At 44.1% G+C, this 576,716-nt stretch overlaps 2 protein-coding genes and 1 pseudogene across 4 annotated transcripts in view; 1 reads left to right on the top strand and 2 right to left on the bottom strand.

Annotated features, from left to right (window-relative positions):
• The first annotated feature begins 34,756 nt into the window (after positions 1–34,756).
• On the top strand, positions 34,757–88,093 carry LOC144791880 (uncharacterized; annotated as a pseudogene). The gene is made up of 6 exons (XR_013602488.1): positions 34,757–34,952; positions 68,005–68,098; positions 69,436–69,554; positions 74,617–74,759; positions 85,758–85,955; positions 87,864–88,093. The product of XR_013602488.1 is annotated as an uncharacterized LOC144791880 (transcript).
• Positions 88,094–96,877: 8,784 nt separating this feature from the next.
• On the bottom strand, positions 96,878–424,622 carry LOC144791221 (transient receptor potential cation channel subfamily V member 6-like). The gene is made up of 17 exons (XM_078665874.1): positions 424,557–424,622; positions 371,569–371,685; positions 367,105–367,157; positions 344,462–344,547; positions 343,441–343,563; positions 333,432–333,569; positions 302,278–302,376; positions 296,105–296,277; positions 293,305–293,451; positions 213,777–213,983; positions 202,658–202,744; positions 202,479–202,555; positions 170,156–170,321; positions 145,076–145,142; positions 117,439–117,707; positions 111,087–111,196; positions 96,878–100,947 (listed from the first exon to the last, which is right to left on the bottom strand). Exons 3-17 carry the CDS (start codon positions 367,116–367,118, stop codon positions 100,809–100,811), a joined length of 1,902 nt encoding a protein of 633 aa, XP_078522000.1. The 5' UTR covers positions 367,119–367,157; positions 371,569–371,685; positions 424,557–424,622; the 3' UTR covers positions 96,878–100,808.
• A 66,636-nt stretch (positions 424,623–491,258) lies between these two features.
• Positions 491,259–576,716, bottom strand: part of GOLIM4 (golgi integral membrane protein 4) — a 327,568-nt gene continuing 242,110 nt past the window's right edge. For both annotated transcript variants that reach the window (XM_078665887.1, XM_078665888.1), the window contains 5 exons: positions 555,197–555,306; positions 516,864–517,031; positions 513,031–513,099; positions 512,012–512,092; positions 491,259–496,180 (listed from right to left, as the gene is read on the bottom strand). In XM_078665887.1, coding sequence (XP_078522013.1) covers positions 496,037–496,180; positions 512,012–512,092; positions 513,031–513,099; positions 516,864–517,031; positions 555,197–555,306 — 572 coding nt within the window. In that variant the 3' untranslated portion in view covers positions 491,259–496,036. The remainder of the gene's footprint in view (positions 496,181–512,011; positions 512,093–513,030; positions 513,100–516,863; positions 517,032–555,196; positions 555,307–576,716) is intronic.

Genomic DNA, 576,716 nt, shown 5'->3' on the forward strand with positions numbered 1-576,716 from the left:
ACTCAATAAGTCCCTGCTCCTGCCAATCAAAATTTCACAGTACTTTTTGTTGGAATTTCTAATCACATTCTTAGAGGGTCATTAGGATGACGGGCGGTCTTAGTCCGCCCGCCATCCTATCGGAAATCGGGACCGCCCACCATAAGGGCGGGGGTCCCGTGGGGGGGTATTAGGATGCGCCCGCCACTGTGGCGGGGGGAATTCTGGAGAGGATGTCGGGCGGATTGCCCCCGCCAGGCCGGCGGTGGCTACCGCCAGCCTGGCGGGGGCAATCGGCCTAACATCATAATGGGCCCCTTAGACACTGCTTCATATAATTCCTTATTGTTAAGCTGACGCATCCCCTCCTTCAGATAATCTTCTGCAGATGGAACCACAACACTGCCACCCTTGTCAGACTGATGGATGACAATGTGGTGGTCCTCCTGCAATGTTCTTATTCGTAATCTTTCATTCTTGGCCAGATTATCTGATTTCCATCTAATTTTTCAATCTAAAGTTGGTGATAACCTATGTTTTGAAAGTGTCATTTGCATCCAGGGGAAGGGTAGGATTAAAGTTAGACTTGGGTTAACACTTACTTGGACAATTATCACCCTATTCAATGCCCATGGACTCAAGGTTGAGGAATTTGTCACCTATGAAGTCTTGATCTGTATCCAGTTCAGCAAGGGTAAAAAGGGTATCTATCCTAATGTCAAATTACTCTATTGAGGTATCCTCACAGGGGGTATCTTTATGGAGCTTGAGTTTCTGTACAAAGTAGAAAAAGTCTATTTAAGAAATTCATAGGACAAATGGAAAAACACAGCATTAGTAGTCAGATCTCCGTAGATGTAAGACGGCGAGTAGATATGTTACCACATTGTTGGCCAAATTCATCGCCCCATCTTCTTTCCCGTTGTTTTTATTCCCATGGGGGTTGCTACCATGTTTGTACCATTTGCCTCTTGTGGTCTTTTTGTTGTTGCTTTTCCTTTGACTTTGCCTCTGCCTCTTCCTCCTCTTCCTCTTCCCCTGCCATGGCCACAATCTTTCTGCCAATTTAGTTGTGTCTTTCCTTGGTTCAAGAGGTGGAACTCCTCCCAAACATTTCCAGGTTTAAGCAATCTGTTCTCTGTATAGCCACTCATGCCATCCTAGGAGATGTCACTCTCGCTGCAATTACTAGCTGACCCCATTATTTCAGGACCATAATTGGTCAATAAAGATGCCAAATTGTATGAGGTCTGGATGTTTCTCCTCAAATAATTAAATCTGAAACTGAAGGTCAGTATGCTGGCCTCCTGATAGTCCCACTGGTCCCTCGTGAATTTCCTTTGTTTTTTAAGAACAATTTCCTTTTCATGTTTTGTAAGTATTTTCAATATCTCATTCATTTTCTTGTCAAAGACTTCTTTATTCTCATCACTTGATAATTCATGTTTATGACTGGCAAATTTCTTTCAATAATGATTTGCATTCTTTCCATTTAATCAGAATAATCATCATGTGCTTAGAGCATTAGATAAGGTTACCGGCCCACTCTTTTATCATTTCCGAGTCAGATTTCTCATAAGAAGGGGCAATCAAAATTCTCAAGGCCCTTGGTACACGCTCATGTTCAAGATATTTTTTCAGTGTTATGGCTTACCACCATTTGGTAATCTCTTATCCAGTTTGTAATATTTTTAATTAACAGATATTATTGTTCCCTCAACTTCATTGGTATATGTTGGAGTACCTGTATTTGTAAATAATTAATTTGCCTTTTGTCTCCTCCATGTATCACCATTTATTTCCATATTTTAGCAGGTTTGATCATTTGATCCACCTCGTGTCTTGCCCAGGGTCTTGACCAGTACCGAAATGGTCTTGATATGAAATAGAATTTTAAAAAACCCTTTGAAACTCACTGAAAAAAATCAAAGGTTACAGGAACGTTATAGTTTGTAAATGGAACTAAAAAAACTCTTAAAAAACATGGGTCATGAAGACGTTATTGTTAAGCTCAGAATTCACTTGTACAAAACCATAGAACTCCAGCAGTATAGTTACCTGAGCTAACTATAACGTACGCCCCCACATTGCACTGCTTATGGCCTCACCTATTACATCACTGATGACATGCTCAGTGACATCACTGATGACATCTGAAATGATATCACTGATGATATCATCAACTAAGTGTAAGCGTTTTCTAAGAGTTTATGAGTGTAACACCTATAAACTAACTTACTACAAAAATTAGATTAGTATACTAGGTGCATTACTATTTTTTTTAAACTTTATTTATTAAGTTTGACGTTATTCATCTCCAGTACTACTAGGTGCATTACTAATGAGTGAAACTATTTCTAGCATTCAAAATCTGAGTGACTGTGTGACTGTCTCTATTAGTGTGTTACTGGGTGCTGAGCAGCTGTCTGGGTGTGTGAGTGGGTGCATGAGTGGCTGTGTGGGTGAGGGAGTGGGTTTCTGACTAGTGTGGGAGTATGTGTGAGTGAATGGTTGTATAGGTATATGAGTGGGTGTGTAAGTCGTTATGTGGGTGTGAGTGGGTGTGTGTGGTAGTATGGGTGCATGAATGGTTGTGTAAGTGGCTGTTTGAGTGTGTGACTAGGTGTGTGAGTGGGTTTATAGATATGTGAGTGGGTGTGTGAGTGGTGGTGGGTGTGTGGGTGTTGAATTGGTGTGTGACAGGGTGTGTGTGTGTTTGTATGGATGTGTGAGTGGTTGTGGGGGTATGAGTGGGTGTGTGAGTTATTGCATGAGTGTGTGAGTATGTGAGTATATGAGCTGGTATGTGTGGTTGTGTGGATGTATGAGTGGATGTTTGAGAAATTGTATGGGCTTGTAATTGGTTGTGTGAGTGTAGGTCAGTGAGTGGGTGTGTGAGTACATGTATGGATGAGCGAATGTGTGAGTCAGTGACTATATGGGTGAGAGAGTGCATGTGTGAGTGCCTGTATAGGTGAGTGAATGCATGAGTGGGTGTGTGAGGGGCTGTGTGACTGGGGATTGTGAGTGGATGTATAGGTGAGTGGGGGTGTGTGAGTGACTGTATGGATGACTGAGTGGGTACATGAGTAGTTGTATGGGTCTGTAAATAGGTATCTTAGTGCTTGTGTATACAAATGAGAGGGTGTATGAGAGGCTGCATGGGGTGTCAGTAGGTGTGTGAGGGGTTCTCTGGATGATGTAATCAGTGAGTGATGTAATTTGAGATGTCATCAGTGATGTCACTGGCCATCTCATGAGTGATGTTATACGTGAGGTTATAAGCAGTACATTGCAAGGGCATAGGTTATAGTTAACTCATGTAACTATAACTGTTACTTTTCTATGGTTTTGTATGCGTGAAATCGGAGCCTAACTATAACGTTCCTATAACCAGGGCCACAAGAATTATTTAATTGCGTGGCCGTGGCAATTTGCACATAATTAGGGATTTTGTGGAGAAGTGTGGCTCACTGGTTAAAGCGGCAGACTCTGATGCAGAGGTCTGGCCTTGGACCAGGGTTCAATTCCCGTCGCGGCACGGTCTTGGATCAATGTCCTCGGACCCGATAATTCTCTCGCCTCGGTGCCTACTCTAATCATGGGTCCCACTCTGCAACTCTGGGCAATAGCTTGCTTAATCTCCACACCGGCCCTAACGCTAGGATGCCTGGCTTCACCTTGGGGTGCCCAGGAGTGGGCACCTCACAGGAACAGGCCAGGATGGGTTCCTCAGCGGCACAGCGCGGGGTCACACTGGCTAAGTGTAACCAGGCGCTTTATAAACTCAGGATTATTATTATTATTATTTGCTACATTTGCCACATAATCCATCATCTGCCGCATAATCTGCAGATTTTAACAAAAAATATTATTTCTAGCTCAAACGGTTCAACGTTAGTAAAAATGCAGTGAAACATGTTGCCACGCAGTGGAAGGCCCTTTGGAAAGGTTGACTTGTCCCATTTCTGTAGTTTATTGCTATATTTGGGAGTTAATCTGACACTAATGCGGTGCAACTAAAGCCCAAATAGTGCTACAAAGTGTTAAAATGACAAAATAATGAAGTAATACAATAAACAAATGTGCCAAATAATGCAGCATAATTTGTCTTTTCTTACTGCATAATTTACTCAACCCTGCCACATAATTTAGCCCTTCCCTACCCTATGATTCCCTATAACCTTTTTTTTTTTAGTGAAATTTGATAGCTTTTTAAATTCTATTTCCTAACTATAATGTCCCTGTAACCTTTGGCCTTTTCAGTGAATTCCACTTTTTTTTGTTTTGTTTCCTAACTGTGACTTGTAAACTTTGAGAATGGGTATGTGAGTGGCTGCATAGGTTGGTGAGTGGGTGTTTGTGTGGCTGTATGGATCTGTGATTGGGTGTGCAAGTGGCTGTATGAGTCTGTGAGTGGGTGTGTGAGTGCCTGGGTGGGTCTGTGACTGTGTCTGTGAGTGGTGCTATAGGTGTGTGGGTAGGTGTGTGAGTGGGTGTGTGAATGGCTGTGTGGGTCTGTGAGTGGGTGTGTGAGTACCTGTGTGTTTCTGTGAGTGGGAGTGTAAGTGGTTCTATTGGTCTGTTCGTGGGTGTGTGAGTGTCTGTGTGGGTCTGTGGGTGTGTGTGTGTGCCTGTGTGGATCTGTGACTGGGTTTGTGAGTATGTTAAATATTAGATTATGATGTGAACATTACCGGTGCCATCTTGTCCCACTTAGGTCTTTGCGAGCGCGTAGGCGGCAGCCATTTTAGACACTGTGGCCAGTTTGTAACATTACCGATCGCCTGCGCGTCTCCCCGACCCCGCAATCACCCCCCTCGTGCTGTCAGACCCCAAGCACACATGCCGGAATCATAAAAAACCCTCAGCATGACCCTGCCCCGGAGCCGCTTCCCATGCCGAGCCCACATACCCTTTCATCCATTGCGCACGAACAGGCCCTTCAATAATCTCCTCCCCTGCACCTGGTTGCTCGATCCGATCCCAGGCCATAACCAACCCCTGTGGATACAGTTTATTGCCCCGTACAGTAGGATTCCGCCTCTCATCAAAGGAGCCGGAATTAATCAATGCCCCAACCCCATGAGATCCGACCGATTGCGGGTATTTCAGCTCCTGCCGGAATGCCCAGCTGCGCGATAGCAATCACCTACTGAGACCGGGGGTGGGATACAGTATTGTTGATATGTGTGGGAACGGGCCTGAAGCGGGGATTACAAAGATGGTTTACAATGCATCAAAGTAATGCCAGGAATGTGTTACACTGCAATAAAACATTTCAAAAACTGTATAAGAGGCCAGGCCTCCGAGAGGCAGTTAGAGCACCTCGAAACGACGCCCTGTCCGTTTGTCCTGACGTGTTCTCCTTCGCAGAATAAATCAGTTTCTTGCTTTCCAATTTCCAGAGCTCGCCTCTTTATTTGATAACCACGATTGAACTAGAGGCGACTAACGCCAAGCAGTGCTTGATGATATCTGGGGAAAATCTGCTTCGTTCTTACAATTGGCGTCCCAACGCGGGGCCCATCAGTGACACGTGGGTCCAGTGAGAGAGGTCCTAACGACGGAGTGAACACCTGCACCGATCGGGAAAGAGCTCCTGCCCGATAGACCCTCGTCTGGCAGCCGATCATCCAACCTTCACTGATTCTGAACGGACCTCTCTCGAGCGATCTACGGTCCTGACTGGGATCCCACAGGAGTGCCGCGGCAACAACGGAGAATAGAGGACGATCGGGCGCTGGAAGTGGAAGACGAGAAACAGTCCATACGGTCCGGGTAAGGTCGTGCAGAACGATTGTTTTGATTGATTGATTGTTTGGAAAATACTAGTATTACTTATATTTATTGGTTCGTTTAGCCTTCGTTGCTACTCGACATATTGGTTCTCTTGAGATAATCTCTGTTTGCAAACAACGAAGAATAGAAATATTCTGTCTAGTCTTTGCAGGTAGTGAAAGGATAGGTAGTGCGGACCTTTATCCAACATTATTTGAGATCTTCACTTGTCCGATATACGTCATGCCTATCTTCTCCCCACTGATTGGAAATCGGTTCAACCCGGACCGTTTATTAGAGGTAGATCATCCAGCTCCACTAGAAGGCACCCCTAATAAGGACATGTATGTTAGATATGGACTAGTCGCTGTAGCTTACAGTAAACTATGGCATAAGAATACTAAAAAGGATCGAGAAAGTCAGTGGCCACTGATAGGATCTTTTGACCTCACAAAAATTGAAGCGCTAGAAATAGCCCTTCGCAAAAATAGAACCACGCCAACCATGCTTGATAGTCTCGGCATGTGGCGCAAAGAAGCAACGCAACGTAAAAAGAGAGACGAAGCAAAAAGTGAGAAAGAACTACGAAAATCAGCTCACTTAGCTGGTAAAAAGTTGGAAGAGGAAGTGAAGGAAAGAGAGAACGCAAAGAGAGAACGAGAATCAGAAACCTCAGGCCAATGCCCTGTTAGAACATCCTCAGCGCTTTGCCCTAAACTACCATCAAAGCAAAGGACGGACGATTATTTACTCCTAGGTCCCCCAATCTTCTACATGCCTTCTCCTTATGCCCCTACCCACCCCTTAGTACAGCACCTAGAACCCAAGAACTTAACTGAAGGCAGTGCCAGGGCCTCGGTACCCACGGCCTCCGCGCCGACCGAGCCTCTCGTACTAAGGACCTCAGAAAAGATTGAAACCCAAGAGAAAGAACCGGCGAGAATCCCCCGTTTGAGCACAACTGAGCGGGCCGGCATCGATAGAGTAGTAAAGACCTTAGTCGATAGGAAGGAAACCGAAGAGCATATCACAGACACATGTAGCTCGTACGTTGGCAATTACAAATGACATTTGGTCGTGCATTTTTGTTATCACGCCCTCACAGCGTACAAAGCAAAAATATAAGGAAACAGGACCTGACTGTCTCATGGCTCTTTATAGGAAGGTGGACACAGGGGATGAGAGTGAATGTAATATAACTGAACTCTTCTCCTACACTTTAGAAGTCTTCCGCCATCTCGTAGAACAGGGACGAATAGTTAAGAGCGTCACGCCTGAGATAACTGAACCCCCGATAGAAAGATTTGACAATATGATGCCCATAAAAGAAGCTGCCCCCTACTGGGTTCCCCCAAGAGGATCGGGAACTAATGGCGACATAAATCACCAGGACCCAAAAGGAAGAGTAGTTTACAACTGGGTGTATCAGCCGTGGGATAGACAGGACATCATGACATTCCGCAAATCCCTGCCGGACTTGCGAAATAATCCCACCGCGTTCTATACGGAACTAGGTACCGCTTTGGGATCAACGATCATGACCCTTGCCGATATTGACTTGTTCTTTGGGCTATGTCTGCCAGCTGACGTGTGGAAGCAAATCCGGAAAGTCGACCACACTGATCTGTTCGGACATACTTGGGAACAATTCGGCAACCTAGTTAAACAACGAAACCCTGGACAGAAACCCCTAAAAGCATTATTAGACCTCCCAGATAAAATTGTACAGAAGGTAAAGACTCTAATCCCCGAGAAAAAGGTAGACTGGTCTATAGTGACAGCTTGCCGCCAAAAACCCCAAGAAGATGTCTCCGAATACTTCTCCCGGTTCGAAACAGTGTTTTCCGATTACAGTGGACAGGACATGACCACTGCGATCGGACATCACTTGTTCGTACAAAATTATGTTAAAGGTCTGTTACCGGAAGTTTCGCAGAAATTGCAAACTAGTGAAAGCAGTTGGGCTGCCTCGAAACCCGCGGCTATCCTCCAAATGGCTCAGTATTATGAGCACCAAAAGAATGAAAGCGACAGAGCTTCCGAAAGGAAAAAGAAGGATTTAAAAGAACGGGTTATGATAGCCCAATTACAAGGCGTGAGTATAGGGAAAGAACAGTACCAGGGAGGTCATCAACAGAATACCCCTAGAATTCCACTGCCCCGAAGCAATGCACACGCACCCTACGCTGGACGTAGAGACTTAGGCGAGAACCAATGTGCTTTTTGTAAAGAGTACAGGCATTAGAAGTCTCAATGTCCGGTCCTGTTAGAAATGAATAGGAACAAAGAAGCAAGAGAACTAGCGAATGGACCGAGAAATAGAGGACGTGGACGAGGGTATACAAACGACACTAGTGACGAAAGGCCAGGTAGAACGAATACATTTGACCGTCCCCGACAGAATCAGTGCCAACAGTCTGACTGCGACAACGCATACGACTACTCATAGGACTGCCAAGGGCAAGGGAGGGACCCAGTAGAGCTCTATGTTGACCAGCAAGGCCCTTATGTTACCGCAAAGGTCCTAGGCACGAAGTCTCCATTTCTGGTAGACACAGGAGCAACACGTAGTGCATTATCCAAACGACTGATTCCAAGGGCACCCTTGTCTGGCTCACACATGACATCAATAGGATTTGATGGTACGCCCCCCACCAACCCCTTGTTCAAACCAATCCCTTTTGATCTTGAAGACAATATCATTGACATGACATTTCTCCTCTCCTCCAATACCCCGGATGCCATTATGGGTCTTGACTTGCTGAAGTATTTTCGAGCAACTATTAGAAGCTCGCCCGACAGAGTCCGAGTCCTTCTATATGACAACCCTGGCCTAATCAGATCTTGCTCTCCACGACGCATGTACCCCATTGCTGACGCAGACATATCCCTACTTGATACCTTGCCATCGCATTTATGGGCGAAAGCTGACTCAGACGTAGGACGAATGATGATAGACCCAGTGCATGTGACTGTACGACAGGACGCAACCCTTCCGAAAGTACCTCAGCACAAGATAACACCAGGGGGCGAGAAAGCACTAATTGAAATAATACAGTCGCTAGTAGATGCAGGAGTAGGAGAAGAAGTAGTTAGCAACATCTGCAACAGCCCAATTCTACCGATCATCAAAAGACAGGGAGAGGGAGACGAGAAAGCGTACCACTTCATTATCGACCTACGAGAGGTCAACAAGATAGTTGTGCCACTGTACCCTGTAGTCTCTGACATCACCACCATCCTGACCCTGATCCCTTCCACTGCCACCATCTTCACTGTCATCGACCTCAAAAACGCCTTCTTCTCCATACCCATTCACCCAGACAGTCGCTACCTCTTCGGATTTACCCTAAGATCCCGCTCGTATAGATTCTGTCGAGCACCCCAGGGGTACACCGAAAGTCCGAGTATCTATAGCCAGGCACTCAAGAGACAGTTAGACGCAGTGCAGTTACCGGACGGAGTGGTGTTGATACAGTATGTCAATGATATCCTTTTAGCAGCCGACACCACTCCACTTGCAGTCACAGCCACCATCCAGCTCCTACACTTCCTTGAAGAGAATGGTCACAAAGTTTCCCGAAAGAAGCTGCAGTTTTGTAAATCCCAAGTGACATATCTAGGACACCTCTTATCAAAGGAAGGAAGGAAACTCACAACTGACAGAATCCAGACTATCCTAGATACTCCCGTACCTAAAAACCAGAAGTAAGTCCGCTCTCTGGTAGGCCTCACCTCATTCTGTCGACAGTGGTTGCCGAACTTTAGTCTCATTGTTAAGCCCTTACTTTCCCTCCTAGTCAAAGATGTTCCCTTTCCCCTCCCTTGGACCCCTGAATGCCAGACCGCATTCAAAGAATTACGAGACGCCCTTTGTTCCGCACCCGTTCTAGGAACCCCAAACTACTCCAAACCATTCTCCCTTTTCACACACGAAAGAGAGGGATGTACATTATCTGTCCTGACCCAGTCGATTGGCCCCAAACAGCGCCCTTGCGCCTATTTCTCAGCCACTCTTGACCCCGTAGCCAGAGCATTACCAGCTTGCCTACGAGCTGTCGCAGCCGCAGCAGTCTCGATACGACAGAGTGAAGGAATTGTGCTTTCCAGCTCCCTTACAATGTTAGTACACCATGTTGTTGACACCCTCCTGAACCAAACCAAGACCCAACACCTGACTAGTGCACGGCTGACCGGGTATGAGCTGACCCTATTGGCACCACACATTACTCTGAAACGATGCACCACTCTGAACCCAGCAACCTTTTTACCACTGCCTGAAAACGACCCTAATGTAACTCCCCTACATGACTGTGCGACCCTCACCGACGAACAGACAAAGAGTAGAGTAGACCTCCGAGACACTGCCTTCCCAGAACCTGACGGAGAACTATGGGTAGATGGCTCGTGCATCAAACTCCCTGATGGCACCACCTCAGCCGTCACCACAGCCCGAACCATTATTGAAACAGCCCGAATTGCCCAGCGATCCGCACAGGCGGCAGAACTGATTGTCATCACACGAGCGTGTATCTTAGCAGCAGGGACGACAGTAAACATTTACACGGACAGCCAGTATGCCTTCGGGGTAGTTCACCATTTCGGACTCCTTTGGAGGGAGAGAGGATTCCTGACCTCACATGGCACACCGATCTTACACAGAGATCCAGTCTCCGTCCTGACCGAAGCAGTCCTCCTCCCCAAACAACTAGCAGTAATTAAATGCCAAGCACATAAGAAAGTAACAGACATTGTAGGACAGGGAAATGCACTAGCTGACGTTACTGCCCGAGCCACAGCTGAAAACAGAACAATGACACGGATGTATGTGACCAGGTCACAAGCAGAGAAATGGACAGATGCTAGGACCACTATTAAGGATATCCAACTGACGAGTACACCACACCAACTGACTGAATGGGATTGTGTGGGACTAAAAGACGATGAAGGCTGCTGGAGGGCAAAGGACAAAGATAAATGGCTGTTACCCAATGCATATCTGATCCCCATATTGACTATGGCACACTTACCGGCACACATAGGTTCCGCTCCCATGACCGAACTGATTACTAGAGTATGGCATAATGACAGGATAGCAGACTCAGCGAAACGCCTAGTTCAGCAATGCATGATATGCCTGCAGCACAATTCAGGGAAAGGGACAGTAGTACCACGGGGAGGGTTTGGAGTCCTCGACCATCCGTTTGAAGTCCTCCAAATGGATTACATACAGTTAGAAAGATGCCATGGGCTGAAATACGTCCTAGTTATTGTATGTGCATTCAGCAAATGGGTAGAAGCTTACCCCACCCGCGACGACACCGCCACCACTACTGCAAAGGTGTTGTTAAAAGAGTTTTTCCCGCGCTATGGCCTTTGCCGAATTTTATGGAGCGGCAATGGCCCCCACTTCGTAGCCAAAGTTATCCAACTCATATTGAAAGGGTTGGGAGTAAGACAAAAGTTCCACGCAGTTTTCCACCCCCAATCTGCAGGCCTGGTAGAAAGGCACAACGCCACACTAAAGCTGATGCTAGCAAAGATAGTTGCCACCACAGGACTGAAATGGCCTGACGCCCTCCCACTGGCATTGCTATCAATGCGTTCCACCCCAACCAGACACCACTTGACTCCGTACGAGGTTGTCTTTGGCCGGCCAATGAACATTTGGGCCGCGCCGAAGCCTACCTCCATCCACGATGTCCCGGACATCCTAATGTCTGATTACTTACATAACCTTACCAAAGAACTAACTGTTATCCACCAACAGGTGCAGCAAACCATACCGGACGCATCCAGGGGTCCCGGACACAACATCAAACCTGGGGACTACATCCTGATAAAGAACTTTCAAAGATCGAAAAGTCTGGAACCCAGGTGGACGGGCCCCTGGCAAGTCCTGATCACCACCCGGACTGCACTTCGAGTGAAAGGGAAAAAGAATTGGCTACACGCTCACCATTGTAGAAGAATATCACTCACCCTGGCAGCAAACGAAAATGTGGACACCCAAGAAGAGCTCCTGAACAAAGACAGACCAGCCCTGAGTTGTTACCCAGAATCAGAGACACTTGAATTGGCAGAATTTCCCGATCCCACTGTACCATCCAGAAAAGGGTACAACTTGCGACGAAAGGAGAGTGTCTTGACAAAGCAGACCACTAACTGAGTCAAAAATCTCAGAGCGGTAGCTAACACTACAAAGGCTACCAGGAGAGACGCCAGACAAAGTATGTGGTCCTGCCAGTCACCGAGCCTCTTGAAGGTGATGGAAGATCCCGGACGACCGAAGAACCACCGCAAAGACCCCAAGACTGCCAAACTGCATAGCACAAAGACAATTGTACTTTTCATCATATCCCTCATCTGCCTCTTGCTAATGGTCACAGTCTGGATCATAGAAGAGAGCACTCCTGCTCACTAGACAATTTCACCCACTATGCAGCCCACCACCAAGAAAGAACATTATCTGGTCTCACTATCACCCCATCTACGAGAAAGACGCAAAGAATTTTGGAACAACTCCTTTGTACAACTGCTGCATCAACACAACCTTGCTGCCAATACCACAAACTGTTGGATCTGTGGGCTGCTACCACATGCCACCGAACATTCCATTCCCTTCATCCCTTCACCCTTCTCTGTTCATGGGTCCTGCCTTATCTGGCTAATGCTCCTGCAAGAGAGCTACAAGGACAATGCTACCTCCGACGGAACAATCACACAGTTCTACAACGAGTTCTGGCTGAACAGAACTGGACGAACCTCTGCTCCCTTTTGCCCTCTGACCTCAAACAGTACCTTTCAAATGAACATTCCGGAAAAAGAACGACTCGAAATGCAAGTGTTCAACAACCCAGCCAGACCCACCTTCTCATACCTACGAAAACGGACTGCTGCAACTTTCACTGTGGCCCTATCTGTGGTGAATGTCTCAGGCCTTATTTGCATTGAGAGCCGTGGGACGAAAAACGTGGGCCACAGCTCCTGCCCGATCAAAAGGACTCTGAACACTGCCGATCCCCCTTCATTTGTTGCATCACCAAATATGTATTTTGTCTGCGGCACAAAGGCCTACACCTGACTCCCAAAGGGCTAGGGGGGCACATGCTACATCGGTTTTGTCCTTCCTCCAACATATGTGGCACCAGCAGCCTATCACAGACAGAAACGATCGAAGGACACAGTGCAAGCAGACTCCACCTCATCGCAGTTCCTCGATGCTGCAAAAGGACTCATCCCTTTCTGGGGTCCGATGTCAAACAGTCGAGCCATCCGTCATCTGACCCAAGCAGTCGAAACAGCTTTGAACATCACGGCTGGCATCCTCACTAACAACACAGCTGAGCTGCAGGCGGTCCGCCTTGTGGCTTTGCAGAACCGCCTTGTGCTCGACGTGGTACTGGCGGATCGTGGAGGAGCATGCCGCATCATCGGTGCCAGCTGTTGCACCTTCATCCCAGACTATTCACCTTTCGTCTACAAAGCAATAGAACACCTTCATAAGCTATCGTCAGAGATCCACCAGGAACAAGAAGGCTGGACACTTGGAGGCTGGTTTTGGAACATTTTGAAAGACTGGGATTGGAAACTGTTGATGATAATATTGGTGCCAGTTTTTGTAATATGTGGGTGCTGCCTGGGGATACAATGCATACCGCCCTTGTGCTCTCTTTTTGTGAATTTGATATGCCCTAGGACTTTGGACAGTAAATTTGAAAATATGAAAGCATTGTACGACAGAGAAATACGCAGTATTAGGAACATTGACATCGACTGACAAGATGTCGTGTCATGTTCAAAGGAAGGACTGTTAAATATTAGATTACGATGTGAACATTACCGGTGCCATCTTGTTCCACTTAGGCCTTTGCGAGCGCGTAAGCGGCAGCCATTTTAGACACTGTAGCCAGTTTGTAACATTACCGATCACCTGCGTGTCTCCCCGACCCTGCAATCATCCCCCACGCGCTGGTAGCCCCCCAGCACACATGCCGGAATCATAAAACACCCTCAGCGCGACCCTGCCCCGGAGCCGCTTCCCGTGCCGAGCCCACATACCCTTTCATCCCTTGCGCACAAACAGGCCCTTCAATAATCTCCTCCCCTGCACCTGGTTGCTCGATCCGATCCCAGGCCATAACCAACCCCTGCAGACACAGTTTATTGCCCCGTACAGTAGGATTCCGCCTCTCATCAAAGGAGCCGGAATTAATCAATGCCCCAACCCCATGAGATCCGACCGATTGTGCGTATTTCAGCTCCTGCCGGAATGCCCAGCTGCACGATAGCAATCACCTACTGAGACCGGGGGTGAGATACAGTACTGTTGATATGTGTGGGAACGGGCCTGAAGCGGGGATTCCAAAGATGGTTTACAATGCATCAAAGTAATGCCAGGAATGTGTTACACTGCAATAAAACATTTCGAAAACTGTATAAGAGGCCAGGCTTCCGAGAGGCAGTTAGAGCACCTCGAAATGACGCCCTGTTCGTTGGTCCTGACGTGTTCTCCTTCGAAGAATAAATCCGTTTCTTGCTTTCCAATTTCCAGCGCTCGCCTCTTTATTTGATAACCACGATTGAACTAGGGGCGACTAACGCCAAGCAGTGCTTAAGGATATCTGGGGGAAATCTGCTTCGTTCTTACAATTAGTGCTATGGATTTTGGGAATTTGCCTACTTAGGGTATTTAAAATGGAGAACCATGGACGTTGCTATCACTAGGAGATGACAATAAAGAAACTTCTTGTCACAGTCATTACAGATCAGATTGTGCTCCATTAGGTAAATGATGCATTCACTTCCATTAAGGATTTCAGATTGTTTTTCAACTTCTAATACGAGACGAAAAACATTTGATTTGTCTTTGCCAAGCCCAAGAAGTTATGAATGTTTGTGCTTTACCCAAGTGGAGCATCGGCTGGGAAAGTGCTTCCTTATGAGGTTTAATTTCTGTGAAATGCACCTCAAAGCCAGGCTGGAAACTCATTATTTCCCCTCATTTTTTTCGAGAAGAGTCACCAGTTTTGCAGAAAGCATCAACCTAACTGATGTACTTTAATCTGGTTAATTAGTAAGTGCTACCTCATTGAGTAAATGTCTTTTGCATATTCTGCACTACAGCTGCATAAAAGACTATGAGGTATTGTTTCCAGTGACCTTGTGTGAATGATATAATGGGGGAGGGGCCGGTAAACCCCCTCCCTGGGACGGTTTCAGCCCTGGGGACCCCATCCCCCATTATTTCATGTTATTGTTATATTCTTGTATTATGCCGGGTGCCCTGATGCTCACTCAGGGCACTCAGTCTGCACTGTTGGGGACCATGGGTGGAGCCTGAATGCTCCTGCGGTCCCTGGCAGCACTCCTCTTCCAGCAGGAGCTGGCATTGCTCTGACACACAGGAAGCTGCTAAATGGCAGATTGCTCTGTGTGGGAGCAATGTTTTCATCTGTTTCTCTGCCTGTATGACAGTGGGCAGGGAAACAGATGAAATCTCTGCTCTCACCAAGTGGGAGCGGTCTGACAGCTCCTGCTTGCTGGGAGTGGAGCTAGTGTTTACTCTGACTTAGCAGGAGCTGTCAAGGCTCCTGCCAAGTCAGAGCAAACAGCTATTCCCGGGTGTGGGCACCCCAGAACATAGGAGTTGCCTTTCCCAGGGCCATTAATGGTTCCATGAAGGGGTCCATGTGGCCCACCTCCTTCTGTGTTCATGGGCTGGCACGATGGCGGTCGTGGTCCCCAGGACAGTATATGGCCTGGGAGGGGGGGCACATGGACCCCCTCCCAGTATTATATATTTCATAGGCCCAGGGGTTGGTCATGCCCCCTTCGCCTGGGGATCTCTATGGCCCCCCTTTAAATGTTAAATGTATGCCATCGGGAAGTGGTGGTCCATGGGGCTTCTATGAAGCCCAGGAGTGGGCCCGCGTGGCACCCTTCATTTATAAAAATAAAGCCACAGGGAGGTGGTGGTCCCCTGGCTCAAAGAGCCTTACGCTTTTGGTGACTTTTTTCTTTAAATACTATTTAGCCCTGGTGGGGGGGATCCCAGCTCTGGAGCTAAGGGGTGAGCATATTCCTAACATGCACCCTTATCTTTTTTTGTATGTGTTGACAGCCAATCAGATTGCAGCACTGGGACTGTTCGAATCTCGGAGGTTCTGCGTCCCTAGAAATACAGTTTTTTTTATGTTTATATCTCGTAAACTACTGAACAGATTTACACCAATTCACAAAAAGTTCGCTTTCTGGACCAAGAGCTACTTTTCTACCACATTTGGTGTAATTCAGTCCAGCGGTTCAGGTTGTAGTTGTGTCTAAAATTCCTATGGGAATTAACATGGAAAACACACCATTTTTTTACCCCCCTTTTCTGTCCTGAAGGCATATGTGCACTCATATTTTTGGACATCAACAGCGGGCAGAATTTAGTTTTACGCTAGCTTACACTGTACACACTGATATTGGGCTATTATTTTACCAAGCAATTTTCCAATGACATTGGGAATTGTTTTTCTAACTTATTTGCTAGGCCTCAATTTAGGCCTGAGTGCCATGTTTCTTTAAAATGGATGTCTTTCTGTCTTGCCTGCACATTTCACTGCTCATTCATGTTTGTTTAATTCTGTTATAATTGTTCTTCTTGTTTTGGAATATTCCTAGCCTAATCACAAAACTGTATTTTATGTCGAGAGCCTTCTGTTGGCACACTGTGCCCTATCATTCTTAAAAGTGTGCTGTTGTTCATGTATCTAGTTTGTTTTACAATCTACAGGTAACATTAGCAGAGAAACTTGCTTTAAACACAGAAAGAGAAAGACTGCTACAAAATGGTCTAAGATAAAACAATGCTTCCAAAATGTACACGGTCCTTTTTAGGGCTCGCCTGCTGGGCGCATGCGCCTAGCTGGCGAAGCTCTATAGGGGCCTAAACAGACTTTACCCAACTTGGCGATTTGGTGCTGTGCCCGTGGCTTTTAGGTCAATGCGCTTGCGCATTGACCTAAAATGCGCGTGCACATCACCAAATCGCCGTCTGTCCCTCTGCCGCACTCCTCCCACACCTTTGAAGTGAAGTTTCACTTCAAAGGCCCCTGCTGCTTAACACCCTCTCCCCGCTCCGCCCCTGCTAACTGCGTGTGTTTGAGTAAATGTCACCGAAGGCTTATTGCAATCCGTTTGGCGTTTAGGACTGAGGGAGTGAAACCGTGATTATGCAAGTCTGAATGGAATGCATTATCGCCGTCAGGTTTTGTATGGTGATGCTTCACAAACGGTGCTTGTTTCCCACGCTGTAGCCTGTGTCTGTAACAAGAGACTTTCGTGGACTCTGGCTAGTTTTCTCTTATCTTTACTTTCACAATGTCTTGCTCGGCTTGTTTACGCTTCATTAGCGTGTGCTGGAATCCTTTCTGAAGTGTAGAATTTTACACCGAAACTTACACTACAGCAGACTTTGAGCCTGCTCTCTTCCCCATAACATATGTTTATGTATTTTATGTAATTAACACAGTTACAAACCTCGTGAAAGCAATTTTGTAAACAAAAAAAAACGAAGTTTTAAGTTTAATTTAACAAATTGATTCTGTTTCAATTTAAAGCTACAAACATTGTTGGTGTGTAGCTGCAAACATGTAGGTATAGCCGTTTTGGTACTGGTTAATTTGTAACTTGCGTTACACAGAGTTGATCATCTGAATTTTAATAGGGCCTCCGCTACTGCCGCTTTAACACTTTAATTTCTAAGAGAAGAGATGCATGCGTTTTAATTATGCGGTAGCTTCACACAGGGTGTTTTCTGTTTAGCTTTCACAACATAAAGCATATACTGTAGAAATAAGGGTGGGATGTTGTTAAAGGGTCAAAGTGGCACGTACGAGTTTGGCAAATATTTTTTATTGTTTAGTTGTAGTTATTCATCTTTTATTGTGGACGAAGTACTGTTAATTTTGATACATGTAATAAATACATTTGAACGCAAGTGGTGCTATGCTATGAAATTATTTTGTATGTAGATGGGAATAATTAGCTATTGCCGCCCTGTTAGTGCTTGTGAATGGTTTATGCACAACTTATACTTTGAAAACGATATGTGTTTACGGGTTTTGCATTGCGATCTTTAGCATACAGACAAGGCACCGTAAATTTGTCATTTTTAATGTGCATAATTTAGTCAACCCGACCATATATTTGGGTGGTCGTCAGCCATATAATTTCAGTGGCTTTACAGATATATTGATGTTTGGAATATACACAAATGGACATCAGGATTTATGTTGCAAAGCTACTGTTACAGGTAAGTAATGTGCTTTTGAAGACAGGCATGTGGAGTAGTTAATGAAGGAGGAGTGCAATGGTGCTAGTGACCCGGTCCCCCCACCGCATTAACCGTGTACAGAGTTTTCTCCAACAACCTTTTGGTCAGATGCTAGTCGTGCTGTATGTACACACCCTGCCTAAAGCTCGCCATCCCAGAAACAGACCACAGTCCTTGTATTTGCTTTCTATTCAGCGGCTGTACTTTGTGCTTCCTTGTGGTGCCCACAGGGCTTATGCTGTGGAGATATAAGGGTAATAGGGCTTGCCATGTACACCTAACAGCCTACTGCATCCTAAAGTGGGGAGGCCAAACATGTACTTTTCTTTGCTATATGTGAGTTTTTTTTGTCTTATATGTGCTTTATGCTCACCATTTGTGCTTTTAAAGTGCTTCTTGTGCATTCTTTGGAATCCGAATGTGTCCTTTTCAGGCCACACAAACCTTCTTTACCTATATACGAGTCTTTTGGACGTAACGTTTGGCTTTTACACTTCACTGTGTATTGTGCCTTTGTTCACGATATCTGCTTTTAATGTTTTAGGCGTGCCCTTTAAACTTGATATGTGGCTTTTAGTTTCGTAAACCTTTTAGTTACATTGCTCAGTAAACACGTAGCTACTGCTGCCTTCGTAATGCTTAATTTGCAAATAATGAAGTGGCGGTGTTTCATGAGGCAGCAGCTTCACAATATGATTTTTTGGGGGGGAGGGGGAATGTACCTGAAAGAAGAGTATATGGACTAAACTTTAATAGGATTTTAGAGGCAGCTGTTTTCAGTAAATTTGACTTTTTGGGGCACATAATTTCGTCAACCCAGCAACATTTTTGGGTGCTCTCCGGACACACAATGCCACATAGATTTACATGTGAATGTAAATATAGATTTATGGGGCAGGTTACAGGTAAGTAATATGTTTATGAAGACAGGCATGTGTAGTAGTTAATAAAGGACTGCAGTGGTGCTAGTGACCCAGTTCCCCCACCAAATTATCAATTTCTGTTTTTAAAACTATATCCTTTTGGGCAAGCGTTACTCTCGCTGTATGAACACACCGGTTTTAACGCTCACCATGCCACTAACAGAACACAGTTGTATCCGCGGTTTGCGGTGCTTCTCTGTGGTGCCCACACAGGCTTATGCTGTGGAAATATAAGGCAATAGTGCTGCCATCTACATATAACCGCCTACAGCATCCTTCCTAAGGTGGTGTTGGGGAGGCGGGGAGGAAACAGGTACATTTGTTCGCTCAATGTGACTTTTATTTTCTTAGTCCTGCCTTTTGCTCACGGTTTGTGTCTTTACAGAATTTCTTGTGTGGCCTTTGGAATTGGTGCTGCTTTCCTAGTGCTTAATTTGTGACAAACAGATTCACTCTATCTATCTACCGCCCTCACTCCATCTATCTATCTACCTCCCTCACTCCATCTATCCATCTACCTCCCTCACTCCATCTATCCATCTACCTCCCTCACTCCATCTATCCATCTACCGCCCTCACTCCATCTATCCATCTACCGCCCTCACTCCATCTATCCATCTACCGCCCTGACTCCATCTATCCATCTACCGCCCTGACTCCATCTATCCATCTACAGCCCTGACTCCATCTATCCATCTACCGCCCTCACTCCATCTATCCATCTACCGCCCTCACTCCATCTATCCATCTACCACCCTCACTCCATCTATCCATCTACCGCCCTCACTCCATCTATCCATCTACCATCCTCACTCCATCTACCGTCCTCACTCCATCTACCGTCCTCACTCCATCTACCGTCCTCACTCCATCTACCGTCCTCACTCCATCTACCGTCCTCACTCCATCTACCGTCCTCACTCCATCTACCGTCCTCACTCCATCTACCGTCCTCACTCCATCTACCGTCCTCACTCCATCTACCGTCCTCGCTCCATCTACCGTCCTCGCTCCATCTACCGTCCTCGCTCCATCTACCGTCCTCGCTCCATCTACCGTCCTCGCTCCATCTACCGTCCTCGCTCTGGCTATCGCCCTCGCTCTAGCTATCGCCCTCGCTCTAGCTATCGCCCTCGCTCTAGCTATCGCCCTCGCTCTAGCTATCGCCCTCGCCCTATCTATCACCCTCGCCCTATCTATCGTCCTCGCCCTATCTATCGTCCTTGCCCTATCTATCGTCCTCGCCCTATCTATCGTCCTTGCCCTATCTATCGTCCTCACTCTAGCTATCGCCCTATCTATCGTCCTCGCCCTATCTATCGTCCTCGCCCTATCTATCGTCCTCGCCCTATCTATCGTCCTCGCCCTATCTATCGTCCTCGCCCTATCTATCGTCCTCACTCTTGCTATCGCCCTATCTATCGCCCTCGCCCTATCTATCGCCCTCGCCCTATCTATCGCCCTCGCCCTATTTATCGCCCTTGCCCTAATTATCGCCCTCGCCCTAATTATCGCCCTCGCTCTATCAATCGCCCTATCTATCGTCCTCGCCCTATCTCTCGTCCTCGCCCTATCTATCGTCCTCGCCCTATCTATCGTCCTCACCCTATCTATCGTCCTCACTCTAGCTATCGCCCTATCTATCGCCCTCGCCCTATCTATCGCCCTCGCCCTATCTATCGCCCTCGCCCTATTTATCGCCCTTGCCCTAATTATCGCCCTCGCCCTAATTATCGCCCTCGCTCTATCAATCGCCCTATCTATCGTCCTCGCCCTATCTATCGTCCTCGCCCTATCTATCGTCCTCGCCCTATCTATCGTCCTCGCCCTATCTATCGCCCTATCTATCGTCCTCGCCCTATCTATCGTCCTCGCCCTATCTATCGTCCTCGCCCTATCTATCGTCCTCGCCCTATCTATCGTCCTCGCCCTATCTATCGTCCTCACTCTAGCTATCGCCCTATCTATCGCCCTCGCCCTATCTATCGCCCTCGCCCTATCTATCGCCCTCGCCCTATCTATCGCCCTCGCTTTATCTATCGCCCTCGCTCTATCGCCCTCGCCCTATCTATCGCCCTCGCCCTATCTATCGCCCTCGCTCTATCTATCGCCCTCACTCTATCTATCGCCCTCACTTCACAAAACTTATTTACAAAAGTTTAAGCTCTTGCCATTATAAATTACAATAACTTTCATTTAAGTATTAATTATTTAAAAAAAATAAAAGCCATTGTTATTTGTAAGATCAATACACCTAAGTCACGTAAATACAACACATATTGCATTACAAATGCTATAGGTGTCACATTTGAGAAAGTTGAACATATTGGCATTGTAAATGACAAAGCTATTAATTTCGCTATTTTCAAAACCAACACATAAATTAAAAAGTTGTCATTTACAATACCAATAGCTCAAACTTTCCTAATGCGAGACCTATTGCATTGCAAATGCTTGTTGGGCTTATACCCCTCTCTTCCTAATCTGGTTCTTGTGTATAATGCTGCATTTGTCTCATAGCTCTCCTTCCTTGTACCTCCTGCTGCTCTGCAGTTCCTCTTCTGTTGCCTTGGCTGCTCTACTCCAGTTTTGGTTTTGCTTACTTGCCCCCTCCCACCCCCTCCTTCCTAACTTCTGCTCAGAGACGGCTTTAGGGCAGTGCAATTGGTGCAGCCACACTGGGCGCTGGCCTGTGGAGGGGGCGATTACCTTAGGTGGGGAAGCTGAGTTTAGCAATAATTTGTGATTGGAAAGATGAGGGACACTTTTGCCCGGTGAAAGTGAGGGAATCGGAGGAGGCAGTCATGGGGTGTGGGGGCAACAACAAATTACTGTTGCACTGGGCACCACCAGCGCTAAAGCCGGCACTGCTTCTGCTCACTCTTTGATAATCCCTTCCCTCAGTTAGCGTCTACTTTTTAGCCCCAGCCGAGCTTCTTACTTTTGTGCCATTGCCCTCTTCCCCTGCTCGTCTAGTGTGCTGCTGCATAATTGTTGAGCCTGTCTTGTTCTTATCTGGAACAATGATGCTGCATTGTGTGGTTACTCCTTTCATCCATTTTTCCAGTGTGTGGTCTGTTCATCTTTGGCTGTTCACTGTGCTTTCTTGGGTTTATACCGGTCTCTATGTACTCTGATTCTTGTGTATAGTGCTGCATTTCTCTCATTGGTCTGCTTCATTGTACCTCCTGCTGCTCTTCTCCTCACTCTCCTTCCTGATACCTCACTCTGCTCTTCTTATCACTCTCTGTTATTGTGCTTCATGCTGCTCTTCTCACTCTCCTTCCTTGTGCCTTACGCTCCTATCCTCCTCACTCTCCTTCCTTGTGCCTCACACTGCTCTTCTCCTCCTCACTCTCCTTCCTTGTGCCTCACACTGCTCTTCTCCCCCTCACTCTCTGTGCTTGTGCCTCATGCTGCTCTTCTCACTCCTTCCATGTGCATATTGCTGCCCTTCTTCTCACTCTCCTTCCTTGTGCCTTAGGCTGCTCTTTTCCTCCTCACTCTCTGTTATTGTGCCTCACGCTTCTCTTCTCACTCTCCTTCCTTGTGTCTCATGCTCCTATCCTCCTCACTCCTTCTTGTGCCTCGCGCTGCTCTTCTCCTCACTGTCCATCTTTGTGTCTCATGCTGTGCTTCTCCTCACTGTCCATCCTTGTGTTTCACACTGCTCTTTTCCTCATTCTCCTTCATTGTGCCTCATGCTTCTCTTCTCCTCCTCACTTTCTGTCCTTGTGCCTTAGGCTGCTCTTTTCCTCCTCACTCTCTGTTATTGTGCCTCACACTTCTCTTCTCACTCTCCTTCCTTGTGTCTCATGCTCCTATCCTACTCACTCCTTCTTGTGCCTCGCGCTGCTCTTCTCCTTACTGTTAGTCCTTGTGCCTCACGCTGCTCTTCTCCTCACTGTCCATCTTTGTGTCTCATGCTGCGCTTCTCCTCACTGTCCATCCTTGTGTTTCACACCGTTCTTTTCCTCATTCTCCTTCATTGTGCCTCATGCTGCTCTTCTCCTCCTCACTTTCTGTCCTTGTGCCTTATGCTGTTCTTCTCCTCACTCTCCTTCCTTCTGCTTCATGCTGCTCTTTTCCTCCTCACTCTCCTTCCTTGTGCCTCACAATGCTCTTCTCATCACTCTCTGTTACTGTGCCTCACACTGCTCTTCTCACTCTCCTTCCTTGTGCCTCACGCTGCTCTTCTCCTCACTGTCCATCCTTGCGTCTCACACTGCTCTTCTCCTCACTGTCCTTCATTGTGCCTCATGCTGCTCTTCTCCTCCTCACTCTCCTTCCTGATGCCTCACACTGCTCTTCTCACTCTCCTTCCTTGTGCCTCACGCTCCTATCCTCCTCACTCTCCTTCCTTGTGTCTCACGCTGCTCTTCTCCTCCTCACTCTCCTTTCTTGTGCTTCACACTGCTCTTCTCCTCCTCACTCTCCTTTCTTGTGCCTCACACTGCTCTTCTACTCACTTGCCTTCCTTGTACCTCATGCTGCTCTTCTACCCCTCACTTGCTGTCCTTGTGCCTCATGCTGCTCTTCTCCTCACTCCCCTTCCTTGTGCCTCACGCTGCTCTTCTACCTACTGTCCATCCTTGCGTCTCACACTGCTCTTCTCACTCCCCTTCCTTGTGCCTCACGCTCCTATCCTCCGCACTCTCCTTCCTTGTGCCTCACGCTGCTCTTCTACTCACTCGCCTTCCTTGTACCTCCTGCTGCTCTTCTCCTCACTCCGTCCTTGTGCATCATGCTTCCCTTCTTCTCACTCTCCTTCCTTGTGCCTCACACTGCTCTTCTCCTCACTGTCCATCCTTGTGTCTCACCCTGCTCTTCTCCTCCTCACTCTCCTTCCTGATGCCTCAAGCTGCTCTTCTCATCACTCTCTGTTATTGTGCCTCACACTGCTCTTCTCACTCTCCTACCTTGTGCCTCACCCTCCTATCCTCCTCACTTCTCCTTCCTTGTGCCTCGCACTGCTGTCCGTCCTTGTGCCTCATGCTGCTCTTCTCCTACTCACTCTACTTTCTGATGCCTCACGCTGCTAGTCTCCTCACTGTCCATCTTTGTGTCACACGCTGCTCTTCTCCTCACTCTCCTTCATTATGCCTCACACTGCTCTTCTCCTCCTCACTTTCTGTCCTTGTGCCTTATGCTGTTCTTCTCCTCACTCTCCTTCCTTCTGCTTCACGCTGCTCTTCTCCTCCTCACTCCCCTTTTTTGTGCCTCACACTGCTCTTCTTCTCACTGTCTATCTTTGCGTCTCACGCTGCACTTCTCCTCACTCTCCTTCATTGTGCCTCACACTGCTGTCCTCACTCTCTGTCTTTGTGCCTCACACTGCTCTTCTCCTCACTCTCCTTCCTTCTGCCCCATGCTGCTCTTCTCCTCCTCACTCTCCTTCCTTGTGCCTCACACTGCTGTCCTCACTCTCTGTCTTTGTGCCTCACACTGCTCTTCTCCTCACTCTCCTTCCTTCTGCCCGATGCTGCTCTTCTCCTCCTCACTCCCCTTCTTTGTGCCTCACGCTGCTCTTCTCCTCACTGTCCATCTTTGTGTCTCACGCTGCTCTTCTCCTCACTTTCCTTCCTCGTACCTCACGCTACTCTTCTCCTCCTCACTCTCTGTCCTTGTGCATCACGCTCCTCTGCTCCTCACTCCGTCCTTGTGCATCACGCTGCTCTTCTCCTCACTCTCCTTCCTTGTGCCTCACGCTGCTCTTCTCCTCACTCTCCTTCCTTGTGCCTCACGCTGCTCTTCTCCGCGCTCTTCTTCCTTGTGCCTCATGCTGCTCTTCTCCTCACTGTCCATCTTTGTGTCTCACGCTGCTCTTCTCCTCACTTTCCTTCCTCGTACCTCACGCTACTCTTCTCCTCCTCACTCTCTGTCCTTGTGCATCACGCTGCTCTGCTCCTCACTCCGTCCTTGTGCATCACGCTGCTCTGCTCCTCACTCCGTCCTTGTGCATCACGCTGCTCTTCTCCTCACTCTCCTTCCTTGTGCCTCACGCTGCTCTTCTCCGCGCTCTTCTTCCTTGTGCCTCATGCTGCTCTTCTCCTCCACACTCTCCGTCCTTGTGCCTCAAACTGCTCTTCTCCTCACTCTCCCTCCTTATGCTTCATGCTTCTCCACAACTCTCAATTCCAGTCTAACCCACATAATTCCACTACACACATGGGTTAAAGACATTGCCATTTACAAGGCCAAAAGTTTGCATTCAAACAAATGCGAGACTTATTGCATTCCAATGCTTGTTTTAAGGTTGGTTCCAGCAATCCCACAAGGCAAGGATGAGTGGCTGCTGCGAAGTCTCGAATTTAACGCCAGGATAAACATCAAATTTAATGATATGTCGTTCTACCGAGAGAAACAAATATCACATTATGTGCAATATTTCTATACAGAAGTATTTCGCAAAAATAACTGTTTATAGAACGTAATGCTGCCATTAAAAACCTTATTGCATCCTAAAGAATACTAAACAAAATTAATTTTATATTTGACATTTCCTTTATTACACATTCTCTCAATCAAGCGTGCAGACGAGTCGAGGCTTAGTTTATGTGCTCCGCTGCTGCTCTGTGAAGTGAAGCCTGAACCGGAAGTGACGGTCGGTTGCCAGGTAAAGCCGTGTAGTTCTCGGGATGAAAGTTGATGCTTTGAGTTCATTATTTGACCTGATGAGAAGGAGGAGGGGCGGACCGGACGCAGGAGTCTACTCTGTGGACAATGTGGACACTGTAATTGGTTCCTGGGTAAACATGGCGAGTTTGCGACGAGGGAGATAACTTAATGTGCAGCTTAAGGAGAAGCAACAGAAAGACATGTCAGAAAGGTAAGAAAATAGACGAGGAAAGCGAGGTGCAATTTCAGTGACGTAGCAATGGTGCCGTGGGACACATAAGGGCCTTTGTGCCGTTGTGTGGTCTAAGCCATAACTTGGGGTCTGTCTGTGAGCCCCTCACAGTCTTGGGTCCCAGTGTCACTGCACCTGCTGCACCCGTGATAGCTAGGCCCGATAAACTTTAGAACACAGATGGCCTGCTCGAAAATCGATATTATATTACAGGATTAGGTGACTTCTTTCAAATTGGGAAAGCAGAAATAGTGGCACATTTAAAAAAAAATGTAATGTTTGGAGCTTTATCAGTGCTGCATTTACTTGCCCAGATGATGAGCTGTATATGGGGTATTGATAGCTTTACGTAGGGTCTTTGGGGGTAGGCTTCCTCTATTTTCATCCCTGTTTTCTTCGTTTGTCGGAGTTTCCTGTCTTACGTCTCTTTCTTTTTCATTTGCTGTCTCTCTTTTGTGCTGTCACAAAGCCTGATGGTGAATTTAATGTATCCCTGATAAATAGGTTTTACCTTCAAACTTTATTATATATTATTTATATCTGATGGGTGTTACTATTTCAGTGAATATTCTTCTGCAATCATTCCAGGCAATTTCGTCATTTCAATTGTTTATTTCTACTTCACCCAGTGGTCGTACATGAATCCGATTCAGAAAACATTGAATAATCTGAAAATATCCTATCACCGCAACGATCTTACTTTTGGGAGCTTTATTTATAAACAGGTTAATATTCTGTGGGTCATATTTTTTACTGTATCCTTATTCAAAGATCACAGCCCCGATATATGTACACGAATTAACAAATGTATATGTCTCATTTGTTTTTGTCACTGTATTTCATACCTTTTAATTTTCGTCAATTCATGTAAGCCTGTCTTTAAGAACCTAATATTGTATGTATTACTTCCAATGATAAACATATATTTTCTAACTCAATCAGTACTTTAGAGGATATTATTTCCAGTTTATTAATCCAATATGACTCCTTTTGGCCCGAATGGCTGTCCCCACTTCTTAATAAATGAGCCACTTCATTCACTATTTGAAAATGTATTTTCAGTGAAGTGGGATATTCAGTGCCCAGCCCCAATGTGTTCTCTTCTTGCATATTGTGTGCACACAGGGTGTAACCCTGTTGCAAACCGGTGGGCGGTTCCTGGCCAGTGGAAAGATTAATGCCAACAGGTGAGCCAAGGACAAGGACATATTTGGATTGTGGGCATCTGTTATTATGTATATCTAAATAAGTCAGTGGAAAAGGCCTTTGGTCCAAAGTCACAACAATACACTCTTCCAAATTACTTTATTTTCAATCATCCTCACTCCAGTGTCATTTTACTACTCCTTTTGTACTTAATTACGAACTAATTATATGAATACACTTAATGTGTTTCATGCCATGCTCGTCATCAGGAGCCAAATTCAAGAAGTCTGTAAACAAAATATTATACTATATGTTATGTGTATTTGTATAGCACCAGACTCACCTGGGTGGGTATCTTAGAGCTAAGCAAAACCAAAGGGGATGATGGACGGAGTGTTGAGCATTGCAAGCACTCACCCCCAGTCAACTGAGCGGGGTTTAATCCATCATCATTCTTTAGCTCATTCAACCACCCCAGTTCAGACATGGCCATATGCAAATTAGTCTGACCCTGTTCATTATGGGAACAGTCCAGCCCGAACTGCCGAGCCATGTCTACCCTGGACCGGTAAACAAGGAACGGTTTCTGGCTAATCAGCCGTCATCAGCCAGGCTAGCTTGAATCCAGTGGCAAAGTAAGCAGGGAACCCACGTCTGGGCATACCCTGCCAATTTAGGGTGAACAAAGCAAAACCAAAGGGGATGATGAACAGAGTGTTGAACATTGCAAACACTCACCCCCAGTCAACTGATCTGGGTTTAATCCATCATCATTCTTTAGCTCACTCCACCACCCCAGTTCAGATATGGCCATATGCAAGTCAGTCTGACCCTGTGCCTCATGGGAACAGTCCAGCCCGAACTGGCAAGCCATATCTTCCCTGGACCAAAAACAAGCATCCCGGGACCGGTTTCTGGCGAATCAGCCGTCATCCAGCAGGCTAGCTTGAATCGAGTGGCAAAGTGAGCAAGGGAACCACATCTGGGCATACCCTGCCAACTTAGAGCTAAAGCAGGAGATGTATGGGCCGAGCCAGGGCCGGTGCTAGGTGCAGGGCCGGGTTTTCAGTTTATTGCGGAAAACTGAGGAGGAAGCAGCTCTGATGGGCAGGGACAGGTAAATCCAGGCTTTAGGAGCGAGGTAGGAGAAGGCACTACTGCTGGATCTGGTTCTGCATATGCAGGGAGTGGAGTGGAGTATGAGTTCGACTGAGCATAGGTTTGTGGATGTTTATACAGTTATTGAGGTACATGGAGCCAGTGGGGCCAGTGTTGTGAAAGGCTTTATATGTGAGCGTGATTAGTTTGAAGAGTGCTCGTTTGTGGATTGGGAGCCAGTGGAGCTCTTTGATGTGTGGGGTGATGTGAGTGTGGGGCTGGAGGTTGATGAGCCTAGCAACTGAGTTTGATATAAAAATTCCACTTTATTCACTGAATTAATAATGATTGAAGATGCAATAATTTGGTGTTAATTTGGAAGACCTAGCTGATATGTAGTCAGTGAGTTTTAACAATACATTTCCCGCCAGTTGGGTTACATTTAATTAGGCCCTGGACCAAAAGGCACAAAAAGTGAATGAGAAGTATATGGAATTAGTAAAAAAAATCAATTAATTAAGAATTGAAGAGTTAGGGCAAACAGTATAACGTCTAACCCCCATTTGCTGTACACAATAATAGTGCTAAAGAATGGGTGTATGCATTCTTCAGTGTCTTCGATTGCCCTGTCCAAGCCTTGCACTGTCTTGCAAAATTGAACACAAGTGGGCCACTGTCAAAGAATGAAACCTGATGACAAGTTGAATCTCTGGTACCCAAAATTCAATCATACACAAGACAGGAGACACAATTTCATGGCCAGAACCAGCACCCATCCTTCACAGAGTGCTGTGGCGGAAAAAATCCTATTGCACATAATTTAACCCAATGAAGCACAGGACATAAATAATGTGTACGTATAGTACCTTTTACCACTCACTTGGATGAAAAACCTAGTAACAAAGCGATGTGGCATGTTTAGTGCTCTGCATGTATCCCGCAGAGGAAAGATACATCCAAACTAAGATCCTTTTCAGAAGTTTCAAAAGATCCAAATATGACATCGGGAACACAAATAAATCAGTGCACCAGAAATTACTCTGAAAATGTTAGACAATGTATTGGTAAGATGAAGATCACCATCAATCAGACTGCAGCCTTTTTAATGTAAAGAGATGAAAGAGTGAATCACAGCTGGAAAATAATACTGCACGGAGTAAGAGAAAATGGACAGAAAGAAAACTATTGCGCTACCCGAGGGCAACGACTAACCCACAGACAAGAAAGTGCATTATCAGCTCAGTATTCTGGTCTACTTCTAGTTCAAGTTAGACTTCCTGAGGTAGGGTATTTGAGTATAGGAGAAATTCTATGAGGCTGAGAGACTATATCATACTTACTAAATTTAAAGGAACAGTGAGATACTTCCAACAATACAAGTCTTGTAATGAAGGAACACAAATCGAATTACTGTAATAAAGGAGAAAGGGAGGAGTATAACATATCCCATGCCCCAAGAGAAATGCAGAATAACCTCTCTTCCTACCAAAATGCTTACTACATTCCAGGGCAGGAATCAGAGGGGCTTTCTTTTCCATGTGGCGCTCCTTGCAAGAAGAGAGATCTACAAACGTTGGCTAGATGCAGCAACTCCTGTCCCGTAGGATTGGCTTAAACCTGTGTGCTGGTCTTGCCGGATGGATTTGGGCTCCAGACACTATCTGACAGACTTTCTAAGGTGGAGTGGTAGGTTGAATTCGGAGAACAGAGCGGTCTTATGACTGCATCCAAGCACCACAAAATAAGGGTGTTTAACCAAATGGGTGCTCATGACGAGCTCAGCTCGTCATGAGGCACGGTGGCCGTGTGCTCATGACGAGCTGAGCTAGTCATAACGGCCGCAACGCTCGCACGCGGGGCTTATTCCCCCGCTGTGCGAGCGTGGTGACGAGCTGAGCTCGTCATGAGCACCGGGGCGTTGTGTGTGCCCCCCCTCCCCCCAGCACAGTGAGGGAATTATCCCCGCTGCGAAGGGGTTAAGTCCAAGTTGGTGGGGCTGGGACGCTGTCTGTGCAGAAGGTGGGAGGTAGGTTCCATGGGGCCAGCTGAGACTGCAACAGGTGGGGTGATATGACGACACAAACCCCAAAAATGCTTACTGAATTCCAACCAAACAGTCCTATATGAGTTCCCGTGGCCTGTGTTTTGAAATAAGTCTGTATGTCACAAGCAAACATATATTAAACCGCTTCAGTCAAATATTCAATCTTCCTATAGAATAGGGTGCAGCAGTATAGGAATGGAGGGTTTCTCCGCTGCTTATCTGGATGACATTGCTGTCTTCAGTAGCAGTTGGGAGGACCATTTGCAACATTTGCAAGCAGTTCTCCAGGCCCTGAAACAAGCTGGATTGACCATCAAGGCCAGCAAATATCAGTTTGGGCAGGGGTCGGTTGTGTACCTTGGACACTTGGTGGGTAGGGGAACAGTGCAGCCCCTACAGGCAAAGATTGAGGCAATTATGGCCTGGGAACCCCCCAAGACACAGACTGAGGTCCGATCTTTCCTGGGCCTCACAGGCTACTACCGTAGCTTTGTGAAGGGGTATGGCACTATTGTAGCGCCCCTCACAGAGCTCACCTCAAAGAAACAACCTCGACGGGTAGTTTGGACAGAGGCTTGTCAGCAAGCCTTTGTAAAACTTAAGCAGGCAATGTGTGCAGCACCGGTCCTGAGGGCCCCAGACTTCTCCAAGGAGTTCATTGTCCAGACAGATGCATCAGAACATGGCATTGGGGCAGTGTTATCGCAACTGAATGAAGAGGGCCTGGATCAGCCTGTGGTTTTCCTATCCAGGAGACTGCTTCCCCGGGAACAGAAGTGGAGTGCAATTGAGAGGGAAGCCTTTGCGGTGGTGTGGGCTCTGAAGAAGCTGTGGCCATATCTATTTGGCTCGCACTTCCTCGTTCAGACTGACCACCGACCCCTTCGTTGGCTAATGCAGATGAAGGGGGAAAATCCCAAGTTGCTGAGATGGTCCATCTCCCTACAGGGAATGGACTTCCGGGTGGAACATCGGCCTGGAGTGGACCACGCCAATGCAGACGGTCTCTCTAGGTCTTTCCGCCTTAGTGATGAGGACTCCCAAGGGGTTGGGTAGCTCTCCCCACTTTCAGCTGGGGGGACGCGTGTTAGACCTGTCTGGCCCTTTGCGTAGTCCCTCCTATTATTTATTTATTTTGTCCCCTTCTTGCCCCTCATGCCTTTATTTATTTTTGTGTCCACTAGGTTTTTATGGTGTTGGTCTGGGGGATAGGTGTTTTTTCGCCCTCATAGTTCTTCACCTCAGGCCTAGAGGCCTTTCCTGACAGGAATTCCCTTGGAGTCACAAAATGGTGGCTACCAACTGTCACAACTGTCATACCTGGGACCTGTCCCATAGGATAGAGTAGGGCATTCCAGAACCTTCTGGTCCCTTCTGGACCTCTGAGGGTCAGCCTATATAAGGCGGAATGCTGGTCAGCCATTTTGTCTTACCAGAGAGAGTCAGCTGGAGGACAGGCTGTAGCAGAAGGTGGGAGTAGGATAGTCAAAGGGTTGACCTCCCAGTCTAAGGACACTGCCTTATTGATTCACCACCCTTCCTCCCTTGGGTTACTTGTCTTGTCCCCGCTGCGTGGGATCACTGGAGACCCTGGGCGCCTGACCAACCCCTAGCCTGGAAGAAAGGGGTGTGAGTGGGTGAAGGAGACTGCGGCGCTGTGGAGCGCAGTCCTCTGCCTAGTTGGAAAGACTTTAGAAAGACTCTGGCAAAGTGTTGCTAAGAAGAAGAGAGGATTAAGGCTAAGGGGTTATTCTTTGCGGCCCCCTCGATTAGCCCCTCAAATGAATTCGGCTCATGGTTGCCCTTGACTTCCCCTGGCGACATAACTGAACGGAAGCCCTCCTCCTACCTGTAGCGGCAGACTGCTAGCTGAGAAGAGCAGCTGTCTGAGTGGGGAAGACGGGGTCCGTGTGTTTGGAGCAGCGGTCGTTGTGGAAGCAGAGGGCCTATTCCTGGGCCAGCGTGAGGTGAATAGCGCCGGCCTGGTAGCGTGGCCGCCGGTCCTGAAGTGGGAGGAGCGGAGGAGGCAGAACCGTCAGCGCTGGGCAGGCTCGGGTGTAGAGCCACTTCACCTCCGCGCATGCCCGGTTGAGCCGTCTGACTCTGTGAGGCGGAGCCGGCCGGAGAAGCGGAAGCGGATCGGAAGCGGTGGTGAGCCTTGTCCGCGCCAGCTCCGAAATTGTGTGGCAGGTTAGGCGGAAGAGCCAACAGCAGTTCCTGAAGAGGGGAGAGACATTCCCCGATCCTCCCCGCGCCAGCACTGAGATCGAGTGGCTGGCTGGGCGGGAGGAAGCGGATCAAGCAGCTGCCGGCTGGAACTTCTGTAGAGCCGCCTGTCAGCTCAGTCACTTGGAGACTTGGACATTGCAGTCTCCGCTGTACAGTAAGGAGAGTGTGGGAAGGGGGGAAGACTGAACCCCAGGGATTAATCACCTCAAGGGGCTGAGGAGTGGTGTTTCTTAAAAGGTCTTTCCGTGTGGGGAAAAATTAGTCATTGTGCAAGTAACCATATTCAAGACACACTGTTCGTTTTTCCCCCTACTGTGTCCTGGTAGGTGGAAATTAGCATGATGATGTAATCCTCATTGATTTCAGGTCCAGGGAAGAACGGCCAATGAACCAGAAGCTGGGGGTAGAACCAACTGTCAAAGTAGTGCTAAAAGTACCCTCTGACTAGGAAGAGTGTAAAGTCCTCATAGGGGTTGCAAGCGCATCTGTAAAACTAGTGTAACCACTGACAGTCTTCGCTGATTGTGTACATTTTTGGTAGAAGGTGGGGTGAGATTGGTATTGTATTCTGATGTAAATGTATTGAGCAGGAAAAGTTGAAGTTATAAAGTGTAATACGTTTCTTGGAGTAAAACTATCGAATAAGGAGAAGTACTGATGTAAAGGTGATAAAGAGGAACAAACTTATTTTTATAAAACAATTCGTATTTTTCCACAAACATTGGTGTAGTGTCATTTTTGGGTGTTATAGCATTAAATTACTGCTGGGTGGTTTGCAACCTTTACACATGTGCCTTAGATAGAGATTGTCTTACCCTAGGCCAGGCTACCCTTGGTGACCTGACAACATTAGGTTCCAACACAGCTTATCTGACTTTGAGGTACCCTCAGTGCCCATAGACTTGGACCTTTCCCCTTTGGAAGATTCTGACTTATATTTCAGAGATTACTCAAGAAGGTAAAAAGTTTGACTGGGATGACCTGATTGGTGAATCTGACCTCCGCTCCATCATGGTCCACCTGAAATCTCTGGAATTTGGCTGAGAGTAAATGTGTTTTACTCTTGTAGTACTCCTGGCTTACTCCTTGAATTCAAAAGTAAGTCAAGAGAACTCCTGTCTTGCTGAAGGCGTAGTCCTGGAATTCAGGAGTACTGCAGGAGCTCTACATGAGTTACGGAGACCTCCTGACAGTCAATCTTGGAAAATCAGGCCAATTGTGATTGATTAAACATTTTTAAATGTATCAAAGCTATGACAAATATTTCTCTTTTTTTCTTAATATTGAAATAACCATATAGAATATGCAGTATTTCTCATACAGCTGTTCTTTACCATTTAGAAATGATAAAAATATTTCTGCCAAATTTACAAAAGGTTTTGGAACAAATATTTCTAGATTGAGGTTGCAATAAAATACATTTATGCTTAAAAAAATCACATCCTGATCCGCAGTTTTGATCAATTAAATTCCAACTCAAAGTACAAAGTACAATTATAACCATGGAATATCTGCCAGTGTTGCTTCTTGTCTACCGTTATATCTTTAGGTTTGGAACAGGAAAAAGTGTGCCAAGGAGAGGGAGGCAGGTAAAATGCATTAGGCACTCAAAGACTCCGAAGTTGGTGAATGATCGCAAAACATTTTTGCCTTATTCACAAACATTTTAGCTGTGACAAGGTTTAGCTTACTCCTTGAAGAATCCCGGCTTACACCTGGATTCCAGAAATAAACTAGATGTACTCATTTCTGACTCCTGGCATTCAGTTGTGATCTCGGAGTACTTCAGGAGTAAGTCTCAGCAACTTCTTTGTGCTTTGAGTCATTTGATGGTAATATCCTGTCCAGGAAATGGACAACATCTAAACATTTCAAAGGGAAGCTCAGGTACCTTTGCAGAGAAAAATATTTTGTTTATGGAGTAAAAAACGTACTTGTGGAATTGCCACATTTTTGATGCACTTTGTAAAAGTAAAAGCTAACCACACCTGAGTCTGTGAGTCAGGATGTGGAATTTGTGAGCCCAATTCACAAAGCTTTTGCAATGACTAGGTATGACTTACTATTGTAGTATTTCTGATTTACTCGTGGATTCTTGACGTAAGCAAGTAGCACTTCTGATTTGCTCCCGGAATTCAGAGTAAAAGTTTAGTACAAGAGTAAGCCATGGCAAAAATCAGAATGACCGAATAGGGCCCTGTGTTGCAAATTTGCTGTCTACGCGCAAATAAGTGCATCGCACCTGGGCTTGTAATAGCCTTTGTGAATAAATGCCATAGTAAATTTAAAAATAGAAATGCACTCGAAATTTAGTACAATACCTATGAGCATTAATCACATTTTGTTGCTGCTTGTTTGCTTCTTAACTAAGCCTTTCTTAGAGCATGCAATCATGTAAATGTGAATTTTATGTCTTTTTATGTTTCTAGCTCCTCAGGGGTGAATATAAGTAGTGAAATCTATTCTAAATCTTCTTCATCCGACAACTGGGATTTGTGCAATACAAACACAGAAGTTTCGTTATTGTCAAGTTACAAAGGAGTACTGCAGGAGGGCTGCGATTCTGGAATCGCTTCACCGGTAAGTTAGTTACTACCAGATGCAAGCTTCTTCATGGCACTTTTGCCTCAACACGTGGGATTGATTCACAAAGATTTTGCTGTGACTAGGTGCGGCTTACTCTTGTATTCCACAGTGTTTTAAATATAGGTTTTTATGGTTGTTGAAAGGAAACATGAGATGAACTGATGAAACCTGATAGATGAGACGCCTGCTCACCTCTTCGATTTCCAAATTAGAAAATAGACCCATCCAAGTGTATGAATGCATTGGTAAGGGCAATGGAAAATTATTTGCTGATATATTTTAACTTAAACATAACCAGCACCAGATAACATTTTCCACTGCAACATGGTGAAGTTTGCAGCCTAATCCCAGAACATGCACTCAGAATTGGGCAATTATAACTGGTGAATTTCAGTGGTTTTTAGAGTTTAAAACATGGCCCTGATTACGATGTCGAGCGAACACCGTTGCCGTGAAAGGCGGTTCCTACAACTCAATTAGGATGCGACATCAGTGATGTCATTTGAGATGTCATCAGTGATGTCACTAACCATGTCATGATTGACGTAATATGTGAGGTCATAAGCAGTGCCTTGCAGGGGTGCAAGTTATAGTTAACTCAGATAACCATAATGGTTGAATTTCTCATGTTTTGTATGAGTAAAATGTCAGCCTAACTATAACGTCTCTGAAACTTTTGGCTTTTTCTGTCAATTTCTAAGATTTTTTAAAATTCTATTTCCTAACTCTACCGTCCCTGAAACCTGTGTTTTTTTCAGTGAATTTGTATGTTTTTTTAAATTCAATTTCCTAACTATAACGTCCCTGTAACCTCTGCTTTGTTGTGTGAATTTCTAAGGTTTTTTAACAAGCAGTCACATTTGCAGAGTAGTGGAGAAAGGGGGCTGGGCCTCCGACCAGCTCTCAGGAATTCAGGTGCGTAGGACTTACAGGAGGTACCAGGAGGGCTTCTTGGCCCCCAAGGTCCCTCAGAGGTAAAGTAGACTTTATCCCACAGCCAACAGTGCACCAGTAGGCGCGTTTTCAGAGTGGTGGAGAAAGGGGGCGTGGCCTCCGAAGACCTCTTAGCATTCCAAATGTGTGGTACTTACTGGAGGTAACAGGAGGCGTAGTTGGTCCCCAAGGACGTCCTTGGGGGCCAACTACCCCTCCCATTAACTCCAGTAGGTCCCACACAGCAGGATTGCTGAGTTCTGATACCGGGCCACGCCCCCTTTCACTACCATTCTGCAAACTCGCCTCCTGGCGTGCTCTTGGTTAGGGGATGAAGCCCCCTTTACTCCTGAGTTTTCTTAGGGGCCAACTAGCCCTCCTGTTACCTCCAGTAAGCCCCACACAGCTGGATTGCTGAGAAATGGTCAGAGGCCACGTCTGCCTTATGTGGCTGGCATGCTGCTCTCTATGGTAGTCATATCGGGCGAGAGACGAACAGCGAGTGCCAAGAACGTGTGTGTTCTGGAGGAAGAGTGTGGTTGGGCAATGGTGTTTGGCAAAGTGGAGGGCCACTGTCCATTTAATACAGTTAAGAATGCTAATATTCCAGGTCATTAACTTAATGAACACCATGGAGCTATGGCTGCCACAGAGAGGCTGGTATATGGGAGATGGGAGGCCCTGATGGGATAGCGATAGATCGCGTGGACGGCTAAGAATGACAAGTCTGAGCCATAGTAGAAAATGTAGAATTGTGTACCGTGCGGACAGTGAAAGAAGAAAGAAGAAAAAGCACAGCGAAACCATTGAAACAAACCACGAGTTCACCCTCCAACTCCCACCACCCTAGGCTTTTACCCATAAGTATCTGTCAGCCAAACTCTCTTGTGAGAACAAACATAAAGAGAATAGAAAGAAAGGAAGAAAGGGGGCGTGAATCGGTTGCTGCCACCTCACCCGCACCAATATATGGGAAAGGAAAGGAGAATATGCTGCTAGGCAAGCAGACTTCTAGATAGAAAATATTTTGTGACAGGAAACATTGGTCAATTGGTGCAGAGAAGTAAGGTGTTGCCTTAGAGGCCCAAGTTCTGAGTCATTCCATTTTTGCAGGCTGAGTCACCCCACGGTCTGGCAACAAAGGCCCATGGTGGGCCACTCCACGTCTTGGTATAAGTTCTCATGGTAGATACTTTCACCATCAGACAAGCTCCGGCCACCTGCAATCGCACCCGTCAGCCTCTCAATTTATCCTTACCTTGTGCATCCGATCCCCGAAAGGAAGGAGGCGTATGAGGCCTAAGATCCTTGTGTCCGGCTGCCGAGTCTCATCCCTCCACTGGAGTCTCAAAGAAGTAGAAATGGGATTTATGTAGGATCTTCAGTTTGGCTGGAAAGAGAAGGGCGTAGGATAAGTTCATTACCCGGAGTTTTTCCCTGACTGAGTTGAAGGCCTTGCATTGTAGTCCAGCCTGGAAGAGTATGGGTCTGTGTGTTTTTGTCCCTCAGAGTATGGCATTCTTGTCTTTGTAATTGAGGACACTGGCAATCAGGGGGAGCTTCCAGCAGGGTTCCCTGTGCCGGGGACCTGTGGGCCCATTCCAAGGCAAAGCAGAGTGTCCTGCTGGAGCCAGGATTTGATCCAGTCCTCCAAAAAATGTTCATGGTACGTACCATGCACCCCCTCAAAGTGGGGGGTTTCCTATGCACATGGTTCTTAGTATCCTCCACATGTTCCCCTAGTAGTTTGGTGGAGTTGGATAAACAGTGGATAGTGGAGCAGATTTCCCGAACTATGTTTTCGAGCTCCGAGATGTAGCCCCCGCATCAGACACTGTGTCCACCACATTATGGAGTTCTTGGCGTAGTAAAGCCACGTCCACCCCCACCATGCCTACACTGGTCTTGAGGACAGCACTGGTAGCCTGTATGGCTTGAAGGATCGACACGACACCTGCGGCATCCATGGCCATTGAGGTCAGCGGGGATCCCTAGTAGGGCTGAGGGCCCAAAACGCAGGAGTGCTTAATCTTTCTCATTTTTATCTGTGCCTGAGCAGCAGGAGGGTGATCCTCATCCATGCCGAGGAGCAGACACCAAGACCAACCTGCAGCCTCGGGTGATTTTACCATGCCCCTCAATCCAATTTACCACAGGGCGTAGTGGACAGCACAAGCAGCCTTTTGCCTCGCCGCCTCCAACATTGACGCCTTAAGGAAGGAGAAAGCAGAGGTCTCAGGGAGTCAGGCAGCCCACCGCGTCCAGGCTCCAGGAAACATGCCAAGAGTCAGGACACTCCCCCCATACAGGTCAGTGGGGGTTGCAGGTGCAGTGTCGCTCAGGGTCTCCCCAATCAATGAGAGCAGCGGGAGGGGTCTCCTAGTCCTGGTCTACTGAGGTAATAGAGGCCAATTGCCTTGGCACAGGCACAGGAGGAGCATTGAGGTCCAGAGTCCCATGCACCAGGGCCCTTGCAGAGCGCCAGTCTGTATTGAGCTGCTGTCCCAGAGCGCATCAGAGAAGAGAGCACAGGGAAGAGCCTGCCCCTTATGTCCCTGGGAGTGGCTTCCTTGCCTTCACCACACCAACTTCGTCCACAGTCCAAACACAGGTTCTCTCCTATGCTTTCCTCTGGGGATAGAGCTGCAACACCAGTCAATGCAAGACACACAAGAACTACCCTGCCCAAACACACTAGCAAAGTGGAATATCTGACCTTTATCTGGGATAATCATTCCCCCTCCTTGACCAAGCAAATCATATAGACAAAATACATCAATCCAAGTTTAAATACATTTAATAAGGAAATATCTACAAAAAGCATTCAAGTTACATATACATACAATGTCAATCTGAAATTAAGTAGATTATTATTTGTACTTTACTTTTTTCAACACAACATTAAACAACAAAAAAAGGAGACTCAAATCTATATCTCACACCCTCCTTCATGCACTAATCAAAGAATCCTCATCCATTTGTATCCACAATCACTCAGAACATACACATACTTCTATCATCCAACAGACCAAATAGATGTGAAAGCTTGCATATACAGGAACAAAAAACAACACCTGGAATTTGAACATAGAGTAGTACAATTTCAGAATGCATATGTTATATGATTTAAGAGACAATTTCTTCAAATGTATAGCAAGCGAAAAACTACATCACCTTCAATTAGATAGAAGATGCAAAGCTAATTAATGGCTATCAATATAGCTTGATTCCAGTATTGTGTATCCTTAAATCATTTCATCCATCTATGCATAATATCCTAATGTTCCTGCTGTAACCAGTGCCAACGCGCATTTCGGTTACCACTAAAATATAGGTAACACCTTCTTCAGGGCGCTAAAGTAAGATGTTATAGATATGATAATAAATAAGCATACAGTCAAATGGAGATCATATTACACAACTGAAATATAGGACCGATCTCTATATCTCAAATCCCGTGTCCAACGATAGCCAAAGAATTAAGGGTGAAGAAATGACAGGAATAAACAAAAAGTATAGAGAATCTAAACCAGACAAATATGCCAGACCGAAAGTCAGTGATAAAGCAGCCCAACACCCCAGATTAAACAAGAGTACATAACAAGTGAATATAACTTAAACCAAGTGAGCATGCAACACTATCCAAAGTGGTAGATTGCCCCATATATACCACACAAATGAATGCAAAAACCCACAGGAAATTCATTGCTTACATGTTTCTCTATCTAGAGGGGTTATGCATCAATATAAATACCATATGACAAAATTACTAGATGCCTATTCCAAGAGGCACCCATTCAATCAAGGTTCCTCAGTCCTAGGGTAACAGAGGGTGAAAACACAAACGATCAAGACCCAATTCTGCTTAAGCTCCTGATCTTCTGAAGTTTAGTGCTAAGGGAGGAACCCTACCTACAACAGTCAACCCCGATTGGGTGTCATGGCAGGATCCTGGAGTGCCACAGGTCTCACCCTCCCATAAAGGCTGGTAGTGCTGGCCCCAGGACTGTACGTTCACCACCCCTGGGGCCGCAGCCACCACTTTGTACTTCGTGGCCGGGCCATGGCTCAGCAGGATCAGTGAGGGGAGCTGTGCCAACAGACACCCCCAGTCAGGTGCTGCAGCGTGATCTGGGTGTGCCACGGCCTGCACCAGCCACCCGGTAGCTAGCAGTGCCGGCCTGACGATGGTCCAGTCATCTCCCCCGGGGGCCGTGGTCACTATCGCGCGATTCACGACAGGCCCACAGCTTTGCAGGATTGGAAGTGTGACTGCCATGGCCGGCGGCCAGAATGCAACAGAGGGGGTTCCAAAGAGTCCAGGGAGTCCGCTGTACAGCAGATCGAGGCAGCCAGGATCTACGCCAATACTGGAGAAGGCTTTTGAGCTCTTCAAGGAGCGTCCACCGTAGTTGGTGTTCAAGCCACGGACCCTGTCTGTAATAGAATGAAGTGTAGTTTAAGGGCTGTGAAGTAATGGGTGTATATTGTACATTTTAATTTGCTCTAATGTTAATTCATTCAGTTGGAGGGATATTTCCTTGTAAGTTTCCAGGGCGGGTTCTATGACATTGAAAGGAAAATGTCTAGTGAGGAAGGATAATTGTGAATTATTGGAGCTAGCTCAATAAGACTTCAGGAAACAGAAGAATTAGACAAGAAGAGAATAGGAGGAAGTGATGCCAGAATTTCAGAGTCCAGCTGTTCTCAGAAGCTCCCAATGATAATGCGGCCGTGATAACAGGATTACAGGACCCCCGGAGAGAGTGGTTTCCCTTTTTCATAAGAATTAAGCTGTGTATAATGGATACAACCACACTTTATTCACTTCTGCAGGGTAATTTGTCCACTCCAACGCTAAAAAACAAAAGAAGACCAATTAGTGTTTTTCAGATAATATGAGACTTTATTGGACCGAGACTAGTACATTTGAAATAACTGGGGGACAGGGACCTTAGAAAGATGAAACACCTGGGTCTGAAATAGAAATGAAGAAGTTATAAGCAATAAATTGTAAAAGGTAAGGAGGTTTGTTTTTCCAAAGAAATAGAGAAGGCGAATAACTCACTAACAAACTCTTATACACTTTAAAGGACTTTGCAGATTTTATTGTCAAACACAGGCTTCCTAATGTGCTGAGAGATTGGTGTAAAAGCACAGAGGGATACTTTATAAAGAAAGTGGGGCATATTAGATTGATTATTCCTCCTTCAACAAAAATACAAAGGATGGCTCCTAGGAACATTGCCAAATGTTTTCTTCTAGGAACATCTCCCTGGAAGAAATTATTGATGGATAAACACTCTTGATCCCACAATTTCACCTGTAACCCTTGTCCGTTTGAAATCATCAATAAAAATTAGGATGAGTTGCCCCCATATAATGTGAATATCACAAACAAGCTCAAGGGAGTTCTGTTTTTAATGAGCTAAAACAAATGTGAGTTGCACAAGTGCTTAATGAGACCACCTTAGATTCTCTTGACCACAAGAACTATAGAGCAAAATTGAACATTCCCTTACTGGAAGATCTTCGACAAAGCAACAATTATGTAACACAGTAAACTGCTGGGGTTGTTTGAGATCCCAGTGGATGAACAATCTGAGTTTTGTCTGGATGGGAGCTTGGAAACTGCCTGTCTTGCCAGTCAATCAGCCCTTCACAAAATGTTGGATTCTGGGGATCCTGCACTGTAAATGCTGCTGGACATGTCTGCAGAGTTTGGCACCAATAAACAGACAACCCTGTGGAAAGAGTGAATGGAGAGAGTAGATAAAGGGTGATGCTCACTTTGAAAAGATGGCTGTAATAATTTAATAGATCGAATGCCCAGGGAGATTATTTGATAAAAGAAAGCACATTAGAAAACCATTAGTTATGACATCCCTCAAAGCCTATGAATTTATTTTATACTTCTTTAATTTCCATTTACCACCCCCTACAATCTCTTGATGGATCTTCAGTTAGATTTTCTAAGTTATGTGGATGGTACCAAAGTAGTTTTCTATCTAATGTACAATCCATAGTATGCTAAAGACAGTGGGAAGGAGCTGAGAGGAATTTTCCTCAATCCAAGCAAGGACAGATATCAGTTAGATAAGTGTGAATCAAGCTAAAATGCTGTTTCTTTTTGTGTGTCCTGACATTCAGCTCAAAAAGGGAAGCTTGTTGCTTGGCTGCTTTACAGTGGGTCAAACTTTATTTTGATAAAACACCATTGAAGATCTTCATAATAAGTGGCCTTTTTTTGGTGTAATAAGTATCACATTACATCAATCAAATCGGCCACTAAGAATTTATGGCATAAGATAATTACTCATGTTTAGAGTTTTGAAATGGGGCATAATATGCAGACATTGTTGATTACTGATCCAAAATCTTTATCTTCCAGTAATAATAAGGCATTTCTCCCTTTAAATTCCAGCAGTCTTGGCCTGCCAAAATTTAACAGGGGATGCAAAACCCATAATTATGATATGGGCATTAACAGTAGTTACCGCACATATCCGTTTTCAGTTCTTTAATAACAAGGCCCTAAATTAATATTTAACTCCCACCTTTCCACTAATGGCCAAATGAAAAGCATCATTTAATCTTTGTATTACCACTTTTAACTGCTGAGGAGACTGAAGTTTCTGTTGGAGTAGAATAATAAAATAAAAATAGGGCGACCATAGGAGCAATATTGGATTATGGAAATTCCTTGTTGTCAGATGCTTCCAAGTTTATCACAAACAGACTGAAGATTGTTGGGCAATAGTAAATCTACCTAAGAGTGCTCATATCTCCAAAACATTCAGGTCTTAACTAGATCCCATGTTAAAAACGTAACTATTGATCATAAGTCAGACTACAGCAAGTTCACGATTACTTAAAAGAACAATTTTAAATCTATCAGCATGTGGCATCCTTAAGATCCTCAAATATCAAACAAATAATTCAGCTAAAAAGCGCAAGAAAAAAAGTAGGTGTAGCTAGTGTACCGGCATTATGTAAGGTTATCTTGGATAAGTAAACATAACAGAGCAACTCTTCCCATTAAGGAAGCTCCTTTCCTGAAGGTAGTCTTTTTGCTGTGCATTGTCGGCAGCACTTACTCGCCTCATCAGGTAAACAAATCAAAATATATTTCTTCGTGGTGAGGGTGGGGGCCACCACTGTAACAGTATATTGCAACACATAATTTATCTGTCTCTTGCAATTTCTCTGCCTTTTGTAATAAGGGCTCTCAGCTACTTGAGCTTTTAGTGGTCTCAAAGCCTGTAAAACACGTTTCACACCTGTAGAATATGTTTTCATAACATACAAAACCCATTTCATGCATTGGAAAAGCCTTCTGATTCGTAAAAGGGCTTTTGGTAGCAGCGTCTCCACCGCTAGGAGTGTCGCCCTCCCTGCCAGCAGCCAAAAATTGAAAAATAAACCGATAATAAACCCTTGTTTATTATCGTTTCATTTTTTCTCTTGGAGAAAAGACTTGAGGGTGGGACCAGGGTGATGACAGGCTGATGGAGGAATGTTTTGCATTGGTATTCAGTGCGCATGACGGTTCGGCCAGCCGTCTCAAGCCGGACAAACCGTCAAGCGCATTTAAGCTCCCTCCAACCTGAGCTGCGTTGCCGAGTTGGAGAGACCAGGCACAGGCTCCCAGTATAATTGGGAGTGCAAATCATTGGTGCTCAGGCCAATCCTGACGCTGCTTTTAGCAGAATGAAAGCAGCGTCAGGATTGACCTCAGTGCACACCTGGAGTCTATGCGTGCAGAATAGAGGGGTGCTATGCGGCAGCCAGGTTACTGTTTTAAAAAAAATGATATCTGAACCCCACTGCCCCCCCCCCCCGTTCCCTTGATACCCTCCTCCACTGCTCCGCCACTCAATCCACACACTGGCCACTACTGGCTTTTGGGGCCTTTTCCAAATCGTAAAATGGAAGAGATGTGAAACAGGCATTATCCTACTCTTTGGGATCCGCACAGGAATGTCTCAATGGTTTGTTACCTCAATTGCGGCCTTAAATCATTGAAAATTTACCACCTCTCGATTTGGAGAGGTAATTGATTGGCCCAAAAAATGTCCCTGCTACACACAGCTTCCAATTTGAGATCATGTTGGACGGCTGCTGGCGGGCAGGCCGGGGTCTAGGGGATGATTGCAAGGTCCCTCCCACGTATCCTCTCCAAACTGGAAACCTTTCTTTTCAGAGGAGCGCGTCTCTTTGTAATGGACGCGGGTTGCTAAAAAACAAAAAAAAATTCGACTATGAGGGAAATCAACTGCAAGGATAATGGCCTGCTGCTCCTTGCATGACACCATTACCACATTCGCAGCCATTCCCTGCTACAATTCCTTGTTTACAATTTGCAGGTTGCTAGTGATAGCGCAGCATGTCCCTAAACCTCAGTGGAAACTGAGCTCTGGGAAACTACTTATCTTTCCTCTCATAAGCTATATTTTTAAGTTAGAAAAATTTGTTTTCAAATTTGGAGTGATTTATCCAGCTGTGAACACACAGTACAATGATACAGCTAATGATGGGGGCCTCTGTGACAGCAATAAAAAGGGGAGGATCAGGCTGGCCTGCAGATAGGCAGAGCGACCCAGGTGCTCGAACCCTTGCCCAAGAGACATGCGAATGGGTCTGGGGAGAACAGTATCATGTTTTCTTCACTGCTCTTTTAAAAAGCGACACAAACCCGGGAGGGTGGCCTCTGAGGACACTGACCATTTACAATGAACTTTGAAAATGTCCTATAGTAGCATACTATGATGTTAATAGTGGAGGGGGCTGGCAGGAAGGTACAGTAATTTTATGCTGAAATGGAAGGGACTGGGGCTCGCAGTAGAAACATCAGCCTACAGGAAATCCAAAAATCCAGGATATACCCTTAGGGCCTTATTTATGAGCCCTTGCGTCACTTTTGCGCCACCAGTGCATCACTTTTTGTGACGCACAAGCGGCGTAAAAAATTTGCCTTTGTTGCACCATATTTACAAAGTGACGCAGCTAGGTAGTTGCGTCACTTTGAAAACCCCTGCGCCACATTATACCTGCGCCAGGTATAATGTATGCAGGGGGGGGGGGCGTTCCGATGCAAGAAAGGGTCGTAGAAGTGACGCAGTCAAAACTATAAGATTTTACTGTGCCACTTCTAGGACCTCTAGGACACAAAAGCGTCAATATCTTACACCTGCCTCATTGCAGGCGTAAGACTGACGCAAGCACAATTAACACTTGCCCATGTGGAATGACCCATTGCTGGAGTTGCGTCACTTTTGTGACACACTCCAGCAATGCGTCATTTTGCGGCTACAGATACGACAGAAATACTGATGTATCTGTAACTCCTTGCGACATGATGCGTCATAATGTAAATATGAGACATCATTGGTGTCGCAAGGAAGGTGCAATGAAAAGTGACGCATCACTGTTTTCTCACAGCTATGCGTCACTTTTCATAAATTAGGCCCTTAGCACTAAGCAGGATGGATTTCTTACAGCTTTTTAGGAAATAATGACTACTAAGTCGCACATATAACTCTGTAAGCAACACAAACATCTTGATGTTGATTGACGACCGGCAAGGCAGTTCCGACTTTTCATTGTCTACAAGTTATTTTTGTTCACTTAAACCCAGCGTTTTCCTTTGTTATTAGTGCAAATAAACCTGTGTTTTGGCTCACCAGCAGCAGTGGTAAAACCACATTTTCTGCTGCCTTTCATTAGATTTTGAGTTGACAGTAAAGAATCACACATTTTTATGACCTTGAAAAGCTACTAAGATGAGACTGCTTATAAAATCTACACACGATCTATTGATAAAACTGCTGATAGTGTGGAACAGGAACCAAAATTACACAAATAATACAGTGTTTTATGGGAATTTGGAAAATGCCAGGTGTCATTTAGGAAGTGCCAATGTATATCACTTCATCAATGAAAAAAATGTGGCTATCTTCTGGAAAAAAATGCAAGTCGTTCTTCAGTACAAGTTGCATCTCCATTTATCCAAGAGGATCATGAAGTGTAACTCACTTTTTATTTTTTATTTAGGCATTGTGATGTCTAACTTGCTTAAACCTTGGTGACGTTGTCCCCATGCGTGTAGAGAGCAGGGTGGGGCGAGGCTAAATCGGTAACCGAAGTGGATGCAGGACAGAGGACTCTTTCAAAGAAGGTGATGGAGTCAATCTTGATAAACTGGATGAAAGGCATTCATTTTCTATATAAATGAAATCTTGTTCAGTATGGAGATGGAGGTGGGGGGGGGCAGAGGTTGGAGCCATGTGTGCGGCTCGATCTTCTCCCTAAATATTTGTAGCTTGTTGGATGTAGGGGTGGCTATTAGGCGTCCTGTAAATTGCCAAGAACAGATAATCTGTTGCATGACCATGAAGTGCTGGGTGATTTAAGATCAAACATTATCCAGCACAGTTGAATCATTCGGGGGTGGTTTAGCTGGATCTCTTCAGTCCAATGATCAGAAAGGTGAACGGTTACTATACTCTACATCTTAGTTATAATCTTGGCTGGAAGCGCCATACTGAGAGCGTCTCTGAAGACAACGTGGGAGATTCCTCCTTTTAGGACCAGTGCAGTTCAATGTAGTATGAGCAGTAGAAGGAGAATCCCACAAAGGAGGTGCAGAAAGCATTGGTTGTTGCTATGTTGACTTACAGGAAGAGGGATACAGTACTGTTGAATTAAACTTTTAAAGTATGATTGTTGTGCTTGAAGGTCACTGTGGGACTCTGGTTAACCAACAGAGTGGATGGGTTACTATATTGATGCAGTATATTGTATGGCAATACTATCTAATCCACTACTTCAACGGACCACTACTTCTCAAGTTAAGTATATAATTGCTATTTTTAATTCCATATATACTTACTGTTGGACTTGGCCCTTTTTGCAGGGTCATCCCTGAACTTTTAGCCTTACTCCTGTATTTTGTCTGACCTTTTCTGTTGGTTTTATGACTCTGGGCACTTTACCACTGCTGATCAGTGCTAAAGTGCATATGCTTTCCCCATGGTAAATTGATGTATGAATTAGTGATTCCAGGATTGGCTGATTTGGTTTACTGGTCAGACCCTAGTACAGTGCACTGAGTGTGCCCAGGGCGTGTAAACCAAATGTTGCTAGTGGGATTGCAGCACTGGTTGTGCCACCCACAGAAGCAGCCTGTAAAAGTGTGTCTAAGGCCTGCCATTGCAGAGCCTGTGTTCAGTCTGGTACTGCCATGCTGACTGGGCAAGTGCACCCACTTGCCAATCCCTAGACCTTCCCTTTTCTTCATATCAGACACCCCTATGGTAGGCCCAAGGGCAGGGTGCATGGTAAGTATAAGGTAGACATGCCCTGGTGTGTGTGGCATGTCCAAATAGTGAATTACAGCCATTTTCGTTTTTCACTATTGCAAGGCTACCCGTTCTCCATAGGCCAGAATGGGCAGTTAGATTATTACATTTTATAATCCTAACTGACTCAGGGAACACTGTCGAAATTCGAGTTTAGTATGCCTGAACTCAGAATGATACAATACATCTTTTAGTGAAGTTGATTTTAACATTCTGTGCTTGAAAATACCACTTTTAGAAAGTAGGTATTTTCTTGTCTAACTATCCAAGCCTGCCTCTGCTAGGTTGTGTATTACTTGTCTGGAGTTTGAGTGACTGGGCTGGGGGATTCCAGGAGACAGGGTGAGTCGCCCAGTGGTGAATAGAGAGATCTGCATCTAGATGGGAGGGAGGAGTTGCACCTGGGACCTGAATAGGGCTGTGCCTTCACTCCACAATGCTGTCTCCACCTCCTGTCATGCGTCTGATGTCTCTGCCCTGCACTGTGTAAGGAGAGAAGGAGTCATATCAACAGAGTGCTCCAGGGCTGTGCCTTTCCTCCACAATGCTGGCTCCACCTCCTGTGGGGCGTCTGATGTTTCTGCCCTGCACTGTGAAAGGAAAGAAGGAGTCATGTAAACAGAGTGCCCCAGAACTGCTTTGGACTGAGCAAAGGCCCCTCTGCCCTCAGAGGACAAAGGATAAGTATTCGGACCCTGATCCCAAGAATTTAGATCACTTTTGGACAACAAGAAGAAACCTTTGCTGAGGAGAGGAACCTGAATAAACTGAGGAGAGACTATTCCCTAAGCTGAAGTGCTGCTTGGGGCATTGGCCTGCTGTGGTTGCCTGACAGCCAGAGAAAGGTCTTTGTGTGCTTTATTCAACTTGTAAGGATCTTCAAGGGCTTGAGAGAAGAGCATGCCTCCTGCTGAAGTCTCAGGAACAACAGGCTTCAACCCCCAGCTCCCCAAAAGTTCTTTGGAAGTGCCTGCTGCTGTTTTGGGCCTTCTGATGGACTCCATGTCGCAAGGAGTTGGAAGCGCGACTCAAGAGGGAGAAGCGTGCTGCCGTCACAGCCGCTGCCATCGCATCTCTGAACAAGGGTGTCGCCGCTGTAGCTGATGCATTGCACCGCATCTCAAGAAACGTCCCGCAACCCTGAACAAGCTTTTCGCCATCGCAGCAGCTGCCGTCGCATCGTGGATGGCGCCGCTGTAGCTGACGCATTGCACCACATCAAGAGAAGCGTCTTGCCATGAGGAAGAAGCGTGTCGCAGCCGCTGCCGTCGCATCGTGGATGTCGCCGCTGAAGCTGTTGCATTGCACCGCATCAAGAAAAGCGCCTTGCATCCACGGAGAATCGTGCCACCATCGGAGCTGCTGTCATTGTATCACTGAACAAAGGTGTCGCCACTGCAGTTGTTGCATCGAGCGGAAGCATCTCGCATCATCGGAGAAGAGTGCCGCCGCCAAAGCCACTGTCGTTGCATCTCTGAACAAGGGTGTCGCCGCTGCAGCTGACGCATTGAGCCGAGACTTCTCGCAACATCGGAGAAGCGTGCCGCATCAGGAAGAACTTGACGTCTTTATTTCTTTACACCGGATTTTTGCTGCATTTCCATCTCTGCAACACTTTCGTTGTGGAAGCGTGACGCATCGTAAGGTACATTGACTCAAAGTGTCGTATTTTTAAGATCTAAAGAGAACTAAGCTAAACCTACCATTTCAAGTACAGTATTGTGGATTTTTGTCATTTGTGGTCTTGTGTTAAATCTATATAAAGAATACTTATATTTAATGTAAAACCTTTGTGGTGTCCATCTGTAGTGTTGTCACTTGATTACTGTATTTGTTCACAAATGCTTTACACACGGCCTCTGAGATAAGCCTATCTGCTCGTGCCAAGCTACCAAGGGGGTGAGCAGGGGTTATTTTAGGAGTGTACCCCCTTACCCCGACTAAAAGCAAGGGTCCCTATTTGTCTTAAGTACCTACCTGGGCCAACTAGAGACCTCCAAATCTAATACTTACCTCCAAGACAATATTACCTATTTTGAAGTAAGATCATCCTCATTGGCTCCATCCTCTGCCACAATCTCCCCACACAACCTATATTTCCATACAGAACAATTCTTTTCAAAGGTAAGTGAAGGTGGAGTTAAGAATAGCAATTACATACTTGCCTTAAAATTCAGTGGTTGTTGAAGCAGACTAGGATTCAATATTATTGGAGGTCAAAATTCTTCACCTTGGTATAGTATAATACAGTTGTTGAAAGGCACAGCTCAGGGCTTATCTGGGCCAATGAACATGGCTTCAGTAGTGGCAGCATTTATTCAGAGTCCGTTTTATTGCATCTAGCTCAGACTTGCTGTAGCTATTCAAAATAATTTGCTAATTGATTCAGGTTCATCTATTTAGACTATATTTGTTTGTCAACAGCATAAGTTCTGTAGGTATATCAGCACTATTGTGAGTGGTACAAAATATACATTGAAAAGTATATGGAAAAGTGCCAATAACTTTCAGAAGTTCTAAGGCGTTGTTTTCAGTTTAACCTCAGGATAAAAATGTATATAAAAGCATCTCAAACAGACTTCGATTTTTATATTACAACCTATAGGATTCTGCAATCCCAGCATAAAAACCCCCTTCTCTAACTTTTTTTTATAATTGACGACTTGTGACGCATCGAGTACCTAATTAAAAAGAACTTAACTGTAGTAACTTATTACAGCTGAGTAATAACATCTAATTGCCTGCTGCCAGAGCCAGCAGCCAAGAAAAAAGGCAGGTCAGGTCACAAAGCATAATTAAAGCAGCTACTTAAATGATAAAAAACAAAGTATTGCTTTTCTTTCTGCGCTCTTTTTCTAGCTGTATATTGACAAGAAGAAAGTAGATATTTATGACAAAATGTTTATTTTTTGTTCCCCGTGGGTAATCATAAAAAGTTACAATCTTTATATGTTCCTAATGCACCTTTATAAAAAAAAAACTTGTATTAAACTGAATCTAATATCTTCTTGCCACAACTATCAAACAGCTTTTCTGATGTGTTTAATTTTGCACTAGAAATTCTATTTTAATCTTCATGTTTGCAAGCATGCTGTCTCTTTCATAAGATTCAGTTAAGTGAGTTGGTTTAAATATGACCGTTTATATCAGCGGCATATTCTGTTGCATGCATTTGTTTACAGGCGATAGAAAAAATAATATTATGTTATGTGCTCAATATTAGGGAGATTGAATATGAACCAATGATTTCATTTTTTGAAATTGAGAAAGCCTGTTCTGAATACTGTTTGGTAACCAACCCATTCAGGGTAGGATTATGTTCGCCATGTATTTATTTTATAACGTTTGCACTGCTGTCACTAGGCTATGAAATAGGATCAAGATGGCGGCACTTTTAGCGATGTCATATTTCACCCGGTCCTTGTGGGTAGTCCTTTCTTTATGTTGCCACCTGGAAATGTTAGGTCAATGATGTTTAAATATGATGGTTTTGGCATTTTCTGGCTAACATCGACAAAGGCGGATGCCGAAACAAGACTGTGCCTGTGGTCCGTCAAATAAACTTCGGAACCTGCCCCCATGAGTGCTATCTTCATTGGGTAACTTTGCTCATTTAGGAGGAATTTGGAGCGGTTATATATCAGTGAAAAACCAAAGGTTAAACTAGATGGTCCAGTTGAAGGCGGAGAGCCGAAACGTGTAGACCTTCCATGCTCTGCACAATGGTGTATCAATAAAGCACTTTCTTGGTAATTACCTGTGGATATCAGCTACTTGATGCTGTGGAACTCTCGCCGTGTGGAGCTTGCAGAAAATATATATATATATATATATCACTGAAAAAACCGAAGGTTAAACTAACGTCATACTTAGTTGAATCTGCTAATGACAACATTTAAGCTTTAAACTAAAAAAACCACAGAAATTCACCTTTTATAGGTAACAACGTTAACTATAATTTGCGTCCCCAACATGCACTCCTTATGATCTCACATATGCCATTGCTCATGACAGTTCTATGACATCATTTATGACAACACTGATGACATCTTAAATAGTATAATTGATGACATCACCGATGATATCAGCCAATAAATCAGTTTGTTTGTTTTAGAGTTTACATATTGGCAAGTAAGTACCATATTACTTCTCTACATACTTTCCTAGATCTTGGGTCCAGCTAATGGGTGTAAGTGTTTACAAAACACATGTGCTCCTAACGCACCATAGGTGTGTAGAGGAATAGAACATGTTATACACTTTTGAAGCTCTCAACCTGCTGGGAGTGAACTTGGTGTTTGCTCCCGCTTGGCGTGAATTTTGAAAATCCCCCCACCAAGTGAGAACAAAACTGGTTTCCTTACCTGCACCAGTCCGGGCAGAGAAAACACTATGTCCCAGGAGTGGGCTCCCAGAGACATAGCATCTGAGTCAGCCTGGGGGATGGAGTCCCAGAGGCTATTAATGGCTCAGGGAGGGGGCCTGCAGGCCCCCCCATCATAATGTAATCGGCCTCGAGGTGGGCTACACAGGCCTGTAGAGGCTTGGCAAGGGGCAGGCTGTGCGCCTGTGCCATTTTGATCATTTTTGGCTCCGAGGTTGGGTTTCCAGGGCCTTTAGAGGCTCTGAGAAGGGGGGACGTTTGGTTTTAGAGTGTGTTCCCTGGGGCCTGCAATGGCTCAGGGGCCATGTGGGCCCCTCTCATTACAAAGTACATAAGGCCCCAGGGGTGGGCTCCCTTGGGTCAAGGTTGGGCTTATTTTATTTTTCTTGGTATTCCCTTAACTATTCTCTTATGATGGGGTCACCCAATGTTTAGCCCTTGTTCCTGAGATATAAATCATATTTTTATGAATAAAACAAGACCAAAATGACAAAACCAAATAAGTAGAACCAGGATTATAAATTTTTCAAAGAATAAACCAAAAACAGTGCTTAGAAGTCACTACCGCTATAAGGTTACGTTAGGCCATGCTAGACTGGGGTAAATCCAAAGTTCGCGCTGACCGCTATAGAGTGCAATTAGGAATCAGTGCTGAACTGGTCCCACTGAAGTTTTACCTTCTGAAGCTGAGCGAAATACCCCGTGCGAGGGGAGACGGGAGCAGGTAGATCATCGCTAGCAATGATCCTGCAAGAGCTAAGAGTTGTCTGGGCATTGCAGACCTGACATTGTGTTCGCTTACGTTGCTGCTCACTGTTTGAGGAAATAATGCTGCGGCGGCTTGCGCTGATCCTTTGAGTGAGCAGGCGCAGTCCCAGTCCAAGCGGGCCCATTAGTGGTCGCAAAGAGCCCAGAAGCTTCATTTCAGGGGCCCAGGAACTGTACATGTTGAAAGCAGCTGCAGACCCAACTTCTGAGGCCCAGAACTTGGAGCGGGCATCTCAGGCAAGGGCATGACTCACAGCGGAGTCCAGCAGCACCAACAGAATTGTAGGAAGTCTATTGTGTCCCTTAGACTTTAGAAGAACAGAAGGCAAGCCAGCACGCCCTTGGAGATCACTTGGAGGGAAGGCAGAGTCCTGCTCTCCTTCCAGCTGAGCCAGGGAGCAGCAGGCAGCAGGATAACAAGCAGAATAGCAGTCCAGTTGAGACCTTTGAGCAGCTCAGCAGTCCTTCTGACAGAGGTTCAGTTCAAGATCCAGAAGTGTCTGATTTTAGGGGATCGGAGACCCAGTACTTATACCCAAAAGTACCTTTGATAAATGGGTAGCTTCTGATGTACTCTTTGAAGGGCAGAATGATCAGTTTCAACCCAGGCCTGTCTGCCAGGCAAAACATGGGGGGAGGGGGGTGGTTAAAACATTGTTTTGGGTGTGGACAGGACACTACCTATTGAAGTGCTGAGAGTCAGCCCCTCCCATTCCTCTTTGCCCATGAAGACCCACCAGAATGCAGGTGAATGCAGATGAGTTCTCAGAATGCAGACTAGTCTCACCTTCCTGTGTTTGTGGCTTTCTAGAGGGTTTGCTCAAAGTATAGCTGTCACCCAGCCCAGACATGTAGTGCAGACAGGTTGCAAAGCACAGAGAGTTATCAGCACAGAGAAATGTCCACTAAGGAGTATTTGTCATTACCATTCCAAACATATGAAACATGAAAAAGCTACTCCTCTTTGATCAGGAATTACAGTTTGAAACCTAAATGGGATCTCTGGTTGGCTAAGGCTTGCGCCAAAGCCAGGCAGAGACCACCACTCTAGTCAGGGAAAGGGAGTTACACCCTGCTCACCCCCTCAGTAGTTTGGCACGAGCAGTCAGGCTTATCCTGGTGGCGATGTGTAAAGCATTTGCGCAACACACACAGCAACAACATACTAGGCACACCACAAAATGAACTCCACACAAGGTTATACATAAAAATAGCCTTTGTATTATCATAAAACACATTAGATGGTAATCACATAATATACACTGAGCCAACTGGCGCTGGGCAATATTTACAAGGGGATTATATACACATGACAGGGCCACGTGGGTCACTGTCAGAATCATCACTTGGTAAAAATAGTAAAAGTAAGAACATATCATAAACGTAGAGCACAACCAGTAATTACTGGCACACTATACTCAGCATTATCCTGTAACATAAATCATATCTTGCACAGTATTACATCAGGCGAGAAATATATTCTCTGCCAACCTCATAAGCCTAAACATAGAAGACCATAACCTCCTAAACATAACTTGCATTAGGAAATAAACGTACTAACATGAACCGCAGTAGGGAATAACTTACACCTAAACCACAGTAGAGAATAACTAGAACAGAACACAGTATGCAAAACCTCATAATCATTAAGTCACATCTAGAGGTGTAAATCACTGTGCATAAAACATACTGTGTAAATTACATTTCCTAGCACTACATAAATCACACTAGGGCCTGGCACCCTACAAACCTAATAGTCACCATGGCCATCTGGCCATCTCTAAGGGGCTCAAATGCCCTATGTCCAAAAGTCAGGGCGCGCTGCCTATGCAGCGAAAGTCAAGAGTGTGCACTCTGCGTAGGCCCAAACGCAGCAGCTGGCACTAAGTGCTGAGCAGCTGTGAATGGATTTGGGCGAAGGAGTGCATCTCACTCCTAGCTTAGAAGACATGTCCCCCAAAGAAAGAATAACCCTAACGGTGCCGCTGCCCACTACTGGCTGGGCAGCTGGAAATATTAAAATGTGGCATGGGCTCTCAATGGCCCTTAAAACAAATGTGTCCCCTGCGTAGGAGCCACACGGGGCTCTGAAAGTAATTATATCAAACGTTGGAGCCACACAGGGCTCTGAAAGTAATTATACAAAACATTGGAGCCACACAGGGCTCTGTAAACAACTAATGCCCCCAAGCCCCCAAGGGGACTTTAAAATCAAATGGTGTCCACGTTGGAGCGGCCCTCTAGCAAGCGGGCCGCTCAGGGGACCAAAGCACCGACAGGGCACAGAGGCGGGCACCGAGAATATGCCCTGACAGCACCCCCCCAACCACCGTAGGATTCAGCCCGTACTCACCAGGCTGCTCTCTGCGCAGGCGCCGTCTCCTCTTTGGGAACTGTGGGCGGGACTCAGTCTCCGGGGCTCCCCTCACTCATGGGAGCCCCCCCACACAATGCTTCGCTTCAGGTTGAGGTGTATCTTCACCTGGTGCCCCTTCTCGACACCGGGACTTGGAGATGGAATCTGCGAGGCCCTCGTCTTCCTGTTTCCGGCCGCAGGCTCCGCCCAGGCCAGGCAGACGTGCCTGGCTTCCTGGTCGCGCTGCTGTGGCCGGGAGAAGATTCCTTCGGCGGCCCAGGCCACAATGATGAAACTCGGGGTGGGCACCCACGGAAATAATAACAGGAGAGCGGGGTGGGCACCGGCTATCTCAATAAAAGCAAAGACGCGGGGTGGGCCCCTGCGCATTAATTAAAATTAAAAGTGAAGATGCAGGGTGGGCACCTGCTCGATTAAATAAAGAAAAATAAGCGGGGTGGGCACCGCGTTCAGAATTAAAGTAGCAGCGGCATAACAGTGGGGTGGGCACCCGTGAAATAACGAAAAATGCGTGGTGGGCACCCGCCGCTGTAGGAATCACGAGGGGAATCCCTATGGTGGGGATTCCCTACTAAAGGGGCTGTAGCGCAGCGCTGCGCAGCCCCCAGGCTCTCCTCCTCGGGGGGGGGGGGGAGTAAATTAAAGCACGCCCAGTGCGCTGAAAGGCTGCATAAAAAGTCCTGTAGATCATGGGATGAAAAGCAAAGCAGAAGGCTCCCAAAGAGTCTTTAGGGCATCCAGGGGCAAGGCAGGGCCCAGGCAGGTAAACCCTCATGGCAGCCCCCCTGGGCCCCAGCAGCAGCACGCCCCAGCAGGAACAGCATCCAAGAACTGAACATCTTCATGGGGTCACAGCCCCTATATTTATACCATTAAATCCATTTGTGTAAGAGTGCAGGGCATGGGAGAACCAGATGCAACTGGTGCAGGGGAGCTTTGGAGCAGTTTGTTCTGCTTAGCTCCTCGCACCTTTGTCAGGTGGGGGCTCAGGGATCAGACGCACCACAGGGGGTGGATCCAGCATTGTGGAGTGAAGGCACAATCCTATTCAGTTTACAAGATTGCCCTCCGAGCACTCAATCAGTAAACACTGTATTGCAAATTTATTCTTTAGAAATCAAGTGTCCCACTTCTTGTTCCAATGTAGACCACTTCAGATCAGTTCATAAGTGTTCCATTTATTGTTCCAACGTATACAGCTCCATTTTAGAAAATCAAGCAGCCAACACGTGCTTCGTCTTGCCCCTTATTTGGCAATTGACTTCTTCAGGGCTTATCTGTTATTCTTGCATCCACATAATGTTACATCACATTGCATAGAAAATTCCAACTCTCAATAGAAATTAGACGTAAAAAAACAGTAAAAAATCCCTACTAAGTCTGTTCCAGTTCACTCTTATTTAGCGCTTCTAGAAAACCCAGCCATTTGTTATCCCACGTAGAGTAGGTTCCTCAATAAAGTATCATACTCCTGTCTGTTTAGTTATCCAATGTCTTCAACACACCACTTGTAAGCTTGCTACCTTCACCACAAATTCCACATGTCTATCTTGTAATCTCCCACATAGTTCTATTATCAGAGTGTTCTCCAATACCTTCACGAGTTCGTGACATGTAACGTCGGTGAATTATGCCCCTATTCAGGTCCCAGCTGCAACTCCTCCCTCCCATCTGCATGCAGATCTCTCTATTCACCACTGGGCAGACCCCCCTGGCTCCTGGAGCCACCCACACCTCACAGCTCCTGTCACTCACAAGCCAGACATGCAATTCACATCATGCAGGCAGACACAGAGAACACAGAAATGCCAACTTCTAAAAGTGGCATTTCTAAAATAACCACAATAAATCTGCACACAATAGTGCGCAGCATTTATTCACACGATTTCAGATATACCAGAGTTGACCACATAGCTCCTCTCATAACAGGAATTACCACTGACACACACTGATCAGGGAATCCCCATGCATTCCTGTGGAAGGGCATGCCAACCTTCCAAATGTACCACAGAGTGAGCACGCACTTTACACTGGGCTAAAATCACTACCACCATGTCAGAGCTTAGGGTAAAAAGTTCAGGGGTGAACCTGCCAAAAAGGACCAAGTCCAACTCTACTCCTCTTTGGTCAGGATTTACAATTTAAAATCTAAAAGTATATTAAGAAATTCCTAATGCTGGCCTATGAGATGGGTGTGCATCACAGTAGGTAAAAACAAAACAGACTGTTTGTCACTACCAGGACATGCAAAACATAAACGCACATGTCCTACCCTTCACTTACATAGATCCCTGTCCTTTGGGCTACCTAGGGCCTACCTTAGGGGGGAGTTATATGTAATAAAAGAAGAGTTTATGACTTGGCAAGTAGTTTTAAATGCAAAGTCAAAGTGGCAGTAAACTGCACACCGGCATTGCAGTAGCAGTCTTCAGAAAGGTTTGAAATGCTACTTCTGTGGGTGGCACAATTGGGGCTGTAGGCCCACTAGTAGCATTTACAGTATATGGTATACCACTTTACAAACGACTTACAAGTATATCAAATATGCCAACCAGGTCTAAACCAATTATACCATGTTTAGAGGAGGGAGCATGTGGACATTAGCATTGGTCAGCAGTGGTAAAGTGCCCAGAGTCCTAAAGCAAACAAAACAAAGGTCAGAAAATGAAGAGGAAGAAGGCAAAAAGTTTGGAGTGACCCTTCAAAGAAGGCTATTTTCCAACATAAGGCCTGATTTATATTTTGGTGGTAGGCCATTGTTCCGCCAAGGCAATAGAGTAAATACTTCTGTCATCTTATTGGAGGTCCTGACCTCCCAATTTATAAATGACCTCTAAACTGCTGGCAGTCTTTATAAAGCATTGGCAGGAACTGCCAACACAGCGGTTCCTTCAATTCTATTTGGTGCTGGTTTACATCAATAAGACACAATTCCGCACCAAACAGTTTTATTTTTTTTTATTTAGAAAAAAATATCCCAAAATGGAATGTTCTTTCTCAAACTGAAAAAAATAAGGCTCCCTTTGCCATGGAAGTTATTTCCCATGGCGAGACGAGCATTATTACAATTTTACTGTCTCTCTGCGTTAGGATTTACCTCGTGGTGGAGGACAATAAAAAAAATGTTTACATTTCTGCCCATCTAAATTGGGCGGGCAGATGTAATGTTAAGTGCTTCAGTAATGTACTGAACTGATCCCACTTTATAGTAATTGTCAGATTTTGATGACACCTTTGTAGAAGTATTTGATTGAGGCACTACAACATAGGTAATTGTGTACTTAGTTTGCCACAGGGAGAATAATCAACATCAAAATCTCTAGAAAATAGAAAATAATCAAATACCTTCCTACATACACCACCTACCATATGAGACAAAACACATGAAGGATGACAGCCACAGAGATGCACATATAAATGGGTTTATCTCTACATTTGTTGCAACTTGTGTATGCATCGTGTAACAGAGACATTAGTTCAAGAGACAATGATAATAATTTGCACTGATAATAGACAAAGACAATGGGTCTCTTAATGTATGGGTTTGAGTGACTCAACAGTTTTTATTATATGAAAAATGAAAAAGCAACATTTATATTTGAGTTACAGTATTTTCATTTTTGTTTATAACAATGATAGGTGCCACATTGAAGTCTAATATTAAGTTGACGCTTGTGTGGCTTGTTGGTGTTGTAAGAGTTATACCCCATGCAATTTTCTCTCTCTACTGGGTAGAATGTGCTAAATGTGTTAATAATATCATTATCATCATGTATATGCTAGCAAGATGGCTCAGTGGGTTAAGATATTCGCACTGACATCTAATGTGACATGCAAGTCACAAGAAACAATTTATGCCTAAGTGGATAAATAAAGTATCAGTAAATTGAGTAAAAAGTATACCTGCTTTGCAAAAGTGTAGCCTGGAACATTTTTATAACACAAGTTACTATTATAGTGTAACATTGTTTTTGTTCAATGCAGTGACGCAACCAAATAGAACCTTTCCTGCATGAAAGGTTCTATTTGTTTGTAGTGACAGAGTAAAAGGGCTGTTTGGCACAACTTTACTTCTTGTTTGGGTAGATATGTTAATAATATGTACTTTAATGGCTGCAATGCATACAAAAAACAACATCAGTATCTTTCCCTCAGTGTGCCTCTTTACATTTAATTGGTGTAATATGACTGCATTGTGGCTATGGAGGATTGTTCCTGTAAAACGACTAAGACCGGATGTGGCAAGAAAATTAGGGTTCGAGCTGTAGAAACATTTACCACCTTTTGTAAAATGTGACTAATTGTTTGGTTGACATGTCAACAGGGCTAACTAATATATATATATATTCTACTGGAGCAGATGATTTGTGCTCTAGACTAGAGACCATCGTACTGCAGCACTTTGTGTAATCCAGCAGCCTTTACACTGTACACAGACGCTAACCACACATGCCGCATAAATGATAAATTCAGTGCCCCCAGTTATGGGGACTGAACAACATTTTACGACGGAGTGCCTCTAGGTGACACCCCACAGATGTACAGGTTAAATGACCTATGCCCATGGCAATGAAATACACTCTGCTACCATTTGCCTTCGCCCAGGCTGGTTATATCTGTGTGGTGTATTTTTGTGTGGTGTATTCACTGTGTTACTGTGTGTGAATGTTGCACAAATACTTTACACATTGCCTTTGTCGATAAGCCTGACTGCTCTATGCCAAGCTACCAGAGGGTGATCGCAGGTTATCATGTTGTGTATCTAGCTTACCCTGAATAGAGTGGTAGTACCTGCCTGGCTTGGGTGCATACCTCAGCCAACCAGGAATACCATTTCTAACACCCTATGTCTCTCCATGTGATGGGTGAGCATGGGAGAGCAAGCTACTAGAGTCTGTGAAGAAGAGAATTAGAATGAAGACACACAGCTCTTCCTCTATCAAGCAAAACTAACTGGAGCTTTTCTACCAGTTCTTTAACCATGCGCTCTGTCTCTGGTAGAGTTCTACCACCCTTGAAGGCTCTCCGTTCTCCGAGTTTTTTCGTTTTCAAAGAGACCAATAGTCAGAAGTGACTTTCAAAGCACAACAGAGCAAAACTTTGTGGTACAATCAACTAGCCTCCACCCTGGATTGCAGAAGCTACATTACCATTCTAATAATGGAATTTCCAGTATTGGAATGAAGTTAACTACTTTAGCTATTTTATATATTTAACAAATACTCAGAAAACAATTACGGTATGCTGTAGGGGTAGATGATCCTGACAGAGAAGAGTGTGGTAACAGGATATCCACCAAAAAGACAATAGGTCTGTGTTCTTCTCAGTGCAACAGAATGTGTTGTTCCTGATGGTAGGGCCTCTGTAGACTACACCACATGGAACAGCCATTATGGCAGCCTGCTGGATATCATGTTTCTTCTGTGTATACCTACTGTTGAAACTGTGATGGTCTCAAATAGAAATCTGTGAAAGTGACCCTACACCACTCTTCCATGTTGATTCTTCTCTCTCTTCTGGTCTCAGCCCCCCAGTATCTCCAAGTAATGATGAATGTCTCTGTCAACATGTGCCTGGCATTCCTTCATTTTGCCTTTGTCCCCAAAGATCCAACTGTTATTATTGCTTTTTAGCAATTGTTTGTGAGGCCTTGCATCTCATAAATGTATATTGGTGCTCCTTGTGTTCACCTGTTGGGCGCGCCCTCAAAGGGTAGATCTTCATTAGTCTCCCCAAACCTATTCCAAAGGGGGTGGTACCCTATAGTGCCCTGGACGAAGCCCTAGTTGGTGAAAGCTGAAGTCCTGCATGGACCTTTTTTGGTGAAGGTGTACTCTAGAGTGTGAAGGCAACAAGCAGCCCAATGGAGTGGTAGCAGGGGTGGAGGAGCGTCACTCCACTACTTTCTTGCAGTGCAAGAAGGAGAAACATAAAATGGTATTTTAAATACCATTTTATGCTTCTGCTTCTCGCACTGCGAGAAAGCAGAAGGGGATGCCTGGTAAGGGGGGCGTGTGGGCAGGTCGGGTGGAGTGCCCGATGCTGTGCACCCTGACTGTTTGGTCGGCCCTCTGGGCTGACCAAACCAGTCATGTGCACTCTGCCTTTTCTCTATGTAGGATGCATGCAGCCTACATAGGGAAAATGGCCTCTCCATAGGTCCCCGGCTGTGCGCCGTCCCCACCAATTACAATGCTGCCATTGCAGCATTGTGATTGGCTTAGGGGAGGGGAGGGAGGTTGCCTGTGGCTGCTTCCTGTTTAGGACTCGGAGAGCAGCAGGAAAACGCGGGACCCGGCCAGGAGCTAAGTCGGTGTGGATCCGGTAAGGTATGTTTGAATTTTTTTTAACTAACTAACCCCCTGCATAGCCGCGTGAGCCTACCACCCGCAAATCATGCCGGCTGCAACTGAGAGGTAGCTTTGAATCCATGCCCTGCTGACCTTCCCTCACTGAAGCCTGCAGCCAGCACAGGGTGTTATGTTTTGCTGAAAAGGGCATGTGCCCTGTCTGCCCCTAAACACGATACTGAAGCAGGTTTCTTGTGATTAAAAAAAAAAAATGCATGCAAGCATTGAGTAAACCACTTGTACCACATATTAGCAACAAAGGTGGGTTCCCCCAGACATAGACTGCAACCAGTGAGTGAAAGTGAGACAGTAATGACTCAGTGGGATAAGTGCATGCCTCTTATCATCATTTTTTTTTTGCCCCCTTCTCCTTGCTAAGCACCTCCCTAATGTTCACAAGGCCGCACAAAATCCAAGACTCACATCACTTTTCTTGCATTTGCTCTAGACAGTTGTAAGTGCCATTGTGTTTTCCCTCGTTTTTTGTTGCTTTAGATGTTTACAACTATTGAGGGCAGCAAACCTTAGCTATTACCATTTAGAACTGCACTAGCAAGAATATCCAGATTTTGTTACCACGCCCAGTATTTCGGAGGTGATGCTATTACATCACAGGCATTTTGCAGAAGACTGCCAAACTTTAAATCGGCCCCAGTGGGGCCTATTTATGAAAAGTCACACTGTGCAGCATGCAGCACAGCAAGTCACCTTGCTGTGCTGCACTACGTGACATGGAAAGGGCTTGAATTTGCAGTATTTAAGGCAGTACAGCATATTCTTGCGTTTCCCCCTGAGCTGGCGCCCTTTTGGCAGCCTCGTGCCAATGTAGGCACCCTTGCACTATGGTCCAAGTGTGCCTGCAGGATTGTTTGTGTGCAGGAATGGGCAACTTCCTGCACAAAAACAATCCTAAGAGGCATTTTCCTCTTTCTATGCAGCACACATAGAAATAGGAAGTAACGAGGAGAAATGCAAATATTTCTCCTCCTTACTCCTCTCCAGGGAAGGCGTATCTTTTTGGTGCATTCCCAGGTCTACCAGTTCTGTTGAATCTGGGAATGCATCAAAAGCCATAGGAGGTGTGTGGGAATACCCACACATTGCCCATTGAATGCCTTTGCAGGGCAGAGTAAGACAACACAGCGATTTGTGCTACGTTGCCTTGCTCCAGATTTATGGAGGCACCCAGGGCCACGCAAAGTGCCCTTGCATGACTTCATAAATCTTACTAGCAAGACAAATAGTATGCAGTTCCTAAGGGGGAGTATATGTCTACCAGGAAGGGGGGTTCTCCTTTTAGGAGCATCGGCCCTCATACACCCCAAGGATGTCATGCTTCATCATCGGGCAGCTCTACGTTGGGCCGGTGCTGCAGGGAGGCTCTTTGCGTGAGTTCTTTTTTTTGCTGATGTGAGTTATGAGGTGTGGTGGTGGTGGGGCATGTAGTGGTTGAATCTGAGTAGAAGTGGAAAGGGTGTATCAATAAAAATAAGTAAAGGAATTCAAAAGACTCTTTATTCACCGTATTCCATTGTTATGATTAAAAAACAAAAGTCAAGGTGAGCGCAGGATATGATGAACCTCTCAAGCGCTAGTTACTTCCTGTATCAGCAGGATGAGGGGTAGGTCGGCGAGTCAAAGAGCACCACCAACTGACCTTCGGAATGCCAGTGAGCGTCCGTCCTGGCCCATTCGACTGGGGCCCTTATTCCTCACAATTAGGTCTCCCCCAGAAGGTATACTATACATAACCCTGACTTAAAGTATGGTATTATCCCCATGCACCAATCTATCATCCCTATATGAGTAGATAAGGATTCTTTGGTCCTGATGAAATGCTATGCTCCTCTGGACAATAATAGGCATGAAACATGTTGGCCCCCATTCTTTTCACACACATTAACTAGGGCTTGAGAGGTTCATCATATCCTGCTCTCTCCTGGACTTTTGGATTTTAATCATAACAAAGGAACCCAGTGAGTAAAGAATCTTTTGGATTCCTTTAGTTATTTTTATTGACACACCTTTTGCCATTTCTACTCCGATTCAACCACTACACGCCCCACCACACCTCTTAACTCACATCGGCAAAAAGAAAAGAACTCCAGCTAAGAGCTCCCCTGTGGGACCCATGGGTCACTGCAGCCTCAGTTCACCTGGCACTTTCATTGGAAACACAAAAAGCCCCCGACCTGGACAAAATAAAAACCAAGGCAGTCAACTCTTGTTTACAACCGACCTCAATTGGAAGTCAATTCAGCGCACAATCATCACTACGACTGCAGACAACTGACAAAAAGAGCAAACTTTCTCCAATTCCTCAGCGAGGCGCAGGGATATAAGAATCTGTTCCTGGAATATCAATGGTCTACAAAGCAAAAGGAACGACCCTGAATTTCTACAATATCTAGTCACATTTGACCTCCTATTATTACAAGAAACCTGGGAAGACAAAACATTCGACCTCCAGGGGTTCACGTCTTGCTTCATCCGGCAAAAAAAAATTAAATCTTTGGACGTAGATCAGGAGGGCTGACGCTCCTCGCCTCTATATCGACAATAGGCAAAATCGAGGCAATGGATTTTCATATATCTCCACCAAGTGTCATCCAGGTGGTAAAGCTCTCACTTGGGCTAAAAATGCAGCCCCAGGAAGCAATTATAATCAACACGTATATTCACCCCAAACAGAAACACAAGGCGGTAGAAGAGCTCCCCAGTAGCCACTTTCCACACTAACTCACAAACCTCGCACCTCGACTACATGTTCGTATCTCTGAATATGTTTTGTTGGGTTTCTTCATTCAAAATAGAAGCGAGCGACTTCAGTGATCACTTGCCTCTAGTGGCCGAAATAAGATCCAACTCGAAACTGGCAATTGAGCCCCTCACTGGCCCAGACACAGAAGTCAGTTCTAATTTAAAGCGACTACGGTGTAACTCCGGCAACATTTATCCCATCAGCCTCACTGCGAAAACCCTTTTTTCCCAAGTCTCTGGGTCTTCAACTAAGCTGTCGGACGTCTGGCAAAACTTCACCGATGCCATGATGGCGAACATGAGATGCACGATGTCCAAAAATTCCGGCCAAACAAAGGGGACTTCAGCTTGGAAACATTTACCCCCGGACATGAAAATACAAAAACGAATAATAAACCAAACCTTGAGACTTATGCGAAAGGACCAGGCAAAACGCAGCCTGCAAACAGTTCTGCGGGAAGCAAAAAAACAGCTCAAATGGATGAAATGGGAAAGCCAAAAGCAAAGAAAGGACGATTTTTGGGTAAAACTTGTCCACGAGGGGAAGCAGAAAAACAGCTCCAGGTGCTGGCAAATGGTAAAAAGGTTACAGAACCCTGACCATTTAGGGTAAAACTCATATATATATGAGGAAGTATGGTCAAAATACCTATTATCACACTTCAACGATGATGACATCACAGGTGACACGGTAATAATGTCTCCTGGCACAAAAACCTCAAAGCCTGGAAACGAGGAACAACTCAATCATCACAAGGTCGTAAGCATACAAAAAACACGGGAGTGTGATGGAATAAGGCCAACGAAACCTGACCATCCTAAAAAGGAAGATAGACCTACAAAGGATGTCGAGTAAGGTCCAATGAAAATTATCCCAGCAGACATCAGACGGAAAATAACAAAAGGGAGACCCAATGGAGCGCCAGGGCTGAATGGAATACCATCTATGCTGTACAAATCAGATGCAGATTTCTGGAGTGTATCTCTGGCACCAATATTTAACAACATAAGTTTAACTCTGACGCTTCCTGATTCATGGCATGGGTCCGTCATAAGTCCGATTTATAAACATGGGAACAAGAGTCATCCAAATAGTTACCGTCTTATTGCTTTGCTAGACGTAGAAGCAAAATACTTTGCAGTATTATCCTGGAGGAACTATCATCATGGGCATCCGAAAATGCTATCATCCCTCTTAACCAAACGGGCTTCTGTAAAGGCCAAGGGACCACTACTAACATCATGGCTCTGTCCCTCCTGATGGGTGCAGCAAAAGCAACCAAGTCACCCTTATTCCTTACGTTCATTGATTATACTGCCGCCTTCGATCACGTGGATCGTAACAAACTTTGGCAGAAACTATACAATTGGGGTATTCCGTAGCGCCTCCTAGACGTCCTAATACTGCTCCACTCCAATACCTGGATCAAAATCAAGCTTCGGGCAGGCACACACCTCTCAAGGCCAATTAGGACGACAAATGGATTAAAACAGGGTTGCCTACTAGCGCCCATCTTATTTAATCTTTTTCTAGCGGATCTGCCTGCAGAACTTGACAAATGCCGCAATCATGCACCCAAGTTAGGGAAAATTACCCTTTCAAATCTGTTATACGCGGACGATCTAGTGCTGATAAGCCGTTCCCAAATAGGCCTTCAGCACCTCCTGAACGCAACTTACGCCTTTTCAGCAAAGAACGCCCTCCAAATAAACCTTCACAAGTCAAAGTCCATGACGGTTAATTACAGTAAAAAAAGGAATCCTTGTTGATACCTGAATGGAGAAAAACTTGACAGGGTAGCCTCATACAAATATCTGGGTGTCCTCTTGGACTCAAACAACAACTCTAGGCCTCAACTCCACTCCATCCGAGGGAAAGCCACAATGACTTATCTAGCATTAAAATCATTAAAGGCAAAACTCCCCGATCTTACACTTAAACCATTCCTTGAAATCCTGCTTCCGAAACTACAGCCAACGCTCACGTGTGGGAGTGAATCACTTCACGGGAAGGATCCCGTACTGCTGGACACAGTCATAGCCAACTCTTATAGGGCTATTTTTAACCTTCCTACATACGTCTCCCCCTGCCCAGATTCGTTTGGAATATGGGATTGTCAAACAAACTTTAGAAAGGCGGAGTGCGTACGTAGCAAGCTGGCGCAAGATCCGCAATGCAGAGGCCGACTCCCTAAATGCCAACGTATAGGAAGAGTTATTACGGCATCGCACCTCGTTGCCTAGAGTCTATCTTTTTGAATCAATTGAAGTCCTAGGTTTTCTGACACCTGGGAAACGTCTATAGATCTCCAGTCCTTTAAAAAACTGGCTAAAAACTCAGCACGCATTATCTCAGTGATCGAAGATAAGAAAGACTTAGCAAACAGAGCGCACGGATGGACAACCCTGGGTGATTGTGGTAAAATACAGCCACAAGCATACCTTAACATCGGGATGAAAATACAAGTCGAAGAAAAGCTTCTAAAATTACGCCTTGGCGTAATCCCGATACTGCCGCACCTGCCCCCCTGGGAGAGAACACCCGCCTCGCAACAGTGTCGCCTGTGTAAGTCCGGCAAAGAGGACATTGTCCACGTGATTTGTATATGCCCTAGACTGAGGGACTTGAGGCGCAACCTTCTGCTTCCATCCTTTAAGTCATATGCTGTTCGGACCTGCAGGCAGGCAGTCAAACTATGCTTTACCTCTAGTGACACAAAATTTAACTGCCAGGTCGTGATGTTCTTTGACTCAATAAGAAAAAGACTTGATATCGTTTGAATTTTTTCATTAGTACCTGAGGACAACCTTGATCTGACCACTGCAAACTTTGTTCTTTTTAAATTTTAACTACAAATTGGTTTTAATGTCTCCATTGGTGTTTTATATTTTTGTAAAGATTTTAATTAATCGTGTACAAATAAATATATATATATATATTCTCACTGCAGCCTCCGCCCAACAAGGTGCTGCCTGATAATGAAGCATGCTAAGAAGAGTGCAGATAAAAGCAAGATTTATGACTGACCCAATTTCAAGTACATCTTCCTCCTGGCCCAATTGGCTGATTTATCGCTTTTTGGGCTACTTACTTCAGCAATATAGGTCACAGGACCCCTCCCAACGCAGTATACAGACCAGCTGGAGCTTCCCTGACCATTGCAGATCCATTGACAGCCTTCACTCTGAGAGGGACGCCCTAAGGGAGCCAACCCCCATGCTGGGCTGTCATCCCTCATTTTTGTCCTGAAGAAGACCCGCCATGACAATTTATCAAAGCCTTGTCAGGGTCAAAACGTCGACGATAATACAAGGTTCAGCCTCACCAAATCTCTTGGTCCAAATTATTTAGCAAATGTGCTAGTCACCAGAGACATTGTTTTTCCTTGTTTTTCTAACCATCTCCTAATCTCTTCAATTTCACCTTGTACATATGCACTGCACAACTATCACTGAGCACCAAATATCACCATATCTCTTGCCACTTCAATTGTTGTATCTCGCTTTGACAGCTATGTAAATACTTATAAATATTCATGAGCTTCGATTTATTTAATATAATACTTTTGCAAGCATCTACTAGTGAGTGCTGTGTAATTTTGTGTTCCAACATCATTGAACTTACATGCTATTCTTCAATTGAAATAATTGCCATATTTGTGTTATGTATTAAGCAACCATTCTTTGATTAATTATACCTTTAAGTAGATAATAAAGCATGGCATCCATTGGGGTGTGTGAGGGCCCTTGATCCTAAAAGGAGAAACCCTAATTTCTGCGGACGTAGACTCCCTCTAGGAACTGCATACTCCTTGTCTTGCTAGCCTAACATATGGACACATATGCAGGACCTTGTTCAAACCCCAGCTCCAAGGTTTTTGTGTTCTTAAATCTTACTTAAGGTTTGGGGTGCTCATGTACCATGCTGTGTGGTGGAAAGGCAATGCAAACCATCTCGTAAATAGGCTCCATAATCTCCTAAACATATTTTGTGTTACATTGTTTTCCTGAACCGTAGGCATATATTTTCCACTTTCTAAGTTTTAATATTGCATTCTGACTGTTGTTGGTATGTGTCTGAATTAAAAAAAAATCTTCTTGGTATTGCTTTCAGCTTCCTTGCGATACATTCAAATATGTCACCTGGCACAAATTAAAGGAACATGATGTACAAGGAACTCAGCTTCGTTGCCCAAGAGTCAGAGAAGGTAAAATTAAAAGCATTCCTATTTTAGAACATGGATATTTCATAATGGTTGCCTTTTTTAATTTTACTTCTCTTTCCTTTAATTCAAGAAGGTTCCTTCTCAGTAGCAGTGCAACCTTGGCCATGGGGCACAATAGATTCAGAACACATGTTTTAAGCTAAAAGGGCAAATCTATCCACTACAAAATAAATGTTTCACAAAGTTATGGGACTTTACAAATGATACAACACATTTTTTCCCCATTGCCACAAGTCTTCTATTAGGCCTCAGCATGTATAGATTTTTAGATGGATACGTTAAATGTATGGGTGAACAGGATGTTATATTTTGGAAAGGACAACAAGTTGGCCATCACGTTGCGTTTTTAAGCAAATGTTTTGGCCATCTTGCAGGTATTAAAAAAACAGTGGACGCTGGCTGGATGCTGGTATTGGCTTTTCCTATGCTTTTGATGAAAATCTATGGGCATTGTCAAGTCAATACTTAGAGCAAACAAGCATTGGCAAAAAGGCCTTTTGTCTTTGCCAATGCTTGGCATATAAATGGTGCCTGAGATCCGCGAAGTGCAATTTGATCCTCCTAGATTTGTAAGCAAGCATGAAGGTGGTGTATAGGCGAGTCAGGCAAGGGAAAGGCCTAAACGTCAACGCAAGCATTGCCAGTCTGGGTCTGCATGCATGAGAAACTCAATGATTGGGACCCAATACTTTGGTATTGATTGAACCCCATGAGACACCTGGGGGGAAAATGCAGGTACCTGCTGACTTCAACATGGCCTCGGCCATCAACCCATGTACTTCTGGCATCATTGACGGGCATTAAAAGGTCTTCTGAGGAAATATATAGGAAGTATATGACTAAATAACATAAAATCAATTGTCATCACTAATTTAGGGGTAGGACTGATCACGCTATCATCGGAGCCCTGCATGGAAGTTGTTGAATACGGTTACTCAGTCTATGCGGAGAACCTATTTGTTCCCTGTCTACATTGTACCTACCTCTGAATTGGTTCAGGGCCATGCCCAGACGTGTGATGTGGCAGGAAGAGTGATGGCGAGTGCAGCGCCCAGCGTATCTCTTTTGGGCGTCAGACTGGCCTTGTTCTGCTCTTGCCGCATCCAAAGGTCCATCTCTGTGGTGACCAAAGAGATGGATCTTTGGATGTTGTTTGCATGGCTGTATATGTGTATGCAGTTTATTTCGCACACACCCATCAAATTACACTGTGTGTAGAATGTGTTTTTACAATCTGTCCTCATGTCTATTGGAAAATAAAGATTTGACTGGAGCAAACATTGGTTCTTGTCCTTTAACTATCTTCATTGGTTTAATAGGGCCTTCAGATGATGAACTGTTTCTGAGGGGAGAAGAACAGACATCGAAAAGAAAAAGAAAGTTAACAGAACAAGAAATATGGCAACAGAGACTACAGGAAAACTGGGAGAACTGCGTGGTGAGCATTTAAACTCATGCAGTAGTAAACCCAATCAGGAAGAAGGCGACCCTACCCTGGACGGATCTATCTAATCTCCGACCTATCTCTCTCTTGCCATACATCGGCAAGTTAACAGAGAAGCACGTGAACACCCACTTTTCAAACTATATCGAGACAGCGGATGGCCTAGATCCCTCACAATCTGGTTTTAGGCCCAACCATAGCACCGAATCCGCCCTACTGGCTGTCACCAATAACATCAGGATGACGCTTGACAGTGGAGGGTCGATGATTCTGGTGCTATTGGACTTATCCGCTGCCTTCGAAACGGTGTCTCACGATTTGCTTCTCTGCCGTCTGAGAGAGATAGGATTGGGAGGTACGGCCCTGTCCTGGATGGAGAGCTTTCTTTCGGGTCGCTCTCAAGAAGTCAGATTGGGCTCCCATAAATCCATCGCCAGGGAGCTCACCAGGGGTGTGCCACAGGGCTCATGCCTAAGCCCCACATTGTTTAATGTGTATGTGGCCCCCCTGGCTGACTTAGTGAGATCCTTTGGGTTTATACCGGTGTCCTACGCCGATGACACCCAACTTCTGTTCCCCTTTAAGACCTTCTCTCCTGCTTTACAAAGAACTTTTGCAGAAGGTATGAGGGCAGTTTCCAAATGGATGGCCAACAACTGCTTACAGTGCAACGTGACCAAAACAGAGGTTGTACTTTATGGGGAAGCAGTAACATTATGGTCCAATGAGTGGTGGCCTCTTGAACTAGGACCTGCCCCTATCCCTAAACAGACCATAAGAAATCTGGGAGTGCTATTTGATCAGTCACTGACCTTCAAAGATCATGTCAACCAGGTTGCTGGTACCTGTTTCGGGGTTATTTCTCTGCTGAGAAGGGTGTTTCCTTTCCTCCCAGATCACCACAGAAAGACATTGGTCCAGGCTCTGGTCGTCAGTAGACTGGACTACTGTAATGGCCTTCTTTTGTCAGCTAATGAAGGCCAATTTAACAAACTACAGGTGGTCCAGAATACGGCCGCGAGGTTAGTCATGAATGCTCCATCCAGGACTCCCTGTCATGCACGCACCTGTTATGTCTCGGAAGTGCCCTGGATCCACGATGCTATTCACCCTGCCTTCCCCCTGTCACCTTCCGGGTGCCAGGAAGTAACACTAACACCCAAAAAGTAACTAAGAGGAACACAGGGGAACAAAACAAGGGTAGGAGGGGGAGGAAAAGACAGACACTCCACAGTCTTCTTCCACGCTGGGGTATATGGTGTCTTCTGTATAACACTGCAAGGATATATAAGAAACAATCATGAGAAGAAACCCCTCCCTGTGTCTTCCCTGTAATGTTATGTAATGCGTGTCTAATGTACCTTATGGACTGTGTAATGCCCCACGAATCCAAAGGAATATAAATTTAACGACAGGAACTCTAGTGAACTCTGGAACGGACTGTGTACGAAATGTCTGTACCCTTAAACACAACAACACTTATTACATGTCAGTTTTCTCCACATTAACCAAATCAAACTTCTTAACAGAAAGTGCACAGACACTCACCCTGCACACCTTCAAGGTGCGCCTCAATATATCCACGAAATGCCCTCCACAGAGGGGTCTGACCACACACGCTGTAACGAGCATGTAAACTAAAAGTAAACCTCCAACTCCTTGAGGCAAAAAACCGGAAACAACTGAAAGATACCACCGCACACCGCGGTAAACAGAAGACAAAAGGGATAAGGCAAAACAAAGACACTCTTCCTGAAGCAAGCCGCTTTACGGAAGAACGAATGCACCTACGAGTACTTGCACGCCAACCTTCTCTTAGCTCCTCGGACGCCGAAGTGAAACCCGGAACGGAAATGACACTCTCTAACTGAACGCGAAGCGCTTCCTGTATGTCGGGGCGGGCTTATCACTCGAATACTGCTCAGTTGCGCATGCGTGGTGCTAACGCATGCGCACTCGTCTCTCAAACGCTTCTTGCCAACCAAGCCAACCATAAATAACCTGCCTGAACCGCGGAACTACTCTAATGCGCCTCGCCGATCGTACTGCAGGCATGACACTCCCTCCCGGCCACTACTGATGGAACTTCACTGGTTGCCAGTGCGACTGCGGACCAAATTTAAAATCTTGTGTACAATTCACAAGTGCCTGATGGGGAAAGGCCCGAAATTTCTCACCACAGCCTTCCTTCCTTATGTTCCTGGCCGCTCACTACGATCGAGCAATCTCCAGCTCCTTAAGGTTCCAAAAATTAAAAAAACTCGCCAAGGAGGCAAGGCTTTGGCATATACAGGGCCTGTTCTGTGGAACACCCTCCCCCTCTCACTAAAGCTTAGTACTGACCACCTGTCTTTTCGAAAAACCCTGAAAACTTACCTTTTTTCTAGCATTTAATTCATTCCCCCCCCACCACCCACTAGTACTGTCCGGGCATAGTAGCTGGTTCTTCTATATGGCAAAGCGCAGAGATACCCCTTCGGGGGTCTATTCAGGCGCTATAGAAGCATATAAATAAAAATAAAAATAAATGCACATTAAACTTCCCTCTTGAAAGTGGTTTATCCACAGCCACATAATAGGAAAACAATATATATTGTTCTCTAAAGCATGTCCAGGAAGTAATACTTTATTTGTGTTAGTTAAAAAAAAAAAGCCATAAAGTGTGACCGAGACCGAGCAAAGCATGAGTTATGTGGTCTATAATTTGTGGTAGTAACTGGTAAGTTTAAGCCTTTCTTTAACCCTTTTACCCAATGTGTGACCTTGGTCTATACACCTTTTAATCATGCCTTAGTTTTGTCAATTGAAATGTTTCCATGTGCCTTTTAAGAATGCCTCAAGGAAACAATTGGGACTTGTAATAGTTGTTTTTTCTCTCACCTCCTTGGATCTGTGTTTGTACATAACAACACTTCAGGTATCTAGTTCGCTTGTGTACCATGTGTACCATTTCTTAGAATTAAAATGCGGCAAAAACAGACCATATTCACCTGGCTCCATTTTTTGTTGCAAACATTGGCCTAACACAGGGGTCTCCAACCAGTAGCTCTTGAGCTACTGTAGCGCTTCCGCTACCTCTGAGTAGCTCACCTGTGTACAGCCGAGCCTATTAAATTAGAAAGCATAACATTTTTTAGATTATACAACACTAATAATATTATTAGCTCTCAATGCGTTTCATTGAACATAAGTCGCTCTCAATACAGAAAAGGTTGGAGTCCCCACGTTGTTGTGTGATATGCAACTCCCTTCTACACAGTTAAAAAGAGTAGTGCAGAAAGGCAAAAGATGGTTTGTTGATTGTTCCCAAAGTTCAAAGTTGATGTGATCTGTTCTGGATCAGAAATTCATTAGGTCTAGAGATGTTGTAAATTAACATAGACCACCCACTCCCTTTATGTCAACTGTACCTGCAAGAATATATGAGCTACACCTTTTTAATCTTCTATTTTCAGCTCCATTTGACAGGCCAGTCATGTTTTGGGATGCTTAATGGGGATTATGTGTGTCCCCAATCCCAGTCTATTCCCTGCATATTTGAACTGTGTCTGGAATGCTGAGAGTGAATGGTGTAACAGAATGTTGTAATCACAAAAGGAGTAGGGTGCACACCGCCTGGCATACCAACACACAATCAGCCCAGATGCATTGTGGTAAATGCAGTGCGTGATGACACTCACTTTAGTTGAAAGTTTTTAGTAGTCACCATTGTTGGTGCAGCCAGTGCTGTGTATTTCTAGATATGTGTTTCAGGATTGTTGTTCTTCTTCAGTAGAGAGTAACAAGTAGAATTTGGGGGAGCTGCTAATGCTGTTCACTGTCTTCTCATGTACTGTACCACTCGCAGAGCACAGGTGCATCCCAGAGCTCATCAACTCAATAACTCATCAAGGAGCCAATCACAACAGGAGGGAGCACATGGCCTGGCATACAAGTAGCCCAGGTTCATTGTTGTAAATGCAGTGCATGATGACACTCACTTAGTTGAAAGTCTTTAGTATTCACCATTGTTGGTGCAGCCACTGCTGTCTATCTCTAGACACGTGTATCAGGATTGTTGTCCTTAGAGTTATCATGCACTGCATTTTCAACGAGCTCCGGGACGCACCTGCACTATGGGCTTGGCACAGAAACCTGAGAAGACTGTGAGGAGCATTGCCAGCACCAGTTGTATGTCAATACAACGCGGGGATTACAACGAAAGTCGTTACAACGGCTTTCGCTGGAGGACGCTGGATAGTGGAATAGTTTAATTTTCCATTCCAACTCCAGCCCACGTTGACAGTAGGGAAGGTGTTGGATAGAAAATTAAACTATTCCCTATCCAACAGCGCCCTCCAGCGAAAGTCGTTGTAACAACTTTAGTTGTAATCCCCGCGTTGTAATGGCAGTGCGAGGTAATCCCAGCTTTGGTTTGGCTGTTCTCCCCAGCACCCCCAAGTTTCACTTGTTAATCTCTACTGAAGAAGAACAACAATCCTAATACAGGCAGGGAGTTCAAACCCACCAGTTGTAACAGAATATTGCTGTCTGGCCTGGAGTGGAAGCTAAGAGGCAGGGACCGTGGGAGGCTAGTGGAGACCTGGCTGGACCTATCAGGTTGTTTCTGTGACCTGAGGGTGTAACTTGAAATTTAGAACGTGCCTCCAACCTGAGTGGCTCTAAACTCTTGTATGGGGGCCCAGGCTCCCAGCTACATCTCTGCATTCTTTTAGATGTCTTAGTCATCGAAGCACTACTTTGCTATAGTGCACGATACAACATGACACTCAGACCTTGGATGAGATGAGCAGTCCATTACCAATAATCAGAGCTTTCAGTAGTGCATCAGGTGCAGTGGCACTGCGCCCCAATGTTGTGAGGAGCCCACTGTACCCCAGTTATAGCATTGTTTTTGTAGCCAACCAAGGGATGGGGGCATTTCATTGCTCGCATCAGGGTCCGTGGGACTTGTTTTCAGTTATGATTATTTATTGCTGCAGGTGACGGAGAAAGCTTGCTTTAGTGAGTAAATGCATCCCAAATTACATTTATTTTGTTTTCCGTTTCCTTTTAGAATGTGAACCTTTCATTTCAGGACTTAGGGGATCTTTATCAGCAAAAAAACTTTTACCGCATACTTCGCAGATTAATTCGAGTGGAAAGACTTTGGCTCGTAGACAATTCCTTGACAGACTTGAGTGCCATACGATTGCCAAGGTAGGTTTTATAACTGTGTTTCTATGAAGAAGACTCAGTATTTTCATTTGTATTTCTTTTTGGGTCATCTACAAGAAAAACTGTACATATAGATTCAAACCCTCAATACAGTGAATTGAAAGTTGTGGGGTGATCTTGAATAGGTGGTCATTGAATGCCATTAATATGAGTGTGAAGACAGTGGACAACAAGTCAGGGCTTGCATAACTTGCGGGTGGGGGGTTCGCGTGGGTTTTTGGGTGCGGGGGGATTAAAAATTAATAAAAAAACGTAACTTACCGGGTCGCGCGACTCCTCCGCTCCTGGCCGGGTCTCACGTCAGGAAGCAGGCATCCTCCCTCCCCTCCCCGAAGCCAAACACAATACTGCAGTGGCAGCGTTGTGATTGGTGCAGACGGCGCCCAGCCAGGCACCTGTAGTGAGGCCATTTTCCCTATTTAGGCTGCATGCGCATGTCTGGTTTGGTCTTTCCATCAAGGTGTTTATCTAGGTCTCCAGAGCTTCGCACGTCCCTCATATTTTCAATTGTTTTTTTCAGAATTGGCAAAGTGTGCCCTCATTTCGAGGATCATGGATTCAATCAGTTTTTTGTGCCTCTTTGTTCTTGCACTTCTGGGGGATTTAGACCCCCCCCATGTGCCCCTCTGCTTGTAGATCACCCTGGGGCATTGCTTGAGCTTGTTGGTGTGGAGGCATGCCTTCGATATCTGTTTCCCCTACTGTCCCCTCTACAGCCATGACTTGATATCTGTTGTTACAGGGACTTGATCCCTTCCCCTCTAATTCTCTTGCCAACCTTGTATGTAGAATCTAGCTTTCCTTCCCATATGCCTGCTATTGAATTAGGAATGTCCTGCGTGGCTTGTACTTTAAAAAAGGAGCATAGTGAGGGGGTAATTTTTACCCTAGACCCTTTAAGTATACCTCATAGTGACGTGGGGGGGGGCAGAGTCTTGAGTTAATGTGGCTTGTCTCCCCTTCTTATTAATTGTTGTAGATGCTAAGACTGTATTTTCTTCACCAGGTCAGTGAGGATGTGGACCACTAAACACATATTTCTTAAGCAATAACTTATCCCCCTTATTTGGAACAGATCTTGGTCTTTCTTCTTTGCAAGGGAGTGTTTTTTACCCCCTTTCTTGCCCTCAATTGAGGCTACTGTACCGGGGTCCTGTGCTGTCCTGCTCCCCCCACCTTGGTCCCTTAACGCTTTCATACGCTCTATAAGCTCCCTCGCTGATGCCATAGGCTTCTTATGCTCTTTTTGCGGTGTTAATTGTCTCAGTGGTACCGTTGCCGTACTGCTGAGACGAGCACACTTCATCGCAGTCCCGCGAACTTCCGAGAGAACTGAGGTATTTAGCAGCATGTCTTGCTTAATAGAAATTTGGGATTTCCCTGTATGTGTAGGAACATTGTGGAAGCATTATTTCTAAATCTAGCATGGAGAGCATTGGCGTTCCCTACCGGGCTCTTCAGCCAGCCACCACATTCTCCCCCCACTGGCTCGATGTCAATCCCAGAGTTGGCTTTTGTTACTGAAACCTGGGCAAATGCAGCTTCAGACCCAGATATTAATTGTACCACTCCGTCTGGATATGCCATTTTTAGGCTTGACAGGATTGGAAAAAGAGGCAGAGGTATAGCGATTTTTTTTATCGGGACCACTTCAGGGTATCGTTTGTGCCACTGTCCGTGACCCCAGACTGCAAAGCACTTCCATTTAAAATATCACTGACCCACCAGTACTCCTTCAATTGAGTTCTGATTTACAGGCCTCCGTACCACAGATCATCTTTCATGGATAATGGCTATCAGTTCGGGGGTAGTTATTATTAATTAATAATAACCACTCTGATTTCACCATTCTTGGTGATTTTAATTTTCAGCTTGAGAATCAAATAAAGATACTTCTCAGCTCTTGGACCTTATGTCTAGCTTAGGCCTTTCGTAACTGGTCAACATGCCCACGCATATAGCTGGCCATTCTTTAGATTGGATTCTTCTGACAATCCTTTACTCCAAGCGACATTGCTCTGGTCTGACCAGTATGCGGTTATGTTTTGACTGAAACTGGAAGAAAAAGATCCCTTTATTCACCAGAAACAGGGTCAGCCTCTTTCCGTCCCTGGCATAAAATCAACTCAGATGCATTTAATTTATGTTTAGAGAGACCTTGATCAGCCTACCGCAATTTATCATAGGTGGTTTAACTCCAGCATTTCATTGCTGGCTCCAACTAAAATAAATAAAAACTGCAAAAACTCCCTCTCTGAACCTTGGTTTCATAAACAAGCCTGTGGAAGGCTTAAACAGAAATGGCACTCTAATTACGAGCTTAGTGATGTGGTAGCTTATAAACAGGCTCGAGGGACTTACAAAAACTTGATTTCCAAAGCCAAATCCAGCTATTTTATGATGAAAATTAAATCCTCTTTCAATTTTTCAAAGGAACCTTTTGCTACAGTACAAAAATTAAGTAAGGTTCCAGAACCTAAAAATGAGCCAGCCAGCCAAGCATACTGTAACACATTTTCCATCTTCTTTCAAAATAAAGTAAATGCTGTCTACAACGCGTTCTCGGCCGTTCAATCTGTCCATGCACTGCCCGCAGAAATCGATAAGATAACATTGAATCAATAGATGAGGTCCTTTGGGCTTTCCTGACTCGACGGTAATCTCGCCCGATTTATCTACCATTTCACAGGATGTCTCTCCCTCAGATCTCACTAGAAAATCTCTTCTGATTTCCTTTTCTCCTCTATCTGAGGAATCTCTCAGTCCATGACGGGCCACACCAAGTGTGGCTCCCCACTGTACCCCTGCCCTCCTCTGATTCTTCAGCTAGCGCCAACAGTCATTTATAAGTATGTTACAGTCATCTTTAACAGGATCTTAATGCTGGGTTCCTTTCCAAAGGAATGAAAAAGGGCTTCTATTCCGCCTCTTTTTAAAAAAAGCTAACTTAGATAGCAACCACCCCAACAAGTATAGGCCAATTTCTCACCTTCCTTTTCCTTCTAAGATCTTCAAAAAAGCTATCAAACAGGAGTTATCAGTTTCTTACCAATAAATCACTTCTTGACGCCACACAGTTTGGTTTTAGAAGCCAACCTAGCACTGAACTAGCATTGATTACTGCCTCTGAGCAAATTAGGCAAAGCATGGACAATGAAGGTAATGCTGCTCTGATTTTATTAGGCCTCTCGTGAGCATTTGACAGTGTTAACCCCTGACTCATCATTGATTGTCTCTTCACCATTGACATCAGAGGCAAGGCTCTTGAGCTCCTCAAATCGTTTCTCTCAGAAAGAGAACAGTTCGTAGAGCTCAATGGTTTCAAATCTCCCTCCTTCTCTTTGCTTTGAGGGTTTCCGTCAGTGATTGTCTTTGAGCCCGACCCTTTTAAAATTGTATGCGACTCCCTTGGCTAACCTCATGCGATTGTTTGGTTTTGCAGTAGTGTCCTATGCCGACAACACCCAAATCGTGGTGTCTGTAGCTAGCAATCCTGACAATACAGCCTCAAGATTCCATGACTGCATGCTCCAAATTGGGAAATGGATGGATAGCAATTGTCTAAAATTACATTAGGAAAAAACTGATCTTTGGGTCTAATACATCCTTCGTGTCTTCGAGTGGTGGCCGCAAGAATTGGGGCATATGCCTACCCTAGTTTCTAAAGTAAAAAATTTGATTATTGCATTGCACTCTTCACCAATATTCAGAAAAGATTTTTAAACAAACTGCAGATCTTACAAATTGCGGCTGTCCGGGAGCTTTTGGCTATTCACAAACACCATTCTGTATCTTATGCTCTTCCACTTCTACGTTGGCTACCAGTTAAGAGAAGAATTGAATTTAGAGCTCTCTGTATTTCTTCCAAAGCCCTACATGACTCGGAACCTCACTACTTGAAACAAAGTTTTCAACGATATGTCCCTAGCAGATCTCGAAGTTCCTCCAAAGCATTCAATCTTGTTATCGCCACGGTCGGGCGAGCTAACTGGGGAGGAATACATTACCTCGCCTGATTGGCTTGACTGTGTATACTTTCCTCCCATTAAGCCCTCAAAACCAGGCTTTTCAATCTATGATTCTCTTTGTAGTTGATCTGATTTGTTCTGCTTAGGTTTTCCTTTCCTCTCCCCGTTGAGCAACAGCGCCTAGACACCCTAGGATAGAGTGGAGTCAATGAGAAACCCTAGGGGGCAGATTTACAAGAGACTCAGTGCAGAACGCAAGCCTTTTGGCTGCGCTGCACTGAGTCACTTTCAAAGCACAGGGATGCAACATATTTACATCAATATGTCGCATCTCTGTGCTTCACCCTGTGCTGGCGCCCAAACTGCTGCCATGCGCCGGCACAGGCACCCTTGCACCATCGTGCAAGGATGCCTGCGTCGTGGGGAGATTGTTTTTGTTCAGGAAGGGTTCCCTTCCTGCACAAAACCAATCTGAAATGCCTTTTTTCAACTTCTATGTGTGCTGCACTAGCACACATAGAAGTTGAAAAACGTCATTGGTTCAATGATTGTTTATGCGCCGGAAGGGAACCCTTCCTGTACATAAACAATCATTAGAGGTGATTTCCTCTTTCTATGTGTAATGCAGCTCGCATAGAAAGAGGAAAAGAAAGCGAGGAGAAATTAATACATTTCTCCTCGTTGTGCCTCCCTACGCCTCCTCTGGGGAAGAGTAGCATTCACATGCATTTCCAGATTTATGATCCCTCGTAAATCTGGAAATGTGTCTGGTTCCATGGTTGTTGCGTGGGAACACCCACAACAACACCCATGGAACACCCCTTTCACTCAAAGTGCTGCGTGCAAAGGGGCTATAATTACAAGGACAGGAAAAATCACCCAGGTGGCTTTTCCTGTCCTTGTAATTATGGGGCAGTAAAATATGCCACCTGTACGACACAAAAAGTGATGCACTGGTGGCGCAAGGGGCTTGTAAATCTGCCCCTAGTTGTTTTAGCAAGTGCAGTCGGGGAAGGGGAGGTGTAGTAAAGGTGGCCGGCCAGGCCCCTGACCAGCCGGGTAGAGGGTTGTTCCCAAATAGCAGAATCTCTGTTTTTATCAGGGTTGCTTTGCAGGGAGTTGGCCTTCAACCAGCTTACCCAAAAGTCTTACATGCTGCACATTTTACTTTGGCCTCTGCCTCATGGATGTTATAGGTCAGCAGGAGTTGCATGTCACTGGCATATGAGACTATCTGAATCCATTAGGTAAGCCAGGGTTGGCATATATACATTAAAAAGTGTGGGGCTCAGGGCTGAGCCCTGAGGCACTCCGTGCTTAAGCGTTTTGGTGCCCGAGAAGTGGGTTTTGAGCCAGATTGCTTGTTTCCTGTCCTCCAAAAAAACCATAGCCAGGCCAAGGCCTTTCCTTCCACTCCAATGTGAGTGAGTCAGCCTAACAGGGTTTCGAGAAAGTGCGTCAAACGCCGCAGAGAGGTCTAATAAAATTAGAGCGGTATTATGGCCTGCATCTAGCGTGAATTTAATGGAATTAGTAATTTCTATAAGTGCTGTGTCAGTGCTGTATCGAGCTCTGAAACCCGATTGTGAAGGATGTAGCAGATTGCATTTTCCAGGAAGTGAGTTTGTTGACCTTTGACAATGTTTCAGTTGAGCTTAAAGGTTACGGGAAGCCAGGAAATCGGTTTAAAATTCGAAAGGGTTTTGAGATCCGCATTAGGTTTTTTCACAAGGGGGATTACATTGACCTCTTTCCCGAAAGGGAGTACTATCCCAGAGCACAAGGGGGTGGTGAAGAGATCATGAAACGTGGGAGAAAAGCAAACCCCCAATAGTCTCATAACTTGTGAGGGAGGAGGTTCTGCCAGTGAGCCTGATTTACTTTTTTTGGTGAAGAGGCTGTCCAGCTCTTCCATTGTAGGAGGGGTAATCATCTCTAGTTTGTCCTTAGCCTGGGGAAGACAGTGGTCTACCTCATTTGGATGTTAGTTGGCTTGTATTTTTGCACGGTTGTCATTTATTTTTTTAATTTTAGCTTCAAAGAAGTTACTCAACTGGGCACACAAGAAGGCACTGGTCTCAAGGGGGGAGCAGTGCTTTTAGGCTCAGTGATATTGGAGACAATTTTGAAAATATCCTTAGCATTAGAGTTGGCCTTCTCAATGATGTTAGAGTAAAACATGTGGCAAGTTAATTTCAGGTTAGCGTGGTAAGTGCTGAGTGCCTCTAAAATCAGTATATTCGAAAGTACTTAAGGTATTCTAGAGTTCTTGGTGTCTAAATTCAGAGGAAAAATATACTTTTATTTTTTTTCTTATTGAGTGTGGGGACCATTTATTGACTCTATGTGTACAGCAAGTGCTTAACACTCCTCTGTGACAAGTTTAAGCTGCTCTACCGCACTACCACAAATAGCGCACTTGGGATTATTGAAGTAAGCCCTGTTAACCGCATGAGGGTTGTCTGGACTTTTTGCATGGTGTGCCCTTACATTGGCAGCATAAAAAAACAGCTTCCTCCATGAACTAGCTGACAATATTGCTGGGTTTACGGGAAGAGTAAAAGGATGTCAGTGATTTTTCACACCTGAAACAGCATTTAAACACCTGTAAAGGAACTGTACAAATATTTCTAAATGCCATTTGTTAGGAAAGCTCAAATAAATACACACAATGTTTACAATGCTGAAGTGTGATGGATCAATATTTAAATAGGATCAAAACAAATCAAGACACTACTTGGTGATGTGCAAATGATAAATTCTTATTGAAACAATTTTCACCCATTATTTGTGCGCTATTTAGTTTTTTTTTTATCAGTAACGCTGCATTTCAGTACAAATTGTGTGGACATTTAAATGAAAAGTGTGCTGCCTGTAAATCACAGTATTCTACCAGACCATGCCCAAGTAGTATATTTGTGACAGTGTGCTCCTAAATTCACCACCGGCTACATACCAAATCCTTAGCAGTTCCCTGTTGAATGGACGTTGCTCATTTGCTATACTTGTTTTGTGTGTGACACTTGGATTTTTCACAATCCCTATAGTCCAGTCATGTAACATTGATGTCAGCAGCCCCACTCTCTTCCACCAACGCTGCTACATGAACTTAAAAGAGGGGCAGGAGCTTCCCTGTGAAACCTGTTATGTCTTTAATCTCCACACTTGTCAGTCCTTTAGAGCTTGCACAAAACTATATGGGGTACATTTACAAGAATAGCCGCTAACCAGATTTTGCATTAGTTAGCAGCAATTTTCTTAATGCTGTCTATCACCAAAAACTACCGCCCTGTTACCGACTTATTTACAATACGCCACTACATGGCTAGCCGCAGCGAAAACTGCCTCTAACACTAGCGTCAAAGTGAGAAAAAATTGATGTTAGCGAGGGAAAAGGGACAAAAGGGCAACTTAGTGACAAAAAAAGAATTCACGTTAGTCATCCCAACGTCACTTTTCAGCCTGTAGAGGCAAAAATAGCCTATAAATACACCTCTAATGAAAATATAAAATAAAAACAATGGAATGCAGAATGGAACTGCCAGGGTCAAGTTCAGCACAGGTCAACAAAACCCCCCTATAAATCCGCCAACAGCCAGGATCACCAACCAGAGTCCCAGGGGAAGCGGAAATACAGAATCCGGGCCTCATTTATGAAACGTGGTGCAAATCTGATGAAAATCAGTGGTGCAGCACTTTTCACAGCGCCATCCTTGCGAAACCATGGCATCCGATGCCTGGAAGTACAGATACTCTCCAAGGCCCGGAGACCTCGCTGGGCCTGCGTCTGAGACCCGGAGTGGGAGGCGGCGGGGCAATGGAGTCACTGTGGCCTGATGGTGGAGGTTGGGCTCACCGGGCCCAAGCCTGCGTGCCGTGGTGGGCGACATTGAGGCGTTGGTGATCGCCCTTACCTGGTGCAAAGTCTGGCAGGTCGCATGGAGACACATTGCTGACCTGTGTGAGAAGACCGACTGGCACACCTTGGAGCTGTGATCGGTATAGGTGCTCCTGCTCACCAACGTAGGGAGGTCTACATAACACGTGCCACCCCCACATGGGAGTGCATGGAGGAGATTGCCAATGTGGGCCACGCCTCTCTGCATCACAGGCCAGAGGATGTGGCACTGCTCGGATGCTGTGGAGTGGGAGGCCCCTGAGCTGGGCTGAACTTGTGTGGAGGGAGCACTGCAACTTCACGCCTAAGGGGGCCCTGTTGCATCACCTGCATTTGGAGGTTCCCCAGTGGACTTGGTGGCAACTGCTGTACCCCAGCTTGTGAAACCAGGCCTGGCTGAGGCTCCTGCTGGCTGAGTCACAGATTCAGAGTGAGCACGGCAGATTGAGCCCCGGTTCTGATGTAAGGGTGAGGAGAAGGTGGGACGTGGAGCGGAGGAAGCTGGCGGGTCGTGTCAGACCCAGGCCCTTGGGCATGCAGCTTGATCCACCGTCACTTACTGGGGCACTGGGAAACATGGACTCTGGTTGCCACTGTTAGACTGGAGGAGGCGACCAGGTGGTGCTGCCTTTCCTCACCCCCTGGTAGTGAGCTCTTGGGTATAAGGGGGATTACCATTGTTGCCTCCCAAATGAAGGTTCCTGGCTAGCATACACCTGACTGGAGGAGAGGGGCCAGCTGGCCACACTGCACTGCGCCGCATGTCAAACATAGTGCCTGTGCGTCTGCCACAATGATCGAATGCCTGTAGCCGGGGCGTCGTCGACATTTGGCTTCTCCTCTGTGTTGGTGAACCGAGAGGCTGGGGATTGCTGGCCGCTGGGGCAGGTGCCAGTGGACAGACTGGACTCCAAACTAGACTCTGTACTTGCAGTGGGTACCTCCCTCGAACAAACGGACACTTACTTTGAGGGCAGCATAGACAAAGTCACAGTCAACTTCACCCTGGAGCTTGCAGATCATCACAAGCTGAATTACAATGTACACGTAATTGAGCAAGAACTGGGTAAAGTCCCCCAAGTTTCCTGAGTGCAATGTTGGAGGTGTAGCAGCTAATGGCACATGTGAAGCATCTGGCAAGAACAGCAGAGGATGCAGAGGGCCGCTCCCAGTGTAACAACATTAGGGTGTTGGGTCTGCCTGAGGGAGCAGAAGGGGCTGATGCAGTGGCATATACTGAGACATGGTTGTGTGACCTACTGCCAGCAGGTGCACTTTCTCCTTTCTTTTTTGTGGAGCAGGCCCATCAAGTGCCGGTGAACCGCCCGCTGCAGGGGACAGGTCCTAGACCCTTTTATCTTACACCTCCTACTGGGAATGTGGTATTGTCCTGAGGGAGGTACACAAGATGGGAGAGGTGAAAGTAGATAATGCCACAGTTATTTTCTTCCCTGACTACGCAAATGGGGTGCAGAGGGGTTGTTTTCTAGTGGTTAAGAAATGCCTCCAAGACTTGGGCATCAAATACTCCCTCCTCTACCTGTAAAGGCTGCTAGTGATCTCAGATGTTGACATGCAAATCATTGATGTCGCTGAACAGGTCTGGACCTGGCTGCAATCCACTGGTTGTCAGGTGCTGCGGATAGCGAGGTAAGGGTCTGCGCAACAAGCTGTCATCGTGCAGCCAGTCATATTGGGAGGCATAGGAAGAGCACTCATCCTCGCCACAACTACAAACTACCCCTAATCTGCAGTGGCGAAAGGAGCTACATCTAGTGTCGATGATGTGCAGTCGCACTCAGAGACAGGAGTAACACTTCCCCTGATTGCTCCCCCAGTGAGGTGATCTCCACTGCGATATGGCCATCTGGTGCGCAGTCTGTGCAGCCCCCAGATGTGACTCCTCAGACGGCAGATAACCTGATTTAATGTTGACTGGTTGGCCGTCTCTCCTTCCGTGTTACAGACAACTCCGGGGAGTCTCTGGCTTTCTGCCGTTCCTGGTCTCCAGCTTCTTGTTGCTTAAGCACCAAGCTACTGAGGTCAGCACTTAGAGGGGATCAGGTCCAGTCGTCACCCAAAGTGTTCAGGTGAGCGAGGCATGTCAGGGGTGGTGGTGCTCTCCTTGGTGCTCCTAGCTGCAATGTTAGGAGGTCCATAGCGTTGTTGACCTTGCCAGGGATGAATTGTGGGAGCTCTTCTATTAGCCAAGGGACTCATTTATGAGGCCTTAGTGGCACTCTTGCAATGCTGTAACAGCACTTGTTTGATATTTTGGTGGCACAATATGCCACAGCATGTTAACAAGGCCACATAAAGCTACTTTACATTGCCTTGTAAATATGTGCCCCTTTCACACATTAAACAGTGTAAAAGGGGAGTTCAATTGGTGTTGCTGTGGACGTACACAAGCCAAACTAATGGAATCTGAAACATTTGCAGGATTACAAGGAATCGTCAGCCTTCGACATGCGACAGAATCTAACACCACCCCAAGGGTGGCGTATGGGAGGCGCTACAAGGATAAATGTTCTATGTGTGCAGCATTCTGCAGCATACACCCTTGCACCATGTGTGCCAAAGTTTGAACAAGACAGGGGGATTATTCATGAGCCCCTTGCGACAGCTTAACGCCACCACTGCATCATTTTCTTGACGTACTTGCAGCGTGAATTTTGCACCTTGTTGTGCCGTATTTACAAAGTGACGCATCTAGGCATATGCTTGACCTTGTGAAGACATGTGCCAACTTATACCTGCATCAGGTATGGTGTATGCAGGGTGGGCGTTCCCACGCAACAAAACCTCGTACGAGTGGCGCAGTGAAATCTATGAGATTTCACTGCGACAATTGTAGGACGGCACTGCGTCAAAACCTTACGCAATTTCTTATGTTACTAAGAGTCAATTTAACACTATTCGGTATAACAACCCAAGAAGAATGAAAGGATGAGTTGGCTGGAACGGTAATCAAACTCGCAACATGGAGGTCACAGAGATTTCAGGGACAAGCCCTCCGTTTGTTTGCTCATCCTGTAAACTATACATACCTTCTAAATACTTTGACATCCAAATTTTTGTATGTTATTTTTGACATCTCTTTAAACTTTACAGATGCAGAGAATTAAACATCAGCAAAAACCACTTCACGTCCTTTAAACAGCTGCCAAAGATGCCACACATACAACACCTTTCATTGGCAGAAAATAACATTGAGACACTGAATGGAATTTCAGACTTGAGGTGCACAGGCCTGGAATCCCTTGTACTGAAAACCAATCCATGTGAGTTTCAAGAAAACTACAGATCACAGTAAGTCCTGATGTTTCAGTCGGTATTGATTACAAAAATCCTGCGTTTTGACTTGGGTGGTATCCAGATTGTCCCCAGAAGCATGAAATATGATAATATTGAAAAAAAAGAGGATCTGCACTAAGCCACATTGCTTAAATTGGTAAAAACTCTAGCTTCAAATAGAACGTACCCAAAGAAGACAACACCTTAAGGGGGCATACTCAAAGTGAACCTTCTGTGTATTTGTTATTATAGTATATAAACCTCTTTTGCTACACCGGAGCCAAACAGACATTGTCAAATCTATTTGGTCCTGCTGTAATGCCATTCACATTCGTATGTCCTTCAAAAACAGCATTCGGTACTTTATTGATGGAGTCTAGACTATCTCAGGTCATTACTAGAGGTCCCTTAGGGGGTATACATGTATTTTTGCAGCATGTTGCAATACTTTGTGCCACCACAAGAGGAACCATCAGTTACCAAGAATTTAAAAAAAACAGCCAGGTGTGGGTCAAAGTCATTCTTTGAGGACATGGATAAAATACAATACTTTTCAGCAGGATCAAGATGTAGGTTATTTGTGTTGATTTTATATGCTGTATTAATATGTTGGTTATTCATGTTTGTGGTTGACAAATTACCCTTTAAAATGCCACTGCCTTTTTTGATCTCCTGTGACTGTTCATACTGGGAGAGGCAGGATGTACTTATTAACTCTAAATGCACTTTAGCTGCTTGGTGTCTGCACACACATCAGTCTATATTTGAAGCACACTTACCTGCAATTGATAAAGCCAATAAAACTGGCTCATTAAATTGAAAAATGTCCATCCATGGAGTAAGTCAAAGATTTGTCCATGTACTCTATGACTCATCCTTACACTGATTTATCAATCTATCCACATATTGACCCAATCCTAAATTAATCTTCTTAACCACCCACAATACCACACACACGCATGCACACGCACACTACCTCAAATATTCAGTTATAAGCCAGACCAACTGGCTTTGTGGCCAGGCCTTACAATGATTTGGGAGGAGACAAACATTTTCTTTCTCAGCTCGAGACAACCAACAGTAGCATGTTGTATTTCTGCATGATGGTAAATCTATTTAAAGGGACGTGTTACAGGTGATGCAGGCTGAGGTGGCTGTCCCAATTGCTGAACACCCACAAACAAGGGGTTATCAAGGTTGGTAAGTCCTTATTGAGGGCAGGTGTGTGGATGAAAATTATTCTTGGTATTTGCAACTGGCAGAGATTACTGGGAGGAGTGCTGTAATCCCTTGTGATTTCCATCACAGTGAGAAAGCTATTTCAGACAGGCACGAGTCAATCAGAGTAAATTTCTGGCTATCTTTGGAAATTGACACCCGAGACCACCTGTGCACTGGTGTCTGGCGTAGGTACCATATGCATTACACACACGTATGCCCATACACATTAACTCTGCCTAACCCCCTGTCCAAATTTGAGAAGGATAATAACATTAAAATTGAGCGGTGCACTGCTCACTTTATTTGAATAGCAAAAAATAAAAATGTTTACGTGTCACAGTGAACAAATACGCAAATTAACATACATAAGCAAAGGCATTAACCAGGAAAACAAAATTGCTACATAAAGACCAAATGATAGGAATACACGAAAAGAAAGCACTCATTTTCATAATGTTTAATAGTATTGTCAATGCAAATATTAATTTTTTTTTCTTTCAAAATAGCCTTAAATTTAGCAAAATCTTATTTTTAGATGCAGAATCATAATTAGCATTAAGGACTGTTTTGATTGGTGGTGCGTACTGTAGGAAACCTTGTTTATTAAATACACAAAGATATCTAGAACATACCTATTAAAACAGATCAATAAACAAGTTTAAATGGGGCATACTTAATAATGATTATCTTGTTTCTTTCCAGAGTGTTCTCCAGTTTGCCAAGTTTAAAGATTTTGGATGGGATTCCAAAATTGCCCGAGGATTGGTCACCAACGCAAAAAAGTTTTTTCTCTAACATGTGCACAATACTATGAAATAGACTTATGTACCCTGTACTGCATCAGTGCACCAGTACTGTGTTCTACTGTGTAAGAGGCAGTGCTAAGCATGTCCTAAATGAGACATGGATTTGTTCTGTTATCTGTTCAATAAATAATGTTTTATGACAATACTGTTTATCAGAATTTAATTAGAAAAAACATGTGGAATGATGGTGGCCTACTGATGCTGAAGCTTACTACTAATTCTGATATATCCTTTGTCTATGACTTTCATTGCCCTTTTCTGGTGGCCAGAAAGTTCAGTGAGGGTGTGAAAAAGGTGAGTTGGATGCAATGGGTGAATTAGCTGTAATGCAAGTATGTGGCAGAGTCCCAGTGAGAACTGGCTCCATATCCGCAGGTGCATGCTCTTGTGCATAGGGCGAGTGGTGCTCCCAAGCCTCTATGTTAGCATTGCCCTGAAGTAATGTTCACAGCTTTGGCTTGGTTAGTGATGTCCCCTGACTTGCTGCTGCTCTCCATTTCTATGCCTGTGATGGAGTAGAAGCACGCACCTCAACAACTTGGGATCTTCCTGGAAGATTTGCACCCAGCAACCGGGAGACTTCTAAATTGCAGAGCAGAAATGGTCTAAGTTAAGTGTAGAATTATACTATCAAGTTGACAGAATTAGATATCAATCACAATGAACGTTTCCCAGTGCAAGGTGCCACACACTGTGGTGGAACATGGGGGGATCTACGTTTCTTGTAGTATATGTTTGTGGTGGTGCCAAAATCTTTGGTGTAAAGCAAGCTACCACTCTCTGCTAATGGTACATATACAGGGACTAAGGCAGGCGTTTCCCAGTCATGGGTGAATTTTGCTTATGTGAAGGGATTTATATCAGAGAAGCAGCGGCGGCTCCTCCTCTAAGGTGGAGGTGCGTCACCCCACTGCTTTGCAGCAGTGAAATAAAGGAAACATAAAATGATAATAACTCAAGGTTATTATCATGTTATGTTTTCTTGCTGCAGCAGGATTGTGGGTGGGCGGGGCTGCTCTGATGACAGAGGAGCAGGGGGAGAAGTGGTTTGACCACTCCAAGTGCGGCCAGCCACCTCGGGCTGGCCAAACCAATATGTGCACTTTGCATGTTCTCCACACAGGATGCTTTAAAGCCTGCGTGGAGAACATGCCCAGGCTCCTATTCCGTGGCTGAGTGCCGAACCACGTTGCTCAGACCAATCACAACACTGCATTTCAACGTTCTATTTGTTTTTCATAGGGGTGCAATTAGGAAAGTGTCTTGCTACCGTGTGCTTAATGTAAAGGCCTGTGAAATGGTTGCAGAATGGTCTACACGTGTTTTTACCTAGAGGGCAGTTTGGAAGCTAACATTGATCGTCTGCTTTACAAACTAGAAATGGTCAATTAGAATAGAAATGTTTCTATATATACATTGGGAAAATTAAAGCTGTAAAGGCACTATCGCCTGCAGGTAATAATACAGGGTGAAAACTGGCAAGGCAATGTTTCCATAACATGTATGAATATTGCCAAAAAATAAATAGGTAATCTAGCATGTGAAAAAGCAAAATATGTTTTTATACATACGCAGCAATGCCAAAATAAAGCAATCTGTGATTTATTTTGTCTGTCTGGGCATTGTGAAAATTAGCATGGACATTTGTGCATCACTTATGTTAGGAATACGACCATTGTCATAGTAATGTGTCTTTACATACTGGGCAGAGTATGAAATGGCATGGCAGTTTGTTTTACATATAAAGGTTATAAAGAAAATGCCTTAGCAATATGTCGTTTTCCAAGGATTTTTTGCATACTGTGCGATATGCGCAGATTGGCAAGGCGTGTTTTATAAAATGAGGAAATATGAAACATGGTATGGCAGTGAACAGTATACTTTCATTAGCTTGTAGCCGAGTCTCAGTCCGATAGTTGTGCATACGCCTTCTGCAGGTTTTGCTTGGTTGTCCATACACTGGTTCACTTCACAAATTACACACACGTACACATACAAATTTAACACACGATGTGGCTGACACAACCTAAAGATTCCTTGACTTTTCCTTACAAATAAAACATTTTCGACAATCAAATTCCTTTTCTTCATCTAACAGGGTCATGGTACTGAGATATCAGCATTCATGGCCAATGCCAAACTTTGGTTCTTTACGTGTGTCTTGACTTGGAACGTCACTGGAGTTACAAGGCAAGTAGTAACAACAACAAAGTTACATCTTATGAAGACATATGTCCTTTTTACATTTACTTTGGGTCACAATGAATTGTTAAATCCATAATTTGGGTACAATCCATAGGAGCACTAATAGCCTCAGGAGCAAAAGCAAACATGGATAGCTGCCTAGGAGAGTAAATTCTGCCACATTCATTTATTAGCCTTTGCAAATTAGAGAAAGGGATTAGTCAGATATGCTGCTTTGTTAGTTTCCCTCATCTGCTTTGTTTAGCCAAACCAGCTCCCCATATACACTCATGTTCCATATGCTAATGAGGGACACTTGGGCCTATATTAGTAATAGTGCGCACTGCCTTTGTTTGTGCCACAGCGCTCCTTTAAACAAGTGTGCTGGGTGCAAACAGGGGCAATGCACTCTATTGCAATAAATGCGCCGCCCCCAGGGCAGTGCATTCAGTAGAATACAGAGCAGCTGTTTCAAAAGCAGCTCCATGTTTCACTGTGCAGCCGACATCCCACTTGAACTTTGAAGAGGAGAGAGAGATCCCCTTGCAGGAAGATGCAGTGAGTAACTACACAAGCCCAGAGGAGGATAAAAAATTTGCTAACATTCGTGCCAAGAATTTTCAATTCTATTAAGGACACGGAGGCGAGGATTATGCTTCTCAATCTTTTACTGTAACTCACAGCAGCCAATGAAAACACGTATTTTTCATTATAAAACAGTAAACAACTACATATCCCATCATGACATGTACTTAGGCACGCCACCTTAGTCCATAAGAGCTCCTTGCATGCAGCCATCTTCCTCTTTCTTTGAGGCGAACAAGTCCCAATAACTTGAAAACTTCACAAATCCTCCAACGTGGAAGAATAACAACGTCTCAGGATGCATTTCCTGGCAATCTTCTACGATCAGTCTCCTTTTTTGTCTGATCCTGAAATAAAGGAAATGAAACCGTAACCACCGAAATCAACTGGGTGGGCAAGCAGGTATACACATAACCTTGCCGGGTGGGATAATCCTCGCCTCCGTGTCCTTAATAGAATTGAAAATTCTTGGCACGGATGTTAGCAAATTTTTTATTCTATTACAGGACCGGAGGCTTCAGATTATGCTAGTTTAACGCTTATTAAAAACAACAGAGGTAATATCCCCCACCGGCTTATAGTAGTACGTCCTAAACGTGGACTCTGAGGACCAATCTGCGCTATGCATGTCCTGGATGCTGGAACCCAACATGAATGACTTTGAGGCCATAGCGCCTCTAACAGAATGAGCACCAAATATGGTAATGTCAATGCCAGCTTCTTTCATGATATAACGAAGCCATCTGGCAATGGTGGCAGCCGCCACAGCTTTAAAAGGTTTTTGCAAAGCAATTAACAATTGTGAACAGCCCTGAGGCCTAATGGCCTTTGTGCATTCCTCATATGTCTTTAAACATTGAACTACACACAACTTTTCATTATCATGAAATGCATTGTAAGTAATATGACGTGACATTGTCTTTGTGCGTCCTGTAATTGTAAAGGAAACTCCCTCTGGAGTAAATACTCTACCTGTTACGTAGACGTCCGACGATCTTCTACATGCTGAGAGGCAAAGTAACATGGCTAGCTTTGCCGATAGTTGCTTCCTGGTTAACAGCGAATTGACTGGCCATTTGTCAAGTAGTGCCAGAACTAAAGACATATCCCACAACCCTGTGTATTTGGGTTTTGGGGGATTAGACACTCTAATGCCTTTGAGTAATTTGCAAACTACCGGGTGCATGCCCACCGGTTTCCCGTCTATTTGTGCATGCCCCGCTGATATGGCAGACCGGAAGTTATTAACCGATCTATAAGCTAAACCGTCCGCTGCCTTATCCGACAGGAAATTTAACACATGGGGAAGTTCTGCCCCCACGGGATCCAGGTGTCGTTCCATGCACCAATCCACCCAGTTTTTCCAGGCTGAGGAGTACCGTTTCCTTGTGGATGGTGCCCAAGCCTGCTTGATAAACTCGGAAGTCCTGCTTGAAACCCCTGGCAACTGCCACTGCTCCCTGAAAGCCTCCAGGCCATCAGCAGTAGTCTGCCCTCCATTATCAATGGGTGTTGCTCTTGATGAGGGCCCTGCAACAGCAGGTCCGACTCCGGCAGAAGTCTGGGGAGATCGCAACTCCACTGTAATAACTTGGGAAACCACGCCTGGGATGTCCACCACGGCGTCACCATGACTATCTCCGCCCTCTGTCTGATCACCTGAGACATTACTCTGGGTATCAACATGAAGGGGGGAAAGGCATACTGAATTCCCTTCGACCAGTCCTGGAGAAGAGCATCGGTCGCTTTTGCCAAAGGGTCCGGCCTCCAACTGAAGGACTGGGGTATCTGGTAGGTCAGTCTGGAGGCAAAGAGATCCGTCTGGAATGGACCCCAAATGTTCTGTAGCCATTGAAAGACCTCCGGGAGCAACTTCCAGTCGCTGTAGTCCCTGAGGTATCTCGAATTCCAATCTGCCACTTGATTGTCCTGGCCTGGAAGATATTCCGCTATTATTGATATCTGATTCGCCAGGCAATAGTGCCAAAAATCCTTGGCTATTTGAACAAGTAGCGACGACCTCGTGCCGCCCAACTTGTTGATGTACCTCACCGCTGACACGTTGTCCATGCGAAGGAGGATACAACAAGAGATCTGCCTCTGGAACAAAGTCCGCACGGCGAACGACCCTGCTAGTAGCTCTAAGCAATTTATATGTAGAGCAAGCTCCTGAGGAGACCACCTGCCGCCTGTGGAAATGTCTCCGCAGCGCGCTCCCCAGCCCCAGCGGCTGGCGTCTGATTCGATTATGATCTCTGGCTGCGAGCCGAATATTGTCCGTCCGTTCCAGGCGTCTACATGGCCTAGCCACCATTGTAGCTCGGTTCTCACCTCTTGTGAAAGAGGGACGACGTCCGAATACGACATTCCTTTCTGCAGGTGTCTTATCTTTAACTGTTGTAGGGCCCTGTAGTGCAGAGGGCCCGGGAATATCGCTTGGACCGATGAGGCCAAAATTCCCACTACTCTGGCAATCGCCCTGAGAGTGACCGTCTGATTGCTCAGTAACTTCCGGATCTCCTTCTTTAGATCCTTCAGTTTCTCCTTTGGGAGGCACAGCTGTGCCGCCATTGAGTCTATCGTGAACCCCAGGAAATCTATTACCTGGGTGGGGACCATCACAGATTTCTTCGAATTGATGACAAACCCCAAATTTTGAAGCAGCGTTGTCGTCCGCTCGAGATGCTGCTGAAGGATCCTTTGATCCTGTGCCATGATCAGGATGTCGTCCAGGTATATTATGAGACGAATCCCCCTCTCTCTGAGATAAGCCACGACTGGCTTCATTATCTTGGTGAAACACCAAGGAGCTGAGGAGAGCCCGAAAGGCAGAGCCAAATATTCGTACCATCGGCCCTCCCACCTGAACTGGAGGTACCTGCGATGTGGAGGGAAGATAGGGACGGAAAGATAGGCGTCTTTGAGGTCCAATCGGACCATCCAGTCCCCTTCTTGCAGTAAGTCTGTTAAGAGATGGATGCCCTCCATCTTGAAATGATTGTAAGTGATAAACTGGTTGAATTCCCTTAGGTTCAGGACCAATCTGTGTCCGCCTCCCTTCTTCTGAACAACGAATATATTGCTGCAAAAGCCGTGAGGCCCCTGATCGGCCGGTGCTATCGCGTGCTTTTGCAGCAATCCCTCGATCTCCTCTTCTATAAAACTGAGATCTAGTTGGGAAAAATGGAGACTTGCAGGGAAACCTGACTGAACAGGACGAGAATAAAACTCCAAGTGAAAGCCCTGTACTGTCTTTAACACCCAGGCGTCCTGTGTACGTTTTTGGCACTGCCGGAGGCAGTGACGCGTCCGACCCCCCAAAGGAAGAAGAGAAAGATCTGCCACTCTCACCTGTGTTCTGCTGGCTTTTGAAGCTTCCTCTATTGTTGTTCGACTGGAATCGATTCTTGTTGAACCTCCTGCGAGAGGGATAGAAGGTCCCTCCTCTGGTCGAGTCATAGTCGCTCCTGCCACGACCGTAATCGCCTCTCTGGGAGCCTTGGGGACCACCACGGCCCGACGAGCGATCCCCGCCTCGTCCGGCCCTGTTAAAAACACCCTGGCTCAGGGATCTTTTGATGCCTGACTGAGCCTTGTCAAGTGCCGTGAAAGTTCCGACATATTTTGACACGTCCTTCACAAACTTAACCCCGAAGAGCTGGCCTGCTGCTAGGGGTCCCGGTTCCGCGTCTGCCAATTCGGTTAGGTTGCCGTCCATTTTCATCAGGAGAGATTTGCGCCGTTCCACAGAGATGGCGCAATTCGCATTGCCAATGAGGCATATGGCCCTCTGGGTCCATCCTGCCAGTACGTCTGGATCCACGGGCGTAGAGGATTCCTTGGCCGCTAGAGCTATGGCTAGGATCTTGCCCAACGGGCCTACAGCATCCAACATCTTGTCTTGGCATCCCCTCCATGCCCGATCAAGACCACGCTTGGGGTCTTTTGAGAACTTCTTGAGAAAGGTCAAGAGGCTTGCGTCTATCTCCGGCGTTTCCGCCACTTTATCCGGGAGATCGGGCCGAGGGCACTCGGACCTGAGGCGATTACGCACCTCCCTCGTGAAACTTTTCCGAATTATCTCATGGAGGTATGTTGTGACCGCGGCTGGTGGCACCCAGTCTGAGGACCTGGGGTGCACGATATCCGACGGGTCGAATGTGAAAGGGGTATTTACCGGAGTCACCCCCGCCGGCTGTGGCACCTTTGCTTTCTTTGACGGAGGCTCCTCCGAGGTGCCGTGTCCGTGTCAGTGTTAGTGGTGCTCGTGTCTGTATCCGCGTCTGGATATGATTTGCGCTTGTATTTAGCCTTGCCTTCTGAGTAGGAATGATCCACCGTCCCTCCTGCGGGCAACGAGGATAAGGCTTGCGCATGTGGCCATTTAGCGGAATCAGCTGCTGGCTGACCTGACGTAGATGCCTCTACCTTCTTCTTTTGCGGCTTGTCGTAGCAGTGCCTCTTGGCAAAGCCTCCTCCTCAGCATACTCCTCATAGTAATGCTCTCCTTCTGACATCTTTATAGAGGTGGCTTACTTATTTCCACTCTAGGGAAGTATAGCACACTGCGTTGACAGACTGTCACAAGCCACAAGGAGGGTAGGGGGGGGGGGGTCAGCCCACTTTGCACACCAATGATTAACTTTGAAAAAAAAACCTCAGCAAAGCTGTAGTCAGTAGGGCCAGGGACCCAGGCCAAAGATAGATACCAAGAGTGTGTGCTCACTCCAAATGAAGGCCTCGATTTTTACAACCTTTTGGGCGATTTATAGGGCAGAGCGACCACCGATGCAAAACTATGCTCAGGCTCGAGCAACTGTCAGTAGGAAATTCGCGCCGCAGCGCGCTGCCCAAAACGCGACTGAAATCCTACTAGAACAAAGCCCAAATTTCAGCGTGTTGGGGAGCGCGCTGCTGCCGAGAGCCACCCGGTCTCTACAGCGTCATCGGGCTGATGAGGGAAGCCCTGCGCTCGCGCAATAGACGCGCCCACACACACACAGGGAAAAAAATGCTCCGGGTAATAACGAAGGCTCCGTGAGGAGAAACGGTGCCGGTCTGCCCCCGGTCAGCGACCGGAATGATCTAAACGCTCAGACGAGCTTATACCAGCCACAGGAATGCCAAATACGGGGAGAAAAACGGCAATGTAAACATTCGTACTCCCACCAGTGCACCAAAGCTTGTCACCCTGACCAACACACAATAGAAGGGTAAGTCTCAAGCGTAGTCACGCTAAACAAACGTTATAACGTTCTATATATACTCTCAATATTCAAATAATCAATTTCATACAACCATCCATGCCAACAGCAGAGGGAGGAAACAAAGTGCACTTATCTCTTGCTGTGAGCAGCAAAGAAAGAGGAAGATGGCTGCATGCAAGGAGCTCTTATGGACTAAGGGGGCGTGCCTAAGTACATGTCATGATGGGATATGTAGTTGTTTACTGTTTTATAATGAAAAATACGTGTTTTCATTGGCTGCTGTGAGTTACAGTAAAAGATTGAGAAGCATAATCTGAAGCCTCCGGTCCTGTAATAGAATTTCTGGGGTGGGTCCACCTTTTTGTGGCACACTCTCAGTGCACCTCCTAAGGGCATGTTTGCCTCTATGATCCCGTCAATAATATAGCCCAAGGGCAGAGTCAAAGTGATTCCCAAATTTTCTTGGGGCTACGCCCCCTTGCAAATGACTGAAATACCTCTGAAGCTAATGCTGGCACTATATGCGCTCGAGCCCTATCAGTATTACAGAAGGGGGAGAGGAAGCACCTGCAGCCCCATCTGAAATCCCACAGTACCAGCCCCCCAGTGTAAAAAGCCTGTGGCACTATCTCTTTTGTGGCCCCTGTATGGCTCATCACTTTTAGCGCCTACTTCATCTCTCGTAATTACACCTCCCCTATGTGTAAATAGCATAAGTGTGGCACAGGCATTTACATCACAGTTCAGTACAAAAAGATGACATATATGTGAACGTGGCCCAATTCCTTAGCTGAACAAACATACACTTGCATAGAAAATATAAACAAATCTTTTCACACAACTACAAATCATCACAATATGAGCATTCATCCTTTTCTGGCTCCAGAAGTCCCCACTTATTTAAAAAATGAAACTGTTAAACATAAAGGTTTTGAAATATTTTTACTGAGGACATAGTCATACACAATTAGATCATATATTCGCTCATATAAATATTGCATTAAACAAGACATTGTTTGCATCAAAGAAAAGAAAGACTCCTTTAAGAACCACACTGAATGATAAACATTATCATATAAAATGCAAGCTCATGTAACACAACAGACCTAAAGCTTAATCTAATGGTGGCATCAAGTGGAAATAGAGGTTTCCTGTCTCGAGTGGGGCTTCTTAACCCTTACATAACCCTAATCTACATTTAACCCTTGTGCTACGTATCAAAGGTTTGTTTCTGACCATTGCCAAATGGACGCCACTCATTTTTTTTCATTTTTACATTTTACGGCGCATCAAATTCCTTTATATTTGATTGACAGCGTGATCGGTGTTGTTCATCTCATATTATCGCACATGTGAGATTTTGTTTCCGCTTCTATTGTAGTCTTCTATAAGCATAAAACTTCAGTTTTTGTTCGGATTTTCCATAATATGCTCAAATTTCATGAGTTAAACCTTCAGTCGCTGCAACATCAGTCGGAGATCATGTTTTTTATGAAGCTCGGCCTAGTTTAGAATTCAGAATACAACGTGCACGCAGCGCGGGCTCTTGGGCACAAGGAGGCGCATGCGCACTCGCTCAGTTTGATGGTGCCTTTGGCAAAGAAGACAACGCGGGAACGTTCCAGGTTCTTTCCACTTGATGGCTCGAATAAGCCACTCGCCATTGAATGAGAATGATTTCCAGGTCTTTTGTATAATTCATTTCCTTTTTTTTATAAAGAGAACTGAAAAATTGTCTCAATTTATGTCGACACCATAACTGAATGTATTTTTTTTAACCTGAAAGGTAACACTTTTCATGCAATACCCTCATCCGGTTATCATCAATTGTATTCAAGCTATTCGCAAATACATTTTTTTATACATTGAAAACAATTTTCGATGCGTCGGCTCTAAATCATATCTTTTAGATAGCTCAAAATCTTCGTTGCCTTGGGGAAAGACATTACTAATTTGTATTCGTGATGATAGAAACCCTGTTGGAAAGCGTGTTTGGGGGCCCCTAGCACGGCCCTCTTTCCTGTGCGGCCTCTGGTTGGGGGCTGAGGAACCCGGTACCTTGTGGCAGGCACCCTGAGGTGCCTGCCTAGGGTGCAGGGATTAACACAACCTCACATTTCCCTATAGGAGCATGTACTATGGCCGGTTTATGGCAGTAACACATGCTCTCATAGGGAAATGTGGGGATGCAACCGCAAAGGTGCATTCACATCATAATTAGGTGGTCGGGACCGCCAACCGGAGGTTGGTCGGTCCCGTTTCTGCCAAGGTGTGGGTCGGAGGAAACTCCGACCGACATCGTAATAGGCCCCTTAATATGCTCACTAAAGGCATCATAGCCTGAATTAGCATTGTGGTAAGAGCTTAAACAAAGGAATTGTTTAAGCAGCCAATAGTTTTATTCTTCTAACGATTCACACCTGCACCTTTACATTTGTTTCACTGATCACATGCACTGTGCTGTCACATGGACCACCTGCTTGTTCAATTCTAAAACTGGAAAATATAAAATACAATTACATTTGTTTTCAAAATCTATTACATAGCTACGGGGGGCGGAGGTTTTGCAAGAATAGGCACATTCTAAGTCGATATAAGACTTTTTTGCTTTAAACAAATCCGGCGGAACCACTGTAAACATTTACTAGAAATAATGTTCTTGGCAGAACACAAAATAAAAGCCAGGGAAGTGTATATTTTTTATATCGCATGATATGGTGAAGAATACCTGAGATCATAAAAGTAGCATATAAAATACTGCTTTTACATTGTGCTTCCTACCACTTTTCTGTAGTGTCTAATGCCCTAATTACCAGGTGCATGGAACTGGTGGGGTGCAAACTCCACACAATAAATTAACATGACGTTGTTAAAAACTGCCAGTATCGTGCATTTATGAGTTCTTCCACCAGAATGCTAAATACCTGTGCCTATCCAGTTTTACAAGGTGGAATTCAGCAGTCTTCCCTGTTCCGGGGGGGGGGGGGGGGGGTTGTGATCAAGTGCTAAATATGAGCTGGGAGGCAGTGTTGGGCGAGAGTCAACAGAGGGCGGTTGAGAGCTTACGGTAGAAAAGGGGATACAGGTGCCACTGCAAAGAGGAGCATTACATGTTCCCACCATGCTAAAAACACACACAGAGGCACAGAGGAGGATAGAGGCTTGATTGCTGCTGCAGGCAAAGCCTCATGTGATTTTACAATCAAATTCATTAATATTGGGTCTGGTGTTTCTGTTTCCACATCCTGGAACGTCCGTTACAGGAGCATCATCACACCAGGAGGTATCGTACCCAGGGGCGGCTCCTCCATTAGGGCGGAGGACTGTCAACCCACTGCTTTCTCGTAGTACAAGAAGCATAAACAGAAAATGTTTTTGCTTCTCGGGCTGGTCTGCTGTAGGGCAGGGGAGGAGTGGCTTGCCCACAGCTGAGGGCGCTGACTGTTTGGTCGGCCCTCTGGGGCCGACCAAACCAGTCATGCGCACTACTCTGCCTTTTCTCCATATAGGCTGGCCTCGCCACTTGATTTAATGGTACTAAGTTTACTGCCTTCAGAAGAATGAAAATTTAAGCTGTCCATGCCGAGACATCTTACCAAAGGTGAAAATAAGAAATACTCCCTTGAGTGACAATTTGGAGTAAGATTCCTCACCCAGTTTGTTTTTTACAACAGTGATGGTGGCCAATACTTGTTCTACTGGTGTAGGTGAGGATGCCATGACCATAAGGCCCTGTGAATTATGTCTTTCTCCTGGTTACATTATAGTTTTTGAAGCACATGGATGTGCCTGTTGCAGTGAGGCAAATGTTGAAAATAACCTACACTTATACCCAGACCTCCTCTATGTGATTTTGAGGAGGATCTGCAAGTCGGTTCCCAAACTTGTGTCCAGTGCATTACAAACCTTTTGGGATGTCCCTGGAACACTTAGTGGACGTTGACTAAATGGGCAATGCCATTCCAGGGTTACACATGCTTTATTTGAGACGCTTTCCAGGAGCAAGTGACACATACTCCTGAATTTTATTTTGTGATTTTGTGATATTTATCTATACTGTTCCCTGAACATGATAGATTCTGATATTAGATATATATATATATACATAACAGTTAACATAACCAGTTTAACAGGATACCATATATGTATACATTTTGACACAATGTATATTCACTGTGAAACAAATTAATAGAAACTCATTTTTGAGAACCCAGAAAATTTAACGGAGAAATGCAATGACCGGAGAAATTGTGGACCTCAGAGCAAATTCCCATTATGGGAACATTATTAATAATAAAGTGGGAAAAAAGACAAATGTATACATAGGCCGCAAAGAGAATAGGCTAAGAAAACAAATGAGGGTATGGAAGGGCCTCTTCAAAAATTTCGAAAATGCGTAAGCGCAAAATAAACAAAATTTACAACTGAGTGAAATATAGGGATGAGGCATGATTTACAAAACGGGGGAATGAAGGGATAGGTTTGAGGTAGAAGAAGCATGAGTTTGAAAAAGCAATTTAAAAAAGAATAGTGAAATGCCACCAAAGGACAACACATTGAAAGTTACAGGGTAAAGGGATAAAATATTAATGTAAACCTTGTGGAGAAACCAACAGAGTGAGCCCATGGATGGGCATTTCAACATATAGAAAGACATTATAGATATTGATATAGTTAATGGTAAATGCCAATCATCTTGAATAAATTTTATTAAACAGTTGGGACAAAATTGTTTCTCATTACTGGAATTCTATGAGTTTGTTTTTCACACACAACCACTTATTTCACATGGTTAGGGTATGACATTACACACGCGGTAATATAGTAGAAAAAGAAAACGGATGTATAGAGTCATTACAATAAGCCTATAAAGATGTCGATTCGTCCACATCATTGAGGCGTGCAATCTTTGCTATATTTTTTCTGATAATATTCCAGCACACAGCGGATCGTGATGCTCCCACTCCGGAAGTTAGAGACAATTCGCTGCTAATTTCTTCAACACTGAAAATTTTAATGAAATTGAAGATATGTCACATGGTGTTCACTTTGACCGGAAACAATCAGATAGGCTTACTTAGCCACCATGCCTGGAGCAATCTGCTTTAATTCTAAAAAAGGTAATTTAGAATGCAAAATCTCCAGGGCAATATGTTATCTTCAGCATAAGACTTAATTAAGTTTTGAATCACCACAAAAAATGTTTGTGCCTAAAAGGAATACTGCACAATATAAATACAGCAATGAAATCTCTAAATGTATTTAGTTTGTAAAATTACACCAGACTTTTTTACTGTATTCACAGTCTGCATACTACCGGTACAAAATATGTAAATTAAATATAAGAATAGCTACACGTAATTGTCATAGTTGTAATAAATGTGTCCTAAATCACTGACAAATTTAATTGAAACAAAAAATTGTCGCAATCAAATACTTACATGTTTGATACTGTAGTGAGTGCCAGTTTTGTAATTCATGTAACAATGAACATGCCTAAACTTACCCACCTGTTCAAACACTCACTTAGACAATACAGAGATGAGCGAATACCCCTCTGCTGGGGAGACCCAAGTTCAAAAAACACAGGCCATCGTGGGTCATGGCTACTTAAAGAGCAACATAGCCACATTCTTGCCAAACTGCATGCTTGTGTTGCGTAATCTGGGGAAACATACTTTTATGTAGAGTCGGGGCTGCTGTATGGAATGGTAGGAGATTCGTCAGACAGAGAGAAGACAAGATGGTTATGTCACTCTGCCCCTAGGAGGACTTTTTGGCAAATAAGGGATGCCTCCTCTGGTCTCCTGCATGTCTGCTTGCACATGCAAGAACGCCTACCAGAGAACGATAAGCAGATTGCAATGCAAGTGTGTGGAATCTCCTGATGCAGCCAGGGCCGGACTGGCTACCGGGCAGTTGTGTGTACTGCCGAGCAGGGGGATAATTTCGTAGATGGGGACCTGTGTGTGCAAAACGAAATTCGTTTTGCTTTTTTTATTTCAAAGCGCACGCAGGTCCCCATCAACGAAATAAGCTCACACCACGGAGAAATCCTCCCCCTGCTCGGCAGCACACACAACTGCCCGGTAGCCAGTCCGGCCCTGGATGCAGCTGTCTGAGGGGTCTGAGAGCAGTTGAGTTGAAGGATGTGGAAGCGGGGTCATGGAGATCTGGTAAGCGGCAGGCCTATGGTCCAGAAGCATAGGAGGGACCTAATTGCAGGGGCTGGTTTGTGATCCCAGTCTGGCCCTGGTGAGACCCCAGTTATGTAGAAGAAAATGTAGGTTGCAGAAAGTAGATCTAAGAGCAATAAAGTTCACTTTTTTGGAATTTCAAAAAATGTGGAAGATCCATCTAGTAGGAGCATTAGGGCATTTATCCCTTTCAACTGAAAGGAGCTCAAACTCCATGGAGGGCACATTATCCATAATGGAGAATCCTTGCAGCTTCTGTTGAAGGCAAGCTGGGTGCAGTCACATTATAATTTTGATCCACCCCTGGTGGTTTCATGGCTAGCAGTTCATTCTTTGTTTATCCGGTTGCATGGCAGCAGTGGTATGGGTTGTTGTGCCACGAACAAAAATGCCCCCCTACTGAAAAATGACCATAGTTTGAATGCAGAGGGTCCCGGTGCTACTGTACCTGCTGCCCTAATGATAGCTGTGCCCCTATTTATTTTCCTGTTCATATTTTCTTTGATGCTATGTCATATCTTTTTACAGATATTTTCATAGGTCTGCAATTATAATGTAGGCCAAATGTATCATGGAGGTCTGTGAGCTGAAACAGTACTCTTTACCTGCATCCAGACCTGCACTGTCCATCAGGTGACGGGCTCCAGAAGACATGGGCCTATTCTATATGATTATTCGAAGGTGACTATGTCCTGGAATTTACACAAGCAGTCCAAAAGCGCAGCATTGATATTTCTTGCGACATTGAGACTAGTTAGGTACGTAGATACTGGAGGGTCGACATTAACCATGTTGTTAATGCCCAAGGAATGTGGAATAACTGTGTGGACCCAGTTTGTCCTCATGGAATTCCCAATTCCATGGGGATTAACACACACATTTACCACCGTTTTTAAACATATGAAAATTGTGAGCAGCGGTGCCACTGTGGGCTTCGGGGTCAGTGATGGGGACTAGAGGATGGTGTGGGAGGGTTGCAGTGGGAAGGATGTTACCTGGCAGTGTTCCCTCCAGGCCTTAGAGGGAGTTCGGTGGCAGCCAGGGCTGGACTACGGTTGCAGCCCAATCCCAGAGCGACATTACCAGCTGAATTTTCCGGCTAGTAAAATTGTGTCTGGTGATCCTGCACCTGGACAATCTGGGTACCAGAACACTGGCACCACACACAAAAGATAAGGGGTAGTAGGAAATATCTCCCAAAACATACCAGGGTGTTAAAACTGCCCTCACACACAGAAATCTGTATCATGCGTTACCATAGGGCTGCTAACACATCTCCGCGCAGACCAACGCCGAAGGTGGAGCAATAGGGAGGGGGAAGACAATACTACATGCAAAGATAAACAATATGGGATCATAAGTGAAAAATGGTGCAAAAATAACAATTTAAAACTGGCCACATGTATTCCGAATCCAACTTTAATACTGGATTCCATGACCAGAGTAAAAAGGTCACTAGCAGACAAGTGGATGGTGGTATGGTAGACTATAATGAGTCCCCTACCCCTCCACTCTGCAAAAACCTCAACATGTTTTAGCCGTTACCTAAAATACCCTGGCTTTCATCAGGATTCACAAAGGAAAGATCCCATGGGTACTAAGCCTACCTCCCTGTTCCAAGGGTAGAGGAAAGACACCCTTCTGAGTAAATGCTCAGAGAAAGTATGGCAGAGTAATTTGCTCTCAGAAGGAAACCTGTAACAAAGTCAATAAAACAAATATCAAAAATACAGTGCAGTGCCCTCTGTGAATAAAACACACACAAATAAAGTGATAATCACCACCCCGATCATAACAACGATTCCTTATAGGCGTTGCAAACCGACTCAGGCCATAAGTGCAATTAATAAAGCCCAGCAGCACATAAATTGAGGATGGACGTCCCATTCGAGCGCACAATCCGCACTCAGTAGTACATTAAAATTACCCAAGGTAAACAAAGGCGTCAGCGCTAGGAGAGAGATGCACGACCATTCACTCGGTAAATCTTACAGAATTTATTCAAATCAAAGCTTGAACTGGCGTAGGAGCAAGGACAGCTCCCTATAGTCACACTCTGTGGGATACTGAGATAGAAAATTAAATTATAAAATGATAAATCATGAGGCATAGCAATTATAGTGTAAGCCATTGTAAAGAAAGCGGACCAACTCGGGCTTGCCACGAGTGACATGCTCAGCTGAGAGCCGGTCACCGAGTAGGTAATGGGGCTTGGTCCATCCGCTAGGGTAAAAGACTCCACAGAGCCTCCTCCGACCACCTTGGAGGAATTTGTGGCGCCCAAAACTTACTTTGTCAAGGTGAGCTGTGTCGGATGAATTGTCCCTCCCAGCACTCTGCAGTTTCAATGAACAGCATGATTGAAACTGAAGTTATCCGTCCCTGCCCCGTCCTACGTCAACGAGTATGTGATGTACATGGCTGGGGGAGGAGGAGCGTCTGCCAGAAAACTGGAACGCTGACTTGCTACCCCATCTCCCATACGCAGATGCGTCTTTGCGCATGTGGGGGATGGACACTCCCTCCAGATCGGAAGGAGTTGTCCTCCTTCCAGCCTCTTTGCTTTAATATAGGGGCAGAAAAACAGAGAGACGGATATAGAAAGCGGTGTGATCACAGCGCCAATATTGGGATACCAACTTATTCATTTTTTGTTTTTAGCAGAGGGAGGAGAGTAAGTGCTAAATTATGGATGTACAGTCTAAAGGTGGGGACCTAGTATTTGTTGCTCCTAAACCTCTTTACTGATGTCCAGTACACCTGCCTCTTGTCTTTATATTACTATTGACCAAGGGCCCCAATGCACCGCTGATATCTATCTACATATGTTGGCATTATGTGAATATCTTCCTGCACAGCCAAACCAGGGTGCCTGTATGTAAGTTCTTTGCTAGTAAGGGGAGCACGAGACAAAAGCCTGTAGACACTACGCTCAATACCATCTCGTATTGAGTGAAACATGGACTAATGAGGGCATATATACTATAAAAATAGATATAAATACTACCACAGCACAACCCAGAACATAGATCAAATGGACAACGTGTTGTAGATGGTGTCCATAAAGTACCTGGTCCCTCGGGATAGTACCGGGGAGGAACACTGAAAGCATTCCAGGGAATGTCATCATTCAGACCATCAACATGGCTACGGACCTTGTATATCTATTTCTGCTCCCTGATGAAAATAGCATTTTCTGGGTTACGGGTTGTGGCAGTGATATTGGGTTTGTCCAGGACCGTCCCGAACATGTCCTCGGACTAATGCTTCTTCTCTTTATAGTGGGTCATCAGGCGGGTTGTCGTCCTTTGGCATCTGATGGTAGATCTATGCTCCATCATCCTGACTTTAACCCTCCGTGTGGTTATTCCGATGTAGGCAGGACCGTATGAGCATTTAAGCATGTATATTACATTGGTAGAGTTGCAGTTGGTATGCCTCCATTGCTCCCACGGATGGGTGAGCCCGATGTCCACGGTCTTAGTATTTGCAGTTAAGTGGCAAACTTCACATGTCTCACGCCTCGTGTGTCCCGTCATTCTCCAGGACCCATGCATTCTCCTGGCCTGGGATCAATGTAGATTATGCTGATTTGTTCCTAGGTCCAGTATGGACTAACAAATCCCTTATGTTTTGGCTTCTTTTGAAGAAAAACAAGGGTTTTTCTAGGTGAAGACATTGGAATTAAGGATTCTCCAGTTGGGGAAGAACGATCCTCTTGATGTTATTTGATGCAGTGTTAAATGTGGTCACACAAATAGTTTTGTCAGTCGGAGGTTTCTCCACGGTTTCCAAAAGTGCCTCTCGGTTGCAGTTAACTGCTCTCTTCCGAGCTCTTTTCACAGTCCTGCGGGGGTATTTCCTCTGCAGTAGTTTGTCCGACAGGGTGTGGACTTCTGATCTGAAGTCACTGGTGCTGGAACTGTCCCACCTGGAGGTTCTGCCTTAAAGACTTTTGGTGGAAGCTCTCGAAGAGTAGGAGACTGTTCCTGTCCGTAGGATTGTGGAACACCCTGGTCTGTAGACATCCTTCGCTGGGGGATATGACCAGGTCCAGGAAGGGTAAACTCTCCATAGTGATGGTTGATGTAAAGTGTAGCAGGGGGTTCCTGCTATTCAACCACTCCAAAAAATCTTGAATGGATCAAAAGAACTTCATCAATATAGTGCCCCCACACCTTGATGTTGTTTCTGCAGAGGGTCGAAAATGTTTTGGTCCTCGAAGGCTGCCACATTATGCTCCTCTAGACTAGGGGCAAAAGCGCACCCCATGGACTTCCCATGAGCTTGGAGAAAGTAGGTACCCTTGAACTCAAAAAAGTTTTTAGTCAGCTCTATTTCTGCTAGGTGTAAAATGAATGGTCTCCGGATCCAGAACTCCCAGTCCAAGGTAAATAGAATCTCATCAACTACACTTTGGGGTATGTTAGTGTATAGTGATGCTACATCCAGACTCACCAGGAACTCTTTCTCTGGATCAAAATTCAGGTCCTTTAGTAGATGTAGTACATCAGTGGTATATTTTAGGTAGGCTGTTCTGTGTTTTGTACCACTGGTTTCAGGAAGAAGTCACAAAATTGTGAAAGGATTTCCAGGAGCAAACCTTTGCCCGACACTATGGGTCTGCCTGGGGGAGGTCTTGTCATCCTGTGCACCTTGGGAAGGGTGTAAAAGTATGTTGTCACCGAATCTTCTTGGCATAAGAAACTGCCCTCTTTTTCAGTGATCCATCCATTATTTACTGCTTCCTCTACCATGGAAGCTATCTCTTTTTTGATTTCCGCAGTAGGATCACCTCTCAGCACCCTATAGTTCCTCCGGTCGGAGAGGAGCCTCAGGCATTCTGTCTCATAAGAAATTTTCTTCTGGACCACGATGGCTCGCCCGTCGTCTGCCGGTTTGATCACGATGTCTGCATTATTCCTGAGTTACTATATGGACACCATCCACAACACGTTGTTCATTTGAGCTATGTTCTGGGTTTTGCTGTGGTAGTATTTATATCTATTTTTATAGTACATATGACCTCATTAGTCCATGCTTCACTAAGGATGAGATGGTATTGAACGTAGTGTCTACAGGCTTTTGTCTCATGCTCCCCTTACTAGCAAAGAACTTACATACAGGCACCCTGGTTTGGCCATGTAGGGAGATATTCACATAATGCCAACATATGTAGATAGATATCAGTGGTGCATTGGGGCTCTGGCTCAATCGTTATATAAAGACATGAGGCAGGTGTACTGAACTTCAGTAAAGAGGTTTAGGAGCAATAATTACCAGTTTCACACCTTTAGACTGTACATTCATCATTTAGTACTTACTCTCCTCCCTCTGCTAAAAACAAAAAATGTATAATTTGGTATCCCAATATTGGCGCTGTGATCACACCGCTTTCTTTATCAATCTTTCTGTTTTTCTGCCCCTCTAGTCAAGCAAAGAGGCCGGAAGGAGGACACCTCCTTCTGATCTGGAGGGAGTGTCCGTCCTGTGCATGTGCAGACGCATCTGCGTACCGGAGATGGGGAAGTAAGTCAGCGTTCCAGTTTTCTGGCAGACGCTCGTCCTCCCCCAGCCACGTACGTTGCATACGCGATAACGTAGACTAGGGCAGGGACGGATAACTTCAGTTTCAACTGCGCTGTTCAATGAAACTGCACGGCGCTGGGAGGGACAATTTGTCCAACACAGTTCACCTTAACAAGGTACGTTTTGGGCACCACAAACACCTCCACGGAGGTCAGAGGAGGCTCTGTGGTGTCTTTTACCCTAGCGGACGGACCGTGCCCCATTACCTACTTGGTGACCTGCTCTCAGCTGAGCATGTCACTCGTGGCAAGCCTGAGTCAGGTCCGCTTTCTTTAAGATCGCTTACACTATAATTGCTATGCCTCATGATTTATCATTTTATCATTTCATTTTCTATCTCTTTATCCCACAGAGTATAACTATAGAGACCTGTCCTTGCTCCTACGCCAGTTCAAGCTTTGATTTTAAGATTTGACAAGTAAATGGTCAAGCGTCTCTCTCCTAGCACTGACGCCTTTGTTTACCTTGGGTAATTTTAATGAACTATTGAGTGCGGATTGTGCGCTTGAATGGGAAGTCTATCCTCAATTTATGTGCCGCTGAGCCTTATTAATTGCACTGATGGCCTCAGTCGGTTTGCGACGCCCATAAGGAATTGCTGTTATGATCGGGGTGGTGATTACCACTGTGTGTGTGTGTGTGTGTGTGTGTTTTTTATTCACAGAGGGCACTGCACTGTATTTTTGATATTTGTTTTTATTGACTTTGTTACAGGTTTCCCTCAGAGAGCAAGTTACTCTGCCATACTTTCTAGGCACATTTACTCAGAAGGGTGTCTTCCCTCTACCCTTGGAACATGGATGTAGGGTTAGTACCCATGGGATCTTTCCTTTGTGAGTCCTGATGAAAGCGGGGGTATTTTAGGTAGCTGGCTGAAACATGTCAACATTTTTGCAGAGTGGAGGAGTAGGGGACTCATTATAGCCTACCATCCACTGGTTTTCTAGTGACCTTTTTACTCTGGTCAGGGAATCCAATATTAAAGTTGGATTTGGAATTCCCATGGCCAGTTTTAAATTGTTATTTCTGCACCATTTTTCACTTGTGATCCCATATTGTTTCTCTTTGCGTGTTGTATTGTCCTCCCCATCCCTATTGCTCCACCTCCAGCGTTGGTCTGCGCTGAGGTGTGTTAGCAGCACTATGATGAAGCATGGCACAGAAGTCTGTGTGTGAGGGCCTTTTAACACCCTGGTGTGTTTTCCCACCCATAGATCACAGCGATTACAAGCACAAAGCCCCCCTTCTACTTGTGTGTGTAAGTTACCAGAACACTGGGAAACTTATAATTAAATTAACAACATTCCTGTTTAGGGCCTGGACCACACTGAATGTAATTAAAGCCAAGGCACAAAATAAATGCAGGACCAAGAGGGTGGCAATTTTATTAACAGGTTTATACCACCGGTGAATGATAAGACTTGAACAGTCGCGGAGCAATGACAGGTACATTGATGATAGCACGGTATCTGCCTCCTAGACTACAACATTGGGCTTTAGGTAAAGTGGATGTACACAAAGCTGGAGTTGCCAGTTGAAATGTTTATTTATTTGTCCCCAGAATGGTGGTCTCTTGATGAACTGATGCCTTTCTAGAAGCATATGAGACCATGCTCTGCTACTAGTAACATTAGGGGACCAAAGTGAGTCAGGTGTGCAAGTATGCAAGTTAAAATGTAGTGGAACCATTGTTTGGACAAATGTTAAAGGATTATACTGACTGAAAAAAAGAATCTCCCTCATTGGGTAAAGTCTACAGATGCCCCAGATCAATGCTGGGTTAAGAGGGAGTCCCGCCTTCTGCATCGTAAACTAATGTTGTTAAACTGAACATTTTAAAACCAATGGGCCATGAACTACCCTCTGTTTCACTGCAGGCTCTCATCAGACTATAATGCAACTGCTGCCTTTGGCGTGTCATTTTGTAAATTGCAACCCCCGTGTCCATACCTGCGGCGATTGGGCTCAGAAAGAAAGAAAACCAACATTGGCAAAGCAAATGGGTCTCGACTACAAGAGAAGAGCTATTAGCTTTGTCAATGTTTAACAATGTTGTACAGAGGTGCAGCTGCGGTGCAGCATGGCTTAAACAAAAAAGCATTGGCAAAGCCACTAGATCTCGTTTTCGATAGCTAGCGGCTTTGGCTATGTTTTTAGCCATGTTGTACAGCTGCCCAGCTGCTTTGCTCCATGGCTGAGAGTAAAAGAAAAAAGTGCTATGATGTGGCCAGGGCTCCATGTGATTTCTTTACAGAGAAACTATTTTAATGGAATACCCTTACTGATAAATTAATTTCATGCTTTCTACCCCAAAAATCCACCCTCCCTGAACCATAAAATCACTCACTACCCCTAACTCCACCCATTCTTGGACCCTAAAAACCCCTGTCTATGCCAAAAGCCCATCCATCACATACCCTTTAAAACACCTCAGCACACCCAAACTCCATTCATTCCTGAACACAAAAAACCCTCACAGCCCTTGAACAACAGTCATTCATGACCCATAAGAACTCCTCATCACCTAAACTACTCAGCCCTGGCCCCATAAAATGCCTCACCACCCTATACTCCACCACATCCTAAACCCTAAAAACTCTTCACCACTCCAGCTGCAACCCATAAATGAATCTTAAAAAGCCTCACAAGCCCTTAACTCCACCCGTCCATGAAACCTAAAACCCCTCAACACCCTTACACCTCCACCCATCCCTAAAACCTAAAAAGGCCTCACACACCTAAACACCATTCATCCATGAACCCTAAAATAGCCTTACCACTTTTGCACTCCACCCACCTCTGAACCCTAAACCCCCTTTTCAATGCTCAAACTCTAGTTATTCCTGATCCGTAAAATCCCTTCATCTCCCTAAATATTACCCATCCATGAGCCCAAGAAACCCACAGTATTCCTCAATTTTAAACTTTCAGCCACGTTGCAGAGCAGCCATGCTGCTGTACTACATGAATAGAAACATGGACAAAGAAAGACACACCAGCACTGGTGGCATTATAGTACTTTTTTTGTTTTTACTTTCAGGCAGGCTGCGCTGCTGTACAAAATATCAAAAAACGTTGACAAAGTCAATAGCTCTCCTAGACAAGACCTATTGGCTTTGCCAATGCTTTATTCTTAAAAAATATATACATATATATTGTTTTTGAAAACTGCCCTGTTGTATAGGACGACTAAACAGTGACAAAGCAAATAGCTCTTGTTTTGTCTGTAAGACCTATTGGCTTTGCCACTGCATGTAATGTTTCTGAAAGTCTTTGGTAGATTAGCATGCCCAGACCATTATCCATAGAGTTAGAGATAAATAGGAGGTAAATAATTTTGGAGTCAGATATTCTTACCCAAAGTACCACTTCTTGTCATCGAAACCCAAGGATTTTCCAGAAATTCCAGACTGTTTTTTCAAGAATTTGGGAAGTCGCCGTTCCAGCAAAAGAATTGTAGCAGCAATCTGCACCATAAAATAGAACATGCATGTATTCAAGGCTGCTTCAGAAACATTTTTAGGTAACTTTCAGTCATAAATCTCTGAGTAATATAAGGGGTTTTAGGCAGAATATTCATTGGCTATCATTAACAAAGATTTTCTAGGAAAGAAGTAGTATCAGGCCAAAAAAAAGTTTTTAATGTATCATAAAAATATAGGTATTATGTAAGAGAATATTTGCTGGGGCCCAACGTTTTGTTCAAATGTCCACAGTCAGTGCTTTGGAATGTCAGAGTGACGAATACCAAGGCTGCTTACTCTTGATTCCACCTCATGTCTCTTTCTTACCCCACCAGACAGTCCCTTCCCCTTTATCACATTCTTGTAGGTGTTTTCAATCCTGGTTTCTTGCTGGCAACGAGAAAGGAAGAGGAGTACTAGAAAAACAACAGGAGACCATGTCACCTTCAAAATGGCACTCAACCAGTACCACTGCCTCCTGAGAGAAACAAAGAAGAATGCTGCAGCAGACCGCATAGAAGCAAGCACAAACCAGCACAAACCACAGCAAGGAACTCTTCGTCATCATGAAGGAATTCTCTAGCCCTGCAGCCTCGGAGAATGACAGTCGCCTGTCCCAAGAATTGTGTGACACCTTGGTGGGGAGAACCCTCTCTAGATTCCGAGCCAATCATAGCACAGAGACATCCTTGATCGCAGCCACCGATGACATCAGGGCCCTCCTGGACCGTAGCAAAACTGCAGCCCTCATACTACTTGACCTGTCAGCCATCCTTCGCGATTGTCGCCCACCACATCTTGATCAACGGACACAACCAAATCAGAATCCAGGGAAACACCCTTAAATGGACCGCCTCATACCTCACCTTAAGAACCCAAAGAATCCATGTCCCACAATTCACCTCGGAACCCAAGAAGATCATCTGTGGCATCTCACAAGGGTAATCCCTCAGTCCCACCCTCTACAAAACACGTTCATGACTTACCTCGCCAGCACCATTAGATCACACAGACTCAACATCATCTCCTATGCTGATGACATCCAGCTCATCCTCTCGCTGTAAAAAGACCCCAGAGCCAACTTCCACAGATGTACGATGAGAGTCGTCAACTGGATGAAAGACAAGTGTCTTAAGCTCAACACAGACAAGACGGAAGTCCTCATCTTTGGGAAAATCACCTTGCCGCGGATCGACATTTGGTGAACTACTGAACTTGGCCCTTCCCCTTCCCCTGCCCCACCAGACCAGGCCCGCAACCTCAGCATTAGCTTAGACATAAACTTATCTGTGCTGAAACAGATAAATGCAGTCTCGTCCACCTGCTTCCACAGCCTACGCTTGTGCTGTAATATTTTTAGGTGGTTCCCAATCCACACCAGAAGGACCGTCACTCAGGCTCCTTAAGAGACTACAGACAATACAAAACTCACCGGCAAGACTCATCCTTCACATCCCCAGATGGACTCTCCTCACCCCACACCTCAAGAACCTACACTGGCTCCCGATCCATTAGAGATGCCAGTTCAAGATGCTGACCCATGCATACAAAGCTGTACACAATGACGGACCAGCATACATCAAAAAACTAATGACCTTCCACCAACCGACCAGACACCTGTGATCCACCTCCCTTTTCCCCATAGACACATGAGACCCACCTCCCTCTTCTTTCTCATAGACACCCCCCAGATCTGCTGAGCCAACAACAGAAGATGCGCATTCTCTCACTTTGAAGCCAAAGCCATTGCAGTCCACTATGAAATGGTATAGAATATAGGTCGGTTCTTAAAATACCATTAGACTCGCTAAATGTCTGTGTGCAAATTGCGACCACTTTTAAAGAATACAATGTCAGTACATCTGGCCCCTAGTCCCTTAGTGTTGGGCAGGGGGAGCAACATGATTGGAGTCCCACTGTACATCACCACACAAACTGTTAAATGATTCTGACAAAGCTCTCCGTACAGTCCCCCGGGTCGGGAAATCCCATTCAGGAAGTAGATCCATCTCATACCTTTCCCCCTTGTGTTAGAACTAGCTACCCACACACATATGGAAATGTATTGATCACCTTAAATTCTGACAACTTCTGAAAACTGTGCTGTTCTGGTCTAAGCGTCCAAACTTTGCTTGAGTCGTGTGCTGCGCCGATATACCACTCCTGGGGTGATTTGTGCGCCTTACAAGTTAAATTAACATAACATTCAACAAAACCATGTTATTTAATACCTCATCACTGATCCATCTTTCTTTACCTCACGCCAATAGCATGAAACAGAGTGCCGAAAGTATCTTCAACTGGGAGGAGATAAGCCACCACCGTGTACTTTGAGTATGACATTTAACTTTGTTGTCTACTGAAGTGCATCAATATGTCTAGGAGGTATCAGTGGCTTTTATCTGTTGGGTTTCCCTGGGCAACATCTCCATGGTCCAGAGTCAGAGGGAGCACGCCTCTCCTTATCTTAGATGCAGAGGAAGTCACACCTTTCCCTGCCCACAGTGCTGTCCTGGAGGTCAACAGTCATGAGATTCCCTGCCGGTCTAGTAGCTGCACTGAAGACGAGGCCAGATGTTATCAGGTGAGTCAAAATGCCAGCAGTGTTCCTAGAGGAGCATTCTCTTTTTTTTAACAAACGTTATTGATTTTGTGATTTATACATTCCATACAGATGCGTCATTTATACCACTTTGGACATTGTTACGCTCTTAAGGTTACAACGACTGTATATTGCAGAGTGGGATCACTGGGTATACATAAGAGCAGATGAAAGCTTGTGTGACGCATCATGAAGTATTTGTGGCTTAAGATAGTACATCAAATAATTCCCCATCCCTTCCCCCGCTTGCCTCACCACATTAGTACTTACGAGACTGTAGTTAATTTGATATCCATTGGGAATCAGTACCTGGTCCACCAGCTCCAAAGCCTATGTGTCTATAACTGTTGGCAGACTCAGGTTTGCATTGTATTAGCTGGCTCCCAGAGTAGCAAGGCAATACAGTTGGTCTATATAGTGATATTGTGTCTGAAGGTCAGTAGTCTTGAAGGCTTCCAACATCATGTACCAGTCCATTGAGATTGGTGTTTTTCTCAGACCTCTATTCTCTTTCCTCCGTATTGCCACGATATCCACTTTCCCCCAGCAGATTACCTCCTCGTGCCAGTTTAATATGCTAGGTGGCAAAGCTGATTTCCATCTCATAGTTATGGATCTCTTTTCAATAAGTAAGGTCAAGTCTGCAAATCTCGCTTGTACTTTTTTGTTCTTGGAACGACAGTGACAGCACACTATACAGCTTTCTGCTGTGTTCCAGTGTTGGGTTATTTTCCTGTGTGTCAGGGTACATTTTGTTTAGTCGATGGGGCATGAGGTAGGCCTTATGTACTATCATGTACTGTATAAATTAAAATTTTGCATTGCGTGATACTTTTTTGGGGTGTTCCAATAGAGAATCCCAAACCCCATCTTGCAGTTTCCTTCTTAAGTCTCTGTCCCATTCTCCTTCAGTCGAACAAGAGATGTTGCGAAATGTGTGCAGATGCCACGATAGAGCCATCCGATCAGATGACGGGCATTGCCCATTAGATATAGGGAGTGAAGGAATTTATGTGTGGGGGGTTTAGTGTTAGCACAGGACCAGTGTTTTTTGATGAATCTAGAAATATTTGCATGCAGAAGGAATAGTGACCCTGGAACTCCTTCTTCATGAGCAAAGTCCTCGTGATTTAGCAATGCTCCATCAGCAAACAATTCCCCCACTCTTGTCACCCCCTCCCTTTCACATATGTGTATACAGCGTTCTGTTACTATCACTGTGGGGTGGGAAGACCCAATAGTGGGATGTTTGGGGTGTATGGGACCACTCGCTTTGTGTATTGCAGAGCTCTCCTCCAGAAGCCAAGGACTACTTTTAGTAATAGTGGAGCTGTTGGTGGGGCCTTGCTATGGGGCAGTAGTAATGTGTGTTGAGTTCTTTGGGACAAGGCATCTGGCGCAAAATCCTAGTTTGTGTGAGTTGCGTCCAACAAGCCAGTATGCAAGCCATTGCAACTGGCTTGCTAAGCAATTTGCTTGCAAGTCCGAAGCTACCATGCCCCCTTTGTCCATCCCTAATTCCAGCTTGGGAAGACCTTCCCGTAGGCGGCCTTTACCTCATATTAACTCAGATAGTAGGGTGTTTAGGACTGTAAAATATGCAACTGGAATCACTATTGGGAGGTTGGTAAAATAATAAAGTAGTCGTGGGAGCATGACCATTTTGGAGATTGCTATATGGCCGACTACTGAATGGGGGAGGAATATTCAGAAGTTCACTTGGGTACGGAGGGCGGAGACTGCTGTTTGGAGATTACCTTCCTATTGATCTTGTGGTGTCCTATATATTTGGATGTTTAGGTATTTGAAGGTGGTAGGTACGACCTGGGAGCATAGAGCCCAAATGGTATTGTTGTTGGCTGTATATTGTTTTTGTCAGAATAGCATTCTCATTCATGCTAGGAATAGCATCTTGTATTTTAGCCCTGTCTCTCAGTTCATTCTTGACCACATTGAATGTGCATCTTTGCTTCTTACTGCTGGTTAAAATCAGGGAAAAAACAGAATCTTAGCTTTTTCACGGGATAGGGATAGGAGTGATCTTGAAGCCTGCAGGATTTCATCCATATCGATGTAGTTTAGGAGTCATGTCATTATCGTGCTGGGGAATCTCCAGGTTTTGTCAAAGGGGACAGTGTCCTGTGATTCTCTTCCACAGAGAAAAAGGCAGAGTGGCCTTTGTGTTTGAGTACATGGAGTATCAATTCTTCAGCAGAAATATTTGTGCTTGGACCTTTTTGTTACTCTGGGACACCTACTAAGCGTGCTTTATTGCTCCAAGAGTGGCCTTCTTCATCTTCAAGTTTAGCTGCTAGGAATCTGGACTCACCTGGCCAGCACATGGGAGCATTTTTGACAGTTGAATCATATCATCTGATAATGGTTGTGCTTTTCTTTCCCACTGTGCCTACGCATTAATACAACTCTTGAAGTCTGCTTGTTACAGATTTATGTCTATGGCTACAGTGCCCACCTATTGTTCTGGGGCTGTCCTTGTATCTCGTGCTTCTAATAATGATTCAAGTAGTGAGGGTTCCGATGCAGAGCTGCCCATTTTTCTGCCCACCTTTTGGTATGTGAAACTTATGAACACAGCCTAGTTCAGTGGGTGAACTACTTTTGAATCTGTTGGTATGTCACTGGTTTGGAGACACCATTTGCCATACCCCCCTAAAAGCCAATCAACAATTGATGTAGCACAAAATGGTGCAGACAAATGCAGAAGAAGAAATAGGCACAACAGCCTTTTTGGATACAACGTATCTACAGGGAATCCTCTACCGGAAGTGGGTTCTGCTTTGGCTAGGTGCACTGTCCACCTAGCAGGGTGGCAGATTTTTCCCAGGTGCTTTGCTAAGTCCACAGTAGTTGGTACAGTACTGCAATATGTGGGCCATCCCTGGGTACATCGCAAGTCCTGAATCCAAATAGGGCCAAAGTGGCCATCAGGCAATTTCCCCCAGGCCCACAAGACCAACCGGATCATCTGCGGCCTTTCCCTTCAGCCCACCAGAGGAGGCCAATACCAGCAGGCACAACACCTCTCTTTCCCAGCGCTGTCTACAAGTCAGGTCACTCTAGAGCCAAGGATCTGGACTCATCAATTGGCCCTGAAAAATATCTCCCAGCCAGGACCTGAGGCTACATCATCAGTCAAGTGGCCTCCTCTAGTCCAGCCATGGGTCGGGCTCACCCTATTAGCAAGCACCGGTGTGAGTTTGCATTGAGAGGCGGGGAAGAGGGCAGCACTATCTTAGGCATCACTGATCTGTGCCCCAGTAGTCTGCATGTTTCCCCTGATCTCCTGGGGGGCAAAGAGTGGCAGGATAATAGAGATTGTCATGGCCCAGTCTGGCGAAGGCCCCCGTACAATGGCTCCATCACTCTCAGCATTCAAGCATTGCCCCTGTTGCCATGCCTTTGTGATCTAGTTTCTATTTTGCTTCTACTGAGCAACCTAAAACTTTAAGAACAAGCTCCACCCCTAAAAAGGGCACCTTCTTGTTTTCTTGCCTGGGTTTTTGGGTTTCCAATTATTGCTCTTGTCTTAGTAGAAATTAGCTTAAATAGTAAAAAAAAATTCTCACGGCTGTTCTTTACTATGAAAAAATACATCAGTGTTCTAGTACCAGGCCTTTCGTACCTGAGTTTTCCATAACTCCTCCCTTTCTTCCGCCACTCTCCAGTATGTGTCGTCCATCATTGCAATGAGGATGTTTAGTAGCAGCAGGTAGACTAGTATCATGTAGAGGCTGTACACGATGTAGGTAATGGTCGGGGAAGCGACGTCACTGGGCACAGGCAGATCAATCAGCCCCATCATCAGTTCAACCACAGTGTACAGCGTCATAGAGTAGTTCTCAAAGTACAAGTACTGCGATTGGTCCAGTGTCTGAAATATCATATAAAATGCTGTTGGGAGGAAAGAAAGAAATAAACAAGATGGAAAGAGCAAATAAACAAAATAACCCCTGCTAAGCACTGACTTAAAAAAAATCAGATAGTCAACATCCTCAAAAGTAGCAAAAACAAGTACTCCATTATATGTGTTTCCTTTCTTCTCCATTATTTCTATTGGTTGCAAATGTTCCCCTTCAAGTCCCTATCCAGCTAGCTTGTCCTTACACGGTAATAATTACAGAGTATTATAGAAGTGCATGCGATTACTGATTGATTGATTGATAGCTTTATTTCGATATGCGTATATCATAAAAGCATTACACAATAATATAAAAACAACATATCGGAAACTCAAGACTGTACTTAATACATCAAATGTTAAAAGCAGAATAAATAAGTTATTATTTTTTAAAAGAAGCATTAAATCGATAAAGACAGTCTTTTGAGACGTATCAACCAGGCCCATTTTAAAAATTTAGACACAGCACAAACAGTAGGGGGGGCAGTATTGGTCAATAAAATGCGAAGAGCCACAGAATGTTGGCGGATACCCATCTCATTACAAAGCGGTTTGAGCCAAAAGGATCTCGGGCGCGCATAGTCTGGACAGTCAAGAAGAAAATGCGCCACTGTTTCGCAGCAATCAGAACAAAGGGCACAGAAGCGTGATACCTGCTTATTCGAATTCCATCTGGAAAGAAGGTCGGCTAGGGGTAGAGTTCCTAGTCTGAACTTGATGTACAAAGCCCGGTCCATTGGAATGGAGATAATATCCAAGAAGGGTTCAAAGGCAGTAACATCTTTGATCCTCAAATATGCTGCGGTGGAGTTGCAGTGATGTTGATTACTCATGAGTTTTGAGGACACCCAACCCCAATATATTTTTTTCAAGATCTCCTTTGGGGGTGCTGGATGAGTAAGCCAGCAGGAGCCCAGGCCTAGTTCCTCGAGCAGGAGTTTAATGTCCCTAAGCCACTTGATCCTTTGCCAGCCAGCCGAATGCATTACCTCTGCCAGCCCGTCTGCATAGGATTTTAGATCCGGGACCCTCCACAGTCGGGCCCACAATAGGAGGGGCCAGAGGCGGGCCAGATCTTTAATTGGTTTGCAGCCCGCATCCATAAGCATTGGGACAGTCGGGGTGCTCATCGGGACTGCCAATAGATCTTTGATGAACTTGTTCTCTGCTTTGGACAGGGACTCCATGCCACCCAGACCCCATAACTCTGCTCCATAAAGTGATGCCGGTACCGCTCTGGCCTTGTATATATCAATGATTGGGGATACACAATGTTTCGATGATGAGTTGTACTCCTTTAACAAGGCTCCCCCCACTCTTTTGTGAACCAATGTCATTTTGGTGGTATGGGGTACCCAACTCATGCTGTCACTCAGCCGAATTCCCAGGTAGTCAAATTCTGCAACTTTTTCTAGGGGAATAGAGTTCAGGATAGGAGGGCGGCCCAGTTTTTTAGGCGGGTGCATTACTAGATATTTGGTTTTTTGTACGTTTATAACAAGACCTCTCATTACACAAAAATCCTGAAACCGGTTCAGGAGTTTTTGGAGGCCCTGGGGAGTTTTTGAGATGAGAAGGGTGTCGTCAGCAAACAACAAAGTTGGAATCTTAACGTTGCAGAGTGTAGGGGCGTCTGCTGGTTCTTCGAGCAGGTAATCTACCACCCCGTTCACGTAAAGCGAGAACAGGGTGGGTGCTAAGACGCAACCCTGCCGAACACCCCTCTCTACCTTGATCTTGTCAGTCTTCTCCCCATTCAAGCCCCACCTAACCTGAGCGTAGTTCGCTTTGTGCAATTTCATTAAGAGGTCCACTATGTATGGAGGCATCCCAAGGCCGTACAGCACCCTCCAGAGTTCCTCCCTGGGAACAAGGTCAAAGGCAGTCTTCAGGTCTATAAAGGCCAAATAAAGACTGCCCTTGCCCAATACCACCACCTTCCAATACAGTAACAGGAGTCTGAAAACTTGTTCAATTGTTCCTGTACCTGTACGGAACCCGGCCTGCATCTCGGATAGTATGTGATTTTCGTCTACCCAAGAAAGGATCCTTCCCAAAATTGCTTTTCCTGCCACCTTCTGGGTCGAGTCTATCAGGCTTATGGGCCTATAGTTTCCCGGGAGATCACGGTTTCCCTTTTTAAATATTGGGACTACCTCGGCCCCTTTCCAGGACTCTGGGACAGACCCTCCCTCCATGATGGCATTAAGGAGAGCGGATATCAACACCCCCCAGTCACCTGGTTGTGCGCGAAGAAGATCCCCTGGTAGCCCATCCGGGCCTGCTGCTTTTAATGGAGTAAGGGTTTTAATTAATTTCGTAACCTCTTGGGCAGAAAAAAGAACCATATCTCTGTCCAAAGAATAGGGGGGGAGAGTAAATTGATCGTTAAGTGGGCCTTCAATAGCACAATAAAGACCCAGAAAATGATCAAACCAAACCTTAGCTGTGATAGTGCACGTCCTCAAGGTGTCATCAGGGCGCTTCCTACTACCCACCAAGTTCCAGAAACTTCTGGCGTCTCTCCCTCGACTGGCCGTCAGGAGTTCCTGCCAGAAGTTATCTTCCCACTCCTTCTTAGCAATTCTTTGGCAAGATGAATACGACCTTCTAGCCTCCCTGATCCTTATTTGGGATTTTGATTTTACTGCGTCAATTAGCAGAGTCTTCGCCTCTCTGCACGTACGATTAAACCAACCTTGTCTAGCCCTAGAAGCTGGTCTCTTTCCATTTGTGCTACCTGGGACAATAAAAAGGTCACTGAGAGCCAATGTTAGTTTGCAAAATCTTGCAGATACTTCCCCCGCCCCGCTCCCCAGATGATCAAGATTGCCTACAGCTGCCGCTAACATCTGCGATATAGAAAGTAGTTTCTCAGTTGAAAGTGACAGCTTGGCCCATTTTAGCCGACGACCACAGTTCGAAACTACTGACATATCCGGGACTGGGGGGCACATATTTTTTCTGCCTGAATCATCTAAACACCTGTTGAACATGGTGAGTGAGAGGAGGTTGTGATCACTTTCTACGGTAGGTGTAATAACCATATCCTTAACCATATTCCATAGGTGGATGTTAAGAAAAATATAATCTATTCTGGAGGAATGCGTGGGCCTGTTATAAGTATGAGCTCCCTTTTTATCCGAGTTAGTCCTACCATTAAGAGCCCTTAGGTCAAACTCGGATGTTATAGAGTTGACCTGGAGCACCACTTCCGACCATTTCTTAATTGGAGTAAGCTCTAAAGCCGGTATACCCCACCTATTATCAACGACCTCTTGATCCTCTAGAACTTCTGGTCCGAGGGGCTCAAAAGTACAATTGAGGTCGCCTCCAACCAGGGTGCAATGCTTGTGTGGCGAGGATCGAAGCAAAGCTTCCAACCGTGCTATGACGGGAGATTCTCTGCCTCTCTTTACCCCTCTGGCATAGATATTGAAAACATTTAGAATAACCTGGCCCTTATGATTTTTTAATGTGATGTTAAGAAGGTCGGGACATTGGGTATCGTGCTCGTCCACCCTACAGTTGAGTGCTGTAGCTACCCATATGAGGAGGCCTCCCGAAGGACGGCCTCGACCACCCTCAGTTTGTACAGCTGATATGTGGTGAGACGAATATCCCGCCTTATGAGAAGGCTCCCTGCACCAGGTTTCCTGGAACAAACATATGGAGTATTCCTCCACCAGGATGTTCCAATCGGGCAGGGTCAATTTCCTCTCTAGACCGGCCACATTCCAACTGAGAACCCTAAAGTGTGGGTCCGTCACAGTCGGGATGCTACCAGCCTCGATGGTATTCACCAGGTCTATATCTCCCGCCAGAGGACAAGCATTCGTGAACTCACTATGGATCGGCACTATCCCTAGTTCCCTTATGCCACCTAATACCCTATGCTCCCTTGGGGCGGGCAGTGAGTTGGTTTCTGCAAACAAATTTAAGTTTCCGCAGTTAGGGCTACCAGTCGCTCTGTTGGCAATTGGACTCCTGTTCTCTTCCTGGCAATCAAGGGATTGTCACCGTCCCCACCCTAAGCCATTCCACCCGCCCGAAACAGGAATGAGCAGGATGGTAGTATGTATAAGATTCTGTGAAGGTGGGGCTGGTATCCCTGGCCACGGACAATTTCCGGGGCCATTAGCCTCATCGATCAGGGAGGTTAAAACACTAGAGGGGCGTGGGTAGAAAAATGTTAGGTCAACAATACCAATACCACCCTTGCCCGTACACCAACCCTGTCTCGTTATCCATCCCACCACCCTTGGATCTTGGAAATTGACCACAATACAGTCCCCCCCCAGGTTTTTAATGGTGGAGCCTATCCAATCTATTCGCCTCACTCCCAGTATGAGTCCATCCACTTCCCCAGGTAGGGGCCGATTCGCCCTTAACCAATGCATAGCTTTGTTTTTAAGCATTTGGAAGGTCTCTCTCTGTCCCGATGGAAGTGGTGGGACGTTAATCAAGACCGCTACATAGGGGAAGGAGTCAGGAGTGAGGTTCATGGGGGGTTTCTTATATGGGGGCCTTTTCAAGGGAGGTAAGGACGGACTAGGGACAGAAGAGGCAGGGCGGGGTATCAATTTGTTCGATGTTGACTGGTTTCCTACTGCCGGGGCAGGTAATATGGCAGCACCCTTCTTAGCACCCTCCAGTCCTCCTCCCACTGCAATACCCAATGGATTAATACTAGACGTCGACTGTTGCACGACAGGCTGACCATTTGATGCAGTGATGGGGGTGTTTAAAACAATCCCTAATGGTGCCGAGTTAAGCGGCTTCGGTGGTCTCTTTACCGCTCCATTGTTGGTTTTTACAGACAAGGGGGAGTTGGGATGTTCCCTTTGTCCCTTAACGTGTGATGGGGCTTGAGCAGTGGTCTGGCAGTTGCTGTGGCCATCCTGCCGTGAGTGACTTTTTATTAATGCCTTGGTAGAATAGAAGTTGTCCAGAGTAGCCTGCTCGAAGTGGTTTAGGCGGTCAGCAAGCTTAGTAAGGCGTTCCTCTAGTGCAGTGGTTCCCAAACTTTTTTGACCCGTGGCTCCCTTGACCTAATTGGCAAGTGGCTGTGGCTCCCCACCATTTTTTTACCCGCGCGCCGGGGTGCCGCGGCGCACCCTTTGGGAACCACCTTTCTCCCCTCTGCCTTGCACCCTTCTCCCCTCTGCCTTGCACCCTTCTCCCCTCTGCCTTGCACCCTTCTCCCCTCTGCCTTGCACCCTTCTGCCCTCTGCCTTGCACCCTTCTGCCCTCTGCCTTGCACCCTTCTCCTCTCTGCCTTGCACCCTTCTCCCCTCTGCCTAGCACCCTTCTCCCCTCTGCCTTGCACCCTTCTCCTCTCTACCATGCACCCTTCTCCTCTCTACTATGCACCCTTCTCTACCTTGCACCTTTCTCCCCTCTGCCGTGCACCCTTCTCCCCTCTGCCTTGCACCCTTCTCCCCTCTGCCTTGCACCCTTCTCCTCTCTGCCTTGCACCCTTCTCCCCTCTGCCTAGCACCCTTCTCCCCTCTGCCTTGCACCCTTCTCCTCTCTACCATGCACCCTTCTCCTCTCTACTATGCACCCTTCTCTACCTTGCACCCTTCTCCCCTCTTCCTTGCACCCTTCTCCCCTCTTCCTTGCACCCTTCTCTACCATGCACCCTTCTCCTCTCTACCATGCACCCTTCTCCTCTCTGCCTTGCACCCTTTTCCCCTCTGCCTTGCACCCTTCTTGGCCACCCCCTTGCACCCTTCCCACCCAATGGAGGGGGCTGCCACCTGGAACAATGGCACCATTTCAAAAGCATGATGGTCTCCCCATGCCTAAAAATGAATGTGTCCATCTGCAACGCGACTGGTGCTAATGTAAAGCGCTCTGATGCCTTCGGGTGGAGTTTGCGCCATATAAAACTGCAAAAAAATACTTGGTAGGGGGCCTTGTGCTGCTTTTGGGGAGCATTGAATCAGATGACGTAGTAAACGCCCGTAACCCTGCCCCCACCCACCCAACGCTCTCCACCAAGACCAAGACCCTGCACCCACCCACCCAAAGCTCCCCACAGGCCTCTCACCCTGCACCCACCCACCCAACGCTCTCCACCAGGCTCCTTACCCTGCACCCACCCACCCAATGCTCTCCACCAGGACCTGACCATGCACCCACCCACCTAACGCTCTCCACCAGGCCCCTGACCCTGCAGACACCCACCCACCCAAAGCTCTCCACCAGGACCTGACCCTGCCCCCACCCACCCAACGCTCTCCACCAGGACCCTGACCCTGCCCCCACCCACCCAACGCTCTCCACCAGGACCCTGACCCTGCACCCACCCACCCAAAGCTCCCCACCAGGCCTCTCACCCTGCACCCACCCACCCAACGCTCTCCACCAGGCTCCTTACCCTGCACCCACCCAATGCTCTCCACCAAGACCTGACCATGCACCCACCCACCTAACGCTCTCCACCAGGCCCCTGACCCTGCACCCACCCCCCCACCCAAAGCTCTCCACCAGGACCTGACCCTGCACCCACCCACCCAACGCTCTCCACCAGGCTCCTTACCCTGCACCCACCCACCCAATGCTCTCCACCAACACCTGACCATGCACCCACCCACCTAACGCTCTCCACCAGGCCCCTGACCCTGCACCCACCCACCCACCCAAAGCTCTCCACCAGGACCTGACCCTGCACCCACCCACCCAACGCTCTCCACCAGGCTCCTTACCCTGCACCCACCCACCCAATGCTCTCCACCAGGCCCCTGACCATGCACCCACCCACCTAACGCTCTCCACCAGGCCCCTCACCCTGCACCCACCCACCCAATGCTCTCCACCAGGCCCCTGACCATGCACCCACCCACCTAACGCTCTCCACCAGGCCCCTCACCCTGCACCCACCCACCCAATGCTCTCCACCAGGACCTGACCCTGCACCCACCCACCTAACGCTCTCCACCAGGCCCCTGACCCTGCACCCACCCACCCAATGCTCTCCACCAGGCCCCTGACCATGCACCCACCCAACGCTCTCGACCAGGCCCCTCACCCTGCACCCACCCACCCAATGCTCTCCACCAGGACCTGACCCTGCACCCACCCACCTAACGCTCTCCACCAGGCCCCTGACCCTGCACCCACCCACCCAATGCTCTCCACCAGGACCTGACCATGCACCCACCCACCTAACGCTCTCCACCAGGCCCCTGACCCTGCACCCACCCACCCACCCAAAGCTCTCCACCAGGACCTGACCCTGCCCCCACCCACTCAACGCTCTCCACCAGGCCCCTGACCCTGCACCCACCCACCCACCCAAAGCTCTCCACCAGGACCTGACCCTGCACCCACCCACCCACCCAAAGCTCTCCACCAGGCCCCTGACCCTGCACCCACCCACCCACCCAAAGCTCTCCACCAGGACCTGACCATGCACCCACCCACCTAACGCTCTCCACCAGGCCCCTGACCCTGCACCCACCCACCCACCCAAAGCTCTCCACCAGGACCTGACCCTGCCCCCACCCACTCAATGCTCTCCACCAGGACCCTGACCCTGCCCCCACCCACTCAACGCTCTCCACCAGGACCTGACCCTGCCCCCACCCACTCAACGCTCTCCACCAGGCCCCTGACCATGCACTCACCCAGCGCTCTCCACCAGGCCCCTCACCCTGCACCCACAGTACCAAAAGTTATTTTCTAAAGGCATATGTTTCTCTTACTTGGCATCTATCTAGGTGTTGGTTTTTTAAAGAACCTACGATTCTCTCTCCAACCCCTAGGTCGCTCTCACTCTTTCTCTGTCACTCTGTTACTCTCACTCCCATCTCACTCCCATCTACTCATATGGTGGCCTTTGCACAGAAGCCGGATGGAAAACAATGTCCTGCCATCTGTGGAAAAGTAAATTTTGCCATGTTCTGTGTCCCTACGCGTCCTCCATCATATGTTATCTGTGCATGATTAATATGCATATGTTATTCCCCATGTTCGATTAAAGACGCAATTATAGTTGTGTCCACCTTTAGTATGTCAGTTTCCAGTTCTCGTGAATACTACGAATATCAGGCCTATGTAAAGCTACGTTGCCACGTTTCTCAGTGTGCACGTTATTCCATTGTAAAATCTCCGTTTCTAGGCCTCAAAAGGGCCTGGACACCAGATTCAGCTCCTGTCCCCTGAAGCCTCGCTGAGGAGCGATACAGCCCCCGCCTGTATCCTCGACCCTTCACTTACTTCCTGTCTCGCAGTGCCCGGTTCAGCCTGGCTCTGCCTCTGAGTCTGCCAAGAGTATGTTATGATTCCAGTTATCAGTACAGCCCTCCTTCTCTGCATTCCTAAAGCTACTGAATCGCATCAATAGTTTCCGTCATTGTCTAGCCTCTACGTCTCCATGTAAGAGAAATACTGCATTTAATGATCATTTAATATTCTTCATCACGCACTACATGTAGAATAATGCATGCTCCAGTCTTAGAGTCTGTTAGCTTTTCCCCTCCTGACTTCTAGTTTATATCAACATGTTCTCTAAACATCAGATACTAGATACTGCTTAGGTACATGTCGCCCTGACTCTCCAGACTTCAGTCTCTGCTCCTAGCACAGAGTTCATAGCCCCCAGCTTCTCCTAGTAACACGTCATTGCCAGTTTGCGCGCACCATCAGGTTAGAGGTCCCGGCTCCTTAGGTAGCCCCCTCCATGGTTTCCACCCCATTCATGACATATTCTGTTACGTTTGCATCACATGTCTATGTATACGCCCTGTTACACCTCTTTTCACTCTTATCTTTCGCGACTGCTACGCGTCACGCCTATTGCTCCACCCATTGCTACGCCTATTGCAATGTAATGCTATGTGTTTGCGTTATGTATATATGCTCATGTATCTGTTATTAAATACCACGCTAGCCTTCTTGTCCAGATCCTGACCCCGGCAGCGCTGCCAGGGCTGCCATCCTAGTCCTGTGCAGGTTGTCCCGTCCCTGTCTTTATGCTGTATTAAACCTGCAAAACTCCTACTACCTCGAATCTTGACTCTTATTTATTGAGCTATCTGCTATTCATTTATGCATTCAAAAAAGAGAGGTATTATTTATTTATTTACCACATAATGGCGCCCGAACAGGGACTTGCCCTTTCCCCACGCGCCGGTGAAGCCACGCCGGCCCCCTGACCCTCTGCAGCCGTGACGGAACCATACCCTGCACGTGCAGATATTTCTGCTTCAAGTATCCCTCAGGCCCACGGAGGAGACGGAGGAGGCGGTCCAGCATCCAGACGAGGCGGTGGAGGAACGCGGCGAGTCCCGACCAGAGCCCAAGCAGCCGAGAGTCCAAGGTCCGAGGTATCCGGAGGTCCACCCGTAACTGAAGTCCGAAGTTCGTCGTCCGTCGTCGTAGCAGTCCAGTCCAGTCCGAGGCCTTCCGTTCTTGCTGCCCGGTGAGTACCGTTACTGGGGTAGTATCTAGACAGGGTCAATTTAATTGACTCTGGTCCGTGGGTTGGTGGTACACAGACCCACAAACGAAGTATCCACTTCGGTGGATACGGGTCCTGACGTGTCTCTGTATGAGACCGGTAAGTTTCGTACTGTTTCAGCAGTGCATCTAGTTTCTGTTCTAGTCAGTTCTGTCCTCGAGAAAATTCAGGTATTCTGTGTCCTGTATTCCAGGTTGTATTCTGTTCGAACTGTTATTCTAAATGTTCTTCATGTATTTTGATGTTGTGGTATGAGTGTGAAGTAGTTTTCGTGTTTATTGTGTAATTACGTATTGTGTCTCAGTTACAGTTCAGTCATGCCCTTGTTTTCTAAGTTACGTCAGTTAAAAACTAGAAAGGGTCTGCTGGAAGCAGCAGTTCCTGTCCCGCCTAGGGACAGTCCAGGTCATTTTATGTATCAGAAGCATGGCATAAGTGCCATATTATATCTAGATTTATGGGTAGAGTATACCAAAGAGTTAGAGGAAAAGTATAGATGGCCTGTGTCAGGCACATGGGATGCCGAGTGCATCATGAGAGTAGAAGAAGCATTATGGAAAAAGAAAGCCAGACAGTCACAGAAAGATGCCATCGAGTTATGGCGCAAAGAATCTCATAAAAGAACCGAAAAAGAAATCAGAAAGTCAGAATTAAGTAGAGAATCCTTGGACCGAGCCCAAGAAAGGGAATTAATCGAGATTGGTGAACGAGTTAAAACCGAACAGTCAGACAGACAGAGGCATGCTCTTATTAAGGGTATGTATCCTCTTCTTGCCGAGGGCCTGCCAAAAGCGACCCCGGAGGCATCCAGTAACTTTCCGCCACCATTAGTTCCGACCAAGCTACGTCACAAACCGACCGCAGCTGATATTTTCATTTCGTCCTATTTGGACGACACAGTCCCAGAATATGCAAATCCTGTTCGCGCTCCGCCAGTCCCTGTAAATCAGGCACTCCCCGTTTCTCCAGACACCGGGGTACCCCTTGCAGTACCTGTTACGGTCCCCCCGGTCCAGCCCGCCATACCAGTTCAGCCCGCATTTCAATTTCCTGCCACACTAGTACGAAGAGGATCAGTCGACGATTCTAGTTTAGGGGCCGCAGGAGGAGGTCCTCCTCAGACCCCGCCGCCACATAAGCGTTTAACGTCAGCCGAATTACATGCACAAGCGTCACAGCGTACGCCCAGACATCAGTCTGTAGCAGAAATAAGAAAAGCCCTTAATGAATGCGGCTATGATCCAGTCCCAGGCGAGGATAATATGGTTTTATATTCATTACGCGTAAGAAAGGTGGCCGAGTATCTAGTCACCCTACCGAATATGAAAGAAGATCTAGACAGAATATATCGTTTCATCCGTACAGGGGATGATCCAGAAAGCATTGGCGAAGTCATGTCTCAAAGGAAAGCCGAGATCCAGCTCATGATACTAAAGTTTTTGATTAATTGTTTAATAAGAGAACAAGATTACCCGTCCAAAGATCAAGGCGAAATGAGAACCCTGACAAAGTGGAGTGATAATATAGCCGAGGGTAAGCACAGGACCATCAGTGCTATGGAAAGTATGTACAAGAAAATCCGTAAAGAAATAATAAAGTTACACGAACAGCGTAAAGCAGCACAAGTAAGCGAGAAAGAAAGTAACTCTGATACTGAAGAGGTAGACGACGAGAATCCCGCCAGAATAGCGTATGTAGGAAAATCTAGATTTCCAGATCGCCATTTACGCCTAGAACACAAGTCAACTTTCCATCATCCAGCACCAGAACAAGGTTCTCTAGAACAAGTGTTTCAAGCTACCGATCACATTCTGAAATCACGAATCGGTTACAGTGAGTTAAGTACTATGCATGAACAAGAACTAGCCCGATCAGCAGTCCGATGGACTACTGATTCTACCACTTTTCCAGACGAAATAGTGGCACACATGTTTCTGAAAATGCCCCCAGCCGAGCAACGACTGGCGGGTATGTATATGATTCAGCACCTCATTACATTGTATGAGGGTCAGCACTCTGATCCAGGCCCGTTACATGATATCCTGAACGAGTTACTCCAGTATAGATGGAAAGGTTTAGGTACCGATTTAATTAGTGTCATTCTAGAACAGCGTCACAAATATAGAACGTTTTTGAACCCGCATTTTGTTCATGTCTCACCCCCAGAAAGTAAACCATTTTACATGGAGAGACAGAATCCGTTACGAGAAGTCCACCCAGTTAGAGGAACGGGTGGCGAACTAGAACGAGTGTTTGTTTACACCCCGATCACAAAGATGGAACTCTTAGAGATGAAAAAAATTAATTCCCTGTCATGATAAAGATCCAGCAGGGTTCCATCGAGAATTAAAAGACATGCTCCGTATGGGAGAATACACGTATCCAGATATAATTAAAATGTTAAAGGTTCTGCTGCCCGCAGGGGTGTATGAAAAGCTCAAGGAAAAAGAATGGGAGGTGGGAGAGAAAAAGATCGATTGGGCAGTTCTAGAAGCTGAAGATAAGGCACGAGTACCAGGTACCGGTCTTGGAGCGAAATGTAAAGAATTACCTGAATTATTGATTCAAGTTTTACCCAGATTGTTAACAACGAAAAAGGAAGACTGGGATGCAATCTCAGCCTGTAAACAGAAACAAGACGAAGACATTAGTGATTTTTATTCTAGATTTGAGAAATGTTTTAGCATCAACAGTGGCCTCAAGACAAGTAGTGAGTCATACCCTCACCTTTTTGTTACTAAATTAGTCGAGAATTCAAGTCCACAAATTAAGAATCGAGTTTTGAAAGTCGAAAGTACCTGGCAAGCTAATACCCCGTCCCAGATGTTACAGATGCTCCAATACCACCAGAATAGAATCAGAGAAGAGCAAGAACACGAGAGAAAACGTATGAAAGACACGAAAATGAAAGTACTAGTTGCACAATCTGTTCCTCAAGACAGTCAGAAGAGGGGTCCGAATCAAGCCAGTCATCCTGCAGCTCCCGTTAAAGGGAACTGCAATTATTGTAAACAGCCAGGTCATTTTATAAACGAGTGTGCAGTTCTGAAACACAACATAGCTACTGGTAAGACTAAAGAAAGACCACGTCCACCTAGACAAGAACAAGTTTCACAGACTCCTCAGCCACAGAATGCACCACAGACAGTTACAGCACCGCAGCCCATCGCTGCAACACAGCACGTTACACAGCAGATGTACCAGTATGCACAGTCTGAGTATCCAGAGTATCAGCCATATTCATGAAACAGCCTAGAGAGGGAGGTAGGATTGCCTCTCATCGAGATACCTGTAGATCAAGAAGGTCCCTATGTTCACAGTCAAGTATTAGGGAAAGACAGAAAGTTTTTGATTGATACAGGGGCAAGTAGGACCACAATTAGCCACGCCGAAGTTCCAGGGGCTCCGCTCTCAGGCTCAAGAAATGTTTCCCTTGGATTTTCAGGAAAACCCATTGTAAATGAAATATCAAAGCCAGTTACTCTAGAAGTAGGTCCATTGTCTCGTACTACTGATCTGTTACTTACTAAGTCATGTCCAGAGAATCTATTAGGTATTAAAACACTGAAAGAGTTAGGTGCAGTTATATGCTGTTCCCCAGAGGGAATACGTCTGTTCCTGCGTGACTTTAAGGGTCACTATGTATTACGAGATTTTGATCCCAGATTGTCCAATGTTCCGCAGCATCTATGGGCGCAAGGTCCAACTGATGTTGGTTATATGCAAATCACACCCCATCGTGTGACTCTCAAGCCAGGTGTAGTGTTACCACGAATCAGACAGTATAGATTGCCACCGGAGGCTGTAGCAGCCTTATCCAAAATTATTGACGAGCTCATCGCTCAAGGAGTAGTTGTAGAAACTGACTCCAATGTATGCAATTCTCCGATCATTCCAGTCATGAAACGTACTGATCCAAATGCACCCCCAGTATATCGATTAGTGATTGACCTACGAGAACTTAATAAATGTATTATTCCTCAGTACCCAGTTGTCCCAGATATCTCTTCCCTTTTGACAGCCATTGATTCTGAAGCCACGTTCTTTACTGTAATCGACCTCAAGAACGCATTTTTTAGTGTTCCCATTCATCCAGACAGCCAGTTCCTTTTCGGATTTTGTTTAAATGGAAGGAGCTATATGTTCACACGAGCTCCTCAAGGTTTCACAGAAAGTCCTAGTATTTACAGTCAAGCACTTAAGAGACAACTAGACAACATTCACATGCCAACTGACACTGCCCTGCTCCAGTATGTCGATGATCTACTGGTCACAGCCCGTTCTGAACGTGATTGCGAGCGAGCATCCCTCACAGTTCTGTATTTCCTAGCCGAGATGGGGCACAAGGTGTCCCCTTCGAAGCTTCAATTCTGTGTCCAGCAAGTGGTATACTTAGGACACTTACTGTCCAAGAGGGGTAGGCAGTTGACACCTGACCGTATCCAGTTAATAGCGAGTCTTCCTCAGCCCAAGACCCAGAAGGAGGTACGTGCTTTTATCGGCCTCACTTCTTACTGCCGACAATGGATTCCTCAGTATGCATTTCTAGCCAAGCCACTGATACAGTTAACGACACAGGAGACAGCCGTATCGACTGTCCTCCCTTGGACATCTGAACATACACTCAGTTTCAATGAGTTAAAGAAAGCTTTATGTCAAGCTCCAGTTCTAGCCACACCAAGCTACAGTAAGCCTTTTACACTTTTCGTCACAGAACGCGAAGGTACAGCATTATCTGTTCTCACACAAGATCAAGCAGGACAATACAAGCCTTGTGCTTATTTTTCGAGCACATTAGATCCTGTAGCCCAGGCTCTGCCTGCGTGCCTCAAGTCAGTTGCAGCCACAGCACTAGCTATCAGACAAAGTGATTCCATAGTATTAGGACACTCCCTGACAGTACAAGTTCCACACTCCGTGGAAGTTCTTTTAAACCGAACACAGACTCAGCACTTGACAATTGCACGTTTAACAGGTTATGAATTGACACTGTTTCAGCCACACATAGAAATCAGACGCTGCAACATCCTGAACCCTGCTACACTGTTACCATCAGTTACTTTAAGTCCGGACACACACGACTGTGTGGAAGTAGTTAATATTACGACAAAGCCAAGACAAGATCTGACAGATATTCCATTACCAGATCCCGACCTGACACTTTATGTGGATGGTTCATGTATGAGAACAAGTACAGGAGAACTAGTCGCCGCGTATGCAGTGACTACCGACACCGAAGTTATTTAGACACACCGTATTGACACCCTGTCCGCTCAAGCAGCAGAGCTAGTTGCTCTGACACAAGCCTGCATACACGCTAAGAACCGGAAAGTTAATGTTTACACAGATTCACGCTACGCATTTGGAGTCGTACACGACTTTGGAGTGCTCTGGCAGGAGAGAGGTTTCATGACTTCTCATGGAACCAAGATTCAGCATGGTCTCCTTATTCAAGCTCTGTTAGATGCAATACATTTACCGACATCCATTGCTATCATGAAATGCAAGGCACACACGAAAGTTACTGACATTATTTCCCAGGGTAACGATCTAGCAGATCGCACAGCCAAGCTTACAGCACAGACTCCAGACATTCCAGTTAACATGACACACACTCCAGATCCGACTACATGTATGACAGTTAAGGACCCTACTCAAGATGTCATAGATATCCAGTTACATGCTACTCCCGAAGAAATCAAGAAATGGTCCGAACAAGGAGGGGTCCAGACAGATCAAGGATGGTTAACGAAAGGAAAAGCCACTTGGTTTCTCCCCGACTCTATGGTTCAAGTCATTATCAATACTGCACATAGTCCAGCACATTTAGGAGAAAAAGCTATGTTAGACAGTATCCAGAACATTTGGTTCAACAAGCATTTACGAGCTGCAGCCAAGCAGAAAGTCCGTACCTGTATGATATGTTGTCAGTTTAATCCAGGTAAAAGTGTCCCGGTGGAACAAGGGGGATTCCAACCTCCTGACCACCCTTTTGAAGTCCTCCAGATGGATTATATTCAGATGGAGCGATGTCGAGGTTTCAAGTATGTCCTTGTAGTTGTATGCGCTTTGTCCAGGTGGACAGAAGCATATCCAGTCCCAGATTACACAGCCGCGACCACTGCCAAGCAGTTGGTTCGTGAGTTCTTCCCCCGTTATGGACTCCCTAGGGTCGTATATTCTGATAACGGCCAGCCATTCTCCTCAGAGTTAATGAAGCATGTTTCCCTTTTGTTAGGGTACCAGTGGAAGTTCCATTGTGTACGCCATCCTGAAGCAGCAGGTCTCGTAGAGAGACATAACCAGACTCTGAAAATCCGCATCGCCAAAGTATGTAAAGAGAAAGGTGTGGACTGGCTAGTAGCTCTGCCAGTCGCTTTGTTCTATATGCGCATGGTCGCACATTCCAGATCAGGTCTGTCCCCGTATGAGGTCGTTTTCGGCCGCCCCCCTAACATGTGGGGTACACCCAGACCCCGAAGTATTACCGATGTTTCAAGTAATATGCTGACAGATTACCTAGCTTCCTTGATGTCTGCCCTCAACTCTTGTCGTTCACAGGTTGCCGCCGCATTTCCAGACAATACCGAGGTGGCACCGCATGAAATCGTTCCAGGATCCATGGTCCTGGTGCGAAATTTTGACCGCTCAAGTCCGCTAGAGCCTCGCTGGAAGGAGCCCCGACAGGTCCTCCTCGCCACCCGTACAGCCGTGAAGTTGGAGGGACGCAAAGGCTGGGTGCATCTTTCGCACGTAAAGAAATTTTATGGACTGAAACCCGTCTCAAAGAACATTTCCCAGGATTTGAAGGATTACCAAAGTACTATTCTTAAGGACTGTCCCGCAAAGAACAATGATACTGCACCCTCCCCGTTAGAGAAAACTCCGCAGCAGGAGTATAAGTTGAAACTCCGGTCTAGTAAAATAAGTCAGCCAGTTTGATTGTCTAAGTCCTCCCCTAGGTGAAACGGTTAGACTGTTTCTGACATGTATAAAATAGACCCCCATAGTGAGAGAGTTAGTCAAAACTCAATCCGATGTATCGTTTTTCTATGTTTCATATTATTTCTCAGCATTATGATTTCCTGCACCAGTTATGCATTTTACCTGTATTTTCCAGTTTCTCATGTAAATAAGTCTGCTAATGTTACGGTGGAGCACACGTTTAGTGATCTGCCTCCTCATGAACTCTCTTACCGCCTCGCTATGCGAAATAATTCTTTCATCCGCATGTTACATTATTCACACCAGACCAGCAATGCCACTAATTGTTGGGTGTGTGGTCGACTCCCCCCTTTCCAGACACCGAAGGGAGTTCTGCCACTCTTTCCTTATCCTTTTTCACATAATGGTTCGTGTGGAGCATGGTCCACGTTAACGTCATCCTCAACAGATATGTCTTTTCTTAACAGTACATGTTTTCCAGACAAGCAAGGTCTCCCCCACAGAACCGGGTTAGATCTAGAAAATGAAGTGTATAATTTAGGTAATTATTCTTCGAATTTCATGGTCCTGAATGTTCAGTCTAATACTACTCCAGACTTACCTGCAATTTCAGTACTACCAGTCAAAGGCGAATTATGTGTCCGAAATAATGGTTCTACACACGTAGGACATAGTGATTGTACTACTATTGTCAAGTATAGTGACAGTGGGAAATCTATTTTCAAAGCTTCACGTCATTCTTATTTTATTTGTGGTCAGACCGCATATGTTCGTCTGCCCCTCGATTGGGAGGGAACCTGTTACATTGCCTTCCTACTGCCACCTGTTTTTCTAGCCCCACCCGACTACCATAGGAATTCCCACCTAGTACATACAAGACACAAGAGAAACCTCCCGATTGTCGATTATACTGAAACTGCTCTAGAACAATATATAGATATCAATAAAGGTGTCTTCCCTTATTTAGGTACAGTTGTGAATAGTAAACTGATACGTAGGTTAACCAGAACCCTTGAAGCAGTAGTAATTGAGACTACTTCTGCTCTAAGTAATTTAACCGAAGAACAATCCTTTATGAGAATTGTCGTGCTCCAGAATCGTCTCGTCCTTGACGTCATATTGGCCGATAGGGGCGGGGCCTGTAGAGTCATCGGATCTAGTTGCTGCATTTTCATTCCAAATAACGCGCCGTCTGTTTATTCAGCTATAACCAGACTCCATAAAATTGCCCATCTGTTACACCAAGATCCAGGCACCTGGACATGGTCCGGTTGGTTCTGGAATATAATTTCCGCCTGGGGATGGAAAGTCTTGTCCTTTCTAGGTATTGCAGTAGCGATCATATTTAGCTGCTGCCTCTGTATACAATGTGGCCCTGCGATTTGCGGCATCTGTGCTACCTCTTGTATTCCTAGTCCCAAGCCCCATTCTAAAACCCGTTCCAAGAAAATTCGAGACGAGCAAATGATACTGTATGAAATGATAGATGGTATCATGAATATTGATGTTTCCTGATGGAAACGTAGTGACAAGGAGGGAATGTGGAAAAGTAAATTTTGCCATGTTCTGTGTCCCTACGCGTCCTCCATCATATGTTATCTGTGCATGATTAATATGCATATGTTATTCCCCATGTTCGATTAAAGACGCAATTATAGTTGTGTCCACCTTTAGTATGTCAGTTTCCAGTTCTCGTGAATACTACGAATATCAGGCCTATGTAAAGCTACGTTGCCACGTTTCTCAGTGTGCACGTTATTCCATTGTAAAATCTCCGTTTCTAGGCCTCAAAAGGGCCTGGACACCAGATTCAGCTCCTGTCCCCTGAAGCCTCGCTGAGGAGCGATACAGCCCCCGCCTGTATCCTCGACCCTTCACTTACTTCCTGTCTCGCAGTGCCCGGTTCAGCCTGGCTCTGCCTCTGAGTCTGCCAAGAGTATGTTATGATTCCAGTTATCAGTACAGCCCTCCTTCTCTGCATTCCTAAAGCTACTGAATCGCATCAATAGTTTCCGTCATTGTCTAGCCTCTACGTCTCCATGTAAGAGAAATACTGCATTTAATGATCATTTAATATTCTTCATCACGCACTACATGTAGAATAATGCATGCTCCAGTCTTAGAGTCTGTTAGCTTTTCCCCTCCTGACTTCTAGTTTATATCAACATGTTCTCTAAACATCAGATACTAGATACTGCTTAGGTACATGTCGCCCTGACTCTCCAGACTTCAGTCTCTGCTCCTAGCACAGAGTTCATAGCCCCCAGCTTCTCCTAGTAACACGTCATTGCCAGTTTGCGCGCACCATCAGGTTAGAGGTCCCGGCTCCTTAGGTAGCCCCCTCCATGGTTTCCACCCCATTCATGACATATTCTGTTACGTTTGCATCACATGTCTATGTATACGCCCTGTTACACCTCTTTTCACTCTTATCTTTCGCGACTGCTACGCGTCACGCCTATTGCTCCACCCACTGCTACGCCTATTGCAATGTAATGCTATGTGTTTGCGTTATGTATATATGCTCATGTATCTGTTATTAAATACCACGCTAGCCTTCTTGTCCAGATCCTGACCCCGGCAGCGCTGCCAGGGCTGCCATCCTAGTCCTGTGCAGGTTGTCCCGTCCCTGTCTTTATGCTGTATTAAACCTGCAAAACTCCTACTACCTCGAATCTTGACTCTTATTTATTGAGCTATCTGCTATTCATTTATGCATTCAAAAAAGAGAGGTATTATTTATTTATTTACCACACATCTACATAGCACTTAACCCTAATATCCATCTACCCTGCACTGCACCTTTCAGGTCTTTCACCTTTCCTTATTCATTTATGTCAAACTTTTTTCTCTCTCCCCTTGTGCCCTACTTTTCCCTCATCAATCTTTCCTTTTCACTCGAGTCGGGAGAGGCGATCGACGCAATAATAAAGAAGAGCAGAGGTGCGGTGCAGTACAACAGAGAACCACACCTTTGCTAACAAGCAAGAGTAGGGCACGGAGGGACAGAGACGGCATGTGGTGGAGAGGGCGGAGGACGGTGTGTGTGATGAGAGGGCAGAGGACAGGGTGTGATGGAGAGGGACAGAGACGGCGTGTGGTGGAGAGGGACAGAGACGGCAGGTCTCCCCAAGGTAATGCAATCCTGCCGTGCGCGCGCTAGGCTTCTGTAACTGCAGTATGGCCCATTGTCATTCTGTGTGAGAGAATCGCCACAGACAGAATGACAATGGGGCTAATTGACAGACTGCAGGTCTGGGAGGAGCTGTTGAAGCCTCTTCAGCACTTCAAAGAAATGTGAGATGGCCTCCAACAGCGAGTGCTGCTGACGGCATTTCTCCCCAGTATGTAGCGCTGCCCTGCACTTTCCCACATCGTGCCGCGGCGCCCCTGGCTCCTCATAACGGCGCACCAGGGCGCCGCGGCGCACAGTTTGGGAATCGCTGCTCTAGTGGAAGCAATAGGGACCGTAGTATCCGTTCCACTTCAGGAAGCAAACTAGTCAGCCACGGCTGTGTATCGACCGTCATCGTCCCTGTGTCTATAGAGGTGAGAGGGCTGGGGTCTGTGTTGCCAGAAGGTGTAATTGCCCCCACTTGCTTAGAAACACCCCCTCGACTCTCTACAGTGTCTGCCTTGCTAGAATACATGCTTTTATTGACTTTCCTAAATTTGTGGGGTGGTTTAGGAGGAAGGTTTTTCCTAGATGTGCTATTGCTTTTCCTTTTGAGACCCAGTTTAGATTTGGTCAATGGAGCACACACCACAGGTAGGGGGGTTATAGTTTCAATAGGGCTTACACGGGGGAGGATCGAATCACCCACAACACCATGATTGGCCCTATTCATACTTACATCATGACCCAAATTGCAAAAGTCAGGTAGTTGGAGTGAGGACAATGGGGTTACTAAGGCAGGAAAGATTTGACCAGGGCGCTTATCCCCTGAGTTCTTTAGCAGTTCAATTGATAATCTGCGCTCAGCGCGCCTCTCAGCAAGCGATTGCTCCTTGTCAATTGGGTGGACGGGGCGATTAAAAAACGTATCCAAAGGACCTACAACAGATTGGCCGACCTCGGCCGTTGGAGACCTCGAGACAGGTTTGTTGGGTGGGTCCGGCATTCTGAAGCGTTGGGAACCCCCTTGGCTGCTAACTTGTAGATTGGTCCAAATGTCAGCGGAATGGCCCAGCCCGGCCTCCAGCGGCCCCGGACGGCCACAGACGGTCCCGCCTTTGTCCCGGGCTTCTCCCGGCGCGCTCCCGCACGCTCCCGCGTAGCGGAAGCTCTACGGACCTGAGTACACAGGTCCTGTTTGATCGTTGGCTGATAGGCAAGGGGGCGTGGCCAGCGGGGAGAGCAGCCCAGGTGTTGCTGGTTGGGCGCGCAGGGACTCCTGGACACTGGAGTCCCTGCTTAGCAACTCGCAGCCCCGCTGGTCCCAACACCACTCCCACACACCTCCCAATCAGTCACCTGCAGCCTGCAGCCAACAGCCTCCTCCAACGCAGGCGCGCTGCGGGACCCGCGAAGCGGGTCCGGCGAGTCGTCAGGGAAGCCGCTTCCGCCCAGCAGCAGAGGCACACCAGGTCACAGTGTGCAACGTAGAATCCGTAGAATCCGGTAAGAGCAAGCAAGGATTTCAACAGGGGTCCCAGCTAGGTGAGGGAGAATGCCGCTTTTCACTTCCTCGGCAGGGGGGCGTGGCCAGCGGGGAGAGCAGCCCAGGTGTTGCTGGTTGGGCACGCAGGGACTCCTGAACACTGGAGTCCCTGCTTAGCAACTCGCAGCCCCGCTGGTCCCAACACCACTCCCACGCACCTCCCAATCAGTCACCTGCAGCCTGCAGCCAACAGCCTCCTCCAACGCAGGCGCGCTGCGGGACCCGCGAAGCGGGTCCGGCGAGTCGTCAGGGAAGCCGCTTCCGCCCAGCAGCAGAGGCACACCAGGTCACAGTGTGCAACGTAGAATCCGTAGAATCCGGTAAGAGCAAGCAAGGATTTCAACAGGGGTCCCAGCTAGGTGAGGGAGAATGCCGCTTTTCACTTCCTCGGCAGGGGGGCGTGGCCAGCGGGGAGAGCAGCCCAGGTGTTGCTGGTTGGGCGCGCAGGGACTCCTGGACACTGGAGTCCCTGCTTAGCAACTCGCAGCCCCGCTGGTCCCAACACCACTCCCACGCACCTCCCAATCAGTCACCTGCAGCCTGCAGCCAACAGCCTCCTCCAACGTAGGCGCGCTGTCCGGCGAGTCGTCAGGGAAGCCGCTTCCGCCCAGCAGCAGAGGCACACCAGGTCACAGTGTGAAACGTAGAATCCGTAGAATCCGGTAAGAGCAAGCAAGGATTTCAACAGGGGTCATGCGATTACTAACACCCTTTCATTTCTATTAATCTCCATAAATTCACATTCAAGGACAGGCATTCAGTATGTTACAAGTCATTTAAAAGTGAAAGGAGCACACTTGAATTAGCTCCATCACAAAATGCTGGTAATTGACGCATTCCTTTAAAGTGATAGAGGCAGGATCTGTTTTGCATAGTTCATTGAAAAGTTTTTTTTGAGCGCCAGGATTCATTCATGGAAAGGAGGATGGGCACTTTCACGTTCTGTCCACTTGTTTATAGAGGACAGAGCACAAAGTGAGAGCTCTTCCTAGGTTAGTTCATTAGCTTAAAATGTAGGGAACACTTGTGCGTTCATTTGTTCTTTCCTTCAAATACATAAAGTGATAAAAAATATTTGTTGCTGCCACAATCAAAAACAAGCATTGGTAAAGCCAGCCTTTTGGTTTCAATGCTTGTATTACATGGTCAGGTTTTTACAAAACGTTATTTTTGGGAAAAACTAAAAAAAACTGCCTCAAAAAATATACAGCTAGATTCATCAAAGTCCCGTTTTGCGAGTCTGTAATAGCGATTCATAAGGAATCGCTATTAAGGACTTGCAAAACGGGATTCATGTAGGAATTGCATAAAGAAATGCGATTCCTACATCTTCCTTATTTGCGATTAGCAAATTGCTAATCGCAAATAAGGAATAAGTCCCCATTTATTTCTATGGGCCCATAGGATTGAATGGGGAGTCATTCTTTATTTGCGATTAGCAATTTGCTAATCGCAAATAAGGATGCGATTTCAAGGGTGCAGGGGTGTCCAAAGGACACCCTGTAGCACCCTGAAATGAAAATGTACACATGTGTTGCGCACACACATGTCCAAAGGACATGTGTGTGTGTAACATGCAACTTAGAAAAATGCACTGAAGTGCATTTTTCTAAGTTTTTGCTATTTACCACGAAGTTTCAATTCGTGGTAAATAGCGGCCAAAAATTGCGAATTCGCAAATTAAAAATGATTAATGAATTGCATTTAAGGAATCTCAAATAGAGATTCCTTAAATGCAATTCCTCGCAAAAATGCGAATTCTATAATAACGATTTTTGCATTTGGGACGATGAATCCCAAATGCAAAAATTGCGCTCGCAAAGGGCCAGATTCTCAGAATCCGGCCCTTTGCGAGCCGATTTCACGTTGATGAATCTAGCTGATAATTTTTTATCTTGAAAAGCCCCCATTGCCATAGCAGTCCCTGGCATCAAAGGGAACTACTTTGTGTGTGGAAGTGCTTCTTGTGAAAGTTCAGTATGCCCTCACTCACAATCAAGTTAGTCAGTGGTTGATTGGGATTTACCTTTTGCCCACACTGTATAGTGTATAGTGTGGGGAAGAAAAATGTGAATGACACAATAACAGACCAATGGATGAAGAGTGCTGGTTGGAAGCCGCTCTAGGCAAGTAAATTGTACATATATGTTTAGTAAAATCAAAAGATCATGGCTAACGCCAGATCAAAAATACCTTGGCTTTTTGAGAAAAGCAAACATCAGACACAGACTATTCTCACTCACGAATACTTAGGCAGTTAGGGTATGCTATTTTTCTATAAAGCACTTTACACCCAGGTGGGTTTCATGGCGCTGATAGACAATAAGAGTAATAAGAATCCGAAACAGGCAAAAAATGATTGCAATAGAGGTCAAATGAAAAGTTTATAGGCCTAAGTGAGATGGTAGGTCAGGCAAATTGTTCCAGATACCGAAGACAAGCACAAGGAAAGCTACCACATCCATCCGAGTGTTCTTAAACCACAGATCCCACACATTTGCAATGCAATCGGTCTCAGCTTTGGGAACTTATATGTATTTAACCATGCAGCACATTAGACTGGGTGCTGAAACAACTACTGTTCTTTAACTTGGAGGGAAAGTAAGCAACAAAGTGCGTGACATGCCAGGTATGAGAACACATGGAGAGAAATATTGCCTTTCATCTGGAAATGGTATAGTCCAAAGCCCTGTTTTTAATATAAAATCCGGGCCTTCAGTGGTCATATCACTGAAAATACAAGATTTAAAAAAAATATTATTGTCTATGGGTGCTCATGGAAGGCAATTTCTTTGGACTGGAATCTAGAGAATGCTAAAGTGATTCTGGTATTTTACTGACCTCTGTGGTCGTTTTTTATCTATAAAGTTAAATAGAGGCAGTTGCCAGAAAAATTTAAAAAAGAAAGTCCCTCAGCAGAAAGTAATTCTTGTATTTTACTGACCTCTACTGGTCGTTTTCTATCAAGACAGTTAAATATAGGCAGTTAAACAAGCAGAAATCAATTCTGGTATTTTGCTGCCCTCTACTGGTCGCTTTCTATCAAGACAGTTAAATAGAGGCAGTTGAACAAGAAAAAGTCCTTAAGCGGAAGCAGACAAGTCCTAGGTTTGATCTCCTGAGCCCATAAAGTACATACATATATAAGTATATACTAAAGTATATACAAGAGGTCTCGAATGCCCGACCTAACCAGAGCCCACAAAGTACATACATATATAAGTTCATACTAAAGTACATACAAGAGGTCTTGAATGCTCAACCTAAAAACTGAGTTATGTGGGCTGCTGAGCAAGGGCACACCAAGGACGATAGGTGTGGCACCAAAAAGTCAGAAAGGCTGGGATTACACTGAATACTGACCACTGGGGGAAGCATTTTGCTTTCCAGTGACGTGAAAAGAACAGTTGTCTTTACACAGTCTGAGATGTCCAACAATAAGCAATACTGAATGTTTCTTTGTTTATGATGACAACTTGGGTTTTGAGATGTATTGTGACATCATTCACCGAATGGTCCCTTTAAATGTCACACAGGCAATTAGATAACCCTAAAAAAAGGTGCGTTTTTATCATCTAGTCCCATATCCGACAGTGCATAACTCCTCAGAATTTTTCCTTCTATGTTAAAGGCCAGGTAAATGTTGAAAAATAAACTCTGAGGTGAACATGGTGTAGGACAGTGTTTACATTGTGCTCCGTTAGTGTTCCATGTTATACAAAGTTTAGTTAGAATACATACTAGAGGGTGACTCAGCAATCTTTAAAGAAGGTGGCCTGAACATGTGCAAGGTCTCTCGAGAGACACACTGAGAATAGGGCTGCATAAAGTCCAGAGAGGACGTGGTAGCTTGAGGCACACAAGTAAGTCCACAGATGATTGCAGTATTGACTCAATGTTTATGTCCAAGCTGTTCCTTTGATTGTTTACCAAACTGTCTCATGTGTTTGATATGTAAATAACTAATATAAAGTATTTGAACTAAAAATAAATATTTGACAGCAGGTTGTAGCTATGCTGCTTCTTCCATTTTCACCCTCAAAAATGATTTTTGGGCATAAAACAGTGCTCAGCCCCTTTGCTGCTTATTAAAACATTACCTACACAAATGTCATTAGCACAGCCCACCCGGCGCTCATGATGGAACCGCTCCGTCATGAGCACCGAAGGGGTTAAAACCTTCAAGAGAAGTGCACTGTACATGGCCTTCCCACATTGGGCAGAAGGGATGATTGCACAATATCTATCAAGTATACAAGAAAACTAGGCCAGTGGTATGTTTTAGGTTTTTAAGGCGCCAGTCAGAATATCACACTCATGTAGAAAATTAAGTGTTGAAAATGGTGCTATAGGGTAAAGAGAACCACAACCCTCTTTAAATCTGGCAAAGGCCTACACATAAGCAAAAACGCTCCCTAGCACACGTAGAATATCAAAGTCTCTTTTCAGTATTTCAGAGTTATACATTCATCAATCTTGCATTCAGAAATGACTCTTGTTCATAAGATCCGGTGATTTCTTATGTACTTTATTCTTGGACTTTCACAGCCAACACGTGTTTCGTCGTATTGGGAATGTAACCCACGACTTTCTCAAGGCTCTTTCTTTAATAATGCGGTCGTATTTATTTTGCGGTGATAATTCCAACCCGCAGTGAGTTTCTGATGGGGACGATCTTAGCGTCGCAATTAAGTTTGTAAGGAAGCCAGGGTGTGTAGCTTCCTGGTTCTTTTATTTCTTTAAGATGGCTTTCGCCACTCGATTGTTATTCTCCCTCGTCCCCGGTCCTCCAATTAGACAAACCGGAGTCTTATTGGAGGACCGGGGACGAGGGAGAATAACAATCGAGTGGCGAAAGTCATCTTAAAGAAATAAAAGAACCAGGAAGCTACACACCTTGGCTTCCTTACAAACTTAATTGTGACGCTAAGATCGTCCCCATCCGAAACCCACTGCGGGTTGGAATTATCACCGCAAAATAAATACGACCGCATTATTAAAGAAAGAGCCTTGAGAAAGTCGTGGGTTACATTCCCAATACAACGAAACACGTGTTGGCTGTGAAAGTCCAGGAATAACCTACATAAGAAATCACCGGATCCTATGAACAAGAGTCATTTCTGAATGCAAGATTGATGAATGTATAACTCTGAAATACTGAAAAGAGACTTTGATATTCTACGTGTGCTAGGGAGCGTTTTTGTCTATCAAGTATACACCTTGCAAATGGAGAAGGTGCTGCCTAACTGTTAAGTTTGAAACTGGGGAACTAGGTTTGAGTCCCTGCATTGGCTCAATATACTATGATATTTAACAAATCACCTAGGGACAGATTTATCAAGGTTTTGCATCTCCCTTGCGCCGCTCTAAGGGGACGCAAAACCTAAGTGAGATTTATCAAGCCACGCAAGGCCACCTTGAGTGGCCCTGCATGGCTTGATAAATCTGGGTTAACGCTAGGCCAAGCAAATCGCTGCCTTGCGTTTCTCTGCCAAAAGAACACGTTCCATGGATGGATCATGAGTGTTAACAGGCACCCACTCACGGGTTTTGGCGCATTCACAGATTTACAATTAGTGGTAGACATTGGAATACGCCAAAATGCTATGCCTCCCCATCTGAGGCTTACAATGAGAAATATCTTTATTTCTCCTTGTTTTTCCTTTTTCTACAGGTGCTGCATTCACAGCACACATAGAAAGAGGAAAACGCCTCCCACGTGTCCCTTCCTGCACAAAAACAATTCTGCCTACAAGCAGGCACCCTTGAAGCATGACTCAAGGGTGCATGCTCTTGGCTTTATTGTGGCTTGCTTTACCCTTTTAAATGAGGTATTTCCATATGAATATTATATACATTTAAGTCACACAATTGATAATGATTTAACAAAAGACACCATTAAGTAACCATTATTAGTATCACTAAAAGCAGGAGTTCTACTTGTCCTTACAGAAAATATTCACAATAAATAAAGATCGAAGCATAAAAAGTAGACAACTAACATACACCTAGATAGGCATTGCACAATTCTATGCTGAAACCGCAAGTCTTTTTCATTTGATGAGCTGAGCACCACGCTAGTGCCCTTGAAAGAACACCAATAATCTTTTTAGAAAACATTAATTCAGTGGATTACACGTCTTTACAATGGCAAAAGAGAGGAACCTTTAAGTTAAAGATTTTTATTTTTGTTTGCTATTTTTTTTTCTTTAAATTGTTTTGTTATAATAGTTTGGGAGTTGTTTTAGACCAACAAAATACATCTTTAATTGAACATAACACTTACCAGACGCAAAACCAATGACGCATATGAACACTAAAATACACCATTGCAAAAGATCAGCAAAGATGATCTATGGAGAGTAGGAAAATAAAAAAATGTATAGATTAGTTGTATTCTGTCAAATAATCAATTATATTCAGAGGCCACTTACAAGCAAGTAGTCCTGAAAAGTGCATTCCACTTGAGCAAGTGCACTTAAAACATTTCCCAGCACAGAGACATCATCAAGGATTGGTAAAACAATAGGCCATGCATTCATATGAGTTAAATGACTTGGTAATTGATGGGTGAGATTTTGTGTGTTTGTGTGAGGCTTAATGGTTGTACGATTCACTGAATGCTGGTGGTTTGTGAGTTGGTACATGTGGGTGATGGTGAATACACGGAGAGAGAAGCATTGCTCATTGATTCATAGTGTATACTCAGGGCTTGACTGGGATCGCAAACCAGCCCTGGCAACTATGACTGTTGCTGTGCTTTGGTTGCAAGGGACCGCTTTTGTAGCACTGCTGCAAAGCTGGTTCCCAGCAACAAAAAACAGACACCACCTGGTACAAAACCGGCCCCCACCCTTCCGGCCCACCGGGGAAATGCCTGGTGCCCGCTACGGCCAGTCCAGCCCTGTGTATGCTGTCTGCAACTCATCTAAAACTCATGTTTTAGCTGACAGGAACAAGTAGAAAAAAGGGTTAATAGCTTCATTCTGGACCTCTTGGTGCTTTCAGGGTCATCATCATGAATGGGTGGGTAGGAGGTCAAGGGCAGACCTGTGCCTCTGTCCCTAAGACACTGAACTGTTTAAAAGGTACACACTTAACTCTGCACAGGACTGTATTCATGAATCATAATACAAGCATTAACAATGGCAATAGGTTTTGCTTTGAATGTATGGTAATGTGAAGCGTTACAAGTAGATAGTATGGGAATGGATATGTATGTGTATGGAAGTAAATAACTGCAAAATAATATTGGTGTAGGTTAAAAGGTCAAAGGACAATTGCATTATCAAGGCAGACCTAAAAATTCTGTAAGGTAATGACTGTCCTCCTTCTCTCTGAGCTGCTGCCATCGAAAACTACCATGAATGACCTAGTTTTTATAAGACACTTTAACAGCATTACAGTGTCTAATGTATGGCCCTGAAAGTTCAAGTTCAGGCAGCTTGATAAATAAATAATATAATCACACCTATGTGGAGGTAAGCACGTTTTTTTGTGGAAGTGCACAACTTCTGCTTAATCAAAACATGTGCTCCTGGCTCCCAACATGTGGGCAGAGCCATTTCTCCTCTCCTGGTGATTCTGACAGTACTGTCTAGCAACAGCTGCTTTGTCAGGCCAGACCATAAAAATGTCAATGGCCTATTGGTCCTTTTGGGTAGGGAATCTAGTGAGCCAGCCCATTGATAACGCTGAACATTTTAGACAATATTAACCTCAAACGTATGTTAAAATGTACCTTAAGAATAGCACAGAGCATGCTTAAAAAATAAATCGTAGGAATATGTGCATTTCTTAAATATATATAAACAAACGTGCAGCTTTTTATTCAGCAGAAAGCTCACATTTTCATTGTGCTTACATGACTAGGCCTCATTTTGTCTTTGCTTCTCCTTCTTTCTCTCGCTTCTCATTCCCTTTATTAAAATAACTCCTTTGGGAATTACTGATTTATTCTAATATTTAACTGTTGTACGTGTCATTGTCAGTAAATGTGCTCTTTCAGGAAAATGTATTTCTTCCTTTCCCCACACCATATTATTTAATCGTATTAAATCAAGTTAACTGCTAATGGGCTATAATAAATACAAATGTTTAATAGCATTAAGACTTGTTGAAGAAAACTTTTCATATGATCTAACCAGGACATTGCAAATAGAAAATGTGGGACGTTGAATAACTAACTTTGCCACTGGATTCAAGCAAGCCTGACTGAAGACGGCTGAAATGCCAGAAACTGGTCCTAGGAAGCTTGTTTCCGGTACAGGGAAGGCATGGCTTGGCAGTTCGGGCTGGACTGTTCCCATGAGGCACAGGGTCAGACTGATTTGCATATGGCCATGTCTGAACTCGGGTGGCAGAGTGGGCTAAAGAACGGTGATGGATTAAACCCAGATCTGTTGACTGGGTGTGAGTGTTTGATTGGTTCAGATGCTCAGTCCATCACCACCCCCTTTTGTACCGCGTTGAATAACTAACAGCATGGGCTTATTGAAGGTTCTCGTGAGACGCTTCTCCAAAAGTATCTACAGTGTAAAGCTTTAAGCAGTCACTAGATAACTTTACATCAACTTGCATGCTTTCAGTTGGAACTGAGAGAAGAGGCAACGGACCATCGGAAGATCCTTCTTCATTGGCTTGAAATGACTTCAGCACCCATTTTTGCAACATATGTTTTGTGCTTTTTATATAGTATGTGTTCCTAGCTAGAAAGTCAAGGTATTCTGTGCACACCGACCCTGCCATGCACTTTAGCACCTTGTTGTGCTTTCCGAAATTACTGTAAGCTACTGCTAACAGTGATTTTCTTGTGTTCCTTACCCTTCGTGAGGAGTCTTTCTATCTTTATGCTAATTCATAGCTACTGCTGTGATTAATTTCCTATTAACTTGGATCAACGGTTACTACTGCAACTGTTGGGGAACTCTGATGAGTTTTCCAGAACTGTTCTTAATGAGGAGTTTGCTGTTGTGCAACTATTAGCTTGATTCTCAAACACCCTTGATCTTTTCCAAGTAACCTCTAACCAAATTTTTCTTGATATTTCTGTAACTGGATATATCAGACTAATCTGAATAAAAGATAAGAACTATTGCTAACCCCTTCATATTAATTAACACTTTTAAAACCTTACCTCTAAACTGCTGTAAGATGATGAATTTTGATTTGTGCTCCATTCTAACACATTGGCAAAGATTTATCGACCAAGGGAGAGAGTTAGCGCGGAATTGGAGATCTCTGTCGTAAGTTAAGAGTTAAACAGTTTATACATTTCCAAGCTATCACCATCAATTACCTTAGCCAAGATTGGTAATGGGACTTGACTCTGGGTCCAGGCTAAGACTCTTTACTTCAAACTTCGATCTACTGTTTTCTGAATGTAAAAAACTGTAGTCACTTGAAAGAAATTGTACTAGTGGTGGGGGGGGGGGTCAATACTTAAGCAGCAACCTCAATCCATGTCAGGGTGAAGTCACAAGCAAACCCCAAATTAACTTCTGTTGAACACTTTGGTAGATTGACACAGAGCAGTCAGGCTTAACGTAGAGGCAATGTGTACAGTATTTATGCAGCACTTCAAACAGTAATACATTAACAACACAGCACACAAGAATTCCCACACCAACTTAGAAACCTAGATTAAAAATGTAATAAGTAAATCAAGACCAAAACAACAAAAATCCAATTAGTAGAACAGGTGATATGCAAGTTGAAAGATTTCTGTGAAAAAGCCCAAAAGCACCAAGCGCTGCAATCCTGGTTGTGAAAAGATGCAGACTCACAGGTTGTAGATGCGTTCCGCAGCAGCGGAGATGAGAGTTCTGGGCGAAGAGATGTGTTGTGCAGCGGCGGTTTTGGGGAGCTGCAAAGTGGGATGCAATGTCCTTGTATGGCGATGCACTGCCCAGCTGGGTTTCTGGTGGCTGCTTCAGGTGAGGCGAAGTCCTTGTGTGGAGATGCGTTGCACAGTGGTGATTACGATGGGCTGCAATGGGTGATGTGAAGTCCTTGCATCAGGGAAGTTCACGTAGCTGAGGCGATGCGTCGTTTCCCAGTATGATGTATCGAGCAACACAGGCGGTGTGCAGTTTCCGTGGGAGATGCATTGGTTCTGCTGAATCTACAGACAGACTGGCAGAGCACCTTCAGGCCCACTTTCATAGTTCCAGAACTGGGTGGCACCACTTGGGAGGGCAGGACTCTCAGATGGCTGAGTCTAGATGCTGGGTTCAAGGTTCTTGGAAGCCTGATCTGTCCCTGACACTTCTAATCAGGTTTGCCATCCAACTAGCCATTGAAGTCACTCTGGGGTCCTGGATTTAGAGATGCAGGCCCATTCCTTCTCATCCAGGAAAGAGGGAAGCAGATCAGCACAGCAGGGCGGCAGTCCAGCCGAGTGCAGTTCTTTCAGCAGCACAGCAGTCCTCCTTCCTGTCAGAGTCCACAGGTCCAGAAGTGTACTGAAGAGTTGGGGTCTGAAGTCCAATATCTATACGTGGTGCACACTTTGATGCAGAAAAAATGTATAGAGGTTTCCAAGCCCCAGAGGTGCTTGGAATTTTTTGGGCGCCCTGCAATGGCTCCAGATTGTCTGGGGTCACAATAGAATATTGTCAACCCCCTTTGTGACAGTGCTCAGGTATGGCCTTTCTGATGTGCAAGTGTGGTAGGTGACAGCTCCTTCCCCTCGCTACCCAGGGTGGCTCATCCTGCGAACATCAAGCTTCCCTTTGTCTCACTGTCTGGGAGTAATACAGAAGGGCTGACTGCCAGCTACACCTAGTCATGTGACCCAGGATACAGGAAGTAGACACCAAATGGTTGGGATAGGTAAATGCCAACTTATTAAAGGTGGCCTTGTCGTAATTTTTATAAAAAATCCAACTTTACCATTAAAGAGGGCTTTCAAATACAATTCCAATGTCACCAAACTCACTATTTCTACCTGCTCCCAATCGAAAGTTATCCCTTAATAAATGTAATAAGGAACCCCAATGTTATCCTATCTGAGGGGTAGACCTTGCAGTAGTGAAAAAAGAATGTACGAGATTTTCACTACTAGGACATGTAAAATGAAGAAGTTCATGTCCAGCTTTTGAAATACACTGTATTCTGCCTTCTGAGGTGCCCAGGGCTTAACCTAGGGGTGGGTGACTCATATGTATTAAAAAGGAAGGTTTTGGCTTGGAAAAAGGTTGCTTTTCCCGGGTTGAAATGGAAGTTTAAATCTGCAAACACAGGTTGCAATAGCAGGCCTAAGATATGTTTGCAGGGCTACTTAAGTGGCTGGCAGAGTCAATGCCGCAGGCCCACTAATAGCATTTAATTTACAGGCCCTGTGTGCATGTAGTATCACTTTGCAAGAGATTTACAAGCAAATTAAATGTATCAATTGGGTGTAAGCCAATTTTACCATGTTTAAAGGGAAGATCACATGCACTTTTCACTAGTTAGCACTGGTAAATTGTATGGAGTCCTAAAAGCCAACTGAAATGGATTCAGAAAACAGGAAGGTGAAAGCAAAATGTCTGGGGATGACACTGCTGACATGGCAAAGTCCAACATCACCTAACTTGTAGAGAAACAGAATGAAGGAGAGGATGTGGTGCAAAGGCCAGAATTGTCGACTTTGGAGGTGAGGAACCAAGTTTTAATCTTGGCGCCAGCTCAACATCCTGTGCACTGGGTAAATAATGTAATCTCCTCATGCCTAAAGAATTTACCCTGAGTTTTTGTAAAGTAACTGGTGCTCATGGAAAGCACTCCAATGCATGTGGCCCGAGTTTGCGCTATATAAAACTGACAAAAAGATGCATGGATGTGGCACCTGCTTCTGTAAACTGGATTTGTTGTACACATGTTTCTTTAGACATCTCTGTGTTTGATGAAATGCACATAATTTACATTTCAATTGTTCTAATCAGGTTTCATGAAGGCGATGATGCATTTCCAATCATCAATAACTAGTACTTGTTCTAGGATCACTGTTAATTGGTTGATCAAAGTACCTTTATACTTTATAAACAGAAATATCTATGAGTAACACATTTTCACACTGTGAGCCCAATGGCAGGAACCCTGGATCTCCGGTCACTTGCAGCTACACCAGCGCCAAGCTCGTAACCCTGGACTCCAGACTCCGCAACAACAACTTCTGCTGCACCTCTCCATGACCATCAGTAGGACCTTTCTCTTGCCACCACTGTCTCTTCTCCTGCAATGCCAGAGCATCCACACATGCATTTGCAACCCCCATGCCAACCATGACTGCGCTTGGCCAGCTCCACTACCTCCTGCTCAACACCTGATCAAGCTGCAAACACGCCTCCAAGATTTACAACACCATCACCACCCTCACCCCCAACATGATCTTCCTCACTGAGACCTGGCTCAACTCACCATCTGCGCCTGACATCACAATGGTCGCGCCCAATGGCTACAAGATAGCACACCAAGGGCCGTATTATGAATAGGGTGCATTTTCCCTGTTTGCATCATAACCCACCTTAATACAAGTACATGGACGCAAACAGGGAAAGTGCGCCCTATTACCTTGAATGCTCTGCCCCCAGGTTAGCCATGAACTTGGCTGCCTGGGGGCAGTGCATTCAAGTGAAAAAAGGAGTGGCTTTGAAGCAGCCACTCCGTGTTTAACAGTGCAGGTGGCAACCAGTCTGCACTTTTAGAGAGGCGAGAGATCCTCTTGCAGGCAGGTGCAGTCAGTGACTGCACTTGCCTGCAAGGGGATGTATGGGGTGTCCATAGGACCCCCTTTGCACTGTCCAGAGGGCTGCCATCACAGCTTCTTTGTCTCTCCACCTACATCTGTAGTACGGTGCAGGTGCAGGCGCAGAGGCAAATATGTGCACCTGTGCTGTCTGTATTACAGAAGGTGCTGCACAAGCATCTGCAAACCCTTCTGTAATACCACAGTGCCCCGGGGGCACGTAAAGTGAGTTCTAACCCCCATTGTGCCCCCGTGGCACTTCCGTAATTCAGCCCCTGGACTACATCAGCAAACACGGAGGTGGAATCACCATCATCCATAAAGAAACCATGCTGCACCGCCACCGCAGACTACACCACCCTGCTCATCGAACACCTCAACTTCCAACTATAAAAAGATGGCAATACCACCATCAGAGGCACCCTAATCTCCAGATCTCCAGGACCACATCCCGATTTCTGCAACGCAATCCCCAAATTCATTGTACTACAAGCCATCAACACCAAACACTTTCTCCTAAGAGACCTCAATTTTTACCTCAAAGACCCAAACAATCCAAACTCAGCCAACCTCCTTGAAAGCATGAACAACATTGGCCTCACCCAACTGGTCAATAACCCCACACACAACGTAGGACACACGCTCGACCGAATCTTCCCAGCCAGCGACGGAGTCAAGTACAGCCATGTCACCAAAATTACCATGACGGACCCTGCAATCATCCACTTCACCCTCACTGGAGTCCTAAGTACCTCCACCAAGCCACCCAGAACTCCACACACAGCTGGAACAAATTATCCAAATGTCAATGGACTGATACCCTTAACACCTCCTACCAGGGAACCTCTACTAACCTTCAACAGGCTGTCAAGAACTTTACAGCATGGATCACTGACTGCTCCAACAAGGTTATCCCCTTCAAATCCACCAAACAAGCCAATTGGTATACCTCGGAACCGAGAACGAGGAAACACAACTGCAAGCAACTAGAAAGCAACAGCAAGGAGCCAACAGACTACACCACCTTCAAGACTTCATTCAACCACTACCTCCAACTCCTAAAAGGGACGAAAAAGAATCCCCTAGCCAAGTGCATCGAAGCCAGCTCCAACCACAGCAAAGAACTTTTCTGCATCATCAAGGAGTTCTCCAATCCTTCAGCAACTGAAAACATCATCACCCCTTCCTAAGAACTTTGCAACACCCTTACAAGACATGATCTCCACCATCTACAAACACTTCAAACCCCAACCTGCCTCCGACATCCATAGCCTCCAGGCTCCCACAGACACAAACTCCAACCAATGAATCAACACCTGGGACCAACTCACCAGTCTAACCACCACAGCCATTATACACTTTGTCCTCTCAGGAGCACCCATTGACCACTATCCCTATAACATGTTCACCCTCAGAAGCAGAACGATCAGCAATGAGCCCACTGCCATCTTCAACACATCTGTCACTTTGACCACCTTACCAGAAGAATAGAAATATGCTGCAGTCAAATCCCTCATCAAGAAACTATCCCCTGACCCCAAGGAGCGCAGGAACTACCAGCACATCTCTATGCTCCCCTTCCTTGCAAAAGTCCTTGAAAAGACCATCAAACACCAACTTACAGAATACCTGGAAAACAACGATCTTCTGAACTCATCCCAATCCAGATTCTGTACAAACCACAGCACAGAAACTGCCCTGATTGCAGCCACTGATGACATCAGAAACCTCCTAGACTGGGGTGAGAGGGCGCCATGATCCTCCTTGACCTCTCAGCGGCCTTCAACACTGTGCCCATCACACCCTGATCAAGAGGCTGGGTTAGATCATAATCTAGGAGGATGCCCTCAAATGAATTGCATCCTTCCTTACCAGAAAAACCCAGAGAACCCACCTACCACCTTTCACCTCAGAAGCCAAGAACATCATCAGTGGTGTCCTTCAAGGTTCATCCCTCAGCCCTACTCTGTTCAGTGCCTACATGACCCCCCGGGACAACATCATCAGAACCCACAGACTGAACATCATATCCTACGCAGATGACCCCAACTCATCCTCTCTCTATCGGAAGACCCGTCCACCATGAGGGCCAACTTCCACCTGTGCATACCATTGTCGCCAACTGGATGCAAAACAACTGCCTCAAACTCAACACAGACAAAACAAAAATACTGATCTTCAGGAACAACACCTTCCCGTAAAAGGACTCCTAGTGGTCTGTCGAACTAGGACTCTCACCCACTCTCACAGGCAATGCCCGGAACATCTGCATCATCCTGGACAGCAAACTTACCATGAAAATCCAGTCTCCTCCCCCTACTTCCTCACTCTTTGCAAACTCCGGAAGATCTTCAAATTGCTTCAAGTCAGCACCAGATGTAGCGTCACGTATGCCCTCGTCACTAGCCACTTGGAGTAAGGCAACACACTCTACAGAGGAATTACCACACACTTCCTGAAGAGATTGCAGACCACCCAGAGCTCAGCAGCCAGACTCATTCTCGACTTCCCCAGATGGACCCACATCACCCCACACCTCAAGAAGCTCTAATGACACTCTGTCCATAAGAGATGTCAATTCAAGATGCTGATTCAAGCCTACAGAGCCTTACACAATCAAGGACCAGCATGCATCAACCACCACATGAGCTTCAACCAGCCCTTCAGTACTTGCGCTCCACCTCCCTCTAATTCGCCCGCACCTCTCATCCGCTCAAGCAACAGTGGAGGACGATCCTTCGCCTACCTTGCAGCAAAGTCCTGGAACTGCCTTCCCCTCTACTTCCAGACCTCACCCTTTCTTCAGGAATTCAGGAAGGGACTCAAGGGCTGGCTGTTAAATTGAATCCACCCAAGCAGCATGGCTCTCAGCATCTGGATACCCTAACGGGTGATTAGCAGTGCTTTATAAATCCCATTTGATTGATTGGTTGAGCTTGGCATATTGTTAAAAAAAAAGAAAAGGTTTTCCATTTATTTTTTCAAATATTGGTGATTTGCAAAGTATTTTGCATAACACATTCCGTATACAAATAATCCCAACAATGCAGATGTACTGGCATCCAGCAGGGTTGAGTCTGTCCTTTGTTCCTCTGAAGTTGATACACTGAGTGGCAAAGATTTGTTTAACAGTAATATCTATTCTTGTATTTTAAGTAGGGAAAACCTGGTATAAAAGTGATATTATTTCTATATTAGAGTTCGCCGTGACTGTTCTTAAAACAAGCAGTTTACAGTGTAAATAAGATCCCTACAATTCTGACTGTGCTTTTTAAACTTTTTTTTAAAAAACCTTTGTTTAACTTTTTGTAAAAACTTTTTAAAAAACTTTTTTAACATTTTTTAACTTTTTTATCTATTTGTAACGGTAATTCCAGATGACAGTTAGCTGAACTTCAATTCTATTTTTATTTTGTATATACTGTGTACTTTTATGAGGTATCTTTTTCATCGAATAAATAATTACTGAACTCAACTCAAGTGACTGTGCTGTCAAGAAATACTATTTTCTATTCTTTAAATATATCACTTCTATTTTTTTTTTAACTCTGATTCAAATTCCTGATACATTTCAAAGTTAGTCTTGCAAGACACAATTATAGGGTGCTTATGCACAAAACCACAATGAAAAATCATGTTGTTGCTCCTATTTGATTAGTACTATCCTTGAAGTTAATTTCTGAATTTTTGGAAGCCCTTAAGAATTCCAGGAATATATGAAAATCTATGGTAGAGATAGAGTTCCTGGATTACTCATACGCATAAAACATGAACTTAAGAAATTGTAAATAGACGCACAACTCTGCATGATTTTTAGCTGTTCTGTGCTCAATGTGAGGATGGTCCAGCCCCACTTCCTCCTTGGAAATGCAATTACTCCTGCTCTTCGCATAAGTAGTTATACAGGCGTATTCAGAGTGGCAAAATATCTGCAAAACAATTGTGAGATCCACAATTTGTGAGTTTGTACATATTCACTCAATTTATCAGGGTTGCATGGCTGGTCCCTCACAAAAAGCCCACTTTCGCATACCTAATTCTAAATGTGCAACTGTGGACTATCCGTGTTACTGGCAGATTTTTCACTTTCAAAACTGCACTGTAGAATTCAAATTTCCAGACAACCTGATTCTATGCATCTGGTTGTGGAAGATCTCTTTTGTGTATCAATATTCACTACAAGAAGGCGAAAGCCATTGCAGATCCACCTCTGATGTGAAACCGTTTAGTACCAAAAAGTGCCTAATGCAGCTGCTGTACAGCATTTTACAAGATAGGTTTTTGAACATAGTTTAGAGGGACCTAAAAATAGAGGTACACCTGGGGGGTAGGGGGGTGATGCCCCTCCACAGTATACAATAGGTCATCCATCCCCCCCCAGTGTACAATAGGTCATCCACTCACTAGACAATATCTTTGTGTGTGAGTGAATAGCCACTATTATGTATTTTATAATGAGTTTGCTCTGTCTTGTTATACTCTTGTTGTTACCTCTGCCCTAATCCTGAATTCAAAGAGTAAGGCAAGGACACTTATGACTTACCACTAGAATGTATAAGCCAGGAGTACTGCAAGAGAAAGGGCCACATGTACAAAGGGTTTTAGAGTTCACAAACTATCCAAATGCTTAATCAGAAGGTGTGTGACTGTTAATCCCTATTTCATATGTACTAAATGCATTTACCATTCACAAAAGCGTTTATGAAGCGCTAAACGTGTTTAGTAATGGATACCGATTCGGTATTTAGGAGGGGTGTGTTGTTGGCGTCCCTTGCAAATACTGAATCAGTATGCTATGAGTCAATGTTTTGCAACCGTAATGCTACCTGACTGTTTTTCTACTGGCACCGCTGCTATTTTGATGTATTTGTTCTAGAGAGGTGTTACTGATCCATGGCTAATAATTAATGTAAACAAAGGAAGAAAAGTCATGTTACAAATGAGTACACACAATTTTAATTTGTCATGTTTAGTATCACGTCCTGTCCTCAGACTCCTAAAACCACAGCAAACACCGTTGTTTTCTCTTGGAAAGGCAGTAACCCTAAATGAAACGAAATCCTCTTGCAAAACATTGATATTTCACCAACACCTCAAAGGAGGCAGTAACCAAATCGCAAAGGGGATGAGGTCCTTTCGGGACCCCTTCCCCACTGGAAATGTACAAAAAATGCTGTTGAAAAATATGAAGTCACCCAGGGAATTACTACCAACTATTTGATAACCTTAAGAAAAAAAATCCTTCTTAAAAGCAGCCCGTTTCCTTTGATAAAAATTGACTGCATTTAATAAGAAAGTTTTGCTTTATTTAACAGAAATCAGACATGTTGGTCTGCTGACACAAATTCAATTTTTAAGAATCCACCTATTAGTACATAGGTTGTTCTTAAAAATCTTTACCAGTTGTAAAAATACTTTGCAAGCAGATATTATTACAGCGGCCAGGCTGGTTTTGAATATACGCCCGCCAGATCATCTTCGCTACCACTACTGAGAAGGCTGCACTGGCTGCCTGTAAAGCAAAGATCCATCTTTAAAGTCTGCTGTCTGACATTTAACGCCCTACAGGGTCAAGGCCCTAAATACTTGCAAAACAAGTTGGTAAAACATATTCCGAGCCGAACACTCAGATCTAGCTCACAATTGCTACTACATGTACCCCAAATCAGACATTACAGGTCAGGAGGAATGGCTTTCTCCTACCTGGCTCCTAAATATTGGAACAGTCTTCCTATCTCCTTGCGAGAAATTTCATTATTTCAAATTTTTAGGAAACACCTAAAAGCTTTTCTGTACTAGGGCCCCCTCCTCTCTGCTCTTTTTTTTCCTTGGGTTATGCTCTGAGTAAGCGCCGAGATGCCTCATGGTGAGTCGTTGCACTATACAAGAAGGTATAACATAACATAACATAATATTCATACATCTAGCCCCTATGTCACACCAATCCAAAGCAGGCAGGATAATGCGCCAAAGAGATGGGCTTGGTTGCCCCATCTGGTACCAATCTCTAAGCAGCTATTCATGTTACAGGGTTTGGGTGAAAGAGGGTATCTGTGTGTGCATATAATCTAAGCAGAACCGGTGCTTAATTTGAGCCGTCGGCTTCTGGTGCTCAGCACCTGAACCTAATTGTCAGTCCCGGCGATTCACAGTCTAGCACGGTCTTGCTAATTTAGAGATGACACAACAACAGTTATTTATTAACTCAATATACGTTAAAAAATAATATTACCTGCCGCCCAAGCCATTCTTATAGCTTTGGGGGCCTGAAATAGTCCGAATTGTCACACTTGTAGGAGTATGAAGGTTAGTAGTTGTGTTGTTACTGTTATCATTGGCAGGACTGGCAGGGGCAATTTTTGGCACAAGGTGCAGTGGCCTACTGATGAGAGCCCTGGCACTTAGGTTTTTGCAAATGAAGCACTGTGCAGAACATGAGGAAAAACAACAGAGACTAAATGAAGCCCCTGGGGCATCAGTAGGCAGGAAAACGGGGAGATGTGGTTAGTCTGGTGTTCTTGTCTTCCTCCAACAACTATTTCTGTCTCTATATATGATATAATCAATGTGTGCCATCAAAGACAGATATAGACAGTGTGGGGCAGACCTACAAAATCCATGGATATCTATGCAGGCATAAGAGGATGCCTAGGGACAGGGGGCATGTCTGGATCTGGAGAATACATTGTAATCTCAAATATGCTTCTGGACATTAAAGAATTTCGAAGATTTGCAGGTGTATGTATCTTTACCCTACTGGTATGCTTCCAGATTTACTGTTAAGATGAAAATTTGTTGAGAAGTGTTGGTGGAAATGTGCACAGCGCCATTATTTCGATTGCCCATTTTCCATCAGATGAAAAGTACTTTTCTATGCGAATTAATGTCATTCCATATGCCAACTACAAAAAGTGTTTGTAGCACTTACCTACGCTAAGTGCACCACTTTCATGTTTAAAAGTACCTTTGGTTTCTCTTCAAAACGAAAAAATCTTTCGCCCGTTTAAAAGTACTTTGTGGAAGAATTATGAATGGAAATGCTCTTGATTACTTTTAAAGATTAAAATATGTGAGCCATCGCTATTTATATATTTATGAACCATCAGACCAAATGATAAAGACTTTGACTGTATTTTCTATGCCTTGCTTGCTCCAGTATAAAACCACGAATGCTCCTAAATTACTCTTAGAATTCAGTGGTAAGTTGTGAGTACTACAAGATTGAGAAAACACCTATGCATAGCCACCTTTGTGAGTCAGATCCTGACACTCATCTAGGATGAGACACATCTCCCCCCTACATCATTCTAATAACTGCTGACAATCTGGAACTTCAAATGGACTCTCTGCAGACATGTTTGGAATTTACTAGAGCAAACACTGCAAATCCTGATTAGTTGAATCTGAAAGTAGGAATTTTATGTTAAATCCCATCTTTTCTGTGCTCATACCTTTCACATATCTGTGCCAATCATTGTAGGCCAGATTCACAAACTGCATTTTGTAGTACATAAATGTTCTGTTAAATGCATTTTAACAAGTTAAGCAACCAAATATAGCAATACATATATGTTAACATAGGCCTATATTTAGGAAAATCTCAACCAGTTTTTTAACTGCCCATGCTGTCCGTCTGCTCAGCTGTGGTCCAGGAAAGCATGAAAGACAGCATCGAGAGTCACCCACAACAAGCAACATTTTCTGTATTTTTCCACTTTTAAAAATAAATATAGACAGAAAACACATTGTGTCCTGTCTGTGTTTATTTGTAAAATTCAGTAAAAACTGAAAACTGAGAGCCTTATACATAGAGAAGCACAACAGTAGTACAACTTATGTGCTACACATAATGCAATTCATAAACCCATTGCCAGAGTCCTCTGCTTCTCTTCTGTGAGAAAATCTCCACCTCAGTGGCGGAGATCTCTGCACATGTAAGTATACTACTTAGCATTATTCATGAGAAGGAAGGGGGAGTGGTGGGAAAAGATGGAATAAGTACTCAAAAACGGGTTTTATTAAGGGAAATTTACAGAGGATGTTTGGAAGGGACATGCTCATATAAAACACATAACCAGAAAAGAGTAAGATTGTTCCAATTAAAAAACATACACTTCGATAGTTACTATAGCCCTAAAAGTGGACAAAACAGGCTTACATATCTCCAGCGTTGGAGCAGGGGGCTTACGAGGCAGTGGAAAGAGAAGAATGTTAGGGGCTCTTACAAAAACAATAGTTTTCAAACTAAACAAGTTTTAAGGCAGAGACGAGAGAGAGCGCTTGTGTAATTGTCCCTGTGGGCATGTAAAAATCCAGGGTGAAATCCAACAGATGCTTCACCATACCCGACTGAAAGCACCTGTACCCAACTATATACTGCAGAATAAATTTTTCAGGGGGGTGTAGCACCCAAAACACCCCTCCTGAAGCTAGGCCCCAGTATGGCACAATGCCCGTTACACTAACTACTGCTGCTTATCTTTAACTATTGCTAATATCCCTTCATCATTGTAAAGTTTAAGGTGTCCAATAAATAATTTGTTTTAGATCAGATTTAGGTTTAAAAGAAAGTTCTGCCAAAGGATTTATCAAACGCAGAATTATCTCCCGCAGTTATTTGCACAAACCCAGTGGCATAACAAAACTTGAGAGGGCCCCCCTGCAAAGCACATGGATGCCCCCCCCCCCCTCCTGGCGGTGCAGCCCACCATCTACCACTTTGCCCTACCACCCAGAAATGGAGCATATTTTGATTTGAAACCTCCAATATTTAAATGAAATGCCTCTATATTGTCTTTCTCTAAGTTCTAATGAGAAAGTGGGAAACACTCTTAACATACAAGCTATGCCATTTGTAACAATACTGTCAAAAGGAGATTATTTAATTGAGGCAGCAATCAGAACAATTCCAAAGAGTAATCCTATTGTCTCAGGAACTGCCTATGGCTGAAGAACAAAGAACAACTATGAAGGGTCTGAAATCGAATTGACAATACCTTGATACTTTGAAAGACCAACCCAAACATGCAATTCCATAAAAACTCGACTGACAATATACATGAGAAGTACACAAGCTATAACTCAGTATCCTGCGAAAGTCAAGAGAAATAGACTAGTGAATTATCTGCATGCCACACACTAGCGGCAGTCAAGGGTTGTGCATGATAATAACGTGAACTGAGGAAGCAATTTCAATCATAATGTCTTATTAGTAAGCACAGCAAAATAGGCAGGCAAACAAGGCTGAGGAAGAAAACTGTTTGGATGCTTCAGAACATTGATGCAGATGATTGTCTGTTTTAATTTATCATTTCTGTAGTGTAAACAATGCTAAATACAAGATTTAAGGTGCACGTATTATAGACAAGTGCAAGCAACACCATAAATAACACTGCATGTAGAATAAAAACAAACCATATCAGCAAGTACCTAAAGACAATCTATACAAACTGTAGTTGGTGAAGGAAAAGCAAAATAAAGCAATCACCCGTCCAGCAATTTACAAAAATCAAGCATGTTTTGTAAAACAATCCAACTTTCTTCTTGCATCAAGGTGAAAATACTTTCAAAGTGCATGGTAAAAACAAGTCCAGCAGCTTCCCTCACAAGGACTGACCTGAATCCCCAGACTGGGCCTTACTTCATAACAAACAGAGGCCTCAGACCTCAGTGTGTCAACACTGGTGGTATTTACAATTTACTATATAGACACGCCTGCTAAATTACAGATTCACCATTGCCTCCAAATGGCTCTATTGTCACGTGTGACACCACCAGCCAGGCCTGGATTTTAAGCCAACAGCCCCTTGCATTTTGGGAGTTGTGCTGTGACCATCTAAGTAAGGGGTTAAACATTCCAGCATGCAAAGTGTTGTTGGATAAAAGCTAGGAATGGACAGGACATGGTGCCAATGCCACTTGGAAGCTATGTTTTATACAAGCACAAGGGGATGTTTAATATCCTCAACACAAGCTGCAGAAGTCTGGCGTCAAATACCAAACGTGTAGTGCGGAGAACCCAGGCATGTGCTGTGTTTAGCCACCATGTATGGATCTGAGGTGTCATTCTCTAAGAGACCCAGTGGTAAAAGCCCACAGTTGTCTCTAATGCATGTTAGTGCCAGCCAGTGGTCGAAGTGGGGGAAAAAAAGTAGGGGAACTGTGGGAGGAGAATCAAAGGGCGGGAATAACCAATGGATTGGGTCAGTGGGCGGAATGAGAGGTGTGGCAGAAAGAGCAAAATATCCCAATTTTTTGTATTGGTTTCCCATTTCACTAACTGGTTACAGTTTATTACATCATTTAATTTAACCAATTGATACACATGTTTATTTAAGGTTAAATATGTGTTATTGGCATTAAAATACATTCACAAAGTGGGATACGTTTGCAATCACAGAATGTCCCAAACATCCTTAAAAGTGGAATCGCAAGCCATTTGTCTCCCAGCCATGGAGTTTCTGTCATCAGAACTTCTCCTCCCTTTTTCCACAAGAGCAGTTCAAACATGAATGGCAAAATATCCTAGTTTGCAAATGTTTTCCACATAACTATGGCTTTGACATATTTGCCACACAATACATCATCTGCTGCATAATCTGACGATTTTAACTAATACATTGTTTATAGCTCAAACACATCAAAAGTTACTGAAAAATGTGACTTGTGCTGCTGTGAAGTGGAGTGCCAGTTGCAAAGATTGACTGGTCTCCTTTCTCATTGCTGCAGTTGTAAGTTCCACTAGTACTAAAAATATCAGAAAATGTACAGCACCACTAATACCAGTGTAGGGTGTCAGAGCACTTTACATTACACATATTACACAGAGACATTCATTCATATGTGTGTACATCACTGTGTAGGAAATGTTACATAAGACAAAGGACTACAAGGTGTAGGAGTCACATGCCAACCATAATAGTAGGCAGCATCGTTTAATAGTGATTGGTCTGCAGAAACACAAACTCAGAATTAAAAACATAATACCATGGTTGGGAGTTCTCTTTAATAATCAGAATTAATTTCTACTCAAATTAACCCTTTTTTGCAACATTAGGATAATCGAAGACTGGGGAAAAAAACATAACGCTATAATTTATACCTTGGAGTTTGCATGCAGCTCTTACATGACAGTTAATAGCTCACTGTTCTAAGTTAGGATTAAAACGTATTAACTGCAAGTAACAATAGGGTCTCTCTGACAAAAGCAGTAACCCACTGACCTATTCACATTATGTGCACTTTGTGATCTGCATGGCACATGTTCTTAGCAGCATGCAAATTACACCTCTGCCATTCCTTTTCATTAGTCAAACCTTCCACTAGCCAAAACACCATCTCTCTCTACTAAGAACATTAATCACTGGAGTTATCAAGACATTTTTATTGTTGCCCAAAAATGTTGGGGGCCTGGAAGGAGGCAGCAAGTGCTTTTAAAACCATATTATACTTACAAACACGACCCCCCCACCTGAAGTTAGCGCCCGGTGAGGTCGCACTGCCCTAGAGCCACCCTGCTCAAGGGTCCTGTGACCTCAGTGACAGAGTCACTGGCACTCTATGGTGTGCTGCTTCATAGGTCTGTCCCCAAGACTGGAGTTGAACTTCATGGATAGTGGTGGACAGGCCTTCAAGGTTAATCCACACTTGCCACTGCTAGGGTCCACCTACTGGTGCTAAGACACCAGGGCTTTTAAGATCTTGCGGCGCCTTCTAAGGTGTAGCACAGGAATGTGCTTCCTCAGGAGAGTGGTCTGGGAGCCTGGTCATTAAGGCTGAACCTGGTTCACCAGTTCCACTTCAGCAGCTCTGACCATAGCGCTACATCCTCTCCCCCACTGAACACCATACTGCCCCACTTAGAGAAACTTTCACTGCACTGACCCGCTATAAACACCTGGATGTGACTCAATTCTATTTACGCACTAGACAAGAGCGATATGGTGCCTAAAAGAATTAACAACATCCTAGAAAAAAGCAAACACTCATAGGGAATGCAAGATTAAGTAAGGCATGTGAAATGTAATCAAGAACAACATGGTTACCTTTTTCCTTTTACGCTCATTATTCAGAAATTAGTGAGTGCTTTTGCATGTAAAGGTAAGGCCATGACTACAGGGCCCGGAAGGGACCCGTTTCAGTGCCCATTGCTTATATCCTTTCAAAAACATAGGCAGTATGGTTTAAAAAGACCACATTCGTAAACACACAGTCACTGTACACATTTTGTTTTCCAATTCACCCATCAAGCAGGTATTTCAGTACCTTCAGGCAAGGTGCACTTTCCCACACAGGGAAAACAATGTTGCTCAAAGAGAGAGGAGAAAACAAAAGTATCACTTCACTGGCAAACACTGTAAAGTGGCACTAATGTGTTTAGGTGCAAATAAATCAATCTGGCCACCTTGCATCCACTCTGCCTTTCTTTAATTAGTTATTTATTTTTCACATTTGGAATGTTTTATTTCTCTCCATCCCGAGGCTGCACTTTTGTCAGAAAAAGACAACGTTTCCAGCAAAAAGGTTTTTCTTTTTTGGATCCATTTCACAGGGGAGCAAATAAACGAACGGAGGAAAGAGAGGGTAATTACCCGTTTCTTGAAGTCTCGGTTTTCACTGAGGAGCAAGACAGAAAGAGAGGGAAGACTCGGAGGTTTAGAGGCCTTCTGTGGTATTGGTAGTGTATGTAATGTTGTGCGCGTGGCTTGTCTCGTGTATGTGTTAGCGCGTGTATGTGTGTGCGTGCGTGGAATGTATGGAATGTGGGAGTAGAGAATGCGGAGAGAGGTGAAGAGACTGGAGAAGAAGGGTGGAGGTTGCTGTTGTGTCGGTGCCGCTGTTATCTTGTACTTGATTCAATAAAAGAAGAATTGTGGAATTGAACTGGCCTACGAGTATCCTTGCAACATATGGCGACGAGAGGGATTGAAACTACCTTCCAGCGGCACTGAGCACAGAAAAAAAAAAAATAAAGGATGAAAAGAAAATGTAACGGACGGATCTGTGAGGATTTATGAGGATTACCGGCATTCAACCAACGGGACGAAATGACGATTTATGAAGATTTATGAGGATTGCCGGCATTCAACCAACGGAACGAAATTTTTTTGGGTAAATTAAATTACATTTTCCAATAGCGCCCACCTCTTACAGGATCCGCCGTTGGTGAGCATTCTTCAAGCCTGCATTTTTCAAGCAGCCCGCGAGTAAACAACTCGGAGCGCTCCATTGATGCTGCTTCCTCGGAGCGTTCCATAGACGCAACTTGCTGTGTGACGTCGAGACTCTGAGGACGTTCCACAAAAGCGGCTTTGAGCTTCCGTAGCATTCATCGTCATTACGTATGACTACACGACGTGGCAGCCATTTTGTTAGTCGTATCCTAGCACCGTCGCACACACCGAGTACTGAATTCGACGCAGCTAGTTTCTCATAAATTTACACGACTGGTGTTCTTCGTGTGGCTAATTCAAAAAGAACTCTCAGTAAGCTGTCAACTATGATACATTATTCATGACTACTTTCATATCTTTGATTTTTATTAACCAGCCGACCAAAAATTAATTTAATTTCATAAACAACCATCCAATATTAACATTGAACTATGGTGAACAATTTGCCCAAGTAATCCAAGTACATTCATATTGTGTGAACATTGGTGAACTTTTTGCACAAGCATCAACTCTATTTGGATTATACTCTCTATTTTTCTCAATAATTAATTACTTTCACTGACCAAAATGTCCTCAATTCTCCCACCACCATTTTTCTTAGCGGAATCGGGCGAACCTCCCATAGCATGGGATTTATGGCTCGATATGTTTGAAGCATATGTTGAAGTTTTAGCGGAGGAAGAATCTTCTCAAGAACGAATGGTATCTTTACTTAAACACAGACTTGGTGCAGTGGGGTTAAGGGAATTTAAAAATGTACCTAAAATTGATAATGCTGGGGACATGGGTGTTTATCAATGTGCGGTCAAACAAATGCAGGAAAGATTTGGGAGAAAAATTAATGTAGTAATGGAAAGATTTAAGTTTTATTCGAGGGCCCAGAAAGCGGATGAGTCGATTGACCAGTATGTTTCAGCGCTAAGAGGTTTGGCTGTTACGTGTGAGTTTGAAAGCATGACTTATGACCAAGTTTTACGTGACCAAATTCTTATGAAAACAAAATCAAAAAAAATTCAAGAAAAATTATGGTCATCAAGTGGTACTTCATTAAAAAATGCTATTGAAGTAGCTAGGGGTGTGGAGACTTCGGACCAGTGTATTCGTGAAGTCAGAAATGAGAAAAATGATCTTGCATCTGGTTCAGTTAATGAGATAAATAAGGGTGATAAACCTAAACCAAAAAATGAGAATAAGTCATTTACGAACTATAATAATAAGAAAAGCTATGAGAAAAGCAATGAGCAAAGGAAGTTTTTATGTTATAGGTGTGGATCGTCCAACCATTTAGCAAACTATAAATGGTGTCCCGCTATTGACAAAATCTGCACGAATTGTAAAAAGAAAGGTCATTTCACTAGAGTGTGCCACAATTTCAAGGCCAAAGTTAATTGTATCCAAGAGGATGATCTGGATGATATAAATTATATCCAAGATAGTGATGCCTCTCATGTTGTGGGTGAGATTTACAGTGTACACGATGAATTAGTTAAGGTGAAGGGTAGAGTTAAAGAACTGCCATCTACTATCGTTAATATTGATGGTTTAGAGGTTAAGATAATGGTAGACTCTTGTGCGTGGTACACCATCATGGGTATGGACCAATTTAAATCACTTTGGCCGAACAGATCGTTATTAGTTCAAGATGTACATCCTGGGGGTTATACTGGACATAAGATACCTCTGGAAGGATTCATATTAGCCAAAATTAGTTTTGGACACAATTCATGCCATGGTAAAATATATATATCTAGCAAAGGAGCAACCATTCTAGGATGGCCGCACATGTTTGATTTAGGCATGAAAATTGATCCTCGTTTAGAGTGTCCTGTTTATTCCATTCAGGATGATTGTCGTGAAGTGAATGATTATTCATTTTTAAAAGAAAAATTCCCTGATGTTTTTTCCAATAATATTGGCAAAATGATTGGATTTAAACATAAAATTATTTTAAGGGAGGGCACATATCCTGTGAAGCAAAAACTTAGAAATGTACCTATCAGTTATAGAGGAAAACTGGATGAAATACTTAAAAAATTGTGCAAAGATGAAATTATTGAACCAGTTGAGAGCTCAGATTGGGTTTCGCCAGTCGTGATTTCCCTTAAATCCAATGGCGATTTACGTCTATGTGTTGACTTAAGATGTTTGAATGAAGCTATTTGGGTTGACACATTTCCACTTCCAAATTTGCAAGAACTTACATCTTCCGTTGGTGGGTCTTCTTGGTTTTCCAAGATAGACTTAAAAAGTGCTTATCACCAAATTGTTCTTGATGATAATTCAACACATTGTACTGCATTCATCACCACTGAAGGGATGTTTAGATATAAACGCATGCCATTCGGTTTGGCAAGTGCGTCTGCAGTATTTCAAAGGGAGATGTGCAGAGTCTTGAAAGGTATAAAAAATGCTAAAGTATTTCAGGACGATATTTTAATATATGGAAATAACAAGGAGTGTCATGATGAAAGTTTATATGCTGTTCTGGATGCCCTGAAGAACAGTGGACTAGCCATCAAAAATGAGAAATGCATGTTTGGTAAATCTGAAGTGGAGTATTTAGGACACATTATATCTAAAGATGGTATTCGACCTAAGATTAGTCATGTTGATGCTATCTTAGCTGTTCCTGAACCTGCAAATAAGGAGCAATTAATGTCGTTCTTGGGGTTAACGGAATTTTATTCACGCTTTATTGAAAATTATGCTGTAAAAGTTGAACCATTGAGACTCTTGCTAAAGAGGAATGCTGTTTTCACATGAGGCGAGCATCAAAAAATATGTTTTGAAAAACTTAAGAAAGAAATAGTTACTACACCATGTTTAAAACCATTTTTACCAAATGCTAAATGTATATTATCTGTGGATGCGTCTGGTCATGGCATAGGTGCAGTTTTTTCTCAATGTGTTAAGTCAGAAAAATGGGTAGTAGCATATGCTTCTCGCACATTAACAAAATCGGAACGAAATTACTCTGTAATAGAGAAAGAATTATTGGCGGCTTCATGGGCAGCTGAAAGATTTAGGATGTATGTTTGGGGAAAGAAATTCAAAATTTTTACTGACCACAAACCATTGGTTAACATTTTGAGACCGGAAGGAGGGAAGAATTTAACTCCTAGGTTAGCGCGTTTGGCGTCAAAACTACAGATGTTTAGTTTCGACATTGAATACATTCCCGGTAAAGACAATGTGGTTGCTGATGGTCTTTCAAGATTACCAAATGTGGATTCAGTAGGAAGTGAGACGAATACGGATGGCGAAATAGCTTTTACCATCAAGGATGTATTTTTGATAAATGAAATGAAGGCTGATAATATTATTTCTGAGGCATCTTGGATGTGCGAGATGGACAAGGATGTAGTATTGAAGGAGATCAAAAGATTCATAGTGAATGGGTGGCCAAGGGAATCCAGTTTACGTGGTGAGAGTGTTGCGTTTTCAAAGATTAGAGAGGAGTTATGTATTATTAATGACATTGTTCTAAGAGGTGACAGAATTGTGCCTCCAGAAGGATTGAGAGAAAGTATTGTTGAGAAGAGTCACATGGGGCATGGTGGTATGTCCAGTACTAAAAGAAGAGTTAAAGAGTAGTTTTGGTGGCCAGGGGTTGATCCTATGGTAGATAGATTGGTGAGGGATTGCAAGATTTGTGGAACTAGTGATAAAGTAGCAAAACCATTAAGAGTGCCTTTAACTATGGTGGAATTACCCGAGTATCCATGGCAAAAGGTGGCAATTGATTTCATGGGGCCATTTTCGGCTGTATCTGCAAAAGACTGTTATGCTATAGTGTTGGTCGATTATTATTCGAAATGGCCCGAGGTGAGAATGGTAAGTGGAATGACCACGGAGGTAGTCATTGAATTTTTAGAGGATGTGTTTTCAAGGGAAGGTGTTCCAGAAATATTAGTTTCGGATAATGGCCCTCAATTTGTATCGCAGAAGATGGAGGAGTTCTTGGCAATAATGGGTATTAAGCACATAAAATCATCTTTATATCATCCCGAAAGTAATGGTCAAGTTGAGCGCTTCAACAGAGTAGTTAAGGAGGTAATTGAATTGGCATTGAGCGCAGGCTTGCCCTGGAGGAAAGCACTACTAGAAAGGTTAACTGCATATCGTGTGACTCCACATTCTGCCACAGGAAAGACGCCTTTTGAGAATTTGAGAGGTAGGAAACCATTTACTGGGTTAGTTCCTTGGTGGTTGAGGAAAAGAAATGAGAAGATACAGTGCAGTAATAAAGACATAGATAAGGAAGTTAGGTCTGAAGTCAAGAATTATCAGGATCGTAGCCAGAGGTATCAGGGAGGTAAATGTAATTGGCCTTCGGTAAGGATTGGTCAAATGGTTCGGGTGAAGAATCCTAGGATTGTGTTGAAGGGTGAAAGTGTATGGTCCAGACCCTTGAGAGTAGTGAAGGTGTTTAGTGGTGCAGTAGAATTAGAAGATGGTAAGAGGTGGAATTTTCGACAATTGAGTTTTTGTAATGAGAGGGGTGGTGTGGTAGGTTCGTTGTCTAGTTCTGATTCTAGTAGAGTTGATGAGGGGTCGTGTAGTGGATATATGTTAAGTGATGATTTTGGTATAAATAAAAATGACACGTCAAATAGTAGCATGATTAGTTATGATGTTAGATGTGATGCTAGATGTGATACAAGAAATGATGTTAGAGACATCGTTAACGATGTTCCATCTTATTCTAACATTAGAGTTGAGGGTAGCAATTTACGTCGTGGCAATAGAACAAGGAAATTACCTGCCCGATTTTCTGATTTCAAGTTAGGGTAATCTTTGTGGTAAGTGTCTTTAATTGTTAAGGAGGAGGGTGTGTGGTATTGGTAGTGTATGTAATGTTGTGCGCGTGGCTTGTCTCGTGTATGTGTTAGCGCGTGTATGTGTGTGCGTGCGTGGAATGTATGGAATGTGGGAGTAGAGAATGCGGAGAGAGGTGAAGAGACTGGAGAAGAAGGGTGGAGGTTGCTGTTGTGTCGGTGCCGCTGTTATCTTGTACTTGATTCAATAAAAGAAGAATTGTGGAATTGAACTGGCCTACGAGTATCCTTGCAACACCTTCGCCATGGCGTGTGCGCACAGTTTAGGTGCGCGAAGGAGCACCATTTTATTTGCGAAGACTTAAGAGGCTTGCTTGCAGGCGCAGCTGTCTCCCTCCGGTGAGAGTGAGGGGGCCACTGGAGCGGGGGGGGGACCCCCCCACCCCCGACCCCCCACCCCCTTGGGGGCTGTGGGGGCCTGTGTTACGCCCCTCCACGAACCCCAAAAAGAGGTATTCTTTTGTGAAGTTGAATGATTTCGCAGCATTTTTATCATCCCACTTACAGCACTGTTTCCAAGTTTCCATGTGGCAGCCTTCTCTTCCAAAGCAGCAGTCTAGAAAAGTGATTGAGACCCCCACAGATTTGTTGTGTGTTCTATGGAGAGCATGCAACATGACACTCACCTTTTGTATCATGATTGAAAACTGGCCTAGCATCCTGAACCCTCTGGCGAAATAAATGCAGTTGCACCACCCTATAATCAAGGCGATGGAAAGCGGGATATCTACTGCTTCACACTGAATGCACCGCATTATCACAACGGAGAAGATCAATATAGAATACAGCACCCTGGAGAAGTAAAGATAGAATTCAGTCAACATTTACATTTCGTTTTTCAACAATGCGTACATGAGTTAAAAAAAAAAGACAAAAAGCCCAGAATTTTCAGGTTCTCAGAATGCATGAGTGCACTAGATGTGTCATATGGGAAACAACTTTTAGGACGCAGCCCCAACCACACTGTGTCTTCACAGCGCCAGAAACAGAACGAACGTGCCTTAAGCACACATTCATTCTGCACGAAAGTCGTAAGAATGAACTCCTGGGGGGGGGGCATTATTGGTGGTATGGTGTTGGAATGAAAGTCAAACACCTTCCCTGCTGTGGGGCAAAACAAGAGTTGGAATGGTAAATTAAACTATTCCAAAACCCAGCACCACCCTAAGGCAAGTCGTTATAACGACTTGCGTACAGAACCAATGCGTGCTAAAGACGCGTTCGTTCTATTGACGATGTTACCAAGGCATGCTAGATAAACGCATTCGGAATACCGTCATACATTTGTGTCTGCTTGCATTATAGGCAGGGCCACTGCACTTTCCATGTTCTTATTGATTTGTTTTCCTTACCACATAATTCACAATCTGCTACATAACTTTCAGATTTCAACCAAAAATGATTTTACGTCAAACAAAAAATTATCCTGGGTTAATAACAACATGGCATAAAAAACCCAACACAGCTCCTAACATTTTGCAACAGTTAACTGATGAACTTCTATTTGTTCAATATTTTATGCATGAACTAAATATGGGGTGATATTGCCCAGATGGTGTTATTAGTACTGTTAGTGAATGATCCAGTTATCCGGTAGATGATTTAGGGACAGATGTAGGTCGGCAAATACCGGTCGGTAACGGCCGATTTGCAAATGGAGATGTAGGGGCCATCATATTTACAGATTCGGTATATTTACCGATTCGGTAAATTTACCGATTCTGTAAAATACCGAATCGGTAAATCCAGATGTAGGTGGCACCTCAAACAGTGCCACAGGCCATTACCGATTCGTTATTTACCATGTAATACAATTGCATGGTAAATAACGAATACCTGTGTACATGCACATCTGTGCCTGTACACCTGTGCCATGTGGCACACATACATGCCCTAAGGGCATGTATGTGTGTCCCATGGCACACAAGCCAAAATCAGGGGTGCAACAGGGTGTCAAAGTGACACCCTGTTCCCCTTGCAAAATCGGTAATTTTACCGAACTGGTATTTATCGATTCGGTAATTGACATTGATTCCTATGGGCCTGTAGTAATTACCGAATCATACAGATCCGGTAAAAATTACCGATTTTTTACCTACATCTGATTTACCGAATCTAGAATACCGAATCGGTAAAATTCGGTATTCTAGAGTCGGTAAATCAGATTTACCTACATCTGGGCCTTAGTGCTGCCCCATATTTACCAGATGGGTGGAATATATAGCACACTTTTAGCTGGAGGTTGCCTCATTGATGTTATCACTTATAACATGAACCCTCTGTCAGAACAAAAAACACATGTTGTTTTTGAGCATACTCCACCCCCAGTCACTGCACTGTGAATTAAAGCCAAATGCAGTGACTAATATGACAGTGTTTATGTACTGGTGAATGTGCAAGATCTAGATTGTGTACAGTGCTGAAACAGGTTGGTCAGTCTTTATTGGTGTATAAAAGGTTTTAAATTTGGGATTTGAAATGCATGCATGCTTTCTTTAATTATATTTGCCTATTTTTACTCAATCATAATTGCACTTTGTTTTTATTTGTCCCCTTTTGTAGGGAAGTGCCCTTTTTTGGAATGGTCACCCCCACACATTGCTCTCCAATGCTGATGGTTATGACTATGAAAGTGCACTGGAGCCTGCTTGCCAGGCCAAAAGGGTCAAGGCTTCCTCCTTGAAATGAATACATGTTAATGGGAATCCTCAATTGGCAAATACTTTAACCCCCTAATAAGTTCCTGGTAAGTGGTATGAATCGACTACCCAGAGCATGGGAGTAAAGGGTCACCAGGGCCTGAAGCACTGATTGTGACCCAAGTAAACGTGGACAGCATTGCAGACTACAGGAGCAAGGCAAACAGCTCCAACTCGACTTAGATCTCACTATGAGTGCCAAGGTCCGTGCACTATTATTAATAAATGTAAGTCAACCCTAAGGTAGGCCTCTTGAGCCCAGGAGGCAGGGTGTATTATTTTAAAGTTGTGGACATATAAGTGCCGGCTTATCTATCCCTATAGTAGCCTCTTTCTATTAAGGCCTACTGTAAGTGGTCAGGGGGCAACAGGCTAACATGGACCAGTACCTTGGCATCCAAGGCTGCTAGTTTCAGTATGGTCCCACTGACATATGTAACCTTTGGTATCAAACAACATGCACCCACGTGGCTACCTTCGAGGTTGCCAACCTGGTTGCCCCAACTTTCCTGTGCCTTGGTTGACAACCTACAGCTGCTGCCACAAAGACAGCAATCTGACCCACCTGCCAGGAAGTGTGAAGGCTCCCAGGAGTCAGAAACATAGGCCTGGACGGGAAGGAGTTGACACTTCCTCCTTGACAGGATGGCTAGTGAAGTGTCACATCAAGGCTGTGAGCTTCAAAGCTTTCACCGACTCTGATATGCATCCAGGCTGTGCCCCAGATGAGGAAAGAGCCACCTCCCTGGTACCAGGCACATTTGTTCCTGGACAGGAGTGAAAATTAGTTAGTCAGGAGGTGTACTGCCCCAGAAGGCTAGCCACACCATTAGGATGGGGTACCTGGTCTGTCCAGCCAAGAAAGTATTTTGCCATCTTCAAAAGTGGTAGAATAACGGGTTCTGGGTAGACAAGATGACATCTCTCCCTCCCAGAAGTGGTCACCTCAGGGGCAGATTTGCCGATCTGGCTAGTAGCCCACTGATTACAAGCAAAAACACCCATGATGCCCCACAATCTATGATTGAAGATGCACCGCTGGCAGCAGAACCTCAGATCTGAATCAACTTACAACAGAGGCAAGAGACAAGACTAGAGTCTGTGACTTCAGAAACTGCACAAAGAAAGAGCGCACATTTCTGCACCTGTAGCAACCACCCTTCAACTGCAACTTATTCCGGACCAGAAACCTGTTTCCACAGCGCTAGGAACTTCTCTGGGAGCCAAAGGCAACTCCCGAACTCCCTTGGACTAGCGGTACTAGTCTCCTGCAGCCCGCAGGCACCAGCCACTCCAGAAACCAAAGATTCACTGGCCATCAGGCCCACTGAGAGATCACCCAAAAGCAAAAGGTCTAGAAGATTTTGAGAAACATAGTCCTGACTTTCAGCAAGTTCTGGGTGGCTACCGCTTTCCCCCAACTCCAGGATGTCGAATAACTTCAAGCTGAGCTTGCTGCTGCCAAGGCTTATTGGTGGCCAGTCTGGCTACCACTACCTTTGTTTGATGCTGCACCAAGAAGGAACTCGGCAGCACCTTCAACTCACCACCTCAGTGGCTCCATTGTTAAATGTTGGCTTCTGGTTCCTCAACAGCACTGTCTAAGAGTTAAAACCAGCTTTCCGGCGGATCGCGCTTCAGCACCAGGGACAGCCAGCGCCCTTTTGTACCTGGGCCCTATGAGCCAGGTATAATTTGACTGACATGTGATGCCTGGTTCTGCGACTCGCATCACCTTAGCCCCCTGTAGATTCCACTGGACTCGACTGGCAAGGGACAGATTGCCACTAGTACTTTTCGCCATTGACCGCAACGTTAATGTTTTGTTGAATTGTACTGATTTATTTTTCCTTCTAAAATGCATTACTACGGTTATATTAATCCGATCGTGTTCTTTTTGGTGTCTAAATGTATATATTAAAATTTGCTTTATTTTTGTAAATTGGTGTCAGATTTTTTTTGAGTCGTGTCAATGACATATTGTCCATGTTGGGACTCGGAAATTCTTAACACGTTCCTCTAGTGAAGCCTGACTGCTCTATGTCAAGGAATTAATCTAGGGTTTCTGGAGAAAGGCGGTTCCCAAGGGTAACCAACTTTACTGGTAGGACAGCTAGGGGCACCTTAATTGTTCTCATCACTGTCACAGATTGTGGCTCAAAATAGGACCATGATTGCCATCTGTCTGGACTTAAGGGTCTCAATCAATAGTTGATTTGCCTTTTGGGTAGAGTTGTTTATTTCACCATGGTATTTTATCTCTGCATCCGGTCTTGTAGACTTAAAAGGAACTAGCCCTGTTTGGCACTTAGGGGTCTATTATGGTTTGTGCGCACTGTCTTGCCACACATGGAGAATGAGTCCAATTTTGCTATTGCCACTAACATACAGGCAATGAGGGCACTGTGGTAGCAAGGACCATCACTCCTCCAGGAGCTAACCATGTCAGATACAAAAATATGCAATACTCTACATAGTTGTCACTCTTTTACATGATATGCACAGCATAATTGCATTTTTACACATTGTTAAACATGAAAGACTAGCAAACAGATACCAAGGTAAGGTCATGGATGGTTGTCAGGTAAATATTCAACTGAACTATGGCATGTATCAACAATCTTTGCAGAAACTCAGATAGCCACATTTCAGTGTGAATGTCACCCAGCCAATGAGCTTCACTCCAGATATGCATACCACACTACATACTGACAATTCTTTCAACACACCATATTGTTGTGCAACAGTCCCCTTTCAGACAGTTAGCACATTGTAATCTTCCTCAAATGTCTTAATAAACCACGGATCAGTGTAAAATTTCAAAGGCAGTCTGATCTGCACAGTATTTGCCAACATGGAAATGCTCCATGTCTTAAATTGGATGTAGAGCCATATGATGCAGTACTCATCCGCAAAGCCGAGAGGCAGAGATCAGTGGCTGCTGGATGCCGCCGTGTGAGTATTTTCATCTGAGTTTGTAGGTATGCATGCTTCCTTGAGTATTGGAATGTGGGTTGAGATTGATTATTCTCTCTTAATGCAGGCTGATTAATTGTGTTAATTGATTGAATTGTGTGTGTGTGAAGGCACCCTGTATGGCGAAAAACCGGGGGAAAACCGGGGCGCGCCTAAGGCAGGCCCGTCTGCGCCCGTCCGCGCCCGACTGGGCCAAGGGCCACAGACCTCTGGCCTTTTCACTAAGAAACCTATAATATACTCCTCACTGGCGTTGCACGCGCTTCGAAAACAAGCAAACGGGAAGTGCACTGTTTTTGAAAATGAACGTCTTAATATTGCTATATGCCCCACATGTAACCTCAAACTTGATGCGCCTCAGTTATGTAAACAGACTATGCCAAGCAATAACAATAAGCAGACTTGGAAGCTTGCGAGTTTAAATTGCCGCTCACTTTGCAAACATAAACTGAATATTCATGACCTTCTCTTAGACAATACACTGGATGCTCTGTTTCTCACAGATACATGGCTGAATGACAGCTCAGGTCCGGATGTTGCACAAGCACTTCCTCCAAGCTATGTTATACTCAGACTTGACAGGCCTAAGAGATCAGGGGGAGGAATAGCTATCATTTATAAAAAATCTTATAAATGCTATCTTGAACCCCTATCCTTGAATGCCTGTGAGATAGCTTGTTTTAAACTGTCATTGCTTCCAACCTTTACACTAACCGGCCTACTGGTATACCGACCACCCGGTTCGGCAACAACCTGGACATCTCAGTTCTCTGACTTAGTAGGCTCTCTTCTGATTGACACAAGCACTTTCTTGGTTGTAGGGGACCTAAATATTCACCTAAATGACTCTGAAAATACGGCTGCCAATAATCTGATCAATGACTTGGCGGCCATGCACATTATGCTTCATAATCAGGGGGCCACTCATAGAGATGGCCACTTACTCGACCCTATATTTGGCAACCTTCCTCAGATCCAATGCCTTCCTGCCTTGCCCCTTCAATGGTCAGATCACTTTCTTACATACTTTACTATCCCTGGCGGGGGAGCCTCGTCCCCTCCCTACATATCATCCCTCTATGGTCACAGAAAATGGAAGAAACTTGATCTGGCCCAACTGAATTCAGCGTTAGACTCTGTCCCTGAGGATCTTCTGAGTGACAAAATTAACATGGAGGCCATAGCTGCTTCAACAGACAGGTGGCTCCTGGGAGCCATTGACATCTGCCTGCCGCTTACTAATAAGAGAATTAAACCTCACAACACTCCAGCGCCATGGTTTAACGACGCACTCAAGGCAGCTAAATCCAAATGTAAACGCTACGAGGGTCTTTGGAGGAAAGACTATTCTCATATTTCTGGGGAAACCTACAAAAAGGAACTCAAGCAATACCATAGGGAGTGTGCTGCAGCTCGTGCAGCCTATGTCACCCAGACTATCTCAGCTGCATCTAACAAATCGAGGACATTATTTAACTTAGTTAAAGAATTGGCAGGATCAAAGTCCACGGCTGATCCCCCCTCTTTGAATAATGCTCAATGTGACGAACTGGCTCAGTTTTTTACAAACAAAATTGAAAGAATCTATGATGATATTTCTAAGCAGCAACCGAAAGAAACAAATAACAATACTGCCAATAATAATCAGCAAATACAATCTGCGCTAACATATCACCCTCTAATTTGCTGGCCTGAGATTACTATTCAAAATCTACAAGAAATTGTTAGAAAATTAAAATCGGGCTCCCCGGTAGATCCTCTCCCTGTGTCAATACTTAAGAAACTTGTCACCAGGCATTTGTCATTGATCTGTAAAATCCTAAACCATTCCCTCGTCTCTGCCACTGTCCCTATACCATGGAAACATGCTAAGGTCACACCATTGTTAAAAAAACCTACGTCTGACCCCAAAGTTCTGGGTAACTTTCGCCCGATCTCCCTGTTACCCGCATTTCCAAACTTTTGGAAAAACACGTTCATAACCATCTGGCCCACTACTTAGAGATAAATGACATCTTCCACTCCTCTCAGTCTGGCTTCCGACCCGGTTACTCAACCGAGACTACCCTTCTGGGGGTCGTAGAACATCTGCGGAGCCTAGTTGACAAGGGACTTTCTGCTGCACTGATATTACTTGATCTCAGTGCAGCATTCGACACCATCTCTCACAGTATCCTGCTCGACTCCCTTTCTGATGTTGGCATAAGGGGAATTGCTCTTGACTGGCTAACCTCTTTCTTAGATCAGCGCTCTTTCCAAATTAATTCCAACACAGGCACCTCCGGTGTCTATCAGTCCCCTTATGGTGTCCCCCAGGGCTCGGTGCTCAGCCCCCTGCTTTTTAACTTATACGTGGCCCCTCTTGCCCGTCGCGGAAAATGAAGGCCTAACCATGTTTAGTTACGCTGACGATTCTCAAATAATCTTCTCACTGTCTAGTACAGACAAGGACTCACCTTCGCCCCTGAAATCTGGCCTTGCCAAAATCGCAACCTGGATGCGGACCAATCTGTTGAAACTTAACGGAGAAAAAACAGAGGTTCTAATCTTTGGTCCCAGCCTTGATCTATGGAATGCCTCCCACTGGCCATATAACATGGGCCCTCTTCCCATCCCATGTGACCAAGTCCGTAACCTAGGTATAACTATCGACAAAGGACTTACGATGCAGTCTCAAGTCGGGAAACTCACTGCCATGTGTTTTATAATCCTGAGATGGCTCCGTAAGATAATATGGATGCTCCCGGAAGACACCAAGAAATCTGTAGTCAATGCCCTAATCACCTCAAGGCTTGACTACGGGAATGTCCTTTACCTAGGGGCAACCCAAGCTGTAATGAAACGACTGCAGCGTATACAATATGCTGCGGCCCGTCTGTTGCGCAAGTGCCACAGAAGAGAACACGTCGGAACACCTAAAAATTTTGCACTGGCTTAAAATTGAGAGCAGAGTAAAATTTAATACTCTTTGCTTTATGCACAAGATCAAATTTGGTTCTGTCCCAAGATACCTAAAATCCCTGGTTCATGCCTATCTTCCCACTCGGCATCTTAGATCTTTTTCCTAGGGCCTTTTTAGTGTGCCAAAAGTCCGGCTTTCCAGAATGGGAGGCAGATCTTTTTCCTACCTATGTCCTAAGTTATGGAATTCCCTCCCCCTAAAAATGTGCACTGAAACCAATCTCGTCACTTTCCGTAGATCCCTGAAAACCTGGCCGTTTAACCAGTAGACCTGGCCTGGCTAAGTCTCCCTCCCTTCCTTTCCCGCACTCAATCTTTCTACCAGCGCCGGGAAACCCTTTTTGGGTAGCTGTAGCGCTTTACAAATCAAATAAATAAATAAATTAAATAAATCTTTTCTACTTGTGGACTTCAATCACAGCATTCAGCTGCTGCAATGCTCTCTATATCGGTGTTTCGTTGTGGGTGTTTCAGTGTTATGGTTGTGCGTTTGCTACCTCCTGCCACAAAAGTAGAGGACTTCCTTTTGGATTTTTAGCATTATGATTTTTTTACCTTCACTTCACGTTCATAGCAACATCTCTTCACCTATCCACAGATCAGATCGGCCTTTTGTGATGCGCTCTTACCTTAAATTCTAAAGATCTTGCTCCGGTGGGTCATCGCCATGTGCCTGTCTTCATCTACGTTAATGATGCTGTTTTAATGGCTCGCACCCCACTTCGGATGCAGTCAGGGCCAGACTGGCCGTAGCAGGCACTGGGCGTTTCCCCGGTGGGCCGCTTGGGAGGGGGCTGATTTTGGGCCCAATAGGCTGTCATAGTGAGCATTTTTTCTCAGATAAACACTCTTCGGTGTTACAAAATGTCTATGGGTGGCTAGTAATCTAGATTAAATGAGTCTTTGATTCATCATGAGAGCATGTCTAGTTATTATGACATTGCAGCTGCATGCAATAGTAGAGCCGTTTTATGGCATGGGCAAAGTTAAATTGTCCAGGGCGACAATACCCCTCACAATGTATTGTATTCTTTGCTCATCCTTTCATTCTCTGTTTCAGCTTCCCTTCCTCTCTATTCATGACACTCTTTAATTCAGCCTCTTTACATCTACCCCAACCCCACAATTCCCTGCCTTTATATACATCTTTATCTCCTTCCCTATCTATTGCTTTATCATCTCTCCCGATTATCACCCTATGTACTTCTCTGTCTACCTGCCTAAAATTTACTTTTGGTAGTTGTTTTGCTTGTGCAAAACATTGTTATAGGGCACATAAATCTGGATACTAAAAAAAGAAAGGTGGGAGGTTTAGTTTACCAACCCTGACATCTCAAAACCCTAATCTATATCTAACAAGAATAACAGGAGATGTCTGGTCATAATGATAGATGTGTGCTGTACTGAAGCTAAAGACACAAAGAGATCATGTTGTGATGTATTCCTATAGGTTCTGTATCGATCCCCCTATTCCTGACCCTATTCTGGTTAGCAAACTAACAAGTTAACTAGCAGCCATCCCATGAGGCAGAAAACCCCCATGATGCAGGAACCGTTATCTGATAAAGCCACACTACGGCACAGGAACGTGTTATCTGATTAGGTCATAACGCTTGCCATCTAATTAGACAAGCGATATTCCTCCAGCCCCTGATAAGGCATACGGAGTTCTCAAAACAAATCAAACCTATGACAGACCTGGGAAAAACCCTGCGGCCATTGTTTCGATTTCACCGAGAACTTCAGCAAAAGAATGTGCTAACGACCAGGTCGTATGACATCTTTATTGACGTATCTATGTCCATCCTTACGTCAATCTCGGCACCTTAAAGGTATAAATATTACCGATATTGCCCTATGCAAACACACGCGGTGGTGACGAGGACGGAGCAGCCAGACTTGCCGAAGCCCAGAGCAGAGCAGACCCCGCTGGCGCAGCCCCGCCTTCTTGACGCGCTGAGAACGAGCAGCTGCCTATTTCTCCTGCCGAGAAATCCAGCTCCGGCGCTTCCGGGTAGCCCTCGCAGGCAGCCTGGAATATCGAGACCAGAGACGAGAGATACCATCCCTCATCCATCCTAGATTCCAGGTACAGAACTGAATAACCCCTCGCAGAGAATTCTTTGGTCAGTCACTTGGCAAAACAAACTTAACTTAAACTGTAACTTTCTATTCCCGCCCACGTATTAGTCTTAGGTCAGGTACACGGGGTAGGCGTAGCTAGAAACACCAGTTGAGTACGATTTAGTCAAATGTATATGTGTATGTAATATATTTTATTCATTTTAAACCTTCATATGGCTTAGAAACCATATCAATGTTTTACAGTATTATTTTATACTTCTGCTTTTAATGTATGCACTTTACTTAACTATAAGTATTGCAATAATATCGATCCATTTCTCTTGTATGAGAAAAGAGACTGATCAATAAATAACATCTTTTATTGAACACGCCCGTCTCTTCCTTTTCTCTACAATCTGATGAGACTAAGAATGCACGTACTGACTGAGTAAAATAAATTGCCTTTTGTTCACACGACTCTCGAGATACACTCTTGATTAGGGGAGAGCAAAGTTGTCATGTTCTATGGTTGTCAGAAACTAAATCCCTTCTTGTCTATCCAGGGAGGTTCAACTCCTCCTTGCCTATTCGAGAAAGTTTCTAGTGAACTCTGAGCTAGCTGGCAAACCCAAAACTTTAAGTCTAATATCGACAGTAGTAGACCTAGTTAACGTCTGGTCTAGGCCTATACTATTGAAGGTATTATTCCAATGCGCAGAGCCTATTGGGATAATAGGAACTACACTACATGGCGCCCAACTCGTTTGGAAGGGCGATAAAACTAACGTAAGACATTTAGAGTAACTCAGTCGTGCTTTCTCACTCAGACCCCCTTTTCCCCATAATACTCCAAAGACGTCTGGAGTGGGTAAAAGGTAATATCCGCCAAAGCCTCGCAGGAGGAAACTCCTATGTATGGTACTTGATTTAGTCAACGTTGAAGGATAAAACCGTTCCAAAATATTGTGCATCTAATCTTTGTTTCCATAAGAAACCTGATCTGCAAACAAACAAAGTAACCATCCTGTCGGTAAAATGGTAGACAGTGATGATGAAAGAGAGGCAGTTAGATTAGCAGCTGAAATAGCAGAAGCTGATACTGCACTACAAGAAGCTGACCAGGATATAATACTCATCCCGGTCATTAAAAGGAAATCTATAACCTTAAAACTTATAGAAAATGGACTGACACCTAGAGGTGGCACAGTCATATTCGTAATTGAGGCACACGAATATCGGCAGACAGAGGTATACTATTCATGGATAAATTTTCCAGCAGCAAATGCTGTAACAAAGTACTTCCACTATTCCAAAATAGAGGAACCTCCTGAAATGTACACTCCTTTCGAGGAGGTGGAAGTACCACTTAAATTTCAAGAGCATTTGCTCTTATTTAATGGCGCCCTAAAACACAATAATCACATCACCAGGCTCGGTCCTTTAGGTAGACCAGGAGCAACGTGGCCGGTCCTAGCCGGATACACACCACATCCAGACATCAATGGGATGTCTGTAGCAGAGCTGTTAACACAGCTAAAACAATTAATAAAAATACATAGACAATTAGTCCAATATGTGATGCGGACTTCAACAATTCAGCCAGCAATTAAAATTCCACAGCTGACCCCTCACCAGGGGAACACAAATAAAATTACACCACAAAACATACAATCCTGCCTAGGTAAAGTACCGGCTAAACGGGAACAAATACCATTCTGGCTAGCACAGAAAATCACCCAAATAGAGGCGGTGTTTCCTGACACCACCCCGTTAGAAAAACACAGGATTCTGACTATCTGTCTTCCAATGGGAATCGCACCACACATTGAGGACTGTGACACTTGGGGTACAGTCTTTGCTTCCATCTACACAAAAACGCACGGTGTTCCATCCATTTCGGTAATACCAGATGTGCTAAAACAAATTCAAGATGAATACGGTCCAGAACCCGCTTTAACTCTTGGTATGAAATTACTAAAAGACTTCAAGCAGGTCTCGGCTATATTATTAGCCAACATAAAGGGAGAAGCAGCAAACGTGGCGATCCGCCAGAGGTTAAAGGAGACAGATATAGCAGACCAACCAGCTGAAATTGCCAGAATCATAGAAAAATCCCATGAGGAACTAGGTAGAGATAGTTTAGGTGGAATACCAGTAAAACCACAACTGATTGAAAGTCCTGAAAAAATATTTTTTAACAATAATTCAACATCACAGAAAAAGAGCTGGGATGGAAACAAACAATCCAATCCTAAAGAAAAGAAATTCCAGTCCAGAGGAAGGTCTCCTAGGCGAAGAGAAAAATCTCCGAACCAAAGACACAGGTCACCCCAGAGTGACCCCTCTGGGAAAAGATATAACCTTAGAAATAGGGATAATATAAAAAAGCCTGATAGATATCAAGACATTGATACACGTCCCTCTCAATCTTTTCAGACTTCCTCGCAGAAATCGGAAAGAAGAGGACGATCAGACCAAAGAGAAGAGCACGCCAAGTCCAAAGACAAGGAACCTGCTCAGCTAAAAAAGAAATTACAATTTCCAAAAAAGAAGGTAGCCAGTATCAAGGTAGTTAACAATGCCGAGAATACTGAGGACACAACTGAAAAACGGAGAATGGGCTCAGACAATGCTAGACAGCGCAGCAGAAGTGAGCATAGCTCGCAAAGTCCTTATGAATCATCTGGAGACAGTGGACACGAATGAATATCTTCAAGTGGAAACTGCAGACACCAGAGTTAGCAAACCTCACAAAATATATGAAATAACATTACGTATAGAGGGGGATAAGACTAGGAAAATAAGGGGACTATTTTGGGATAATCTCTCCAAGGGCTATGACATCCTTCTAGCTGAAAAAGACTGGCCACCAGAGTTTGTCAGGGAGTGCCCTCATGGCGAAGAAATAATTATGCCTGCCTTCTCAAATCACATCCCAATTCATAAAATATATACACTTGCTAGAAAGTGGGCAGTAGCTCTAGCTCCTGCTTTATATAAAAATCACGTAGGATGGGATGAGGACTCTCCTCCTCACAAAATCCAGTTAAAATCACAACCTACTGCACAGAGACAGTACCCAATTAAGCAAGAAGCTAAAAAACAGGTAAAAGAAATCCTAGATCAGCTAGAATACCAGGGGGTGATTGAAACTTGCACCTCACAAACGAACAACCCTTTGTTTCCGGTCTCCAAACCAGACAATTCATACCGTCTAGTTTTGGATTACCGACACCTTAACTCATGTTGCAAAACTTTTGCAGTGCAAAATTCGCATAGTGCTGCACTAATGAATAACATAGTGCGCAAAAAATACAAAACAACCTTAGACATCTCTAATGGATTCTTTTGTCAAAACATAGCACCAGAGAGCAGATATTTGTCTGCATTCTCAATAAATGGCACTCAAAAACAATTCTGTCGGTTAGCCCAGGGGTACAAGAACAGCCCGGGAGTATTCTCAGCGAGAGTAACAGAATTACTACAAACATATGATGACGAAGCATTATCGTATGTCGACGACATATACTTTGATGACTTGGAGACTCACTTGAAGAGAGTGAACACCATAATACTTGGGTTCGCAGCAGAGGGTTTCAAATTCAACTTTAAAAAATCCAGAATTGCCCATCTGACAGTCCTGTTCTTAGGATATGAATTATCAAGTGTAGCCTGGCTGACAATTTTCTAGAAAAATGTGCCGTACTCCAAGCACCTAGAACACTAAAAAACCTACAGTCAATTCTAGGCTTCCTAAATTTCGGAAGAACATACATTGCAAATTACGCAGAAAGGGTCAAACCCCTTTATGATCTAATAAAACCAGATTTTAAAAGAACCAATTGGACTCAAATACACACAGAGATTTTGAGATCCTTACAAACAGACATGTTAATTAAAACAAAATTAGAAACACGTGATAACACACGCAATCTTGTGATTCGAGTCATCCCAGGAAGATGCGGATTCACATACCTGACCTCTAATGAGGGAGAAAAGGTACCAATTGCATTCAAATCACACTTGTACACAGAAGCTGAACAGAAATTCAGCATTAAAGAAAAAATTGTTCATGCAGTTCAAACCGCAATACCTAGAGAAAAAGATCAAGCTGACGGTAGACATATCACAGTCAGAACAGCAGAACCAGCCTTTGAGGCATTAACAACACCGTGTAATTTACCAACAACAACATTGAATTCGGAATGGATACAATGGGTGAATTCAATTACAACGGACAAAGTATACTACTACTTTGATCCAGAACTAGAAGAATTAAAAAATCTAGAATATGAAAGAACATTCCCTCTGCCAATCAACATTCTGCCCTTACGACAATACGCTTGTGTAATCTATACAGACGGACATGCTCAACCCTCCGTTTGGGGAGAACAAGCATACAACCCCACATGTGAGATTACAAAAGAAGTGTGGCGCGGAGGTAAACTAAGACCTCTATTAACAAAAACACACTCAGTAGAAACTAATTCAGAACAACAGACTGAAATAATAGCATTGAAAATGGCGCTAGATAATGTGGATCGCGAATTCCCGACACTTATAGTGTCCGATTCATATTACTGCGTCAAATCATATAACAACGATTTGCAGACATGGATTCAAAACGGTTACAAAGATAACACAGATGCAACAATAAAGCAGAAACTGCTCTGGGAACAAATAGCTCTTTTACAAAAAGAACTACCAAAGACTCACGTGACACACTCACTGAGTCATCAGCGTGATGGCGTTCACGTTGCAGGGAATTCATTGGCTGAGACAGCCACAGCGGTAGCAACTAAATCGGCTTCCGTAGTTCGAAAAAAGCGTACAGTGAAGTATATTGACGGGGAAACAGTGCTGGCGGTGAAAACGTCATTAAAAGGCGACTGCTCAGCGCTACCGATCAACTATCCACTCAATTATACATACATAATCGATGCAAACTCCGTCCCTTTTGCTCGAATCCCTGGAGTGGGGGATAGAGTGATTCCAAACATGGACAGGAGAAACTTGTTAATCGCAGACGCACATATGGGCGAGGGTCTCAGACACCTCAAACTAAAAGATTCTCTGGAAGAATTACAATCAAGGTACTGGTGGCCAGGCATGAGCCTGCATCACACCATGTTTGTAAAAAACTGCCCAAACTGCAACAGGAATCGCAGTGGTGAGAGAAACGGTGTAATACCGTGTCGTTTCACTCCAGAAAAAAACAACCGTAAAAAGCAAGGCTTGCGATTAACATATACAGGCTAGTTTCCACTTATAATGTAGATCACCAGCACTCGGCTGACGTCTGGACTGTTATACAAAGATTTGCGAGTCTAAATGGCATATACGCTAAGAGCATGCTACGTTTGACCATGGTTTTCACTCTAGCCCTCCAGCCTGAGGGGAAACACGACCAAATGAGCATAGCACAGCGGGAATCTTCTCACTTCCTTCCTGAGGGATACGGGATGGTGTAAAGAAAAAACCAAGGCATAAAGCAATCTATAACGGAAAGGATATTAGGTTCGGGAGCTGGGTGGGTCAAACATCTAATAAGTGTCCAACGTAGTCTAAATAACTTGCCAAGAAATTCTCTGAAGGGATTCAGTCCGTACGAATTATTATTTGGAACTAGGATGTTAATCTCTGACCTTGACAGTCAAACTTCAGTGGTGAAGGAAAAAAGCTTTGATATCAAAGACCGTTTGGCTATTTTGCAGGACTTAAATGAAACAAGAAAAGACCTGAGCAACATAAAGTTGAAACAACAGCCAACAACCACTGAAGAACCACCACCTGTCCCAGCAAGACCTGTCTGGATTCCAAAAGTCGGGGATCTAGTCAGAGAAAAGATCGCGGTAAAGAAGGAATTTGGGCCTTCTTACAGAAAAGCAGTTCCTGTCTTGTCTATCAACGGGACAAGATCAGTTGTACTACCGCCGCTTGCTGGTAAAAAGGAGAACCGAGTTGTATCCATCGACCTGGTAAAACCACAATCATGTGGCCGATAACAAATAGTAGGCCAAGTGGACTCCCCATAAGTAGCAGAACACCAAGGTTTGCTACCAGTACAGAGGTCCTAACAAAGAGGCTAATCACATTCGAAACGCCTACAGAAGAACAACAAGGACTATGCAACAATGCAATGGAACTTAGACCTCTGAAAACCCAAATAAAAACATTTAGCAGAGACACACCAATCTACAATGAAGTACCAAATGATAATGCAAGGAACATTAATCCTGAAGCAATTGGAACAATTGACAGAACTGCATCCGGCTACTTCATAAACTTCGATGATTCCTCTGAAGGCTTCAGTGAATCAAAGACACAGCCATCATCAAAAACCTTTAAAGATAAAGCTAAAGAACTTTTGAAACAACTGAAAGAAACATATCTGATTTCTCCATGGATCGAATTTTGGGTGGGTTTTGGTGCATTTATCCTCATACTTTGGCTCATCATGATACTAACATTGGGACGCTTCATTGAGGGAAAATATGCTAAAATGGACACAGCAAGTCAGAAAATCAACTTGATCCTCAAACCACACACATCTTCACACATCGAGAAAAGAGAACTTTCTTCAGTCAACTTCACAGCCAATCCTATACCAGGTGGGGTAGCATGGGACAACACTGACTACGAAATCTATGGTCCGGTTGAAATCCTGAAATATCCACACCAAATTAAGATCTCATTGAGTGACTTTGTAACACCGAGCTCATTTGCTGATGATTGGGACTTCGAAAGTATAAATAACATGATGTCTGACTTAGTAATGTCTGCTAAATTTACCAAACATGATTATTTGCAGGGTTCTACAAATTATGATAGTATGTATTGCTACAACCACTATGGTAACCATTTTTTACATAGATCTGCACAACCTAGAAATGTTTTAAATTATAATCAATGGGAACATTGTGCAACCCCTCCAAAAGGAAGCTCAAGAACCGTTTACGACAAATATTCATACTTTTCAGGTTTTAACATAAGTAATGCTGAAACATTTTATTTCAAATTGTCAAATAAGACAGGGACGAAGACCATGATAACAAACACGAAATTGATATTTTCAGACTCATTCTTTGAACAAATGAATACTTTTGGTTTTGATTATTGGGACAAAAATGTTGAATTGAAAAGTGTTTGGGGCACAAAAGAATGGCAAGTACAGGGTATAGAATCTTTGTTTAGAGCCTGCATGATCCCAGAACAAATTATATTTTTAAATGACACTGTTCAACAAACCACCTGTCTTGGCCTAGCCAAAATCAAAGACTTAAATAAACCGTCTATTCCAAAACCAACAATGAACAGCAATAGCTCTACAGATGAAGAGATAGACGTAAATTATGTATTAAACCAAAACAGAACACATCCAGATTGGAAACAGTGGTTGATCTGGTCCACAGATACTAATAACTGTCAAGACAGATTCCTGAACCAAACACAGGGGTTCAAAATGACCAGGCCAGACCCTAGATATCCCCAAAGACATCACCCAGGGATAATAACCACCTACAGTGTGGGCAAATTATGCCTTCAATGGCTACAAACTTCCACACTGGCAGAAATTAAGCAACACCTAACTTTACTTACTGATGGTGCTGACTTGCGTGATTTCACTATGGGACCACGCAAACAGCGTCAAAAGCGTTTCATAGCAGCCTCTGTATATGCAGCATACAATGAGGCCTGGAAGGTTACTCAAATTGAGACAGCAGAAAGGATACGGGAAATTGACCGTATTAATTTGGAAAAATCACTTTCTGTAGTGGACAATGGGTTAATGACTCTGTCCTCCAGAATTTTTTCTCTGGACAGCATTGTGTCTTCAGCAATCGACATATTATCGCAAGACTTACTGTTATTACAACACGGTCAGTCCCAATTGCGTTCTATTGTACAGCTTGGCTGGACGTTACAAAATCTGCGTTCAGGCTATGTGCCTTGGCGTTTAATCAACACAACGTCACTATTCCATATCTTTAACCTTACTGATAGACAAATCAGTATGGCCCAGAAGGGTGCTGATTATACAATCCTGAGCATTGAGAAACTTGAGAGATTACCAGTGACAATGTCAGAACGACCTGTCAGTGAATGGATAATACATGGGATTATTAATATTCCAATATCAACCTTCAGGTTTCAATACTGCCAAAAATATATACAGGCTGGCATGTATGAAAAATTAGGAAAAGGGTACATTAAAACAACATGGAACTTGCCCTATTCACATGCATGTGTCAGTAATAAAGGACAGAAAGTGTTTCTTAGTGGCAATAATTGTGCAATGTCACTAAGCGGTACACTTCTGTGTAACGGAATTCGTTTGCATGGAGCCTGTGAAGGGAACTCAAATAACCTTTCATGTCACCAGCAAGGCGCACCTGCAACAGAGATTGAACCATTCTTTCAAAGACTCTATAATGGGAGTTACATTCTAATTGTAGATCGCAGATGTTGTAGTCTTATGCCCGGGACTCCTTATCTCGTAACTACGACTGCGAAGGTCAAGTGCTGTGGACACTCATTGTTCCCCAGCTCCTTTCCAGACAGGGAGGCAAGGGCATGGCCCTACTTGAAAATTACTTCTATTCGAATAGATACTTTAAGCAGAATGAAAACAGTGCTTCTTCAGACGCCGACAAGGCTCACGTCATCAAAAGAAACGTATGATCTCCAAGTCGCAAGGACAACTGCAGAGATACATTCATTGTTATCAACTAATTCCCCCATACATTTCGCAGAAATCCTGAATGAAATCTTAAATATTTCTGATACCAGTGGAGTCTCAAGAGTATTTAAGACAGTATTTTCGATGGCATTAACACCATTCAAAGCCATACTGGGTATTTTTCCAGATTTCGTCCATTCGATTTTTGGCGGACTTCCCCTCATTTTGGGACTAATTGCAGGAATCCTATTCTTAGTCCTTATATTTCGTTATGGCAAACCATGTCACAGACAGAACACCTGCGACAAGGGAAGAAACAATCCTAGCCATTGGATACCGGGACCGGATATCAAAAATCCTGGGACTATCCCGGCTTAGAGACCTGAACATGACTTGGTTTCTATCATTTCGACCAATGTGGCAGCGATGTGTTTTACCTGTATTAACGTGCCTGCTATGCGGAGAAGAATGCGTGTTAGACACCTGTCTGACGCTACAATCAGATGCGCCAATGGATGCAGAAACATTGTTGAGTCCAACAAAGGCTCATGCTTTGTGCTGCCCTCAACGGCTACCAATCCTGATGACGGAATTCGTGGAAGCTTCACCACTACGATTAAGGGGTAGTGAAGTTCAAGATGAAAGCAGCATCGATCAGGTACGACCTTCTGTCAGCAATCCAAATCATAATGTCAATGGAGACAATCATGCGCACGAATGCATGGTTACACCTATTTCCGAGTTAGTGGAACTCTCCCAGGAAGCTGTTGACAACTTTTTCGAAAGTCTAAATGATATGATGTTCTCACCAGAGCAGAAATAGAGACTTTTGAGCAAGCTCGTACACGGCGTTCCCTGAATTTGACCTTCGACTAGAAAAGCAAAATACCATGAACAATTTTCCCTCCAGTTCACGGACAGCAATTTTTTCAGCAGCCCCAAAATATTTTTGCATATTTTTCGGGACACTATCTTCTGCTTAAAGTAAGAACTATTCTTAGAGAACTAAAATTTCTAATTTTAGATAGCTTATAGACATTAGCTGCCCGCTGGTATGTTCATAAATATTTTATTCTGTGATGGAATGGTCTCGAACTTTTTTTCTGTATTAAGAGCCATTTCATGTGTAAGTTTTCATATACGAAATAGCAATAATGTATACAAATGCGTGATTACTTTAGCATTATTCTACAGCTTGAGTGCATACTATACATATGACTGCATTCTTCCGTATATTTGATAGTTTCAAAATGCATTTATGTATTTTGGGGTGGTAAGGTATACACGATACTCTACAGTATGTTTTACTATGCATAGATTAGTAAATATGTCCATAGTTAGCGTGGAGTGGGTGTGATGTATTCCTATAGGTTCTGTATCGATCCCCCTATTCCTGACCCTATTCTGGTTAGCAAACTAACAAGTTAACTAGCAGCCATCCCATGAGGCAGAAAACCCCCATGATGCAGGAACCGTTATCTGATAAAGCCACACTACGGCACAGGAACGTGTTATCTGATTAGGTCATAACGCTTGCCATCTAATTAGACAAGCGATATTCCTCCAGCCCCTGATAAGGCATACGGAGTTCTCAAAACAAATCAAACCTATGACAGACCTGGGAAAAACCCTGCGGCCATTGTTTTGATTTCACCGAGAACTTCAGCAAAAGAATGTGCTAACGACCTGGTCGTATGACATCTTTATTGACGTATCTAAGTCCATCCTTACGTCAATCTCGGCACCTTAAAGGTATAAATATTACCGATATTGCCCTATGCAAACACACGCGGTGGTGACGAGGACGGAGCAGCCAGACTTGCCGAAGCCCAGAGCAGAGCAGACCCCGCTGGCGCAGCCCCGCCTTCTTGACGCGCTGAGAACGAGCAGCTGCCTATTTCTCCTGCCGAGAAATCCAGCTCCGGCGCTTCCGGGTAGCCCTCGCAGGCAGCCTGGAATATCGAGACCAGAGACGAGAGATACCATCCCTCATCCATCCTAGATTCCAGGTACAGAACTGAATAACCCCTCGCAGAGAATTCTTTGGTCAGTCACTTGGCAAAACAAACTTAACTTAAACTGTAACTTTCTGTTCCCGCCCACGTATTAGGCTTAGGTCAGGTACACGGGGTAGGCGTAGCTAGAAACACCAGTTGAGTACGATTTAGTCAAATGTATATGTGTATGTAATATATTTTATTCATTTTAAACCTTCATATGGCTTAGAAACCATATCAATGTTTTTACAGTATTATTTTATACTTCTGCTTTTAATGTATGCACTTTACTTAACTATAAGTATTGCAATAATATCGATCCATTTCTCTTGTATGAGAAAAGAGACTGATCAATAAATAACATCTTTTCTCTACAATCTGATGAGACTAAGAATGCACGTACTGACTGAGTAAAATAAATTGCCTTTTGTTCACACGACTCTCGAGATACACTCTTGATTAGGGGAGAGCAAAGTTGTCATGTTCTATGGTTGTCAGAAACTAAATCCCTTCTTGTCTATCCAGGGAGGTTCAACTCCTCCTTGCCTATTCGAGAAAGTTTCTAGTGAACTCTGAGCTAGCTGGCAAACCCAAAACTTTAAGTCTAATATCGACAGTAGTAGACCTAGTTAACGTCTGGTCTAGGCCTATACTATTGAAGGTATTATTCCAATGCGCAGAGCCTATTGGGATAATAGGAACTACACTACAATGTAACATCAACATGAAATTACACTGGGCTGAAAAACTCCCATCAGCCCACCCTTATGGCGGAGTATCATCACGTGGGATACGAATAATGGATCTAAATCTCGCCCAACCCATCATGTGATGGTGCAGAGATGGACTCTCGAGATAGACCTCTAGCCACAGTGTATTCCAAGTGGTGCTGATAGTGTGCAGTGCTGTGAAAAAAGTGAGTGAAAAAATCTAAAATTGGCTACTAGGGCAGAAAATATGTTTAATGGGCACTGTCCTAGTGTCAAAATTAAAATGACGCCTAATAGTTGGAAATATAATTATATAATGGCGCAGTGCTTTGGGGTCAATCCCTGACCAGTCATCTATGAAAAATCGAGACCAAAAAGCCACAATGAGTGCCCGTGTCAGTTACAATCCGTCTAACCTCTACCATCACCAACACCGCATGTGAGAGGGTGGGCGGATATATGGAAAAAGTAAATAACTACCACTCACGTAATCCTACATCACAATGCGACCTGTGAAATACAATAGCACACCATAAGTTTACAGAACCAATATAGCGACTTTTCTGGCAGCATTAAAGACGTTGTGAGTGTGTGCTAAAACCTCATATTACAATTCTAACGGCACACCACTCGGGTATACCTGCACTATTTTACAACCTAAAACGAGAACATTTTTTACTTAACGTAGAATGGCTTGCAGAGCTAGGCTAGCAAACTTTCTTAAACCAACTCGATACATGAGCCGGTAAAGGCACTAACAGGATTCTTATACAAGCCCGAATTGTGTGGTGTGGGCTCTGCTCTTCCCCAGCAGCACGGGGGAATCCCTCATGCCTGGATACCCTCGTAATCACCACACAGCACAGCGCTGCAAGGAACCGGCGCTCCTCATGAGGCGCTAAGTCCAAGTCCTGAAAGTAAAAGGGGACAAAGGCTGGGCCCAGGCAGGCCAGCACAAAGGGCCCTCCAGCAGGGAAGCAGTCCCTCATGGCAGTTCCTCCTGGAGCCCAGCAACAGCAACAAGCCCCAGTGACAAGAACAACACAACTTCCATGGGGTCACAGCCCCTGTATTTATATTACATTTCTCCTTTGTATGCGCTGGCACAGGACTAGGGGGAACCAGTCCTAACTGGTTCTGGGGGGTTTTGGAGCACTTTGTTGACAAGGCTCCTCTTCCCCTTTGTCAGGTGGTGGTTCGTCATCAAACACACCACAGGAGGGCAGAGCCAGCATTCACATAGGCAGGCACAGCTTTATTCAGGGTAAGGGACAACTACTCCCACTACTCCAAATGCAGATGCCCTATTCAGCCTAGAGCTGACTCACTCTGCCCCTCCTGGAGCCATACACACCTCACCAGCCCCTGTGACTTCAAAGCCAGACATGCAATCCACATCAGGCAGGCAGACACATAGCACACAGAAATGCCAACTTCTAAAAGTGGCATTTCTAAAATAGTTATAATAAATCTGCGCAAAGCATTGCATAGCATTTATTATTACTATACCAACCATACTAAACTTAACCACGCTGCTCCTGTCATATCAGGAATTACCTCTGAAACACTTATCAGGGAATCCCCAATGCATTCTAATGGGAGGGCAGGCTCCCAGTAGTGAGAAATCAAAATGACTGTTTTTCACTACCAGGACATGCCACACACTTGAGGTACATGTCCTACCTTTCACCTATAATGCACCTTGCCCATAGGGATAGCTAAGGCCTACCTTAGGAGTGACTGACATGTAGTAAAAGGGGGATCACAGACATGCCACACACTTTAGGTGCCACGTCACAGCGGCAGTAACACTGGGCGCACAGGCCCTGCAATGGCAGAGGCCTGGGATAGGTCTGAAAGGCTACTTTGGTGCGTGGCGCAATCAGCGCTGCAAGCCCACCAGTAGCATTTAATTTACCAGACCTGGGTAAATGAGATACCACTTTACAAGGGACTGACAGGTGAATTAAATAGGCCAAACAGGTGTAAACCAATCTTACCATGTTTATCACAGAGAGCACACGCACTTTACACTAGACAGCAGTGCCCAGAGTTCTAAAACCACCAACACCATGTCAGAAATAATTCTAGGAGAAAGGCAAAAAGTTTAGGGATGACCCTGCAAAAAGGGTCAAGTCCAACAATCACAATGTAGGAGTGGATAGGGTATTTATCAATGGCAATAAAATACCAGTCCACTGGGCATGTAGCATGAAAGGTTCAGCAATGAGTCGCCTGTGGCTACCATTCCAAACAGCCTCCATTGAACAGTAATTGGATCAAACATATGCATCAGTGAGGGAATTAGAAGCAAGAGATAATAACAGGCGCAGAAAAAAGACTATAACAATAGAATGAGAAATGGAGCAGAAGACATTATAACGCTCTGGGGACCTGTGTAATTAGAGTGACAGACTTGTAGCCCCTAACTAAGGGATGCTGCAAGAATAAGGCATTTTTTAATAAATAAGATGATTCACTGGTTAAGTGAGGTCAAGTAATGTGGCTCAGTGATGAGAGATGATATCCTTTTTGTTATTATAGTTTTACTTATAAAGCGCTCAAACACAACTGGGGTGTCCTGGAGCTAGATGAGCAAAAAGAAGCCACAGAAGGACAACAGAATTATAAAATAATAACGTCTTGATTGCTTTACGTATTTGTAGAAATAATAGTGTCTAGGATAGATGGCATAGACAGAAGTTTTATGGGATTTGATGCTATAACTTTGGCACATCAGAAGAAATTATAAGACATTATTGGTACAGGATTCTGAGAACCCCACATGGAGTGACTAGGGCCACTTAATAATAGCAATTGATTTTAATGTAGACCTCCAACATAAATTACATCATGATGAGAGTCTTAAGCTTGGAGATGAAGCATGGAATATACCCACAAATGGAGACCCTGTACTCGAAGAGGAAAGTGGCAAGCAAAAGACTAGTAAAGTTGACAATGTCAAAGGGTAGAGGCCATGCAGAAATCTATTTGATCATGACTAGCTAGGTATACCTGCTTTCTATACCTACCTTCGTAGTAGCCAGATAAACTATGTAATAGTCAATTTAGCATTATGGGCCATGGTGGACTACTTCGGGTCTTGTCTTGCTGGTAAATGACTGGCTCTAGAAATGTTAACATATGCACAAAATCACATCTGAGCAAGCATTGAAGGTTCTATAATGAGCCATAAAATAGCTAACATCCAAAGATCTATCAGGTGAGCCTGGATGTGGAACAATCGATTCCAGTAGTTCTAAATGATTTTCCGAATTTGTTGGAACATCTAAGACCTATGAGCTCTTTGATAATAAGGTTATCTTAGCCACCCATGTGTAGAGGTGGGGAAATCTGGTCCATCAAAAGTATGGCAGTAACACTAGTATTCTTTATGGAAAAATAATTCTAATTTTAGGCTTCAGCTGCTTAGTCAAACTGATAGCAACCCAAATATTTCTAGTTTTCTCTTAGGTTCCCTGGGTTCCTCCTGGGGCTACATAAATAATGCTGTATTCTCTCTTTTGTTGTAGAACTTCTGTTAGCGGCTAATACGTCTTTCCTGTGGATGCCAACCTCTGCTACCACAGCACAAAAGTAAGGATAAGGCTAAAAATCATGTCCATTAAACTCCCTTTGTTTTAGTTTTTAGAGACCTAGGGCCAGATGTAGGTAGTCCAAATTTACCGATTCTAAAATACAGAATTTTACCGATTCGGTATTTTAGAATGGGTCAATGCTATGTATAAAAAAAAATTGATAAGTATTACCGAATCGGTACGATTCGGTATTTACCAAATCGATTTCCATTCATTCCTAGGGGCCTGGAGGCCCATAGGAATGAATGTGAATTACCGAATCGGTAAATACCGATTCGGTAAAATAGGGAAACATTCAAGGGTGGCATGGTGTCATATTGACACCCTGTTGCACCCCTGAATAGTGCTTGTGTGCACATGTGGCACACATACATGCCCTAAGGGCATGTATGTCTGTCACATGGCACTGTTGAAAATGCACAGATTTGCATTTTCAAAGGAAGTCGGTATTTACCACCAACTAATAGTTGGTGGTAAATAATGAATCCTTAAAGCACATAAGCACTCTTAAAAGTGCTTCCTACATGCCATTTACCGATTCGGTAAATACCAAATCGGTAAATAATGATTCGGTAAATACAGAATCGGTAAATACCGATTCCGTATTTACCGAATCATCCCCCACATCTGAAATGGCTCAATACCGGTCGGTAAGCCTGAAATTTACTGAATTTCGGGATTACCGACTGGTATTGGGCCACCTACATCGGCCCCTAGTTTCCTAAATGTTTGATGTCTCTTACCCCTTCTTCTTAATCGCAGGTGGGCCGCTGATCCCCTTCTTTCACCTGAATACTTTTCTCTCTCCCCTCAGTACTTGCAAGGCTTATTAAGGTTTCTTCCCTCCTTTCAAGTTGGTCCCTTGCCCCAGGTTGTGTTTGAGAGCCCCATCCCTCCCATCACCCCCTTTTATTTGTGGTCCTGTTACACACCAGGGTAGCCATGACCCTCCATAAAGGGACTGAGACATCAAAAAGTGGGACCGTAACTCCTTCCTCGCCTTGGTTGTTAACATTTGGATCACCAGGTTCCTTCCTCAAGAGTGTATCCGTCTCTGGAGTTGGAGGCCGTCTTTTGGTGGGTTGCACCTATGCTACAGCTTCTGGCTTGTTGACAGCATTCTCCTCTGCCTCTTCTGGATTCACCTCCTGTTCTCATAGAAATGGTTTTTCATAGCCTTTGTTCTGTGTTTGTTCATCCACTCTTAGTCCTTCACTCTTTTTCCATTGTTTCCTCTTAGTAATGTTTTTCCCATTTTGAGACGCTGACTTCTTTCCTGTTTTCAGGTGACGGTCTGCAGAGGAAGGCAGAACAGTGTCTTGGGACTTCACGTATTCAGGTAAGTCTTTGTCAAACCACATTATTATTGTTGTGACTTTAAGCCTGAATCTATCCAAACCAGTGAGGAGTGTCTTGGAATCTAGATGCAAAATTAGCATCTGATGTAATAAGCAAGCCAAATGCGTAATCTTTGAGTCCTTAAGGAGAAGTACAAGGATCCAAACATTGTAACAGCAGCAATGATGCGTCAGTGCTGATCGTAGAAAAATGTGAGGCTCTAAGGTAGTTAGAGTGCTGTAAAGAGTCAAATATCTAGCAGGTGAACTCAAAGGAGAGAAGGATTAGTGTCTACCAGTAATCTATATTTGCACTTTAGAAGGAGGCAGTAACACCAGAAAGTGCCTCACACAGTGGGTACCACAATTAGAAAGGGAAGAGCGAGAAAGCGCAGAGTGCCTTTCCTGCCTTGGTAAAGTGGTTGCAGAAACAAGTCACAGAATAATGCAAAAACATCTCAGTTATGTCATTCAGATCTATATAGAGCCACACTCCTTAGCTGGGAGACCTTTCAAGAACATCTAACAAGTCCACCAATTCGACTGGAGGAGCCATTTTTGATAAATTGTGCTGCTTTGTTGGTGTTTAGTTGCGAGGGTCTAGAACAACATTTTAAGTGTTATGATTCAAAGTGGTTTGTGGGAGTTAATGAGGAATAAAGTTGATCCAATGTAGGTTACTTGTGTATGGGTGTTATGAGGAGATCTTGTCCCACGTATCTTGAGGCTACCACATGCATCCTGGACCCCAAATCTAACCCAGTAGCAAAGTCCATGAATGGGGCAGACCATTGTCCTAATCCAGTGGTTCCCAAACTGTGCACCATGACTCCCCTGGGGAGCCGTCAAACCTAGCCAAGGGAGACGCACACCAAGCACTTTAATGCATTTAATGTTGATGGGTCTGTTGGCTTCAGTTAAAATAATTAGACTTAAACGCATGATGTCGATGATTTGTAAATGACATACCTAAAGCTGTAAACGTAGTGCTTAATCAATGGCATGTCGAGGGAGATTACCTCCATTTTCACTGGATCCCCATGTTCCAACACTCCCAAAGTAAGCGGAAGATGCTTGATTTATTTTGTTAGACTTGTTAATAATTTCTTTTTTCCAGATGCATTTTACACCAATGCAAGTTATCAGGAAAGTACAGTTGTCCTGTCTATTAAACACACTAAGTATTATAAAGTATTGACATTTGTACTTGCATTACAGGTACTTCCAGTACACACACATTTCCAGACAGGCCTGCTCTCTCCTTGAGCACAAGGGAAGTAACACACCATATACAGCATAATGCCAACATTTGGAAGAAAGAAAGAAGGGCGTTTAAAAAAAAAAAAAATCAGAGGAATGTATTTTACTTGCATTGATTTGGAGGCAGCAATTTTAGGGAGGAGACAGCAAAAAATAAAACTGTATGTGGTTTAAAAAACTCGTGAGTCACCCTGCTAAGACGTGTGTTGGCACATATCACATGGGTAGAAATGTGCATGCAAATATTCTTCAAGCGCAGAAACACTTTGGCAATAGGGCCTACATGCATAAGGGTGCTATCTACCACTGTAAGGATAAAAAGGTTTGAGAGGCTACTCTAAAAAAGGCATGGGCAAAGAAGTGTAACTAGGAATATTTTATTAGAGGTGCCTCCTTAGTAATACGAAACATCCTCTGTATATGATTATAATACCTCCATCAGCTTCATCCCAATTATTTTCAGGGAGAAAATGCAAGTACTCACGAGACTGGGATGACATCCACCCCCAACCTCCCAAAAAAGTAACAGTGGGGAGCCATGGGCAATGGATAATGGGTCGAGGGAGCTGCGGGTCGAAAAAATGTGGGAACCACTGTCCTAATCTATAAAAAAAGGCAATAGATCAGTCAGTCATCAATCAGCCTCTATATTTTATTTAGTTGTCAAAACATTTTGCAAGCATTTACTCAACTGTTTTGAATGGTGGACTGGGGAATATGGAACTGTATTGCTTCCTCAGGCAGGATGCACTAATGTGGTAGGGACTATTGATTAAATCTTTAAGATTATAACAGAACCTGGTGAATGAAATATATTTAGGGGAGGGCATGGGGGTTTGTTACATTTCCAGTGTTGTAGCAAATATGCCATGGGTCCCAAAGCAAGCATGAAAAATAGGCCCCAATCTCTTGGTTTGGTGGCAATAAATCACCTATTGTTTGGGTGCAGTGGACCCCTCACTCCCTAGGCATGGGGGCACTATGCTTGCTGCACTCTAGTTAGCCAATGCCCCTGATAATGTCCTAATTCTTGGGATAATCAAGGCTTTGTACTCTAAGAATAATGCCACTGAATGCTGCGGTCACTAAGGTGAGGTCACCCAAAGCTTCTCTCAGTAGTCTAAGGTGTCAGGCAAGGCTGTGTCCTGACACTGAAACACTTTAACATCTTTATAAATTGTGCATAGGAAAAACATTTCAACATATAACTTGATGCTATACCGCTAGCGCAGAAGCCAAACTCCATTTTGTTTTTTACCAATGAGGTTGTTAGGTTGTCAGGAAAATTATTTTTCAGAATTCTGCAATTCAAAAGAGTAGACAATCAATTCAATAAAAAATGACACTAAGTGCCAGCACAAATCATAAACCGTCAAGTGCTGACAGAGAAGTGAAATTAGAAAGGGTCCTGCATTATGATCATTTAGGTGTCTGATTTAATTGAAAAGGAGGATGAAAGTGAAAAAAATAAGAGTACACACTTGGGTTCAGAGGTAGTGCTCTCTTACAGTTAAGTAGGACAAAGGGCAGAATGGTAGGGTGATCCACTTCAGGAGGCTATGAAGTGTAATGTAGGACAAAAGTGTGAAGGCATGAAAGTGCGACTTGCAGCCAAATGGGCAGGGACATTCTAAGGTGTGGGCAATTGCCCATGTCCCCCACCTTTCAAAGTACCCCTGGGAAAGTTAACAGGAAATTCAATATTGTTTTTATTCATGGGGCTTGAATTAGAAGAAATTGGGTAAAATAATTGAAGCTTTTTAGGAGCAAGGGCTGCCAAAATCCTTAAGAGAACACTGTAATGGCCACAGTTGCTGACTTCAGAACGAGGTTCTGAAGTCAGAACAAATCGCCTATTCTCACTGTCCAAAATAAAGTGCATATTGTCAGCTGGTGCTAATGTGAAAAGGCGAACGGGCCAACCTTTGGTGGCAATGCAAGGTAAGTCAGAGCCCATTAGTGAAACCTTACAGAATAGACATGCACCTTAATATCCATAGGAGTATATACTAACCCTGGGCATAGTGTGCGGAGTGGGGCTCCGCGGAGCTACGCGAAGTGGGCGCAAAACTACGTCCACCCGCGCACTCCGCGTAGCCCCACTACGTGCCGCCCGCCTCCCTCCCGCCCTCCCTAAATATTTAAATAAAAGGATAGAAAGCTTTTAAAAACACTTACCTTGTCCGCCGCGTCCCCGGGGCTCCCTCTCGCCGTCCCTGGATTCGCGCCGCCGCCATTTCAGATACTAATGCGCATGCGCGGGTGCCCGCACATGCGCATTTCTCATGAGAAATGCGCATGCGCGGCCGCCCGCGCATGCGCATAAGTATCCGAAATGGCGGCGCGAATCCAGGGACGGCGAGAGGGAGCCCCGGGGACGCGGCGGACAAGGTAAGTGTTTTTAAAAGCTTTCTATCATTTTATTTAAATATTTAGGGAGGGCGGGAGGGAGGCGGGTGGCGGCCGGCTACGCACCGTCTGGGGAGCGCGCGTAGTGCCGCCTGGCTACGCCCGCTACGCAAAATGCGTAGGGGACGGCACTACGTGCACTCCGTGCACGGAGCGTAGCTGGCCGCCCACCCTTAGTATATACAGTAAAAGCCTTGTTGGTATAGGAGCCACTTTGGTGATCTACAGGAATATCAGTTATCAGGATAGTACCCCTTATTTTTATTTATCTGCTAACATTTATTTCTTGTTTTGCTTGTTTGTGTTTTGAACATTTGAGATTAAGAATCCAACATGTCCGAATGGCTGGAGATGATCCATTGGTTGGACTTTTGTTGGGTATTGGGTCATCTGCCGTATTTTAATCATACTATTCCCATAAGGAGCTGCTCTCCCTTTTTCAGACTTTGTATTCTATTTTGGCCCACCACCCTTATGTGTTTTACCCCTTGATTTAATCTTAGGGAAAGGATTTTTTAACATTCATAGTAACATTTGCAGAATTCAGAATATCCAAATTATAATATATAACCCTTAGATGATGGAGATAATTTTAAAACTGAAACAGCATCCTGGACCCCAAATCTAACCCAGTAGCAAAGTCCATGAATGGGGCACACCATTGTCCTAATCCAGTGGTTCCCAAACTGTGCACCGTGACTCCCCTGGGGAGCCGTCAAACCTAGCCAAGGGAGCCGCACTCCAAGCACTTTAATGCATTTAATGTTGATGGGTCTGTTGGCTTCAGTTAAACTAATTAGACTTAAACGCATGATGTCGATGATTTGTAAATGACATACCTAAAGCTGTAAACGCAGTGCTAAATCAATGGCATGCCGAGGGAGATTACCTCCATTTTCACTGGATCCCCATGTTCCTACACTCCAAAATTAAGCGGAAGATGCTTGATTTATTTTGTTAGACTTGTTAATAATTTCTTTTTTCCAAATGCATTTTACACCAATGCAAGTTATCAGGAAAGTACAGTTATCCTGTCTATTAAACACACTAAGTATTATAAAGTATTGACATTTGTACTTGCATTACAGGTACTTCCAGTACACACACATTTCCAGACAGGCCTGCTCTCTCCTTGAGCACAAGGGAAGTAACACACCATATACAGCATAATGCCAACATTTGGAAGAAAGAAAGAAGGGCGTTTAAAAAAAAATAAAATCAGAGGAATGTATTTTACTTGCATTGATTTGGAGGCAGCAATTTTAGGAAGGAGACAGCAAAATATAAAACTGTATGTGGTTTAAAAAACTCGTGAGTCACCCTGCTGAGACGTGTGTTGGCACATATCACATGGGTAGAAATGTGCATGCAAATATTCTTCAAGCGCAGAAACACTTTGGCAATAGGGCCTACATGCATAAGGGTGCTATCTACCACTGTAAGGATAAAAAGGTTTGAGAGGCTACTCTAAAAAAGGCATGGGCAAAGAAGTGTAACTAGGAATATTTAATTAGAGGCGCCTCCTTAGTAATATGAAACATCCTCTGTATATGATTATAATACCTCCATCAGCTTCATCCCAATTATTTTCAGGGAGAAAATGCAAGTACTCATGAGACTGGGATGACATCCACCCCCAACCTCCCAAAAAAGTAACAGTGGGGAGCCATGGGCAATGGATAATGGGTCAAGGGAGCTGCGGGTCGAAAACATTTGGGAACCACTGTCCTAATCTATAAAAAAGGCAATAGATATGTCAGTCATCAATCAGCCTCTACATTTTATTTAGTTGTCAAAACATTTTGCAAGCATTTACTCAACTGTTTTGAATGGTGGACTGGGGAATATGGAACTGTATTGCTTCCTCAGGCAGGATGCACTAATGTGGTAGGGACTATTGATTAAATCTTTAAGATTATAACAGAACCTGGAATTCAGAATATCCAAATTATAATATATAACCCTTAGTTGATGGAGATAATTTTAAAACTGAAACAGCAACTACCAACAGGAGTTCGGAACCACAGTACAGTCTGCTCTAGGATCTTTTCAATATCAAATAATTGAACATTCCCATTGCTTCAAAAACCTGCATTGCTCCCCGTATCGGGCAACATGCCCCAAACAAAATGTGTTGGTCTAAGTGGGTCAAGGTATTGTTACTCGTGTGGTATTTTGCAACGCAGTATCCAACTATGAAAGTTTTTTTGGCTTGTACAAAAGATAACAATTAAATAGGGTGATACTTTTACCGTACATTAGTAAAGAAAATGGTCCTCCTACAGATATATGTCCAATGTAGTGCTTTGGTCCAATTTTGATGAGATGGGGAAGCTGAAAACAAGTAAGATATTTTGTAAGTTATCAGCCTGAAATGCTTCTGACAATGGCAGATCTGTATTTGTGCCTTCAATATTCTTTTAATCGAGTATTTACCTCACAGAAAAGTATTACAACAGCTCCAACTACAGTTATTAGTTCTCCAGTTAGTCTCAAATAGTCTTCTGTTGTTTCATATGACTCCTAGAAAAAATGTTGCATATCATGGTCAACATGGCAAATAATTCTTAAGGCTTAATCTTAAACAATACTCCACTTAAACTAGATATCACAGCTGAAAACCCCAGTCATGTGTGTACACTTTCTGGAAACACTACCCTTTTGAAAAGCAAAGAATGAGCAAAATAATAATAAGTAAGTGTCTATGACTAAAGTGAGAACAACAAGTTTGGCCCTATGGGAAGTACAGGCTGAAAAAAATCTTTGCTTAGAAGTTTGAGAATGTTTGTAAGAAAATAATTAGGATATTTTAGGTGCACATGATCTTAATAAATGGGAAAATGGAATATGATTTATAAAGACGTGTTAACGTTGCTCCATCAGGATACATTTGCAGTCCATTAGATTTCTGTTTATTTCTGGAGAGAGTTTTTCCTTCTGTGTGAGAAAACACACCTTTGTAGAGGAGATGTACAGTGCTTGTCTTGATTGCATTGGCTAACAGTAGGTATTGCCTTAAGTCATTCTAAAGAATGTATCATAATCATGAGAGAATAGACACAACCAATACCTAACACAAAATACTTTAGATGGACGTATGAGGCTTGAGTTTAGGTCCCACACAGGCAAACTCTTTAATACCAAAACATAAAAATAATTTTGAAAAATAATTTCAAAATTGGAAGCGGGAATTTCAACAGACAAGGGAAAATTCATTATTTATTAATTTTCGCTTGTGGACGTCTGTTGAATCCTCCCCCCCACACACCCCCACCCCACAACCTGGCTACACTGCCCCAACGCTCTTACCTGCATGGGCCGCTCCTGGTTACAAGGTTTTTATACAGTTCAATGTCCACCATTTTCAATGGCACATAAGAGTGGACTGGATGATAATACAATAGTGATGGGTTGGCTCAAATTAAGAGTGCTCCCAGAGGTTGTGTGACCCATAGCATTCGACCAGTGTTCTTCTATCTCAGATTAGGTTATGCTGCCTTGTCATGTGAGCACAGACCTCTTTTTTTAAAAATGTTTTTTTTTTACACATCATATTGATATTTTATTTCTGGGCTGATGTGTTCCTCTTCCCAGTTATGGCTAACTTCTGTTGGTGTATTATCAGCACCAAATAAATCAGTAAGTTGGCTGTTCATAGAAAGTACTGTCAACACCTGTGAATATATAAGACTACTATGTATTTTCAGTGATGTGTGGTGTGTGCGCATCAGCATCATCAAACACCTTGATTGTATGATCACTGATATTATGTTTTGTTGAGTTGGCTGCGTGTGACTTTTTATTGAGTTTGATGAATGCTCTAATTGGGGTGCTTTGTGTCTGGGCTGACTGACAGCAACCCTCTTGTTTGTCTTTCTTCTCCATTAATCCTACACAGTCGGGCAGTGATGGTAAGTGGCCAACATTAGCCCCATGAGTGAGTGTGACAAAGTGTTGCTTAGGGTCCTAAATGAGCCCCTAGAAATGTATCCCATTCAAGAAACCATATATACCTGTGGGCATATTCTGAATGTTTAGGTAGAGCAGTAAAACTATTTAAACAGATGAAACTGCAGTAAAAAAAAGCACAGTTAAATACTAAGAAATACATTTTTATAGGATGGTGACTTGATGGAACAAAGATATGGCAGAGATAGCAGGAATGAAAGCAACATAGAATCCCCGAATGATGAGAGGAAAAGTAAGGAGACATTCGGACAAAAAAGTAACATATGTAGTTTAAAGACTGTGACTGTGTGATACACACATGGGCTTTGTTTTCCTTAAGTGCTGCAGATTTCTATATTTTAACATACGATTTCAGGAAGCCTGAACTTCAGAGGTAATAAATATTCCAATGTCTGACTGACAGTGTGCTCGTGGTGTCCTGAGGCGGAAAGCCGGGACTGAATGTGCGTGCGGGCTTTGTGATTACTTTATTTTAAATTGAACTGTGCCCGTATTTTGTCACTCACTTTACTAATTTTAAATTATGGAACTGCACCCTTTGTGCGGACACGGAACTGCTCATTCCCTAACTAGCCATCTCGCCCTTGTTGCTCGTCCCCATAGCAGCCGATTAGGCGCTGCCTGGGGTCCAGCCCTCTAGTCGCCTTCCATCTTGGGTGAGGAGCAGGCGAGCGGACCAGTGCTCGGACCCTCCCGCCCTCGCAGGTACAAAAACCCCATTGTTCTCCGCGCGCACCGACTGACAGTGTGCTCGTGGTGTCCTGAGGCAGAAAGCCGGGACTGAATATGCGTGCGTGCTTTGTGATTACTTTATTTGAATTGCACTGTGCCCGTATTTTGTCACTTACTTTACTAATTTTAAATTGTGGAACTGCACCCTTTGTGCGGACACGGAACTGCTCATTCCCTAACTAGCCATCTCGCCCTTGTTGCTCGTCCCCATAGCAGCCGATTAGGCGCTGCCTGGGGTCCAGCCCTCTAGTCGCCTTCCATCTTGGGTGAGGAGCAGGTGAGCGGACCAGTGCTCGGACCCTCCCGCCCTCGCAGGTACAAAATGGCTCCCCCGCCCAGGAAGCGCAGCGGATGGGCGCAACAGGCGCGCCAAAGGCAAGCCCGTCTGCGCCCGTCCACGCCCAGACGGGCCCCGGGGCCAGCCATGCTGCCCGGTTGGTCTCCTACCCCCGTGACGACCTCCTGCAATATAATAGAGGCCTGGGTCAATTGTTTAATGATACGTACAATCGGGCCCGGAGACTAGGGATCTTAGTCAACTGCACCTCCCCCGTAGAACCAACTAATTTGATGAGCCTGTGCCCCAACAGCCGGGCAGAGCCTGGCGCACTATCTCACTCCCTGTCCATTTTTTACCTAAACACTCGTTCCATGGTGAAACACCAGATGGACCTTTTTCTTTTGTTAGACATTGATAAACCAGACATTCTTCTTCTCACTGAGACTTGGCTGACCCCAGACTCCGCCCCGGATACAACAGCGGCACTTCCACCGAACTACTGCATTATACACGCTGACCGTGGGTCGGGTAAACCTGGCGGGGGGGTCACCGCAATCTTTCGCTCTAACCTGAAAGTTACCGCCCTGACCTGTTTGAACCTTCCGGATACAGAAAACCTGGTTCTAAAACTTGAAACCCCTTTTACAACGGTGGCCTGTGTCCTCCTGAACAGACCCCCTAATACTATGCCTTCCTTCCCTCTCACATTCAGCAAACAGATTGCCAATCTGGCCATAGACCACGCCAGGATTCTTTTGGTTGGGGACTTTAACTACTGGTTTGATGACCCCTCGGAAGGCCCCCACTCGAGTGAACTCACTGAGCTCCTTAAGAACCTGAATTTTGCACAACAAGTACTTTCGCCAACCCATCGCAAGGGCCATATCCTGGATCAGGTCTGGTCTAACTCTTTGCTAATTACCACCCCGGTCACTTTTCCTTGCCTATGGTCGGACCATCTCCTTCTTAAATTTAACCTTGATTACTCCCCCTCTAAGTCAACTGCTACTTTAGCAGGAGGCCAAGCGAGGAAATGGAACACACTAGATAGGTCAGAATTTCTACAGACATTGGCTAACTCCATCCCATCCCCCCACTCTGATATTAACGTATCCGAAGCCAACCTTTCTGATTGGCTGCAAGCAGCAAGTGATGCCCATGCCCCGTACAAGAAGGTCAAACTGGCCCGGCGCGCAGACGCCCAAAAATGGTTTTCGCCCGACTTAAAAGTAAAGAAACTGGCCTTGCGCCAACTGGAGCGCCAATGGAGGCGTAGTTATGCTCCGGACTTAAAGATCAGATATACGATGGCCAGAAAATAATATATGAAAGCTATTTTAGCCACTAAAGCTGCCTACTTTTGTTCTCGCATCATCAGCTCAACAAATAGATCAAAGGACATTTTTTCCATTTTCAATGAGCTAACAAACCCAGATAATGCCCGCCCAAGCGTACCTCCGACCTAGACCTTCTGTGATTCACTTGACGTCTTTTTTATAGAGAAAATTGCGGTCATCAAGGCCAGTATTCCACAATCCCTGAACCCCACCATCCTCGCAACAGCCACCACCAACAACACTGGCACACTTAGCAGCTTCCCCCCTATTACTCCAGAACAATTTCAAGAGCTGTTGGTGAGAGCGAAATCAGGGGCCCCGTCGGACAGATGCCCACCTTATATTTTAAAAGATTGCCTCTCTGCCATTCCTGTTCCTGCCTACACCCTCCTGAACGACTCACTGACCACCGGTCTGGTGCCTCTTGCGTTCAAGGAAGCAACAGTCATACCGCTTCTAAAGAAACCCGCGGCTGACCCTACTTGCAAAGCTAATTATCGTCCCATTTCCCTACTTCCCTTTCTAGCAAAGGTGATGGAGGCTCATGTAGCCAAATGCTTGTCCAACTTCATGGAGAAATCAAACTGCCTCGAATTCCAATCGGCGGGGTTTCGCCCCGCCCACTCAACGGAGGCATTGGTAACGACGGTATTAGACACTCTCCGGGACTGTGCTGACAAACGCTCCCCCCAGGCGTTAGTGCTCCTGGATTTGTCGGCCGCGTTTGACACGGTCGACCATACCATCCTGATCGACCGTGTCACCCAGGCCGGCGTCCGGGGCACAGCAGTCAGCTGGCTGAAGTCCTTTTTGGAAGATCGATCTCAAGCAGTTCGTCTTGGAGATTTAGTCGACACTAAACAGAACATCACGTGTGGCGTACCCCAGGGCTCCTCCCTGTCACCCCACTTGTTTAATCTCCACATCTTTCCCCTAATTCAGGCTCTCAGAGATAAACAAGTGACGGTGTTTAACTATGCAGACGACCTGCAACTGCTATTCACAATCGATAATTCGGAACTGTCCATCTCCAACTGCCAAGCAACCATGAGATACATCCAAGCCTGGATGGACCAAAATCACCTGAAGCTTAACCCAGGAAAAACCGAGCTGGTTCTCACAGCAGACAGTATTAAACACTGGGGCTCGCATTATTGGCCGCCAGACATGGGTCAAGCACTGATTCCTTCCCCCTCGGCAAAGACACTAGGAGTCACCTTAAACAGCGACCTCTCACTAAAAACACAGGTGGGCAAGGTGGTCTCCAAGTGTTTTTTCCAACTTAGGAAAATCTGGAAGGTCCGGCGCCTCCTTACCCCGGAGGCCATCACCCAGGTTGTAATCGCCACTGTGATTTCCCACCTAGATTACGCAAACTCTATTTATCTAGGCTTACCCCTTTACCTGCTGAAATGCCTTCAGATGGTACAGAACTATGCTGCCAGATTGATTCTGAGTCAGCCTAGATGCCAATCGGCCACCCCATTGCTGATGAAACTCCACTGGCTCCCGGTGGTCCAGCGCTGCACCTTCAAAATCGGTTGCATGATCTTTAAGGCCTTACATTGCAAAAGCCCCAAATTCATCAATAAACTCATCACGAGGTATGTTCCGTCCAGTATTCTGCGTTCAGCCCACCTTGGTCTATTACAGATACCACCCTTCAAACGCAAACGTTCAGGCGGCTGCAAATTCAGAACATTGGCTCCTCGCCTGTGGAATGCCTTCCCTCTTGACATCCGGATTTGTCCGGATCTCATGTCGTTTAGGAAAGCTTTAAAGACCTGGCTTTACAAACAAGCATATCAATAACCCTGCACGTGTAAAAACCTTGGCCACGTCTTCTGTCTCTCGATAGCGCCAGGAAACCAATCAGTGTTAGTGCGCTTAATAAATCATTATTAACATAACATAACATAACAATGTCAATGGCCTACTTCAGCCAATGTTGTGGGTATAGGAAACATGTACCCATCACTGAACAATTGAAGCCATAACCTCTAAGAAGCATTCTCAAACTTGTAAACAGAGGATTCCCCCAAACCTTTCCTCAGTTGAAAGATAATAATCCTTAAAAATTTGATTCTCAGATCTCCCAACTTTTGAAAATGTTACTGTACATTCATTTTAATGCTGGTAGAATGTCTCAGTGGGTAAACATTTGGCACTGACATCTAGGGTACCATTCAGGTCATTATTATGAATCTCACCAAGGTCGTTACAATGAATACCATCACATTCTAAGCACCTGTCCTTTACAATGCTTAGAAATAGCAAAAGTGTCATTTAGAGATCTATATAAAAACAGGCTATTATTAGTGTTTTGTCATTGCCTAAGAAGAATAAAAACTAGCCACAAAGCATATTATTGCACATCGTACAGAAACGAAGGCGATACAAGCCAAAAGGCCAAGTTTTACTACATGAAAATTGTGAAAGTCCATACAATGACAGCTGGGACTGAGAAGCAAGCTAAGGGTTGTCCATGACAGGCTGAAATGATGAACCAATCAGGATGCAAGTGGTGCTTCCAGACTAATTTAAGTTCAGAGGAACAAGTTTCCAAGTAACTGCTTATTTTAAGTGGTTCCCACTCAATCAATCCATAAACTGTGTTGCAATTCCTGCACCTTTGTTTTGATCTCCCTTCTCCTCTTAAGTTTCCTTCCTCTCATTATGACTTACCTGGATAACAGCTCAGTGTCGGACCATCTCTTCAGTATTTCATCAACCAACAGCCACACTTCTGTCAGGAGTATCTCCTGGTGTTTCCCCCTCGTGGGTATTTACTGTATTTGTTACCAGCATTTCCAGTCAGAGTATCAGGTGAGCATTTACGTGTCAGTAGTCTTCCTCAGTATCCGTAATCATAATCACACATATATATTTGGGGCCAGATGTACGACCTGCCAAATAGCGCCTCGCAAACTGCATCACCTTTGCGACACGCAATTTGCGAGGCGCTGTTTGGCATGTACAACAGTGTGTTTAACACTGTTTGCGATTCCCAGTGGGGTCGGCAATTGTGAGGCTCATCAATAGTAGTACGAGCCTCTTGCAATTTGCGAGCCCATTGGGAATGTCAGGCCCTCCCAGGGATGGTGGCCTGCTGTGCTCAGCAGACCACCATGTCTGCGACTGCTTTTAAATAAAGCAGTTTTCTTTTTTTTTTAAATGCCGTCCGTTTTCCTTAAAGGAAAACGGGATGCATTTAAAAAAGAAAAAATGAAACATTTTCCTTTCATTTTTAAGGGAAGGCAGTGGTCCCTGGGACCACTGCCTGACTTTAAAAAATAATTTTGCATGCATTTACAAAGGGCAAGGGGTCCGCTGGGGACCCCATCCCATTTGCCAAAGCATAACCACCGACTTGAAGAGGTCTCAAAACATTGGCACACAGCTTTGCAGTCGCTATTAGGAAGGGAACGCCCCTTCCTAATAGCGAGTCGCAAAACAGTATTTTGCAAGTCGCAATTCATTTGCGAGTCGCAAAATACTGTTTGTACATGGGCCCATGCTTTTTAGCGTGCGCAAATGGGTCTAAGACCCATTTGCGCACACTAATAAGCGCTGTACATCTGGCCCTTAGTCTTTGCGTGCAACACTAGACACACACATACCGTTCTGTGAGCACTACCACAGCTGCTGCCTTTCTCTATCTGAGAAGAGAGCATTATTCTGAACATACAAGAAATGGAGATAGTGTTTCTTCTCTCTCACCTCAATGCCCCATTTCTCTTTACCAGATCACATAAGTTTGAGTTTGTTCTTTTTACTGCCTATAGAGTGTAGGTGGAGATTGGTGGATGCACATCAAAGCCCATACCAAAAGCAACAATAGTGAACTTTAAGGATCATGACATTTTATTGCATACAATAATGTCTGCCAAATTATACTTTTCATATTAAGGGATCAGGGAGATCTAACAGATACTACTTCCTAGGGAAAAAAATCACCTACAATTGAACAATGTTTTGCAGCCATTGCCATTTAACTTTGCTAAATCCTAAATCCTTTTGCTAAAACCACAGTCTTATGGCTTAGAAATTCTACTAGACTCTCTAGAGCGGGAAACAACCTTTACAACGCAACTTTTACAACGAACTACCATTACAACGAAATTTTTACAACGCAAAAACCATTACAACGCATGTATTTACAACACATTTTTTTACAACGCAGGTACCTTTACAACGCATACCATTACAACGTAAGTATTGGTAAGTATATAATTATATTTTAAATATTATATGTTTGAGTTTTTTAAGGGGTATTTTTAGGGTTCAGGGTCAGTTTTCAGTTTTTGGATAAAGGGGTATTTTTAGGGTTCAGGGTCAGTTTTAAGTTTTTGGGTAAAGGGGTATTTTTAGGGTTCAGGGTCAGTTTTCAGTTTTTGGGTAAAAGGGTATTTTTAGGGTTCAGGGTCAGTTTTGGGTTTTTGGGTAAAGGGGTATTTTTAGGGTTCAGGGTGAGTTTTGGGTTTTTGGGTAAAGGGGTATTTTTAGGGTTCAGGGTCAGTTTTTAGTTTTTGGGTAAAGGGGTATTTTTAGGGTTCAGGGTCAGTTTTCAGTTTTTGGATAAAGGGGTATTTTTAGGGTTCAGGGTCAGTTTCAGTTTTTGGGTAAAGGGGTATTTTTAGGGTTCAGGGTCAGTTTTCAGTTTTTGGGTAAAGGGGTATTTTTAGGGTTCAGGGTCAGTTTTCAGTTTTTGGGTAAAGGGGTATTTTTAGGGTTCAGGGTCAGTTTTGGGTTTTTGGGTAAAGGGGTATTTTTAGGGTTCAGGGTGAGTTTTGGGTTTTTGGGTAAAGGGGTATTTTTAGGGTTCAGGGTGAGTTTTGGGTTTTTGGGTAAAGGGGTATTTTTAGGGTTCAGGGTCAGTTTTGGGTTTTTGGGTAAAGGGGTATTTTTAGGGTTCAGGGTCAGTTTTGGGTTTTTGGGTAAAGGGGTATTTTTAGGGTTCAGGGTCAGTTTTGGGTTTTGGGTAAAGGGGTATTTTTTTAATTATTATATTATTTATTAAATAAAAGATATTATTTATATAATAATACAGGGGTATTTTTAGGGTTCAGGGTCAGTTTTGGGTTTTTGGGTAAAGGGGTATTTTTTTAATTATTATATTATTTATTAAATATAATATATTATTTATATAATAATACAGGGGTATTTTTAGGGTTCAGGGTCAGTTTTGGGTTTTTGGGTAAAGGGGTATTTTTTTTAATTTTTATATTATTTATTAAATATAATATATTATTTATATACAGGGTAAAAATTAAATACAATTACATTTAAATTACACTTAATTAAAATTGATTACATTAAATAAAATTAATAAAATTAATTAAAATTAATTAAATTAAATTAAATTAAATTATATTAATTTTAATTAATTTACATTTAAAAAATATTATAAAATTACCAATATTTACGTTGTAATGGTATGCGTTGTAAAGGTATTTTCGTTGTAAATACATGCGTTGTAATGGTACTTCGTTGTAATGGATCCTGCGTTGTAAAAACTGCGTTGTAATGGTAGGCGTTGTAAAAGTATGCGTTGTAACGTCATACATCCCTCTAGAGCTCATTAGCTCCATATAGAGGATGAAACACCTGATACAGGATTAGAAGAAGGATAAGGGCAGGATGGTGAAACATGGTAGGTTTGGGTTTATACCTTGAGTTTGGGGTGTTGCAGCCACTACTAAATGATTACATTTTACAGAAGTAAGGTTTTAATGTGTTACATTTTTCTTTTTTTATATCCTCACTGCCATTCCTAATGCATGTGACACTGAAGCTACATTTGTCACAAATTTGCTTGCAGGTTTTTAACTAAGTGATGAAAATCATATGTAAAAAGCAATTTCCCTATCAAGTCAACTTAGATAACGTTTTTTTTTATTATACATTTCATATTAAACTTTTGCCAGGTGTCACATGCCTAAAGGTAGGCATCAGAAAAAATTCCATTCTACTAATTTCAACATAAAAGATGTGGTTTTGCTAGTGGGGGTGGTGCTTGTTCTTTCAACAAAGGTTTTGAAGGCATTCTCAGGAATATAACAAGATTAAGAAGTTTCCAAAAGAGAGCCCAGACAAGGGACTACCACGTTCATCCAGACCAACATCATCCATCCAGACCAACATCATCCAGTCAAAGTCATGAAAGCATCAAGGAGGCAGACATACCAGTCATTTGCCTACATTTATCAGCAATAGCGTTACATTTGATCCCTTTGGTTACATGAACCCTTCTCTGATCTTGCTAAAGAATTTAATTTAGAATTGAGGATCAGACCTCAAGGTGTTAAAAGACCGCCCAAGTCGATGTTTACTCCTCTAGGTGAAGTTGATACCATCACCTATGGTTGTTTAATGCTTCGGAGCAAAGAATAAATCTGCAAGGATAAAGCATGCTAACATGCAGAGAAAATTAGGTCATATTGAAAATGTTCCTTTTATCATAAAAAACAATGATCTGAAGTTTCACAGGCAAAGAAGACACATTTGTAGGGATATCAACATCAAAAAGACCCTAAATTGAAATATGGTTTGTGCTAAATAAACCTGAGTAACACAGAAGATCCTTTAAATGCATGTACCTTCCCAGCATGCTGCAGCAGGCTAATATTTAGAAATGAATTGGTTAATAAAGGAAAATGTAATCTATTAATGTATGAACCTTTTTAGCATGCTACAGAAGGCTGATGTTTAGAAGTAAAGTGGATAACAAAGGAAAATAAAATATAGTAAAATATAATTATTCAAAATTTCCTACTATCATTATCGTGGGCAGTGAAAGTATAACTGGCTTTATGAATAAAACACAACCAGCTATGATTTATATAAAGCTAATTGATGAAATGCACTTGAAACAGAGAAACCTGTTTTGCATCATATCCTATCCACCTCAGAAACGGTTTCAGTGATAAGTAACCCATTATAATATTACACATTCTGAAAGTTCACGTACCGACCTGGACATTTCCATATTTTCTTCATACATCCTAGGCTATTGTTGCCTCTCACTATTACACTCCTATTTTTCTTCTTAAAAAATAGATTAGCTCAAAAACAAAATCCCTATTATCATCTCTGTAGTTTCTATTAAAATATATACCATTGTTTCAATATATTCATGCAAAGTAAAAAAAAAAAAAAGTATAACTTTCCAAAAAGATCAAATCCCAACACATAAAATAATGTTAAGATGACCACCACTTAGACTGCATCTACTCACTGCAAGGGGTTTGAGTCTCATGATAGTCATATTATCGCTTTCTTCTGGAGGTATTGGTTCCAATGGGCGGTACATGCTGATAGCAGTAAATATCACAGTGTACATAATGTAGCAGCACATCCACACCATGAAGTTTTTGTGCCCAAAAGATCTCCATTTCTCATTCAACAATTCCTTGACTGGAGTGACACTGAGAAGTTTCCGGACCTTTAAACAAGAGAAAATCTCTGACAATAATGCAGATTCATCAATGTATGGAAGACCAAACATTACAAACAGTTGAGTAGTGAATTCCATCATCAGAAGCTAAAGACTTGGCTTTAAAAAATGGCAAAAGATTTTGTCAGTTCTAACTTGGCATGGATGGCACTGGGCTTATCCTGTTTTTAAAAACTTTGCTAGATAAACATTTGAGGTGAGCAGATTTAGAGTGTCACTGTTGTTGAGGGTGGTCCATATAAAGGGGCATGGTCCATATTAAGGAGCAACTCTCTGCCTAAACTTGGGAACTATGCAAAGTTCCCTGTTCCTATTTTGCATAATTTATTCAACACTCTAAGCTTCAAAGGGTGTTATATATATATATATATATATATATATATATATATACACACACATTACCAACTGGCGGTCGCCAGTAGGTAGTTATAGTTAGGAGCTATTTTCCATAGGAAGTTTGCAACATTCTATTCCCAATAACTTTGGCGCCGGATGACGAATCATCACAAAATTTTCAAAACTCGTGGGGCGCTCCGGTCCGCTCCTATCTTGAAAGTTTCGGGGTGATTCGTCAAGCGGGGGCCGAGAAAAAAAGGTAGTCCCAAAACGTGTTTTCCCCATGCAATTTTCCATAGGAACCTTTAGACACGGCTACATCCTGAACTGAAGAACGGAATTACCCCAAATTTGGCAAAGATGTAACTCTTGGTTCAGAAAGAACCCTTTTTGTTAAATGGTGTAAATCCGTTAAGTAGTTCCTGAGAAATTCAAAAAGAAAAAAGTTTCGCTATCTATGGCCGCGCAGGATCTGCGCACCCTCCCGATCACGAGCTTTATGGTAATTGGCTGTCAACACTCCAAACCAGGCAGTGTTGGCAGCCATCTTGTGCCTCGGTAGAACCGAGGCACAAGAAATCAGTGAAACAAATGCGCAAAACGAGAAAAGGGGGCAGGGTAGAAACACCCTGACCCCCTAGGCCTGCTTAGGGGGTCCCACAAGGATCCCCAGGGCCCAAAATTCTTTATTTATTTTTTTGTTTTTAATCGGCAAAATCCATGCAGGGTGCGCGGATCCGGCTGGAAAAATAAAAACTAAGTGCGGGCTCCCGCGCTTCGTTTATATTTAGCCCCGGGCGGGCCAAATCCCGGGGGCAATATGTGCATTGGGATGGGGGCCCATAGGGGCCACCCAGCCCTGGGGACCACCACCCACGGGGCTTTATAAAAATATGTGCAGGGGGCTCACAGCCGCCCCCAGCCCTGGGGAACGCCACCCCCAGGGCTTTAAGAAAATATTTGCGGGCGCTCACGGCCTCCCTGCAGCCCCGGGGACTGCCACCCCAGGGGCTTGTGTCTTTTTTTTAAATGAATAAATAACCTGTGTGGAGGGCTCGAGCCCCCCCACATGCCCCGGGGACCGCCACCTTCCCGGGGCTCTACATATTAAAATTGGGGGGTCAGTGAAGGACCCTCAAGCTCCAGGAACCACCACCCCCCGGGGCTTTTCAAATGTGGGGAGGGTGGCCGCGCGGCCCCCTCTTGGAGTCCTGTCATGGCCCTGGGAACCGCCATTCCCCAGGGCTGGCTCCTGCAGTGTCCCGGGGTGCCTACCACCGGGACACTGCTGTTTACTATGGCAGGGTGGGAGCCTCGCGGCTCCCGCCCTGCCATAGCAAACTGCTTTGGTTTTTGAAGGAGAGAGCAGGGAAACTTGCTCTCACTTCCAAAAACCAAAGACAATTGCTTTTCCGCACGGGGAGCTGCATCCTAGCAGCTCCCCGTGTGGAAAAGCAATGTCAGCTCCCGCAGGAGGGAGGGAGCCGGCAGGACCGTGGGGGGATTGGAGACCCGCCACAGTCCCCAACGGAGAGGGCCTGCCCCAGTGGATGGGGTCCCCGGCGCTATTAGTGGCCCGGTAGGGGGGTTACGGGGCCCCCCTCCTCAACATTTAAAAAAAAAAAAAGAAAAACAATGACCATGCCCAGGGAATGGGGTCCCCGGGGCCGATTATGGCCTCTTGAGGGGGGCCACGCGGCCCCCTTCCAAATTTTTTTGTTAAAAAAAATTAAAATAGGGGCCAATAATATTAGAAAAAGAAGCCCCTCTTCTTAAAAAATAAAATAAAAAAAATACCAACATCGCGCCAGAGGCCACGCCCCCTTTTTGCAGCACTCTGCAAATGCACCCCCTGGCGTGTTTGCAGTTGGGGAACTAATTACCCTGGAATACTTTTTTAAGTTGAGGGATTAACTCCTCTTGAATCCTGAGGGTCCCTGGGGGCCAACTAGACCACCAGGAACCTCCAGTATGCGCCAGGGAGCTGTGCTTGAGAGAGGTGTTATGAGGCCTCTCTGTGGCGCTTAATGGAGGTACCTGGTGGGCTAGTTGCACCCCAGGGACCTTCAGGATTCAAGAGGAGTTAATCCTCCAACTTAAAACGTGCCACGGGGTGCGTTTGCACAGTGTTGTAAAAAGGGGTGTGGCCTCTGAACACCTCTGTGGAAGGCAGCTCTCTGGCGCATACTGAAGGTACATGGTGGGCTAGTTGGCCCACAGGGACCCTCAGGATTTAAGAGGAATTAATTCCCCAAATTAAAACGCGCCACAGGGTGTTTGCATACATGTCACCTCAGGCCAGCCCCCTTCCCTCACCATTGTGCAAACATGCCCCCTGGCGAGTTGTAAGTTGGAGAATTAATTCCACTTCAATAGTGAGGGTTGCTGAGGGCCAAATAGTCCTCCAGGTACCTCCAGTTTGCGCCAGGGAGCTGTGTTGCAGAGAGGTGTTGAAAGGCCACGCTCCTTTTTACACCTCTCTGCAACGCAGCTCTGTGGCGCTTACTGGAGGTACCTAGTGCACTAGTATGACCCTAGGGACCCTTAGGATTCAAGGGGACTTAATCTCCCAAATTAAAACGGCCTCAGGGCGCATTTACACAGTGGTGAAAGGAGGGGACGGGGCCTGAGGTGACATGTGCACACACGCCCTGTGGCGTTTTTTAAGTTGGGGAAATAATTCCCCTTCAATCCAGAGGCCCCTAGGGGTCAACTAGCACACCAGGTGCTTCCAGTAAGTGCCACTGTGCTGCGTTGCAGAGAGGTGGTCTAGGCCATGCCTCTTTTTACACCTCTGTGTAACGCAGCTCTGTGGCGCTAACGGGAGATACCTGGTGGACGAGTTGGACACTCAGGATTCAAGGGGACTTTATCCCCAAATTAAAAAGGCCACAGGGCGTGTTTGCACATATCAGCTCAGCCCCACCCTCCCTTCACCAGCGCGCAAACACGCCCTGTGGTTTGTTTTAAGAGGTAGTTTTAATCCCCCTGCCCTATTATGTACTAGGATCTTATAGATGAGGCCATGGTAATCACAGGGGTACCCCAACACATAGTGTACCCTAGTGTATATAGGTGTTTTAACTGTATTCTAAGTGTCTTTTAGCATAGCATTGGCTCTAGGACTGGTTAGTCAGAGTCAGTTACCACCAGTACCCATCTTATAAAGTTGAGGGTACAGTATGATTTTGCAACAAGGCCTCTTTCTGCTCCTCTGTTTGTTCTTTCTGCACATCTTCCTTCTTCCAGCACTTTTCTTCGTCTTTGAGGACTTCTGTTGCTTCTTTCTGCATTTTTTTTCTTCTTTCTGTATGTTTTTTCTTCTTTCTTCACATGTCCTACCTCTGTAGTTAGAAACTAGCATTTAAAAAACCTTTGAAATTCACTGAAAAAAACATAGATTTCAGGGGCGTTATAGTTAGTTGGACATTTCACTCGTACAAAACCATTGAAATTCCCCCGTTATAGTTAGTTCAGCTAACTATAACTCGCGCACCCGCAATGCACTGCTGATGACGTCACATATTACATCACTCATGGCATGGTCGGGGACATCACTCATGACATCACTGATGACATCTCAAATGACATCACTGATGACATAATCCATGTGATAGAGTAGCAGACCTCCTCTCACCCTAATATAACCTTTGATACACACACTCCAAAATAGAAACTAACATTTTCAAAACAATGAACATACCAATACCACTTACAACACACCTATTATGTAATTCCAAGATCTACACACACACATCCACTCATTCACCAACAGTCCTATACAGTCACTCATAGATGTACTCACTCATCATATGTACTCATACATCTATACATCTTGTTACACACTGACACTCATCCATAGAGTTACTCACACACATAGTCACACATGCAAACGAAGTATCAAACATCCATTAAATTGAATATACAGTTATACACACACCACCACACTTACTGCTACAGAAACATACACATACTTACTCTCTTAAGCAATCACTTATAGAAACACATACTCATTTATACAGGAACTCTTCCAATCTCTCACTCTCACATATACTCACTTATATACACCAATACTCACATATACTAGTGTAAAACATATGTAGTTACTCATAAAGACACTATTGAGACAGTCATTCACTCACTAACACACCAATACACAGACTCATCCACCCATACAGTCCTGCACACATGCTGTCTTTGTATTTGTATTTGTATTTTGGTATTTGTAAAGCGCACTATCGCTCCGGAAGGAGCATCCTGGCGCTAACTGGAAAGTATGCATACAGTTTGGAGTTACAGAGGGAGGGTTAGATGGCAGCCAAGACATACTCGTCTGAAAGACTGAAGATCCATGTTTTCAGTTGTTTCCTAAAATGAGTTTCTTTGGTCTGTGACCTCAGGTGGTGGGGCATGGAGTTCCATGCTTTGGAGGATAGATGGGTTAGGGTTTTACCCCCTTTAGTTTTTAGGTTGAATCTGGCGAGTTTTATCAGGTTATTGTTGGAGGATCTCAAGGTCCTCTGGGGGTTGTAGTGTGGGTAGCGTTTAATTAGGTATTTGGGGCCAGTGTGGTTGAATGCCCGGAAGGCAACGATTAGGATCTTAAAAAAGATCCTTTTGTGCAGAGGCAGCCAGTGGAGGGTTCTCAGAGCAGTTGATGCTGAGGACCTCCTGGGGAGTTTAAGCACCAGTCTGGCGGCAGAATGCTGGACGCTCTGCAGTTTTTTTAGTGTGATTTTTTTCACACCTGCCATTAGACCGTTGCAATAGTCAAGGCGCGAGAGGATTAGCGCGACAGCTACCGTCTTTCTAGCATCTGTTGGTAGGAAATCAAATAATTTTTTTAGGGATTTGATAATCCCGAAACAGCTTCCGGCCACATTCCTGACGTGTTGGTCAAAGGATAGGTCTGTATCGAATATGACTCCGAGGTTTCTTGCTGTTGTAACGGTCTGGGGGGGAGCAGTGGAGTCCTCTGGCCACCATAGGTTAGGACAGAAGTTGACATTTTTACCCATGGGGAGGATTTCTGTTTTGCTTGTATTACACTTAAGGTGGTTTGTTTCCATCCACAGAAAGACGTCTTTCAAGCAGTTTTTAAGATTTTGTTCGGCATTCGTTGAGTATTCGTCTAACGGGACTATGAGTTGGGTGTCGTCGGCGTACGATGTAGTTATGCTGAATGTTTCGATCAAGGAAATGAGGGGGATAAGGTAGACGTTAAAAAGCAGGGGGCTTAAAATGGAGCCTTGTGGGACTCCAGATCGAATCTTTTTCTCTGCCGAGCTGAAAGGTCCTAGTGTGATGGATTGTGATCTTTCTGTTAAAAAGGATGTTATCCAATCCAATGCCAGGTCGGAGATACCAATGTCCTTAAGTCTATCCAGGAGTATAGAGTGGGAGATTGTGTCGAACGCCGCTGTGAGGTCCAATAGAATCAGCACGGCGTTCTTTCTTTGGTCCTGTGATAGTTTTATGGAATCAGTCAATTCTATCAGAGCAGTTTCCGTTGAGTGATGGGGGCGAAACCCTGATTGTTGGGGGTGGAGGATATTGTTAGTTTCTAGATGATTTTTGAGTTCCCTGTAGACTAACTGTTCCGTAATTTTTCCCAGAACTGGGAGGAGTGAGATTGGGCGAAGATTGGTGAGGTCTGAAGGGGATTTATTCGGTTTTTTCATTAAGGGCTTTACGATGCCTTGTTTCCATTCTCTAGGAACAGTGCCTGTGCTGAGGGAGGTATTTACTATTTTGTTTATGATGGGGTTAACAACTTCAATCAGCTGGTGAAGAATTCTAGGAGGGCAGGAGTCGGAGGGGGCACCTGACTTGCACGCTAGAATTACTTCCCGGGTTTGGGCTAAACTGACCTGTGAGAATATTTTTAGATTTCCAGTTATTTTTCCTACTTGTTCGGAGAGGGTGGGGGACTGGGAGATTTGATATGGGGGAAAGTCTTTCTGAATAAGGTTGATTTTCTCTTCAAAGAAGTCTGCTATTTGATCGCAGAAATCTTGGGAGGGAGGTATTTCGGGCTGTAAAGCTTTGGGGTGAGTGAAGGTTTTAACTATTGCGAACAGGGTTTTTTGTTTTTGCTTAGCTTCATTGATGACTTTGATGTAGAAGTCTTTTTTGGCGCTTTTTATAATGGAGTGGTAACTCTTCCTTAGTTGGACATAGGAGTTTCTGTCCGTACTGTCGTAGGTTTTACGCCAATTGCGTTCACCTTTTTTGCAGAGTAAATGGGCCTTAGCTAATTCTGGCGTGAACCAGGGGGCGTTTATTTTGCCTTTTTTATCTATTTTCCTGGTGCGTTTAGGTGGAACGCGTACTCTGATTTCATGTTGTATCCAGTTATGGAAGAGTTTAGAGTCCTGTTCTACGTAACCCGTCAGGCTAGGGATCTGAGTCTCGATGGTAGGCTTGAGTTTGAAGGTGTCTTCTACCGTTTTCCAGTTGACGTGGTTCTCTGAAAGTGGGCTGGGTTTGATTGAGTTTTTAGGGTGCGGGGTTCTGATGAAGAACGGGATCAAGTTATGATCTGTCCAAATTTGTGGGACAGGGGTTTGGGTTTCTAGAAGGGGAAAGTTAGAACAGACCCCATCTAGTGTGTGTCCGGCTAGATGAGTGGGTTGCTTGACCCTTTGTTGAAGGTTGAAAATTTCCAAAGTTTGGTGGAAATGTAATGCCTGAGCATCCTCTGTGGAGTCGAGGTGCAGATTAAAGTCGCCCAGGAGAGTGACATGTCGGTATCGGGTCAGGAGCTGACCTAGGACATCACTGAAAGTTTCTAGAAATCTGGTAGCAGTACCTGGGGGGCGGTAGATAAGTCCTCCTGAGAAAGAGGCGGACTCATTAAGTTTGATGGAGAAACCAAGGGATTCGGACCCTTTTAGGGAGTCAAGGGTGAAGGTATGGCATTTGAAGGAGTTGCGTAGTAACAGGGCTACTCCTCCGCCTCTCCCCTTCAGTCTGTCTTGCCTGAAAATAGTATAGCCTTGTGGGAGGGCAGCGGCTAAGTCAGGATTGCTGTTGTCCGTAAGCCAGGTTTCGGTTATGAGAAGGCAGTCAAGGTCTAATTCCTGGATGAGATCTTTTATGTCTTGGTTGTGGCAGCACATAGAGCGTGCATTGATCAACCCTCCTTTAAAAAGTAGACTATTGTCCCTAGGGTTTGTTTGGGGGACTGTGGTCTGGACCGGGGAAGAGGTCCATCTGCATAGCCTGCAGCTGAATGGCCCCTTGATGGTATTCATGTCAACTTTACAAGCACAGTTGTTGCCAGTGCGTAGGTTTACAAGAAAGTTGGCCTGGTGACTTACAGTGGGGAGTCCGGGTCCAGAGTCTCCTGCGCCTGTCGCGGTCTTGGCACGGACGGGCGCAGACGGGCTTGCCTTAGGCGCGCCTTCGGCGCGCAAACGGCGCTCCCGCTGCGCTCGTCCGCTGCGCTTGCGTGGGGGGCACATTTAGGGAGAGGGGGGGTGTGGGCGTGGCCTATCAGGTGGGCATGGCCTCGCGTCTGCAGCGATGGCGGCCGTGAAGAAACAATTTCACGAGACAGCGCTAGTTCCGCTGAATGTGGTAAGCCTGCGTGGCGATTTGGCCCTGAAAAGAGCTCTGGTGAGGGTACAAAGTTTTAAAATATGTCACAACACAAAATAAACAATTTTTAAAAAAGCGAGTGGCTCCTCCGGCTTTCCGCCTCAGAGGTTTAGTTTCCAGTGGGCGCGCTAGTCATCATCGCTATTGTTTTATAGGCGGGGGTGTGGGCGTGGCCTATCAGGTGGGCGTGGCCTCGCATCTGCAGCGATGGCGGCCGTGAAGAAACAATTTCACGAGACAGCGCTAGTTCTGCTGAATGTGGTAAGCCTGCGTGGCGATTTGGCCCAGAAAAGACATAGAAACACATAGAAACAGTGAGTGACTGATACAGATATTTATATTTTTAAACATTACTCAGTAACCCATGTATTCACTACGATACACTTAATCAGTCAGTTATACAATCAATTTTTCAAAACAAATCATCCTTTTAGACACTTATATACCCATATATTCTTCCATCGACCTTGAGATATACATATATAAAACATATTTAATTTTCGGAGAAACACACATTCCCTGGATGATGTCCTCAGTGATTTCATCAGTGATGTCATTTGAGATGTCATTTGAGATGTCATGAGTGATGTCACTGACCATGTCATGAGTGATGTAATATGTGACATCATCGGCAGTGCATTGCGGGCGCACGAGTTATAGTTAGCTGAACTAACTATAACATGGGAATTTCAATGGTTTTGTACAAGGGAAATGTCCAACTAACTATAACACCCCTAAAACCTATGTTTTTTTCAGTGATATTATATATATATATGTATATATATATACACTTACATACACATACATACACACATGTGTACATACCATTGGGTAGGTATAGATAGGTTTGGGGTTCCATAGGAAATGCTTTTCACAAACCTTCACAAAGCTTTCCAGAAAGGTTCACTGTTTTGGCTAGTTTCTTTGTGGACAGTTTTGGGGTGATCTATCAAGGGGAAGCCGAGGAAAAGGGGTGTCCAAATCACAAAATCCCCATGCATTTTCTATAGACTTTTTTAGAATGCAATATTGCAATAACTGCTTAACGGAGTTACAGCAAATTTGGAAGGAAGCTAGATCTTGGTCCGTCAAGCATGCTTTTTGTGATTTGGTGTAAATACATTAAGTAGTTTTTGGAGAATTTAAAATACAAAAATAATTGTTTATCTGGACGGTTGGGTTTGAGGGACTCTTGAGAGAGTCCCGCTAGCTCAACCTTAAGAAATAGAGCATTCTAATTGGCATAGGGGGATTTTTTCCCATGGGAAAAAATCCACCTATGCCAATTAGAATGCTCTATTTCTTTTCTTGAATCCAGGAGAGTGAGGCTCCTACTGGAGAAAACATTCTTAATGGCTGGCCACAACATGAAAGAAAATGTTGTGGCATCTAATACAAGACAATTGGGACTTAGTCCCCTGTCCTGTACATGGTGAAAAAAAGGCATACGGAGGCAGGCTAGGGAAACCTTGCTACCATAGCCCTTGTGGGTGGGGTCCCAGAGGTAACACCCCATGGCTAAAATGTGTAAATGCCCACTATGCCACTGTACTGCCACAGCAGAGAAAAAAATGGCAGCTATCATTTAAAATAAATAAACACGACCCGCAGGTTGATCAATGCATTTAATAATTTAGGGAGAGGGCGTGCATGCCGCTACCCTACCTGAGCTAATTATGAACTGGGGACACCATACCCTGGCACCTGTTGCAATATTGGAAAAGAAGGGGGCACCCAGCACTCTATCCGGGCCAATCATGTTCCCAGGGCCTACATTCCCCAAGGCCCAATGAAAATTAGAAAGCGTATGGGGCACCCCGACCTCCTCTGTTTGACACTTAAGACCCCAGTAACTCCTCCACTAGGGCCGATTTTTCTGTGGTGTCCTGGGGAATCCACCCATGGGATGCCTTTTTCCTGGCTACAAGACCACAGGTAGGGAAAATTTGTTTGCCAATACCCAGTGCGAGCTTTAAAAATCCTCCCACAGGGTGAGAGGAGCCATTTATTTACCTACTTGCACACTTTTGGGCAGGGAACCAAAAGATTGCTTCCAACTGATGGTAGCATGAAAAAACAGCTGATTCCGCTATGAGGGAGTAATGCTAGCTCCTGATGCACCCAGGATAGCTACAAGAGGAGAGTCGAAGGGGTCACGGGGGTCCTGGGGGCTCTCCTGAGTGGTCTCCAATACAGTGTTTTTTGGTGTTCTAGCAAGGCACAGGGGCACCGATCCAGGGATAGGGTCTCTGGGGCCAGTATTGGCTCAGCGAGAGAAGCCACACACCACAATCCATTTAAAAAACAGAAAATCCCCAGATGATGGGGTCATCGAGGCATTTATTGGCTCAAGTAGGGGGGACCCATCCTCTCTCCCCTTAATAAAATAGAAAGGGGGTGGAGCATGTAGTCCACAGGGCATGTACTGGCCAGGGAGGGGGCTGTGTGCCCCACCTCAATAAAAAAAGAAAGGCCCAGGGGAGGGGGGGTCCCTGGGGCATTAAAGGTTCTGGCAGAGAGGCCACATGCTTCTTTCCCCAATAGTTATTAAAAAAAGGGTGGGGGTGCTCGTCTATTATTCATTGCTCTTTCAAGGAGCACCCTATAATACCCAGTGAGGGCTTTCTTGTTTATAACATTTTTAGATTGGTGGTGCCCCTACAATAGGGAGTGGCACCACCAAGACTTTTTGTATGTTGCCGGGGGGTACAGGGAGTGTAGCTGCCCACCCGCAACATAAAAAAGTGAGTCTTCTGAGTCACTAATACCATGACCCCAAGAAAACTTACCATTGTTTTAAAACTCTCCTAGCTAGAGCGCTATGCTCTTCAGCTGAAGAGGAAGTCCCTCTTATGGTTGTTTTTATGATTGCATTTTGTGGGCTGAAAAATGTTAAAAGAAAGACTCAGACATGTTGGTTTTATTAAAAAAAGAAAATAAGTCTCAGATTCTTTAATTTATCATGTTTTAGCCCTCAAAATGCAATATGTAAAATATGTTAAAAGAAATGCTCAAAGACGTGTTTTTTATTACAACTTTATTACACCTTTTTATAATAATCACTGTTAATAAACATCCCGTTGTGTGAATTCCTGAAATATACATTAGTTTGAAAATATTGGTGATTTTTGGGAGGAAAGATGAGAGATTGGCTTCACATGTATGGCTATGTTCACCCCTTGAGTAAGTCAATAGGCTGGCTCACTTTTTATATTTTGGTGTTGTGACTCTTTGACAAAAATAGTAAGTCTGCTTGAGTGTGGCCAGGACCCGCGAGACCAACCACATGCTGCTCATGCCAGAAGGCCCTGTGTGGCATGGGGCTGGCTGCTCGCAAAAGGTTGGCAGCAAGGCCTAACCGCTGGTCAGGCCCTGCTGTCAACCCCACCGCCATTCACGGCAGGGTGTTGGCTTTATGTATGAAATACCACTTTACGTAAGAAAAAGATACTACAAATTAACTGAAAAAAAGAAAGTTTAAAGTGAAGTTACAGTTAGAAATTGTAATTATATATTAGTTTACATTAAAAAAATCTTAGACATCGACAGAAAAAAACAAGGGTTAAAGTAATAATACTGTTATCTGAAAATGTCAGTGAAAGTCTAACATTTTAAACTAAAAAAACACAACAATTCATCACTTGTAGTCATCCCTAGTAACTATAACTTGGTCAATTGCAGTGTTTTTTTGTAGTTCAAAACATTATATCGTCACTGAAATTTTCAGAGATGTATTTTGCGGTTCCAAATACTAGGAACCGGGCTGGCCGATCCACGGCTAAATGTATGAACTGTTTGAAATGTCTGACAATTGATAGCATTGTCTGCATATTTCGATTATCGATTATAAATTGCATGTATATTGTTTTGCCTAATGTGCACAGTCTAAGATGGCGCTCGTATATTTTTGATGAGTAGTCCTACCTCACTTTTCCTCATGAGAATGCACGTTGCACTTTAAAGCGAGCTCCCATGTAACACTCGTGTTGACACATTGACCACGGGCTTGACCCGAAACGCGTCTGTGAGGTGCGCTTGAATAAACTTGGAACAAGCTGACAAACACCCCGTGAGTGCTGCCTTTTATTTCCCGGCTGGGGAGGAGACTTGGAGCGGTATGTATGTATGTATGTATGTATGTATGTATGTATGTATGTATGTATATATATATATATATATATATATATATATATATATATATATATATATATATATATATATTCACTGAAAAAACCATAGGTTATAGACCATATATAGTTAGGAATTAGCATTTACAAAACCTTGAAAATTCACTGAAAAAACCATAGGTTATAGACCATATATAGTTAGGAATTAGCATTTAAAAAAACCTTATTTTACTCACACAAAACCATTGAAATTCCATATATAGTTAGTTGCACTAACTATATATCGCGCACCCGCAATCCACTGCTGATCATGTCACATATTACATCATTCATGACATGGTCAGTGACATCACTGATGACATCACTGATGACATCTCAAATGACATCACTGATGACATCACTGATGACATCTCAAATGACATCACTGATGACTACATCCAGTGACTGTATAATTCTGTAAAGTTAAAATATGTCTTACATATTGAAGAATGAGTGGATGTATAAGTGTCTTGATGAAGGATTTAGTAGGGGCATGGCTGACTGTATGAGTGACTGATTAAATGTGTCTCACTGAGTGCATGGGTTAGTGACTAAACTGTCTTAATTTGTGCATCATTATGTCTGTTGTTCTGTAAACTGCTGCATGTGTTGATCATTAGCTATATGATTAACTGTATGGGTTATTGATTGGTTGCCCAAGCATTTGTATGGGAGACTGAGTGTGTGTCTGGGTGGCTGGGAGGTGTATGACTCTCTGCATAGATGTGTGAGCAGTTGATTGACTAGATGTATGGGTTCAAAAGTGCATGTGGAAACAGCTGTATGGGCGGTTGACTGTGTGCATGAGTGTATTGGTGAGTGAATGGATATCTCAGTGCTACATGTCAAAGTAAGTACATATGTAAAACACAGTACATGTGAGAGTTGACATATATAAATAACTGTGCATAAGAGCCAGTGAATGTGTGAGTGGCTGTATGGATCATTGTGAACTTGTATCCATGATTGTATAAGTGAGTAAATATGTTTTAGTATATGTTTGAATAAGTAAGGTGTGTATAACTGTATAGTTGAGGAAATGGAGGTGTGATTGATTCTTTGCATGACTGACTAAGTGTCTGAGTAACTCCATGGATGAGTGACAGTCTATGAGTGTCTGTTTACACTGAGTGTATCTAAGGTTATATTAGAGTCTGAAGAGGTTCATCGTATTATCACATGAATGATGTCATCAGTGATGTGATCAGTAATGTCAAATGAGATGTCATCAGTGATGTCATTTGAGATGTCATCAGTGATGTCATCAGTGATGTCATTTGAGATGTCATCAGTGATGTCATCAGTGATGTCATTTGAGATGTCATCAGTGATGTCATCAGTGATGTCACTGACCATGTCATGAATGATGTAATATGTGACATGATCAGCAGTGGATTGCGGGTGCGCGATATATAGTTAGTGCAACTAACTATATATGGAATTTCAATGGTTTTGTGTGAGTAAAATAAGGTTTTTTAAATGCTAATTCCTAACTATATATGGTCTATAACCTATGGTTTTTTCAGTGAATTTTCAAGGTTTTGTAAATGCTAATTCCTAACTATATATGGTCTATAACCTATGGTTTTTTCAGTGAATTTCAATGGTTTTTTAATAGCAAATATCATAAGCTGTCGAATGTCAAGTACGTGGTAAGTGAAAACATTTTCGTGTTTATGCACACTGATCTGCTTTGAATGGTGCCCCCCCCCCCTCATTTCTATTAGGAGATAGTGAAAGGTAGTTAACGCAGGCCTTTGCCCCCGTTGTAATCCGTCGTGCCTGCTTCTCTCTCCATTTGATTGATTGTTATCCAAGTATTTACTGTTTTAGAATTAGTTCTCTTTGGTTCATTCTCTATTTACAAACAAACACAGAGTCGCAATACTCTGTTTAGTCTTTGCAGATAACGAAAAATCGTGTAAAAAAACAAGAAAAGGAATCGAGCAAAATCAGTAGGCCACTAATGGGATCTCTTTTTGACCTCGCTAAAATAGAAACATTAGGAACAACCCCTCATGACAAATACAAAACTAGTGAGATGAACTGAACTCCACACAATGATGGCTGCAAAACAGCTCGGCTCCGCCACCCACCCCGCCCAAAATAACGATAAAGAACGGCTGCCATGATTGGTTGCGGAATGACCACGACGGAGCTACGAAATGGTGCTGCTCTCATGCTAACCCCAGCTTCAGTCTGAAACATCCAGAAACACTGTAGACTACCAATTCGATCAGTTCCGGTAGCGCCCCAATGTAACCCGGTAGAGAAGAACTAGCCATCCCCTCTTTGACTGATGGTTCTTGTTGCCTGTCCCTTCTGTTGTCATTTAACAGAACTATTTAGCCTGTTGAAAGGGGTTGTGTTCCGACCGCTGGTTGGTGGAGACATTTTGACTATATTCTGTACCTGCGTTGTCGCGTAATGCGTCATATGACGCGCCGCGTTAGCGCATCCGGAAGTCATCCGGGGCGCGCACCGCGTAACGTAAGCATAACAAGTCATGTGACTTGTTAATAAAACTTTTCATTGGTTCATTTTACTTTACTTATTGTAATGATGAAAGGCTTGGTCATATGACCTAAAAATTACGCTTTTCATTACTTCCGAACATTATTTTTTCTTAAATATATGTTATAATGTTCCAGGCTAATGTACTTTCCCGGAAATTTTACAACTGTCCTGCAAGTAAAATATATTCTTTTTTCGAGAAAAAGAGCGTTTCTTCGTCCCATGACGGAGCCGTTGAGCAAAAGAGGGTCGACCTGCTGTCTTAGTCGCCGATACGCCTGAATATGAGATTCTTATCGATCACTTTATGTTGCAGGAATAGAAAACACAACAGCCCTTGACCATTTATCTTTACTGCGTTCCTTCGTATTATACCTTTTACCCTTCATGTAATTGGTCTGCTTTATTTCACTTGCCTTTTAATGATTCTAAAACAGTCACTATTATTAAAAACTTTACCAATGTATATACTACTACCATGTTTTCTTTTAAAAACCTTTATTGTGAAAATTTCATTATACAAATACGAGCCTATAACCACGTGGGCCTGCCACAGAGCAAACTGTAATCGTATATGATGAATAGACATTTACACTGTAGAGGAACGTAACGGGCGGGCCATTAGGTTGCAAGAACTAAGGTGTCTAACAGTTACGGAATCGGTGGACGTACATTTTATAATTAAAATACGACAGGGCCAGTTACAATAAAATTATCTAGATATACATTTGCGGGCAAGTACCATGGGTGACGTTAATTCGAACTTTCAACAGTACAGTAATCAATAACACATCAGAACTTAATATCAATAGGGATGTCGAAATAGTCAATCAATTCTCGTCCCCGCCCGCCATGTGCTTCAAAACTGCATACGTATCTCGTGATTTCAAGGTTCTGCAACCAGTACACAACAAGGAGTTACGAGTCCCATTTATTCCGGCGCCATTTTGGGCGATGACGGGCAGGTCCAGGATATAGTCAAAATGTCTCCACCAACCATCGACTATGATGATGTTCATATGCTGTATTTATTAGAGTAACACTCATCTGTCCACATGAAATTAATTTGCCACAATCTAAACATGTCATTTTAATCTTTCCAAAGTTCTTCTAAATATTTGGGACCGTTTCCCTTGCCTCTGAAGCTCTCAGTGCCACTTCTTTGATGAATGTACTAGCAGGTCAGGGGTTCTCCTCCAAATCTCTCTTTTATGCAGCACTATAATTAATTGGTGCCACCTCTCCATATGACGATGCATGGTATAGTTACCACAACTATATTTTTTTTCGGTTCCTCTGGAGAGTTCATCGTGGCAGATGAAGCGTGTAACGTACCGGGCATTTACCTTTTTTTGCATGTACAGGAAAGGAAAAAAAATCGAGCGTCCGAGTTCTAAGGTGTCCCAGGGCCATTTTAGTGGACCAGGCCCAAATCCAAAGAACAGGCCGCCATTTTGAGAGTCCTCTTGCAGCCGCCTGTCGCTGTAGCATCAAGAGCAGCCGAAACTCAGCTGAATGGCAACTGAAACGGTAAAGGGGCGCCCCACTACAGCAGACGAGCCTCCACCTAGGAAGGCCCATTCACGCCGGCCCCCCCCCCCTTCGGGCACCCCACGCCGTTATTCGGAGCAGTATTGTAGGATGGCCACACCAGTGCGGCAACTTGCTAGACATCACCTCGGTGGTAACCGAATCTCAACGCCTTGTGGTGTCTTCTATTCAAAAAACATTGTTATGCTGCCTTCGACCTATTCGCCGCAAGTGCGCACACAACTCAACTGCATAGCTTGCTAGACACCACCTCGGTGCCATCCGGATCTTGGAATCTCAGCGCCTTTTGGTGTCTTCTCTTCAGAAAATATTGTTGCGCTGCCTTTGGCCCCATTCGCACATTAGTCCGCTACTGACGCCATCTCACAGGCTAATGGGGCGCCCCACGCCGACTTTCAGCATTGTAGAATGACCACACCAGTACAGCAACTTGCTAGACATCACCTCGGTGCCATCCGGATCTCGGCGCCCCACTGCAGATGAAGTGCCTCTCAACTATGAAACCACCACGGTGACATCCGGATCTTGGCGCGTTGTGCTGCCTTCGGCCTATTCGCACATCGGTCCGCTACTGACGCCATCTCACAGGCTAATGGGGCGACCCACGGCGAGTTTCAGCATTGTAGGATGACCACACCAGTACAGCAACTTGCTAGACGTCACCTCGGTGCCATCTGAATCTTGGCATCTCAACGCCTAGTGGTATCTTCCATACAAAAAATATTGTTACGCTGCCTTTGGCCCCAATCGCACATCAGTCCGCAACTTAGACATCACCTCGGTGCCATCCGGATCTTGGCATGTCAGCGCCTTGTGGTGTCAGTCAGAAAATATTGTTGCGCTGCCTTTGGCCCCATTCGGACATCGGTCCGCTACTGACGCCATCTCACAGGCCAACGGGGCGCCCCACGCCGACTTTCAACATTGTAGGATGGCCACAGAAGTGCAACAACTTACTAGACACCACCTCGGTGCCATCCGGATCTTGGCGCGTTGTGCTGCCTTCGGCCTATTCGCACATCGGTCCGCTACTAACGCCATCTCACAGGCCAACGGGGCGCCCCACGCCGACTTTCAGCATTGTTGGATGGCCACACCAGTGCGGCAACTTACTAGACACCACCTCGGTGCCATCCGGATCTTGGCGCGTTGTGCTGCCTTCGGCCTATTCGCACATCGGTCCGCTACTGACGCAAACTCACAGGCCAACGGGGCGCCCCACGCCGACTTTCAGCATTGTAGGATGGCCACACCAGTGCTGCAACTTGCTGGACACCACCTCGGTGCCATCCGGATCTTGGCGCGTTGTATTGCCTTCGGCCTATTCGCACATCGGTCCGCTACTGACGCCGCCTCACGTGCCAACGTATTTTCTCCGCATTTTATACCCTATGCCGCATAACAGGTCATGTGACTTGTTTATAAAACTTTTCATTGGTTCATTTTACTTTTGGTTTCCTAATGATGGAAGGCTTGATCATATGACCTAAAAACAACACTTTTCATTGGATGAAAACTTATTTTTTTTCCCAAACGATGAAAGCCCCACCTTGTTTCTGGATGTTTCAGACTAAACTGGCGTCAGCATGAGAGCACCACCATCTCGTAGCTCCGTCGTGGTCATTCCGCGAGCAATCATGGCAGCCGCTCCCCACCAGAAGCCTGCAGGAGTCGGGGCCCCCAAAACTTTTGATGAATTCTCAAGGCGGAGGGGACGCTTTCGAGAATGGGGTCCAAGACCTAGCAGACAAGCGTCCGATTTCCAAGGTGTCCCAGGGCCATTTCAGTGGACCAGGCCCAAAAAGGAAAGAGCCTGCCGCCATTTTGAGATTCCTGTGACAGCCGCCTATCGCTGCACCGCAAGAGTGGGCGCAACTCAGCTGAATTGTGGCTTTTGACACAGTTGACCAAAAACGGACGGAATGGCAACTGAAACGGTAAAGGGGCGCCCCACTACAACAGATGACACTCCACCTGGAGAGGCCCGTTCACGCCGCCTCCCCCGGGGCGCCCCACGCCGTTATTCGGAGCAGCATTGTAGGATACCAAAACCAGTGCGGCAACTTACTGGACATCACCTTGGTGCCATCGTTCTGCTGCCTTGGAACTATTCGCACAACAGTTTGCTACTGATGACCCACCCCCCGCGACGCCCCACGCCGTTATTTGCTGGGTGGCAACTTACTAGACATCACTTTCGTGTCATCTAGATTTCGGCGCGTTCTGCTGCCTTGGAACTATTCGCACAACAGTTTGCTACTGATGACCCACCCCCCGCGACGCCCCATGCCGGAAATCTGGACGTTGTGCTGCGTTGGGACTATTCGCACAGCCGACCGCTACTTCGTTGTTTTTCCCTAAAAATGTTTATATGTTATTACTATTTTTGTTTTCTTGTATATATTTATAAATTGTTAAAGTTTTATAATCTTACTACTTTGTCGGAGTGCTATATATTTTTAATGTGACACATAATTGTAAAAACTTTGATGTACAAAGAGTCATCCCTAGAATCTTCCGCTTCACGCTCGGTCCCCTCCCCAATCACAATACAGGATGGTTTTCAGATAATAGCAACGCTTCTGCTGTGACGGATCTCATCGAGTGTGGGCCTTGATCTACTATAACTCCTTTGAAGAGGGGTGATTCTTTACAGCTGTGGCCATAAACTACATCTGCAGGGCTAGCTGATAGCCTAGGACCGGCCTGGACAATCGGACACAGAGGAAAAGGAGTGTCAGAGGGTGCGGTAGTGAATAGGGCGAAAGGGAGGTGTCGGGCGGGCACAGGGTGTGATTCTCAGGGAAGAGCAGCGCATATGGGGGGAGGTTTATTACCCATGCATAAGACAGAGAGCGGGGGTGACCACTGCCTGGGTGAGATGCTTGCGAGGGTGGGGAGCCATGCTAAGGATCGACAGCGTGCACAGAGTGGGTCTGGTCAAGGCATCTAAAATGGCTGCCGTGCACGACAAAAGTGTGGCATTTGAAAAAAGACAAGATGGCGCAGACAATGTTTTTCAACACTTCCTGATTTCCTTCGAATCGAACGTTAACAGACGTTGGGGCATATTACCAAAGTTAAGCGATATTTATCCCTAACGATGCATTGCAAAGATTTTTTTACCGTCAGAAATTATCGCAGATAAACCTTGCTATTATCAAGGTTTATCGCAAATACGATAAAAAACGACCGCAATGCATTAATATCGCTGAAAACTCAGCGATATTCATGCATTACCGAGCTAATGCTCTTAGCCATGTTATCCACCTCCCATTGGATAACATGGCTAAGAACTGCTCAGGGCAGCTGTTACTTTTTGGAGATATTCGCGCTTATCTCGAATATTTCCAAAAGTTGATAATAGGAGATAGCGATGTTAGCGACTGTTTCCAGTCGCTAACATCTTGGCATGCCCACTTTGCATGTCATTAGTGATAAATATCACTCACATGCAAAGTGGGGCCCAAGATGGTCGCTATCTCCTACTAGCCGTCGCTAACTGGTGTTAGCAACAGCTAGGTAATACAGATATAATTTTATCTCCGCGAAGCGGAGCGCTGTTACAGATATATATCTTGTTTTTGAACGTTAATTTCTCAAAATGCACTGAAGCACATATATTGAGACCTAGCAAAGGCACATCGGGCTACCAGTCCCTAATATTTTACCAAGTTTCGTGCAAATCCATTCAGCCGTTCGATTATTATTATTATTATTTTTTTTTGCCCCGCGGGGCCCTTTTAAAACCTCCACATCAAACCTAGGGGGTCAGCGAGGATCTACTATGCCCCCTTATGGTCATTTGCCCCTTCGCTTTGGCCTCCTCTTGTCTCTCGATCCTACCGAGAGACAAGATGGCGGCCGCTACGTACTGTTTGGAATGTTTACAGACACCGGAGAGCCAATAAGCTTCGCTTCGCAAAGCTCCGTAACGCGAAAAGTACGCGAAGCGGTGCGCTGTTACAGATATATATCTTTTTTTGAACGTTAATTTCTCAAAATCCACTGAAGCACATATATTGAGACCTAGCAAAGGCACATCGGGCTACCAGTCCCTACAATTTTGCCAAGTTTCGTGCAAATCCATTCAGCCGTTCGATTATTATTATTATTTTTTTTTTTTGCCCCGCGGGGCCCTTTTAAAACCTCCACATCAAACCTAGGGGGTCAGCGAGGATCTACTATTCCCCCTTATGGTCATTTGCCCCTTCGCTTTGGCCTCCTCTTGTCTCTCGATCCTACCGAGAGACAAGATGGCGGCCGCTACGGACTGTTTGGAATGTTGACAGACGCCGGAGAACCAATCAGCTTCGCTTCACAAAGCTCCGTTGCGCGAAAAGTACGCGTCCTGGAGCGCTGCCCGGTCCGCTGTTACAGATATATATCTTTTTTTAAACGTTAATTTCTCAAAATCCACTGTAGCACATATATTGAGACCTACAAAAGGCACATCGGGCTACCAGTCCCTACAATTTTGCCAAGTTTCGTGCAAATCCATTCAGCCGTTCGGGCTAAAAGTGAGGCCAACCGCCCTATGGAAAACTCAATGTTAAAAACACGTTTTGGGACCCCCCTTTTTTCTCAACCCCCCCTGGACGAACCCCCCGTCCAATTTTCAGGGGCTGCTCAGAAAACAAAATGTGCCATTTTCCTGAAAATTTCAGCCAATTCCGTCCACAAACGCCAAAGTTATTAGACATAGAATTTTCAAAAAACCCATAGAGAAAAAATCCTAACTATATATACCTACTGGCGACCGCCAGTAGGTAATATATATATATATATATATATATATATATATTCACTGAAAAAACCATAGGTTATAGATCATATATAGTTAGGAATTAGCATTTACAAAACCTTGAAAATTCACTGAAAAAACCATAGGTTATAGACCATATATAGTTAGGAATTAGCATTTAAAAAACCTTATTTTACTCACACAAAACCATTGAAATTCCATATATAGTTAGTTGCACTAACTATATATCGCGCACCCGCAATCCACTGCTGATGATGTCACATATTACATCATTCATGACATGGTCAGTGACATCACTGATGACATCACTGATGACATCTCAAATGACATCACTGATGACATCACTGATAACAACATCCAGTGATTTTATGTTTCTGTAAAGTTTAAATATGTCTTACATATTGAAGAATGAGTGGATGTATAAGTGTCTGGACGAAGGATTTAGTAGGTGCATGACTGACTGTATGAGTGAGTGATTAAATGTGTCTCACTGAGTGCATGGGTTAGTGACTAAACTGTCTTAATTTGTGCATCATTATGTCTGTTGTTCTGTAAACTGTTGCATGTGTTGATCAATAGCTATATGAGTAACTATATGGGTTATTGATTGATTGTCCAAGTATTTGTATGGGAGACTGAGTGTGTGTGTGGCTGGCTGGGAGGTGTGTGACTCTGTGCAGATCAATGTGTACTTATATCAATGATTGTATAACAAGGTAAGTATGTGTTAGTATATGTTTGAAAATATAAGGTGCTCTATGTTTAACTGTATAGACAAGAAAATGGAAGTGTGATTGATTCTTTACAGGACTGACTAGGTGTGTGAGTAACTCCATGGATGAGTGGCAGAGTGTGAGTGTCTGTATAGGTGTATGAGTGCATATGATAGTGTTGTAAAGATGAGTGATTGTATGTATGAATGATTGTATGGGTGAATGAGTGAATGTGTGTGTAGACGTAGGAATCAGTGAGTACATATGTAGTAACTAGTATTGGTGTGTCAATGGTTTCAAAAATTATACTCTGTATTTAACACTGGGTGAAACAGAGGTTATATTAAAATATGAGGAGATGCATTGTATTGTCACATGAATGATATCATCAGTGATGTGGTCATTGATGTCAAATGAGATGTCATCAGTGATGTCATCAGTGATGTCATTTGAGATGTCATCAGTGATGTCATCAGTGATGTCACTGACCATGTCATGAATGATGTAATATGTGACATCATCAGCAGTGGATTGCGGGTGCGCGATATATAGTTAGTGCAACTAACTATATATGGAATTTCAATGGTTTTGTGTGAGTAAAATAAGGTTTTTTAAATGCTAATTCCTAACTATATATGGTCTATAACCTATGGTTTTTTCAGTGAATTTTCAAGGTTTTGTAAATGCTAATTCCTAACTATATATGATCTATAACCTATGGTTTTTTCAGTGAATTTCAATGGTTTTTTAATAGCAAATATCATAAGCTGTCGAATGTCAAGTACGTGGTAAGTGAAAACATTTTCGTGTTTATGCACACTGATCTGCTTTGAATGGTGCCCCCCCCCTCATTTCTATTAGGAGCACTCTCTCTTTGCACATAGTTAAGGGTAGTTAACGCAGGCCTTTGCCCCCGTTGTAATACGTCGTGCCTGCTTCTCTCTCCATTTGATTGATTGTTATCCAAGTATTTACTGTTTTAGAATTGGTTCTCTTTGGTTCATTCTCTATTTACAAACAAACACAGAGTCGCAATACTCTGTTTAGTCTTTGCAGATAACGAAAAATCGTGTAAAAAAAAAAGAAAAGGAATCGAGCAAAATCAGTAGGCCACTAACGGGATCTCTTTTTGACCTCGCTAAAATAGAAACATTAGGAACAACCCCTCATGACAAATACAAAACTAGTGAAATGAACTGAACTCCACACAATGATGGCTGCAAAACAGCTCGGCTCCGCCACCCACCCCGCCCAAAATAACGATAAAGAGCGGCTGCCATGATTGGTTGCGGAATGGCCACGACGGAGCTACGAAATGGTACTGCTCTCATGCTAACCCCAGCTTCAGTCTGAAACATCCAGAAACACTGTAGACTACCAATTCGATCAGTTCCGGTAGCGCCCCAATGTAACCCGGTAGAGAAGAACTAGCCCTCCCCTCTTTGACTGATGGTTCTTGTTGCCTGTCCCTTCTGTTGTCATTTAACAGAACTATTTAGCCTGCTGAAAGGGGTTGTGTTCCGACCGCTGGTTGGTGGAGACATTTTGACTATATTCTGGACCTGCGTTGTCGCGTAATGCGTCATATGACGCGCCGCGTTAGCGCATCCGGAAGTCATCCGGGGCGCGCAGCGCGTAACGTAAGCATAACAAGTCATGTGACTTGTTAATAAAACTTTTCATTGGTTCATTTTACTTTTCTTATTCTAATGATGAAAGGCTTGGTCATATGACCTAAAAATTACGCTTTTTATTACTTCCGAACATTATTTTTTCTTAAATATATGTTATAATGTTCCAGGCTAATGTACTTTCCCGGAAAATTTACAACTGTCCTGCAAGTAAAATATATTCTTTTTTCGAGAAAAAGAGCGTTTTTTCGTCCCATGACGGAGCCGTTGAGCAAAAGAGGGTCGACCTGCTGTCTTAGTCACCGATACGCCTGAATATGAGATTCTTATCGATCACTTTATGTTGCAGGAATAGAAATCACAACAGCCCTTGACCATTTATCTTTACTGCGTTCCTTCGTATTATACCTTTTACCCTTCATGTAATTGGTCTGCTTTATTTCACTTGCCTTTTAATGATTCTAAAACAGTGACTATTATTAAAAACTTTACCAATGTATATACTACTACCATGTTTTCTTTTAAAAACCTTTATTGTGAAAATTTCATTATACAAATACGAGCCTATAACCACGTGGGCCGGCCACGGAGCAAACTGTAATCGTATATGATGAGTAGACATTTACACTGTAGAGGAATGTAACGGGCGGGCCATTAGGTTGCAAGAACTAAGGTGTCTAACAGTTACGGAATCGGTGGACGTACATTTTATAATTAAAATACGACAGGGCCAGTTACAATAAAATTATCTAGATATACATTTGCGGGCAAGTACCATGGGTGACGTTAATTCGAACTTTCAATAGTACAGTAATCAATAACACATCAGAACTTAATATCAATAGGGATGTCGAAATATTCAATCAATTCTCGTCCCCGCCCGCCATGTGCTTCAAAACTGCATACGTATCTCGTGATTTCAAGGTTCTGCAACCAGTACACAACAAGGAGTTACGAGTCCCATTTATTCCGGCGCCATTTTGGGCGAGGACGGGCAGGTCCAGGATATAGTCAAAATGTCTCTACCAACCATCGACTATGATGATGTTCATATGCTGTATTTATTAGAGTAACACTCATCTGTCCACATGAAATTAATTTGCCACAATCTAAACATGTCATTTTAATCTTTCCAAAGTTCTTCTAAATATTTGGGACCGTTTCCCTTGCCTCTGATGCTGTCAGTGCCACTTCTTTGATGAATGTACTAGCAGGTCAGGGGTTCTCCTCCAAATCTCTCTTTTATGCAGCACTATAATTAATTGGTGCCACCTCTCCATATGACGATGCATGGTATAGTTACCATAACTATATTTTTTTTCGGTTCCTCTGGAGAGTTCATCGTGGCAGATGAAGCGTGTAACGTACCGGGCATTTACCTTTTTTTGCATGTACAGGAAAGGAAAAAAAAAATCGAGCGTCCGAGTTCTAAGGTGTCCCAGGGCCATTTTAGTGGACCAGGCCCAAATCCAAAGAACAGGCCGCCATTTTGAGAGTCCTGTTGCAGCCGCCTGTCGCTGTAGCATCAAGAGCAGCCGAAACTCAGTTGAATGGCAACTGAAACGGTAAAGGGGCGCCCCACTACAGCAGACGAGCCTCCACCTAGGAAGGCCCGTTCACGCCGCCTCCCCCCCCCCCTTCGGGCACCCCACGCCGTTATTCGGAGCAGTATTGTAGGATGGCCACACCAGTGCGGCAACTTGCTAGACATCACCTCGGTGATAACCGAATCTCAACGCCTTGTGGTGTCTTCTATTCAGAAAACATTGTTATGCTGCCTTCGACCTATTCGCCGCAAGTGCGCACACAACTCAACTGCATAGCTTGCTAGACACCACCTCGGTGCCATCCGGATCTTGGAATCTCAGCGCCTTTTGGTGTCTTCTCTTCAGAAAATATTGTTGCGCTGCCTTTGGCCCCATTCGCACATCGGTCCGCTACTGACGCCATCTCACAGGCTAATGGGGCGCCCCACGCCGACTTTCAGCATTGTAGGATGACCACACCAGTACAGCAACTTGCTAGACATCACCTCGGTGCCATCCGGATCTCGGCACCCCACTGCAGATGAAGTGCCTCTCAACTATGAAACCACCACGGTGACATCCGGATCTTGGCGCGTTGTGCTGCCTTCGGCCTATTCGCACATCGGTCCGCTACTGACGCCATCTCACAGGCTAATGGGGCGCCCCACGCCGACTTTCAGCATTGTAGGATGACCACACCAGTACAGCAACTTGCGAGACATCACCTCGGTGCCATCCGGATCTTGGCATCTCAACGCCTAGTGGTATCTTCCATACAGAAAATATTGTTGCGCTGCCTTTTACCCCATTCGCACATCGGTCCGCAACTTAGACATCACCTCGGTGCCATCCGGATCTTGGCATCTCAGCGCCTTGTGGTGTCAGTCAGAAAATATTGTTGCGCTGCCTTTGGCCCCATTCGCACATCAGTCCGCTACTGACACCATCTCACAGGCCAACAGGGTGCCCCACGCCGACTTTTACCATTGTAGGATGGCCACACCAGTGCCACAACTTGCTAGACACCACCTCGGTGCCATCCGGATCTTGGCATCTCAGCGCCTTGTGGTGTCTTCTATTCCGAAAATATTGTTGCGCTGCCTTTGGCCCCATTCGCTCATCGGTCCGCTACTGCCGCCATCTCACAGGCCAACGGGGCGCCCCACGCCGACTTTCAACATTGTAGGATGGCCACACCAGTGCGGCAACTTACTAGACACCACCTCGGTGCCATCCGGATCTTGGCGCGTTGTGCTGCCTTCGGCCTATTCGCACATCGGTCCGCTACTGACGCAAACTCACAGGCCAACGGGGCGCCCCACGCCGACTTTCAGCATGGTAGGATGGCCACACCAGTGCTGCAACTTGCTGGACACCACCTCGGTGCCATCCAGATCTTGGCGCGTTGTATTGCCTTCGGCCTATTCGCACATCGGTCCGCTACTGACGCCGCCTCACGTGCCAACGTATTTTCTCCGCATTTTATACCCTATGCCGCATAACAGGTCATGTGACTTGTTTATAAAACTTTTCATTGGTTCATTTTACTTTTGGTTTCCTAATGATGGAAGGCTTGATCATATGACCTAAAAACAACACTTTTCATTGGATGAAAACTTTTTTTTTTCCCAAACGATGAAAGCCCCACCTTGTTTCTGGATGTTTCAGACTGAAGCTGGCTTCAGCATGAGAGCACCACCATCTCGTAGCTCCGTCGTGGTCATTCCGCGAGCAATCATGGCAACCGCTCCCCACCAGAAGCCTACAGGAGTCGGGGGCCCCCAAAACTTTTGATAAATCCTCAAGGCGGAGGGGACGCTTTCGAGAATGGGGTCCAAGACCTAGCAGACAAGCGTCCGATTTCCAAGGTGTCCCAGGGCCATTTCAGTGGACCAGGCCCAAAAAGGAAAGAGCCTGCCGCCATTTTGAGAGTCCTGTGACAGCCGCCTATCGCTGCACCGCAAGAGTGGGCGCAACTCAGCTGAATTGCGGCTTTTGACACAGTGGACCAAAAACGGACGGAATGGCAACTGAAACGGTAAAGGGGCGCCCCACTACAACAGATGACACTCCACCTGGAGAGGCCCGTTCACGCCGCCTCCCCCGGGGCCCCCCACGCCGTTATTCGGAGCAGCATTGTAGGATACCAAAACCAGTGCGGCAACTTACTGGACATCACCTTGGTGCCATCGTTCTGCTGCCTTGGAACTATTCGCACAACAGTTTGCTACTGATGACCCACCCCCCGCGACGCCCCACGCCAGAAATCTGGACGTTGTGCTGCGTTGGGACTATTCGCACAGCCGACCGCTACTTCGTTGTTTTTCCCTAAAAATGTTTATATGTTATTACTGTTTTTGTAAAGAGTCATCCCTGGAATCTTCCGCTTCAGGCTCGGTCCCCTCCCCAATCACAATACAGGATGGTTTTCAGATAATAGGAACGCGTCTGCTGTGACGGATCTCATCGAGTGTGGGCCTTGATCTACTATAACTCCTTTGAAGAGGGGTGATTCTTTACAGCTGGGGCCATAAACTACATCTGCAGGGCTAGCTGATACCCTAGGACCGGCCTGGACAATCGGACACAGAGGAAAAGGAGTGTCAGAGGGTGCGGTAGTGAATAGGGCGAAAGGGAGGTGTCGGGCGGGCACAGGGTGTGATTCTCAGGGAAGAGCAGCGCAGATGGGGGGTGGTTTATTACCCATGCATAAGACAGAGAGCGGGGGTGACCACTGCCTGGGGGAGATGCTTGCGAGGGTGGGGAGTCATGCTAAGGATCGACAGCGTGCACAGAGTGGGTCTGGTCAAGGCATCTAAAATGACTGCCGTGCACGACAAAAGTGTGGCATTTGAAAAAAGGCAAGATGGCGCAGACAATGTTTTTCAACACTTCCTGATTTCCTTCGAATCGAACGTTAACAGACGTTGGGGCATATTACCAAAGTTAAGCGATATTTATCCCTAACGATGCTTAGCAACGATTTTTTTACCGCTAAGCATCGTCAGAAATTATCGCAGATAAACCTTGCTATTATCAAGGTTTATCGCAAATACGATAAAAAACGACCGCAATGCATTAATATCGCTGAAAACTCAGCGATATTCATGCATTACCGAGCTAATGCTCTTAGCCATGTTATCCACCTCCCATTGGATAACATGCCTTAGAACTGCTCAGGGCAGGTGCTAGCTTTTGGAGATATTCGCGCTTATCGCGAATATTTCCAAAAGTTGATAATAGGAGATAGCGATGTTAGCGACTGTTTCCAGTCGCTAACATCTTGGCATGCCCACTTTGCATGTCATTAGTGATAAATATCACTCACATGCAAAGTGGGGCCCAAGATGGTCGCTATCTCCTACTAGCCGTCGCTAACTGGTGTTAGCAACAGCTAGATAATACAGATATCATTTTATCTCCGCGAAGCGGAGCGCTGTTACAGATATATATCTTTTTTTGAACGTTAATTTCTCAAAATCCACTGGAGCACATATATTGAGACCTAGCAAAGGCACATCGGACTACCAGTCCCTACAATTTTGCCAAGTTTCGTGCAAATCCATTCAGCCGTTCGATTATTATTATTTATTTTTTTTTGCCTCGCGGGGCCCTTTTAAAACCTCCACATCAAACCTAAGAGGTCAAGGAGGATCTACTATGCCCCCTTATGGTCATTTGCCCCTTCGCTTTGGCCTCCTCTTGTCTCTCGATCCTACCGAGAGACAAGATGGCGGCCGCTACGGACTGTTTGCAATGTTTACAGACGCCGGAGAACCAATCAGCTTCGCAAACCTCCGTTACGCGAAGCGGAGCGCTGTTACAGATATATATCTTTTTTTGAACGTTAATTTCTCAAAATCCACTGGAGCACATATATTGAGACCTAGCAAAGGCACATCGGGCTACCAGTCCCTAATATTTTACCAAGTTTCGTGCAAATCCATTCAGCCGTTCGATTATTATTATTATTTTTTTTTTTTGCCCCGCCGGGCCCTTTTAAAACCTCCACATCAAACCTAGGGGGTCAGCGAGGATCTACTATGCCCCCTTATGGTCATTTGCCCCTTCGCTTTGGCCTCCTCTTGTCTCTCGATCCTACCGAGAGACAAGATGGCGGCCGCTACGGACTGTTTGGAATGTTTACAGACGCCGGAGAACTAATCAGCTTCGCTTCACAAAGCTCCGTTGCGCGAAAAGTACGCGAACTGGAGCGCTGCCCGGTCCGCTGTTACAGATATATATCTTTTTTTGAACGTTAATTTCTCAAAATCCACTGAAGCACATATATTGAGACCTACAAAAGGCACATCGGGCTACCAGTCCCTACAATTTTGCCAAGTTTCGTGCAAATCCATTCAGCCGTTCGGGCTAAAAGTGAGGCCAACCGCCCTATGGAAAACTCAATGTTAAAAACACGTTTTGGGACCCCCCTTTTTTCTCGGCCCCCCCTTGACGAACCCCCCCAAATTTTCAAGGGCTGCTCAGAAACAAAATGTGCCATTTTCCTGAAAATTTCAGCCAATTCCGTCCACAAACGCCAAAGTTATTAGACATAGAATTTTCAAAAATCCCATAGAGAAAAAATCCTAACTATATATACCTACTGGCGACCGCCAGTAGGTAATATATATATATATATATATATATATATATATATATATATATATATATATATATATATATATATATATATATATATATATATATATATATATATATATATATATATATATATATATATATATATATATATATATATATATATTCTCTCCTGCTCCTGACAACACCAGCCTGCTGCACTCTCAAGCGGGTGCCTGCTTGACGGGGGTGTACCCGTCATCAACATACTGCTCCAAACATCCTACAGAACTCGGCCTGTTTTTCAGATTAGCAGCACTCACGAGGGTGGGTTTTCAAAGTTTTTATTTACAAAAACCCTTTGCACATCAAAGACGCGTTTCGGCGCTTAGCCTTCATCAATTTGTATATATATATATATATATATATATACACAAAGCTCCAAAGTTGCCCTTAGGCAAAGTCGCACTCTCCAGCAGCTTGTCACAAGCATATTTATCGCAGCAATTTTTCAGGATAAAAGCGGCACTCAGTCCTTCTGTGATTGCAGTCGTTGTGTCAACAATAATGAAGCCTGACGCGTTTCTGAGCCTCGACTGGAGATATATATATATATACACACACCACATATATGAACACAAACAAAATGTAGAGAGCGAAAGATAGACAGAAATCAAACAAAAGAAGTGGGGAGGTTAGCAAAAGAAATAAAGCAAGGAAGAAAGAGTGTGTCATGAGTCTTGGAAGTTGTGCCAAGGACTTCTGAAACATGCAAAAACAACAGTTGATGGACAGAATGCAGAACAATGCCATACATTCACCTAAGTAAAGAGATCTGGGCCTAAATCCATTGTTTTTTGCTCATCATGCCATTCCAGTTTAAACCCAGCTATATGCAAATCAGTCTTGACCCTGTGCCCCATGGGAACAATCCAGCCCTAACTGCCAAGCCAGGTCCTCCCTGGACTGGAAACAAGCATCCTAGGACCGGTTTCGGGCTTTCAGCCCTCATCAGCCAGGATAGCTTGATTCCAGAGGCATGGAGAGCACGGGACTCACGTCTGAGCATACCCGTCCCACTCGGGGTGACAAATGCAAAAACAACAGTTGATGGACAGAATGCAGAACAATGTCATACATGCATCCCAGTTCAGAGATCTGGGCCTAAATCCATTGTTTTTTTGTTCACCAAAAATACATCCAACACTAGGGGTGTGGCTTAGCTCTGCATCAAGATGGTGGGTTTTAATTCACCCTGTTTGTTGCTGACCGCTTCTCCCAGTCCTTTGTGATTGAGCAGGCACATCGATCATTAGCACCTTGGCCGGTCCCGGGAGCCTCCCCTATGCTCATTATTGTTAAATTCTTAAATTATAGGGACAGGGATCAGGTGCTTCGCTTGGCTCATAAGGCAAAGGAGATACGTCATGAGGGTATGCACCTTTTCTTCTTTCCTGACTTCACACAGTTTGTACAGGATGCTCATAGAAAGTTCCTTTTGGTTAAAAAGAAACTTCAGGAGTGTGGCATAACTAATGCCATGTTATATCCAGCTAAATTGCACTGCTACTGAAAAGGAAAGAAAAAGATATTCACTGAATTCACTGCAACACTGGGTTTCCCACAGACACATCCTCTGTCAAAAGGAACCTCACGCTCTCATGACAATGCCAATAACAGTTCACCACTAAATGAGGTGGAGTGACTGTTTACATTTGTCACTTCTTCCTATACATGCTCTAAATGCCTAGACTATTCATCTCCTCCATGCTACTTGTATACGCCTGGACTTTCTTCTATGCTTGACGATGCACTATCATTGATTAACTGTCACTTACTACCTTATTGTGTTGCTCATCCTGACTTATTTATGCATGTTAGCACTGAGTACTAATGCTAACACTATGTTTTTCGATGACTTGCTGTCTGGTTGCTATTTCTTCAGCAGTGCTCTGGCTTTAGGCTGAGTTTTATATTATGGTATATGATTCTTGTTACAGTTTGCTATCTCCTTCTGGATCTGACTGTATTCAATGTTTGGGGTAATCACTGAGAGTTTGTAATGTAATGTAAATTGATACTTGTATAGCGCACTACTCACCCGCAAGGGTCTCAAGGCGCTTGTACGAATACCGCTGTGGAACCCATCCTGGCTTTCCCTGTGAGGTGTCCACTCCTGGGCACCCCCAAGGTGGAGGCCAGGCATCCTTAGCGTTGTGGGGGCCGTTGTGGAGATTAAGCAAGCTATTGCCCAGAGTTGCAGAGTGGGACTCCATGATTGGAATAGGCACCGAGGTGAGAATTATCAGGTCCGTGGAATTTTGAGCCCAATACCCGCCGAGGCAGGATATTGAACCCTGGTCCCGGGCTAGACCTCTGCATCAAGGTCTGCCGCTCTAACCATTGAGCCACACTTCTCCTGGTGTGGGTGGGTTGTGTGGGGTTGTTAGGGTGGTTCAAATAGCTGCAAATCTACACTACACTTTGACATGAGATTGTCAGCTTTCTGACACTATCCTATTGGTCCTGTCATTTTTATATTTTTTGGTATACACACACGTGCTCATTGTGATCGCTCCATAAGATTTGTCACTTGGAATGTCTTAGGTCTAAATAATCCTCGCATATGTCAACAGGTTTTTGCTTACCTCAACCACCATTAGGTGGATGTTATGTTTATTGAAGGAGACACATTTACTGTCTGGAAACCAACAGAGATTACTTGCCCCATGGGGCCTCTGCAAACACTTTGCCTCTTACTCCTCCTACTATAGAGGAGTTGCCATCATTATTAGAAAACAAGTAGCTTTTCTGCATCTCAATTCCATTGTTGACTCTGAAGGATGAAATCTTTTGGTGACGGGCCTAATTGATCACACATGTCACTTTAGTAAATACATGTGGCCCCAATGTGGACAGCCCCAATTTCTTTCAGTCCGTCCTCAAGCACTGCTTGGTAGTTGGCCCATGTGCAATTATTTGGGTGGGGGGAATCACAATCTTGTTCTGGATATAGACTTAGATTGTTCAGATTACCATGAGAGTTGCATCACCAAGGCTTGGGCAGTTTTTCGTGATTCTATGATGAAGTTCAACATGATCAACCTTTGGCAATGATTACATGGTGTGTAACGAGAATACACATTCCACTCCTCTATTCATGGCACCTCCTCATAGCTTTAATTCTTTTTGGGGTCTAGGGATGCATGAAGAGTATCTAGTATCTACTCAGAACCTTGTCCCACTATTCCCCGGTGATATTGCATGCAGTTGTGCCACATAAATAGGCGTGACAGCCATTATGGCGCCTCCAACGCCAAAACTTGCTGGGTACTTCATTTAAGGAATAGATTTGAGCTGCTATACTGGATTATTTTACACCAAATACAGATTCAGTAAAATAAATTGCGACTTTCTGAAAAGCCCTGAAAGTTGTCATTCGGGTGGAATATATAGCTAATGAGCATGGTATTCTTAAATCCATAAGAGGTAGAATTGCTAATTTAGAACAAGACCTTCGTGCCCTGGAGTTCAGATATGACGAAACTAAGGACAATAGCCACTTGAATTCTATACGCTTGATCCTGCTGTAAAGTGAAGTTTCTGGGCAAACACTCCTAGGCTACGTAGTATGCGGAGGGTGGCAGGCAGGGACATACTCTTGCTGTGCTGCTTAAACCCAAATGGGCCGCCAAACATATTTACAGATTGCACACATCTGATGGCCAATCAGTGTAAGAGCCAGTGAATATATTACGGGAATTTGTTACCTTCTACTGGTGTTTGTACACATCACAATTGCTGGCGGTCCCTGCTGACATGTCAGGTTATTTAAACAAACTGACCTTGGTATGGTTGGATCAAGTGCAAAAACAACAGTTGATGGACAGAATGCAGAACAATGTCATACATTCACCTCAGTACAGAGATCTGGGCATAAATCCATCGTTTTTTTGCTCACCATGCCATTCCAGTTTGAACCCAGTCATATGCAAATCAGTCTTGACCCTGTGCCCCATGGGAACAGTCCAGCCCGAATCGCCAAGCCAGGTCCTCCCTGGACTGGAAACAAGCATCCTAGGACCGGTTTCAGGCTGGATCAAGTAACACAAGAGCTCCTCTCTCAACCACCAACAGAAGCAGAGATCAAATATGTTATTAAACAACTGAACAACGGAAAAGCATCAGGAAGCGACGGCCTCCAGGCCAAATTTTATAAGGCATATGCTGATGAGCTGCAACCTGTACTGCTGGATGTCTATAAAGAGGCTTTTCAGACAGGACAGATGCTTTTGACAATGTGTGAGTCCATCATATTTACACGCCTCAAGCCTAATAAGCTTCTGGCTAAATCCGAGTCATACCGCCCACTATCTCTTATCAATGTCAATGGCAAAATCCTTGCCAGCTATCGGCAAACAGGCTACTCCCATTGATTCCGAGATGGATTTGTCCTGACTATTTCAGATTTATTCCTGGCTGGTCCACAGCAGATAATGTTCGCTCACTTTTTATCCTTACACACCAGCTAAACTTAGATATACCAACTGTTGCTGCATTATTGGATGCTGACAAGTTTTATGATACCTTTTCTATTTACAGTACTGTCCAGACTGTGACAGGGTGGGCATTTATAAAAATGGGTTCAGATCCTGTATACCAATCCCTCGTCTAGGCAGTGCCTAAATGGTGGTCTATCTGAGCGTTTATGATTGGTCGAGGCACACAACAGGGATGCCCCCTGCCGCCTCTTCTTTTTGTCTTAACCGTAGGACCCAAGGGGTTTGCTCTGCATGAGTTCCACTGTAGACAGGGGGTGAATATGTGATTCTTAAATAAACTATTATCCATGTGTGCCAATAATGCGATGCAGGTGGTTACAAATTCTGCTGTTAACTTGACTCCTATCATTGAGGAAATAGTGGAATATGCCTAATGGTCTGGCTTCCGAATTAATTAGGCTACATCTGTTTTTGTCCCACTGACAAAAGCAGCTACCAGACCGGACATACCATACCAGTTGCACAGACAGACTGCATCAATTAGCTATCTGGGTATTTCCTACCACACAGACTTCCCCACCGTGATCTGGGAAAATGATGGATGCTATATGGTAACCCTGCATCCCCAAGAATATTGATGGATATCCCTGACACTTTCTCTGGCGGGTAGGGTGGCTCTGATGAAAGCTACTTTATTTGTTTCAAAATATTCCCATCCCTTACAACAAGGCTTTTTTTGCTCAACTACATTCTCCTATTATCTAGCTGTCACACAGGGAGCATTGTGGTCCCACACTTTGAGGTGTACTATGTGGTGGCAAAGGTGCAAATCATTCACCACTGGTTCCACAATAGTAGCCAGCCTCCCAAAGTGAACATTGAGCGAGGCCTGATTTCCTCCAACCCTCTCCCTGCTGACCCATTTGTTATGTTCTCAAGATCACCTCAGGAAGTTCAAGCTGTCTGTTGTGCTGTTTGAGCCTGGAACAAATTGTCTTTTTTTATATATTGTCCCAATAACATACTCGCTACATATTGCCATAATATTATGTTCAGCTTGACTGTGCCCTGGAACTGCTGCAGTCTCTTGGAAGGAAACATATTAAAACTTTGGTTGATTTATTGACAGCACATAAGTTCAAAATACTCTGGGAATACCTGGGCGACTACACTGCCACCTTGCCGAATTTTCTTACCTATGGTAAACTCTCTCATGAAGTTTTTTGGCTCTTGGTTAGGTTTCCAGAGAAGCCCCCAATGTGGCCGGTTCTGGAGATTTTGCTCTTTAACCCGCATTCAAATAAACTTATCACACGATTATAAGTTGTGGTGCTGCATTGTATGATTAAAGAGGCTCCCAGGACTCTCACGGCATTGAAGGGTGGCTTGGGTCACTACATCTCAGATGACAAATGGCAATTTTGCTGTCAACAAAGTAAGTCCGCTAATTGGAGATACAAGATAATCCATTCAAAATTCTTATTAAAGGATACCTTTTGCATTTAGATCTTGTCTGCTATTACCACAATGATGATACTAAATGCAAGAGATGCGGTACTTGGGGGCGAACTTCCTCCACCTGGCATTGTACTGCCTGGCGATGGACACTTTTTGGACTCAGAAAATCGCAGCACTACTAGACATGACTGACAATACTTTCCAACTAGCACCCATGATGGTCTGTTGGATTATGTCAAGGAGTTGCCATGATGTGGGGTGGCAGACATGCTCCAAAATTTCAGGATTGGCTTAAAGATATGTGGTTATGTGGAAACTGGTTGGAGACATATGCCGCAACCTTACCACAGGCTGCTCGACCCCCCTGACGTTTGGGATTACCTATGTCCCTATTTGTTGAAGTTAAATCCTGATTAATTGCTATACCACTCCTGCACTGATACTGCATCATTGGTTCCTATTAGATTCATTTGATTGCTTGAACTGCTTGAACATGTCTGACTATATATGGTTTCCATATGATGATTTGAGATATTTGGGCATTGTAGGGAACTTTGCTGATCTACACTACTCCTTTGTAACTTTATTGTGATCTCTGTGGACTGTATGACTATTTCTGGCATATAACCTTTTTTAAGGATCATACAATGTATTGCCTTTCCGAACTGAAGATGGTTTAGTAATTTGTTATAAAATGTATGAATAAATACATTTTAATGGATTTTTTTTTTTAAATACATCCAACACTCGACATAAATGGGCACAACATGGGAGGGGGACGGACAAGCAAGGAAGATGGACGAATCTATGAGGAAGGGCAATGACAACTGCGAAACAACTAAAAGAAAAAGTACCTCCAAAAAATGCAAGCTGTCTGAGATTAGAGGAAGTGGTGTTATACGCTTCTTGCCTCCAACCTTTCAAGTGGCAACAACGGATTTAGAACTAATAGCTAGATTCATGAAGCCAAATTGCGATTGCAAAAGCTGCGAATTAGCAATTGCGATCGCAATTTCAAAGAAAGGGATTCATGATAGTGAAAAAACCAAAATAGCGAAATCGCAAAATAAAATTTGTGATTCCGCAAATAAAATCGCAGAATCCTGGAACAAGCCCATTTGCGAATCTAAAATAGCGAGAAACCATGGATGCTGCGAAATCATTTGCGAACTTGCAAAATATTCGCAATCGCCATTCATGAAAAATCGCTAACTGCAAAAAAACCAAAAAACGCTATTTGCGACGCGCAATTTAAGGAGAACCCAAACCAGGTGGTAACCAGTAAAGAAAAAAAAAAATCAAAAAACCGTTAGCAAACTACCAACAGGTGCAGGCCTGACCAAACACACTTAAGGTAGGTTGTTGGCGCACTACTATTTCGATTGAGGTTGTTTGGACGTTGTGCCGTGCTCCGGGGTATCACTCTCCGATGTGAGTGTAATGATATGTATCAAAATGGAAGCATCCCCAAAACCATTGGGGAATGTCCCCTGGGCACTGGATCTGAAGTCCTTATGAAAAGGTTTCTATTTTCAAGCGCGATGTTATTGAAGAAATATATAGAGTCTATTTGTTAATCTCCATTTTCACTTTTATTTGTAGAATCAAGCGAGTTATCTTTTACTCGGTTTTCTGAATTTTTAACTTCATGACATTCATAATAATCCTTATGAATTAAACCATATTTTAGAAATCCCAATGCATTTCGGCTGGGTAGCCTTCATCTGGGGACATTCTGTGCACAAAAATACGGTGTAAGCTCAGAGGTCACATGATATTACTGACAAAAACTAACAGCAATTAAAAGATAGATATAAATCAAAGTTAAACATGATAATATCCCACTAGTGGAAAACACTGCGATGTCTACAACAATTGAATGCATCCATGTGGTAAAATAAGAACCCTGGGTCTCACGGTTCATGGTGTAAAACATTTGCCAAAATGCGATGATGATGACATAACGTTTAACTAGCTGAAATATATTAAAGCGTTATCAAATAATTTTAACAAGTGCTTCCTACGCGCTTACCTAAACGTGGTTGTATCATGTGGAATTGTGTTCGTAAACGGCTTTCCAGTTCGGTGGACGCGCTGTAACAGGAAACGTATAAAGGGTGTACAATGTTATCGCGCGAGCGTTAGTTGCCAAATGGCGTATGCGCTGATTGGTTGGATAACGCTAAGCATGTTGGTACTTGTGTACTTGAAAGATGTGTAGTGTGAAAAAGCGTAATGTAGGGAAGGCTATGTGTACACTAATCCAAATGCGATCAAATTGTGTGGAGTATCGGAAAACAAACTAGGAGAGTGGAATACTGTTGCGCAAAGGGGCTGATTAATAGATGGCGCTAAGCATGCTGGTACTGGTATGTCTAAACGGTGTGTGTGTTTAAATTGAGTTCTCACAGATAACATATAAATTCAGTTCGGTCATTGAGTCCATGCGGTTTCAACGAGTTTAGCAAAAAAATCCAATAGTTCTCCCGTTTTAATAGAAAGCTGTGATTGTCTCTTCCCTCGATTTTCTCAATCTTTTCCAACACACAAAATTTCAACTGACTGATATTGTGGTTAGCTTCTATGAAATGCTGAGCTACTATAGATTTCATGGCTTTAGTCCTAACGTTTGATTTGTGTTCATTCAATCTTGTTTTGATCTTCCTCTCAGTCTGTCCGATATAAATTTTCCCACAGGGACATTTTAGCATATATATGACATTGCTAGTGTCACATGTAGCGGTTGCTCTTACAAAGATTTTATGACCTTTCATTGGATGATTAATGCTGGTGCCTTTTATCACGCTGTTGCAATGATTGCAGTTCAAGAATGGTTGCGTGCCTTTGAAATTCTGCTTGGTTGGATTTTTGTACTGCAATAGTTCTCCCAGATTCTGACTTCTGGTATATGGGAAGATAGGCTCTGTGTCAAATATGTGATTGAAATCTTGTTCAGTTTTAAGTATTTGCCAATGTTTTTTAATAATTTGTTTGTATGCTTTACTGGATGTTGAATATTTTGACACCACTGTTATTATTTCTCTCGTAGGTTTTTTTTGTGTTGACAATATTTCCTGCCTTGATTTTTATAGACATCGTTCCTGTGCATGCTGTAATATGTGATCAGGGTACCCTCGTTGTTTGAATCTTTCAGACATGCCCTCGAGTTGTTCTTTGGTTCTGGTTTGATTGGAGACAATCCTTTTCACTCTTATCATTTGACAGTAAGGTAGATGTTCCTTGAGAGGTTGGGGTGGAAACTCAAATAATGTAGTGTGTTGTTTCTATCGGTTTCTTTTTTGAACAAGTCTGTTTCGAAGCCTGTGGAAGTTTTGATGATTTTTACATCCAGGAATGTTATTGTTTGTGTTTGCACTTCATGAGTAAATTGAATTCTTGAATCGATAGAGTTGAGTTTCTGTATTTCTTGTGTGAGAAGTGTTTCAGATCCTTCCCAAAGAATGAAAATATCGTCAATGAATCGGACGAAAAATTTAAGATGTTCAATCCAAGGTTGTGACGTCAGGATATGTTCTTCTTCGAAGCGATTCATAAAGATATTGGCGTAGGACGGCGCCGCGCAATTTCCCATTGACGTGCCGGTTAGCTGTTGATACCATTCATCTTTCCACTTGAAATAGCTGTACATCAGAGTGTACTCCATTAATTCCATCAGGAAGATTTTCAGATCATTATCGATTTCTGTATGCATTAATGCATGTTCAATGGCTTCTATCCCCAACTGGTGCGGGATAGAAGTATAAAGTGAATTTACATCTATCGTGCATAGAAGAGTCTCATCTGGATTTTGTAGGATGATCTGATTTAATTTTCATAGAAAATCGGTTGTATCTTTGATATATGATCTCATGATTGAAACCCTGGGTTGTAGATATCGGTCCAGTAATTTTCCTACAGGTTTGTGTATACTTCCGTTGGTGGAAACAATTGGTCTACACGGTGGACAAATCGGATTTTTGTGGATCTTCGGTACCATGAAGAATGTTGGACTTTTGGGATTGTTTTGTGTAAGGTATTTTTTGGTTTTCTCATTGATTACGCCGTTGTCAAAGGCTCTTTGTGTGATTGCTTGTAAAATATCCATATATTCACCGGTGGGGTTACCTGGTAGTTTCATGTACGTGGATTGATCCATAAGATGTAAAAGTACTTGTTCATTGTAATACTAAGTGTTGAGAACAACTAGTGCTCCTCCCTTATCTGCCTTAACGCATATGATGTCTTCATTTGACGATATTGATTTGATTATGGCTCGTTCCTTAACAGTCAGGTTGTTGTATTTAGGTCTGTTTTTAGTGTCAAGTTTCAATAGATCCTTTTTAACCAAAGATTCAAATATATCCCGGCTTATATGGCTGATAGGCGCCATAAATGTGCTCTTTAGACGTAGTCCCCTCAGTTGGTCATCAGATTTAATTTGGGTAGACTCAGCGATGTTGTCAAAAAAATTTCGCAATCTAAGTTTTCTCATCAGTTTGAAAAAGCCCCACTGGACTTCAGATCCAGTGCCCAGGGGACATTCCCCAATGGTTTTGGGGATGCTTCCATTTCAAACACACTTAAGGACATGCAGCTGGAGCCTGAGGACTCTCACAATGCCAGGACTCTACATCGTGGTCAGGCGGCGAAGGCTACAGCGAGCAGCATGGAACAGACGTAGGATCCAGGAGCGGATATTCCGTGTGCGGGTCACCCTTCTGGGCCAAACCAGGGAGCAAATTTACGCGAAGTACCGCCTAAATGGGGCAATGATCATCAGGCTGATCCGGAACCAAGACCCCCTGATGCAGCACCGAACAAGGAGGACCAATGCCGTTCCCACCCATGTGCAGGTATTGTGCAGCCTGCACCTACTGGCCTCCGGAAGCTTCCAGGGGATAGTCGCTGTCGCAGGGGGGATTTCCCAGCCCACCATGTCCCGCTGCCTAAGGAGTTTCCTGGAGGCCATGCTGACCCGGCTACACCACTACATCTCATTCCCCACCAGCCAACAGGACTTGAATGACACCAAGCTGCAATTTTACAATGTAGCACAATTTCCACATATAATAGGATGCATTGACTGTACCCACATCCACATCTGCCCACCAGCACAAACAGAATACATGTATTGCAACCGCAAGTCCTACCACTCCCTCAATATCCAGATGGTGTGCAATGCAAAGACAATCATCACGGACATAGTGGCACAGTACCCGGGGAGCACACATGACTCATTCATATTCCGGCACAGTGGCATTCACACACGACTGGCCAGGGGAGACTTTGGTGAAGGACACCTACTGGGTAAGTACACATGCCGCACAATATTACACTGTGATAATGTAGCTGCGCAGCACAGGCACTCGCCCTCTGCTCCTATCATTCAGGTGACAACGGCTACGCTCTCTGTGAGTACCTCCTCACACCATACCTCAACCCTGCAACGCCACAGCAACGGCGTTACAATGCAGCACACATACGCACAAGAAATTGCATTGAGAGGACATTTGGCCTTTTGAAGAGCAGATTCCGCATACTGCACAAGACTGGTGGGGCCATCAAATACGAGCCAGAGGTCTGCTGCCGCATCGTGGCCGTGTGTGCAATCCTCCACAACATTGCTACCAAGCGCAGGATACCTTTAGACATCTCTGGCAGTGAGTCGGAAGGGGACAACTGACCACCTGCACATGTGCGTCACGCACGCGGTGAGAATCCTGCAGAAGGACACAGGCGCCGCAACCAAATCTGCATGAACTATTTCTAGTGCACCCACTCCCCACACCCATTACTTAACTCATGCATGACAACATTAATAATGACATGAGTCAGATTAAGTTAGTCAGAATATTTGTAATTGTTACAGCACAATAAACTGGGCATTCTGCAAACTGGTACATGAATGACATATTGCGTCATATGTCTGTTCTTCAGGAGGGCATGCTTGTAGCAGCAGCATGGCCCCTCATGTAAATGTTCTATTGTTCAATGCCGTCTCCGGGCAGATGCTCCCAACCTCCTTTCTCCATCCTCCTCCTGATTAGGCCGTGAGGCAGCAGAGGGCCTGCTGCTGCGGCGGGGTGCTACCACCGGTGGAATGGACTGGCTGCTATGGCTGGATGTAGCCTCACTAGTGTCGTCAGCCCCCCCCGCCTGGCCATGGTCGGTAGCCAGCATGCCCTGCACTGCTGTTGAAACATGCTCCAGAGCTCTTGCGACGTCCTGGCAGCACTGGACCATTTGGACCTGCATGGCCAAGGAGCGTCGCGAGAGCTGGGAGGTCGCGTTCCCAATTATATAGTTGGACCGCGTGTATGCTGACAGGCGGATCAGCAGCTGGCGGTGTCTGCGGCAGTTGAGATCCCGCTGGCTGTACATGGCCTGTGTGTTGGCCTCCATAGCAGCTGTCATCCTCTCCATGCGGTCTGACATTTGTGCTACATTTCGGGCGGTCTTGTTCAGTTGGAGGTGGATAGCCGCAAGATGACGCACATGTAGCATACGGTGCTCAATGGAGAGCCCACCTGGTCGAACGTTTTGTCCCCTGCCAGCGCGGGAATTGTTAGTGCGCTGCTCCCTCACTAGTCCGCTTGACTGGCTCCTCACAGCCGCAGGGCGGCGGGTTGGTTGGCGAACTGCTGCTGGTGTTGCAAGCCCCACTGGTGGTTGTGTGACGCGCAGTGGTACGGCAGCGCCTGGTTGCACAGGGGAGGCACTGGCCACAGGGGCAGGTGGTGTAATGACCGCTGGTGCGGCAGCTTGCCCTGATGGTCCGGGCTGTGGGGATAGATGTGTGTCTCCCTCTGTGTCCTCCGTGATGTCCTCAATTACCAGGGCATCGCTGTCTGTGCTGGGTACTTCTGCGCCACCTGTGATGTAAAGTGGACGTTGATTAGTGACATGTTTCTTACACATTTAGGCTTCCTACATGCATGCAGACTACCATTCCCTGACTCGCTGCAGGATTGACTCTCACTAAACATGGCTGGTTTAATGGGGCAAGATGGTAATTGTGGGCAGACTACATGTCCCACAATGCAATAGCGCTTTAGTGGTGTGCTTTGGCTGCATGACTGGGGTTTGATATGGGATGCTCTGGAGTCATGGACATTGTTAGGGGACAGGGGGTCGCAGTCGCATGGCACTTACCTGGTGTGTCATGGGTGAGTCAGGATGAGTCCAGCTGGGTCACACCCACGCATGCCTGCGGATTTATGGTGTCCTCCACTCGGTCCTCCAGTGGTGTGTTCGGTGGGACAGTGGGCTCCCCTCCACCTCTCGCCACACGCTCCCCCAGCCTCTCCGCAATCTTCTCCTTTGACCGCCCTCTGAGGTCATACCAGCGTTTTTTTAGCTCGTCCACCGAGCGCTGGGTCACCCCCACAGAGTTTACTTTAGCGCGGATGCGCAACCATAACCGCCTTTTATCGGCCTCGGGCACCCTTCTGGAGTCTTTACCGAAGAGCCGATTGTAGTCCTTGCAGACTCCTTCAATCAAAATTTCGAGCTCTTGCTCTGAAAATTGTATTTTGCTCTTTCTCCCGCTGGAAGATCCATCTGCAGCTTCCTGTGACATGCTTGCCACTGGGGTGTCTCCTGCTTTACTCCTGTAGGCACACTGGAGGGGAGCTCTGATAATGCTGCTTCCAGTTCAGGCTCTCACTGCTGAATGAGGGTGTAACCTGCCTACTTCCTGGTTGTGATGTCATCACTCTGCTCAGGATGCGACTTCCCGTTTTTGCGATCTCGCAGTTAGCGAGATCGCAATTTGCGATTTCGGTAATTGCGAGATCGCAATTTCAACACGGGTATCGGTCGATTATGCGAATATTTACCGATTTTTGGGGACTCGCAATCGGCGATTGCGAATCGCTTTTTTTTCTCGCAAATATTCATGAATGCCATTCTGCGATTTCTTAATTGCGATTCGCTTTTTCTTGCAATTTAGGATTCGCAGAATTTGACATTGATGAATCTGGCTGTAAGAGCCAAACTCATAATCCTGGCTCCCCACTTGACCAAGCTGTGTGAATATGAATAGTTTGTTTCATCGCTCTGTGGTTCAGGATCACTCCGAAACAGGACAGACACAACTAAAACATTCAATAAACAAGAAAAAAAGCGCTATAGAGGAAGCAGCAAGCACCGAGAGTGGGATGGAATACAAATATTATTTCAATCATGTGCGGAGCAACGGACGGGTCCTGATTAATTTTTATGTCAATATGTGCTCGGTCCATGCTCCAGAAGAAGCATCGAAAGTGACATTTGTCTGGACTTCCCAACTATGGACGCTGCCCTTTTTTTAAACAACAGTGTCTCGGAAGTTAGACGCAGGGCAGGACCACAAGCAGCTCTGGCAAATTTGTCAGACCAGTCCCGGGGGGGTGGGGGGGGGAGCTTGTGAGCTGCAAGTGCGAAGAACTGCTGCTTTTGTTACAGGGGGCTGATATTGCAGTACTGCTGAAAAACCAGCCCTCAAAAAAAAAAAAAAGAACAGCCCCATCAAATCAAAGCCGCCCCCCCACCCTTTCAGCTCATGCGCTCACAGGCTGAACTCTAATACAGAAAAGAAAAAGAAGGAGGAAAGGAAATAGGAAAGAAACAAGGAACCATAGATGAAAACAAAGGAAGGAAGGAAGCAGCACCCCGCCGTTTTTTTTAACTATTTCATGAGATTCCTTTTAGAACCCACTTTTTTACAAAAACAAGTTACAATGCATCGTCAGTCTATCACGCCTCTCTTGAACACTTAGGGATGTTCAGGCCCATTCTCTTCACTCCCTTGGTGCCTTTGAAGTTAGGTTCATTTCATTTTAACATCTACTATGCTACATGGAGCCATATGAACCTTACTTTTTCAAGGGATAGAAAGAGAATAGGATTTCTAAAATTATCTGCATATCCCCAAAGCATAAGCACTGTGGAGAACTGCAAGTCCACTTGATTGGTATGGGTAGTTTTGAAAATAGACAAACAGTAGAGAATAAAGATCTATAGAGTACACTGATGGACACTATTAAGTTCAAACAGCAGAAGTTAGTGGTGAGTGCAGTAGGTTTGTGGTACAACCCGCTGGGGTGATCAGAGCACTACACCTGGGTTATTATGAAAACGGTGGTAATCAAAGGCTGCCTGCTAACCATCAGAACTAAATGAACATTATTATTATTACCTCATACACCATCCTTGCCAAGCCCTTAAGTTCAAGCTCAGTAACAGGTAACACTCTCTCCTCGAAAATAAATGTTATTCCATCTAGGGCAACATATTCTAGGAGATCCATAAAGTTTGCTCTCACTTTTTTTCTTCTTTGTTCAGATGTGACACCTGTCTCCACATGGGCACTGCTTGTGAAGTCATTATGTGCAATAAAGTCCTAAGACTTTGGTAGGTTTAGGGTAGAGGCCTTTATTTACTGGGCATTTTATGCACATTGTGTGCAATTTTAAAGGTTGTGTCTTGGGGGCTGGTGTTCACACCAGCATACGAGGGGTATCTTTGGGAAGCCGAGGTATTGGAAAAGGCAAAAGAATTGACATGTTTTCTAAGTAGGTAGCTTCCCTACCCACCTCAATCCTTCTCAGGTATGTGCCACTCCACTGCAGGCATGGATACAACTTTAGGGTCAGTATTGAGTTAAGGATCTGGCAATTGTATATACCTTCTTTGTACAAAAAATCGAAAGGTTTTAATGGCATCACCCCAGTGCCATTTGCCTTCGAAATTTCATTTTATGAAAGTATAGTTATTGTGTTGATAAAGTTTTTTTTAAATGTCTGGGGGTCCATTGATCTGAAGGGTTTTCTGATGATTGTTTAAAACCAATAGTGCTTTGGACTGTTCTCTCTTCTTACATACCTCATATTCATATAAATCTTACATTTTAGAAAGTCATCTGTTGATTCCAAGCAATGAAAAAGCACAGAGGCTTTCACAATAACTACTATCTAATAGAATTTGTCGACACTGCATTATAGTTTTTTATTACAAGGTGGTATCAAAAAATTAAAATCTATTCCTCTAAAGCCACCATGGAGTCAAGCCAAGCCATTTAAAAATGGCAATATTCTGGCTATATTAGTAATGGCCCATGATGCTTCACAATCACGTTGCAGAAAGTGTTTTTGCTGTATGTTACTTGTAGTGATGCTTTGAACCCGCAGGCCACAATGAATAGAGGCAAAGTAATCAATTCTAAACAAAGGTCCCAGTTTATAATTATCTGGATCTCTGCATAAAAATAAAAATTATAATTAGCAAGTAGGGGGATGTTAACGAGAGAAAGACATTTATCTGAAACAGGTCTGGCTTTGGCACCAATTCTTAATTTATCAGCGGTGTCTTGAACAAGGTCAAATTATTTATTCTGCAGTTGTCTCCATTCAAGCTGAGCATTCTGATGTATGTAAATGGAATACAATAGGACAGCTGGCCACTTGGCTAAAAGGTTTTTAGATGCCCTTCTGGAAGAACAACAAACAAAAGCATCTAATACGAACACCTCTAAATCAAAGATAAACTTTATTTGATGATTGAAGCTCCTCATATATGGTACATAAATTATTAACTCATGGTGAGGGCTACGTTTTATCAATACTTAACATTTTCTCCAAATTAAGGGTTGGAATAGATTCTTTTAAGACCCCCAGCACTTCAAAATACTATTTTTTCCCCCAGAATAATGTAAACCAATATATGTTAATCAAGGTCACTTTGTGGAAAGAATGAAAGACAAGGGAGTTATTGAATGTAACAGTCTACTGATCTAAGACGTTTACTTCCTCTTTGCAATGGCACCCTCTTAGCAATACTTATATTACAGTTATCACGCATGAAAGCAATACCTTTAGGAGGAGATTTACCTAGCTTTTGCGCTGTGTTTGTGTCACAAAAGCAATGCGGCACAATTTTTTTTCTCCTAATTTAGTTGGAAAATGGAAATAACAGGAAAGTAATGAGAAGCAGCGCATTACTTTGCGTCATGGTGTCGTACCAAGGTTGGTGCATAGGCATTCCCATGCAACCACTCAAGGTTTCTCACGCTAAATCCAATACACTAACTGGCAGATGCATCAAAGTTATGTTTTGCGAGTCCTTAATAGCGAATTTTAAGGAATCGCTATAAAAGACTCGCAAAACTGGATGCATGTAGGAATCGCAATGTTATTAGCGATTCCTAAAGATTACTTATTAGCGATTCGGTAATAGCTAATCGCTTATAAGGAATGGCTTTCCCATTCATTCCTAAGGGCCTAAAAGCCCATAGGAATGAATGGGAAAGCCATTCCTTATTAGCGATTAGCTATTACCGAATCGCTAATGTTCCGCTATTTCAAGGGTGCCAGGGTGTCCAAAGGACACCCTGTTGCACCCCTGAAATGGACCTGTGCACAAATGTTACACACACACATGCCCTAAGGGCATGTGGGTGCGCAACATGTAACTTTGGAAAATGCACAAAAGTGCATTTTTCAAAGTTTTAGCAAATTACCACGAAGTTCAACTTCATGGTAATTTGCTCCCCCTATTAGCGAATTCGCTATTTTTTTGGGTTTCATGCATTGCATTTAAGGAATCTCATTTTGGGATTCCATAAAAGGAAGAGCAATTTAAGGAATCGCTATTTAGAGATTCCTTAAATTGCGATTTCTGCATTTGGGATGATGCATCCCAAATGCAAAAATACCGTGAGCAAACGGCCAGAATCTGAGAATCTGCCCGTTTGGTCCCGGTATTTTATTTGATGCATCTGCCTGTAAATAAAGTAGATTGGGTTTAGCGTGAGAAAACGGTGCCATTTTATCCTAGGTGCAAGGAAGGAGAAATGCTTTAATTTATCCTTCCTTTTCTGACTTTGCATACGTGCTGCACTGTGCAGCACACATACAAAGTGGAAAAAGTTTTCCCTTCATGTCTAGGCATATTATTTTGAACAGGAAGGGTACCCTTCAAGTACAAAACCTATGCTAGACTCTCACACACACCCTAGCGCTATGGCTGTAATCAGCTCCGGCGAAAGGGAAGGCGAGAGCCATATCTCTGAAAATATGGCGCTCTCCTGCTCCCTGCCTGTCGCGCAATGCAGTGCAGCCTCACGGGAGGCTGCACTGTGTTGCGTGGATAATTGGTAAATCTCCCCTCAGTGTTTACATTGATCATGGCATTTGCATTCCCTCCTTTTTTATTTTTCATAGTAGGAGGAGTATGGAAAATGGTGTATATTTGAATTTACAGATAGGAGGGAAAAATGATTCCATACCTGTCAACAAAACGTACTACTGCAGTCAAAATATTTGAAGGTTCGATAATTATTTTGAATAACAATGTCTGTACTACTTTTTGTTACAATAAGTGAGAACCCCCCATTTCCTATTAAATTACTGGCTTCCATGATCTCCTTTAAAACACTGTAATGCAGTCTAAAGTTCACTCGTGTGATATAACAGATTCTACCACTTCTCTACACTTGATGGATTAGAATTAATCCGACCTAATGCAATACACAATCATTGCAGTAGTATTAAACACATAAAATATATTCTTAATGGTATTTCATCATCTGTACCAAGCATAAAGCTCTTAGGGGCAGGTGTATCATCATTGTATTTTGCGAGTCCTTGATAGCAAATTTTACTGATTCGCTATTAAAAATGCAATGTTTGTAGGTTTCTCGATAATAATTGTGATTCCTATATATTCCTGAGGCCCATAGGAATAAATGGGAAGACATTCGCAATTTAAAGGGTGCAAGCGCCACTGAAATGTGCATGTGTGCACACGTGGCGCACATACATGCTCTAAGGGCTCTAGGAAATCGCAAATTACCACCAACTTGAAGTTGGTGGTAATTTGCGAGTCCTTAAGGCCAAATTGCAAATTGTGCGTGCTTCCAAAATTGCATTTAAGGAATCGCAATTTGCAATTCCTTAAATGCATTCGCAAAATTTGGAATCGCAAATTTTGCAATTCCTCATTTTGCAATGGTATATCCCAAAAGGCTTTTTTCCCATTCACAAACGGGCCGATTCTGAGAATCAGCCCCTTTGCGAATGGGAAAAAGGCTTGATACATCTGGCCATTAGTTGTTAAAACTATTTAGTTCTAATAAACACAAAATACCAACCATGAACTAATTCCAACATTGTTTTAAATTCATGAAGTCTATAAACATACATAATTCATCAGCATGTATATGAGCAAATATAGGACATTTAGATTTATTTGTAATACAACATATTGGTTCTCTTAAACTGTTGTACATGTAACCCATTAGCACTAAATGTACTATATCTGATATCCAATAATATTATAATCGTATCCTTGCATACTTCACTGAAATGAATTTAAAAAAGATTTCTAAAGCGCAAACAGTACCTGAGGGTGTCACAGTGATAGCATTCAGAGAATATCAGAAAACTGACAGGAGTACTTAAAAATAGAAAAAGTGTTGAGAACTAAGGCAAAAATAAGCAAGTTTTAAGATGCTCATGAAAGATGAGGAAGTTGTCCTTACCTGAAATATGAAAGGGTAAATAAAGTATTCAACATTTTGGAAATTGTGTGGCCAAAGGAAGGCCCAGCCCATTTAGCTCTACGAATTCTAGAGACCACCACCCATCTCCTAAATGGAGATCACAGCAGCCTTTCACTATCTGCAGTATTGACCTAGATACAAACCCGTAAAGCTCTACAGCCGTTAGTGTTTTATATAATAGTTCAAACAATTTTTATTTCATCTGACATTTTTTTTTAATCTCACAGCCGCAGACAATAAAAAAAAAAGTACCCTGTAACTCAGAAATATATTTAAAAACCTCATTCTCTTATAACTGTCTAAATATTGTGAGGCAAGATCAGGACCATAATAGAAAGATGTGCTCATGAAATAGTCTGGGAAATTACCCATTATCCCAAAGTAGTGGGTAGCAATTGAATGGCGAAATACCTAAAAGGTTAACCCAGTTATCCCAAGCGGTCATAACCACTTGTTTAACTTTGAAGCAAACTCTCATGAAGTCCTTTGGGTCAACATAGGCCTGGGTGGTAAATTCTGTTCCGCTCACGGAATTTGCGGATTTTGGGTAATTTCACGTTGTGCGGAGACCGTGGAATTGGCAAAAAATCAGCAATCCGCAGCATCGCTGAATTTTTTGCTTGATTGCGCTTTCAAAATACGCGTTCGCGAGATATTTCCGCCCCGAGCATGCAAACAGCATTTGTGAACAGTAAAAAAAGCACAGCGAACGGGCAGAACAAGCAATTCCGCGTGTTCGCGGAACTCTGCGCGTGCTCGCGGAGATTTTGTACCGTTTTGCAGAGCTTTGCTTAGCGCGACTACGGAAATACCGCCCATTAACAAGAATTCCCTAACATTGGGTCTGATCCCCAGCTGGAGCATCCTAGAAAACTGATTACAGTGCTGACCTCCCTCTGGGAATATTCAGTTTCATTAAGCAAATAGCTCTCCTTGCCTCACAATGGGCCATTTAAAACTACCTATCGCAGTCAGAGGAATAGATCGAAATAGGTGGGGGAATTTGGACAAAATACTCATTTTTATGATATCACACAGCCCCATTAAGGTAATGGGGAGACGATTCGAGCTATGAAAATATTCAGCCCATTGTTCTAGCAAAGTTTCATAATTTATTTTAACAACCTCAGTTATATTGCTGCTGATCTTGATCCCAGATAATCCACTTCAATTACAATCCTTGGGTCAATGGCCTTTAGCATATAGTTAGAAATTATTTGTATCTTGTCTGAGTATAAGATTTATGCAGATACCTCCTCACATGTATCTGCCTTAGGTTCTATTGCACCAATAGCTGGTAGTATGTCATCAGAGTAATTTGCACCATTATCCTCGTACATCGAGATCTTTATACTCATATTTGTTATGATAACATGAACTATGTTGGTATGTCTCTTGAGGTTTTGTAAATATGGGCCTAAATATAGCACAAACAGTAGTGAGAACACTGTACATGTCTTGTTTCCTAGGATATAGGGACCTACTAGAGTTGTTCCCATGGCTACCGCGTGGCCGTTGGCTGTGTAAATAGTGCTTGAATTTTAGCAACATATCCTTTGCTGAACCCAACCTATTCATTACCTGCCATAGAGTTTGCAAAGACACCCATTCAAAGTCTTTTTCAGCATCCAGCAATATAATGACTGCAAGTTTGTATAGAATTTCAACTGAATCAAATATAGCTTAAGTGTTATCAATATGCAAAATAATGTTACATCCAGGAATAAAGCCACGTTGTTCTGGGCTGAACAGCTGTCCTATTGTAGATTTGGCAAGCCCAATGCATAGTTCTTTACATCAGTATTGATCAGCGTATACTCCATTGTCTGCCCTCTGCCTGCCAGATCTACAGGAAGCACAACAAGATGATGAACGGAGTGCTGAAACTTTCCACCCACTCACCCCCAGTCACAGAGCTAGCTTTAATTAATTGTTCTTTAGCTCACTGTGCCAGCCCAGTTTGCACCCAGCCATGTGTAAATTAGTCTTGACCCTGCTCCTCATGGGAACAGTCCAGCTTGAACTGCCAGGCCAGGTTCTCCCTGGACCGGAATCAAGCATCCTGGGACCGGTTTCGGGCCCCTAACCAGCCAGGCTAGCTTAAATTCAGTGTCACAGAGAGCAAGGGACCCAAGTGTGGACATACCCTTGGCCACTTAGGACGAACATAGTAAACACAACAAAAGGATCGACAGAGTGCTAAAACCTTTCAACCACTCACCCCCGTTTGAACTCAGCCATAAGCAAATCAGTCTTGACCCTGCTCCTCATGGATACAGTCAAGCCAGAACTGCCTGGCCAGGTCCTCCCTGGACAGGGAACAAGCGTCCTGGGACCTGTTTTGGTTTTCACCCCACATTAGCCAGGTTAGTTTGAATCTAGTGGCATAGCAAGCAAGGGACCCACATCTGGGCATACCTTGGCCACTTAGGGTGAACATAGTAAATACAACAAGATAATGGTTGGAGTGCTGAAACTTTTCAACTACTCACCTCCAGTCACAAATATGGATTTAATCCATCATTCTTTAGTTCACTATGCCACCCCAGTTTGGAATCAGCCATATACAAATCAGACTTGACCCAGCTCCTCATGGGAATAGCCCAGCCCGAACAGCCTGACCATGTCCTCCCTGGACCAGAATTAGGCACCCTGGGACCGGTTTCAGGGTTTCACCCCTCATCAGCCAGGCTAGCTTGAATCCAGTGGAACAGCCAGCAAGGGACCCATGGCTGGGCACACCCTTGGCTACTTAGGGAGAACATAGTAAACCCAACAAGATGATCAATGGAGTGCTGAAACTTTTCAACCACTCACCCCAGTCACAAATCTGGGTTTAATCTATTGTTCTTTAACTCACTGTGACACCCCAGTTTGGACCCAGCTATATGCAAATCAGTCTTGACCCTGCTCCTTATGGCAACAGTCCAGCCCGAACTGCCTGGCCATGTCCTCCCTGGACCAGCATTATGCACCCTGGGACTGGTTTCAGGGTTTCAGCCCTCATCAGCCAGGCTAGCGTGAATCCAGTGGAACAGCCAGCAAGGGACCCACGTCTGGGCATACACTTGGCCACTTAGGGCGAACATAGTAAACACAACAAGTTGATGGACGGAGTGCTGAAACTTTTCAACCACTCACCCCCAATCACAGATCTGGGTTTAATCCATTGTTCTTAAGCTCACAATTCCACCCCAGTTTGGACACAGCCATATGCAAGCAGCAGCATCTTGCTCCGTAAGGTGGCCTAAGATTTTATGCCTGCAGTCTATTATCTATCTGCATATATTGAGTCTGCTATGAAAAGAATTTCTGAAAGAGATTATATGAAATATTTCCAATGATCGTACCTGGGTTAAATCTATTCTATTACTTTTGATGCTGGTCCTCTTCCAACTACTTACATATTGAACAATCAACACAAACATATGACTTTACAGTATGCCAAGCCACAATTACCGAAGTACTATTCAAGTTATTTTCCAACAATTTATGTATAATATGCAGCATATAATGACAATAGGATTACTTTTTCAGAAGGACTTGATCAAAAGTCCATCTAGCAGAACCATCAATATGCCCTCCCAACTCTATCTGTACTAGGAAGGGGTTGTGATTAGACAAAATCATGAGGCATATCTCAATGGTATTTTTAGCAATCACGCTAGTTTATACAAATGTAATATCAATTTGACAATAGTACCTATGAGCAGATGAGAAATAGGTAAACCCTTTTTCGCCCCCCCTTTACTGACAAACAAAGGTCTCTAAGACTATACCCTTGTATAAACCACTGAATGGAACTAAAAATCCTGTTTATTCCAGATGCTGATTTATTCAATGAGTCTAGCCTACAGCCCACAATGCAATTAAAATCGATTAATCCTGTGGAAGAAAGTCAAATATATAAGGGTTGGCAGTTATGGTCCATAAACCAGACAAATAGTACACAACAGCTGTTTTAGCATGATATGAATTATGACCCATTGTCCATGCCTTTTGATTTGCATTTGTTTACAGTTGTATACCTCCACCTTTAAGGTCTTATGGATACCTGTTGAGTAGTGCAAGACAGTAAATTGTAACTTATCTGTTTCATTACATTTCTGTCTTTTTATATGATGTGTGCTTGTAGCTTGCTTATTAGCCATGGTTAATACACAGTTAATATTTCACAAACCAACCTGTGTTTGTAAGGGTTATTCAAACCACACACATTGTTACTTAATATAGAATAGACAATCTACAGGAACCCATATCTGTGCATTTTCTTCTTTGGTGACTGCATTTGTTTAAGTATAGCAAAATAATCAGGTGCACAAACAGAATATTGAGTTTGAAATGTCGACATACACAAATATTGAGTTGGAAATATCGTGATGCAGAAATATCGACAGCAAGAATATCATGGTCAAATATATTGACTTGGGGGTAAGGAATATCGTTTTTGAAAATATCGAACCTATTCATATAATTTGCAAGAATATAGTTGTTTAAAATATTGATATTTTAATTAGTGTTATGTATTTTAGTATGTATTTTAAAAGTATGTGGACAGTTTTTTTGTTTAAGTATTGCTTTTGTTTTTTATATATGGGTTACATTTGTACTAATTATTAATTTTATTTTAATAACATTTTACATTTTTTAGTTCTGTAGCGGGTTGTGGGTTTATAGGGGAATAGGTTGTGAAGCAATTTAAGTATAATACATTTTTTTATTATTATTTATTTAATTTAGATTTTATAGTGTTAAGTGTGGGAATGATTTTTTTATGAATGATTAATTAAGTGGTTGTTTATTATTATTAATTGGTAATTATGTTAATTGTGTAATTTTTTAGGAGTGGGTTGTGGGTTTGTAGGGAAATTGGGTGGGAAGTAATTTTATTATAATAAATGTATTCATATTTTTTATTTATTTGTATTCATTATTACTGATCAATTAATTGGTTGTTAATTGTGTTATTTTTTTTAGGAGCGAGTTGTGGTGTTTATAGAGGAATACGGTGGGAAGGAAGTTATTTATAATTAGTTCATAATTATTTGTTAATTTATACTAACTGATTAATTACAATTTAAATATGGCAATTGTGTAATTAATTTAAGATGTGAGTTGTGGGGTTTATATAGGTAAAGGGTGGGAAGTGAATTCTTTTAAATTAATTCATAGGCTGTTTTTAATTGATATTCATTTATTAATGTAAAATTAGTTATGAAAATTGTGTAATGATTTTTAGGTGTGAGTTGTGGTGTTTATTGGGTAGAGGGTGGAAAGTAATTTATGTTTAATTAATTAATAATTAGTTGATCCCTAATATTCATTCATCAATTCATAAATATTTATGGCAATTGTTTCTTAATTGTGTGTGGGTTTTGGTTTTATAGGGGTAAAGTTTGGGGAAGAAATTCATTTGTATCTTTTTAAATTTGTTTTTTAATTAATAATATTTCTTTGTTGATAATTATGTTAATTATGGAGGTACTTTTTTATTTAGATGTGTGTAGTGAATTGTATGGTGTTATAGGGTAGGGAAATGAAAAATATTACATTTATGTAATAATTAATGTTTTTGATTTTAAATAATTTCTATAAACAATAGTTATTTGTAAGTCTTTCTTTTCTTTTTTTAAATAAATCTTTCTAGGTATTTATTAGATCGTTTTACCAATATAATATGTGTCTAGTCTATCTTTTATACATTTTTGTATATTTTTATATATGTTTCCTTTTTTTTTATAAACCTTTTGTGCTGTAGTTGATATTTTGTTTGTTTTTAATTTTGAACTGACTCCAATGGGAATTTAATTTTTACCCCTCTGCTATCCAATGCTTTCCCTACTGTTGCACTCACAGGAGTGGGAGTAGTAATTTTTACCCCTCCACTATCCGAAACGTTCCCTACTGTTGCACTCACTGGAGTGGGAAAATAATTTTTACCCCTCCCCTAACCAACACATTCCCTACTGTTGCACTCACTGGAGTGGGAATTGTAATTTTTACCCCTCCGCTATCCAACACTTTCCCTACTGTTGAACTCACTGGAGTGGGAATAGTATTTTTTACCCCGTTGCTATCCAACATTTTCCCTACTGTTGCACTTACTGGAGTGGGAATATTTATTTTGACCCCTTTGCTATCCGACACGTTCCCTACTGTTACACTGTGGAAAATGAAATTTTGCCTGACCAAGATGTCCCCTACGTGTACCCTTTGTTACATGTCATGTGCATGTCACCCATGCACTTCCTCGTAGTGGCCTGAATCACTAGGCCCCTGCAATCATGTCCTGCATTAGAAATGCCAGTCATCAAAGTCTCCCAAACGTTAAGGTAGCATAAGGCCCATGTATTTGCATTTCATGACTCCTGACACACTGAAGCTGCAGTTACATCCCTCTGACCTCGCATACTTCTAGCTCAGCCGAGAGAAGCCCAGCAAGAGGCCTGCCAAGACAGTATTATGAATAACAGTTATCTGTTTGCTGTACAGAGTGGCATCCCTGCCCGGTGAATAAAGTACACAGAACCCGTCCGAGGGAGATAGGGCCTAGCCATTCTGTCTCCATTTAAGTAAATCACAGTGCTTGCATCCATAGAAGAGCTCACAGCCCTCATGCAATGAACGAATAAATATGCCCTCTCTGTCTTTTAGTGATGAACAACTATTGCTTCAGATAATACATCCCCTGACTCTAGATATCAGTTGTACTAGATGTGCTGGTCGCCTTGACACAAGAGATCTCTCTACTAGGTTGAAAGTCAGCTTCCTCCCAGTTACACGTCAATTGCACGTCATGCTCAAAGTTGCACAATTAGGGCATAGTTCCAGCTAGCTATCCAAACTCCTCCTCTAAGTACCCACCCACCTATGACACCTACCTATCACCTACCTATGACTCATCAAAGTGTACACCCACATGTTCTTATCTCTTTCTTTCTCTGCTCTGCCTCGAGCGTTCCTTCTTACGTCCTATGTACAAGATAAAATGTATATAACCCATGTTCAGTAAATAATTGTTGGAAGACTCTTCCTGAACCTCAGTGGTGATGGAACATATTCTCCCTTTGACTCGAGTTATTGGAATAAAGCCCATTTAACTTGGACACCACGGATCCTGTCTCTCATTTGATGCATGATACTTTGTTAATGCCTAGAAATTCTGCCAGGGTAATATTTTATTTACCACATAATTTGGCGCCCTTACAGGGACATATCCCTTTCCCCACTCGCCGGAGTTGTGGGTCTAGTCTTTGCCCCCTTCTACAGCCGTGACGGACTTCAAAGTGCGCACGCCGTCGGGATTTCCCGCTACTCCCTCAGGCCCAGGAGGAGGACGGACTGCGACCAGGCATCCATGCGAGGCGGTGAGGAACGCGGATCGTCTAAACCAGAGCCCAGCCCGTGAGAGAGCAAGGTCCGAGGTCTCCAGAGGTCCACCTGTTCCAAGGCGCAAGCGTAGTCAAGTCAAGTTTCCGAGGCCTTCAAGTTTCAAGTTCTGCTTCCCGGTGAGTACCACTATGGGGAATGCATCAAGTTTCAAGACGGGTCCACTGTAAAAGGTGGAAACGGTCAAGACGGGTCCACGGTTAAACGTGGGCCCGGTCAAGACGTGTCTCAATTTTTTGGGACCGGTATGGTTGTACTGTATTTTCAGTGCACAAAACTGTTTTTCAAGTACATGTTTAACTCTCTGTAATGGTATTGTTTTAGTGTTTTCATGTTATGATGTTCTAGTGTGAATGATTGTTACTTGTTACAGTTTATTTCTGTGTATTGTGTTTTCATTGTTTTGGTTCCAACATGCCGTTTTTCTCAAAATTACGTCAGATAGGGACCAGGAAAGGTATACTAGAAGAATCAGTTAACATCCCGCCTAGAGACACACCTGGTCATTTTATGTATAATAAGCATGGGCTAGACGCCATTTGAAAAAAAAAAAGTCAAGACCCTCTCAGAAAGATGCCATTGAGTTATGGCGCAAAGAGTCACATAGGTGATCAGAGAAAGAATTCAACAAAGTAGAGAGAAATAAACTAGCAGAGGAAAAAGGCCAAAGAAAAAGAATCACGTCCTCTCAGAAGAACTAGCTAGAATTAGAGTTAGAGCTATAAGTTTACTGTGGAGTTTCTTGTAAATAGTGCCTTGTAAATATGCCTTGTGAATAGCGTGTCATTTTTGTGACATGTTGAGTTTCTTGTAAATATGGCTTGTGAATAGCGCCATGTGGTTATGTTTTGTGCAGAGCTTGTTATCATTACGTTAGTCAGGAGAGAGCTGGATCTCTTTCAAGTACTTGGAGAAAACGTTTTGAAGATGTGCGTACGTGTTATGTGATAACGTGGAGAGATGAGTTCATGACTTTCCCATGTACTGCAGTCATTGAGGAAAGATTGTGCTTCAGCTGCCAAAGAGTTAATATCTTGTATTGAGAAGGCAGTATTTGTTTTAACATGCTGTTTAACAAGGTGTTGAGGGATTCTGGCGTTTTTTGGTGTTTGCGGGGGGGGCGTGTTTTTGAGCGGAAATTCATACCCGTTCCAGTGAAGGGATTTGGTTGCTTTTTGGTGAGGATTTAGGGAATAGCTTGGACTACTGTGATGCAAAATTTGAAAGGGATCCGAGCTGTGGAAGTGGTGGAAAAAGCATGTTTTGTGTGGAGGTGCGATTTGCCATGTTATCCAATGGGCGTATTTCTTAATATTGAGATAAAGGTTTCTTTGACTTTTCATTCTGGGTCTGCCTATGTGCTTTGTCAGTTTGCAGATTGAGTGGTAAAAACTTGCGTGGAGAGTAAAGAAGTGTATTTGTAAAGGGTTTGCCTTGGAACACTTGATTTAATGTGTTTGACTCAGAGGTCGGTAGTTGTAAATAAACCAGTCTTATTGAGATAAGGGTTTTTGCACGGAGAGTGCTTTAATGTTTTTCACGGTTGAGAAGAAATTATAGAATAGACCCATTAGAGAATGTGCTTTTAATTAGTGTACTGCAACCGTGTGTTTTTTTTAAATAGGAATGTTTCTACAGAACATTTTTCCCAATGCAAGCTGCCCTTTAGAATAGCGTTGTGACAGTTAATAGACTCAATTAGAAAACATGTTTTTTTTTATTTATTTTGTTTGAAAAATTATGAATCTGGCCCTTTGAATAGGTAGAATAGAAGAGCTTGCACACTTAATTAGGAATAGTGGCTATTTGTAAATTAATGAACGTGGCCCTTTTGATAGCTATAATACACTACCATCTTAATGCATTGCTATGTGTCCCCTACATTAGTTTAATTTGCATTTAGTTTCAAGGCTCACCTATGTACTTTGACAGGCTGCTGATAGAAAGGTAATATCTTGCACGGTAAAAGCAGTGTTCATTTAACATGCTGCCTGTTATATGTCCACCAGCCTTTGTAAATAGGGTTTATTATGTCTGATTCAGAGGTCAGTTAGGCTGCAATGCTTACACAGATGGTTTCAGATAAAGATTTAGTGGAGACACTTCAATTGATGTATGCAGAGAACAGTCCCAACCCAACAGTCCATGATAATTCGTTTCTTTTTCTCAAATGCAAAATGCATAGCCTTGTGTGCAGAAGCACATTGTCCCATGTTTGTGTGTTAATTTGCATGCTAAACAAATGCCCATGTTTCAAATGTCTTGCCTTCTAGCTGAATTAGTTAGACAAAAGTGTTTATTAGAAAGTGGAGCTTTTAAGTAGCAGTACAGGATTATTTTAATGTACTAGCATGTCACTTAGTTACAGAAAATATGTCCTTATTAAATTGGCTTCAGTGACATTAGAGAATGTTGGTTTAGCTCTATGGCCTGGGTACAGATATGTTTTGAATTACAGAGAATGTGTTTTTCGACCTTGAAGGTCCTGGCTTCCAGTATATGTTTATGTAAAGGGAGGGTTTTTCCCTCTTGCCGTGCCTGTCTTGTTATTATTGGCCATACTCCAATTCTTTTCCGCGGACGAGACCGAGCTCTGTCTTCAGTAACTTGGCAGCTGTTCTGAGCTCTCAGAGCCTCCGTGATGAGCCGCAGAGAAATGTTTATGTAAAGGGAGGGCTACTGCTCCGACTTACACTAGCTTCCTTCGAATGTGGAGGGAGGAGGCTTGCAGCTCACTCTTTAAGAAACTTGGCAGACGTTTGGCTCTTTCAATGAGCTCAGCGTTGGCAGCGACCCAATTTTAGAGAAGAAGAGACGAGTGAGAGGCTTGTCTCCTATTTGTTATGTTTGACACTGAGCCAGTTCCTGGCTCTGAGGGGAGGGGTAGGTGAGCAAGGAGTGAGTTCGTAGCGAAGTTACCTCCCCAGCCCCTCTGACTTGTGTACAAAAAATTGTTCTTCCTTACAGTCAACACTAAAAGCTTCATTGACTTCAGATAAATTCACGCTTGCAGATGAATAAGTTTTTCCTTCAGTAGTGTAAACAGCATAATTGGCAGGAGTCTTGCTCTTGCAATGGGTTCAGCATCTGGCAGTCATTCAATTTTAGATCACAGTGTAGCCCGGCTTGGAGTTGATTCAAAACTCCGAGCGCGGACATCTTTCAAAAGGGAGGGGCTGTTTCTCACAGAGGTGAGGAGTAGCGAGGCTCCAGCCTTCTGTCTATGCTGGGATAATTTGGATTTTATTCAAATACATTTAGAGAACATATTGTAGGTAGTATGGTCATACTATTCCCAAGATTTAGAGTAGGATTTTTTTGTAAACTGCAGAGCTTTTGGAAATAAACATTGTGCTTTTTAATTGAAAATTCATTTTTATTTATTTATTTATTTTTATATAATTCATTTTTGCTAGATTGTTGACAGTGAGCCCTAGCATCTACAGTCAGACACTAAAAGAGACAGCTAGACAGTATTCACATGCCTGCCAACACATGACTGATACAGTACGTAGACGACATCCTGGTTACAGCACGATCAGACACAGAATGCGAGAATGCATCACTGACAGTTGCAATTCTGTGAAAAGCAAGTGGTGTCACACTTGCTTTCCAAGGAGGGTGGACAGCTAACACAAGATCACATACAGGTCATTACTAACCTTTCACAGCCCATGACACAAAAGGAAGTTTGTGCATTTATTGGTCTCACTTCCCCAGTATGCATATCTAGCCAAACCACTCATACAGTTAACTACACAGGAGGCAGCCACTCTGACTGTACTCCCTAGGACACAAGAACACACCTTGGCATTCGAGGAATTAAAAAGAGCATTATGTCACGCGCTAGTTTTAGCGACTCCATGTCACAGTAAACATTTTATGCTTTTTTATTTTTATTTATTTTTACATTTGACTGTAGCGAGACTGACAGGATATGAACTGACATTATTTCAGCCACACATAGAGATCAGACGTTGTAACATTCTGAATCCTGCAACACTTTTGCCCTCAAGTACAGTAAATGCACCACCACATGACTGTGTGGAAGTTATGAATATAGTGACAAGACCAAGACAAGACCTGAGAGATATTGTACTCCCAGACCCTGACCTGACACTCTATGTAGATGGATCATGCATGAGAACGAGTACAGGAGAGTTAGTAGCAGCCTATGCTGTGACCACTGCTACAGAAGTCATAGAGACACAAAGAATAGACACACTGTCAGCACAAGCAGCAGAGCTCATCGCTCTGACACAAGCCTGCATAAGAGCTAAGCACTTGAAAGTGAACATTTATACTGACTCACAATATGCCTATGGCGTAGTTCATGATTTTGGGGTCCTGTGGCAAGAGAGAGGTTTTTTGACCTCCCATGGGACCAAGATTCAGCACGGCCAGCTTATTCAGGCCCTGTTAGAGGCCATACATTTACCTACAGCCATTTCTATCCTGAAATATAAAGCTCACACCAAAGTTACAGACACCATTTCCCAGGGTAATGACCTGGCAGACCGAACAGCTAAACTGACAGCCCAGACACCAACAGACACGACAAGGACAGAGGTACCATTATTGACAACATGTATGACAGTCAGGGATCCCACACAAGATGTACTCGACATACAGACACATGCCACAACAGATGAGATAAAGAATTCAACTGAACAAGGAGGGGTTCAGACTGACCAAGGTTGGATGACTAAGGGAAAAGCTACATGGTTTCTCCCAGATTCTATGGTACAAGTAATAATCAACACAGCACATAGTCCAGCACACTTGGGAGAGAAGGCAATGCTAGACAGCTTACAGAACATTTGGTTTAACAAGCACATGCGTACAACAGCGAAGCAGAAAGTACGAACATGTATGATCTGTTGCCAGTTCAATCCAGGTAAAGGCATTCCGGTGGAACAAGGCGGATTTCATCCTCCTGACCACCCTTTTAAGGTTCTCCAGACGGATTATATCCAAATGGACAGATGTAGAGGTTACAAATATGTCTTAGTAGTTATGTGTGCACTATCTAGATGGACAGAAGCATATCCAGTTCCAGGTTATACTGCTGTGACAACAGCCAGACAGTTAGTGCGCGAGTACTTCCCTAGGTATGGATTACCTCGTGTGATCTATTCAGATAACAGTCAGCCATTCTCCTCTGAATTAATGAAACAAGTGTCTCTTCTGTTAGGATATACCTGGAAGTTCCATTGTGTCCTACACCCAGAAGCAGCAGGCCTTGTAGAAAGACATAATCAGACAATTAAGACAAATGTTGCTGAGATCTGTACAGAAAAAGGCGTGGATTGGATGGTGGCCTTGCCGGTTGCCCTCTTTTACATGCGTATGGTAGCTCATTCCAGAACAGGCCTATCTCCTTATGAAGTAGTTTTCGGTAGACCGCCAAATATGTGGGGTACACCTATGCTTAAGTAAATAACTGATGTTGACAGTAACATGCTGACAGATTACCTGGCTTCCTTGATTTCTGCACTACTCTCTTGTTGTTCACAGGTTGCTGCTGCCTTCCCTGACAACACCCAGGTCAAGGAACACGCCATTGTCCCCGAGAATTTTGTATGCATCCGGAATTGTGATCGTTCAAGTCCCCTTGAGCCACGTTGGAAGACGCCAAAGTTGGTGGAAGGACGTAAAGGCCGAACTCACCTTCATCACTACAAAAGATACTTTGGACTATTTGGAACTTTGGAACTTTTATAAAGAACACTGACCTTTGCTAGAAAAGACTCCACAGCAGTAGTATAGGTCTAAATTAAGATCTAGTAAGTCAGACGTAGTTTAATTGTTTAAGCCCACCCGGTGGTGAATCGGTTAGACCAGATTTCTGACATGTATAAGATCACATATGAGAATAGCAAGAAGAGAGATAAGAAGGAAAAATACTGCAAGATATTACCCAGTAGATGTATAGTTACCTTGATCATTTTTTTTATTCTGTGCATTGTTATAATTGGTATCAGTTTATTGCTACATGTTTTCTTTCCCATTTCCTCACATATACATTCTTCCAGTAACAGCACCGCAGAGCACACATTCAGTGACCTGCCTCCTCATGAATTGTCATATCGACTTGCACTACGTAACAATACATTTATTCGAATGTTACACCATTCTCACCAGACCAGCAATGCGACTTATTGCTGGGTATGTGGCCAACTGCCTCCTTATCAAGAAACGAAGGGAGTTCTGCCCTTCTACCCTTTACCGTTCTCACACAATGGTTCATGTGGAGCATGGTTTGCTCTAATGACCTCAATAGATAGAAGGTACATAGCTTATCCAGGTGGCTGGATACATGGAAACCTGAATAAAGTAATGAATGAAGCATGCTTTCCAGACAAAGACGGATTCCCCCAAAGAAAGGGAACCGATTTAGAGAATGAAGAGTACGAACAGGGAAATGCATCTGTTAATTTTATAATGTTAAACGTTCAGCCCAAGCAAAATACAGGTCCACCGTTTATTTCAGTCCTGCCAGCAAAAGGTGATTTATGTGTTAAAAAGAAAGACTCAGTACATATGGGACACAGCGAGTGTAACACTGTAGTAGAGTTTAACGATAAAGGACTTTCTTCTTTCAAAACATCACGCCATACCTATTTCATTTGTGGTCAGACAGCCTATGTACATCTGCCCTTAGACTGGTGTGGGACTTGTTATATAGCATTCTTATTGCCACCCGTTTTTCTAGCCCCATCCAATTATCATAGAGATTCACGACTAGAACATGTTAGACAAAAGAGAGAGACAGATTCTGCAGGGATCGATCAGACTGAAACAGCTTGGGAGCAATATACAGATTTCAACAAAGGATTCTTTTTCTTCATAGGTCCCGTCCAAAACAGTAAACTGATACGCAGGTTAACAAGGACTCTTGAAACAGTTGTAAATATAACTGCATCTGCCCTGGCGAACTTGACCCAGGAACAGTCTGCTATTAGACTTGTCGTTCTTCAAAATCGCCTCGTTCTTGACGTCATCCTGGAGGATAGGGGCGGAGCTTGTAGAGTCATCCGATCTAGTTGTTGCATTTTCATCCCAGATAATGCACCATCTGTGTACGAAGCAATAACAAGGCTCCACAAAATTGCTCATGCCATACATCAAGACCCAGGCACATGGACTTGGTCTAGTTGGCTCTGGGGTATAATTTCGGCTTGGGGATGGAAAGTGTTGACCTTCCTAGGAATGATCCTACTTATGATATTTGGTTGCTGTCTCTGTTTGCAGTGCGGCCCGGCCATTTGCGGCCTGTGTGCTACTGCCTGTATTCCACATCCACGTAAACAAAGGATAAAAGATGAACAAATGATTCTGTATGATCAACTATACGGTCTCATGAATATAGATGTATCCTAAAGGGTTAAGTAGGGGACAAGGAGGGAATGTGGAAAATGAAATTTTGCCTGACCAAGATGTCCCCTACGTGTACCCTATGTTACATGTCATGTGCATGTCACCCATGCACTTCCTCGTAGTGGCCTGAATCACTAGGCCCCTGCAATCATGTCCTGCATTAGAAATGCCAGTCATCAAAGTCTCCCAAACGTTAAGGTAGCATAAGGCCCATGTATTTGCATTTCATGACTCCTGACACACTGAAGCTGCAGTTACGTCCCTCTGACCTCGCATACTTCTAGCTCAGCCGAGAGAAGCCCAGCAAGAGGCCTGCCAAGACAGTATTATGAATAACAGTTATCTGTTTGCTGTACAAAGTGGCATCCCTGCCCGGTGAATAAAGTACACAGAACCCGTCCGAGGGAGATAGGGCCTAGCCATTCTGTCTCCATTTAAGTAAATCACAGTGCTTGCATCCATAGAAGAGCTCACAGCCCTCATGCAATGAACGAATAAATATGCCCTCTCTGTCTTTTAGTGATGAACAACTATTGCTTCAGATAATACATCCCCTGACTCTAGATATCAGTTGTACTAGATGTGCTGGTCGCCTTGACACAAGAGATCTCTCTACTAGGTTGAAAGTCAGCTTCCTCCCAGTTACACGTCAATTGCACGTCATGCTCAAAGTTGCACAATTAGGGCATAGTTCCAGCTAGCTATCCAAACTCCTCCTCTAAGTACCCACCCACCTATGACACCTACCTATCACCTACCTATGACTCATCAAAGTGTATACCCACATGTTCTTATCTTTTTCTTTCTCTGCTCTGCCTCGAGCGTTCCTTCTTACGTCCTATGTACAAGATAAAATGTATATAACCCATGTTCAGTAAATAATTGTTGGAAGACTCTTCCTGAACCTCAGTGGTGATGGAACATATTCTCCCTTTGACTCGAGTTATTGGAATAAAGCCCATTTAACTTGGACACCACGGATCCTGTCTCTCATTTGATGCATGATACTTTGTTAATGCCTAGAAATTCTGCCAGGGTAATATTTTATTTACCACAACACTCAATGGAGTGCAACATTTAAGTTTAAAAACTATTCAATATTTTAATGTTTTAATTAATAATGTAATGTTATTTTGTATTTGATTTTATGTTATAGGTGTATGTATATATATATTTATATGCAAATTTTGATATATTTATTACATTTTAAAAGAAATTTAAATTAATAGTTTAATTGTTTTAAAGTAAATATATAAATATATTGCATTTTATATAGATATGTTTAAATTTTTTTTATTAAGTTTATTTCTTATATTTGTTAAAATGTATATTCAATCCAAATCATTTTTTTAAGTTAATTTTATTATTTAATATATTTAACATTATTTTTTATATATATAAAACATTGATATTTTGTACACCTATATTTTTCACATCAATATTTTTTTCTCAATATTTTTCTACTTAACATTAAAAATATATATATATAAATATAGGATCTCGATATTTTTGACATCGATATTTATGACTCAATATTTGTGTATGGGGATATTTTGAGTGTCAATATTCTATCAGTGAAACAAACAATCATATATCTATGTTTTTATTTATTTATTTATTTCCATTTATATAGCGCATTATCACCCCGAGGTCTCTAAGCGCTTGTACATAAAAGGAAATCAGTGCAACCGAAACCAGATGTCTAATTTATAGCACTCCCCATGCTTCCCAAAAAAGTATTGTTTTTAATGTTCGGCGAAAGAGCAATAGGTTTGACTCCTTGCGGAGACTGATTGGCAGTTTATTCCACGCTGCCGGAAGCAGAGTGGAAAAAGCACGGCCGCCCATAGTGGACAGGCGAAAACGTGGATTGACCAAGAGAGTAGCTTCAGAGGACCGAAGCGCCCTCCCAGGGGTGTAGCCAGTAAGTCTGGTTTTGATATAACTGGGCGCATTACCATAGAGTGCTTTGTGTGAAATACACAATCCTTTGAACAGCGCCCTCTGTCTCACTGGGAGCCAATGCAACTGATGCAGGAGAGGGGTAGCACGCGTTTTCCTTGGCATCTTAAAAATTAATCTTGCGGCATCATTCATTACGATCTGCAACCTCGCAAGTTGCCGCTGGGGAAGCCCTAAGTATAACACATTGCCGTAGTCCAGACGCCCCAAAATCATAGCTGACACAACACTTCTTAAGGTGGAAAAAGACAGCAGTGCAGAAATCTTACGAAGCTGTCTCAGAAGACCTACACAAGTGCCAACCACTACGGACACCTGTTTGTTCATGGACAGGTTACTGTCAATGTGAATACCCAAGCTTTTCACCACGGTTGCTGGTTCTGGTGCCCTGCCCAACTCCTTGGGCCAAAAACCGTCATTCCAGGGGCTGCCCGAGGTGACTATGGGCAGCACCTCAGTTTTATCCGGGTTGACCTTCAAGGAGTTGGCGGACATCCAATTTACTGTGTACCTTAAGATGTTATGCAACCTGGTTTGTGCCCCTGGAGAATCCCCTAGTTGGATAATAATCTGCGTGTCATCAGCGTAGTTAAAGGTCTGACACTCCATCTGATTCAGAGCTGAAATCAGTGGCTGCAAATAGATGTTGAAGAGGAGTGGTGAGAGGGCCGAGCCTTGCGGTACTCCACAGGTGATAGCAGAAGATGTTGAAACTAGGTCAGACAGCTGCACCTTCTGCGATCTATCTTGCAGAAAAGATGCAAGCCAGCCTAGTACGGGGCCCCCTATGCCCAAGTCTCTCACGCGTGCCAGCAATTGACTATGACAAACAGTGTCAAAAGCCGCGGAGAGGTCGAGTAGCACCAGGGCCCCCGGGAGCCTCTTATCAGCTCTGCACCTCAATTCGTCTAGAATAGACGCCATAACCAACTCCGTGCTATGATATGGCCGGAAGCCAGCCTGATTTTGCTCTAGCAGATCATTAACCTCCAGATGCTTAGAGAGATGGGATAGCACGTGTTGTTCCAAGACCTTTGCTAAAAAAGGTAACTGGGAGATAGGCCTAAAATTTTTGTACGTTTTTCATATCCGCCCCTGGCTTCTTTAACAGCGCAATTAGCCGAGCCTCCTTAAACATAGCCGGGACTTGTCCAGTTTCCAGAGATTTGTTGAGGAGGTTGATGACATCCTCCTCCAGCCCTGGCATGGCTAGCTTGAAGACTTTCGGGGGGCAGGGATCTCCTTGGGAACCTGACTTTACCCTCCCTACCAAGCTTACTAGCGACTCTTTTGTAATCAAAGAGAAGCTATTCAGGGGAATATCCACTTTAGGGGTAAGGGGCTTCACTTGAAGCGAGCATTCCAGCACAGAAGTGCAAGAAATTTCTGACAGGAGATCCTCAATTTTCTTAACAAAGAAGTCCTGGAAGCTTTGACAGTCCTTCTGTGAAAAGTCAGGCCTCTGCTCCTTGGTTTTTCTCAGCTCCGAAAGCACCTTAAAGATTTCTTTCTGGGGATTTTGGGCAGTTACAATCCTTGTCTCAAAAAACTCGGATTTGCGGGCTACAATAGCCTTTTTATACGAGGCCAACTCCTGCCGATATAGATTCCGTGCCTTCGTATTATAATCCTGCCTCCAGGCTCTCTCAGCCTTCCGCAGGACCTGTTTCTTTGACCTCAAGAGATCATTGTACCAGGGTGCTCCTGCGCCTTTGTCCACTATTTTCATCCTTTTGGCCGGTGCCACTAAGTCAATGGACAATGTTAATTTGTCCACTACCCTCTGACATGTGACCTCTATGTTATCGTCCCATGTAGTAGGTGCGGCGGAATTCAGTAGATTTCCCACCAGATCTTTTTTGTTGATGGAATTCCATCGCCTCACTGTTCTCCATGATGGCCTGGCTTTCCCTTCATGTTTTGGTAACGCCTTCTGCCCCCTAATCAGGTAATGGTCTGACCATGCACATGGACTGCCAGCCATCGGCCCAACTCCGGGGTCGGTCGACCACACCAGGTCTAACGTGTGGCCCTTATCATGCGTAGGACCGACTACATGTTGAGTTAGTCCAAGCGTTGTTAAAGCTTCTTCTATATGACTAGCATGCCCTTCTTTGGGAAATAGCTCCCAATGGAAGTTGAAATCTCCCATGACCACTAGATCCTTATAACGAGAACTTAAATCGTGGACCAACTCTATGAAGCCTTCTACAAAATCGTGGGTAGCCCTAGGGGGGCGGTACACCAGTAAAATGACAAAACAGGCCTTGTCCGGCCCAAATTTGACTCCCAAAATATCTGCTCCTCCCAAGCATTCAACACATACTGTTTCCACCTTCCAGCAGCTTTAATATAAGAGAGCAACTCCCCCTCCTCTCTTGTCGCTAGCTCAATTCAGACAGATGGACAAATAGTTAGGAGGTAGGGCGGCCACTACATCTGGTATGGAAGAATCTTCCAACCATGTCTCTGTAACCCCTAAGAAGTCAAACTCCCCACCTTGTAATAGTGTGAATATTTCAAGGTTGTGTTTCTGAAGTGATCTGGTGTTTAAAAGCCCATACCTCAAAAGCTTTCCAGCTACCTTGACCTTCTGGTTCTTCTGCTCCCCCGCCGCTTTAAGTAGACCCTCCCTCCGTAATGAAGTGAGACAGTCTGCACTGAGCTCAATGTTCCCGTGGTAATAAGCCATCAGCTCCAATCTACTGTACCTCAATATTGGTCCAGAGGTTTTGGCCCCAGGTCCCGGTAGGTCGCGGATGGGCGCAGATGGGCTCGCCTCTGGCGAGCCTCCGGCGCGCCCATGGCGCGCTCGCTGCGCGTCAACATGAGGCTGGTTTAAATAGGCGTCTTAGAAGAGCGCCTGACAACTCTGATGTTGGCCCAAAAATGGCGCCCGCCAGGCGTCCACCCTCTCCCAATCGGAAATGGCGTCCGAGATGTTTCTGGTGGTGTAGAGGACCCGCTAAGCAGCGGTGGAGAACCTATTATCGTGCAAGTAAGGGGCAGTACTATTTAAAACACTGAACTATATTTAAACGATATTTTAACTAAATATAAAATCGAGTCCCTATATTAAAACTCAGTGCCTCTCATAGCCACAAATATACAGCGCAGGTCGCATTAAGCGCTTTAAATCACAGCCTTGATCGTGCAGTAGTAGCGCTTTTAAATCACAGCCTTATTCGTGCAGTAATTACCTTGTACAGACCGGCGCCGGCAAAGAGCCCGTCTTAAATAGGCGTCTTAGAAGAGCGCCTGACAACTCTGATGTTGTCCCAAAAATGGCGCCCGCCAGGCGTCCACCCTCTCCCAATCGGAAATGACGTCCGAGATGTTTCTGGTGGTGTAGAGGACCCGCTAAGCAGCGGTGGAGAACCTATTATCGTGCAAGTAAGGGGCAGTACTATTTAAAACACTGAACTATATTTAAACGATATTTTAACTAAATATAAAATCGAGTCCCTATATTAAAACTCAGTGCCTCTCATAGCCACAAATATACAGCGCAGGTCGCATTAAGCGCTTTAAATCACAGCCTTGATCGTGCAGTAGTAGCGCTTTTAAATCACAGCCTTATTCGTGCAGTAATTACCTTGTACAGACCGGCGCCGGCAATGAGCCCGTCTTAAATAGGCGTCTTAGAAGAGCGCCTGACAACTCTGATGTTGTCCCAAAAATGGCGCCCGCCAGGCGTCCACCCTCTCCCAATCGGAAATGGCGTCCGAGATGTTTCTGGTGGTGTAGAGGACCCGCTAAGCAGCGGTGGAGAACCTATTATCGTGCAAGTAAGGGGCAGTACTATTTAAAACACTGAACTATATTTAAACGATATTTTAACTAAATATAAAATCGAGTCCCTATATTAAAACTCAGTGCCTCTCATAGCCACAAATATACAGCGCAGGTCGCATTAAGCGCTTTAAATCACAGCCTTGATCGTGCAGTAGTAGCGCTTTTAAATCACAGCCTTATTCGTGCAGTAATTACCTTGTACAGACCGGCGCCGGCAAAGAGCCCGTCTTAAATAGGCGTCTTAGAAGAGCGCCTGACAACTCTGATGTTGTCCCAAAAATGGCGCCCGCCAGGCGTCCACCCTCTCCCAATCGGAAATGGCGTCCGAGATGTTTCTGGTGCTGTAGAGGACCCGCTAAGCAGCGGTGGAGAACCTATTATCGTGCAAGTAAGGGGCAGTACTATTTAAAACACTGAACTATATTTAAACGATATTTTAACTAAATATAAAATCGAGTCCCTATATTAAAACTCAGTGCCTCTCATAGCCACAAATATACAGCGCAGGTCGCATTAAGCGCTTTAAATCACAGCCTTGATCGTGCAGTAGTAGCGCTTTTAAATCACAGCCTTATTCGTGCAGTAATTACCTTGTACAGACCGGCGCCGGCAATGAGCCCGTCTTAAATAGGCGTCTTAGAAGAGCGCCTGACAACTCTGATGTTGTCCCAAAAATGGCGCCCGCCAGGCGTCCACCCTCTCCCAATCGGAAATGGCGTCCGAGATGTTTCTGGTGGTGTAGAGGACCCGCTAAGCAGCGGTGGAGAACCTATTATCGTGCAAGTAAGGGGCAGTACTATTTAAAACACTGAACTATATTTAAACGATATTTTAACTAAATATAAAATCGAGTCCCTATATTAAAACTCAGTGCCTCTCATAGCCACAAATATACAGCGCAGGTCGCATTAAGCGCTTTAAATCACAGCCTTGATCGTGCAGTAGAAGCGCTTTTAAATCACAGCCTTATTCGTGCAGTAATTACCTTGTACAGACCGGCGCCGGCAAAGAGCCCGTCTTAAATAGGCGTCTTAGAAGAGCGCCTGACAACTCTGATGTTGTCCCAAAAATGGCGCCCGCCAGGCGTCCACCCTCTCCCAATCGGAAATGGCGTCCGAGATGTTTCTGGTGGTGTAGAGGACCCGCTAAGCAGCGGTGGAGAACCTATTATCGTGCAAGTAAGGGGCAGTACTATTTAAAACACTGAACTATATTTAAACGATATTTTAACTAAATATAAAATCGAGTCCCTATATTAAAACTCAGTGCCTCTCATAGCCACAAATATACAGCGCAGGTCGCATTAAGCGCTTTAAATCACAGCCTTGATCGTGCAGTAGTAGCGCTTTTAAATCACAGCCTTATTCGTGCAGTAATTACCTTTAATCTTCATTATCTACCTCTTTTCTCTTTTCCACACCTTTCACCCTCACCCCACCTTTGTGAGCTCTACTTATATATCTGATTCATTGCTGAGTGTACTGAGCCCAAACCTCTCAGGGACACGCAACCTCCTATTTGCGGTAGAACAGCACTACATGACCATAGCACCTCAGTACCCCTGTCATAACATATATATATTTTTAATCAGAATATTTATAATACTTCATAGACTCAACGAATACCCTCCCTATAGACCCTGCTAACATCATTCTTACATGAACCATATACCATCAATAATATTCTATATTGCTGCCCCTTGAGTTGATTGCAAGATCACTCCACATCATATTACATCACTTAAAGTGTGACTCGAGCCCCAAACGAGAACGTTCAAATTGCTATTCTGCAGGGTGTGAGTATCTGGATTGGATTTTGACTTGCTAGACCATTGTGAGATCAGATATTTAGCCACATGTTCCTCATTGCATACATTAATTTTACCATACCAGATTATGTTTAGCCATGATGGTTCTCCCAAGTGATGTTATACATTTCCACAGCTTCCACCAGTGTTCAATTGTCAAATGGCTAATGTCAGATCTTACAAATAAATTGATGTTACCAACTGTGATGGGCCTGTTTAGTTTTGCTCTGACAAATATTACTAGGCTTAGAGAAATACATTTTGCACACTATAATCTTTGGTTGTCTTGTATGACAGATCTCTACGAAAAGGAAAACAATGTGCTCAATGAATGTGTATATCCCAGTCTGGTAGGTCCACAAATGTTTGCTGAAAAAGTGTTTGCGTCGTTGTAAAACCTCCGTGCTTCTAAGGATGCATAGATTGGTCCAACCCTGTCAGTTCTCCACATCTTCAATTTTGCCTTTCACAATGTGACTATTTCTTCCCTGCAGTTTAAGGGGACCATTAGCATGGCGGGCGTATCGCCAAAACACCCCGCCGGATGGCCTTTTTCCCCCACCACATTAGCATGGCGGGGGTAACGCGGCGGACAGAAAGACCATCCGCCGCTTTTCCACCAGTAGGCAATCGTCACGATTGCCTACCGGGCGGAAAAGGCCTGCAATATGGTGGCCGTACCTAGCAGGTACCGCCATCCATATTATGATGTTGGCAGGTGGTGGCGCTTCAGCGACCTGAGGGTAGTTCAAGTGAGGAAGAGGAAGGGGCGGCAGCGTAGGATTGGCACTCTAGAGGGTGTCCTGCTTCCGAAAACACATGACTGGCACACACACGGCGTGGAAACTGGGGTGCCGGTCTCCCCACTGAGTTCGACTGTATCTAGCAGTAATACTGGAGGGAGAATTTCCACTGATAGTATGCTTACTTGGGGGAGACTGAGGGCGCACTGACAGGGGTGGGAGGGGTGGAGGGCGGGGAATTTCGTGGGGATTGTTCTATAAACAGCATAAAATACGAAATGTGATATCATCCTGGATTATCAATGACTGACACATTATATTGTCAAATGTACCATTTTTTGGATTTGCTTGCCAATAAAAAATGTTTTTACAAAAAAAAAAAATGATGTTGGCAGTTTAATGCCTTACCATGGCGGAGACTCTGTAATGGGAAGGCATGCAGTGTTTACTTTGGGGGGTGGGGGGTTGGGGAGATGCACTTGGGGGGTACCCATGGTACCCCCAACATTGGCATACAAAAGACGGCATCCTAATTGCCATGGCGGGACCGTCTCACCTCTGGCGGTCGGTCCCATGTACCGTTACGGTGGCCATCGTAATGCACCCCTTATTTGAGTCTGTCTCTTTATTCCCAGCCATTCCATGCTCCAACTCTGAAATTCAAAAAATGATTTTACCTACACCATCAGCAATAACATGTATAGCTTTCTGAGTTTTGGCATGATCAAGTTTCACCTTGGTGCACTTGGATTGTTTCCACTCTGTCATTGTATAACATGAAATATTTGTGCAAGATTATGCTCTTGATTATTGAGTGTAGTACCCTCTGGATTTAGTAGCAGCATTGTTGGCTCGCTATGTGCCACTTCCTTTACTTTTGTAGTCTGCAAACCCTGCATAATCTCCTATTCAGCAACATTCTACACATTTTCTGCAGGTGTTTTGGATCCATTATTCTCATCATGGTACTCCTCATCCTGTGAACATCTGTTGCTCTCCAACCCTTGTAAACATTGTTTAGGATCACAGTTAAATTCTGTGTTTTACGATGTATATCTTTGTTACAGAGGCTGTGGTTCATATGTTTAAAACACCATTGATCAAGGGCACTCTTTGCTTTAGCAAACTTTGAGTATGCCACTTGTGTGCCCTGTATAGCAAAAACAGTCAAAGTTTGGTTTAGTTAGCAGCTATGTCACTAGTTGGTTGCTCCTCATCTCTGTCATTACATTTAACCCCGTTTTCAACAATGTTCTTTTTTTTTTTTGCATTAGTACATTTATCAATATTATTTAGTTCTTTGCTGACAGTAATTTGACAACTTTGCAAGGTTACTGTTCTTCTGTTCTGATTGGTAAAAGTACAATTATTAGGTATCATAGGTCTCGGTCATGTCCGTGCAAGCAAACTGCCTACATAGTGTTCCTTGCAATATTACTATTACAGGTACATGGGAGGGTCATTACAATGGCGGGCGGACCTGAGTCAACCCTCCATCGTTTTGGGGATCAGGACCGCCCGCCATGCATGCGGCGGTCCCACACACCCAATTAGGATGCAACCACCACCATGGCGGTCACATTTTGCAATTTAACATTGCGGCGGGTGCTGCTTACTGCAGCACCTGCCGCAATGTTAAAAATGCATGTTGTGCATTTCACTGCACTATGTGGCAGACACCACATTTTGCCTGCCACTTGGTGCAGTGAAATGTAGGGGGTACCATGGGTACTCCCCAGTGCACAGACACCACCCCCAAACACTAGGGGGCCCCGCAATGGGCCCCCAAAACAATCCCCACCAGCCTTTCAATGGTGGTTTACCCACCACGGAAAGGCTAGCTGAAGCCAGCATCCTAATTTGGTGGACGGTGCCTGCTAGGCACTGCTACAATTTTTGGGATGCAGACCGCTCCGCCAGGCAATTGGAACGTTTGCCTGTGGCGGTTCCATGGCGGACAGTATTTGCGTCACCACAGTTGCAGTCTGGATCCCCCCCACCATCGTAATGTGGTGGGGGAAAATGGCGTTCTGATGGTGGAAGGCCTGCCACCGCAAGTCTGGCGGTGGCGGGTTTCTGCCATCATAATATCCCCCTTAGTTCCATATTGAGTTAATCCTATCCTTTTAAAATTCTTTTATTATTGCTACTCACGGCTGGAGGACTGGCATTTGCAACTGGCGTATCTCTCTGAGTCATACAAACCATAGTGGGTTTGCTATATAAACACTATGGGATCGAATTCAATGTCATGCAATACTGGGACCGACCGACCTCCTGTCGGCGGTTCCAACCCAGCAATTAAGATGCGACCGAACACTGTTCGGTCACAGTCCTATTCTTTACAATGGGAGTATGCATTCCAACTGGAATGCATGCTCTCATTGTAAAAAGAAGAGGTGCTGTTGATCCCTACACCCCATGGCAGGCACCTCAAGGTGCCTGGCACAGGGTGCAGGGGTCAACGTGCCCCCTCGGTCGCCATCTGGAGGCCTTGCACCCATGAGGGCCCTGCTCGCGGAATCCCACTGGCAGAAAGAGCGGCCCCTGGGATTGAAGGAGGCTTTCCAAATGGCAGACGGGCTCTCCGAGCCCTTCAGAAGCTATTTTGAAATCCAATTTGGATTCATTTCTTACCGACTCCATCCAAATGAGCCAGTCAGAAATGAATCCAAACTGCTGATTACGATGCAGTAGGAACGGCTCTGACCGAGGGCCGGAGCTATTTCTTATGGTATCGTAATCGGCACCTATATCTTTTATGTCAGCTGCCCCAGGATGCAAGCCCAGCATTTCCCACCATTATTAGTGATATATTGCTCCTCTGTATCAATCCCCCAGTCATTACATTTGAGTTCGGACATATGTAGCGAGGAGTTGGGGCAGGGACTCCTCTCAGGCAAACCTTAATTATAACCCTCTGTTGGCACACAACCCTTCTTGATGCCCACTCGACATGTCCCTCGGGTCAGGGTGTGCCCATCATGCCTGATTTTATGGGTACTGATTTTTTACAGGAGTAGGTGACTGAGAGACAAAAAACATGTCTTTCCTATGGAAACTCTGACATAACTATAACTACACGGTGGAGACAGCCACTTTGTAATATACATCTAATACACAACCTATTTAAATCACTAGCATAGCCAGCTACGTTGTTGCATTGCAATTTTTATGCAATTTTGTCCAGTTGCAGAGGGGAAGAAAGGTAATGGGGGTAAAAAAAATCCCATTTTAGTTTCCCTCGGAAAATTAGTTTATGCCTACAACAGAAATCGCTTAATGGATCTACACTTGACTTGGCATTAAAGTAGAGCTTTACTCAGAAAACGTGCTTATGGTTTATTTACCTACATTCCTTATGTAGTATTTTAGGTATTAGCATTAATAAAAGATACTGCTAGCACTTTATAGGATTAACACTTTCGTATAGCTTCACAAACTGAAGGTTGAGTAGTTAATTAAATGTCGCAAGAACGCTGAGAACGCATTATAGAACCACATGAGACATGGTACCCATTATGTATTTTTTATATTACAGGTTTATTTATTTGATGGCAGTTAGCTTGAAAATGCTGTTTTCTGTAAAAGGCAGTTAACAATTGGCACTGATTGGAGTTTGAATGTTTAGTGTTTGTTTATCTTTGTTTAACAAATTGTTGTTTTAAAAGAATGGGGTTTGGTGAGCACCAGTAGACTTATGAGATTTGGAGGCAGCAGTGTTTAATGAGCTATTATGAATATGTCACATTTTCCATCTAATTTGCCACATAATTTACAGTTGTCATAATAAATGTTGTGTCTCGATCAAGTGAATGAAAGGAATACTGCAAGAGACTATTCCACACAATTTCCAATTCTTACTGCATAATTTTGATTATCTTGCTGCGTATTTTGGTACTCTATGCTGCTGTTTTTTCCCCAGTACATTTCTAAGGTTGTTTTTTTTTTAAAATGTAAATTAAGATATAATTACAATTTCTAACTATAACGTCACTTTAAGTATTGTTTTTTCAGTGAATTTTGAGTTTTTTTTTTACATAAAATAATATTTTATTACCAAAAGTAAAGCCAACCCTACATTGCCTTTGGCCGTTCACTGTGTAGGGTTGGCTGCAGGGCCCTTCATCCAAGCCCTCAAAAACATTTAACTTCACTCTGCAGGGCCAGCCCCCTGCGAGCACCCTACCCCCTCCGTGCATGGCCTTCAGGAGTGCGCAGAATGGGGTTGGGTACCCAACCCCTTACAAGTACCATATCTCACACAGCCATCTGGCATGTGTAGCATGAGATTGGTCTTGGCCACCCTGGCCACACTCAGGCAGACTTACTGACTTTGCCAAAGAGTCAAACCACCAAAATATAAAAATGGGCCTACTGCCTTTTTTTAGTAAGGGGGTGAGCATATCAATACATATAAAGAAACTCTTCCATCTTTGTCCACAAATCACCAATATTTTTAAGCAAATATATATTTTAGTATCTCACACAATCAATGTTTAATAACAGTGATTATTATAAAATAAAATAAATAAAGGTTTAATTAAGAAAAATAATATCACCATGTTTTTGAGATTTTCTCTTAACACAGATTTTATGGTTACATCCTATGGGTCGATTAAAGTTAAAAGAAAGACTGAAATTTTGAAAAACAAAAATCAATCTGACTCTAAGGGGTCCATTACAATGTCGGGCGGATTGCCACCGCTATGGTGCCGGTGGCGACCCGCCCGACATAAATGCCCGCCCGCCACCCTTTCCCCCCCCGCCACATTACAATGGCGGGGGGGGACCGCAGCGGAGGCAAACACCGCCCGCCACCTTTCCGCCCCGGTCGCCTTGCGGCCGGGGCGGAAAAGGGTTCCTATGGTGGCGGTGTCTATCAGACACCGCCAGCCATATTTGGATGGGCATCTGCAGTTGCATTGCCGCCACGGTAAGGCAGGCGGACTTCACTCTGGGGGCCCCGTGCGGGCCCCCAGAGTGAAGGAGAGTATGGGGGTGCACACGGGCGGTACCTGGTGTACCCCCCTGCATTAGCATAATCAAAGCGGCAGGCACCGCGCGGTGCCTGCTGCTTTGATTATGCAAATGCTGAAATGCTTTTTTAGCATTGTAGCGGGCGGTGCAGAGAGCACCGCCCGCCACAATGCTAAAAATACAGGATGTGCCCGCCACGGTGGCGGGCACATCCTAATACTCCCCACGGGACCCCCGCCCTTATGGCGGGCGGTCCCGATTACCACGAGGATGGTGGGCGGGCAAAGTCCGCCCGCCATCCTAATAACCCCCTAAGTCTTTCTTTTTACACGGTTCAGCCAACAAAATGCAACCATAAACACAATGATAAGGGAACCTTGCACTCCAGCTATAGAGCATAAAGATCCAGCTAAAAGTGTTTTTGAAAAAAATATGGTCAGTTCTCCTGGGGTCATGGGTTTAATGACCCAGAAGACTTACTGGCTTTTTTTAAATATTGCTAGGAGGCTGCTGCACTCCCTGCATCACCCCACAACATAAAAAAGTGCCCGGTGATGCCCCTGCCCCTTTTAGTAACATCACCAAGCTAAACAAAATTGAAATAGTACTTGCAGGGCATTATGGGGAGTGCCTTCAATGACCAGTGAATAATAAATGGGCATTTGCTGCCTCTCATTTATTATTCATTTTTTGGGGGTTTTATAATATGTTTGTGGGTGTCCAGGTGCCCAACCAGGACACACGCATGTTTAATTTAAGTTGGGAGCTGCCAGGGGTGTTTCAGGGCCCCCACGGTTCCCCAGCTGGCAGACATTGTGTCTGCCGGCAGGAGCTGGCATGCTCGTTATTAAGTGGATGCTCAATTGGCGTACCCACAGCTCCATATTTAGTTGTTGGCTGTGGGGGTGTCCCAGGGCTGATGAAGCCTTATCGAGCTCCCCCTGTGGGTGCTGGCCACTTTACAAGTGCTAGTGGGTTCACTGGTGCCCACCTGGGGCACCCACAATGCAGGGTTCATTAGAGGCCATGTGTGGAGCCCCAAGGTCCCTGTAGCCCAAGCCAGCTCCCCTTGAGGGAGATGGACATTTTAAGTGTTGGTGGGTGCCCCAGTGTCCACCCTGGGCACCCACAATGCAGTAGCTAGTGGAGTCTGCAGGGAAAGTTCCAAGGCCCCCATACATCCCATGGCCCCTGTTGGCACCCCAGCTAGGCTATACCCAGTACTGGCAGAAACTGACACCCACGTTCGTGGGATCAGCATCTTGTAACTGCTCCCACAAGGAGGGAGCAAAGTTGAGTTACCATGTCCGCACTCTCCAAGTCAGGGAATGACAGTATCCATTGGGTGGACTCCCTCGGACACTGTACAGTATCAGGTCCCGGGGGATTGGGTCCCCGTGGCTGGTACTGACACTAGGAGGGGGGAATATTGCCCCCCATTAAAAGCAAATATGGCCCGATGTATTGGGGCACAAGGGTGGCTCTCAAAGGGGTGGCGTGTGCCCACCTCCCCTTAAAAGAAATGGCCCCATGGGATGGGAGCCCCAGGAATGTAAAGGGTCGGGGAGGAGGTAGCCACATGCCCCCTTCCAATTTAAAAATAATACAGCCGCGGGGAATGGGGTTCAAGGGCCTCTGTGAGGGAGACTGTGCGCCCCCTCCCCATTAAAAAGGAAACATCCCTTGGGAATGGCGTCCCTGGTGCAATAATCTGCTCGGGGATAGGGGACATGCATGCCACCCTCCCCAAATACTGACACACCTTGGAGCCAGTACATGGACTACCGCGGGGGTCATTTAAACAATGAAAATATGGCACCTGCCATTTTGTGTTTTTTTTGTGATCTACCCTGGACTACCTTGTGATTGCAGCAAAAAACACATTTAATTTTTTTTTGGGGGGCCATATGGCGGTCCCTCACACAAGGCCTGGGGTGGGGTATTGTTTTAATTCAGTTTCGGGACAAGTGACCAACACGTGGAAGTCCAGAAATGACTGTACCAACATTTCTGTTAATTCTGCATACAGCCAATCAGAGCTCTAGTGGGACCTTTACTCCTGTGGGATATATATAAATATATATTCTGATTGCACATTCCCATCCTTTGGAGGTATAATTTTCCCTATGCGCTGTCATACTTCTGAATAGAGTCCATTTTAAACCCTACTGTTTGTAAAATTTTTATACCAAGACAAGGGATATATACTAACAGATCTAGATAATGTGATTGGCAATTTGAACATATGGCATGGAAATATTTGTAAATTTCTATCTAACCAGATTTTGTACAGCAAATAATGGCAGTGTTCTCACTTTGTACATTTTCTAACCTGTGCATCAGAAGTGGCCTTATAAGAAATAGCTACCTGCGGTTTTCTACTAGAAGTGATGATGTCCAACACTGAATTCTGATCTGACAAGGTGTCAATATGTGTTAGATCATATATGCAATAGGAAATGGTTCCCATTTTCCAGTAGACCTTCTTTTGCCTTTTCACAAAGTAATTAAACATCTGTGAAAAAAAATGTGTACATGATTAGATTATTGTAGAAACCTCCCACTAAGACTGCTGAATATCTCCGAATTGGTGCATATCATGTTTTATTAATAGAAAAGCTAATTGGTGCATAAGAGAAACATATTCTGCACTGAGCAGTGTCTCCTCAAATGGGCTATCTTAGCTCTACAAAGAAAAACACAACATCCTCAGTCAACATTGTACTCTAAACAGTCACTAGTCAATCAATCAATTACACAAGCTCCTGCCACAATATACCACACCAGCCGATCTTAATCTTTTCACTTCTGTGCACCCTAAGTGAATCATTACTAGAATCCGGGGACCCTCACAAAGTCATTACTAGGAAGCCAGGCCTAAGCAATTACTACCACCGGAACCTGACACAATACTCAGCAATACAAAAACAAGATGCATCAAACAAATACACAAATCATTATTAATATTTATTTAATTCACAAACAAATCTAGATACAAATATGGAAAAGTTGAAATTTTAATTGTAATGGAAATGGTAAATTTGTTTTATATATTCTAGACTTAAACATGCCGCTTTGCCCTTTTTGCCCCTAATGCATCCTCTCTTTTTGTTGGTACATCAATGGAGGCCACCCGTCATCCATACTATATTTGGTTTGTTGTACTAGTGCTTCTCTCATGAATCAAGCTAATGAAACCAGCTTATCTTTTAGCTTGCACTTTCAAATTCACCTACATTTATGGCACATTTTAAAATTGTCATTGTTACATTTTTGCTTCCTTATGTATACGTACTTTGTAATTTTTCCAATATTAATTCATTTTCTAAACTGTCATGGACCCCCCCCCCCCCCTCCCCCCCTGAAGGATTTGCGGACCCCAAGAGCACCAGGACCATAGGCTATGGTCCACTCCCTTGGAATGGAGCTTCAAGAAAAATCAGTGAAAGGGCTGAGACCACATGCTGCTGATATACACTGATTCCCAAATACCTCGAATGTGAGTGGCAGTGAGACTCCTTATTCTTATGAATATGCACACTAGTTGTAGTAATGAGGAAATAGGGTACCAGAGACACACCCTGAGTTCTGCTAGGAAGTAACAGAACAAGGCAAGGGAAGCAATTTCACAACTGATCTCTGACCTTTACTTGCCCCGACCCTCACACCTTACTAGATATTGCCCTCCTCTACTTTCCCAACCATTTGGTTAACTTTTTCAATTATCTTTATGTGACTCAATTTCCATCTACTCCCACCACTGCCTGGTGCTCAGGAGCATTACATTTAGTAACAGTTACACACTGGGTTTCAGGTCATCATACTACTCAAGAATCAATTGCTTATCAGCACTCACCCCCTGCTCTCCACCCCAATAGAAAGCGTTTGGGAATCTATATCCTCTCCACCACATCCACCTTTGCCCAAGCATTAATACATCCTCCTCAAAACATGGTCCATCCACATGCTTTTCACTGAACTTGCAAGAATGCAAACTTCTCTATGTAAATGAATATGTTATAGAACCATGTCTCAAAAGGATCCACCATGAATTTTCCAGCTCCCTATCTCACTGGACATGGTCATTAAAAAAAGTACTTTTATAACTTTGCTTTCAAAACCTTAGTAGACCATGCTACAACGTTCTGCTTGCTCACAAGAGTTTGTAGAGAGCACTCTTTCAAGACTGCTCTCAGAGTGTCTCTCTCTTGTCTACAAAAGGAAATTGCCCTCTCTGCCACCTTTGCATGATTCTTCAGAACCATAAATGATTTTTTCAGTTTGTTTCTTACATTTCATACCTATAGCTATAAGTCACTTCGTAGCAAGTAGGCTCCACCTACACTGTGTTCTGGTGATTGTGGAAAGATGCACTCATCTGGGTCTCCTTGGGTACACTCATGCTGTCCTGTCATTGGCTATAACAATTTGATATTTGCGAACAGCATGCAGCCTTGCTGTTCTTTCATCTGTTAATCAACATACCCAAATCATACAGCTACCCTAAGTTATTAACTTCTGTTCAGTGAATCAGAATTTTTCTTGTCTACCTTGCTGTGCTTGCATTTGATAAGTATATATTACATGTTCACTTTAATTATTAATGCTTCTTTATGTGCTGGTCTGTAATTCTGAAGTTATTATTGGAAATTAATTAATTGTATTTATGCCAGTTAATTTTTACTTCTTGTATACCGCTGTCACCTTAACGTAACGTTTAACGTTGCTGTAAATTAATTGCTGATGATGGAGCTGTACTGTGGCCACAATGGTTTATCTTTGCAACTATACTAAATAACTAAGTTTAGTGCAATTTATGTTGTGGTCTAACTTATTTTATGTCACTTTATTAATTTTTTTAAATCTATTATGAATTGTAAATTTAAATAAACAAATCCAAATTTGTGTGGAGTTCAGTAACTAAAAGGCAAATGTAGAAACATTCTCATTACTCCCCTCAGAGATCATCAACTATGTTCACATAACATCAATTGAAATGAAATGACAAACACAATCAACTATGTCACACGAGCTTGCTGCCCTACTAAACAATCGTGTCTCATCAGTCAAACACTTAAAGGGGCTTGCAGTAATACAAGATACAGTGACATGTTTTGGTTAATCATACACTATTTAATAGCAAAAACGAACAGATGTTGGACACTCACAGTGATATCTCCTTCGTGAGCTGCTGTCTTCAGTGGGGTGAAGCCATCATTGTTTTTAAGCCTTTCCACAATCTGGCAAGTCTTTTCTGGCACAAGTCCTATTATCATGTCATACATGCGACAGACAATTTTTTTATCTGGCTGCAGAGTCAGTACGTGGAACACGGAGTTTCCTACAATCATTAAAAAAAAAGCAATTCCGAGCAAACATCGAAATTCATTAGTGATAAATATTTCACTGTAAGTGCACGATGAACTGTTCAAATATGTAATTACTTGATGTACATAAACATGTGATTCCTTATTTAAATGCTTGCTTCGTTTTTTTAGTTTGATATTTGTATGACCATTGGACTGGAGGTGGGAGATAGGTAGCGAGACTGAATATTACTAGTCCCACTCCGATGTTCAGGGAAAGCACTATTGATAGATAATAATACTTTTATTTGATTTGTTAAAATCATAAAAAGAGTGGGACTTACCACAATGATGAAAACAACATAATTCAGATACAGAATAAAAATTGCAGTAAAACATTTTTAGTAATTGTGATCCTAACGTGATATGGTACCAAGGTACAACAGGTTATTGTAGCAGCAATGTAAACATTTCCGTGCTTTCTATTGTAAACGAAGTACTAATGCCAACGGAAAATGGGGGAAGGAGAAAAATGCAAAACTGCCACAAATAACCTTATTTCCAGTTTCTTGAGTCACTGTGGCTTTCTATCCCAGAACATTTACTGGTATGAACGTGTTTATGCCTCCTTTTTAAAGAGTAAGATTTGTCATAGAAAGAAGCTTTGAAAGAAACGGAGTACAAAAAAATCTAAAAAAAGACTTAGGCCCACTGCTTTATAACCTTCTTCCAAATTCCTATTGTGTTATTTCTTTCTTTGCAAGTTTTTATGCTGTTTCTTTCCTTTCCAGTTCTTGTGCTGCTAGAATTTAACAGTATTGCAAGACAATTGAACTGAGGAACTATTGAGGCATTTTTTGACGGGCGCTCTACAAATCTGGATTTGGGTTTCTCTTAAGATTGGCCTTAAGAGTGACGTCCCTAAATTATGTAATACCGGGCAGATGCATAATAGTTGTAATAGTGACTCTGCTTCGTTACTGCAGAGGCGGCAGTCCAGGGATGGCCAAGTCTGTAGCCATTTTGGAGTAAGATCTTTATTCGGAAAAGAACCCAGTCTCAGTAGAGTCAGTTCCGCTTGTAGTGGTCTCTGAAGCATTCTTGCAGGTAGGGTTGTGGTTTCATTTAGATAACTCCACATATATGTACCATGAGGATTTATATCTTCAAGATACATAGACGTGGAGTTAAGAATAGTACATCTATACTTATCTATTTGCACTTACCTTCTCGATATTTTGGTCCTTGATATTTTTGACACAATATTCTGTCCACATGATATTTGTGTTTCCGATAATATGTCAGTGATTCATTTTTGATCAGCCAAACCTCCCATACAGACCACCTATAGTTTTTCATGTTTTGCCAAAGGCTGCACACCATTTAGAGCCGATTGTCCTATGTTGTCATTTATGAATTCTATCATTTATCAGTAAATTAACATGAAATGTTTCCCACTAATAACTAGGATTTCAATGGTTCCATAAAGATTTTGTGGTAGGTTGTCAAGATATTTTCAAGATATTTGTGTATTTGTGAACCCATGTACCGCACAAGAATAACACTCAAAACACATTTTCACTATGGCACATGCTACCAAAAGGTAACACAAGGATGCTTTAGAGGAGATCTTTAGTTTATTGATCGGAGTTCTACCTGGCAAAGGAGTTGTGAAAACATTGCCATATTACATATTAAAGTCTTTGGCCATGTTCACAAATTCACTGAAAAGATTTTCTCTTACAGACAGGCCAACTGCAACAATTGAACCCATTCAAACATTGACTAACAGCATAATAGGGATAGTAGGGATAATTAGGGTTGAGTGCATGCATGTATAAGCATTTGTAGAGTGCCCGGTATATAGAGAACAATTTAGTGTTGAACAAAGTCAGGATCTCTGAGATACAATTCAGAACTATTTAATGAAGCACACTTTTTGTGACTGGTGAATTGTAACTTGCAGATATGTAATGTTCTCTCAGGTTGTCTGTCTCAAGCTCCTGTTAAATTATGAGAAATGGTGCAGCAATTCTAATATTGATCGGGTTGGTGTTCCAGATATTTGAAGCACATAAGGAAAAGCACATAAGGAGCGGACTTCCGTTCTCATTTCATTTGAAAAGCTTTATTTCGGTACATTGACCATAAAAGCATATAAATGTCCACAGTACATAAAAACTTCCCTTCTTGTTTTCTATTTTTTGAGGATTTTAGTTTCCAGTCACACAATGTACTGGTTTCTTGTGCTTCACTGCACACATGGGGTAGTTAAGTTCTCTGCTAGGTACATAGAGGTTCTGGTTTCGGAGACGGTGTATGTGATGCCACTAAGCCTGAAGATGAAGAGGGCTATGAAGGCAGACTGGGTTGGAGTGATATGTTGGAACTTTAAACGGCCTATGATGGGACTGCTCCACTTCTTGGGTGCCTTTCAGGAGCACCATTACGGTGTTGAGACTGTACAGCATGGTATTGACTTTAGGGACAAATGAGCTGAGGCTTGTATTGTAATTCTGATGTAGGTTTCAAGTTGGAAGGGTTCCATTTTAGTCCGGCACGAGAGTATGTACCATGCTGTCTTGAATTTCTTGGCAATTTGTTCTTTGAAGGAGAGGTCTGTGTCTGGGATGAAACAAAGTGGTTTTGTCTGAGGCAACTCAGTTTTAAATGAGTGATTATTTATTACTATTGGGGAACAGCAGGAATTCTGTCTTGGCCCTGACAGAGTTATGAGTAGGTGCAGGACATCCAATTCTGAATAAGATTGAAGCAGGTATTGAGTCAATTGTTGTGTCTCATCAGAGCATGATGCTGTTTTTGATAAGTAGTGTTCCAAGGGATTTCATGCAGAGTTTGAAAAGTATAGGGAGCACAATGAATATGTGGATGTAGATTATGACTGGGATTTTTAAGTTACTATCCAGACAAATTGGTGCCTGTTGGTGTAGGATATGAACTACTGGAGAACCATATCAGAGAAGTTCATGATTGTCTGCAGCAAGTGAATTCTTTCTAGGTGGTCAACTGTGTCAAAGAATGCAGAAAGGTCTAGTAAGATAAAAAGGCAGGAGTCTTTCTTTCTGGCAATCAGGAAGTTATATACTTTCTGAAGGGTGTGAATCTCTCTGGTGCAGCAAGGTCTAGAGCCAGATTGATGTTTTGTTAACAGATTATACATGTTGTTCTTATGCTAATGAAGAGAGCCTGTGGATTGGAGGGTGATAGGGCACAAATTGAGTAGACCTTCTAGGACAGGATTGGCTCGTCCAGCAGGGGGGGAATTTTCATATTTTTAAGAGGTTGAAGTTTTCTTGTCTGAAGAAGCTGTTGGCGATCTTGAGGAGATGTTTGTGGACAGCTCCATAAGAGGGGGCTTCGAGACAGCTGAAGATGTTGGCGGGTCAGTGTTTGAGAGGAGGTATAACCTTGGCTTTTGGGTGAAGCAGTAGGAGGATTGGAAGGAGTACGCTGGGCTATTTCATGGTGTCATGGTTGGTTCATATTTTAATATCTTCCCAGTAAAAAAGTGATTGATAGCATGACATTAGTCAATTGAATGTTTGATAGGTGGGTCTAGCATGGAATTGTGCTTAACTGCCATCAAGAGGGGTTTACATCTGTTTTTGCCTTGGAAATGGTGGACTTCCTAAAGGTGACTGACTGTGGTGATGTGGTGATGAGGAAGGTGAATGTAGATATGAGTGTTTGGTGTTTATGGAGGTTGTCAGAGGTTTTGACCCATTTCCACTTGTCTTGTATTCTTTCCTTTGGTTTGAATTGTTGATCTTTGAGAGTGTTTGTGAATACCATGATACTGATGCTTTAAGTTTTTGCCTGATTGTGTATTGAGTGGTGCATTCAGACCCACCTGATTCTTCAGCACAGTTGCATATGTCAAGAAACATGATTCTGAGGTAGGCTGGACTGAGTTGGAATGGAAAGCCTGACAAGTCTGTGGGATAGATCTGCGAAAGAGAGGTAACCCTCTGTTTATCTTTGTAGTTGAATTTGGTGCATTGGTGTGCCATGATGGATAAAGAAAGGGATGGTGAGATTATATTTACTGTTTAGCATTATCGAGATTTGCATTGGATGGATAGAGGCTGAATTGGTTTGATTAATATAGAAAGGAGCAGGTTGGTAGCCATTACATTGACCACTCCAGAACCCAACCTCTTCCCTGTGGTACGCCTCATGGAATCATCCATGTTTCTGCTCTTTTCGATATATATGCCTCTTTACATCACCTTTTAAACTCTCATCATGTCCATTTTTTGATGTACAAAGATAAAATCTAGAGACTCAGAGACTCCTGAAACGTAGAAGGGATGCAGTTCTAATAGTTAATCCTTTTGGTCCACCTCCACCCAGGTTAGAGGCTTAATGTCCAGAAACAAACTTAAAAGTAATACCAGAAAAGAAAGTGAGATTATCATCAAAGACAACTTGTAATTGCATTGCGACTCTGTTTTGTGGTCACGCACAATGGAACCATGCCTAGTGCCAGCACTGTCAACAAGTGTGAGTCCCATGGCAGGCCATAAAGTGCCATGGGATACTGAATTATATCACGTCATGATTTTTCCATACTTCTCATCTACTATTTCTTGCATTGTTCCTTATTACCTCCTATGTTATTGGCATGAACTTCTTAATATCGTATTATTGGAACAGTAGTAATCTCAACTTCCAAAGGTTCCCATATTTAAGCTGCAGCAGATATAGTGTCAAAGGCTGTCTAGTTTTAAAAATTGGTTACCTGGAACACACTGCAACAACTCTCTATTTGCTTTTTAGCAGAACCTAACCTAAAGCAATTCAAATGTGTATGTATTGCAAATAAAGCATTCCTTAGAGCAGGTCCTAACGTCATAATTGAAAATACAAGCATTTTTACTCAACCTTTAAATACATTCACAGCTTCTGGAAATCTTTAGCTTGTACATGTCTTTGGATGAACCAGACTATGCAGAACTTCTTTTTCTAGTGGGCCTCAGTCTTGCAAAATGTCATTCTCAAATCACTTTGTAAATGTATTTATTACACTTCAGGATTGTTGAAGGACCACAGTCAAAAAAGTGACTTGGACTGTTTGTGAAATACAAATTACAATAAACCTTGCACTATCACTACAGCAAACAGCAGATATATAGGTCCGTGCACTGCGCATGTTGTGAAAGACCAATGAAACACAGTATTCCACTCTGCATAGACATTTAGAACCCTTGACTGCATAACGGAGATGAGTTCCTGCTCACTTTTATGTACTGACAATGTGGATTCATGTAGCAGCATCACTGCTAAAGAGATGATCAGGGCTCCAGGTGTGATAGATTGAATTGAGTGCCAAAGTCAGTCTGATGTATCAGAGCTATGAAAAACTGTTGTGACCCACGTTCCAGTCTAGTTCTTGAACTGTAGACTCCAATACACCCTTATCAACCACCCACATAAGGACACTTCAGAAAACTGCTGCATTATTTCATCACCTAGACAGATTTTGAGGTGCAAATGTGAATTCAACATTTGTTATGAACAATGCAAAACGTGTCCAGGCAATGTCTGGGGAATCTAAGTTTCATTGGTAGATACAGGAGAAAGTACTCATCATTATTAGAAATGTTAGGTTTCAGGTTGAAGTTATTATTTCATTTTACACAGGCAAAGGTCTACTACAACTATGATTGAACAATGATTTCAAAAGAACTGATATTATGTTCCTGGGCAAAGCAATGGAACATGGCAGTAACATCTGCTTTTGGTTAGAGACCAGGGCAAAGCAACATGACGTTTCAATTTTGAGTTGTCTTTGATTACCCCAATATAACTCTAACATTTACTGAGAAATACTATAATTAGATAAGTCATCATCAATGCAAGAGAGAGACTTAATAGATGCTGCTGGGATTGCCGTGATTCACAAAATCACGCTCAGGGAAACTTCTGGAGGCAAACTCTCCAGTGGATGCAAATGTACTGCCTAAAGGACAAATACATACAATATGAAGTTCATTCATTGAGAATACAATTACCTAAGGAGTCTTGAGCATCCACCCGCGCATTCTGCTGAAGAAGAACTTTTGTTATTTCTTCATTTCCAACACATGCTGCAAATGACAGTGGAAACTCCCCTGTTTGAAATAAAAGGTAAATGATTTATCAGGTTGGAAACTCAATTTAATAATACATTGCCACTTTTTTCAACATATAAAAATATATACAACATGATGTTGATTTTCTTTTAAATTGTTTTAAAAATATTGTGAAACATCTATATATTATACCTAGTTATGTAAGGTAACACTGGTTCTTTGTTCCCAATTCCAAAGTCATACATATGTGGCAACGGAATAACTAATCTCATATGGCCTAATGCAGGGTATGCAAATCTTTTAAAGAAAGAAAGATTCACCAATACAGAATAGGAAATACTTTTCTAAATAATCAAAAAGAATACACACACACAGATGTACTCCAGTCAAAGGTAGAAAAAAAGGCACACATAAGTTCATTTACAGAGTAAGAGGGTGGAGGCAACATTCTCATTAAGATGGGGGTATTCCCTGTGTGGGGAAAACTTTAATTATGTTAGTGTCTAATTCTTCAGGATTTATTCATAGATGGGTTACCTATAGTAGTAAATGTGTATGAGTCAATGCTGGTAAATTGTTGTATTCTTGGAAATCAATGACTGATGTAAATGTGTTTCAAATACTCATGGGATTCTTTGTATACACATAGGTCACTTAGATGATGAACTAGGCATGACATTTGTAAAATTCACTTTTGCAATTCACAAAATATTTTTACATTTGTAAATCTATTTACTCACCCATAATATTACGCCACTATAAGGTAGTGTTACTTGATTTTAAATATGCTCTCAGGGATAGAAAAGTGTAATTCTTTGACTGTCCTGGACATTTTTTAGGCACTCACAAACTCATGAGTTTGTGGGTATTAACACACTTTTAATTGCCACTTTCTCTGTCGTTTTGAAATGTACTCCTATCAAGGGGAGAAGTAAATCCTTATCAAGGTGGAGCTGCTTAATTGTTGCTCAATCCTTACATGTCACAGAAATGTGTTTATTGCTTTGTATGCCTAACTTTATTAACGTGAAGTGAAGCATTCAAATGTTCTTCTGATGTGTATTCACTGTAGAAAACTAGAGACTCATGAACATTTGCACATTAGTTTTTAGTTAAATCATGAAAACATGTAGTTCTCATTAATACTTATACTTACTTCTCAAGTTTTATTGCATGTATTTGAAGCCTATTGAACACATTATTCGTTTGCAGTTACTATGAAGTTATACGTGCACACAATCATGTATTCAAAGTACACATTGAAAATGCTTAACTAAAGTTAGCTTGACTACGCCTTTAATTCTTATCATTTAATGTATTTTTCCTTGCTCTGCATGTTCTTTACCTTCGCAAGCTGGTTTTCGTGATTTCATAGCAAGAGAAAGGAGTACTGTGTATTAGAGAAAGTGAGGTCTGAGAAGAGAAATCTAGGCAAGAACTGGGCAATGTAATGAGCAGAAGACGCCTCCTATTCATAAGGAATGAGGGAGCCCAAGGTTAACTTGGGCGTTTGAGCTCTGAGGGATGGGAAAATCAACTGTTGTTGCAGATGCACACTGTGAGAAATAGGAAATTAGGTTTTTTTGGTATCGTGGATAAAGAAATGGATACTTCTGGAACTTTTTGGTTTTAATTAGTGTTCACAACTGTAAGACAGATTTATTTGGACTTTGAGAGGTACAGACCTCTCCGTTTCCTTCTGTCCTTGCGAGTGTGTAGCTTTATGTTAAACACTGATTTCCCTTTTTAGAACACTTCTGTTGGAGTCTTCAGTCATGCTGATATCTTACTTCCTCTATTCCTGAATCCTTTGAGACCTTTTATCGTAAACTATCCTTATTATAGACTTAGAGCCTGATTAAATGACTTTAGACCTTATTCCTGTTTAGAAAGGAGAAGTGGAGTTTCTTAAAGGAACAATGATTCCAAATACTTGGCCTCTGTATTATTCTAACTGGCATTATTTCATACTTTATGCTATTGAGTAGGAAGTTGTTTCAGCACTGTACTACCAAACAAAGCAACTGGCCCAGTGTTCCCTCCCACTTGGGAAAGTAGAGCAGGAAATATGGACTGTGACAAGGATGACCAGGCCTCAGAGTAATGAAGCTAACCAGTAGGTAACTAGGTGATTACCTCCTCATCTACAGTCCCAGTAATTGCATAGTGAGAATGTACCCAGTCATTATAAAGGAATACAGAGTGAAAACACAAAAATTGCAGAAGCCAATCAATACAACATCAGTGTCATTTTAGTTCAACATAGAAAGATATATTTAAGAGCCCACATAAACCAAATCTCTACAGTTAACACCTTGATCAATTTCCAGGAAGAATACACTTTTCTGGTGGATCGATCCTGAACTGAACCTGGTAGAGTTGCCCTTGTAGATGGTCAGTCCAATAGATAGTCAACTTTACCCATCAGCTATTAGTCGCCATTTAAGAGCTGGCCCTGAACTGCCATTCCGTGAGTGATGACACCAGCACTGGTCTAATGAAAATGAGCTTTTCAAAATAGAAAAAATGAGACTCTTTGAACATCTAATGATTACAGTCTCAACGCCAGAGCCAAGAAAGTAAAGTAACGAAAAACAAGTAGAACCAAAATCTGGGAAGGTGACAGTCTGAAGAGATCTTGGGAAGGAACTCTCTAGAACCATATGGAGTTCCACTAAAGGACTAGGTAATACATTAACAGGATTTGGAAAGAAAAGCCTCCTCAGAAGCCAAGGGAACCACTGAAAACAGTTCTAGGTCTCAACTCCCCGCTGGCTTCTCAAATTAGATGTAGCAAGACCTAAATATACTCCATGTGTGAGAATTTCTATAATCTTACCCAGAACACAAGATGTTTGAAATCCTGAACATAAACTCCAGGGTTCAAAATGGGCACAATGGTCAGCTAAACCTTTAAGGGTACTTGGTCACCTAGTTTGCTGACTAAAAAGAGTAACTGCCAGAAAACGAACTCAGGCTTCAAAGTTGAGTCTTTAAATCTGCAAATCTCCACCCTGAGACACTGTCTGGAAAGAAAGGAGATATTTGAGGAGCAGGACAAGGTAGAAATCTGCACAAAGGAAATGCAGGGAGATGTTGCACTTCGGTAAACGATAGTCCCTGGCGCTACCACTGACCTACCAGAAGAACCTCTGTCCTATTGTCCTGAATTTCCCAAAGGAACCAGCTCAGAAAGAGAAAGGGTGAAAAAAAAAGGAAGCCTCTTTGGTCAGATCAGAAACAGGTTGACAACCAGGCCCTGAGAGAAGGATTCAGGGAACACAACTGAAGGTTGAGTGCATTCTCTATTTGGACAAAGGGAGGTCCAGTCAATGGAGAGAGTACCTTTCTGTAATGGTCCAGAAGTAAAGTGTGGGAAAAGAGACCAAGAGAAATGAAAGATGGGCAGACCTGACTCAAGAGATCTGCATGCTCTTTCTCCATCCCTGGAAGGTAGACTTCTGACATGGACTGACGATGATTTAGTGCAAAGAGCTTAGATCCTATTATACTTAAGTGAAGAAGAAGGGAGTTCTGAGAATTATTGACTGTCCAGGATTGCATTCAAATGTAAGTTCTATTGAGGAACCAGAGGCTATAGTTGAAGCATAGGCAAATAAAGGAAATGGAGATGTGTGGAAGACAGTAGACTTCAGAAGTGCTGGGACATATATTCTGCTGCTGACTGCATCTGCTAAGACAAGGCTTAAAAAAAATTCAGCAGAGATTGTATTGTATATGTTATAAACTTGTTTTCACTATTTTATACCATTTCCAGGGGCCATATCGTAGGTAGAGCTACTAGGTCACAACTGTAGTGAGTGAGGTTGTTTGCTTCTAGTGCCCTGAGATTTGTCCTGCCATGGCTCTGCACATTGGTTCAAGTACACTCCTACTTCACTAGATGCTTAGGGTAGCAAGTATAAGCAGTCCAAAGCATTCCTCATAGATAGTGTGGGTGGTAGAGACTCTGAAGTCAAGCAGTCAAAGAATAGACCCAATAAAGAAATGTCCAGCACATAGAGAAGTACTTTAATCACACAATAATTCAATACTTAACATAATAAACCATGCAGCAATACAGGGAAGGGATAAAATGGATGCTACATAGGGTACCACAAAAAAGAAGCTCTAGAGACTTTTGATTCAGGCACAGTTGCAGTAATATTGCTGTGAAATTGAGCAGCTTTCCTGAGTTATCTGACCAGAAAGTCAGCCCATTTACTATGACTCTGCAGTTCTCTTAAGCATGTTGCAATACATCTCACAAAAATATTTTAGTCATGTTCCCAAGTTAATATTTTGTCAGGCATTGGTGTCAACCAAGCGGAAACGAACTCAGGATCTCAAAGTGTAGGTGTTCAGTCTACAACCGCATGGGGCAAGCAGTCTCACTCACAGTGAAATGGGCTCATTCAGGTGGCCATACCTTCTTTTCTCCGCTTCAGACAGCTGAACCCTCTAGAGGCACAATTGTAGGCACTCTGATTGGGCAGGTCAACCACTCAATGTTGAGTGAATAATTTCTTCTGTCAAGGATGCAGGATTGCAGTCTTTGAAGTGCAGCAAAGGCAGAGTCAGCCCAGTTCTTCTGGTCTGTGCCGTCTCTGGAGTGGGCACACTGGAGAGTTGTAGACTCATATTAGCTATCTTGGTTACACAGGGATGCCAGGAGACCCTAGGGTACACTCAGGTCAACTCTGGGCACACTTCTACAGCAGTCAGCTTTTCCTGGGTCGTGCCTCACTCTGGACTTGGTAGCTTGGCATCTCCACCGAGGCAGATAACTCCTGCAAGACAGTTCGCTCCTTCTCAGCAAGCAGCCGGGCAGGCTCAGCCCACAGTTCTCCAGCTCATATTGAAAGATTTGAAGTGATGTTACCTCACTTTCAGGACTGTCGTACAGCTCTGGATCACTGCAGTTCTCCAAGTACTCTGTGAGCACACAGCCCCATGGTCAAAGAAGAAGCTTGGATTTAGAATGAAGAGGTAAAGTTTGGGTCACATTTTTAAATATGATTTGTACATAGGGGATGTCTTTATCCATGGCGCCAATTGGGGGATCATCCTTGTTAGAAATGGGATTTCTGGTTTGCTAAGGCTTGCGCCAAAGCCAAGCAGAGACCACCACTCCAGTCAGGGGCAAGGGAATTACATGCCAAAGATAACCCCTGCTCACCCCCTTTGTAGCCTGGCACGAGCAGTCAGGCTTATCCCAGTGGCGATGTGTAAAGCACTTGCGCAACACACGAGCAACAACATACTAGGCACACCACAAAAGGAACTCCACACAAGGTTATATATAAAAATAGCCTTTGTATTATCATAAAACACATTAGATGATAATCACACAATATACACCGTGCCAACTGGCACTGGGCAATATTTACAGGGGATTAATTACACATGACAGGGCCACGTGGACCACTGTCAGAATCATCACTTGGTAAAAATAGTAAAGTAAGAACATCTCATAAACGTAGACCACAACCAGTAATTACTGGCAAACACTATACTCAGCATCATCCAGAAACATAAATCATATAATGTACAGTATCACATCATGCGAGAAATATATTCTGCGCCAACCTCATAAGCCTAAACATAGTAGACCATAATCTCCTCAACATAACTCGCATTAGGAAATAAACTTATTAACATAAAGCACAGTAGGGAAAAACTCACACCTAAACCACAGTAGAGAATAACTCAACCATAAACACAATATGTAAAACCTCATAATCATAAAAACACATCTAGAGGCATAACTCATGATGCATAAAACAGTACATGAATTACATTTCCTGCACACCTACATAAATCACATTAGGGCCCGGCGCCCTACAAACCTAATAGTCCACCTGGCCAACTGGCCATCTCTAAGGGGCTCAAATGCCATATGTCCAAGAGTCAGGGCGCACTGCTAATGCAGCATATGTCAAGGGTGCGCAATCTGCGCAGAACTAAATGTTGCAGCTGGCACCAAGTGCTGCGCAGCTGTGAAGGTATGGGGCAAAGGAGTGCACCTGATTCCTAACTTTAAAAGTTATGTCCCCAAATAAAGAATGGCCTAAACGGTGCAGCTGCCCACTACTTGCTGGGCAGCTGTGAAAAATAAATGGAGGCCTCGACTCTCAAGGTGCCCTTTTGATCAATGCACAAATGTTGCAGCTTCCCGCGCTGGTGCGGTGCAGCTGAGGATCCTGGGAAGGGGCCCTGGCATGGCTGTGCCCTCGGGGCCCCACTGGGGCTCTCATGATCAATATTGCCCCCATCAGTGCAGCTGCCCCCTCGTAAGCAGGGCAGCTGACAATGTGGCCAACCTGGTAGGGACACGGGCCCTGAGGAACAAATCATGCCCCACGTTGGAGCGGCCCACTGCCAGACGGTGCCGCTCTGACTCTGTGCCTCTGTAGGCACCACGCAACTCGAGCCCCCACTCACTGGGCTCACTGGGACTCCTCTGGTCTTCCGCGAAGCTCCCAGGTGCTCTGTTCTTCACCCAGTTTCTCTCCTGGGACCGGGACTTCGACATGGAGCCTATGAGGCTCCCAGCGGTCCAGGCTGCACGCGTGCAGCACCGCCACGGCCCCCTCGATATAGAGGGCCGACACAGACCTCTGTGGACTTCACCTAGGCCCCCTCCTGGGACCTGGGACCCCCCTTCACTTCGGCCACCACCGCGGGGATCTCCCTCAAGCATGGGAGCCCGCATCATCAGATCCAGTCGGCCCCTTCCAGTTCGACGGTAGGCCCTGCCCCCGTCCCAGGCGGGCAGGCCTGACTTCCTGCACAGCCGCAGCTCGGGCTGTGACGGCGAAACGAGGGGTAGGGTCCCTCCAAACTTAAAATAGAGACCAGGATGGGCACCCGCAAGTAAAATATAAAAATTAGTGGAAGCGGGGTGGGAACCCGCCATTTGCAAGAACCATAAAGCGGGGTAGGCTCCCGCTCCAAAACACGCAAATGAGGGGTGGGCACCTGCTCGGACTGGCATCCTGGGGGAATCCCTCACTCCGGGATTCCCTCTCCAGGGGCTGCAGCCGCTGCGCTGAACAGCCCACGTTCTCCCCTTTCCTGGGGAATCATTGAAATATAGCGCTCAAGGGGCGCTAGCACCACAGAGTCCTGAAGGTCCTGGAGATTTATAAAAAAAAGCAAAAGGGGTTCCAAGAAGTCCTTGAGGCATAAAGAAATGGAACAAAAAGCTCCCAGCAAAGAGGTCTTCAGGGATGAAGGGGCAGGGCAGGGCCCAGGGAGGTAAGTCCCCCTGGGCCCCAGCAGCAGCACGCCCCCGCAGGATTCTGGATCAGAACTGAAAATTTACATGGGGTCACAGCCCCTATATTTATACTACTAAATCCCCTTGTCTAAAAGTGCAGGGCGTGGGAGAACCAGATGCAACTAGTTCAGGGGAGCTTTGGAGCACTTTGTTTTGCTCAGTTCCTCTCTCCTTTGTCAGGTGGGGGCTCAACAGGAGGCGGCACCAGCATTGTGGAGGGAAGGCACAGTCCTATTCAGGTCCCAGGTGCAACTCTTCCCTCCCATCTGCATGCAGATCTCTCTATTCACCACTGGGCAGACTCCTCCTGGAGCCACCCACACCTCTCAGCCTCTGTCACTCAAAAGCCAGACATGCAATTTCACATCATGCAGGCAGACACATAGGACACAGAAATGCCAACTTCTAAAGTGGCATTTCTAAAATAACCACAATAAATCTGCGCACACTGTTGCACAGCATTTATTCACACGATTTCAGACATACCAGAGCTGACCACACAGCTCCTCTCCTAACAGGAATTACCCCTGACACACACTGATCAGGGAATCCCCATGCATTCCTATGGGAGGGCAGGCCGCCCTTCCAAATGTACCACAGAGAGCACATGCACTTTACACTAGGCCACAGTGCTAAAGAGTGCAGAGGCCTAACATCACTACCACCATGTCAGAGCTTAAGGCAAAAGGTTTAGGGTTGAACCTGTCAAAAAGGGCCAAGTCCAACAATCATATTGTATGATAATTTCCTGAGAAGATATTCCAGCTATTAAGTAATGTTCTTTAACTATAGAATGACATGTATCTACAAAATTAGAACAGAGATAATAGCTTGGCAAGAACAATGGAAAATACTGGACATTTTACTCCTTGGCATTACCTAGAAAGCACCTTACAGACAGCCCCATGAAAAATGTAGTCTTTCAGGTTCCTTTCTCTTATACTACTGGAAAGAATTATCCTCATCAGATGGAGGACTTGGGCACAAGAAGGCAAGGTTTGATTTAAGGTGCAACAGCATCTATGTCAAATCAGCCCCCTGTACATACAAAACTCCCCTGATCTTGAATTTCTTCAGTGCCAGTGTCTCGATCTGTATCTGGCAGTCCAGCCCTCATATGATGCCTGGAGGGGGTTAGAACACTTGGGCATTTAAAGGGTCATTGAAAGCTTAATTAATAAACTACTGGAAGGAACGTCTGTGAGGGCCTGCAACATCTTTTTCTGAGGATAAAGACTCAGATCCTCAGAACAAGGCTTCTTTTTTAGGGCTTTTCTTCCCCTACACTATATTGCACTCAGAATGCAAAATGCTCATATAACAGCATAATCTGGCACATAAATCGATCATTTGGTGATTTCTTCAGAGCACAAACATTGGGTCTCCTGCAAGACTGTCACCATCTTTCCTTCTGGAATCTGCAGCAGCCATGTCTAACCTAGGAGAGCCATGATGGAAGAACTAAGAGCTGCCTCTCCACCACTCAGCAGGAAGTGACCACACACATCCTTCTAGGCACACACAACGTTTGTGGTCACTTTTTATCAGGTTCTCAGATAAAGAGACTGGGATAGGGACCAAGGAAGTAGGACATTATTCAAATCATGTGCTTTGAATCTGTCTTCAGTGGTGACACAATCTTGCTTTATAGGAACTGGGACAAGGAAGACAGTCAAGGAGGTATTGTGTAGTTGCACACAATGTGCAATTACGCAAGTAAAACTAATCACACTTGTAAGCACTCCTGGTAAGCTACAATTGTTGTAGGGAATCTTTGCAAATTAAAATTTTAAAAAAAACTACTTCCAAAAGGGAATGTAAACATAGGGGCAGGAACCGGGCCCTCGGTGAGTACATAAACCATAACTCTGATGGCAAGAGGTATACTGAAGTGCTCCTGCAGAATAATTATTTAACAGAGGAAACAAAGCCATATTTCTAAATAAGCCCCATCAAAGTCACGTGGTGGCAAAAAAGGCGTTAGATATGGAACACCTGTGGGAGAGCCTGGCTTTAGTTATTAACATAAAACAATTACTGTGTTGGTAGCGTCTATGTGGGGTGTGTCAAGTGTTTTGTTAAGCTTCCAAAAGGTGACTTTCAAGAACTGTCATTCTAACAGCAGGTATTGATTAACAATTCAGCGAAATACGAGGATGCCAGGTGTCCAGGCAGCCCAGCTGTTTGAAGTAATAACAACTTAAAAAAATACACAAACAGCACATTCCTCGGTGACACGTGTTCAAGGATTCAATTGCCAGGCGTGTGAAAAGACAAGTGAGTGCACAACATTGCTTTCGCAAGGAAACACAGCAGGGCATGATTGTAACATACACATGATCTCAGGGCGAAGGTAAATCTTTTCATAGCACACATGCATGACTCAATTTAAGTACATAAGCTCAGGGTTGGGAAAAAAAATTCTAGTTGATAAAAGATCTGATTTAAAGTTAAGTGACAATGGAATCCTCGTATTTCTGGAGGAAAATGTAAAGCCAGAAGAGAAACAACCTCTAAAAAGATCAAGATGGTGAGTGGCAAGATAGCTTAATGAGTTAAGCACTCATTGGTAACCTGCAGATCCGAATCCTGTCAGGTAATTGTATCAGTGAACTGGTACATCTATCTATTTACTAAATAGTTTCCTTCAGACAGGTTTAATAATGGGGTTCACTTAGAACAGAGGTTCTCACCCTGGTGTCCACAACTTCAACGCAGTGGCATTCGAATATTTAGAAAATTAAATAATATTAGCAGATTTATACAATATATAAATAAAATAGCAACATTGAAAATGTGTTAAATGCTCTCTAATGTGAAGGAAATTGAAACAGGGGGCTGGAAATCAAGCTGTTGTTCTTAGCTTGGTTTGTAGTGGCAGTTCATGTGCGGTAAACAGAATCTAGTATGGACAATTGGTGACCTCAACTGAAGCACTGGTATGCATTAAAAAAAGAGAGCACGCATTAGGAGCAAAACAGGCAAAGTGATTTTTCATGTTTTAGGATTAAAGTCACTTTTGAAAAAGCTCCAACTTCCCATTAAATCCAAACTCGTGTATAGTTTTTTGATTGTAAATTAAATACAATACTTAATCATTTATGAATTTCTTTGATGTACACTTGTTTCTGTGTTTTTTTTTCGTTTTGAATTTGTAGAAAATGCTAAGTCTCGGGCATCCAGTAGTGGTTCAATGGGGTTCCGCACAAATCAAAACCACTGATTCAGAGGTTAAAGCTCTGTCCAGTCAGAAGGTTGCAATACATGTCCAAACCCAAGAAAAAGTCCTCAAACAAAACAAAGTTCTAATATGCATCGTATTTGTCATTGTTAGTGCTACGGGATGGTCAAAAGAGCACTATATTTTTCTCTAAACTGGATGGCTGCTTTAAATATTACCCCTTATTAAATTGCCAATACGTTGCCAAAATATAATGCATAGTATCATCTCTAACAATGGTTAACCTTTTTTACTAATTTACACAACACATGTTGAAATATATCAGCTTTGCTTATGTATTCCTGTTCCACCCATCTGTTGTAGGTAATCAAAGTTACTTTCACCCATGGAGATAACTTCATTTCTAAGATGCAAAGTCCCTCTCAAGTGAAAAGTGTAGAACCACACTTTAGAAGCACTTACTCTTTTTAAGCGACACATCGTTTTTTCCCTGTAGTTAAATACCCTGAACGGCCATTATACAATCTTAAGGTCACTGAACAGCTCTGTACACCATGATTTTCCATATTCTCTCATATAACTTCTATATATTTTAAGACAGACACTCTACAAGTGATGCCAAAATCCTACTCCATATTCCTTCCAAGTATGACACCCAAAAATCGGACGCATTTCAATGCCGTTAATGGAAATTCCTTTGATTTCTGGAGGAAGTCCTATAACCACAGAATAATTAATAGTCGCATTTATGACAACGTGCTATTGTTGTGGTGTAGCGAATTCCATCAGTGATTTGGCTTCGCCCCAGAATGTAACACTTCCTACGGAATTTGGAGGATTATCAATTATCACCCATTTTGAAACCAGGTATATAGCTGTACACTTCCGAACTTTACCTCCTGCTGTGTGTCCTGTTTACAGGCGTTAATAAGTTATAAAAAAAATTCTGGTAATTCTGTAGGAGAACTTGTTGCTTTACTTTTTGTGGTGCGTCGTATTTCGTCGACATGTTTCGGTGATACACTCTACCAATAGTTTCAGCCCCAATGGAATAAATAAATGAACAAGAGTACTTATGAATGCATGTCCACCCGAAAAGCCTCATGGTTAGTGACTGTAATGTCCTAGACTATTAAGTTCTTAAGAACATTAACAAAGAAGGCAGGTCTTGAGGGTACTCCAAATGGAGCTCTAATCCACAATAAAACAGAAACAGACAAGTAAGTGATTTCACAACTAAGGGCCAAAAGTTATAGCATCTCCATCCTGACAGAGCTCTCCAAGGGAGAGACACCATGAACATAAAAAAAGCTCATCAGAGTTGGGCACCTTACCATGGAAGGATAACAAGAAAGACATGAGACCATAAACTCAATGCGCTCAGCCACCTACAGACAGAGCAAACTCTGTTGGTCTGTGCAGAGACATGATCTTATTTCTACATGTTGAAAATAAGTTACCCAATGGTACCATACACAATTGTTTTGTGGTAATTGTTACTTATGCACTCCTTATGAATTGGCTGGAACAAGGGGTCAGAAACTTTGAATCTGGATGCATTTCCACACTAATTTCCGATTATTCTGAGGCTCCCCCGCTGCCCCCAGAATGGGGAATAACTGCCCAGACTGTTAGATAATGGGTCCTTTACTGATCAGCTTTTCCTGATTCAGGCAAAACAATCGTGACATTTCCTGTCTGCTTTGAGCAGGGAGAATGTGTTAGAGGGAGAGCTAAGTCTCAGCTAGTGGTAGGGGCAGTGGGGTTGTGAGGGGAGCAGGGCTCGCTTGTGCCTGTTCAGGGGAAGCATTTTCTACTCCCCCCATGTTGCTGCAGGGATCAGACGGGGATGGGCTGTGCTGATCGACAAATTCCACTGCGACTACTGCAGCAGCAGACAGGCCCGGGATCTTCATGACCTGAATTACTGGGTACAGTTTGTGAGCCACTCCGGGCCTGAAGAAACTTGTAATTACAATTTAAGGAATTTCGCCCAGTTACTACTTAAGGTAAAATGCCACAACTCGGAACAAGGGCCATAGTGTTTAATTTTCTGTGATATTGACCAACTATTGTCGCGGATCTCAGAGCTGGGCATCCAGGGCACGCATTTGCGTGGCTTACATCCTTTCTTAGGGGCAGATCTCAGAGAGTACGGTTCACTGAACGTGTCTAACCCAGGCATACTCTTGTGCGGTGTACCATAGGGCTCGGCGCTGTTGCCCCTCCTTTTCAATGCCTACCGCCAGCCCCTGATAGCTTCACTGAACAATATGGAGTACCAGATCTATAACTATGCCGACAACACTCAAATTATCATTCAGATGGACAACTCCTCAACTGCCCACTCAAGAATTCAAAACATTCTAAAATTCACTGTTAACTGGATGAAGGCCAATGCCCTCAAAATTAATCCAGACAAGACTGAGGTATTGTCCGCCAATACGGACGCCAATCCCTGGAAAGATCGATTTTGGCCACAAGAGCTTAGCACCTATCCGGAGCCGTCCTTGGCCGTAAAGAGCCAGGGCATCAAAATTGATGCCAAGCTTTCCATGACCCAGCAGGTGTCGACAGTAGTGGGCACATGTGTCGGCTTGTTGAGACTGCTGCGAAAACTTGCCCCCCTTCTCTCTCGTTCGCCACACTCAGACTGGCTGTATCAGCCATGATATTGTCGCGATTGGACTGTATATCGGCCTTCCGGGAAAACTGCTGGCCAGATTACAGGTCACTATGAACGATGCCGCCAGACTAATTTTCAGAGTGCCTAGACGAGCTCACGCCACCCCTGCTGCACTGGCTTCGGGTAAGGAAGAGAACAAAGTTTAAAGGCCTCTGCATTGCACATAAAGCCATCTATGGCCAAGCCCCGAGGTATATCAAAGACCGCTTAGTCAACTACACCCCTAGTAGGATACTACGGTCCTCGGAGACCAGCCCGCTGGCCTGCCCTCGCTTTAGCCTCTCTTCCAAAGGAGGAAGAGCTTTCTCAACCTCCATCCCCTAATTTTGTAACAACTTGCCGGAGAATATACTTAAGGAACATGCCTTTCTCCCATTTAGGAAGAAGTTAAAGACAGTACTTTTTATCGGAAGCCTGGGGCACAGTCTAATTTACCACCTCTACATGTGCTAGGGTAGGGTTCTCTCTCATAGCGCTTAGAGAGCTGAAGGTGATAATGTGCTTTATAAATGGCAATTACAATTACAATTTACAGACATTTTTGTTACAGAAGGAGCTTCTCAAACATGAGGGGTGTTCACCGAAAACAATGGGGTACGGGATTCAGAATGAAACCAGGTTACAGAAACCAGGATGTGTCAGGAATAGTAGTGAGAAAAGGTAAATGAGACAGTGATACACTATACATTTTGCATTTTTTTTTGTTTTTATAAAACCACATGTATGCACATTGCAACATATTTTGAAATACCATATAATAAAGCAATGTATGTAGAATCACACAACTTTGGTCAAGTGTCACAGTCAGGACAAGAACCCAGATCTCGGTTTATAAGGTTAGCAACAAAGCCACCAGACCTTATTCTCTTTACTTCAAGACCTCAGACTCAAATTAATTTGTTTCTGCACTGGATGTTGCTGCCTTCTATATTTAAAAGTGCTCAAGATATCAGAAAAAGCTACCTCAAGTGGAAATAAGGTAACTTGATATAGGTGACTATTTTTCTTTCCAATGTCGCAGAATAATCTTGAAGTCAATGGTTACACCAACAAAGAGTGATAACTTGAGACTCCTGCTCAAAATTGGCAATTCAGAATTTAATCGCATTCTTCTATTTTGCCAAGGGCCATAACACTAATATTGATGTATCCATTCTGTCCTCTACATGGGTGACCCATTTCACCAAGGCATTTAAACCCAAATCCATAGCAAATGAGGACAGGTGGGTAGCGGACACTATTCTAACTTTTGTGGATGGAGACCAATTGAATTTTACACTAGATGAGCTCACATTGGCAGCGAGACGGTGCCCCAATAATAAAGCGCCGGGACCAGCTGGTGTCCCTATCAACCTCTTAAATTATCACATTGATCTATGGGCCCTACTCTTGGTTAATGTCCTGGATAGTGCCATTGTGTATGCCCCCCATCCCCTAGTCTTGGTCTAATGCAGTTATAGTCCCAACAGTGGTGTACCAATAGCTCTGGTGGCGCGGGCCCCGCTCCAGCGCTGACCACGGGCAGCGAGCACCGGGTCCGAGAGCTCCTGCTCAACCATATTCTCTTTCATATTTACAACAAGGGGTGGTGATGGACAGAGTCTCTGAATTAAGCAGAATACTCTCACCCAGTCAAGAGATCAGGGCTAGATCCAACACCGTTTTTTAGCTCATTGCACCATCCCAGTTTCAGAACCTGGCTGTATGCAAATTAGTCTGTCCCTGGCCCAGTGCATCATGGGAACAGGGCAGACCAGACTACAAAAGCCAATTCTTACACTGGGAAGGAAACAAGCTTCTGGGGACCGGTTTCTGGCATTTCAGCCGTCTTCAGCCCGGCTTGCTTGAATCCTGATGGTGCAATGAGCAAGGGACTCGCATCTGAGTATACCCTTCCACGCTTAGGGTGGACAAAAATATTTACAACAAGGGGTGGTGATGGACAGAGTCTCTGAATTAAGCAGAATACTCTCACCCAGTCAAGAGATCAGGGCTAGATCCAACACCGTTTTTTAGCTCATTGCACCATCCCAGTTTCAGAACCTGGCTGTATGCAAATTAGTCTGTCCCTGGCCCAGTGCATCATGGGAACAGGGCAGACCAGACTACAAAAGCCAATTCTTACACTGGGAAGGAAACAAGCTTCCGGGGACCGGTTTCTGGCATTTCAGCCGTCTTCGGCCCGGCTTGCTTGAATCCTGATGGTGCAATGAGCAAGGGACTCACATCTGAGTATACCCTTCCACGCTTAGGGTGGACAAAAATATTTACAACAAGGGGTGGTGATGGACAGAGTCTCTGAATTAAGCAGAATACTCTCACCCAGTCAAGAGATCAGGGCTAGATCCAACACCGTTTTTTAGCTCATTGCACCATCCCAGGTTCAGAACCTGGCTGTATGCAAATTAGTCTGTCCCTGGCCCAGTGCATCATGGGAACAGGGCAGACCAGACTACAAAAGCCAATTCTTACACTGGGAAGGAAACAAGCTTCCGGGGACCGGTTTCTGGCATTTCAGCCGTCTTCGGCCCGGCTTGCTTGAATCCTGATGGTGCAATGAGCAAGGGACTCACATCTGAGTATACCCTTCCACGCTTAGGGTGGACAAAAATATTTACAACAAGGGGTGGTGATGGACAGAGTCTCTGAATTGAGCAGAATACTCTCACCCAGACAAGAGATCAGGGCTAGATCCAACACCGTTTTTTAGCTCATTGCACCATCCCAGTTTCAGAACCTGGCTGTATGCAAATTAGTCTGTCCCTGGCCCAGTGCATCATGGGGACAGGGCAGACCAGACTACAAAAGCCAATTCTTACACTGGGAAGGAAACAAGCTTCCGGGGACCGGTTTCTGGCATTTCAGCCGTCTTCGGCCCGGCTTGCTTGAATCCTGATGTTGCAATGAGCAAGGGAATCACAACTGAGTATACCCTTCCACGCTTAGGGTGGACAAAAATATTTACAACAAGGGGTGGTGATGGACAGAGTCTCTGAATTAAGCAGAATACTCTCACCCAGTCAAGAGATCAGGGCTAGATCCAACACCGTTTTTTAGCTCATTGCACCATCCCAGTTTCAGAACCTGGCTGTATGCAAATTAGTCTGTCCCTGGCCCAGTGCATCATGGGAACAGGGCAGACCAGACTACAAAAGCCAATTCTTACACTGGGAAGGAAACAAGCTTCCGGGGACCGGTTTCTGGCATTTCAGCCGTCTTCGGCCCGGCTTGCTTGAATCCTGATGGTGCAATGAGCAAGGGACTCACATCTGAGTACACCCTTCCACGCTTAGGGTGGACAAAAATATTTACAAAAAGGGGTGGCGATGGACAGAGTCTCTGAATTAAGCAGAATACTCTCACCCAGTCAAGAGATCAGGGCTAGATCCAACACCGTTTTTTAGCTCATTGCACCATCCCAGTTTCAGAACCTGGCTGTATGCAAATTAGTCTGTCCCTGGCCCAGTGCATCATGGGAACAGGGCAGACCAGACTACAAAAGCCAATTCTTACACTGGGAAGGAAACAAGCTTCCGGGGACCGGTTTCTGGCATTTCAGCCGTCTTCGACCCGGCTTGCTTGAATCCTGATGGTGCAATGAGCAAGGGACTCACATCTGAGTATACCCTTCCACGCTTAGGGTGGACAAAAATATTTACAACAAGGGGTGGTGATGGACAGAGTCTCTGAATTAAGCAGAATACTCTCACCCAGTCAAGAGATCAGGGCTAGATCCAACACCGTTTTTTAGCTCATTGCACCATCCCAGTTTCAGAACCTGGCTGTATGCAAATTAGTCTGTCCCTGGCCCAGTGCATCATGGGAACAGGGCAGACCAGACTACAAAAGCCAATTCTTACACTGTGAAGGAAACAAGCTTCCGGGGACCGGTTTCTGGCATTTCAGCCGTCTTCGGCCCGGCTTGCTTGAATCCTGATGGTGCAATGAGCAAGGGACTCACATCTGAGTATACCCTTCCACGCTTCGGGTGGACAAAAATATTTACAACAAGGGGTGGTGATGGACAGAGTCTCTGAATTAAGCAGAATACTCTCACCCAGTCAAGAGATCAGGGCTAGATCCAACACAGTTTTTTAGCTCATTGCACCATCCCAGTTTCAGAACCTGGCTGTATGCAAATTAGTCTGTCCCTGGCCCAGTGCATCCTGGGAACAGGGCAGACCAGACTACAAAAGCCAATTCTTACACTGGGAAGGAAACAAGCTTCCGGGGACCGGTTTCTGGCATTTCAGCCGTCTTCGGCCCGGCTTGCTTGAATCCTGATGGTGCAATGAGCAAGGGACTCACATCTGAGTACACCCTTCCACGCTTAGGGTGGACAAAAATATTTACAACAAGGGGTGGCGATGGACAGAGTCTCTGAATTAAGCAGAATACTCTCACCCAGTCAAGAGATCAGGGCTAGATCCAACACCGTTTTTTAGCTCATTGCACCATCCCAGTTTCAGAACCTGGCTGTATGCAAATTAGTCTGTCCCTGGCCCAGTGCATCATGGGAACAGGGCAGACCAGACTACAAAAGCCAATTCTTACACTGGGAAGGAAACAAGCTTCCGGGGACCGGTTTCTGGCATTTCAGCCGTCTTCGGCCCGGCTTGCTTGAATCCTGATGGTGCAATGAGCAAGGGACTCACATCTGAGTATACCCTTCCACGCTTAGGGTGGACAAAAATATTTACAACAAGGGGTGGTGATGGACAGAGTCTCTGAATTAAGCAGAATACTCTCACCCAGTCAAGCGATCAGGGCTAGATCCAACACCGTTTTTTAGCTCATTGCACCATCCCAGTTTCAGAACCTGGCTGTATGCAAATTAGTCTGTCCCTGGCCCAGTGCATCATGGGAACAGGGCAGACCAGACTACAAAAGCCAATTCTTACACTGGGAAGGAAACAAGCTTCCGGGGACCGGTTTCTGGCATTTCAGCCGTCTTCGGCCCGGCTTGCTTGAATCCTGATGGTGCAATGAGCAAGGGACTCACATCTGAGTATACCCTTCCACGCTTCGGGTGGACAAAAATATTTACAACAAGGGGTGGTGATGGACAGAGTCTCTGAATTAAGCAGAATACTCTCACCCAGTCAAGAGATCAGGGCTAGATCCAACACTGTTTTTTAGCTCATTGCACCATCCCAGTTTCATAACCTGGCTGTATGCAAATTAGTCTGTCCCTGGCCCAGTGCATCATGGGAACAGGGCAGACCAGACTACAAAAGCCAATTCTTACACTGGGAAGGAAACAAGCTTCCGGGGACCGGTTTCTGGCATTTCAGCCGTCTTCGGCCCGGCTTGCTTGAATCCTGATGGTGCAATGAGCAAGGGACTCACATCTGAGTATACCCTTCCACGCTTAGGGTGGACAAAAATATTTACAACAAGGGGTGGTGATGGACAGAGTCTCTGAATTAAGCAGAATACTCTCACCCAGTCAAGAGAACAGGGCTAGATCCAACACCGTTTTTTAGCTCATTGCACCATCCCAGTTTCAGAACCTGGCTGTATGCAAATTAGTCTGTCCCTGGCCCAGTGCATCATGGGAACAGGGCAGACCAGACTACAAAAGCCAATTCTTACACTGGGAAGGAAACAAGCTTCCGGGGACCAGTTTCTGGCATTTCAGCCGTCTTCGGCCTGGCTTGCTTGAATCCTGATGGTGCAATGAGCAAGGGACTCACATCTGAGTATACCCTTCCACGCTTAGGGTGGACAAAAATATTTACAACAAGGGGTGGTGATGGACAGAGTCTCTGAATTAAGCAGAATACTCTCACCCAGTCAAGAGATCAGGGCTAGATCCAACACCGTTTTTTAGCTCATTGCACCATCCCAGTTTCAAAACCTGGCTGTATGCAAATGAGTCTGTCCCTGGCCCAGTGCATCATGGGAACAGGGCAGACCAGACTACAAAAGCCAATTCTTACACTGGGAAGGAAACAAGCTTCCGGGGACCGGTTTCTGGCATTTCAGCCGTCTTCGGCCCGGCTTGCTTGAATCCTGATGGTGCAATGAGCAAGGGACTCACATCTGAGTACACCCTTCCACGCTTAGGGTGGACAAAAATATTTACAACAAGGGGTGGTGATGGACAGAGTCTCTGAATTAAGCAGAATACTCTCACCCAGTCAAGAGATCAGGGCTAGATCCAACACAGTTTTTTAGCTCATTGCACCATCCCAGTTTCAGAACCTGGCTGTATGCAAATTAGTCTGTCCCTGGCCCAGTGCATCATGGGAACAGGGCAGACCAGACTACAAAAGCCAATTCTTACACTGGGAAGGAAACAAGCTTCCGGGGACCGGTTTCTGGCATTTCAGCCGTCTTCGGCCCGGCTTGCTTGAATCCTGATGGTGCAATGAGCAAGGGACTCACACATCTGAGTATACCCTTCCACGCTTAGGGTGGACAAAAATATTTACAACAAGGGGTGGTGATGGACAGAGTCTCTGAATTAAGCAGAATACTCTCACCCAGTCAAGAGATCAGGGCTAGATCCAACACCGTTTTTTAGCTCATTGCACCATCCCAGTTTCAGAACCTGGCTGTATGCAAATTAGTCTGTCCCTGGCCCAGTGCATCATGGGAACAGGGCAGACCAGACTACAAAAGCCAATTCTTACACTGGGAAGGAAACAAGCTTCCGGGGACCGGTTTCTGGCATTTCAGCCGTCTTCGGCCCGGCTTGCTTGAATCCTGATGGTGCAATGAGCAAGGGACTCACATCTGAGTACACCCTTCCACGCTTAGGGTGGACAAAAATATTTACAACAAGGGGTGGTGATGGACAGAGTCTCTGAATTAAGCAGAATACTCTCACCCAGTCAAGAGATCAGGGCTAGATCCAACACCGTTTTTTAGCTCATTGCACCATCCCAGTTTCAGAACCTGGCTGTATGCAAATTAGTCTGTCCCTGGCCCAGTGCATCATGGGAACAGGGCAGACCAGACTACAAAAGCCAATTCTTACACTGGGAAGGAAACAAGCTTCCGGGGACCGGTTTCTGGCATTTCAGCCGTCTTCGGCCCGGCTTGCTTGAATCCTGATGGTGCAATGAGCAAGGGACTCACATCTGAGTATACCCTTCCACGCTTAGGGTGGACAAAAATATTTACAACAAGGGGTGGTGATGGACAGAGTCTCTGAATTAAGCAGAATACTCTCACCCAGTCAAGAGATCAGGGCTAGATCCAACACCGTTTTTTAGCTCATTGCACCATCCCAGTTTCAGAACCTGGCTGTATGCAAATTAGTCTGTCCCTGGCCCAGTGCATCATGGGAACAGGGCAGACCAGACTACAAAAGCCAATTCTTACACTGTGAAGGAAACAAGCTTCCGGGGACCGGTTTCTGGCATTTCAGCCGTCTTCGGCCCGGCTTGCTTGAATCCTGATGGTGCAATGAGCAAGGGACTCGCATCTGAGTATACCCTTCCACGCTTCGGGTGGACAAAAATATTTACAACAAGGGGTGGTGATGGACAGAGTCTCTGAATTAAGCAGAATACTCTCACCCAGTCAAGAGATCAGGGCTAGATCCAACACAGTTTTTTAGCTCATTGCACCATCCCAGTTTCAGAACCTGGCTGTATGCAAATTAGTCTGTCCCTGGCCCAGTGCATCCTGGGAACAGGGCAGACCAGACTACAAAAGCCAATTCTTACACTGGGAAGGAAACAAGCTTCCGGGGACCGGTTTCTGGCATTTCAGCCGTCTTCGGCCCGGCTTGCTTGAATCCTGATGGTGCAATGAGCAAGGGACTCACATCTGAGTACACCCTTCCACGCTTAGGGTGGACAAAAATATTTACAACAAGGGGTGGCGATGGACAGAGTCTCTGAATTAAGCAGAATACTCTCACCCAGTCAAGAGATCAGGGCTAGATCCAACACCGTTTTTTAGCTCATTGCACCATCCCAGTTTCAGAACCTGGCTGTATGCAAATTAGTCTGTCCCTGGCCCAGTGCATCATGGGAACAGGGCAGACCAGACTACAAAAGCCAATTCTTACACTGGGAAGGAAACAAGCTTCCGGGGACCGGTTTCTGGCATTTCAGCCGTCTTCGGCCCGGCTTGCTTGAATCCTGATGGTGCAATGAGCAAGGGACTCACATCTGAGTATACCCTTCCACGCTTAGGGTGGACAAAAATATTTACAACAAGGGGTGGTGATGGACAGAGTCTCTGAATTAAGCAGAATACTCTCACCCAGTCAAGCGATCAGGGCTAGATCCAACACCGTTTTTTAGCTCATTGCACCATCCCAGTTTCAGAACCTGGCTGTATGCAAATTAGTCTGTCCCTGGCCCAGTGCATCATGGGAACAGGGCAGACCAGACTACAAAAGCCAATTCTTACACTGGGAAGGAAACAAGCTTCCGGGGACCGGTTTCTGGCATTTCAGCCGTCTTCGGCCCGGCTTGCTTGAATCCTGATGGTGCAATGAGCAAGGGACTCACATCTGAGTATACCCTTCCACGCTTCGGGTGGACAAAAATATTTACAACAAGGGGTGGTGATGGACAGAGTCTCTGAATTAAGCAGAATACTCTCACCCAGTCAAGAGATCAGGGCTAGATCCAACACTGTTTTTTAGCTCATTGCACCATCCCAGTTTCATAACCTGGCTGTATGCAAATTAGTCTGTCCCTGGCCCAGTGCATCATGGGAACAGGGCAGACCAGACTACAAAAGCCAATTCTTACACTGGGAAGGAAACAAGCTTCCGGGGACCGGTTTCTGGCATTTCAGCCGTCTTCGGCCCGGCTTGCTTGAATCCTGATGGTGCAATGAGCAAGGGACTCACATCTGAGTATACCCTTCCACGCTTAGGGTGGACAAAAATATTTACAACAAGGGGTGGTGATGGACAGAGTCTCTGAATTAAGCAGAATACTCTCACCCAGTCAAGAGAACAGGGCTAGATCCAACACCGTTTTTTAGCTCATTGCACCATCCCAGTTTCAGAACCTGGCTGTATGCAAATTAGTCTGTCCCTGGCCCAGTGCATCATGGGAACAGGGCAGACCAGACTACAAAAGCCAATTCTTACACTGGGAAGGAAACAAGCTTCCGGGGACCAGTTTCTGGCATTTCAGCCGTCTTCGGCCCGGCTTGCTTGAATCCTGATGGTGCAATGAGCAAGGGACTCACATCTGAGTATACCCTTCCACGCTTAGGGTGGACAAAAATATTTACAACAAGGGGTGGTGATGGACAGAGTCTCTGAATTAAGCAGAATACTCTCACCCAGTCAAGAGATCAGGGCTAGATCCAACACCGTTTTTTAGCTCATTGCACCATCCCAGTTTCAAAACCTGGCTGTATGCAAATGAGTCTGTCCCTGGCCCAGTGCATCATGGGAACAGGGCAGACCAGACTACAAAAGCCAATTCTTACACTGGGAAGGAAACAAGCTTCCGGGGACCGGTTTCTGGCATTTCAGCCGTCTTCGGCCCGGCTTGCTTGAATCCTGATGGTGCAATGAGCAAGGGACTCACATCTGAGTACACCCTTCCACGCTTAGGGTGGACAAAAATATTTACAACAAGGGGTGGTGATGGACAGAGTCTCTGAATTAAGCAGAATACTCTCACCCAGTCAAGAGATCAGGGCTAGATCCAACACAGTTTTTTAGCTCATTGCACCATCCCAGTTTCAGAACCTGGCTGTATGCAAATTAGTCTGTCCCTGGCCCAGTGCATCATGGGAACAGGGCAGACCAGACTACAAAAGCCAATTCTTACACTGGGAAGGAAACAAGCTTCCGGGGACCGGTTTCTGGCATTTCAGCCGTCTTCGGCCCGGCTTGCTTGAATCCTGATGGTGCAATGAGCAAGGGACTCACACATCTGAGTATACCCTTCCACGCTTAGGGTGGACAAAAATATTTACAACAAGGGGTGGTGATGGACAGAGTCTCTGAATTAAGCAGAATACTCTCACCCAGTCAAGAGATCAGGGCTAGATCCAACACCGTTTTTTAGCTCATTGCACCATCCCAGTTTCAGAACCTGGCTGTATGCAAATTAGTCTGTCCCTGGCCCAGTGCATCATGGGAACAGGGCAGACCAGACTACAAAAGCCAATTCTTACACTGGGAAGGAAACAAGCTTCCGGGGACCGGTTTCTGGCATTTCAGCCGTCTTCGGCCCGGCTTGCTTGAATCCTGATGGTGCAATGAGCAAGGGACTCACATCTGAGTACACCCTTCCACGCTTAGGGTGGACAAAAATATTTACAACAAGGGGTGGTGATGGACAGAGTCTCTGAATTAAGCAGAATACTCTCACCCAGTCAAGAGATCAGGGCTAGATCCAACACCGTTTTTTAGCTCATTGCACCATCCCAGTTTCAGAACCTGGCTGTATGCAAATTAGTCTGTCCCTGGCCCAGTGCATCATGGGAACAGGGCAGACCAGACTACAAAAGCCAATTCTTACACTGGGAAGGAAACAAGCTTCCGGGGACCGGTTTCTGGCATTTCAGCCGTCTTCGGCCCGGCTTGCTTGAATCCTGATGGTGCAATGAGCAAGGGACTCACATCTGAGTATACCCTTCCACGCTTAGGGTGGACAAAAATATTTACAACAAAGGGTGGTGATGGACAGAGTCTCTGAATTAAGCAGAATACTCTCACCCAGTCAAGAGATCAGGGCTAGATCCAACACCGTTTTTTAGCTCATTGCACCATCCCAGTTTCAGAACCTGGCTGTATGCAAATTAGTCTGTCCCTGGCCCAGTGCATCATGGGAACAGGGCAGACCAGACTACAAAAGCCAATTCTTACACTGGGAAGGAAACAAGCTTCCGGGGACCGGTTTCTGGCATTTCAGCCGTCTTCGGCCCGGCTTGCTTGAATCCTGATGGTGCAATGAGCAAGGGACTCACATCTGAGTATACCCTTCCACGCTTAGGGTGGACAAAAATATTTACAACAAGGGGTGGTGATGGACAGAGTCTCTGAATTACGCAGAATACTCTCACCCAGTCAAGAGATCAGAGCTAGATCCAACACCGTTTTTTAGCTCATTGCACCATCCCAGTTTCAGAACCTGGCTGTATGCAAATTAGTCTGTCCCTGGCCCAGTGCATCATGGGAACAGGGCAGACCAGACTACAAAAGCCAATTCGTACACTGGGAAGGAAACAAGCTTCCGGGGACCGGTTTCTGGCATTTCAGCCGTCTTCGGCCCGGCTTGCTTGAATCCTGATGGTGCAATGAGCAAGGGACTCACATCTGAGTATACCCTTCCACGCTTAGGGTGGACAAAAATATTTACAACAAGGGGTGGTGATGGACAGAGTCTCTGAATTACGCAGAATACTCTCACCCAGTCAAGAGATCAGAGCTAGATCCAACACCGTTTTTTAGCTCATTGCACCATCCCAGTTTCAGAACCTGGCTGTATGCAAATTAGTCTGTCCCTGGCCCAGTGCATCATGGGAACAGGGCAGACCAGACTACAAAAGCCAATTCGTACACTGGGAAGGAAACAAGCTTCCGGGGACCGGTTTCTGGCATTTCAGCCGTCTTCGGCCCGGCTTGCTTGAATCCTGATGGTGCAATGAGCAAGGGACTCACATCTGAGTATACCCTTCCACGCTTAGGGTGGACAAAAATATTTACAACAAGGGGTGGTGATGGACAGAGTCTCTGAATTAAGCAGAATACTCTCACCCAGTCAAGAGATCAGGGCTAGATCCAACACCGTTTTTTAGCTCATTGCACCATCCCAGTTTCAGAACCTGGCTGTATGCAAAGTAGTCTGTCCCTGGCCATATTCTCTTTCATGGCATATACCATGTCACTGTGCTCAGAAACATCCTTCTATATTTCCTTTAAGTTGTGTTTTCAAATCAGCCTTAACTAAAATTGATCTCTTATTTGAGCCATTTAAAGACTTGCATCATGAATCCTTTTGTGATTGTGTTGTCTGATAGCAGCATCCTTTAGCGTCACTCGGAGTGGGGGCGAGCCTCCCCCACCACCTATTTCTTAATGTTACAATCTTTCCATCCTCTTTTTTCCCTTCAGACTTGCAAGGAGTGGAACATCTGCCTGTGACACCACTGGTTTTGTCTGGGGACAATAGGTACTGGCAAACCAAACTGAATAATCGTCATTGCATGTTACAGGTATTATGTATAATCGGACACCAGTTAGGATCTGTAGAAAAGGACAAAGGCAAACTAGGATGGAGGCAATGTAAAGGTAATGTGTATTCTTACTGCATTGGTATATACAAAACAGAGCAGTATGGGGTGTGAAGCTCTGGACCTTTGCGAGCAGACTCCCTCTGTTCCAGGCCCACGATCACCACTTCACGAGGGGGTGTCTCAGTTGCTGACCTGCAATTCTGTCCATTTCATAACACAAGCCAATTTAGATGGATAGGGTACTCCGACTGCTCCTACCTGTAGGGCAGGCTTTAGGGTGGTGTGACCGGGGCAGTTACACCTTGTGCTGGACCTCGTGTGGGGGGGGGGTTATTTAAAAATAACTTATGGGTTTTAAAGCACCTGTTGCAGAGTTCCTTGAGTATCCAGCTGTTTCACAGCAACAACAGAAATGTCACGATAACTCTGGTGATTAATGTTACCGCTGGAGATAGATCAGAATTTTGTCTAGTTGCTGTTTGGACGCATCTTGAAGTAGCGCAGAAGGTGTAGCATGCAGGTCACAGAACTGATTTCGAGTGAACTATGGAAGTCCGGTCCTGCAGGCAAGCAAATATCGCGGCATTGAACCCAGAGAACACAGCTTTAAACATAAGCCTTACAATCTTTATTCACCGCGCATATCGCAAACTCAACCAGCAAACTGCAGGCCCGCAACAATCTCGAGGAAGTGCAGAGGTGGCTAAAACAATAACAAACCTATGAAGCTCTATTTCAGTACAACCTGTGTTCTCTGCCCCAGCAATACTATGGAACGCGATCCCGACGACTCGATACTGACTATGGACAAATGACAGCAGCTTCACTGAACTGTTCTTATCTCTTGGGTCTCTGCAATTCTGTGTCTTATTTGTAGTTTTTAGCAACAACATTCATTCTCTTTTTACATTAATAATTGTTTTTCATGACATTATGCTGCTATCTGGTTTTAAAACACACAGTCCTATTACACTTTGGTCATTTTAATCTCTTAGTTTTGTGTACGTATGGTATGTATGTCTTGCTTTTATGATTATATTTTTAATCAAATAAAGTACCATTAATTAATTAACGAGTAGTGGAATAAAAAATGAAATGTCTGGGAGAGAGGGGCATTGTTAGAGGGTGGTAGTGAGAGAATCTGTGGAGAAGGCTGTGGCGTCACAATAGCCCCTGCAGCCCAAGCGGTGTGGGGGAGGAGGCCTCGAGCTCATGGGTGCCCCCTCCATCACTGTGCAGGGGATGCATGCCCATGGACTGAGAGCTCCTGACTGGGTTTGGAGCATGGGGATGCCCCCATGTAATTTGCAGGGGGCCTCATCAAGTTTTGTTACGCCACTGAGTCCCTACTTTTAAAAAGTGGTATAGAGGGGACCCCTGCTGTTGCCGCCTGATATCACTTATTGATTCAACGTCAAAAGTGATGGGCTGGATCTTGCTGGAATGATTGAAGACTTGGGCAGAGGATGAAAATATTCTAACACCAGCCCAATATGGGTGTAGGCACAGGCTGGGAACTACAGACCAGTGCATCTATCTCCATCTCTTGATTACTGATTACGTCCAGATCAAAGAAAGGTGCCGCTATCTCACATTCCTGTGCCTAAGTTCAGCATTCCTGTTTAGCCTTTATATTAATGACCTGTAGACTTATCTGTCAGAGGTAGACACTGACCCACCCAGAACTGGCCACAGAGGTCTGCTACTCTTTATGTGCACCGATGGTTGTGCACTCATGACTAGAACTGGGGTGGGTCTACAAAGGCACTTGGATGGATTTGTGGGGTACATGGATGGACTGGGTCTTCAAACAAACAAGTCCTAATCGTGTACAATGGATTGTGGTCGACCCAAGAGCAAGATGAGAGTGATTCAGATTAGTGATAACAAATTCTAGACATTTCCAACTTTCACCTATCTTGGGATTCCTCTTCGATAATAGGTGCACATGGAAACAACTCATTAAAGTAAGAAGCACACACTTTGAGCTGAATAGGCCTGCCATATTTAGGTTTGCCAAAAAGTTAGGGTCCACTCCTCTTGAGGCAATGCTTAACATCTATAAAGCCAGGTGCATCTTGGCAGAGCAGGTATCTGGGGCCTCTGCAAACCATCATTGCAGACTGGTGAAAACAGTTTCCTGCTTACATTTTTATGCTTCCCCTGGAGTGCACCTGCCATCATATGCCACAAGGACCTAGGCTTAAACTATCTGGGGGACACCATTAAGATAGCCCCTACGCTACTATGGATTTCTATCTGGTGCCTCCCAGAAACATTACTCAATAAAGCAGTGATTACAGATTGTCTGACCCTAGACAAGGTGGATCAAATTCAAAGGTTACAACATGTAAAGAGGCAGTTATACTCAATTGGCTGCCATGTTATTTTCGACAATCCACAGATATTAGAAAGGCAAACTAAAGTACTAGTAAAAAATGAACTATTATCCTTTCTGTCAGCCAATAGAGAAGAGTTGTTGCTTGGCAAGAGGTCGGTAGAGGCTATGGCCTCTCTGAGAACGACCATCACCATAGAACTGTACCTGCATGTCATTCCCAGCTCACAGAAATATTTCCTAGTGAGGTTTAACCTCAGTATGGCCCACTTATGAGTCTCCTATCTATCTCCTATCTATCTCAGACTTACTGCGGTAAAGATATTGCAGCATGCCCGCTTGACTCCAACTTGATCCAATCACAGATGCAGTTTGCCTTTTTTTGTAAACCTTATAGGGACCCTAGAAAAGCTATACTGGTTCAACTGCTTAGCACCCTTAATATCAGACCTTGCAGATCAGCACTATTGTACCTCCAACTTCTACAAACCAAACTCATCACACATACAGTTTGAAAGTTTATTGCAGCCTCTGTTAGAATGTGCAGACTAGTTGGGAAATTAACACTGCGAACTACAACCTATGGCTTCCTGGCAGGAGACCTTACCAACGCTTCATCTTTTTTAGCTTTTGTATAATGTGAAATTTTATATGATGTATTGATACATTCTGCATTTTCATTGATGACATGTTAGTGCCACGATAATCTCTCCCTGTGTCTTAATATTGCTTGTAACCATAGAGAAACTTGAACCACAGGACTTGGGTATCTGCTTAATTGTTGTGTAAAGCAAATTATGCAGAAGGTATTCCACAGACATATACAGTGGCAGGCATAAGTAGTTCTTATTCAGTGGCACTTATGCACTTTAAACTCCTTTGTTACTGTTCCGTCACTTTGGTATCGGTATGGCTCCTAACTGAATTAACATAGGGGCCGATTAGGATGGCGGACGGACTTGCGTCCGTCCGCCACCCTTGAGGAGGAGGGAACGTCCGCAGGGGCTGCGGCGTTCCCTCCGTGCTGATTAGGATGTGACCGCCAGGGTGGCGGTCACATCCTCTATATTTAACATTGCGGCGGGTGCAGCTTCAAGCTGCACCCGCCGCAATGTTAAAAAAGCATGTTTTACATTTACATGCACAAAGCGGCCGGCACCGCACGGTGCCTGCTGCTTTGTGCACGCAAATGCAGGGGGGTACCATAGGTACCCCCCATGTGCACCCCCCACCCCCCATTCACCCAGGGGGCCCGCAACGGGCCCCCAAAGTGAATGCCCGTATGCTTTTCCATGGCGGAAAAGCCGCCGTGGAAAAGCATGTATTCACGAACATCCTAATATGGCGGACGGTGTCTCATAGACACCGCCTGCCATGTTATAGCTTTTCCGCCACGGTCGGAAGCCGACCGCGGCGGAAAAGCGGCGGACGGAATTCCAGACCCACCAGCCATCCTAATTTGGCGGTGGGTCTTTGGAGGCTCCGCAGCGGTTTTTCCGCATCCTCCAGGCCGGCGGACACTTCCGCCGGCCCGGAGGATGCGGAAAAACCGCCATCCTAATCGGCCCCTAAATGTACGGACTCCTTCGAGTCAGTGTAATGATGTGGCACTTGCAGATTCGATTCAACTTTCAATGAGTTCGGTTTTAACTGTTTTTTTCAGTGTAATATATGATGGGCTTTTATGAGTTTTTTTGTTGTAAAACCGAATAAAGACTTTCATAGTCATACTCATAGACATCAAGTGAATGACAACAGGCAGCAATAAATCAAATCTATTAATTTACGACCTTAAGTTAACTGAGACCAGTGAGGAGCTACACTTCCTAAAAACATATTTGAAAAGTCGAAGGGAACAGTAACCTTGAAAATCTTGTTGATTTGTTCCCATATCAGCTTCCAAAAGTGGAAAATAGAAGGACATTCAAACAACATATGTTTTCACCGTTTCCAATAATTGAAGTTCAGAGCAGAAGCCTCCATTATGTGTGCATGGGGTCTGTACCTAGCCTGCACATCTCACTGCAGCAGCTGCATACCTCTTTCCCCGTAATACAAGGTGATGACGTCACAGATACTCCATTACTCGCTCCACTTCCTAACCTGTAGCGTAAATGTTGTTCCATCAGGGCATCCATGACGCGTTACCATGGTTTGGCAGTTCGGGCTGGACTGTTCCCATGAGGCACAGGGTCAGACTGATTTGCATATGGCCATGTCAGAACTGGGGTGGTGGAGTGAGCTAAAGAAGGATGATGGATTAAACCCAGATACGTTGACTGGGGGTGAGTGCTTGCAATGTTCACCACTCCGTCCATCATCCCCTTTGGTTTTGCTTTGTTACCACTCCACCCACACATTCTCAGTCTTGCCTTACTCGCAATAAGGGTCTTCTTGTCGCTGGACTCTGCTGTCCCCTAACACACGACACTACGTTACGCCCTGTTCCGAGGTATACATTTGACCCAGCCTAGTCAAGTAAATTGATTTCTCCTGTTCAATGACTGAGACACACATCACTGAGCACACTGATGCTTCTGTCATGTTAGCACACGGTATCTTGGGTTACACCATCGGATCTTGGTGAAGTTAAACCCACCTGCTGCGGTTTAGGAGTGCCTGCCAGGAATTCTACCGTGGCCAGGACATCCTGTAGCAATAAATCTTATGGAGGCCTCACACCATACATGCACAGATAAGAAGTGAGGGGAATCCAAAATGTGAGGGGAGTGTTCAATGTGAGGGGCAAGCAAGTGCTGCTGCAGCATGGCACCGTCAAAAGGCGGGCAGCGGACAGGGAGGGGAGCTGGAGGTGAGACCAAGAACTTGACAAGGTGGTGGATTATTGAAGTATGGGACAAGAACTACTACCGAGCAACAGTGGCAGCTCACATGTTGCCCTAAGTGGCAGCAGCAATAGTTTCCTATTCATGTGAAGGCCTGATCAAGCTGTCACTTTTTCTTTTGAAAACTTTGTGAGTTTTGCCCGTTGTGAACTTGCAGAATAAAAAATAAATAAATACAGGATGCATGAAGTTGTGAGTTGCCTGACTTTGCAACTTCCAAACATTCCTACACTAACAATGCACTGTAGGAGTGGGGAAGCGAGTCACAGCAGCACCCAAATCTTTACAAAACAAAGCGGAGATCCATTATTTTCCCTTTTCCCCCCCAGTCACCCACACCGAACTCGCTTACCTCCATTGTCATAAATGGGATCACTCCATACTAGTCCTTAATGAGAAGTCTCTATACCACATGTCAAACCTTAAAGTGCATTTGATCTAGACACTTAAACATGGTTAGATGAACTATACTTTAATGTAGCTTTCAGCAACATTTATATTATGCAGACATGAACAATCTCACCAACAGACTACACACATATGTGCTACTGAGGGAACACAGTACAATATTTGAATAGAAGTCTTACCATAATAGCATACACTTTCTTTACCGGGCATAAAACATGTACCAGAGGCCTGTGCATGGACATCAGCACCACGGTCTAGTAATTTATTCACAGTCTCTAGATCATGCTTTAGGATAGCAATATGGAGGGCAGTTTCACCTGGAACATATAAACATGTTTAGTTACTTCCACTTCCATGTTGCAAGTACGCATTTAAGGACACAATAACGTGTAATGGAATGGCACAGGTTGCGCGTCACACAGATCAGACTCCTAAATGATTTTCCATGTTGCAATTATTTAAGTCATCAGTGTGTGCCATGTCTGATTTTACTGCCCATTTTCTGAAAAGTGAAGTCGGTATGATAGCAAACAAACTTTCAGGAACTGGGTTATCACATAAACAGTTGACACATTTTTTTCCAGGGCGCCCAAAGCAGTAATGGCTGGTGTTGTCGTAGTTAGCGGATGGGGAGGGAGGAGTTGTCAGGGAATAACGAACAATAAATCATAAAAAAAAAATATTTAAAAAAAAAAATTACTTGCAGCCGGCAGCTTTGCGCTCTTCTGCTCCTCTGCATGCACAGGCTCCCAGACCCCACTGCGGCCAATCCTGAGGCTGCTCTCATGCGGCTGGAAGCAGCATCAGAATTGGCTTGAGTGCTCTGAATTTGTGCTCCCAGTGCAACACAGCTCTGCTGAAGACAGCTTCAGTGCGCATGACGGTTTGGCCGGCCTGAGACGACTGGCCAACCCATCATGCGCACTGATCACAGTGCACTTACCACTCCTCCTACAGCCTGTCATCCCCATGGCCTGCCCCTAAAGACTGCTACACAGAGTCAAGAGTAAACAAATGTTTCCCTGTGTTGAACGTGGACAGAAACAAAAACAGATTAACGCTTGTAAAGTCTCTGATAAAGAAAGGGCAATCAAGGGTACCTGGTATAGCATTGCCCTGGAGAAAGGTTACAGACTTGGAAAAATGCACAAAATATGGTACTTTGAACAGACCATGACCAAGCTCTTTTCTGAGTATATTAACTTATTTCTCAGAGAAGAGCCAGAAACTCGTCTGGCTTTCCAGAATGGTATATTAGGCCACAAAGTAAAAATATATTGACAATTACTATGCTCACGAGGGTATACAGATAAGATCAGAACACTTTGAAGTCAATCCCGCCAGATGGCAGTTAGCTAAACTCTGCCTCAATTCTCTATGGGGAAAATGTGCCCAACGAACAAACTTGTCTAACACTAATATCACATTTCATGATGAACTGTATACATATCTTTTTGGCTTGTGTTACGAGGTGTTCAGCTGCGAGTTTATTGATGATGAAACCACGTCTTTGTGCTGGAAGTACACAAAAGAGTATCCAACAACTCGTGACAATATAAACATTTTTATAGTGTGCTTCACAACAGCGCACACTCGCTTGGAGCTTTGGAGTTTCCTGGATAAGCTTCAAGACAGATTGCTGTATCATGCTACAGACTCTGGTATTTTTGTGAGCAAGCCCAGGGATTCAGCTTGGGGATTATTTGGGGGATATGACTAGCGAGCTAGAACCTAAAAAACACATAGTAGAGTATGATTCTTCAGGTCCAAAGACTTATGCTTTTCAAAGCTAAAAAAATTCTGTATTTATTAAAGTCAAAGGTATCACTGTAAATGTTGTTACTACCATCAAAATATTTTTTTTGACAGGATCGGGTGAATGAATATTGCGCAGGCAGTGACCGACAAAATGCTAAAACTATTATAGTCCATCAACCTAGCATTGTCAGGTCCAAAAAACAGTGGGAAATTACAACCACTCCTTTGCATGAAAACGGTGCACATTGTATTATAGTTAAGGGTACTGATTGACGACCACAAAACACTGTCCTACGGGTATTGAGAGGCATAATCTCCTAGGTCTGGCTAAGGACACCAGGCTGCAGCACCTGTTCTCATGCAAATTACCAGGCTCTTCAAATCGCGGTAAAAGCTATTTTATGAAGAAGCTATGAGAAAATGCTCCTAGTGTTTAAAACACATACTCCGACCAACATTGTATGGCAGTATTCATGTTGGCAAGATCTTTATACAGAACTTTTCCAAAACTTCCCACACATTAAATTTATAGAAGGCATACTGGATAGTCTGAACAATGACGAATTGCTACCCCCGAGCCGCATCAACGTACTAATTGTAGATGATCTCATGAGCGAAGACGGCGATCACCCGGAGATGGAGAAAGCCTCAACTCAATATTCTCACCATCACAATCTAAGCATGTTACATAGTGCAGAATTTGTTTTAAAAAGGTAAGAGCAGTAGCTCTAGAGCACTCAATGCCTCTTATCTGATTTTATTTTAATAAAAAACTGTGACAAACAGTAGATATCCATTATAGCTAAACAATTGTACCTCAGAAACACAAAGATTTGCTTGGAAGCCTTTAACAATGCTACTGAGAAGCCCCATGGTTATATTCTGTTAGATTTAAAAACAAACACTCTAGAAGACTACAGTCTGTGTACAGGTATTTGTCCACCCTACCTCCCTATTGCTTATATGCTTAAAACCAAACCTAATACCTATAAAAATAATCGCTAGACATCAATAACATTTTCTTTCTAGAACTTATAGTAAAAGGTGTCAACCATGTCAGCGTGTCTACATTGAAATCTGGCCCCTTCTAAAAATGCTAGTCACAGCCAGTCCCCAACAAAGAAAGGCCATCCTGTGTTCGACTTTTGATACTTTGGTGGCTGGAATTTCAGAGATCACACACACACCCAAAAAGGCAATGTCCCTATATCAGAGCATCTAAGTTTTAAAAAAGCTTAGAAGCCTCACCGAGAAGCTCAGTAATAAATGTGTGTTCCTAATTTCTAAAAAGAAATTGGTGAGACAATCAGGAAGGTTTATAGGCTCTTTGCTGAGCATTGCAATTCCTTTAATCACCAGCCCATTAAACTCAAACTAACTGTTGGAGTTCGCCCAAAATATGTACCTGGTACCACAACTTCAGCTAGAATAGTTGGAGTCAACTGCTAACGTTGAATAGGACATTAGGAAAAAGGAAATAGCACTCGGTTTGCCTAGATTTTTGCTATTTTGAATTGCACCAACTTAAAACCTCACAACAAAGCCACCTTGTATTCAAACCCTCTTCAAAACTTTCAAAAATATTGCTGGCAACGTCTGGATGAAAGAAAGAAATTGACTCTATAAACTCCGGACTCTGACAGTCCCCAGTCACCAGAGCCTCAAGAACCACGCCCGATCGCAGACCCCTTTGTTGAAGATCTTTAAAAAATATATATGTCAAAGGTACAGAGGCGCCACCCAAATGTTGCTAAGTAAAATGACCGCTGCTAAAGATATTACCTCCTGGAACTAGAAAGGTGAATTTCTCTGCAGAGGTAATCCCTTTGTGGGGTCCCACATGTACAACCTAGTCAAAGGCCTCACCCACCTCAAACTTAATCCGGGCAGGCAGCACGTCAGGGATGGAAGCAGTTTCTGTGTGCCTCTGCAGAACGCAAAATTCCTTCTATGCTTGTAGGTAATGTTGAACACCGGCAACAACTTGAAAGCTTAAAAGATCTGGCAATGCGCCTCCAAGGACCCCGCTACCTGTTGTTTATCACCCCTGCACCAAAGTCGCCCACATCATCTTGCTATCCCCAGCTGTCTCCTGAAAGGAGCACAGAGCCTCTACCTCTGGAGCCTAAAAAGTCTTTTTTTTTCCAGAATGAAGAGGTGGTTACCTGGCTAAAGCATCTTTTGAAATGTGTCTTGCACATCTGTTTATTTAGCACCTGTGTATAGGTTTGTATAGATACCTTACTTACCGTTTACATTTTTTATTTCTGTAGTAAATGTTAAGTGTCCTTGTAGTATGAAAACTGGTTTGTAAATAAAACTCTTTTTTAACTTTTGCCATTTCTTTAATATCTAAAGCATGTTATTTTTAAAGTTTCAATGGGTATATTTAAATGGAAATAAACCGCACCAGGTGTTCAGATTTAACAGAATGGGCACCTCACACATGATTACATTTTTGACAAACTGTGAAAGGTGATTTAGCCATGCTTGTTGTAGACCTTGTGTTTTCTTTCATATATTTCAAAACAAGACAGTCGTTGTTAGCAAGGTCGCTCAAATATAGATTTTAGAAATTTCTAATCGTAATACCCGCGGACATTTTACTAATAACATATATACAATGCTCACTGCAAGTAATGGACAGAGTATCCTGTACCTGTATTTTGTTGTACTTTACCCTTTTACCATCTTTTTTCAAATATGTAAGTGTAGGTTTTGTATAGATATGGTGCGAGGGGAAGGCAGCGGTGCTGTCAAACCCCATAACCGTGTCTTTATCCAAAAACAGACCTGCCAATGAGTTCCTTCCTTATACTGTGGATCTGTGTTAAACATAAGCACGCTAGGCCCTTCTATTCCAATTTCATCTGGCAACCTATCAATTTAAAATGCTCCTAAAAAATATTTCTTGGCGTATCTATGTCAGCTTAAGAAATAAAAAATCTGAAAGGTGCCCATTATACAATATTTTAAAGATGATCAATCAAAATCTGGTGGGTATGAATGATTTGGATTATGCTGTCAAACACTATGAATACAGCCATATTCACATTCGCCACCAGGGTTGCTAAAAAGGTACTTCAACATTTAGATTTCCATTTTTTATCAGCTTGTACTGGTCGCCGTCTTCCATATCCGGGCTGAAATCAAATGCCAACAGCGTGAACCCCTGTTTATAACCTTATCTCGACATGACAACTCCAGGGTCCCTCAGGTGTTTTCCTGTTATTGAAACCAGTGCTAGATATTCCCTAACAAAATTATTGTCTTCAAAGCTGGGTTTTTATGATTTTGCATGAATCACAGCGCCCTCCTGGAACCACGCCTTGTAGATAATGTCGTAATTTTTTTAATTGAAAGGGTTAGCTGTGTACAGGCCGCTAAAGGCCATGTTATCGACAATCCCTATGATAGTGAGTTTCAGTAGTTGTCCTAAAAATAAATGTTCTTGTTGGGTTTACGTCCTCCTTGCGGGTATGCTGAAATCTTCAAATCTACTCTTTCAGCACCATACTTGACATTCGATAGCTGTAAAACATCTGCGTGTGCCAATCTGGCGCTGAGTGACACTTTCACTCTCTTTACAAATAAACTAGCGTATAACAAGTTTGTACCACTCCACGTCACCGCTCATGAGACAGAACGGGTCTTTGTTGTGGGTAAGTTTGATCTTAAGATCGATACCATTGATGAGCAGCTTATCTTGGGAAAAAAGGTTGGAATGTAAACGGCCAAGGAGGGGAACCTGTTTACTTTCGGCTTGAAACTAGTTCTCTTTACAAAGCCTTTATTGGGACCGTCCAACGCTTCAAAATGTGCATATGCATCTTGGAGAAGAGCCCTGCTGAAAGCTGTGTGTCTAGGGCGCCACAGCTGTACCTAAGAATACTCTGGATGTAGGCTTTGTAGGCGTACATGTTATCACTTTGCGTGGTACGACTATCACCACGGGTAATGCCTACTTGGTTGAACATGGTTGCTATGGGTTAAGCAAATGTTGCCACTTCAGCATTATCATCTAGGCTGGCCCCATTATCTTTTGTAATTTTACCGACCAGCTGTAGCAGAGTTTTGTTCAGATACAAATACATGTCGGTTGACTCTTACACAAAATACTCTATCGTAACGAGCAGCGTTAAAGCGGGTAGAGGTGAGACTTCCATGAAAAAGCTACTTTCAATGATGGTTTGTGATGGATTGAGAGGAAATAGTTCTAGGTCAGATTTGGCACATTCTCTGGAGGTGCATTGCACAAAGGCTATGGCTGCTGCTGTTGAGTTAAAAAAAATATTTACTCTGGCTGTTGTTTTCTTGTTCTTTGAGGCTCCAGTCTGGCTTGCAGACCTTCTTTGAAGCGCATCTTCATCTCCATAAAAATAGGGAGTGGGCGGACCCCTCTGCCTTGATGTTTTTCACTTCCTTTTAGCACCAACGTTACACCTGTACACAAGCCCTGCTCCATCTGGGTGTTGTTTGTTCATTTGTTCAGCTTCCGCCGACATCACAGACCCTATCTGCCTTTGACACTGTATCGCATAGGATTTTGCTCCGTCGTTTACAAGAGATAGGCATTAGACATGCTGCTCTAAATTGGGTTGTATCTTTTCTATCAGATAGATCCTTTCAAGTGATTTCCCTCCATATGGCTCTCAGGTTCACACTGCATGTCATGGGATCCCACAGCATTCAGATTTAAGCCCTAAGTTAGTCAAAATATACATACAACCCCTAGCTGGAGTTGCAAAAAGTAGGGGTCTTTCCCAGTTCTCCTATGCTGATGATACTCAGCTTGTGATCTCTCTAACAACTCGAACCAAACAAAGCCAAGTTCAAGAATGATATGATGGCCACCCCGAACTGGATGGCAGCCAACTGCTTGCAGCTGAATACTAACAAATCCGAGATTCTTCTCCTAGGAAGAGACACTCATTTATGGAGTTATCGCTGGTGGCCCACTGCGCTGGGAGTCCCCCTACCATCTAAGGAAATTGTAGAAAATCTGGGTGTCTGGGTTGACTGTACTCTAACCTTTCAGGCACAGATGAAATCAGTGGCTGGTGTTTGTTTCAGACTCCTACGCAGTCTTAAGCCACTACTTGGGTTCTTTGATGCTCAAACACACCAGACCATTATCCAGTCTACCATACTCTCTAGACTGGATTATTGTAATTCCTGTACATGGGTGCCAATAAATCCGGTATTAATCATCTTCAGAGGACACAGAATGCTGTGGCCCGGACTCTTTACGCCCTCCCTCAATTCTGCTCTATCTCCAAATTCATACCTAATTTGCATTGGCTTCCCGTAGAGAAGAGAATTCAATTTAAGACATTGTGCATCTCATAAAATTCTTCATGCTCAAGCCCCTTCCATTTTAGCTAATCTTCTTATCCTTTACATTTCTAAACACGCTCTTCTCACCAACATCCGGCACGTGTTTCTCATGTTAGAAGAGCACGGGCTGGAGTTTGGTCATTCCGTGCCTGAGCTTCTTCTCTCTGGAACCCCTTTCCATGCACTATTAGGTGCATTCAGAATCATGGGGCTTTCAGGAAGGCAGTAAAGACTTGGCTTTTTCCTGAATAATCCACCTGCCTTGATATCCTTCACGGTCTGGTGATTCTGGAATTAGCTCTAGGACACCCCATTGCTGGGCAGCCATGCGCTCTACAAATCAGATAACATAACATGTACAGGACGAGTAGACACTTGTGAGCCTCCTGCTGACGGTCATTGCTTTTATGTCTGTGACAGAGAGCTTAAAAGACACGTTTGAGACAGGTGTTCACAACACAGGCTGCAAAACCTTCAACAAGCCATTTGTCCTCGAAGGGTAGGACCGGGGCTTCCTTTTCAAAATCAGCAATATTATGGATACAGGCACATTTCTTACATGGTTCTCTGTTTTGACTTGTGAAACTTTCAATCTGTTTTGAACAGCATAAGCAGTAAACATTAACGGCATTAACCAGCAGTGGTGGCTACCACTACTCTTTTTGATGATGCTTTCTGTGCTTCAAAAAGGAAAGAATGGCAATCTATTATTTGACATTCAACATGTATGTGCATGCAGTTTAAAGAAGCAAAATTAAATCTTTTACTCACTTCTGAGCACATTGCTTGTTCAAAAACACCTTTGAGGTCTTGAGAGTTATTCAGATACAGCGACTATTAACCACCGTCGGAGCTTGCTCCTGGCTTTCGCATGGTGACAACATCAGAAGACCCCATATCTTCATACACAGGCGAATTAGGAGTTGTTACAGATCCTTCTGCTTCATCCATCTCAGCAAAATTGCTTTGAGCCAATGCCTCGTTGGAGCCACTCTGCTGCTGGATCTCCTAACAGCGGATATCAGTTGTGGCAAACCGTTGAGGCTAAGGTCGCCAAACCTCCGGCACAACTCCTCATTAAAACCTGTGACATCATGACCAGCATCTTTAGAACTGGTCTGCGGCAAAGCTTGGGCCATTGGCATAGGTGTCATGCTGAGGTAAAATGTATCAATGGTGTTCACTCTAATTGTATCAGGCATCTGTTTGGTGAAGTAGTTCTACCTCTCCATAAGGGCGATGGGGTCTCTTTCCAGGAGGACAGCAGGGGTCTGACAGCTGCTGCACAGGGAGCTCTTATATGTATTCCCTATACCAAAAGGGGGCATTCTCCTCTACATTACATCCTAGTCACATGTTCTTCAGGGGGTCGCAACAAGCTCGAGCATGTTTAGACAGCAAAAGGGCGCGTCCGCCCCTAAATCACATCTTAGTCACATGGTCTTCAGGGGGTCAGCTGACTAAAGTGGTGTCACAACCAGGGTCACGTGCTCTTCAAGGTCAGGATTCACTTGTGGCGTCACCGCCGTCATGTGACCATTCAGCCTGGCTAAGGTGGTGGCACACCCCATGCAACCACACCACAGGTCACGTGACTAAGGTGATGTCGCACCCACATAATCATACCACAGATCATGCGACTAAGGTGATGTTACACCCCACATAACCAGCCCACAGGTCACATGACCCTCACAGTCATGTGGCCCAGATATGATGTCACATCTGGAGCGGGCCCCCTGGGGCCCGGAAGTCCCAGCTGCATAAGTGACATCACTTCCGGGCCGGGATAACTGTCACTCTTAGTTTGATGAAAGGCGCCATTTCCTCCTACTAGGACAAATTCAAAGATTATTTCTGGGGCAAGGAGGTCCAGCAATGCTAGGTGGGTAGCCTGACGGGCAGATTCCTCGACCACAAAGCAGGCCGGGCCTATGAGAACTCATTTGACAAGATACTGGGTCCCCTACCAAAGCAGCTGTATATAAAATTCAGATATGGCTCCCTATCCATTTACAGCTATACCATCCCTGGGGTTGCAACCAGGGCCTGTCTGCCATTTGCTCCTCTTGTTGGCTTGACCCGGAGAAAATACACCATTTTCTTTTATTTAGCAGGATGTAAAAGCTCTCTCTGAAAAATTGGTTAGTATCACTGTGTACACTATTCAGGATCAGGCAATATGAAGTGGTCCAGATAATTTTGTAGTCAGATACCAGGAAAGCAGTTGTAGTTGCCAAATACCTACATACTGCATGGCTGCTACGGAAACGTTATTTGGGGAGTCTTCAGGTAACCCTTGGACCATCACCAGGAATTCGCTGAAGGCCTGGAGGACAACCTTCAGTGCATATAAGTGTGCTAGTCTCTTTCCTATATGATCCATACTCCAATGTAAAACCATGCACTTGAGATTAATTTTATTTTGAATGGTCGGTTTATATCTTTAAACTTTGCGCTCATCTCCATCCTATGTGTATCCCCTTTGTTTATTGATGAACTGGATGATCTTCTTGTGCCCCTTTAACCAGCTACTGTGCCTTATAATATGTGTGTGTCTTCCTCTGAGTCACACTTAACATGCATCACCATGCAGTATAAGAAATGCACTCTGAGTGAATAGTTGTCATAAATGGCTGTTTTAATATAATCCATGTCTGGCTGCTACCTAAAAGGTTTAAAAGGTGATTTGATTTTAATTTTTTTAAATATGTTTTGGTTTTAAGGATCAGTTTCCTGAAATAATCATCTCACATGATAACTGTAATTGCACTGTGCTTTTTAAATTCTCTTTATCCAGCTAGTGCTAAAAGATATCCCAATTTGAAATTCCTAGACCCCTCCAGGTGACATTGCGGACCCCTTTTAGAGCCCATTCGAGCTTTATTTATTTTTTTAGGTTTTTGTCACTTTGATTTAGTTCTCGTAGGAGGGCACCTTTGGTGCCAAACGGGGTATCTACATTTTAAGCCTATTTGATACAAATTGTAACGTCTTGTCTTTTAACTCCTAATCACGTTCTATGTGTTTCTCAAATATGTACTGTGCACTTTTATGGTTCAGATGAACTGAAATAAAGTTATTTGATGATAATACCTCTATATATGTCACAGTCCATTGGTTCATTAATTAAAGAAGGCACCATGTCCATAATTACTTCTGCAACTTCCAAGTTGTTGTTAAGTAGAGCAATGTGCAGAATAGTTTCTCCCAGGCTCCCTGTAAGGAAATAAACAGGTAATGAGAAACCTACTCACTTGATCCATCGTGCAATTACAAACATTTTTCACAATCACCAATTAAAATAGTTATAGAATTAAAGCCAATGAAAATTATAAGAGCATAACGTGAATGAATGAATAAATGAATAGCCAAGTGTGCTGCCTGTGGACACTCATCCAATCTATTACCTGCTACATGCCATGTAGAAGTGGTTGGTGAGGTAAACAACCTTGACCCCGCATCCATCAACCGGCATGTTGTTACAACTACCGCGTCGTAATAACGCATACCATTACCCCACAAGTCATAACAACGACTTGCGGAGGGGACAGAAGGTGTTAGATTTAAAATCCAACACCTTCCCTACTTTCCGCACAGACTGGAGTTGATATAGTAAATTATACTATTCCAACATCTAGCGCCCCCCTCCGCAAGTCGTTGTTACGACTTGCGGGGTAATGGTATGCATTGTTACAACGCGGTCATTATAACGACGCATTGTAACAACATGCAGGGAACGGGATCCGGGGTCAAGAGGCATATTCGTGTAAAGAACATGTGTCCAGGTGGGCTAAGGATAGGATGAAATTACACGTGCTGACTTTGGTCACGAGGGCAAATCCTTTAATCCTGATATACATTGGCATATGCTTAATGGGACCCGGTGGTCAAATTAAATTGTCCCATGCACTGTGCAGTATTATTTTAATCATACAGACACTGATACATGTGCATATATATGATTTATCTTTGTGCCTAAGGCAGGGGTTAATTCACATGTACTTCTAATGCTTCTAACTTTGAATGCTAGTACAAATGCTGCACCTCCTCACATACTGTCATCTCTGTGAATTATTTGCAGACTTATCATTTACTCTAATGGTAATCGATTTACCTTTTACAAAAGGATCCAATTTTTCACTTTGCAATAATGACCGCATTCCAGTAGCCTCATTAGTTCTTGCAGCTTTAAATAAAATACTGTCAATGAAAAGCATAACACATTACACAGGGGCATTTAAGATCATAAACATTAAACACACAGGAAATGATGTCATGAACTATCATAAGTTAAATGGACAGATGCTGCTTGGATGCAAGCGCCCTAGATTCCCTGAATAGTTTTCAGATTATCTTCAGGACTTCTAGCTGAAGTTAAAGCATGTACTACTCAATAAAAGTGTTCCTTTTAAAGCTATTATAATATACATTGGTATGCATATGAAAATCTTGAGGTAATATACAATCTGTTATACATTTCCTCCAAACAAAAATAACCGACCCTGAAGTGCGAAGCAATCGTACTTGAAGCTTGTGGTCTATAAACTTCTGAAATACACTGGGTCTCTAAAACAGTCTCACATTATTGAGTCCTTTGGGGAATTGTACTTCTGGCTCGAATAAATGTTCCTTAATAAAGTGAAGACTTTTTTATATTCTATTTTTTTCAGAGAAGATGAGGCTTAAGGGCCAGAGCTGCCGACCATGGGATTGTGGAATACGGTTTGGGTACAGGCAGTAGCGGCTGCTCCCAGACAGGGGTGGTGCGGCAGAGGGGTGGGGAGGGAGGAGGAATGCAATAAAAAAAGACTTGCCTTTAACGGCAGGCTGCCGCCTCTCCTGCGTCCTCCATCCTCCATCCTCCATATCTACCTGTCCCGGCCAGCGGCAGCAGGAAGCAACCGGGCAGACAGGCTCCCCTGAGTCAATCACAATTCTGCAATGTAGCGTTGTGATTGGTCTGAGCGCTGTGGATTGGTGCTCGGACTAGAACAGGGAGCCTCTGCATCTTCCTGACCAGGCTGTGTAGTGGAGCCTGGTAGGAACATGCAAAATGCACATGAACTGTTTGGTCGGCCCAAGAGGGTCAGCCAAAGAGTTTATAGGCACTTAGGCAGGGCACACCACTCCTCCCCTGCTCTGGCCAGACCCACCCCACTACTGACTGAAGTGGGGAAAATAAACTGATAATAATGATTCGTTATTATCATTCTATTTTTGCTCTTGAGCAGTGGGGCGACGTCCTCTGCCTTAGCGGAAGAGCCACCACTGAGTACAGGTGTCAGCTCCACATCTTGTGAAACTGGGCAAATCACTTAATCTAAACAATAGGAGAAGGACCTGCACAGCTGGTGATTCTGAATCTAATCCAAAGTGAGACTTTGTAGCGTGCCAGCAGGGTCGGACGCTGTCTGTACCTTCCAGCGAGAGTCTAAACTAGTACAAAGCTCCCCCCAATTGGAAGGAGGCACCCTGTTGCACAGCTTGAAAATTAGACAAGTTTGTCTATCAATTGTTCATCCAAATTAATTCCACCTCATATTGGGGTTCCAAAAGTATTTAATACTTCATCAAAGGTTCAACAAAACTCAAAGTTCTGGTTATATATCCAACATCAACATAATCCCGTCATATTCCATCCCCAATGCATTTCGGGCTGATGAGAAAGCCCTTCCTCAGGGGACAACTCTACAAAAAAGGAACAAATCATCATATCACTATGTATGTCATGGATGGTATCTGTACAATCATCTGTTTGCATCATTGCATTCACTTAATCTCCCATGTGTAAAAAAAACGAACCTGACTTCAAGTATTGTAATCTGAGGTTGTATGACAGAGGCACACATGGCTAAGTCACGAGTGCCTCTACAACAGTGCCCCAATAATGAATGCGTATGAACAATGCATTCCTTTACCACTCATGCCTTTACCAAGCAATTTCATGGTAAAGCGTAAGAATAAAAAAACAAGGTTTTCTAATGCCTTTGAAGAGTCTGCTACCATTATCCATGCTCAAAAAAGTAGAAGAGTCAATGAAGCCCGTTCCTCTGTTATGTCGGAAATTTGAGTCCCCAAAAGTAAATAGTATGTTCCCTTATCCTATTAGATCAGAATTATCAATTTTAAGCTGCCACTGGCAGGAGAAGGAGCTTACGGATATGGGGATAACTGTCCATAATAATTGTGGTGGTTTGACATGGGAATAGTGAAGGATGGCGCTGGGGATGGGATTGTCTAATAGGTGAGTACAGATATAGAGGATAATTAAGTTCCCCAAGAGGCTGGGTGGATCTCTGAAAGATTTCCCCCAGTCTCCTCTGATCTCAAACATGTGAGGACTGTCAATGGGGAGGCCAATTTGTTTTTCCACCAGCCCAAATGCTTAAATCGGGAGCTGGGCCAAGGCAGAGTAGTAATCTAGCTGAAAGACTTAGGTCTGGCCATTTTTCTAATACCTTGAATTTTGACTCTCTGTTTGATAGTGAAATGGACCGCTTCATCCTGAAGCTCTTTTTAGATTTGGAGGATTTGTGCCTGGTATCAAGTAGAGAATATTGATTGATTTTCTTAGATTCCCTAAGCACACTTCCGAGTTCTAGAGTCACATTTAGTTCTAGGTTTGCAGTGATGCTAATCCTGGCTAATGTGGCCTATTTATGGAACAAAGGTATTGATGTTTTTCTGTTTGAAGAGATAATGGATGCTAAGTTAGATAGTCACAAGGTGGGCATTCAGGGCCCCATTAGAGATGTATGCAATAGTAGGGGGGTTGTAAATCCAAAGGATATCATAATCTCTATTGGTATAGTTACGGGGAGGAGAGTGATAAATATTGTGGGACATGAGGACCAGATGGTCAGCTAATCTTCAAAGGTAGGTGAGTTAGTTCCCTGGAGCTGGGCAGCAGGTGCACCGAATGCTTCCAAAGAAAACATAATAATTTCAATTTTGCAGAGGTAGCCCGTAAGTAAAATTCTTTCCTGGAATATGGTGGGTTTAGGACAGGCTTATTCCAAGCTAAACATTTTAATGTGCTTTTCACTCAATAATAATTTGCTTACAGGAAACTGGGATTTGTTCCAATTTTAAATATGAAAATTATTTAATATTTTGGTGTGCAGCAAAACCTAAGGTAAAAGGTCATCCCAGCGGAGGTATAGCTATTTTACTTAGTAGCAGTACAAATTGGAATCCTTTGGAGTTTGTCCATCCCTCAAATCTTTGTATTTGTATAAAGTTAGCCCCGTGCAATACAAGGATCGTAATAATCTTTTCTTCTGGTAAATGTTTATATTCCCCGAGAAGTCACTGACTCTTTAGTTGAGTCTATGTTTTCTTTTGTGAATTGTATTAGCATCGCAGAATAATGCACACAGATAATTATGGTGGCAGATTTTAATTCTAAAATCTTGCATTGTTCCTCTTTGACCTTTGGAAACCTGAAGTAGGATGAGGTGTGGAGTATCCCAGAGGCAATTTTACCTGGTAATATTAGATCAGACAGGTGGGGTCTATGCTTTTTGAATTTTATAACAAATTACCTTGTTGATTTAAATGGCAGATTCCCAAAGGATTTTCCGCTCCTCTAGAGGGCAATAATTAATTGATTATATGGTGGTTTCCTGCCAAAAGTTTTAAGCAGATTGCATTATTGGATGTGATTGAGAAATTGTTTGTCAAAAGTATTCTTCTTCACCTCCAGTATTTGGGCATTTGGTGATAATCTTGTCCCTGTGGAGCAGGCTGGTTTTCGTAAGCATTGTGGTACCCTAGATAATATGAAGCCCCTCCAAACTCTGATTGAAAAGTATCCCGTTGGCAAGGGTATGACTTTTACATGCTGTCTTTATAGATTTCTCCACAGAGTTTGACAGGGTTAATTGTGGGATGCTGTGGAAGAAATTGGTTGTATTAGGGACCCCCACGCATTTACTTAGGCTAATATTCGTTTGCACTCTTCTACATGGGCTCAGGTCTGATGAGAGAGAATCAGGGTTTGTCTAGTAAAGTAGAAACACAATGGGCTGAAGTAGGGGTGCTTACGGGTGCCCTTTCTCTTTTCCTTATATATATATGACTTACCTAGCAGAGTTGGACAGTGTAAGGAGGAACCACAAAACTAGGAACAATTAATCTTGGTTGTCTTCTTTATGCGGACGATGTTATTTTGCTAGATTTAACCCCGATAGGTCTACAGAAGCATCTTTTTGAGTTAGGAAACTTTGCTGATGAACATTTCCTAAAAATACATATCTCTAAGAACAAAGTTATGGTTTTAGGTTTAAATGTGTGTAGATTTAGGAAAGATTTAAATTGGCTTTTAGGGAAAGACAAGATGGAAGTGGTGAAGCTGTACGCATATTTAGGTCGAATCATTTCTAGTAACTGCTCAAATAGTGATTGTACAGACGTAAGGCATTATCCGAGGATACGGCTATTAGCAGGCTATACAAGTGTTGCAGGCAAAGACGTTTTGCCCATGTTCTGGTGGGATAGATGAATAAAATTCCTCCTTTATTGATTTATGCCTGTGAATCAATGGATGATGGGTCCTGGGCCTTTTTCGAGAAGGTTGAAGGGCATATTTGGTGCCAAATATGTAATTTGAATTCCTTAGTTGTACCTTCGGCTGCCTGACTTGAATTCAGGCTCCTCTCTACAAATGTGTTTGCTATGGCAGATGCCTGAGGTGGGGGAATAGCATAATGAATAGTGACCCGGGCTATACACAGGCTGAATTAAAATATGACATTTTTTCTTTCTAAGGGAAAGAAATGCTGTCTTCTCAACTTATATGAAAGCTCTGGATATGTTTGTAATTGGTCAAAGTAAAGTGGCACCCCTCCCAAAGCTTATTTTTAAAAATATGATTATAAAATCAATATATGAAATTAGTCGGAAAAGGGATATTGTACTGTGTACTCGGCACGTTAGGAACAATATAATAGTGGAGAGTAGCATATGTAAAAAGCCTCAACCTATGGAACCTTCCCCATGATGTGTGTAGAACTATTTTGCTATTCAGGCTGAATTTGCTTCCTCTATGAATTTTTAGACTGGAGCATGGAAATTACCCAGGGAAGAGAGGCTTTGTGACCTAGCTAAGATGTAAATCATGTGTTTTTTGTTTGTCATATCCTACATTAATTACGACGTCAATTGTTAAGACCATTGTTCTTAAAGCATAATATTACCTCGGCAGTGGAGGCCTGGAATTTTTTTTTGCACCACCTTCAGAAATAGTTTGTTAAAAAAAAATTACATTTTTGAAACAATCCTTAAATGGTTTTTATATATGACTGTATTATCTATCCCCATATTTGATGAACAATGTTTTGAGGGTAATAAGATTTTGCACAGTTTAAGAAGATTTAAGCATTTGTGTTGTTTTGTAAAGCTGATTGTACTGTATTATACAGAAGTACTGTACACGAGTTGAACTGTAAAATACTTTGAACTATTTTCTTGTTACAGTTTTATATGCTTGGATAGTTTCCGGTATTTTTTAAGAAGTGTTTCTTCTTGATTTGTTTGCACATTTGCACTTTATTAGTTCATGGGCTATTTATATAAGGAGTTCATTTGTCCATTGAATAATATTGTTGTGTATTTAATTCTGTACACAATATACTGTGTGAACTGTTTTTATAGACATTTGTGTATTTTTTCTATGTGGACCCCTTTGAGTTCCAAATCATATTAAACTTGACTTGTGGCTTAGCATATATGACAGGGTTAGCCTTGCAGTTCCTCCAGTATGTCTCAAGTCTTGGACAGCAGACTAGTGTTTTGCCTGCTGAGCTGCCAGGACAAGTTGGGTTGTAGAGTGACTGTACTTTCCCATCATCCTTACATGTTCTTTACCTTTCTTTTTTTCTTTGTGCCACAATTTGTTGCAGTTACACTCACTGCACAGTGGCATATTCTTCAATGCTGTGCCATGTGCTTGCTGTGTTTTACACCAGTCATTGTTTGCCCTGTTGAATTGTGTGCATGCCCTCTTAAAGGTGTCTGAATTGCTTTACGTTTTTAATTTGTAAAAATACCTATGCCACGGTTGAGGCAGCATTATTTTTTTATAAATCGTGTTTGGATTGTCCTGTGTTCCTGTATTTATTTGTGCACATTGTTTTCCCAACTTTTTAACTTTGTCTGTTGCTGTCCGTTTAATGCCGAATGTAGTAACGTTAATGCACTAATGCTCATTTATGATGTGATATTGGGTAATTTATTTTTAGGGCGAATCTGGACAGCGCATGCGCTCCTCTGCAATGCATGATATAGTAGAGTATGGTCTTGAAGCCCCACCCAGTCTCTGCCCATATTTTTTGATTGGCTTGTGTCATTGTCCTTCTTCAATGCTGGCTTCAGATTCCTTTTTTAATTTTATATAGCGCAAACTAGACCCGTAGATATCAGGTATCAGAGCACTTTACATGAGCACCAGTTTTATTACAGATGGACACATTCATTTTTGTTAGGCACGGGGAGATTAAGGGCCAGATCTATGAAGCCCTTTTCCCGTTTGCAAACAGGTGGATTCTCAGAACCAGCCCGTTTGCTAATGGGAAAAAGCCTTTTGCACGGTATCATCCCAAAAGGCCCTCGCAAATTAGGGAATCGCAAACTTTGCGATTCCCTATTTTGCAAATGCATTTAAGGACTCAAATTTGCTATTCCTTAAATGCAATGCAGGAAGCACCCAGCTTGTGCGATTGTCCCTTAAGAAATCGCAAATTACCACCAACTTCAAGTTGGTGGTAATTAGCGATTTCTTTGAAAAATGCACTTTTTTGCATTTTTCAAAGTGCCATGAGGCACGCATACGTACTTTAGGGGTGCTACAGGGTGTCCTTTTGACACCCTTGCACCCTTGAAATTGCATTTGCAATTTGCGAGTACCTAATGGGTACTCGCGAATTGCGAATGCCTTCCTATTCATTCATATGGGCCTTTAGGGCCATCGGAATAAATGGGAAGGTATTCCTTTTGTTTAAAAATTGCTTTTTATTGACATTTTCATAAATAAAACAACAGAAGACAAAATGGGAAGGTATTCCTTAATTGCAAATCGCAATTTGTGATTCACTTTTAAGGAATAGTAAAGAATTGCAATTATTATTGCGATTCCTACATACATAGCATTTTGCGAGTCCTTAATGGTGATTCGCTAAAAATCGCTATTAAGGACTCGCAAACTGCTAGGATGCTACATCTGCCCCTAAGTGATTTGCCCAGGCTCACAGGATGATGAGCGTTGTTGCCGAGAGTCGAACCGGGTTCCTCAGCTTCGAGGTCGAAGGCTCTAGCCATAAGGCTACATCCTCTCCTTAATAGTCGTTAGTCCCTCCTTAGTACAGCCTTGTCTTCATTTGTAATACCCTATAGTGTGCACCTGTGGCTGAGGGTCGGCAAGATCCTGAGGAGGTGGCTGTCACCCACAGTGGTGTAAGTCTGAAAACACCACACATCCACCCAGAGAGGTGGAAGACTGAGCACCACACACCGATGACATCTCACCTCCACATCCCTAGTCCACAAGAAGCCCATCAAGGCCCCATTAGCTCCTGTATACACAGGCTGGCAGGATCTGACTTGCAGAACCCTTGCCCGTGCTCGGCAGTGGGTAGAGAGCCATGGGAAGGACAGAGCTCCTGTCTGGAGTCCAGTGCTGCAGTGAGTGGACCTGGGTAAACTCTAAAATTAAAGCCCTGCTGTTCCTTTCTGATGATGCCTATTCTGGAATGTCACTTATTCACACGTGACTACCCAACCCCTTCTTCCTAGCTGCAACCAGACCTGACCCTCCAAAACACAAGCATCAATCAATGCAATGCACTTGCAGGAACGCAGGATCGCAGTCGCAATATCCGTTCACAACGTAATGTCTTGCAACCGCTGCACCCTAAATACAGCAGCAGCCTTGGCCCTACCACAGGGATCAAGACATGATTCATTATGATATTATATATAATATTTATAAAATATATGATGTTTAGGTGAGCCACACCAATACTTCATAGACAAAAGTTGCAGTTGAGCTTTTTGCAATTGCTGTTCATTTCTAATTTCCTGCTCAATAAGGTCCTCTAAGTTGTTTATCGCCACACAATATCCGGTTTTGTTTAGCATTACTCCATATGGACATAAACAAAACATTCCAGTCTCCTCTAACCATTCCAAGCTTCAAATCGGGTAAACTGTGAGAAAAAGTGGTGATGAATGTTCAAGGCAACAGCAAACCAACCCTCTCCATTCCAGCCTCTTGAGAAATTCCCAAGCTAAGCAGCTACAAATTACTTCAAACAGAAACAGTGCTAATTCATCCATTTGCCGAACGATGAAGTGGCCAGGCAGCCAGAAGATAACTGTGGGTGCGCTAGTGTAAATTACGTGAAAGGGGCACAAAGTGTGTGCAAAAAATGTTTGTGCGAGAGTGATAGTGGTATTTTTTATTGGGCCTTATCACAAACATTCTGCTGTTTTAATTAGTTTCAAGCTCAAAAGAACAATTTTTCAATGTGAAACTACCCCTTGTATTTGGAAAAAGTCATTCTAATTTTAACTCCATCAGTCACAATGAGCCATGGAGCCTGTAGGTTCTCCAAGCAGCTTGCCTGAAGAGTGTAGTATTCTTTTGATGTTGCCTTGTATTGGCGGGGAAGCAGTGCAGATGGAAACTGCCACATGAAACGTAGCACAGTCCCGTCCTTTGAGATGAATGCTTAAATTTAAAATATCTGCGAGTGTTCACACACAAGGCCTGTCTGATAATCAGTCAACTGCGTGATTTACATCTAAGGTTACTACAAGAATGGGGATGCTAGAGCCAGGGGTCCTACAGTGGACCAATTTGCGCTAGAAACACAAACATAGATAACCTGCAGGAACTTCTGTCCATACGTGTGTCACTGCATTCTGCCTAAAACTTGTACTCCAACTGCAGAGAAGTGCTGTAACCTGACCTTTTTCATTTGCAGATTCTGCAAAAAGAACAACATGCCGGTTTACATATGTGGAAAAGCACGGTCACTGGCAATTTACTCTGGTAACCCATAAATTGGGAGGTCAGGTGTGGCAGAGCAAAGGGGCCGTTGAGTCACGAGATGCTGAGCTTGAATAGCAGAGTTGACAGTTAACATACATTTATTTGCTGCAAAGAAATTGGTGAAGAGCACACACACAATAGTAAATCTGTTCCAGATAAATCAATAGCGACTTGTTGTAGTATTATCTACTACTCTCTTACCTGTGACCTGCAGTCTCCTTGGCACTGGTTCCATTAGATCGCTGGCAAATAATGTGTTTTGATGGGCCCCCGGCCCACGCCAAGAGCATCAGCATGCAATGCAAATGACAAGTCAAAAGGAATAATTTATGACCTACTTTTGCTGTGTTTTCATTTCAGTGCATGCAAGTAGTTAACAGAAAGCAGCTACGCACTTTTTTATTACTTCGACGTTGTCGTATTAAGGTTATTGCTGAGACCGGAACTTTCCAGGACCCAGTCTGCCTTGCCGTCAGCTCACCCATCAGCCTGCACTCAACTGTAATAATTAACCAATGTGAAAGAAAATGCTCCTTGAAAGGCAGGTGTGTACTACTGACATCGCTAACGTGATGCAGTCATCATGCCTGGACCAGGGAGGGCCATCCTGCAGGAAGGGAGACAACACAGGACACAGTACAGGTAGGTAAATTTCTTTTTAATAAATAAATATTGGGCTCATCTCTGTGGGGAGAAAAATACAATAGCCCCGGCTCTGTTAAAAAAGTGCCGGTGCTTAGCACCTGAAAGCTCCTGCACAAATTAAGCACTGTTTGTAATCTCCCATGGGGACACCCCCTTTTACACGTGTTGTTGCATGGCAAGCTTCAATTACAGCCTCCAAGCACTATTTCATTTAGTGGTTTTCGCATGCCTGCTGTTGCAGGCAGGACCCGCTCGTAAGGTTCTTTTTTTTTTTTTACATAGCACTGCACGCCACGCCACACTTTTAGTGGCGCCCATGCCTTTCCTTTATGTGCTACATAAAATGCGGGCGCATGTTTTTTTTAACTATATATTTAATTCTTTTTTTTTTAAATTACCGTATGCCGCACTTACACTTTAATGTCGGCCGCGCCCCTTTCCTTAAACGAGCCGAGTCTAAGGAAAGTGGCGCGGCCACCATTAAAGTGAAAGCGCGGCATGGGGGGCTTTTACAAAAAAAAGCATTTGTTTGTCAACTTGACAAATGAATGCTTTGTTTTGTAAAAGCGCCCCATACCGCGCTTTCACTTTATGGCGGCCATGCCCTTTTCTTTAGACACTGCTTATCTAAAGAAAGGGGCGCTGCCATCATTAAAGCACCGCATGGGCGTTTATACAAACTAGCATTTGTATTGCAATAGGTGTCGCATTTACAAAACTTTCATAAATGGAAGACCTACTGCATTGCAAATACTTGTTATGGGTGTGTTGTTGTTTCACACCTGCCTGACATTTCTTGTGTTTTGGTCCTCCCAGTTTGTGGTGCTCTGAATTGATGCAATTGTGAAACTAAAATTAATAGCTAGGAGTATTGAAGCTCATGTTGGGGATTATAATAAAGATCATTGCAATGACTAAAATAAAAAACATCTTTCAGCTCGCGTGCTAAAGCCATGTATCTGGAAGCTGTGAGTATCCGTAAACTATTGGATGTTGCTGCATTTTCAAAAGTAGGAAGAGTTGCTATTTATTGGGGCTGCTCAAACTGAAGGGTAAAAATGCCTAATTTAAATTAGGTTGACCAGATCTCATCGTAAAATAACTGCAGATCAGGGAAACCACATGAGATACAATTCTACTTGTTACGCCACAGTCAAGGTTTAGATGTACTGCTTATGTTCAGTACAGGAGAACTAGTCGCTATGAAAGGCACTGTACAAGCATGGCCCAACATACCACAACAGCCGTAGTGGAAGAGGTGTGGAGCAGCGGCCAGGGTGCCTGACTCTGGACCACAGGGCTCACGGTTCAATCTCTGGCTCCGGCTGCAGGTTAGCCCAGCATCATGTGACTCTGAGCAAAAGCTCGCTTAATCTTCTCCACGGCCCCCAGCGCCTTGACACCCTTGGGTAATTGTGCGCTTTACAAATACTGGATTTCATTGTCATTTTTAATCCAGTTCCCCACACCAAGCAGACAACTCAGCTAGAATAACCTTTTGCTCAGCCACGTCCCCCACAACCGCAAAGCCAAAGCTGCGGGCAGCACCTTTTCCTATCTGCCTTCAAAGCCTGGAAAGAACCCCCTTCCACATCAGAGCCACCATATTCATCACAGATTTCTGAAAGGAAATGAAAACCTGGGGGCATATTATCAAGAACAGGCGATACAATTATCGCCAGGAAACTGCCGCTAAAGCGGCGATAGTGTGCTTGAGAATATGCCCTTGTGAATTCCCATAGCAGCCCAGGTTCTGGTGTTAACCTGGGCTGCTATGGGAATTCACAAGGGCATATTATTAAGCCCATTATCGCCGCTTCAGCGGCAGTTTCCTGCCGATAAAGGGGCGATAATTTTATCGCCTGTTCTTGATAATATGCCCTTCGGCTCTTCCAATAGGCTCCAGTCAGGGCAGCTCCATCCTTCTTAGGCACCAGGACACCCTGCCAGGTGATATGCATGCCATACAAATTAACATAACATTTGTATCCCTGTAAGGTCAATTAGACAGCAGTCACAATTAGAGTTACATTTCTAAGTCACAACACATGGCACCATTTAGTGTTTTGAGAGGAGGATGTTCCAAGACATTTAGCCATGTAGTTCTTCACAGTCTGCTGCATTACACTGATTATTACTGCCATCTCCCACCTACGTACTAGCCATTCCTTCCCTGCAACTCTAGGCATAACCTCTTGTCCATTTTGTCAGTGCTGCTCTTACAGGTTTAAACAAAATATGTTGTTTCATTCCTAATCACTGTTGGAGCTGGCCCTTTTTGCAGGTTTATACCCAAACTTTTTGCCTCCTATTTTTTCTGACCCTCTTTCTGTAGGCTTTAGGACTCTGGACACTTTACTACTGCAAATCATAGAGTATATATGCTCTCTGTGTAAATTGTGATTCTGATTGGTTATCTATGATTTGCATAGTTGATTTACTGGTAAGTCCCTAATAAAGGGAACTGTGTGTGCCCAGGGCCTGTAAATCAAATGCTACTAGTGGGCCTGCAGCCCTGGTTGTACCACCAACATGAGTCTCCCTGTAAACATGTCTGAAGCCTGTCATTGCAGTGTCTGTGAGTGCAGTTTTAAACTGCCATGTCGGCCCGACAAGTGCACCCATTTGCCAGGCCCTATCCTTCCCTTTTACTACAAGTAAGGCAACCCTCAAGTAGGCCCAAGGTACCCCTACTGGCAGGGTGCAGTGTATGCGAAAGGTAGGACATGTACTGGTGTGTTTTACATGTCCTGATAGTGAAATACTGCCAATTTCATTTTTCACTATTGCAAGGACCAGCTCTTCCTTAGGTTGTGATTGGAGCTGCTTTGTAGCATTTTACAAGTGTGACTTTTAATTAGGAACAGCTAGAGATTTGGAGTTTGGGCTCTTTGAGCTCAGATTTTAAAAACAGATCTTTTTAGTAAAATCCAGGGTTATCCAGGGGTTATCTTGAGTGTGTAATCCCTTATCGTGACTAGTAGGAAGGGTCCCTACCAGGACAGGCAATATACCACTGCCAACTAGAGACCCACATTTCTAACATTCAACTGTTTGAAATCAAGCTGATATGTAACACACAGTATGTTGTACTAGCTCAGGGTTAGGGACAGTGCACTTTTTATGTTATATCTTTCAGTAAAAAATGCAACACTACAAATAAAAGTGGCTTACTTTAGCAAAAGGAGCAGGAGTTCTAGCAAGGATTTTCCTGCGACTATTGCAACCGTTCTTGTTACATTAAAAATACGATACTGTGTGAGGAGGCAGATAAGTCCTCTGAATGAGTCAGTACTTGAATCACAACTTGTAATATTAGCAACATTCATAACTGTCAGTTGTGATCTGCTTACAAATTATTTCTTAAAGCAGGATATGAGACGTCTGAAATGGTATATCTTTTCCAGCCCACATTAAACTATCTGCATTGACCATGTCTGAAAAAATGCACTATGAATATCAGACTTCTGCAGGTTCAAAAGGAAGCCTAATACACCCTGCAGCAGGAAGCGGTCATATTCCCCCCTAAACAGGTAGGGACTTGAAAATCCCACCAATTGAATTACAGGAGTTCCCATATAATGCGAATCTCTGTTCTGAATAATCTTTGGAGTCCATTACCCAATTCACAACTATCCTGCGTGTCTCCAAGAACAAAAGGCTCCTGGCCAGTCCTCCGAGTCAAAGGGCCACCTGGATCAAGACCTTAAATTCCTGGAAGCTCTGAAGAGCAGAGATTAGTAATTATTTTCAGACCCTATAGCATGGGGGAACAGAAAAGCCCCCAGTTTAATAATGTGGCTTCTGGGCATTGTGGTGAGAAGGCAATGGCAGCTGGAAGTTGTGAAATCTAGGGTTTGTGCTAGACTTTGCAACAGATGTCCACAAAAAGACAGAATTGCATTCAACTTACTTGAATGCTTTGAATTAATTTCAGATCCATATGGAGCAGTGTTTCCCAATCTGTGGTCCACGGACCCCCAGGGGTCCATAACACATTCCCAGAGGGTCCTCGGGCAGCAGTTTTGAAAGCACTGCAAAGTTCCTTGTGTAAATAGCAGTTTTCGAGCAACAATAAAAGTGTCAAGATAACACCAGTGATTAATATATTTGCTGGAGGGAGATGAGAGTTTTGTCCAGTGGCAGCTTTGACTTATCTAATGTAGCACAGAGGGTTAATATGCCTAATGCAGAGAAAGTGTAACATGCATGTATTATAAAACACTGTTTTTTGTGCATAGGTCAGTGGGATACTACTTTTGTCACAAAGATTCTTTTGTTATTATGAAGTTCATAAGTGACAATCGTAATCTAGCACAGTGACCTATAAACTGTCATCAAAGAGCTGCTTGTAAACTGCATGGTACAAGTTAGCAACTTATATTTTTCCCAGTCTTTCATTTTCCTGACGCTGCTGAAAAAGGTTTATTAGGGTGGAAATACATTTTTATTGTCAAAGTCAATGTTAACCACTGTGGTATGTTCTGAATCCTGAGTTTGTGCTTCTCCAGACCAAGCACTTTTTAAAATCTGCCAACCAGGGGGGCGTGGTCTTGACGTGAATAGTGTGAGATGTGCGCTGAGTGAGCTCCTGCAAGCCGCCACCTTTAGCTGCTTGCAAAGTGGAGCTGGGACCTCGTTGGTGCCACAAATCGGTGGGCGCAAGGGTGGCAAAATGGTTGAGGCGCCCCCTGGAGGGCAGACGCCGGCCTGGGCTGACCCGGCGCTGGGTGTGGCTCTCCCAACCTTCACGGCTGAACTCGGCGGCAGCCGCCACCATTTTGTCTCCTGCGGCCCCGGTCCTCTTCCAGCCCTGCACGCCGCCATTTGCCCTTCATGATCCTGCTAAAGACACTGCTGACCTGCGGCGAGCGCCAGACCCAGCGTGGGGCTTCCTCAAGCCCAGGTTGCAGCTCCGCTAGGGGCAACTCTGGTGCCCTTGCATGTAACAGCCACCATCTTGGGCCTACCTCTATCCCCGGAGCAGACACGGCCTCCTAAACGGCTGCCAAGACCTCTCATCACCCCCGCCCTTCCCTGCACCGGCTGGTGGGACCAGGGGACCGAGGTGCTCCAGAGGGGTGCCTGGCGATCACTGACCCATAGAGGGGCTGAATGCGACCCCGCAGGGGTCCGGCCTGTAGGCAGCGACCTCCCCCGGCCTTCTTGCTTGACTCCTGTGGCCCCACCGATTAACACGCTTGGACTTGGCCCTGCATACCTCTCCCTGGACTTTGCTCCTCGCTAGCTGCACGTGTTGCCGGCATGTTGGTGCTGCCTCTGGCCTGTCCCAGTGGCATCCTAGGCCCCACGGAGTCCCCGGCAGATTCTACGGACGAGGGGCCAGTAGTGTGTGCCTTCTGTTGTTGGTGTGCCCTACGCATATCCTGACTTCCCGGGCCCGTCTTTCCTGGGTCGGCACTCAGTCACCCTGTTGCTGGGTTGCTCTTTTGTTGGACCCTGGACTCACGTGGGAGTGGCCTGGACTGAGGGGTTTCCCCTTTAGCGCCCATCATACAAGAGACAATTCTCTCTGCAATTTCTCTTCTCCTAGAGGCCAGCACCGACCGGCTGTGGGTAATTCTTTCGCCTCTCCTAGACTAGAGGCCCCAATGCTGCTGTCTGCCCGCAACCTGGCACGCTGTGACACGACATTGGTTCTGGACTCCCGAATGCTTTCTACACGGCCTGCTTGTGGAGTGGCTTGTGGCGGCTCTGGCCTCCGCGCTCTGGTTGTATAGCGGTTGGCCTCTATGGCGACAAGGCCTCTGCGGTGTTATTGACTTCTGCAACTTTGACAGTCCACCCTCCTCCCCATAGCCTGCGGCTCACTGCCTGCAGTGCCCTCTGAGACGGATTACACCTTACTGCTCGTGGGCTTCAGAAACCCTTGGATTACCCCCAAAGCCCCCCGCTTGCTTCGGCCACCTTGTCAGGGACCGTACAGCGAGAGGAGATGACGCGCACTAAAACCGGGAAGTAGTCTGCGGCGCCCCAGAAGGACAACCCGGTTGCCACACTCTGGATCAAGCCGGGCCCTGCTGCTCCTGGTGCAATGGCATCGTCTGTCGGAGAAGATTCGGCGCCAGTAACGCAGTCTTTCATGGCTAACCTTATGACGGAGCTCAAGTCTAAAATAGGCTCCTTTCGCTCGAAGGTCCATTCCTGTGTCCGGGAACTCAGGAAAGAGGTCACCGTCTTGGAGAGAGAGTGGATGGCCTCAAAAAGACCGTGGAAGCCCGTACGGAGGACCAAGAACATCTCTGGCAGCGGCTGGCCACCCTAGGAGAGCAGCATATTGATCTGCAAGTAAAACAGGAAGATTTGGAATACCGGAGCCGGCGCTACAATCTCCGTATTAGGGGTATTCCAGTTGGAGCGGAGGGGTCAGACATCATGACATTTGTGGCACAGCTATTACATGAAATCTGGGGTGATGACTATGTCTCCCCACCGGCCCTAGACTGGGTGCACCGAGTCTCTGGCCCCTCTAACCGAGCAGGCCTCATTCCCGACATCCTGAACTGGGTCCACTTTTTTACTGAGAAGGAGGCAATTCTCAAGGCGGCGCGTTCCAAACCGGAGCTCACTTACAAAGGTACCACCTACAGATTTTTCAAGACCTGGCCCCCACCACACTGCACAGACGCTGAGAGTTCAAAACAATAACGGACAAGCTGCGGAGCCTGAACATCCAATATCAATGGGGCCACCCCTTCGCACTGATTTTTCAGTGTGAGTCTAAACGTCGGATGGTGAGATCATTCCAAGAAGTGGCACAACTTTTGCACCTCTCTCTCACGCCGTCATCAAGCGCAACATTCCTGTCCTCCCACGCCCTGGAGCCTGCTAAGCCGTCTTGGTCCAAGGTATGGCGCCTTAGGAGAACCTCACACCCAGGAGAGCAATCGGCCTCTCAAGCTAAACAGGACATCAGCCAACACATCCGCTCCATGGAGGAGAGCCACTCTCTAGCTAGCTCCTGCCCTTCCACGCCATGAAAGAACAGATGTACGCCTCTACCTGTTTCACTCTGACGCACCGTGAACACCCGATACCTGGAACGGATGGGCCAGTGCTCCACCCTGAGTCTGGTGATGTCCTGGCACCTCCCTTTAAGGGTTGGTGATGCAGGGCCCCCTTCCTCACCATCACGCTCTGCCCCTGGCAGATACCACCCCCTGCCCCTGGGAGAGTGACTTCACCGGGATGACCTGTGCCCTTTGGCCGCGATTATCCCTAGACTGGAACAGGACACTGGCCCTGTTGGCCAATGTTGTGTTTTTTGTATTTTGATCTCTTGTTCTTCACTTTTTTTTCTTCCTCCTCTTTCTTCTCTATCTCTCTCTCTGGCGGGTGAGGGTACCCCCCACGACGGCTGCCCCTTCTCCATGGAAGCAACATCCCTCTGCATCTCTCTCCCATTGAAACTCCCTGCTCCCTACAAAGGTGTTACGGACCGCCCCTGGCACTGACACACCCCATTGCCACTGTTCCTTACCTGAAGATCCTGTCCCTCAATGTTAAGGGACTTAACTCCCCTTACAAACAACACCAGATATGACGCTACCTCTTACAGCAAAATCCGGACGTCATCCTCCTACAGGATACTCACCTACTGAAGGTTGACTCCGCTCGAATGGCCCACCCTCAATATCCTCTTCAATTCTGGGCTACAGCCCCCTCTAAAATGGCTGGAGTGGCAATACTCTGCAGACTTGGCATCAGGCAGGGGAAATCCAAAATAATCCATAGTCGCGATGGTCGCTTTCTCAGGGTGGGGGTCAAGATCGGACACCGCTCCTTTACATTGTGCAATGTTTATGCACCTAATCAGGCGCAAGACTCGTTCCTCCGGGTGCTCCTACGAGAGCATACACCGCAGGCAGATCCTTCACTAATCTTGGGGGGAGACTGACATGGTATGGGACGCCGCAATGGATCGCAGTGACACCTCATTTCATGGGACAAGGACTATGTCCTCGGCCCTAAAGAGGCAGCTGTCGGATCCAGGCCTGCTAGATTCCTATCACTATCACTCTCCTGATGTACGCGACTACTGTTACTACTCACATGTACACCGCTCATACTCGCGTATCAACCACATTTTTATCTCTCATGCCCTGATCAGCGAGTCGCTCTCTGCCTCCATGTCCGACATCTCTGTCTCAGACCATGCCCACCTCGAACTCCTCCTGTGGGATCCGGCTGCTTGTGCCCCTCGGGCCCCTCGTTGGCGTCTACCTCTGCATATTCTCCGGGACCCAGTGGATGTGGCGAGTCTGCGAACTACCATTGAGTCTTATTTCACAACTAATGATATTCCTGAAACCCCCTCCCCGATAGTGTGGGATGCTTTCAAGGCCACGATCCGCAACACATCTCTTGCAATTGCATGGGCGCGAGAAGCACGCCTCCTGGAAGACAACCTCTCTCAGGACATTAAGGTCCTGGAGAGACAGGATCAGGAGCGCCTCTCACTTGTGCATAAAAGACGCCTGGCGAATCTCCGCGGCCAGCTGCGCTCCCTTCAAACTAATAAAGCTGAAAGGGTTCTTCTAACGCTGAAGCAACGTTATTTCGAGGGGGGAGACAAAGTGGGTACGGTCCTGGCTAGGCGTCTGCAGGCACGCACTGCCAAAGCACATGTAGCCAACGTCATGACTGGCAATGGCACGAGGGCCACTACTGAGGCGGCTAAATGAGACGCCTTCCATACATATTATTCTGCACTATGTGTCGAGGACACGCTGCCTCCAGGCTGGGTGCAAGCTGTTCTAGACAACTGCACCTGGACGCCCATCAGGCACTATCACGCTCAGCAGCTGGAAGAGCCCCTTACCCAAGAGGAGCTGGTGAGGGTAAACAACGTTTACCACAAATCTTTTTCCCCGCAGGGAATCACAACGCGGTTGTTACAACGACCACGTTGTGATTCCGCATACCATTACTCCGCAAGTAGGAACAATGACTTGCGGAGGGGGGGAAGGTGTTGTATTTAAAATCCAACACCTTCCCTATTGTCCACACAGACTGGAGTTGGAATAGTAAATTATACTATTCCAACATCCAGCGCACCCCCTCCGCAAGTCGTTGTTCCGACTTGCGGAGTAATGGTATGCGGAATCACAACGCGGTCGTTGTAACTACCGCGTTGTGATTCCCCGCGGGGAGAAATACAGCGGGATAATGACATACATTCGCTGGTGAGTGCTCTGAAGGATTTACTCCTTGGGAAATCACCGGACCTGGACGGTCTTCCCCTGTCCTTCTATCGACTCTTCTTGCCACAGCTTCAACCCCACTTTTTGCGTCTTTTTAACTCATTTACTGACACTGCTGGCATGTCCCCCTCTATGGGGCTGGCGGAGATTGACCTCATACCCAAACCGGGCAAAGACCCCACCCTTCCTGGGACCATTAAGAGCACGAAATATGTCGACATAGTACATTCCACATACACACTTGCACAGTATCTTATAGATACTAAGGGTCATTACTACCCTTCAGCAGCCGCCAACCTTTTTTTTTTTTTTTTTAACTGTGACAGAGGGATCTCTTTCATTAAACCTACTCATTACAGATACCCTCTAGCCACTTCACTTTTAACTACCTACCACTTCACAAGCACTACCTTGTACTTATCATACAGCGTATAAATAAAAAGCTCTCCACCAAAGCCACCCTTCAGGGGACCCAAAGGGCATTGCAGCACCAGCCATACGAGGAACACCACCTTATGATGAAGCGTGACATCCCTCGGGATGTTTGAGGGAACCAAGTAATAGTCACTTTGACTTTCCTTCTTATCTCTCTAAAACGACTCCCTCTGTCTTCATTATTTGGGAGCATGGGCATTAGACCTTCATCAAGATCCTTGTCCCCCTCCTTCTCTTTTTTTGTTTACAAATTAACTGTACCAAAATGTTTCACCTCCTCAAAGAAACATGCGCAGTGTGCCCACAGCTGCAACAACCTTCTTTGCAAAAAGATTAACAAAGCAGTGTTAACTACTCTGAACAGTAATAGTTTCACCCGGAGAGCAGGTATTAGCCTCCTATACGGCCTTAGATAAGACTCAGTGACTATGTTGCCTCCGATATTTTCACCGTGGCAATAGGGCCGCTTATCACAATGGTACAAGATATGTCTGGGGGGGGGGGAATAAATCCTGTGGTCGACATTTTATTGTTTACCTTACGACAGGTGTCAAGTTCCTTATAAACCTACATTCCTACAGCCTCCTACATTCCTAGTTCCTCGTGCTCTAGATAGACCCTTACCCGTGCCAGACTAAATTAAATTCCACATGGAATAGAAAACAATTAAGGGAATACTGCTACCCCCACCCTCTACCCCTTTGATGACTGGAGCCTGATAGATGCAGGTCCATGCTCATCTCAGCAAAACCGAGCGTGCCTGCCTGAGGCCTCTGGTACGTGCTGACTTCCACTGCTCCGGGGGCACCGCCGCCTGCACTGACATCCCATGTGCTGCGACACCTGCCAAGCTGGCCATCCTGCCACTCCAGGTCAGATGCACCCAGGGCACAAGTCCTATAAAAAGAAGTGGGGGGACTGGCAATATGCAAATTACCTCATGACGTCACATGCTGAACGACGTGTCCCGGTGTCTGTAAATGACAATGGGAAACGTTCAGCATATTTCTGTGGGGCCCAGCTTCTTGGCAGGGGGGACGCGTCCACCCTATGAATAGAGTGGGGGGACGCCGTGTACCTGCGTGTACCACCGACTCGAGCCCTGGCTGGGCTGCTTTCCTAGGCACTGCTGGCCCCATTGTCCTGGTTGCCCACTGATGGACTCCGGGAACTGTAATCCTGGCTGCATGCGCCTGTATGTCGGGATCAGTGTCCTGCTCCGGGTCTTGGTTGCCTGCCTCTCACTATCTCAAAAGGAGAACATCCAGTCATATCATTTTCTGTGGTCTTTATACATCCATACTGTTCTGAAAACTTCTAATTCCCAGTCCCTATTATCTCTGAAGGCTAACTAAATGGCTGCCTTCATCACTCTGTTGAACCTCTCGATCATACCATTCCCGCTAGGATTGTGTACAGAATAGGTATAATGTTGGACCCCAATCCTATTAAATTACACCATAGCTATGATAGATACAAATTGTACCCCATTACCAGTGATGAACAGCACAGGCAACCCTTCACTAATTAACACCTTGTCCAGGAATTCCAGCATACATACATCTCCAATTCCTTGCTGCAACTCTCTGATACCAGCACCAACATTCTGGAATCTGAAGAAGGTGCTAGCAGTCAAAGTAGAATCAACACAACTGGATGGCTTGCAACTTTTCTATTTCCACAATGAGGTGTTAAATGGAGGGTTTAACTCCACATTGGAAACAAGCATTAGCAATGTTTGTTTCACCTTTGGGACCGATTGGTTTTAACAAATGGTTATAGCCATGCTGTACAGCTTCCCTGTTGCTGGGCAAAACATGGATTAGAAAGAAGAAAAACAAGCATTTGCAATGCAATCGGTCTCGCCTTTGAGACCTTGTATGTATTTAGCTATGCAGCACATTAGCCAGGTTCCTGAAACATCAACTGTTCTTTAACACGGAGGGAAAATAAGCACCAAACTGCCTGACACACTAGGTATGGGAACATATGGAGAGAAATATTGCCTTTCAACGGGAAATGGCACAGTCCAAAGTTCTGTTTTTAATATAAAAGCAGGGCCTTCGGTGGGAACATCACTGAAAATACAAGATTTGAAAAAGATATTATCTACAGGTGGTCATGGAAGACAATTTCTATGGACTGGAATCTAGAGAATGCTAAAGTGAATCTGGTATTTCACTGACCTCTGCTGGTCGTTTTCTATCAAGACAGTTAAATAGAGGCAGTTGAACAGAAAAAAAGTCCCTAAGGGAACGCAGACATGTCCTAGGGCTGATCTCCAGAGCCCACAAAGTACATACATATGTATGATATACAGGAGGTCTCGAATGCTCGACCTAAAAAACTAAGAAGCAGACAGCCATGTCTTTTTCTAAGTGTACGCACCAAGCACGCGGCCACCTGCAAAATGACACAAGCTACTTTTTTGTAATTGGTTATCGTCCCACATTGGATCGTTAATCAAAGATGAAAGAAAAGTAGCATGGTTGAATGGAAGGAGCAAAGGTGGCAGAAGCAACTCAGACAAAGGGCATAATCACGGAGGGAGGGGGGTGTGAATGCAATACAAGGGGGAGGAAGGAACATGGGTGCCGAAGTGGGGGAAGCAACACAAAGGGTGCGGGGAGGAAAGCACAACATCTTGCAGCACAAAGTGCATGCTCTGAAGCATACCACAAAATGATGGGGCCCCCCTGCAGATTGGGCTCAATGGGGGCACCCTGGACATTTGGGCCTCCACCACACTGCAGGGGCCTGCTCGGTAAAGCAGAGTGACTTTACAGAGAGTTTAACAATTTCTTATTCCATGCTACTGCATGCCTAGCATACATTCTGCAAGGCATGCAATGTCATGGCTTATGGGGTAAGGGGGCCCCCTCCAAAACAAGAAACCCTGAGGGCCCTCTGTTCTGGGGTGGGGCTGTGGGGGTGTCAGTTACACCCCTGCCCATGCGCTGTGTAGTGTGCGATATCTAAAAAGTAGCCTGATGTACAAGGTATATTTCTTTTATTTTTATTTCCATGGGGGAAAATATTGTTCCTACATAAAGGAAACCACTCATCAAAGCCCTTGCATGAGATCTACTACTTTGTAACTGTACACAGCTGTGGCGTACAAATATGCAATAGTAAAACCAATTACAGTTGACAGTTATTGTTTTGCGTAATTGGAGCCACTTTCAGCAATAAATGTATGTGTACAGCCTTAAACCGCTTTGTTATACTTGCAAGATATGCTTAAATCTCTAACATCAAATATCAAGAAAAATAGTGTTTAAAACAACTTCAGATTCTTACTGAATTCATAGTAAGCAGTAGCTCCTAAAAATGTTTTCTTCTTTCAATTTATTGAATTTAAAGTTTTTCGAAATGTCATTTACATAATTCAAATCAACTTACCTTGAGTCTTCCATAATGGGAATATGTGTGTTTCTTCAAGAGGCATTCACAACCTAAGAAAATACAAAAGGCATTCGTTTTGACGACAATTCTTTTTTGTTTATCATAGAGCAGCATCTGGTTACCAATGGGCCCACAAACACAGGTAGCTGTTATGCCAATACAAAGTGTAGCCTACCAGTATTTTCTAATTACCTATAATGAAAATACAATCTTTAGATTTTTTTTATTGCCATATACACTTTATATTTTTCAAGTGAATAATATATAACGTGAATCAACGGAAATATCTCCCGTCTAAATAATAAAAAAAACATTTATAAAGCCTACCCCTCGTATAAAATGCTGCAGGATTATACAGTGCCTAATTGGTGTACAGCGTCCAATCAGTGCAGAGTTAAATGAAGTACTGATGGTGAAAAATGATGCAAAAATGTTAATCAGCCCAACATTGACTATGAGGGCTTCCTTCATAAAGACATTAGTATATCTGCACCCTCACATGGATGAACGTTTACATATTTCAACAAAATATACAACTTTTCCAGGTTATGCCTGAAAACCAGAGCTACTTATGGTTTTTCAGGCATGATCCTGGAAAAGTTTTGTAACCTTTTTTTTTTAAAACAAAACATTTTTTACATGGTTTATAGTGTGACATGTAAAAAAAATAGCACACCAAATGCATTTACTTTTCACTGTATCTTAACTCCAGAAGGGAAATAAGTTTCTCGAATTCCCGTGAAGAAAGCTTTTCCTCCTCAAGGGATTTTTGGGGAGGGGAGTGTCCCTTCCTTTTCCCCACCAATGAAAATGTCTCAGATTTTAGAGGAATCATGCATTCCAACGTGGAATATATTTTCAACCATTTACAGGGTGGGAAGTGGTAGGAAAATGCTTTGTGAACACCCACAAATGTGTAGGTTCGTGGGTATTTACAAGTCAGACTGAAACATGACAATATGTTTAAGAATGAATGAATGAATGAAATCCTGTGTGTTTATTGGAGCACAGGCACCACCCTTTTCCAGCCTCCCCCTTCAAACTCTTGGTACATGATCAAGACCTAATGCATTATATCTCCTCAGATCTAATTATGAGAGCTACTTGGCAGTTAAGGGAATTTCCCACTTCTGCAGTCAGAAATATTCTCTAATTCTTTTCATTTTTATTTCTCTGCTCAATCTAAATATCCTATTAGTTTCAACTCATTTCCAACCTTTCCTTTTCTCCACAAACAGTACTTGCTAGACCTGATAGCTCAAATTCTATTCGATTTTTATATTTCATGTCAAATTGTACTTTTCATAAGATTAATATTTGGTTCCCATTATTTCCTCAATTTCATCACTAAGCCAGGAGTATTCATGTCTTACTCATTGCTTGCTTCTGGAACTCATGAGTAAGTCGGAAGTACTACAAGCATAAATCACAGCAACATCTTACTGAATCAGGCTCTATGTTTGCGATATTTATTGCAGTGTGAACTGTATCACCCCTGACCTGTCCCTTTTTTAAACATGTTTTTATTGAAAACTTTCACATGTAGCAGATGGAAATAAAGGTGCATTTACATCTCTCCTATCTCTTAATTGAGGAAACCAGTGTCATGTAGGAAAAAAATCATTCAATGCCAAGTTGTGAAAATAAAAAGAGGTGCAAGAAGTTTTCACAGGATCTGAACTGGTGATTCACATACTGCCTGCCTTACATCCCAGGAAGCTGGAACCCTGGATACATTCTGCGGGGCACCATCAGCTGAAGGGCGTTTCCCCGTATAGAAAAGCAAACCTCACGTTGGAGTTGGTCAGTAGAAAGCTGGATTTTGTTGCCTTGTTTTTTAACAGTGAGCTTGTGTATTTCTTGCAAGTAAATAAAAATGTGCTAAAATGTGTACCATTATGAAACAGTGGGAGATAGCTCAACAGAATCCTGTCAGCCAGTGAAGGATCCAGTTGACCAATTAAAAATGGTTTACTGGATCCAGTTTCTGACTTACGAGATTTTGTACTTACATGGTGCGGTTGCATACTACTATTTCCCTATAGGAGCTTCTGCTGCGGCCATAAACCGACCGTAGCACAAGCTTCCATAGAGAAGGGGAGAATCTGTTCATCCCTGCCACACAGTGCAGTGTTTAACAGGGCAGCAACATAGGTGCCCCCTCGGCCCGCAACTGGAGGCTGCAGAGAGAAGGGGGCCCAGCTAGGGGCCCCCAAATTCGCTTTCCGACAGGCTTTTCATGTTGGAGAGCCCGACATGGAAAGCTTGTCGGACACCGACATTGCAAACCCGATGGTGGAAACGCCGTCCTTAGGGATTACAGTGTGAGGTTCCGTGGTTTTCGGGACCGGACTCCATTTTGTTTGCGTTGTTCGTGACGCCATTTTGTGTTGCCCTCACGTAGGCCGTGGAGGTAAACGAACGAACAAAGTTGCATGGGCTTCGTTGTTCATGTACGCATTAACTAGGCCTTTTCGACTTGCGAGTGAACTGCAAGATGCTGACCCCGTCACCTGAAACTGACCCTTTCATGAAGCCAATTTCTCTAGCTGATAGTTGTCTGAAATTGCCAATCAATGTTCAGGATATCGTTAACTTTTAGTTCCTTGCACATATCTTATCCTATTCAGCATCTGAATTGTTTATTTCCTTACGACTTTTCATTACATGGATAGTGCTTTCAATTATGGGTTTGTCCGGATTGTGGTAATCGAATTTGGGACAGTCCTAATAATTAACTTGTGGGTTGGTACGATGTAAAGTGAGCTTTTTGGAATGTAATAATGTGTGGGAAAATGTATTTCATTCGTCAGAATTTGTCGCAGTGGGTGTGCATTCGTAATGAAGCAAATTCTAGATAAAAAGTGATGCTCTGCTATACGAAAGTTGAGCAGTCTCCTGAGTGTTATACCGTGCTGTATTGCTTGGTTTACTGTTACTAGCTGCAGCTAATAAATTTGATCTCTGACGCCACCTAGAAGTATTCTGTGTCTCTGTATGCCAGGACAGGGGAACTCGAAGACTTTGGGCGTGTCCCTGGCGCTGCTGGGTTCTGAAAAACCCGGTTCTTCAAGAGGGGGCCTCCTACTGGCCGACGGGCTCTTTGAGCCCATCATAATCCAGCCAGTATCACTTTCACCGCCTGCATTGTATTGCGGTGGTCACATCGTAATGAGGCCCATAGGGTTGAATTGTCCTTTTTTTAAATGTGGGATTCTTGTAAAGCGCACTGTTACTCTAACCGAGTGTCCTGGCGCTGTAGACCGCTGGGGAACCCGTCCTGGTTTTCCCTGTGAGATGGTCCCTTTCTGGGTATCTCCGGGGTGAAACCAGGCATCCCCGGCGTCTGTGGGGGGCCGGTGTAGAGATATGGCAAGCTTAATACCCAGAGTTGCCGATTGTGTTCCCTGGTTAGAGTAGGCACTGAGGCGAGAATTATCGAGTCCGTTGACCCTGGTCCAAGATCCTGCCGCGTCGGGAATCGAACCCTGGTCCCGGGCGGTTCTCTGCTTACAGGTCTGCCGCCTCTAACCAGTGAGCCACACCACTCCACTTTTACAGATGTCATCCATCATAGTGTCGGTTTTCTGCCTCTAAAGACCAGTAAGATTCAAGGTCCATGCAAGAGCTCAGGTCTCCCTTCATTTGTGGTGCACCCGTTTGACAAATCTTAAACGCGCCAATCCACAGGGCAGCCTTGTCCTGTGCGATGTGTGCTGCAGATCACTGTTTGATTGTTCAGGGGCTTCTTAATATAAATTAGCATGTTAGTGCTAGTATAGCACAGTCTTTCAGTTGCATTCCCCACTGCCCAGCAGTGATCCTGTTTTCATACTCTGATATCCAGCTTTCAAATAGGATGTTCTTTTACAAGACATATTGAATGAATGAATTAATATTAGTCTTATAAAGCGCAGACTTTGCCCAAAGGCGGCAAGGCGCTGCAGATGTGGCCAGAAGTCGAGGTACATAGAGGCTCACAAGAATTAGGTGGTAAAGAGCCAGGTCTTATAATAATATTTTTAATGCAAGCTGGTGCAATGAAAATAAAACGGGTAATTAAATAATTTCTATGTAAGAAAATAAAAGTCCCTAAAATATTGCTAACATCAATAACTCAATTGGTCAAATTCGGTAAGATTTTCATGAAAACCATTCCATTGTAGTTAATGGCTAAGTATGTTTATATAAATACTCCATATAAAAAAAGACAATAAATAGGGCCTGCATTTATTTAAAAAAAAAGGAGTAATGCAGACAGTAAAACTCTGAGAATGTAAAACAATTTAAAATGTCAAAGACTCTTCACACATGTAAAAGCACATTTGAAGACCTTTGCTACATTATCACAAGTTGGTACTAATCAAGAGTCTAAAATTAATTTATTAAACGTGTTAACATAACAAATATTCATTTCAAACCAGTGATATGAAGGAAGATTTCGAAATATTACGGACATACCTTGTTTTCTCCGCCCAAAAAGGAAGCTGCAATACAACGCAAATCACATGCAGCTCGACAGGTCAGATTGGGGATGGAGTGGGACTCTTAAGACTCTGAAATTGTCCTGTATTTGACCTGCAAAGAAGAAAAAATATCTCTAATGAGTTTTAAGAATTCTAGTCATTGCACCAAATAAATATTTTACCTACGTAACCTGAAAATGTGCACTCCACTAATGTTTTTCACTATCAGGAGCCAAACTGGAGTGAGAACAATTGTTGATACTGGCTCTTTGCCCTTATAGCTGTTGTAAGAGGATTGCAAGTGGCCAAAAATGTATCCATATTGGTGTGCACAGCTCCTGCTCAACTTATAATTCTGTGAGAGAAGCCACTAGGTAAGAAAGGAGATTTTAATACCATCCATGTCTGTTTGACTGGCATTATGATGTAGACAATTTGTCTTAAACCTTGCTAGAGTTGTATATTATGGTTGGTTGTAGACAGTTTTCAGAGGTATGTCTAATTTCACAATCAACAATGCTAAAATAATGTGATGTGTACTACTATAGTTTTGCTGTTTTGGGTCACTTCTAGCCGGGAAGAATTCCTTCTTGAGCAATCACATCTAGCAAGACTCCTTTGTATGTGACATCACTTCCAATGACGCCTGTAAACAGGGAGCGTCTATCACCAATCCTCTTTAGTGTTCTCGCATGCTGGAAGCGTTTCATGTCATGTACTACATGTATGCAGACAACACTCAGATCTACCTTAATTTAGAGCATGGGTGGGATGTTCAACCATGACAATTGTGGCCAAGAGATCTAAAAGGATCAAGGGTACAACTCTATCTGAATCTAAGACACCACAGAGGTCATCTAGGACCATCTAAGACCGCCAACTACAAATTCTGTATTGCAGGGACTATGAAAGACCACATACGCTGAAATCAAAGCAGGAACTCTTAAAACAATTGAGTAATTTGTGTGGTTGCACCTGATTCCATGATTTTAGCAGGCAGGGGAAGCAGGGAAATGGGGCATAAATTACAAAGAACTTTAGAGTATGGGGTATGTTTCTATGTGAGAAAGACTGAAGCACAAAGTCATGTTTTGGAGAAAATGCAGTATGTCTGAAATGCGACTAGTTCGGCACAAGCTTTATCCCAGCCAGGCAAAAAGGTCAAGGGAATCCAGCAATCAATAACAGAAACCATAAGAAGTTCTGAAAATACACGGTTGTGTTAGGTTTTCATAAAACCCAGGGGTGATCCCTTCAACCAAAACGCAGGCAGCCTCGCGTTTTGCTTTCAGCTTCTTTCCAAATTTCTGAAATATACTGAGGGGCACCAGGAGCCCATAGAAAACCCAATCATGTCTGGTAACCCCCAGACTCAAGAGACCCATGGAAGCAAAATTAGGGGCAAGACCTGCACAAGGGAAACTGGAGAGAATTAGTTTGATTTGGGATAAAGTTGCTAATAACCAGACTAAGGTCATAATCAGTGCAATCTCACAGCCAGCAAATCAGAGATGAAGGTCTGACATCCATCAAAAGAAAACTAATGATGTTAAAAACAAATTGTTGAGCTACACTTTCATTAGGCTGGGGGTTCTACCAGTGACCAAAAACAGGAAGGCTAAACGAAGTCATCACACACAGTATATCGCCTGTGGACATCCTGCTTTAATGCATAGAAAACCTATACATGTTTGGTAACCCATCCTAAGGAGACACAGATCAATAATGTTGGGAGTCAAGCCTTGTTAGGGTTATGATCCTGTGGAGTGAATTACCATGTTTTGGATAAAATAATGAATATCTGATAAACGTCATGTTCAACATGTTATACTGGACAGTCAGTGTAGATAAGGGATATCTGGCTTGCATAAATAGAGTTCTTTAGTCATAAGAGTTAGAAAATAGATAGTTTTTATGCTTTATACATAGTGCTGAGATTAATATTTGCTGTCAAAGAACAGCACAACATAATCTGTGATTCGTTCATATTGTGATCTGTGCTATATTTAATAATTGATTGGGCATAAGCAATTTCCTAGGATAACCCAAACATATTTGGTTTTTGTAAGAAATTGAGTTATTGGTTATGGGGGTGGAAGCACCACTCTGGCAACAACCACAATTCTTGTCAGGGTGACTCACAAAAGTCACTACATTAACCTGCCCTGAACACTTTGGTAAATTGGCACAAAGCAGTCAGGCTTAACTTAGATGCACTGTGTTCATTATTTATGTAGACCATAAACAGTAATACAGTGAAAACACAACACAATAAAAATAGGATACATTGTAATAAGTACAATGATACCAAAGCAACACAAATCCAGTCAGTTGAACCAGAGATTTAATAGTGCCAAAAGGTGAAAAGCTCCAACTGAGGAATCTGTTCACGCTGCGCCTGGACAAAGTCACACGTTTAGGCCACCCACGATGGAGTGCAGGGCACAGGGCCAAGTTTGTCCAGCTGGGAGTTGTACCTTAAGTCCTTGGTGCAAGGTCTGTGCAGCAGTTACTTTGTGAGGTTTTGCGTCGCTCTGCATCAGTTCCTATGAAACTTTGAGTTATGTGTTGAGGCTATGCGTTGCTCGACGTCAGTTTCGGTGAACCTTTCTGCTGTGCGGGGAGGCGTTGCAGGACTTGGTGTTGTTTTGTGTCAGATTTGATGGAGCCTTCAGTTAGGCAAGGAGGAATTCTCTCTGATGCCAGCAAAGGGTCCAGTGCCTGGGGAGTCACATCTAGAGAATAAAGGACTTATTTCAGCAAGGTCAGCAAGGCTTAGGGAGGTCCCATTGCAGGCCCACTACAGCAGGTCAGCTGGGCAGATACAGGGCATTGTGTACCTGTAACTCAGAACAGGAGGTCAGCCAACTGACCCTTGGAGTCACTCAGGTTAGCCCGGGATGAAGGGAGAAGGTACTGTCTTCCTTCTCAGGGAGCAGGGAAGGTCTGAAGCAGAAGGGTAGTTCTCTGGGTAACATGAAAGGCGTCAAGCAGCAGAGCAGTTCTCTGGTAAGAAAGACAGTCCATCTTCTGTAGTGTCCACAAGTCCAGGAGTGTAATGAAGAGTGGTTCAGAAGGTCCAATATTTCTACCTCATGCCATCTAGTGGGGGAATCCTCTAGGCTATCCCCACATCTGGTCCTTGAAAGTTCTTCCTCTGCCAAGGCTGCAAGAAGACTGGAGTGACAAAAGGTGAGCGCCAGGTTCCTTTGTGTGTGCTGGAGGCAAGCCTATGGAAATGTAGGTGGAACAAGGAGTTGCCCTGCACATATCTATGAAGCAGGATGGCCCATCCAGCCTACATCAAGTCCCTCTTGGTCTCATTGTCTGGAGGGAGTACACAGAGTCCAACAGCTAAGCTATTCAACGTCATGTGACTCAGGACACTGGAAGCAGGCCCCAAATGGTTAGGACAAGAAAATGCCAGCTTTCTAAAAGTTGCATTTTCAGAATTGTGACTGTAAAGCCAACTTTACAATTAAAGAGGATTTTAAATGCAATTAATTTGAGCCCAAACTGGACAGCCCTATCTGTTCCCAATCAAAAGGTATCACATATTAAATGTAAAAGGGTAACCCAATGTTACCCAAAAGGAGAGATAGGCCTACAGTAGTGAAAAACGAATGTAAAATTATTTTCACCACCAGGACATGTAAAACTTAAGAGCACAAGTCCTGTTTTTTACATACAATGCACCCGTCCCAGTGGTCCTTTAGTGCCTACCTTTAGGGTGACTTATATGCATTAAAAAAAGAATGTTTAGGACTTGCAAATGGTTTCTTCTGCAAGCTCCAAATGGCAGTTTTAGCACTGCCCTACAGGCTGCAGTGGCAGGTCTGAGACATGTTTTAAAAGGCCATTTTAGTGGGTTGCACTGGGTACATGTAGTACCATTTACTAGGGACATACACATAAATTAATTGTGCCAATCAGGTTTAGGCCAATTGTACCATGCTTTATGGAAAGAGCACAACCACTTTACATTGTTTAGTGGTAGTAAAGTGTACAGAGTCATAATGCCAACAAAAACGAAATTCAGAAGGCAGGAGGGGAAAAGGCAAACGTTTTGCAGTGACAATGCAGATAGGGCCACGTCCAACAGTATTGCTGCACTCCAGACATTCAAGGCTACATTCCTTGGTTAGTGCTTTGGGATTTATGATTGATCACATTGAAAATGCAACAGAATATTCAATACATTTGGGGAAAAAAAAATAGCTCCATATTTCTCAATATATCTACAGGTTGTAATAAGATAGTGATGCCAGGTCTGCACCAACACATAGGCCAGCATGTATCAAAAAAACGTATTGTTTGTATGCATGGATGCAGAAAGAGACCAAAAATGTACGTGTTTTAACAACCTAATACTGAATGTTTCGATAAAGCTCCGACACAAGGGTGTGCAAACACGCCAGCAGTGAAAGGGGTATTTGCAGTGCTCTAATATTCATTCCAATATGCATGTGAGGGGCAGTCACAGCAAAAATAGTACACACACAAAATAAGGAGGACATTATAGCAAAAATGATAAAGAAACTAAATATAGACAAATGCTTACTGATGGTTGAGTTTTTGATTCGTAATAATACTAAAATGCATTATCTTGATGTTTATTTATTTCAATGAAAGAACAAAACTATTTTTTTCTGGAGTAGCCTAATAAGCACCAACAATAGACTTCATATGTCTGTTTTAAAATGCATATTTTTAAAGAGGAAGTGAGTGGGTGGGCAGGGATAGCATGTCCCTGGAGACAGTATTTCTGTCTAGCCTGTGCTTAAGTAACAGTTATGAAAGGAGTTCTCAAGGAACACTTGTGCTTCTGCTGTTGTCCAATATGTTGGATACTGCTGGGAATAAAATACAGTTTCTCCCCAATTCATTGGTGTTTCCCTGCATGAGGTAATCTCAGCATTACTGAGTAATTATCAGCCATACATAGATTAGGTTTATCATTTGCATGATGGCTAGGCGTTGATAGTAAGTTACCCAAATTAATGATGTTCAATCTATTGACCTCAGATGGATGAGAGGCTGATTGTACCTACCAGACTTAGAAGCTGTGACCTTTAGGATAAACATTAATTTCTGCAACGGATGGACTAGTCCATGGTGCTATGTCACCCGCTAAAACAAAAAGAAAAAAAGTATAAAAGCAGAGAAAAAAAATGAAAAAGAAATGAAGCAAACAAGAAAGGAAATTTAGGATAAAATAAAAGGTAAAGTAAAGAATAATGAGACAGGAAGGACATTTAAGTAAGGACACTAGAAGGTGAAAGGAAAGATGAAGAACTACAGAAAGAACAAAGAAAGGGAAAGATGGAAGGAAAGAAAGTGTAAGGAAAGAGAAAGAAATAATAAACAGGAAAAAATAATTACAAAAAATAAGAGTAGTCTAAGATAGGAAGAGGAGATGGACAAACAATTAATCTGGAAAGGGAGTAAAACATGAAAATAAAATATGGGACAAGGATAGAAAGGAACCAAAAAAAAAAATACCACAAAGTGGGAAGAATAAGAGGGAACCAAAGAAAATAGGAATGGAGAGAAAAATATAGCAAGGCGGAAACAAATGTGATGTTGGAAAAGATGAATTGGGGAAGTAAAAGATGGAGAGATAGAAAAGGCTAAAGGAAAAACTAAAGGGAAATGAAAGGATAGAAAACAGCAGAACGTGTAAATGAGCAAAGTATGGAGAGAAAGGATAAGAATGAAGGAAATAAAGTTAAGGAAGAGTGACAAAAGGTAGAAAAAATAAAGTTATGTAGGAAAAAAGAGGTAAAGAACGAATAGAGTGAAATCACAAGAAAGCACGATGCCAGAAGACAGGAAAGCTCAGTGGAGGACTGGGAGAAGGAACAAGTAGCCATTTGAAAAGGATAACAAGACAATAAGGAGACTGAAGAGACAAGCTTTGAAAATAGAGCTGAAAGAAACTGGGACCTTATATAAATTTAGCTACGTAGCACATTAGCCTGGGTGCTGAAACGTCTACTGTTCTTTAACATGGAGGGAAAGTAAGCACCAAACTGCGTGACAAGCCAGGTATGGGAAAACATGAAGAGAAATATTGCCTTTCAGCTGGAAATGGTGTAGTCCAAAGCTCTGTATATACATTTGTAATTGTTTGACTGTATGCTTTACTTGTGGAAACGTTTACGCTCTCTAGGGAGTTGGTTATGGTGACAAGCCAATAATAGCATCTATAGTCCTGATTGGTGCGCACTGTAAATTTATGCCAGATGCCTTAAGTCTTGGCTGTTTATGATAAACGTTATGACAAAGGCAGTAGACCTGGGTTATTTACTGTGAAAAGGATTTGTTATACCAAATAGACCTCTAAAAGTAGATTATCATCACACTAGTTTACAGGCTGCAGACAGGTATTTGGTTACATGTAATCTCATGGATTACCATAGTAGCCAAGTATCAAGTATTTTGGTGTTGAACACACACTCTGACAAACCCTAGGCATATAAGCTTTTCAATGTGATGATTCTTGTTAGACCCTATAAGGGCGTGGGGGGGCTGTACATTGTTTTGACAACTGTAACTCTGTATATATTTAATAACAGTATGCATGATGGTTGCTATTCTTAAACCCAAGCAATATCCATTGCCAATGCTTGTTTGTAAAGTACACTCCCAAGACTCTGCCTTGGTCCTTCGTGTTTATGGGCTATTTAGTTATATAACAAATCAGAAAATCTCCAGAAGGAAATGTCATTACTTCAAGGTCTCAAAACTCGTACTCTACTTTTTTTTTATTATGGCAGATGTAAATATTTCCATAATAAATTCCACGCAATGGTCAAAAAGCATAGGGTATCTTACATAACATAAGGTCTGAGGTTCCATTTCGCACTGGACTGCCAACAGATATGATGATAACCGTGTAAATTAAAAGGAATACTCATGGTGAATACAGGCCAGAGCCAAGCGGTCTTGAGACAATGTACCTACCCAATGAAAAGCTCCTATTCCTCATAGAAAAGGCACCTTTTTAAAACCATGTTAGTAGTTTCTTAACTAAACAATACCTGCAGCTAGGTTATTCATGTCTTGTCGTAATCCAAACTCATTTGAAAAAGCAGAGGATCAGACATGTCTAGGGCAATGCAGTTTCAATTGTCTATTCCGGTGATAAGAACTGTCAAGGTCACAATCAACTTCCCACAGGACCTAAAGAGCAAGTTAAAGCTTTTATTGGTCATCCCCACGGATACCACGGAAAGCTGCATGCGGCTAATCACTAACAAAAAAAAGAGTTGAACATATCCCACCTACCTTAGAGGAATTGCTCTATCCCCTCTCCCTGGCAGAGTCAAGTTCAAAGAGTACTGTGTGATCTATAAGCAAACCTGAATACCTTGCTTCCAAGCTCAATAGGTCTAGTTGTGTTTGTGCTACTAGAAACACGCGCCTTTGCATGATAGAGATGGAAAAAAACCTATTGGGAACACGCACATGTCAACAGGCTTTCTTTGCATATGGACCGCACGACTCTGGAACACCTCCAAACTTACTCTTTGATTAGGGCAATTCAGAAAACGTCTCGACCCTCCTTGACAAACTTCTTAACATCCAAGATTAGATCCCTTCCTTACTGCTGTACATTTGCTCTCTTCTCCATATCTGGGTTATCGCTAATTTGCATTGCAAAGCCATTTGTATGTCTTTCTATCAATACAAGTTAGTTACGTAAACTAGTGCTATGTTGGATGCTGCCCTTCGGCCCTACATTTGTGTTATATAAATGTCCTAATAAAATGAAATAACATGGGAACCAATTACCTTAAAGCTACTTCCCTTTACTTTTGAATGACGTTTTCTATCCAACCATATCATTCACTGTGATGTGTTTTAACAGAGAAAGAAAAGTATTTTTAGTAGACACAGCAGAGGTCACTTGACAGACAACAACCCTGGGTGGCGAAGCTCACTCAGGAACAGTGACAAAGACATTGATTTGCACAGCCCAATCCTGATCACCAAGTATTAAAAAAAGTCGCCCTTAAAACCCCATTCACTGCAAAATACAACAAACCTTGGCAAAGCCAATAGGTATGGCATTGCCTACCAGCCTTTTGGCCTTGAAAATGCTTTTTCGTTATGTTTTTTGTAAAACTTTACTTAGGAAAAGCTACCGAACCCTCCCCAATATTTAAAAAACTGAAACCACTTTACCATAGTTCCTTTCATTGAGCGATGTATCCATTACACACTCAATCAAATAGCCAACTAAATTAACACGTCTGGTTTGTAGCCTCCGCTACGCTGATAACATTGGCTTTCCTTTCAATATCAGGATTACTAGAGCAGGTCAATGGTTTCAAGTTGGATAGAGAAAGACGGGGTTCAAAAAGTTGGCAAAAAAATATATAAACGGGCCAGATCGCAAGTTCTTTGTGTTTCTACAACTAACTAGGATACCTTATGCACTCTGAAAAGCGCAGGTTCATATTTCCTAATAGACCTATCTACAACGTGCGTAATACATTTTTAAATAATACTTAATGCAGGTAATGGCAAACTACTAGATCGTTTTTATTAACTTAAGGTTTATTACAAAATATTTTCCTTCATTCCACAGAAGTAAAAATACGTAGAAAATCCGTAATTGCAATACAAATGTTTAAGTGAAATAGAACATACAGCAAAATCAGATTTAAATTTGCTAATGAAACGGGTGGGGGGGTTCACATTATCTCTACAATCACAGGTTCAGATAGGAGCAAGGCCGACGTGTTGGAGAGCAAAGGGGTGGAGTCTTTTATCCACTCAATCTAACACAGAAAGCCATGATTACCGAAAAATACCGATCTCCTTATGTATCGCAAGTCTGCAAAATATACTTCGTATAAAATTAGCCACATGGCTGTTGAGCAAATTGATCAAATATTTACCGACCATGTAAGGAGGAAGGCTGAGTCTGCCTTGACAGCTTTAGAGAGCATGACCTCCACAGCACTGTTTAACACACATGCCTGCCTAATAAAAGCACCATTTCGAAATGACATGGAGGCTCGTTCATAGTAGTCTGCACACTTCAGTGACCTCCCTATGCCCATTTTACCACTGTTGCCTTTGATTTACAGCTCCCTCCTCTGCTTCTGGGGTGATTGCAGCCGGTCACATGGGTGGCGTTGTGCTCAAACGGCGCGAGCCGTACACGTGCACATCGCCTATCCAGGCGCGTGCACATCTCCTGTCCCCCTTACAAACAATAATCGACAACAATAGATCTCGCCAAGGCGAGCAGGGTATGCGCTGCATCGCTAGGCGAGACCTAAAAATAGTGTTGGAGATGAAACCGAAACTACAAGGTTTAGGTGACGTTGACAATGGGTCAGCATATTCCACATTAAATTTGCTCTAGCACAAGGCGTACCTAAGCATTATATTGCCCTGCTTGGTATGCTGCAGAAGTTGCAGGAACTATACAGAGGTCAATTATATCTTCCTACAATAATAATAACTCCATTACATCATCCAATACTACATTAAGGTAGGAATTTAACTTTCAATCTTCCCTCTACATTTACCTCAGTTAAACTTAGGTTATGAAGATGTTCGGTTGATGTCGTGGGCACAATATTGTTGCCATGTGATATATAACACATGCAATATAATCAGTATATCTGTCTGAGGGTGTTCAATGCCATGGGTACTCACAAACCTTTCCCCAGGGGCCACAAACTATGGTCTGTGACGTGCCCGAGGGCAGCATTAATGGTAGCATGGCAGGAGTGGGGCTTTGTGGGTGGTTAAGGTGGGTGTAGGGGAAGCGAATCATATACATGGTGTGGTCAGTGAGACATGAAATTATTTTACGTGTTTTTCCTTCCTGCCCTCTAAATTAAGTCCCCAATCTCTAGTAGGGTCATACATATGACAATACTTTGTTATTCTGTATCTGCGTTGCTATTCCTCACCTTAGTTTAAGCCTTTCTGCTTGCTATCACTACCGTGGGAGAAGTAAGTGTAATAATGAAGTAACCAGAAAATCTAGGATCAATCCTGGCTTCCCCACTTGACCCAACTGTTTGATCTTAGGCAACTGCCTAATTTCACTTTACCTCCTTTTTCCTCATAATGGAAAATAAGAACACCTTAAAATACATGAGTTCAGGATATATGCTGTATAGACCACTTGTGTTTGATTTAGTAAACTATAATGTTGTCCATGTATAACAACCCTGACCACCCAGAGGGATCCATGTAGCAACTGACTTGCTTCTTAGTTCACTATTGGCATTGAGTTCAGGGTGTGAGGAGGCATGAATGTTTCTACACTAATTTTTAAAAAAAATCAGTTTCAAATAAAATACTTCTAAATGCACTTATCTATTCTGATGTACTAAGGTGTAATACTTTTGCATGTCAACGAAATACACTTTTTGAACTTTGAAGAGACTTTGTCATATTTTTTACATGTTTGTTGCCAGATGTATGTGTTCCTAAAGTTACGTTTTGCAGGGCGCCTTATTTGCTTCTTTTCATTTACTTCAGTTAGCCAGTAAATAATTGCTTTCCGTTAATTTAACACATTTTTTTGAATGGTAGTGTGTTTTCTGAAGTAAACAGCAGCCCAGTGCAGTAATTCAGCTGGGGGCCGCAGGTGAAGGTCAGGAGGGCCGCATGCGGCCCCCGGGCCGTACTTTGAGTAACACGGTACTAGGCAATGTGGTGGCTCCGGTACAAAGTGACCTGCCTTTGGCCTATTGTAACAATCCTAGAGTTTATACTGACCATCACAGGGTAAAACTGTGGCCTTGGTAACAAATGGCTAAGGCTTGAACACGGTCTGCATCCTTGTGATTGCTGTGGCTATCAAAGGGATTGCTGTGGCCACCACTTACATACAATTGCTTCTGCTCCATATCTAGGCACCAGGAGGGTATGGCTGGGTTTTGGTGCCTAGCTCTAACATATGATGGGCATTTCTGTCATCTGACTGTGATACGTGAGTATGTCGTTTTGTCCTTCTGGGACAGTAGAACATGCGAGTACCTGGTGAAAAAGACAATTTGGTGTTAAGGACAAAACTTGTGGATTAAATGAAAGACAAAGCTGTTTTTTGATGACAAACGTTTACTTAAAATGTGAATCATTCTTTGAACTGGCATTGGGTTTATTTATGAAAAGGGAAACGTGGCACTTGGGAACACATCTTCTTTTTTTAGAATCCCTCTAATGCTTGGGGACAACGTTATTACATTTCTATATTACTTTATAATTGGGCATTTGAAGCATATTTCATGCCAAGCTGCAGACATTTACTGTTCATGGTATTCCTCGATACCATAGGACACCTGCTGCAGAGGTGGTATTTCATTATTAATGTAGTGGCATGTTGCTAGAAATGGGGGTCTCTAGTTGGCAATGGCTTGCACCTTTGTCCAAGTAAGGACCCTTCTCCCTAGTCAGGGCAAAGGGAAACACTTCTAAAATAATCCCTGCTCACCCACTTGCTAGCTTGGCACGAGCAGAAAGGCCTATCTCAGAGGCAATGTGTAAAGCATTTGCGCACACATACAGTAATACAGTGAAAACACTACAAATGGACACCATACCAGTTTAGAAAAATAATTAATCTATCTAAACACAAAAATCCACAATTCAGTAATCAAGATATGACCTTTCAAAGGTAGAAATAGTTCTATTAATAGAAAATGATGGATGCAACACTTTCAACACAAAGTGCCTTGGATGCGTCAAAAACACAATCAAAAAGGGTCGCAGGGAAGGTAATGCATCGGTTCCTTACAGACAGGGAAGGTGATGAATCGGTTCCTTGCTCCAGGGGAGGTGATGCGTCAGTTCCTTACTGCTGCACAGATGAGGTGATGCGTTGGATCCTTACCGGAGAGAAGGTGATGCAAGGGTTGCTTACCGGAGAGGAGGGGATGCATCGGTTTCTTACTGCGTGGGGAGGTGATGCGTCAGTTTCTTACTTCGTCCCCTAGCGATGAAACAGACCTGGTGCATCAATACAATGCGTGACGATCTGGAACGATGCAATGGGTGAAGATTGGGGATGCGCTCTTACGATTCCAGCCACGTCCTCTTGATGCATCGGTTCTTACACAGCAGGGCCTGCGTCAGAGTCAATGTGGTGATCTTGGACATCGGAGATCGGTGCACAGAACTTGTCCACCAGCAGACTCTACAGCCACTGTCGATTCTTCGGCTGCGGCTATGCATCAGAAATCCTTCTCGCACCACTGTGATGCGTCGGAACCAGGTAATGCGTCGATTTTCACAGTTCCTTAGTCTTTTGCAGTTCCCAGCCCCAGAAACAACCTCCAGAGGCCCATAACACTGGCAGGCACCTCTCGGCAGGTCAGAACTACCAGCAAAGGAGTTCAGTGGGGACTGGGGGAGATGTCTTTGTGACCCGAGGCTTCAGAACAGCAGCTCTACTTCAAGCCATTGGAGAGCTTCCTCAAGCAGGGGACACAGCACACAGCAATATCCTTGTCCTTTCATTGGTAGAAACAGCCACTGCAGGCCAACCCCAGACAGCACACAGCAAAGGGGCAGTACTTATCCTCAATTTCTCCAGCTCTTCTTCTTGGCAAAAGTTCCTCTTGAATACCAGAAGTAATCTAGAAGTCTGGGGTCTGGGCCCTACTTTTTATAGCACTCATTCCTTTGTTCTCTGGTGGCAGAGAGCTCTTTGCCCAGCCAAAACCAGTTCTGTCCTCTCTGATGCAGCTTCCCAGCAGGAGGTGGAGACAGCATTGTCCAAGGCAGATCAGGCCCATTTAGGTATGAAATTACTCTCACCCCCCCTACTCTGAATGCAGCCCAGGTCTATTAAGCCCAGCCCTGACTCACCCTGGAAAGCCAGGACACATCTTACCCCCAAGTGGCTGTCTGAACAGAATGCACATTCCCAGCCCCTGTCACTCCAAAGCCAGACAGTCACTACACAAACCTGGCAGAGGCACACAGGATAGCTAAGCAAGAAAATATCTACTTTCTAAAAGTGGTATTTTGAAACACAGAATGTAAAAATCATCCTTTCTAAAAGATGCCTCTTAAGATCCTGAGTTCAGGTATACTAAACTAACTTCCTACCTTGTCCCAATGGAAAGTAATATTTATAAGATGTTATAAGTAAACTCCCATTCTATCCTATGGGACAGATACCCTTTCAATAGTGAAAAACTAAATTGGCAGTATTTCACTAACAGGACATGCCACACATATCAGGACATGCACTACCTTTCACATACACTGCACCCTTCCCATGGGGCTACCTTGGGCCTACCTAAGGGGTTTCTTATATGTAAAAAAAGGGAATGTTAGGGCCTGGCAAGTGGGTCGACTTGGTAGTACAAAACTGCGCACAGACACTGCAGTGGCCGGTCTGAGTTACATTTACTGGCTGGTCATATGGGTGGCACAATCAGTGCTGCAGGCCCACTAGCAGCATTTGATTTACAAGTCATGGGCACACATGGTGCACTGTACTAGGGTCGTACCAGTAAATCAATAAGCCAATCATGGAATCACCAAACCATAAACACAATTTTACAGGGAGCACTTGCACCTGGGCACTGAACAGCAGTGGCAAAGTGCCCAAAGACTCTAGACCAGCAAAAACAAAGTCCAACACACAATAAAACACAGGAGGCGAAGACAAAAATACAGGGTAAACCCAGTCCAAGGATGCCAGGTCTCACACGTTCCCCTCCATCTGAAACGTCCTCTTGATGCATCGATTCTTACACAGCAGGGCCTGCGTCAGAGTCAATGTGGTGATCTTGGACATCGGAGATCGGTTCACAGAACTTGTCCACCAGCAGACTCTACAGCCACTGTCGATTCTTCGGCTGCGGCTATGCATCAGAAATCCTTCTCGCACTACTGTGATGCGTCTGAACCAGGTAATGCGTCGATTTTCACAGTTCCTTAGTCTTTTGCAGTTCCCAGCCCCAGAAACAACCTCCAGAGGCCCAGAACACTGGCAGGCACCTCTTGGCAGGTCAGAACTACCAGCAAAGGAGTTCAGTGGGGACTGGGGGAGATGTCTTTGTGACCCGAGGCTTCAGAACAGCAGCTCTACTTCAAGCCATTGGAGAGCTTCCTCAAGCAGGGGACACAGCACACAGCAATATCCTTGTCCTTTCATTGGTAGAAACAGCCACTGCAGGCCAACCCCAGACAGCACACACACAGCAAAGGGGCAGTACTTATCCTCAATTTCTCCAGCTCTTCTTCTTGGCAAAAGTTCCTCTTGAATACCAGAAGTAATCTAGAAGTCTGGGGTCTGGGCCCTACTTTTTATAGCACACATTCCTTTGTTCTCTGGTGGCAGAGAGCTCTTTGCCCAGCCAAAACCAGTTCTGTCCTCTCTGATGCAGCTTCCCAGCAGGAGGTGGAGACAGCATTGTCCAAGGCAGATCAGGCCCATTTAGGTATGAAATTACTCTCACCCCCCTACTCTGAATGCAGCCCAGGTCTATTAAGCCCAGCCCTGACTCACCCTGGAAAGCCAGGACACATCTTACCCCCAAGTGGCTGTCTGAACAGAATGCACATTCCCAGCCCCTGTCACTCCAAAGCCAGACAGTCACTACACAAACCTGGCAGAGGCACACAGGATAGCTAAGCAAGAAAATATCTACTTTCTAAAAGTGGTATTTTGAAACACAGAATGTAAAAATCATCCTTTCTAAAAGATGCCTCTTAAGATCCTGAGTTCAGGTATACTAAACTAACTTCCTACCTTGTCCCAATGGAAAGTAATATTTATAAGATGTTATAAGTAAACTCCCATTCTATCCTATGGGACAGATACCCTTTCAATAGTGAAAAACTAAATTGGCAGTATTTCACTAACAGGACATGCCACACATATCAGGACATGCACTACCTTTCACATACACTGCACCCTTCCCATGGGGCTACCTTGGGCCTACCTAAGGGGTTTCTTATATGTAAAAAAAGGGAATGTTAGGGCCTGGCAAGTGGGTCGACTTGGTAGTACAAAACTGCGCACAGACACTGCAGTGGCCGGTCTGAGTTACATTTACTGGCTGGTCATATGGGTGGCACAATCAGTGCTGCAGGCCCACTAGCAGCATTTGATTTACAAGTCATGGGCACACATGGTGCACTGTACTAGGGTCGTACCAGTAAATCAATAAGCCAATCATGGAATCACCAAACCATAAACACAATTTTACAGGGAGCACTTGCACCTGGGCACTGAACAGCAGTGGCAAAGTGCCCAAAGACTCTAGACCAGCAAAAACAAAGTCCAACACACAGTAAAACACAGGAGGCGAAGACAAAAATACAGGGTAAACCCAGTCCAAGGATGCCAGTTCTCACACGTTCCCCTCCATCTGAAATGTGTAGAGAACTACCCTCCCTCTTTGAAGTTCTCTTCACTAAGGCGGAAAAATATGGGCAGACCATCAGCATTTGCATGTTCTGCACTAGGGCGTTGTTCCACCATAAAGTCAACCTCCTGTAGAGAAATGGATCACCTCAACAACTTTGGTTCCTCACCCCCCCATCAGTGTCAACCATCTGAGCGGCCTGCGGTCGGTCTGAGCCCGGATGTTAGTCCTAGACAAGTCGGGCCTCAGCTTCTTCAGCACCAAGACAACAGCAAAAGCCTAATGCTCAATCGCACTCCACCTCTGTTCCCGTGGAAGTAACGTCCTACTAATGAAGGCTACAGGCTGGTCTAGGCCCTCCTCATTTAGTTGTGAGAGCACAGCCCCCATACCATGCTCTAAAGCATCTGTCTGCACCACTTATTCCTTGGAGAAGTTGGGCGCCTTGAGCACTGCTGCCATACACATGGCAGATTTTAGGGCATGAAAAGCTTTCTGACAGGTGTCAGCCCATTTTACCTTCCTGAGCTGCTTCCTGGAAGTCAGCTCAGTCAAGGGGGCATCAATGGTGTCATACCCCTTGATAAATCTCCTGTAATATCCTATGAGGCCTAAAAAGGCTCTCACCTCTGTCTGGGTCTTCTGGAGGTTCTCAAGCCGGAAATGGCATCACCAGGCCACTTCCTACCTGGTGTCCTATGTACACCTCTGAGCCCTGCATGATCTGGCACTTGCTGGCTTGATCGTGAGGCCTGCCCTCTACAGGGCCTTCAACACTTCCCAGAGCTGTTGCAGATGCTTCTCCCAAGTGGGACTGAGCACTTCAATGTCATCCAGGTAGGCGGCACTGAAATCCTCCAGTCCAACCAACGCCTGGTTTACCAACCTCTGAAAGCTGGCAGGGGCATTTTTCAACCCAAATGGCATCACCTGGAATTGGTAGTGCCCCTCTGGGGTTGAAAATGCAGACCTCTCCTTGGCCCCATCAGTTAAAGCAATCTGCCAGTATCCAGGTGGTAAATCAGACGTACTAAGGTACTGGGCAGCTCCCAAACGATCTATGAGCTCATCAGCTCTGGGGATGGGTGTGGGTCAGTCCTGGTGATGGAATTGTGCCCTTGGTAGTCCACACAGAACCGGAGTTCTGGCGTGGCACTGGGTGTGGATCCTTCGGGACCAAGACTATTGGGCTGACCCAAGGGCTGGTGGAGGGCTCAAGAACCACTAGTGCTAACATCTAGGAGACCTCTTCCTTGATGCAAGCTTTGACCCTATCAGTCTCCCTGTAAATTGTGTGCTTCACAGGAGTACTGTCCCCAGTGTCCATATCATGGACACACCACTGAGTGACTCCTGCGGTTAGGGGGAACAGAGCGGCAAACTGCCCCAACAGCTGGAGGCAGTCCCTCTGCTGTTCAGGGGTCAGGGCGGGGGAGAGGGTTACACCATCGACTGACCCATCATGTATCTAGACCAGTAAAAACAAAGTTCAACACACAGTAAAAACACAGGAGGCAAAGGAAAAATACAGGGTAAACCCACGCCAAGGATGCCAGGTCTAACACATGAATATTGATACTGATAACATTTTTATCATATCGTCACATTCACCCCTTCGCTGCGGGGAAAATTCGGCCGAGGTGCGAGGGGGGCGGGTCTGGGCGTGACGCTCCCTTACTGAGGACGGCTCCCGGCCGTCATAAATCACGGTGGACGTGTGCTCATGACGGCCGGGAGCCGTCCGAACTCCGCCCACTGATTAATTCCCTCGCACAGGCGGGGAATTAACACCGCGTGGGCGGAGCAGGCAATGTTCGGACGGCTCCCAACCGTCATGAGCACACGCCTATTGTGACTCATGACGGCCAGGAGCCGTCATGAGTACCCAAGGTGTTAACCTTATGCTGTCAGAACCTGTGTGATAGTAAAAAGAAGGCTATTCATCAATCTATAGCTATAGTTTAGGATTCTATCACACAGGTTCCGACAGCATAAGGTTAACACCTTGGGTGCTCATGAGTCACAGTAGGTGTGTGCTCATGACGGCTGGGAGCCGTCCAAGCGTTGCCAACCAAAACCAAAACAGAACAATTTTTTTGTGCAATACCAGCTCATGAAACAGAGCCGGCAAGCCACCAGATCGTCAACGAGACTACAGGAGAAGAACAAATCACATACATCAACTGTAAGAGGAAGACCAAGAAATACCAGATCAAGAGGAGGAAGAAACGCAAACAGAGGAACAAACAAAACAGACAATCAACAGCCGGTGGGAACCAAAGGGGCTTAATACCAAAAGAGAAAATAATCATGGATGAGACACAGGTAAATACAAGTATAATTAACTTGTCGGATAGACTAATAAGTCAGAAAGACAAAAGAACGCTCTGTCTAGGCCTATCATTTTGTCCCACAGTACCTATGAACTATGTAGAAGAAAAAATTGACATTTTTAAATTTTGTAGAAAATTAAAATTGAAAAAATGGCATAAATTGAAACCTAGCAAGAACAAAAAACATTGGAACAAAGAATCAACTACAGACAATGACAATATGATCATAGGAGACATTGATAATTTGGTGGATAATTGATGAACTAAATAATGAACAAGATGAACTCAACCTCAGCAGTGCGGCGATAAGAATACTGGATGCGTTAGAAATCCAACATGATCAAGCGGCTGGTACAGCCTTTCAACCAAAATCGACTTTTACTCCCAAAATGAACCATGACATCATTGATATCTTCCAAGAACAGATAGGAAAAGAATTGTTAGAACTACGCAGTCAAAATTGGACAAAAACTATGAAACAAGTTAAATACAATATGACTGCGAAACAGAAGAAAGCAATGTTAGATCTTGCTAATGATGAAAGTATCCTCATCAGACCTGCGGACAAAGGCGGAAATATCATCATAATGCCTAGGGAAATGTATATTTTAGAGGCAGAAAGACAATTATATGATGGCAAAACATACAAACTCTCTAACCGAAATGAATATAATCATAGTATCAAAGTAGTATGGGACAAATTGAAAGAATTGAGAGAAAAGGGTTGGTTGGAATGGGAGGAATATTGTTATCTCAAAAAAGACCATCCGATTTTACCCCTTTTGTACCTCCTTCCCAAGGTACACAAATGTAAACTGAATCCACCTGGGAGACCTATCATCTCTTCCAGGGGATGTTTACTGGAAAACATCTCACGATACATAGATCATTTCTTGAGAGATTTTGTCGCGGCCTTCCTACGTATGTGAGAGATACAAAGGATTTCCTCGACAAAATCAATAAAGTTGTCATCGACAAGGAGTGTCTTCTAATAACTATGGACGTAAATGCCCTTTATACCATCATTGAACATAAACAGGGAATGGAAGCGTGTGCCAGATTCCTTAAAGGGAGAGACATCAGGTTTTTAGGACACATCGCCATGTTATTAGACATGATCAAACACTGCCTTGAAAACAATTTCTTTACTTTCAATGATAACATCTTTGTACAAGCCAATGGTACCGCGATGGGTACTTCTTTTGCACCGAGCCTGGCAAACCTCTTCAAGGGAGCATGGGAGGCTGACATTAAAAATGATGTACATTTTAAAGAGGACTTTGGCAAAGTCCAATTATGGCTACGGTACATAGACGATATTTTCGTCATCTGGAAAGGTGGGAAAACACAGGCCTCGGAATTCATAGAGAGGTTGAATAATAATAACAGAAACATCATTCTCACAAGTAACATCAGCGAGAAAGAAGTAGAATACCTGGACACAAAAGTCCAAATTAAACAGAACACCATACAGACGGTACTGTTCAGAAAAAGCACAGCAGGCAACTTTCTGCTACATGCGGAGAGAAGTCATCCAGAAAACCTCAAGTGGAGTATTCCCTTTGGGGGAATTACTAAGGTCAAAAAGAAATTGTAGCAATAACAATGACTACCTTTCTGAAGAAAAAATGATGACACAAAGATTTCTCACCAGAGGGTATCCATTGTGGGTTATCAAAAAAGCGAGCAAAAGTGTGACAGAAATGAGAAGAGAAGACTTACTGTCTATCAGAGAGAGGGACGATAAAGATACGGAGGAAGAGGGTACAACCAGAGTTATCCTAACTTATAATGGAAATTCCAATCAAATCAAGGAAAGCTTGGTCAAGAATTGGAACTTACTAAAAAATGATCCAATTATTGGTGACACTCTTCCCACACGACCAAGCATAACCTATAAAAGAGGGCGCACCCTCAGGGACATACTTGTACACAATGATATAGGTAAAAAGTTAATCCCTAGAGGGATTAACCTACAGGGCTTTTATCCTTGTGGCCATTGCAAACCCTGTGCAAATAGTCACATGGTAAAAGAATACTGGAACCCAAGCAGTAAAACCATGCAACAGATCAAACAATTCTTGACATGCACTACTACCTTTGTTATATAAGCATTGGTATGCCCGTGCAAACTAATCTACATTGGCAGCACAACACATATGGCCAAAAAACGGGTACTAGAACATACTCGTGCTATAAGCAATCTGGACCAACAATACCCTATAGCACGCCATTTCGAAAACCATCATTTCTCAGACCCCAAAAAACTAGCGTACTATGTTCTAGAACAAGTTAATCTAGGTCCTAGAGGGGGTAACCGGCTAATGAAACTGAGACAAAAGGAATCCAAATATATTATAGGCTTATGCACCCGTTACCCAAAAGGCCATAATATTGATGAAGAATACAATGTACATCTTCAAGAATAATCTGCATAGTACTGCTAAAAGAAACATGTAAAAAAACGTAAAAAATTCTTAAAAGCGATTCATGTTCTTTTCATCTTTTAAACCTTTTCTAATTGTCTGCTTCTCACCCCTTCTTTCCCACAGATGCAAAGGGAGGGATGGTGTCTAGAGATCCACGACACAAGCACCCTAATCCTTTCACTGTGGTCATCTTCCATCTGAAACGAAAGTATCTATTTTAATTTGAAACATTTTGTGCACTAATTTACATGGTTGCATCTGTCACCTGTCAACAAACTATTATTGGCCGAAATTGCTTTCCATAGTCACATGAAGAGAATATTACTAAAAGAATATATATACAGATTGCTTAAAATAAAATGAAATGGAACGTAATTGTTTATATATACTGTGTAGTGTGCACAACATGATGGCCATTACACCACGCTATATGGGATAAAACCAACAGTATAGAGTACCTCTTTCCACTAACCAGGAATTAATCTCAACACCACCCGTGTAAAAAGTGCGAGTGGATCCACTCGCTATCACGATGCCCAATGGATACCATGACAACCCCTGACTAAACACGCTTTCATACAAACCCGAAAATTGGGATTTAAGGGGCTCTGGTTACCCGTCAGCACATTTAGACTGCATAGTTTTATCCCTATGGTTTGGTTAAGAAAATCGGTATAATTTCAAATGATGTAATTTATATGAATGGAAAAGTACAAAGAAATACGAATTTACATATAAGTTCATATGAATAATAACATCACTATGAATAAGAAAAACAAACAATTAATTATAATGAAAGCACATTAGCACTAAAATGTAAAGTTATAATGCGTGTACTTTTCAACTGTTCCAACATGGCGGCACCAATGCACCCAGTCTGCTTTCCATGTTGATGACCGAGTAAACTAAAAAGTGTTTGTTATGGTGACAGCAACTTGTGTGATCAAGCGCTCTGTGGAGTGCGAAACGCGTCACGTTGATTTATGGAGCAATAAATTCAATTTTGTTGGACTTGTACGTGGAATGTGGTTCTGTTAAACGACGCCAGAGTGCTCGCTAAGGAACGCCGTTTTCGTAAGGATATTGTTTGCCGGTTGCTCCGCCGGAACGAGCCACCCCAACTGAAGGCGAGGGGTTGTCAGGAGGAGCTATTCGTTGGAAAAAAAAAAAAAATATATATATATATATATATATATATATATATATATATTTCAAAGGCTCTGCAGCGAAGAAAGCACACGGCAGCAGAGAGATCGGAAAAACCTTCGTTTATTGCGTGAGAATGTCCCAGTCTCCGTCTTTTCATTCTTGTAAGCCCGACGCGTTTCAGTGCTTCCTGCACTTTCCTCTGGGGCTTGATGACAGTGCGTTAGAATTATAAAAGGCTTTTGCAATTACCAGTCCCTGCTGGCTTAAGTAGTACAGCTTTGGGAGGCGCTATCGTAGCACGTGACTTAATTTGTTGTCTTCTGGGAATTGTAGTAATTATCGCCTTGTTTTATTATCCGTCGTGGATTCCACACTGGCATTGTATTATTCCAAGTTGTAGTGGTTTTGTAACACTCCACTACATTGTGTAGGCATTCCAGTATGCCCCGGTCAACTCGAACATCCTCATCAGTGTTGCACTCTGCTGCGCCGATAATGGCAGGGTTGGTCCCTGCACAACAGCCCCTTTCTCCACGGCTCCTTCCTGTGTATCCAGGTGGTGCATCTTTTCCTCGACGAAGCTGTCGAGTTAAATGTTTATATTTCAAAGGCTCTGCAGCGAAGAAAGGACACAGCAGCAGAGAGGTCGGAAAAACCTTTGTTTATTGCGTGAGAATGTCCCAGTCTCCGTCTTTTCATTCTTGTAAGCCCGACGCGTTTCAGTGCTTCCTGCACTTTCCTCTGGGGCTTGATGACAGTGCGGTAGAATTATAAAAGGCTTTTGCAATTACCAGTCCCTGCTGGCTTAAGTAGTACAGCTTTGGGAGGCGCTATCGTAGCACGTGACTTAATTTGTTGTCTTCTGGGAATTGTAGTAATTATCGCCTTGTTTTATTATCCGTCGTGGATTCCACACTGGCATTGTATTATTCCAAGTTGTAGTGGTTTTGTAACACTCCACTACATTGTGTAGGCATTCCAGTATGCCCCGGTCAACTCGAACATCCTCATCAGTGTTGCACTCTGCTGCGCCGATAATGGCAGGGTTGGTCCCTGCACAACAGCCCCTTTCTCCACGGCTCCTTCCTGTGTATCCAGGTGGTGCATCTCTTCCTCGACGAAGCTGTTGAGTTAAATGTTTATATTTCAAAGGCTCTGCAGCGAAGAAAGCACACGGCAGCAGAGAGGTCGGAAAAACCTTCGTTTATTGCGTGAGAATGTCCCAGTCTCCGTCTTTTCATTCTTGTAAGCCCGACGCGTTTCAGTGCTTCCTGCACTTTCCTCTGGGGCTTGATGACAGTGCGTTAGAATTATAAAAGGCTTTTGCAATTACCAGTCCCTGCTGGCTTAAGTAGTACAGCTTTGGGAGGCGCTATCGTAGCACGTGACTTAATTTGTTGTCTTATGGGAACTGTAGTAATTATCGCCTTGTTTTATTATCCGTCGTGGATTCCACACTGGCATTGTATTATTCCAAGTTGTAGTGGTTTTGTAACACTCCACTACATTGTGTAGGCATTCCAGTATGCCCCGGTCAACTCGAACATCCTCATCAGTGTTGCACTCTGCTGCGCCGATAATGGCAGGGTTGGTCCCTGCACAACAGCCCCTTTCTCCACGGCTCCTTCCTGTGTATCCAGGTGGTGCATCTCTTCCTCGACGAAGCTGTCGAGTTAAATGTTTATATTTCAAAGGCTCTGCAGCGAAGAAAGCACACGGCAGCAGAGAGGTCGGATAATAAAACAAGGCGATAATTACTACAATTCCCAGAAGACAACAAATTAAGTCACGTGCTACGATAGCGCCTCCCAAAGCTGTACTACTTAAGCCAGCAGGGACTGGTAATTGCAAAAGCCTTTTATAATTCTAACGCACTGTCATCAAGCCCCAGAGGAAAGTGCAGGAAGCACTGAAACGCGTCGGGCTTACAAGAATGAAAAGACGGAGACTGGGACATTCTCACGCAATAAACGAAGGTTTTTCCAACCTCTCTGCTGCCGTGTGCGTTCTTCGCTGCAGAGCCTTTGAAATATAAACATTTAACTCGACAGCTTCGTCGAGGAAGAGATGCACCACCTGGATACACAGGAAGGAGCCGTGGAGAAAGGGGCTGTTGTGCAGGGACCAACCCTGCCATTATCGGCGCAGCAGAGTGCAACACTGATGAGGATGTTCGAGTTGACCGGGGCATACTGGAATGCCTACACAATGTAGTGGAGTGTTACAAAACCACTACAACTTGGAATAATACAATGCCAGTGTGGAATCCACGACGGATAATAAAACAAGGCGATAATTACTACAATTCCCAGAAGACAACAAATTAAGTCACGTGCTACGATAGCGCCTCCCAAAGCTGTACTACTTAAGCCAGCAGGGACTGGTAATTGCAAAAGCCTTTTATAATTCTAATGATAGAGCAAGATTTCGCATCGCGACTTGCTCGAGTCAAGAACCTCGAAAATCTATTATAATCTCGTAACTTCAATTGTTTGTTTTACAAATTTTATGTATTTTTAATGTGCGTGGGTATCATAGAGACGCTTGCCTATGTGTTCTACTAATACGATTAATCCTTGTCCCTAAAATGGCCGCTGCTTGCCTTTTCGTTTCTGCGCATGCGTAAGGCACAGTCACGTGTAGAGACGCAGTCACATTTGAGAGGGAAAAGGGTGCGCATGCGTAATAGCTATAAGATGGCTGAGCATCTGATAACATGCTGAAGCTTTGTGCTGCTGCTACTGTGATGTTATTCGTTGCACTTATTCACTAATGCATAGTATATTTTTATAATGATGAAACTAAAGTACGAACTTATAACATGTAATACATTCATTTATTTCTATGTACTAATTTGTTTTCGCTTACTTTTCATGTATCCTCGGCACTGAGGGGTGATGGGGCTGGGGAGTCCATCTTGGAGGGTACTTCTGCGCAGAATCAATCGATGGTGCGGTGGCATTGAAACCAAGCCAAAGAAGGTTGATGCCAGAGCCTGCATGGGAACATGCACCTTCACCCAGCAAGAGCATCTAGATTGTACCCTATTGTATCAAATTGTATTCTTTACATTGTATTCCCTGCGACTTCTCGTGGGAACCCCAATCTTGCTAGGCGGCACCTTAACATGCAAAATAGGCCTTAGAATAGTCTGTTCTGATTGGTGTGTTAACCAAATCCTACCTTAGGACCAATCGAAATTTGGGGATTCTGACACTTTGCAACATTGGGGGGTGGTACCCTGTCCCAAAACAGTATATCTAGCCTAGGTTCACCTAGGGAAATTGTCCGACTTGTCTGAATAGCTGACCTGTCACTGACCCAACGCACTCAATAGGTGACATGAAGATACAGAGCGCTGCGGAGCACTCTGTCCGAATTTGACCATAGACTAAGGTTTTACTAAACCTTAAAAGTGCTGGCGGAGCACTTTGCTGGGAGTTCGCTAACCCAATCGGGGTCCTGACTGATAGCTGCAGAGAGGGTGGAGCGCAGGCGTTGCTTCCAAACTGCGGGTGCTGGTCGTGTCCTGGTGGTCCTGTCCTGATCCTAATCTGAGGGTTTCCTGTCCTGTCCTGGGTGTCCATTCTGCACCTGCTGTCCATTGAGGGGTATCCTTCCTTGAGGGTTTCCTGTCCTTAACTGACCCGTGGCCAGGGTTTGGTTTTTCACACCAGTCTAGGTAAATATCGCTCTAAATCTCTTGAAACTGCACCTTTCTATTTTTCTGTCTTTGCTTCAATAAAGACATATCTTTGCACATGATAAGTTTTTCCATGCTTTCCGCAACTCATTGCATCTCATGAAACGTATGCATTTATTTTCATAGCGTGTTCCTATGTTGCCCTTCCTTTTATAAATCATATTTTCTATTTGCAGTTTATAACTTGTTGGATGTGTTCTATAAATTTTCTCACTAAACTGAATGAAGAGATTTTCTGAAGTTATAGCGTGTCCTATTTACGTTAACCGAATTGTTTAGATTTCTAAAGTTTTCCCATTTCCCTAGCATAAATGATACTTGCCCTAGTTATTTCTTCATCACCCATGTCCACTCTTACATGGTTAGTTTACTAGCTTAGCAGGTTCCCAGTCGCATTTCTCTTGAATCTAAATGTTTTGTTGTCTTGCATACTGACTGTCGGCTCAATGTAAGTTGGATTTATACACTGATTGAACTTTAGATAAAACCTTATAAAACTTCTAGTTGTCCGTGGTCATTTTATGAAAGTAAAGTCATTTATTGAAGTATATATTATTTGCTGCCTTTCCTTTTACAGCTAGCTCCCTGATCCATTGTGGTCATAGGTACCCGTAACAGTGGATGGTAAGTCGGGTACACTAGAAAATAGAAAAGGAACTCACAATTATTGGTAGTAGATTGTGAGGTCATCCGATCAAAGTATCTGGTGATTTGAAATATATGGGCCCGAAGCCGGAAGTGGCAAAATTATTTGTCGGGTGACCCACGATCTCTAGCAGTAATTTTCTGGTAGCAGAGGATGGTTAGGGAATAGTTAAAGGTTAGGCAGGACTAGTTAGTCTAGCCAAGTCGGAAGCTGCTACTATATTGATGCTGCTACAAAAGTAGGCACTTCAGGAGATCTGATCAATCACTTGAAATGTTTACTTTGAAAAATTATTAAATGTTTTAAACTGTTTTTCTTATTGTTGTATTGATATATGTATTAACCTATTTCGTCCGTAATTGTTAAATGTTTTGTTGGGAATCCCCGGGGAATTGAATAGCGAGTGGTGAATAGAATCCATTCGTGTTGAGGTCACCTGCTCTAAGGAAGGTTGGTGCAGGTTAGGCAGAACTGGAAGCACTAACTAGGGTTTTTTCCGAATGAATGTTTGAATAAATATTAGTAACGAGGTTCATTGGCAAAATTCCCATTGTGGCATAAACCTATTTAGGGTCACATCGGAAAAATAGCAGGTTCATCGGAGCTTGGGTGAAAGCAAAGGGGCTCGCTGGGGAAACCTTAGTCTCGAATATATCCCGGTAAAGTGGATGAGTCTAGGGGAGTAACAGGTTCTCCGATGCTAGAGTGAAGGGTAGGCAGAAAAGACCTATCCGTAGTAAGTGAAAAGTAAATGGAAGTAGTTTACTTGCAGTGAAAAATTTCTTTCTATCTAGACACTTGAGCACGGTGGCGAATGTGTAATTGTTGTAAAATAAACAAGCACTAAGCACTTTAGAAAGTAAGAAAGTTTCTGTTACCTTGTGAAGGAGGGAGTCAGTCGCGAAGCCGCTCTGACGTCACTCCGTGCCGCGCTGGGATTGGTAGACGCAGCGGGCTGGTAGCGGAGCTGGAATTATAAAGGAGGGGTGAGCACCGGAGCGTGAGAACTGTCTCGCGAAAGGGCCGCGCACCCATTGGTCGAAATTATTTTGAACTCGTGCACCCCATTGGTCGCACGAAATTAAAAGACGCATTTGGATTGGGAGTAATTTGTAAACAAAGTTAAGCGTAGGAATCGTATGTGGCACTCGTACAGACCGCATACTAGACCCGATCCGAGAGATTTGGGATTTCAGAGAGATCAGTTTAAAGGCATAAAGCACGACATTATGTATGGAAACAAGCAAAAGTTGTCCCTTGTAAATAAAGTAAAGAATTATTTCAAGAAAGATAAGCAGATTAAAACTAGAGAAGGTGTTGTCATTCCGCCACCAAATACTCCCGCATCTTTCATGATGTTCGATAAAGGGTACAATACCTGTGTATGGTTGGAAAATTGGGCGGAATACACGAAAGATGACGGAGTATTGGCTTTTCCGTTAGACGGAACATTTAACAGCAGGGTTCTATTTAATCTGAGAACCCGAATGAATGATTTACATCCCAGACCTAGATTAACGCAGTACGAAGCACTAGAGGAATGGGAGATTGAGGCTTTTGAGAGGGACAAGCCCCGATTGGATAAAGGATTGACAAAATTTTATCCAAAACTGAAGCAAGAAGCCCGAGCCCAAAAGATGAAACAATGGAGGCAGAGTATGATTGTTGAGGGACTGTTTCCCATGATGCCAGCAGAAGATCCTCCTGGGGGGGGGAAGAGGACAGAGAAATCCAAACACTGGGGGCCCCTCGGAGAATCGGATGACGAATTGTTAGATGACATGTGCATGAGAAGTCCGCCTCCTTATAATGAAGGACACCGACCTTCGAGTGCAGGGGATATTCCCCGGAGACCTCTACAAAGGGAAGAGGTCAGGTCCGCAAGTGTAGGAGGGGGTTATCTAATTCCTCCTTATACTGAGAATCTAGGACCCGTAGAAACCAGAAGTATTTACCCCAGGAGACCCGTTGGTGGGGAGACGGGATATTCACGTGAAGGAGATTTTTGTTCTCGTCCCCCCCACGGAGGTGAGGTGAGATCCTTAAGTTCAGGAATGCCATATTTACAGCCACAGGATGAGGAAGAGCTGAGGATTCTAGGCACAGGAAGTTTGTTCCCAAGACCTAATTATGGCGGAGGACCAAGTGAAACACATCCCACTGCCCCGAGTCATGCTCCCACTCTAACCCCACAGGTGTTACATGACAAATCTTTGGACAGGTTATTAGAAGAGAAAGAGCGAGAAGCGCTAGCAAAGCAGAGAGCTGAGATAATACAGAAAATGTCACAGCTAAATACAAGTCCTGAAGCCTTGACGATCCCAGTAACTATCGGACCGGTGGTTCCGTTGTACGGGGACCGTCAAGGGAGTCCGAAAACTCCAGTAATTACTCCTGTCATTGCACCGGCCAGACCAGAACCCTTAATTGTAGATGACCAGACAAGTGAGTGCGAGTCGGAGGTCTCGCTGCTAGATCTGCCCGTTAGAAATGCCGGAAAAAAGATACAGAAAAGACATAATCCTTTTAATGCGAGGGAAATTCAAATGGAATCGACCTCGGGTACTAAGAGTGTCACATTGGTGACTCCTGAAGAAATCGAAAGATGGAGTCAAGAATTTGAAAAACAAGCGTCCCCAACGAAACCTTTAGATCTCTACAAGCTGAGAATAGAAATAGAGGAATTGATGGCAGGAAACGTAGGATTAGACAGATTAAATACCTACTCCGAAGACGAAATGCTGTTTATCTGCAAGAGTCTCACCGAAATACCCGAGTACTTCATGAAAAACTGACAGACACTGCTGCTAGCATGGGAATAGATATTTCAAAATCGAAACCTCTGCAGAAACCATATAGGGCAGATATTTCATACAAGGATTTGGAAAACTTGAATGTTTCAGGGAAGAAAGCACAGGTCAAAGAACTATTGACAGTATTACAAAAATGGGGAGATGTGGAAAGATGGAAAGCCAGATGGGCCAAGAAAAAGGATGAGGCCAGGTCTAGGCAGGCAACTCCCGAATTTGTTCTAAAGGAAGCTGACAAACCAGAACAGTTATGCCCTATGCGCGAAGTACCAGGTGGAAAATATGTACACGTTCCATGGTCCAGACAGGATATTTTATCCTTTACTAATGATTTCCCGAAATTACGAGAAAAGCCCGTGGATTGGTATAGGCAGGTAGAAAGATTCGTAAAAGTGCAAAAATGCCTGTGGAAGGACCTGGATGGGTTCTTCGACATAGTGGTCCCTGTAGATCTGTGGACCGAATGTAAAATAGCCATAGATTGGCCTAGTGAGGAATACGCGAGAGATGAAAAAACAGGAGAACCATCGAAGGAAGTAATGAGAAAATACGATCAGGTAATTCAACATTTGAAATCAAAAGTGCCCGCAAAGGAAACTGATTGGACCAAGATAGATAGAACCACGCAAGAAAGAGACGAGACAGTGCATTCCTTTTATGAAAGGCTGTTGCAGGTGTTCAAAACATACAGTGGTATAGATAACATCGAGATGAAGGATATGACACACTTCATTTACAGGTTTGTAAACGGTTTAAGGCCCGAAATCTGTCAATGGATAAAGGATAATAAAATCTGTTGGCATACTAAAAAGATAGATGAGGTCCTACGGTACGCAAAGTACTGTGAGGACGAGATGGCAGAAAAGAAAAAAGCTCTCAAGGAGAAGGTTATGTGGGCTCAAGTAAAGCTCGCAGAACAACAGGAAAAGCAGTTAAACAAGATGAACAAAACTACCCCGAACCAAAGCACTGGGGGTGGGGGTGGAGGAAAGCCCAGAGCGAAAATGAGTAGAGAGGAAGCTAAGAAGAAATTTCCTTGCCATCAGTGCGGGGAAATTGGACACTGGAGAGACGAGTGTCCCTATTTACAAGATGATAATGCCCAAACACCTGATTTAATTCCACAGACGCAGAATGAAAAACAAAGAAAGACCCAGCAGCAGGTAAAAACGATCCAAGTGCCCAGAGCGCCAAAACCTATTTTTAAAGGAAAATCACCACAGGGTGATGACGTAGAAATCTGGGGGGGGCAATGAAAATAGAAATACAGCAACTTCGCAGTATCTACTGAATGACACTTTCTTCTGTGACGACCAGTACTGACGGGGCCTGAGAGGGGAGGACGAGGAGTGCGTACTTGGCGCCTCCTTGCCGGTGGACCAGTCGGGACCATACATTGAAGGAAAGGTTGATGGAAATGATGTCACCTTTCTGTTGGACACTGGTGCTACCCGTTCTACTGTAAGAACAGTGGACGTTCCAAACCTACCCCTCTCGGGAGAAGCAATCCAAGTAGTGGGTGTATCTAATCAACTGATTAGTACACCTGTTACCGAGCCCATGGAGATCTCAATTGGAAATTTCAAACAAATGCACAGATTTGTTGTCTGTGATACCAGTCCGGTAAATTTACTGGGACGTGATTTGCTGTGCAAAATGAATTGTACCATCTTTTGCACACCAAAGGGCGTCGAAATTCAAACTCCAGACGAAGACGGTATCTACAAGCTAATGTTAATTAGACCTGACTCAGAAATAAAACGACTGACTATACAGGATTTACCTGAAGAACTCCAGCAGACAGTGAAGCCAGAAGTATGGGACTTTACAGGAAAGGATGTGGGATTAATGAAAAACGTAGACCCCATACAAATAGCCATGAGAGAAAATGCAGTATACCCCAATACCAAGCCTTACCGAATGAGTGCAGAAGTAAGAGCAGGTGTTGCCATTGAAATACAGAAATTGCTAGAAGCAAACATCATACAGGAAGTAATGAGTAGCCCATGCAACTCACCCATTATGGGCATCAAAAAGCCTAATGGCAAGTACAGAGTAGTTCAGGACCTAAGAAAGGTAAACAAGATAGTGGTTCCTTGCTGCCCTATTGTCCCGAACCCAGCAGTGATCCTGTATCAGATTCCCTGGGATGCTGAATGGTTTACTGTGATAGACCTATGTCACGCATTCTTTTCGATCCCATTGCGTCCAGACAGCAAATTTCTTTTCTCATTTGCTTTCAACAGTCACGTGTATGTCTGGAATAGGGTCCCCTAGGGGTACACAGAGAGCCCCTCTATCTTTAATCAGATCTTGAAAAAATGTCTTGAAACTTTAGTCTTACCTGGAAAGTCCGTTTTGGTCCAGTACATTGACGACCTATTAGTGGCGTCCAAAATTCATAGGGACTGCGTGGTTGACACCAATGCCCTACTAAATCACCTGAGTGAAAAGGGACATAAAGTGGCTCCTGAGAAATTACAGTTCTGTTCGAAATCAGTGAAATATCTGGGACACCAGATAGAAAAAGGCATCAGAAAAGTTACCTCAGAGAGAGTCAGAATAATTCAAAATATGCAGTTACCCCGTACTCAGAAAGAAATCAGAATGTTCCTCGGAGTTGTAGGTTACTGCAGGCAATGGATTGTGGGATTCGCAGTCCTTGCAAAGCCCTTGATTCAGATGACAAAGAAAGGAGCGAAAGACCCAGTGGAATGGAATGACGAGAGCTTAACAGCTTTCACAAAATTATGAAATTGTCTGTGTACAGCTCCTGCTCTAGGGATGCCTGATTACTCCAAGGAGTTTGGCCTATTCTGTGACACTCGTGACAATTGTGCATTGTCAGTCCTGACTCAGGAACACGGCACGACCAAAAGGCCTGTGGCATATTTCTCTGCCACATTGGATCCAGTGGCTGCTGGATTACCTGGATGTCTGAAAGCAGTAGCTGCAACATGCACCAGTTTAGAACAAAGTGAGTCCATTATCATGGGACATCCTGTAACTGTGTATGTTCCACATGCAGTTGTGATTCTATTGACCCGAACAAAAACTCAGTATCTCACCCCTAGTCGGCTGACTAAATATGAGAGGATTCTCATGGGTGCTGCAAACATTGTCATCACCATATGCAATATTTTGAACCCCGCCACTCTACTCCCTGAATCAATGGTAATGGAAGATAAGGGAGATGATGAGCATGACTGTATTGATCTGACAGAGTTCAGTACTAAACCTCGCCCAGACATTAAAGAAACTCCTTTGCCTGTGCATGATGACGAATGGTTTGTGGATGGTTCATGCCTGAGGCATGAACTGGGGGGCCTAAGTGCTGCCTATGCTGTGGTCACTTTACACAAAATTGAAGAAGCAGCTTATTTATTTGGAGTAAAGTCTGCACAAGTAGCTGAATTGATCACTCTGATTAGAGCTTGCAAATTGGGAAAATACAAGAGAATAACAGTGTATACTGACAGCCAGTACTGTTATGGGGTGGTGCATGACTTTGGCCAGTTGTGGCTACAAAGAGAATTCCTGACTTCATCAGGTACCCCCATACGAAATGGAAAAGTGGTTCAAGACCTTTTAGAGGCAATCCAATTACCAAAGGAATTGGCAGTGGTCAAATGTGTTGCTCATAAGAAGGGCCTTGACCCTGTATCTTTGGGAAACGATTTTGCTGATCGAGTGGCAAAACAATGCGCCATGGAGCAGATGCGAATAAATCCGAAGCGGGGTGGGGCTGGAAACAGCTGCCAACTTAGGATGTTTGAAGAAGTGCCTACCTGGGATGAAGTGAGAGAATGGCAGCATGTGACGCCCTGGGAAGAGAAAGAGAAGTGGAAAGAACAAGGTTGTAGACCGAGACGTGAGGATGGTGTCATTGTGGGCCCGAATGGTATGCCTGTGTTACCCAGACAACTACTTGCCCCAATGGCCAGACTGATACATGAAGGATCACACATTGGTAGGGATGCCATGGTTCTGGTATTTCAACAGACTTGGTACAACAAGAAATTCAGGAAGGTAGCAGAGTCCCTTTGCCAGAGGTGCTTGACATGTCAGCAGTTCAACGCTGGCAAGAAAACAGTAGTTGAGCTGGGGAAAATTGGGAGGTCAGGGGGTCCCTTTGTGAGAATACAAATTGACTTCATTACCATGCCCCGTTGTGAGGGAAAGAGATATGTCCTTGTCATTGTCTGCCTGTTTTCAAAATGGGTGGAAGCCTACCCAACCTCCCAATGTGATGCCATATCAGTAGCTAAGATGTTGCTGAGAGAGCTAGTACCGAGGTTCGGGGTTCCAGTCTTTATTGACTCAGATAGAGGCGGACATTTTCAGAATGAAATCTTGGCTCAGCTCTGCAAAGCATTTGGGATCACACAAAAGCTGCACTGTGCATATCATCCAGAGGCTTCTGGAGTGGTAGAACAAATAAATGGCACCATAAAGAATAGATTGGCAAAAATATGTGATTCCACTAGCATGAACTGGATAGCTGCCTTGCCTCTTGTTCTGATGGGACTCAGAAGCATTCCAGATCGGAGAACAGGCCTGAGCCCCCATGAGATATTGATGGGAAGAGTGATGAGACAAGCATGGGTACCAGGATACAAACTGTTAAGCATTTCTGATGATTTGGTACTTGAATACTGCAAGCAACTGGGTGACCAAGTGCGTTCTATCTCTCGCCAGATTGGGGCAGACGCCGTCGCCAACCCGACAACACCAGTTCACAAATTGGTTCCTGGTGACTGGGTTAAAATAAAGAAGCACACTCGTTCAAGTTGCCTTGCACCAAGGTGGGGAAAAAAGCGGCAAGTAATCCTGGTAACGACGACTGCTGTAAAGAGCGCCGGCGTTCCCAAGTGGATCCATGCCAGTCATACCCAGAAGGTGATACCTGACGAGGAGCCTGGAGCAGAAGGTCGTCCAGCTGAGGGGTCTGCAGATGTTGGTCCTGAAGTAGCTGACGACAGACGACCAAGCACCAGCCCAGTGGAGGGTCCCATAAACGTTGGCCCGGAGGTAGCTGATGACGCGTGGCCAAGCACCAGTACTGCTGAACATCCAACGGAGGCTGGTCCAGAAGTAGCTGATGACGAGCTGCCGGGAATCTGGCCAGAGGATTGGATACCCATTGTTGAGCTCCCTGGAGACCCACTCAGAACAAGAGAGCGAATAAGAGAAGACAGAGAGTGGAATAGAGAGGTCGAGCAAGGCGCAGGCGAAGACCCTCAGATCATTGAGATTCACATCAAGTCTGAGGACGAAGAAGAAGGTCAGACAGGGACAGATCAGGTGTTTGACACACCTCCACTGACTACTGAAATCGAAAAGGGACAGACTAGAAATAGTGTAATAGTTCGAGCAGAAGAAAATCAAGGGATCGAAGTGCTTGAACAGGATCAGTTAGAATTAGAAGAACGTGTTCAGGACAAAGAAATAGAGACATTCAAAAGCAAAAACAAAAATTCACCTGAACCAGGCCAGCTTAGTAACCAGGCAGAAGAAGTAGATACAAGACCTGGGACTAGTCAGACAGGAAGGGAAGAAACAGAAACCGAAGCGCCACCGACAAGTGAAAATAAAAGAGCATTAGGAGAAAGCTCGATCGCAGTGCCAGCAAAAAGACTAAAGAAAAAGAAGCACATTGAGCCAAGGTATGTTAAGAGACTGAAATTAAGAATAAAAACAGTCCAAGAGAAACTTGCAGATATAAGAAGAAGTCCCCGAATTGCAGAAATACCTGAAGATAGCTCCAAGAGAAGGAGTGAGCGAATAAAAAGACAAAACGAAAAATATCAGGACCCGGAGTGGACCTACTTAATCTTGGAAAATTTTGAGGAACTTGACATCACTGACGAAAGTGACGGAGAACCGGTTGCTGAGTACTCTGAAGAAGAGGAAGACGAGCTCACCTGAGGTTGCACAGAGTAAGCTACCTGTGTAAACTTACAAAGAGGGGTTGAGAAACTTCTTCTGAGCCAAGAATGTCTGAGTCAAGAACGAATGGAAGGCCTAGCGGTAGTTGTTGCAAAACATGCTGCAAAGTATGTATATGTAGTATAGTTATAGTTATATTAGTTTGGATAGGACTAACAGTTTTCATTCCCTTTATGGTTAGTAAAAATACTAATATTGACCCTACACAGATTACTGACACTGAAGAACTGACAACACGAAGTGTTGAAAGATGTGAGAAAGCACTCAGACAAACAAAACGAGACTTCGATGCATCAGATGAGAAAGGACTACACTACCACGGAGTTAGGATTCAGACACACTCAAATGTTTTCGCAAACTTGTTAGTACATTATGTAGAGACTATGGAGATAGAGGATTGCTATGTCTGCATGAAGCTACCTACCTCTGTAGCTGAAGGCGTGACATACCATCACTTGCCTCTGACATATGGAATTTCCTGTAGTATTTTAGCAAGCTTATTTTACAAAAGAGGACCGTTACAGTACTATTACTCTAACAATGACGTGATTTTTTCCGAACTTCCTATACGGGGAAACTTGAATCCTGTACATATAAAAAGTGACGTAATACGCTATATGGGAGACTACTTTTTGACTATAGGCAATATAGACATAGCTGAAGCACATAGAGACAACCTGACCTGTTCATTGCATAAACAAGAGAAAATATTTTTAAACATGGCAGAGAAGAGAAGGGAGAGTTTCCAAAGAAAGGCAAATGACAAAGGGCAGAAAACCCCTAAATGGGCTGAGAACATGGAAAGCACCTCAACTGGTGGGGCGGGACCTGCTCTGTTGCTGGATTTCGAGAAGAAAGGGAAACTCTGTCTTCACCGCGAGAAGACTGATTATTATAATAACATTTTCATTGGTTCCAGTCAATGTGAGCACAATTACAAGGTAATTGGAGGTTGGGGTTTCAAAAATGGGTCAGAGCCTGTGTTTCCTGGAATTTATTATATATGTGGAGACAAGGCTTATTTCAAATTGCCGGATCACTGGTATGGAAGCTGCTACTTTGGCATTGTTTTCCCGAAAATATACCATGTGAATGAAATTGCTGGAAGCAATGAAAACACTAATGGCTTAGTGCGTAGTAAAAGAGAAAGCGTAGGTGAAATAATGGGTAGTATTTTTAGTGCACTGATACCTGGAGTGGGAGTGGTTCTGAACACTCACAGAATTTGCAAATTGTCCACAGTAGTGGATGTGCTGTCAACTGACACAGCTCATGGATTTCTGCTGGTCAATACCGAAATGGTTGCGATCAGATCAATGGTTTTGCAGGACAGACTTGCTCTTGACACCTTATTAGCAAAAGAGGGCGGAGTCTGCCGGATGTTGAAGGCGCAACATTGTTGCACTTACATTCCGGACAAAAGCGTGCAGCTAAAAAGATATGTGAAAAACATTACTAATTTGGAAAGGGAACTCAAACCACTCGAGGTTGACAGTGCCTGGAGGAGACTAGTTGATGGTCTCTCAAATGTAGGTCACTGGTTTGCTAATTTAGGTAGAAGCTTATTGTTCAAAGTACTGATGCCAATTGGAATTATAGGTCTTATCCTATTTTTCATATTCGTCTGTTGCAAATGCCGAAGGCATACTAAGAAGTATCAGGTGAATGCAAGAGGAGTGAAACGGAATGCGGATGAGCTTGAATTGGAGGAAATAAATAATCAGATTTACAAAAGGGTGAAAAATTCTCACCCTACCAAAAATGAGAAGGAAAAATTGAATCGCATGTTGGAAGAGATAGAGTTGTACAAAGTGTGAAAGAAAGTTGGCATCTGGTTCCATTTTTTGTGATGATAGTAAATATCATCAAAGAGGGGATTGATAGAGCAAGATTTCGCATCGCGACTTGCTCGAGTCAAGAACCTCGAAAATCTATTATAATCTCGTAACTTCAATTGTTTGTTTTACTAATTTTATGTATTTTTAATGTGCGTGGGTATCATAGAGACGCTTGCCTATGTGTTCTACTAATACGATTAATCCTTGTCCCTAAAATGGCCGCTGCTTGCCTTTTCGTTTCTGCGCATGCGTAAGGCACAGTCACGTGTAGAGACGCAGTCACATTTGAGAGGGAAAAGGGTGCTACGATAGCGCCTCCCAAAGCTATACTACTTAAGCCAGCAGGGACTGGTAATTGCAAAAGCCTTTTATAATTCTAACGCACTGTCATCAAGCCCCAGAGGAAAGTGCAGGAAGCACTGAAACGCGTCGGGCTTACAAGAATGAAAAGACGGAGACTGGGACATTCTCACGCAATAAACGAAGGTTTTTCCGACCTCTCTGCTGCCGTGTGCTTTCTTCGCTGCAGAGCCTTTGAAATATAAACATTTAACTCGACAGCTTAGTCGAGGAAGAGATGCACCACCTGGATACACAGGAAGGAGCCGTGGAGAAAGGGGCTGTTGTGCAGGGACCAACCCTGCCATTATCGGCGCAGCAGAGTGCAACACTGATGAGGATGTTTGAGTTGACCGGGGCATACTGGAATGCCTACACAATGTAGTGGAGTGTTACAAAACCACTACAACTTGGAATAATACAATGCCAGTGTGGAATCCACGACGGATAATAAAACAAGGCGATAATTACTACAATTCCCAGAAGACAACAAATTAAGTCACGTGCTATGATAGCGCCTCCCAAAGCTGTACTACTTAAGCCAGCAGGGACTGGTAATTGCAAAAGCCTTTTATAATTCTAACGCACTGTCATCAAGCCCCAGAGGAAAGTGCAGGAAGCACTGAAACGCGTCGGGCTTACAAGAATGAAAAGACGGAGACTGGGACATTCTCACGCAATAAACGAAGGTTTTTCCGACCTCTCTGCTGCCGTGTGCTTTCTTCGCTGCAGAGCCTTTGAAATATATATATATATATATGTATGTGTATATATATATATATATATATATATATATATATATATATATATATATATATTTATTTATATATGAGCAAGATCGCTGTTAGCGATTAAAACGCTTCAGGGCGGACACTGGTCTTATACACTTTTTGGTGTTTTGACGAAATAAAAATCTGCTTATCTTTTGGAGTGCTGTTGTGGTCCCTACCTGTGCCGTGGATACCCCTCTTGGCAGTAGGGGTACCAGGACTGTTTTTTTTTAAAAAAAAAATATATATATATATATATACACACAGATATATGTATAGAGAGAGAGAGGTATTGGTGGTCGCCAGTAGGTAGTTATAGTTATGACCTGACTTCTATTAAAAAGCTGTTTTTGATCTGACAATAACTTTGGTGTCGTTTGATGAATCTTTGTGAAATTTTCAAAGCTTTTGGTGCAGTCATTTCAGTTGCGGTCTTGAAAATTTTGGGGTGATCCGTCAAGCAGGGGTTGAGAAAAAGGGGGGGGTGTGAAAAAGACTTTCTCCATAGGAAACTTTAGACACTGCTACAGCCCAAACTGCTGAACAGAATTACACCAAATTTGGCAAAAATGTAGCTCTTGGTCCGAAAAGGATTATTTTTTATTAAATGGTGTAAATCGGTTCAGTAGTTCCTGAGACATTTCAAGATTTTTCAGATATACAACTGTGGTCGCAGTGGATCCAGAAACCCTGCCAATCTTGTGCCTGAGATCTGATTGGCTGTCGGCACTTCAAACCAGGAAGTTTTGGCAGCCATCTTGTGACTCAGTTGAACTGAGTCAGAAGCAATAACATTTTTTTTTAAAAGAAGGGGGGCAATATAGAAACACCCTGACCCCTAGGACTGTTCAGGTGGGCCCACATGGACTCCCAGGGCAAGAAAAGCATTTTTTTTAAACATTTCGGCAGCAGTCACATTGGATCTGTGAATCCTGCCAAAATGTATTTTGGAAACAAAGCGCGGGCTCCTGTGCTTCATTTAAATTAGGCCCTAGGTGGGCCAGGTCCCAGGAGCAATAAAAGTATGGGGGCCCTAGGGACTGCCACCTCCCTGGGGCTCATTTTTTTAATGTCGGGGGGCACGTGGACCCATTGCAGCCCTGGGAACCACCACCTCCCCGGAGCTATTTTTAATCATAATGCGTGGGGGGCTCCACCCTCCCAACACAACCCCAGGATCGCACTGGGACTAACTGTTTGACATGTGTGGGGCCACAAAGACCCCCTTCCAACCCAGGGACTGCCACCTCCCCAGGGCTATTGTTAAATAAGATGCATGAGGGGGCTCTAGCCCCCTCACGCAGCCCTGGGGCACTTCATCTCCCCATAGCTACTATACTTAAAGGCAGGGGAGCCATGAATCCCCCCGCTGCCCCAGGGACTACCAACTCTCCGGGGCTATTTGCAAGATGGGAGGGAGGCCGCGTCGACCTCCCTACTGGAGCCGTGAATGGCCCTGTGGACCACCACCCTCCAGCGCCAGCTCCCTCAATGTCCTGGAGTGCCCACCCCGGGACATTGCAGTCTGCTATGGTTTGGCGGGAGCACTGCACCTGCCAAGCCACAGCCAACTCTGCTCCGCTTCATGGAAGTGAGAGCAGTAAAAATGCTCTTCCTTCCATTTAGTGGAGCAGAATTGCTTTTGGACAGAAGGAGCTACATGTTTGCAGCTCCCTCTGTCCAAAAGCAATGGCAGCTCCCGCAGGAGGCAGGCAGCCAGCAGGGACCCAGGGGACCTTGAGGCTTTCCCAGCGGTCCCCAACAAGAGGCCATGCCCCAGGGGATGGAGTCCCCGGGGCAATATTGGCCCAGGGAGTGGGACCGCTCTGGCCTCCTTCCCCATAAAAAAAAAAAGGTGAAGGTCTGGCCTCAGGGAATGGGGTCCACAGGGACAAAATAGGTATGGGGAGGGGGGACACGAGGCCCCCCTCCTTTAAAAGAATTAAAATCATAAAGGGCAGGCCCCAGGGGATTTGATCGAAGGGGTGTCAAGCACAACCCTTCCTTTTTTTTTTTTTAAAGGAAAAGGCTGGGCCCCGGGGATGGGGTCCCTGGGGCTGTAATCACCCTGGGGAGGGAGGCTGTGCGATGCCCCTCCCCATTTAAAATAGAAAATAATGTACCCAGGGTATGGGATCCCCTGGGGAAAATCGGCCGAGGGAAGGGGGGGCTGCGCAGCCCCCTTTCCTAAAAAGAAATATTTTTTTAAAAAACAGGCAATTCCCCTGAGGCCAGGCCTCCTTTACCACCATTCTGCAAATGCACCTCCTGGCACAGTGGTAGTTGGGGAATGAAATCCCCTTGAATGCTGAGAGTCTTTGGGGGCCAACAAGCCCTCTTGTTACCTCCAGTAAATCCCAGACAGTGGGATTGTGGAGAGGACTTGAAGGCCATGGCCCCTTTCTCCACAACTCTGCAAATGTGCCTCCTGGTGCTTCTGGTTGGGGAATGAATTCCACTTCACTCCTGAGGGCCTCAAGACTAAAGTGGACTATTTCCCCCAACCAGTAGTGCACTAAGAGGCGTGTTAGCGGAGTAGTGGAGAAAGGGAGCATGGCCTCCAACCACCTTTCAGTGATCCAGCTGCATGCGCTTTACTGGAGGTAACGGGAGGGCTGGTTGGCCCTCAAGCACCCTTAAGAGCCAAGGGGACTTCATCCCCCAAATAGTAGTACACCAGGAGGCGCATTTGTAGAGTGGTGGCGAAAAGGGATATGGCCTCTGATCACCTCTTATCAATCCAGCTGTGTAGATCATCCTGGAGGTAACAGGAGGGCTAGTTGGCCCCATGGACCCTAAAGAGCCACGGGGACTTCAAACCCCCAAATAATAGTGAGCCAGGAGATACGTTTGCAGAATATAGTGGAAGAGGGCATGGCCACCCAAAACCTCTAAGCCAACCCACAGTGTGGGACTTGCTGGAGGTAACAGGAGGGGTAGGTGGCCCCCAAGACCCTCAATAGCCAATGGGACTTCCTCCCCCTACTTGTAGTACATCAGGAGGTGTGTTTGCAGAGTGGTGGAGAAAGTGGGTGTGGCCTATTTGATCTCAGCAATCCTGCTGGATGGGACTTACTGGAGGTAACAGGAGGGGTAGTTGGCCCTCAAGGACGTCCTTTGGGGCCAACTACCCCTCCTGTTACCTTCAGTAAGCCCCACACAGCAGGATTGCTGATAAATTGTCAGAGTCCATGCCCCTTTCTCTGCCACTCTGAAAACGTGCCTCCCGGGGCACTACTGGTTGGGGTATAAAGACCCCTTGGCTCCAGAGGGGCCTTGGGGGCCAGAAAACCCTCCTGGTCCCTCCAGCATGTCCCACACAGCGGAAGTCGTGAGAGCTGTTCGGAGACCCAGCCCCCTTCGCCATCACTCTGCAAACATGACTGCTAGGTAAAAAACCTTAGAAATTCACACAAAAAAACAAAGGTTACAGGGACGTTATAGTTAGGGTCAGATTTTACTCATGCAAAACCAGAGAAAGTTTTAGTTATCAGAGTTAACTGTAGCTCACACCCTGCAATGCACTGCTTATGACCTCCCATATTACATCACTCATGACATGGTCAGTGACATCACTGATGACATCTTAAATGACATCCCTGATGATATCATCCACAGAATCTGATGCACCCACTCACACCCCAAATAACTTTTCATACACCCACTCGAGCTTCCCACTACTATTCTCCAACCCATTCACACACCAATATCAGTACTTCCACAGCTACTCACTGATTCATAGATCAACACTCGCATCCACTCACCCATACAGCCACTCATGCACCCACTCACTCACTAATACACCCACTGGAATATCCATTGATACACCCCTGCATACACTCGCACACTGAGTCAGACAGCCATAGTTACTCACACACCTACTCGCTCACCCATACAGTCAATCACAGAGCCACTTAACCATAGTTACATACACACACACTTACTCATACAGATACTAACACTTACTCACTCACCTATACAGTCCCTGGCACAGGCACACACTCACCCATATATCCACTCTCACAGTCAGTCACTCAACCATACAGTCGCTCACACACGCTCGACCCCATCTTCTCCACCAGCGACCAGGTCACCTTCAGCCACACCACCGAACTCCACTGGACCGACCACCGCTGCGTCCACTTCACCTTCAAGAAACCCACCACTCACCACCACCCGCAACAGATCCTCTACAGCAGTTGAAACAAGGTCACCGAAGACCAGCTCATCGCCACCCTCACCCGAGACCCACCAACCGACACCACGGACACAGCCGCCCGCAACCTCATACAATGGATTGACGACTGCGCCTGATCAAAAAACCCCTCCAACAGGCGCACCGACAGAAAGCCCAGCTGGCTCACCACTGACCTCCAGGAATCTAAGCGGGCTTGCCAAAGACTCGCGAAAAGGTGGCGCCAAGAACAGACACCGGACAACCACGCAGCCCTCAAGAACGCCAGCCGCAAGCATCACCAACTCATTAGAGCCACCAACAGGCCCTCCTTCAAGGAACGCATTGACAACAACGCACACAACAGCAAAGAGCTCTTTAACATCGTGAAGGAACTCTCCAACCCCAGCTCCAACGTCATCCCATCTTCGCAAGACCTCTACGATTCCCTATCCACCTTCTTTCACCGCAAGATCGCAGACATCCATGACACCTTCAACACCCAGACCCTCCCAACAGCAACCTCCACCGCAGACCCACCACCCCCCAACTTCACCAACCTCCTGGTCTCCTGGACCCACATCAATGATGGCGATACCATCAAAACCATGAACACCATCCACTCCGGTTCACCTTCTGACCCTTGCCCTCACCACGTCTTCAACAAAGCAAATTGCATAATCGCACCCCGACTCCGGAAGATCATCAACAGCTCCTTCGAGATGCCACTTTCCCAGAAAGCTAAGGACCTCAAGAACTTCCGGCCCATCTCCCTGCTCTCGTTCCCGGCGAAAGTCATCGAGAAGATAGTCAACAGGCAACTGACCCACTACCTCGAGGAGAACATCATCCTGGACCCGTCCCAATCCGAATTCCGCAGCAACCACAGCACCGAGACCGCCCTCATCGCGGTCATGGATGACATCAAGCACCTACTGGACAATGGTGAAACCACGGCCCTCATCCTCCTGGACCTCTCAGCCGCCTTCGACACCGTCTGCCACCACACCCTACGCACACGTCTCCACGACGCAGGGATGCGCGACAAAGCCCTGGACTGGATCACCTCCTTCCTCACTGACAGAACCCAGAAGGCCCGCCTTCCCCATTCCGATCTGAAGCCACCAAGATCTCCTGCGGCGTGCCCCAAGGATCATCCCTCAGCCCAACCCTCTTCAACGTGTACATGGCTCCGCTCGCCAACATTGTCCGCTCACACAACCTCAACATCATCTCCTACGCCGACGAGACACAGCTGATCCTCCCACCCACAAAGGACCCCGCCACTGCCAAAACCAACTTCCACGAAGGAATGAAGGCCGTCGCCGACTGGATGAAGAACAGTTGTTTGAAACTTATCTCGGCTGCACCCCCTCTGCCAGTTATCACTCTTGGTGGCCTGCTGCCCTGGGAGCCGCACCCACACCCACCGACCACGCATGCAACCTGATGTTCATCCTGGACTCATCGCTCTCAATGACCCAGCAAGTCAACGCCGTCTCCTCCTCCTGCTTCAACCATGGTTCGCAAGATCTACAGATGGATTCCCACCGAAACCAGAAGGACTGTCACACAGGCCCTCATCACCAGCAGACTGGACTACGGCAACTCCCTCTAAGCAGGAACCACGGCCAAACTCCAGAAAAGACTACAACGCATACAGAACGCCTCCGCACTCCACATCCTCGACATCCCCCGCCACACCCACATCATAGCCCACCTGAGAAACCTGCACTGGCTCCAGTCAACAAGAGGTTCAGCTTCAAGCTCCTCACCCACGCTCACAAAGCACTCCACAATGCTGGCCCAGCATACCTCAACAAACGACTAACCTTCTACACCCCGAACTGCCAGCTTAGCTCCGCTGAAATCGCCCTCGTCACCATTCCACCAGCGGCAGATCTATCTCCTACCTCTCCGCCAAGATATGGAACACCCTCCCCACCCATCCGCGACAGACCCAGGACCTGATGACCTTCAGGAAACTTCTCAAGACCTGGCTGTTCGAGCAATAGCTGCTCCCCCCCCCCCCCCCCTCTCGGCGCCTTGAGACCCTCACGGGTAATTAGTGCACTCTACAAATGATTGATTGATTGATTGATTGATTGAATTCCTAACTATATCTTTCCTGTAACCTTTGTATATATATATTCACTGAAAAAACCATAGGTTATAGACCATATATAGTTAGGAATTAGCATTTACAAAACCATGAAAATTCACTGAAAAAACCATAGGTTATACACCATATATAGTTAGGAATTAGCATTTAAAAAACCTTATTTTACTCACACAAAACCAATGAAATTCCATATATAGTTAGTTGTACTAACTATATATCGCGCACCCGCAATCCACTGCTGATCATGTCACATATTACATCATTCATGACATGGTCAGTGACATCACTGATGACATCACTGATGACATCTCAAATGACATCACTGATGACATCTCAAATGACATCACTGATGACAACATCCAGTGACTGTATGTTTCTGTAAAGTTAAAATATGTCTTACATATTGAAGAATGAGTGGATGTAGAAGTGTCTGAACAAAGGATTTAGTAGGTGCATGACTGACTGTATGAGTGAGTGATTAAATGTGTCTCACTGAGTGCATGGGTTAGTGACTAAACTGTCTTAATTTGTGCATCATTATGTCTGTTGTTCTGTAAACTGCTGCATGTGTTGATCAGTAGCTATATGATTAACTATATGGGTTATTGATTGGTTGCCCAAGTATTTGTATGGGAGACTGAGAGTGTGTATGGGTGGCTGGGAGGTGTATGACTCTCTGCATAGATGTATGGGTTCAAAAGTGCATGTGGAAACAGCTGTATGGGCGGTTGACTGTGTGCATGACTGTATTGGTGAGTGAATAGATGTCTCAGTGCTACATGTCAAAGTAAGTACATATGTAAAATACAGTACATGTGAGAGTTGACATATATAAATAACTGTGCATAAGAGCCAGTGAATGTGTGAGTGGCTGTATGGATCATTGTGAACTTGTATCCAGGATTGTATAAGTGAGTAAATATGTTTTAGTATATGTTTGAATAAGTAAGGTGTGTATAAATGTATAGTTGTGAAAATGGAGGTGTGATTGATTCTTTGCATGACTGACTAGGTGTGTAAGTAACTCCATGGATGAGTGACAGTCTGTGAGTGTCTGTTTACACTGAGTGTATCTAAGGTTATATTAGAGTCTGAAGAGGTTCATCGTATTATCACATGAATGATGTCATCAGTGATGTGATCAGTAATATCAAATGAGATGTCATCAGTGATGTCATCAGTGATGTCATTTGAGATGTCGTCAGTGATGTCACTGACCATGTCATGAATGATGTAATATGTGACATGATCAGCAGTGGATTGCGGGTGCGCGATATATAGTTAGTACAACTAACTATATATGGAATTTCATTGGTTTTGTGTGAGTAAAATAAGGTTTTTTAAATGCTAATTCCTAACTATATATGGTGTATAACCTATGGTTTTTTCAGTGAATTTTCATGGTTTTGTAAATGCTAATTCCTAACTATATATGGTCTATAACCTATGGTTTTTTCAGTGAATTTCATTGGTTTTTTAAAAGCTAATATCTATAGCTGTAAAATGTATTCTTCTTTAAATCCAAAAATATATTTTATATGTTTATTAATAATTTTTTTTAAATATTTTTTTTGTTTCGCTCCCGGTCCGCGAACCGGAAAGCTTTCCGTTAGCTCAAATTAATGCCGCGACCCGGTCCGCGAACCGGTAAGAAATCAACATCGTGACGGTATCGCGTTGCCGCGTAATGCGTCTTGTGACGTACCGCGTTAGCGCACCCGGAAGTGCCCCGGGGCGCGGACCGAGGCGCGAAACGCAGCTCCCCGGAAGCGATCCGCGTCGCGTCGCGAAAGCGCGACGTATCGCGTTGCCGCGTAATGCGTCTTGTGACGTACCGCATTAGCGCACCCGGAAGTGCCCCGGGGCGCGGACCGAGGCGCGAAGCGCAGCGACCCGGAAGCTAACCGGGGCGCGTTCCGCAGCGCGTAACATGAGCGTGAGAGGTCATGTGACTTGTTAATAAAACTTTTCATTGGTTCATTTCACTTTTGGTTTCATAATGATGTAAGGCTAGGTCAGGTGACCTAAAAATAACACTTTTCATTGGTTTAGAACTATTTTTTTTCCCAAATGATGAAAGCCCCCACCTTTTTTCTCACTCTGACTTTCAACTTTGAGAAAGGAAGACCTGATCATTTGCTCTGATTAAAAAATGGCTTCAATAGTAGCTTCAGCTTCTGCACCCCCACCACCACCACCACCATCTCCTCATAGGAAGAGAGGACCATCTGCACAGTTTATTGGAGACACAGAGGAGGAAGAGGAAGAACAAGACGGAGAGGAAGAAGAGGGACCACGATTTGTCAAAGAGTTACCCCGGGTATCTCATCGCAAAGTTAGCTTTATCTGGCAATTTTTTTCCATTCCACCAGGAGAGAAAAAAGTCAATGCACGCTATGCTACGTGCCTTATCTGCCAAGAAAAGTTATCCCGGGGCACTAATAAAAAATACAGTTATGGAAATCACACGATGCACCGACATATGCAGAGGTGGCATCCAAACAACTATAGTCGTGCAGAGATGCGTGAACTACAACAGAACCCCCCAACTTCGGTGACAAGAACATCTACTGATATCTCTCTCACATTTCGAAACAGTGCCAAATATTCAAAAAAATGTTGTCCATATGAAGCTGACATGCTTATATTGTGGCACTTTAATTTCATGCGCAAACATGAGTCTGAAATTAATTAATTTGGCTTTCGAGAAACACCGATGCTCCAAACGCAGCAAGTTTTAAATTTTTTTTTTGCTTCTGTTGAGCCTTTTTCAATGCCTCTTTCTGTTCTTTCCCTTTGAAAAAAAACAAAAAAAACAAATAAGTGTTCAAAAAATACAAAAAAAATATAAAACAACAAAAATATTTTAAAAAAAGTTCTTTTCAGAACTACCTCCCCGTTATTAAAAAATTTCTAGAATGTTTAGCACTCTGGCAAGCTCTATTTCTTTTGGTTCGCTTCCCGGTTAGCTTCCCGGTACGCGGACCGGGAGCTAACCAGAAAATTTAAAAAAAACAAAAATAGAGTAAGTAAGGCCCTTTTAAAACCTCCACATCAAACCTAAGAGGTCAAGGAGGATCTACTATGCCCCCTTATGGTTATTTCCCCCTTTGTTTTGGCCTCCTCTTGTCTCTCAATCCTACCGAGAGACAAGATGGCGGCCGCTCCGGACTGTTTAGAATGTTGACAGACACCGGAGGGCCAATCAGCTTCGCTACGCGAAGTTCCGGTACGCGTAAGGTCCGCGAACCGGGGCGCTGCCCGGTCCGCTGTTACAGATATATATCTTTTTTTAAACGTTAATTTCTCAAAATCCACTGGAGCACATATATTGAGACCTACAAAAGGCACATCGGGCTACCAGTCCCTACAATTTTGCCAAGTTTCGTGCAAATCCATTCAGCCGTTCGGGCTAAAAGTGAGGCCAACCGCCCTATGGAAAACTCAATGTTAAAAACAAGTTTTGGGACCCCCCTTTTTTCTCGACCCCCCCTGGACGAACCCCCGCCCAATTTTCAGGGGCTGCTCAGAAACAAAATGTGCCATTTTCCTGAAAATTTCAGCCAATTCCGTCCACAAACGCCAAAGTTATTAGACATAGAATTTTCAAAAATCCCATAGGGAAAAAATCCTAACTATATATACCTACTGGCGACCGCCAGTAGGTAATATATATATATATATATATATATATATATAATATATATATATATATATATATATATATATATATATATATATATATATATATATATATATTATATATTATATATATATATATTCACTGAAAAAACCATAGGTTTTACACCAGTTATAGTTAGCTGGAAGTTTTACTCGCATAAAACCATTGAAATTCCCACGTTATAGTTAGTTGGACTCACTATAACTTGCGCGTGCAATGCACTGCTGATGACGTCACATATTACATCACTCATGACATGGTCAGTGACATCACTCATGACATCACTGATGACACCATCATTGTGACAGACCTCCTTTCACTGTAATGTAACCCTTGAAACACATATTCAAAAATAGAAACTAAAATTTTCAAACAAAATGGAGATACCCATACCAGTTACAACAACCAATTGAATAATTCCACCATCTATATACACATCCACTCATTCACCAACAGTTCTATATAGTCACTCATACGTATACTCACTCATCATATGTAGTGATACACCTATACATCCTGTTACACACCGACAGTCATCCAAAAGATACTCTCACACATACTCACACATGCAAATAAACTATTGAACATCCATTTATTTACATATACAGCTATACACACACTACCACCTTACTTCTAAGGAACCTTACACATACTTACTCTCTTAAATAATCACTTATAGAAAAACATACTTATTTAAACAGGAACTCTTACAATCCCTTACTCTCACATATACTCACTTATATACATCAATATTCACATATACTACAATAAAACATATGTAGTTACTGATAAAGACACTAGTGAGACAGTCATTCAGTCAGTAACACACACATATACACAAGCATCCACCCATGCTGTCGTGCACAAATGCTGTCTTCAAAACACATACAGAGAGTCAGTCACTCATGCATCTAGGTTTTAAGTAATACCCCCACCAAACATATAGACACTCATATTGATATTAAAAAAAACATCTAATAACCCATATACATACACATGTAGCTTCTCACCAACCCATGCAGCCAATTATACACAAAGTGAAACACTAATCCATATATTTAAATATTTAAACATTACTCACTAATATATGTATACACTAAGATACACTTAATAAGCCAGTGAACCAATCATTTTTTTTTTAAACCATCCATGTAAACCCTTATTTAAACATTTATTCTTCCATCAACGTTTACATATACATATATAACACATTTATTTTTCAGAAACACACACATTCACTGGATGGTGTCATCAGTGATGTCATGAGTGATGTCACTGACCATGTCATGAGTGATGTAATATGTGACGTCATCAGCAGTGCATTGCACGCGCAAGTTATAGTGAGTCCAACTAACTATAACGTGGGAATTTCAATGGTTTTATGCGAGTAAAACTTCCAGCTAACTATAACTGGTGTAAAACCTATGGTTTTTTCAGTGAATTTCATAGGTTTTTTAAATGCTAATTCCTAACTATAACTGGTGTGAAACCTATGGTTTTTTCAGTGAATTTCAATGGTTTTTTAATAGCAAATCTTTATAGTTATAAAAAATAATACATTTTAAAGCTAATTTTATATTGTATAATTATGTCATTTATTTTATTTTTTATTTTTTTATTTTTCACCCCGGGGCGCTCCCGGGGTGCGTACCGGTGAACGCACGGGTAAGTGCAATGTTACGACGCGCCGCGGGGCGCGTACAGGTGAACGTCCCGATAGCGCTATTGCCGCGTACGAAAACAACATCGTGACGTATTGCGTGGCCGCCACGTCTTGCGTCATAAGACACGTATCGCGTAGCCGCGAGATGCGTCTTATGACGCACTGCGTAAGCGCACCCGGAAGCGCATACGATCGCGCAACGTAAGCGCCATGATGCCCTTTCGATACACGCCCCGGGACGCGCCACAGGGCGCGTAGCGTAAGCGCGTCAAGCCATGTGACTTTAAAATAACACTTTTCATTGGTTCAGAACTTTTTTTTTTCCAAATTGTGTGAAACCCACCCATTTCTCTCACTATTGCTTTGTACTTGGAGAGAGCAAGAGCTGTTCTGTGTACTGTCTTGATCTCCTACGTTCCTGATCTACAGCAATGGCTGCAAGGGAGTCATCCAGCAGTGATTCCGACGGATTTTTGGATGAGGACCTTCCTCACCAGAAGAAAAAGGACCATTTCATCTGGAAATTTTATGACATCCCTGAAGGACAAAAAAAAGTCAATGCTCCAAAAGTAACCTGAAAAATATGTGGCAGTACTTTATCCAGAGGCAATCCTCTAAAAAAATATAGCTTCGGAAATGCCAATTTAATCAGGCATGTCAAAAGAAGACACCCAAAAAACTTTGCCAGGGAGAGTGTCAGGGAGCTGGCACGGAATTTACCCACAGATGGCGGCAGCACCTCCACTGGTGGAGCAACACCTTCGGGACTACCCCGTAGAAGAATGGTCCCTAACATACAGCCGGTGTTTGCAGGCATCAAATTTCTGTGCACGCAGTGTGACGAACTGCTCTGCTATGGGGAGCAGAGTGTTGAACTCATTGCCATAAAGAAACAGGAACACCGCTGCCCTGCCAGTCCCTAAATTTTCAATTTTTTTTGCTCCTGTTGAGCAGTTTTGGAATCCCTGTTTTTGTTTTTCCCCTGAAAAAAATCCAAAAAAAATATAAAATCGTTTTAAAAAGTCTAAAAAAATATAAAACAAAAAAAACAAAAAAAAAGTTCTTTTCAGAACTACCTCCAATTTATAAAAAAAATGCTCTTTTTAAAAAAAAAAAGTCTGTCATTTTTTATCTCCATGGTACGCTCCCCGGTGCGCGTACCGGGCGCTCCCCCCGCGAAAATCGAAATTATTTCTTTTTTTTTTTTACCCGCGGGACCCTTTTATGGCCCCCACATCAAACCTAGGAGATCAGGGGGGGTGTACCCTGCCCCCTTTTGCTCATTTCCCCCTTTGATTTTTGCCACCTCTTGTGTCTCAATCCTACCGAGACACAAGATGGCGGCCGCTGCGGACTGTTTCGAATGTTTACAGACACCCGAGAACCAATCAGCTTGCCATGCGCAAGTCGCGTGGCACGCCCGGAGAGCTCCCCGGTACGCGGACCGGGCGCGGCTCTAGATATATAAATTTTTTTTAACCTAAATTACTCAAAATCCTCTGGAGCACATATCTTGAGACATAGCAAAGGCACATCGGGCTACCAGTCCCTACAATTTTGCCAAGTTTGGTGAAAATCCATTCAGCCGTTCGAGCTAAAAGTGCGACAGACCGCCCTATGGAAATTAACATGGGGAAAACACGTTTTGGGACCCCCCTTTTATCTCGGCCCCCGCTTGACGAATCCCCCCCAAACTTTCAGGGAAGGAGCAGAGCGCTGCGAGGCAAAGTTGCTGAAAAATACAGGCTGATTCCTCAACCGGCGCCAAAGTTATTCCAAATAGAATGTTGCGATTTCCCTATGGAAATCGATCCTAACTATAACTACCTACTGGCGACCGCCAGTAGGTAATATACGCACAAATATATATAAATGCATGACTATAAGTGTGATTTTATGATTGTATTTAAGCATATATTTATATATAGTATTACATATTAGTGGAATGTATTTAATTTACATTGTATTAATATTACATATTGTAATATTTAGGATTTACTACTTTAAACTGCATTTTTTTTAAATCAATTTTTTGTATGTGTGCTATTGTGTTAACCTTTTTTACAATATTTTTGTCAGCTATCTTTTTTACCACAATATTCCGTCATTGATCAAATTAAATATTATTTACTGTAAAAGCCAGAAGATAAATTCCCCTCTGCTCAAGAAAAGGAAACAGAGAATTTCAGTAATCATGGAAGCCATCCTCAGCAGGTTCAAAGCTTCCCATGAATATCAGTGGGAGGAGAGAGTATCTGAGGTGAGTGCGGATTTGGGGGACAAAAGCAGTGTGAGCTACTTCAGTGCTTTCTTTGCAGAGAGACAATAATTTTCTGCTACTGCCTTGAAGGAGACTTGCCAAGAGGCACATATCCTAAATGGGTATAATGTGAAGAAAAAATATATATATACCTGCTCACTTCCGGCTTATGTGCCTATATTTCATTGCGTTCACCAAGGTCAAAAGGCACAGCAATAAAATAAATCAATTTTCTTTATTATGTTGTATTCTACGTCAATGATAAAACTTGCTCTTCTTTTGGAGCACTGCCCATATACAGTGGGTTAAAATAGTTGTTTATACTAGTAGTAGTAGTAGGTTTGCCCTACATAATTTGAAATGTTTTCACCTAACATCGTTTGCTAAGTAACTCAATCTTTGAACTTTTTATTTTTTAAGCATTTTCTCTGATATTGTTTTGTGGATTATCCACTGCCGTTTTATGAACTGACTTTTCACCGCAGATGTAATTGTATTGTAATTGCATTTATGTCTCGCCAGCACCCCTGATGAGGTTCTGAAGCACTTTAAAGGGATTATCACTCTACTCTGGAACCAAGGTTAGTGGATACTCCAGTGGTAATTGTGATCAGTCCTGTGTCCTCAAGGAAAGTATTCCATATATTTACTCCAGTTTCTTTGTGGTAGATTCCGTTAATATGAGTTGGGTGTGATCTTTAGTATGGTCTATGTGAGTTCATGCAAACTGTTTGTGGGATGAACAGATAGGCTAGAGAAGATAAAGTATTGTAAAGTTGCAGGTATATGGCTTCAAAGGAGGAAGAAATGTGATCTATGAAATAAGGTGTGGACAATATGGAGAAATATAATAATGAAGAATAAAGCAGGCGGGCATGCGATTTAGAGTGTGGTACACTCCAAGAGAATGAGCGTGCAGAGGAAAGAAAGTAAGGAGCGGGAACATTCAATAATTTTAAGTCAAAGTCTGCTACTCATGCAGGGTTTTAGGAATATAGTGGAAGGATACAGCATGCAAACTGAGGACATTTACATATGGAAAGGTATAACAATCATGAGGTAGTGCTATATTAAGTACTGTTGATATAGCATGGTACCAGACTATAGAAAGCTGAAGCACTACTGAACAAAGAGGCGCGAGCCTTTTATGACTTGACCCCACTGCACGTGTCCTCCTTCCCCAACAAACAACCCACACAAATAAAGACAGACCCCGACTCTTTTCCATGAGTAACCCAGTCCATATGTGTGTCCAGTTAGCGCTGGGTATGCACATAGATAACTGGAATGCAGCACACGTAAAATTTCCCCATGGTTGACCCGGTTTAAAAAAACATACTAAACTAAATTCGACTTATGACTTTTTAAAACAGAAAGTGATGTTTGTTGCGCCGATAATCTATATAAATATAATATTTTCGAACTCTGCACCTCCTGCTATTTGTTTGTGTGTAGTAATACGACAGATGTACAAGAAAAAAACAATAAATATATATCTTTTTAAAAGATAATGTTTGCTGCGATACACCAAAGCTGACAGAATGCACACATCACGCACAAAAAACATAAATAAAATAGGTTTCCCTGTCCAGCTGCCAACGACTTCTTTTTTGTAAAATGTACATAAAAATGTAAAAACAGTTACAGATATAGTTCCCTCTGAATTAAACATTAACAATATAAATCGAACGCATAATAATCTGACAGCTTTCTGAAATATCATTCCCCTTGAACTTCACCATGAAGAAACAAACCTTGATAAATGTAGGCAGCTCTTCCTTGCGATAAATTCCTGTCCTGCGCGAGCGGTTCCTCTGTTCTGGGGACGGTGTGACCAGCAAGTCCTTGAGCAAGGGTAGATTAGATCAACCAGGCTGTTTTCACAAAACACAAAACCGGTTTATATGAAGTAGGATGATCTAGGCAACGACAACAAAGTTTTCAAGGTAGACTCTGCCGAGGAAATCAGCACTGTATATTGCAAACAGAAACACTATTTGTAACTGTATGCGCTTTAAGACGTCATCCTATACCAAGTATGGCACTCGGGCAGTGGTAAGCCTTCACGCCTGTAACGCATTCTACGATAGGAGGAACGTGTCACTTCAAGTCACCAATAATAGTATTTTCGCAATTCCACATCATTAATTATGAAGAATTCAGGTGTGTGTGTGTGGTTTTTTTCATTTGTTTTTTAGGATTGCCCCAAAAGAATTTCCTATGTTCTGAGAAAAATCGATCTCTAGTGATACAACGAATATTGAAAGTTAAGTGCATGCATATTATCAGAATCTTGTGGAAGACTGCTTCTCAGACCTGATGGGCGTTTTTTTAGGTAGATTCTTAAAGACCGGTTGCGAAAGACATATTGTGAACTTACCAAGAACATAGAAGGGCTTGGAGCCCACCAGTTCCTTACCATTGGTTGGCTTTCCTGTCACTATCATTTGCCTGCTTCTAATTTGTGTCCCAGTATGCCACTCTTGTAATTGGCCCTCCTATGGAGCATGGCCCATATACCATCTCTTTAATTGGCAGGCTTTTGCTCTTTCAGTGCTTGCTTTTCAGCACTAACAAGTGGCCAGGATACTGAATGGTGGCGATGAACCTTTCCTCTGCAGCTGTGTCCCATGTACTGTTCCCAAGTGCTGCTGCACTGTTTACAGCCCGTGCCCACTTATAATGAGCACTTTACCCTGTGCAGTGTCCCTGGTGTGCGTGTAATGTGTACAGGGCCACAGTGCAAGTATCAGAACTGTACACGGTGCTCAGGTGCCCTTGCCAGGTGTACATTGCCCTGTACGGTGTACATACCCTTGGCATGTGTATATGCCTCGGTGCCAGTGCAATGGTCATGCACAGTGCCCCATCCATAAATGAAGAGCCCTATGCAGTGCACTTGCCTGACCATGCCATGCCAATAGTGTACCAGCATCAGTGAGATGATTATGTAGGTGTATAGTGCTCCGTCCAGTGCAATGTTTGCATTACCCTGATACCTACTGCCTTGTGTATTGTACTCTGGCACTGCTTTGTTTTTACAGACGCACAAGATCTACCACGTGTACATTGTGCCTGTTTTGTGTACAGTACCCGGGCATTGCTGCTTTGTTTATAGCTCTCTGGTACTCTCTGTCATGTGTACAGTGCCCCAAATGGAAGAGGCAGCCAGTGTCTGTACTCTGGAGGGGGGGGAGTTGTATGTGGTTCTGTAGAGACAATAGGTGTCTGTGGAATCACCGATCACAGGCAGAAAAGAAGTGAAATAACATGTCTGGGCCGGACACTGAAAGCAAATATTTACTCCTGCTCAGCAGGAACAATACATTTATTTTGTACAAATTTTCTAACACCTGTTCTTACACCGCAATCAAAGTGAAGGTGTGACCTACACTACAAACAGTCTGAATACAGTGTGTCTGTGTGTATGAATGTATATATGTGTGTATACACATGTGGGTGTATATATATATATATATATATATATATATATATATATATATATATATATATATATATATATATATATTACCTACTGGCGGTCGCCAGTAGGTATATATAGTTAGGATTTTTTCTCTATGGGATTTTTGAAAATTCTATGTCTAATAACTTTGGCGTTTGTGGACGGAATTGGCTGAAATTTTCAGGAAAATGGCACATTTTGTTTCTGAGCAGCCCTTGAAAATTTGGGGGGGGTTCGTCAAGGGGGGGCCGAGAAAAAAGGGGGGTCCCAAAACGTGTTTTTAACATTGAGTTTTCCATAGGGCGGTTGGCCTCACTTTTAGCCCGAACGGCTGAATGGATTTGCACGAAACTTGGCAAAATTGTAGGGACTGGTAGCCCGATGTGCCTTTTGTAGGTCTCAATATATGTGCTCCAGTGGATTTTGAGAAATTAACGTTTAAAAAAAGATATATATCTGTAACAGCGGACCTGGCAGCGTCCCAGGACGCGTACTTTTCGCGCAACGGAGCTTTGTGAAGCGAAGCTGATTGGTTCTCCGGCGTCTGTCAACATTCCAAAAAGTCCGTAGCGGCCGCCATCTTGTCTCTCGGTAGGGGCAAAAAAAAAAAATAATAATAATAAAACGGCTGAATGGATTTGCACGAAACTTGGCAAAATATTAGGGACTGGTAGCCCGATGTGCCTTTGCTAGGTCTCAATATATGTGCTCCAGTGGATTTTGAGAAATTAACGTTCAAAAAAAGATATATATCTGTAACAGCGCTCCGCTTCGCGTAACGGAGGTTTGCGAAGCTGATTGGTCATTCTGTCACTGGGCTATAGTTGGGCTACATCTGGCTGATATTTGGGCTACATTTGTTTTTTTGTGTGTCTGGCGGCCATCTTTGGGCTACATTGGGCTACATTGGGCTTCATTGGGCTACATTGGGCTACATTTGGGCTCCAACATATATATAGGCCAATGTAGCCCAATATATATTTTTCAAAGTTAATTTTCGTAAAAACCACTGGAGCATATATCTTGAGACATAGCAAAGGCACATCGGGCTACCAGTCCCTACAATTTTGCCAAGTTTCGTGGAAATCCATTCAGCCGTTCGAGCTAAAAGTGAGTCCAACCGCCCTATGGAAATGAAGGAAATGAATGGGTAATTTGTAATTAGCAAATAGCTAATCGCAAACTAGGAATGGTAAAGAATCGCTATTTATTCCTTAAAGTTCGCTATTTAGGAAATGCAAAAAACTTTGATGATACATATGGCGGTTCATCTCTAACAAGATAAGAAGCATAGGGATACATTTATGATGACTGGCGCATCACCAGGGATGTGTTAGTCATTCTGTGCCGCTGTTCCGTCACCTATGGTGTGCTGCATTTACAATGCGGCGCATCATGGGGCAAAAACAGCACAGATGCGTGATGTATCTGTGCCGTAAAGGTGGCGCATTGCTGGAGTTGTATCGCAAGTGTGATGAAGCTCCAGCAAGGGTCGGGGGTGCCCCTGTCGCAGGGTTTCTGTTCTCACACAGAACTGTGGACAGAGGATTGGAACCTCGGCGAATTAGGGTGTCCCAAAACTCACGTTAGTAATCAAAAACTCCTTAGTAAGCTAGGTACAGTGTCACATTGGATATAACAAACTCTCAATGTTTAGACAATCCAGAATATGAACTTATAGTACCTCAGGATACGTGGAACTCATGAACAGTCGGTCGTTATATATTTCTTAGAAACCAGAACATGGAGTTAAGAAGAACACATGTGTATTTGAAATGTTTATTTACTAATGCCGTCTTCTCAGGCGTAGTATCTTAGATAATACAAGTACACATATTATCAGTAGCAAAATTACCAGCATAGTTACTAGTACATAAAAAGCGAATGGTGATAGTATGTTAACATGCTGTAAATGAATAAGAGTTAGCAACACTTATAAGCAGCCGCGGGCCGTGGAGGGAGTTACGGTGAGGCAGGGAGGCGGGGAGGGGGAGAAGCAGGGTGGAGAATACAAGTACACATATTATCAGTAGCAAAATTACCAGCATAGTTACTAGTACATAAAAAGCGAATGGTGACAGTATGTTAACATGCTGTAAATGAATAAGAGTTAGCAACACTTATAAGCAGCCGCGGGCCGTGGAGGGAGTTACGGTGGGGCAGGGAGGCGGGGAGGGGCAAGGTAGAGAGGGCTCCACCCTGCTTCTCCCCCTCCCCGCCTCCCTGCCTCACCGTAACTCCCTCCACGGCCCGCGGCTGCTTACATCTCACCCTCCCTAATACACATATTATATTATTTGCTAAGAAGGTCTCTTTGTGTTGGTTTAGGGCGTGCCCATACTTTAGTGTCTTAGATTTGAAGGAATCACATCAGCATACACCAGCTCTCTCTTCATGTGAACCGCATCAACTGTTGTGTATGTGTGTTCGGCAAAGCAATATAAAACCCGCCTCAAGCCCAGAATTGGCAGAAGTTGCACTTATGTTATGAGTATGAAGTCGTGGAGATCAGACCTCATAACAATTCTGTATCGTGTTGTTCTTGAAACTTTAGCACTCGCTGTACAGATATAGTTTAACAAGCAAAGCAGATAGTAGAGCAATAACATATTATTCTCATGTAAACCACGATGAACTACTAGGTGGAAAGCTAAAGCAACAACTAAGTGTCGTGTGCAGAAGTTGCAAAAAAGGAAAAATGGCGTTTAAACCGGTAATGAGCCCATGCTAACTTAACACGGTGTAAAGATATCCAGGACCTAGATGACACCTCCCCATGATCCGGAAACGAACTGAATAAGATAATAGAAGTGCCATCTCATGAGAGCAGATTGCAAGTTTATATGTGGACGGTCCGCAAGGTAAAGCATTAAAAACTAGGAAAATTTAATGCTAAAGAAAAATAAAACAGCCAAGTACTTTATCGAGTCTTAAGCCAATAGGCAAGGTAAATAATAAAAACTTGACAAATAAGTCAATGAATTGTCAATGAAATGCTAGTACTCAGCATATCAAACATGAAAAAGGTCTGTGACATAACTGTGTATGCAAAATAAGCTGCAACAGCCTCCAATAGGAAGTCACCGTCTTCATCCGAAATTAGTTCAGCCATCCAATTTAAAAGCGGAAAAGAACATACGTGCTCTCCCAGCACCGGATCCTCTATCACCATCAGAGGACAGCTCGGTGGGTTTTCAAGAAAGCTCTGTTCCAAGAAAGACTGTGCTGCCGCCAGTAAATTCCAGGGACCAAGTAGTCCATGCATCAATGCCACAGCCATAATCCTTTCGCCAGGACAAACCAACTCGTGAGTAATGATAGGAGTCATCAGCTGATTAAAGTCGACGTCAGGAGAAACCGGTCCGCAGAGACACAAATCAATGGCCCAATCGAAATCACAGGTCAGGCAGTGAAATACAGGCTGGACACAGGTGAAGTCGGAGAATCGAAAAGATAATCCATATGCCGTGCTTAATATCGCCAACGGCATTGTGCCATAATATTCTAGCATGCGATTGCGGAACAGTGTCAGCAGCTGCAGGGTGGGAGGTTGCATAGGAGGGACATCCATATTTAAAAATGTAAAAAAGCACAAGAGCGTCCGCTGGTAATGCAAGTAAAAATGCCAATCCACGAACCAGAGTGGAGAAAATAGAATGAAAGGAAGCAGGGATGACTCCAAAGATTTTCTCAAAGTAAGTCACGAGACCACTGGTAACAACTTTAAAAAAGTGCGCCAGGGCCTTTGTGGAGGATGCGTTAAAGATAGTCGGAACCATCTTGCTGAAATTGAAAGGCAAATCTGAATTGAAAAGGGTCTGCACATCTGTACGGGTGTTCGCTATGTGAAGCACGAAAGTTTCACGGGCCGAACTCAAGGCCACCTCTCTCTGAGAAAAAAGAGCTCTTATTCTTGCCATGCTGTTGAAATCTGTCCCAAGGTTGGTATTTGTGGCCAGATTGAAAACTCCCTATGTTCATGTGTGGGAGGAAATAGAACATTTCTGCAGCAAATAACCCGTTCACTTACTGTTACGATAAAAGGAATACTTTTAATTAACTCAGAACAATCTTCATTATTGAGCATCAAATAACTACCATTTTCCAACAACTTGAACGTGGGGATGATAGCAGGAACTGGCGTGCCTTGCAACACGCAAGCCATATTTGGTCGGTGTTTGTTGCATGAACCGTGTAACTGTATGTGCCTACACATTAGTGAATGATCTGGCGTCTCAGTGCATTCCTCTCCATTCAGATAAACTTCTTGATCATCTTTGAAACATCTGTATGTGTATGGAAGCGACCAGACCTCATGAAGAAAAGCACTACCTAAAGGTTCATAACGACCTATTGGTATATATTTCATACAATTTGAAAACTTATATAAAGCAAAAGGCAGCGTTATTAAACCGTGGATAAGGCACGTTGCCAAAAAACCCGCAATCCTCTGCTGATGATGTCACTGAGCATGTCATGAATGATGTAATATGTGACATCATCAGCAGTGGATTACGGGTAATAGTATCTCTAGTTTACTCCCCTATAGCTGTCTTTCTTTTAACATAAGTGTCTGTTTCCTTCCCTTATACTTACTGTTTTTGGTTCGCTTCCGGTTCGCGTACCGGCGAGCGAACTGGGAAGCGAACTAAGAGAAATAGAGGTTGGCACAGTTCCAAATATTGTACCAATTTTTTAATAACGGGGAGGTAGTTCTGAAAAGAACTTTTTTTTTATTGTTTTTGTTGTTTTATATTTTTTTTATTATTTTTCGGAACATTTTTTTACTTTTTTTGAATTTTTCTGAACAGTTTTATATTTTTTGGGGTTTTTCTTGGAGGGGGCAATGAAAACGATTCATTGTAAAGGGCTCAACAGGAGCAACAAAACAAAAAAAGAAGTATTTATTATTTTGGGCGTTTCGTACAAACTTGCATATGATAGTCAATAGCTCTGTTGATCAGAGTGATGCTTCTTTCTCCGTAGGAAATGAATCCATCGCAAAATACGCAGATGTGTTTTACTTCACCAAATTTCATTTGTATATTTGGCACCATCTCCCTGCCCTCTGGTCCCGTTACTTCCGGTACAACAGATCTTCTGGCCATAATAGGGAGATTATCTAGGTCGTTCCGAAACTGTGCAGCACTGTAGTTGTTAGGATGCCACCTAGTCATATGGCGATGCATTGTGTAGTTTCCGAAACTGTATTTTTTCTCGGTTCCTCTGGACAGTCTATCTTGACATATAAGGCAAGTTACGTATCTTGCATTTACTTTTTTCTGACCTTTGGGAATTTTAAAAAATTGCCAAATGAAGTTTTCTTTCCGGTGAGACGTCCTGGGCTGCTCAGGCAAAAACTGCCTCTCTTCGTGCTCGTCGTCCTGTTCCTCTTCTTCCTCTTCTTGTTGAATTATAACTTGAGCAGGTGGTCCACTCTTCCTTGGATGTGGTGGAGGTGGTGGGGAAGCACCAGCTGAAGCTACTAAAGAAGCCATTGCTCAGTGATCACAAAGGGTCTTTCTCTCACAATGATGAAAGTCAGAGTGAGGAAAGAAGGAGGGATTTTCATCATTTGGGAAAAACAAGAGTTCTCAACCAATCAAAAGTGTTCATTTTAGATTATATGACCTAGTCTTACATCATTAGGAAACCAAAAGTGAAATGAACCAATGAAAAGTGTTATTACCAAGTCACATGACTTGCTGTGTTTACGTTAAGCGCTTTGCAGGGCCTCCCGGTTTGCTTCCAGAAACCTGCGCTTTGCGACTCGCTTCGCGTACCAGTTCGCTAACGTAGCACGTCATATGACGTATCACGCGACAACGTGAAACGTCATGCGGACGGGAGGCGTCACGATGTTGTTTTCTAACGCGGCACTTGCGGTAAAGAAACGTTTACCGGCTCGCGGTCTATTTCGCGGCATCAAGGTCAGCTAACGGGAAGCTTCCCGATTCGCGAAGCGGGAACGAAGAAAAAAAAATATTTAAAAAAAAAATTATTCATAAACATATAAAATATATTTTTGGATTTAAAGAAGAATACATTTTACAGCTACAGATATTAGCTGTTAAAAAACCAATGAAATTCACAGAAAAAACCATAGGTTATAGACCATATATAGTTAGGAATTAGCATTTACAAAACCTTGAAAATTCAATGAAAAAACCATAGGTTATAGACCATATATAGTTAGGAATTAGCATTTAGAAAACCTTATTTTACTCACACAAAACCATTGAAATTCCATATATAGTTAGTTGCACTAACTGTATATCGCGCACCCGCAATCCACTGCTGATGATGTCACATATTACATCATTCATGACATGGTCAGTGACATCACTGATGACATCACTGATGACATCTCAAATGACATCACTGATGACATCATCTAGTGTCTGTGTGTTTTTGTAAAGTTTAAATACGTTTTACATATTGAAGAATGAGTGGATGTATGGAAGACTGAGTGTGTGTGTGGCTGGCTGGGAGGTGTGTGACTCTGTGCATATCAATGTGTACTTGTATCAGTGATTGTATAAGAGAGTAAGTATGTGTTAGTATATGTGTGAAAAGTATGGTGTTCTGTGTTTAACTATAGATGAGGAAATCGAAGTGTGATTGATTCTTCACAGGACTGACTAGGTGTATGAGTGCATATGATAGTGTTCTAATAATAACTGACTGTATGTATGAGTAATTGTATGGGTGAATGAGTGAATGTGTGTGTAGACGTACGAATCAGTGAGTGCGTATGTAGTAACTGGTATTGGTGTGTCATGATGTCATCAGTGATGTCATTTGAGATGTCATCAGTGATGTCATTTCAGATGTCATTAGTGATGTCATCAGTGATGTCACTGAAGTATGGTGTTCTGTGTTTAACTGTATAGATGAAGAAATGGAAGTGTGATTGATTCTTTACAGGACTGACTTGGTGTGTGAGTAACTCCATGGATGAGTGGCAGTGTGTGACTGTCTGCATAGGTGTATGAGTGCATATGATAGTGTTGTAATAATGAGTGACTGTATGTATGAGTGATTGTATGGGTGAATGAGTGAATGTGTGTGTAAACGTAGGAATCAGTGAGTGCGTATGTAGTAACTGGTATTGGTGTGTCATGGTGTCATCAGTGATGTCATTTGAGATGTCATCAGTGATGTCATCAGTGATGTCATTTGAGATGTCATCAGTGATGTCATCAGTGATGTCACTGACCATGTCATGAATGATGTAATATGTGACATCATCAGCAGTGGATTGCGGGCGGGTGCGCGATATATAGTTAGTGCAACTAACTATATATGGAATTTCAATGGTTTTGTGTGAGTAAAATAAGGTTTTCTAAATGCTAATTCCTAACTATATATGGTCTATAACCTATGGTTTTTTCAGTGAATTTTCAAGGTTTTGTAAATGCTAATTCCTAACTATATATGGTCTATAACCTATGGTTTTTTCTGTGAATATATATATATATATATATATATATATATATATATATATATATATATATATATTTTATAGCAAAAAAATAACGCCGCACTCTTCTCCGGTAGGTTTCAACACGGTTTATTTCAGCTCCATCATACTTCCTTCACCTACGTGTTTCGAACAAAACTGTTCTTGATCAAGGTACCTACTACCGTGATCAAGAACTGTTTTGTTCGAAACGTGTAGGTGAAGGAAGTATGATGGAGCTGAAATAAACCGTGTTGAAACCTAACCGAGAAGAGTGGGGCGTTATTTTTTTGCTATAAAATAACCACGAGCCGAGTCCTTGTCTCGTCGCCGGCACCAGCTGAAAGCTGCTCCTCCTCGCAAAACGACGTTTGCTGCCAAATATTTATATATATATATATATATATATACACACCAATGCTCAGCTCCCAAAAATATGCTCAGAAGAACCGCACTCGTAAACCAAGTAAATGCTCACACTTTAGTTTTTAATTTCAGAGACAACAGACGCGTTTCAGCATCAAGCCTTCGTCAGTGTTAGTCGCACTGCGCGGGCTCGCCAAAGGTATTAATGCAGTCACATGCTTAACTAAACATTAATGATGGACTACTAACAATGCAACTCAGCGCCGCGCCATCTTTAAACATGTAAATATATGTTAAAGCCAGCAATTCACGGCTTGGCTTTTGTAGTTCGGACTGGACTGTTCCCATGGGGCACAGGGTCAGCGCTGATTTGCATATCGCCATTGTCTAACCCAGGGTGGTGTGGAGTGGAAAAACAATGGATTTGGGCCCAGATCTTTGGACTGGGGTGAATGTGTGACATTGATCCACATTCTGTCCATCACTGTTGTGTTTGCAATTACCGCTCTAAGTGTACTGGGGATGCTCAGACGTGAGTCCCAGGCACTCCACACCACTGGAGTCAAGCTAGCCGGGCTGATGAGGTGTTACCTCGAAACCGGGCCGGTCCTCGGATGCTTGATTCCGTTCTGGGAAGGACATGGCTTTTGTAGTTCGGACTGGACTGTTCCCATGGGGCACAGGGTCAGCGCTGATTTGCATATCGCCATTGTCTAACCCAGGGTGGTGTGGAGTGGAAAAACGATGGATTTGGGCCCAGATCTTTGGACTGGGGTGAATGTGTGACATTGATCCACATTCTGTCCATCACTGTTGTGTTTGCAATTACCGCTCTAAGTGTACTGGGGATGCTCAGACGTGAGTCCCAGGCACTCCACACCACTGGAGTCAAGCTAGCCGGGCTGATGAGAGGTGTTACCTCGAAACCGGGCCGGTCCTCGGATGCTTGATTCCGTTCTGGGAAGGACATGGCTTTTGTAGTTCGGACTGGACTGTTCCCATGGGGCACAGGGTCAGCGCTGATTTGCATATCGCCATTGTCTAACCCAGGGTGGTGTGGAGTGGAAAAACGATGGATTTGGGCCCAGATCTTTGGACTGGGGTGAATGTGTGACATTGATCCACATTCTGTCCATCACTGTTGTGTTTGCAATTACCGCTCTAAGTGTACTGGGGATGCTCAGACGTGAGTCCCAGGCACTCCACACCACTGGAGTCAAGCTAGCCGGGCTGATGAGAGGTGTTACCTCGAAACCGGGCCGGTCCTCGGATGCTTGATTCCGTTCTGGGAAGGACATGGCTTTTGTAGTTCGGACTGGACTGTTCCCATGGGGCACAGGGTCAGCGCTGATTTGCATATCGCCATTGTCTAACCCAGGGTGGTGTAGAGTGGAAAAACGATGGATTTGGGCCCAGATCTTTGGACTGGGGTGAATGTGTGACATTGATCCACATTCTGTCCATCACTGTTGTGTTTGCAATTACCGCTCTAAGTGTACTGGGGATGCTCAGACGTGAGTCCCAGGCACTCCACACCACTGGAGTCAAGCTAGCCGGGCTGATGAGAGGTGTTACCTCGAAACCGGGCCGGTCCTCGGATGCTTGATTCCGTTCTGGGAAGGACATGGCTTTTGTAGTTCGGACTGGACTGTTCCCATGGGGCACAGGGTCAGCGCTGATTTGCATATCGCCATTGTCTAACCCAGGGTGGTGTGGAGTGGAAAAACGATAGATTTGGGTCCAGATCTTTGGACTGGGGTGAATGTGTGACATTGATCCACATTCTGTCCATCACTGTTGTGTTTGCAATTACCGCTCTAAGTCTACTGGGGATGCTCAGACGTGAGTCCCAGGCACTCCACACCACTGGAGTCAAGCTAGCCGGGCTGATGAGAGGTGTTACCTCGAAACCGGGCCGGTCCTCGGATGCTTGATTCCGTTCTGGGAAGGACATGGCTTTTGTAGTTCGGACTGGACTGTTCCCATGGGGCACAGGGTCAGCGCTGATTTGCATATCGCCATTGTCTAACCCAGGGTCGTGTGGAGTGGAAAAACGATGGATTTGGGCCCAGATCTTTGGACTGGGGTGAATGTGTGACATTGATCCACATTCTGTCCATCACTGTTGTGTTTGCAATTACCGCTCTAAGTGTACTGGGGATGCTCAGACGTGAGTCCCAGGCACTCCACACCACTGGAGTCAAGCTAGCCGGGCTGATGAGAGGTGTTACCTCGAAACCGGGCCGGTCCTCGGATGCTTGATTCCGTTCTGGGAAGGACATGGCTTTTGTAGTTCGGACTGGACTGTTCCCATGGGGCACAGGGTCAGCGCTGGTTTGCATATCGCCATTGTCTAACCCAGGGTGGTGTGGAGTGGAAAAACGATGGATTTGGGCCCAGATCTTTGGACTGGGGTGAATGTGTGACATTGATCCACATTCTGTCCATCACTGTTGTGTTTGCAGTGGGGGTAGGCAGCACATTGGGGTGGTTGGGCACAGGCCTACTGCAGAAAGTGTGCGATGGGAGGTTGTTTGCGGGACCTGGCTGCTTAGTGTGTGCGTGGCAGGGGAAGGGGGGGATGGTTGCAGTGCCTGACCGAGATAAAGGAGGGTTCACTGCACAATATCAAGACCACAAATATTGTGGGACATAAAAATCAAACACAAAAATATTGTTATCTATACTTATAAATGACAAAAAACATTGAAATTAAAATATGGTTATACACTAATACCGAAGACAAATATCATTTAATATATATATATTTATATATTCACTGAAAAAAACATAGGTTTAACACTCGTTATAGTTAGGAATTAGCATTTAAAAAACCTTTGAAATTCACTGAAAAAACCATAGGTTTCACACGAGTTATAGTTAGCTGGAAATTTTACTCATACAAAACCATTGAAATCCCCACGTTATAGTTAGTTGGACTCACTATAACTCACGCGCCCGCAATCCACTGCTGATGATGTCACATATTACATCATTCACGACATCACTGATGACATCACTGATTACATCATCCAGTAAATGTGTGTTCCTGTAAATTTAAAATTAAAAATGTGTTTAACATATTGTAGAATGAGTGTATGTATGAGTGTTTGGATAATAGATTTAGTAGGTGCGTGACTGACTGTGTGAGTGGGAGATTAAATGTGTTTTACTGAATGCATGGGTTAGTGACTAAAGTGTTAGAATGTGTGCATCATTATGTCTGTTGTTGTGTAACCTGCTGCATGTATTGATTAGTAGCTATATGACTGGCTATATGGGTTAATGATTGATAACCCAAGTATTTGTATGTGAGGGTGAGTGTGAGTGGAGGTGGCTGGGAGGTGTGTGACTCTGTGGATAGATGTGTGAGCAGTTGATTCACTTAGTGTATGGGTTCAAGAGTGCATGAGGAAACAGTTGTATAGGCGGTTTACTGTGTGCATGGGTGTGTTGGTGACTGAATGGATATCTCAGTGCTACATGTCCAAGTAAGTACATATGTAAAACACAGTGCATGTGAGGGTTGTCATATATAAATGACTATATATAACAGCCTGTGATTGCATAATTTACTGTATCTATCAATATGTACTTGTATCAGTGATTGTGAGGCGGAAGCCGGGGACATAGGTGCACGCATTTTTAAATCTGTTTTTACTTTATTCTTAATTTGCACTTGCCTGCATATTAGCACTTTGCTTTCACCTACCTGGTGACACTCTTCCCCTCAGCCGATTAAGGCGCTGATGTGGGAAGCATCATTACGGAAACTGAGCTGCCATATTGGAGCGAGGCTGGGGGTGGAGGTCTATTTGGTTTCCCTCCCACGCCCCCCATTGCATAAAAAGCGCGTCTTGACACTGCTGTGTAAATTGATTGTTACAGGTCTCTGAGGCGGAAGCCGGGGACATAGGTGCACGCATTTTTAAATCTGTTTTTACTTCATTCTTAATTTGCACTTGCCCGCATATTTGCACTTTGCTTTCACCTACCTGGTGACACTCTTCCCCTCAGCCGATTAAGGCGCTGATGTGGGAACCATCATTACGGAAACTGAGCTGCCATATTGGAGCGAGGCTGGGGGTGGAGGTCTAGTTGGTTTGCCTCCCACGCCCCCCATTGTATATAATGTACCCTCCTACCCGGCAGCGCAGCGGACACGCGCAGCGGGCGCGCCAAAGGAAAGCCCGTCTGCGACCAGACCGCGGCCGGGGCCGACCACTCTGCCCTATTAACCAGTCCGGTAAGGATTATTTATAATCGCAGAGATTTACTTGCAATCCGACTGATGGGCTGTACTCACCATTGAGTTAATCCTTCGAATCCGCACTATGAGAACATACTATGCAGGAACTGTGGCTTCTCTTCTAAGGCTTTCATTGACCCTATTAAACTCCCCTCCCAGTTGCTCTCCCTGGCCCCTAAATTGGCCATACCCATTAAAATTGCTTTGATAAACTGCCGGTCCTTGGTCAAGCACTCTTGACATCCAGCAATCCCTATCGGATAACGACTGGGATTTACTGTTCTTGACCGAGACCTGGCTTAATGAGGTCACTAATCCCGCCATCTCTTTGGCTGTTCCAGAGGGTTTTGGCCTTATCTGTGCCAACCGTCAGGGCGGCAAGAAGGGGGGTGGAATGGCCATTATTCATAAAAATAAATGGTCCATTTCATCCACACAATTCGACCCTATTGACAGCATAGAAGGGCTCCCTTTTTGTGTCAAATTTTCTGCCTCGGTCTCCCTCACGGGTCTTTTACTATACCGACCCCCCAATTCGAGCCCCTCTCATCTTCCAGTTCTTCTGGATTACATTACTCACTCTTGTGCACGTTATGCCAACTTTACGGTTTTAGGGGACTGCAATTTGCATGCTGAAGACTCTTCCTGCCCGATCAGCTCCAATTTTTTATCTACCTTGGCTGCTTGTGGTCTGTGGCAGCAAGTTGCTAGTCCCACCCACAGAGCTGGCCATATACTGGATATTTTTTTTTTTTTGTAAGACCTTTATTGATTCAAAGCAGAGCACACAGCATGAGCCTACAACCCTGAGGCCGGCTCGCTATCACAATGCAATCAGTGAGTAGTAATCAAGCATTGTATGAAGCAGAGCGTGTAATCTGTAGGTACTACTACCCTCAACACCTTATATAGGGCTCATGTCTGATAAGTGTCGTGAGTCTTACATTTTAACCTTTTATATAGAAAAACAACATACCCCAACTTAAGACCTGACAGTATCCTTTCATACGACCTAGATTCTCATTCAACCATAGCTTCAGTGCCCACCCTATGTGCACCTTTGTCCAATCTGTACCCGTGACTTAATCAACCCACCCATGAGGTGAAACATAAGGATAACTAATCCTCCTCACTGTCCTGCAGTGACGTAAGGTAGTTTGTCAAAAAACACCACATATCCTTTGGTCTGGCAATTGTTCCTCATATGTTTGTAGTCTGTCCCGGCAGATGGACATATCATGCAGCCATGTTTTCTTCGTCGGTACCTTCCGGCTATGCCAACATTGCGCCACCTGTCTCTTCGCCATCAATAAAGCAAGTGCACAAAACCTGCGCTTCAAAGCTCGGAATTGAGGAACTATTCCCAGTAAACAGATCTTGGGTGTGTATTGTACCTCTTCCTCTAACATGCCAGCAAGTGCGGTAGTCACCTCCCCCCAATACCCCGCCACCTTTTCGCAGTCCCAGGCCAGATGTGCAAAATCCGCCCCCTCCCTATTGCACCTCTTGCATCTGTCTTCCTCCTGTAGGCCAAACCTCCGCAGCTTGGTCGGCGTGTAGTAGATCTGGTGTATACATTTAAAATGTATTATTCTTAAGTTGCCGTTAGGCGTCAAAATCTGTGTTAATGCGCAAGTGTTATTCCATTCCTCATCTGTTAGTGGATTTTCTAATAGTGCATCCCACCGCCCCTTAGCTTTCTGAGTGTGTCCCGCCAGTTCCGATTGTGCAGCTGAGTATAATCTAGACACTAGATGGGAAAGATCAGTAGTAGTAATTAGGAGTTGTAGTGGTGTAAGACAATCTGGTTCTGTTGGAAATGTTGGGTAATGTTCCCTCAACGCTCTAGTTAGTCTATAGTACGTGAAGTGGAACATGGGAGTCTGGTTTTGGATATAATTCAATTGGTCTAGGCCTACGAATGTTCCGGCTTGAAACACATCTCCTAGCTTGTCAATGCCTGCTCTACTCAACAAGGACATTCCGACCTTTTCACCAGTGACTGACAGCGCCTGGTGATGCTGTAAAGGCATGTCTGGAGCATATAGCGGTGTCTTGTGGGCCAGCTGTCCAAGCCTGTGCCACGCTCTTACCGTGGTGTCCACCGTGTTGATGTCCATAGCATGCAGCGGTGGCCTCGAGTGTGATATGATCGCAGATAGGGGGATGGGATGAGCATCACCTTCCTCGACAGCCGTATGTGCAAGATATGGGACCTTGTGGTACCAATACGCCGCATACTGCGCCTGCGCGCAAAGGTAATAGAGGAGAAAATCAGGCACACTGAAGCCGCCTCTCGCGAACGGGAGCGTTAGAGTCTGCAGATCAATCCGAGCCTGTTTGCCCGCCCAAATCAAAGTCCGCACCATGGATTTTATGCGGCGGAAGATCTCACGCGTCGGCGTGATTGGGACGTTGTTAAACAGGTATAATAGCTTGGGCAATACGTTCATCTTGACGATTGCGATTCTGTCGGCTAATGAGAGTGGTAATCGAATCCAACGTTGGATCTTATCTTCAAGCTTAGCGAGTACCACCCCATAGTTTGCCCGCAGGACTTCTTCCGGATCTCTGTGGAACATGACCCCTAAGTATCGAATCGGTTCCCTCTGCCAGTCCAATGGAAAATCCACGTCGAAGGGTAAAGTGGAGTCCGTCAGAGGTATTATGGAGGATTTGGACCAGTTAATCGCCAGCCCTGAATGTCCGCCGAAGCGGATGTATTCTCTGAGCAGCGGGTTCAGATGGATTTCAGGGTCACGGACGTATAATAGCATGTCGTCCGCGTAGAGTGATATGTGAAGTGGCCTGGCTGCAAATTGCAACGCCGACTCTTTGTAGTTCTGGCGAATTATGCACGCAAGGGGCTCCAGCGCCAGCGCAAATAACAAAGGGGATAGTGGGCAGCCTTGTCTAGTGCCACGCTCAATGTCAAACGGGTCTGAGATGTAGCCGTTGATCCGAACCCTAGCGCGTGGTTCTGTGTAGAGCAAGGTGACCCACTGTACAAACCGTTTAGGGAACCCCATCCGGTTCAGGACAATGATCATATACCGCCATTCAATGGAATCGAACGCTTTCGCTGCGTCGAGCATGACAGCCGCAGCTTTAACCGATGGTTGGAGGTAATGTGAAAGAGCAAACAACGATCTAGTCTTGTGTGATGTGGATCTGGTGGGTACAAATCCCGATTGATCTGGTAGTACCAGGCGGGTCATCAAGGGGGACAGGCGGCCCGCTATCAGTTTTGCGAGGATTTTTGAGTCCACGTTAATCAGGGATAGCGGTCTGTAGCAATCGCATTCCTCCGGATCTTTGGACGGCTTTGGAAGAGCAATGATCATGGCTTCTCGCAGAGTGGGGGGGAGTAACGATTTCTCGAAGGCAGCGCCATACATGTCCACTAAATAGGGAGCGATAATATCCACAAATTGCTTGTAGAATTCAGAGGTGTACCCGTCAGGGCCGGGCGACTTGCCATTTGGAAGCGAAGTGATCACTTCTGTCACTTCCTCAACTGTGATGGGCCTAGCCAAGTACTCCCTGTGTGCATCCGATAGCCAGCCAATCGCCACATCGCGCAAATAATCATACGTGTCCTCCGTTGGGGCTGTGGGTTGCGACTGGTATAGCGTGCCAAAGGTGTCAACAAAACATTTCAAGATGTCTTCAGAGTGCGTTTGCGGTACACCCTCCTTAGAGTTTACCCTGAGTATCGCTTTTTGTCCTCGTCCCTCACAAATTTTACGCGCCAGCACACCCCCTGGCCTGCCCCCCTCCCTGAATGCTCTAGCCACTTGCGGGCGATCTAAGTACTTTATTTCGGACTCCAAAAAGTCCGCATGCTCCGTATTCAATGCACGCAAGCCTTGTAAATGTGAAACATCCTGCGTTGTCTCATACAACACTTCCAAGTCCCTCATTTGCTTCTCACAGCGACGAATTTGGCCCCTGATGTCCCTGAGTATCCCTACGGTGGTGCTTAAGCAGACTCCCCTGATCGTAGCTTTGAATGCCTCCCAGAGAAGGCACGGGTCATCCGTTTTTTGCGCATTATTAGCAAAGTAGTCTTTGATAGCCTTCGTTATTGTGTCAACATAGACTGTGTCCGAGAGGGCACGGGCATTGAATCGCCACTGGAAGGGGGGGGGGGGGGTGTAACGGGGCAACTCTACACGCAGCAGAACAGGGTTGTGGTCCGATAGCGTGCGGGGCAGCACCTGTAACTTACGAGCCCACAGCGCCATGTCCCTAGAGCCTAGCCAGTAATCTAGCCTGGACCAACTATTGTGAGACGTTGTGATGTGCGTAGCGCCTGGCATATCCGTGTGTTGCAACCTCCATAGATCCGCTAAGGCCAGATCATTCATCATGTGTCCCACCATTTGTCGCGATTGTTTGTGTTGTTCTAGCGATTGGGAGGAGTGGTCCAGCCCATCCTGCAATGTGACGTTCCAGTCCCCCCCGCAGAGTATGTGTGCGCTAGAATGTGTTTGTAAGTGTCCCCATATTTCCCGGAAAAATTCAGGAGCATCAGTGTTTGGTCCATAGACATTCAAGAGTGTCACTCTTTGGCCCCTCAGTGTCCCTGTCACCAACACATATCTGCCAGCTGGATCATACATAACGTGTCGTTCCTCAAAGTTGACCCCTTTCTTAATCAAAATAATCACCCCGCGGGAGTAGGAAGAATAAGAGGCCCTATAAACTGATTCAGCCCACCTCTCACCCAAATGTGCATGTGTGTGCGGTGCGAGGTGCGTTTCCTGTATGAACGCTACATCTATGTTCCATCTGTTTAGACTAGCAAAAACCTGCCTGACCTTTTGAGGTTTAGAGAACCCCCTGATGTTCCACGTAAGAACGTTCAAGCATAATCTACCCTCCTCCCCAGAACCCATTGACATCTGCAAATTCAATAAACACCATCCCTGTACATACCAATCCTTCATGTGGTGCCCTCCCGCCCTCAGTGCAGAGAACTATCACCTCTATGACAGCACAGTACGGTATGGAACCTAATAAGCAATACATATGCAAGGTTGTCGGTCTTTGTAAACTTGCAAACATTCCCCCACCCCTAATCCCACCCACTCCAGCAACCCCAACCTGCCGAAGCCATATCCCCTCAGAGCACAATTCCCACAAACATATAACCATCAACACAGTGCCCATACTGAGAACACTTAGTGGGTAATACCCTTACGAAGGTCCGCTAGGAGCACAACTCTACACCCGATGGTCGGGTTCCGGCGATACTGTAAGCAACTGTACATATGCATAATACAAGTGATCAACTGCCCGCCCCCACCTTTCACCACTCCAGTACCTCGGCAATATTTCCCAAGTGGTGTCTGTGCCATAAGGGCATCACTGCGACCATCCGACACCCCCCGATGGCCGTAGCCGCCAACAATGCCAACCCGCCCCTTGTATCCTACGCCTCCTGCATGAAGTGCGGCGCAGTCAGTGGGCATCTCAGCCAACGTACATGCAAATGGGCTGCCAACAGCTGGAGTCTGTACCACAAGTCAGTGTATCACCACATGTGAGAGTCTCGCACGTTCCTCGCGGCCTTGTGACTCCAAGTGAAAGAAGTCATCTCTAATGCAAGGGGTGGGAGCCTGTCAGCCGCATCAGGCATCCGCCACTGCAGCAGCCCGTTTCGGCCTCGTGAACAAATGCACCGTGGGGTGGATAATTGAGCATGGGCCAGCTACAGGGAAAAGCAAAAATCAAGAGGAAAAAAGAAAAACAGAGTTGTACTGTAGCCCCCATCGTGTCATTGGAGGACAGCCCCAGCGATATATTGCGAGTGTCGTAGAGCGACATTGACCTCCCCTAGGAGGATGACCCCGGACGGAGCCGTCCAATACAGCCAAAAGTGGTCACGTGGCCATTCATGTCGTGAAACAGTACAACAAAACTCACCGCTGTATGATGAGACAGCTTCAACGGAATTATTCCGAATCTCCGTGCTGGTCATGTTGCGAGTCCTCTCTCGACTCACGCTGTGCTCTTTTAATAAAGTCCTGGGCTGCCCTTGGTGTTGTCAGCACGATTGCTTTCCCCTTCCACATCACTCGAAGCCGCGCTGGATATAACATGGAGTAGACAATGTTCAAATCACGCAACTTGGCCTTCACGGAGGAGTATTCCTTTCGTGCCTGTTGAACTGCAACCGTGTGATCTGGGTAAAACTCCAGGGAGTTGCCTTGATGGGTGATTTTGCCCTTTTCCCGCGCAAGCCGGAGGATCGTGTCTCTGTCTCGATAGTTGAGAATTCTCGCCACAATAGGTCTAGGTGTGGCTCCAGGTGGCGGCTTGGGGACTAGCGATCTATGAGCACGCTCCACTATAAAGACCGATGATAGGGCCTCCGCTCCAAAGAGATCTTTGCACAGGTTTTCGACAAATTGCTCCATCCTCCCCGTGTTGGTCGTCTCCGGCAGGCCCGCTATTCTGACGTTATTGCGCCTCGAACGCGCCTCCAAATCCTCCTCCTTCGCTTTGATCACCTCCAAGAGACGTTCCATTCCCGTGCATTTTGTGGTGGAGGTCCTCGCTTCATCCTCAACTGCGGAAATCCTGGTCTCCGCCTCATCCAGACGTTCTCCATGTTTCTCCTGACGGGCGGTCATACTATCCATTCTGCATGTGAGGTTATCAAGCTTACCGTTGATGTCTTGCAGATTCGACTGGATCGCCAGCAGCATCTTCTCCATGTTGGTACTGTGTGGTGGGTCGGCCGCACCGCCATCTTCCACCGCCCCGTCCACTAGTCTCGTCGCCTTTTTGGTGTCGAAGGAGATCTTTGGCTGTTGTTTATCAGGTTTCCCCATGTTGGTGAAGGGGGAAGTCACCTTCCTGAGTATGGCCCCAGATGCCCTCGTGGTTCTTGCCGCTGCCGCCGTGATGCCTCGGTGCAGATAGGTAGCAATCTTGCGTGATACTGTCCTTGCGTCTGAGCTCACCTCATCAGACAGCACAGTTCTTGAGGGGGGGACGCGGCCTGCGCAATCTCTCCTCTGTGCGTCGTGGCGCAGTCAACGACCGTCTGCCCCCCTATCCTGTGCCCCGCAACAGGCAGCAAGACGCGGGATCGACTCCCACCGCGCGTGGCCCACCGTCGCTGGGTCGCGTAGCCTGGCAGGTTGGGCTCGCACCCAAGCAGCAGTGCGGGTGATGACAGCAACTCTGGCCAGGACAGCCCGCACCTGATAGAGTACAGCGATCCGCCGTGCGCCGGCGATCCCCCCGTGCTCTCAGACCCGCGCAGCAGTGACAGCGCGTTTTGGCGCGAAGGCAGCTAACTCGGCGCTCTGGAGACTCCCGCCGCCATATTGTCAGGCGTTCGTGTCTGGGCGTCTACAAAGTCCCGTAGTCGTGAACTGAGGTGAAGGGCAAAGCCATACATGCGCACGGTCCCTGAACGCCAATCCTCACCTCCGCTTGCCTAAGTTAGTACAGGAGGGCGAGTTGAAGCCTGGTTGCTTCGCATGTCGGGGATCCGCAGCCTGATGGCGGCCATATTGTCAGGCAAGCCAGCGCACTTCCCAGCAAATACGGTCAAAAGTTGTCTTTACCGGAGTGTTGGTTGCAGCAACCCCCCGCCGCCGACGCACCTCATCTTCACACGATTAGCGATGTTCTCGGCGAGCGGATTAGTGGGGTGAGGGCGGTAATCGACCTCCTAGATGATGATCGCCCGGCGGAGCTGCGGTTCAGGCAGCCATTCCGCTGTGCGCCCCCTAGCGCCTCCCATATACTGGATTTAATATGTACTAATCTCTCGGATATTACAATTGAAGAACCTCTTCCAGTTATTTCGTCGGACCATTTTCTCATCCCTTTTTCTATCCTCCTAACCCGTCTTGACAGACCCATCTCCACCCCTCGAACATTAGGAAGATACTGGAGTTTAATCTCCCAGACCTCTCTTGAGGAGTGTCTTAAAGATAGCAGTCCCCTCCCTGCGGCAAATTTAGATTCTCGCATTAGCAACTTTAACAAATGGATCTGCGAGGCAATCGATGTACTGGCCCCTCTCAGGCCGATAAAAACTTTCAGGGCCTCACCAGCTGCCCCTTGGTATTCAGACGAATTACGTCAACAGAAATCCCTTTGTAAAATACTGGAAAGACGCTAGAGATCTGGGTATTTGGCGGAGAACAAACTGAAGTATCGAAGCGCGCTGAAAGAATATCGGAAACAGATCATTAAGCATCAAAGAGGCTTTCTAGCCGAGAAGATCAATAAAGCCAGTAATATCTCGCGAGAGATCTTCTCAATCGTTAGATCTTTCACCGATCCCCAGGCTCTGATCCGACAACAGCCCGCCTCCCAAGAACTCTGTTCTCAGCTGTCTAAATACTTCGAGGAAAAGATTGCCCAGATCCAGGCCTCGTTTCCTCTCCATGAGAATACCGGGTCCACTGTGGACCCTACTGACACGAACTATTCTGGCCCAGTCTTTGCTGACTTTACAGTGATATCGGAGGAGTCTTCCTTACAGGAACTACTCAGATGCAGGTCAGGATCCCCAGCGGATCCCTGGCCAGTAAAACAATATAAAGCCTTGGCATCCTTCCTCAACCCATACCTCAATCCATTATGGAATTCTTCTTTGAGTACGGGCACTTATCCGGAAGTCTGGAAACAGGCTTTCCTTGTCCCTATTTTAAAAAAGGCAAACTTAGATCCAGGTAATCCCACTAATTATAGACCGATATCTCTTCTTCCTGCCCCTGCCAAGATACTCGAGCGATTTGCCCATCAGCAAATCGCTGGTTTTATTGAGACCCATGGCCTTTTCCATGACTCCCAACATGGCTTTTGTAAAGGCCATAGTACGGAGTTGACCCTTATTGAGATGGCGGACTCTGTCCGCTGGACGCTAGACCGAGGATCAACGGAGGTGTTGGTGCTACTGGACTTATCAGCAGCATTCGACACCGTCTCCCACCCCATCCTATTAAAAAGACTGAAAGCCTTGGGAATCCAGGGCAATGTCCTAAAATGGATTGGTTCTTTTTTGTCAAAACGTTCACAATTGGTTCTTACACCCCCTTTCACTTCTACGCCCAGGCCATTGAAATGGGACGTCCCTCAGGGCTCGTCTCTAAGCCCTCTTCTTTTTAATGTTTATTTTTCCCCGCTACCTGATATGATTTCCAAGTCCGGCATTAAAACTACATCTTATGCCGACGACATTCAGCTGCTTTTCACTTTTGAGGACCCGTTCACTCCTTTTGAACCCCTCAAATCCTGCATCAGAAACATTGCTCACTGGATGGATCTCAATTCCCTAAGACTGAACGCAACTAAGACTGAAGTGCTTTTCTTCAACCAGCCCTCCCCTCTAGATTCTAATATTTGTTGGCCGGAAGATCTGAGTCAAGCCCCCATTCCTAAGGACTCAGTTAGGAATCTTGGAGTTCGCTGGGACCAACAAATGTCTTTAGGCTGTCAGGTTCAATCAGTCTCTGCCGCCTGTTTCTCCAAGATTAAAACCTTAAAAAAACGTATCAATTATCTGCCTTGCGCCCATAGGAAAACAATTGTTCATGCATTGATTATCTCCCATTTGGACTACGCAAATGGACTTTATTTAGGATTACCCTCTGGCCTTTGTCACAAACTCCAAATGGTCCAAAATGCTGCAGCTCGTTTGATTGGGGGTCTCTCACGCTGACAGCATATTTCTCCATACCTCCGCGAACTGCACTGGCTATCCATGAGTAAGCGCATTGAGTTTAAAGCTATGACGCTAGCTTACCACGCCACTCAGGATATGGGGTCTGCCCATTTGAGATCCATCCTTTGCCCTTACTGCAACCTCCGATCGCTTCGTTCCAACTCTAAATGCCTGCTGGTTACACCCAAATTTAAAAAATCTCGTTCTGGTGGCAGAACATTTGAGCTGGTCGCTGCCCAATGCTGGAACAAGTTGTCTCTCAACCTGCGCATGAGCAGAACGGAATCGGAATTCCGCCGCGCTTTGAAAACCTTTCTCTTTTGCCGGTAACTGCTTGTCTTAGGTTTCTTTCTGTAGGGACCCCATTACAATCAATTAGCGCCGGGACAACCCGTTGGGGTAGCTGCGCGCTCTACAAAAGACACAATAATAATAATAATTGTAAAAGACAGTAAGTATGTGTTAGTCTATGTTTAAATAAGCAAGGTTTTGTGTGTATAACTGTAAAGTTGTGGAAATGGGAGTGTGATGATTCTTTACATGACGGACTAGGTGTGTGAGTAACTCCATGGATGAGTGGCAGTGTGTGAGTGTCTGTATAGGTGTATGAGTGCATATGATAGTATTGTATTGATGAGTGACTGCATCCTGTTCAATGTCTATGTTTAGTAGTCTCGGAATCAACGTAGTTGATTCCAATTGTTGTTCTCCACTACTTTCTTTTCGAAGATTTTCCAAACGTTCACATGCCGTCAGATCATTCACATTTAAGAGATCTGTTTCTCTGTTGGTGATTCTCATAAGTCTGTTTTCTTTGGGAGTAGGTTCGATTTTATAGAACTTGTGTAGCTTCATTTTTTGAATAAATTTGAAAAAGTCTATTCTGGTCTGGAAAATCTTCGAAAAGAAAGTAGTGGAGAACAACAATTGGAATCAACTACGTTGACTCAGAGACTACTAAACATAGACATTGAACAGGATGCACCGAACAGTGGATTGAAGCCTACCAGCAAATTCCTTCCACAGTTACCTGCGGATGCAATTGACATCTTCTCGGATCTAGTCATCAGGGAGCTGATGAATTTCCGAGGAAAGAAACCATCCAAAAAAAAGTCAGACAACTTAACGAAGGCCCAGAGAAAAGCACTAAGAGATCTCATGGATGACCATTCCATTGTCTGTAAACCCTCAGACAAAGGGGGGAATATTGTTCTTCTTTCAAGGGAACAATATATTGAGGAGGCCATGCGACAACTGGGCGATGACAGGTGCTATGAACCAACAACTAAGAAAGTATACCTGGAAAGTATTGAAAATCTACATTGCCTTTTGAAAAAGTGGCATGACAAACACATGCTTGATGTAGACGAATATCTTTTTCTGAAAACGAACAACCCAATCCTGCTTACTTTTTACTACCTACCAAAGGTACATAAAAATATGGACAAACCTCCAGGACGACCCATAGTTTCCTCTATGGGGGGATTAACGGAAAGTCTTTCCAAATTTTTGGATCATTTTTTCTTTGATTCAGTCCTTACCTTACAATTGTACATCAGAGACACGGCTGATTTCATTGAACATATTGAAAAAATAAAATGGCAAACCTCATACTGTGTCATAACTCTTGACATTACTAGTCTATACACGTGCATAGACCATACACAAGGTCTTCAAACAGTGGAATACTTTTTGGGAAAGAAACCATTGAAGCATGCTATGCATAATCAGATGTTATTGGAATTAATCAAATTTTGCCTTCTAAATAACATTTTTCTCTTTCAGGATAAAATGTTCAGGCAGATCTCGGGGACGGCGATGGGCTCCTGCTTCGCCCCCGGTTACGCAAATTTATTCGTGGGCTGGTGGGAGGAACAGGTAGCCTGGGCCCCGAAAAATGAGATCTGGTCTGAGAAGATCGTTTGTTGGTACAGGTACATCGACGACCTGTTCCTGATTTGGAATGGGTCGATGGATGAGGCAGAAAGTTACATAACTGTACTGAATGACAACATTTGCAATTTGAAATTCACAGGACAGGTTAGCTTAGTGGCAGCTAGTTACCTGGACTTAAGTGTAGAAATTATCAACAACAAAATCAAGACATCTTTATACAGAAAGCCCACGGCGGGCAACAGCATGCATGCCTCGAGTAGGCACCCTCAAAGTCTCATCAAGAGTATTCCGTATGGAGAATTTTTAAGACTGAGGCGTAATTGCACATTGGACAGTGATTTTCGTAAGGCAGCAAGTGACAGCACTATGAGGTTTCTGGCGAGGGGATACAATGCTGAACTTCTTGACAATGCTCTGCAGAGAGTAGAACAGATGACGAGGGAGAAATTATTTGAAAAAATAAACCCAAACCTTTTGTTGATCAGGGTAGATTTAGACTGATAACCGCATTCTCCCAGGATGCAGGTTGGTTCAGATCTGTCATGAAGAAACATTGGCATGTCCTCAAGACATATCATATCATTGGCTCAGATATACCACCCATGCCACAGATAAGATTTAAGAAAGCTAGATCTATTCGGGACCAACTGGTACACAGTCATCTGGATCCCATAATCAACACAAAAGGTACTTTAAAGGAAGCAAGGGTTTTTTTTCCCTGCGGAAAAAGCAAAGCATGTGCTTTTAGTAGGAGAGTTCTTACTTACCAGGTAAATGGAGTGAAAGGAGGTAAAAGAATAACTAAATTCCTGTCCTGTCACACAAACTATGCAGTATATTGCCTGAGGTGTCCTTGTAAACTAAATTATGTGGGGAGCACCATCAATCACGTTAAATTAAGGATACTTGAGCACATGCGGCCATAGCCAAGAAAGATTTTGCATACCCAGTCGCCGACATTTTGCGATAAAACATAACAGCGACAGAAATCTCCTACAGTATTTTTGCTTAGATCACATACCTGACACCCAAAGAGGGGGGGACAGGTTACTAAAACTTAGAAAACTGGAGTCCAGATATATAGTGGATATGCAATCGAAGGCACCAGGTGGACTTAACAGTGGGGAGGATCTGTCCGTACATTTATGAACAATGGAATCAGGAAATTGAGGTTATATCAATAATAGCGTTTTGTATAGCAACGAATAGCGGTTTAATGATGATACATGAAATCATTTCTTAAAAATATGTTAAATGCATTGTGAATCACAGAATGGATTGACAGGGATCTGTCATTTATATCTTTGTTTTGAGAGATGAAATTAATTTTTGATTGTCATATGTGATATTTAAACTGGATAAGTTGTTTGCTGAGTGAGGTAGTTTAATGGATTTCTGTATTAATACTGACAAGAAAGCATGAGGGACGTGGCAACCCATAAGGGTTGCTTTGCCGATCCACGACAAGATCATATAGACTGAAACTATACGTTTTAGAATAACTAAGATGCAAATCAAATCCACGATTTGGATTTTAGAATGCGGGATGAGTATGCATATAATGTATTTTGTATCTACAGGATGGCGCCCATGGATTTTCAGAGAGCGCGTAGTCCCTCATTTGTTTTACTAGATTGCTGGTTACTTTTAAAATGTCGCCGCACTGGGCACAAATGTTTGACACAGAAGAAGGGAGTTTCTCCCGAAACGCGTCTGTCTAGGCGTGAATAAACCCACCTTTTGCTACTGTTCCCGTGAGTGCTGTTTGTTTTCCTCAGAAGAGAGAGAAGATGTTGGAGCAGACATTAATATCACGGACATGCCGCCGTGTTTACAGCACCCGTTTATTGCAGTGACTCGTTTTCTGGCGTACTTTGGAGCGGATATATATATATATACACACACTAGCAGCCCGTCCCGACGTTGTCCGGGTATGAAATAGAATGTGTGTATTTGGCAAGGGCAATTTATTTTAAAATCTCGCGGTAGACAACATTTTTTGTTTCATTAGAATAGGGACGGAGAAGGGCCAGCTTTAGCCCTGGTTGATGATAGCAGGCGCGTGTAATTGGTGTAGTGATCCGCCGCCTGAGCCCTGGTTGATGTTAGCAGGCGCGTGTAATGTCGTTGAATGCGAAAGTTATCAGCCGCGGGCAAATCCGTTTAATGAGAGAGTTCAGTGACAGCGGGTAGGAAAGGCTCCAGTAATTGTCCCCGCAGACACGCTCATTTGCGTTTTCCCCGAATTGAGGCCCAGATGCAGGCCTGTTTGATGTTAGCAGGCGCGTGTTCCCTGCTTGAGGCCCCGCTGCAGCCCTGGTTGATGTTATCAGGCGCGTGTAATTAGTGTACTGATCCGCCGCCTGAGCCCGGCTAGAGCCCTGGTTGATGGAAGCAGGCGCGTCTAATTTCGTTGAATGAGAAAGTTCAGTAACAGTGCGCAGGAGAGGCTGCAGTAATGTTACTTACCAGGCTTCCAGCTGAACGCGTTTGTCATGCCCCCAGCACACGGCCACAGCAGACGATCTTCTGATTAATGTACGACCCACATGGCATGAAGGGCGGAACGTAGCACACACCCCCAGCGTTTCTCACGCCCCCAGCGGGCCCCTTGATGTGGCGCAATTGCATTCACATGGCATGAAGGGCGGACACACGCCCCCAGCATTTCTCACGCCACCAGCGTGCCCCATGATGCTGCGCAGCAACGTAATTGGCGCTTGTATGTACGACTCACATGGCATGAAGGGCGGACACACGCCCCCAGCGTTTGTCATGCCCCCAGCATTTGGCACGCTCCCAGCACACGCCCACAGCCCACGATGTGATGGCCGTACCACACGCCCCCAGCCCACACCCACAGCACAACGCAGACACGCCCACAAGGAACTACTTTGCTGGCACGGTTCTTTGACCTTTTATATGTATATGGTGTACTAGGGTACAATTGTATGTCTTGCACTGTATGATTGTGATGAACACCACTGTATCTTGAAAAGTTAATAAAAACAACAAAAAAAAATTAAAAAAATGTATATGGTGGCCGTCTGTATAGCCTATGTCCTTCTGCTGCAACTGCCCTTTCCAACGCTGTATTGGGTGTTGTGATTGGTGCTGTGGTTACTGAGATTACCCGCCTCAAAGGTTTGGGCTCTCTCTTTATAATATTAGTATGGATACACTCACTTAATAAACACTAAATATATTAATATTTAACAATAATATAATTAAAATTAAATATCTTTGAATAATTACAAGCTATATATAAATGTTATACTTATTTAAAAAATATATCTATATGTGAATCTTTACTTAAACATATAATTTAAAACTATTGCAATCATTTTAATTTATTTTACAGCTTACTAAATTTTTGTAAACTTCCAAAATAGAACATATATAGAACACACACAATAAATTAAAAACAGTAACAAATGAACTGGAAATAATTAAAAACAAACAAATTTGATGACACCTAAAAAAGAAAATAATATAAAAAATCTATATTGTCAAAATATATTAAATAATAAAAACATTACTAAGTAGAAATAGGAGAATTTTAAATACACAAACATTATAATCTAAATTTAAACAATATAAACAGAACCATAAAATTGTAGGAATAATACATACTATTCCAACTATAATCTCTGCAACAGTAGAGAAATAGACTCGGGAAGGGTACAATTTACAATTCCCATTCCAGTCTGTGCAACACAAGAGAAAGCGTTGGACTCAGGAGGGGTAGAATTTACAAGTTCCACTCCTGTCTGTGCAACAGTAGGGAAAGAGTTGGATGCGGAGGGATAGAATTACTATTCCCACTCCAGTCGGTGCAAAAGTAGGGAAAGAGTTGGACTCAGGTGGGGCAACATTTTCTAGTCCCACTCCAGTCTGCAACAGTAGAGAGACACTAGTTAACGACATACAAATAAAATATTTTAACAACTAAATTAAACAATAAGGGGGCGTGGCCAAGTTGGCGATGCCAGTGGATGCTCAGTGAAGAGCTCCTTCCCAGCCCATGCAAAGATCAGGGCCGGACTGAGAACCAAAACCGGCCCTGGCAAAGTACTCGGCAGCCCCCCCCCCCCCCGGGGGGTTGGGGGGCAACCAATCTCGTTGCCAAGGCCGGTTTTCGGCCAATTTTGTTACAGGGCCGTTTTTGCAGAAACGCTGCAAAAACGGCCCTGTAACAAAAACGGCCCCCAGGGGCCCAAAACCGCCCCCCACCCTTGCGGCGCACCAGAGATTGTCCGGTGCCCACAACAGCCAATCCAAGCCTGGCAAAGATGCTGTAAATAATAACAAGGTAGCCGTCTTCAGGCCTAATTGTTACTGCCCAAGCAACAATCGGAACCTCCTGGGCACGGCAGTGGGCTCCGATCTTGGAGGAGCCCTGAAAAGAGCCAGATTGTGTGCTACAGAAGCGGGGGGTCCGGCTTTGCCTGGGGTGATGGAGTCCCAGAAATGCCGATGGAGAAGCAGCGCTCAAAGGAAGAGTCAAGCAGAATGAATGTGTGCTCATGCCTGGGGAGGAACCCTCGGCCCGCCTGCGATTGGACATGAGTGAAGGATCTGGACCCATGCCGTAGATAAATCGTACGGAGACTGACTGAAGCAGCGCTCCAAGTGATAGCGCCTCTGGGCTGGCACCGCAATAAGTGAGGCAATTTCAGTGGACGTCTGCGGGTGCAGGGAGAGATTTGCTGGGCCACCAGGAGGAAACCACGGAGGCACCAACGCGGCTGCTGCCAGGTTTGGCCCCTGAATTGTGAGTGAGCAACGGAGCACCTTTGTTGATCGCTGGATAGCGGCGGCTTCCACGCATGCGGCCGGGAAGAGGCCTCCAGATAAGTGAATCAGCGGCCAGGCAAGGGGAGTGGTACAGCGGCTGTGGCGCTCTTAAGAAGTTGTGGTAGAATTTACCCAGAGGACCATCTCAAACACACCGTAGAAAGGCATGAGGGTAACACCCAAACTGAAGCAGAGGAGACTACGGAACTCTATGAGGTTGTTCACCTTATAAAAACCTACCTCATCTCAGACAGCGCAAGAACGACAAGCGGCCCTGAATGTAGTGGTGGAAGTTCTGTCAACGCCTCCAAAGGACGGTGAAGCTGCAGAGTCCTTAGACCATGGGACTGGTCAATAGGACTCAGGGGCATTGGCACAGAGTGAAGTACTGCTCCCAGTGGTAACCCCTAGTTCCTTGGACGATGTGATATGAATTGGATCTATGGAGCTGTTACAGCCAGGTGTTGAGCTGGGGGAGGAGGGACAGAAATGGGGCTGTACGTCTTAGTGTGAAAGTAGGTAGGGAGGTAATAATTGGATGGGAGCTACATGATAATTTGGAGAGCAGCAGTCACATAACATGCATGGGTGAAGAATCGTAGTGCTGCAGTAAGACATCTGGCAGACACAAGACTGCTGCTGTCCTAAGTTGAAGCCTGGGCGGGGACAGGAGATAACCGGTCTTAGCTTGAGTCACACCCCTAGCTAGAAAGGCTTCACCACAATGTGGTTAGTCATCATCTACCTTTATTGCTTTTTGTTTTTTTACAGGCCGTTGAGAAGCTGCTCTAGGGATGGGGAGTTATTGGTTTACAGGGTTTAGTTTATGTCTAGTGGTCTTCATGCATCCAAAGCCTGGGGGGTGGCTGGGTGGGATGGGGAAGGAGAACAATGCGCTTCTGAATTATGCCTGAGTTGAGTATAAAATGATCTCATCAAAAAATGAAACTCTTATCCTGGAAGGTGAGAGGGATGGGATCACCTATCAAATGGTAAAAAACTACACAGCTATGTCACTAAGAGGGCTGACTCGGCTCGGACTGCCCCCATCTTGGGGAGGACTTGGTTAGTGGACTAGGCTTTCCCGGACCTGAAGTTTGAAAAACAAGGCTGGTGCGAGCGCGTAGCGTTAGATCTCCTGAGACTTGAGCCGGGAGAACAGAGGCATTGCTTGTCTTGCCTGCACTTTGCACGTTGCTATTTGCACATCGTTATTGAGCTGCTAAGTTACACGGAGTTCTGTTTTTAAAATCGTTTTTTATTGATTTTAAATTTAACGTCACTTACTTACACGCAATTGCTGCTTACAGGGGTCAGTTTGGAGGGCTGATTCGGCTCTGACTCATGGAAGGCCACCATCTTGGGGAGAACTTGGTTAGCGGACTAGTTTTTCCCTGGTACGCCAGGTAAGCCTCCTACACGTTATTATGGAAAAACAACACTGTTGGGGTTGAATGGTGAGGTTAGGGGCAGGGATTGTATTTGCCTTTCATTGGATGCGCTGCCTGTTCCCTTCCCAGAAGCATGCTCCAAATATGGAATGTCCCTCCCTAAAAACATAATGCATCCCATTGCCCTAAGGATCGATCAGAATTCAGGACCAGTTGGAGGCGTTGATCCAGTATTCAAATGCATTATGCTTAATGCTAGGTCATTGGTCAAGCATAGTCTGGAGTATGCAAGGCTTATAGAGGAAGAGGAGATCAAAATTGCCTTCATCACAGTGTCATGGACGGATAATTCCTCTGGCCCAGATATAGTGAAAGCTACCCCTCTGGGGTGCTTATGTTACACTTTAGACAGGCCTCATAAGAAAGGTGAAGGTTTGGCTGTGATCTACCACGGTTTGATCAAGGCAGCGTTTCAGCCTATCACTATGGAGGCATGTGAAGCCTTATTTTTTAATTTTAGTCTATCCAATCATCATACTTTTAAAGGAAGTTTACTGTATAGGCCACCAGGAGCCAGAAACTCCTTCTTAGCCTCACTGGGTAATGTACTGGAAGGTTTATGTACAGATGCCTATACAATTATGGGAGATTTTAATTTGTATTAAAAGGCACTTTTGACCCGGACACTTTAGGCCTGAATGATATGATGAATGGTGCCGACCTGAGGCAGTTGGTAACTGGGCCCACTCATGTGGCAGGACATACCTTAGATGGTATTTTTTCTAACCATCCAGGTCTCAAGTTTATGGGACTACTGCCACTTCTTTGGTCGGATCATGCCACCGTCCGATTAGAGTTGACGGGGCTGCGTATGAGGGGGCAGTGCCCTAAAGGCCCTATAGCCAATAGAGCATGAAACAAAAAAGAAGGTACAGCCTTGCAGGTACTTTTAATTGCCACGGCAGGTCAACTGCCAGTGGGAGTGGATGAAGCCTCTATAGTTTATACAAATTGGCTGGAACAAGCCTGCGAGACATTAGCTCTAGTCAAGTCTCTCCACCCCAAAAGATCCTAGCCCTCTGTGTCATGGTTTAGGGAGGATTTGAGAAATGAAAACTTGTATAAACGGTTGGAGCAGAACTGGAGGACAGGCTATAGAGAATCTGAGATCACTGTATAAACTCAGTCTGCAAAATTACAAACAACTAATTTTTTCTGCCAAACAAAAATATTTTGTAACCTGCATTGATTTAGCGAAGAATTCAGCAAAATAACTACTTAGAACGGTTTCTAATCTGGCTTCTTCAGGTCCAGCCAGAGTTCAGCCTAGTCAGGAACTTTGCGAAGACATCGCCAAGTTTTTCCTGACCAAAGTCAAGTCCATCTTTCTCGCTTTCAGCCGGTCGAGCACTGGGGGATTATTTGCAACTGGGGAGTAACCAAAGTCAGCAACAGTTTCCACTGCCACTTTTGAGAATTTTCCACCAGTGTCCCTTGAAGACATTCAAGAGCTCCTCACGGCAGCAAACTCAGGGTCGCCTTATGACCCATGTCCAGTTGAAGTGTCCAAGTTGACTCTGGTACCGCTGCGTCCGTGTTATTACCAATTTTTAACAGCATGTTTGTAACTGGGCAGTTTCCTACATGTTGGAAACTAGCCTCTATCTTAACCCTATTAAATAAAAAAACAGTCTGGACCCTAACGATCCAAACAATTTTCGCCCCATTTCTAGGCGTCCGCTCCCAGCGAAACTGATAGAAAAAGATATGAATACACAACTTGGCACCTTTCTAACAGAGACACAAGCTTTGGATTCTTCTTAATATGGCTTTAGGGAAGGCCATAGTACAGAGACTGCCCTCATTAAGGCCACAGATGAGATTAGGGGAGCTGTGGATCGGGGGCAAGGCAGCCCTGGATTTGCTGGATTTGACCAGGTCCTTGGAAAAGCCTGGGAGCTCATAAGATCCTTTTTATCAGGCAGAAGACAAATTGTTGCACTTGGAGATCATCAGTCACAACCTTTTGCACTGCACTGTGGGGTTCCACAGGGATCTTCCCTTAGCCCCACGCTTTTTAATATGTATGTTTCCTCCCTGGCGCCTATTGTTAGGGCATTAGATTTGGCCTCACCTCATATGCGGATGACACCCAAATTGTGGTGTCTCTGCTACCAGGTGAAGAGGCAGGTTTAGACTATCGATTCCAAGACTGCATGTTATCAGTGGGGAGTTGGATGTCAGAGAACTGCCTAAAACTAAAGACTGGTTAAACTGTGTTATATTGTTTGGCAACAACATTATCTTCTGAACTCCAAATTGGTGGCAAGATTCAATGGGTTCTCTCCCCTTGCCCACTAACAAGGTGAAAAACCTGGGTGTGATAATGGACAATAGTCTTAGCTTTAGTCATCAGGTTAATTCAGTGGCATCTAAAACCTTTTATATGATGAAAATAATCAGGAAAATCTTGCAGTTCCTGCTCTCGAGCAGCTGACAAACAGTAGTTGCGACTCTCGTAATTTCGAGATTGGACTACTGTAACAGTCTGTACCTTAATGCTCAACAAAGGCTCCTGAATAAACTTCAAATACTGCAGAATGCAGCAGCCAGACTGCTTTTGGGCACACCTCGGTTTGTGCCTATTGCCAAGGAAATAAATAAACTGCACTGGCTTCCGGTAAGGAACCGAGTTCGATTTAAAGCCCTTTGTCTGGTTTTTAATGCGCTGCAGGGTTCATGACCTGGCTTTTTAAACAGCATTTCTGCTGGTATACACCGGAAAGACCACTTAGTTCATTAGGGGCCAGGTTGGTCTCAGTGCCATGCATACAAAAAGCTCGATGGGGAGACAGAAGTTTTACTTAAGAAATATCACGAATCTCCTAGCTTTCGGGAAAAGCCTAAAGACCTGGCTCTTTGCCCAATAAACTTCTTCCATCTTTTGCTACAGGAGAAGTAACTAGCGCCAGGACACCTCCGGGCAACAGCTGTGCTGCATACATTTCATTAAAATTAACATTAACACCGTCATGCTATGGGAGACTCCCCTGACAGCAGAAGGAATCAGGTTAAGCCTTAGGTGGTGCGGTCAACTATATGCTACCTCATATTCCACTTTCTCCAGGGGTGCATTGATATGGATTAGAGCTGACATATCATTTGAAATGCTACACACACATAGACATAGTGGGCAGATCCGTACAGGTACAGGGTAGACTGCTGGGAAAAGAAATCACTTTGGGGCGTATATATGCTCTAAACCATGACCAACTTAACTTCTGGGTAGGTTGTCCTCATCCCTATCTTCCCTGAGTGCGACTGACTTGTATCATGGGGGGGGCGCTTAAATTGCGTGGAGAATATTGCGCTGGATAGATCAACCCCTCCACTGCGCAGCACGTTGGTCTCAAAGTTGGCTCACAGGTTTGGAGAACGGCTGAATCAGTTGGAACTTATTGATGTTTGGAGGGTACAACACAGACCGCAGGGTGATTACTCTTATTACTCACATTTGTATAACCTTCACACCTGACTCGATCTGTTAGTCGGTTCCAGCCGATTAACTACAGCTGTAACACACACTGAATATCTGGGACACACTTTTTCGGATCACAACCCACTGTTCCTTAGTTTCTAGCCTGTAGCGGAACCAACAGTAACCCCTACATGGCAGCTTAACCCTACCCTCTTGACCGATAAACATTTTAGAATTCACTATCTACGATGGTCACTGAATACTTCCTGCATCATCAAGGTTCAACAGACTCTAGGGCTGTAGAGTAGGAGGCATTTAAAGTGGTCAGCATTGCTTGGGTCAGGCAGTGTGCCTGAGAAAGGAACTGTTGTCAGAACTTACCAGGTTGGAATCTGCCTCACATGATCAGGGTCTCCAACTGTCTGAGGACGCAGAAACACCTAGGCAGATGGGCACCACAAGAAGGGAGTACAACTGTGCATTGGAGTAGCTGCGGAGCCTTGACCTACGCAAATGCCACACCAGGGTACATGAAGAGGGAGGTAAAGCAGGTAGACTACTCGCATGGCTAGTGCGCCTTCTGATTCCAGAGGGACACCCATTACATACATAACTACTACAGAGGGGGTGAGAATATACTCCTCATCCGCAATAAATGAATCATTTAGTGCATATTATGAGAAGCTCTATGAGGCCCCAAACCCATAATCTGCAGAATATATGTGGGAGTTTTGGATGTCCTTTCCACTGCGGATGCTAGATCCTCACTTAAGGACTGAGTTGGGAGGCCTGGTGAAGACCCACAAAATACGAGGGGCCATTCGAGAGATGGTCACTGGCAAAACACCAGGACCAGATGGCCTGCCGGTGGAATTCTATTTAACACTGGCACAAACCCGACTCACAAATATACGTGGAAGCCATGGAAGCGGGTGTGCTGCCGGCCTTGACTAGGGATGCCTTGGTGATACCCCTACCAAAGTTGAAGCGAATAGGAGCACATGTGTCTGAGTTTCGACCGCTTTCCATGTTGAACGCAGATTCTAAAATTCTGAGCAATGTCTTAGCGTCGCGACTCCTACCCCACATGATACATCTGCTCCATACAGACCGGAATGGGTTCATCACGATGAGAGCCACATCTTTTAAATTATGCACCATCCAGAAAGCAGTCATTACCCAGAAGCTCTTATATTGTCTGTAGGTCTGGAAAAAACCTTTGATTCGGTAAGATGGGATTTCTTGGGTGCTACAATGGCTAGAATGGGATTGGGAGACGGTGGATAAAGTGGCTTACACTACTGTATCCCCGCCCCATGGCTCGGGTGAAAGCAGAGGGGGGTGATATCACAATCATATAACATCCAGGCAGGGGTGCCCATTTTCTCCACTTGTGTTCGCCATAGCTATTGAGCCATTAGCGGAATTGTTCAGACAAGAAGGACAACCACATGGAATGAGTCTAGGAGAGACCCCATTATCTCACTCTTTGCTGATGACCTACTATTATATCTGGGGGATGGGAGACGGGGAGTGGAACAAGCACTGGCCCTTCCGGAGACTAAGTCTGCCATAGCAGGTTTAGGACTAAATAAAACAAAAACCCATATATTTCATTGATGGGAGGGGCTCAGCGCCCAGTTGGCCTTCCTGCAGACCCGACTTGGGCCCCACGCTATTTTAAATGTCTTAGGATACAAGTATTTCATGATGTGGAGGATGTGCAGGAGGTAAACTTGAACCCAGTTATGCGGTTCCCTCATGACATGTGTCCCTTTCTGGCGCTCGCTTAAACTGCCCATGATGGCTCGAATTGCACTGGCAAAAATGATCGTGCTTCCCAGATTGTTATACTATTTCGTGAATTTACCAGTGGTGATCCCACCATCATAGTTCACTGGACTTAACAGACTATTACGAGAATTGACCTTGGATGGGGCAGAAACAGTTTTATGCTTGCCGTGTTACAGAGGACCCCAGAAGGAGGAGGATTGGGGGACCCAAAGTTCAAGCTATATTATTTGGCAGCCCAACTACAATGGCTGGCCCAGTTGTTAGATGGTCTGAACCTGGAACTCTTAAATACTATGTACTTAGTTACCAATCAAAGACAATTACTAGCTAAGCTCCTACAACCCTAGGTGACCATCCAAAATACAGGGGTGCTATTAGAAGCTGCACTGTATAGCTGGAAGAAATCCTGTCGATGTACAATATGAATCACGCCATATGCTCTGAGCCTGCCACTCACAGGTCTCCCAGGTGGGAAGCCATCTACATTATTTTCGAGCACACAAATGGCTAGCTGGACAGAGGCTGGGGTAACAACAGTGACTGCTATGAGAGTGGTGTATTAATTCCTCTAGAGGACTTCCTGGTCTAATATGACTTGCCTGGTGACCAGTTCCTCACTTACCATGCAGTAGTGAAAACGTTCAAATATCTCTGTGGAAGCACCCAGCTGGAACCACCGTCGCAAAGCGTTAAAAGTGCTAGGCCCTTTGGGATCAGCCAGGCACTTAGTAAAATGGCATTATAGAGAGCTGATTGGTATGGTGAAAACACCCCTAGAGCGGTTACAGGAAAGAGTGGAACGTAGCGGTGGGGAGGACTTGCGAGACAAGGAATGGTCCCAAGTATTAAGAAGCCTGAAACAGATATCTAGGAATGCTGCATTAAAACTCATTCAATTTAACTATGTGCATATGGTTTACCTCACGCCCCAAAGACTAAACATAATGCATGGAAAGGTGTTTGGGGCTGCTCAGATGTGGACAAGACGTAGGATTCATACATATGACATGGGGGTGTACGAAACTACAAGAATACTGGAACACAGTACTGGATCAGATCAATCTAACATTGGCCCGAACACTCCAGTGTTCTGTGGAGGTATGCCTCCTCGGATTGTTCCCCAGACCAAAAACTAAGACGGTGGGCTCTAATTTGTAGACCTGGCTCTGGTTTTGGCACACAGGCAAATTACTATGAGCTGGAAAGCATCGAAGGGTCACCCAGTTAGAAACCTTGCCGTCTGCCACAATTTGCCACTTTTTCTTTGTTGGTTCTATGTTCATTTGAGACACTGAGCACAATTGATCTGCCTTTTTCATATATATTTCTTCAAATGTAACTGATTATTTGTATAAACAGTTTGGTCTTACCATTTCATTGTTTATGAAGGTTTCTTTTTTAGCATCCTTTTGCCAAAAGTAATTGCCATTGCACATATACATTATCAAGTATTCTTCATATTGTCTGCAGGAACCACTGTTTTCTATGCACACTATATACCCTGGTTCTTTGTGAGTAGGGTCACCCTTGTTCCTTGAACACAGCAGGCCACCAGTAGCACTTAATTTACTGGACTTAGGCACCGGTGGTGGCAGTTTCCTATGGACTTACAAGTAAGCTAAATATGCCAATTGGGTACAAGCCAATTCAAGATGTTTTAAGGAGATGTGGAAAAGTAAATTTTGCTATGTTCTGTGTCCCTACGCATCCTCCATCATATGTTATGTGTGCATGATTAATATGCATATGTTATTCCCCATGTTGGATTAAAGACGCAATTATAGTTGTGTCCACCTCTAGTATGCCAGTTTCCAGTTCTCGTGAATAATACGAATATCAGGCCTATGTAAAGCTACGTTGCCACGTTTCTCAGTGTGCACGTTAATGCATTGTAAAGTCCCCGTTTCTAGGCCTCAAAAGGGCCTGGACACCAGATTCAGCTCCTGTCTTCTGAAGCCTCGCTGAGGAGCGATACAGCCCCCACCTGTATCCTCGACCCTTCACTTATTTCCTGCATCGCAGTGCCCGGTTCAGCTTGGCCCTGCCTCTGAGTCTGCCAAGAGTATGTTATGATTCGAGTTATCAGTACAGCCCTCCTTCTCTGCATTCCTAAGCTACTGAATCGCATCAATAGTTTCCGTCATTGTCTAGCCTTTACGGCCCCATGTTAGAGAAATACTGTATTAATGGTCATTTAATATTCTTCATCACGCACTACATGTAGAATAATGCATACTCCAGTCTTAGAGTCTGTTAGCCTTTCCCCTCCTGACTTCTAGTTTATATCAACATGTTCTCTAAACATCAGATACTAGATACTGCTTAGGTACATGTCGCCCTGACTCTCCAGACTTCAGTCTCTGCTCCTAGCACAGAGTTCATAGCCCCCAGCTTCTCCTAGTAACACGTCATTGCCAGTTTGCGCGCACCATCAGGTTAGAGGTCCCGGCTCCTTAGGTAGCCCCCTCCACGGTTTCCACCCCATTCATGACATATTCTGTTACGTTTGCATCACATGTCTGTGTATACGCCCTGTTACACCTACTTTCACCCTTATCTTTCGCGACTGCTACGCGTCACGCTTTCTGCTCCACCCACTGCTACGCCTATTGCAATGTAATGCTATGTGTTTGCGTTATGTATATATGCTCATGTACTGTTATTAAAAGTTAGCCGTCATTCCCGATCCTGTCCCCGGCAGCTGCCATCCTATTCCCGTGCAGGTCGTCCTGTTCCTGTCCTTATGCTGTATTAAACCTGCAAAACTCCTACTACCTCGAATCTTGACTCTTATTTATTGAGCTATCTGTTATTCATTTATGCATTCAAAAATAGGGTATTATTTATTTATTTACCACATAATGGCGCCCGAACAGGGACTTGCCCTTTCCCCACGCGTCGGTGAAGCCACGCCGACCCCCTGACCCTCTGCAGTCGTGACGGAACTCTTCTGCGCACCGGCAGATATTTCTGCTTCAAGTATCCCTCAGGCCCACGGAGGAGACGGAGGAGGCGGTCCAGCATCCAGACGAGACGGTGGAGGAACGCGGCGAGTCCCGACCAGAGCCCAAGCCGAGAGTCCAAGGTCCGAGGTATCCGGAGGTCCACCCGTAACTGAAGTCCGAAGTTCGTCGTCCGTCGTCGTAGCAGTCCAGTCCAGTCCGAGGCCTTCCGTTCTTGCTGCCCGGTGAGTACCGTTACTGGGGTAGTATCTAGACAGGGTCAATTTAATTGACTCTGGTCCGTGGGTTGGTGGTACACAAGCCCACAAACGAAGTGTCCACTCCGGTGGATACGGGTCCTGACGTGTCTCTTGATGAGACCGGTAAGTTTCGTACTGTTTCAGCAGTGCATCTAGTTTCTGTTCTAGTCAGTTCTGTTCTCGAGAAAATTCATGTATTCTGTGTTCCGTATTCCAGGTGGTATTTCTGTTCGAACTGTTATTTTAAATGTTCTTCATGTATTTTAATGTCGTGGTATGAATGGGGAATAAGTATCGTGTTCATTGTGTATTGTATTGTGTCTAGATTACAGTTCAGTCATGCCCTTGTTTTCCAGATTACGTCAGTTAAAAACTAGAAAGGGTTTGTTAGAAGAAGCAGTTCCAGTCCCGCCTAGGGACAGTCCAGGTCATTTTATGTATCAGAAGCATGGCATAAGCGCCATATTGTATCTAGATTTATGGGTCGAGTATACCAAACAGTTAGAGGAAAAGTATAGATGGCCCGTATCAGGCACATGGGATGCCGAGTGCATCATGAGAGTAGAAGAAGCATTATGGAAAAAGAAAGCCAGACAGTCACAGAAAGATGCCATCGAGTTATGGCGCAAAGAATCTCATAAAAGAACCGAAAAAGAAATCAGAAAGTCAGAATTAAGTAGAGAATCCTTAGAACGAGCCCAAGAAAGGGAATTAGTCGAGATTGGTGAACAAGTTAAAACCGAACAGTCAGACAGACAGAGGCATGCTCTTATTAAGGGTATGTATCCTCTTCTTGCCGAGGGCCTGCCAAAAGCGACCCCGGAGGCATCCAGTAACTTTCCGCCACCATTAGTTCCGACCAAGCTACGTCACAAACAGACCGCAGCTGATATTTTCATTTCGTCCTATTTGGACGACACAGTCCCAGAATATGTAAATCCTGTTCGCGCTCCGCCAGTCCCTGTAAATCAGGCACTTCCCGTTCCTCCAGACACCGGGGTACCCCTTGCAGTACCTGCTACGGCCCCCCTGGTCCAGCCCGCCATACCAGTTCAGCCCGCATTTCAATTTCCTGCCACACTAGTACGAAGAGGATCAGTCGACGATTCTAGTTTAGGGGCCGCAGGAGGAGGTCCTCCTCAGACCCCGCCGCCACATAAGCGTTTAACGTCAGCCGAATTACATGCACAAGCGTCACAGCGTACGCCCAGACATCAGACTGTAGCAGAAATAAGAAAAGCCCTTAATGAATGCGGCTATGATCCAGTCCCAGGCGAGGATAATATGGTTTTATATTCATTTCGCGTAAGAAAGGTGGCCAAGTATCTGGTCACCCTACCGAATATGAAAGAAGACCTAGACAGAATATATCGTTTCATCCGTACAGGGGATGATCCAGAAAGTATTGGCGAGGCCATGTCTCAAAGGAAAGCTGAGACCCAGCTCATGATATTAAAGTTTCTGATCAATTGTCTAATAAGAGAACAAGATTACCCGTCCAAAGATCAAGCCGAAATGAGAACCCTGACAAGGTGGAGTGATAATATAGCCGAGGGTAAGCACAAGACCATCAGTGCTATGGAAAGTATGTACAAGAAAATTCGTAAAGAAATAATAAAGCTACACGAACAGCGTAAAGCAGCACAAGTAAGCGAGAAAGAAAGTAACTCTGATACTGAAGAGGTAGAGGACGAGAATCCCGACAGAATAGCGTATGTAGGAAAATCTAGATTTCCAGATCGCCATTTACGCCAAGAACACAAGTCTACTTTCCATCATCCAGCACCAGAACAAGGTTCTCTAGAACAAGTATTCCAAGCTACCGATCACATTCTGAAATCACGAATCGGTTACAGTGAGTTGAGTACCATGCATGAACAAGAACTAGTCCGATCAGCAGTCCGATGGATTACTGATTCTACCACTTTTCCAGACGAAATAGTGGCACAAATGTTTCTGAAAATGCCCCCAGCCGAGCAACGACTGGCGGGTACGTATATGATTCAGCACCTCATTACATTGTATGAGGGTCAGCACTCTGATCCAGGTCCGTTGCATGATATCCTGAACGAGTTACTCCAGTATAGATGGAAAGGTTTAGGTACCGATCTAATTAGTGTCGTTCTAGAACAGCGTCACAAATATAGAACGTTTTTGAACCCGCATTTTGTTCATGTCTCACCCCCAGAAAGTAAACCATTTTACATGGAGAGACAGAATCCGTTACGAGAAGTCCACCCAGTTAGAGGAACGGGTGGCGAACTAGAACGAGTGTTTGTTTACACTCCGATTACAAAGATGGAACTCCTAGAGATGAAGAAATTAATTCCCTGTCATGATAAAGATCCAGCAGGGTTCCACCGAGAATTAAAAGACATGCTCCGTATGGGAGAATACACATATCCAGATATAATTAAAATGTTAAAGGTTTTGCTGCCCGCAGGGGTGTATGAAAAGCTCAAGGAAAAAGAATGGGAGGTGGGAGAGAAAAAGATCGATTGGGCAGTTCTAGAAGCTGAAGATAAGGCACGAGTACCAGGTACCGGTCTTGGAGCGAAATGTAAAGAATTACCGGAATTATTAATACAAGTTTTGCCTAGGTTATTGACAACTAGAAAAGAAGACTGGGATGCAATCTCAGCCTGTAAACAGAAACAAGATGAAGACATTAGTGATTTTTATTCTAGATTTGAGAAATGTTTTAGCATCAACAGTGGCCTCAAGACAAGTAGTGAGTCATACCCTCACCTTTTTGTTACTAAATTAGTCGAGAATTCAATTCCACAAATTAAGAATCGAGTTTTGAAAGTCGAAAGCACCTGGCAAGCTAATACCCCGTCCCAGATGTTACAGATGCTCCAATACCACCAGAATAGAATCAGGGAAGAGCAAGAACACGAAAGAAAGCGTATGAAAGACACGAAAATGAAAGTACTAGTTGCACAATCTGTTCCTCAAGACAGTCAGAAGAGGGGTCCGAATCAAGCCAGTCATCCTGCAGCTCCCGTTAAAGGGAACTGCAATTATTGTAAACAGCCAGGTCATTTTATAAACGAGTGTGCAGTTCTGAAACACAACATAGCTACTGGTAAGACTAAAGAAAGACCACGTCCGCCTAGACAAGAACAAGTTTTACAGATTCCTCAGCCACAGAATGCACCACAGACAGTTACAGCACCGCAGCCCATCGCTGCAACACAGCATGTTACACAGCAAATGTATCAGTATGCACAGTCCGAGTATCCAGAGTACCAGCAGTATTCATGAAACAGCCTAGAGAGGGAGGTAGGCTTGCCTCTCATCGAGATACCTGTAGATCAAGAAGGTCCCTATGTTCACAGTCAAGTACTAGGGAAAGATAGAAAGTTTTTGATTGATACAGGGGCAAGTAGGACCACAATTAGTCACGCCGAAGTTCCAGGGGCTCCGCTCTCAGGCTCAAGAAATGTTTCCCTTGGATTTTCAGGAAAACCCATCGTAAATGAAATATCAAAGCCAGTTACTCTAGAAGTAGGTCCATTGTCCCGTACTACTGATCTGTTACTTACTAAGTCATGTCCAGAGAATTTGTTAGGCATTAAAACACTGAAAGAGTTAGGTGCAGTTATATGCTGTTCCCCGGAGGGAATACGATTGTTCCTGCGTGACTTTAAGGGTCACTATGTATTACGAGATTTTGATCCCAGATTGTCTAATGTTCCGCAGCATTTATGGGCGCAAGGTCCAACTGATGTAGGTTACATGCAAATCACACCCCATCGTGTGACTCTCAAGCCAGGTGTAGTGTTACCACGAATCAGACAGTACAGATTGCCACCTGAGGCTGTAGCAGCCTTATCCAAAATTATTGACGAGCTCATCGCTCAAGGAGTGGTTGTAGAAACTGACTCCAATGTATGCAATTCTCCGATCATTCCAGTCATGAAACGTACTGATCCAAATGCACCCCCAGTATATCGATTAGTGATTGACCTACGAGAACTTAACAAATGTATTATTCCTCAGTACCCAGTTGTCCCAGATATCTCTTCCCTTTTGACAGCCATTGATTCTGAAGCCACGTTCTTTACTGTAATCGACCTCAAGAATGCATTTTTCAGTGTTCCCATTCATCCAGACAGCCAGTTCCTTTTCGGATTTTGTTTAAATGGAAGGAGCTATATGTTCACACGAGCTCCTCAAGGTTTCACAGAAAGTCCTAGTATTTACAGTCAAGCACTCAAGAGACAGCTTGACAACATTCACATGCCAACTGACACTGCCCTGCTCCAGTATGTCGATGATCTACTGATCACAGCCCGTTCTGAACGTGACTGCGAGCGAGCGTCACTGACGGTTCTGTATTTCCTAGCCGAGATGGGGCACAAGGTGTCCCCTTCTAAGCTTCAATTCTGTGTCCAGCAAGTGGTCTACTTGGGACACTTACTGTCCAAGAGGGGTAGGCAGTTGACACCAGACCGTATCCAGTTAATAGCGAGTCTTCCTCAGCCCAAGACCCAGAAGGAGGTACGTGCTTTTATCGGCCTCACTTCTTACTGCCGACAATGGATTCCTCAGTATGCATTTCTAGCCAAGCCACTGATACAGTTAACGACACAGGAGACAGCCGTATCGTCTGTCCTCCCTTGGACATCTGAACATACACTCAGTTTCAATGAGTTAAAGAAAGCTTTATGCCAAGCTCCAGTTCTAGCTACACCGAACTACAGTAAGCCTTTTACACTTTTCGTCACTGAACGTGAAGGTACAGCATTATCTGTTCTCACACAAGATCAAGCAGGACAATACAAGCCTTGTGCTTATTTTTCGAGCACATTAGATCCTGTAGCCCAGGCTCTGCCTGCGTGCCTCAAGTCAGTTGCAGCCACAGCACTAGCTATCAGACAAAGTGATTCCATAGTATTAGGACACTCCTTGACAGTACAAGTTCCACACTCCGTGGAAGTTCTTTTAAACCGAACACAGACTCAGCACTTGACAATCGCACGTTTAACAGGTTATGAATTGACACTGTTCCAGCCACACATAGAAATCAGACGCTGCAACATCCTGAACCCTGCTACACTGTTACCATCAGTTATTTTAAGTCCGGACACACACGACTGTGTGGAAGTAGTCAACATCATGACAAAGCCAAGACAAGATCTGACAGATATTCCATTACCAGATCCCGACCTGACACTTTATGTGGATGGTTCATGTATGAGAACAAGTACAGGAGAACTAGTCGCCGCATATGCAGTGACTACCGACACCGAAGTTATTGAGACACACCGTATTGACACCCTGTCCGCTCAAGCAGCAGAGCTAGTTGCTCTGACACAAGCCTGCATACACGCTAAGAACCGGAAAGTTAATGTTTACACAGATTCACGCTACGCATTCGGAGTCGTACACGACTTTGGAGTGCTCTGGCAGGAGAGAGGTTTCATGACTTCTCATGGAACCAAGATTCAGCATGGTCTCCTTATTCAAGCTCTGTTAGATGCCATACACTTACCGACATCCATTGCTATCATGAAATGCAAAGCACATACGAAAGTTACTGACATTATTTCCCAGGGTAACGATCTAGCAGATCGCACAGCCAAGCTTACAGCACAGACTCCAGACATTCCAGTTAACATGACACACACTCCAGATCCGATTACATGTATGACAGTTAAGGACCCTACTCAAGATGTCATAGACATACAGTTACATGCTACTCCCGATGAAATCAAGAAATGGTCCGAACAAGGAGGGGTCCAGACAGATCAAGGATGGTTAACAAAGGGTAGAGCCACATGGTTTCTCCCCGACTCTATGGTTCAAGTCATTATCAATACCGCACATAGTCCAGCACATTTAGGAGAAAAAGCTATGCTAGACAGTATCCAGAACATTTGGTTCAACAAGCATTTACGAGCTGCAGCCAAGCAGAAAGTCCGTACCTGTATGATATGTTGTCAGTTTAATCCAGGTAAAAGTGTCCCGGTGGAACAAGGTGGATTCCAGCCTCCTGACCACCCTTTTGAAGTCCTCCAGATGGATTATATTCAGATGGAGCGATGTCGAGGTTTCAAGTATGTCCTTGTAGTTGTATGCGCTTTGTCCAGGTGGACAGAGGCATATCCAGTCCCAGATTACACAGCCGCGACCACTGCCAAGCAGTTGGTTCGTGAGTTCTTCCCCCGTTATGGACTCCCTAGGGTCGTATATTCTTATAACGGCCAGCCATTCTCCTCAGAGTTAATGAAGCACGTTTCCCTTTTGTTAGGGTACCAGTGGAAGTTCCATTGTGTACGCCATCCTGAAGCAGCAGGTCTCGTAGAAAGACATAACCAGACCCTGAAAATTCGCATTGCAAAAATTTGTAAAGAGAAAGGTGTGGACTGGCTAGTAGCTCTGCCAGTCGCTTTATTCTATATGCGCATGGTCGCACATTCCAGATCAGGTCTGTCCCCGTATGAGGTCGTTTTCGGCCGCCCCCCTAACATGTGGGGTACTCCTAGACCCCGAAGTATTACCGATGTTTCAAGTAATATGCTGACAGATTACCTAGCTTCCTTGATGTCTGCCCTCAACTCTTGTCGTTCACAGGTTGCCGCCGCATTTCCAGACAATACCGAGGTGGCACCGCATGAAATCGTTCCAGGATCCATGGTCTTAATTCGCAATTTTGATCGCTCAAGTCCGCTGGAGCCACGCTGGAAGGAGCCCAGACAGGTCCTCCTCGCCACCCGTACAGCCGTGAAGTTGGAGGGTCGCAAAGGCTGGGTGCACCTTTCGCACGTGAAAAAGTTTTATGGACTGAAACCCGTCTCAAAGAACATTTCCCAGGATTTGAAGGATTGCCAAAGTACTATTCTTAAGGACTGTCCCGCAAAAGACATTGCTACAAACCCTCCCCTGTTAGAGAAAACTCCGCAGCAGGAGTATAAGTTGAAACTCCGGTCTAGTAAAATAAGTCAGCCAGTTTGATTGTCTAAGTCCTCCCCTAGGTGAAACGGTTAGACTGTTTCTGACATGTATAAAATAGACCCCCATAGTGAGAGAGTTAGTCAAAACTCAATCCGATGTATCGTTTTTCTAAGTTTCGTTTTATTTCTCAGCATTATGATTTCCTGCACCAGTTATGCATTTTACCTGTATCTTCCAGTTTCTCATGTAAATAAGTCTGCTAATGTTACGGTGGAGCACACGTTTAGTGATCTGCCTCCTCATGAACTCTCTTACCGCCTCGCTATGCGAAATAATTCTTTCATCCGCATGTTACATTATTCACACCAGACCAGCAATGCCACTAATTGTTGGGTGTGTGGTCGACTCCCCCCTTTCCAGACACCGAAGGGAGTTCTGCCACTCTTTCCTTATCCTTTTTCACATAATGGTTCGTGTGGAGCATGGTCCACGTTAACGTCATCCTCAACAGATATGTCTTTTCTTAACAGTACATGTTTTCCAGACAAGCAAGGTCTTCCCCACAGAATTGGGTTAGATCTAGAAAATGAAGTGTATAATTTAGGTAATTATTCTTCGAATTTCATGGTCCTGAATGTTCAGTCTGATACTACTCCAGACTTACCTGCAATTTCAGTACTACCAGTCAAAGGCGAATTATGTGTCCGAAATAATGGTTCCGTACATGTAGGACATAGTGATTGTACTACTATTGTCAAGTATAGTGACAGTAGGAAATCTATTTTCAAAGCTTCACGTCATTCTTATTTTATTTGTGGTCAAACCGCATATGTTCGTCTGCCCCTCGATTGGGAGGGAACCTGTTACATTGCCTTCCTACTGCCACCTGTTTTTCTAGCCCCACCCGACTACCATAGGAATTCCCACCTAGTACATACTAGACACAAGAGAAACCTCCCGATTGTCGATTATACTGAAACTGTTCTAGAACAATATATAGATATCAATAAAGGTGTCTTTCCTTATTTAGGTACAGTTGTGAATAGTAAACTGATACATAGATTAACCAGAACACTCGAAGCCGTAGTAATTGAGACTACTTCTGCTCTAAGTAATTTAACCGAAGAACAATCCTTTATGAGAATTGTCGTGCTCCAAAATCGTCTCGTCCTTGACGTCATATTGGCCGATAGGGGCGGGGCCTGTAGAGTCATCGGATCTAGTTGCTGCATTTTCATTCCAAATAACGCGCCGTCTGTTTATTCAGCTATAACCAGACTTCATAAAATTGCCCATCTGTTACACCAAAATCCAGGCACCTGGACATGGTCCGGTTGGTTCTGGAATATAATTTCCGCCTGGGGATGGAAAGTCTTGTCCTTTCTAGGTATTGCAGTAGCGATCATATTCAGCTGCTGCCTCTGTATACAATGTGGCCCTGCGATTTGCGGCATTTGTGCTACCTCTTGTATTCCTAGTCCCAAGCCCCGTTCTAAATCCCGTTCCAAGAAAATTCGAGACGAGCAAATGATACTGTATGAAATGATAGATGGTATCATGAATATTGATGTTTCCTGAAGGAAACGTAGTGACAAGGAGGGAATGTGGAAAAGTAAATTTTGCTATGTTCTGTGTCCCTACGCATCCTCCATCATATGTTATGTGTGCATGATTAATATGCATATGTTATTCCCCATGTTGGATTAAAGACGCAATTATAGTTGTGTCCACCTCTAGTATGCCAGTTTCCAGTTCTCGTGAATAATACGAATATCAGGCCTATGTAAAGCTACGTTGCCACGTTTCTCAGTGTGCACGTTAATGCATTGTAAAGTCCCCGTTTCTAGGCCTCAAAAGGGCCTGGACACCAGATTCAGCTCCTGTCTTCTGAAGCCTCGCTGAGGAGCGATACAGCCCCCACCTGTATCCTCGACCCTTCGCTTATTTCCTGCATCGCAGTGCCCGGTTCAGCTTGGCCCTGCCTCTGAGTCTGCCAAGAGTATGTTATGATTCGAGTTATCAGTACAGCCCTCCTTCTCTGCATTCCTAAGCTACTGAATCGCATCAATAGTTTCCGTCATTGTCTAGCCTTTACGGCCCCATGTTAGAGAAATACTGTATTAATGGTCATTTAATATTCTTCATCACGCACTACATGTAGAATAATGCATACTCCAGTCTTAGAGTCTGTTAGCCTTTCCCCTCCTGACTTCTAGTTTATATCAACATGTTCTCTAAACATCAGATACTAGATACTGCTTAGGTACATGTCGCCCTGACTCTCCAGACTTCAGTCTCTGCTCCTAGCACAGAGTTCATAGCCCCCAGCTTCTCCTAGTAACACGTCATTGCCAGTTTGCGCGCACCATCAGGTTAGAGGTCCCGGCTCCTTAGGTAGCCCCCTCCACGGTTTCCACCCCATTCATGACATATTCTGTTACGTTTGCATCACATGTCTGTGTATACGCCCTGTTACACCTACTTTCACCCTTATCTTTCGCGACTGCTACGCGTCACGCTTTCTGCTCCACCCACTGCTACGCCTATTGCAATGTAATGCTATGTGTTTGCGTTATGTATATATGCTCATGTACTGTTATTAAAAGTTAGCCGTCATTCCCGATCCTGTCCCCGGCAGCTGCCATCCTATTCCCGTGCAGGTCGTCCTGTTCCTGTCCTTATGCTGTATTAAACCTGCAAAACTCCTACTACTTCGAATCTTGACTCTTATTTATTGAGCTATCTGTTATTCATTTATGCATTCAAAAATAGGGTATTATTTATTTACCACAGAGAAAGCACAAGCTCTTGGAACTGGTTAGCAGTGGGAGTGTGCAGAGTCGTAAGGCCAGCAAATAGACAACCTCATAAGAGTAATCATTCAGCCACGGGTGGGTAAGCCTTTGCTGCACAAGATTTTCGTCCTGTGCACAATACCTGTAGAGCCCCCTCCCTCTAGACATCCTAGGCCCCCTTAGGTGGTGTAGCCCCTACTATGTGCAGCCTCACCCTGCACCAAACACTTTACAGATGGCTGACCTCAAGCCTACCCTCGTCGCCAAAATTAGATTGTAAAGAACATCACAATCACTAAGTTAAGATGAATGATGTGGTTTATTAAGAGTAGAGATAGAGCATGACTTCTCTCTGTAGCAGCTCCTCGCAACGGTCAAAGATCGAATGTCACTGCTCACGACAACTACAGAACTTTACAGCATTCTGAAGTCCCTTTATAGAGCCCAATAGTACAATATAACTAAACAAGGAATCATATGTGTAAAAGTACATTACAACAGAGGCCTATTTGTAATCAAATGTATATTGTATATATATTCACATGTTGCAGTGTTTAATAAAAGGGATTGCTATCCAATTGTTTTAATAAATCTTTATTAAACAGAAAATCAACATGGTTTTGAGTCTTTCTTTTAACATTTTTCAGGCCACAAAGTGTAGCTATATAACTCATCACAAAGAGTATCTGCCTTCAAGCTGAAGAGCATACAGCTCTAGCTTAGAGTCCTTTAAATTCTCCTGTGGCCGAGGATTTGATGACCCAGGCGACTTACAGATTTTTTTTTTAATGCTCCTTGGGGGCTACTGCAGCTCCCAACATTAAAACAAATGCTTGGTGGTGCCCCTGCCCCTTTTAGTCTGGACACAGCCATATGTAGATCAGTCCCGGCCCTGCTCCTCATAGAAACAGTCCAGCCAGCCCTGCCAAGTCCGGTCTTGGGTTGCTTGTGTTCGGGTTCAGGGAGGACCTGGCATGGGAGTTCGGCTGGACTGTTCCCATGAGGAGCAGGGTCAAGGCTGATTTGCATATGGCTGGGTCCAAATTGAGGTGGCATGGTGAGCAAAAGAACAATGGGTTGGGATGCTACCCTGAGCAATTGCCAGTAGGTAGACTTAATGGTAACAGCCTCCCATCAATGTTTGTGTGTTTGTCTTCCCAGAAAGCACCCATTGTGGCGTTGGCGGTAGCAGGCTCCATGACTTGGCTCCGGCACAGGCAGGAGCAGTTTCTTTTTCTGCTCCCATCTGAACTGGATCAAAGTTGTGCTTCCTGCCTGGGAGAGCTCAAGCAGTGTATGCCCACACTCTCCTGGGCACTAAATAGCCACGTCCTGGGGGATCTGGTCCCCCAAGACACGTGGAATTTGCCTGCTTTGGAAAGTTTGATGAAGATTCGTCAAATGCCGCCAAAGTTATGAGCAAATCAAAAAAAGCTTTTCCTTCGGAAAGTGGTCCTAACTAACTACCCTGTGGCAACCACCACTGGGTGATACATTAATTTTAGATCGACAGACAGAAGACAGAGTGGGCCTCACACAGTACCGCAGTCACTAACACATGCAAACACACTAAGTGAGCAACTCACAGACAAGTTGAGAAAGTGGGACATCCACTTGCAAACCGTGTGACAAACAAGCACGATAGTGTATAACCACACCGTTACACGCACAACACAAACATACACACTCTGGCATGCACACATGCTTAATTTCAGATTGAGGTAAGGTGTGCCCTGTATTCTGCATTTTGAGAGTCATTCGGCACACACAACTAAAGACCTTTTGCCCCAACTTACAGAGTGGCAGCTCCCTCCCATATGATGATCTGCCAATAACCCTTAAAGAGTGGGGGTGGGTGCACTTATGGTTAGCTCTCCTCCATGACACCCCACCTTATTGGGTGGAGTGGAGCTCAATCAAAATATGGACTGAATAGCAGCAGTCTCCAGCTGCCTAATAAGAGCTGCCTTAAGCCCGACAGGGCATAGCTGGGACCTGCTCCGCCAGCTCAGCATCAACAGCTTCCCAACTCACTAGGCCAGTCAGCTACAGTGAGCAAGCAAGCAGCCCGATGGTGTGATGTTGGCAACTTTTATGAGGCAGTCTGAATTAGAAGTTGAGGGGGGAGAGAACCATAAATGCCACCATGCTGGGCCACTGCAGACAGATTGCACATGTTAGAATGGTTCTGTGCATCCGATTGGTGCTTTCATGGATAGGAGTGTCCAGTATCTGCAGGTCTTTAAATTGAAACGGACAGTTTCACTTCTTCTCAGCTTTTAAAGTGAGAGTACCTGCACCTCTCAAGACCAGACGGATACTATGGGGTAATGAGTGACAGCACTTCTATATCCGCCTCATCTTGTGATTCTGAGTGTGCCTCTATGTTCCCCCATCTTTTGCAGTTTCCCAGGATATCCTAAGAAAAATCTACTAGAATGAATGTAAATCAACCTTACAATTTCAAGGTTACATAGACTTCACAACACTTGCAGCCTGCCCAGAGCTTGCACCATGGATATCTGGTGTCCTGAAATATTGGCGCCTCGGAAGGGACTTGGCATGCTCCTACCTTGGGTTGACAGCTGATGCAGCCACCTGAGCAAGCTGGTTGCCATCCTCTACTTTCCAGCTCCCCCGTGCAGGTTTCATAACAGTCCGGGTGGGGAGAAGCCTGTGCAGGTTTCATAAAAGTCCGGGTGGGGAGAAGCAAAATATATTTGATATAAAAGTAACTTTGCCACTGTTTGATAGATCAGCACAAATGCTAGTATGGACTCAACATGTTTAACTTACTTTTAATATGGTCAAATTCCTAGAAACACACCAAAGGGAGGGGGGTGCAGAGTTAAAAAGGGGAGGTGTGATGGAAAGGCGGCTCTGGAGTGCTCTATGGCTGTCAAAATATGCTACTGTTATAAAACAGGGGTAGACCCAATGTAGTCAAAGGACCTGGGTATTCATTAGTATAGACAACAAATGGTCCTCGACATAATTTCACTGGTAGAAATACTCATAACATTTGATCAATATTATTAGCTCCACAATCAGACTTAATCTATAGTCTTTCTGATATGAATGATGTTAGCCCACAACTTCAAAGAATATTTACAGTATGTGCCAATAAATCAATAAACTCGAAAAAAGAGGAGGTTCAGCTGACGTAAGTAATTTAATATATCATGTATTAACAAATGGAAATCAATATTTCTATGTACATATATTTACACAAATCCTAAGACGAAATACATTTTTACTCTAAAACTAGAAAAAGGAGAGAACGTGCACAGAGATAGATAAAGCGTGTGCTCAAGTGAATGATCAAGAAGATCAGGAAAACAGTGTAGATCATTTATATACAGGGAAACATTGAGCCTGTCCTAGGTATAGCTTGTAAAAAATACTTCTTTTTTACTCGCTAAGTGCTATCTACAATTCCTTGGTCCTTGAATTGCCCCGTTGGCAATAGGATTACCAGGGAGAAGGGGATGGAAGGTGGACTGGGGACAGGGGTCACTAGGTACAGGCTCCCAGAAGGGAATGTCGTCGACGTTTCGACCCAAAAGAGAGTGGGCGGTTCAAGTCCTCAACAGCGGGTCTTCATCAGGACGGAGTGACAAGGGATATCTCTCAAAGTGCACGTCAATTAAAACCATTTGTATGGCACCTGTAATGATAAATGAATAGTGGGGCTAAGTATCACTGTATGTTTTTATTTATCCACTAATGACCATTGTGAAAAAGCACTCACCCTCCCGTGGTGCCTTGACACGTCCAAGTGCGACGACTGGTCCGCACTTGTAATATGCAAGTGTCCAAAATTATACTGTAAAATATAAAGGAAAGGTAGCCATTAGTGCTACACCGCTTCTGGTCACCTATGAGTGACTGCTTTTCATAGAGAAAATCATTAATGTTACAAGGTTTTCCTTGGGTTGGCTATTTGATTAGGGGAGTTGTATTGCAAATGTCAACATTGGCTATAAACCCTATATCCAGGATCTATTTTCAAAAGCCATAGTCCTATTAAGAAATTTATCAAGAATCACTGGAATATATAGTGACTGTCGTTGCAATGGTCACTTACCCAATGCGTTTGTCACTGGTGTACTTAATTCAGAATTGTATACTGTTAATCCAGCACGTCTGATGCCTCACGCTGTAAGAGAAAAAAGACACAAAGTCTCTTCGTGAGCGCGCTCCCCGTATTACTTAGTCCGAGAGAGAAATTGAACTATTGTATATGTTCCCAAATCCTAACATACCTCGTGTGTGCAATCAGCGCCGAGGTATCTGGTTGTTTAGCTCCGTTTCGCGTTGTGCAGCCTTCCGTCTTGCACCGCGTTTTGGAATGCGGAAGCAGAGACGGGCCCTGCGCGGTAGTATACGTAGCTAGGCAAACGGCACGCCTACGTCATGGCGTCCCGTGCCGCTAAGCAACAGGCGCGCCTACGTCATGGCGTCTTGCCGGTTGTTAAGCTATCGGCCGTTGTTCACCTAAACTACCGGGACAGAACATGCATACCGGTACTGCGTCCTATTTCCCGGTGAACCTTCGATTATGCACAAAAGGATGCATACGTTTGTGTAGATGGGGCAACTCATAGATGCAATCCAATATTAGGGAGAGGGTTACTCTCACACGTTAAATCGATAAGCATTGACGAATTAACGCAATGTCATAGGTAAGGCCGGACTGATACAAGTTATATCCTGAAGGCGCCTATATAAGTATAGGTACCCGCATCAGTGTTCGTGGAAAGAGTCAGAAAGACAGAATACTGTGACCAGTACAACAAATACATAATACTTTCACCGAACTGTCAAAAACATGATGCAAAGCAAAACCATCAATATTTGAACATATATGGACAATTGTAATACATACATATTGCATAGATTTAAAGTATATCAACTACATGATGCATAAATGTGCAGTACTTTTGTAGACTCAATATCACCCAATACACGAACTCATGGGTACAACTGTACAGTTAGATCTTCTTGATCATTCACTTGAGCACACGCTTTATCTATCTCTGTGCACGTTCTCTCCTTTTTCTAGTTTTAGAGTAAAAATGTATTTCGTCTTAGGATTTGTGTAAATATATGTACATAGAAATATTGATTTCCATTTGTTAATACATGATATATTAAATTACTTACGTCAGCTGAACCTCCTCTTTTTTCGAGTTTATTGATTTATTGGCACATACTGTAAATGTTCTTTGAAGTTGTGGGCTAACATCATTCATATCAGAAAGACTATAGATTAAGTCTGATTGTGGAGCTAATAATATTGATCAAATGTTATGAGTATTTCTACCAGTGAAATTATGTCGAGGACCATTTGTTGTCTATACTAGTCAAAATATGCTAGGCCCAGAAAAGCATATGCTAGTGACCTACTCAGTAGATTCATGAAAACATGGGATGCAGTAGATAACAAATTAGGATTTACAACCAATCCATCACCAATCATTTCCCTTCATCAGACATTACACCGGCAACAAAGGGGTACATTTCAGAGATGGAAGGAAGGATACTGTAACATTGGGATATTTGCTTTCAAAGGGGAATATTAATTCCTTTCCACAATGTAAGGTAGATTTTAGACTCGCCAAGTAAGACAGATTAACATGTGCAACTGCGCTATATGATCTGCCAACCTTTTGTGGAAGAGGGAGCAGCCTTTGAAAAAAATATTTAATGAAAAGTTCTTAATCCAATTCAATTATCTCAAATTCATACACAATCCTGAAGATTGGGTGGTAGAGAGGGGAAACATGGGGATTTCAGAAAACATGTGAGAAACACAGGGTAGGGTGATAGTGGACAAGGAATGAGAAAAGTTGTAGGGTGATACAAGAGGTGGATATTAGAAAGCAAGCCACAGAGCAGGGTACAAAGTGATGTACAATGTATACCTTACTTCTTCATGGCTAAAAGAAATATCGCCTAACACAAGTGGGTTGTGTTTGGAGATATGGAGACAAAGAAGATCCAGTCTACAAATATGTTGGTCATGTATATTTCTGGCAGGACATATTTAGTCGGGTTAAGCAAATCATTGGATACCCTGAACAAGATCTTCAGAAGTGATACTGTTGGGATTTAGGGAGACAGCGGTGAAATACATGGTTGAAGGGAGTAGAATACGTGTTAACAATATGGCAGCAGCTGCCGCTAATAGCTGCTCACTTGAAGAAAAAAAAAAAACTCTTATGCTGAATAGATGGTATGTCAAACTTTGGACAATGGTGGTTACAGAAAAATAATGTACAACTTAATTGACCAATGCAAACTCTTTCAAGAGGTTTGGCAACCCTTATTTAGGTACTGAAGTTTGCTTGACCTGACTGCACAAACGGAGGACCTTTGACCTGAACTATTGATTGACCCAATGTATGTATATGTGCGCTGAATGCATAGATATATAATGTTGATCTGGAGGTGTGGGGTGCACCTATACGTTGTACCTCATGATGGCCTGTGTGTATTAAGGATGGGTTGTTGGGCGGTGGTGGGATTATGTTGAAAAGAAGCTGGGAAAACAGGTTGCACACATTAATGTTGGGAAATTCACATGTTGGAAAAGCCTAGTCTCAGGGCGACTGACGCCGGATGCTGGGGATCACGGTTCGATCCCCGGCACCGGCGGCAGGGGTCTGCCCAGCACCATGTGACTCTGGGCAATAGCCTGCTTAATCTTGCAGACGGCCCCCAGCGCCAGGAAACCTATGGGTAGCTGTGCGCTTTACAAATACAGGATTATTATTATTACTAATAACTTGGTCGGACCTTCTTAGAGAATCAACAAGCAGAAGCTTTACTTACAGACTCATCAGCTGCACTAGAATTCAGGTATAAGCTAATTGAACTGAAATCTACACTGAAACAGAGGTTCAGGGATAAAAGCGTAGCTAAGCTAAAAAAATATAAACTATCTCAATATGAGGGCGGGGAAAAAATAGGGAAGATTTTAGCATTTAGGGTGGCAGACGATAAAGCTAAGACTCTCATAAAGGCAATCAGAGGACCCGATAATGTGGTCTACGAAAACTCAAATCAAATACTTGAGCAATTCGTTAACTATTATTCGAAATTATATACTCCTGAGAATCAAACAGACCCGGCCGATATAGCTAGCTACTTACAATCTAACTTAGTTAAAAGCATGGGAGCCGAAGTCTTAGATTCGTTAATGGCAAAATTAAATTTGGCAGAGATTAGGGAGGCTATTGATACCTTACCTACAGGTAAAGCTTCAGGAGAAGATTCAATACCTTTAGAATTATATAAAATGTGTAAGGACGAACTTGTCCCTTTTTTTAAACAAGTAATTGGTTTCATAGAGATAGGAGGTAATGCTCCAGCTTCATGGAATATTACACAGATTATCTTTTTTAGGAACAAAAATAAACCAGCTATAGAATGTGGTTCATATAGGCCAATATCGCTTATAAACACCGACGCCAACATTTTTGCTAAAATATTAGCGAGCAGGCTTGCTCCAATTATGCCTGATTTAGTGTCTCCCCAACAACACAGCTTTATTCAGGGTAGAGACACTACTGCACATGTAAATATGGCAATAACGGCATTCGATGTTGCAAAGAGAGGGACTACCCCACTCGGTATGATCTTACTTGATGCTGAGAAAGCTTTTGACCGAGTGGGGTGGGATTTTCTCTGGTCTACACGGTCTGCCTTTGGCATTAAGGGCAGGTTTATAAAATGGATTAAGGCTTTATATAACTATCCCACTGCGAAAATCTTATATGCTGGCTTACATTCAACTTTTTTCCCAATTTTACGAGGCACTCGTCAAGGGTGTCCTCTATCACCCTTACTGTTTGCCTTATCAATAGAGCCATTTATTCTTGCTCTGCAAAAGCAATCGCGAATCAGCCCATTCACAAACAGAACGTATAGTCTCAAGGTCCCAGCATATGCAGACGAAATTGCTGTATATTCTGTTGATGTACCTGAAGCTTTGAAAGGGATAGAAGATGAGGCGGAAAAATTTGGAAGAATTTCTGGCTATAAATTAAATACAAATAAAACCCAAATTATAACAAACTATAAACCAGTAACTCCAATACAGGGAATCTGCAATGTCGCCACTTATTTGGGAGTCAGAATATCAGCTACAATACAGAATATTATATTGTTAAACTATGAGACTTTATTGAAAGACTTCAAAATTACTTAAGAATTGGCACAAAGTACCAATGGGTATTATCGGACGGATACATTTAATAAAAATGAAAATTCACCCAAAATGTTTATATTTATTTAGGTCTATCCCTCTACGATTGAATAATCTTTTTTTTTTTAAACCACTGGATGGAATCTGCAGTAGCTTTATATGGGGCTATAAGAAAGTAAGACGGGCTACTGATCTAATTAAACTCCCATTCAATCAAGGGGGTTTGGATTTTCCCGACTTCAAATTGAATTTTTGGTCAGCTTTTTTTATCGGCTTCGTAGCTTAATGAATCCTATGGGCAAAACTTTCTTTTTTCATAAATTTATGTTCGGCGAAGAGCATAATATGTTTCTTTACAGAACAAATGACGCAAACTTTTACAAGCGAGTTAAATTTAAGACTGCTCGTGACACGGTGACTATTTGGCGGGCAATTATGCTTAAATGCAACATCTTTTTATCATACTAAACTCCCTTTATGGAATAATCCTGGACTTCCCGAGATATTTCTTGGGGGGGCTGTCAGACGATGGGCTAATAGTGGGGTCAAAAACTTAGGGGATCTGTACGGTCACAATGGCTTCATCACATCTGAAAATCTGAGGATGTTATATAACATACCAGGAAATATGCAATTCCAATATCTACAGTTTTGGGATTATTTTATACGTTTTCTGAAATTGGATAACGTTTCAGATTCTGACATATGGGATTGCTTTTATGGGATGAATAGCACATCCTTGATTAGCAAAGGGTATAAAAGCCTTAACATTTATAAAGCAAATGACTGTGCTAGGCTCTCAGATCGATGGAGTCAAAGTATGGGGATGTGTGTCCCAATTGATACTATTACACAAGCTCTAGAAAGCATTAATAGGTCTGTACATTCATCTAACTTAAAGCTTCAACAATATAAAACAATATGTTTTTTATACTATACCCCTGAAAGAATATCGAAATGGGCAGCTAACAACTATAGCAGTGATCGTACAAAATGTCCTAAGTGTGACTTAGTGGCTGCAGATTTGAAACACATGCTCTACTCATGCCCAACGCTACTGGTATTCTGGCAAAAGGTGGGCCAAATAATGACCCAGAAATTAGGGAGTCTGATAAACCTATGAGCTATTGATGTAATGATGAGTGGACAGAATACAAGATCCCACCAATCTGATTTAATTACCATACTAATAGTCTGTGCTAGACTCACTATAGCTCGAGTCTGGATCTCACGTGATTCACCTTCAGCCTTAGATTGGTGGAGATTAGTTAAAGAAACATATGATATGGAATATGCTTTAATTAAAAATAGAAGCACTCGTTCAATTGGAAAGTTTGATAAAATCTTGGGGTCATTGTTTTAAGATTAGGATATATTGCGTTATGATTTCATATACAATGCATTATGCTCAGTTATGCCTGACATTATTTAAACTATTTTTTTTCTCTCTTGTCTTCTAAAGAAAATAATTATTTAAGTGTGTGTCTTTTTCTTCCTTCTTTTTTCATCTTTTTATGTAATGTATATTCATGTTGGCAAATAAAAATACTTAAAAAATAAATATTAACTTGGTCACGGTCTAATGGATCTTTACAAAAGTTGGCAGAGACTTCGCATGCGTATCCTATTCTTGGTTTTCTCAATTTCACGCAGGCCCAACAAGGGGGAACTGTTTTTAAGGGAGAGATAAAAGAGGCATTCATCTGCTAATATACGGCTTACTGTTTGATTAATTCATACACATTTTAGCAGATGCTTAGCTTAATACTGGTTATCTACGGTTCTAAGCAGATCCATTGGGATGAAGATAAAAGGGTAGGGCAATCAGAGTATCATTCACTAATATCTGTTCATTGAATCTGCATATAATTTGGCAGCTAGCAGATTAAGCCCAGTCCAAGGTTAGACAATCCCTGCAACCAAACCTGCTGCAAATCACATAAGGTGGTTGTGCACATGTCCTGGTCAAAGGCAGCACACAGCGCAGAATTGGTACATGTCAGACCATGCTTAGTTTGGATTAGGCAGCCATGGCTGATTGGGTGCAGGGCCTGGCACTTCAACCAAAGGCTGTGCGCAGCATGCGGCTGGGGAATTGGGAGAAGGGCCTGGCTGCAGATCACACTGAGCACTGCACACGCCCAGGTTGCAGGGACATTCTAGTTAGGAAATAGACTTAAAAAGAACTTTTAAATTGACTGATAAAACCAAAGGTTATAGAGACGTTATAGTTAGGTTCAGATTTCACATACCCCAAACCATAGAAATTCAGTAGTTCCAGTTATCTCAAGTAACTATAAATTTGTGCCCTAAGGTTACTATAACTCATGCCCTCGCCATGCACTGCTAATTTCCCCACATGTTACATCACTTATGCCATCTTCTATGACATCACTGCAACATTTGAAGTCAAATTATTGATGAGAAATCTGTGCATGGCGGGAGGGGCGAGTTATAGTTACTTGAGATAACTTATAACTGCTGCATTTCTATGATTTTGTGTGTAAAATCTGAACCTATCTAGAAAGACCCCGCAACCTTTGGTTCTTTCATTGAACAATATATATATAGGTCTCAATAAAAATTCACTGAAAAAAAAACAAAGGTTACAGGGACTTTATAGTTAGGTTAAGATATAACACACACACAAAACCATAGACATTCAGTAGTTATAGTTCTACTTATCTCAAGAAACTAGAACTCGTGACCCTAAGGTGACTCACACCCCCGCCATTCACAGTTTTCTCATCAATAATTTGATTGGAATGTTACATTGATATTATCAATGATGCCATAGAAGACGGCATGACTGATGTGGGATAATTAGCAATGCATGGCGAGGGCGAGAGTCATCGTTACCTTAGGGCACAAATTTCTATGGTCTTGTGTGTCTATCTGTTGGGTGCCGCAGTGGGTAGCCTCAAAGGCCCCTGCAGCCCCATCCGCTCCCCGCCTCCAGCGGGAGCCAGCATTACTCCTGCATGCAGGGAGCAGCTAAACTGCAGGTGTAAGCAATATTTTCTTCTGTTTCCCTGCCCACTTCAGTGCAGGCAGGAAAACGGTTGAAAAGTCCATTCCATTCTTCACGCTCCTGCCCGCCACTTGGTGGGAGCTTTGAAATTGTTCCTGCCAAGCTAGATCAAACAGGTTTCCCTGCCCATACCAGTGGAGGCAAGGAAACTGCTTTGCTCCGGGTGTGGGCTCCCCAAGACAGATCAAGAGTCAGACCTTCAGGATGGGGTCCCCAGGGTTATTAATGGCTCCCTCACTATTGAAAGCACGGCTGGGCCCTAGGTCCCAAACACTGTCTGGGGATAGGGGCCCAGCTCCCCATTATACAATAATTTTCCCTGGTACCTGGCCCGCCCAAGGGGGCTAGTAAAAACAAGCGTGGAAACCAGTCTTCTTTTAATAGTTTTCTGGGGATTGCCAGTGAATTTCCATGAAATAAAACATTTTTAAGAATGTGTGGGAACACACCACCAGACCTAGCTAGGGGGGTCAGTGTATTACTACCCTGCCCCCTTGTCTTTTTTTGAATGTTTTTTCTTGGGACTCAGCTGAGTCCGAATCCCAAGATGGCTGCCACCACTTCCTGGTTGAAGTGGTGACAGCCAATCAGATCTCACCAAGAGATTTGTCACATCCACTGACCCTCTGCATCTCTAGATATATATCTATATCTATATCTATGTTTTTTCTTCAATAGCTCCACAACTACTGAACGGCTTTACACGAAATAACATGAAAAGATTTTTCTGGACCAAGATCTAGCTTTCTGCCAAACTTTGTGTAATTCTATTTGGGCTGTAGTTGTGTCTAAAAACACGATCAGAAATTGCATGGGGGGAAAGCACGTTTTGGGACCCCCTTTTTTCTTGGCCCCTGCTTGACGAATCGCTACACCACTTTACAGACAGCAGTAGAAGTGAGTAACAAACTAGTTTATAACATTTTGAGATTTGTTAAACAGCACCAAAGTTATTAACAAAACAAAAAAAACGCTTTTCCCCAATGAAGGTAGGTCCTAACTATTACCATATTTATATAGCGCGGCACCCTCCTGGAGCCCTTGATGGTCTTGGGGACCGCTAACCCCCAGGGCCAGCTCCTGCAATGTCCAAGGGTGCCCACCCCCGGGACATTGCTGTTTGCAATGACAGGGCGGGAGCACATTGCAAACTCTGCTTTGCTTAGTTGAAACGAGAGCAGGGAAACCTGCTCTTGCTTCAATGAAGCAAAGCAGATTGCTTTTGAGCAAGGGGAGCTGCATGTCAGCAGGTCTCCTTGCTCAAAAGCAATGCCGGATCCCGCAGGACGTGGCGAGCCTGCAGGCTTGTGGGGGCATTGGGGCTCCCCCCATGGTCCCCAACACAACGGGCCGGCCCCAGGGGATGGGATCCCAGGGGCCAGAAATGGCCCGGGGAGGGGGGCCACATGGCCCCACTCCCCGAAATATATATATATATTTTTAAAAAACAGGCCAGCCCCCGGGAGATGGGTTCCCCGGGGCCAATAGTGACACAGGCCCTGGGGGATGGGGTCCCTGGGGCCAAAAGTAGCCCAGGGAAGGGGGGCCATGCAGCCCCCCTCCCAGAAAAAAAAATTAAAAAAAGAAACCGGCAACTCGCCGGAGGCCACCCCCTCCCCCTCCCTGCCTGCACTCTGCAAACGGCCCCCTGGTGCGTTCTAAGTTGGGGGGTTAAGTCCCCTTGAATACGGAGGCTCCCTTGGGGCCCCAACTAGCCCACCAGGTACCTTCAGTAAGCGCCACAGAGGTGGTCTGTGGCCATGTCCCTTGTTACACCTCTCTGCAACGCAGCTCTGTGGCACTTACTGGATGTACCTGGTGGGCTAGTTAGCCGCCAGGGAGCCTCAGGATTCAAGAGGAGTTAATCCCCCAACTTACAATGCACCAGGGGGCGCGTTTGCACAGTGGTGCAGGGAGGGGAAGGCCTGACATAACAAGTGTGCAGTTGTTCCCCCTGGCACGTTGTAAATTGGGGGATTAAGTCCCCTTTGATCCGGAGGGTCAAAATTAAAATGAGCATTTAAAAAACATTTTAAATTCACAAAAAAAAAACCATAGGTTTTAGGGACGTTATAGTTAGAAATTAGCATTTAAAAAACCTTAGAAATTCACTGAAAAAAACAGGTTTCAGGGACGTTATAGTTAGTTGGACATTTCACTTGTACAAAACCAGAGAAATTCAGCGGTTGTAGTTAGTAGAGCTATCAATAACATGTGCCCCACAATGCACTGCTGATGACGTCGCATATTACATCACTCATGACATGGTCAGTGACATCAGATGACATCTCAAATTACATCACTGATGCCATCAATGATGACATCATCCATGTGATGATCCATTGCACCTCCTCACACCCTAATATAACCTTTGATACACCCACTCTAATATACAGACTACCATTTTGGAAACCATAGACACCAATACCAGTTACTACATACACACTCGCTGATTCTTAGGTCTATACACACATCCACTCATTCACCCATACAGTAACTCATACATGCAGTCACTCATCAATACAGCACTATCATATGAACTCATACACTTATACATACACACACACACACACACCACCACTCATCCAGAATTACTCACACACCTCCTCAGTCATGCAAAGAATCAATCAAACCCATTTACTCATCTATACAGTTATACACAGACCACCTCGCTTATTTCTACAAATACTAACACATACTTACTCTATTATACAATCACTCATACAAGCACTCATCCATACAGCCACTCTCACGTATAGTAATTTTTGTACCCAAACACTTGCATATACTGCCTTTCACATGTGTAGTTACTCACACATATACCACTGGGAAATCTATTCACTCACCAACACACCCATACACACACTCACCCACCCATACAGCCCTTCAAGATGCACTCTTTAACCCCATACACCCAGTGAATCACCTACTTACACTTCTATGCAGTCATCCACCCCCACCCACTCACAAATACACTCAGACAACCAATCAATAACCCATACAGACAGTCATGTAGCTACTCACCAACCCTTGCAGCCACTTATACACCAACTGACAGACTGATAAAGACATTTACAGTTTACTCACTAAACCATGCATTCAGTAATTATGCTTAATCAGTCACTTATACAATCAGTTACGCACCTACCAAATCATCCATTCAGACACTTATACACCCACTCATTGTTCAATACTCCTTGGCGCGTATATATATATATATATATATATATATATATATATATATATATATATATATATATATATATATATATATATATATATATATATATATATATATATATATATATATATATATATATATATATAACATTTAAACTTTAAAGAAATACATTCACTGGATGATGTCATGAGTGATGTCGTTTGAGATGTCATCAGTGATGTCACTGACTATGTCATGAGCATTGCGGGGGCACGAGTCATAGTTCGCTCTACTAACTATACCGGCCGAATTTCTCTGGTTTTGTAACAATGAAATGTCCAACTACCTATAACGTCGCTGAAACCTATGGTTTTTTCAGTGAAATATATATATTACAAAACCTTACTCTTGGGAGTCGATAGTTTTCATACGAAGACTCCCCGACCGCCTCACACTACGGAGGCATCAGAGGAAACGCTGCCAACTGGCAGTTCATACCTTAATGAAGGGATGCTGCTACTTTATCAGTCTCTCCGACCCTGATGCCAATGGAAATGCAAGGCAGGGAGTGAGGGAAAAGGACACCACACAGCCCAGAACATGTGTAACAGCTCCTGCCTGGACACGCTGCAAGTCTGGTCTCAAATGGGGGAAGAAAGAAAAGTACCGACTTAACGGAGCCGCCAGCGTGATGGAAACACTGCATGCTGGGAGATGCAGTCCTAATTAGGAGGCAATAGGTGATTCCGTGCAACGTTTTACAGGCACCCATAACTACTTCAGTTGAATGGGAGAATATAAAGGATTGACAAAGGAACTGCAAACACCAGTGGCACTTTTCACAGTTAAAGGCATTTGATAAAGGACATTCCGAAACGAGTCATGCCTGATGGAAATGAAATAAACGGCGAACTTTTAACCCCGCTGTGTCACCTCAATCTACTTCGTGAGAGGGAGATTTGCTACGATATATATATATATATATATATATATATATAAAACTTTATGGCATACAAAATATGCTGTTTTATCCAGCTGCCCAAGAGACATCAACATATTTCAATACATTTCATCTTTCACTGTAAAGGAGCCAGCAGATGTATAATTGTGACTGTGCAAGGAAGTGAAAGAAGATGCTACTCCATGTCCATTCCAGGTAGAGGGATTAATAACGGAGGAGAAAGTGTGCAGCCATGACGGAGGCAGTGGGCACTGTACTCCATTTAATAGTTATGGGCCATGGTGCTTTATTTTTATTTTTTAGCACTGACAAACGCTGAGGAACATTTGGATGCCTCGGGGGTTCCCTTAGCTAGATAGGAACAAGCTATGTCAGATTGTCTAAGCAGGAAAGTTGACCAATGACTACCTTTTCAAGCATCACAGAATATTATGCACTCTAGATAAGATCATAAAGGATTTCAAGAACGGAGAAGTGTGTCCCAGGGATGTTCTGTGGATGCTGGTCACTCATTTATAATGATATCCCCACTGCAAAACCGTTCATCACCTCATCACAAAGGAAAGTTTTGTTATTGAAGACAATTGTAGTGAATGGAACTACAGATGCTAACAGATGTGCCTTTCACTCTTTGGGAAAGGGGAAGCCCAAAGGAGTATGCTTCTTTGGCAAGGTGATCTTATGGACTTTCTCAGACTACCTTACTTGCTTGCCTTCGACTAATAAGGCTAAGCGCATGAATGCCTAAAAAAAACAATAAAAAAAAAACAATCTATAGCCAAAGATGGACAGGCATCAGTGAATTAACTAGTATTGATTTTCTCACCACCAAGATGAAGAGGCCAGTTCACTTTCATGGCAAAACATTAACTGCACAAATGATCAAATGGGGACTTTCATCTCAACTTTAACAAAGTGTGCATCAAGTTCTAATAATAGCCACCGGTACAGCAACCATTTACACTCCCAGAGATAAGCCACAGCTGAACAGATCAGACTCCAGAGAATGATCAATGATAGTTAACTAGTTCACTCCCCTATTGATCCTAATCCAAGGAGGCAATAACAAGATGAACTGGCTGGAAGTACACACTGTGAATCCAGTTCCACACAAACACAAAACCTATAGCTCAAGAGGTAGCAGGAACTGTATTACAAAACTTAAAACATTCACCGAGTGATGGTGCTTAAAGTGAGAGTAAAGCTTAGTACCGGTAGTGCATCAGTAAACAGGAGTAGTTGAAAAAAGTCTAGGCACGTGTGTTATCGCTGGTTTCTTTTACAATATTTAAAGGACTCAGTGGTTAAAATAAGAAAGCACAATACACCGAGTGTGGATTCATGCATAACTTCACGTAAGTAAACTGGTTATTGCAGATAGTCAATTTGAGCAAATTAAGTCACAGAAATGCACTTCCAATGTGAAAGTATCAGTTCTAACACTGTGAAAGTTAGCACGGATTTCAAACTGTGGTAAAAATGTATGTAGCTGCTACGTACATTGTTTTGAAAATATTAGCTAGCCAATACTGGCTCACAGGGTTGCATCGCATACAAACCAGTACTATTAATTGGTTAAAAAGAAAAACAGAAGTCATATTTAAAAAGAAGTGACCTGCAATTCTAGTTTTATTGATTGCAACCAAAGTCCTATTCAAGCCTAAAGTAATTACATTCTGTAAATGAGACATAAAAATACAGACTAATTTACCAAAATATTTTTTATATTCTGGAGATTATGTACATATTATACATTTTACAGTGATAAACATGTTTATACATTATGCAGCTGTTATTTAAGGAAATCTCAAAACGCAGAAAGAAGTTTACAAAATGCAATCAATGCAAAAATCTGCATTTCTTATAAACAGGAAAATACTACATATCATTCATGTACAGAAAACTTGGGGCAAGCAATTCTGCTTTGAGAAATGAACTCCAAGAAGGCAATTCACTGGATGCTAGTACCTGTTTCTAATTTTTATTTCATCTTTACTGAGGACCTGGCATTTATCTTCCCTCAAAGAGAAACAAGTTTAACAAAGTTACAAAAAAGCCCCACCTGGGGCTACATATCTTACATCCTATGTGAGAGATAAATTAATGTAGTGCACATCATGGACCTGTTTGTAGGTTGTCAGGAGTATAGAGAGGTAGTGAGAAAGATTAAGGAAAACAGACTTTACAAGGATATGCACAATTTGGTAACATCACTGGTTAGGGAATGGCTTCAGAGACCTTAGCGACTAAGAACAAGGCATTCCAGGCAATACAAAAGACACACACATTCTAAGTACATAGAGGCTGGGGAAGATATGTGACTAAAATGAAAAACAAATTATGTAAAAAGAACCAAAGTACTAGTGAAAAACGTTGTGCCATTGACATAGATGGGTTATTGGAGTCTAAAAAAACATTCTGACACATTATTGCCATTGTCAATGGTTCTTGATGTCTGCTGATAGATTCCAATGCATGACTTACACTTCCCAGCACTGGGCTGCATCTGTAAACTCATCTTCTATCTACAGATAGTGAAAATGAAAGAGGGAATTGTGGCGCTGAAAAATGGCAAGGACATACTGGTGTTAAGTACTTCAGGAGTTTGAAAGGCAACTGCTTCATTCTGCATACAGGCTGCAGCGAGAAGGAATGAAAGGGATAAACATGCATAAACAAGAAACGTATGAAAACCATGGGCTATAGAAAGGTTTCAGCATCATTTCAGTTTTGTCTTAACACATTTGGAAAGACAGATTTTGTAAGAACAGCAATAGTTTAACTCACATAGACCGTGGAAAGTCTCATGGCGTGACTTTTTTCAGTAGACCATTTCTGAACGTGGCTGTATAGAGACCACCTTAAAAGAGCAACAACATTGCTGTAGGATTTTTCATTAATGGTAAAAGAAATTGTATACCATGGGCAGACCAGAAGCCCTGGGCGTCTTTGGTTAATGGAGGAAGCATTACTTGGAACCACAAAGTAAATACAAATTAGCCTTCGACATACAGACAACACAAGTAAAAGATGGGCCCCTGACAATCTTACCAAAGCAATTTCACCATAAATGTTCTACTGAACTAGAGACATACCTTGCTCATTATTGTTTCACCAAAGTGCAAAAAAAGAGGGTCAATTATGGGGACTCTTGTTTCTCTAAACAAGACTAAATAAAATGGAGGGATCACTGCCCTCTTTGGAAGAGAAAACCTATTGTGCAGCTGGGACTGGGATTTTTGTCAAACTTATCCTTAATGTACAGACATTCATGTAAGATCAGTCGGAAGACAAATGTACATGGACTATAAATGTTGTGCCTTCAATCTCATCATATTAACAGGACAACGGCTGCTTGAGGCAATGCTCTAAAACATCGGAAGGCACAGAAGGGCACTGCACCAAAAAATGAAATATTTCAGATATGAAAACAAAGGCAAGGCCAGGGAGTGTCTATCTATGAATATAAACTTTTAAAATGAACCTTATAAGATGGCCATGTGCCGAAATTTTTGAATTTTAGGAACTATGCTGGAAAGTGGACTAAAGCTGTTTTGGTAGACTAGTGTCAACATCCCAATAATAATCAACAATCTGACAGGTAGAGCGTCATGAGTAGCATTCTTGCCCAAATAACGAATACATTTAATATTTTGCATCCTCAGTGGTGAATGAAGGAGGTATGTAAACTTGTTATAGTTTCTCAATATGAAATGCATTGATCACAGGAGAAACACTAGCTTAGATATCATACAGGGGTGTAAGACAGACCCGGGGGGGGCATTATCGGAGTTCTCATTCATGGGAGCTCGCTTAAAAGGAAATATTAAACTGTCACCAAAAACCAGTTTAAAGGAAGTATTCCTCAAGACAAAACATTCAGGTTAACACAAATGCTTCCCGGTAGAAAACAAATTTGGTTAGACAGCACAATAGGACAATCAGAACTAAAAATTTAAATAAAGAAAGAGAACGCGAGACAACATAATTACTAAGTTACTGGGACATGGCTTTGATATGTTGGTCTACACACACTTTTGAGGTGTTGAAATATGATCAATGATGAAACGTATACAGAAAAGTGCTTCTTGCAAAATCTGAGCTTTCGGAAAAAGTTTTACTCTGTGCTGCCTATTTGCAGTTATAAAAAAATGTGTTGCATCAAGATCACTATAACTAAGACTAAAGCACATTAGCCACATAAGTGTAGGTGCAGTACCCAATGTGATTATAAAATTCCAGAAAAGGAGGAAACGATTCAGACATAACCAATGCACCTAATTTCATGGCAGCCAAACTACCTGAATACATGCAAGAAAATATCTGTATGAAGAATGCGAATAGGACATTCATATCAAGAAGAAAATAAGGACATTACTGAACGTAATGCAAGGCACAGGACTCCTTCAAAATTCCCTTCTGCAAGACAAAGAAAATGAACCTAAATGTTTAACTTTGATAGATCTACATGAATCAACATTTCGCTCCCCCATCTTTTATCCTATGTTAAAAATGTAGGCAAGAGGGAAGCGGTCAGGATGATGTTTTCAGCAATACTGCTCTATTCTTAAAGTGACCAGTGACTGCCTGCAGAATCAAAGGCTTACTTCTGTTGCACATATTGCACCAGTGAGAGATATGGGCTTCCGATTCCCTCGTGTTTACTTGGTTACAACCTTGCTCAACTAACCACTGCATAAGATGTGATATCAAATTATGACCAGTTTTTCAATTTAGAATTAATCAACTTTAAAAAATAAAAAAATAAAAATTGTAATCCTTTACATGTCTAGTGGTGAACTGGGAACGTACGTATCCCACATTTGCACCCAAATATAATGGTCCGTTATAGGCTTCTGAAGACGGCACTTTGAACAGTCTTGGTGATCCATCTTCTAAAGCACCCACGTCTCAGCATTTGCCATGGTCCTTCATATTAATCAGTCTGTCTGGCACATAAGCAGATAAGCAGATATCATGTTGTCTTCCAATATCGGAGAGCAGACAGCTCCATGGGGCTTTTGGTTGAAAAATTGTGAGGCTGAAGTTCATCTTGTTAAAGTGGCTACTGCACAAAATTAGCACCAATTAAGAGGACATTATAAAATGGGTCATTGAACATCAAAAGGAAATGCAGTCAATAAATGCCCAAAAATGTTCAAAGTCGAGCACAACAGAACATTGATGGTTGCAAAATGGAACTCAAGAAGGGCCCGATGTTAAAATAAAAAATGGGGCCCACGAATTTAGGCAGCTTTTGGCAAGCAATATGAGAAAGCTTCTTGTTTTCTGCCAACGGGGGCCTAGAACACAATCATTGGGCAGGACTATATGGACAAAAGCTCATAAAACTTTCAGATGAACTTTAACAACAACAAGTCTACTTTGCACCTGTAGAATACCTTGAACACTGCATTTATTTAAATAATGATGCTAGGCCGGATACTGGTTATCCTTAACCAGATTTAAGGGGCTTTAATAACAGCACCAGAGACAGTAGCATCTCTGGTTTATCACTCAAGCACGTACCACCAGCTGACCGTCTCTCCCAAAGTATCTCAATTCAAGAGTTTGGCACTGAAATCTGAGAAGAAAGACATTCTGAAAAAAATGCTCTACCACTACAGTACTCCTGTGGTTTGCCACAGATTGGTTTGTCCTATCAGGGCATTCTTTTACGTACCCAATCTGCTTCTTGCAGCTAGTTTGCCATTACTAAACATGCACTTTTGAACAACACAAGCAATATAGGTTATGCAATTCAAATGAAAAGTTAGAATGTTAAACCTAACTCTTTGCTCATCTATTTAACTTGCGGTTTCCAGTTAATGATCATCTGAAAGGTAGACTTTAGACGAGGCAGATCTTGAGTGTCCTTTCAAACAGCACAATTGAGTTATGATGCAAACTGCAAATGGCACTAACTGCTTTGTGCTTCATGACAGTCCATCCATTCAGACTTCGTCAAGAGTATGGCTGCAAGTTATTGAGAACTGCACTGTATCAACGTATTCAGTTTCTCCTCTTCGGATGACCGCAGACTGTGGATTCCATCAATAGTGCTACTGTTGAAAACCACTCTAAATTTGAAATTAGTGTGCTGCTAACTTAAAATGTAACCAACCATCAAATAAGGACAGCATGATTACAGGAAAAATTCCAAGTCCGTCCCTTTCTTTACATGCAGTTTCTATATAAAAGAACCTGGTATCTAGTATAAAAAGAGATCTGAATCTGTATAACGCATATATCTGAATTGTATAAACTAAACAAAAAGTCCAACTTCAATTCATGAATTGAAGATCTTAAGGTCAGTAGGTAAAATCTAGACTGGCATCTTCAGAAGTTCGTTTGGACGTCATTCCTCATTCAACACATCACATTTCCGCTCTGCGATTCGTTTTTCCAACTGCTGCTCCTTCGTCTTCATCTTCTTCATAGTTTTCATCATGTTCGTCTTTTCCGTGGTCATCGTGGTGTGCTCCTTGCTCTTGGCCTACTCCGTCATTCTTTTCATCAACCTTAAAACAGAAACAGAAAGTTAGTGAAAGTTGACAATACTGAAGCACACCAAGATATCCTAAGCAACAAGGAAGTGTCTCCCTCTTTAATAACATTAACAGGTGCAGAGCATCAAACATATTTAAATGCCATCCGTTGTCTGTTGGTTATATTTAACTTGCATTAAAATAAAACACACAAATGTTACATGTCCCGTTACTTGAAAGGCTTATGTGCTTATGTTATTGGTAAACTTCTTGCAGCTCGAGAATGAAGGTCAAATACAACGACCAATAAATATGCGCCTAAAATGCATTCAGGAAACATTTTCAGTTTAGCAAGCATTTGGCATGTCTGGCATGTAAATACTTATTTTTTGTCTTTTCTATATAGCATGTGAATATTGGATTTTTGTCTTTTATATCTTTAGATACACTTGCCTTCTTGACAACACTTAGACATTTAGCAGATTGGAAAAATGAGCATTGACTGAAGTCAAGAAAAAAAAGAGAATGATTTAACAATTCAAGCTTGAATTAGTAAGAGGTTGCTAGAAGGAGAATGTTTGGTACAAGTGTTACCATATGTAAGGTATTATGTACAAGCCGTGGGGTGGGGTGTGGTGTGCCATGGTGTGTATGTGTGTGTGTGTGTGTGTGTCTTTAAAATGTTCTCTAGACTATTACTACCTAAGAATTAGACTCTTCATCAGTATCCTAGTGAAAACAGATCAGCAAGTCGTGAAACAGGGGCCATAGTGGACTAACTAATCAATGGAAACATCGAACTGGAGAAACTTAATTTCCGTAGGACTGGCCAGACCATGTCTGTACCCTGTAACATTTACAGACCCACAAAATTGTAAGGCACATAGGATACATGTCGGATTTTAGCATTCTATTAAGTAGCCATATACAATGCAACAATGTTTAAAGCCAATGTTTTTTTGTAACTGACTTTCTGATGTTTATTTCATTCTGTGTCCAGCATTTCCAACTATCCTAGTCATAGTATTGACTATGTGGAAGTTGACCGATTAAGACCATGGGATACATAGGTTCTCCACAGCTTCATCAAACTGTTTGTCTGCTAATATGCGAACAACCAGTTGCTACAGATGAGAAAATGGTTAAGTTATTCTTGAGAAAAAACATTTAACTAGCAAGTTAATGCAAAAATCACAAGCAAGCGAGGATAGGAAGATTATTAATTTTTGTTCCACAAATAGTTTTAGCAGATCCAAATTTACAATTATAATGAAGGCGACTCAAAGGAAACGAAAGGGCCAGCTACACACATGTGTGTCTTATTCCCTCTTCCTATGCTGCATACTTACAGACCGACTGGTCTGCAAAGCTTAGTTACAGCTCGGGACGCCGAACAAAAGACCACTTTTTTTGTCTTCTTGACCGTGTATGAATACAAACAGGCAAACAGATTGCACTTCTAATAATCAGTAACAGGCACCTCTGAGCCCTAATTAGTTTACATTCTAGACAATGTTGCTATGTTAAAATCTTCCCTTCCCTTCACTAGTGGGTCACAGGCTGATTTTGGTTGGTCATGAAAGTCAAAGCAATAACTAAAGAGGACTTTAAATTCTGTGTTTAACTTGTAACATTTGGCGATTCAAAGACAGATGTCAAATGTCAGGCTGTTTTAATCTTCCAACATGGGGATTGGTGTTTACTTTTCTTTCTGACTGCACAGTGAGAGGAGTTTTTAAAGTGAATTATGTTATGTTCAGGCTTGCACTCTATCAGCACGAGGTTTATGTAACAAGGTTTGCAATAAAACAAAATTTCATTTTACTTGTTCAAGGATGCATGCCAGCTGTCTACATCTGTATGAAATGAGGGTATGGAAGCATAACTAACAAAACTCAAAATGTTGTTCGGGTAGGCTCCACATGCAATAACAGTTAACAATTTGCAGACTTGGACTGCTACTCTCGATACTCACATGATGATCTATAATTAGATAAGCAAATACATTACCATATACAGCTAATACTCAAAGTTTTCTCATTTTTATCTGAATCAAACAGAGGCATCAGGTAAGGCAATTATAGGTTCGAATTTTTACCACCGTTAACTCCTCCTTATTGTATATTGTGGACAGGAACAACCCAAATTACTAACTGCCCAGGACCCAGCAACCATAGCAGTAAGTTGTATACCAAAATGAGATCGTATCGCATGGACCTTGGAAAAATCCATTGGTCTACCAGTTTAGGCATGCATGTATGTATTACAAGCCTTTCACTTCACAGCTAAGGCCATTCCATCAAGGTATTCGCTTTATGTGAAACACGCAATTTCCAGCTATACGTATTGAAGAGGACTGTGGATGGGCAACAAACTACTCATGGCCATGAACATGGTGCACAAAACATTTGTAGGATGTTGTTCTTTGCACTCTCTAACAACTGCAGTTCACTCACTGTACTCTCCTGATGACTGGGGACTTTGAACCCTGGATAGAGTCAACGAGCCACTCTCACCAGCGTTCAAGGCAGCCTGGACAGTGTGGGAGACAGACACCACACTTGCTGGCAGTGGTAGTGGGATGTTAGGGGGGGGGGGGCAGAGCTGTAATTAAAGATCCTACAGGGATTGTAGGTGTAATCTAGGTTATAGCTGCTGAAGGGCCGACTTGAAGTAACAGACCCTTCTTTCTGGAAGCCAGTTTCTCACTACTTTTTCTCAGCCCGTTTTTCCCTGCTTGGTGCAATCAATGTCTCAAGGGATTTAGCATGGGGCATGCACGAAGGATGATTTTGGCCGTGCTGAATTCTATACACAGGTTCTGACAATTGGGCAATACGTTGTCACGCATACTTTATCCTTTAAGAATATTCTGGCGAGTTCAGGAAAGGCCCTTTGTTCCCCAATGAAAGATGGCACATGTAATCATGTAATCAGCCCCAGTTTCCTAGTCAAAGATGGCAAACTCTTTCAGACATCATATCTTGTTTCTAACATATAAAAAGCCCAGGTTAGGACAGGTTGAATCACAATGCAATCAAAGGTCTCTTCATCAAATTCATTTCTGTTGGGAATGCCAAGTTCTCTCCAGTGCCCTTCTATTCCTTTTTCTTGTCTGTTAAGTACAGGACCCTGCTCCTGCAGCGTTCTTAGCTCCTGTTTCAGGTTCAATCTTCACTCTGCTTGCTAATGGTACTTCAAAGGTATTTTCTGCTACTGCACCTCTCCTGTTTCGTGGCTCCTTCCGAGGACCATGCCACTCTAATGATTCTCATCCTTAAGGGGACATTGTGGTTTCTTTAAGAGTTCTTCCTTTCCTCGAACTGTCAAAAGTAGAAGCCAACATCCCTTGCATCCAGCCCTCAACACTAATTAAATGCAATAAAAAATGCAAATATGTCGCTTTTTGGTACCGACTCATCTCCTCCCTGATGGAGTGTGTGACCAACTATAGATCTGGTTTCTTATGAGGTATGTACATCAGAATAGTTCGACTGTATTCACACAACTGTTCAAAGTATATTTAGAATTCTCCTATTGTTACACCACTGCTTTCTTCCTCTCGTTTCTGGATGAAATAAAGGGTGGTCATGTGTGTTCCGATGAGAAACACCTTATGTAAAATTTGCTTGAAAAGCTCTAAGGTCTAACTCTACTGCCATAATTCCCAACACACTGCAGTGGCAGGAATGCTGCTGCAAGGACCCCTGGCCATTTGGTTGCGAGATCTCCTACGTGACCTTCTCAACCCATAAGGGAGGAGGTTGTATTGCTGGTCATCAGCTGGTGTGGTTTAAGGAATGACCGGTCCAGCAAAAACGTTCTTTACATTCCACCACTGCAGTTTCTGGGGAACACAGGGCTCTACCAATACTAGACCGTCTCAATTTTCAGACTCATTTGTGACCAGACTGGAAAGGTGCTCTTTGAAGGGGGCGCACGTTGTAACATTGCACTTGGGACTAGAGCAATACAAGGCACCATCACCCCAGCATTGCTATCATTCTCACTGTCACAGTGTCTGAGAAAAGGGTAGAAGTATATGAAATACCATCACTCTCTGGGGTGGGGTAAACTTTGCCTGTAATTGAATTGAGTGTGGCACTTAGGAACACTTGAGTATATTAAAGACACAGGTGTATTTTTGCATTGATCCCAAGATATAGATCAATGCAAAATGGTTTGTTGGGTGTAGGTGAGACATTGTGCATGACTAGTTCCCTTTACTTGCCACTTATCCAGGTATCAAAAGAAATTAAAGTTAATCTGCCAGAGGTGTGCTGCCAACATGGCTAGACATTTTGCAACACTCCGACGTGACCCCAGATGGTAGCACTATGATCTAGTGTTGAACTTCACTTACTATAATCCCGACATACTCATGGTGACCCTGGGATGACCCTGGGATGAAGGCTTCTTTAAGATTTAGGGAGGCCATATGGTCTCCCAAAGTGAACAATAGGAGGACACTGAGTAAATGGGTCGACGTAACGTAGCCGGTCAGCGCTCGTAGACTGAGAATGGGCCACAGTGCTTCCTTGTTCTTGGGGATTAGGAATTAGAAAGCATAGAATACAAGCCCTTGCTGATAGTTGGCACAGCGGCTATCACTCCTTTAAAGACCAGTGCATTTACTTCCTCCAAGTGTACCATGCAAAGTTTACTGTTGTCAGGTTCAGATGCTTGGAGAGGTGGTGTGAAGTTCTATGCATTAACTTTGGGTGATGGTGGTGCACACCCACTGGTCTGAGATTTCCTCTTATTGGTGGAGGTATAATCCCTTTCTCCCCCCACAGGCGTTGGTTGATTGGAGAGGGGAAAGATGGGTATGTCAATGCTTGTTAACACAAGTGCCTCTGACCTCTGTTTGAGCAGCCCATGACCCGAAATCTGCATGTTGTGCTCTGCCCTGGTTTCTTGCTGCTAGGCTTCCTGAAATGATGGCTGTGGCTTCTACGTCTGTGAAGGAACAGTGGACAGTGCTTCTGAAGCCCTGATCTCTGATGGTCTTGCACGAAACCCACGACCGCTACAAGTTGCATGTCAAAATCTTTACAGTAATGTACAAATCTTTTCTACTTAGCTGGATACATGCACATGCTGTGTCCATATCTTTTTTTATCTTTCCCAACATTATGAACTATAGCCAAGCATTATAGTGTAACTGAAACACCTATTCATGTGTTTAGATGGTGTATCCGCTGCATTAAGAGCACACCTGAGGATTGCATAGGAGATTACTTTCCCGTCTTCTACAATCTTCTTTGTCATCTTGCTGAGCATCTGTAGGAGACTTTTGATAATTTGTTTCACCTACTCCTAATGGTATCATTCATACTCGACAAACCTTTCCATGGAATCAGCAGTGTCATTAGGTAGATGCTCTCAAGGGGACAAGTTTTTCCAAATGCATCACTCCTCATGCTCTCCATGTCAGCAAGTGGAATGAGCTATGTGCCATGCTTAAAATGTATTTTCCTTGCAGTGCACACAACAAGAGAGTTTAGTGGTACAATGCCCCCAAATTAACAATGTTTTCTTGGTCTGCTGACTTTAATTTCATTGCCACTCTGGGAGTGATTACTCTGGTTTTTACAGGGTCTTTGAAGATTTCTGTGGAACACAAGCCTATATTTGAGCAAGTGGTAGGAAGCTGCTCTTATTAATACAGGACAATTAGATGAGGTGTAATCTTGTAGAGAAGCCCTAAGCAGATAGGAGTCTAAGTAAGAGTTATTCAGTACTATAAACTTCCTAGGCATCATCTTATTAGTATGGTGGCTCTGGCCCCATCTAGGCGCAGTTGATCCGCAGAATGGTCTTAATTGTAGTTGGTACAGCTTTCGTAGTGTGCGGTGAGATGGTCGTCTTTCTTCTCTTAGGAATGTAGAAGGCTCCATTTTCCAAATCATATATGACTTTTCTTCTTAATAGGTGCTGTGTGGTGGAAAGGGGAGGTGTCTATACCCCAATGACTGGGCAATGTTAATTGTACATGAATAGCGTAAAATAAAAAAAGCTTTGAAAAGGCAGGCTGATGCTATGTCTGTAGAAAGCCATCTATTTATTTATTTTAAAGTTTTATAGAGCGCGAACTTGACCCGTGAGGGTATCCGAGCGCTTTACAGGTTCAAAGAGTAATACAGAAAGATCGGTTGACAAATGATAGCAATAAATCGGGGGGATATGCAGAAACAAGGGTCATATGGTAGGCAGGGAGTCAAAGGGGTATGTGCAAGGAGGGAGGGGGTGCAAAGGTACATAGGAACATTTTACAGAATATATGGTCATACATTAGGGAGGAAAGTGCATGGGTGCTTTACATTACGAGGCTGGCAAAAAAAAAGAAAAAAGAGAAAAATAACACGGTGATCTTTACAGAGTCAAGGATCATACAATAGAATAGGGTATCACAAAGGTAATAAGTCTCTAGGTGCTTGTGGAGCGGGTTAGCCAAGGAATTTAGCCATGAGGAAGGCTTTAGACTCTTTTTTAAAGCGTGCCAGGGAGTGGATACTTCTAATGTCAGGCGGGAAGGCGTTCCATATTCTTGGAGCAGACCCGCTGAAAGAGCGATTGTAGTTTTTTTTTTCTTAAAAACGTGCAGGCCGGAGTAGGAAGGTATTTGCCGATCGAGAGTTTCTGCTTCCTCCAGTTATCGCGAGCTTCTGTGCAAGATACGCAGGGGAGTTGGTGTGTAGGGTCTTGTGCGTGATGCATGCCAAATTGAGGTGAATCCTAGCCTCGAGAGGGAGCCAGTTCAACGCTTTCAGGTGAGGGGTGATGTGATCAAATTTTCTAGAGCCCGTAAGTAGTCTGGCGGCTGCATTGAGGCAGGCTTTTAAGGGTGCCAGAGTGATCTTGGGTAAACCAGAGAGCGTGGAGCAGCCATATTCCAGCCGAGAGATGACTAGAGATTGGACTGCTAGTTTTAGGTCGGGAGCGGCTAGAAATGGTTTCAGTTTCCATACGTAACTCAGGTGGAATCTGGCAGATTTGGCCATTGAGTTGATGTGGTTTCGCATGTTTAGGTTGTAATCCAAGGTGATTCCCAGTGATTTGGCAGAGTCCACTATGGTCGGGGAACAGTTTAGGGCTGTGATAGCTTTGATCCAAGTCTGTATCTCAGAGTTGCTCTTGGGCGGGGAGATTAGAAGGAACTCAGTTTTGTTAGCATTGAGTTTGAGTTGGTTTGAGGCTAGCCAACGGACGGTCAACTTGAGGGCCTCATTCATGGTGAGGATCTCCGCAAGAGATGAGATTTTTATGTAGATCTGAGTATCATCAGCGTACATATGGAAGGAGATATTTGCATTGCGGAGGATTTCAGCAAGGGGTTCTAGATAGAGATTAAACAGGGTGGGGGACAACGTTGATCCTTGAGGGACTCCCACGGTGACCATGGAGGAGGAGGAAAGTTCACAATTGATTAGGAATCTCTGAGATCGGTTTTGGAGGTAGGAACTAAACCAGTCGAGTACTGTGCCTTCTAAACCCATCCTAAGTTTGAGACGTTCGAGTAGCATCTCATGGTTGACAGTATCGAAGGCCGAGGATAGATCCAGGAGGATTAGGAGACAAGTTTTGTCTTGGTCCAGGGCTTGAAGAGCATCATCGACGACGTGGAGCATGGTGGTTTAAGTGCTATGTCCTGGCCGGAAGCCGGATTGGCAGTCATCGAGTAGATGGAAGTTGCTGATGTGGTGACTTGGAAAAGTGTGTTCACATACAGCTAACACTTTTGCTAAGAGGGGAATGTTGGAGATTGGTCTAAAGTGTTCAGGGGAGGCTGGGTCCAGCGATGGCTTTTTCAGAATAGGGAGAACTGGTCCAGCTTTCAGTGAGATTGGTATTGATCCCTGCCTGAGAGAGGCATTGATAATCGTGGTCCAGCAAGGAATAATGGATTTGGTAATCGTCGCAAGACAGTTCGAGGGGAGCAGGTCGTTTAAATGGTTGTTCGGGTTTAAGGAGTAGAGCATATTTGCGACGGAGTCTTCATCGTAGAGTAAGAATTCAGACCAGTGCGCTAGGTTCTTGGGTGAGGTCAGTGTCAGTAGCAGTGATGGAGGAGGCGGATGGTCAGTGTTTGGTGGGGGGAGTGAGGCCGCTTTGAGTTTGGCATCTAAGGTTATGATTTTGTTTGCGAAGAACGAGGAGAAATCTTCTGAGGATAAGAGACTTGGGTTTTTCTTTCGCTGTTTTGGACAGTTTGTTCAACTGGAGTTTGATCATCTCAAAGAGTTTGCGAGGCCTGTTCTGAGCATTTCCAGTTCCGCTCTGATAAACTCTTTTTTTGAATTGAGGATGTTTTTGTTGTAAGCATTTCTGGCCTGGCGAAGAAGTTTCAGGTGATCTGTCGATGGGTGCTGTCTCCAGATTCTTTCGGCTTGACGGAGGGATCTTCTCTCGTCATGAGGGAGCCAGTGAACCATGGGTTTCTATCTTTGACTTGAGTCCTTTTTAGTTTAAGAGGGGCAAGGTCATCCAAAATGTTCGACTTCGAAACAGTGTAGTGATCATTGAGGTCACTGGCTGAGGTGATGTGGGGAGGGGGGGGAAGGTCGGATTTGCAATGTGACTCAAGTTCAATTAGGTCTAGGTTTTTGGTGTCTGACCCAGCGTTTTGGGAGCACAGGTTGAGGAGCCCATGTTTTGAGGGTGCAGGGTAGAAGAAAGGCGATGGCATGGTGGTCTGACCAGTCGCAGGGGTCGGTGGATATGAGCTTGACAGTTTTCATATTAGAGATGATCCAGTCGAGAGTAGCCCTTTTCGAGTGGGTAGGGAGTAGGCAAGGGCTAGATCAGCCATGAGGTCTTTAATGGCATTGACATGAGGATCCTTAAGGTCATTCCAGTGCAGGTTGAAGTCCCCAAGGAAGAGGTCTTTGGAGTTGGGGGAGTTCTTAGCCATGATAATTTCCATGAGGTAGTCCGTGAATTGATTGTTATTGCCTGGGGGGTGGTAAAAAGCGTGCAGGTTGCACAGGAGGGTGGTGTTGCTCCAGACTGAGAGGGCTAGATATTCGCAGGAATCAGTGGTATCTGTTGAGAGCTCTGAGACAAGGAGGTTAGAGCAATAGATGCAAGCAATTCCGCCACCTTTTTTGTTAAGTGGTCTGTCGAGTCTGGTAATGTTAAAATTGGGGGGACTAAGAGGCCGAGGCATGGGGATGATGCATCGTTAAGCCATGATTCAGTTAGGATGGTAGGTCAGTGTTATTGTTCAGAATGAGAGCAGCGACATCGGCGGCATGCTTTACTGCCGATCGGCAGTTGATGAAGAACCCCGCCAGACCGGGGAGGGAAGTGGTAGTGGGGGTCGGGGCAGTCCGGGGTATAGGTACAAGATTGCTTCTGATAAGGGGGAGGTTCTATGGTACTGTAAGAATATGAATAAAAATCCCATGATGGGAGCACCTAAGGTGTTTCACTGTGAAGCACACCACGTCTTTCTAAATGTACCTCGAGTATATGTTGCAGATTGTCCATCAGAAGAAATGCTAAGCTGAGAGCTTTTCAAATGTCATTTCTATAATCATTTAATGGTGGGACAAAGAGGTGGCTCAACTGACCAGTGTGCTAAGATGAACTACAAGTTTCATGTAAGAGTTAGGAGCAGAAATGGTGTACATGAAAACAGAAGGTCACCTGCAGTGCTACTCTAAAATGCCTGCTCTAAAGACATTTTCACGGTCTACTGTAATTTTTCCCTACAGCTGTGTGCATGAAAAAACATTTTTATTTTCTCTGGACACTAGCAGCTGGCCCACCTGCCATGTGCTTGAGAAAAGAGGGTTGGGAGGAAGGCAGCTAGTCTGACAGGAACATCGGAGAGAATGTCTTTTTAAAGAGACTTTAGGTGTAGTAAAAACTGCTTGAGTACATCTGCTTGGCCAAATAAAAGGGTTCTTCTTTTCTTTTTCTAATACACTACTTGACATTGCCCACCTTCTGTGCAAATTGAGATGCAGGTAGAACCACACGTGCACATATAGCAGCAAGATTTTGTGCAGAGATAGCAATTAGATGATGCCAGTCAATGAAATACCCACTGCACGGAGTCCAAACGTTTTGAGCAAAAGTGCGTGGCAACAGCATTAACTTGATAATCAATAATGAATGTGTCTAGTGTACTCACTTATGTGAGCCAGCATTATTATATAACAGTAAACTCTTTACCACCAAAACAATTATAGTAATGCTGCACGTCACCAAACATGGAAAACTAACCACCAAAACCTATAGTGACCGGATTTCATTTAATGGAAAAATAACATGGGTAAGGCAGTTTCATGCAGCGTATAGGTTTGCCTCCCACAGACAAGCACTCCCCTAAATAACGTATTTGCTTGGTAACAGCAGGTTTCCTTAGCTATAGGAGCACAAAGGGGCCTTACGGTTGCTGCCTAATGGCTTATTCACTCCTAGTTCTAGGAGATATCCACCCTCATGTAAGGCACTATGGGTGATCCTGGTCTAGATAAATGGAGGAGGTGGGTTTGGCTCAAGTGGCAGAGGTGGATAGAGAAGGGTGGTCATTTAGAAGCCTACAGTGAAAGGCTACAGTCCCTGATAGGGATATTTTCCAATTAAGCAAAACCTGGTCTGCCCAGATTACTGTTGGATGGCAGGTGGAGAGTGATGCTGTGGAGCTACCCTTCCAGAGCTGGATCATGAAGTGAACTGACTTACTGGTCTCACAGAGAAATGACAGACTCCAGAGAGGGAAACAAACAGTGAAGCCCATCAAAACAATGTATTTTGAAAAGAAAAATTATCCAAATATGGATTACTGTTGGTGATAATGGTTGCCACATAATACATACATAATTAACTTGGATGCCATGAATGACTAAGGAAGATAAAAAGGCAACCGTAGGCCAGGGAATTTCTAAATTGAAAAAAGACTTCTAAAAAGCTCAATAGCATAACTCAGACTGCCTTTTCCTTTACTGCACTCAAGATGACAACATTCTGGCCTCTTGGAGGAGAGGAGTATTTTTTTTAATTTTTTTTCCAAAATAAAAGGCAAAAACTAGAGCCTCAGGTAGAATGCTACCAGGCTTAGCAGCTGCTGGGGGAGATGGGCATCCCTTGGTTATGCACGAGAAAGTGCAGGCAGAAGAATTACTCCATGACTTTCAACAGAACCTTCGGATGGATGGGGGATAGAGATGAAAGAATAAGCCAGAGGACTGCAGGAAGTATGTGGTCCCCAACATGTAAAGTTTTCTTCCCATCAAGGAAACAAAGATCGCACATTCTGGCCAATGTGGAAGAGAGAAACAAAAGTTAAGAAAGAGCATAGGCCAAGGTCTTAAGGCTTCAGCTCATGCAGGACATAAGACTGCCAGCTCAACTCATCAACATACATTTTCTGGACTGCCAGAATGTGAGTAGTGTACAGCTAAATGCCCTAGCCTAGAGCAGGAGGCAGCCAAAAGACTCTAAAAAAAACAAAAAAGGTAGACGAGCCTCTGATTTTTCGTTTTATAAAATCCAATTGATGGTGTTGAGCACAGAAAACCACCTCTTCTGACTCACTAGGCAGAACAGGGCTTTCAGCTGTAGTAATAATTTCAGAGCCAACCTATTAATGCGAAGCAGTCCGTACTGGCAGCAATATGTACCACTGAGTCTAGTGTCTCTGGTCCCAGTAAGAGACCAGGCAACATCAGGCACAAAGGCATGTTTTTGGAAACCGAAAGGAACTACAAGGACACAAAGTTAGGACACAAAGCTCTCTTTAACTGAAAAACTGTTGTAAAGTGGGGAAAGAAAGCAGAGGTTGTGTCTCACCAGCTCTCAGACTGATTAGCATAAGTGTTCTTTGCACACTCTGCTATGGAACATGCGAGGAATTGAGCAGGTTCACCAACAAGCACTGCATTAAAAAAAAAGGATTGTGTCTGATGGAGAAACCGGTCAAGGCCTGAATAGATGAGGCCATCATTTCAAAGTGAAACCCAACACGCACTCTCTGCACAGAGGTGCAAGCCTAGGTCTCTTCTTTGCATTCGGTATCGAATAGATGGTGTTCAAGCATATTTGCCAGCTATATGCGGTAGTTCTACCATTCTTTGAGCATGTATAACTTATTGCATTGTTGCATCAAAGCAATCTGCTGTCTGCAAAGTTACATCACCATAAAGAAAAGCAAAATATTCTTCAAATAAAATGTTTTAGCGCAGAAAAGAAGATGCAAGGCCTGGCATGGGGGTGGTGCAAGATTAACAATGAGGGGAAATAAATAATGGAAGAACCACAAGTAACTGTGCCCAATAGGTGGACATGTGAGGTAGTGGATCTGCAACCATTTGTGAAATTTGAGTTGGCCAGGGATGTGATACCAGACAGCAGCCACCTCCAGTAATGTGACAATGTGGTGGAGCTAAACTAAATAATACAACCACTGGACTTTCAATCAGCTGATGAACTGCCAATTCTATTAACTGGAGCATCTCTTGCATCAGCATAAGAGAAGAAAGCTTGAACCCAAGTGCTGCTCATTGCAGATTAACATGTAAAACACGGTCTCCAGATCATCATGGGAACGTTCTGGCCTTTCAGATCAAAATAACCAGCAGATTACTTCACTCCCTATGGATTAGAACAGAAATGCAGGAAAAAGGAATAGGCAAATAAGAAAATATATCAAAGCATAAAAACCAAAATAGGATTTAAAAAAAGAGTGTCCCTTTGTCTTGGTAGATACATGAGGAGCTGAGAAAAGGGCAAACAAATTGTTGGGATGGAAAGGTCCTCTGCATGGCAAAGGACTTGTACCACTGCCCTGAGTGCCCAACTGTACTGCTGCCTGGATACCCAATGCTGATTTTTGATGTCATAGGTAAACACAGATCATGCATGTGCACCATGACATAGGCCCATCTCACAGATTGCTGTCTTGTGGGACCAGAAGGGGCACACAAAGCGCTACACACAGAGGTGAAAGGCTTCTGCTTTAACCAGGAGTTAACCGCATGCGCGCTAGCGGGTTTTCCCGCTGCGCGCTGAGATTTTGAAAATCGCGCGTTACGTGACAAAGTCAGCTCGTCATGCGCGTAGCGCAGGTAACGCCCATGACGAGCTGGCTTTGTCATGCGCGTCGAAGGGGTTAAGCAGCACAAACGCGATGGTGGCAGCATACCGTTTAGCGATCAATAGGAGTAAACATGTTCTTATTAACCTGTGTCACTGGAGTGAAGACTACAGACTCATTCATCATTTTTAAAAGTTATGCTGCTGTGTGCTTAACTCAACCTTGGCTTACATCAGTTAGATATGAAGTGCTAAGCAGTGCAGGAATGGCGAATCTGCACTGGATGTATGGGTGCCTGGGAAGGATACAATACAGGTATATAGCAGTGCTGTGCAGTGCATGCATGGGGAGTACATGTACAGGGTGTATATATCCCTGTGAGAAGTACATTACATGGGAGATTTAATGCTGTCCAGTGCGTGCATGGTGAATACATGAACTGGGTGTATGTGTGCCTGCAAGATGTATAATGTTGTGCAGCACGCACATGGTGAATGTGTGTGATGACTTGAGTGTGTGACTGCAAGTGGCACCTAATGGCACAATACAGAAAGGCTACAGTAGTGAGCAGTGTGCACAGAGGGATGTGTGTGCTGAAGGTATGTGTGCCTGAGGTGGGACAAAACATGGAGGTAACAGTACTGGATACTGTGTGCGCCTACCCTGAATGCAAGTGTGCCTGTGATGGTACCTTACATGGAGAACCCAAGATTCTATTTTAGGAAGCCTCTGCCTGACTGGGCTCCCCCCCCCACAGCCCCCCGTACATTCGTGTGAGCAGAACAGAGTGAGAGAGAGAGAGAAACATTCCCTGTATACTTCAAAGGGTGTTCTTTGATTTCAGGGGCCTGGACGCATATCCGGAAGGAGATGGGGCTGGTAAGAGAACCATTAAGAGTAGGGCTACGAGCCTAGAATGAAATGTTTGATGCACAATTATTGTGGCCGACATCCATGTGTAAACCCTAATTACTGACATGACCTGTGTTGTTGGGCTATCTGCTTCGGAGTCGTCCCTGCTGTAACAGATAGTTTTTGAAGAGGAGGAGTGTACACTTCAAATGAAGTAGAACCCCCAACATTAAGCTTCAAATATCCAGACCCTACATCACATTGGTGTCTAGAAATGGACTGTAGGAAGGGGAAGTTGAGACCCCCAAAATGTGACATCGGCCAAGCAGCCAGACTGGCTGTGTGACGAGAAGAAGCTCTACAAGACTCCTGCCTGTGACCAGGACTGGGGGCCAATGTCTGCTAGTCTCCTTGCTGGGTGACGAGACATCACTCAGGGAAACCAAAAACACCTGCTCTGGAGCCTAGAGCCACATTTGCCTGCCTGTTTGCCAAGACCAGTATGCCCTGTGAAGAAGAGGAGAGCGTTGGAAGGAGTGAGATCCAGTGAGGAGCTCTGTCTCAAGGAGTCCCAGTGTGAAAAAACAGCTGTTGCTTGGGTGCGGATTCAAGTTTGTGACCTCTGTATGCCAGAAGAGGGCCTCCTTGATGATAGCCATAAGCAGAGTTCTGCGAGGGCAGATTAAAAGTCTGTGCTGCATCATTACAGCGACCCCATATGCCAGGAGGGCCTGCTGTAGAAAATACTGAGAAATAACAAGGCACGAAGTCTGTGCAGAACCTTAGCGGTGACTCCGTATGCCAGTTAGGGTCGCCTTGGTACAGACTACCATGTGGTGAGGGCTGGAGACTTGGTATGTAGTGTTGCGAGAACTCTGTATGCCAGGATGGGCTGCAGGCATCAAGAGTGCTGTGAGGAACTGTGAAGTCACAAGGAACTGCACCCGATCTGCCCCTATGAACCGAGAAGGACACCTTGGGAGCATCGCTACATCACTCGGACCCCGATTGGGAGCACTGGAATCCAGCTCCTCCTCTCTATGGATCTTACCAAGCAGAAGGAGAACCGGAGCATCTCCGATTGCTGCTGGTATCGACTTCGTAAGTTCAAATGAGAGCCTACATTTGCTGGGTGCTGCTGCGCTTCCCAAGTCCAGCCAACTTTCCAAATAGGACTGGAGCCTTTGCGAGTGTCTGCAGATGGGTTACCCGCTGAGATGCCACATGTTTCCTCACTGCTGAAATGGGTAAGATTGGTTACAAGCCTATCAGGCCCTGGGTAACTCGCTACAGAACCAAAACACTTTTGACTACTTTCTAAGAGTCTGAGTTAAGGCTTACTAGTGAGTATTCCCAGGATGAGGCCACCAATGAGTGTGGAATTACTCCAAACACATTACGAAAAGCTGATGTAACAGAGAAACACAAAAACCCCGAAAGCCAAATATAAGGTGTTTATTTTTATCCATGTTGTACATTTCTTTCAATGCTTTGAGTGAGAAATAAAATACTTCTTTTTATTATAAAAATAAGTATTTGACTGGCCATTGTTTTATTGACACTGCTACGTGCTCTCGTGTTCACTAATCTGTATTCATACTTCCCCCTCTGCGGGAGCCTTTGACTGCTTGTCCACATCTAGCACTGAGAGTGAAGTGCAGAACGGATACATGGCCCAGCTGCTCAGAATCCATAGTAGGTTGGGCCCCCGGACATTAGGAGAAAAAGTCCTCAACCACGATGGTTGGGTCCAATAACCCCTGCATGACCCATGGTCCTCTGATAGGGGTTCTGACACAAACCTTTTACATTTTGGAAGTAAGCTGTCTTTTCTAAAAGATGAAGACTTCAGACAGTAATCATGGAATCGAAAATCTACACCCATTACTTGCTCTTGTAAAGCTGGCTTTCCCGTGTTTGTTGCTTTGTTGATGGAGCAACTTGCTTACATATGACAGAATACTCACATTTTCATCATTTTCCCCATATGGCCCTTCTGCATTCATTTCCTCTTGTCTTTTTTTCTCTTCTGTTACGTCTTCCTGTACCTATAAAATGGATAATGTTTAAAAATATTGAAATGCAATGATGATATTCCGTTTACCTTTGTAGTTTTTTTTGTAGTTTTTTTTGGTATAGCTTTTCCTAATCTTCTCTGCCTCAAGCTATTTGCTGTGGTTTGATTTTCAAGCAAACCAGCCATGTAGCTTGCTAGCTAATACGTTACTGTCTTGGGCTGCCCACAGGGGAACATTTAACTATTACAAACCATGGAAAATTATGCTCAGAGATCCGTTTTGGGAGGTCCCGCACTGTCAGGATGCACTGCATCGACAGACACGATACCACGCGTACTGCTGCCTGAACAGTGGTCTACACACAGACTGCATGACAGTGTGTGTCTTTTAGAATAGGTGTTAACCTTTCTGAAATGTTTTTGGAGTCTTGACAGTATGGGACCTTATGCAGGAATAGTGTACTCATTACCAGTGTTGCAACCATTCGTTGGTCCTGATGAAGACTGCGATAAAGTGGTTACAGGGAGTTGAAATGTCAACGTCTTGAACGGTTAACTGTCATTTATTGTGGACTTATGTGCAGCACATTTAATATGGGAGCTCTGTATGGTCAACATTGTACTACCAAGGAGTTGACTGTTTCCACCATTAATCACCTTAGCCACATCTGAGCTGCACTGCCCCGTTGTTTTGGAGCACCTTTTGGCGATTACTCCTGTATCTTTGAAACAAATATGCTGATACAAATATTATACATATATATATATATTTATATTTGTATCGGCGAATTTGCTCCCTCAACATTTGTTTTCTTTCATCGGGAGAGCTTAGGCTTACGGTTCGCTCCGAGAGAGTGTTTGTGTGTATTAAATATTGGTCATATACAAACTATCAACTGTGTAGTTTACTACGTTAACTCCAGAGATTACAAATATTACTTCTCAGTGTACATTGGGTGTTCAACTTACTTCTTCTTCACCTTCTTCTTGATATTGTTCGTCAAGGTTATCCTCTTGTTGATCAGGATTTCCTGCCATCTGAATAAAAACATAACATTGGAACATTTTCTAAAAATAACAAATCTCACTTTTTTAGCTCAATTATTTTTGAGTATCACAGTCTCAGCGCTGCCAAACGTCCACAAACAACCGTAATGATGAAATTAATGATTTAATGGAGAGCGACATGCTATAATCCGGACAGAATAAATGGTTAAACCGAAACGTCTACACCAGCTTTCTTCTATATACAACCAGTAACCAAACTACTTAAATAGTAGAAATCAGAGATACATCAGACTGTGAAACAGACAAGAGACTACAGTCAGCATCCAATCCCAAACTACTTTCAAGAATATTGTATTACCCGGTCAGAAAAGTGATGAATTCCACCCAACAGACTGTAAGTCCCACTGGCCATGCAGACAATAAAAGCGTAGGAGTCTACCAATCAACAAACCTGGCCTTCTGTAGAGCAATAGAGGTCTAGATTACAGGACAATTGGCATTCATCTTATATAAAAGTCAAAATCCCTTATTAGCACGTTTACACATAGCAAACTATGCCTTGGTGTGCACCATATTAATTAATGTATTTATTTATAGGTAGGTTTCCTTCTAGCACCAAATCCCCTGCCTTCTGGGAAGTTACAAACCGTGATATAGATGAGAAGAAAGCAGATGGATAGAGGTAAATGTTGCATTGCAGGGAATCAACTTCCTAGAGAAGGTGAGCAGGACCTCCCATATCCAAGTCTTATCAACCCCAGAAGATGGTCCTTCCTTCCACTGTTGTTTTGATGGCCCCAGACAGAAAACTAAATATGATGCGGATATTTAATGGGTTGTAAACTACTATTTCTCAAGAAAAATGAGGATAACTGTATACGCCTCCTCTGAATGCAAGGTAAAGACTGACCAGGCTTCTCTACAGACCAACACTCCCTAGGCCTGCTCCCCAAGAAGCAGCACAAATATGGTCCAAGACACTGAAATGAAAAGGTCTACCTATCACGCCTCAGCCATTTCAACCTAGAAATGCAGGATCAGACTCTGGAACAAGTCTTTAAAGGTGGACGGAGAAAGTAAAACACAGACTTTCCTGGGTCTTCAAGGTATCCTGGGTAACATAATAAACTTAATTCTGGAGACAAATAACTCCTGTTCTGAGGTGTCCCCTATCCTAATGTAGGCCCTATAGCAACCATGACAAAACTGAACTAAGGAAATAAGGAGTTGCCTAAAAAAGGCTCAGGTGTGCAAGTCCTTACCAGAACCAAGACCATTGCGGTACTAGAGTTTCCACTCACAAAGGTGAAAGAAGCAGAATAAAACCCACTGATGCTTTTAACACCACACAAAAGTGAAACAGCGAGGCGATTTGGTAAAATCCGGTGGATGTATCCTGATAAATTACTGACTGCATAGCAGTCAATGGCACTATGCATGGTGATATGTTTGACAGGATAGGTTTGTCCCAACATGAGTTGAGTGGTCAGAACATGACACAAACACACTAATAGCATTGCTAGTTATTTATGAACTATTATGCGTCAGGTCGGAGAGTCAGGCGATTGTACTTTTTTTTAAAAAGAGAAAAAAGGTTATGCATACTATGTACTTCCCCTAAATCTGACCCACTTCCATCTTCCTTGGAGTGCCACTGAATGCAGGTATTCATCCATTTACAGTGGGCAAAGCAGGCACCTAAATGACTGATGGGCTGCATTAATCCTTGGACAGCACTTACACGTGTCTCTAAACTCAATTTTAATTTTTAATGGATGTATAGAGAATATCTGGGCCAACGCACTGGATATAATAAAATAGTACAAAATACAGCAAAATGTGGAGAGAAAAAAAAACGCAACCGCATAAAACCTCAAGAATTTGATGAGGAACACAGACGATGACCCTTTAGAAGACAATTGAGTGAATGCTAGAAGAGCTACAAGCTGCAGAAAGGGAGAGTACATTACAGTAATCTGGAGCAAGCAGAGAAATAATGGGATTCAGCATAAAGTGGATTAGGAACGGTAAATCAAATAACATATAGGAGCGTAATTAGTTTAAAAAACTTAGAGACCACAAATGAGAGTGGAAGAGTGGTCCTGGTGAAAAGAGTCAACGGACTGGATGAGAAGGTCAATGCACTCCTGGGCCAATAGTAAAAGAGAAAGATGGGCCAAGTAAGGTTTGTTGATAACAGAGGAACCAACAGAGCAAGACTGTGCTAGAGTGAAGGTACAGCAAATCAATCTGCGCGGCAGGAAGGTGATCAGAGCACAGCAAGAGTGCTTGAAGGCGATAACCTCAGAGAAGGACAAGTACGATTAAAATCTTAGTAGAGGAGGAGCAACAATTGGAATAAAAGGCCAGGGGTTGCTAGAGGTAAAAGAAGAACAGAGTTAAAAATTTCAAAAGTGAAAACTGCCTCAAAACCTGATGGGCATAAAGGAGAAAGAAAGAGTTAGGTGTATGCGATGTGAGAATATAATTAAGAAGAAAGGTACTTATGCTTAGCAACATTTAAGCCAGAATCTACGAGAAACAAGAAGGCAGATGAGCAAGATGAGAGAACAGGTGCCACATCTTCCATAATCTCCCACTCATAAGGAGACTGTTAATGGCGTGCGTAAGCACCAAGATGGGGACTTCGAACAAAGAACAAATAGAAGGAGGGAATAAATGCAGTGTAGAGAAGCAGAAAAGTAGTCAAAATGTAACTATGGTTAAAACATAATGAAAACACACTACAGGCGACAGACAAAACAAAATAGAAGACGTAGGAGCAGTAATGAAAAGACGTCTTGGTGGAGAAAGTGGTTGTATAAGAGGCAAAAGATAGGAAACAGTGATGGAGAAGGGGAAAAAAGACAGAAAACATGTTTGACTACCCCAGGAATGTGGAGAAATCAGACAGAGGATGTGGAAGAACAGGTAAAGATATAAACAAGGTGGGAGTCCACGATCCCAAATAAAAGGTGTCACTATTAAGCACAGTAAAGACAAAAGGCTGAAGCATGTGTAAAATTTAGATAAAGGTTTAAGTCGCCATGAAGAGCAAAGAAGTAAAATGATTAACCGGCCAGGTCCTTGCAAAGTAGAAAGAAAGGGCAGGAGCATGGCAAGTCAAAACATTGGTAAAAAGAAACAGTGATAATCTAATTAGGAGCAAACGGTAATTAAAGGAATGACTGAGATAGTATCCAAGAAGAACAGTAAAAAAGAAGACAAGTGCCCACAGCACCACATTACTAGTAGTGCAGGGAGAATGAGAGAAGGAGAGGAAGAAGCTGATAAACACAGCAAATGTAGAGGTAATAAGTGGAAGATTCAGCTTTCAGTGCTGCATAAAAACTGATAATTGAGCCTAAAGAGGAGGTCAGATGTGTGATCTGCTTTATCATACAATCGAATGATCATTCCAGAAAACAACGGCAACAAGACTGAGGTGAGAAGCAGATACACTGTGATAGCTTGGAGCGTTAACACACCGCAACCTTGAACGGGCAAATTACAGACACTGAGGATGAGTAGAAACCCGTCAAAGTGTTAGACATGATAAAGATAGAGAAAGGCTTGAATGACAGAAAATAGTACAGAAAAGCATGTTTATGTAGTCAATTTCCAATCATTTCCCAAACATGCCTGGTATTTAGCTTAAAATCAGATAGTTCATTTTATTTTCACATGTAACAGAACATAGGCATTTGTATCAAAACATGAATCTGATGAAAAAGAAAGTTGCGCTTGTGCTCAACAGAGAATAAAAGCAACTATCCCATGAAATCAGTACCTACCACTAAATGTTCCTCCACTTCTGGAGTGTCTGGTTTCCGCGGGGACTGCTTTTGTTGCTCGTTATTTTCAGACTGATTCTCGTCTCCATCTTGTCCTGCTTCTTCAAACTCATCCTCTCCTTGATTGTTGGGATCATCTGCAGGATTAACATCTTCCGCTGCTGCTTTCTGTTGACGAGAGATTGAAAAGGTTTACTGCTGAGCAGACTGCCCTCCCAATTGAATGGACAAACAACAAACTGGCCGATGTCCACAATTCATTGAGGTCCTCACCATCAGAACAAAATTGCTTCCTTCGATAATCATACTATAAAGCCATCAAGCTGGAACAATCTCAAAGACTAGTATTGTACAACCCAATTAATGACCAATGAGATCTCACAGGCTATGTGCAGCAAGGAGGAAGCTTGTTTTAGTGGTGAAGAACCAGTTTGGGGCTGACTATATGGAACTCAACTTTTGGTCCCTCAATTATCAGACAGTGGCCAGCCAACCAGTCCACCAATGTTTCAAATTACAGAGCTATGTATAAGGGGCGTGTATAGCAATGGGCATATACTGTCTTGGAAGTACAAAACTAGCAGAGACAAAACCAACGGATCTTTGACGTAACTGCATTCATATTTTTATGCCCTTCAAAAGCTGCAATCCAGCACTTTCCCAGCACAGGCTGCAGCACTCAGACCATTACTAGAATCACTGAGTTAGACACGTGCTTTCTGTAGCAAGGTGCACGTCTTAAGCCATAATTAAAGATCCCACAGAACGAACGTGCCCTCTTGCGCAAAACAGCCACCTCAGGGCAGCAGTAACATATAGGCACTATAGAGATGGAAGTAGCTTTATTATGGTAGATTAGGTAAACTGGATAGGTACGTTATTGTAGGTATGGAAAGCAAATGGTTATGGTACTTAGGCATTGCAGGAATGTATGATAGGTTAGATATGATATAGGCAGACTTTATTGTATGTTAGTTATGGTATGTATGGTGGATTTGGTAAAGTGGATTAGAATGTAGGTAGATTTGGTAGGTAAGGTGGGTAGACTGGTATGGTATATTAGGTATGCCACATATGGCAGGTTGGCATTGCAAGTCAGATATGGATAAAAGGTTAAACATTTTTTGTCTGAAAAAGAAAAGTTTGAACATTTTCTAGATTGTTTGTTTTTTATAACATTGTTAACAAGTGCTTTGTCATATCTGAGGCTGGAAATTGTTTACAATTCACAGCTTGAAATATATATAAAAAATACAGACCTGCAGGATAATAAAAACTACTATTATTTATCAAAGTTATACAGATTTAATATGGACCCCTTTGGTGATCGCACTCAATTAGCAGAACTAAGCTCTACATTCAAAGCACAGTATTACGAAATCGAGGCTGAAGTTTGCTATGATAGTGCTCAACTGAAACTTGAATTGATTTCAAGAAAATAGTGTAATCTTGTTCCATCTAGGTTTACATTGGAACTCCTGATGCTGTGGTGCCAGACCTGTGAGTGTGCCCCAGGGCTGATGCCAATAAATAACTTTAAGATCAAGGAAGTGTCAGTGGACTTCGATGCCACACTTACACAGCAAAGTAAATATTTCACAGTAGATAAATGTGACAATGGGTCAGCATTTTTATAGTCTCATAAAAGTCTGTCATGCACATTTACTTTGTTAACAAAGCGGTGTATATCAAAGCGTGTGGTACCACGACAGCTAGTAAAACAAATGAACCAGCAAGTGTGATTAGTTGATAGCATTGTGACCTTATAATCTGACAGGTTTAGGCATTCACACAGCGAGTGGAAGAGCCATAAGTCAGCAAGTGAATGCCAACAAAGGGAATACATTAAAGAACACGTTAGGGCTCATTTTCACGCTACAAATTGCAGTTTTACTAATAGACTACTTGATCCCATCACCAAGATCTAATGGGAACACAAATGGAAAGCACAACCATCCTAAAAATGCCACGGTCATGATCATGGCCCATCCAAGAAATGGCAAATTAGAATAACCACATAAGCGAAGTGACCCAAAGCACACACTCTACCACTCTTTCTTTTCCATGCCAACCAGCCGCGGCCCGTGCAGGTAACAGCGGTGGGGTTGGGTAAGGGGTATTTCGAGGGACAATGCTGAGGGAAAAATAAATAATTTCCCCTCGAAAGCCCCCAGCCCCACCGCCCTACCACTGTTAACTGCACGGACCACGGCAGATGCCAACAGGCCGTGTCGTAATATACAGCTAAAGTTTTCTGTAGCGAGACCTAACAGGGCCATAGTAAACAGGCAATACAATGCTTTAAATATCTTCATCGGGCACGATTCCATGAGGGCTGCTAGTCACGAGTGCAAATTGCACACACACCAATTTACTGCACCCCATTGCTAAAATAGCTCATTTCTGCTACAGTGGGGAGTGGTAATTACTGGGTGCACAATTGCACCTGATAACATGTTGCACCTCTGCAAAGAGGAATTACTTGCAATTTGCATTTGAATTCACACAGGCCAGGGGTGCACACCCCAATATTGCATTAAATTTGCATCTGTGATTTACGGCAAACCACCACACTGGGCAAACTTCCCAGCAAATGCAAACTGACCGCAACTTGTAATCCAATAGTGTGTCTGGACAGAGAGATGCAATCTGCGGGGCACTCACTTAGTCCTTCAGAGGTGCCTATTTTATTTTCAAATTTCACAATTCTGCCCTCTTCTGAGATCCAGGGATGGAGAGGCATGCTTAAAAGAAAAGAGAACCACCCAACCAACACCTTTATTCATTAGGTTTTCGACTCTGACAAATGCAAGCTCCCTTTGCGCACACAGGGGCAGAAGGACTCCTGCCAGCCCTATTTCACACAATTCACCACATTCGCTAGCCGAGTTATGGATTGGGATTTCAGGCGAGCCCTTCAAGCCAAACACATCTACAGACAGATGTTGTCTCATAAACTAAGAATAATGTTGTTTAAGCATTGTCAGTCCGGTCAATCGTGGTCATGATACAATGGTTAATCTGAAGCACACACAATACTTTGCAATGTGCAACATTAAACACCTAGTACTGCACTATGCGAGGGGGACTGCAGACATTGCATGAACAGTAACTTAGATAAAAGTTAACATTTACTCAATCTCAAATCTGCCTCCATTTGCCAACAGTCTCAGTTTTTAGGCATATACTAAGAAATGTCCATTTGTGTTCCAACATGCATTACTAAAGCAATTGGGTGTGGCAGACATCTTTTTCCAAGTACAGTGTACATACTGCGGAATGCATTTAGAGTAAATACTGATTCACTCTGTTCCTCTTGACTTGTACACCCAGTGTTTATGGACAGCACATTTTCTTGAAGGATCCACCTCACTCTGTTGCGCTTGGGTTTCATGGAATGGAGTTCAGAGTTGGGCGTAGCAATCCTACGTGTGAGGAGGGCAGGTGGGCTTCCAGGCTCATGTTGGAATGCACTTTGTAATATTTATTGTTGGGTACATTTTCTCAGAAAGTACACTGTTCAATTACCATCACAAGTACCTAGTAATCCATTAGATTTGTGAATGTTGTTAGCACCACTTGGATTCTCATCTTGATACTACTATACACCCACACAAGAGAAATGTATACAAAACATGTAGGTTTGAAGGAATTAAATTGTTTCCAACGTATTAGGCAAACAAGCCAGTAACTAAGCACCAACCGCAATGTCCTGAATAGAAAAAAAATGCTAATAAATAAATCACGCTTCGGATTTCAGCAAGTCATCTTTTGTGAGAAGCTTTTCCCTATGCGGCACTGAGGTATGTTAAGGCATCTTCATGAGCAACCACAAACTAATGCTCTGTATTTTGTACTCACAAATGTTTACTGACTTTGTGTCTGAGTAACAGCACAACTGCTTACCATTCCTTTGTAGAAAAATACAGTTTCAACAATCATGCAACAAGCATTCAAAAGCCCACCTGTACAACTTTCCTATTAATCTCAGCTGTTTCAGTCATGTTTTTCTCATTTTAAATCAGCTTTTGCTCTACTGGGATAGCATTTTTTTCAACAATACAACACAATTCAAAATGCATTTTCGGCTGTGGACCAATCAGCTGCTGTGTGCCATTTACCAGTATTGGACCAATTACAAGATGATCATAGCAGTATCCTTTCGGGAACAATCCTCTAACTGAACACAAGTGGTCCAAAGTTCCTGGACTCTGGATTATTGGAGGCGGGGACAACAGACCTTTTCTTACTATCTGGAAATGCTAGCTGGAAATAAAATCAAGTTCGGGCAGGGCTACAGGAGCAAGTGCAGCCTGGCCCCTGGGTGACCATCTGCAATAGAACAGGGGGAGCTTGGAGTAGACTCCCCTACCGAGCCACAGCTTACCCAGCTGACACTCGCCAACCCTGGCCACGCAATCCTTGCTGCCCCTGACACCAATTTACCACCTGCTGGGTACACGTGGTAAATAAAAGCAAAAGGTTTACAGGAATCTGAAATGAACCTGTGGATTTAGAACTTGCAATTCATGGTTGTTCATGGCTGTTGCCCATTCCCATGATAAAACTCGCATTGCACCATGCCATCATACAATTACTGGCTGGATTCAGTAATTCTGGAACCGGTAATTTTAGCACCTATGCACAATGCAACTCCTAATCAGGACAGGGGTGAGAAGTGAAGACGAAGGGCACGCTAAAAGACATAAGGAAGAGTTTGCGTATCCCCTAGAGACGAACAGGTTGTCAGAGGGGTAGGACCTTTGGAGTACGTTTGACTACAAGGCATCCCCTTTTCCGCCATCCGTGAGAAACTATTATTCCACTCAAATTGGGCAGAATTTTTACGTACATCTCAGATGGAGAGAGAAGTATACCCTCCATTCCTTCACAAAGGGACAGCTATCTGCTCCTTCAACATAAAAATACATAGGAAAAATCCTTAACTAAATCCAGGGAGGGAATTTTTGTTTTGCCCTGAAGAAAGCCCATGACCGAGCAGGTCATTTAAAAGGGCTGAAACATGTTGGCAGGATCTTAGTGTCATAGGACCATCGCCCCCAAAAAGACACGCATTTTTACATATTTTAATATCCGCTATGTCCCGGTGAATAAAGGGATACCTGGGGAACCGAGTAGGACTTTTATCTTTTGACCCCCTGGCCTACATCTCCTAAGCACTCCCCGAAATACAGTCAAACCCACCCTGACCTTTAGGAGTCGGGTGGACTCGATGATGAAGCATTACACCAATAGGGTGTGTGAGGGTTAAATAACAAAAAGGCATTGCCTCCTTTCTGCATTCAGCGGTGTATGCCACGTAAGCTTTATTTTTCGAGCTTGATGGTTTTGGATACCTTAAGGTAGTTATGGTACCCACTGGCACCTGAGCACTCCACTCACAGACCCTCAAAGTGTGAGGCCTTTTTCCTCATTTGCCTGCTGTGTAATTGCTGGCGATTCAGAAAAGGGGGTGGTGATGAACAGAGTGTCTGAATTAAGCAGACCACTCTTACCCAGTCCAAAGATCAGGGCTTGATCCATCACCGTTTTTTAGCTCACTGCACCATCCCAGCTCAGAACCTGGCTACATGCAAATTAGTCTGTTCCTGTCTCAGTGCATGATGGGAACAGGGCAAACCAAACTACCAAGCCAATTCTTATACTGGGAAGGAAACAAGCTTCCGAGACATGAGTCCCTTGCTCACTGCTCCATCAGGATTCAAGCAAGCCGGGCCGACGAGGCTGAAATGCCAGAAACCGGTCCCCGGTAGCTTGTCTCCTTTCTGGTGAAGAATTGGCTTGGTAGTTTGGTCTGCCCTGTTCCCATGATGCACTGGGCCAGGGACAGACTAATTTGCATATAGCCAGATTCTGAGCTGGGATGGGGCAGTGAGCTAAATAACAGTGATGGATCAAGCCCTGATCTTTGGAGTGGGTAAGAGTGGTCTGCTTAATTCAGACACTCTGTTCATCACCACCCCCTTTTCTGAATCGTTTTTGGCCACTACAGGTGTGGAAGGGTATACTCAGACATGAGTCCCTTGCTCACTGCTCCATCAGGATTCAAGCAAGCCGGGCCGACGAGGCTGAAATGCCAGAAACCGGTCCCCGGTAGCTTGTCTCCTTTCTGGTGAAGAATTGGCTTGGTAGTTTGGTCTGCCCTGTTCCCATGATGCACTGGGCCAGGGACAGACTAATTTGCATATAGCCAGGTTCTGAGCTGGGATGGGGCAGTGAGCTAAATAACGGTGATGGATCAAGCCCTGATCTTTGGACTGGGTAAGAGTGGTCTGCTTAATTCAGACACTCTGTTCATCACCACCCCCTTTTCTGAATCGTTTTTGGCCACTACAGGTGTGCCAGGGTATACTCGGACATGAGTCCCTTGCTCACTGCTCCATCAGGATTCAAGCAAGCCGGGCCGACGAGGCTGAAATGCCAGAAACCGGTCCCCGGTAGCTTGTCTCCTTTCTGGTGAAGAATTGGCTTGGTAGTTTGGTCTGCCCTGTTCCCATGATGCACTGGGCCAGGGACAGACTAATTTGCATATAGCCAGGTTCTGAGCTGGGATGGGACAGTGAGCTAAATAACGGTGATGGATCAAGCCCTGATCTTTGGACTGGGTAAGAGTGGTCTGCTTAATTCAGACACTCTGTTCATCACCACCCCCTTTTCTGAATCGTTTTTGGCCACTACAGGTGTGGCAGGGTATACTCAGACATGAGTCCCTTGCTCACTGCTCCATCAGGATTCAAGCAAGCCGGGCCGACGAGGCTGAAATGCCAGAAACCGGTCCCCGTAGCTTGTCTCCTTTCTGGTGAAGAATTGGCTTGGTAGTTTGGTCTGCCCTGTTCCCATGATGCACTGGGCCAGGGACAGACTAATTTGCATATAGCCAGGTTCTGAGCTGGGATGGGGCAGTGAGCTAAATAACGGTGATGGATCAAGCCCTGATCTTTGGACTGGGTAAGAGTGGTCTGCTTAATTCAGACACTCTGTTCATCACCACCCCCTTTTCTGAATCGTTTTTGGCCACTACAGGTGTGGCAGGGTATACTCAGACATGAGTCCCTTTCTCACTGCTCCATCAGGATTCAAGCAAGCCGGGCCGACGAGGCTGAAATGCCAGAAACCGGTCCCCGGTAGCTTGTCTCCTTTCTGGTGAAGAATTGGCTTGGTAGTTTGGTCTGCCCTGTTCCCATGATGCACTGGGCCAGGGACAGACTAATTTGCATATAGCCAGGTTCTGAGCTGGGATGGGGCAGTGAGCTAAATAACGGTGATGGATCAAGCCCTGATCTTTGGACTGGGTAAGAGTGGTCTGCTTAATTCAGACACTCTGTTCATCACCACCCCCTTTTCTGAATCGTGTAATTGCTGGCGGCCCACTTGGCACTGCATTACTTGTCCACGCTCAGGTGCTCACTGCAGCATTGCACTTGTACAGTCGCATATGGTCTGACAATTTTTTAGGAGCGGCTGTACTTAGAGTACATCCTTCTGATGAGCCAGGTGGGGAGATGAGTATAGACGCTGAAAAGGGACTACTAGAGCCTTCTATGAAAAAGCAGTATTATGCATGAGACTGCCTCATTCAACAAAGGGCTATGCAGTGTTGCCTGTAGGATTTATGTGCCAACCTGAAATTACTGTGCATGTAAACAGATGATCCTGCATGTACAGGAGAGTCTGTCATCGACATTGCAGGGCTATTTAATCCATGTAGTGACCGTGGATTCTGACACTGCCAGAACTTTGATGAATACTTTCATTATTCTATTACCCTCTGGAGACTGCACTGCCAACAGTGGCTACTTTATCTATTTTATTTTTCAAAACTGCTACTTACTGTTTATTATTTACATTGTATATTTTTGTAGTTCTATTACCACAGTGACAATGGCTATGCAAGCCGTGGCAGAGCCCCATATGTTTTAGCTAAGTCCAGGTGTACCATCAACAATGTCGGAGGACTGGCAGAAATGATTAGAAACGTAGTTTGAAGGAGGTGATCCTTTTGTGACACAAAGAAAACTTGTCATGTTGCAGCATTGCTTGGGTGTGGAGGGCAGCAGAATTTCTGAATAAATCTTTCATTTTTTTATTGAGAACAAGACAATGCTTCAGATGAAGAAAACATAATTTAAGGGTGTTGAGTACTTTGTGCTACCTACACAGCACTGCTACAGTGTTTGAGCCTTGTGTAGACCAGCACCACTGGAAGCATTTCTGAAAACTAGAGGCCCAGTTAATTCTGGGTGGTGTGGCCTGTGCATCTCAGAACGTTTTTATACCCAGAATAGCATGACAGTGTCAAAACAATTCCTAAAAAAATAAAATATCATGCCTTTCCATGAAGATTGGCTCCAATATTTGTCCCACAGTCTGCTGCATCCTGGAAAAGCTATCAACCCTTCACATTTCTGAAAACTAGTGTTGCACTCCACCTCTTTGTTTTCCCACGAATGCCCAGGGATGGGTGTAAAACTTAATTTCCACATATTTATGTGACAGAAACTTTCTGACCCTGCAGCCAACATCAACCTGCAATCCCAAACTTCTTTCGAGGAAAACATGACCCCACATTTGTGGGTGAACCTGTTGTGCTAGACGGGTTGGTCAAAGTAGCATTAATACAGTTTTTATGTGGTTACAGTTTGGTCTAGACTAGAGCCTATCATATTGATAAGGCCCACTCACATGTGGGTACTGTTTTTCTTGGAAGATGTGTGAATGCAGAATGTTAAGAAGTTTGCTATTAACTGGCGTGACCTCGATTTTAGCCACATAATTTTATCCAAATAAAACGCTGGAAAGGAAAATGTTACTACTCTGTAAGCATCTGTTTGTGGCATTTAGTACTGTAGATTCCGATACTCTGCATACTTCTGCCATCTAGTGTTGGGCTAAGACATGTACAACTTGTTTTTCTTCGAAGGAAGTCTTTTCGGTCACATCTAGTGGTATTGCTCATGGGCATCAGCTCCATTGTTAGATTGTTTTTTTCTGAACGAAGGGCGAGACTGAAGATGGAGCATACAAAAAAAATGACCATGCAAAGCAAAGAACAAAAGCATAGTAAAAGAATAGACGCTGCAACTGTCTCAGGCAACAAGGGTGGGTGCATGGGAATATACATGACTACATGCCACAAACAGATGCTTACAGGGTGTGTAACATTTTCTGTTCATATCTTGTAGCTGTAGATACACATGCTATGCATTGACTGCAAAGCAGTTCTCCTAAAAGCCGTGACTTAATCAGAGAATGATGCAGAAGACTGGAAACGTGTATGTAGGACAGCCTGGCCAACTCTAGCTTGCTGTCTGGCCAGAATATCCATACAGTAATGTTTATTGGAGGCATGTGGGGTAGACAGAATAGCTGCTTTACAGATGTCAGTTAATGTTATGTTACTCAAGAAAGCCAAGAAGCCCTTTTACGAGTGGAATGAGGTCAAAGAGGGCGAGAAGTGTTCTCTTAGTTTTGGCATTACAAGTTTGTATGTATTTGACTAACAAACAAGCTACGCCTGCTTTGGAAAGAGCACTTCCCTAGTGAGGCTTGGAGTAGGACACAGACCGTTGTTGGGTCTTACAAAATGGTTTTGTTCTATCGATTTAGTACATGAGTGCTCTTTTGACATCAAGAGTATGCAGAGCTCGTTGTGCTACAGATTGTTGATGTGGGAAGAAGACTGGCAGTTCAATCACCTGCTTAAGGTAGAAACTAGAGACCACCTTCAAAAGGATTTTTGGATTCGTTCGGAGGACCAAACTATCTTGGTGTACCTGGAAAATGTCTCTTCTAAAGTGAGAGGGTGTATTTCACGGACTCGTCTTAAGGGAATGATGGCCACAAGGAAAGCTGCATTCCAAAAAAGGAATTGCAGTGGGCAAGAGTGAAGGAGTTCAAAAGGAGGACCCGTGAGTACAATGCTTAAGATGCAAACCAGGGTAGGGGGGTGTCCTGGGTGGAATAATTCTTTAAAGGGTTTTCAGAGAACCTATAAATACAGGTATTTTGAATAAGAAAATTGCCTGTTCTGTAGGTAGGCAGCTATGATAGCCAAGTGTAATCTGATCAATGTATAGGTTAGGCCTGATTTCTGCAGGTGCAGAAGGTAACAAACAGTATCCTGAACCGGTGCTGTGAGGGGATTAATGTTTTGCAGGCAGCAGTGTATATCATTCTTCCATCTGGCTGTGTAACAGACCCTTGTGTTAGGTCTGCACTCCTCTTTATACTCTTCTAGCAGGTTGTGGTAACCAAATTCTAAGACCTCAGGAGCCAGATTGCAAGGCCAAGTTCCTGAGGGGGGGGGGATGCCTGAGAGTGCTGTGGTTTGGTGTAAGAAGTTCTGGCTTGCTGGGGAGCTTCTCATGTGCAACTTAGAGAGTTATTATAGCAGTGTGGTATACCATGGCTGGTGTGCCCAGGTTAGTGCCACTAGAATGAGCATGAGGAATGTTTGTCTCAGTCGCCTCACCATGAACAGTAGGAGTGGGAGAGGTGGAAAAGTATAGGCAACTATCCCTGACCAACTCATCCATATTGCATTGCCGATCGACTGTGGGTGTGGTAGCCTGGCGGCGAAGCGTGGGTGGTTTGAGTTTTCTATGTTGGTGAACAAATCAATTGGTGAGAGCCCCCAGTGATTAAAGTATAGGAGTTGGATCGGGGGGTTGTGTACTTGTTGATGCGTCCAGCTGTGCCGGTCCGCTATCTCACTGACCACCCCAGGAAATTATGCTGTTTGAATAGGGGTATTCTGTGGTGTATTGCGCACCACCAGATCCTCTAGGCTACACTGAACAACTGTGGTAAATGTGTGTCCTCTTGTTTCTGAAAGGTAGAACACAGCAGTTTGGTTGTCAGTGTGTATCAGGATGTCTTGTTCTGAATGATGGGGAGAGAATCACGGAGAGCAAGCTGGATTGCAAGCAACTATAGGTGACTGATATGAAGAAGTTGCGGGGTAGGGGACCTCGGACCCTGAACAGTAAGATGTTTGAGATGAGCTCCGCAACCACTTCTGTTACCTATCGCTATAGCTGAAAAAGAGGCTTATACTCTGGCTGATTTGGGTTAAGCTCTTTTTACCTGTGCATCTAGGACTGCACCAAGGAAAGGCTGTACATGAAAGGGTTGAGGGTGGGAATTGGTCAGATTGATGGTGAAACTCATACTGTGCAAGGTGTGAATTGTGGTCTGGATGTGCTCCAGACACAGATGCTATGTGGCGGTCTTCATTAGCCAGTCTATTTGGTAAGAGAAAACATTGATGCTGCTCCTCCTAAGTTGAGTGGCCACCACTGCCAGATACTTCGTGTAGACCTTTGGTGCAGTGGTGACCCCTAAGGGGAGCACTTTGAATTGATAATGGTGCCCACTTACCATAGACTTCAGATATCGCTGTTGTGCTGAGTGGATGAGTATGCGAAAGTAGGCATCCTTCTGATCCAGGGAAGTCGAAGTCACCTTTCTGCCAGAGTGGTACTGTGATCCGACAAACTGTATTTGTTGAGAGGCATCAGATAGAGGATGGGCCAGAGGGAGCCATCCTTTGGGATAAGAAAGTAAATGCAGTATACACTCTTTCCGTGGTGTTGGTGAAGAACAGGCTCTATGGCCCTCTTGTCCCAGAGGGCTTGTACTTCCTCGTGAAGGAGGTGCAGATGTTTTTCAGACAATCTGTTGACGAAGGGAGGGGGATGTTTGGTGGCATTTGTGTTGTCTCTAGACAATACCTCTCTTGTATAACACCTACAATCCATCAGTCTGTGGTGATTTCCGCCCAGTGGAGCAGAAACCCCTGTCATCTTCCCCTGACAGGTGTTTTGTGATCGGGGGAAGCAGTAAGATGTCACTGTTTTGGGGGATGGCTCCTTTAGCAGCAGCGCCCTTTTTTCAACCTCTTGTGTTATTGCTCCTATACCCACCTCTATAGTAAACCCGCACGGGGGACTGCTGTGTTGGCTTTGTGAAGGTAGAAGAGATTTCTTGAGGGGGGGGCCTTAAATGCGCCAAAAACAACGTGTGCTGAAAGGAACCCCAGGGCTGGGTCTGTGATAGTAGGGCACCCATGGCTTTAGCCGTCTGTGTCCTTTTCAATTTTCTCAAGCATTCCCTCTACCTGTAGGCCAAAGAGAGGCTGGCCATCAAAAGGGACATTGCGCAGGTGCTGCTTCACCTCTGGCTTAAAGCTTGAAACAAATAGCCAGGCAGGACATTGCAGCAGAATGCTAGTACTAATGGTATGATCGGCTGTATCTTCGGCATCCAGAGCGAGCAGATGTTATTGGCAGAAGGGACGATCATCTCTGACATTAAATGCTGCCACTTCTTTTGGTACTGCTATAGGAGGTGCTCTACCAGGACTGTCATTTAGTCCGAGTGAGCACGGTCATACCGGGAGAGCAAGCCAAATGAATGTGCAATTCTCTAATGGGACATGGACTGCACAGCTACTTTCTAACCACTTGCATCAATTTCCTTACTCACCTGGTGAGAATTAAATGCATCGCCTGTTGCCCGAGTGTTGGCATTCTTTCTGGCTATATGAACAACTAAGCAAAAAGGGTGTAGTTGGCCACAAATGTATGGAGGGCAGTTAAGGGAGGCTTTATGCGTCCTATCCACCCTAGGTGTTATCACCCTTGCCTTGACGGGGTTCTTAAAAGTCTTGGTGGCAGGCTTGCAGACACCTTAAGCATGGGGAGATATTGGAGAATGTTGGGTGGAAGAGAGGGTTTCCACAAGAAATCATTCTCCTCTTGCTACATATGGAGTTCTACATTGTGGAAAGTGGCAGCTCTGAGTAACACCTCATGATATGAAGTGACATCATCAGGAGGTGATGGTTTAGTAGGGTACAGTTCTGGCTCTGTGTCCACAGGGAGTTCAGAATCATAGACATACCATTGGTCTAGGCCTTGTGCGTCATGAAGTTGGTCATATGGGTCGAGAGCCTAGGACTCTCCCCACATCTGAATGTCAAGAGCCTGTAGAGTCAAGATAGGAGACACTGGTGGAGGTGTAGGAGAAAAAAGCAGGGAAGAAGGGGGACGAGCAGAAGGCAAAGGAAAGGTTGCCCGGTCATGTCTCTTTTGCATTTTTGGTGACTGAAAGTTCTGGTGGGTTAATGGCCTCCTCAAAAGTGAGCTTCCTCTTGAAGCATAGAGGACTGCAGTGATCCGCTGACCAGAGGGTGCTGAGCTCAATCTCAAGCCCAATTACTTTGAGTCGACAGGTCTCGGCATCATACATGGCCTCGGCTCTGAATGGTTTGGGGCAGGATGTTTAAGCTCTGAACACTGCAGTTCCAACCCTATCGAGTATGAGGGAGGTCGAGGATGTACCTTTGGGTCTGGATCCGAAGCTGTGCTCGAGACTTCGAGTGGAACTTCAGTGCTGAATGTGTCTTGGGAGATGGGTCTGTCTCCAAATGACGGTGCTGATGATGGCTGGAAGGCATTGGTGCACCAGAGGTCTTATAAGCAACTTGGGATTTAGAGCCTTGCACCTCTGAGTGGTGAGTTACATGAACATCAGTGCAACCTTCTCAGGGCGCTGATCTGGCGGAGGCTCTTTGGACTAAACATCTGCCTCAGAACCAATGCTTCCAGGTGAAAAGGCCACCTTCATTTCAATGCCTGGAGCATCCACATCTTTGACATCCTACGATTCCTGTTCTCCAAAGATGTCCGGGGTCTCCTCTACTTCTTGCCTTTGCATCACGGTGGTGGAGGTGATCAGACATGTGAGACTGTTCCAAAGAGTTTGCTTGTTTTGGAATGCAAGGCAGTCCAAACAGGACTCCTCACAGTGATCTGGTGACAAGCAGAGGTTGCAGTATTAGAGGAGGTCGGATCTCAGATACTTGGCCCGATAACGGGGGCAGAATTGGAACAGAGTTCATTCCATCATGGGAACACTCTCGACCCGAGCGATTGGTTTAGTTCGATACAGAGTCCAAGGTACACAACAGTGGAAAACCGATGAAAATGCAGGATTGTTTGTAAAAACCGATGAGAGAACTGATCCTATGGCCCAGTGAGAACACCATGAGATGTCGAACTGGAGCCGTGGATGACACGTCAACCAGACAGCGAAGAAAACAAAAACCCAATTTAACAACGTAGCCGATGCCCATGCGCAATACCACTAATAGTTGGAGTTACTAGACCTCATGACCCTAAAAGACTTTCTTTGAAGAAAAACAAGTTGTACACGTCTGATCAATGACTAGATGAGATAAGTATGCACAGCAGGTTTATCTACAGCTACAAATGCCACAAATATGGTGGTTTTTTTACCCATACTTTGACATTTGCCTTGTCGTCTAGGGAAGAAAATCGGATGGGACGCACACAAGCAACACAATACTGGAGGTTTACACATTTTTAGTTCTTAGAATTGGATTGGTAGGAGGTTCCCCGTCAGCTGACTACGTAACCAACTATTGCAGTCATCCCCCATGGAAAGAGGAAATTGTGTGTTTTTAGGTGTAGGTTTGATGTTTGCAGGGCTTCCTGGGTAGGGAAACCTTGTGGGATCCATGCAAATCACAAAAAGCTGTATTCCCCTGGTGTTCTAGTATTCTGAAATGCCCTGAGTTGCTAGGTTTCGAAAGGTGCCAGCAACCTAGAGCCAGAATACTGGTGTGATCAACCACTGCAAGTGAGAGAGAACTTTCAGGCTTAATTTTGTTGTTTGAAAGGCATTGCCTAGGTGCTGACTGAACGATGGCCCAAATACTACAACAATTCCTTAAGGCAAGTGACAGAAAAGTGGGAGTTATTTGGGGATAGTTCTGACTTACGGCCAGCAGAGAAGTGATAAACCCATGTTCTGCCCTGCCTGGAACCCACCCCATTTCTCACTGACTCTGGTGAGCTTTCTGTCCCCTAGCTTGACCAAACTGGAGGTATACACCTTACTTTTTCTCCCTAAAGGGGAAAGTAAGAATATCTGGAGCCCGGGGAATTTGGGGGCTGGGGTAACCATGTTAGGATGGTCAGGCACAGAACTTTATGCAATGAAATGTGGCCTTGGGCTTCAGGAGGGACACAAACCGTGTCTTGGGCTAGGTAGTGTGCTGACAGAAAAGGACTGTATGGTTCCTGGTGAATTAGAGAGGCACCCCCAAACTGACCCCACATAGACGGGAATTTGTGTATAACCCCTTACACCCCCCCATCCCCGGCCCCCACACCCGACCTGGTCTCCTCGCCCAGTTGGACTGAAAGAATGTCTAGAATCTAAGAGTTTGGAGCAAGCCCCATGACAGATGTTCTATGCCCATTTCATTCCCCTCCCATCCTCCCATGTCTCTCTAGTGTGTAGTGGGCTTTCTGAAGGTGGGACAGCATTAGTCCATGCCGAGGGAGCTCCTCCCAATATCATCTGCACCGGTGTTCCAGTGGAGTGGATTCCTGCTCAATGATTGCTTTTTTTGTGGCGATCCATTAGAAGGAATCCATCTGTAAAGAGCACTTACAACTTATGACCGAGACACCAAGATGGATTTCAAAATTAGTAACACTTTTGACAGAAGACAATTGGTCAATAGTAACCCTAGAGGTCAAATCATTTTTTCCTGCAATTCCAAATGAAGTTGCTTTGACAGCACTGCCATACCTTTTTATTTTTTTTTTAATCAGCCCGGTCTGCATCATATTGGGGTGACGATAAAATGCAGTCCTGATAGCAAGTAAAGATTTCTTTTATACACAATATCGAGAAACTGAACGGACTTTGCTTTTGTATTGTTGTACTGCAATGTAGCAATGATGTTCTTTGAGAGAGCGCCTCATATTGACCAGTCCTGGATGAATGAATGCCTATGTCGAGGCCTATGTCCAGCCCTGGATCGGCTAAATAATTTTGAATTCCACAGAAGGTATGTTTTTGGAATAGACTGCATGCTTTAATAACTATCCATAAAATGTGCATGGATCTACTCAATTGGAACATCCTTGACTATGGGACAGTAAATTAAAATTGTGACAGACAGAAGCCGGAGTCATCATAGATCTGTGAACTCTACATTTCAGAGTACTACGTATTGTCAAAGGGTCAAACCACTTCCTATATTGGGTCACATTTCTTGTAATACTTCTGAGACTCCTATATTAATAGGAGAAAAACAGTAAGATACCATATTGCATATACTGTATATGTTTGACTACTTAGCCATGCCCTAGGAATGCCATTTAGGAATGTTATGGACTACGGGACAGATGTATGAAATTTTCATTTGCATAAAGTAGTCACAAACGTTGCACCAACTCTGCTAATGGAAAGGAATTTTCAGCAAAATGTCCAATGTTCTATTATGTGGGTTCACAGAATTCTGAATCATATATTGATGAGGTAGGTTGCAAATTCTGAATCGACACCCTGACAGGTGTTTTGTGATCGGGGGAAGCAGTAAGATGTCACTGTTTTGGGGGATGGCTCCTTTAGCAGCAGCGCCCTTTTTTCAACCTCTTGTGTTATTGCTCCTATACCCACCTCTATAGTAAACCCGCACGTGGGACTGCTGTGTTGGCTTTGTGAAGGTAGAAGAGATTTCTTGAGAGGGGGGGGGGGCCTTAAATGCGCCAAAAACAACGTGTGCTGAAAGGAACCCCAGGGCTGGGTCTGTGATAGTAGGGCACCCATGGCTTTAGCCGTCTGTGTCCTTTTCAATTTTCTCAAGCATTCCCTCTACCTGTAGGCCAAAGAGAGGCTGGCCATCAAAAGGGACATTGCGCAGGTGCTGCTTCACCTCTGGCTTAAAGCTTGAAACAAATAGCCAGGCAGGACATTGCAGCAGAATGCTAGTGCTAATGGTATGATCGGCTGTATCTTCGGCATCCAGAGCGAGCAGATGTTATTGGCAGAAGGGACGATCATCTCTGACATTAAATGCTGCCACTTCTTTTGGTACTGCTATAGGAGGTGCTCTACCAGGACTGTCATTTAGTCCGAGTGAGCACGGTCATACCGGGAGAGCAAGCCAAATGAATGTGCAATTCTCTAATGGGACATGGACTGCACAGCTACTTTCTAACCACTTGCATCAATTTCCTTACTCACCTGGTGAGAATTAGGTGCATCGCCTGTTGCCCGAGTGTTGGCATTCTTTCTGGCTATATGAACAACTAAGCAAAAAGGGTGTAGTTGGCCACAAATGTGTGGAGGGCAGTTAAGGGAGGCATTATGCGTCCTATCCACCCTAGGTGTTATCACCCTTGCCTTGACGGGGTTCTTAAAAGTCTTGGTGGCAGGCTTGCAGACACCTTAAGCATGGGGAGATATTGGAGAATGTTGGGTGGAAGAGAGGGTTTCCACAAGAAATCATTCTCCTCTTGCTACATATGGAGTTCTACATTGTGGAAAGTGGCAGCTCTGAGTAACACCTCATAATATGAAGTGACATCATCAGGAGGGGATGGTTTAGTAGGGTACAGATCTGGCTCTGTGTCCACAGGGAGTTCAGAATCAGACATACCATTGGTCTAGGCCTTGTGCGTCATGAAGTTGGTCATATGGGTCGAGAGCCTAGGACTCTCCTCACATCTGAATGTCAAGAGCCTGTAGAGTCAAGATAGGAGACACTGGTGGAGGTGTAGGAGAAAAAAGCAGGGAAGAAGGGGGACGAGCAGAAGGCAAAGGAAAGGTTGCCCTGTCATGTCTCTTTTGTATTTTTGGTGACTGAAAGTTCTGGTGGGTTAATGGCCTCCTCAAAAGTGAGCTTCCTCTTGAAGCATAGAGGACTGCAGTGATCCGCTGACCAGAGGGTGCTGAGCTCAATCTCAAGCCCAATTACTTTGAGTCGACAGGTCTCGGCATCATACATGGCCTCGGCTCTGAATGGTTTGGGGCAGGATGTTTAAGCTCTGAACACTGCGGTTCCAACCCTATCGAGTATGAGGGAGGTCGAGGATGTACCTTTGGGTCTGGATCCGAAGCTGTGCTCGAGACTTCGAGTGGAACTTCAGTGCTGAATGTGTCTTGGGAGATGGGTCTGTCTCCAAATGACGGTGCTGATGATGGCTGGAAGGCATTGGTGCACCAGAGGTCTTATAAGCAACTTGGGATTTAGAGCCTTGCACCTCTGAGTGGCGAGTTACATGAACATCAGTGCAACCTTCTCAGGGCGCTGATCTGGCGGAGGCTCTATGGACTAAACATCTGCCTCAGAGCCAATGCTTCCAGGTGAAAAGGCCACCTTCATTTCAATGCCTGGAGCATCCACATCTTTGACATCCTACGATTCCTGTTCTCCAAAGATGTCCGGGGTCTCCTCTACTTCTTGCCTTTGCATCACGGTGGTGGAGGTGATCAGACATGTGAGACTGTTCCAAAGAGTTTGCTTGTTTTGGAATGCAAGGCAGTCCAAACAGGACTCCTCACAGTGATCTGGTGACAAGCAGAGGTTGCAGTATTAGAGGAGGTCGGATCTCAGATACTTGGCCCGATAACGGGGGCAGAATTGGAACGGAGTTCATTCCATCATGGGAACACTCTCGACCCGAGCGATTGGTTTAGTTCGATACAGAGTCCAAGGTACACAACAGTGGAAAACCGATGAAAATGCAGGATTGTTTGTAAAAACCGATGAGAGAACTGATCCTATGGCCCAGTGAGAACACCATGAGATGTCGAACTGGAGCCGTGGATGACACGTCAACCAGACAGCGAAGAAAACAAAAACCCAATTTAACAACGTAGCCGATGCCCATGCGCAATACCACTAATAGTTGGAGTTACTAGACCTCATGACCCTAAAAGACTTTCTTTGAAGAAAAACAAGTTGTACACGTCTGATCAATGACTAGATGAGATAAGTATGCACAGCAGGTTTATCTACAGCTACAAATGCCACAAATATGGTGTTTTTTTTACCCATACTTTGACATTTGCCTTGTCGTCTAGGGAAGAAAATCGGATGGGACGCACACAAGCAACACAATACTGGAGGTTTACACATTTTTAGTTCTTAGAATTGGATTGGTAGGAGGTTCCCCGTCAGCTGACTACGTAACCAACTGTTGCAGTCATCCCCCATGGAAAGAGGAAATTGTGTGTTTTTAGGTGTAGGTTTGATGTTTGCAGGGCTTTCTGGGTAGGGAAACCTTGTGGGATCCATGCAAATCACAAAAAGCTGTATTCCCCTGGTGTTCTAGTATTCTGAAATGCCCTGAGTTGCTAGGTTTCGAAAGGTGCCAGCAACCTAGAGCCAGAATACTGGTGTGATCAACCACTGCAAGTGAGAGAGAACTTTCAGGCTTAATTTTGTTGTTTGAAAGGCATTGCCTAGGTGCTGACTGAACGATGGCCCAAATACTACAACAATTCCTTAAGGCAAGTGACAGAAAAGTTGGAGTTATTTGGGGATAGTTCTGACTTACGGCCAGCAGAGAAGTGATAAACCCATGTTCTGCCCTGCCTGGAACCCACCCCATTTCTCACTGACTCTGGTGAGCTTTCTGTCCCCTAGCTTGACCAAACTGGAGGTATACACCTTACTTTTTCTCCCTAAAGGGGAAAGTAAGAATATCTGGAGCCCGGGGAATTTGGGGGCTGGGGTAACCATGTTAGGATGGTCAGGCACAGAACTTTATGCAATGAAATGTGGCCTTGGGCTTCAGGAGGGACACAAACCGTGTCTTGGGCTAGGTAGTGTGCTGACAGAAAAGGACTGTATGGTTCCTGGTGAATTAGAGAGGCACCCCCAAACTGACCCCACATAGACGGGAATTTGTGTATAACCCCTTACACCCCCCCATCCCCGGCCCCCACACCCGACCTGGTCTCCTCGCCCAGTTGGACTGAAAGAATGTCTAGAATCTAAGAGTTTGGAGCAAGCCCCATGACAGATGTTCTATGCCCATTTCATTCCCCTCCCATGTCTCTCTAGTGTGTAGTGGGCTTTCTGAAGGTGGGACAGCATTAGTCCATGCCGAGGGAGCTCCTCCCAATATCATCTGCACCGGTGTTCCAGTGGAGTGGATTCCTGCTCAATGATTGCTTTTTTTGTGGCGATCCATTAGAAGGAATCCATCTGTAAAGAGCACTTACAACTTATGACCGAGACACCAAGATGGATTTCAAAATTAGTAACACTTTTGACAGAAGACAATTGGTCAATAGTAACCCTAGAGGTCAAATCATTTTTTCCTGCAATTCCAAATGAAGTTGCTTTGACAGCACTGACATACCTTTTTATTTATTTTTTAATCAGCCCGGTCTGCATCATATTGGGGTGACGATAAAATGCAGTCCTGATAGCAAGTAAAGATTTCTTTTATACACAATATCGAGAAACTGAACGGACTTTGCTTTTGTATTGTTGTACTGCAATGTAGCAATGATGTTCTTTGAGAGAGCGCCTCATATTGACCAGTCCTGGATGAATGAATGCCTATGTCGAGGCCTATGTCCAGCCCTGGATCGGCTAAATAATTTTGAATTCCACAGAAGGTATGTTTTTGGAATAGACTGCATGCTTTAATAACTATCCATAAAATGTGCATGGATCTACTCAATTGGAACATCCTTGACTATGGGACAGTAAATTAAAATTGTGACAGACAGAAGCCGGAGTCATCATAGATCTGTGAACTCTACATTTCAGAGTACTACGTATTGTCAAAGGGTCAAACCACTTCCTATATTGGGTCACATTTCTTGTAATACTTCTGAGACTCCTATATTAATAGGAGAAAAACAGTAAGATACCATATTGCATATACTGTATATGTTTGACTACTTAGCCATGCCCTAGGAATGCCATTTAGGAATGTTATGGACTACGGGACAGATGTATGAAATTTTCATTTGCATAAAGTAGTCACAAACGTTGCACCAACTCTGCTAATGGAAAGGAATTTTCAGCAAAATGTCCAATGTTCTATTATGTGGGTTCACAGAATTCTGAATCATATATTGATGAGGTAGGTTGCAAATTCTGAATCGACACCCTGACAGGTGTTTTGTGATCGGGGGAAGCAGTAAGATGTCACTGTTTTGGGGGATGGCTCCTTTAGCAGCAGCGCCCTTTTTTCAACCTCTTGTGTTATTGCTCCTATACCCACCTCTATAGTAAACCCGCACGGGGGACTGCTGTGTTGGCTTTGTGAAGGTAGAAGAGATTTCTTGAGAGGGGGGGGGGGCCTTAAATGCGCCAAAAACAACGTGTGCTGAAAGGAACCCCAGGGCTGGGTCTGTGATAGTAGGGCACCCATGGCTTTAGCCGTCTGTGTCCTTTTCAATTTTCTCAAGCATTCCCTCTACCTGTAGGCCAAAGAGAGGCTGGCCATCAAAAGGGACATTGCGCAGGTGCTGCTTCACCTCTGGCTTAAAGCTTGAAACAAATAGCCAGGCAGGACATTGCAGCAGAATGCTAGTGCTAATGGTATGATCGGCTGTATCTTCGGCATCCAGAGCGAGCAGATGTTATTGGCAGAAGGGACGATCATCTCTGACATTAAATGCTGCCACTTCTTTTGGTACTGCTATAGGAGGTGCTCTACCAGGACTGTCATTTAGTCCGAGTGAGCACGGTCATACCGGGAGAGCAAGCCAAATGAATGTGCAATTCTCTAATGGGACATGGACTGCACAGCTACTTTCTAACCACTTGCATCAATTTCCTTACTCACCTGGTGAGAATTAGGTGCATCGCCTGTTGCCCGAGTGTTGGCATTCTTTCTGGCTATATGAACAACTAAGCAAAAAGGGTGTAGTTGGCCACAAATGTGTGGAGGGCAGTTAAGGGAGGCATTATGCGTCCTATCCACCCTAGGTGTTATCACCCTTGCCTTGACGGGGTTCTTAAAAGTCTTGGTGGCAGGCTTGCAGACACCTTAAGCATGGGGAGATATTGGAGAATGTTGGGTGGAAGAGAGGGTTTCCACAAGAAATCATTCTCCTCTTGCTACATATGGAGTTCTACATTGTGGAAAGTGGCAGCTCTGAGTAACACCTCATAATATGAAGTGACATCATCAGGAGGGGATGGTTTAGTAGGGTACAGATCTGGCTCTGTGTCCACAGGGAGTTCAGAATCAGACATACCATTGGTCTAGGCCTTGTGCGTCATGAAGTTGGTCATATGGGTCGAGAGCCTAGGACTCTCCTCACATCTGAATGTCAAGAGCCTGTAGAGTCAAGATAGGAGACACTGGTGGAGGTGTAGGAGAAAAAAGCAGGGAAGAAGGGGGACGAGCAGAAGGCAAAGGAAAGGTTGCCCTGTCATGTCTCTTTTGTATTTTTGGTGACTGAAAGTTCTGGTGGGTTAATGGCCTCCTCAAAAGTGAGCTTCCTCTTGAAGCATAGAGGACTGCAGTGATCCGCTGACCAGAGGGTGCTGAGCTCAATCTCAAGCCCAATTACTTTGAGTCGACAGGTCTCGGCATCATACATGGCCTCGGCTCTGAATGGTTTGGGGCAGGATGTTTAAGCTCTGAACACTGCGGTTCCAACCCTATCGAGTATGAGGGAGGTCGAGGATGTACCTTTGGGTCTGGATCCGAAGCTGTGCTCGAGACTTCGAGTGGAACTTCAGTGCTGAATGTGTCTTGGGAGATGGGTCTGTCTCCAAATGACGGTGCTGATGATGGCTGGAAGGCATTGGTGCACCAGAGGTCTTATAAGCAACTTGGGATTTAGAGCCTTGCACCTCTGAGTGGCGAGTTACATGAACATCAGTGCAACCTTCTCAGGGCGCTGATCTGGCGGAGGCTCTATGGACTAAACATCTGCCTCAGAGCCAATGCTTCCAGGTGAAAAGGCCACCTTCATTTCAATGCCTGGAGCATCCACATCTTTGACATCCTACGATTCCTGTTCTCCAAAGATGTCCGGGGTCTCCTCTACTTCTTGCCTTTGCATCACGGTGGTGGAGGTGATCAGACATGTGAGACTGTTCCAAAGAGTTTGCTTGTTTTGGAATGCAAGGCAGTCCAAACAGGACTCCTCACAGTGATCTGGTGACAAGCAGAGGTTGCAGTATTAGAGGAGGTCGGATCTCAGATACTTGGCCCGATAACGGGGGCAGAATTGGAACGGAGTTCATTCCATCATGGGAACACTCTCGACCCGAGCGATTGGTTTAGTTCGATACAGAGTCCAAGGTACACAACAGTGGAAAACCGATGAAAATGCAGGATTGTTTGTAAAAACCGATGAGAGAACTGATCCTATGGCCCAGTGAGAACACCATGAGATGTCGAACTGGAGCCGTGGATGACACGTCAACCAGACAGCGAAGAAAACAAAAACCCAATTTAACAACGTAGCCGATGCCCATGCGCAATACCACTAATAGTTGGAGTTACTAGACCTCATGACCCTAAAAGACTTTCTTTGAAGAAAAACAAGTTGTACACGTCTGATCAATGACTAGATGAGATAAGTATGCACAGCAGGTTTATCTACAGCTACAAATGCCACAAATATGGTGTTTTTTTTACCCATACTTTGACATTTGCCTTGTCGTCTAGGGAAGAAAATCGGATGGGACGCACACAAGCAACACAATACTGGAGGTTTACACATTTTTAGTTCTTAGAATTGGATTGGTAGGAGGTTCCCCGTCAGCTGACTACGTAACCAACTGTTGCAGTCATCCCCCATGGAAAGAGGAAATTGTGTGTTTTTAGGTGTAGGTTTGATGTTTGCAGGGCTTTCTGGGTAGGGAAACCTTGTGGGATCCATGCAAATCACAAAAAGCTGTATTCCCCTGGTGTTCTAGTATTCTGAAATGCCCTGAGTTGCTAGGTTTCGAAAGGTGCCAGCAACCTAGAGCCAGAATACTGGTGTGATCAACCACTGCAAGTGAGAGAGAACTTTCAGGCTTAATTTTGTTGTTTGAAAGGCATTGCCTAGGTGCTGACTGAACGATGGCCCAAATACTACAACAATTCCTTAAGGCAAGTGACAGAAAAGTTGGAGTTATTTGGGGATAGTTCTGACTTACGGCCAGCAGAGAAGTGATAAACCCATGTTCTGCCCTGCCTGGAACCCACCCCATTTCTCACTGACTCTGGTGAGCTTTCTGTCCCCTAGCTTGACCAAACTGGAGGTATACACCTTACTTTTTCTCCCTAAAGGGGAAAGTAAGAATATCTGGAGCCCGGGGAATTTGGGGGCTGGGGTAACCATGTTAGGATGGTCAGGCACAGAACTTTATGCAATGAAATGTGGCCTTGGGCTTCAGGAGGGACACAAACCGTGTCTTGGGCTAGGTAGTGTGCTGACAGAAAAGGACTGTATGGTTCCTGGTGAATTAGAGAGGCACCCCCAAACTGACCCCACATAGACGGGAATTTGTGTATAACCCCTTACACCCCCCCATCCCCGGCCCCCACACCCGACCTGGTCTCCTCGCCCAGTTGGACTGAAAGAATGTCTAGAATCTAAGAGTTTGGAGCAAGCCCCATGACAGATGTTCTATGCCCATTTCATTCCCCTCCCATGTCTCTCTAGTGTGTAGTGGGCTTTCTGAAGGTGGGACAGCATTAGTCCATGCCGAGGGAGCTCCTCCCAATATCATCTGCACCGGTGTTCCAGTGGAGTGGATTCCTGCTCAATGATTGCTTTTTTTGTGGCGATCCATTAGAAGGAATCCATCTGTAAAGAGCACTTACAACTAATGACCGAGACACCAAGATGGATTTCAAAATTAGTAACACTTTTGACAGAAGACAATTGGTCAATAGTAACCCTAGAGGTCAAATCATTTTTTCCTGCAATTCCAAATGAAGTTGCTTTGACAGCACTGACATACCTTTTTATTTATTTTTTAATCAGCCCGGTCTGCATCATATTGGGGTGACGATAAAATGCAGTCCTGATAGCAAGTAAAGATTTCTTTTATACACAATATCGAGAAACTGAACGGACTTTGCTTTTGTATTGTTGTACTGCAATGTAGCAATGATGTTCTTTGAGAGAGCGCCTCATATTGACCAGTCCTGGATGAATGAATGCCTATGTCGAGGCCTATGTCCAGCCCTGGATCGGCTAAATAATTTTGAATTCCACAGAAGGTATGTTTTTGGAATAGACTGCATGCTTTAATAACTATCCATAAAATGTGCATGGATCTACACAATTGGAACATCCTTGACTATGGGACAGTAAATTAAAATTGTGACAGACGGAAGCCGGAGTCATCATAGATCTGTGAACTCTACATTTCAGAGTACTACGTATTGTCAAAGGGTCAAACCACTTCCTATATTGGGTCACATTTCTTGTAATACTTCTGAGACTCCTATATTAATAGGAGAAAAACAGTAAGATACCATATTGCATATACTGTATATGTTTGACTACTTAGCCATGCCCTAGGAATGCCATTTAGGAATGTTATGGACTACGGGACAGATGTATGAAATTTTCATTTGCATAAAGTAGTCACAAACGTTGCACCAACTCTGCTAATGGAAAGGAATTTTCAGCAAAATGTCCAATGTTCTATTATGTGGGTTCACAAAATTCTGAATCATATATTGATGAGGTAGGTTGCAAATTCTGAATCGACTCAATATGATAGGATACAATCACCGGGATGGTGGCCTGCTGGGATCGGCAGCCAACCATCTCCGAGTGCCTTTTTAATAAAGTACTTTTTTAATGCAGTCCACTTTTCTTTAAGGAAAATAGTCTGCATGTAAGAAAAAAGGACTTAAAAAAAATTATGAATAGTTGGCAGTTGTCTCATGGACCACTGTCCACGACCAATAAAACTTTGTTTTACCTTCAAAGTAGAAGCAGTCCCACAGGAACCCCCCCCGTTACAAATGGGTTACACCTCAATTAGGGAGTCTGTAAGTCTCCAATGATTTTTGATGAGATGGGTAGAATAAGGATGATACACTGAATTATGAATCACTATTTGACCCTAAACATGCCCATTCCAAATAGCCATTTGCTACGGATTTCTAGACCCATATTGTGATTCAATAACCTGTAACTAAATCACAAAATGGGTTTAAGCACATAAACACATTTTATGGTCGTAAACTCTGTGACTTTTGTGAACTGCAGAAGCTGCAACTACAAAATTGCTTTGTAAATCAGGTCCTTTTTAGGTCTCGGACCGACGGCTGGCTTGCCAGCCGGAAGTCGGAGAATTAATGTCTTTCAGTGGGTGCTTTAAACAAGCCTCTCTCCTCGTCTCTCCTCCATTGGCTGGCTTCCTAAACGGAGGCCAGCCATTGGAGGAGAGAGGCGTCCCTCGAAAGAAGCTCCGTCTCTTTCGGATTCGGGGGTGTGTTCGTGCTGTTCTTTCCACTTTTAAGCCACGCCCCCGAATCCGAAATTTGTGGAGCTTTGCGGCCGTCATTTTTTTTCGCAGTTTGAAACCGGATGCGACCATGCAGAGCCATGAATGTGAGTTGTTTGGTTCGCAGAATAGAGTCAGAGGCCCCTGAGACTGTTAGCTGGGCTACGATTAAGTCCCCCCCCTTTTTTTACTTGTTATCTTATATGGTTGCTCGACTGATGAGGAACGTTGGGTTTCTCGGTCCTTGTAATTTTAATTTGACCGCGTAAGGTTAACTGTGGCGTGTATTATGCCCATGTGGTTACTGTGACCTGCTTGTTAACTTATGATTGTGTTGAGGTCTTTGTTTGATCTCCGAGGGTCCCCTGTTCTGATCGATGCGATCCTGTCTGCCACTTGGATCGGTACTTTGATCTGGGCAATTATCTGGGTGGATTCGCATTGGAGGCAGCCTTTATGATTTGTTGGGGTTTTGATTCTTTTTTTATTTTGATGGTTCGATTATTTATTAATTTTGCTTGGGAGGAATTTTGGGGCACATTTGAAGGTCCGGAGGTTTCGTCCGTCATCATATTTGCTTTGGGTGACTTGGTCGTTCTAGTTATAGGACGCCACGAACTTTAGTCCACCCTCTATGCCGCCGGATGGACGTAGGTGACGTCACTGTGAACGTCCTTTTGTACGTCCGGAGGCGTGCTTTCTACGTGTTATGTGGACGTGAACAGAATGAATTCCTGAAGATTTGTGTGGCGTGACGGGGACCCGTTTTGCAGGTATATAAATTGAGGGGCCGCCCGAACTTTTGGTTACGATACTGTACGTTTATTCAGTGTGTTCTGCGACTATGTTCTGTTAGGAGAGAGTTTCTTTGAACTTTTGCTTTCTGTAATCTTTTGCCAGGAGACATACCCCTGCCCTTGGTGTAAGGCGAGAAGTGGACATTTGGTGATTTTCTGAGCCCTGTGAGACTGTGTTGCTCCAGGTATGATCTATGTCACTTGGTTTTAGCAACTCCCATGAACGACAGACGATGCTTGATGTTCCTATGTTTTTTTATGAGGAATTATAGGACTTGCTCTCCATGCATGTTTTCTCAGGATTGTAGTGAGTCTACAAGCCGGACGGCCACAGGGTGTCGCCTGCGCAGCCAGGGATTGGAGTGCGCGAGCCAGGGATTGTAGAGTGTTTTCACTCATTTAAGGTATTTAGCGTGCACCACCTGAGTTTTGTAAACACTGCCTTTCCTCTGATGCACCACGTGAAACTAGGCAACCACTCACCCCCAACTTTCGGGGCAGAGTCTACTTGGTTTTATTGTCCCCTAAAAACGTTCATCTGACCTGTACTTTCCTCTCAGCTAACTGTTTCACATCTCCCCCTTGGCACCTTACTCCCCCCCCCATCCTCACCGGTTCCTCCCACCACTCAGCTCCCGCTCCCCCTGGCTTCACTCCCTCTCCATGGCTCACTCGACGGATGCACATCTCTCCGCGCGCGGACCCGGCAAAACAACATCAGGAAAGCACGGCCGAGCTCGGCAGGAACTGGGGCTCACACAGTGTGGGACCCCGGGCCTCATGCCAACCAACACCAGTCACATGGGTGTGACGGGAGGGGAGCAGGGCGGGAAAGACAAGGGAACCATGGAGCTTGTGCCAGGCACCGTCACACCTCAGGACAGGCAGGCTCGCGTCTCACGCGAGATGCGTGGGAGTTGGTAGGACCGTTGCCGATAGCCGTACCGAGGCGCTCCAGAGGGCTCTGCTTGCTCCCCTGCCCCCTGGCTGTGCTTGCTCCCCTGCCCCCCGACTGAGCTTGCTCCCCTGCCCCCTGTGTTTGCTCCCCTGCCCGTGCTTGCTCCCCTGCCCCCTGGCCGTGTTTGCTCCCCTGCCCCCCTGGCCCTGTATGCTCCCCTGCCCCCTGGCTGTGCTTGCTCCCCTGCCCCCTGGCTGTGCTTGCTCCCCTGCCCGTGTTTGCTCCCCTGCCCCTTGGCTGTGTTTGCTCCCCTGCCCCCTGGCTGTGCTTGCTCCCCTGCCCCCTGGCTGTGCTTGCTTCCCTGCCCCCTGGCTGTGCTTGCTTCCCTGCCCCCCTGGCTGTGCTTGCTTCCCTGCCCCCCTGGCTGTGCTTGCTTCCCTGCCCCCCTGGCTGTTTTGGCTTCCCTGCCCCCTGGCTGTGCTGGCTTCCCTGCCCCCTGGCTGTGCTGGCTTCCCTGCCCCCTGGCTGTGCTGGCTTCCCTGCCCCCTGGCTGTGCTGGCTTCCCTGCCCCCTGGCTGTGCTGGCTTCCCTGCCCCCTGCCTGTGCTTGCTTCCCTGCCCCCTGCCTGTGCTTGCTTCCCTGCCCCCTCGCTGTTCTTGCTTCTCTGCCCCTTCGCTGTGCTTGCTCTCCTGTATGTATGTAGCTCTGGGTGTGTGTGTGTGGCTCTGGGTGTGTGTGTGTGTGGCTCTGGGTGTGTGTGTGTGTGTGTGTGTGGCTCTGGGTGGGTGTGTGTGTGTGTGGCTCTGGGTGGGTGTGTGTGTGTGTGGCTCTCGGTGTGTGTGTGTGTGGCTCTCGGTGTGTGTGTGTGTGTGTGTGTGTGTGTGGCTCTGGGTGTGTGTGTGTGTGTGGCTCTGGGTGTGTGTGTGTGTGGCTCTGGGTGTGTGTGTGTGTGTGGCTCTGGGTGTGTGTGTGTGGCTCTGGGTGTGTGTGTGTGTGTGTGGCTCTGGGTGTGTGTGTGAGGCTCTGGGTGTGTGTGTGAGGCTCTGGGTGTGTGTGTGAGGCTCTGGGTGTGTGTGTGTGAGGCTCTGGGTGTGTGTGTGAGGCTCTGGGTGTGTGTGTGTGAGGCTCTGGGTGTGTGTGTGTGAGGCTCTGGGTGTGTGTGTGTGAGGCTCTGGGTGTGTGTGTGTGAGGCTCTGGGTGTGTGTGTGAGGCTCTGGGTGTGTGTGTGTGAGGCTCTGGGTGTGTGTGTGTGAGGCTCTGGGTGTGTGTGTGTGAGGCTCTGGGTGTGTGTGTGTGAGGCTCTGGGTGTGTGTGTGTGTGAGGCTCTGGGTGTGTGTGTGTGAGGCTCTGGGTGTGTGTGTGTGAGGCTCTGGGTGTGTGTATGTGAGGCTCTGGGTGTGTGTGTGTGTGAGGCTCTGGGTGTGTGTGTGTGTGAGGCTCTGGGTGTGTGTGTGTGAGGCTCTGGGTGTGTGTGTGTGAGGCTCTGGGTGTGTGTGTGTGAGGCTCTGGGTGTGTGTGAGGCTCTGGGTGTGTGTGAGGCTCTGGGTGTGTGTGTGAGTCTCCGGGTGTGTGTGGCTCTAGGTGTGTGGGTGTGTGTAGTGGACAAGTGTGGCTCAATGGTTAGAGCGGCAGACCCTGATGCAGAGGTCTAGCCCAGGACCAGGGTTCAATTCCCCGCCTCGGCGTGTCTTGGGCTCAAAATTCCACGGACCTGATAATTCTCGCCTCGGTGCCTATTCCAATCATGGAGTCCCACTCTGCAAATCTGGGCAATAGCTTGCTTATGGCCCCCACAACGCTAAGGATGCCTGGCCTCCACCTTGGGGGTGCCCAGGAGTGGACACCTCACAGGGAAAGCCAGGATGGGTTCCACAGCGGTATTCGTACAAGCGCCTTGAGACCCTTGCGGGTGAGTAGTGCGCTATACAAGTATCAATTTACATTATTTTTTTGTGTGTGGCTCTGGGTGGGTGTGTGGTGGGCTCTGTATGTGGGTGGGTGTGTGGGGGGCTCTGTATGCGTGTGTGGGGGGCTCTGTATGTGTGTGGCTGTGTGTGTGTGTGTGGCTCTGGGTGTGTGTGTGTGGCTCTGGGTGTGTGTGTGTGTGTGTGGCTCTGGGTGTGTGTGTGTGTGTATGGCTCTGGGTGTGTGTGTGTGGCTCTGGGTGTGTGTGTGTGGCTCTGGGTGTGTGTGTGTGGCTCTGGGTGTGTGTGTGTGGCTCTGGGTGTGTGTGTGTGGCTCTGGGTGTGTGTGTGTGGCTCTGGGTGTGTGTGTGTGGCTCTGGGTGTGTGTGTGTGTGTGTGTGGCTCTGGGTGTGTGTGTGTGGCTCTGGGTGTGTGTGTGTGTGGCTCTGGGTGTGTGTGTGTGGCTCTGGGTGTGTGTGTGTGTGGCTCTGGGTGTGTGTGTGTGTGGCTCTGGGTGTGTGTGTGTGGCTCTGGGTGTGTGTGTGTGTGTGTGTGTGGCTCTGGGTGTGTGTGTGTGGCTCTGGGTGTGTGTGTGGCTCTGGGTGTGTGTGTGTGTGGCTCTGGGTGTGTGTGTGTGTGGCTCTGGGTGTGTGTGTGTGTGGCTCTGGGTGTGTGTGTGTGTGGCTCTGGGTGTGTGTGTGTGGCTCTGGGTGTGTGTGTGTGGCTCTGGGTGTGTGTGTGTGTGTGTGTGTGTGTGGCTCTGGGTGTGTGTGTCTCTGGGTGTGTGTGTGCGGCTTTGTGTGTGTGTGTGGCTCTGGGGGTGTGTGTGGCTCTGGGGGTGTGTGTGTGGCTCTGGGGGTGTGTGTGGCTCTGGGTGTGTGTGTGTGGTTCTGGGTGTGTGTGTGTGTGGCTCTGGGTGTGGCTCTGGGTGTGTGTGTGGCTCTGGGTGTGTGTGTGTGTGTGTGGTTCTGGGTGAAGGTGTGTGTGTGTGTCTCTGTGTGTGTGTGTGTCTCTGTGTGTATGTGTCTCTGGGTGTGTGTGTGTATGTGTCTCTGGGTGTGTGTGTGTGTGTGTCTCTGAGTGTGTGTGTGTGGCTCTGGGTGGGTGTGTGGGGGGCTCTGGGTGGGTGTGTGTGGGGCTCTGGGTGGGTGTGTGTGGGGCTCTGCATGTGTGTGTGGGGCTCTGTATGTGTGTGTGGGGCTCTGCATGTGTGTGTGGGGCTCTGCATGTGTGTGTGTGGCTCTGGGTGTGTGGCTCTGAGTGTGTGTGTGTCTCTGAGTGTGTGTGTGTGGCTCTGGGTGGGTGTGTGGGGGGCTCTGGGTGGGTGTGTGGGGGGCTCTGGGTGTGTGTGGGGCTCTGCATGTGTGTGCGTGGGGCTCTGTATGTGTGTGTGGGGCTCTGTATGTGTGTGTGGGGCTCTGTATGTGTGTGTGGGGCTCTGTATGTGTGTGTGGGGCTCTGTATGTGTGTGTGTGGCTCTGTGTGTGTGTGTGGCTCTGTGTGTGTGTGTGGCTCTGTGTGTGTGTGGCTCTGTGTGTGTGTGTGGCTCTGTGTGTGTGTGTGGCTCTGTGTGTGTGTGTGGCTCTGTGTGTGTGTGTGTGGCTCTGTGTGTGTGTGTGTGTGGCTCTGTGTGTGTGTGTGTGTGGCTCTGTGTGTGTGTGTGTGTGGCTCTGTGTGTGTGTGTGTGGCTCTGTGTGTGTGTGGCTCTGTGTGTGTGTGTGTGTGGCTCTGTGTGTGTGTGGCTCTGTGTGGGTTGCTCTGTATGTGTGTGGGTGGCTTTGTGTGTGTGGCTCTGTGTGGGTGTAAATGCAATAGGTCATGCATTTGCGAGATATTAAGCTATTGGCATTGTAAATGGCAATGCCATTTATTTAACGATTAAGCTATTGGCAATGTAAATGACAATGCCATTTATTTATGATTTTTAAAAAAAAATGTCATGAGCAATGCCAATAGCTCTACCTTTAATAATGCCGAGACCATTGCATTGTAAATGCTTGTTAATATTTACAACTTCGATGATAGAATGATGAATTCTATTCACAAAGGTGTGTACAAATGAATTATAGCCATCTATGCGCATTGATATAACTTCTTGTAAACAAATTAATCAACACATGTGGTTGTTATATTATGTTATGTACATGAACTTTAAAAAAAGTATTAAGTATAACTTGTACATCGGACTTAACCTCTTCAGTGCTACGCGAATTTCGCTGCAGTGCTGAAGGGTCATAAATCACATTGACTCATGACGGAAATGTTCCGTCATCAGCACCGGAGCACCGACGCTGATAACGGAACCGTTCCGTCATGAGCATGGAAGGGGTTAAATTGATCCTTGCAAGGATATGTAGAGGACGTAGGTGCTAAGCAATATGCGCTCTGAAAGTTTGGGGTAGTGGGAAACTGTTATGCTAGTGCTCCATCCTGGAGTCTGCTACAGTATTTAATGTATTCTCTATGTGGCCAAAAGAAAAGGTAACATTTTAATAGGCTTAATAGGAAGATAATGAAGTTTAATGGATATTTAATGAAGACTCAGGATTAATATTTCAAATGAAACTGGAGCATTAGCTAACCTGAGTGACAATCCTATGGATTTGGTACACATTAAAGGCAAAGATACAGTTCACTTTCAGAGATATTCAGGATCTAAACATTTGTTACAGTCAACACTCTGAGACAATAAAGAGGACTACAGAATGGTATATCATTCATATTTCACATAGTTTCATGCTCATACCTATACATAGGTTGGAAGACATTATTAGGATCACTTATGGTAAAACGCCTATGTGTTGTGATGGGAGAGAAGTGTAAGAGCAACACAGTGATAGAGCACAGTTCTAGGGACTACCTTAAGTAAAGGTTGGGAGTTCCCACCAGGAGGTAGAATTCTTAACTGCTGGGCACAAGTAATCCACCAGATTATGTAACTCCAGGTGGTCACAGGTGAAGTCTCTTGCTTTTGGTCAGAAACAGAAGACTCCACCAGTAAACAATAGTGAATTATGAAAATAAACAGGCCCTCCTGTGGCGGGGATACCAGGAATCAAATCTATTCAGTCTTTTTTCTTGTTCAACTGGGAGATGGATATATACAATATAATACATATAGGGACTCAATACTGTGCTCAGGGTGAAACAAATATATAATGCCATTAAGAAAACAGCTTTACATTTGGCATTGCTGTTATTAAGGAAGACGAAAACATATGCAGAGACTTGGCGGCTGTGGTGGTGGGACGAGGTGGACAGGAATGATGCTTTGAGTACGACAGAGTAGGTGAATTTAGTAGTTCAGTTTGATTCTTAAATTTGTTTTAGTTGAAATGCCAATAAAAAGATATATATATATATATATATATATATTCTCCACTCCTGTGTTTACACGATCATAAACAGGCGCTGACAACGTGGGGTCTCATTCAAGAACAAGTTTTATTATTTATCACAAGTGCAAAGTTCGACGCGTTTCGACGGATGAGACCGTCTTGCTCACAACAAAGAATTCAGGTAAGTGAGTGCTTTTTAAACAATCAAAGTGCTCATTGGTCTGCGTGGCGGCATCATTGTTGCCATAGCAACCATTTCACCATGGCCACTGAAGAGTTACAAATTTAAATGCAACACTTAAAAACGCGCTGCACATAGCATTCACAATAGACGCAAAACAATAATAAAGTAAACATATTCGACAACAATTCAATTCCATTGTATCAAAGTATAATCTTTTATCAACTAATGTTCAGCGCTTGTGAAACTCGTGAAATTGCCACCTTCATCTCTCAAGGTGACTCAGCGCGGTATGTGGTTGGTCATTGTTTATATATTTGGTCATGTGTGTATAAAATTGTACACATATTGTCTATATACATAGGTACCAGTCTTTACTGTAGGCTAAGTAATTACCCTAGCGATACATCTCACATATGCCATATGCTAAGGAGGGAAAACTGGCTTAATGGTCTAGTGCCCCATATTTCAGCCCAAAATAATCTAATGGTACAAACCCCTCCATCTGTTTAGCATATTCCGGATTGTTCTTGAATACAGCCCATGTGGGCAATTATAAGTGAAAATCTGACATATAGTGTTTCAAACTATTAATGTTAATTTACCTAATGTAAGATATTTGTTGAATTTTCTTACATGACAAGCAATGTTCACATCAACCATACTTTATGTTGCCACCACTAAAATCTCTTTCGACCTTGTGTGTTTTCTACTGTGATACTTACAGCCTTTGCTGAAAAGTAATAGTGAAGCTAATTTTAACCTTCTCCTACGGAGGAGTGGGTTCGGGTTCGCATAGACAGCTACTTTTGTTGCTCTAATTTTATGGGCTATAAATGCACACTAAGGGCCTCATCTGCGTTCAATCCCTGTGGGGCCTTAGTGTCCAGAAGGATAATGTACCGCGACTCTAGTCTTCGGAGGGCCAGTTGTCTATTCCCCCCTCTGATATTCTTCTTCACATGGTCGATCACAAAGTACTTAATGTTCTCCGCTTTTCCCCCATGTATAGTATTGATGTGCCTTGCCACTGGGTATGAGGGGTCGTTGTTAGGGATAGCTCTTAAGTGTTGTAACACCCTTACGTAGGCGGGATGGATAGTGCTGCCCACGTATTTTTTATTACAGCTACATTGCAAGACGTAAACTGCAAAGTCCGTCTTGCATGTATAGTTTGCACATATCTCTAGTGGTTTTTTTCTATGTGGCACATCAACTTTGGTAACATTCATTCCATACTGGCATGCTTTGCATTTAATGCATTTAAAAAAAAAAAAAAAATTGTTTTTAACCAAGGTGGTTCTTTCTTCTTCAGGACAGGGTCATTCACTACCAATTCTTCCTTCATACTTTTAGTTTTACGAAAAGTAAGCTGAGGAATTTTATTACAGCTTTTCCCTATCACAGGATCATTCCTGACTATAGACCAATGCCTATAAATTATATTTCTAAGTTGTTTCTGATAGGCATTGTACCCTGTGATTAGGCGTGGGGTCCCTGTGTTTTGTTTTGACCTTTGTGTTCCAGGTTTGTGAGAGAAAAGTAAATCTTTTCTTTCCTTCACATCGCATTTTTGCTCTGCTGTTTTTAGTGTGTGTTCAGGATAGCCTCTGAGGCGCAATCTGCCAAACAAACTAGCCTTGGAATCTTTGTAGTTTGTGTCGGTACTGCTGTTTCGCCGCATTCTCAGACATTCTGCATAGGGGATGCTATTTATTAAGTTTGGGGGATGGTAACTAGAGGCGTGAAGGATGGTGTTTCCAGAGGTAGGCTTACGGTAAGTACTCGACTGAATTTTCCCATCTGCCACAAACAACTCCAAATCTAGGAAATGTATCCTACTCTTGCTGGTTTCACATGTGAACCTTAGATTCAGACTGTTTTGATTTAATTGCTCTGCAAATTCCCTTGCACTTTCCTCACTTCCTCTCCAAATAGTAAAAATGTCATCAATATAGCGACTATAATGCGCCATATTTTCTGACATTTCTACAGTGTGTGTCTTCATGAGTACTTGCTCCTCCCACCAGCCCATATGCAAATTAGCATAGCTGGGGGCGAAGCAAGTACCCATGGCAGAATATATATATATATATATATATATATATATATATATATATATATCTTCCAAACGTTGCTCAGTAATTGAAGGCGCACACAAGCCACAGTAGACTTCAGGCACAGTCTTTATTTTCATCAAACAGCCCACTGAACATTTCGTAATTTCCTCCGTATGCCTCACGCGTTTCGAGAACTTCTTCCCTTTCTCATAGACCCACTAGTAGCATTTGTATTACCTACCCTGGCACACAAAGTGCACTTTACTAGGGAATTTGCTAGTAAGATTGAAATTTGCTTCTGGAAATATATGGGAAAGAAAAGATGAACTGGCAGTTATTAGTATTAGTGGAGAAACAACAATGACAACCAAAAGCAAACCGAGAAAATGAGTTTTACAAATAATTTAGTTCACCAAAGGAGATTGTAGAGGGAAAACTGAAGATGCTAAACTACCAGCCCCATAGAACAGCAATCAAAGGATAACAATTTGAACAGAGACCAAAAGGCATATGAGTGAGACAAAGCTTAAGCGTAAGAGTAAACTAAAGATTCCAAAAAAACAGAGGAGAACAGAGATTATGAATATGAAAAGAGGCCTGATCGTTGTGGAAGTGTGAAAGATGTGAAAACAGAGAAGAGCAGAGCATTTAGATAAAAAGAGAAGAGTTCTGAATTTAAGGGCCTAAAAGAAGGATATAAAGTTTGAACTGACTTAGAACAAACAAAACTTTCAAATATTTACGAGACTGGTTGAAGTGGGACTGGATGGCGGATGATGAGATGTCTGTCAAGAGAAGGTTTTTTTTAAGTTGTATAAAAGCTGCATTAAATGGAGGACAGCGCATTCTAGAAGCCAGAAGAAACTGATGACTTAAACTAAGACCAGAATAGAAGCAATAGGTTTCCATTATACTAGTCTTAGATGGGGAGGGGTCGGGCAGAGGAGAGACAGAGGTGGTGTTAAATGGAGGAACAAGGAATAGTTGAGGGCAAAAAATCTCCATCTTGTAAGAGAACTAGAATGCTCACAAAAAGAACCGCAAGGATCGAGACAGAAGAGCAGTAGGACAGCGAATGAAGAAAAGTTGATGGCGAATGGGAGTAGAGGACAATGACTGAGATGGGAGGAAGATTGGGAAGCTGAGTAAAAGGAACACAATTTTAATTCATAGATTTGAAAAACAAGAATTATTTTATTTGTAGATGCTGCTGCGTAAGAACTATTTTGAATATTAAGAAGCGTAACTGTTTCAGTGTTGTATACTCTTTATTCAACTACTGACCATCAAGTTGGCTAAACAGAAATTGGTAAAATGATACCAATAATCCTGGCATTTAAGGAAAAAGTTACACTGGGGGAGACTAAGAAAACAACATTGATAGAAAAGTGTAACTCTCCCCAGAGATGTATAAACTCACTACATAATATCGTATAAAAGCACACGAGAATATAAGCAGAGTAGACACTCAGTCAGGCTGCTAATTGTCAATGTCTGAGAGAATTAGCCTAGCCTACTAGAACAGAGTAGAAGTAGTTGAAAAGGTCAACCAACACCTCAATTCATAACTCATTAAAGAGTACATACAGAGTACTTGCTGCACATTATGCTCAATGAAAGGGAAAAACACCAACTGCTCTGCTATTAGATACTAATAAATGTACTGCAGTGTCCCCTAGGTTTGTCCCTCAGCTCCACCCTCTTCAAAACATACATGACATCCCCCCATCCTGGCTGATACCATCAGATCGCATGAACTCACCATCTTCTAAGACAACACCCAGCTACATCCGCAACATCGGAATTGTCTTGAACAGCAAGCTATCTATTAAGAAGCAGGTAAACGCAGTCTCACCCACCTGCTTCTACACCCTACGCGTTCTTCGCAACATCTTCAGGTTGCTCCCAGTGAACACCAGAAAGACAGTCACACAGGCCCTCATCACCAGCAGGCTGGACCACAGGAGCACACTACGTAGAAATCACTGTACGCCTCCTGAAGTGACTACAGACAATACAAAACTCAGTGGCAAGACTCATCTTTGACATCCCTAGGCGGACCCACCTCACACTGCACTTCAAGAAGCTACAATGGCTCCCGATACAGAAGAGATGCCAGTTCAAGATGTTGACCCACGCTTACATAGCCCTGCAATACATCAACAGACGCATGACCTTCCACCAACTGACCAGCCAACTACGTTCCGCCTCCCTCTTCCTCATAAACACCCCCCGATGCGCTAAAGCAACTGAGGGCGACGCTCCTTCTAACACCTGGTGACCAAAAGCTTGGAACAACTTCTCCCCTGTACCTCAGGACCGCCCCATCATGCCAGGAATTCAGGGAAGTTCTCAAGACCGGGCTGAGGACTCAAGACCTGACTGTTTGAATGAACAATTACCATGAAGCAGTAAGTTCCTACAACACCTTGAGACCTTCGCAGACGATTTGCCCCGCTCTATAGATCCCTGACAGATTGTGTCTTTATTTATGAGGTCCGGTTCCTCTGGTGCAAGATATTTGTTGGCAAGAAAACTTTCTTTTTTTATTTTTAAATATCCATTGTTCTATAGTTGAATTGATTTTAAGAACAAAATCATACTGTGCAGAATAACAAACATTTTACAACGACTAAAAACCTTATATTCAAAAAATATATGTGCTAACTAAACGCAAGCAAAATATTACCAAACATAAGGGACGTGGGAAGCTTTTGAAAATGTAATACAAATGCAACAATGGCTATATTTGCCAATGAAAGGTGGAAATGCGACTCATCTGTAACAAATTCAACAAAGAGTACAAAACAAAGCGGTGGCACTATGGTGGTATCATGCAATTATATGAATTTGGGGTAAATTTACCTCCAGAGGGTCATGCTCTGCATTCTCGTCAGGTTCCTGTGGCTCATTTGCATTATTTTCTTCATCTACTTCTTCCCCTTCATCTTGATGTTGATTGTCCTTTTCATAGGCTGTCCGTGTAAAAAAACAAAAAAACAGAATACATATTACTAGATTGTGTAATTATATAACCATGTAAAAATTAAAATCTAGGCACGTCGACAATAAAACTATTCCAATTTCAGTTTATGATAATCAATCACTTGAAAACGTGAACACATACAATGTCAAATGTTTCACACCTATGTTGTAAGGAATACAAGTTTTAATATAGGCTTCATAATGATGTTTCTAAGCCTTGAAGAAAAAAAAAAAGGTAATGGTACTCACTTTATTGACCTAGAAAAGATGGAAGGCGAATCTGTGCCAGGATTGAATTTAACACCTGGAGGTCCCAGCAGATGTCAGTACACAGTGTTTACTTTATTGAGCGATCTTCTCCTCTAAATGAAACTTTCTATAGGTTTAGGTGAACTCGGATTTGAAAAATGAACATCTTAACAAAGAGGAAAATATTCTACTACAACTGGTGAACACATCTTTGGCTACACTGGTGGCATTTGAGAGGCTATAATTACTTAGCTGTTCAAGAAAGATGGCATGACGCTAGAAAAAACTACGGATAAAAAAAGAAGAACAAATACTGGACACTTTTTCCAGTGTATTATGTAAAGTATTCCCTTGTATGGTTTGCTGGGGCTGAATACTTTACTGCTCTCCCGTGTTAGAGATAGATTCAGTGAAACATTACATTTTTCACTATGAACACAGTGACCTAAATTGTGCTCCTAAATAGTACCCCACTGCTTTAAAATAGAAATGTAAGTATTTTGACAAAATATAAATAGTGATCTGCACTTTTAGATAAATATGCGTTTACTTCTTTAAAATAGTCAAGAGGCAGCGAAAACAAATGATCCCTTGAAGACTAAATACAAATAGACATATTAACATAACTAACAAACCAGGCAGAAGAAGCAACGTAATTTAGATAATGAATCTATAGAGTATACATTGTCTAGTCAGCCTACAATAAAGGCAAAAAACAAAGTCACACAAGACTTAGGTTCATCATGTGCTCCAATGAAAGCATGTCAAGATAGACCATTTCTTGGTGTTCTTTCTTTATTTTTCATTTCCAAAAGGAACACGGACACAGCCAACATGTTCGTTCCAAACCATGGGCGTAAGAGATCAATTGAAAGTGCAATGTATAAAGTGAACCACTCGTATGTGTTGAACACATACGAGTGGTTCACAACATGTTTCTATGCGTAACACATGGAGTGGCATTTGTTCACAAACTTTATACATTGCACTTTCAAATGTGTTGACAAAATGTACCACCTCTAGAAAAACAGTGGCACGGCACATGCTTTTGTCTAACGAAAAGAATGCAGCTAGAGACTGTATGGGCTTAGGACGTGTCTTATGTCCTAAAAAAGTCCCCATAGTTCAGGACGAAACGCGTTGACATGTGTCCTTGTTCCATTTGAAAATGAAAAAATATAAAAAGAGCACTAAGAATATATGCATCTTGGTATGCTTTCTTTTAAACGCATGATGAATTATAGTCTTGTGTGACTTTGTACTTTGCCTTTATTTTAGACTGAGTAGGCAACGTATATTCTATACGTATATTCTATAGATTAATTATCTAAATTATGGTGCTCCTTCTGCCTGGTTTGAAATGACTCTAGATATTAGGGCTTTTTTTAACAGTGGACCCTAGGAGTGAGCACTTAGTTACTGTGGGAACTAAATGTTGTGTGGTAATAGTAAGCCATTTCTGTTATGGGTGTGGTTTTAGTTTTACATAAAAACTCAGTTTTGGGGGAAGCGTGGAAATACACTATCAATATGGAAGTGCGCATTGGCTTCAAATACTGGAGTAATTATGATGATTAACTTTCTTATTAAAGTGTGTCTCCACGTTTTCAGACTCCAAGACACAAATGTCCAACATGCTTAAGAGGACAGGGAGGCAGTGCCATTGGATTCCATTCCTACCAGTCAACTGAACAGGTTTGAGACAGGAAAACGTTTTCTTATTTTAGTAATTTCTCTACTCCTACTTCTTAGCTTCCTCCATTTACTTGTGTAAGTAGTGCCACCTATGAAACTCACTGAAAATGTTTCAATTCTATATAAAGCAGTTATTTTTAAGGCAAAGTCAAAGGTGCCTGAGTGCTCCTTTTTAATGACCGGTCCGTGACAAGAGAAACAACTGCTGCGATCTTGGGTCCCTAGATACTCAAATTGGCCCGTGCTCAAGGACTGAATAAGTTTGAAACTCGTTGCGCCTGCACCTATAATTTTACCTGGGTTGTTGCTAATTTGCATAAAGATGTTTCAAAGAAGAGAGAGTCTCATCTCTGTGGCAGAGCTGTGAGTTTCGATTATATATATATATATATATATATATCCATTTTACCCATTAAACATCTGTTCTTGGCATGCAGAGTTGTAGATTCCCATGCTGTGCATAGCTCTCCATCTTGTGTTGGGTCCAAATGTTTGCACATTATTTTCTTCGAAGAAGTCTTTCTAGTCACGAGGTAGGTGACTCCTCCTTTCGGTGATGGAGAGCATGGGCATTGACTCCATTGTTAGGTTGTTTGCCGCAGAGGGTGAGGATGGAATAGTAGTAAAGAATAGAGATGTCCATGTATATGTATGCAGATTAAATGGAGAGCTACAGAAGATACAGGTGTCAGGGGAGGTGGGGAGGCGCATGTGAATCTACAGCTCTACATTCCAAGAACAGATGCTTATTGGGTAAGTAACATTATCCGTTCGAGGCATGTGAGCTGTAGATCAAATGCTGTGCATACACTATATAGCAGTATCCTCCCAAATCGGTGGCTAACCTGTGGCTGTTGGAGTTGTCCGAAATAGTGTCTTAAGTACTGCTTGACCCACATTGCTTGTTGTCTTGCTAACATATCTACACAATAGAGTTTAGTGAATGTGTGTGGTGTAGATCATGTTGCAGCTTTGCAAATGTAAACTATTGGAATGTTTCCCAAAAAAAGCCATAGTCGCCCCTAGCTTGAGAGTGGAATGTGTCCTAGGGGGTACAGTTGAAGTTCTCTTTGCTTTCGCATAGCAGGTTTGAATGCACTTAAAAATCCACCTTGCAATACCTGATTTGGAAATAGGATTGCCCCTGTGTGGTGGTGCAAAAGCAACAAAGAGTTGTTTTGTTTTAGAGAAAGATTTTGTCCTTTCAATGTAGTACAAATGTGCTCTTCTAACATCTAAGGTGTGTAAAGCTTGTTCTGCCACTGAATCAGGTTGAGGGAAGAATACAGGTAATTCTACAGACTGATTTATGTGAAATGCAGACACTACCTTAGGTAAAAATGTAGGATTGATGGTAAGAACCACTTTGTCTCTGTGTAGTTGGAAAAATGGTTCTTGTATGGTTAATGTCTGTAATTCACTCACTCTCCTAAATGAAATTATTGCAATGAGGAAAGTGGTTTTCCAGGAGCGAAACTGTGGTCCGCATTTGTGCATGGTCTCAAAAGGTGGAACCATTAATCTTGTGAGGACTATGTTAAGATTCCATACTGGAGCAGGTGGAAGTTTAGGTGGTCACTCTTTTTAGTCCTTCCATGAAGAGTTTGATCACTGGTACTCTAAACAACAACAAATGCTGTCTGCTTTGTAGATATGCAGCTATTGCAGCTAGGTGTAGTCTACTGGAGGTGTAAGCCAACGTGGACTGTTGCAAGTGTAACAGATAGCAGATGTTTTGTATGGAAGCATCAAGAGGGTTGATATGTTTGTTACCACAATAAACAACAAATCGCTTCCACTTAGCTGCGTATCAGGCCCCTGTAGTAGGTCTTCTAGCCTCCCTAATGATAGTCATACATTCTGGTGGCAGGTTCAAGTAACCAAACTCTAAGATTTCAGGAGCCAGATCGCGAGGTTAAGCTGTTTGGGATCTGGGTGTCTGATTTCTCCATGGCTCTGTGTGAGGAGACTGAAGGTTAAAAGCAGCATTTGATGCAGAACCTGAGATAGCTCTAACAGGGTTGTGAACCAAGGACGACGTGCCCATGTGGGACATTCTAGGATTAGTGTGAGAGATATTTGCCTGAGCTTGTGAACCACCAATGGAATGAGTGGGAGAGGTGTAAAAGCGTAAGCAAATATCCCTGACCAGTTCATCCATAGTGCATTGCCCTTGGATTGCTGGTGTTGGTACCTGGAGGCGAAGCTTTGGCATTTCGCGTTTTGGTATGTGGCAAACAGGTCTACGTGAGGGGCTCCCCAACTTTGAAAGTATGGGAGGAGAACCTGAGGGTGGAGTTCCCATTCATGTATTTGCAGATCTCAGCAAGCAGATCGCCTCTGCATGCTGAGGAGATCTGCAATCTGGTTGTTCACTCCTGGGAGGTGCTCTTGTAGGAGATAAAGTTTGCGGTGAATGGCCCACCTCCAGATGTCTTGGGCTAAGTGGGACATTAGGAGAGTGTGTGTCCCCCTCTGTTTTTGTATGTAATACATAGCTGTCATGTTGTCTGTATGAACCAAGACAGCTTTGCCCTCCAGGTGAGTCTGAAACGCCTTGAGGGCTAGAAGGATTGCAAGCAGCTCTAGATGATGGATGTGAAGCAACTTCTGCTGTTGGCTCCACAGGCCTTGCACTGTGTGCTGTTGGAGATGAGCTCCCCAGTCAGTGAGGGACGCGTCCGCTATCAGTACTATCTGTGGAACCGGGTCTAGGAACAGCTGTCCTTTTGACAAATTTTGTGTGCTTCACCACTGGAGAGCTCGAGGAGTACGGCCGCTTACCAACACTAGATCGGTCAATAGAACCTGTGACTGGTTCCACGGACTGGCTACACATTCTTGAAGTGGACGCATGTGCAGCCTGGAATGGGGGACGATTATGATGCAAGATGCCATCATACCCAGCATTTGCAAATAAACCTGTGCTGGAATCCAATGATTCGGTTGAAACTGGAATCCTAAAGCCTGAATATTTCGAATTCTTGTTGCGCTGGAGAAGGCCATAGCTTTTTGAGTATCTAGCGTGGCTCCTAGGTAGCTCTGAGTATTGGCTGGTTGGAGATGTGATTTTGTAACATTGATTGTGAACCCTAGTTGATGTAGTGACTGAATCGTTCTGAAAGTGCGCTGAAGACATTGCTGATACGTGCTGGCTTTGATGAGCCAGTCGTCCAAGTATGGGAAGACATGGATGCTTTGTCTTCTTAGGTGAGCAGCTACTACCACCAGACACTTTGTGAAAACTCTGGGGGCTGTGTGACTCCAAATGGGAGTACCTTGAACTGGTGTTGACACGCTACCACAAACCTGAGGAATTTGCGATGAGTGGGGTGAATTGGAATATGAAAATAGGCGTCTTTTAAATCTAGAGTAGACAGAAAGTCACCTTTCTCCAGCAGAGGAAGTACTTGTTGAAGTGCTAATATGTGGAAATGATTTGACTGTAAAGGTTGAGATCTCTGAGATGTAATATTGGTATGAGAGAACCATCTTATATGGGTATTAGGAAGTAAAAGGAGAACACGCCGACCCGTGATATTGGGTGGTACGGTCTCTATAGCCCCTTTTAGAAGTAGAGACTGAACCTCTTGTTTGAGGAGTTGTAGGTGATCTGGTTTGTGTGACTTTGGTGGAATGTTTGGAGGAGTGTTGATGAACTCCAGGCAGTAACCTGAACGGATAATTTGTAGTACCCAACTGTGTGTTATTGACTGCCAGATTGGTAGGAAATCTGACAGTCTTCCCGCGACAGGTGTTAAGTGGTTCTCTAGTGAAGAATCTACCACTGGGCCAAATAGATGTTCCTTATCAAAGGGTGTATTTAATATGGAGGTTTGAACCTCGGGTTTGAACCCAGATATGCAAAGCCAGGCATGCCTCCTTAATAGGACACTGGTGTTTATAGCTCTAGCAGCAGTGTCTGCAGCATCTAAGGAACATCTTATGGCGTTCTTAGAAATAAGATGTCCTTCACGCACCAAGTCTTGTGCTTTAGATCAGTGTTCCTGGGGCAAATATTGGATCAATTGCTCCATCTCATCCCAGTGCGCACGGTCATATTGTGCTAACAATGCCTGAGTGATGGAGACACGCCAGACGTTTGCTGCCTGAGAGGCCACCCTTTTCCCCGAAGCATCAATAAGTTTGTATTCTTTATCCGGGGGTGGATCATTCTGTTTAGGAGTTGGCTCTTTTCCTTGCATTGGAGACAACCAGGGAGTCTAGTGGTAACTGTCCCCTTATATACTGGGTCTGATGGTGCTGGCTTGTACTTCTTGTCTACTCTAGTATAAGAGCTCCGACCGGATCATTAAAGAGGTCATCTACATGCCTGATCATCCCTTTGACCATGGGTAGTGTGTGTGATGACTTCTGCGTGGTACTGAGGGTTTCAAAGAGGAAATCCTCTTCTAAGGATTCTTTATGTAGGTGCACCCCATGGAAGTTGGCAACTCTACACGGTAATTCAATGCAGCCTACACTGTCATCTGGTGGAGAGGGTCTGTTATGTTACAAGTCGAGATCATTGCCTGAGGGCGTATTGGTGTTGTAATCATCCCAGGGGTCTTGTAGTGGCTGATTATCATCCCCATTGTCATCCCCATCATCCTGGTTGTCAGGTGTATGTGGTGGTGAATGTTCAGGTGAAATGGTCTGAAACGGAGGGGAAGGAGGCAGAGGAAGAAGAGGAGGGGAAGGGTTAGTTCCAACAGTTCTTTTCTTCAAAGGAATGTGATATTCCTCTTTTGTATCAGCCCGTCTTTTTAAAGCCACTTTAGTGGTGATATGTCCAGTCTGTGGATGAATTTACAACACTTTCTGTTTCGGATCCGGTTTGTCGATCAGAGTGTCGAAACTGTGCTTTTCCGGGTTTTTCAGCACATCTGACTGTTTCGGCGCCGAACTTACCGGTGCTGGAGTCGTAAGCGTTGGTGTCTTCGGATCCGAAGAGTGTTTCAGGCCGAAAGGTGGGGGTCGGTGCCGGACTTGTGTTTCGACCCCGAAGGTCTCAGCTCCGGGCTTGATTTGGTGGGAGTCTTTTTGGAGCCGGAAGGTTTTTTAGTAGGCTTTGGTGTCGAGCCAGAAGGCAGCGTGTCGGAAGTGTGGTCTCAGTGTTGACCGGTGCCCAAGGGCGCAGGTTGGACCGGAGCCTTCTTTTTATGTGGAGTTGTGTCTTAGAACGAGGGGGGAGCTGTACTCGCGGTACGTTGTCCATGTGGGATGTCTTCCTTTGGTCGGAGTCGAGCTCTGAGATGTCAACCAGGCCCTGCTCCTCCTCGGTTCCCATGGCCTCTCTGCCCTCTTCGTCTGACTGGTGCCCGAAGATGTCTGGAACGGAGCTTGTGTGCAGGCTCTGCATGTCACGATGTCGAGCCAGACTGGCGCAAAGAGTTTTCTTGGAGCGGAAAGCCTGGCACATGTTGCAGTCATGTTCTCTGTGTACGGGGGACGAACACAGATCACACACTTCGCGTGAGTCGGTGCGCAGGTATTTTGCGTGACACAGAGGGCAGAATTTGAAGGGAGTTCATTCCATCGACTGCGGGCCAGCCCAACGCGAGTAGGCCAGACGGCCTTCCACGAGCTTTCCGATATAAAGATTAGTTTTAGTAAGTAAATACGATACACGATAGAAAGGGAGACCCAATCGAAAACAATATCATCGAGGGTGAGTATCTTGCGCACCGAGGGAAACCGAAGGAACGGTGTCGAACCAGAGCACAGCGATAGACGTCCGAACCAGATGGCGGAAAAAAACAATCTAACAATGGAGTCGATGCGCATGCGCACTATCACTGAAAGGAGGAGTCACCTACGTTGTGACCAGAAAGACTTCTTCGAAGAAAAGCAAAGTGCAAACATCTGGACGCAACACTAGATGGCGAGCTATGCACACAGCATGTGATCCATTAAGTGATGGGTTAACAGTGTCCCTACTATGGTTGGGAACACGTTTGGTGTTTTTGGGTACCCCTCACACACCAACTGGCCCCTTGGTGTCATGCTTCATCATCGGGGTCATCGTATCCCTCTACGGGATACCGCGTGCTGCAACCTACGATTACGCGGGAGCACTTCTTGACTGTGTGGTGTATTGGGAGGGATTTTTTTTATATATATATATGCGAATGCTGTGGTGGGGTTTAGGATAGTGAGTGGAGATTTAAAAAGGACCTGACTTGTGGGGTTGCAAAAAAACTTTAATTGGTCCCCGAGTTGGTACTATTAAAAGGGTACATGAGGAGGTGTGGCGTAGTTTTATGTGCGCCGCCTCCTTGTGTGTGTCAACATGTTTCGATGTAAAAACATCTTCAGGACTGGGGTACACAAATCCCCACCTTACTCACGTTTTTCTAATCTTGTTTTTGAATATTACAAAAAGTGATATTTACAAGTGAAGGTATATCAATGTACCTACCAACTTAACAACCGCTATTTAGCTGACCTGTGGAGGGAAAGGACAAAAAAGTTTTTTTGAAGGAAGGGATCGCCTGAAAAAACTTGGGTTTGTCCACCCGTGGAACTGGTCATGCAAAAAGATGTGCGGTTTATAACTTATCACGACACGAGAGTGTCATTCTACACATAATAATCGTGCCTATGGTGAAAGGAAATTTTTGAAAAATCAAAATATCGAAAAATATTCTAAAAAAGACACCTACAAGACAGACACACATATAACATAAAACACACGCTCTAATGTCAGGACCGTAGATAGAGCCCTGTGGTATTATCTAATTTTTGTGATTAGTGAGGAGATGGCTGTGAAGCTCACAGTGGGCAAAAACATACTGTTGAGTAAGGAGTTTATTGCTCCATGAGACCGTTTGTAACGTAGGGGTTACCCGGGCTTCCTTGCTGCCTGTAAAGAAAAGGAAGGGACAAACAATATACACACATCCCGATATTTTGTTTTCTGGTACTTACATATTGCTTAGGGGTTGTTAAGTTCTTCAGTTTTTTGGTATTACTCACGGGTCTATGAGGAGAATCCCTCTTCGCTGCCCCTTACGCCGGCTCCGCTGATAGTGGAAGTGCGACTACAGAGTGCCTTTATATACTCGCTAAAACACCCTTAATTAGATAATTGGTGACCGGGGCGGCCCATATTTGGTTCGCCGGTAATGGGGTTTGTTTTCTGTATTTCTCCCAAGCAGGCGCATGCGTTAATGTAAATAATGTAAATGTACAGGAATTTATATAGCGCAAATCACCGAGCGGTTTCTAAGCGCTTGCTTAGGGAACCCGTCCTGGTATTCCCCTGTGAGATAACCCGGCAGGGTAACCGCAAGGTGAAAGCCAGGCATCCCGCCGCGAGGGGCCGTTGTGGAGATTAAGCAAGCTATTGCCCAGAGTCGCAGAGTGTGAACCCGTGAATCGAGTAGGCACCGGAGTGAGAATTGTCGAGTCCATGGACATTTTAGGACTCAAGACCCCGCCGAGCCGGGAATTGAACCCTGGTCCCGGGCTGACCTCTGCTTCCAGGTCTGCCTCCTCTAACCAGTGAGCCACACTTCTCCACATTGCACACTCCACGTTGCAGTCAGCCGCATTTGCTCGCGCATGCGCGTTAAGCTTGGTGGTCTTTCTGTCATACGCGCATGCCCACAAACGTGCTCCTACCCTCTCTAGGCTTAACTGAGAGTCGGGTTCGGATCTGAAGTGGATTAGTTTATGAAAAACGATCGTTTATTGGCAACGATACCTTTCTTCTTAAGGGAAATGGTATAGCGGTGATTGCAAAAAAGGGTTTCTTTATCATTACTAAACTGCTAAGTGTAAATTGGATATACAAAAGATTGAAGTACAACTAAAAGCCTACATAAAGCATGCGGAACTCAAAAGGAGGCTGGAGGAACTAAACCAACAAATGGCTGATTTTGAAGCCACGCTAAAACAAAACAAATTTAAGAAATTAGGTAAAGATAAAGACCGCTTTACTCCTGAGACTGCATACCCCTATACCAAGGATGATTACAACGCGGGTAACGGGAGTAATGACAACGATAGTGATGGCACCGATAGCGGCTCGTCTAGCTCAAGCACCCGCAGTAATCAGCGGCAGAGAGGCTACCAAAGATGAGAGGGCCAATCCTACCCGAGACAAAGAGGATGGCGAGGGTATCAACCACAACCTTTCCATCCACCTTTCACAGTACCGACACCGTTCCCATCATTTAACTATGGACAAGGACCATTTGTATTGTATTATATTATATTGACCAATGTACCAACCATGGGTCCCTGAGTTCGACCCAAACTTTTACAATAATCAGCCTTTTTTAGGCTCCCGCCGAGGAACCAACAGAGGGCGGAAAAGAAAAGGCAACACAGTGATGTGGCAAGACCCCAACCAAGGGGACCCGAGGGTGAACACGAGAAGCATGACGGGGGCCCTGCAGAGCAACCCATCAACCAGTTCCAGAGGGACCTAGTGGTCAACATCACACCGTGGGAATTTACATCAACCCAAAAGGATGTATTGAACAAGGGCCTGAGTTTCGTCCCTACCAACAAGTTGGACTCATTCAAACTTCACACTGAGATGCAAGAATTTCTGAGAAAAATCAAGTTACAGATTTTCTTTAGGGACAAAGCGAGTGTCCCAGAGACAGACACAGGATTGAGACCCATATCTACCTTCACACCGCCTGATACTCTACTACCATAGAGGTTCTGACTTTCGAAAAAGCGATAATGAACGACCTCAAGAAGTTAAACTCAACAGAACGCACTATTTTCCATAACACAAGTAAGGATGAACAAGTGGCAATATGTGAACTGACCAGCAACCAGGCTATCACTATAAAACCCGCCGACAAGGGCGGAGCCACGGTCATACAAACAACGACAGCATACAACCAGGAATGTCTGAGGCTTTTGTCGGATAGACGAAACTACACTGTACTGGCGGATGACCCGACCGAATCTCTGCAGGTAACTATAGGTGGGATGGTAGAGGAGGCTGTGGCACATGATTGGCTCTCTAAGAAAGAGTCAGAATTCCTGATACAAAAGAACCCACGCACACCTTACTTTTACTGCATCTCCAAAATCCACAAAAACCAGGACAATCCACCGGGGAGACCCATTGTCTCCGGGATTGGCTCGATTCTCGAGCCCCTCTCAAAGTTTTCAGGCACTTTCTTGCGACCTCTCATCCAGGCCACCGGCACGTATCTAAAGGATACAAAATCAGTTCTACAAATGCTAAAAGATCTAAAGTTTGACCCAGAGAACCAACTACTGCTCAGCCTGGATGTGGAGAGCTTGTATACAAGCCTCCCCCATGACGAGACCCTGGCCATAATCGAAGAGGTTTTGTACAGCACAAGCTGGCGATACCAAACTCCAAGAGGAGTAGTAATGGAGTGTATCGCACTGGCACTGACCAAAAACTTTTTCGAATTTGATGGAACAATCTATTTACAAAGCCATGGCACAAGCATGGGGAACACTTTCGCGCCGAGTCTAGCCGGGTTGTATGTACACCACATTGAAACCAACAAAATCCTTACCCCTCGCAACCCCTACAGAGAAAACATACTCACCTGGAAACGATACATCGACGACATCTTTGTCATCTGGCAGGACAACCATGAGACAGTGACTCAATTCATGGAATGGCTCAATACCCAAGACCGTTTCCTGAAGTTTACACATTCAGTTTCCAATGAACAACTGGTCTTCCTAGACCTCAACATCTATCATCGAAATGGAGGACTAGAAACCACGACACATTTTAAACCGACGGCAAGGAACTGTCTACTCAGATACGACAGTTTCCATCCACGCCATCTAAGGATGAACCTACCGTACGGTCAATTTCTCCGACTAAGGCGAAATTGCACCCAAATGGACAACTATAAATCTCAAGCCCTGGACTTAAAAAACAAACTACTAGCCAGGAAGTACCCAGACAGAGTAATCAATACTGCCATGAAAAGGGCTAAGAACAACAACAGAGAGGCTCTTCTGGAAGACAAAGTCGAACCTACTGTCAAACAAACAAGACCAATATGTGTCACTACATATAGCACTCATTCAAATGAGGTTTCAAAGATAGTAAACAAACATTGGCGCATTCGAAATTGCGGGAACATGGAGATAGAGAAACCTATGTTTTCCCACAAGCGCGGCAGGAACCTCAAGGACATACTAGTACATACAAGAGTATTTCCACAACGACAACCATCTGTACAAGGAATACAGGGACATTTCCCATGTGGTAACTGTGCCAGCTGCCATCTAACCAAGAGAAGCAAACAACTGACTTTCGCCAATGGCACGAAATGGGAACAACGAAGGATGACGAATTGCAACAGCAAAAATGTCGTCTACATGATTGTGTGCCCCTGCCACTTGGAATACATTGGCATGACAACCAGAGCAGTGAAAACTAGGCTCAATGAACACAAGAGCAATATACGGTGCAAAAAGAGTACTACGAAAATGGCGACTCATTTTCTTGAGATGGGACATTGTGTCAACGACATCCACTGGACCGTGATTGAACAATTACCCACAGAACATGGTCTTTTTGAAAAAGAACAACGTTGGGTTTTTCGTTTGGGCACCCATATATCAGGTCTAAATGATGACATCCCCTGGGGGCAACTTAAGACATAAAACCTCCTTGTCTATCAAAACCTCCTTGTCTATCAAAAACATCGTAATGAAGTAAACGCGACCACTAGACACTAAATATATCTACCAAGAACCCAGTGCACACAACCACTGGTATTCTGATCATAACCCCTTAAAAACATCATACCAGTATTGCCATTTATTATTGAGAAACAAGTATACATAAAACTATTTTTTATAGACTGAAAACGGGCAAGAACCCATGTTACACTTAGCAGTTTAGTAATGATAAAGAAACCCTTTTTTGCAATCACCGCTATACCATTTCCCTTAAGAAGAAAGGTATCGTTGCCAATAAACGATCGTTTTTCATAAGCGAATCCACTTCAGATACGAACCCGACTCTCAGTTAAGCCTAGAGAGGGTAGGAGCACGTTTGTGGGCATGCGCGTATGACAGAAAGACCACCAAGCTTAACGCGCATGCGCAAGCAAATGCGGCTGACTGCAACGCATGCGCCTGCTTGGGAGAAATACAGAAAACAAACCCCATTACCGGCGAACCAAATATGGGCCGCCCCGGTCACCAATTATCTAATTAAGGGCGTTTTAGCGAGTATATAAAGGCACTCTGTAGTCGCACTTCCACTATCAGCGGAGCCGGCGTAAGGGGCAGCGAAGAGGGATTCTCCTCCTAGACCCGTGAGTAATACCAAAAAACGTAACAACCCCTAGGCAATAGGTAAGTACCAGAAAACAAAATAGCGGAATGTGTGTATATTGTTTGTCCCTTCCTTTTCTTTACAGGCAGCAAGGAAGCCCGGGTAACCCCTACGTTACAAACGGTCTCATGGAGCAATAAACTCCTTACTAAACAGTATGTTTTTGCCCACTGTGAGCTTCACAGCCATCTCCTCACTAATCACAAAAATTAGATAATACCACAGAGCTCTATCTACGGTCCTGACATTAGAGCGTGTGTTTTATGTTATATGTGTGTCTGTCTTGTAGGTGTCTTTTTTCGAATATTTTTCGATATTTTGATTTTTCAAAAATTTCCTTTCACCATAGGCACGATTATTATGTGTAGAATGACACTCTCGTGTCGTGATAAGTTATAAACCGCACATCTTTTTGCATGACCAGTTCCACGGGTGGACAAACCCATGGTTTTTTAGGGATCACCTGAAAAAACTTTTTTGTCCTTTCCCTCCACAGGTCAGCTAAATAGCGGTTGTTAAGTAGGTACATTGATATACCTTCACTTGTAAATATCATTTTTTGTAATATTCAAAAAGAAGATTAGAAAAACGTGAGTAAGATGGGGATTTGTGTACCCCAGTCCTGAAGAAGATGTTTTTACATCGAAACATGTTGACACACACAAGGAGGCGGCGCACATAAAACTACGCCACACCTCCTCATGTACCCTTTTAATAGTACCAACTCGGGGACCAATTAAAGTTTTTTTGCAACCCCACGAGTCAGGTCCTTTTTAAATCTCCACTCACTATCCTAAACCCCACCACAGCACTCGTATATATATATATATATATATATATATATATATATATATATATATATATATATATATATATATATATATATATATATATATATATATTACCTACTGGCGGTCGCCAGTAGGTATATATAGTTAGGATTTTTTCTCTATGGGTTTTTTGAAAATTCTATGTCTAATAACTTTGGCGTTTGTGGACGGAATCGGCTGAAATTTTCTGGAAAATGGCACATTTTGTTTCTGAGCAGCCCTTGAAAATTTGGGGGGGGTTCGTCCAGTGGGGGCCGAGAAAAAAGGGGGGTCCCAAAACGTGTTTTTAACATTGAGTTTTCCATAGGGCGGTTGGCCTCACTTTTAGCCCGAACGGCTGAATGGATTTGCACGAAACTTGACAAAATTGTAGGGACTGGTAGCCCGATGTGCCTTTGCTAGGTCTCAATATATGTGCTCCAGTGGATTTTGAGAAATTAACGTTTAAAAAAAGATATATATCTGTAACAGCGGACCGGTTAGCGCTCTGGTTCGCGGACTTTTCGCGCAACGGAGCTTTGTGAAGCGAAGCTGATTGGTTCTCCGGCGTCTGTCAACATTCCAAACAGTCCGTAGCGGCCGCCATCTTGTCTCTCGGTAGGATCGAGAGACAAGAGGAGGTCAAAACAAAGGGGGAAATAACTATAAGGGGGCATAGTAGATCCTCGCTGACCCCCTAGGTTTGATGTGGAGGTTTTAAAAGGGCCCCGCGGGGCAAAAAAAACAACAAAATAATAATAATCGAACGGCTGAATGGATTTGCACGAAACTTGGCAAAATATTAGGGACTGGTAGCCCGATGTGCCTTTGCTAGGTCTCAATATATGTGCTCCAGTGGATTTTGAGAAATTAACGTTGAAAAAAAGATATATATCTGTAACAGCGCTCCGCTTCGCGTACTTTTCGCGTTACGGAGCTTTGCGAAGCTGATTGGTTCTCCGGCGTCTGTCAACATTCCAAACAGTCCGTAGCGGCCGCCATCTTGTCCCTCGGTAGGATTGAGAGACAAGAGGAGGCCAAAGCGAAGGGGGAAATGACCATAAGGGGGCATAGTAGATCCTTCCTGACCTCTTAGGTTTGATGTACCATTTTGCCAAGTTTGGTGTAATTCCGTTCAGCCATTCAGGCTGTAGACGTATGTAAATGTCCTATGGAAAATTGCATGGGGAAAACACATTTGAAAGTGTTGAAATTTAGAACCAATTAAAATGTTACTTTGGTTTTGTATTTGTGTGTGATGAAAGTTAATTGGTTATGTATATATGTCAAATGAGAGGAAACCACAGCCATTTTGTGATACTACTGTCTGAGGTACATTTGTGAGGAATTTTTGGTGGTGAATTTCTGGTGTTTGATTTACACAGTACTAACACTTCTGCTACTTTTAAAAAGGTGAGTTGTTAATTTGTAAGGGGAACTATGTTGTACACTTGAAGATAATTTGAAAAATGTTTTCTGTTATTTATTTGCAGTCCTTCTGTTATACTAAATACTTGATGAAGTTAGTTTTATATTATGTATTACTAAAAACGATAAATGAAAGTGATTATTTTTTTCTGCAATTTACAGCAAGCAATTTCAAAATAAAATGGCTCACAATGAAGAGACCGTGGCAATTTCTTTTGAATTGTCCACTACATTGATTGAAATTGAGAGCACCAATAATGAAATATTGTCACAAGGAGGACATGACTTGTATGATTCCATTAGATTGATTGAAATGGACAGCACCAAGAATGAAATATTGTCACAAGGAGATGACTTGAATGATTCCACTACATTGATTGAAATTGAGAGCACCAATAATGAAATATTGTCACAAGGAGGAGATGGCTTGTATGATTCCATTAGATTGATTGAAATGGACAGCACCAATAATGAAATATTGTCACAAGGAGGAGATGACTTGAATGATTCCACTACATTGATTGAAATTGAGAGCACCAATAATGAAATATTGTCACGAGGAGATGACTTGAATGATTCCACTACATTGATTGAAATGGACAGCACCAATAATGAAATATTGTCAGAAGGAGGAGATGACTTGAATGATTTTTTTGATCAATCTCTTGATGGCGAATTTATCGAGTGTTTGGAGACCATAGAGTTACAAGAATCATCATTGCAGACTTTTAATGAGGAGATTCCAGATGAGATGATTGAAGAGGAAATTACTGATGAGGACATGTTACTAGTTGTTTCAAATTTAGAAAATTCTGAAGAATAAATTTATATTTAGAAATCAAAAATTGTTTGAGACATTATTTATTTTTATTTTTAATTTATGAGGTTGTAGCGAAGTGATTGTAGTATAAAATGAGACTTATAGTATAGAGTGCAACATTTTTATGTTACATGGTAAGTTTACTCATATTTACTTCCCTTCTGCCACTATATTATCTCCAATGTGTATTTGACATGTCTTCTTCATCTCCGGCCTCCTTTCTCTCAGTGTGTGTCTCCGATGCATCTTATCGCTGGTATTTTGTGTAATTACAGAAGAGAGTAAAATAAAATAGTTCGGAACGTGAAAAGGGGGCAAAGTAGAGTACTCCTCACCCCCTAGGCCTTTTTAGGCGGTCCCAAAAGGATCAGTTTCTGCTTTCCTGAGAGATTATGGTATGAGTTCCATATACCACAATAACTTGCATTACAACATGCAAGATATCTATCTCCTATTACCAACTTTTGGAGATATTCGCGCTAAGCGCGAATATCTCCAAAAAGTAACACCTGCCCTGAGCAGTTCTTAGCCATGTTATCCAATGGGAGGTGGATAACATGGCTAAGAGTATTAGCTCGGTAATGCATGAATATCGCTGAGTTTTTAGCGATATTCATGCATTGCGGCCGTTTATTATCGCATTTGCGATAAACCTTGATAATAGTAAGGTTTATCTTCGATAATTTCTGACGATGCTTAGTGGTAAAAAATTGGTTGGTAAGCATCGTTAGCGATAAATATCGCTTAACTTTGGTAATATGCCCCAACGTCTGTTAACGTTCGATTCGAAGGAAATGAGGAAGTGTTGAAAAACATTGTCTGCGCCATCTTGCCTTTTTTGAAATGCCACACTTTTGTCGTGCACGGCAGCCATTTTAGATGTCTTGACCAGACCCACTCTCTGCACGCTGTCGATTCGTAGCATGGCTCCTCACCCTCGTAAGCATCTCCCCCAGGCACTGGTCACCACCGCTCTCTGTCTTATGCATGGGCAATAAACCTTCCCCCATCTGCGCTGCTCTTCCCTGAGAATCACACTCTGTGCCCGCCCGACACCTCCCTTTCGCCCTATTCACTACCGCACCCTCTGACACTCCTCTTCCTCTGTGTCCGAATGTCCAGGCCGGTCCTAGGCTATCAGCTAGCCCTGCAGATGTAGTTTATGGCCCCAGCTGTAAAGAATCACCCCTCTTCAAAGGAGTTATAGTAGATCAAGGCCCACACCCGATGTGATCCGTCACAGCACACGCGTTCCTACTATCTGAAAACCATCCTGTATTGTGATTGGGGAGGGGACCGAGCCTGAAGCGGAAGATTCCAGGAATGACTCTTTGTACATCAAAGTTTTTACAATTATGTGTCACATTAAAAATATATAGCACTCCAACAAAGTAGTAGGAATATAAAACTTTAATAACATATAAATATATACAACAAAACAAAAACAGTAAAAACATTTAAACAACGAAGAGACCGTGGCAATTTCTTTTTAATTATCCAATAGATTTATTGAAATTGACAGCACCAATAATGAAATATTCTTGTCAGTAGCGGTCTGTTGTGCGAATAGTTCCAAGGCAGCAGAACGCGCTGAAATCTAGATGGCACGAAAGTGATGTCTAGTAAGTTGCCGCCCAGCAAAAAACGGCGTGGGGCGCCGCGGGGGTGAGTGAGTCCAGTAGGCACCACAGCTATTCTTACCGGCATTGCAGAATTACTGCTGGGGACAATGCCTGTGCTGTAGCAGGGTCACAGCAGAAACAAAAAGGATTCTGTTGAAGATGTTGTTGGTTTTCAATTTGAAAACAGTTCTGGTGTCAACTGCTATGCTAATGTAGTGGTTAATGTTTTGTTTTCTCTAGAAAATGTAAAAGAGGGGGAGGCAGTCCAAAGTTCCGTTAAAAGGGCAAAGGAAAGGATCGGTGGTTTGAACTATCAGTCAAAAAGGGGAGGGGGTGCAATAATTTTTCCTACCGGGTCACACTGTGCTTTCACCGGAAGTGAGGTCTGCAGGATTGTAGTAATTCAAAGTGAGGCTGGCGCCAGCATGGGAGCGCCGACGTCCCGCGGATACAGTTTCGTCACTCCACGGGCGATCATGGCAGTCATTCCCCATCGGGGGTCGGAGACTCCCGCGGCTCCTCTAGAATCTTCAAGGTCGTGGAGGACTACGGTGGTGGAGTCAACCAGTGACCGGGCCATTTCTTTATGTTGGGCCCGCTCTTGCCAGGTCGACCGCCATTTTGAGAGTTCGGCAGCTACCGGCGATCGCGGGGTCACATGAGCGGACGGGCTCCACCCTGCCGGGCGAGACGTTGCAGCATGGCCACAGTGGAAGAACCGTTATCTAGGTCGTTCCGAAACTGTGCAGCACTGTAGTTGTTAGGATGCCACCGCCTGGAGCGCTGAGGGTGCAGCTGGGAAGCCTCCACCTGGGGAGGCGGGAGAGGCCTGTTCGCACCGTCTCTCCCTCCCAGTGCACCCCACGGCGTCTCGCTTGAGATTTGTTATGGCCGGACCAGGCGATGAGGACGAGGGGGGGGTCGGAGGCATGTGCAAGACATCCCCCTCCAGTGTTGTCGCAGCCATTATAAAAGAAAGAAGTGTCCCGTCCGTCTTCGGGCCGGGCTTCCGGTGGATGTCGGCCGGACGCCCCTGGCTCTGGCCCCATGAACGGGTTTCTTGGTTTATCGGCTGCAGCCGGATCCCGTCGGCCTCGGCCCCCCGACCGTTGGTGGTCGGACCGGAAGAGCATGTGGCGGGACTACCTGCAACTCTCAAGGGCCACCGCGGCCGGACTGGGAGAGAGAGGGGAGGGTCGAGGAGACATTCCCCCCCCTGCAACTGTTCAGCGTTGTAAAGGCAATCCCCTGGCCGGGTCCCGCTGGTCTCGGCCTCTCCTCCGGCTACACCCTACGTTAGGATCTCCTGGCCGAGGCGTGGCAGCAGGACCTGCCTTATATGGGCTGCTCCCGGCTGGGCGTAGCCGGAACCCTGCCCCACCTTGGAAGTTTCCAGAGTGGGGGTGGATGTTCTACTGACTTGCATTTTCCCTAGTCTATCGATTTTTTTGGCGTGGCAGGCGGTGGGACAGCGAGGGGTGATTTGGTTTCTCTTACTGTTTTTCTGGTCTCTCACCACTGGCATATTTTAACGTTTTCTTGTTTCTAGGACATTAATAGGTTTTATCATTACGTTATGTTATCGTTTCTTTGTTCGTTGTTTAATAAAAGTTCATGTTCATCAGTGGCCTACTGATTTTCGTTTTCCTATTTTTTTCTTTCCAGGTTGTTTCATGGTAAAGTTTCTGTTAACAGGATACAGTGATCACTTCGTTATTATTGCATATGTCCTTTTCACTAGGGGTGCTCTCTGGTCGGGCCAGATGACGTATCTCTAGTAAATGGTCCGGGTGAAAAAGGTGCATCAATCAGTGGGGAGTAGATAGGCATGACAGATTACAACGGGGGAGAACGGTCCGCATTACGTACCCTTTCACTACTTGCAAAGATTTTCCTACGTTTATTTGCAAACAGGGAATACCTCCAAAAAGAACTAATTCCCAAACAGTCAATGTTCGGACAATCAATCAATCAATGAGGAATGAAATAGGTACGACGTGTTAAAGGCTTGCGTTACCTACCCTTCACTATCTGCAAAGGGAGAGAGAATATTCCTATTCTTCCTCGTTTGCAGGTAGAGAAGATCGTTAAGAGAATTAACTTCGAACAATTCAATGCTCGATTGAAACAATCAACAAGGGGTACTGTGAACACAAATGAACGCCGTTTATATACATACGCATTGCTATTTTCAACAGGTTGTTCCTAATGTTTCTATTTTAGCGAGGTCAAAAGAGATCCCATTAGTGGCCTACTGATTTTGCTCGATTCCTTTTGTTTTTTTACACGATTTTTCGCTATCTGCAAAGACTAAACAGAGTATTGCGACTCTGTGCTTGTTTGTAAATAGAGAATGAACCAAAGAGAACAATCAATCAAATGGAGAGAGAAGCAGGCACGACGGATTACAAAGGGGGAAAGGGCTGCGTTAACTACCCTTCACTATCTGCAAAGAGAGAGTACTCCTAATAGAAATGAGGGGTGGGGGGCAGCAATCAAAGCAGATCAGTGTGCATAAACACGAAAAAAAAAATTCTTACCACGTACTTGACATTCGACAGCTTATGATATTTGCTATTAAAAAACCATTGAAATTCACTGAAAAAACCATAGGTTATAGACCATATATAGTTAGGAATTAGCATTTACAAAACCTTGAAAATTCACTGAAAAAACCATAGGTTATAGACCATATATAGTTAGGAATTAGCATTTAAAAAACCTTATTTTACTCACACAAAACCATTGAAATTCCATATATAGTTAGTTGCACTAACTATATATTGCGCACCCGCAATCCACTGCTGATGATGTCACATATTACATCATTCATGACATGGTCAGTGACATCACTGATGACATCACTGATGACATCTCAAATGACATCACTGATGACATCACTGATGACAACATCCAGTGACTATGTTTCTGTAAAGTTAAAATATGTCTTACATATTGAAGAATGAGTGGATGTATAAGTGTCTGGACGAAGGATTTAGTAGGTGCATGACTGAATGTATGAGTGAGTGATTAAATGTGTCTCACTGAGTGCATGGGTTAGTGACTAAACTGTCTTAATTTGTGCATCATTATGTCTGTTGTTCTGTAAACTGCTGCATGTGTTGATCAGTAGCTATATGAGTAACTATATGGGTTATTGATTGATTGCCCAAGTATTTGCATGGGAGACTGAGTGTGTGTGTGGCTGGATGGGAGGTGTGTGACTCTGTACAGATCAATGTGTACTTGTATCAATGATTGTATAAGAGAGTAAGTATGTGTTAGTATATGGTTGAAAACGTAAGGTGCTCTATGTTTAACTGTATAGAGTAGAAAATGGAAGTGTGATTGATTCTTTACAGGACTGACTAGGTGTGTGAGTAACTCCATGGATGAGTGGCAGAGTGTGAGTGTCTGTATAGGTGTATGAGTGCATATGATTGTGTTGTAAACATGAGTGATTGTA

The sequence above is a fragment of the Lissotriton helveticus genome, chromosome 11 (assembly GCF_964261635.1).
Source record: "Lissotriton helveticus chromosome 11, aLisHel1.1, whole genome shotgun sequence".
In the NCBI taxonomy this organism is placed as follows: Eukaryota; Metazoa; Chordata; class Amphibia; order Caudata; family Salamandridae; genus Lissotriton; species Lissotriton helveticus.

Bases quoted from the DNA above. Each gene is read 5' to 3' on its own strand.
- LOC144791221 (XM_078665874.1), bottom strand. The intron at 302,377-333,431 runs GTAAGACTTCTA...TATTTCAAACAG, and splicing joins AGAAAGTGTATGCTATTATG to GGGAGTTTCCACTGTCATTT. The intron at 111,197-117,438 runs GTACGAAAGGCC...TTTATGGTGCAG, and splicing joins AGGAGTTATGGAAAACTCAG to ATTGCTGCTACAATTCTTTT.